Source organism: Staurois parvus, unplaced genomic scaffold (genome assembly GCF_062004578.1).
Source record: "Staurois parvus isolate SC_StPar_1 unplaced genomic scaffold, SC_StPar_1.0 ptg000494l, whole genome shotgun sequence".
NCBI lineage: Eukaryota > Metazoa > Chordata > Amphibia > Anura > Ranidae > Staurois > Staurois parvus.
Window position 1 is genome coordinate 552600 of NW_028318290.1, and position 576716 is coordinate 1129315.

The 576716-nt window shown below is 46.2% G+C and overlaps 14 protein-coding genes across 14 annotated transcripts; 10 read left to right on the forward strand and 4 right to left on the reverse strand.

Annotated features, from left to right (window-relative positions):
• Positions 1-5403: 5403 nt before the first annotated feature.
• LOC149452141 (uncharacterized) lies at positions 5404-414371 on the reverse strand. The gene is made up of 3 exons (XM_089689739.1): positions 414234-414371; positions 13976-14117; positions 5404-6770 (listed from the first exon to the last, which is right to left on the reverse strand). Exons 1-3 carry the CDS (start codon positions 414366-414368, stop codon positions 5608-5610), a joined length of 1440 nt encoding a protein of 479 aa, XP_089545865.1. The 5' UTR covers positions 414369-414371; the 3' UTR covers positions 5404-5607.
• LOC149452142 (uncharacterized) lies at positions 46262-63140 on the forward strand. Its single transcript, XM_089689714.1, has 4 exons — positions 46262-46358; positions 51480-51569; positions 51686-51771; positions 61519-63140. The coding sequence occupies exons 2-4, from the start codon at positions 51536-51538 to the stop codon at positions 63094-63096; spliced, it is 1698 nt and encodes a 565-aa protein (XP_089545840.1). The 5' UTR covers positions 46262-46358; positions 51480-51535; the 3' UTR covers positions 63097-63140.
• On the reverse strand, positions 79210-94932 carry LOC149452143 (uncharacterized). The gene is made up of 3 exons (XM_089689715.1): positions 94873-94932; positions 82432-82573; positions 79210-80494 (listed from the first exon to the last, which is right to left on the reverse strand). Exons 1-3 carry the CDS (start codon positions 94930-94932, stop codon positions 79248-79250), a joined length of 1449 nt encoding a protein of 482 aa, XP_089545841.1. The 3' UTR covers positions 79210-79247.
• Positions 96202-107940, forward strand: LOC149452144 (uncharacterized). The gene is made up of 2 exons (XM_089689716.1): positions 96202-96283; positions 105854-107940. The coding sequence occupies exons 1-2, from the start codon at positions 96202-96204 to the stop codon at positions 107182-107184; spliced, it is 1413 nt and encodes a 470-aa protein (XP_089545842.1). The 3' UTR covers positions 107185-107940.
• LOC149452145 (uncharacterized) lies at positions 137706-143428 on the forward strand. Its single transcript, XM_089689737.1, has 4 exons — positions 137706-137809; positions 137896-138093; positions 142808-143209; positions 143326-143428. Exons 1-3 carry the CDS (start codon positions 137756-137758, stop codon positions 143093-143095), a joined length of 540 nt encoding a protein of 179 aa, XP_089545863.1. The 5' UTR covers positions 137706-137755; the 3' UTR covers positions 143096-143209; positions 143326-143428.
• LOC149452146 (uncharacterized) lies at positions 155556-160621 on the forward strand. Its single transcript, XM_089689736.1, has one exon. The coding sequence runs from the start codon at positions 155599-155601 to the stop codon at positions 157303-157305; it is 1707 nt and encodes a 568-aa protein (XP_089545862.1). The 5' UTR covers positions 155556-155598; the 3' UTR covers positions 157306-160621.
• On the reverse strand, positions 166409-273518 carry LOC149452147 (uncharacterized). The gene is made up of 3 exons (XM_089689717.1): positions 272254-273518; positions 272085-272169; positions 166409-167863 (listed from the first exon to the last, which is right to left on the reverse strand). Exons 1-3 carry the CDS (start codon positions 273516-273518, stop codon positions 166877-166879), a joined length of 2337 nt encoding a protein of 778 aa, XP_089545843.1. The 3' UTR covers positions 166409-166876.
• On the forward strand, positions 185855-191468 carry LOC149452148 (uncharacterized). The gene is made up of 4 exons (XM_089689718.1): positions 185855-186078; positions 186195-186292; positions 186382-186609; positions 189092-191468. Exons 1-4 carry the CDS (start codon positions 185994-185996, stop codon positions 189986-189988), a joined length of 1308 nt encoding a protein of 435 aa, XP_089545844.1. The 5' UTR covers positions 185855-185993; the 3' UTR covers positions 189989-191468.
• LOC149452149 (uncharacterized) lies at positions 215288-227345 on the forward strand. Its single transcript, XM_089689719.1, has 5 exons — positions 215288-215360; positions 226482-226585; positions 226702-226799; positions 226879-227085; positions 227193-227345. The coding sequence occupies exons 2-5, from the start codon at positions 226552-226554 to the stop codon at positions 227343-227345; spliced, it is 492 nt and encodes a 163-aa protein (XP_089545845.1). The 5' UTR covers positions 215288-215360; positions 226482-226551.
• LOC149452150 (uncharacterized) lies at positions 384135-388082 on the forward strand. The gene has a single exon (XM_089689738.1). It carries the CDS (start codon positions 384196-384198, stop codon positions 385813-385815), a length of 1620 nt encoding a protein of 539 aa, XP_089545864.1. The 5' UTR covers positions 384135-384195; the 3' UTR covers positions 385816-388082.
• Positions 414372-420414: 6043 nt separating the features above from the next.
• Positions 420415-435877, forward strand: LOC149452151 (uncharacterized). Its single transcript, XM_089689725.1, has 2 exons — positions 420415-420478; positions 433275-435877. The coding sequence occupies exons 1-2, from the start codon at positions 420415-420417 to the stop codon at positions 434882-434884; spliced, it is 1674 nt and encodes a 557-aa protein (XP_089545851.1). The 3' UTR covers positions 434885-435877.
• Positions 435878-454661: 18784 nt separating this feature from the next.
• LOC149452152 (uncharacterized) lies at positions 454662-512489 on the forward strand. The gene is made up of 4 exons (XM_089689726.1): positions 454662-454899; positions 455016-455107; positions 457394-458270; positions 511615-512489. Exons 1-4 carry the CDS (start codon positions 454815-454817, stop codon positions 512265-512267), a joined length of 1707 nt encoding a protein of 568 aa, XP_089545852.1. The 5' UTR covers positions 454662-454814; the 3' UTR covers positions 512268-512489.
• LOC149452153 (uncharacterized) lies at positions 509223-511573 on the forward strand. The gene is made up of 6 exons (XM_089689720.1): positions 509223-509246; positions 510034-510168; positions 510255-510378; positions 510495-510592; positions 510672-510882; positions 511521-511573. Exons 1-6 carry the CDS (start codon positions 509223-509225, stop codon positions 511571-511573), a joined length of 645 nt encoding a protein of 214 aa, XP_089545846.1.
• Positions 512490-520719: 8230 nt separating the features above from the next.
• Positions 520720-535701, reverse strand: LOC149452154 (uncharacterized). Its single transcript, XM_089689727.1, has 3 exons — positions 535570-535701; positions 535305-535480; positions 520720-520723 (listed from the first exon to the last, which is right to left on the reverse strand). Exons 1-3 carry the CDS (start codon positions 535699-535701, stop codon positions 520720-520722), a joined length of 312 nt encoding a protein of 103 aa, XP_089545853.1.
• Positions 535702-576716: the final 41015 nt, after the last annotated feature.

The window sequence follows — 576716 nt, forward strand, 5'->3', positions numbered from 1 at the left end:
AGAGGAGGTCTAGTGTTAGAATTACTGCCCTTCATCTGACGTTCACGGCAATACCTCACATGTATGGTGCAACCGCTGTTTACCTAACGGCACAGAGTCAAGGCTTGTGCACACAGGTGTGCGCGTGTGGGAGGGGCAATTTTTTTTTTTTTTTTTTTTAGTTATTTTGATTTTTTTTTATTATTTTTACATTTGTACCTTTCATTTTTTTTTTTTATCACTTTTAATGCTATAACAGGGAATGCAAATAACCCCTATAACTTCAATGGTCATTGTCATATATTATTTTTTGAGAAATCTGGGTTCTATCAGACTCTGGATATCTCCTCTGCCCTTACATTATCTAATCAAACCAAGATCAGTGATCAGATGCTTTCCCAATTTACAAATGGTGCTGTTTATATCCTGCGAAACTGAAGTGATGAAATGCTCGTAGCTTCCGAATTCTTAGACTATAGAGATGATTGGCACCATTCTGGTCTCCAATCAGCTCTATGGTCAGCTGGCAGAAACACCGGCTGTATTCTCAGGTTCCCCTGATGGCACGGGACTGCCCGAGAAGGCCGTGGAAGGCAGCGGGGGAGGGGGGACATCATATCCCGCTGCTTGTAAAAGCAATCCTGCAGCTAATTAGCCACTAGGATTGCTTTTACATAAAAGCCGATCGCCGGCTGAAAAAAACAACACCAGGATGATGCCTGCAGATGTAGGCATCATCCTGGTATAACCATTCAAAGTCCAGGGATGTACCAGTACATTGCTGGTCCTTGTTGGGTATGTATACTATATTCTTTTTTTTGTATGCAGCCTGTGGACTGAATGAAAAAAGAAAAGAAATCTCTGCCAGAAAAAGTGTGTGGTATGCCCACCATTAGAATATACCGCCCTGCATCCACCCACTTCTAATGGTGGGCACACATTAGGTCACACGGTGCCACATGCGCCAGTTTCAAGATTGAACAAATGTCTAAATAGTGGTACGCTTGAATAAAAATTGTCCACGTATAAGTGGTACCCCATATGGAGAAATGATGACACCAAGTCCCAAACTAACTTGTCACTGCTCCCCATGTAGTCTGGGCATCCAGGGGGCTCCACGTGACTATCTTTTCCCTCGTAAATCCGAAACTTATAAGTATAGCCTGTTGTCCTCTCACAGGTCTTCTACATCTTGACCCCATATCTGGCACGCTTGCTGGGGAGAATTGTTTGAATGCAAGGCGGCCAGAAAAATGAATGAAGGACTCATCAACGCAGATGTTTTGCTGGGGAGTATAGATATCTGCAAATTTTAGGTTAAGGTGATTTGCGAGGGGCTGAATTTTGTGGAGCCGGTCAAATTCATCGTCACCCCGAGGAAGACAGAGTGTATTGTCATTGAAATGCATAAAACACATTATACTCTCATATCTATGCCTGACCATGGCAGCAGAGAACACGGCATATGATGAATCGGGTCTGCGGACCAATACAACCGCAATTCATTTCTTTTAGTAATGCCCATGTTGAGGGTTAGGACCAAAAAAATGTAAATTTGAAAACCGTAATAAGTTTCCATGCGAATGGTCTGCCAAGGTTTGAATTTGGGTTGGCAGCAATAAATTGTTGTGCATATAAACTGCTTTGATCCACAATCAACGCATACAGATATTATGTGAAAAACAGCTCCAAAAATCAAGGAGGTATGTGAAAGACCAGGATGTACTAGACCGCTGGTACTCGCCAGTTCACCAAAAGGTAGCGGGGCACTAGTACTGGCACTCTGTTGCATATGAGCGTTATCAAAATTTACCAGCAAGTGCTAACAGAGATCAGGCCTGATTCTGTGAACACTGCGGTTTGGTGTGCAATGTATCAAGTGACAGTGACCTACTGACACTGCACTTGCTGGGGGAGAAGGGGGGGTAAGCGTAGGGGCTAAACGCAGGTGTTGACAGGTGCCGGGGCTGATCCCACTAATGCTGCGTTTTTGGGGACGCTATACTAATGTGAACGCTGGTATAGTGCTGGCCTGATCAAAGATATTGACCCGTTCAGACACTATACTAACAATGGAGGTTTATTGTACATGAGCATGCTCCTGGCAATCAAGGGGTTAAATGTGATGACTGGTGTACTGACGGACAATTTGATGCTATCTGGGAGGGGTGTGAAAACCACGGGAGCGCGAATCACGTATATATATATATATATGTGATTTTGCGTACCCATGCCGCCCTGTAGTAGTATTTCTGCTGTAGGGTGGTCAGGAAGTGGTTACAGAAGAGGTTTGTGTTACGGCGCTGCGTTACTTTAACGGACAATTGCGCGGTCATGCAACACTGCACCAAATTAAATTTACATCCTTTTTTTCACACAAATTGAGCTTTCTTTCGGTGGTATTTGATTGCCTGTGCGTTTTAACTTTTTTACGCTTTAAAATAAAAGGCTGACAATTTTTAGAAAAAAAAACAATATTTTGGACTTTTTGCTATAAAACATGTCAATTAAAAAAATTAATTTTGTTACAAATTTTGTCCAAAATGCATTCTGCGACATGTCTCTGCTAAAAAAAAATCCCGATATGTGTAAATTAATTGGTTTACATGAAATTTTTATAGTGTTTACAAATGGCGGGAAAGATACTGGGATTTTTAATTTTTTTATACTAATAATGGCGGCGATCAGCAACATACGGTGGCGATCAGTGACTTATGGTGGCAATCAGCGACTTATGGCGGCGATCCGCGACTTAAGGCGGGGTGATCAGCAACTTATGGCAGGACTGCGGCGGACATTTTGACACTGGGGGGGAACTAACTTGGGGTCACTGACATCCCCAGTGACACCAATTGTCAGGAATGGACTTGCCAGTAATGGTGGGACTGACCTGCCTTGTGGGCTGCAGTACCAGGGCTGGCCAGCGGGTGCTCTTAGCAATCAGAGACTCAACCCTGCAGCCAGCCAAACACCTGAAGCTGATTATGCAGGTGTATTTAAGGGATGGCCAGACCTGCAGTCTGGGCCTTGGTGTGTGTGTTTTTCCTGGGCCCCTGTATCTTGTTACCTGCATCCCTGTTCCTGTCCCTGTCTGACTGATTCGTTGCTGACCCTGCTTGATCTGGACCTCTGCTGACTTCTCCTGTTTGATCCCTGGCTTGTGACCCCGACTATTCTCTGCCTGACCCCCTGTACCTACCTGCCCGTTAGTTGCTGTACCCGGCTCGTGACCTGACTACTCTCTGCCTGCTCCTCCTGTTCCTACCTGCCCGATTGTTATTGACCCGGCCTGCCTGACTACGCTTGCATTGTATGTATTGTTATCTGTGGGTGGTTTGGTTTGGTTCGTTTGCACTGTGTTATGTTTTAGTATTGCACTGCGTTTATGTATTGTTAGTGTTAATAAATTATATTGTTATAACATATCTGAAGCCTGCGTTTCCCTGCGTCAGTCCACATACCTCTGGTCATACCTGGAGCCCTGACACCAATACAGGGATCAGTGAAAAAAAACCCCACTGACACTGTACTAATGGCACTGGGGAGGAAGGGGTTAACATTTTAGGGGTTTACTGTGTGAGGGGAGTGTTTTACTAGGGGGCGGGGGTGTGTGCTGGACAGGGCAGGCTGATCAAGAGAGAAAAACTCTTCTCTCCCTCTTCAGCTTGTCACGAGCTGTCAGGGAACTGACACAGAGCAGGGCTGTGTGTAAACAATGCAGCCCTGCTCTCTGTCAGCGATCACCGTGAATCGTGGGGAAACGGCCGGTAATGACCGGCCGTGACCCGGCGGCAGAGACCCACTGCTGACACCCGCGGGACAGGTAGGGCGGGCACGTGCCTCACGCACGCCCACCTGTTTTGCAAAAACACGTTTTAAAACGTGGTTTTGTGCAGCCGTGCCGCCCTGCAAACATACATATGCAGTGGCTGGCGCTGAAGAGGTTAAAGAGTCCCTAAAAAGGAGAAACAATGGCTGAGAGATGACAGAGCTGACTTCTTTAAGGCCCCGTGGGTGTCTGCCATCCGGTCCAGGGGCTTTATTCACCTTTATTCTGTCTAAATATTTCTGGATCATATCAATTGTGAGCCAATGTGGATCATCTGGGGGGTGTCAGTACCACCCCCCCATTATGGACAAGAGCCCCCCCATGCTTCTTTGTATACACAGAGCTGAAGAAGGGATTTCATACATTGTCCTTCTCTTTGTCCCCAGTCACCCCCTCTAGATGGTTCTGTAAAGGGCCTCCATGCTGGGACCGGACCTTTCTACTATTCATATATTGGAGGAATGTTTTGGGGTCGTCCTGATATCTTTCTGTCGTTTGTTTTCAATTTTTGCACCTGTATTTCCTTTTTGCATCTTCTGTTCTATTCTTTGTAATGTGTAAACGATGATCACGTTCCTTCATTTTTATATTTAATAAAAGCTCTTTTCTTATTATCTATCGCTTTTGTAACTTTGGCCGTAAGCCACATAGGTTTGATTTTTAGCCTTTTATACTTGTTGCCCATGGGAATATATTTTGCAGTGTGGTCACATACAGTCTTTTTGAAGAACTCCCATTTCTGTGTTGTGTTCATCAATGCCAATATGCCCTCCCAGTCTAAGTCTTGGAGAGCAGCTCTCAGCCTTGGAAAATTAACTCTCTTAAAGTTGAGCATTTTTATTTTCCCCGTATGTGCTCGCTGTTTACAGCTAACAATAAATGCAATCATGTTATGGTCACTGCTACCCAGATGTTCTATATATGGACATTCGTAATAAGCTCTGCATGGTTGGAGATGACCAGATCCAGCAGAGCATCATTCCTAGTTGGGGCCTCTATGAACTGCACCATAAAACTGTCCTGTAGTAGGTTTATACATTCTTTTTGCCCTTTAACTGTTCCTGCAGTACCATTACTCAAGTCACTTTCTGGGTAGTTACCATCCCCCATTATTATCACTGTCCCAGCCCTTTCCATCTGTGGGAGGAGCTGAGTCTCCACCTCCTCATTAACACTGGGAGGCCTATAACAAACTCCAATGATGACCTTTGTAGTACCGCCCCCCATGTACAGTTCCACCCATAATACTTCAGCCTCATCACACTCTCCATCAACTAGGTCCTCTTTCACACTCACTCTGAGATCACTTCTCACATAGAGACAGACATCACCACCTTTCTTATTTCCCCCGTCTCTCCAAAAGAGAACCGAGCCAGGAATATGAATGGCCCAGTCATGTGAGGAATGAAGCCAAGATTCAGCAATACCAATTCAATCCTAGTTCTCTTCATGCACCAAACCTTCCAACTCACCTATTGTGCTGGGCACACTTCTGGCATTGGTGAACACTTTCATTCACCGACACCTTGGCCATTCACCAACACCTTGTTCATTCACTGACACCTTGTTCAATCACTGACACCTTGTTCACACGATTTTTGTGTAATTTTTATTTTCATACAAATGGTACCAATTCCACTGGTTGTTTATAACATGGGAACCTTCTTACCATCTGCCATAGCCCTCCCCCCATCTTTCCCCATTCCAACCCCAATAAGTACTGACCCCTGTCTGATCTGTCTTCCCCATTATAATCCCAGATGTACAGGAAGACAGGACTTCAGTGAGGAACATTTCCCTCACTCAGGACAGGAAAGTGGCTTCTCCCCCGTGTGAGATCTTTGATGTGGGTAAACATGGGACTTCTGTGAAAAACATTTCCCACACTCAGGACAAAAATATGGCTTCTCCCCCGTGTGAGATCTTTCATGTGTGTAAAGATGGGACTTCTGTGAAAAACATTTTAAGCACTCAGAACAAGAATACGGCTTCTCCCCCGTGTGAGTTCTTTGATGTGTGTAAAGACGGGACTTCACTGAAAAACATTTCCCACACTCAGGACATGAATATGGCTTCTCCCCCGTGTGAGTTCTTTGATGTGTGTAAAGTCTGGCCTTCTCTGAAAAAGATTTCCCACACTCAGGACAGGAATATGGCTTCTCCCCCGTGTGAGATCTCTGATGTGTGTAAAGACTGCACTTCACTGAAAAACATTTCCCACACTCAGGACATGAATATGGCTTCTCCCCCGTGTGAGTTCTTTGATGTGTGTAAAGTCTGGCCTTCTCTGAAAAAGATTTCCCACACTCAGGACAGGAATATGGCTTCTCCCCCGTGTGAGATCTCTGATGTGTGTAAAGACTGCACTTCACTGAAAAAGATTTCCCACACTCAGGACAAGAATATGGCTTCACCCCCGTGTGAGTTCTTTGATGTGTGTAAAGTCTGGCCTTCTCTGAAAAAGATTTCCCACACTCAGGACAGGAATATGGCTTCTCCCCCGTGTGAGTTCTTTGATGTATGTGAAAACTGGACTTCACTGAAAAACTTTTCCCACACTCAGGACAGGAATACGGCTTCTCCCCCGTGTGAGTTCTTTGATGTGTGTGAAAACTAGACTTCACTGAAAAACATTTTCCGCACTCTGTACAGAAATAAGGCTTCTCTCCTGTGTGAGATCTTTTATGCCTATTAAGAACAGCTTTAGAACAGAAACCCTTCCCGCACTCAGTACAGGAGAATCTCTTCCCTGTTGGAAGGCTTGCCCGGTCCCACACAGTCTGAGGTTCCTCAGGATCCGAGGAATCCGATGGTCCATCTACACTGGGTGGTGCAGGATGGACATTGGAGGGAGCCAGGTTTTCTCCTAGACTATACTGGGTGATGTCCTCATCTTCTACTTTCCAGTCTGGAGACAAAGTGAGACAATCCTCGGAGGTTTTCCTCATCTCCCGGCCATGGACTAAAATACAAAGACAAAGAGGATTACTAGACAGGAGCTGATTGGTTCCCCCAAACCAGGACTCCGCCCACATCAGGCAGCTTGGGCTCTGAGGAGCTTACAATTCCACCCTCAAGGGAACTAGGAAATGGCTCCTCTGATCTCCTACCAGGTCATTTCTTTATTCATGGACCTTAGTCAGAGAGTGAGGAAACAACCAGAACTGTCTTTTATAGGAGGGACAGTGATGAGGGGATTATAGGACGAGGGTCCCCACCCCCTCTATCACTCATCGCCATCTTCCCAACACAAGAAGTACTGCACTTCCTTATTTAGTCCATGATTTAGTCATGAAGAACAGCGGGGCTGAGCCCCACCAGGGGTCAGAGAGTGAGGATGGGGGGAGAACAACCAAGATGAAGACTGGACTGATCCTGAAGACTACCATCATTGGGGTATTGACTCCTCCCTCATTATCACTGTTTAAGGGTCCAAAGTTGGAGGATGTTATCACATTATTATCACCATGTAAAAGTCTGTGCTCCAATCACATCATCCGATATAAAATGTCCAGCGGGTAAGAAATGGGTGTAACAAAAGAGAATCCATATCATGTTGTCATGGAAATTTTCTACTTACAGGTTGAACTTTAAATGTGTCATATATTAGTGTTATACAAATCCACCACCAAAAACGATTGAATGATCTCACCAGAGCTATTTGCTGGTCAAATTATAAACCAGCAACAGCGCTTGTGCTCTGGGAGTGATGAATAATGATGTCCAATTAGTAGATGTAGTAATACTCAATTACTTTCCAAGTAATCAATAATAGTAAGCAGCCTGAGGAATACTATATCCCGATCATAGAAAATACTCTGCAGCCAAAGGATCTCATGGGAAATGTCTCCACTCCATTTCATACCTCCATATATACATGCAGCACACTCAGGAACAAAGAAGAGAACATAATGGTGCCGTACGTTTTTACCATTTATCTATTTAATAAAAAAAGCTCATAAAAATCTCACAAACAAGGTGTCCAGACAGACACCAGCTTAAACTGCAATGCTCAACAGAGGTGGGGTACAAATACCGCTCACCACGGATCACCTCCACTGAACAATGGACAAGGAGCGTTCTGACATCCGCATCGAGTAGGCCACGCCCAACGCGTTTCGTCACCACGACGTCATCAAGGGGCAGCACAGATGGAAACGTCAGATGGCTCATACAAATACCGCCGTACATTTACATAATGCTATTGACCCGCCAATCACCGCGGCGCTGTCTCACTCCACCACCGCTCGATTAATCAGGTCATTAGAACTCTCCATTCAGTCCGCTCCACACGAATGTAGATAGGATGAATAAATGGCTGAATCCAAACCTTTGTGTGTCTGACCCTCCACAGTGAAACGCTATTGAAGGGCCACCCACACAAACATACAAAAATTCAATACATTTTATCGTGTGTATGGCTCTCCCCCCGCTCGTAACAACATTAAAGGGCCATACACACAACTTAAAGCATCACTCTTCTCATAAAGAAAAAATATATATCAAATACCAAATATATAAAAAAAACAGTCATTAATATACACACAAAAGGAAGGGAATAGACCACCTAATTCCTATTTCCCCTGCATGTAAATACTAATACAAGGAATTAATATAAAATAAAATTAAAATTAAAAATAAAAAATATATAAAAAAAACACCATTTTCCTAAAATTATAATCTCCAAAACATATAAAATATATGTGTAGCCAGTTCCCATCCTCCAATCTCTATAGCTAGCCACTATATTTAAAAATTAGTCAAAAAACAATTCAAATCAATATCTATATTTAAACCTTTTGGTACTAAAGAATCCAGTTCATATATCCAAAACGTCTCTTTCTTGGATATTTCTTTAATCAAATCAGTACCCCTCCAATGTCTTTGTGCTCTCTCAATACCATAAAATGTCGCTAAACTTGGATCACTATTGTGTTTTCATTTGAAATGTCTTCAGACTCTGTGTTTCTCAAATCCTCTTTTTATATTATTCAAATGTTCATTTATCCTAGTTTTTAACTGTCTCCCTGTTCTTCCTATATACTGACATTGACACGGCATTCTAAAACATATATTACATGAGAGGAATTACATGAAATAAGTTGTATCAATACTATATTCCTTTTTTGTTATATTTGAAACAAATTTCTTCCTTTTTATTTTTCCAGATCTATTAACCGTTCTACAAGCTTTACATTTGTTACAATAAACAAAGCCCTTAAGATCAGGGAAGAAGTTTACTTCTTTAGGTGGATCTAAAACATTATGTACCAATTTCCTCCTTACAGATCTATTTTTCTCATAAATAAATTTAGGTCTTTCAGGAATAATCTTTTTCAGTGTCTCATCTTTTAACAAAATTGGCCAACATTTTTTAAAAATACCCTCAATCTTTTTATATTGATTATTAAAGTTGGTAATAAAGGCAATATCAAATCTATCATTTTTAATATCTCTCTTAGACAGGAAACTACTTCTATCTTTTCTATCAATAACTTCCCTTTCAGCCACCAAAAAGGGTTTTTTATATCCTTTATCAATAAACCTGTCTATCAATAGATCGGTTTGGTCAATGAAATCTTTCCTTAAACTACAGTTTCTTTTAATCCTCATAAACTGGCTCCTTGGGGTATTATATAGCCATTTAGGATGATGTCCACTAGAAACTGGAATGGAGCTGTTTTTATCAATATCTTTAACAAAAGATTTAGTATAAATCTGTCCCTCATATTTATAGAAGTTTAAATCCAGGAAATTAACTCATTCAAAATCCTTCGTAACTAAATGTTAAACCATAACAATTCTCATTAATACAATTTGAAAATACATGAAGATCTATTTCAGAGCCCCTCCAAAGCCCCTCCAGATAAATGGTAGAAACGTACGGCACCATTATGTTCTCTTCTTTGTTCCTGAGTGTGCTGCATGTATATATGGAGGTATGAAATGGAGTGGAGACATTTCCCATGAGATCCTTTGGCTGCAGAGTATTTCCTATGATGGGGATATAGTATTCCTCAGGCTGCTTACTATTATTGATTACTTGGAAAGTGATTGAGTATTACTACATCTACTAATTGGACATCATTATTCATCGCTCCCAGAGCACAAGCGCTGTTGCAGATTTATAATTTGACCAGCAAATATCTCTGGTGAGATCATTCCATCGTTTTTGGTGGTGGATTTGTCACAGTGTTATGAAGTCACTGAAGATTGTTTTTGAACACGAATAGATATATTTATATATTGTTTTTGGACACTATATTTATTTTACACACCATGTGGTTTTTGGATATTTTATTTATTTTTTGGTCACTTTATATATGGTGATAGATATATTTATATAATTTATTAATAGCGCATGCCCTTATGATAGAATTGTTCAGAGGGGTAAAAGTGCCCAGTATGGAAGGGGTTAGTGGGGTACCCCAAGGTTCAGTTTTATTAGTGGGGTACCCAAACTTTCAGTGTTATTAGTGGGGTTCCCCAACGTTCAGAGGTATTAGTGGGGTTCCGCAGGGTTCAGTGTTATTAGTGGGGTACCCCAAGGGTCAGTGTTATTAGTGGGGTACCCCAAGGTTCAGTGTTATTAGTGGTGTACCCCAAGGGTCAGTGTTATTAGTGGGGTATCCCAAGGTTCAGTGTTATTAGTGGGGTACCCCAAGGTTCAGTGTTATTAGTGGGGTACCCCAGGGTTCAGGGTTATTAGTGGGGTACCCCAAGGTTCAGTGTTATTAGTGGGGTACCCCAAGGTTCAGTGTTATTAGTGGGGTACCCCAGGGTTCAGTGTTATTAGTGGGGTACCCCAGGGATCAGTGTTGGGACCCTTACTTTTTAATATATATATAAACAATATGGGGTGTGAGATTATAAACCCCATTCCAGTCTTTGCAGATGACACCAAGCTGTGCCGGGGAATAACGTCCTTACAGGATGTCTCCAACTTACAAGCCGACCTCAATGCTCTGTGTAATTGGGGGACTATAGGGCCAATGAGGGCTAATGGTGAAAAATGTAAGGTTCTGCACTTGGGGGCTAAGAATATGCATCATACATACTAGGGGGGTACAACTGGGGGGGTCAATGGTGGAGAAGGATCTGGGGGGGAAAATGGTAGAAAAGGATCTGGGGGGTCAATGGTTGAGAAGTATCTGGGGGGCAATAGTGGAGAAGGATCTGGGGAGGTCAATGGTGGTGAAGCATCTGGGGTGGTCAATGGTGGAGAAGGATCTGGGGGGTTAATGGTGTAGAAGGATTTGGAGGGTCAATAGTGGAGAAAGATCTGGGGGGGTCAATGGTAGAGAAGGATCTGGGGGGGTCAATGGTAGAGAAGGATCTGGGGGGGTCAATGGTGGAGAAGGATCTGGGGGGCAATTGAGGAGAAGGATCTGGAGGGGTCAATGGTGGAGAAGGATCTGGGGGTTATGGTAGATTACCAGCTTAATAATGGCAGCAATGCAAAGCTGTGGGTTCTAAAGCGAGCAAAATCCTCTCTTGTATTAGGAGAGGTATAGACTCCAGAGAGAGAGATGTCATCAATTCACAAAAAGAACATTGGGGAACTGGAGAAAGTACAGAGAAGGGCAACCAAACTGATACGAGGCATGGAGGAGATCAGCCATGAGGAGAGATTAGAGGAACTGAATGTATTCTCTACTGAGAAGAGGAGATTAAGGGGGGGATATGATCTCCATGTATAATACATAAGGGGGGGGGATATGATCTCCATGTATAATACATAAGGGGGGATATGATCTCCATGTATAATACATAAGGGGGGATATGATCTCCATGTATAATACATAAGGGGGGATATGATCACCATGTATAATACATAAGGGGGGATATGATCACCATGTATAATACATAAGGGGGATATGATCTCCATGTATAATACATAAGGGGGGGATATAATCTCCATGTATAATACATAAGGGGGGATATGATCTCCATGTATAATACATAAGGGGGGGATATAATCTCCATGTATAATACATAAGGGGGGATATGATCTCCATGTATAATACATAAGGGGGGATATGATCACCATGTATAATACATAAGGGGGGATATGATCACCATGTATAATACATAAGGGGGGATATGATCTCCATGTATAATACATAAGGGGGGATATGATCTCCATGTATAATACATAAGGGGGGATATGATCTCCATGTATAATACATAAGGGGGGGATATGATCTCCATGTATAATACATAAGGGGGATATGATCTCCATGTATAATACATAAGGGGGGATATGATCTCCATGTATAATACATAAGGGGGATATGATCTCCATGTATAATACATAAGGGGGATATGATCTCCATGTATAATACATAAGGGGGATATGATCTCCATGTATAATACATAAGGGGGGATATGATCTCCATGTATAATACATAAGGGGGGATATGATCTCCATGTATAATTCATAAGGGGGGATATGATCTCCATGTATAATACATAAGGGGGGGATATGATCTCCATGTATAATACATAAGGGGGGATATGATCTCCATGTATAAAACATAAGGGGGATATGATCTCCATGTATAATACATAAGGGGGATATGATCTCCATGTATAATACATAAGGGGGATATGATCTTCATGTATAATACATAAGGGGGGGTATGATCTCCATGTATAATACATAAGGGGGATATGATCTCCATGTATAATACATAAGGGGGATATGATCTCCATGTATAATACATAAGGGGGATATGATCTCCATGTATAATACATAAGGGGGATATGATCTCCATGTATAATACATAAGGGGGGATATGATCTCCATGTGTAATACATAAGGGGGGGGATATGATCTCCATGTATAATACATAAGGGGGATATGATCTCCATGTATAATACATAAGGGGGGGATATGATCTCCATGTATAATACATAAGGGGGGATATGATCTCCATGTATAATACATAAGGGGGATATGATCTCCATGTATAATACATAAGGGGGATATGATCACCATGTATAATACATAAGGGGGGATATTATCTCCATGTATAATACATAAGGGGGGATATGATCTCCATGTATAATACATAAGGGGGATATGATCCCCATGTATAATACATAAGGGGGATATGATCTCCATGTATAATACATAAGGGGGGATATGATCTCCATGTATAATACATAAGGGGGGATATGATCTCCATGTATAATACATAAGGGGGGATATGATCTCCATGTATAATACATAAGGGGGGGATATGATCTCCATGTATAATACATAAGGGGGGATATTATCTCCATGTATAATACATAAGGGGGGATATGATCTCCATGTATAATACATAAGGGGGGATATGATCTCCATGTATAATACATAAGGGGGGATATGATCTCCATGTATAATACATAAGGGGGGATATGATCTCCATGTATAATACATAAGGGGGGGATATGATCTCCATGTATAATACATAAGGGGGGATTGCTGTAGGAAAGTCCTGGATTCTTTCTTGGATACACAGAATATAACTGGATATAACATTTATAGGGAAAGTTGATCCAGGGGATATCCGATTGCCTCTCCGGGGGTCAGGAAGGGATTGTTTCCCCTGCAGGAGCAGATCGGATAGTGCTTTGCTGGGATTTTTCCTTCTGGTGGATCAGCTGTGGGTGTCGGATTATAACTTTTATTTTTAATGGTAAAACTAGATGGAATGTCTTTTTTCAGCCAGACTAACTATGTAACTATGTAGGTCCCACACCGCTGCCTCCCATCTCCTGAGACTGCAATCAGTGACTTGGGTCTGAGACACTACAGACATATCCCTCCACCCGGCACAGGTGACAAATACTGGGAAAATTGCTATGTCACCTCCATGAGGAATAAGATCAAAAGCACACACCCCAGGTGCCTAGGTCTAGGAACGTCTATGGTGAAAATGAACATTTTGCTGCCAGCTGAACCCCAGAACCTCCATAAATCCAGTCTAGAGACATAAATTGTGTCTGCAGCACAGAGAAGGAAGATTATCCGAGAGAAATCCAGGAATACAGGACGGGGAACACAGCTCAGGAAAGTGACCAGGGGATTACAGGCTGATATCACCCAGTCCCCGCCCTACTCTGGACCAATCAGTGAGCAGTATGGGTGGAGGAATGGATTTAGTGTTCATGACCCACCTGTGCTGATCTCTGTAGGAGTGTCCTCCTCTATAAATGTCCCCGTTATTCCATCCTCCTCCATAGACTGCTGATCATCCCTCACATACGCCTCTTCTTCTTCTGCTTTCACCTCAACTTTTATATCTATCAGATCTTCAACCTAAAACAAAATAATAATAGAAGAGCTCATCTGTAAAACATGAACTCCAATATTGTGACATCACATAAAAAACAATCACTTCTGTGAGACCATATTCTAGATGCTCCATCCCACCAACCTTGTAATAGTGAGGGATGGTGTGATCTTCCTGTGTGGAATCCCGGGAATACAGAGGACGGGGACATCTCTCTGGTGGGTTCCTGGTATTAGGTGGCTCCATCATATCCTTGTGTCCTTCTGAAAACTCCTCCATCACTCCATACTCCTCATCCTCCTCTTTATACTCTTCTTTAACATCAATATTATCATCCCCGAGGATTCCACTCTGAAAGATATAATAAAACATTCATTGTAACAAACATGCTGTGTATAAATCACAACTACCAATAATTGTCATTATCTACCTGATGATGGTGAGGGATGGTGTGACCTTCCTGTGTGGAATCCCGGGAATACAGAGGACGGGGACATCTCTCTGGTGGGTTCCCATGACTGGATCCATCTGTAGGAAACACACACACTGACTGAATCCATTGTTTCTATGTGTTTATCAGATGATGGGGGATCTAGGTGGATCCTCCGTACTGCTCTCTCCTTTACAATAAAGTCTCCTCTTACCCGGTGATGTGAGGGGCGGCTGATTGTCCATCATGACGTCCTTGTAGAGATCCTTGTGTCCTTCTAAATACTCCCACTCCTCCATGGAGAAATAGACAGTGACACCCTGACACCTTATAGGAACCTGACACACACAATGATACAGTCACCATCCAGACACATCCCTTGTCTGTTACTGGAGAATGTCCCAGAATTCCCGGCACCGCTCACCTCTCCTGTCAGCAGCTCAGTGATCTCTCTGGTGACTTCTAGAATCTTCTTCTTCTTTCTCTCTTCTATCAGGGAGGGAGGTGGAGGCAATGTGATGTCATATGATCTCCAGACTTCACAGGAGGAAAACTCTACATCTGAACACAAATAGTCACATCAAATGATATTCCCAGAATCCTCCTCACCTCTCCATTCAGGTCTCCATTTTATTAAAGCCCCACTTCAGGCTGAGGTATAATTTCCCCCCACAGGACCCCCACACTACGCAGGGTATAAGGAATTCTGATGTCATTACACACAATGCAGGACCAACAGTTCTGTTTTGCTTATGAGGATGCCAAGGGCCCCCACATCCTAAGACCATAGAATAAAAAGAAAGGAGCCAAATGGAGGGACATTGGGAGGAGGAGCTGTGAGGTCAGTGTGATGTCATAGGATTCTCCATCCCCTGCCACTTATAAAAGTGGTATAATCCTTTGGTATAGACTGATGAGGTGAGAAGGTGACACATCTCCACAATGAGGAGAATGTTCCGGCCCCGGAAGTGGGGGAATGTTCTGCCCCTGAAGGGGTTCATCTGGGTTCCCACACTATATATGTGTGTATCATCATCTGCTGGAGATAAAAGACGTCACAGTGACTATGGAGGAAGAGGACGGACGTGACTATGGAGGAAGAGGACGGACATGACTATGGAGGAAGAAGACGGACGTGACTATGGAGGAAGAGGATGGACGTGACTATGGAGGAAGAGGACGGACGTGACTATGGAGGAAGAAGACGGACGTGACTATGGAGGAAGAGGACGGACGTGACTATGGAGGAAGAGGACGGACGTGACTATGGAGGAAGAGGACGGACGTGACTATGGAGGAAGAGGACGGATGTGACTATGGAGGAAGAGGACGGACATGACGGGGGGTTAATGGGTGTAAATAGGAAATAACATCTTATTACCTCCTCTGCTGCCACTTCCAGCAACGTCTCCTCTCTGCTTCCTCCCAACTCAGCTCTCACCCAGAACTTCCTGTCTGTACCTGACATCACTTCCTGTCTGTACCTGACATCACTTCCTGTCTGTCTTCCATAGAGACTTCCTGTGTGGGTAGAAGTGAGATCCCCACCTTGTGGAGCTCAGAGGAACTGCAGCCCCGAGAAGCGTCTGGTAGTGTGACCCCGGCCTTGTGCTGGGTGTGTATGGACTGTAGATCCTTGTGTAGGGGAGGAAATGACTCCTATCTGTGACTGCTGTAACTTGCTGACTGGCATCTCCTGTGAAATCTGACACTTGCACTGGATACACACAAGGCAGTCAGGGATTTCAGCCCCTCCCTTCTCCTCTCAGACTGTAATACAGAGAGAGCCAATCAGAAGAGGTATTAAAGGAGCCAATGACAGGGACTTTCTCAAGCAGGAGGTGCAGCTGCAAAGCATTGTGGAATATGCAGTCCTGAACAGAAATGGCCTGATAGGCTGATATGAGGGATGGAACTACAGAGACCAGCATGCTTAGTGAGAGCAGAGTGAAGGACTCCATCTTGTTTTTCCTGAGGGGAGGCAGTCTGCATGTGGCAGGAGACAGTCTGGACCTGGCAGAGAAGTGCTCAGGGTCAGTTCACTCCATGTTTAGGTATCTGCATCAGTCAGGGAACATCCAACCTGAGAGATGTGGCCTACAGTACAGTGCCTACACCGACAGTGTGAAGGGCTCATCGTGAGGTGACCACAGGAGCCGGTCATGTCCAGGACCATGGTTTGGGCCTTAGTCCCAGGATCTGGTGAGAGGGATTTTGCCCCCTGGCAGATGACAGGAACACGGCACACAGAGACATGACACTTCTCCCATACTCACCAGGCACTGGGTTGTGTAGATGGTCCTGCTATACAGACACAGTGTTTGCTTTGCTATACAAATCCTGCCACGGGATTACAATGATACTTTACCATAGGAGTGTAAGTGCACCAATGAAAGTGTCTCGCTGAAGACCCCAACATTCATCCTGTTACCAAGAGACTGAAGTTACTGGTGCCATACGGGCACGCGCATGCGTATTCAGGCCTCTATATTGCATGGTGTGGGAGGGAATAGCTCTACCTTGGAAAGTAGCTATGAAGCATCAGTTGGGCGCAGTGTTTGCCTATTGGGCTTGTGGTGTCGGGGGTTAGAAGGGAGAAGTCTGACACCACAGAGAGTCATCCTTCTGCTCTCCTCCTGCTTGGACATCATAGAGCTGAGTTTATGTAAAGGGGTTTAGACCCACTTTGAGGTCCCATGTAAGTGTTTCCTCTGCTCTTGGGGTTATTCACGGTTGGAATCCCCTGAAAGCAGCCTGAGTGTAAAAGTGAGTTATATTGCTTCCGGTCTCAGGATTTGCTGTTCTCTGGATTCACCGAACGTATACCTGTTGTTCATGTTTATTACTTCCCATAGAGGTCTTACAGTAAAGCTGATCTCTGTGTTTATTATACCGTGTGTGCTTTTCATTGGTCCTTGTACTTCACTATTGTCAGGGGTGTCAGTTGGGGCTGAGACAGTTCTTGGGGTTGGGAGGCAGAGTGGTGGAGTGAACAAACTTACCCCCTTTGGGGGATCACTACACTTATAGAGGGGTCACCTCCACTCCCACCAAGGGGGACAGAAATATATGACTGCCTAGTCCAGCCTTTCTCAGCCAGGGGTCCTCCAAATGGTTCTTGGGGTAAAGCTGCATCTTTGGAGACTGACAAGCACTAGGCTTGCTCACCCTGATAGTACAAGAAATGGCCGCTGCCCCAGTCTATAACTGGCCTTCACAGCAAGGAGCACTTGAACGGGCAACGCATGTCACACAACAAAAGAGAAACGTTCCCGGCTCAACTTGCCAGCCATCCTGCAAACAAACCAAATTACCCCGTCTAACAGTATGCGTTAAAAACGGGTTTAGTTAGCACACATTTGCAATCACATTGTAAGCTACAGAGCCTCGTCACGGCACCCCGATATTCTGTAGTCCTAACTCTACAAATTAATTGAACCCCCATAGTAGAGGCACATGTATTTAATGGCTAGACCAAGGGCAGGTGGACCTGAGGGAGCCCACCCCTCTTTAACCACTCCAAGTTCAGACACTTTCCCCCCCTTCCTGCCCAGGCCAATTTTCAGCTTTCAGCGCTGTCACACTTTGAATGACCATTGCGCAGTCATGCAACACTGTACCCATATGATTTTTTTAGCATTTTTTGAGACAGAAAAAACTTTATTTTGGTGGTATTTTTATTTTTTTGCTTTATAAATGCAAAAGTCCAAAAATTTTGAAAAAAAGTGTTTTTCTTACAAAATTTTGCAAATAAATATTTCATCATACATCTTGGCCAAAATGTATTCCGTTATCTTTTTAGTAAAACAAAAAATAACCCAAATTAGTTTATAACCAAAAATTATAATTTTTAAAAAATATTTTAACATTTTTATTTTATTTTTTTATATTATTATTATTTTTTTTTTTAACATACTGTCACCATGGTGACACTGTACTACCTGTGGGGGGTGATGAAGATTTTTTAAATTATTTTTTACACCGATTGCTTTTACACCAATACAGAGGAATAATTTCTCCTTCTCTCTGGCTGCATTCTTGCAGCCATTGAGAAATACTGTGTGAGATGTGATTGGTCACAGCTTGTCACATGGTACAAGGCTGAATAGCCCTGTACCATGTGACCTCTGTGATCATTTACAGATTTCACACGTAGTAAGCAATGATGTCAGAAGTGACATGTGATCACTGATTGGTCAATCAGTGATCACATGATCGTGACCTCGCACAGAGGTCCCGTACGATGAACGGTGTTCCACTGTGTCTGGAGGACACAGCGGGCACCGGATTGTGGTGCTGCATGCTCCCAGGGAGCGCACACAAGCAGGGGGCGGGGAGGCCATTTATAAATGGCCACCCACCCCTGCACTGCCACTGTCTGGCCGTTTATATACAACAGCGGACAGGAGGTGGTTAAAGGTACAGGAGCGCACCGGACACCCAGCGTATAGCACAATGGCAGCCAAGGTGTCCAGTGTGTCTCCTCCCCAACAATTCAACAGAACAAAAAATGTCCACTGCCCCAGTACCCTGATAGTCAGGAATCGTGTTTGTGTAGTTAGTGCCGGGACACGGCTAGGATTTTGGTTTTGAGGTTTCTGCCGTTACTTTGTGGAACATTGTACAGCACCTGTAATCAGCACCAATAAACACTGCACTGTGTGACACCACATCACTGGACTGGTATCTGTCCCTGAAAGTGTGCCCATCCCAGGGAGCTTTGTACCCGCTACCCATCCCCAGCCCACGATTCAGAAACATTGAACTGCAATTTCCACTGCTCTGACCAGTCTTCCAGCAACACCAACTCCTGTTCCATGTTACAGGTACCTCCAAGTTCTATATGTAGTCTCGGGGGTCCCTGTGGAAGTCCATGTGTGGACATTCCTACCTATGATAAATGACAGGCTAAACCCACCTGGAGACTTTCTCCACACCTGGAGTGTGCTGAGTTCTTGGAGAACATCTACACAGTGTTTCCAGATTGGCTTTATCACCCCAACGAGCTCGCTCCAGTTCATGGATGTCATCATTATGTTTGGAGGATCTCACCAGTCAGGAGCCTTTCCTGTCATCCTACATGTTCCCTTCTGAGGATTGTTCTATCCTTCCAAACAAATGTATGAAATCATGGATGAGTCCTCCTTCTATGTGATCTAGAAGATCTTCAATCACAATGTCTTTATGGATGAAGTGGATGGCCCAGTTTTTTTACATCCTTGTAATTTATGCCTAACATCCTCATTATGAGTGGATTGATATATATTTTTATACTTTAGGATGTATTTTTGCATTTTCTTCAACAAAATGATCAGTTTTGGTGGTATCTGTTTTATTAACTATACATTTGGTTTTTGTGTTCTGTGTTTTTAAGACTTTTTTTATATGTAATAAAATATCTTTATTAAACATAAGAGCTATTTATTATTTATTATTTTTGAACTTCCCTGGTAGTCCTGTAAGATAGATATTTTTATGTTTCTGCAGTTCCTCTGAAATCCACAAGGTGGTGATCTCACTTATACCCAAACAAATGGTCTCTATGGAATACAGAAAGGAAATGATGTCAGGTACAAACAGGAAGTGATGTCGGGTAAAGACAGGAAGTCATCTGGAATAAAGACAGGAAGTTCCATATGGTAGAAACCAGCAAGGAGACGTTGGTGAAAGTGGCAACAGAGGAGGTAATAAGATGTTATTTCCTATTTACACCCAGTAACCCCCCATCATGTCCGTCCTCTTCCTCCATAGTCATGTCTGTCCTCTTCCTCCATAGTCACTGTGACATCTTTTATCTCCAGACGATGATGATACACATATATAGTGTGGGAACCCAGATTAACCCCTTCAGGGGCAGAACATTCCCCCACTTCCGGGCCGGAACATTCTCCTCATTGTGAAGATAAATTCTAGTAATATGGTCCTCATGGATGAAGGGGAGCTGAGGGGTCTCTTTGGGGGTACAGAGGATGGAGGACTTTGGGGCCCCTTGGAGGGTAGTGGATCCCAAGTTCTCTGAGGGGGTAGAGTAGCCAAAGGACTTTAGGTCCTTGATAGGAGATCTCTGAGAGAAGAGGAGGTACTATGGCTCAGGGAATCGCTGAGTTAGGGAGGGGGCTGTTGGTCTATGATGGTCCTCCTACCTGAACTTACTTTCAGACCTCCTTACAGAACTCCAGCCAAGAAAAGAAGGCAACCTTCACCTTCTTACCATCTCACTGGTCAAATAATATTGTCCAAGTGGAATGAAGGACAGTTCTTCACCCCTTGGTGGGCACTTGTTTCTAAAGGAGGTCTGTATGCTCAGCATAGACTAACAGGTAGTCAGGGGTCAGTGCTGAACATCTTCCAGAGACAGTCCCATACGTTCCCATGACACAGGCTCTGGCAGTGCCCGGTGCTGGAATTCAGCACACCAGGAACCCACCGCCACTCTGTACAATGTCCTGGGTATTACAGTATATTTGGCAACCAAAGGTCTTCCCCTGTTGTCCCCGTCCTACCCACACTGAGCTGCCATTGGAGGGAGGAGAACAGAGTCCTCCCCCAAAGCTCTCTCTGCTCCACCAGCAGCATTCTCCTGCTATCCAATCCAATCCCTTCTCTTACTGAAGAGAGTGACAGTGACATCATTCCTGTCAGTCAGCAGGCTGCCGGAGATTGGATCCTTGCAGCCGGATATCGGGCAATTATCCTGATTATCCAGCAACTCCAATCAAAAGTCATCAAGTTCCCCTTCCTGGACACCACGATGACCCAACATTGACCTCACAGCACTGCCTCAGAGCAAACAAGTCATAGGAAGGATCGCATTTATCATTCCTTGTCTGCAGATCTAAAACTCATCAAAACCAGTTCAGAGACCAAACAAACCCAACAGAGAAAAGGGGATTTCTGATCCAGCAAGCCGAGGACCCAGGACCTTGGAAATGTACTAAACGTTAAGCAGTCCCAGCGATGTGGAAATTTATCAAAAAACTATTTGTCCAAGGGACTAAATCGGGGTCCCAAACTACTTGTCCCTCATGACAATCTACTTGTCCTGATAAAAATAATAATTGAACCCAAACCATATTTATATCCGGTGTTTATTGTTCTACTATTCCTGAATGAGATGTTTTATCACGAAGGACTGTCAATGGATGGATGTCCCTTTATAGCATGAAATGACTTTGCCAGGGTGGAGAATATGAAGGTTGATGCACATGGGAGCACTTGGGTGCTCAGTACAAGCACATGCTGAGCAGACAAATCAAGCTCCAGTGTCCTCCAGGATTGGATCATTTTGTTTTCTGTTCAGCCCACTGATTGGATGAACAATATGAGTAATGTATGGACTGCCTTAATGAGCCGATACAACAGGACAATGACCCAAAGCATACAAGTAATTCAACAAAACAATGGCTGCAACAGCACAGAATACGCCTTCTGGAGTGGCCCAGTCAGAGTCCTGACCTCAACCCGATTGAAATGTTTGTGTAGTATAATGTTCAGCAGACTGTGTTCTTCTATTGTTGTGACTTAGATGACGTTCAGAGCACATTTTATGCCCAATTCATGCAAAACCCCACGTAACCCCAAGGAGTTCACATACTTGTTCTTGGAACTGTAGAGTGCAGCAGTCAGGATGAGCACCATGTTCACATAAGAGTCCCCCCTTGCATCAAAGTCCCCATCTTTACCCCCTTACATGAGTGCCCAGCGGAGTCCCCCCTTACGTCAGTGTCCAGCGGAGTGTCCCCCCCTTACATCAGTGTCCAGCAGAGTGTCCCCCCCCTTACATCAGTGTCCAGCGGAGTGTCCCCCCCCCCCTTACGTCAGTGTCCAGCAGAGTGTCCCCCCCCCTTACATCAGTGTCCAGCGGAGTGTCCCCCCCCCTTACGTCAGTGTCCAGCGGAGTGTCCCCCCCCCTTACGTCAGAAGTCAGAACTCAGCGGAGTGCCCCCTTTACGTAAGAACTCAGCGGAGTGCCCCCCCTTACATCAGAGCTCAGCAGAGTCCCCCCCTTACATCAGAGCTCAGCTGCTAACTGGACATGGAATAGGGAAGTGTGAAGCTCCTGGAAGAACAGGGAGGGGGGAGGTAGATAAGGAGAGAAGGGAAGGAGGTGGGGAAAGCTCCATGGTAGAGCAGAGATCGCTCACCCCCAGGCTGCTCTCTGCAGGCTCAGACATCGCCAATTGTACAACCAGATGAATCTTCAAATTTCCCCCCCCCCCCACGGGGCAGTCACAGAGCAGAGGGGTGGGAAGAGTCGGAGCAAAACAGAATCTCTCTCCTCCCCCGTCTATGCGGGGAGGGAGGGGGGAAGTGTGCTGTCTGAACAAGTGTCACAGACACTGAGCGTGCCCAGCTGCTGCTTGCCTGCAACAGGGATAAATGTAAGAAAACATCCTGCACTGCGCCCGGAACTACATGTCCCGAGAGTCAAGAGATAGGATTTGTAAATCCCGGAGTCAAAACTAAATGTGTTCCCATGGGGGCAGTAATTCTTCAATGTCCAGCAACCCTCCTATTCCCCCCTCACATCCACATCCTATTATTGTGTGACCAATACCATCCAAATCATTCTTACTTTCATTTCCCAAAGTTATCCGTCTACAAGGAGACCTGTATAGATCACATGATGGCACCAATGAGGATGGAGGAGGACCGGAGTCACATGACTGAGAAGATACTAAACCTCACCCTGGAGATCATCTACCTGCTGACCGGAGAGGTGAGGAGGATTCTGGGAGGTCACATGACATCACTCTTATCTCTATTAATAAAACAAAGACCTGACCGGAGAGGGGAGGAGGATTCTGGGAGGTCACATGACATCACTCTCATCTCTATTAATAAAACACAGACCTGACCGGAGAGGTGAGGAGGATTCTGGGAGGTCACATGACATCACTCCTACATCTATTAATAAAACACAGACCTGACTGGAGAGGTGAGGAGGATTCTGGGAGGTCACATGACATCACTCTTATCTCTATTAATGAAACACAGACCTGACCGGAGAGGTGAGAAGGATTCTGGGATTCTAACATGATGTTCCTATTGGTTCCTCAATACAGAAATTGAAGTCAGGTGATCATATGACCATCACAGTGCCTCCATGTGACTCCCTAAACCCTGAGAGACACAACATGGAGAAGATTCTAGAAGTCACCAAGAAGATGATGGAGCTGCTGACAGGAGAGGTGAGCGGTGCCGGGAATTCTGGGACATTCTCCAGTAACAGACAAGGGATGTGTTTGGATGGTGACTGTATCATTGTGTGTGTCAGGTTCCTATAAGGTGTCAGGGTGTCACTGTCTATTTCTCCATGGAGGAGTGGGAGTATTTAGAAGGACACAAGGATCTCTACAAGGACGTCATGATGGACAATCAGCCGCCCCTCACATCACCGGGTAAGAGGAGACTTTATTGTAAAGGAGAGAGCAGTACGGAGGATCCACCTAGATCCCCCATCATCTGATAAACACATAGAAACAATGGATTCAGTCAGTGTGTGTGTTTCCTACAGATGGATCCAGTCATGGGAACCCACCAGAGACATGTCCCCGTCCTCTGTATTCCCGGGATTCCACACAGGAAGGTCACACCATCCCTCACCATCATCAGGTAGATGAGGAACAATCACTGATAGTATCATTAGGATCTGTACATTATCTGCATTGTTACCATTGATGTCATTTTTATTATATATTCAGAGTGGAAACCTGAGAGATCCTAAAGTTGAGGTTAAAGAAGAGATAAAAGAGGAGGAGGAGGAGGATGGGGGGATGGAGGAGTCAGAGCTTCTAAAGGAACACAAAGATCTGTACCAGGACACCATGGTGGAGTCATCCAGCTACAGGAACCCACCAGAGAGATGTCCCCATCCTCTGTATTCCCGGGATTCCACACAGGAAGGTCACACCATCCCACACCATCATCAGGTAGATGATGACAATTATTGGTAGTTGTGATTTATACACAGCATGTTTGTTACAATGAATGTTTTATTATATCCTGTGACAGAAGTGTAGGCAGGACAGAACACACACGGAGGATGATAAACACACAAAGTTTTATTGAAATGGGAGAGACACTCAATCAGGGTAATAAGGTAGCGTCCGGGTACCCAAAAAGGGGGAAGAGGGGGGAGGAGTCTGAACAGTTGTAATCCCGGTAGCGATGACCCGAGCACTCGGGGGGGGGGGGGGGGGGGGTCAGTCCAGGTAGCTACGATAATCCAGGCACGCAATAGGGCAGTCCAAGCAAGTATTAATCCACGTGGGGCAGTCCCAGCAAGGGTAATAGAGAGATTCAATGGGGCAGTCCAGGCAGAGAAAGTATGGGTGTTCAGTGGGGCAGTCCAGACAAGGCAATAGGGGAATTCAATTGGTCAGTTCAGATGGAAAATATGAGCATTCAGTGGGGCAGTCCAGACAAGGCAATATATTGATTCAAAGGGGCAGTCCAGGCAGGGAAGTATGAACACTCACGGTTTAGGCAGGGGTAACTTCCCAGATGCACACAGCGGTCAGTAGGCAGGGGTAACTTCCCAGATGCACACAGCGGTCAGTAGGCAGGGGTAACTTCCCAGATGCACACAGCGGTCAGTAGGCAGGGGTGACTTTTCAGGCACACAGCGGCAGCAGGCAAAGGTAACTCTCGGGCACACAGAGGCAGCAGGCAGGGGTAACTCCCGGGCACACAGAGGCAGCAGGCAGGGGTAACTCCCGGGCACACAGAGGCAGCAGGCAGGGGTAACTCCCGGGCACACAGAGGCAGCAGGCAGGGGTAACTCCCGGGCACACAGCGGCAGCAGACAGGGGTAACTCCCGGGCACACAGCGGCAGCAGGCAGGGGTAACTCCCGGGCACACAGCGGCAGCAGGCAGGGGTAACTCCCGGGCACACAGCGGCAGCAGACAGGGGTAACTCCCGGGCACACAGCGGCAGCAGACAGGGGTAACTCCCGGGCACACAGCGGCAGCAGACAGGGGTAACTCCCGGGCACACAGCGGCAGCAGACAGGGGTAACTCCCGGGCACACAGCGGCAGCAGACAGGGGTAACTCCCGGGCACACAGCGGCAGCAGGCAGGGGTAACTCCCGGGCACACAGCGGCAGCAGGCAGGGGTAACTCCCGGGCACACAGCGGCAGCAGACAGGGGTAACTCCCGGGCACACAGCGGCAGCAGACAGGGGTAACTCCCGGGCACACAGCGGCAGCAGACAGGGGTAACTTATGGGCACACAGCGGCAACAGGCAGGGGTAACTTCTCAGGCACACAGCGGCAGCAGACAGGGGTAACTCCCGGGCACACAGCGGCAGCAGACAGGGGTAACTTATGGGCACACAGCGGCAGCAGGCAGGGGTAACTTCTCAGGCACACAGCGGCAGCAGGCAGGGGTAACTTCTAGGCACACAGCGGCAGCAGGCAGTGGTGCCTCCTGGGCACACAGCGGCAGCAGGCAGCGGTAACTTCTGGGCACACAGCGGCAGCAGGCAGGGGTATCCTCTAGGTACACAGCGGCAGCAGGCAGGAGTAACCTCTAGGGACACAGCGATCAGCAGAGCACTCAGCAGGGTCTGGGCTGTGGGGTCTGGCCTCGGCTCAGACCTCACACAGCTGTTCTTCCTGTGATCAGGGGAACAACAACCGCCAGGGTTATGCTCCGGTCCTCTTATCCCGGAGCAGGACGCTTCCTGGTTGCAATGGCCGACCCTGCGTCAGGTTGCTGGGGCAATGAGGCATGCCCCCCTCACTCCGGCCGTGCCCAGGGAGCCTTTGTCTCCAGCGGGAGCAGAGCGCGGGAAGCCTCGGGAATGCACTGCGCCCATCGGGACAAGGAGGGGGGGCGTACAGAGACACCCCAGTGGCCTGCAAGTGAAGAATCCACCTGCAGGCACAGCAGGGTGTCAGACTCCTCAGTGGTATCACCAGGGAGAGGTGCTAACCACACCACAGGGGACAGTTCCTGACCTCCTGCACAGCCTTTGATGTAGGCCTGTGCAGGAGGTAGGAACCTGAAAGGGAGGGGGGAGGATGAAAGGGAGTGAGGGGAAAGCTGTGACAGGAGGGGGGAGGAAGATGAGGGAGAGTAAGGGGGGACTGTGACATATCTTTCAGAGTGGACTCCTCGGGGATAATAATATTGATGTTAAAGAAGAGTATAAAGAGGAGGATGAGGAGTATGGAGTGATGGAGGAGTTTTCAGAAGGACACAAGGATATGATGGAGCCACCTAATACCAGGAACCCACCAGAGAGATGTCCCCGTCCTCTGTATTCCCGGGATTCCACACAGGAAGGTCACACCATCCCTCACTATTACAAGGTTGGTGGGATGGAGCATCTAGAACATGGACTTCTTGAGGTGAGGTGATTTGGTGAGGATTTTTTAAGTGTAATATCACAATATTAAAGCTTATGTTTTACAGATGATATTTTCTCTCCTTCTCTTGGTTTAGAGTGAAGATCTGCTCGATATAGAAGTTGAGGGTAAAGCAGAAGAAGAAGAGGCGTATGTGAGGGATGATCAGCAGTCTATGGAGGAGGATGGAATAACGGGGACATTTATAGAGGAGGACACTCCTACAGAGATCAGCACAGGTGGGTCATGAACACTAAATCCATTCCTCCACCCATACTGCTCACTGATTGGTCCAGAGTAGGGCGGGGACTGGGTGATATCAGCCTGTAATCCCCTGGTCACTTTCCTGAGCTGTGTTCCCCGTCCTGTATTCCTGGATTTCTCTCGGATAATCTTCCTTCTCTGTGCTGCAGACACAATTTATGTATCTAGACTGGATTTATGGAGGTTCTGGGGTTCAGCTGGCAGCAAAATGTTGGTGTTCACTATAGATGTTGCTCAACTTGGCATTTGGCGTATGAGACTTGGACATTTTTTCCCATGCCCGGGTCCAGCAAGATCTCTGACAGAACAATTCTCCCAGGGTTCCTTGCTCTGTGGTCTGCTGGCTGTGCCCGGTGGAGGGATATGTCTGTAGTGTCTCAGACCCAAGTCACTGAGTGCAGTCTCAGGAGATGGGAGGCAGTGGTGTGGGATCTCTGCAACTTGTCTACAGTAAACATTTAATATTCCACTGATTACTGAATACCAATATTATGAGTCCTGACCCTTACACTGTATAATTTATATTGTACATTACATACTCCTGACCCCTGCACTATATACTCTATGTTGTACATTACATACTCCTGACCCCTGCACTATATACTCTATGTTGTACATTACATCCTCCTGACCCCTGCACTATATACTCTATGTTGTACATTACATACCCCTGACCCCTGCACTATATACTCTATGGTGTACATTACATACCCCTGACCCCTGCACTATATACTCTATGTTGTACATTCCATACTCCTGACTTCTGCTCTCCCCCTCCCCCCCACTGCTATATATACACATAATATGGATTCTCGTTTGTTACACCCATTTCCTCCCAGCTGGACATTTTATATCGGGTGATGTGATTGGAGCACAGACTTTTACATGGTGATAATAATGTGATAACATCCTCCAACTTTGGACCCTTAGACTGAAAGTGGGGGTGGGGACCCTCGTCCTATAATCCCCTCATCACTGTCCCTCCTATAAAAGACAGTTCTGGTTGTTTCCTCACTCTCTGACTAAGGTCCATGAATAAAGAAATGACCTGGTAGGAGATCAGAGGAGCCATTTCCTAGTTCCCTTGAGGGTGGAATTGTAAGCTCCTCAGAGACCAAGCTGCCGGATGTGGGCGGAGTCCTGGTTTGGGGGAACCAATCAGCTCCTGTCTAGTAATCCTCTTTGTCTTTGTATTTTAGTCCATGGCCGGGAGATGAGGAAAACCTCCGAGGATTGTCTCACTTTGTCTCCAGACTGGAAAGTAGAAGATGAGGACATCACACAGTATAGTCCAGGAGAAAACCCGGCTCCCTCCAATGTCCATCCGGCACCACCCAGTGTAGATGGACCATTGGATTCCTCGTATCCTGAGGAACCTCAGACTGTGCGGGACCGGGCCGGCCTTCCAACAGGGAAGAGGTTCTCCTGTACAGAGTGCGGGAAGGGTTTTCCTTCTAAATCTCATCTTAATGTGCATAAAAGATCTCACACGGGGGAGAAGCCGTATTCCTGTGCTGAGTGCGGGAAATGTTTTTCACAGAAGTCCAGTCTGTACAAGCATCTGAGAGTTCACACAGGGGAAAAGCCGTATTCCTGTTCTGAATGCGGGAAATGTTTTTCAGATATGTCTAACCTTTATCATCATCAGAGATCTCACACAGAGGAGAAGCCGTATTCCTGTTCAGAGTGTGGGAAATGTTTTGTAGAAAAATCAAAACTTGTCAGACATCAGAAGTCTCATGAGATGGAAAAGCCATATTCCTGTCCTGAGTGCGGGAAATTTTTTTCAAGGAAGTCTAATCTTTACACACATCAGAGATCTCACACAGGTGAAAAGCCATTTTCCTGTCCTGAGTGCGGGAAAAGTTTTTCACATAAACCCAGTCTTTACACACATCAGAAGTTGCACACAGGGGAGAATCCATATTCCTGTTCTGAGTGTGGGAAATGTTTTTCAGGCAAGTCCGGTCTTTCCACACATCAGAGAATTCACACAGGTGAAAAGCCATATTCATGTCTTGAGTGCGGGAAATGTTTTTCAAGGAAGGCCAGTCTGTACAAACATCAGAGATCTCACACAGGGGAGAAGCCATATTCCTGTTCTGAATGCGGGAAATGTTTTTCAGATATGTCTAACCTTTATCATCATCAGAGATCTCACACAGAGGAGAAGCCGTATTCCTGTTCAGAGTGTGGGAAATGTTTTGTAGAAAAATCAAAACTTGTCAGACATCAGAAGTCTCATGAGATGGAAAAGCCATATTCCTGTCCTGAGTGCGGGAAATTTTTTTCAAGGAAGTCTAATCTTTACACACATCAGAGAACTCACACAGGTGAAAAGCCATATTCCTGTCCTGAGTGCGGGAAAAGTTTTTCAAGGAAGTCTAATCTTTACACACATCAGAGATCTCACACAGGTGAAAAGCCATATTCCTGTCTTGAGTGCGGGAAATGTTTTTCAAGTAAGTGTGTTCTTTTCAGACATCAGAGATCTCACATGGGTGAAAAGCCATATTCCTGTCCTGAGTGTAGGAAATTTTTTTCAGATAAATCCCATCTTTACAGACATCAGAGATCTCACATGGGGGAGAAGCCACTTTCCTGTCCTGAGTGAGGGAAATGTTCCTCTCTGAAGTCCTGTCTTCCTGTACATCAGGGGTCCCACACAACCCTGGAGGTATATTAGTGCCTTGAGTGCGGGAAATGTCTTCTAGATGAATGTTGCTGGACATCCCAGCTCTCATGTGGGGAAGAAGCACACCCTGATATACACCTCAGATATACTCCATGGCTGATCTTCATCATGGAAGAAACAGTTCATAAGGAGATCAGAGGTCCCCAAAGACATGGATGAAGTGTGGGACCGGGTCGGCCATTGATGGCAGCAGAAGTTTTCAATGTATTTTCCATGAATGGAAGACATTCCAGCAGCTCAGATGTGATCCTAATAACATTGGTTCCCCCATTCACACAGGAGGAATGGACATGAACTCTCACTGAGGGAATTGCTATACAAACATTCTATGAATAGACCCCCAAATGTCAGGAGACGTTTCTATAAAGACGGGAAGTATGGAGCAGAGAAAAGAAGAGACCTCCCAGCAATGTTATTACCAGGCTGCAGCTAGGGGGAGCTCTAATGTCACCCCAGCAGAGGGATCCCATCTAGCCCACATTAACCCTCTCACTGCCAGAGCTGTTTCTGCATGATTTTGCACACATGGGAAAATGCAGATTTTGGTCCTGAAGATGAGATAAACCCCCAAACATCTATTCTGTGACATCAGAGGCCCTGGAGAATAAAATGGTGGTGATTGTTAAGGTGTTCCCCGTACACAGATTCCCCTTCATATCCGCCTTTATTTCCTCCTTTCCCCCATTTTCTATGTTGGGATCTTTTCTACAATACTTTGTTATAATAATGGAACACGTTGTGTATTGTATTGTACACCAATAATAATGACTCCGCCCCCACATTCCAGACAAGGGATCTTCCTGACCAATCGGATTCCTTCCTTTACTATTTCCTGATTTTTATGCTTCAATCTTGTTAAATGTAAAATTATAATAAAACATTTTATTGAACAAAAACTATTGTGTGTGTCGGTGCAATGACGGCAAACTTCAATATAGAACATTGCTCCTCGGTGACACCTCACACCCTTCAATAACGGCGCAGAGTGCGGGGGTCAGCAGTATATCATATACAGCCCACCATACAGAGTGCAGAGGGGGCTGTAGTGTGCCCCCCCTCCTGATCCATACCAGGCCACATGACCACAACATGGGGGGCACCTTATCAGGGGGGATTCCCCCAGGCATAGCACCTTGGCTGGTGGCTGTGGGGATCTGTGGGTGGGGGTCATATTGGATTCTGGAACCCCCCTTTAATAACAAGGGGCCCCCATATACCGTCCCCCCATGTGAATGAGTATGGGGTATATAGTACCCGACAATAGCACCAGCCCAATGACAGCTCCCTGAACTATCATCATCTACATAAGTGAAGGGACAGGGATGGTGGGACCTCATTACCCAAATGTGACCAGTGACCATATTTGGTCAGTGATGTCACTGCTATCCCCGCCCCCTTCCTTACATGGCAGGGATTCCCAATGACATCACTGATTCCTGGGGGTGTGGCCGCTGTACCCATCCATGTCTTCCTCAGGCACCAGTGACAGCGGGAAGCTGTTATATATAGAAGTGGTAGAAATGTCTCTTCTATATGTGATGATCGGCTCCTGCAAAACACGGGACCGGAACAGGCAAAGTTTGGTTTGTACTGTCGTCTCATCCCTACTCTCCGACAACTAAACCCAGAGATCATCCCAAGTGGTCATTGTATTTGTCCCTTACATTGCTGACCAATGGGAGAAGGACCCCTTATATCAGTGGTCATTGTATTTGTCCCTTACATTGCTGACCAATGGGAGAAGGACCCCTTATATCAGTGGTCATTGTATTTGTCCCTTACATTGGTGACCAATGGGAGAAGGACCCCTTATATCAGTGGTCAGTGTAGTGGTCCCTTACATTGGTGACCAATGGGAGAAGGACCCCTTATATCAGTGGTCAGTGTAGTGATCCCTTACATTGGTGACCAATGGGAGAAGGACCCCTTATATCAGTGGTCAGTGTAGTGGTCCCTTACATTGGTGACCAATGGGAGAAGGACCCCTTATAACAGAGTTCAGTGTAGTGGTCCCTTACATTGGTGACCAATGGGAGGACCCCCTTATATCAGTGGTCAGTATAGTGGTCCCTTACATTGGTGACCAATGGGAGAAGAACCCCTTATATCAGTGGTCAGTGTATTGGTCCCTTACATTGGTGACCAATGGGAGAAGGATCCCTTATATCAGTGGTCAGTGTAGTGGTCCCTTACATTGGTGACCAATGGGAGAAGGACCCCTTATATCAGTGGTCAGTGTAGTGGTCCCTTACATTGGTGACCAGTGGGAGAAGGACCCCCTTATATCAGTGGTCAGTGTAGTGGTCCCTTACATTGGTGACCAATGGGAGAAGGACCCCCTTATATCAGTGGTCAGTGTAGTGGTCCCTTACATTGGTGACCAATGGGAGAAAGACCTCTTATATCAGTGGTCAGTGTAGTGGTCCCTTACATTGGTGACCAATGGGAGAAGGACCCCCTTATATCAGTGTAGTGGTCCCTTACATTGGTGACCAATGGGAGAAGGACCCCCTTATATCAGTGGTCATTGTATTTGTCCCTTACATTGGTGACCAATGGGAGAAGGACTCCCTTATATCAGTGGTCAGTGTAGTGGTCCCTTACATTGGTGACCAATGGGAGAAGGACCTCATATCAGTGGTCAGTGTAGTGGTCTCTTACATTGGTGACCAATGGGAGAAGGACCCCTTATATCAGTTGTCAGTGTAGTGGTCCCTTACATTGGTGATCCCTCTTATATGAGTGGTCAGTGTAGTGGTCCCTTACATTGGTGACCAATGGGAGAAGGACCCCTTATATCAGTGGTCAGTGTAGTGGTCCCTTACATTGGTGATCCCTCTTATATGAGTGGTCATTGTATTTGTCCCTTACATTGGTGACCAATGGGAGAAGGATCCCTCTTATATGAGTGGTCAGCAGGGGCAGACTGACAACTCATAGGGGATCATGGGGCCCCTGTGTCCTTGCCCAAACTCTAAAAAGCCTATGAAAAAGGTACCAGGGGCATCTTATGGGGCCCCCTACTGACCCGGTGCCCGTGTTTCCAAATGGTTAGTCCGCCCCTGGTGGTCAGTGTAGAGATCCTTTACATTGGTGACCAATGGGAGAAGGATCCCTTATATCAGTGGTCAGTGTAGTGGTCCCTTACATTGGTGACTGATTGGAGAAGGATCCCTTATATCAGTGGTCAGTGTAGTGGTCCCTTACATTGGTGACTGATTGGAGAAGGATCCCTTATATCAGTGGTCAGTGTAGTGGTCCCTTACATTGGTGACTGATTGGAGAAGGATCCCTTATATCAGTGGTCAGTGTAGTGGTCCCTTACATTGGTGACTGATTGGAGAAGGATCCCTTATATCAGTGGTCAGTGTAGTGGTCCCTTACATTGGTGACCAATGGGAGGAGGACCCCCTTATATCAGTGGTCAGTGTAGTGGTCCTTTACATTGGTGACCAATGGGAGGAGGACCCCCTTATATCAGTGGTCAGTGTAGTGATCCCTTACATTGGTGACCAATGGGAGGAGGACCCCTTTATATCAGGGGTCAGTGTAGCAGTCCATTACAAGACTAGAAGGTCTAAAAAAAATGAATGAATGAATCACCAGGACCAGATGGCTTGCACCTGAGAGTCCTCAAGGAATGTAGCCAGGTCATTGATAGACAGTCATCCCTCATCTTTAGGAAAGCTTACTGACCGGAATGGTGGCAGCGGATTGGTGAATATCTAACGTGGTTCCAGTATTCCAGAAAGGACCGAGATACATATCTGGAAGCTCCAAGCCAGTCAGCCTAACATCAATAGTTTGTAAACTATTGGAGGGATGATAAGGGACCATACCCAAGAATTTGCTGATGAACATAGTATCATTAGTAGTAACCAGCATGGATTTATGGGAAAAGATCGTTCTTGTCAGACCAACCTATTAACAATCTATGAGGAGGTGATCTGTGATCTGGATAAAGGAACCCCCGTGGATGTAGAAGGAACGAGGATTGTGTCACTTCCAGAGTCACTCAGATGTAAACAAGCCATTTCCAGCTTGTGAAAGCATCAGAATGAACTGATCTTGGTTTGATCGGATGTTTTTAAGGTCAGATTGGGATCTGGGGGTCCAATAGACTGCAGATGTCTCAGTAAAGAGAACCTGTCTGATAGCAATAAAAGTCCTGAAAAAAATTGGGACAGTGTAAAAATAGAAAAAAACTTTAAGAAATAATTAAAAAATGAAAGCAGCCCCCCCCCCCCGTGTTTGCACACGAATGTTAACACATACAGAAGTCCACCACACATTGTAAACGGTGTTCTCACCACACGTGTCTCCACACAGGTATGGCTGGAAATGTCAGAGTGAGAGCGATAATTCTGGCATCAGACCTCCTGTGTAACTCTACACTGGTAACCTGAGTGACACCTATGGGGGGTATTTAGGCCCCGTAGTTTGGTGCCGTTCCACTGGCGTTTGCAATTTTAAAGTGTGACATGTTAGGTATCTATTTACTCGGCACAACATTGTGTTTCACCAATGGGTGAGAGACCTGTGTATAAACAATACAGATCTCTCTCGTGAGCTCCTGCGCACTGCTTTGTATGGCTCTGCATAGCAGTGTGCGCACAGTGAAGCACACACACAGCCCCCATAGTGAAACAGCACACAGTTAACCCTTTGATTGCCCCAGATGTAAATCCCTTCCTGCCCAGTGCCATTAGTACAGTGTCAGTGCTTTTTATTAGCACTGATCACTGTATTGGTGTCACTGGAGATGTCAGTGACACCAAGTCAGTTCACTCCAGTGTCAGAATGCTCGCTGCAGTCCCACTATAAGTCACTGACCATTACTAGTATATAAAAAAATCCCAGTATGTACACCACCATTTGTAGACGCTATAACTTTCACGTAAACCAATTAATTTACACGTATTGGGATTATTTTTACCAAAGACATGGAGCAGAATACATATTGGTTGAAATTTATGATGAAATTTGATTTTTTGTAGGGAGGTAAATTTCATTAGGGTGCAGCGTTGCATGACCGCGCAATTGTCAGTTAAAGTGCAAGAAAATCTTAATGCTGACAAGTCAGAATTGCTGTCTAATATTAATGACTTGTGGTGTAATACTGGTAAACGCATGTCTGCCCCTCCCCCAACAATCTCATGAGTCATTACAACTAGAGGGCGCTATCCAGCAATTGAATGTTGCCTCTGAGAATTATAAAAGACTGTGTTACATATATTGGTCTGTTACAGCCGTACAACACTCAGGAGTCATTGGAGGATTGAGGGGTTCAGGAGATCAATCCTGAAGAGACAATTTAGTGGTGTGAACAAAGACAGAGGCAGAAGTGAGGATAACACATCTCCATGAATCCAGATCTGATCGCTCTGCGTCTACTAGACACTCCTCAAGATCTTCCCAATCCATACAATCAAGATCTTCCCAATCCATACAATCAAGGTTCTCTGCACTCAGTCAGCAACTAATAAAAGCCGTGCCGATGCTGAAGATTCTAAAATTCAGGCAGCTTTCACCCAGAAGAAAGCAGAAATGGAGGCTCAGGCAGCAGAAATGGAGGCTCAGGCCACAGAAATGGAGGCTCAGGCTGCAGAAATGGAGGCTCAGGCCGCACATAAGAAAGCAGGAATGGAGGCTCAGGCCGCAGAAATGGAGGCTCAGGCTGCAGAAATGGAGGCTCAGGCCGCAGAAATGGAGGCTCAGGGTGCACAAAAGAAAGCAGAAATGGAAGCTCAGGCCGTAGAAATGGAGGCTCAGGCTGCACAAATGGAGGCTCAGGCCGCAGAAATGGAGGCTCAGGCCGCACATACAAAAGCAGAAATGGAAGCTCAGGCCGCAGAAATGGAGGCTCAGGCTGCAAAAATGGAGGCTCAGGCCGCACATAAGAAAGCAGGAATGGAGGCTCAGGCTGCAGAAATGGAGGCTCAGTCCGCAGAAATGGAAGCTCAGGCTGCAGAAATGGAGGCTCAGGCCGCACATACGAAAGCAGAAATGGAAGCTCAGGCTGCAGAAATGGAGGCTCAGGCCGCAGAAATGGAGGCTCAGGCCGCAGAAGTGGAGGCTCAGGCTGCAGAAATGGAGGCTCAGGCCGCAGAAGTGGAGGCTCAGGCCACACAAAAGAAAGCAGAAATGGAAGCTCAGGCTGCAGAAATGGAGGCTCAGGCTGCAGAAATGGAGGCTCAGGCCGCAGAAGTGGAGGCTCAGGCTGCAGAAATGGAGGCTCAGGCCGCAGAAGTGGAGGCTCAGGCCACACATACAAAAGCAGAAATGGAAGCTCAGGCCGCAGAAATGGAGGCTCAGGCCGCACATACAAAAGCAGAAATGGAAGCTTAGGCCGCAGAAATGGAGGCTCAGGCTGCAAAAATGGAGGCTCAGGCCGCACATAAGAAAGCAGGAATGGAGGCTCAGGCTGCAGAAATGGAGGCTCAGTCCGCAGAAATGGAAGCTCAGGCTGCAGAAATGGAGGCTCAGGCCGCACATACGAAAGCAGAAATGGAAGCTCAGGCTGCAGAAATGGAGGCTCAGGCCGCAGAAATGGAGGCTCAGGCCGCAGAAGTGGAGGCTCAGGCTGCAGAAATGGAGGCTCAGGCCGCAGAAGTGGAGGCTCAGGCCACACAAAAGAAAGCAGAAATGGAAGCTCAGGCTGCAGAAATGGAGGCTCAGGCTGCAGAAATGGAGGCTCAGGCCGCAGAAGTGAAGGCTCAGGCTGCAGAAATGGAGGCTCAGGCCGCAGAAGTGGAGGCTCAGGCCACACAAAAGAAAGCAGAAATGGAAGCTCAGGCCGCAGAAATGGAGGCTCAGGCCTCACAAATGGAGGCTCAGGCCGCACATACGAAAGCAGGAATGGAGGCTCAGGCAGCAGAGAAAGACGCTAAAGCCACCCACCAAACGGCAGAAATTGAAGTTTTGGGAAAACAATGTGAGCAGCCAGAGCCATGGCAAGGTTCTGGGTCTTAGAACAAGCCGCTAGTAAAAACAAGAGACAACAGTTCCAGACACTCAGTTGTATCTTATGTCTCAGATTCTTCACACATCTCTCCAGAACATCAACTTCCTGTCACAGCAGCCAAAGTACTCCATCAAAGTGTCTTCTCTGCACCTCCTGTACCTCAGGATGATTTCCCTCATACAGTATCCTCCAATACATCAGACTGCAGCATCTCAGCCAGCCGCAGACACTGGGGTGTATGTAACAGACCGTCCATCATACTTTGACCTCCCAGCAAACGCACCACTCTACAAACTAACATGCCAATGGACTCTAAGCCAGCTCTGGCATTGAATGCCTTCGCAGCAACATATGTTCCCAAGTCACTTCACGTAAGTCCACCAACCGTCACAACCAACTCTGTTCCACCTGCAGTCATGCCCCCGAAATCTGAAAACACGGACATGTCACAGCTTGCTAAATACATGCTCTGCAGAGGGCTTGTTAAGACCGGCCTCACCAAGTTTAATGACAAGCCTGAAAATGACAGAGGCTGGAAATCCACTTTTAAGGCCACAATGAGTGACCTAGACATCAATGCCACAGAGGAATTAGATCTACTCATCAGATGGCTAGGTCCCCAGTCCACTGAATGCATCAAGAGACTCAAAGCAGTTCATATTGACAACCCTGCTGCAGGCCTTAATGCTGCTTGGGGCAGACTTGAACAAACCTTTGGCAGCCCAGAGGCCATTGAAGATGCTTTATTCAAAAGGTTGCAAAGCTTCCCAAGGATTGCTGCTAACGACAATCTAAAGTTTCAAGAAATCAGCGATGTTCTATTAGAGCTTCAACTTGTTAAGGCTGACATCAACTTACCTGGTCTCAGTTACCTTGACATCAACTTACCTGGTCTCAGTTACCTTGACACCTCTCATGGCATCAAATCTATTGTTCTAAAGCTACCATATGGACTAATGTTCTACCTGCACCTGCTACAGTTCTTGAAAAGACTGATCAAAACAAGAGAATTGAGGACCCAAATCGCCAATGTCCAATACATAACAAACCACATCCACTTAAGAAATGTATCGGCTTCAGAAAGAAAACCCTCCAAGAACATAAGGAACTTTTGAAGAAATTTGGGGTTTGCTACAAATGCTGTGCCTCCACAGAACACTTTACAAAGGACTGTAAAGCGATCATCAAATGTATAGAGTGTGTATGACAGCGATGACCATGTGCAAGATCTTCATCAATATTCACACAACTCTACTACGCTCACAAACAATCTTCCTGAGGCAAGGCAAGGCGGGGAGCGCCCAGATCAAGCAGCACCTTCCATCCCAGTGTTCTCTACATGTACAGTGGTCTGCAGAGAAGGATTTTGTGACAACTCCTGTGCAAAGATATGCTTGGTCCGTGTATACCCCAAAGGTCAACCTGAAAAGGCCATAAGACTGTATAGTATTCTGGAGGATCAGAGTAACAGATCTCTTACAAGAACACAGTTTTTTGAACTGTTGAACATAACTGGAGATGCTCTGCCTTATACTCTAAGCACATGTTCCGGCACTACAGAAGTCTTAGGTAGGAGAGCCAGTGGTCTTGTAGTTGCTCCTCTGAATGACAATGTGGAAATATCTTTGCCCACTATCACTGAGTGCAACCAGATTCCAAGCATCAAAGAGGAGATCCCTACTCCTGAAGCTGCTTTTCACCATTCTCACTTAAGGCACATAGCCAACCGAATACAAGCCCTCCATGAAAGTCCCGATATCCTGCTGTTATCTGGTCAAGACATCCTAAGGGTGCACAAAATTCATCATCAAATCAATGGTCCACACAATGCACCATATGCTCAGCGTCTGGATCTAGGATGGGTCATCATAGGCAATGCCTGCCTAGACAAGGACAATAGGTCCTACTCAGTCGCTTCCTTTAAAACACATGTCCTGTCAAATGGACGAACAACTTGTTCGGAACAACGACCACATAAATATATTGTGAAAGAAAGACTGTTTAAAAAAGGTGCACAACAGCACATCATACAAGACAATAAGAAAGCTCTTAATCTCTGGGATGACAACATCGGCAACACAGTGTTTGAGGTAACCACTAAAGACAATGAGTTAGCAGCTACCACAGAAGACAAAGAATTCTTGAAAACCATGAGTAAAGAGTTCTACCAAGATGATTCCAACAGTTGGGTAACACCTCTATCATTTCGTAGCCCAAGAAAGAGACTACCAAACAACAGGGTACATGCAGAATCTTAGTTTGTTTCTTTAAATCACAGTTTGAACCAGAAGCCTGAGATGAAAAAGCACTTTGAGGACTTTATGCAGAGGGTGTTTTAGAGAGATCATGCTGAGCCTGCACCTCCCCTTAAGGAAGGAGAACAATGTTGGTATCTACCATGCTTTGGTGTCTACCATCCTCGCAAGCCTGATCACATTAGGGTGGTCTTTGACTCAAGTGCTCATCATGAAGGTGTCTCCCTCAATGACAATCTTCTCACTGGGTCTAATCTGAACAATCTCATAGGAGTCTTACTTCGCTTCAGACAAGAGCCAATTGCTGTTATGTAAAAGTCAATAAAATAATATATAGTACCTCCTGCGCTGATATGGATGGACATGAAATTTGCCATCTGGTTCTCTTCTGATTCAGCACCTGAAAGCTGTTGATTTCCCACCTGGCAGGAAGATTTAATTGCTGGATGGCCCTGTGCTCTCCACATTGTCAGCAAGATCATGCTTGGGTCCTGCTGCTAGTTCCCCCAGCAGGTAGGGGGTCTGCCTGGAGACCTTTGTGGGACCTGGTCACTGGAGCTTAAGTTCTCATTTGATTACCGATCTGCAGTTCCTCCAGACTCCTTCCCTTGATCCTGTTCCTAATCAGGTAGAAAATCTAGGATCCCTTCCCCCTTCCCCTCTCCTCAGCTGAGGATGCTTTGTTGGACCATGCTCCATGATTAGATGTCGGCAGTTTTGCTTAGAGGCAGCGGTGGGTGTTTAGGCACATGGGTCCCTGTGCATCCTTATGACCTGCTGGTGTTTTGTGCACCATATGGGTTGCACCATATTTCTTCTCACTGCTTACCCCTGTGGAGGTGTCTTGGCATTTTTTCCTCTTCTAGTCAAGCCCTTAGGTACTCTTAGGGTTCTTTCCTACCAGCCTTCAAGAGCTGGCTGGCTGTCTGATATGAAGGATGGGACATTCTGGGTAGTCTGTCTCTCTCTGATATGAAGTATGGAACATTCTGGGTAGTCTGTCTCTCTCTGACAGGAAAGATGGAAGATTCTGGGTAGTCTGTCTGTCTCTCTCTGATATGAAGGACGGGACATTCTGGGTAGTCTGTGTCTCTCTCTGATAGGAAGGACGGGACATTCTGGGTAGTCTGTGTCTCTCTCTGATAGGAAGGACGGGACATTCTGGGTAGTCTGTGTCTCTCTCTGATATGAAGGATGGGACATTCTGGGTAGTCTGTCTTGGTCTCTGATATCAAGAATGGGACATTCTGGGTAGTCTGTCTCTCTCTGATATGAAGGACGGGACATTCTGGGTAGTCTGTCTCGGTCCCTGATATGAAGGAAGGGAGATTCTTGGTAGTCTGTCTCAGTCTCTGATATGAAGGATGGGACATTCTGGGTAGTCTGTCTCTCTGTCAGGAATGGACTCAGCATTGGTGGTGGGACACACCTGCCGTGTGGGCTGCAGTACCAGAGCTGACCAGCGGGTGCTCTCAGCAATGGACTCAGCACTGGTGGTGGGACTCACCTGCCGTGTGGGCTGCAGTACCAGAGCTGACCAGCGGGTGCTCTTAGCAGCCAGAAGCTCACAATCAGCCAAACCTGGGGCTGATTGCAGAAAGGTGTATTTAAGCCATGACCAGGCCTGTGCTCTGGGCCTTGGTGTATGTTTTCCCATGAGCCTCTGTACCTGTATCCTGTGTTCCTGCTTCGTTGCTGACCCGGCTTGATCCTGATCTCTGTTGACCGTCTCCTGTTCTGACTACTGGCTCACCCTGACTATTCTTCTGCCTACTCCTATGCTGTTTGACCTCCTGTTGCTGTACCTTGGCTTGTGACCCGTTTACTCTTTGCCTGCTGCTCTGTACTGATCTGCCTCCACCGTTACCGACCCGGCTTGTCTGACCACGCTAACTACTCTGCCATCCATCCATCCTGCACGGATCCTGCCGTACCTGCACATACCTCTGGCGGATCCCTCTACCACTAGCAGGTGTACTCAGGGGCCGCGACCTGGTCTCAGTCCTGCGCCAAGTCCATCCCCCCCATCAGGGGCTCTGGTGAAAAGGCAGACTGGGGCTTAGACTCCGCGCCCTGGGGAATCCTGCCCTGAGGACCGCTAGAGGTACCACCAAACGGTCATTACAGAACCCTACGGCCGGCCTGACTGTTCCACCTCTCCAGCCCTGACTACGCCTGTGTTCCTGCACCTCCTAAAGATTAGTGGAAGGTTGGTTTGCTCACTGTGCGTTTATATAGATATATATCTGGGTGGCTAATAATAAACTGTATTATATTGTACCTGAGACCTGCGTTTCCCTGTGTTAGTCCACACCTTTTTGGTCACTCCTTGATTCCTGACACTCTCTCTGATATGAAGGACCGGACATTCTGGGTAGTCTGTCTCGGTCTCTGATATGAAGGATGGAAGATTCTTGGTAGTCTGTCTCAGTCTCTGATATGAAGGATGGGACATTCTGGGTAGTCTGTCTCAGTCTCTGATATGAAAGACGGGACATTCTGGGTAGTCTGTCTCAGTCTCTGATATGAAGGATGGGACATTATGGGTAGTCTGTCTCAGTCTCTGATATGAAGGATGGGACATTCTGGGTAGTCTGTCTCGGTCTCTGATATGGAGGACGGGACATGCTGGGTAGTCTGTCTCGGTCTCTGATATGAAGGATGGGACATTCTGGGTAGTCTATCTCGGTCTTTGATATGAAGGATGTTACATTCTGGGTAATCTGTCTCTCTCTGATATGAAGGAAGGGAGATTCTTGCTAGTCTGTCTCGGTCTCTGATATGAAGGATGGGACATTCTGGGTAGTCTATCTCGGTCTTTGATATGAAGGATGTTACATTCTGGGTAGTCTGTCTCGGTCTCTGATATGAAGGAAGGGAGATTCTTGCTAGTCTGTCTCAGTCTCTGATATGAAGGACGGGACATTCTGGGTAGTCTGTCTCTCTCTGATATGAAGGATGGGACATTCTGGGTAGTCTGTCTCTCTCTGATATGAAGGACCGGACATTCTGGGTAGTCTGTCTCTCTCTGATATGAAGGACCGGACATTCTGGGTAGTCTGTCTCTCTCTGATATGAAGGACCGGACATTCTGGGTAGTCTGTCTCAGTCTCTGATATGAAGGAAGGGAGATTATTATTATTATTATTACATGGAGTTTATATAGCGCCAAAGGGTTTGCTCAGCGCTGTACAATAGAGGGGGGGACAATACATGGCACAGTACAACAATAACAAACAACGTACTAGGGGTAAGAGGGCCCTACTCTTTCGAGCTTACAATCTAGGAGGGAGGGGGTAAAGGTACAGTAGGAAGTGGCTGAGGGGAATGAGGGGTGGGAGGAAAGAGGGAGAATGGCCGTTAGGTGAGGGTGGGGTAGGCTTCCCTGAAGAGATGGGTTTTGAGGGAGCGCCTGAATGTGAAGAGGGAAGGCGACAGTCTGATGGATTGGGGCAGTGAGTTCCAGAGGATGGGGGAGGACCTGGAGAAGTCCTGCAGTCGTGCATGGGAGGAGGAGACCAGGGATCAGGATAGAAGGAGGTCCAGTGAGGAGCGAAGGGTACGGGTAGGGCGGTACTTGGGGATCAGGTTGGTAAGGTAGTCAGGGGCAGTGTTTTGAACGGCTTTGTAGGTCAGGGTTAGAAGTTTAAATTTGATGCGTTGGGCAATCGGGAGCCAGTGGAGGGAGAGGCAGAGGGGGGTGGCAGAGGTGGAGCGGGTGGTGAGGTGGATGAGTCTAGCCGCTGAGTTCAGGATGGTCTGGAGCGGGGAGAGCCTGCACTTGGGTAGGCCGGTGAGAAGAGAATTACAGTAGTCAAGGCGTGAGATGATGAGGGAGTGTACTAGAAGTTTGGTGGTGTCAAGGGTGAGGAAGGTATGAATCTTGGCAATGTTGCGGAGATGGAGCCTGCATGTGTTTGTGAGTGATTTGACATGCGGTTGGAAGGAGAGGTTCGAGTCAAGAATGACGCCAAGGACTTTGGCTTGCGGGGCGGGAGTGATAGTGGAGTTGTTGGTGATGATGGAAAGGATGGGGGGGGGGGGGTGTTGGCAGGGGGAAAGATGAGAAGCTCGGTTTTGGAGAGGTTGAGTTTGAGGAAATGGAGCGACATCCAGTCTGAGATGTCATTTAGGAGGTGAGTGATGCAGGCGGAGATAGTGGGGGTGAGGAGAGGGGTGGAGAGGTAGATTTGGGTGTCGTCAGCATAGAGGTGATAGTTGAAGCCGTGGGAGTGTATGAGTTTGCCCAGGGAGGAGGTGTAGATGGAGAAGAGAAGGGGCCCAAGGACAGAGCCTTGGGGGACCCCAACAGAGAGGGGGAGGGAGGGGGAGGTGGCACCATTGTAGGTGACACTGAAGGAGCATCGGGATAGGTAGGATGAGAACCAGGAGAGAGCGGTGTCTCTGATGCCAAGGGAGAGTAGTTTATTAAGGAGGAGGGGGTGGTCAACTGTGTCGAAGGCCGCAGAGAGGTCCAGGAGAAGGAGGGCAGAGTAGTCGCCCTTGGCTTTGGCGTTTAGTAGGTCGTTAATGATTTTGAGGAGGGCAGTTTCAGTGGAGTGTAGGGGACGGAAGCCGGACTGTAGTGGGTCAAGGAGGTTATTGTCTGTAAGGTGGGAGCTTAGGCGATCGTAGACTATGCGCTCAAGGAGCTTGGAGGTGAGTGGCAGCAGGGAGATGGGTCTGAGGCTGTTGGGGTCCGCGGGATCCAGGGAGGGCTTTTTGAGGATGGGGGTGATATGCGTGTGCTTTAGGGGGGAGGGGAATGCGCCATTAGAGAGGGAGAGATTGAAGATGTGGGTGAGGGAGCGGATGAGGGAGGCGGGGGGTGACCGGAGGAGTTGAGAGGGGATAGGGTCCAGGGGGAAGGTAGTGAGGCGGGCTTCTGAGAGGACTTTGGCGACTTCCTCAGTAGTGACAGGGCTGAGGGAGTGCAGTGCAGGGGGGTTATGGTGGGTGGGGCCTTGGGTAAGGTGGGGGGCAGTGCGGTTGTGAGGGCAGAGGAGTGGGGAGATGAAGGGGTGACGGGGGTGGGGAGGCTAGGTGGGGAGGTAGATTGCAAGTTGTCGATGTCCTTATGGATAGCGTCAATCTTGTTGTGGAAATGGGTGGCAATCTCGTGGGCGGTGAGAGAGGTACTGAGTGGAGGAGGGGGGAGAGAGAGCAGGGAGTTGAAGGTGGAGAAGAGTCGGCGGGGGCAGGAGGAGAGGGTGTTGATCAGGTTAACAAAGTAGGCCTGCTTGGTGGCGTGGAGGGAGGAGGTGTAGGTGAGAAATGCAGATTTGTAGAGGGAGAATGTATGAAGGGACCTGGTTTTGCACCACAGTCTCTCCAGTGCGCGACTGCAACATTTCTTGGTAGTCTGTCTCAGTCTCTGATATGAAAGACGGGACATTCTGGGTAGTCTGTCTCTCTCTGATATGAAGGACGGGACATTCTGGGTAGTCTGTCTCTCTCTGATATGAAGGATGGGACATTCTGGGTAGTCTGTCTCAGTCTCTGATATGAAGGACGGGACATTCTGGGTAGTCTGTTCGTTCTCTGATATGAAGGATGGGACATGCTGGGTAGTGTATCTCGGTCTTTGATATGAAGGATGTTACATTCTGGGTAGTCTGTCTCTCTGATGAGAAGGACAGGACATTCTGGGTAGTCTGTCTCTCTCTGATATGAAGGATGGGACATTCTGGGTAGTCTATCTCGGCCTTTGATATGAAGGATGGGACATTCCGGGTAGTGTGTCTCTCTCTGATATGAAGGACAGGACATTCTGGGTAGTCTGTCTCGGTCTCTGATATTAAGGATGGAGCATTTTAGGTAGTCTGTCTCTCTCTGATATGAAGGACAGGACATGCTGGGTAGTGTGTCTCGGTCTCTTATATGAAGGATGGGACATGCTGGGTAGTCTGTCTCGATCTCTGATATGAAGGATTGGACATGCTGGGTAGTCTGTTTCTCTCTAATATGAAAGCCAGGACATTCTGGGTAGTCTGTCTCTCTCTGATATGAATGATGGGACATTCTGGGTAGTCTGTCTCTCTTTGATATGAAGGACGGGACATTCTGGGTAGTCTGTCTCGGTCTCTGATATGAAGGACGGGACATTCTGGGTAGTTTGTCTCTCTCTGATATGAAGGACGGGACATTCTGGGTAGTCTGTCTCTCTCTGATATGGAGGACGGGACATTCTGGGTAGTCTGTCTCTCTCTGATATGAAGGACGGAACATTATGGGTAGTTTGTCTCTCTCTGATATGAAGGACGAACATTCTGGGTAGTCTGTCTCTCTCTGATATGAAGGACGGGACATTCTGGGTAGTCTGTCTCTCTCTGATATGGAGGATGCAATATTCTGGGTAGTCTTTCTCTCTGATATGAAGGACGGGACATTCTGGGTAGTCTGTCTCTCTTTGATATGAAGGACGGGACATTCTGGGTAGTCTGTCTCGGTCTTTGATACGAAGGACGGGACATTCTGGGTAGTTTGTCTCTCTCTGATATGAAGGACGGGACACTCTGGGAAGTCTGTCTCGGTCTTTGATATGAAGGACGGGAAATTCTGGGTAGTCTGTCTCGGTCTCTGATATGAAGGATTGAACATTCTGGGTAGTCCTTCTCTCTCTGATATGGAGGACGGGACATTCTGGGTAGTCTGTCTCTCTCTGATATGGAGGACGGGACATTCTGGGTAGTCTGTCTCTCTCTGATATGAAGGACGGAACATTCTGGGTAGTTTGTCTCTCTCTGATATGAAGGACGGGACATTCTGGGTAGTCTGTCTCTCTCTGATATGGAGGATGCAATATTCTGGGTAGTCTTTCTCTCTGATATGAAGGATGGGACATTCTGGGTAGTCTGTCTCTCTCTGATATGAAGGAGGGACATTATGGGTAGTGTGTCAGATTTTAGAGGTCTCTGTTTTATTATGCATTTTGTTTTTATCTTGTGTTCTGTGTCTTTAAGACTTTTCTATCTGTAGTAAAATATCTTTTTTAAACAGTTGGTTGCATGAGAGTTAGGTTTATTGTTTCTTACATTTTTTAGTTCTTTTTGAACTTCCCTGGTATCTCTATAAGGTAGATACAATGCAGGAATGGTTATTAGGAGACATTTCTTGGGGCTGCAGTTCCTCTGAACTCCACAAGATGGTGATCTCATTTCTACTACCCAGACAGGACTTCTCTATGGAATACGGACAGGAAGTGATGTCAGGAACAGACAGGAAGTGATCTGGAATAAAGATAAGACGTTCCCTTTGGTCTGAAGGAGATCGGAGAGGTTGCTGGACATGGCAGTAGAGGAGGTAATTATTATTATACAGGATTTATGGCGCTAACAGTTTGCTCAGCGCTTTACAATATAACGAGAGACAATACACCAACAATACAGATCAATACAAGAGGGATAGGAGGGCCCTGCTCCTTGGAGCTTACAATCTAGAAGGGAGGGGCTAGTGGTACAAAAGGTAGTAACTGTGGGGGATGGACTGGTAGGAGGAGTAGAAGATTCCAGTATTAGCTGAGGGCAGGAGAGGCTTCCCTGAAGAGATAGGTTTTCAGAGATCACCTAAAAGTGAACAGAGTAGGTGATAGTCTGATAAACTGGGGGAGAGAGTTCCAGAGTATAGGGAAGCTCTGGAGAAGTCCTGGAGATGAGCATGGGAGGAGGAGACAAGGGAGCTAGATAGTAGGAGGTCTTGCGAGGAGCGGAGAGGACAGTTTGGGTGATATTTAGAGACAAGATCGGTGATGTAATTTGGAGCAGAGTTATACATAGCTTCGTATGTTATTGTTAGTGTTTTGAATTTTATCAATTGGGAAATGGGAAGCCAGTGGAGGGATTGGCGGAGAGGGGTGGAGGACACTGAATGGAGACCAGTGGAGGGATTGGCATAGAGGGGTGGAGGACACTGAATGGAGACCAGTGGAGGGATTGGCAAAGAGGGGTGGAGGATACTGGGTGAAGGCCAGTGGAGGGATTGACAGAGAGGGATGGCAGATATGGAGTGGTTAGTAAGGTGGACGAGTCTGGCAGCAATATTCATGATAGACTGAAGAGGGGATAGCCTGCGATGAGGTCAACCAATGAGGAGGGAGTTACAATAGTCAAGGCGAGATATAACAAGGGAGTGAATAAATTGCTTAGTGGTTTCCGAGGTTAGGAACGGGCGTATCTTGGAGATGTTGCGGAGGTGAAGTCTACAAGATTTGGACAGTTATTGGATTTGGGAGTGAAAGGAAAAATGGGAGTCTAGGATTACACCTAGTACCCTGGCATGAGGGAAGGGACTGATGGTTGTATTATTGATCTTTATGGAGAAGTCAGGGGAGGGGGCACAGGCTGGAGGGAATACTAAGAGCTCAGTTTTGGAAAGATTGAGTTTGAGGAAGTGGAGTGACATCCATGCCAATATGTCACTTAGTAGGTTAGTAATGCGAGAAGAGACTGAAGAGGTGAGGAGGAGACTGAAGGGGTGAGGTGAGGAGGAGACTGAAGGGGTGAGGTGAGGGGTAGAAAGATAGATTTGTGTGTCATCGGCATAGAGATGGTACTTAAAGCCATGGGAGTTTATCAAGTGACCAAGGAAGGAGGTGTAGATGGAGAAGAGAAGGGGTCCAAGGACAGAGCCTTGAGGGACCCCTACAGAGAGAGGGAGTGAAGAGGAGGAGGCAGGGTTATCGGTAACACTGAAGGAGCGCTGCGATAGGTAGGAGGAGAACCAGGAGAGAGCAGAGTCTCGGAGGCCAAGAGAGTGTAGTTTTTTAAGGAGGAGGGGGTCAAGTAGTAAGAGTACAAAGTAGTGGCTATTGGCTGGGATGAGTACGGAGTAGTGGCCATTGGTTGGGATGAGTACGGAGTAGTGGCCATTGGTTGGGATGAGTATGGAGTAGTGGCCATTGGTTGGGATGAGTATGGAGTAGTGGCCATTGGTTGGGATGAGTATGGAGTAGTGGCCATCGGTTGGGATGAGTATGGAGTAGTGGCCATCGGTTGGGATGAGTATGGAGTAGTGGCCATCGGTTGGGATGAGTAAGGAGTAGTGGCCATCGGTTGGGATGAGTAAGGAGTAGTGGCCATTGGTTGGGAGGAGTGCGGAGTAGTGGCCATTGGTTGGGAGGAGTGCGGAGTAGTGGCCATTGGTTGGGAGGAGTGCGGAGTAGTGGCCATTGGTTGGGAGGAGTGCGGAGTAGTGGCCATTGGTTGGGAGGAGTGCGGAGTAGTGGCCATTGGTTGGGAGGAGTGCGGAGTAGTGGCCATTGGTTGGGAGGAGTGCGGAGTAGTGGCCATTGGTTGGGAGGAGTGCGGAGTAGTGGCCATTGGTTGGGAGGAGTGCGGAGTAGCGGCCATTGGTTGGAAGGAGTACGGAGTAGTGGCCATTGGTTTTAGCAGTTAGTAGATCATTAGTGAGTTTCAGTAGTCCGGTTTCAGTGAAGTGTAGTGAGTGAAAGCCAGACTGTAAAGGGTGAAGAAGGTTGTTGTCGGTGAGGTGGGAGCTCAGGCGATTGTAGACTAAGCGTTCTAGGAGTTTAGAGGTAAATGGCATCAGGGAGATGAGTCTTAAGTTGTTCAGGTTGGTGGGGTCCAGGGAGGGCTTGTTAAGTATGGGAGTGATGTGCGCATGCTTTAGAGGGGAGGGGAAGGCACCAGTAGAGAGGGAAAGATTGAAGATGTGAGTGAGGGATCATAGGATGGAAGAAGAGGGTGACCGTAGTAGTTGTGAGGGGACAGGATCCAGGGGGCAGGTGGTGAGACGGGCTTCTGAGAAAACCTTAGTGACCTCTTCGGTAGTAGCGAGGTCAGAAGAGGAAAGTGTTGAGGAAGGTTTAGTATAAGATATGCTAAGTGGGATGGATGTCTGTGCAGTGGTGATGCCGCTATGAATTACATCAATCTTGTTTTTGAAATGATTTGCAATCTCATGAGCAGTGAGTGAGGTGCTGGGTGGAGGTGGAGAAAGTAGAGAGTTAAAAGTAGAGAAGAGATGACGAGGACTGGATGACAAAGTATTGATGAGAGTGACAAAGTCGTCTTGTTTGGCAGCATGAAGGGAGGAATTGTATGTGAAGAAAGCAGATTTATATCAGGTGAACGCTTGTTGAGATTTGGTTTTACGCCACAATCACTCCAGCGCACGACTATGTCACTTAAGATTTCTGGTGTGGTCAGTCTGCCAAGGTTGTAATGGTCGGGGCCTGATGCTTCGTGTTGTTAGAGGAGCAAGTGAGTCTAATGTTGATGAAAGCGAACTGTTATAGACAGCAGTGGCCAGGTCAGGGCAGGACAGGGGAGAGATTCTGTCATAGAGTTGGTCAGTTGCAGAGTGGAAAGGAGCCGGGTTCAAGTTGTGAAGGTTTCTGCAGGTAATTGTTGGCTGCTTGGAGGGATAGGTGTTTGAAGACGAGGAGACTGTGAAGGTGATGAGATTGTGATCAGAGAGAGGAAAGGGGGTGTTTGTGAGGTTGTAGGGAGTGCAAAGACGGGAGAAAACAAGGTGTAATGTATTCCCATCAGAGTGAGTGGAGGACTGTATACATTGTGCTAATGCAAAAGATGAGGTTATGTTGAAGAGTTGGGATGTAGCCGGGTTTTTGACATTAATGGGAATGGTAAAATCTCCGAGAATGATAGTTTGTAGCTCAGAGGAGAGAAAGTAGGGTAGCCAGGAGGAGAAATCATCAAGAAAGCGGGACACGGGTCCAGGAGGCTGATAGATCACTGCAATCCTCAGAGAGATCAGAGAAAACAGCCGGATGCAGTGAGTCTGGAAAGAAGAGAATGATAGAGAGGGAGGGTTAGGGAGGACATGGAAGGTGCTCAGTGAGGATAGAAGCAAACCAACCCCACCACCTTTCTGACCACTGGGTCTGGGTGAGTGGGTCCAGAGGAGGCCTCCATAGGGAAGTGCTGCGGGGGAAGCAGAATCTGCTGTTTGGAGCCAGGTTTCTGTAATTGCTACTAGGTTAAGGGAGCGGGAGACAAAAAGGTCATGGACAGAGGTGAGATTATTACAGACAGAGCGGGCATTCCAGAGCGCACATGAAAAAGGGAGGGTGGTTTTTGGGAGCACGGGGACTCCAATTAAATTGAGGGGATTGCGGCTATTCCTGGAAGAAAGAGGGTGCCTGGTGTGGAGGTGAAATACTGGAGGACCAGGATTTGGGAAGGTATCCCCAGAGGTTAGGAGAAGGAGGATGCCTGGTGCAGGGGTGAGATAGTGGAGGACCAGGGTTTGGGGAGATATCTCTAGAGGTTAGGAGAAGGAGGGTGCCTGGTGCGGGGGTGAGATAGTGGAGGACCAGGGTTTGGGGAGATATCCCCAGAGGTTATGAGAAGGAGGGTGCCTGGTGCGGGGGTCAGATAGTGGAGGACCAGGGTTTGGGAAGATATCCCCAGAGGTTATGAGAAGGAGGGTGCTTGGTGTGGGGGTGAGATAGTGGAGGTCCAGGGTTTGGGGAGATATCCCCAGAGGTTATGAGAAGGAGGGTGCCTGGTGTGGGGGTGAGATAGTGGAGGACCAGGGTTTGGGGAGATATCCCCAGAGGTTATGAGAAGGAGGGTGCCTGGTGTGGGGGTGAGATAGTGGAGGACCAGGGTTTGGGGAGATATCCCCAGAGGTTAGGAGAAGGAGGTTGAGGAAAATAAGATGGGAGCAGGATGTACACGAGCGCACATGCCTTCCAGTCCTGGTGTTTGGGTCAGCAGGAGGTGATGAGAGCAGTAGTAGGGAGATGGTAGCAGTGAGGGGGAGATGTACAAGTTCTGGGGTGGAGCAGAGGGGTAAAGAAGTGAGATTTTGGGAACGCAGGAAAGTAATATGAAAAGGAGGAGTAGAGGGGACATATGAAAGGTACACGGAGTGGGACTCAGACTGGTAAGAGATGTTTCCCGGGGTGTTTGCTCGCAGTCTGTCCAGCATGCAGGAGAGTTTCTTGTTGTATCTTCCTGCTGCTTGAGTTCAACTGCTTCTTAGCACTCCATCAACGCAGAACGCACTCAAAAGCAGCCCCCCCTCAGTGACTGTGCCCCCCCATCAGTGATCTCCCCCCATCAGCTGATCTAAATTTATAGGGAGATGGCCCAATGAGCACTCATCTCCGCCCCAATTAGGAACTGATAAGGATCACATGAATAGGGGGGGATGATTCTCAAACAGACCAGACACAGACTACAGTCATAAAACGGTAATAAGATGTTATGTTCTATTTGAACCCAGTAACCCCCCATCATGTCCGTCCTCTTCCTCCATAGTCATATCCGTCCTCTTCCTCCATAGTTATGTCCATTCTCTTCCTCCATGGTCATGTCTGTCCTTTTCCTCCATAGTCATGTCTGTCCTTTTCCTCCATAGTCATATCTGTCCTCTTCCTCCATAGTCATGTCTGTCCTCTTCCTCCATAGTCACTGTGACGTGTTTTATCTCCAGCAGATGATGATACACATCAATATTTAGAAGGACACAAGGATCTCTACAAGGACGTCATGATGGACAATCAGCCGCCCCTCACATCACCGGGTAAGAGGAGACTTTATTGTAAAGGAGAGAGCAGTACGGAGGATCCACCTAGATCCCCCATCATCTGATAAACACATAGAAACAATGGATTCAGTCAGTGTGTGTGTTTCCTACAGATGGATCCAGTCATGGGAACCCACCAGAGAGATGTCCCCGTCCTCTGTATTCCCGGGATTCCACACAGGAAGGTCACACCATCCCTCACCATCATCAGGTAGATGATGACAATTATTGGTAGTTGTGATTTATACACAGCATGTTTGTTACAATGAATGTTTTATTATATCTTTCAGAGTGGAATCCTCGGGGATGATAATATTGATGTTAAAGAAGAGTATAAAGAGGAGGATGAGGAGTATGGAGTGATGGAGGAGTTTTCAGAAGGACACAAGGATATGATGGAGCCACCTAATACCAGGAACCCACCAGAGAGATCTCCCCGTCCTCTGTATTCCCAGGATTCCACACAGGAAGGTCACACCATCCCTCACCATTGCAAGGTTGGTGGGATGGAGCATCTAGAACATAGACTTATAGAGAAGATGTGTAAATTTTTATGTGAGTTTTTATTTTACAGATGATATTTTCTCTCATTTCCTTGATTTAGAGTGGAGATCCAATCGATATAGAATTTGAGGTGAAAGCAGAAGAAGAAGAGGCGTATGTGAGGGATGATCAGCAGTCTATGGAGGAGGATGGAATAACGGGGACATTTATAGAGGAGGACACTCCTACAGAGATCAGCACAGGTGGGTCATGAACACTAAATCCATTCCTCCACCCATACTGCTCACTGATTGGTCCAGAGTAGGGCGGGGACTGGGTGATATCAGCCTGTAATCCCCTGGTCACTTTCCTGAGCTGTGTTCCCCGTCCTGTATTCCTGGATTTCTCCTCCAGGGGACCTTCTCTGTTATCTGCTGGCTGTGCCGGGTGGAGGGATATGTCTGTAGTGTCTCAGACCCAAGTCACTGAGTGCAGTCTCAGGAGATGGGAGGCAGCGGTGTGGGACCTACATAGTTACATAGTTAGTCTGGCTGAAAAAAGACATTCCATCTAGTTGTACCATTAAAAATAAAAGTTATAATCCGACACCCACAGCTGATCCACCAGAAGGCAAAAACCCAGCAAAGCACGATCCGATCTCCTCCTGCAGGGGAAAACATTCCTTCCTGACCCCCCCAAGAGGCAATCGGATATTCCCTGGATCAACTTTCCCTATAAATGTTATATCCAGTTATATTCTGTGTATCCAAGAAAGAATCCAGGACTTTCCTACAGCAATCTCCCCCTTATGTATTATACATGGAGATCATATCCCCCTTATGTATTATACATGGAGATCATATCCGCCCTTATGTATTATACATGGAGATCATATCCCCCCTTATGTATTATACATGGAGATCATATCCCCCCTTATGTATTATACATGGAGATCATATCCCTCCCTTATGTACTATACATGGAGATCATATCCCCCCTTATGTATTATACATGGAGATCATATCCCCCCCTTATGTATTATACATGGAGATCATATCCCCCCCTTATGTATTATACATGGAGATCATATCCCCCCTTATGTATTATACATGGTGATCATATCCCCCTTATGTATTATACATGGAGATCATATCCCCCCCTTATGTATTATACATGGAGATCATATCCCCCTTATGTATTATATATGGAGATCATATCCCCCTTATGTATTATACATGGCGATCATATCCCCCCTTATGTATTATACATGGAGATCATATCCCCCTTATGTATTATACATGGAGATCATATCCCCCCTTATGTATTATACATGGAGATCATATCCCCCCTTATGTATTATACATGGAGATCATATCCCCCTTATGTATTATGCATGGAGATCATATCCCCCTTATGTATTATGCATGGAGATCATACCCCCCCCCTTATGTATTTTACATGGAGATCATATCCCCCCTTATGTATTATACATGGAGATTATACCCCCCTTATGTATTATACATGGAGATCATATCCCCCCCTTATGTATTATACATGGAGATCATATCCCCCCCTTATGTATTATACATGGAGATCATACCCCCCTTATGTATTATACATGATGATCATATCCCCCCCCTTATGTATTATACATGGAGATCATATCCCCCCCTTATGTATTATACATGGAGATCATATCCCCAAATTATGTATTATACATGGAGATCATATCCCCCCCTTATGTATTATACATGGAGATCATATCCTCCCTTATGTATTATACATGGAGATCATATTCCCCTTATGTATTATACATGGAGATCATATCCCCCCTTATGTATTATACATGGAGATCATATTCCCCTTATGTATTCTACATGGAGATCATATCCCCCCTTATGTATTATACATGGAGATCATATCCCCCCCTTATGTATTATACATGGAGATCATATCCCCAAATTATGTATTATACATGGAGATCATATCCCCCCCTTATGTATTATACATGGTGATCATATCCTCCCTTATGTATTATACATGGAGATCATATCCCCCCTTATGTATTATACATGGAGATCATATCCCCCTTATGTATTATACATGGAGATCATATCCCCCCTTATGTATTATACATGGAGATCATATCCCCCCTTATGTATTATACATGGAGATCATATCCCCCTTATGTATTATACATGGAGATCATATCCCCCCTTATGTATTATACATGGAGATCATATCCCCCCTTATGTATTATACATGGAGATCATATCCCCCCTTATGTATTATACATGGAGATCATATCCCCCCTTATGTATTATACATGGAGATCATATCCCCCCTTATGTATTATACATGGAGATCATATCCCTCCTTCTGTATTATACATGGAGATCACATCCCCCCTTATGTATTATACATGGAGATCATATCCCCCTTATGTATTATACATGGAGATCATATCCCCCTTATGTATTATACATGGAGATCATATCCCCCTTATGTATTATACATGGAGATCATATCCCCCCTTATGTATTATGCATGGAGATCATATCCCCCCTTATGTATTATGCATGGAGATCATACCCCCTTATGTATTATGCATGGAGATCATATCCCCCCTTATGTATTATACATGGAGATCATATCCCCCCTTATGTATTATACATGGAGATCATATCCCCCTTATGTATTATACATGGAGATCATATCCCCCTTATGTATTATACATGGAGATCATATCCCCCTTATGTATTATACATGGAGATCATATCCCCCCTTATGTATTATACATGGAGATCACATCCCCCTTATGTATTATACATGGAGATCATATCCCCCCTTATGTATTATACATGGAGATCATATCCCCCCTTATGTATTATACATGGAGATCATATCCCCCCTTATGTATTATACATGGAGATCATATCCCCCTTATGTATTATACATGGAGATCATATCCCCCCTTATGTATTATACATGGAGATCATATCCCCCCCTTATGTATTATACATGGAGATCATATCCCCCCTTATGTATTATACATGGAGATCATATCCCCCCTTATGTATTATACATGGAGATCATATCCCCCTTATGTATTATACATGGAGATCATATCCCCCCTTATGTATTATACATGGAGATCATATCCCCCCTTATGTATTATACATGGAGATCATATCCCCCTTATGTATTATACATGGTGATCATATCTCCCCTTATGTATTATACATGGAGATCATATCCCCCTTATGTATTATACATGGAGATCATATCCCCCCTTATGTATTATACATGGAGATCATATCCCCCCTTATGTATTATACATGGAGATCATATCCCCCCTTATGTATTATACATGGAGATCATATCCCCCTTATGTATTATACATGGAGATCATATCCCCCCTTATGTATTATACATGGAGATCATATCCCCCCTTATGTATTATACATGGAGATCATATCCCCCCTTATGTATTATACATGGAGATCATATCCCCCCTTATGTATTATACATGGAGATCATATCCCCCTTATGTATTATACATGGAGATCATATCCCCCCTTATGTATTATACATGTAGATCATATCCCCCCTTATGTATTATACATGGAGATCATATCCCCCCTTATGTATTATACATGGAGATCATATCCCCCTTATGTATTATACATGGTGATCATATCTCCCCTTATGTATTATACATGGAGATCATATCCCCCTTATGTATTATACATGGAGATCATATCCCCCTTATGTATTATACATGGAGATCATATCCCCCTTATGTATTATACATGGAGATCATACCCCCCCTTATGTATTATACATGGAGATCATACCCCCCCTTATGTATTATACATGGAGATCATATCCCCCTTATGTATTATACATGGAGATCATATCCCCCTTATGTATTATACATGGAGATCATATCCCCCCTTATGTATTATACATGGAGATCATATCCCCCCTTATGTATTATACATGGAGATCATATCCCCCCTTATGTATTATACATGGAGATCATATCCCCCCTTATGTATTATACATGGAGATCATATCCCCCCTTATGTATTATACATGGAGATCATATCACCCCTTATGTATTATACATGGAGATCATATCACCCCTTATGTATTATACATGGTGATCATATCCCCCCTTATGTATTATACATGGAGATCATATCCCCCCTTATGTATTATACATGGAGATCATATCCCCCCTTATGTATTACACATGGAGATCATATCCCCCCTTATGTATTACACATGGAGATCATATCCCCCCTTATGTATTACACATGGAGATCATATCCCCCCTTATGTATTACACATGGAGATCATATCCCCCCCTTATGTATTATACATGGAGATCATATCCCCCCCTTATGTATTATACATGGAGATCATATCCCCCCTTATGTATTATACATGGAGAACATATCCCCCTTATGTATTACACATGGAGATCATATCCCCCTTATGTATTACACATGTAGATCATATCCCCCCTTATGTATTACACATGGAGATCATATCCCCCTTATGTATTACACATGGAGATCATATCCCCCCCTTATGTATTATACATGGAGATCATATCCCCCCCTTATGTATTATACATGGAGATCATATCCCCCCTTATGTATTATACATGGAGATCATATCCCCCCTTATTTTTTATACATGGAGATCATATCCCCCCCTTATGTATTATACATGGAGATCATATCCCCCCCTTATGTATTATACATGGAGATCATATCCCCCCCTTATGTATTATACATGGAGATCATATCCCCCCCTTATGTATTATACATGGAGATCATATCCCCCCCCTTATGTATTATACATGGAGATCATATCCCCCCCTTATGTATTATACATGGAGATCATATCCCCCCCTTATGTATTATACATGGAGATCATATCCCCCCCTTATGTATTATACATGGAGATCATATCCCCCCTTATGTATTATACATGGAGATCATATCCCCCCTTATGTATTATACATGGAGATCATATCCCCCCTTATGTATTATACATGGAGATCATATCCCCCTTAATCTCCTCTTCTCAGTAGAGAATACATTCAGTTCCTCTAATCTTTCCTCATAGCTGATCTCCTCCATGCCTCGTATCAGTTTGGTTGCCCTTCTCTGTACTTTCTCCAGTTCCCCAATGTTCTTTTTGTGAATTGGAGCCCAAAACTGAACTGCATATTCCAGATGAGGTATTAGTAATGATTTGTACCCGGGGGGGGAGGTGGGTGATATCTCTCTCTCTGGAGTCTATACATCTCCTAATACAAGAGAGGATTTTGCTCGCTTCAGAACCCGCAGCTTTGCATTGCTGCCATTAATAAGCTTGTGATCTATTAGAACCTTCTCCACCATTGACCCCCCAGATTCTTCTTCTCCATTGGACACCCAGATCCTTCCCCCAGATCCTTCTCCACCATTGTCCCCTTCAGATCCTTCTCCACCATTGTCCCCTTCAGATCCTTCTCCACCCTTGTCCCCCCAGATCCTTCTCCATCATTGACCCCCCCCAGATCCTTCTCCACCATTGAGCCCCCAGTTGTACCCCCCCTAGTATGTATGATGCATATTCGTAGCCCCCCCCCAGTGCAGAACCTTACATTTATCACCATTAGCCCTCATTGGCCCCATAGTCCCCCAATTACACAGAGCATTGAGGTCGGCTTGTAAGTTGGAGACATCCTGTAAGGACGTTATTCCCCGGCACAGCTTGGTGTCATCTGCAAAGACTGGAATGGGATTTATAATCTCACACCCCATATTGTTTATATATATATTAATAAGTAAGGGTCCCAACACTGAACCCTGGGGTACCCCACTAATTACAGTGAGCCTTGGGGTACCCCACTAATAACACTGAACCTTGGGGTACCCCACTAATAACATTGAACCTTGGGGTACCCAACTAATAACGCTGAACCTTAGGGTACCCCACTAATAACACTGAACCTTGGGGTACTCCACTAAAAACACTGAACCTTGGGGTACCCCACTAAAAACACTGAACCTTGGGGTACTCCACTAATAACACTGAACCTTGGGGTACCCCACTAATAACACTGAACCTTGGGGTACCCCACTAATAACACAGAACCTTGGGGTACCCCACTAATAACACAGAACCCTGGGGTACACCACTAATAACAATAAACCCTGGGGTACACCACTAATAACACTAAACCCTGGGGTACCCCACTAATAACACTGAACCTTGGGGTACACCACTGATAACACTGACCATTGGGGTACCCCACTAATAACACTGAACCTTGGGGTACACCACTAATAACACTGACCTTGTGGAACCCCACTAATAACACTGAACCCTGGGATAGCCCACTAATAGCTCTGAAACTTGGGGTACACAACTAATAACACTGAGCCTTGGGGTACCCCACTAATAACACTGAGCCTTGGGGTACACCACTGATAACACTGAACCTTGTGGAACCCCACTAATAACACTGAACCCTGGGGTACCCCACTAATAGCTCTGAAACTTGGGGTACACAACTAATAACACTGAGCCTTGGGGTACCCCACTAATAACACTGACCCTTGGGGTACCCCACTAATAACACTGAACCTTGGGGTACCCCACTAATGACACTGAACCTTGGGGTACACCACTGACACCCCCAGACCATTCAGAGTATGAATCATTAACCACTACTCTCTGAATACGATCTTTTAGCCAGTTTTCTATCCATTTACATTCAGATTTTTCCAGCCTGTAGACTTTACCTTACACATTAGCCGTGTGTGGGGAACTGTGTCCAAGTATACCACGTCCACCACCACCCCTCTGTCCAAGTATACCACGTCCACCGCCACCCCTCTGTCCAAGTATACCACGTCCACCGCCACCCCTCTGTCCAAGTATACCACGTCCACCGCCACCCCTCTGTCCAAGTATACCACGTCCACCGCCACCCCTCTGTCCAAGTATACCACGTCCACCGCCACCCCTCTGTCCAAGTATACCACGTCCACCGCCACCCCTCTGTCCAAGTATACCACGTCCACCGCCACCCTCTGTCCAAGTATACCACGTCCACCGCCACCCCTCTGTCCAAGTATACCACGTCCACCGCCACCCCTCTGTCCAAGTATACCACGTCCACCGCCACCCCTCTGTCCAAGTATACCACGTCCACCGCCACCCCTCTGTCCAAGTATACCACGTCCACCGCCACCCCTCTGTCCAAGTATACCACGTCCACCGCCACCCCTCTGTCCAAGTATACCACGTCCACCGCCACCCCTCTGTCCAAGTATACCACGTCCACCGCCACCCCTCTGTCCAAGTATACCACGTCCACCGCCACCCCTCTGTCCAAGTATACCACGTCCACCGCCACCCCTCTGTCCAAGTATACCACGTCCACCGCCACCCCTCTGTCCAAGTATACCACGTCCACCGCCACCCCTCTGTCCAAGTATACCACGTCCACCGCCACCCCTCTGTCCAAGTATACCACGTCCACCGCCACCCCTCTGTCCAAGTATACCACGTCCACCGCCACCCCTCTGTCCAAGTTTACCACGTCCACCGCCACCCCTCTGTCCAAGTTTACCACATCCACCGACACTCCTATGTCCAAGTTTACCACCTCCACAGCCACCCCTCTTTCCAAGTATACCACGTCCACCCCTCTGTCCAAGTATACCACGTCCACCACCACCCCTCTGTCCAAGTATACGATGTCCACCGACACCCCTCTGTCCAAGTTTACCACCTCCACAGCCACCCCTCTGTCCAAATTTACCACGTCCACAGCCACCCCTCTGTCCAAGTTTACCACCTCCACAGCCACCCCTCTTTCCAAGTTTACCACCTCCACAGCCACCCCTCTGTCCAAGTTTACCACGTCCACAGCCACCCCTCTGTCCAAGTTTACCACCTCCACCGCCACCCCTCTTTCCAAGTTTACCACCTCCACCGCCACCCCTCTTTCCAAGTTTACCACCTCCACCGCCACCCCTCTTTCCAAGTTTACCACCTCCACAGCCACCCCTCTGTCCATGTACACCACGTCCACCAACACCCCTCTGTCCAAGTACACCACATCCACCGCCAACCCTCTGTCCATGTATACGACGTCCACCGCCACCCCTCTGTCCAATGATTTGCTCACCTCCAATCTAACCTGTTTCTTGATAGTTTAATCCCATCTCACCTCTACATGTTGTCTACAGTAAACATTTAAACTTCCACTGATTACAGAATACTAAAACTGTGAGTCCTGACCCTTATACTATATAACTTGTACATTACATACTCCTGACCCCTGCACTATATACTCTGTTGTACATTACATACTCCTGACCCCTGCACTATATACTCTATGTTGTACATTACATACTCCTGACCCCTGCATTATATACTCTATGTTGTACATTACATACTCCTGACCCCTGCACTATATACTCCATGTTGTACATGACATACTCCTGACCCCTGCACTATATACTCTATGTTGTACATTACATACTCCTGACCCCTGCACTATATACTCTATGTTGTACATGACATACTCCTGACCCCTGCACTATATACTCTATGTTGTACATTACATACTCCTGACCCCCTGCATTATATACTCTGTGTTGTACATTACATACTCCTGACCCCTGCACTATATACTCTATGTTGTACATTACATACTCCTGACCCCTGCACTATATACTCTATGTTGTACATTACATACTCCTGACCCCTGCACTATATACTCTATGTTGTACATTTCATACTCCTGACTTCTGCTCTCCCCCCCCCCCCTCCTATATATGCACATAATATGGATTCTCTTTTGTTACACCCATTTCCTCCCAGCTGGACATTTTATATCGGATGATGTGATTGGAGCACAGACTTTTACATGGTGGTAATAATGTGATAACATCCTCCAACTTTGGACCATTAAACAGAAAGTGATAATGGGGGAGGAGTCAATACCCCAATGATGGTGGTCTTCAGGATCAGTCCAGTCTTCATCTTGGTTGTTCTCCCCTCATCCTCACTCTCTGACCTCTGGTGGGGCTCAGCCCCGCTGTTCTTCATGACTAAATCATGGACTAAATAAGGAAGTGCAGTACTTCTTGTGTTGGGAAGATGGTGATGAGTGATAGAGGGGGTGGGGGCCCTCGTCCTATAATCCCCTCATCACTGTCCCTCCTATAAAAGACAGTTTTGGTTGTTTCCTCACTCTCTGACTAAGGTCCATGAATAAAGAAATGACCTGGTAGGAGATCAGAGGAGCCATTTCCTAGTTCCCTTGAGGGGGGAATTGTAAGCTCCTCAGAGACCAAGCTGCCTGATGTGGGCGGAGTCCTGGTTTGGGGGAACCAATCAGCTCCTGTCTAGTAATCCTCTTTGTCTTTGTATTTTAGTCCATGGCCGGGAGATGAGGAAAACCTCCGAGGATTGTCTCACTTTGTCTCCAGACTGGAAAGTAGAAGATGAGGACATCACACAGTATAGTCCAGGAGAAAACCCGGCTCCTTCCAATGTCCATCCGGCACCACCCAGTGTAGATGGACCATCGGATTCCTCGTATCCTGAGGAACCTCAGACTGTGCGGGACCGGGCCGACCTTCCAACAGGGAAGAGCTTCTCCTGTACGGAGTGCGGGAAGAGGTTCAGTTCTACATACCATCTTAATAGGCATAAAAGATCTCACACGGGGGAGAAGCCATATTCCTGTTCTGAGTGCGGGAAATGTTTTTCAGTTAAGTCCAATCTTTACATACATCAGAGATCTCACACGGGGGAGAAGCCGTATTCTTGTCCTGAGTGCGGGAAATATTTTTCACAGAAGTCCAATCTTTACACACATCAGAGATCTCACACGGGGGAGAAGCCATATTCTTGTCCTGAGTGCGGGAAATATTTTTCACAGAAGTCCAATCTTTACACACATCAGAGATCTCACACGGGGGAGAAGCCATATTCCTTTCCTGAGTGCGGGAAATGTGTTTTGGTGAAGTCCAAACTTCATAGTCATAAGAGATGTCATACGGGAGAGAAGCCGTATTCTTGCCCTGAGTGCGAGAAACGTTATTTAAATGAGTCCAGTATTTACAGACATCAGAGATCTCACACGGGGGAGAAGCCGTATTCCTGCCCTGAGTGTGGGAAATGTTTTTCAGTGAAGTTCCATCTTTACATACATCAGAGATCTCACACAGGGGAGAAGCCGTATTCCTGCCCTGAGTGTGGGAAATGTTTTTCAATGAAGTCCCATCTTAACACACATCAGAGATCTCACACAGGAGAGAAGCCGTATTCCTGTCCTGAGTGTGGGAAACTTTTTTCAGAGAAGTCCAGTCTTAACACACATCAGAGATCTCACACAGGAGAGAAGCCGTATTCCTGCCCTGAGTGTGGGAAATGTTTTTCAGTGAAGTTACATCTTTACATACATCAGAGATCTCACACAGGGGAGAAGCCGTATTCCTGCCCTGAATGTGGGAAATGTTTTTCAGTGAAGTCCCATCTTAACACACATCAGAGATCTCACACAGGAGAGAAGCCGTATTCCTGTCCTGAGTGTGGGAAATGTTTTTCAGAGAAGTCCAGTCTTAACACACATCAGAGATCTCACACAGGAGAGAAGCCGTATTCCTGCCCTGAGTGTGGGAAATGTTTTTCAGTGAAGTCCGATCTATACAGACATCAGAGATCTCACACGGGGGAGAAGCCGTATTCCTGTCCTGACTGCGGGAAATGTTTTTCACAAAAGTCCCATCTTTCCAGACATCAGAGACTGCACATGAAGGAGAAGCCACTTTCCTGCCCTGAGTGTGGGAAATGTTTTTCAGTGAAGTTCCATCTTTACAGACATCAAAGATCTCACACAGGGGAGAAGCCGTATTCCTGTCCTGACTGCGGGAAATGTTTTTCACAAAAGTCCCATCTTTCCAGACATCAGAGACTGCACATGAAGGAGAAGCCACTTTCCTGTCCTGAGTGAGGGAAATGTTCCTCACTGAAGTCCTGTCTTCCTGTACATCAGGGGTCCCACACAACCCTGGAGGTGTATTAGTGCCTTGAGTGCGGGAAATGTCTTCTAGATGAATGTTGCTGGACATCCCAGCTCTCATGTGGGGAAGAAGCACACCCTGATATACACCTCAGATATACTCCATGGCTGATCTTCATCATGGAAGAAACAGTTCATAAGGAGATCAGAGGTCCCCAAAGACATGGATGAAGTGTGGGACCGGGTTGGCCATTGATGGCAGGAGAATAAAAATGGAGTCCTGACCTAGAGCACTGGGCTGACTCTCATTGGGGTGCAGCCTATATACTAGAGATGGTTTGCACCTACATGGATGGGGGTCTGCTGTGCTGGGGGAGGGGTTTATGGGAAGGCTGGAGGAGTATATAAACTAGGATGGAGGGGGGAGAATTCAGTTATAACGGGGTAGACAGATCAGACCGGGGTCAGTACTTATTGGGGGGTAAAAAGAAAAACTAAAAATCCTCGTTTGCTTATACGGAAATCCCCTAACCAATAGCGGCCAACACCCAATGATAATACCAATCAGATCAAGAAAACAATTGAAAATGAATGGTGCAGCGCTAACTACAAAAGTGAATAAAAATAAATGTGTAACCAAACACTCATAAAGTGCTAATAAATCAACAAACCAAAATATACATAACAATATAGTGCTAATCAGAACCGTGATAACAACGTGGACAATACTAGTGTATGGGTCACCTTAGTGACCTAAAAATGGTGATAAACACACATAATAAAATAGACTGGTGTTAAGTGTCCTTGATAGCAATCAAAAAACCTTTTATAACAAGTACTAATAAGTCCATAAAGTAACAAGTGCGGATAAAACGTGATAAAACACCATGCAATGTGTTAAACGTGAACACTTCATGCAAGTGCCGGCACACTTTAAATCCACTGCAGCTGCAGTGCCTCCTCACCTCCTTCCTGCGACCCAAAAGGGCCCAACAGGTATTCAGGATCACTCTGGATCCTTTATATCTCCGGCTAATACCTCTCCAGAAAGCCAAGGATCATAAATGGTCTCCTGTTCAGCCTCCAAATGATTCCTCATCTGCCTTCTATAAGGATACTCTGTAGGGTATATTACTCACAATCCCAGTGAGTGATAAAAAGATCCTCCATAGTGTAGTATTATTAATCATGCAGTCTTTATTTAAACATAGGAAGTACACTCACATGAACCTGCAGTCCCTTCCTCCTGCTATATGTGGGTATGCTGCATGCATGTGGTACTTCCTGGGTGTACTAAGATGGCGTCCTCCACCGGAAGTGCGTCACTCGTACCGGAAGCTGCATATCGGTGTTACCTACGCGTTACGTCACGTGGTCTCGTGACTTCCTCGGGGTATCGCCAAGGAGACACAGCTGCTCCTTTTATATTGGCATTGGCGCATATCCCGCCTCCCAAGCTGATAACAGACACGTGGCCATTTTCTAGAAGCCTAAAAATGTAGATATGGCGCATACCTGGTCTCCCAGGCTAATAATTAGCTGCGACCATTGGATGGAAGCCAAAACAGTATTATATATATACATATTCATAATAAACTAACCTCCATACCCAGGAAAAAGACATTAGATCCAGCTAAAAACCCCAACACAGTCAGGATCCAAAATGATCACTAAAAAAACCTTTATTATTGAAACAACTCTAAATAAATTCTACTAATATTAACTATTTAAAAAAGGGGAATAAACCAGGTGGAAATAAATGTATTCTAACATATACATTACCCAGAAAGATGAAGTGTATATAAGAATAAAAATAAATAACTATATACGTAAAAATATAAGTATACCCATATCGATGTAAAAAACTCTCAGAACACCTTTTGAAGACAAAAATTGATAAATAAAAAATAAGTATATAAATAAAATAAAAATGACCACATGTGTATGCAATATACCCACACATGAACATAGATTGATACCTAAATAAATAACATAATTCCATAAATACAATTACAATAAAAAATAAATAAAATATATATGGAATATATAATAAAATGTATATAAAATATATAGACAGCCAACGATCTAAAAACTAAAATATTTATTAAAAATCACTGATAAAACAATTGAGATCAAACTCAACATTCAACCCTCTAGGGACCATAGTTTTCATATAATAAATCCAATGTGACTCGGCTTGGCTGAGGGATCTAATTTTATTACTGCCTCTCCAGTGTCTCTTACATTTTTCTATCCCCCAGAATTTGATATTACTGGGATCCTTGTTGTGATGTGTGGTACATTGCCTAGAGACATTGTGCTTAGGGAACCCTTCCTAATGTTTTGAACGTGCTCCCTGAGTCTCTTCCATAGCGCTCTTTTAGTTCTGCCAATATATTGTAATCCACATTCACATTCTAAGCAGTATACTACCCCTCTGTTGTGCATGAAATGAAGTCTGTAATGATGAACTCTTGTCCAGTAGTCTTAGCAATACAGTTCTTACGTCTGGTATTTGATCTTCTAGTGGCTATACAGGCGTAGCAATTTCTGCATGGGTAAAAACGGGACTTTATTCTGACTGGGAGGATCTAATACACTCTTAACCACCTTTGATTTCACCGTGGGTGCTTTTCTATACACAAATTTGGGAACAGCTGGTAAAACACATCTTAAAATGGGGTCTGCCCTTAAAATACCCCAATGTTTGCTAAAAATTCTATTTTTTTGTAATGGATATTAAAATCTAAGATTATTGATAGGTTGTCCTCTGTATTCTCTTCTTTCTTATTATCTTGTAAGAATATACTTCTATCCCTATTTCCCACTTCTACTATACTCTGGGTGATCATATCCTTAGGATACCCTTTATCCACAAATCTAGATCCCAACTTCTAAATAATCACTAACTAGGGTACAGTTCCTCCTGACTCTCACAAACTGACCCTTTGGGATATTAAACAACCAAGGGGGGAAATGACAACTCCCCATTGGTATATATCCATTACGATCCACACTTTTAAAATATGTTTTAGTTAAAAAATTTTCCATTTATAATTTTAATATTTAAATCTAAAAACTGTATTTCTTCCTTGCTATGTTCCCATGTAAATCTGATATTCTTATTATTTTCATTCAATTTGTTTAAAAACTTCAATAAGGTGTTTTCCTCTCCTTCCTAAATAATAATCACGTCATCTATATATCTTTTACACACTTTTAACTCCTTCGGATACTCTTGATATACCTCCGTTTCTTCCCTGTGTGCCATAAATATATTGGCTACACTTGGTGCAAAGCGGGCACCCATTGCTACGCCCCTATTTTGTTCATAGTTGGTGTGCTCATGCCAGAAGTAATTGTGACTCAAACCAAATTCAAGACATTCCAATAAAAACTTTCTTTGAGTCCAAGGCAGATGGCTGTACTTCCTGAGCCCCCATCCAACTGCCTCTATAGCATCCTCATGCCCTATGATTGTATACAAGGAAGATACGTCCGCACTTGCTAAATAAATATTTCTTCCTCCTTTGAATTCCTCCAGCACCTGAATCAGATGTTTAGTATTACGTAAATATGCTGTAGTACTTTTTACCACTGGTTGCAAAAATTCATCTATGTAATGTCCCAATCTAGCCCCCACTGACTGTATGCCGTTTACTATGGGTCTGCCCGGTGGTTTTGTGGCATTTTTATGTATCTTCGGGACCGTATATTTTCAATTTTTTCCATGAGAAAGGACTAGAATTGGTCATGTTCCTACTCAAAAGGAAACAAAAAAAGTTGAGGAAATTAGAAGCACAAATTGGTGAAATGAAGGAAAAGATTGTACCATTTAAGGAAACAACAGCACCAGCGGCCTAGTACATCCTGGTCTTTCACATACCAGCACTGCAGTATCACTTGGTGATGTGGCAAGTCCCACAGGTGCAGTACAAGCTGGTGCAGTGGCGAGCACAAGTATTGTCCCGCAGCCACCAAAAAGTTGCACACAGGCCTGTAGAACCCATGGTGTCCTTCCGGATGTGCTTGCAAATCCCGATTAGCAGCCCACAAATTCTGCAGCACTCGTACTTCCCCCATTCACTGCCCAACTCGGAATTCAGGTGGAAACAGCAAATGTAACTACTCCTATCACATACCTGGTGATGGAGGCCAATGGAGAGAGGGCTTCCCTTGCGGCTAAGTTCCAGACTCCCCTGAAAGTGGGACAGCAGCAGTCAGGCCCAAAGTGGCACAGGTCTCCTGTAGGAGTGCTGGTTGGTGGTCCACTCAGAAGCACAGCTGGTGCACAGAGATAGGTCTGCAGACAGGAGGCACCTGTGCGTGTTGTGTGCAAGCCCTTCTGGGATCTGGATGTTTACGGAGTAGTCGGTTCAAGCCAAGGTCAGGTACCAGGTGGAAATCAGAGCAGACGTAGTCAGATGGGAAAGCTGAGGTCATTCACAGAGAAGCGAGAGAGAGCGTATCCGTAAGCCAAGCCGAGGTCAGGTCAGGGGTAAATCAGAGTAGACAGGTCAAGGAGCAAGCCGAGATGGTAACAGGAGATCACAAGTCAGAAACACAGGAACCAGGAACAGGGCACGGGGAGCTAGAGATCATCCAGCAACCAGAGGAAGTGATGAGCCTCCTTATAAAGGCCGTCTGGCACCAGACTGAGGCTGATGTATCCTTCTGCGGCCATGTAGAGTATTGGCAGAAATGCCAGATCTTCCAGAACTCCTTCCGTGGATGGGACCCTGACAACTCTCTTTGATTTTTGGAGTTGTTTTTCATGGGATATCTGTATGCATTGATTGTGGATCAAAGCAATTTATATGCAGAACAATTTATCGCCGCCAACCCAAATTCAAACCTTGCCAGACCATTCGCATGGAAACTCAATACGGTTTCCAAATTAAAACATTTTTTGGACCTAACCCTCAACATGGGCATTACTAAAGAAAAATGATTTGCGGTTGTATTGGTCCAGAGACTTGATTCATCATATGCCGTGTTCTCTGCTGCCATGGCCAGGCATAGATATGAGAGTATAATGTGTTTTATGCATTTCAATGACAATACACTTTGTCATCCTCGGGGTGACCCTGAATGTGACCGGCTCCACAAAATTCAGCCCCTCGCAAATCACCTTAACCAAAAATTTGCAGATGTCTATACTCCCCAGCAAAACATCTGCGTTGATGAGTCCCTCATTAATTTTTCTGGCCGCCTTGCATTCAAACAATTTCTCCCCAGCAAGCGTGCCAGATATGGGGTCAAGATGTAGAAGACCTGTGAGAGGACAACAGGCTATACTTATAAGTTTTGGATGTACAAAGGAAAAGATAGTCACGTGGAGCCCCCTGGATGCCCAGACTACATGGGGAGCACTGGCAAGATAGTTTGGGACTTGGTGTCATCCTTTTTCCATATGGGGTACCACTTATACGTGAACAATTTTTATTCAAGCGTGCCACTATTTAGACATTTGTACAATCTTGGAATTGGGGCATGTGGCACCGTGTGACCTAATGTATGCCCACCATTAGAAGTGGGTGGATGCAGGGTGTTATATTCGAATGGTGGGCATACCACACACTTTTTCTGGCAGAGATTTCTTCTCTTTTTTTCATTCAGTCCACAGATTGCATACAAAGAAAAAATAGAACATAGCATATATACCCAAAAAGGACCTGTGACATATGGTACATCCCTAGACTTTGAATGGTTATACCAGGATGAAGCCTACAGCTGCAGGCATCGTCCTGGTATCAATTTTTTCAGCCGGCGATCGGTTTTCATGTAAAAGCAATCCTAGTGGCTAATTAGCTACAGGATTACTTTTACAACTATGCCCCCCCCCCCACTGCCTTCCACGGCCTTCTCGGGCAGTCCCGTGCCATCGGGGGAACCTGAGAATGCAGCCAGCTGACCATAGAGCTGATTGGGGACCAGAATGGTTCCAATCATCTCTATAGTCTAAGAATTCGGAAGCTACAAGCATTTCATCACTTCAGTTTCGCAGGATATAAACAGCGCCATTTGTAAATTGGGAAAGCAGCTGATCACTCCGATCTTGGTTTGATTAGATAATGTAAGGGCAGAGGAGAGATCCAGAGTCTGATAGAACCCAGAGTTCTCAAAAAAGAATATATGACAATGCCCATTGAAGTTATCGGGAATATTTGCAATTTCTGTGATAGCATTAAAAGTGATAAAAAAAATGAAAGGGACAGTGTAAAAATAATTAAAAAAATCAAAATAACTTACAAAAAAGTACCCTCACCCCCCCCGCATCTGCGTTTGTGAGCGATGACCCTGTGCCAGTATGTAAACAGCAGTTGCACCATGCATGTGAGGTATCACCACGAACATCAGATGAAGGGCAGTAATTCTAACACTAGACCTCCTCTGTAAATCTAAAATGGTAGCTTGTAAAGGCTTTTAAAGCATTGCCTATGGATATTAAAAATGTATGCAGTTTGTCACCATTGCAAGGGGCATGTGCAGTTTTAAAGAATGTCATGGTTGGTATCTATTTACTCAGCATACCATCATATTTTATATTTTACCAAACAATTGGCCAATATATTGTGTTTTTGTGCATTAAAAGTAAAAAAAGTGTATTTTTTAAAAACAATTGTGTTTGAAAAATTGCTGCGCGAGTACAATGTGACATAAAAAAATTTAGTAGTATGTGACATAAAAAATTGCAGCACCCACCATTTTATTCACTAGGGTGTTTGACAAACAATTTTTTTTTTTTTTTTACACAAAATTGTCATTTACATGATTTATTGCTCACACATGCCATGGGTATATGTGGAATTACTCCCCAAAACACATTTTGCTATTTCTCCCGAGTATGGGGGTACCACACGTGAGAGACGTTTTGGCAGTCTAGCCAAATACAGGACCCCAAAATCCAATAAGCACCTTCAGGCTTTTAAAGGGCTTTATTTCCTCATTACACTTCCAGACTTCCTATCACAGTTTCGGAGGCCATGAAATGCCAGGATAACACCTAACCCCCCCCAAATGACCCCTTTTTGGAAAGTAGACACCCCAAGGAATTTGATAGAAAGCACGGTAAGTATTTTGCAGATCTCATTTGTTGCCACAAGTTTTTGGAAAATGAAGAAAAAAAACAAAAACATATTTTTTCTATTTTTTTTATATTTCAAAACCTTGTGAGAAAAAAATGAGATCTGCAAAATACTCACCATGCCTCTTTTTAAATTCCTTGGGGTGTCTACTTTCCAGAAAGTGGTAATTTTGGGGGGTTTGGGGCTATCCTGGCATGTCAAGGCCTTCGAAACTGTGGTAGGTAATGAGGAAGTTACGCACCTTCAGGCTTTCAAAGTGGTCATTGGATTTCAGGCTCCTGCATGTGGCTAGGCTCCCAAAAAGTCTCTCACATGTGGTACCCCCATACTCGGTAGAAGTAGCAGAATGTATTTTGGGGTGAAATTCCACATATACTCATGACTTGTGCGAGAAATAAATCATTTAAATGACAACTTTGTGTAAAAAAAAAAAAAGTTTTTGTCATTTTCCAGAAACTTGTGGGAAAAAATAAATCTTCCATGGACTCAATATGCCTCTCAGCAGATAGCTTAGGGTGTCTAATTTCCGAAAAGGGGTCATTTGGGGGTGTTTGTACTCCTCTAGTATTTTAGCACCTCAGGAAATGTGATGGCAGTCAGAAAGTAAAAGCTGTGTAAATTCCATTATCTATCCCATAGTTTTTAGACGCTATAACTTTCACACAAAGCAATCAATATACACTTATTGGGATTTTTGTAACCAAAAACATGTAGCAGAATACATTTTGGCCTAAATTTATGATGAAATTTTAGTTTTTTTAGATATTTTTTATGACCAAAATGAAAAAATATTGTTTTTTTTTTTTTTAAATGTTTTTATTCAAAACTTTATCTGGTTATAGCGCCAAAAATAAAAAGTGCACAGGTGATCAAATACCACCAAAAGAAAGCTCTATTTGTGTTAAAAAAAGGACATCAATTTCTTTTATGTACCATATTGCATGACCGCGCAATTGTCCATTAAACTAGCGCAGCGCTGTATAGCAAAAAATGCATAAATAAATAAATTGCAGTATCTCTCCCATAGTTTGTAGACGCTATAACTTTCACACAAAGCAATCAATATACACTTATTGGGATTTTTGTTACCAAAAACATGTAGCAGAATACATTTTGGCCTAAATTTATAACTAACTTTGAGTTTACTATATATTTTTTATAGCTGAAAGTAAAAAATATTGTTTTTCTTCAAATATTTTGGTCTTTTTTTGTTTATAGCGTGAAAAATAAAAAGCGCACAGATGATCAAATACCACCAAAAGAAAGCTCTATTTGTGTGAAAAAAAAAGGATGTAAATTTTGTTTAGGTGCAGCATTGCATGACCGCGCAATTATCACTTGAATTAGTGCAGTGCCAAGTAGCAAAAAGAGGCGTGGTCATTAAGGGCGGTAAATCCTCAGGAGCTCAAGTGGTTAAATAGCCATACGGTGCCATTTTCTTGAAGATGTAATATATTCTGCCATCTTTATGGGGTTGATCTCTCTATACCTAGGGAGATGCCGCTGACATGTTGTGCGTTTAGATAATAATGATACAATTTAACCTCTTGCCGACCGCGCATAGCCGAATGACGGCTTCACCGCGGCCGGCCAGTTCTGAGTGGACGTCATATGACGTCCTCCCAGAACGCGCTCTCCTCCCAGGGGGCGCGCACCCGGCGATCTCCGTGATCGCTGTGTCCTACGGACACAGCTGATCACGTGATGTGGTGAAAGGCCGATCCCACTGGCCTTTTACCACGTGATCAGCGGTGTCCAATGACATGCTGATCACAGGGAAATGCAAGTGCCGGTTCTCGGCTGCACTTTCCTCACGCTGTCAGATCGTGAGGAAAGTACTGCCGAGAACCGGCAGTTGTCAGAGCGGGGATCGGCACCAATCATCAGGGCACTGATGATCAGTGCCCTGATGATCGGTGCCCAGCAGTGACACCCGCAAGTTCCGCCCAGCAGTGCGCCCACTAGCCCCGCCCACCTGTGCCCAGCAGTGCCCCCACCTGTGCCCAGCAGTGCACCCATCTGTGCTACTCTGCAGTGCCACCTACCTGTGCCCAGAAGTGCCACCTACCTGTGCCCAGCAGTGCCACCCACCTGTGCCCACCCACCTGTGCCCACCAGTGCCACCCACCTGTGCCCACCAGTGCCACCCACCAGTGACGCCCACCAGTGCAGCCCAACAGTGCTGCCAGTCAGTGCCACCAGTCAGTGCCCAGGGGTTGTGCCAGTCAGTGCCGCCAGTCAGTGCCAAGAAGTGATGCCAGTCAGTGCCGTCTATCAGTACCCATCATCAGTGTCACCTATCAGTGCCGCCTATCAGTGCTGCATATTAGTGCCGCCTATCCGTGACCCCTAATTAGTGCTGTCTATCAGTGCCGCCTATCCGTGCCACCTCATTAGTACTGCCTATCAGTGCCCTTTAGTGCTGCCTATCAGTGCCGCCTATCAGTGCCCATCAGTGCCGCCTCATCAACGCAAATCAGTGAAGGAGAAAAAATACCTGTTTGAAAAATTTTATAAAAGAAACAAACTTTTTTTTTTTTTTCAAATTTTTTGCACTTTTTTTAATTTATAGCGCAAAAAGTAAAGCGCCCAGTGGCAATTAAATACCACCAAAAGAAATCTCTATTTGTGAGAAAAAAATGATCAAAATTTCATATGGGTACAATGTTGCATGACCGCGCAATTGTCAATCAAAGTGCGGCAGCGCTGAAAGCTGAAAATTGGCCTGGTAAGGAAGGGGGTATAAGTGCCTGGTAGGCAAGTGGTTAAACAATGTTGCATAATGAAGAAAAAATAAAAAAGTGAGCGCTCTCTCAACAGCAGCCAATGCACTCAAGGTAATCACAGCAAAACCCTCAAAATACACAAGAATATAAGGAGTGCGGCGCTAATAAATATGTGTCTCAAGTGAACTAAAACACAAATATAATAAGCAAAAATAAATATATCAGATGAATATATCAAATAAATAATAATGTCCAAATAAAACGCAGGATCTTGCATGAAGTGAAAAGAACCAGGATCCAACAGTAAAATTGCGCACTCACCGGACGCGCTATATAAAAGCGCATGTGTAGTATGACCACTGGAAATCCATCATACGGGGACAATAGATAGCCATCCAGGAACAGATGATCTCAGTGTAATGGACAACTTCCAGATCCAGAAATCCCCTTAAGACTGGGTGAATGATAAGTAAGGGACTCCCTCCGGTGGTGAAGATGAGAAATGGAATTACCACTGGGCAGGGACAGTCCTCCCCGACGGGGAGGACTGTCCCTGCCCAGTGGTAATTCCATTTCTCATCTTCACCACCGGAGGGAGTCCCTTACTTATCATTCACCCAGTCTTAAGGGGATTTCTGGATCTGGAAGTTGTCCATTACACTGAGATCATCTGTTCCTGGATGGCTATCTATTGTCCCCGTATGATGGATTTCCAGTGGTCATACTACACATGCGCTTTTATATAGCGCGTCCGGTGAGTGCGCAATTTTACTGTTGGATCCTGGTTCTTTTCACTTCATGCAAGATCCTGCGTTTTATTTGGACATTATTATTTATTTGATATATTCATCTGATATATTTATTTTTGCTTATTATATTTGTGTTTTAGTTCACTTGAGACACATATTTATTAGCGCCGCACTCCTTATATTCTAATGTTGCATAATGGATACATTGTATGCCCCAGTGTCCTGCGGTTGATGTGTCAGTGAATGTGATGGACACTACTAGGGAGGTCTGGTATAATAGATAAAACAAATTTAAAAACATAAATATACATTGTATTACTGTTTCATTATGTTAACTATAAACTGCCCTAAACCACAGAGCCAATTTAATATCAGAGTAGGGCAGTCATATTACAAATAATAAAATATATATAAAATAAAGATGAAAATAAAATTAAAATAATATATTATAAAAAACTAATTGTACAAATATAAGGAAAAACCCAATATAAATTCTAGTTATATTCCTGTATCCTGTTAAATGAATATATGATTGATAATAGATATTCTTATTTGATATACTAATATTTAATCAGTTACTAACCCACCAATATATCCACTCCTATAAAATTTATTCTCCTCAGTACCTCATATATTTAATTTCATACCCATACTACTGGTTAACAATTAATCTATATTAATTAATCTGCATAGTACATGTATGGCATGCATCAAACGCACGTCGCACATATTTATTATTAACATAAATACACCTCATGGGTACTGGCTCTCTCATGAGTAACCAATAGGAATAATAATGTACTGTGCATTAAGACATTACTGGATCTATACCCTGGCTATATACATGTATTGACTGACTAAATATTATTTAATAATCACTTAGAAAGCACAAGAGGTCGAATTCTTTATTTAGGCCCTTGGGGGCCAGACAATTCATCTCATAAATCCAGTGAGATTCTTTTTTCCTAATTACTCTAACCAAATTGTCTCCTCTCCAGTGTTCATTGTGCCTTTCAATACCCCAAAATTCAAGGCCTTCAACACTTTGTGTTGTAATGGTACATTGTGATATTTATACCCTTTGAGGATATTTGAGACGTGTTCTTTTATTCGTTCTTTAAGTGGCCTTTTCGTTCTAACTATGTAAATTTTGTTACAAGGACATTTGAGGGCATATATTCCTCCCTTTGTATCACAAGAAATAAACAGTTTAATCTTCTATGTTTTACCATTGGTGGGATTTGTGAATTCTGATCTATGTCTAGGGTTGCTATTAACTCTTACACAGCTGAAACATCTGCCACATTTATAGAATCCTAGTCCTTTGAAAAAAGTGAACTCTTCTTCATATTAGGCGGATTAATAATATTCTTTACAACCTTGTCTCAAATGTTGGGTGCTTTTTGATAAATAAATCGAGGTTTATCTGGAACTAAATTCTTCAAATCTTTGTCCAACTTAAGTATATCCCAGTGTTTGCTGATTATATATTGTATGTCTCTAAATTGCTTGTTGTATGGCATTATCATAGCTAAATTGTTTATTTTGCTATTATTAGTAGTTTGCTTATTTTCAATCAGTTGATTTCTATCTAGTGCTTCAATTTTCTTTCTTTCTTGTTCTATTATTTCACTCTTATACCCTTTATCAATAAATCTTTTAACTACAATAGTACTTTGTTCCTGATAATCCACCATATTCGTACAGTTGCGTCTTAAGTGCATAAATTGACCTCTCAGTATACTTTGATCCATGGCTTGTAGTGGCAACTGTGGGTTGGAATGTATGCATTCCTGTTTTTTTTTAAAATGATTCTTAGTGTGTATTTGCGATCCTTTCTTAACTAACCATATGTCCAAAAAGTTAATCTCCTTGCTGCTAATATTCCAGCTGAGTGCTATATTTTGATCATTGATATTTAAATTCTAGTAAAAATCAGACAATGACTTATCTCCATTCCATATTAGTATTATGTCATCTAGAAATCTATAATATAATAATAATTCTTGTCTTTGATTACAAAATACACTTTCCTCCTCCCACTTAGCCATGTAGAGGTTAGCTATACTAGGGGTGAACAGAGCACCCATAGCTACCCCCTTTATTTGTAAATAGTACGTGTTTTGATACCAAAAGTAGTTGCAGTTGAGACAAAACATAAGGCATTTTATAAGAAATTTTTGTTGTTTTTTGTGTAAAGTAGAATATTTCTCAAGAGCCCATTTAGCTGCTTTAATTGCTCCTTCATGATCTATGTTCGTATAAAACGAGGACACATCTGCCGTGCTTAATAAGATATTTTCATTAATATATAAATTCTGTGTAAGTTGAATGATGTGTCTTGTGTCCTTCAAAGAAGCTTTGGTCTGTTCCACTAATGGCTGGAGATATTGGTCTATGTATTCCCCTAACCGTGCTGTGAGCGAATCAATGCCATTAATAATGGGTCTTATCGGAGGGTTGATAGGGTCTTTATGCATTTTGGGTACAGAGTATATAATTGGTAGTTTGCAGACAGACAGTACAAGGTATTTAGTCTCTTTATCATTCAATATATGTTTTTTATTGCCATACTCTATTAGTTTCTCTAATTCTTTTTTATATATTCTTGTTGGGTTAGTGTTCAGCACCTGGTAAGTACTTTTATCATTTAACATATTAATCATAGATTCTTCATAAAATGTTTTGAATAGAACTACAATCCCCCCCCCCTTGTCAGCTGGTCTGACTACAATATTATTTCTGTCATTAAGGCTTTTAAAAACTTTCTTTATATTGGGATATTCTTTAAATGTTTTTATTTTAAGACTATCCAGATCTTTAATAACCAATTTTTTGAATGTATTTATATATGAACTATCAAAATTTTTAGGACAAAAGGTGGATTTATTCCTTAAATTGCTGTGTAAGAATGTAGACGATTGGTTTGGGTTACTATTTCCAAACGGATTTTGAGCAGAATATTTTTTGATGTGTAATTTTCTAATCAATTTTTGTAAACTGACATGTTTCAAACTTGTTGAGTCCCTTTGTTGGGGCAAATTTTAAACCTTGGTCCAGTACATATATTTCTTCCTATATTCCACTTAAATTTTAAATCCCTTCTAATTTCTTCTCCTTTTTTTGTTTGTGTTTTCTTCCTCCCCTTTTTCCTCTCTTTCTGCATTCTCTCTGTTGTGATTTTCTATTCCTGGGATTCCCGGCCATGGTGGGTTAGGAATTGATTAAATATTAGTATATCACATAAGAATATCTATTATCAATCATATATTCATTTAACAGGATACAGGAATATAACTAGAATTTATATTGGGCGTTTCCTTGTATTTGTACAATTAGTTTTTTATAATATATTATATTATTTTTATCTTTATTTTATATATATTTATTATTTGTAATATGACTACCCTACTCTGATATTAAATTGGCTCTGTGGTTTAGGGCAGTTTATAGTTATAATGAAACAGTAATACAATGTATATTTATGTTTTTAAATTTGTTTTATCTATTATACCAGACCTCCCTAGTAGTGTCCATCACACTCACGGACACATCAACCGCAGGACACTGGGGCATACAATGTATCCATTATGCAACATTGTTTAAATTGTATCATTATTATCTAAATGCACAACATGTCAGTGTCATCTCCCTAGGTATAGAGAGATCAACCCCATAAAGATGGCAGAATATATTACGTCTTCAAGAAAATGGCACCGTATGGCTATTGAAGGAGTCCAGCTAAGGTGCTTGTTTCACTACATCCCTCAGATGAAGCTACGAGTCCGTGTAACGTAACGCGTAGGGGAGGAGCAGAGACATCACCAGTGATCTGACTACCCACACGGCGAGTATTGTCAGTGTGTGCTGACACACTAAAGAGGCTGGTTATCACCGCTTGCAGCGGCTTTTTATACAAAGCGTGATTTATCCTTTCAAATGTGAGAGCATATTGGGCACTTAATAAAATCCACTGTTTATGATAGGACACTATGTCATTTTTCTTACATGGCTGAAATGAGGAACAACGGAGAGCAGGAATAAGGAGCGCTCCAAGGAGGGAGAGGTCTGTCTGCCTGTCACTGAAGTATCTTCTCTACACAGACTACACCCATAAATCAGCAGGCTGCTTGGGAAGAGAGCACATCGCACTAACTATTTCATTGAACTCTGCACAAAGTTGGTTAACACTTTCTTTTCATTTGAAACATTTTTTTTTTCATTGAAACTTATATTCACAATATATTTTCATCATTATTATAATATATTTTTGTCTAATTTATCATTTATAATTAATGAGTGTATATTTTCAAGTAGCACACACAATTTGAATTTTTCAAAATTAATTAGGTGAATACATTTATTTCTTCTGTTTTCCACAGATACTATCACAATAATTAATATATTAGTTTCTTTAGTATTATTATCTCATTTCATCATATTATAAACTGTTCCTGACTATACTGTAGAGGACATAGTCACCTCCACAAGTGAGTAAGCAACCATTAGTCCTAAATACAGCGCGGTACCTTATATTATATTCATTTTTGTCAATAATTGACTCACATTTATGAGGGTGAGAAAGGAAGCCAGCGCCCATATTAATATTTTTTATAATTTATTTTATACACTACAAATTTGTTTTGCATAAAGATCCAGAACAAACACTCCAGTGGCTCACAAGTAATCTTTACATAATTCAATGATCATAGTAAATCACTATGTGAAATCAAACAACACCATGTGACTTGGCTGAATGAATGCTGGTCATATTAGTTCATCTATTCTCTAAGTGGGGTGGTATCTATTGGGCCAATCCCTTGTACAAACCACACATAACATCGCCCTTCAAAGTGAAAACAGAAACGATCTGCACAAAATCAAAGAGTAGAAATATTTTCCGGTGGATCCCCTCTACCCAGACCCCATATGTAGACATAGAACAACAAGCTGTGTTCCCTCTCGTGCTGCACTCCTCCAACCACCCAAACCCACACAGAAGCCAAGGGAAATAATGAGAGGAAAGTTCCCCCCTAGTTTGGGGCGGTGTTCTCCTTCCCTCCTGTTGGGGGATGGGAGAAGGATGGACTGAAGACAGAGAGACGCTTCGGGGTCACCACTGTTCTGCAGAGCCTTGAAATGAAGGACATCAACTTCAGAAGTTCTTGTTGTCTGTGTAAAGTTCCCCGATAACGAGATCTGGGCTCTCCCGGCTTCTAGCTCTGTAACCCGCTATATCATTATCAGGAAACGCAACTCCGACACCCAAGAAGGGCTGAAGTTGTGTCCTTCATTTCCAGGATCTACTGACCACTCTGCACCCCGACATTTACTGCACTTCATCCATGTCTTTGGGGGCCTCTCATCTCCTTATCAACTGTTCCTTCCATGATGAAGATCAGCCATGGAGTATATCTGAGGTGTATATCAGGGGGGGCTTCTTCCCCACATGAGAACTGAGATGTCCAGCAACATTCATCTAGAAGACATTTCCCACACTCAAGGCACTAATACACCTCCAGGGTTGTGTGGGACCCCTGATGTACAGGAAGACAGGACTTCAGTGAGGAACATTTCCCTCACTCAGGACAGGAAAGTGACTTCTGCCCCGTGTGAGATCTCTGATGTTTGTGAAGATTAAACTTCCTTGTAAAACATTTCCCACACTCAGGACAGGAATACGGCTTCTCCTCCATGTGAGATCTTTTATGCACATTAAAATAGGATTTAGAACTGAAACATTTCCCGCACTCAGGACAGGAATATGGCTTCTCCCCCGTGTGAGATCTCTGATGTGTGTAAAGATTGGACTTCTCTGAAAAACATTTCCCGCACTCTAGACAGGAATACGGCTTCTCCCCTGTGTGAGATCTCTGATGTATGTAAAGATTGGACTTCACTGAAAAAGATTTCCCACACTCAGGACAGGAATACGGCTTCTCCTCCATGTGAGATCTTTTATGCACATTAAAATAGGGTTTAGAACCAAAACATTTCCCGCACTCAGGACAGGAATATGGCTTCTCCCCCGTGTGAGATCTCTGATGTGTGTAAAGATTGGACTTCTCTGAAAAACATTTCCCGCACTCTAGACAGGAATACGGCTTCTCCCCTGTGTGAGATCTCTGATGTTTGTAAAGATTGGACTTCACTGAAAAAGATTTCCCACACTCAGGACAGGAATACGGCTTCTCCTCCATGTGAGATCTTTTATGCACATTAAGATGGGATTTAGAACTGAAACATTTCCCACACTCAGGACAGGAATATGGCTTCTCCCCCGTGTGAGATCTCTGATGTGTGTAAAGATTGGACTTCTCTGAAAAACATTTCCCGCACTCTAGACAGGAATACGGCTTCTCCCCTGTGTGAGATCTCTGATGTTTGTAAAGATTGGACTTCACTGAAAAAGATTTCCCACACTCAGGACAGGAATACGGCTTCTCCTCCATGTGAGATCTTTTATGCACATTAAGATGGGATTTAGAACTGAAACATTTCCCACACTCAGGACAGGAATATGGCTTCTCCCCCGTGTGAGATCTTTTATGAACATTAAGTTGGTATGTAGATTGGAAACCCTTCCCGCACTCAGTACAGGAGAACCTCTTCCCTGTTGGAAGGCCGGCCCGGTCCCGCACAGTCTGAGGTTCCTCAGGATACGAGGAATCCGATGGTCCATCTACACTGGGTGGTGCCGGATGGACATTGGAGGGGGCCGGGTTTTCTCCTGGACTATACTGTGTGATGTCCTCATCTTCTACTTTCCAGTCTGGAGACAAAGTGAGACAATCCTCGGAGGTTTTCCTCATCTCCCGGCCAGGGACTAAAATACAAAGACAAAGAGGATTACTAGACAGGAGCTGATTGGTTCCTCCAAACCAGGACTCCGCCCACATCAGGCAGCTTGGTCTCTGAGGAGCTTACAATTCCACCCTCAAGAGAACTAGGAAATGGCTCCTCTGATCTCCTACCAGGTCATTTCTTTATTCATGGACCTTAGTCAGAGAGTGAGGAAACAACCAGAACTGTCTTTTATAGGAGGGACAGTGATGAGGGGATTATAGGACGAAGGTCCCCACCCCCTCTATCACTCATCGCCATCTTACCAACACAAGAAGTACTGCACTTCCTTATTTACTCCATGATTATCTCATGAAGAACAGCGGGGCTGAGCCCCACCAGAGGTCAGAGAGTGAGGATGGGGGGAGAACAACCAAGATGAAGACTGGACTGATCCTGAAGACCACCATCATTGGGGTATTGACTCCTCCCTCATTATCACTTTCTGTTTAAGGGTCCAAAGTAGGAGGATGTTATCACATTATTATCACCATGTAAAAGTCTGTGCTCCAATCACATCATCCGATATAAAATGTCCAGCTGGGAGGAAATGGGGGGAACAAAGGAGAATCCATATTATGTGTATATATAGCAGTGGGGGTAGGGGGAGAGCAAAAGTCAGGAGTATGTAATGTACAACACAGAGTATATAGTGCAGGGGTCAGGAGTATGTAATGTACAACATAGAGTATATAGTGCAGGGGTCAGGAGTATGTAATGTACAACACAGAGTATATAGTGCAGGGGTCAGGAGGATGTAATGTACAACACAGAGTATATAGTGCAGGGGTCAGGAGTATGTAATGTACAACATAGAGTATATAGTGCAGGGGTCAGGAGTATGTAATGTACAACATAGAGTATATAGTGCAGGGGTCAGGAGTATGTAATGTACAACATACAGTATATAGTGCAGGGGTCAGGAGTATGTAATGTACAACATAGAGTATATAGTGCAGGGGTCAGGAGTATGTAATGTACAACATAGAGTATATAGTGCAGGGGTCAGGAGTATGTAATGTACAACATAGAGTATATAGTGCAGGGGTCAGGAGTATGTAATGTACAACACAGAGTATATAGTGCAGGGGTCAGGAGGATGTAATGTACAACACAGAGTATATAGTGCAGGGGTCAGGAGTATGTAATGTACAACATAGAGTATATAGTGCAGGGGTCAGGAGTATGTAATCTACAACATAGAGTATATAGTGCAGGGGTCAGGAGTATGTAATGTACAACATACAGTATATAGTGCAGGGGTCAGGAGTATGTAATGTACAACATAGAGTATATAGTGCAGGGGTCAGGAGTATGTAATGTACAACATAGAGTATATAGTGCAGGGGTCAGGAGTATGTAATGTACAATATAAATTATAGAGTATAAGGGTCAGGACTCATAATATTGGTATTCAGTAATCAGTGGAAGATTAAATGTTTACTGTAGACAAGTTGCAGAGATCCCACACCGCTGCCTCCCATCTCCTGAGACTGCACTCAGTGACTTGGGTCTGAGACACTACAGACATATCCCTCCACCCGGCACAGCCAGCAGATAACAGAGCAAGGAACCCTGGGAGAAATGTTCTGTCAGAGATCTTACTAGACCCGGGCATGGGGAAGGAGACTCAAAGCACACACCCCAGGTGTGTAGGTCTAGTAACACTTATGGTGAAAATGAACATTTTGCTGCCAGCTGATCCCCAGAACCTCCATAAATCCAGTCTAGATACATAAATTGTGTCTGCAGCACAGAGAAGGAAGATTATCCGAGAGAAATCCAGGAATACAGGACGGGGAACACAGCTCAGGAAAGTGACCAGGGGATTACAGGCTGATATCACCCAGTCCCCGCCCTACTCTGGACCAATCAGTGAGCAGTATGGGTGGAGGAATGGATTTAGTGTTCATGACCCACCTGTGCTGATCTCTGTAGGAGTGTCCTCCTCTATAAATGTCCCCGTTATTCCATCCTCCTCCATAGACTGCTGATCATCCCTCACATACGCCTCTTCTTCTTCTGCTTTCACCTCAAATTCTATATCGATTGGATCTCCACTCTAAATCAAGAAAATGAGAGAAAATATCATCTGTAAAAAAAAGCTCACATACAAATTCCACACATCATCTCTACAAGTCCATGTTCTAGACCAGCAATGGGCAAACTACGGCCCGCGGGCCGTGTACGGCCCGGCGGACCTTTTAATCCGGCCCGCGGAGCTAGGCTCCCGCAAGGCCAGTGGTCGGCAAGCCGCGGCTCTTTACAAACTTAGATGCGTGCCGGGCGCCCGCTCCCCTCCCTCCTCTCGGGCGGGCGGGCGGCCTCCTCTCCTCCTCTCCCCTCCCCTCCTCTCGGATGGCCGCCCCCCCTCTCGGATGGCCGCCCCCTCCCTCCTCTCGGGCGTCAGGACTCTGCAGCTGTCACGATGTAGGCGGGGCAGCCTGGATGTAGGCGGGGCAGCGTGACGAACTCTTCTCTCACAGTCCTCCCTGAAGACCAGAACGGCGCGGGAATACGAGAGGAACGCGCGGAGCAAAGGTAGGTGAATTGACACAGGGGGGACTTACTATATGGGGGATGAATTACTATATGGGGGACTTACTATATGGGGGATGAATTACTATATGGGGGACTTACTATATGGGGGACTTACTATATGGGGAATGAATTACTATATGGGGGACTTACTATATGGGGAATGAATTACTATATGGGGGACTTACTATATGGGGGATGAATTACTATATGGGGGACTTACTATATGGGGAATGAATTACTATATGGAGGACTTACTATATGGGGAATGAATTACTATATGGAGGACTTACTATATGGGGAATGAATTACTATATGGGGGACTTACTATATGGGGAATGAATTACTATATGGGGGACTTACTATATGGGGGATGAATTACTATATGGGGGACTTACTATATGGGGAATGAATTACTATATGGGGGACTTACTATATGGGGGATGAATTACTATATGGGGGATGAATTACTATAGGGGGGACTTACTATATGGGGAATGAATTACTATATGGAGGACTTACTATATGGGGAATGAATTACTATATGGGGGACTTACTATATGGGGAATGAATTACTATATGGGGGACTTACTATATGGGGAATGAATTACTATATGGGGGACTTACTATATGGGGAATGAATTACTATATGGGGGACTTACTATATGGGGGACTTACTATATGGGGAATGAATTACTATATGGGGGACTTACTATATGGGGGACTTACTATATGGGGAATGAATTACTATATGGGGGACTTACTATATGGGGGACTTACTATATGGGGAATGAATTACTATATGGGGGACTTACTATATGGGGGACTTACTATATGGGGGATGAATTACTATATGGGGGATGAATTAATATGGGGGATGAATTACTATGTGGGGGATGAATTACTATGTGGGGGATGAATTACTATATGGGGGATGAATTACTATATGGGGGATGAATTGCTATATGGGGGACGAATTGCTATATGGGGGACGAATTACTATATGGGGGACGAATTACTATATGGGGGATGAATTACTATGCTTACTATGGGGGAATATTACTATACTTACTATGGATGACACATACACATCATTCATCTACTCTTGGTCCGGCCCCCGGGTCCAATATATGAACCCATTGCGGCCCTCAAGTCAAAAAGTTTGCCCACCCCTGTTCTAGACCCTCCATTTCACCAACCTTGCAATAGTGAGGGATGGTGTGATCTTCCTGTGTGGAATCCCGGGAATACAGAGGGTGGGGACATCTCTCTGGTGGGTTCCTGGTATTAGGTGGCTCCATCATATCCTTGTGTCCTTCTGAAAACTCCCCCATCACTCCATACTCCTCTTTATACTCTTCTTTAACATCAATATTCTCATCCCCGAGGATTCCACTCTGAAAGATATAATAAAACATTCATTGTAACAAACATGCTGTGTATAAATCACAACTACCAATAATTGTCATCATCTACCTGATGATGGTGAGGGATGGTGTGACCTTCCTGTGTGGAATCCCGGGAATACAGAGGACGGGGACATCGCTCTGGTGGGTTCCCATGACTGGATCCATCTACCTGATGATGGTGAGGGATGGTGTGACCTTCCTGTGTGGAATCCCGGGAATACAGAGGACGGGGACATCTCTCTGGTGGGTTCCCATGACTGGATCCATCTGTAGGAAACACACACACTGACTGAATCCATTGTTTCTATGTGTTTATCAGATGATGGGGGATCTAGGTGGATCCTCCGTACTGCTCTCTCCTTTACAATAAAGTCTCCTCTTACCCGGTGATGTGAGGGGCGGCTGATTGTCCATCATGACGTCCTTGTAGAGATCCTTGTGTCCTTCTAAATACTCCCACTCCTCCATGGAGAAATAGACAGTGACACCCTGACACCTTATAGGAACCTGACACACACAATGATACAGTCACCATCCAGACACATCCCTTGTCTGTTACTGGAGAATGTCCCAGAATTCCCGGCACCGCTCACCTCTCCTGTCAGCAGCTCCATCATCTTCTTGGTGACTTCTAGAATCTTCTGCATGTTGTGTCTCTCAGGGTTTAGGGAGTCACATGGAGGCACTGTGATGGTCATATGATCACCTGACTTCAGAAGAGGAAATCTCTGTATTGAGGAACCAATAGGAATATCATGTTGGAATCCCAGAATCCTCCTCACCTCTCCGGTCAGGTCTGTGTTTTATTAATAGAGATAAGAGTGATGTCATGTGACCTCCCAGAATCCTCCTCACCTCTCCGGTCAGGTCTGTGTATTATTAATAGAGATAAGAGCGATGTCATATGACCTCCCAGAATCCTCCTCACCTCTCCGGTCAGGTCTGTGTATTATTAATAGAGATAAGAGCGATGTCATATGACCTCCCAGAATCCTCCTCACCTCTCCGGTCAGGTCTGTTTTATTAATAGAGATGAGTGATGTCATGTGACCTCCCAGAATCCTCCTCACCTCTCCGGTCAGGTCTGTGTTTTATTAATAGAGATAAGAGTGATGTCATGTGACCTCCCAGAATCCTCCTCACCTCTCCGGTCAGGTCTGTGTTTTATTAATAGAGATGAGAGTGATGTCATGTGACCTCCCAGAATCCTCCTCACCTCTCCGGTCAGGTCTGTGTTTTATTAATAGAGATGAGAGTGATGTCATGTGACCTCCCAGAATCCTCCTCACCTCTCCGGTCAGGTCTGTGTTTTATTAATAGAGATAAGAGTGATGTCATGTGACCTCCCAGAATCCTCCTCACCTCTCCGGTCAGGTCTGTGTTTTATTAATAGAGATGAGAGTGATGTCACGTGACCTCCCAGAATCCTCCTCACCTCTCCGGTCAGGTCTGTGTATTATTAATAGAGATAAGAGCGATGTCATATGACCTCCCAGAATCCTCCTCACCTCTCCGGTCAGGTCTGTGTTTTATTAATAGAGATAAGAGCGATGTCATGTGACCTCCCAGAATCCTCCTCACCTCTCCGGTCAGGTCTGTGTTTTATTAATAGAGATAAGAGTGATGTCATGTGACCTCCCAGAATCCTCCTCACCTCTCCGGTCAGGTCCGTGTATTATAGAGATGAGAGTGATGTCATGTGACCTCCCAGAATCCTCCTCACCTCTCCGGTCAGCAGGTAGATGATCTCCAGGGTGAGGTTTAGTATCTTCTCAGTCATGTGACTCCGGTCCTCCTCCATCCTCATTGGTACCATCATGTGATCTATACAGGTCTCCTTGTAGACGGATAACTTTGGGAAATGAAAGTAAGAATGATTTGGATGGTATTGGTCACACAATAATAGGATGTGGATGTGAGGGGGGAATAGGAGGGTTGCTGGACATTGAAGAACTACTCCCCCCATGGGAAGACATTTTGTTTGGACTGTTTAGTGTTTACTACAATTTTGAGGTCCGGGGCCCCTTTACTCTGTTGGGTTTGTTTGGTCCCTGAACTGGTTTTGATGAGTTTTAGATCTGCAGACAAGGAATGATTATTATCATTATTATACAGTATTTATAAAGCGCCAATAGTTCACTCAGCGCTGTACATTACAAAGGGGGACAGAACATGTGACAGAACAATACCAATACAATGCAAAACATGAGGGGATTGAGGGCCCTGCTCTTTGGAGCTTACAATGTAGGAGGGAGGGGATGGTGGTACAGGAGGAGATAGCTGTGGGGGATGGAGTGGTAGGAAGAGTGGAGGAGGTCGGCAGGTTAGCAGGGGGTGGGGTAGGCTTCCCTGAAGAGATGGGTTTTCAGGGTGCGCCTAAAGGAGAGGAGAGTAGGTGATAATCTGATGGGTTGGGGAAGGGAGTTCCAGAGGATGGGTGACACCCTGGAGAAGTCCTGGAGGCGGGCATGAGAGGAGGAAACCAGGGAACTAGAGAGAAGGAGGTCTTGTGAGGAGCGGAGTGTGCGTGTTGGGCGGTACTTGGATATTAGGTCAGTGATGTAGTTCGGGGCAGTATGGTGGACAGCTTTGTACGTCAGTGTTAGGATTTTGAATTTGATCCATTGCGCAATCGGAAGCCAGTGGAGGGATTGGCAGAGGGGGGTGGAGGACACTGAATGGAGGTCAGTGGAGGGATTGGCAGTGGGGGGTGGAGGTCACTGAGTGGAGGCCAGTGGAGGGATTGGCAGAGGGGGGTGGCGGAAACGGAGCAGTTGGAAAGGTGAATGAGTCTGGCAGCCGTATTCAGGATGGACTGAAGCGGGGATAGCCTGTGGTGAGGCAGGCCAGTGAGGAGGGAGTTGCAGTAGTCTAGTCGTGATATGATGAGGGAGTGGATGAACTGTTTAGTGGTTTCTGGGGTTAGGAACGTGCGGATTTTGGCGATGTTGCGGAGGTGGAGTCTGCACGAGTTTGTTAAAGATTGGACTTGGGGCTGGAAGGATAGGTTGGAGTCCAGAATGACACCCAGTACTCTGGCCTGCGGGGCGGGTTTGATATTGGCGTTGTTGGATGTGATGGAGAAGTCAATGGGGGGTGGGGTTCGGGCTGGGGGGAAGACCAGAAGCTCGGTTTTGGAGAGATTCAGTTTAAGGAAGTGGAGCGACATCCAATCTGATATGTCGCTCAGTAGGTGTGTGATTCGGGCTGAGACCAAGGGGGTGAGGTGGGGGGTTGAGAGATAGATTTGTGTGTCGTCGGCATAGAGGTGGTAGTTGAAGCCGTGAGAGTGTATGAGTTGGCCAAGGGAGGAGGTGTAGATGGAGAAGAGAAGGGGCCCGAGGACAGAGCCTTGAGGGACCCCAACAGAGAGGGGGAGTGAGGGGGAGGTGGTAGCATTATAGGTAACGCTGAAAGAGCGTTGTGACAGGTAGGATGAGAGCCAGGAGAGAGCAGAATCTCTGAGGCCAAGGGAGTGTAGTATTTTGAGGAGGAGGGGGTGGTCAACTGTGTCGAAGGCCGCAGAGAGGTCAAGGAGTAGGAGCACTGAATAGTGGCCATTAGCTTTGGCGGTTAGCAGGTCGTTGGAGAGTTTGAGTAAGGCAGTTTCAGTGGAGTGTAGGGGACGAAAGCCAGACTGTAGGGGATCGAGGAGGTTGTTGTCGTTGAGGTGAGAGCATAGGCGGGTGTAGACAAGGCGCTCGAGGAGTTTAGATGTAAATGGGAGCAGGGAGATGGGTCTGAGGTTGTTCGGGTCATTGGAGTCCAGGGAGGGCTTTTTAAGTATGGGGGTGATGTGTGCATGTTTCAGTGGGGAGAGGAAAATGCCGGAGGAGAGGGAGAGATTAAAGATGTGGATGAGGGAGCGTAGGATGGAGGGGGAGGGAGGTCGTAGGAGTTGTGAGGGGATAGGGTCGAGGGGGCAGGTGGTGAGGCGGGCATCAGAGAGGATCTTGGAGACTTCCTCGATGGTAGTAAGGTCAAAGGTGTGGAGTGTTGGGGGAGCTTCAGTATGAGGAATGTAGGGTGGGGTGGAAGTGGAGGTCAGAGCAGTGGTGGGGCCGTGGGAGAGGGGTGATGAGGGGATAGCTGAGTGAGGGGGAACGGGGTTAGAGGGAGTTTGAGGAGTGACGAAGTCCCTGCGGGTAATGTCGAGGGGGAGGGGGGATGAGGGGGTAGCTGTGTGAGAGGGGACGGGTTGAGAGGGCGTGTGAGTTGCGGCGATGTCCTTGCGAATTGTGTCAATCTTGTTTTTGAAGTGATTGGCAATCTCAAGGGTGGTGAGTGAGGTGCTGGGTGGAGGTGGGGGTGGAGAGAGTAGAGAGTTGAAGGTGGAGAAGAGTCGGCGCGGATTGGAGGAGAGGGCCTTGATGAGGGTCAGGAAGTAGGCTTGTTTGGCTGCGTGGAGGGAGGAGGTGTAGGTGCGGAAGGCAGATTTGTAGTGGGTGAAGGCTTGTTGGGATTTTGTTTTGCGCCATAGTCGCTCCAGGGCACGAATGTGTCGTTTGCGGGTTTTGGTGTGATCAGTCTGCCAGGGCTGGAGCGGTCGGGGTCTGATGTTGCGTGTGGTTAAAGGCGCTAGTGAGTCAAGGGCTGCTGACAGCGCGTTGTTGTAGGCAGTCATAGCCAAGTCGGGACAGGACAGGGGGAGGATGCTGTCATGGAGTTGATCAGCTGCGGAGTGGAGGGGGGCAGGGTTAAGGTTGCGGAGGTTACGGCTGGTAGTAGTGTGACATTTGGAGGGGTAGGCGTTGGAGGACGAGGAGATAGAGAAGGTGATCAGGTTGTGGTCAGAGAGAGGGAAGGGGGTGTTAGTGAGGTTGTGGGGAGCGCAGCGGTTGGAGAAGACAAGATCAAGGATATTACCGTCGGAGTGGGTGGTGGATTGTATGCACTGTGCAAGTGCAAAGGAGGAGGTTAAGTGGAGGAGATGGGATGTGGCCGGGTTGTCGAGGTTGACAGGGATGTTGAAATCCCCAAGGATGATAGTGGGTAGCTCAGAGGAGAGGAAGAAGGGTAGCCAGGAGGAGAAGTCATCCAGGAAGCGGGGTATGGATCCAGGAGGCGGGTATATCACATCAATCTTCAGGGGGGTTGGGGAGAATAGTCGGACGCAGTGGGCCTTGAAGGAGGAGAAGGATAGGGAGGTGGGGTTTGGGAGGACTCAGAAGGTGCTCTGCGGTGACAGGAGCAGACCAACCCCACCACCTTTACGACCGTTGGGCCTGGGTGAGTGGGTCCAGGTGAGACCTCCGTAGGAGAGTGCAGCAGGGGAGGTAGAGTCAGTGGGCTGGATCCAGGTTTCCGTGATCGCTAGGAGGTTGAGGGAGCGGGAAACAAAGAGGTCGTTGATGGCGGTAAGCTTGTTGCACACCGATCGGGCGTTCAGGAGTGTGCATGAAAACGGGGGGGAGATTTTAGGGAGCAGGGGGACAGATACTAGGTTGCGGGGGTTGCGGTAGGACGTGGAGGCGGGAGGGTGTTGTGTGGGTGAGGGAGGTGGTGGAGGGCCAGGATTTGGGGAGATGTCCCCCGCGGCTAGGAGGAGGAGAAGGGTGAGAAAGGTGGCATGGGAGCGGGATGTGCAGGAGCGTGAGAAACTACTAGTGGAGGTGTTCGGGTCAGTGGGAGAGTGGAATAATAGGAGGAGGTGGTGGGTGCTGTAGAGGGGCGAAGGAAGCAGTGAGGACACAATATACAAATGTTTAGGAGGAGCAGAGGGATATAGTGAATGGATTTTGGGAATGGAGGAGAGGAAAATGAGAAGGAGGAGTAGAAGAGGCATTTTGGGGGGGTGATGAGAGCAGTAGTAGGGAGATGATAGCAATAAGGGGGAGATGTACAAGTTTTGGGGTGGAGCAGAGGGGTAAAGAAATGAGATTTGGGAACAGAGGATAGTAATATGAAGAGGAGAAGAGAGGTGTATTATATAAAGGTAAACGTAAACCGAGTGGGACTCAGGTATGTAAGAGATGTTTCCCAGGGTGTTTGCTTGCAGTCTGTCCAGCGTGCAGTAGAGTTTCTTGCTGTTGTTGTGTCTTCCTGCTGCTTAAGTTCTCCTGCTTTAGTTCAACTGCTGTGTTTAACTGCTTCGCACTCTTTCGAAGCCACACTCCATCCGAAGCAGCACCCCCATCAGAGATCTCCCCCCATGAGCTGATCTAAATTTATAGGGAGATGCTCAAATGAGCATTCAACTCCACCCCAATTAGAAGCTGATAAGGAGCACATGAATAGTGGGGGATGTTTCTTAGGAACCAGGCCACAGTCATAAACTGGGTGCAACTGGAGGTGAGGACTGGTCAACATACACAAATATAAATACACCATTTGTTCTGAATATAACAGCAGTGAATGCGATTTTGAGTTAGGAGTGGAGGTAGGAGAGATGCATTACCCAGAATGATAAATCTGATCCTTCCTATGACTAGTTTGCTCTGAGGCAGTGCTGTGAGGTCAATGTCGGCTCATCATGCAGGGATGGTCACTTTACATCGCCCAACGCCCGGGACATGTAGTTCTGGGGGCCGGGCAAGTATTGTTTTTAATCTTTATCCCTGCTGAGGGCAAGCCGCAGGGCTCTCCTTTCAGGTGCCAGCCTCTGCCACCCCGTGTGTGTGATCCTCTCCTGTACCTACTATGCTTCCCCGACTCTGCTTGCCCATCTGTGGGCCCGGTTCAGCAAGTGTCGGAGGGTAGAGGGGACAGAGGAGAGCGGACACGTTCACTCCCTTCTTGTCCTGACCCAGAAGTGACATTATGACTGATTTCCCGACCATCGAGGCCGGCAAAGAATGTAATGCGGTGCGATGTGCTCTACATTACATCCAATGGAGTACAGGGGAACATTGGGGGTCTTTTAGACCTTGGATATCTCAATAAAGAGAACCTGTTATCAAAAGTCATCTCATAGAGGACTTTGTCCCCTTAAGTAAAAATGTTTTTTTAATTGTAAACAATTAAAGTTACACCCAAGTATATAACTCCTCTCCTTAAAAAATGTTGAGGCTCCCCACCCCCACATATATGCGCACCCAAACATAAGAGCACACGCTGGAGGGCCTACACATGATAACATTGATTGTGATTAGAGATGAGCGAATTATTAAAAAATTTGGTTCGGCTGATTCGCCGAATTCGCCGAATAAATTCGGTTCGAAGCCGAATATATTCGCTGCAAATTTAACTTATAAAAAGGGTGTTTCTAGGCTTCAGAGAGCCTTTATATTAGTGCAGAACACTGTACCTTTAATTTAAATGCCCTTGGAGTCTGCTGGGGAAGAGAAATAATACTGTCAGTCAGTATGACATGCAGATGAGTGCCGTCGATCTTAGAATCACCGCACACTTCACTCATTTGGGCAGTCATGGGGCCAAAACCAGAGTGTGGAGCCACAGTGTGGCGGTGGAGGCAGCAGCAATGGGAGGCCATACAGCACCCTATGACAAAATGGAACCCACCAGCAGTGTGAGGAGACCTGAAAGTGGCACATGGCAGAGTGTGGCGATGGAGACAGCAGCAATGGGAGGCCGTACAGGGACCCATGACACACTCTGGACCTGGCAGCAGCATGAGGAGGCGGTACAGGGGCCCATGACAGATTACGGGCCTGGCAGCAGCATGAGGAGTCGGTACGGGGGCCCATGGCAGATTACGGGCCTGGCAGCAGCATGAGGAGGCGGTACAGGGGCCCATGGCAGAGTGGCGGAGCGTAAGCAGCTAAAATTGAAGGCCATACAGAGGCCTATGTTAAAAAGTACCCCCAGCAGCAGCGTGGGGAGACGACTATCAAGAGTCCAATGGCAGAGTGGCGGAGCAGAAGCAGCTTCAATTGAAGGCCATACACAGGCCTAGGTTTAAAAGTCCCTCACAGTTAATTCCAATAACGAACTCTACTCCTCCGTGCAATCTACTTACGAGACCCTGGGCAGGTCTGGGTCCAATTTGTGGTAGAGACTGGTTTTGTTCAGCCATGCTTGAGCGAGTAATAACAGGTCTGTGCTGCCCTTTGGTGTCTGGCTTAATGCGCACAACACTGAACGTCCCAGCGTTTGTCAACGATTTGCCGTTAAGTGATGCAAACCCGCTGAACCACATTCATGAGGAGCCGGTACAAGGGGCCATGAATCAGTATGGACCTGGCAGCAGCGTGAGCAGACGACAGAGGCACATGGCGCAGGGTGGCGGTGGAGGCAGCATTATTCTGAAGCCATACACAGGCCTAGGTTAAAAAGCGGAAGCCGTCAGCAGCGTGAGCAGACGACAGAGGCACATGGCGCAGGGTGGCGGTGGATGCAGCAGTATTCGGAAGCCAAACACAGGCCTCGGTTAAAAAGCGGAAGCCGTCAGCAGCGTGAGCAGACGACAGAGGCACATGGCGCAAAGTGGCGGTGGAGGCAGCAGCAATGGGAGGCCATACAGCACCCTATCACAAAATGGAACCCACCAACAGTGTAAGGAGACCTGAAAGTGGCACATGGCAGAGTCTGGCGATGAAGTCAGCAGCAATGGGAGGCCGTACAGGGACCCATGACACACTCTGGACCTGGCAGCAGCAAGAGGAGGCGGTACAGGGGCCCATGGCAGAGTGGCGAAGCATAAGCAGCTTAAATTGAAGGCCATACAGAGGCCTATGTTAAATGATTCTGTGTCCCTGAGTAACGATTCTGTGTCCCTGAGTAACGATTCTGTGGCCCTAAAGTCTCTGTGGCCCTAACTCTGTCCCTTAATACACACAGGTCTGTCTCTCTTGAATGACCGGAGGCTAATGGAGAATTCTGGCCGCGATTTATAGCTCCACCATTACACAGTGCTGGCTGGCTGCTGATTGGCTAATGCGATCACATGTCATGAATGCATTATGGGTCAGCGCGCCTTGTCTGCGCGCCTTCCCAGAGATCCCCGCCCCATCTTCTCTGTCCATTTTCTCCGTCGCCACACATGTCGCCGCCATTTTTGGGAAAATTAGATTCGTGCATCCGAAGTTTGCTAATCTTCGGATTCGTCGCGAATAGAATTTTTCCAAATCTTCGGAACGAATTCTACTTCGTCATGTTCGATTCGCTCATCTCTAATTGTGATACACGTTACATATCGCCGGTCACACCAGAATGAGAGGATAATTCTAGGAGCAGACCTCCTCCGTACTCTATACTGATGACCTAGAAGGGGCTATAAATGTGTCCCCTATAGATAATACCGGGGACTAAAGGTTGTCACCATTTCAGCACACACAACTTAAGGTTTGACATGTTGGATATCTATTTACTCGCTGCAACCTCGGCTTTTATATTTTTACACATAAATGGGTCATTTATTGCTTTTTTGATCCCTTTGGCATTTCCTAGACTTTGTGATATTTTGTGACATAAAAAATTAGACCTGCCACTATTTTCTCTAAAGTCTCTACTTTCAGAAAATCGATATTTTGGGGGTTTTGTGTCATCTTTAGGGCTAAAATGATTTTTTAAATGTGCAAAAAATGCAAAAACGGCTCTGGGAGTGAAAGGGAGAAAGGATAATCCGGACACTCCCCTTTCCTGAGGAGCAGCCAATCGGTTCTCATTACACTGCAAGGTTTCTCCCCCTCCCTGCTAGTCCCCGGGTGCAGTGATGGAGACAGGCGGGGGAGGGGAGAAGGAGATAAAGAGCACAATGTTACACATATTACACATTTAAGTTGCTATAAAACCCCTTTCATTTTTTTATGTTTACAAACGATTTTATTTTTCAAAGAGTAGACTGAAAATAACAGTACAGCGTCAAACAATGTGTACAGTATTAACAAGGCACACTTGAATCGTACAATTCAGAAAGGCACCATCATATAGAAAGGGTAAAAAAGAAGAGAAAGGAAAGGAGAATAGATCCTAAGTACATGAGAAATATAAAGGGAAAAGTAGACTGAATGATAGATGTGTGAACAGGACACGTCAATCAACCTTCACATGGAATGCCACTATTCATGTAGTAAATGTCTCTGAACCTTCCATGATTCCCATTTTCTATCAGACAAGTGCATCTTGTCCAGTAAGTTATAATAAATTCTCTCCATGATCATCACAGCATCTACTCTATGTAAAACAGAGGCCAATGGTACAGTGATAGATTCCCAATGTAGGGCGATAGCCCACAAAGTAGAAATACAAATAGTATGTATCAATGTCATCACATTATCAGGAACCCCCGGGATACGAGCTCCCAATAGGAAGACTGTATAGTCAGACGTACCGGAACACCCACCAGTGAAGTCACCAACTCAGATATCCTGCGCCACACCAAGGATAAAGTTGGGCAAGCCCACAACGTGTGTACCAAAGTACCGGGAAGGCCGCAGCCCCGGAAACATAACGGGGACGTTTGTGGGTACAAAACGTGTAGCCTTGACGGGGTATAATACCATCTGGTTAATACCTTGAGGGCCGTCTCATGGACAGAAAGAGATGGAGAGCTCTTACATATGTTATCCACCATGGAATCCCAATCCTCATCCGAAAAGGTGATACCACTATCCTCCTCCCAGTTTTGTCTATATAAAGGAGGTGTGGGAGAGAGACTGACCAGGAATTGGTGATACAGATCAGAGATAAGACCTTTGCCCCTGGGAGAGTCACGGCTGATATGTTCAAAGAACGAAATCGGAGATGAAGGTGTAAGGCCAAAATGTGAGTTAAAAAATGTCTAATCTGCCGATAACGATGATATTCATGAAGCGGAACATCAAAAAGTCCGCACATCATATCAAAGGGAATATAAGATCCTCCACTTTGACAGTCAGACAACCTAATAAAGGATCTATCGTACCACCAACGAAACGCCTGAGGAGAAGAAAATGCCGTACTAAAGTTAGGGCCACCAAAAAACGATACACCTGGGAAACAGAAGAGACCAGATTTCATTTAAGTTTCCATCGAGACCAAAGTGTCAATGAATGGCCACAACAGAGTTATAAAAAGTTACCGATCGAGGGAGGATTTTGGACCATAAAATACTTGGTAAATAAAATGGGCGTATAGATTGAGATTCAAATCTAACCCCCGGGATCTGTGAGTTAACAGTCACCCATTGTGATAATTGTGAAAAACACGCTGAAAGGTAATAGAGCCAAAAATTGGGAAGACCGAGGCCCCCCGTCCGTTGTGACCGGTACAAAACCGATGAGGTAAAACGTGGACGTTTATTACGCCAAATAAATTGTTAATCAGCCACTGAAAGCGATCCAGAAACATTTTGGAGACGGAGACTGGAAGTGATGTAAATAAAGTAGTTTAGGCAGAATATTCATTGTGACTGCCGTGACTCTACCCAGGAAGGAGATGGGGTACCCATGGCAAATCTTCAGTAGAGTAGAGAGGCGACACACACATGGGGGGTAATTAGCAGCAAACATATCTGAGTATCTGGGAGTGAGGTTGATACCTAAATAGGAAATCCGATCCGTGGCCCAACGAAATGGAAAAGAGCTACGGAGAGAGGCACTCAGGAATCAGGAACATTGATGGCATAACCACTGATTTAGTGACATGAACAGACCTGACACTACAGCAAAGTCGTTCAATACCGGCATAGATTAGGCAATGATACTAACGGGATGGTGAGGAAAAGCATTACATCATCAGCATACATACAGATTCTGAAAGGTGAAACCAATAAAGGGTAACCAAAGATGTCCGAATGTGATCTGATTGCAATCACCAAAGGTCCCAACACCAGCGCAAACAATAGGGATGACAGAGGACAACCATGACGGGTACCTCTACCCAATGTAACAAAGTCAGAGTTACAGCCGGGAAGTCTGATCCTTGTTATGGGAGAGTCATAGCAGGCGAGTATACCAGATAAACACTCATCACTGACACCCATTCTCTGCACCCAGGAAAACAAGGCCAAAGGACACCATCGAAGGCCTTATTAGTGTCCAAACTCAGTAACAAAACTTCTCTGGAGTGCAAATTGGCTCCTGACTAATGTGTAATGTAAGGAGAATGTTGTCACTGATAAATCTGTCCGGGATAAAACCTGATTGGTCTGGAGACACCAAAGCCCCTTTCATTCTTTAACCCCCCCGGACATTCCTAAAAGAGCCTCAGATTTATATACATTTTATGTTACAAAGGAATGTTTCCTTCCTCCTGAGCAGCAATGTAAGGGGCTCTATGCTCCATACTCCTGACCCCGGCACTCCATCATTGTGTTGGCTGCATAGTGTAATGATTGCCCATTGGCTGCCTGTGTAGTGTCATCATTGCCCTTTGTAGGCCATGTATGGTCAGGATGGTCCTTGTCTTGTCTATTTATTGTCAGTGCTGTTTGTTTAGAGGACCATATTACTAGAATTTATCTCCACAATGAGGAGAATGTTCCGGCTCCGGAAGTGGGGGATGTTCTGCCCCTGAAGGGGTTAATCTGGGTTCCCACACTATATATGTGTGTATCATCATCTGCTGGAGATAAAAGACGTCACAGTGACTATGGAGGAAGAGGACGGACGTGACTATGGAGGAAGAGGACGGACGTGACTATGGAGGAAGAGGACAGACGTGACTATGGAGGAAGAGGACAGACGTGACTATGGAGGAAGAGGACGGACGTGACTATGGAGGAAGAGGACGGACGTGACCGTGGAGGAAGAGGACGGACGTGACCGTGGAGGAAGAGGACGGACGTGACCGTGGAGGAAGAGGACGGACGTGACCGTGGAGGAAGAGGACGGACGTGACCGTGGAGGAAGAGGACGGACGTGACCGTGGAGGAAGAGGACGGCCGTGACTGTGGAGGAAGAGGACGGACATGACGGGGGTTAAATAGGAAAAAAAATCTTATTACCTCCTCTGCTGTCACGTCCAGCAATGTCTCTGATATGCTTCCTGTCCATGCCTGACATCACTTCCTGTCTGTGCCTGACATCACTTCCTGTCTGCATTCCATAGAGACTTCCTGTGTGAGTATAGGTGAGATCAGCACCTTGTGGAGTTCAGAGGAACTGCAGCCCCGAGATCCATCCCATAATCCCCCTTCCTGTATAATATGTACCTTACAGGGATACTACGGGAGATGAAACATTACTGAATAAAGGAAGAAGAAATAAATGTAACTCTTATGTAACCAACTGTTCAACAAACATCTCTTATTACATATAGAAAAGTCTTACAAACACAGAACACAAAATACAAATGTATAGCTAATGAGAGCGATCCCGCCAAACCTGATCCTTCTGGGGGGGACAATGCAAAAATATATATCAATCCACTCATAATGACATCATCTTCTGGGAGTGTCTGCACATCCATCCATTTCATACACATTTCACTGTCTCAGCAGATCTCCTGCAGCCTATTAGCTCCCATTTCCCTCTCTATGTCTCAGCAGATCTCCTGCAGCCTATTAGCTCCCATTTCCCTCTCTATCTCTCAGTGGATCTCCTGCAGCTTATTAGCACCCATTTCCCTCTCTATGTCTCAGTGGATCTCCTGCAGCCTATTAGCACCCATTTCCCTCTCTATGTCTCAGTGGATCTCCTGCAGCCTATTAGCACCCATTTCCCTTTCTATGTCTCAGCGGATCTCCTGCAGCCTATTAGCTCCCATTTCCCTCTCTATGTCTCAGCGGATCTCCTGCAGCCTATTATCACCCATTTCCATCTCTATGTCACACATTACAACAAGCAGTCACAAAGGTAAATGTAAAATAAAAGCAGAGAGGGAGAGAAGGCTGATAAAGCAGCTCATCGATGAGAGGTACATAAGAACATACAATGTCAATACAAAACATGGCAATCAATCACAAACGATCGGAGCAGACAGATCGGTGTCATAGGTGTCCCGTGGGTCCTGAACTGCCTCCAGCGCAGGGACAGTAGCAGGGTGTAAAGCAGGTAGGTACTCCAACTTTCTCATTTCTGCTCTGACCTTCATCAGTGCCGGTAACATGGGGGACATAGAAGACAGCCAATGCATGGGAATGGTTCTCCTGGCTGCCCTCAGAATGTAGGTGGAAAGTTTCCTCGCACATTTAGAGAGACCCGAAAAGGTAGACCCAACAGAAAGTAAATGGGCTCAAAAGGGACAGGAGCCAGGAAAAGTAACCACAATGGGGTAAGGACCTCCTCCAAAAGGGCGCAATGGACCGGCAATCCCAAAAAATGTGGAAAAGAGTGTCAGTTTCCGTCCCACAACACCAGCAAACAGAAGAAACATTCAGGTTACTATCATGGAGAACCTCAGGGGTCCGATACCAAAACATGGGGGTCTTAGAAGGATTTTCTGTATACATTACACACACAGAAGATTTAGAAGAGGCCTCCCAAATCCTACTCCATTGATCCAACCCAATATCACATTGAAGGAAACGGGACCATTTACACATATAAAGGGGAGAATCAATAGAAAAAGGGCATCTACAAGCAATGTATACGTAGCGGAAATGATGTCCCGGTGGTGTGGGCCTTGGATGCAGATATGATCTAAAGGGGTAGGTTGTTCAAGAGTCAGAGAAGAGGCTTTGGAGGCAAAAATGTGTTGTATCTGTAGATAAAATACTGATGGGGTGGAATACGAGCAGCTTTTTGAATGTCGGAAGGATTTAAGGTTGTGAATTACGGGATTGACCAAATGTCACAATTGGAATAGATTAACCTCAGCCCAAGGAGGCACTCGACCAATGGCCAGACCATCTGGGAGACTTGGATTAAAAATAATGTTGATCAAGAGGGATCACTTAGAGCCTAGGATGAATCTAACCCTACACCTCCTCCATATAGACAACATAAACTGCATGGGTCCTAATATGAGAGGAGAGGTAGTGCGGGCTGTGACAAAATAAGTCCCCCTCATTCCCTCTTTACACCAAGTCATGGCCAGACATGCACGCCTCGGTTAGCTAGTCACTGTGGCCGTGTGGGTGGGATCTGTGACAGCCTCTGATGACTCCTCTGTCATCCAATAAAGCTGATGGACCTCTGATGTCTTCCTTGTCCTACGATGAAGCTGATGGACCTCTGATGTCTCCCTTGTCCTCTGATGAAGTAGATGGACCTCTGATGACTCCTCTGTCCTCCAAAAAAGCTGATGGAACTCTGATGTCTCCCTTGTCCTACGATGAAGCTGATGGACCTCTGATATCTCCCCTGTCCTCTGATGAAGCTGATAGACCTTTGATTTCTCCTCTGTCCTCTGATGAAGCTAATGGACCTCTGATGTCTCCCCTGTCTCCAATGAGGCTGATGGAACTCTGATGTCTCCCCTGTCTCCAATGAGGCTGATGGACCTCTGATGTCTCCCCTGTCTCCAATGAGGCTGATGGACCTCTGATGTCTGCCTATCCTCTGATGAAGCTGATGGACCTCTGATGTCTCCCTTGTTCTACAATGAAGCTGATGGACATTTTGATGTCTCCCCTGTTCTCAGATGAAGCTGATAGACCTCTAATGTCTCTCCTGTCATCTGATGAAGCTGATGGACCTCTGACGTCTCCCCATCCTCTGATATCCACCAGTCAATGTTCACTAAAGGAAGGGGAGATCCTGGAGCGAATGCTCACTCCAGGAGGGAGAAATCCAGGAGTGAACGTTCACCATGGGAAGTGGAAATTTAGGAGTAAATGTTCAATGAAAGAAGGGGAGATCAGGAGAGAATGCTCAGTAATCTCCCACCCCTCTAACTGGCATCACCCCCTGTGCCGATCCTAGGTGTGCCTGGAGGAGAGCAGAAGGATGACTCTCTGTGGTGTCAGACTTCTCCCTTCTAACCCCCGACACCACAAGCCCAATAGGCAAACACTGAACCCAACTGATGCTTCATAATTACTTTCCAAGGTAGAGCTATTCCCTCCCAAACCATGCAATATAGAGGCCTGAATACGCATGCGCGTGCCCGTATGGCACCAGTAACTTCAGTCTCTTGGTAACAGGATGAATGTTGGGGTCTTCAGCGAGACACTTTCATTGGTGCACTTACACTCCTATGGTAAAGTATCATTGTAATCCCGTGGCAGGATTTGTATATCAAAGCAAACACTGTGTCTGTATAGCAGGACCATCTACACAACCCAGTGCCTGGTGAGTATGGGAGAAGTGTCATGTCTCTGTGTGCCGTGTTCCTGTCATCTGCCAGGGGGCAAAATCCCTCTCACCAGATCCTGGGACTAAGGCCCAAACCATGGTCCTGGAAATGACCGGCTCCTGTGGTCACCTCACGATGAGCCCTTCACACTGTCGGTGTAGGCACTGTACTGTAGGCCACATCTCTCAGGTTGGATGTTCCCTGACTGATGCAGATACCTAAACATGCTGTGAACTGACCCTGAGCACTTCTCTGCCAGGTCCAGACTGTCTCCTGCCACATGCAGACTGCCTCCCCTCAGGAAAAACAAGATGGAGTCCTTCACTCTGCTCTCACTAAGCATGCTGGTCTCTGTAGTTCCATCCCTCATATCAGCCTATCAGGCCATTTCTGTTCAGGACTGCATATTCCACAATGCTTTGCAGCTGCACCTCCTGCTTGAGAAAGTCCCTGTCATTGGCTCCTTTAATACCTCTTCTGATTGGCTCTCTCTGTATTACAGTCTGAGAGGAGAAGGGAGGGGCTGAAATCCCTGACTGCCTTGTGTGTATCCAGTGCAAGTGTCAGATTTCACAGGAGATGCCAGTCAGCAGGTTACAGCAGTCACAGATAGGAGTCATTTCCTCCCTACACAAGGATCTACAGTCCATACACACCCAGCACAAGGCCGGGGCCACACTACCAGACGCTTCTCGGGGCTGCAGTTCCTCTGAGCTCCACAAGGTGGGGATCTCACTTCTACCCAGACAGGAAGTCTCTATGAAAGACAGACAGGAAGTGATGTCAGGTACAGACAGGAAGTGATGTCAGGTATAGACAGGAAGTTTCGGGTGAGAGCTGAGTTGGGAGGAAGCAGAGAGGAGACGTTGCTGAAAGTGGCAGCAGAGGAGGTAATAAGATGTTATTTCCTATTTACACCCAGTAACCCCCCATCATGTCCATCCTCTTCCTCCATATTCACATCCGTCCTCTTCCTCCACAGTCACGACCGTCCTCTTCCTCCATAGTCACGTCCGTCCTCTTCCTCCATAGACACGTCCGTCCTCTTCCTCCATAGCCACGTCCGTCCTCTTCCTCCATAGTCATGTCCGTCCTCTTCCTCCATAGTCACGTCTGTCCTCTTCCTCCATAGTCACGTCCGTCCTCTTCCTCCATAGTCATGTCCGTCCTCTTCCTCCATAGTCATGTCCATCCTCTTCCTCCATAGTCACTGTGACATCTTTTATCTCCAGCAGATGATGATACACACATATATAGTGTGGAAACCCAGATTAACCCCTTCAGGGGCAGAACATCCCCCACTTCCGGGGCCGGAACATTCTCCTCATTGTGGAGAGGTGTCACCTTCTCACCTCATCAGTCTATACCAATGGATTATACCACTTTTATAAGTGGCAGGGGATGGAGAATCCTATGACATCACACTGACCTCACAGCTCCTCCTCCCAATGTCCCTCCATCCAGAATCAGAGAATCCTATGACATCACACTGACCTCACAGCTCCTCCTCCCAATGTTCCTCCATCCAGAGTCAGAGAATCCTATGACATCACACTGACCTCACAGCTCCTCCTCCCAATGTCCCTTCATCCAGAATCAGAGAATACTATGACATCACACTGACCTCACAGCTCCTCCCCCAAATGTCCCTCCATCCAGAGTCAGAGAGTCCTATGACATCACCCTGATCTCACAGCACCTCCTCCCAATGTCCCTCCATCCAGAGTCAGAGAATCCTATGACATCACCCTGACCTCACAGCTCCTCCTCCCAATGTCCCTCCATCCAGAGTCAGAGAACCCTATGACATCACACTGACCTCACAGCTCCTCCCCCCAATGTCCCTCCATCCAGAGTCAGAGAATCCTATGACATCACACTGACCTCACAGCTCCTCCTCCCAATGTCCCTCCATCCAGAGTCAGAGAATCCTATGACATCACACTGACCTCACAGCTCCTCCTCCCAATGTCCCTCCATCCAGAGTCAGAGAATCCTATGACATCGCGCCGACCTCACTGCTCCTCCTCCCAATGTCCCTCCATCCAGAGTCAGAGAATCCTATGACATTGCGCCGACCTCACAGCTCCTCCTCCCAATGTCCCTCCATCCAGAGTCAGAGAATCCTATGACATTGCGCCGACCTCACAGCTCCTCCTCCCAATGTCCCTCCATCCAGAGTCAGAGAATCCTATGACATCACGCCGACCTCACAGCTCCTCCCCCCAATGTCCCTCCATCTGGCTTTTTTCTGATGCTCTTAGGATGTGGGGTCCCTTGGTATCCTCACATGTAAAGTGGGACTGTTGGTCCTGCGTTGTATGTAATGACATCAGAATGCTGCAACAAGCCTATACCCTGCGTAGTGTGGGGGTCCTGTGGGGGGGAATTATACCTCAGCCTGAAGTGGGGCTTTAATAAAATGGAGACCTGAATGGAGAGGTGAGGAGGATTCTGGGAATATCATTTGATGTGACTATTTGTGTTCAGATGTAGAGTTTTCCTCCTGTGAAGTCTGGAGATCATATGACATCACATTGCCTCCACCTCCCTCCCTGATAGAAGAGAGAAAGAAGAAGAAGATTCTAGAAGTCACCAGAGAGATCACTGAGCTGCTGACAGGAGAGGTGAGCGGTGCCGGGAATTCTGGGACATTCTCCAGTAACAGACAAGGGATGTGTCTGGATGGTGACTGTATCATTGTGTGTGTCAGGTTCCTATAAGGTGTCAGGGTGTCACTGTCTATTTCTCCATGGAGGAGTGGGAGTATTTAGAAGGACACAAGGATCTCTACAAGGACGTCATGATGGACAATCAGCCGCCCCTCACATCACCGGGTAAGAGGAGACTTTATTGTAAAGGAGAGAGCAGTACGGAGGATCCACCTAGATCCCCCATCATCTGATAAACACATAGAAACAATGGATTCAGTCAGTGTGTGTGTTTCCTACAGATGGATCCAGTCATGGGAACCCACCAGAGAGATGTCCCCGTCCTCTGTATTCCCGGGATTCCACACAGGAAGGTCACACCATCCCTCACCATCATCAGGTAGATGAGGAACAATCACTGATAGTATCATTAGGATCTGTACATTATCTGCATTGTTACCATTGATGTCATTTTTTTATATATTCAGAGTGGAAACCTGAGAGATCCTAAAGTTGAAGTTAAAGAAGAGATAAAAGAGGAGGAGGATGAGGATGGGGGGATGGAGGAGTCAGAGCTTCTAAAAGAACACAAAGATCTGTACCAGAACACCATGGTGGAGTCATCCAGCTACAGGAACCCACCAGAGAGATGTCCCCATCCTCTGTATTCCTGGGATTCCACACAGGAAGGTCACACCATCCCTCACCATCATCAGGTAGATGATGACAATTATTGGTAGTTGTGATTTATACACAGCATGTTTGTTACAATGAATGTTTTATTATATCTTTCAGAGTGGAATCCTCGGGGATGATAATATTGATGTTAAAGAAGAGTATAAAGAGGAGGATGAGGAGTATGGAGTGATGGAGGAGTTTTCAGAAGGACACAAGGATATGATGGAGCCACCTAATACCAGGAACCCACCAGAGAGATGTCCCCGTCCTCTGTATTCCCGGGATTCCACACAGGAAGGTCACACCATCCCTCACTATTGCAAGGTTGGTGGGATGGAACATCTAGAACATGGACTTGTAAAGATGATGTGTGGATTTTTTATGTGACCTTACATTTTACAGATGATATTTTCTCTCATTTCCTTGATTTAGAGTGGAGATCCAATCGATATAGAATTTGAGGTGAAAGCAGAAGAAGAAGAGGCGTATGTGAGGGATGATCAGCAGTCTATGGAGGAGGATGGAATAACGGGGACATTTATAGAGGAGGACACTCCTACAGAGATCAGCACAGGTGGGTCATGAACACTAAATCCATTGCTCCACCCATACTGCTCACTGATTGGTCCAGAGTAGGGCGGGGACTGGGTGATATCAGCCTGTAATCCCCTGGTCACTTTCCTGAGCTGTGTTCCCCGTCCTGTATTCCTGGATTTCTCTCGGATAATCTCCCTTCTCTGTGCTGCAGACACAATTTATGTCTCTAGACTGGATTTATGGAGGTTCTGGGGATCAGCTGGCAGCAAAATGTTCATTTTTACTATAGACGTTACTAGACCTAGGCACCTGGGGTGTGTGATTTTGATCTTATTCCTCATGGTGGTGACATAGCAATTCTCCCAGTATTTGTCACCTGTGCCGGGTGGAGGGATATGTCTGTAGTGTCTCAGACCCAAGTCACTGAGTGCAGTCTCAGGAGATGGGAGGCAGCGGTGTGGGATCTCTGCAACTTGTCTACAGGAAACATTTAAGCTTCCACTGATTACTGAATACCAATATTATGAGTCCTGACCCTTACACTATATACTCTGTGTTGTACATTACATACTCCTGACCCCTGCACTATATACTCTATGTTGTACATTACATACTCCTGACCCCTGCACTATATACTCTATGTTGTACATTACATACTCCTGACCCTTACACTATATACTATATGTTGTACATTACATACTCCTGACCCCTGCACTATATACTCTATGTTGTACATTACATACTCCTGACCCCTGCACTATATACTCTCTGTTGTACATTACATACTCCTGACCCCTGCACTATATACTCTCTGTTGTACATTACATACTCCTGACTTCTGCTCTCCCCCTCCCCCCACTGCTATATATACACATAATATGGATTCTCTTTTGTTACACCCATTTCCTACCAGCTGGACATTTTATATCGGATGATGTGATTGGAGCACAGACTTTTACATGGTGATAATAATGTGATAACATCCTCCAACTTTGGACCCTTAAACAGAAAGTAATAATGAGGGAGGAGTCAATACCCCAATGATGGTGGTCTTTAGGATCAGTCCAGTCTTCATCTTGGTTGTTCTCCCCCCATCCTCACTCTCTGACCTCTGGTGGGGCTCAGCCCCGCTGTTCTTCATGACTAAATCATGGACTAAATAAGGAAGTGCAGTACTTCTTGTGTTGGGAAGGTGGCGATGAGTGATAGAGGGGGTGGGGACCCTCGTCCTATAATCCCCTCATCACTGTCCCTCCTATAAAAGACAGTTCTGATTGTTTCCTCACTCTGTGACTAAGGTCCATGAATAAAGAACTGACCTGGTAGGAGATCAGAGGAGCCATTTCCTAGTTCCCTTGAGGGTGGAATTGTAAGCTCCTCAGAGACCAAGCTGCCTGATGTGGGCGGAGTCCTGATTTGGGGGAACCAATCAGCTCCTGTCTAGTAATCCTCTTTGTCTTTGTATTTTAGTCCATGGCCGGGAGATGAGGAAAACCTCAGAGGATTGTCTCACTTTGTCTCCAGACTGGAAAGTAGAAGATGAGGACATCACACAGTATAGTCCAGGAGAAAATCCGGCTCCCTCCAATGTCCATCCGGCACCACCCAGTGTAGATGGACCATCGGATTCCTCGTATCCTGAGGAACCTGACACTGTGCGGGACCGGGCCGGTCTTCCAACAGGGAAGAGCTTCTCCTGTACTGAGTGTGGGAAGGGTTTCCAGTATAAATTCTATCTTAATAGGCATCAAAGATCTCACACGGGAGAAAAGCCGTATTCCTGTCCTGAGTGCGGGAAATGTTACCATTGTAAATCCAAACTGAATGTGCATAAAAGATCTCACACGGGGGAGATGCCATATTCCTGTTCTGAGTGCGGGAAATGCTTTTCAGTCAAGTCCACTCTTTACATACATCAAAGATCTCACACAGGGGAGAAGTCATATTCATGTCCTGAGTGCGAGAAATGTTTTTCACAGAAGTTCGATCTTTACATACATCAGAGATGTCACACAGGGGAGAAGCCGTATTCATGTCCTGAGTGTGGGAAATGTTTTTCACAGAAGTCCAGTCTTCACAAACATCAGAGATGTCACACAGGGGAGAAGCCGTATTCCTGTCTTGAGTGTGGGAAATGTTTTTCACTGAAGTCCAATTTTTACAGACATCAGAGAACTCACACGGGGGAGAAGCCGTATTCCTGTCCTGAGTGCGGAAAATGTTTTTCACAGAAGTCCCATATTTCCAGCCATCAGAGATGTCACACGGGGGAGAAGCCTTATTCTTGTCCTGAGTGCAAGAACTGTTTTTCAGACAAGTCCAGTCTTCATAAACATCAGAGATATCACACGGGGGAGAAGCCTTTTTCCTGTCCTGAGTGTGGGAAATGTTTTGTAGAAAAATCAAAGCTTGAAACACATCAGCGATCTCACACGGGGGAGAGGCCATATTCTTGTCCTGAGTGTGGGAAATGTTTTTCACAGAAGTCCATTCTTTACACACATCAAAGATCTCACATGGGGGAGAAGCCGTATTCCTGTCCTGAGTGTGGGAAATGTTTTTCAGACAAGTCAAACCTTTCCAGACATCAGCGATCTCACACGGGGGAGAGGCCATATTCTTGTCCTGAGTGTGGGAAATGTTTTTCACAGAAGGCCCATCTTTACAAACATCAGAGATCTCACATGGAGGAGAAGCTGTATTCCTGTGCCGAATGTGGGAAATGTTTTTCAGACAAGTCCAGTCATTCCAGACATCAGAGATCTCACACAGTGAAGAAGCCACTTTCCTGTACTGAGTGATGGAATTATTCCTCACTGAAGTCCTGTCTTCCTGTACATCAGGGGTCCCACACAACGCTGGAGGTGTATTAGTGCCTTGAGTGCGGGAAATGTCTTCTAGATGAATGTTGCTGGACATCCCAGCTCTCATGTGGGGAAGAAGCACCCCCTGATATACACCTCAGATATACTCCATGGCTGATCTTCATCATGGAAGAAACAGTTCATAAGGAGACCAGAGGTCCCCAAAGACATGGATGAAGTGTGGGACTGGGTTGGCCATTGATAGCAGGAGAGGAATAAAAATGGAGTCCTGCCCTGTGATTGGCTGAGTACATTTTGTGGTGGGAGATTTCACAAACACTTATAGATCTATTAAATAAAAGTTTAATAAATATGATCGGCATTCACCCGGCTGTGATATATTTTGGCCACATTTTATTTCATGTGATCATTGGCTCCAAATAGGGACCATCATTTCATATTCTGCGACTTTTACTGATGGAGGTATTTCAGGAAAATACTGCATTATGACCACTAGATGGAGCTGACAAAGGAAATCACTGTGTTAAATCACATAGGTCCAGAATTTGTAATGTCTGGATGGACACTTGTCTCTTCCGTCCAATGAATGTTCTATAAGTGGAGCCCTTAGTTCCCTTCATCAGGCATGGATTCATCTCCATCACTGAGGTCATCCTCATCACTTGTGAGTACAGAACACACTGAAGGATAGAAGGTCATCCAAGCAGCAATAATAAACCAACCATTCATTTACAGCTGAAAATGTGCATTCCGCCATTAGATGGCACAACGTTTTATAGGACTTAGTGTCATCTAGTGAACAAATGTAATATTTTACCCAAAAACAGGAAACAAAGGAGGTTGTGCTGAGTAACTAGATACCCAACACGCCCAGCCCTACAATGGTGTGATGATGAAACCATGACAAACTTTGTCCTCAGAAATGGTCCCTAGGGGGCGCTATAAAAGCCTTTCCAGGTCCTCAGTGTAGAGGTGACCCTGAATCATGGATGGAGAAGGATTGCTCTCACTCCGGCATGCATGGCGTGATGTAATGTGTGGTACAATCCATGATCTTGTATGTAGGCACAGGTGGAATATTGGTTAGTATGTATGTGGGAACTCAATGATTAGGGGGCGGGGTTTTAGGTGTTTGGTGCACCTTTCATTTTTTCACTGTAATGCCAAAATATAAGGAACCAATAGCCCCCATATGATCGCATTTTGTGGTGACGGGTTCTCTTTAATGAGACATCAAGACCCTGATTTACTATTGTGCCTAGGCACATTTCCGTGTGCTAACATCTACCTTTTAATAGCGATCGTCTACTTTTAGACTGCAAAGACATTTACTAAAGAGAAGCATCAACGAGTAGACGCCAAATCAAATTTACTAACCAGCAATCAGACCCAAAAAGCAGACTTGCTAAGAAGCACGTCTAACACCATGAAAAATCACTGCAGAGACGTTCACATTGAAATTTGCTTTCCCAAATATCAGGACTTCACTTTAAACAATATCTAACATTTCCAAAAAATTTTAAAATGTATAAAAAATAGTTTTTCAAAGAAAGTCGTGACAGTGAAGAACTAGACGCTTTTCCAACATCTATGGCTGATATAAATGCACATGTGCAGAATACATTTTAGACGTCCTCTGTGGGCGCTTTCTTTTTAGACCCTGTTCAATAGTAAATCTCAGTGTGGAGTCCTCTGACAGCCGGCACTCGGTCGCGTCTCCTGTGTGTGGAGTCCTCTGACAGCCGGCACTCGGTCACGTCTCCTGTGTGTGGAGTCCTCTGACAGCCGGCACTCGGTCACGTCTCCTGTGTGTGGAGTCCTCTGACAGCTGGCACTCGGTCGCGTCTCCTGTGTGTGGATTCCTCTGACAGCCGGCACTCGGTCACGTCTCCTGTGTGTGGAGTCCTCTGACAGCCGGCACTTGGTGGCGTCTCCTATGTGTGGAGTCCTCTGACAGCCGGTACTCGGTCACGTCTCCTGTGTGTGGAGTCCTCTGACAGCCGGCACTCGGTCGCGTCTCCTGTGTGTGGAGTCCTCTGACAGCCGGCACTCGGTGGCGTCTCCTGTGTGTGGATTCCTCTGACAGCCGACACTCGGTCGCGTCTCCTGTGTGTGGAGTCCTCTGACAGCCGGCACTCGGTCACGTCTCCTGTGTGTGGAGTCCTCTGACAGCCGGCACTCGGTCACGTCTCCTGTGTGTGGAGTCCTCTGACAGCCGGCACTCGGTGGCGTCTCCTGTGTATGGAGTCCTCTGACAGCCGGCACTCGGTGGCGTCTCCTGTGTGTGGAGTCCTCTGACAGCCGGCACTCGGTCACGTCTCCTGTGTGTGGATTCCTCTGACAGCCGGCACTCGGTGGCGTCTCCTGTGTGTGGTGTCCTCTGACAGCCGGCACTCAGTCACGTCTCCTGTGTGTGGAGTCCTCTGACAACCGGCACTCGGTCACGTCTCCTGTGTGTGGAGTCCTCTGACAGCCGGCACTCGGTCACGTCTCCTGTGTGTGGAGTCCTCTGACAGCCGGCACTCGGTCACGTCTCCTGTGTGTGGAGTCCTCTGACAGCCGGCACTCAGTCACGTCTCCTGTGTGTGGAGTCCTCTGACAACCGGCACTCGGTCACGTCTCCTGTGTGTGACAAACAGCACTCGGCATATCTTCATGTATTCTAATTAGATTTCCTTAGTTCTAGTGATTCTATTTTTGTTTCTTATCCTTTATAATTATTTCTGTAATTGTTTTACTTATTTAGAAGGTCTAGATAATTTTTATTTTGACAGCTGAATCTAAAAATAAACGTCTGCAAAAAAAAAAGAAAAACAGCATAGGGTCCCCCCTCCCATCCATACCAAGCCCTTCGGGTCTGTATGAATATTAAGGGGTAAAAAAAAAATGGTGTGGGGTCCCCCCAAAATCCATACCAGGCCCTTATCCGAGCATGCAGCCCGGCAGGTCGGGAAAGGGGGGATGAGCGAGTGCCCCACCCTCCTGAACCATACCAGGCCACATGCCCTCAACATGGGGGGGTGCTTTGGGGCAGGGGGGCTCCCCCCCAGAGCACTTGTCCCCATGTTGATGGGGACAAGGGCCTCTTCCCCACAACCCTGGCCGGTAGTTGTGGGGGTCTGCGGGTGGGGGGCTTATTAGAATCTGGAAGCCCCCAGATCCCGGCATCCCCCTACGTGAATGAGTATGCACTACATGGTCCCGCTACTAATTCACAAAAAAAAAGTGTAGTGTAAAAAACCACAGTACAGGGTCTTTGACAAGTCCTTTAACCACAAGCCTACAGGGCACGTATACCCCCTTCCTGTCCAGGCCAATTTTTCAGCTTTCAGCACTGTCACACTTTGACAATTGCGCGGTCATGCAACACTGTACCCATATGAAATTTTTATCTTTTTTTTTGTGACAGAGCTTTATTTTGGTGGTATTTAATCACCTCGGGTTTTTTATTTTTCTTAAACCAAAAAACACTGAAAATTTGGGGAAAAAAAAGTTTTTTCTTTGTTTTTGTTATAGAATTTTGTAAATAAGTGAATTTTCTCCTTCACTGATGTGAACTAATGAGACTGCACTGATGGGCACTGATAGGCTGCACTGATGGACACTGATAGGTGGCACTGATGGACACTGATGAGGAGGCACTGGTAGGTGGCACTGATGGGCATTGACAGGCATCACTGATGGGTACTGAAAAGTAGCACTGATATATGGCACTGTTAGGCGGCACTGACTGGCACTGTTAGGCGGCACTGATAGGCGCATAAAAAGTAGTGTATTCATTACTTTAGAAATTGTTGCGGCTCCAGCCAAGTTTGAACCACACCAATATGAACGCTCTAATAGCGGTCACATTGAGTGTGACTTGGCGTGTGATTTGCATGACAAATCGACTTGCAAATCGTATGCCAAGTTGCACCCTATTGTCTACTATTAGAGCAGTCACATGGATGCGTTTCCGACACTGATTTCTATAGTAGTACATGTACTACTTTTGTGACGATTTGCATAGATATCTGTGTCAGATGTCTTGCAAATCGCAAGGAAATCGGCATCTTCACCGTACGTCGCACAATTTCTAAATTGGCTTTGATGTGACCGCGGTGTAAGGTCTTTATCAGTATTGCATGCGAGATGTGGTCATGTGACTGCCTTAACTCATGCGATAATCTGCAGTGAATTTTGCCCATAGGGCCAAGAAATATTGCCAATAGGATTCCCTTTCACATCCCTGTTCAATGTTCTGTTGTATGCTGCACAGGTACACGTCACTGTGGCTTTCTTTCTGACTCTGATTTGTGGGGCCTGTATACCAAGGGTTACCGCAGGTGGGAAGAGGATTCATCAGGTGAAAACACTTTCTCTGACCCAATGAATGACAGTGGTGGGTGTGGCCTATGTTATATAAAAAGATGCAGTAGTGGCAAAATTTTGACTTGTACAGGCCACGTTATTTTCTGCAAGTCCTTGTCTGTGGTGGTTTGGGGAGGAAGAGATATTGCGGTGAATTGCCCCAGGCCACACTCATGCTGTGTTTTGATGTGGGCTGTAAATGTTTTGCATTTTTTTCCTTCTAAGGTGTGTTTGTGTGTTATTGTACAATGATTGTGTTTATTATCTTTGCATTGTAATCCTAACACATGTCAACTACTCTGCTCTTCCAAATCTACACTTGGCTATAGTTTGCATTATTTAGACTGAAATGCAGTTTACAGACAAACATGGTGAGAAATGTATGTGTGGGGGATTTGGGGAGGTGGGAGGTGTTTTATTTTGGCACGTATGTGTTTTTATATTGATATTTTGATCTTCAGCCTGTTTTAGGGATAGATAAGCCTTCTACGTGATTCATATTAACCATTTGTTTCCTGCTGTAACCTGTGAAAGCACAGTTCATTAGAAGTATAATCTTTTAGATTGTAAGCTCTTATGAGCAGGACCGTTCTATTTTAGCAACATCAATCCTGCTTTTTTTTGTCCCACCAAGAAATTGAATGTTCCTGCTTGTTGTTGCTGTCCAAATAAATGTGGAATATGTATTTGATCAATAAACATTTGGACTATGTTTATTTTTGGGGGAGTTTTTTCATATTCAAGTTCAATGTACTAGCACCCCTAACACTTATATTTTGTGAGTGATATAATATGTCCAAATCTAGCTTGTTAGAGTGCACATATGCAAGTATGTCCAAACTAACCAACCAAAAGCCCCCTATTGCAACACAAGACCATGTTATGTACCAATGAATAGGTCGTGTTCAATGTGCAGCTAGCTATTCTTTTTCTACAATCCTCTTAACAGTAATAAATTGGGTCCCCAATTTATGTTGACTTTGGGCCTTTACCAGCAAATATATATTCGCCAATGTCATATACACAGTATAGCTGCAAGCATACATTCACCAATGTCATATACACAGTATAGCTGCAAGCATACATTCACCAATGTCATATACACAGTATAGCTGCAAGCATACAGTCACCAATGTCCTATACACAGTAGAGCTGCAAATACAACATTCTCCAATGTCATATACACAGTAGAGCTGCAAATATACATTTGCGAATGTCATATACACAATGGAGCCGCATGGAAAATTGCTATGGTGCATAAATAAACGCCAAGACGGCTGTTGGAGGAGGCACTAGAGCAGCTGTCATACCGGAAATACGTCATGACGTTGGCAGAAGGATGTTTGCACACGCCCGGAAGTGGTAGTGGGGAGTGTTAGTGGATGGGAGTGTAGTTAGGAGAGTTTAGTGGTAATTTGCAAGTCTATTTTTTAGCTTTGTGAATTGTTCTTTTGTGGAATTCCAGACCACATCTGGACATGGCGAGATCGCTGTTCTCCACCGAGGAGCTGATCCTCATTTGCTGGGGAAACATTACTAATAATTGTTGTATTTTCAGTTGAAAACATGTCCAATTCCTAGACACATTGAGGTACATAGCAGAGGTTCAAGGTAATCCATAGAAGAGGTTGTGACGGTCGTGGCGTCAGACCCCCAGCCTTTCTCCCCAGCTCATGACCAAAGGACTAGCCAATCTAAAACCGCACTGTTACGTGCAAAACAATGCCATGCTCAGCTGCATCCTGCACAAAGATTTCCAGCCAATGGACCACAATCTATGTACTGAAGCCTCAGAGTGATTGTTACTGGGTCAAGTTAATTACACAATTAACCCTTCACACTGCCACCACCACCTTTTGTACAGAGTAGGAAGAAAATCACCAATATTAGCAATAACACTGTGATGTTGGAATAAGCGTCTGTATACACACTGTCACCGCAGGAAAATGTATGCAGAAGTTTAAAACACACAGTAGCACTCTTCAGAGACAGGGATTCTTAGTTTGCATTAAAGAGCTTTAGAAACAGTTCAACACTTTTCAGAAAATTGGATTTATTAATAAAAAGGTCAAAATGGTGCAATAAAAATATTTACATAAAATGATGTAGCCAGTATATATATATAAATACAGAGAGCAATACCACAACAGAGAGATAACAGAAAGAAGTTTAGGGAGGTAGAATACTTGCCGTCAGCCTTGGTTTAAGCAGATCAAGTGTCAGAACAAAAGGGTACCGTTCTACTATGTTGGTTCCTGATGTTAAAAAGGGAGAATTCTTCATCTTACTTCTCTCAGGTCTGACAGCCTATTTTCTAGTCCCCCAGCAGGGGGTGTCTCTGAAGCCAAGGGCCAATGGCCTCATTTGGGGAGGGGGGTCTAGGCGGAGACCCAAGTTAGACCCAAAATCCCTCCCAAGTTATACCATGGTCAATAACCTTCTCTAGGTACATATAGCAACCTAGACACTAGTAGATTAATATGCAGAATGATATCCTGAACGTCCAGACATCAAATATGCCATATCTTACTATTTCAGCTAGAACTATATGGCTTTCTGCTCTCCTGTAGACTTTAACTAGGAATGTGAGGTATCAGGTGACTTGTATTAAAGTGACCTCTCTGAATATATGCTTGGTTTCATTGTAAGTATTTCCTATCTTAAGATATGAAATTGTAGGGAAACGTGCTTTTAAATAGGATGTACTGTTATCTCGGAATGTCTTTCATGTCCAGTGAAGGACTGGTTTATAGCTTTCCGATCACCTCCAAATAAGGGTCTCAAAGACATACTGGGCCCAGGCTAATTGGGGTTAATAACCATGAAGTTATCCAGCTGGGCTTGATGCTTTGTGAGCTCAGCATACACACAGACCACATTCCTGAGGGAGGGGGATTGGAGGGAGAGAGAATGATACAAGATGGAGGATCTTTAGCAAGATGGATGACCACGTCTATCTCTGTATGTACAATTGCAACAGAAGTTATTGTTCTTCCTAACTATACAGGTGGCACAGACACAAGCATACACCCAGGGCCACTGTTAGATATCACGGGACCCCGTACAGCATACCTGACAGCCCCCCACCACCATAGAAAATATCCAAATTATATTTATGGTAAAAATACACTAAAAACATTATTAATGGACACAATCCCAACCATATTCCTGTAAAATCTAAATGATAAAACTGTACTGAGTTCATAAATAAAGCTGTGTGTGTAATGGAGGTCTTGGGGCTCATTCACGTGGGTGCTGTGGCCTGTAGAGTGGGAATCAGTGGTTGGTTGTTGTGGCTGTCGCCGTTTGCAGGTAACCTATGTTACACTATGGAAATACTGCAGGTCATAATTTGACAGGCATATGAGTGCAGGTGTACAGCCCTGAACACAGACAGTGAGCATTCAGGGAGACTTTCCCACGCCTTCACACCTGTCAGATGACAACCTGTGTTCATACAGCTGCTGTGTCCTCATAGTGTAACAGGTGGCTCCAGCCACATGAACAACCCCCTCATTCATGCTGTACAGGCCAGAGGACCTGTGTGAATTGGGCATTTTTTACTTTTTTTTTCCTCAGCTCATTAATTTCAATGGGCTGCCTAATGTGTGGGAACATGCAGAAATACTGCAGGCATATTATTGTAAAAGTGTGTCGCACCTAACAGCACAGTAGTGTTGTGCCATGTGTTTTTGTGGCTGTGAATGAGTCTGTTTTTAATAGACGTGTTTATGTGCAATTACATTTTCATCATGGCACCTGTGCACATCTGCAGAGGGCATTGCATTTCTTTGCTGTGCTGGAAAATGTGTGCTCTTGCATGCGTTTCTGCACCACCAATGGTGTGAACAAGTTCTAAGGGCCGGTTCACACTATAGAAACAGTCTAGATGTGGATGCATTTTGGACACGTTGCATTGCATTTTTGTATCCCTTCCAGTTAGTTTTTCTACTTTCTTTTTATTCAATTTAATTAGGGACATGTGCATTTTAGTTCATTCAAGGGCGTTCAACGTGTTCCAGTACAGTTCTATGCAGAAACAATGCAGTGTGGTCAACTTTTTTGACAGCACCTGCAATGCACTTCAAATGCAAGCGCTGATGTGAACTATCACATTGACAACCATATAACCTTCTTTCTGTGCGTTTGTGATGCCGAAAAAGCAACTGAAACACATGTAGTGTGAACTGGCCCTAAAGGTTATTATAGGTCAGAGAACGGGACTGACCAAGAATTGTGAATTCAATCAAACTAGTGGTGAGATACAATCAGAAATCTTATAATGTGAGATCTGAGCTGTAGCTGATAGGAAATGAGACACATTAACTTGATCAGTAAATAAACAGTTAAATAAAGAGTGGGGCGGGGATACATAGATTTGCATATGGGACAGATGATGATGGGAAGGGGGGGACAAGTTGTATAAGGAGACAGGTTTAAAAGAAGAGAAAACAAGTTACAATGAAATATACACAGCATGAAACTTGCACATTTCAAACTTGTCAGAAGAACAGGACGCAGGGAAGATTCACCCCCTTTCCACTTTTTAGTCATTAGCCAAAATCTTAATTGATTGATCAATATTACTGGCACTGATACAACCCAGAAAATTGATCTCCATTTTTTTAACATTCATAAATGTCAAGGAGCTTATAATCTAAGGGCAGAAACTCAGCCATATACTAGGCCCAATGAACCTAACAGCATGTCTTTGGAGTGTTGGCAGAAACACATCCATACAGGGAAAGCATGCAAAGTGGGATGCAGCCATGACTGGGATTAGAACCCATGACCCAAGCGCTGTAAGTTCTGAGTTCTAACCACTCAACCACTGTAGGAGACAGAGTTTAAGCTGCAATGTAGAATAGTTACATTGTTTACAAATAATGATAAAGCGAGCGCTGGTCAAATTATATAGACTACTAAAATGGTATTACACAAGATAAATATAAATCTAGGTATAGATATGAAGGTAGCAGCGAGCACTCAGGGTATTGGCAACAGTCCCAGAATAGAAATATGTTAAAGTAATAGTGCAGCACTATAAATGCATGTTATCAATCATAAACGCATGTAAAGTCAACAAAGTGCAAAAAAGTGCAATAATGATGTAAAATGGTAAATGGTGCTAAAAAAAGTTAATGTAATCATTCCTGAATAATGGAATGTCCTTGGTGTGAGAGTACCAACTCAGAGAGTGCCTATGAATGGCATGTGTGGTTTATCCGTGACGGACAGTAGTGCATGAACTTGTGAAAGATAAACCACCCTTTGGATGGGTCTACACTCACCAGAACAAAAGTATTAATGCTCATGGTTTATACACATCACACATCTGGGGGTGCAGCGGTATGCTGGCAGCTATGGGTTAGTCATCCAGCTCCATCCATCAAGGTGGGTTCCAAAATGGTCCTGGGGAGGAATTATCTCAGCCACAGGAGCCAGAAAGGTGCTTAATAGTGTAGTACTTTATTATAATGGTCACGAGTAACAATTTAAAATATCCACGTGGAGTAATAAAATTAATAGCAAAGTGAGTACCAAGATGGCGGACGCTCCTCAATGGCGGCGGCGTGTCATCAGCAATAGGGATCCACCCAATGCATTTCGTGTACCAACACATCCTATTGGTGTGCCCCTGAGGACATGTTAGTACACAAAATGCATTGCGTGGAGCCCTATTGCTGACGCCACGCCACCGCCATTGAGGAGTGTCCGCCATACTGTCCGTCACGGATAAACCGTCTGCTCTACTGTCCGTCATGGATAAATCACACGTGCCATTCATAGGCACTCTCTGAGTTGGTACTCTCACACCAAGGACATTCCATTATTCAGGAATGACTATATTAACTTTTTTTTAGCACCATTTACCAGTTTACATGAGTATTGCACTTATTTGCACTTTTTTGATTTTACATGCGTTCATGATTGATAACATGCATTTATAGCGCTGCACTATTACTTTAACATAGAATAGTTACATGATTAAAGAGAAGGAAGATATATCATTATATTGGGAAATTACAACTAGACATTCCCAATTATTTGAGATATAAGTGTGAAAATGTTTGACATTTGAAAACAGAATGTATGACATTCATTAGGAAATGCATTAGTTGTCTGATCATTTTGGAGAAACAGCAACCCCCCCAAAAAATAGGTGTACTTTTACTTTAAATTATAAGTATTCTCACATGCAAACAGAAAAACGCCAACAGTACAAAGCCAGCGGTTGTGTGTCATCTAGCGAACATATCCGGCATTGCATCTAGAAATGTGCTAGATGTGATTCCGGATTTGCTAACAGGAAAGAGTCTACAAAGTAGATGCTTTTCAATGAGTTTGCTAGATGCCTTTCTGAAGACTGACAGGTCAAGATTGATTGAATGGAGTCTGCCTGAATGTTCAGCGTCTGCTGGTAGACTCAATTCTTAGTAAATCAGGCCCAATAGGTCTCCCGGGAAGGAGGGTCAACCTCCAATTTATGAACTTTTGGAAGCCTATAAAAAACTGGTATCTGGATTTAACACCTTAAAGAAGGTCATGGTCTTTTTATCAATGATACCCTTCTCAAAAGCTTCCTCAATCACACCAAAGAGGATCTTTTGACCATTCTCCATGTTATTATTATTATTATACAGTATTTATATAGCGCCAAAGGGTATGCTCAGCACTGTACAGTAGCAAGGGGGACAGAACATGAGACAAGACAGTAACAATACACCACACGAGGGGTTCGAGGGCCCTGCTCTTTTGAGCTTACAATCTAGGAGGGAGGGGAAGGTGGTACAGGAGGAGATGGCTGTGGGGGATGGAGTGGTGGGAGGAGTGGAGGAAGTTAGTTGTTAGGTGAGGTTGGGTGTTAGGTGAGGTTGGGATAGGCTTCCCTGAAGAGGAGGGTTTTCAGGGTGCGCCTGAAGGTGAGGAGGGTAGGTGACAGTCTGATGAATTGGGGTAGGGAGTTCCAGAGGATGGGAGAAGTCCTGCAATCGGCGTGGGAGGAGGAGACCAGGGAGCTAGAGAGTAGCAGGTCCTGTGAGGAGCGGAGGGCACGGGTAGGGTAGTATTTGGGTATCAGGTCAGTTATGTAGTTTGGGGCAGCATTGTAAATGGCTTTGTAGGTCAGAGTTAGCAGTTTGAATTTGATGCGTTGGGCAATCGGGAGCCAATGAAAGGATTGGCAGAGGGGGGAGGCAGATGTGGAGCGGTTGGTGAGGTGGATGAGTCTCGCCGCTGAGTTTAGGATCGACTGGAGTGAGGATAGCGTTCGTTTGGGTAGGCCAGTGAGAAGGGAGTTGCAGTAGTCCAGGCGTGAGATGATGAGGGAGTGTACGAGTTGTTTGGTGGTGTCTGGGGTGAGGAATGTACGTATCTTGGAGATGTTTCGGAGGTGGAGCCTGCAAGATCTAGATAGCAGTTGGATGTGGGGTAGGAAGGAGAGGTGGGAGTCCAGGGTGACACCCATGTTGATGGACGTTATCTTAGTGTACCATTCCTTATATCTAAAAATCTTTTGACACATCAATACATATTTTTCTCGCTCCATGATGACAAGGCTCCACCCTTGTCGGCAGGCTTGATCACAATGTCATGGCCAGGGGCGGACTTACCATTTGGAAACTGGGGCACTGCCCGAGGGCCCGGGGTCAGTAGGGGACCCCATGAGATGCCCCTGGTACCTTTTTCATAGGCTTTTTTGAGTGTGGGCAAGGACACAGGGGCCCCATGATCCCCTATTGCCCGGGGGGCCCCATGAGTTGTCAGTCCACCCCTGGTCACGGCAGTTCTTAAGCTGTTCCAAAGCAACACATTCTTCTCCCATAATATTATCAAATGCCATCTTTCCAAAATTCACCATTTTTAATTCTCTGGTAACTGCAGCCACAGAACACTGAACTCCAGTTACTGCCAACAAGGGGGAAAAGAAAAAGATTTAACATAAAAACCCTCATCATCTATTCTGGACAGGACCATGTATTCCTCACCATTCTCGTATCTCTGAATTTCCTCCACCAGTTCTAAAGCCATGTCAGCTAAATCATCTTCAATATCCTCTACATGACTTTCCTGTCATCGGGCAACAACATCTCCTAAAGCTCTGTACTCCTTTCTGGAGAGATGGGGCCAATCTTTTATCAGTCCATTAAAGGATCATCTCGTCTATTGTTTCTAGAATGTAATGCTTTCAAGACAAACTTACTGGTAAATAAATATAAATCTTTAACTGCTTCAAAGCTCGAACCTTTCATAACAGAGCAAAACCTCAAACTCTTAGAAAGAAAACAAATCACCTTGGAAAGGTTAACGATTTTATAGTCACTTTCCTCTATTGTTTATCCATCCTGCTCTTATTCTAGTATATTGTTTTCTACCCCATTTGTGGAGAACCTCCCTCCCCAACCCGTTCCCTTCCTATACCCCCTCCTTGACTAAGATCTCTTTGTTTTCCTGCTTCTTCTATTCCCCCTCTCCCCTCCTCCATGCTCCTATTTTTTGCTAGTTATTCACCAACACCAACTTGGTCCTTACGTGTAAAAAATGAATGGTATGACTGTCCATATGAATGGTATAAAGTTCCATGACAGTGATTGGCCTTTTATATCTTTACATGGTCATCTGTTTTATGGGCTCCTAGTAATATTGGTGACATCCAAGCTATGCAGAATGGTTTTGGTGGTCCCTGTAGAAATCCATATATATGGGCATTTGTGCATTATTAATTACAGACTAAACCCACCTGGAGACCTGGGGACACTACAAGTTATATATTCCATGTTACAGGTACCTCCAAGTTATATATGTAGTTTCGGGGGGTCCTTGTGGAAGTCCATGTGTGGACATTTCTACCTATGATAAATGACAGGCTAATCCCACCTGGAGACCCGAGGACACTGTACAAGTTCTATATGTAGTCTCGGGGTCCCTGTGGAAGTCCATGTGTGGACATGTCTACCTATGATAAATGACAGGCTAAACCCACCTGGAGACCTGGGGACACTGTACAGGTTCTATATGTAGTCTTGGGGGTCCCTGTGGAAGTCCATGTGTGGACATGTCTACCTATGATAAATGACAGGCTAAACCCACCTGGAGACTTTCTCCACACCTGGAGTGTGCTGAGTTCTTGGAGAACGTCTACACAGTGTTTCCAGATTGGCTTTATCACCCCAACGAGCTCGCTCCAGTTCATGGATGTCATCATTATGTTTGGAGGATCTCACCAGTCAGGAGCCTTTCCTGTCATCCTACATGTTCCCTTCTGAGGATTGTTCTATCCTTCCAAACAAATGTATGAAATCATGGATGAGTCCTCCTTCTATGTGATCTAGAAGATCTTCAATCACAATGTCTTTATGGATGAAGTGGATGGCCCAGTTTATATATTATTTATTGCTTTACAGCTCTATTCCCTCCAGGATTCATTCTTTATTTATAGAACCATTCAAGGAAGTGTTCTTACTTTGAGAGATCTCCACCACCATTCCTCTGTGACCATTACATCCTTGTCATTTATGTCTAACATCTTCATTATCAGTGGATTGATTTATATCTTTATACTTTAGGGATTATTTCTACATTTTCTTTACCCAAAAGATCTGTGTTATTATGTGTACCTTTATTGTTATCTTGTGTTCTGTGTCTTTAAGACTTCTCTATGTGTAATAAAATATCTTTGTTAAACCGCTTGTTGCATAAGGGCCATATTTATTTTTTCTTACTTTTTTAGTTATTTGTGAACTTCTGTAGTATCCCTGTAAGGTGGATACAATGCAGGAATGGTTATTATCAGACGCTTCTCGGGGCTGCAGTTCCTCTGAACTCTACAAGATGGTGATCTCACTTATACCCAGACAGGAAGTTTCTATGGAACACAGACAGGAAGTGATGTTAGGTACAGACAGGAAGTGATGTCAGGTACAAACAGGAAGTGATATCAGGTACAAACAGGAAGTCATCTGGAATAAAGACAGGAAGTTCCATGTCGTATGAAGCAGAGAGGAGACATTGTTGGAAGTGGCAGCAGAGGAGGTAATAAGATGTTATTTTCTATTTACACCCAGCCTGTAATCCCCTGGTCACTTTCCTGAGCTGTGTTCCCCGTCCTGTATTCCTGGATTTCTCTCGGATAATCTTCCTTCTCTGTGCTGCAGACACAATTTATGTATCTAGACTGGATTTATGGAGGTTCTGGGGCTCAGCTGGCAGCATTATGTGACCTATGCTCCTGGGACATGTGATTTGGATCTTCTCCTCAATGTCCGGGTCTAGTAAGATCTCTGACAGAACATTTCTCCCAGGGTTCCTTGCTCTGTGGTCTGCTGGCTGTGCCGGGTGGAGGGATATGTCTGTAGTGTCTCAGACCCAAGTCACTGAGTGCAGTCTCAGGAGATGGGAGGCAGCGGTGTGGGACCTCTGCAACTTGTCTACAGTAAACATTGCTCGGCTCCACCTCCTCGCTGGATATTGGCCGCCTGTGGACCTTTCCTGAGCTACAGTACTGGCGCCCAATCACCGGTGAGGAGGCGGAGCCGAGCGGCAGCGCGGACATCGAGTGAGGGAGCAGCCGGAGTGAAGGAGCAGCGCATCCTGGACTGGATCATCGCGGGACTGGGACAAGAGCCAGGTAAGAGACAGCAGCCCCCTGCCCACCCCTGTACTTGGTGTCCCCTGCCGGCGGGCCGGATGAGTGTGCTCAGCAGGCCACAGTTTGAGGACCCCGGCTGTAGAGGGATATGCTTTGCTCATATTCCATGTCTGAGGTTTCAAACCACTGTAAGCTATTTACTAAATACCAATATATACTATTTATTAGTGTGGCCCCCTTGTCCTGAATAGAGGTACTATGTGGGTTTAGTTTGTGGCTGGGCTGTACTTGGCTCAGGCTGATTGTATAGTTCTTCACTTGGTTTCTCCCTAAGTTTAGGTTGTCTTGTGATGTCTCACTGTGGCCAGTAGATGTCACTGCTATCACTGGACATAGGATGAGATTTCACCAACCAAACTAAAGGGATATTAGACCACAAATGTCCCATATTGCAGCTTACCAATCATTGGGTGTGGCGGCTGCATTCATTTTCTTTGGCAGTAACATGCCTTCTGTATTAGAGCACCCCCACTGTGGAGACAGCAGCATGGTCAGTCTGGGGGGAGGGGAGTGTTAGATGTACTAGCAGATATAAAAAACAGTAACTAATTGAAGCCAAACTCTATCTCACACTTCATAATCAGTTTCATCAAACAGGTTTTGTTCCTTTTGGGATAAAAGTTTTACATGAATAAATAAAAGCTGATCATTGTAAGCCCCCTGTCAGTGGTAAATGGTCTGCCTCATCCCTGGAACTGATACATTCTGCTGCAGAGTTTTTAGAAAACAGATTTACTGGCTAGATCACCAGATGAATATAGAAGAAATCCTATATAAGAAAACTAATACTGTCTAGTCCTAACTTTTGTATCCTCTATGATAAGTTGTACATTATATCGGCCTTAATTATTTTACACCCATTTCCTACCAGCTGGACATTTTATATCGGATGATGTGATTGGAGCACAGACTTTTACATGGTGATAATAATGTATAAAAACAAACAAGAGCGCACTCTAATCGTGCATTACTGTGGTATAACACGTAATTTATTAAATAAAAAGGATGTTTACTCACAAACCAACGTGATAATGGGCAGTATAGGTGATCCACAAAAACAGTCACAATACAACTGTGCCTAATGATGCGGATAAGCTGACGCGTTTCGGGAGCTGAACCCCCTTCCTCAGAGCTCAGGATGTGTCTGCTGGCCACAAGCCTATATACCAATGGGATGTCAGAAGGAGGGTGAAAAACTTAGACACAGTTGTATTGTGACTGTTTTTGTGGATCACCTATACTGCCCATTATCACGTTGATTTGTGAGTAAACATCCTTTTTATTTAATAAATTACGTGTTATACCACAGTAATGCACAATTAGAGTGTGCTCTTGTTTGCTTTTATTCATCAGTGGTCAGATTTCCCGATCTCAGAAGGGCAGCACCTCTTCGGTTGGCATTTGACAATTCCTTGGTTTGCATGAAGATTGGAGTGCTGCTTTCGTTTATTTTTCTTTTGGTGATAATAATGTGATAACATCCTCCAACTTTGGACCCTTAAACAGAAAGTGATAATGAGGGAGGAGTCAATACCCCAATGATGGTGGTCTTCAGGATCAGTCCAGTCTTCATCTTGGTTGTTCTCCCCCCATCCTCACTCTCTGACCTCTGGTGGGGCTCAGCCCCGCTGTTCTTCATGACTAAATCATGGACTAAATAAGGAAGTGCAGTACTTCTTGTGTTGGGAAGATGGCGATGAGTGATAGAGGGGGTGGGGACCCTCGTCCTATAATCCCCTCATCACTGTCCCTCCTATAAAAGACAGTTCTGATTGTTTCCTCACTCTGTGACTAAGGTCCATGAATAAAGAAATGACCTGGTAGGAGATCAGAGGAGCCATTTCCTAGTTCCCTTGAGGGTGGAATTGTAAGCTCCTCAGAGACCAAGCTGCCTGATGTGGGCGGAGTCCTGGTTTGGGGGAACCAATCAGCTCCTGTCTAGTAATCCTCTTTGTCTTTGTATTTTAGTCCATGGCCGGGAGATGAGGAAAACCTCTGAGGATTGTCTCACTTTGTCTCCAGACTGGAAAGTAGAAGATGAGGACATCACACAGTATAGTCCAGGAGAAAACCTGGCTCCCTCCAATGTCCATCCGGCACCACCCAGTATAGATGGACCATCGGATTCCTCGTATCCTGAGGAACCTCAGACTGTGCGGGACCGGGCCGGCCTTCCAACAGGGAAGAGCTTCTCCTGTACTTTTGCGGGAAATGTTTCCATTATAAATCCCAACTTAATAGGCATAAAAGATGTCACACGGGGGAGAAGCCGTATTCCTGTCCTGAGTGTGGGAAATGTTTTTCAGATAAGTCCAGTCTTTACAGACATCAACGATCTCACACAGGGGAGAAGCCGTATTCCTGTTCTGTGTGCGGGAAATGTTTTTCACAGAAGTCCGATCTTTACACACATCAGAGATCTCACACAGGGGAGAAGCCATATTCCTGTCCTGAGTGCAGGAAATGTTTTTCAGACAAGTCCAATCTTTACACACATCAGAGAACTCACACGGGAGAGAAGCCATATTCCTGTCCTGAGTGCAGGAAATGTTTTTCACAGAAGTCCCATCTGTACAGACATCAGAGATTTCACACGGGGGAGAAGCCTTATTCCTGTCCTGAGTGCGGGAAATGTTTTGCACAAAAATCAGATCTTGTCAAACATGAAAGGTCTCACACAGGTGAGAAGCCGTATTCTTGTCCTGAGTGTGGGAAATGTTTTTTAGATAAGTCCAGTGTTTACACACTTCAAAGATCTCACACGGGGGAGAAGCCGTATTCCTGTCCTGAGTGTGGGAAATGTTTTTCAGTGAAGTCCCATCTTTCAAGACATCAGAGATCTCACATGGCGAGAAGCCACTTCCCTGTTCTGAGTGAGAGAAATGTTCCTCACTGAAGTCTTGTCTTCCTGTACATCAGGGATCCCACACAACCCTGGAGGTGTATTAGTGCCTTGAGTGCGGGAAATGTCTTCTAGATGAACGTTGCTGGACATCCCAGCTCTCATGTGGGGAAGAAGCACACCCTGATATACACCTCAGATTTACTCCATGTCTGATCTTCATCATGAAAGAAACAGTCCATAAGGAGATCAGAGGTCCCCAAAGACATGGATGAAGTGTGGGACCGGGTCAGCCATTGATATCAGGAGAAGAGTAAAAATGGAGTCCTGTCCTGTGATTGGCTGAGTACATTTTGTGGTGGGAGATTTCACAAACACTTGGAGGTCTGTTTAAAAATAAATGTTTCTACCTCCTGTATACCTGACACTTCCACCCCTTTCCTGCCCAGGACGACTGGTAACTATCAGCCCTCTCACACTTTGAATGACAATTATACAGTCATGCAACATTGTACCCAAATTATATTTTTGTAATTTTTTCACACAAATCGATATTTATTTTGGTGGTAATTAAACACCACTTTTTACCATTTTTCTTGTTTTTACAAATAAATAGTCTTTCCTTATCAATGTAGACAAAGGTGTATTCTGCGCCATTTCTTGGGTACAATAACCCCAATCAGTGTCTATGATTCAGTGTGTAGGAGAGTTATAGAGTCTACAAACTATGGGAGAGATGTCTGAAAATCCATCATGTCTGATGACGGCAGATCTCATTTCTGAGGATCACAAACACCAGAACGGTACAAATTGTCAGAACTTTATCTGTGAGGAAATAATCCGTATACAATTCATGGAAACAGGCGGGATCTGGAATGAAGGAGATTCCCTACTAATTCTCACAAAGTAACCGACATCCCAGTTCTGTATTTGTGATAATTGGAAGACAAAATAAAACGCAATAATGTGCAAAAATATATATTTATTAATAATATAAATCAGTACAAAATGGGGATGAAATCTAATAGGTGATGATAAATAATAAACAATACAAGATAACAGTACAATGATCTAATCCACAATAATGGGGAGAAATACAAGCCAGCAATTACTTCCAAATATTAATGAATTACATCCAACTGTCTGGAAATGTCGTGTAAGAAATCAGTAACTCAGCAACATGTGACAACAGATATACAAATCCCCCCCGTGATCTCTCTACACCCAGATATTCAACGCTCAACGTGTACCTTGCCATGACTTGATGTGGAATCCCATACACAGGCCAATCCAATCCGCTTACAATCTGAGATGAAGATGTAATGTTACATGAAGTAGTCTACCTTGTCATATATATACTGTATACATCCGGATAAACCATTGACTAGAAGCCAGAATCAGCTTCAGGGATATGTAAAATCAATCTTCCCCAGAGGAGGGAAATGATAATAATTTATACTGCAGGTAAAATGACGTCACATCCCCTCCTGTGCTCACCAGAACCGTTATCGGACTAAACAATGTATCTGGAGATATAAGGGGAGTACAAGTTATCTGAGGAAAATGAAAGTTCTAGTTCCCAATATGGAGTGTATGGTGTCAGTGATGTCAGCTTTCAGTGCGCTCACTTCAGGGGGTGTCTGTGTCCGTCTGTTGCCCCTTGTCTCCTGTCTTGTGAGGTCTTGTTTTGTGATGTGTGTCCTCTTCTCTGTCCGTCTCTTACTTTTATCCCTCCAAATAAATCCTAGGTGGGCAAAGCTTATCTCTCCTCACAATGACATCAGACTAGGTGCTATTTTCTCTACTAATTGATTTCAGTGACCTGAAGGGGGCAGTATAGGATGAGGAATTCTCTGACACATCTTCTGGAACATGACAAGGGTTGACCTTTAACCTCGGCTGGTAAGGACATGACTACATTTAGAGAGAACTGCTTTTCTGCCAGGTTTGGTGTGACACAGACTGGTACCCATGTCACTGCTAATAATGTATTACTGAAAGTGGTTGTAAACCTAAAAAACACAAATCTGTCTAATCCTGCAGTTGGGTAGATTTTACCTTTACTGAGCCATTCAGCTTAGTCTGGTATCTTGAAGCAATCCCTTTCTCCAGAAATCCCACCTGATCTTCTGAGCAGAATAAATCTGACACCAGCAGAAATATGGTGTCACCACTTCCCTTCTCCTGTGAGTGACAGGCTGTGCTGAGGAGGAGACCAGTATGAGCCTCCATGTAATACACTGCAAGGAGTGGGGGAGGGGGTGTCCTCTCCATGCTGGTCTCTGCCTTCACAAGATCCACAACTCAGCACTCATCAGCACCAGTGATTGTTCTTGAGCCGAGGCTGGAGGGGGGTATAACTGGGGGATTGTGTGACATCACATCTCCGCCGACTATTCTCTGGTCCTAAGCCACGCCCACAGACCAGCAGTTTTTGGAGGGCGGAGACAAGCTAAAGGAGCATTTTTCTGAGGTACACTCACAGCTGTATGGATGTTTACATTAAAATGAATTCATTTATGGCAAAAAGTAAATTTTCTTAATATTTGGGTTTACAACCACTTTAAGTGATTCTGGAGAAAACAAAATCTAGTAATATATATCAAGTAATGTATTACTTAAGTGATTCTGGAAAAGAAAATAAATCTACCTTTATATCCTACAAAAAGATGAGGTCATTATACTGAGACTTCTTATCTCACATCTTCTGTAACATAACAACGTTGTCATACAATGAACTCAAACTGATACTTTATAATGTTACAAACAGAATATCCCCAATATATCAATATGTATTCATTGTTAAACCATTTCATATAAATATATGTATGTGGAGATGGAATATAGTAATATAAACCTGGATGACATAAGTAAGCAAGCATTCACTTCATGTAATACTAATAATTAGAGATGAGCGAATCGAACCAGGCGAACCGGAATTCGAGTCGAATTTCAGGAAATATTCGATTCGCGTCGAAACCGAAATTTTGCCTACTTCGGGTGCGCGAATCGAAGATTTCCCGATCAGCCGGCAAAAGTGTCCCTGCAGTGAGCTCCGCTATTTCTGACAGTTCTCTGACAGAAGGAACACATGTTTAGCGGTTGAAACATTGTATCTATTAGTTTCCATTTAGGATACAGATGTTTCAACCGCTGTACATGTGAAGAAGCTGTGAGAGAACTGTCAGAAATAGAGGAACTCTGCACATACACTTTTTGCCGGCTTGGAATTCTTCTTCTTTTCATCCTACTTCTTCTTCTTCATCCTCATCCTCTTCTTCTGAGGATGAAGAAGAAGAAGAAGAAGTAGGATGAAAAGAAGAATAATTCCAAGCCGGCAAAAAGTGTATGTGCAGAGTTCCTCTATTCTGCAGATACAGTTAGAGGAGCTCTGCAGATACACTTAGAGGAGCTCTGCACATACACTTTTTGCCGGCTTGGAATTAATCTTATTTTCATCCTACTTCTTCTTCTTCATCCTCATCCTCAGAAGAAGAAGAAGAGGATGAGGATGAAGAAGAAGTAGGATGAAAATAAGAATAATTCCAAGCCGGCAAAAAGTGTATGTGCAGAGCTCCTCTAAGTGTATCTGCAGAGCTCCTCTAAGTGTATCTGCAGAAGAGAGGAACTCTGCACATACACTTTTTGCCGGAAACCGCTGTATGGAGGGAATGTCCCAGAACTGTCAGAAATAGACTATTTATGACAGTTCTGGGACATTCACTCCATACAGCTGTTTCAACCGCTGTATGGAGGGAATGTCATGGAACTGTCAGAAATAGACTATTAATGACAGTTCTGGGACTGTCCTTCCATACAGCGGTTGAAACATTGTATCTATTTGTTTCCATAAATGGATCCATTTATGGAAACAAATAGATACAATGTTTCAACCGCTGTATGGAAGGACAGTCCCAGAACTGTCATTAATAGTCTATTTCTGACAGTTCTATGACATTCCCTCCATACAGCGGTTGAAACAGCTGTATGGAGTGAATGTCCCAGAACTGTCAGAAATAGACTATTTATGACAGTTCTGGGACATTCACTCCATACAGCTGTTTCAACCGCTGTATGGAGGGAATGTCATGGAACTGTCAGAAATAGACTATTAATGACAGTTCTGGGACTGTCCTTCCGGTTGAAACAGCTGTATGGAGTGAATGTCCCAGAACTGTCAGAAATAGACTATTTATGACAGTTCTGGGACAATCACTCCATACAGCTGTTTCAACCGCTGTATGGAGGGAATGTCCCAGAACTGTCAGAAATAGACTATTTATGACAGTTCTGGGACATTCACTCCATACAGCTGTTTCAACCGCTGTATGGAGGGAATGTCATGGAACTGTCAGAAATAGACTATTAATGACAGTTCTGGGACTGTCCTTCCATACAGCGGTTGAAACATTGTATCTATTTGTTTCCATAAATGGATCCATTTATGGAAACAAATAGATACAATGTTTCAACCGCTGTATGGAAGGACAGTCCCAGAACTGTCATTAATAGTCTATTTCTGACAGTTCCATGACATTCCCTCCATACAGCGGTTGAAACAGCTGTATGGAGTGAATGTCCCAGGACTGTCAGAAATAGACTATTTATGACAGTTCTGGGACAATCACTCCATACAGCGGTTTCAACCGCTGTATGGAGGGAATGTCATAGAACTGTCAGAAATAGACTATTAAAGACAGTTCTGGGACTGTCCTTCCATACAGCGGTTGAAACATTGTATCTATTTGTTTCCATAAATGGATCCATTTATGGAAACAAATAGATACAATGTTTCAACCGCTGTATGGAAGGAATGTCCCAGAACTGTCATAAATAGTCTATTTCTGACAGTTCTATGACATTCCCTCCATACAGCGGTTGAAACCGCTGTATGGAGTGAATGTCCCAGAACTGTCAGAAATAGACAGAAACTGTCACAGAACTGTCCTTCTTCTCATCCTTCTCCTTCTTCTCATCCTTCTTCTCATCCTTCTCCTTCTTCTCATCCTTCTCCTTCTTCTCATCCTTCTCCTTCTTCTCATCCTTCTCCTTCTTCTCATCCTTCTCCTTCTTCTCATCCTTCTCCTTTTCCTTCTTCTCATCCTTCTTCTTCTGCTTCTCCTTCTCCTTCTTCTCATCCTTCTCCTTCTTCTCATCCTTCTCCTTCTTCTCATCCTTCTCCTTCTTCTCATCCTTCTCCTTCTTCTCATCCTTCTCCTTCTTCTCATCCTTCTCCTTCTTCTCATCCTTCTCCTTCTTCTCATCCTTCTCCTTCTCCTTCTTCTCATCCTTCTCCTTCTTCTCATCCTTCTCCTTCTCCTTCTTCTCATCCTTCTCCTTCTTCTCATCCTTCTCCTTCTCCTTCTTCTCATCCTTCTCCTTCTTCTCATCCTTCTCCTTCTTCTCATCCTTCTCCTTCTCCTTCTTCTCATCCTTCTCCTTCTTCTCATCCTTCTCCTCATCCTTCTCCTTCTCCTTCTTCTCATCCTTCTCCTTCTTCTCATCCTTCTCCTTCTCCATCTTCTCATCCTTCTCCTTCTTCTCATCCTTCTCCTTCTCCTTCTTCTCATCCTTCTCATCCTTCTCCTTCTTCTCATCCTTCTCATCCTTCTCCTTCTTCTCATCCTTCTCATCCTTCTCCTTCTTCTCATCCTTCTCCTTCTTCTCATCCTTCTCCTTCTTCTCATCCTTCTCCTTCTCCTTCTTCTCATCCTTCTCCTTCTCCTTCTTCTCATCCTTCTCCTTCTCCTTCTTCTCATCCTTCTCCTTCTCCTTCTTCTCATCCTTCTCCTTCTCCTTCTTCTCATCCTTCTCCTTCTCCTTCTTCTCATCCTTCTTCTTCTCATCCTTCTCCTTCTCATCCTTCTCCTTCTCCTTCTTCTCATCCTTCTCCTTCTTCTCATCCTTCTCCTTCTTCTCATCCTTCTCCTTCTCCTTCTTCTCATCCTTCTCCTTCTTCTCATCCTTCTCCTTCTCCTCATCCTTCTCCTTCTCCTTCTTCTCATCCTTCTCCTTCTCCTTCTTCTCATCCTTCTCCTTCTCCTTCTTCTCATCCTTCTCCTTCTTCTCATCCTTCTCCTTCTCCTTCTTCTCATCCTTCTCCTTCTCCTTCTTCTCATCCTTCTCCTTCTCCTTCTTCTCATCCTTCTCCTTCTCCTTCTTCTCATCCTTCTCCTTCTTCTCATCCTTCTCCTTCTCCTTCTTCTCATCCTTCTCCTTCTCCTTCTTCTCATCCTTCTCCTTCTCCTTCTTCTCATCCTTCTCCTTCTCCTTCTCCTTCCTCATCTCCAAGGGCATTTAAATTAAAGGTACAGTGTTCTGCACTAATTTAAAGGCTCTCTGAAGCCTAGAAACCCTTTTTATAAGTCATCTTCGTAGCGGATAAATTCGCATCGAATCGAATTTCATACTGGAATTCGCCGAATCAGCCGAATCGAATTTTTCATTTCTTCGCTCATCTCTACTAATAATAATACAAGTGACATTTTTGGATCAGATATTCCTGTCACATAATAATAACACCATATACAATGTAAGGTATAATATGCACTCTTTCCAGAGGATCATGGGAAATAATCATTGTGACCAGTTCTTGTGTCCTTTGTTCCATCTAGACATGGACTCATCCATTTATCTTACCACTTGGTGTCATGTCTAGTCTTCATCTTGTAGCCGTCTGATACCACCATACCCCCCCAGATTTATAACCTGGGAACATAAGCTGTAACCACCTTGGAATGCTCTTAGAATCTGTGTTCAGAAACCATGAAATAGAATATACAGAACAAAATGGCTTCCAGCATGTCCATGTAGAGATGATAAGTTCAGGCCTTCCTGATTCATTCTGTGAGCCTAGAACAGTTCCGCCAACCTGGTGATCTATGATTGGCTCATAACCCTGTGGGGTGGTAACCTGTAGGCACCTGCTGATCTACAATTGGCTCATAACCCTGTGGGGTGGTAACCTGTAGGCACCTGCTGATCTACGATTGGCTTATAACCCTGTGGGGTGGTAACCTGTAGGCACCTGCTGATCTACAATTGGCTCATAACCCTTTTTTTTCCTAATCAGATGATGATTGCAGAACTCCCAATGTTGTTCATGTAATGGAGTGCACAGTGTGTTCCATCCAAGAAGGGCAGCAAGGTAGAAGCCGGCAATTACAGGCCAGTGAGTCTAACATTGGTGGTAGCCAAGTTAATGGAATCACTCCTGAAAGGAAGGATCATTGATCATCTAGAAACACACAACTTGCTGGATCCAAAGCAGCATGGCTTTACTGAGGGCAGACCATGGCAGACTCATCTGATTGGACATTTTGACTATATTACCAATGATTTGGACCAGGGTGGTGCTGTGGACATAGAGTATCTTGATTCCAGCAAGGCATGTGATACAGTTCCACATAATGATCTAATACAGACATTGGACAAGCTAGGACTTAGCCCTTGGGGGGTTCAGTGGATATGCAGCTGGATAAAGGATACATACCAGAGTGTGGTTGTAAATGGGGATCACTCAGAACAGAGAGCAGTCACTAGTGGTGTACCCCAAGGCTCTGTACTTGGTCCTGTTCTATATGTAATCTATATGTAAGTGATAGAACTAAAGGGTTGTTGGGTAAGGGGATGTCTCTTTGCTGATGACACAAAGGTGTGTAATAGGGAGGATATCCCTGGAGGTGTCTGTAACATGGAACAGGATTTGGCATTGCTAGATGATTGATCAGAGAAGTGGAAATTGCAGTTCAATGTTTCTAAATGTAAAATAATGCACCGAGGGAAAAGAAATCCCTTGAGAGAGTACAACATGGGGATTATGTTGCTTGACAGCACTTCAGAAGAAAAGGATTTGGGGTACTTATATAGATCTTTATATCACTAGAGGGGTCACCAGCAGGAGGAAGGAGGTCCTGATTCCTCTATATAGATCTTTCTATCACTAGAGGGGTCACCGGCAGGAGGAAGGAGGTCCTGATTCCTCTATATAGATCTTTCTATCACTAGAGGGGTCACCAGCAGGAGGAAGGAGGTCCTGATTCCTCTATATAGATCTTTCTATCACTAGAGGGGTCACCGGCAGGAGGAAGGAGGTCTCGATTCCTCTATATAGATCTTTCTATCACTAGAGGGGTCACCGGCAGGAGGAAGGAGGTCCCGATTCCTCTATATAGATCTTTCTATCACTAGAGGGGTCACCAGCAGGAGGAAGGAGGTCCCGATTCCTCTATATAGATCTTTATATCACTAGAGGGGTCACTGGCGAGAGGAAGGAGGTCCTGATTCCTCTATATAGATCTTTATATCACTAGAGGGGTCACTGGCGAGAGGAAGGAGGTCCCGATTCCTCTATATAGATCTTTATATCACTAGAGGGGTCACTGGCGAGAGGAAGGAGGTCCCGATTCCTCTATATAGATCTTTATATCACTAGAGGGGTCACCGGCAGGAGGAAGGAGGTCCCGATTCCTCTATATAGATCTTTATATCACTAGAGGGGTCACCGGCAGGAGGAAGGAGGTCCCGATTCCTCTATATAGATCTTTCTATCACTAGAGGGGTCACCGGCAGGAGGAAGAAGGTCCTGATTCCTCTATATAGATCTATCACTAGAGGGGTCACCAGCAACCTCATGTAGAATACTGTGTCCAGTTCTGGAGACCTCACTTACATAAAGGTATTGATAAGATAGAACGAGTCCAGAGACGGGGAATACAAATAGTGATATCAGGAGAGACTTCAGGAACGTAACATGTCCAGTCTGGAGGAGAGAAGGGAAAGGGGAGACATGACTGAAACCTTTACATACAACAAGGGAGTGAATAAGGTTCAGGAGGGCAGGATTTTCAATATGAAACCAAAATGAAGAACACGAGGACATGACCTCCAACTAACTGGAGGAAAGTTCCCAACTAATCTTAGAAAGTATTATTTTACTGAAAGAGTAGTTGATGCTTGGAGTGAACTTCCAGTAGAGGTAGTGAGCCAGTGACAAATCACAGAGACCATCACAATAGTACACAATGAATGAAAGCCATTCATTGTGTACAACTGTCATGTGATCACTGTGATTGGTCATAGCAATCACATGGTACTGGGCTGGCCTGGTACAATGATCTGTCATCTGGTGGACACAGCAGGTGACATATCAAGACACAGCAGAGCCACTAGACTTGGAGGACTTCATATGATGTCCACCCAGGATGGGAGAGATCCCGCTCAGCTCTCATTCTGCTATAGGCCTGGTGGGAAACAGTTCATTACAGGGGACACTGTACAGGTTCTATATGTAGTCTCGGGGGTCCCTGTGGAAGTCCATGTGTGGACATTCCTACCTATGATAAATGACAGACTAAACCCACCTGGAGACTTTCTCCACACCTGGAGTGTGCTGAGTTCTTGGAGAACGTCTACACAGTGTTTCCAGATTGGCTTTATCACCCCAACGAGCTCGCTCCAGTTCATGGATGTCATCATTATGTTTGGAGGATCTCACCAGTCAGGAGCCTTTCCTGTCATCCTACATGTTCCCTTCTGAGGATTGTTCTATCCTTCCAAACAAATGTATGAAATCATGGATGAGTCCTCCTTCTATGTGATTTAGAAGATCTTCAATCACAATGTCTTTATGGATGAAGTGGATGGCCCAGTTTATATATTATTTATTGCTTTACAGCTTTATTCCCTCCAGGATTCATTCTTTATTTATAGAACCATTCAAGGAAGTGTTCTGTGAGAGATCTCCACCACCATTCCTCTGTGACCATTACATCCTTGTCATTTATGTCTAACATCTTCATTATCAGTGGATTGAGATATATTTTTATGCTTTAGGATGTATTTTTGTATTTTTTTACCCAAAAAGATCTGTTTTGGAGGTTTCTATTTTATTATGTATTTTGTTTTTATCTTGTGTTCTGTGTCTTTAAGACTTTTCTATCTGTAGTAAAATATATTATATAAACAGTTGGTTGCATAAGAGTTAGGTTTATTGTTTCTTACTTTTTTTAGTTCTTTTTGAACTTCCCTGGTATCCCTGTAAGGTAGATACAATGCTGGAATGGTTATTAGGGGATGTTTCTCGGGGCTACAGTTCCTATGAAATCCACAAGATGGTGACCTCATTTCTCCTCAGACAGGAAGTCTCCATGGAATACAGACAGGAAGTGATGTCAGGTACAGACAGGAAGTGATGTCATGTACAGGCAGGACATTCCCAGAGGTGAGTTGGGAGGAAGCAGATCGGAGACATTTGTGGAAGTGGCAGCAGAGGAGGTAATAAGTTGTTATTTCCTATTTACACCCAGTAACCCCCCATCATGTCCGTCCTCTTCCTCCATAGTCACGTCCGTCCTCTTCCTCCATAGTCACGTCCGTCCTCTTCCTCCATAGTCACGTCCGTCCTCTTCCTCCATAGTCACGTCCATCCTCTCCCTCCATTGTCACGTCCGTCCTCTCCCTCCATAGTCACGTCCGTCCTCTTCCTCCATAGTCAGGTCCGTCCTCTTCCTCCACAGTCAGGTCCGTCCTCTTCCTCCACGGTCACGTCCGTCCTCTTCCTCCATAGTCACGTCCGTCCTCTTCCTCCATAGTCACGTCCGTCCTCTTCCTCCATAGTCATGTCCGTCCTCTTCCTCCATAGTCACGTCTGTCCTCTTCCTCCATAGTCACTGTGACATCTTTTATCTCCAGCAGATGATGATACACACATATATAGTGTGGGAACCCAGATTAACCCCTTCAGGGGCAGAACATTCCCCCACTTCCGGGGCCGGAACATTCTCCTCATTGTGGAGATAAATTCTAGTAATATGGTCCTCTAAACAAACAGCACTGACAATAAATAGACAAGACAAGGACCATCCTGACCATACATGGCCTACAAAGGGCAATGATGACACTACACAGGCAGCCAATGGGCAATCATTACACTATGCAGCCAACACAATGATGGAGTGCCGGGGTCAGGAGTATGGAGCATAGAGCCCCCTACATTGCTGTATTTACTTTCCAGACCTCCTTACAGAACTCCTATCAGGAAAGGAAGACAACCTTCACCTTCTTACCATCTCATTATTTTCCAGTATACCAAGTGGAATGAAGGAGGGAAGTCTTTCCCCCCTTGGTGGGTACTTATTCTTAGAGGAGGTCTGTTGGTGCATTATCAACTAAAAGGTAGTCAGGGGTCAGTGCTGAACATCTTTAGGAGACATTCCAATAGCTTCCTGTTATGCAGGCTCTGGCAGTGCCCGGAGCTGGAATTCAGAGTCTCAGGAAGCCACCACCACTCTGTACAATGTCCTGGATACTACAGTATACTTGGCAATGAAGAGAACTAACCCCTCTCTTATGTTGTTCTCCTCCTACCCACGATGGGCTGTCATTGGAGGGAAGAGAACAGACTCCTCCCCCTCTATTACACCATTAGCATCCTCCTGCTATCCAATCCAATCTCTTCTCTTATTGCAGAGAGTGACAGTGACATCACTCCTGTCAGTCAGCAGGCTGCTAGAGATTGGAGCCTTGCAGTCAAAGTTCTGGCTATTAAAGTCAGCAACTCCAGCCAAAAGTCATCAAGTTCCCCTTCCTGGACATCATGATGAGCCGACATTGACCTCACAGCACTGCCTCAGAGCAAACTAGTCATAGGAAGGATCAGATTTATCATTCCTTGTCTGCAGATCTAATACTCATCAAAACCAGTTCAGAGACCAAACAAACCCAACAGAGAAAAGGGGATTTCTGATCTGGCAGGTCAAGATAGTGCCAGGACCTCCATGATGTAGCAAATACTAAACAGTTCAGATTAAATATCTTTCCATGGGGGGAGTAGTTCTTCAATGTCCAGCAACCCTCCTATTCCCCCCTCACATCCACATCCTATTATTGTGTGACCAATACCATCCAAATCATTCTTACTTTCATTTCCCAAAGTTATCCGTCTTCAAGGAGACCTGTATAGATCACATGATGGCACCAATGAGGATGGAGGAGGACCGGAGTCACATGACTGAGAAGATACTAAACCTCACCCTGGAGATCATCTACCTGCTGACCGGAGAGGTGAGGAGGATTCTGGGAGGTCACATGACATCACTCTTATCTCTATTAATAAAACACAGACCTGACCGGAGAGGTGAGGAGGATTCTGGGAGGTCACGTGACATCACTCTTATCTCTATTAATAAAACACAGACCTGACTGGAGAGGTGAGGAGGATTCTGGGAGGTCACATGACATCACTCATCTCTATTAATAAAACACAGACCTGACCGGAGAGGTGAGGAGGATTCTGGGAGGTCACATGACATCACTCTTATCTCTATTAATAAAACACAAACCTGACCGGAGAGGTGAGGAGGATTCTGGGAGGTCACATGACATCACTCTTATCTCTATTAATAAAACACAAACCTGACCGGAGAGGTGAGGAGGATTCTGGGAGGTCACATGACATCACTCTTATCTCTATTAATAAAACACAGACCTGACCGGAGAGGTGAGGAGGATTCTGGGAGGTCACATGATATCTCTCTCAACTCTATTAATAAAACACAGACCTGACCGGAGAGGTGAGGAGGATTCTGGGAATCTAACATGATATTCCTATTGGTTCCTCAATACAGAGATTTCCTCTTCTGAAGTCAGGTGATCATATGACCATCACAGTGCCTCCATGTGACTCCCTAAACCCTGAGGGACACAACATGCAGAAGATTCTAGAAGTCACCAAGAAGATGATGGAGCTGCTGACAGGAGAGGTGAGCGGTGCCGGGAATTCTGGGACATTCTCCAGTAACAGACAAGGGATGTGTCTGGATGGTGACTGTATGATTGTGTGTGTCAGGTTCCTATAAGGTGTCAGGGTGTCACTGTCTATTTCTCCATGGAGGAGTGGGAGTATTTAGAAGGACACAAGGATCTCTACAAGGACGTCATGATGGACAATCAGCAGACTTTCAGGAAGATTGTAAGGAAGGAATTTCCCCGGAATGAGACGATATTGAAGCTCACCCTGGAGATCCTCAGCCTGCTGACTGGAGAGGTGAGTGTAATGAAGGGGTTAAATAAAGAAAAAATCCTCTTGTGCTGCCAAACCTAATATGATGAACTAAGAGTGTCTGCAAACACCAAACTGCATCCCCACAACACTACAAAATAAATGGAGATAAATAGTGCTGAGCTACTCACTAAAGCTAACCATAAAGTAAACACCTGACAGAGCCCCTAACTAAGGTGATAGAAGTGCATACCTAGAGAATCACCAAACACAAGGGAAGGAAAAGATCCAAAAACAATGGATGTCCTGCTAGGCCACACCAAATGTGAGCAAACCAATGAGTGCAACTTCAACAAATGTGCAAATAGTCTGAGTAATATATATCAAGGCATAAATAATAATATATATAACAAAGCACACAAAATATAAAGATAATAATATTCCATTAAACACCCGGCTGAGCCCTCAACACAGTGACAGTCTGTGAATAAATGTCCGTAAATGCAGGAAAAATCAAGATCTGTAATGCAGAAAAATCTTCAAATCAGCAGATATTCCACATGTGACTTGGAAGAATCCTCCACCAGCGAGCGTGCACGCTCCTCTCCCATTTTCATCTCGGAATATATGTAAAATGTGCTTTAATATCAACCCAAAATCCAACCAGCTCTCCTCTGTAAGTACTTTACTGGCTCCTCTAATTCCTCATCAGAAATCCGTGTTCAAAAAAAATCAGAGGACATCTCATAGTGTAATACTTCATGTTTAATGTATAAAAACCGGGTATAGAATACTCAAAATCAGGCCAGCAGACCCATACAAGCATTGGTAATAACATACACAGGAACAGGTGTACCAAGATGGCGGCCACCGTCTGACCGGAAATGATGTCATCACACTTTCTTCATTACATAATGAATCATGTGACTTCCTCAGGGACATGGATTCCTGATGGGGAATGGGAGGAGGAGCCGGTAAAGTACTTGCAGAGGAGAGCTGGTTGGATTTCAGGTTGATATTAAAGCACATTTGATCTATATATATGTTTTGGACTTGGTTTTTTATTTTGTTTTTTGTCTGAGTATAGATCTATGTTTGTCCCAAGCATGTTTGATGATATTTGCTGTTGACTGGCTCACTACCTCTGCTGGAAGTTCACTCCAAGCATCAACTACTCTGTCAGTAAAATAATACTTTCTGAGATTAGTTGTGAACTTTCCTCCAGTTAGTTGGAGGTCATGTCCTCGTGTTCTTCATTTTGGTTTCATGTTGAAAATCCTGCCCTCCTGAACCGTATTCACCCCTTTCATGTATTTAACAGTTTCAGTCATGTCTCCCCTTTCCCTTCTCTCCTCCAGACTGGACATGTTAAGTTCCTGAAGTCTCTCTTGATATGTTCTATCCCCCCCAGACCTTTCACCATTTTTGTTCCCCGTCTCTGGACTTGTTCTATCTTATCAATATCTTCATGTAAGTGAGGTCTCCAGAGCTGGACACAGTATTCTACATGAGGTCCAACTAAAGATCTACTGTATATAGAGGATTCAGGACCTCCTTCTTCCCGCTGGGGACCCCTCTAGTGATATAAAGATCTATATATAGGAATTGGGACCTCCTGCCGGTGACCCCTCTAGTGATATAAAGATCTATATAGAGGAATCAGGACCTCCTTCCTCCTGCCGGTGACCCCTCTAGTGATATAAAGATCTATATAGAGGAATCGGGACCTCCTTCCTCCTGCCGGTGACCCCTCTAGTAATATAAAGATCTATATAGAGGAATCAGGACCTCCTTCCTCCTGCAGGTGACCCCTCTAGTGATAGGATCTATATAGAGGAATCTGCACCTCCTTCCTCCTGCTGGTGACCCCTCTAGTGATATAAAGATCTATATAGAGGAATCAGGACCTCCTTCCTCCCGCTGGTGACCCCTCTAGTGATATAAAGATCTATATAGATGAATCAGGACCTCCTTCCTCCTGCCGGTGACCCCTCTAGTGATATAAAGATCTATATAGAGGAATCGGGACCTCCTTCCTCCTGCTGGTGACCCCTCTAGTGATATAAAGATCTATATAGAGGAATCGGGACCTCCTTCCTCCTGCTGGTGACCCCTCTAGTGATATAAAGATCTATATAGAGGAATCGGGACCTCCTTCCTCCTGCTGGTCACCCCTCTAGTGATATAAAGATCTTTATAGAGGAATCTGGACCTCCTTCCTCCTTTATGGACCCCTCTAGTTATGCACTCTAGAATTCTATTTGCTTTCCCCACTGTTTGCTCATTTTGCAATCATCTGAAATAAGTACCCAAGTCCTTTTCCTCTGTAATGTTGGCCAACACTGTACCCCCATGTTGTTCACTCTCAAGGGATTATTTTTCCCTAGGTGCATTATGTTACATTTAGAAACATTGAACTGAAATTTCCACTTTTTTGACCAATCTTCTAGCAATGCCAAATCCTGTTCCATGTTACAGACACCTCCAGGGATATCCTCCCTATTACACACATTTGTGTGATCAGCAAAGAGACATCCCCTTACCCAACAACCCTTTAGTTCTATCACTTACATATAGATTACATATAGAACAGGTCCCAGTACAGAACCTTGGGGTACACCACTAGTGACTGCTCTCTGTTCTGAGTGATCCCCATTTACAACCACACTCTGGTATCTATCATTTATCCAGCTGCACATCCACTGAACCCCCCAAGGGCTAAGTCCTAGCTTGTCCAACTTCTGTATTAGATCGTTATGTGGAACTGTATCACATGCCTTGCTGGAATCAAGATATTCTATGTCCACAGCACCACCCTGGTCCAAATCATTGGTAATATAGTAAAAAAAAACCCAATCAGATGCCCTGGTCTGCCCTCAGCAAAGCCATGCTGCTTTGGATCCAGCAAGTTGTGTGTTTCTAGATGATCAATGATCCTTCCTTTCAGGAGTGATTCCATTAACTTGACTACCACCAATGTTAGACTCACTGGCCTGTAATTGCCGGCTTCTACCTTGCTGCCCTTCTTGTGGATCAGTACAATATTAGCTGTCCGCCAGTCATGAGGGACTTCTCCTGTTAGAATAGATTGATTAAAAAGATCCGTTACTGGTCCAACAACTAGACCTCGAAGTTCTCTGAGATCTCTGGGATGATCCATCAGGGCCTATTGATTTATTAATCTTTAACTGAGCCAGTTCCTCTGCTGCCTCTGTCTCCGGAAATCTTAAAAATGATCCATCATTACTGGAACCAATATGATTTCCCAACTTATTATTATTAGTATAATTTACTTCTGAGAAGACAAAAGTCATTGTTTAAGTGGTTTGCTACATCCAGGTCTCCCCCAACATAGGTGTGGTGCCCAGATTTCATTTTAGTGATCCCATCATATTTTTTCTATCACTAATGTACCTAAAAAATGTTTTATCTCCTTTCTTCATAGATTTAGCAATTTCCTCCTCTTTCTGTGCTTTGGCAGCGCTGATAATGTGTTTGGCCTCCTTTTGTATATTTTTTTATCAGTTTTCTCTTCTGTTTATTCTTACTAACTTGCCTGACATACAATCTAGTTGCCTCCAGGATGGTCGACTCTATCAGTGCCCACTGATTACTTACTCCGGTCCTTTTACTCCAACCTTTCAACTCATTTTTTAGAAATTCGCCCATTTCACCAAAATTTGTCTTTTTGAAATCTAAATCTTTTGTTTTTGATTTTTCAGTTCTTATTGTAATATCAAACCAAAGACATTGGTGATCACTAGAACCCACATTTTCTCCCACCTCAATATTACACAGTTTATCCCCATTTGTCAGTATTAGGTCTAGAATATGACCACCTTGGGTTGGCCTTTTTACTGTTTTAGAGAAGCCCCATTCAGTGCTTCCATTACATCTCTGCTACTGCTTGTAATAACAGTTTGAGATTTACAGTTAATGTCAGGCGTGGTGACGTCATCCATAATGAAAACCTCCCCCTTTATTGCCATTTGTGTTATCTCATCAATCAAGAAGTCCTCCTAATCTTCAGCCTGTCCTGGGGGTCTGCATATGACACCAATTCTAAGGGAAGATCCCTCTCTGGTTGGAAGGCAGACCCAGAGGGTTTCCAGTATTTCTTTTGTTGCTTGAATTAATGTTCTCCTTATGCTATTTCTGACATATATGACAACTCCACCTCCCCTCCCCCCTACTCTGTCTTTCCTGTATAGTGTATAGCCTGGTATAGTTACTTCCCAGTCATCTGAATCCTTGGACCCCGTCTCTGTAATTACAACAAGGTCCAAGTGGTCCCTAGACATAAGAGCTGTCAGCTCACAAAGCTTGTTGCCTAAACTCGGAGCATTAGTGCAATGACATGACAAGCACTGCCATCTACTGCTTTATGTTTACCAGCAGAAACTGTAACTGAAGTGACCCCATCAGCCCCGTCCTGAGCAACACCAACCTCACATTTGTTTCAGCCTGCTGGGGACAGAAATGATCCTCAACAATGACATCTCTGCCCCCATTTCTCAGTTTAAATGCATGTCCAAAAACCTCCTAAATTCCATAGTAAGGAGCTGAGTGCCCTTGTGTGAGGGATGCAGACCATCTCTATTGTACAGCTCAATGTCAGACCACCTGATGGCATCATGACTAACAGAACCAAAACCTACAGCTTTGCACCAATCCTTTCACCAAACATTGGACTCTGCTATACCAAGTACTTCCTCTTGTTGTCCATTATGGACAGGTAAGACCTCTTTGTATCACACAGAACTGTACAGGAGTCATGAAGAAATCTACCAACAATGACACAAGAAGGAGATCTCATCGTATGACCACAAGATCCTCGAGAATCCAGAATCCCACCACCATCCCCCCACCTCCATCCCTGATCCCTACAAGACAGAAGACACAGAAGATTCTAGAAGTCACCAAGAAGATGATGGAGCTGCTGACAGGAGAGGTGAGCGGTGCCGGGAATTCTGGGACATTCTCCAGTAACAGACAAGGGATGTGTCTGGATGGTGACTGTATCATTGTGTGTGTCAGGTTCCTATAAGGTGTCAGGGTGTCACTGTCTATTTCTCCATGGAGGAGTGGGAGTATTTAGAAGGACACAAGGACCTCTACAAGGACGTCATGATGGACAATCAGCCGCCCCTCACATCACCGGGTAAGAGGAGACTTTATTGTAAAGGAGAGAGCAGTACGGAGGATCCACCTAGATCCCCCATCATCTGATAAACACATAGAAACAATGGATTCAGTCAGTGTGTGTGTTTCCTACAGATGGATCCACTCATGGGAACCCACCAGAGAGATGTCCCCGTCCTCTGTATTCCCGGGATTCCACACAGGAAGGTCACACCATCCCTCACTATTGCAAGGTTGGTGGGATGGAGCATCTAGAACATGGATTTATGGAGACAATTTGTGGATTTTTATGTGACCTTATATTTTACAGATGATATTTTCTCTCATTTCCTTGATTTAGAGTGGAGATCCAATCGATATAGAATTTGAGGTGAAAGCAGAAGAAGAAGAGGCGTATGTGAGGGATGATCAGCAGTCTATGGAGGAGGATGGAATAACGGGGACATTTATAGAGGAGGACACTCCTACAGAGATCAGCACAGGTGGGTCATGAACACTAAATCCATTCCTCCACCCATACTGCTCACTGATTGGTCCAGAGTAGGGCGGGGACTGGGTGATATCAGCCTGTAATCCCCTGGTCACTTTCCTGAGCTGTGTTCCCCGTCCTGTATTCCTGGATTTCTCTCCGATAATCTTCCTTCTCTGTGCTGCAGACACAATTTATGTATCTAGACTGGATTTATGGAGGTTCTGGGGTTCAGCTGGCAGCAAAATGTTGATTTTTACTCTAAGCATTGCATAATGTAGGCACCCAGGACATGTGACTGGGGTCTCCTGCCTTGTGCCTGACTCCTCCAGGGGACCTTCTCTGTTATCTGCTGGCTGTGCCGGGTGGAGGGATATGTCTGTAGTGTCTCAGACCCAAGTCACTGAGTGCAGTCTCAGGAGATGGGAGGCAGCGGTGTGGGACCTACAAAGTTACATAGTTAGTCTGGCTGAAAAAAGACATTCCATCTAGTTGTACCATTAAAAATAAAAGTTATAATCCGACACCCACAGCTGATCCACCAGAAGGCAAAAACCCAGCAAAGCACGATCCGATCTGCTCCTGCAGGGGAAAAAAATCCTTCCTGACCCCCCGAGAGGCAATCGGATATTCCCTGGATCAACTTTCCCTATAAATGTTATATCCAGTTATATTCTGTGTATCCAAGAAAGAATCCAGGACTTTCCTACAGCAATCCCCCCCTTATGTATTATACATGGAGATCATATCCCCCCTTATGTATTATACATGGAGATCATATCCCCCTTATGTATTATACATGGAGATCATATCCCCCTTATGTATTATACATGGAGATCATATCCCCCCTTATGTATTATACATGGAGATCATATCCCCCCTTATGTATTATACATGGAGATCATATCCCCCTTATGTATTATACATGGAGATCATATCCCCCCTTATGTATTATACATGGAGATCCTATCCCCCCTTATGTATTATACATGGAGAACATATCCCCCCTTATGTATTATACATGGAGATCATATCCCCCCTTATGTATTATACATGGAGATCATATCCCCCCTTATGTATTATACATGGAGATCATATCCCCCCTTATGTATTATACATGGAGATCATATCCCCCTTATGTATTATACATGGAGATCCTATCCCCCCTTATGTATTATACATGGAGATCCTATCCCCCCTTATGTATTATACATGGAGAACATATCCCCCCTTATGTATTATACATGGAGATCATATCCCCCCTTATGTATTATACATGGAGATCATATCCCCCCTTATGTATTATACATGGAGATCATATCCCCCCTTATGTATTATACATGGTGATCATATCCCCCTTATGTATTATACATGGAGATCATATCCCCCCTTATGTATTATACATGGAGATCATATCCCCCTTATGTATTATACAGGGAGATCATATCCCCCCTTATGTATTATACATGGAGATCATATCCCCCCTTATGTATTATACATGGAGATCCTATCCGCCTTATGTATTATACATGGTGATCATATCCCCCCTTATGTATTATACATGGAGATCATATCCCCCTTATGTATTATACATGGAGATCATATCCCCCCTTATGTATTATACATGGAGATCATATCCCCCTTATGTATTATACATGGAGATCATATCCCCCTTATGTATTATACATGGAGATCATATCCCCCCTTATGTATTATACATGGAGATCATATCCCCCTTATGTATTATACATGGAGATCATATCCCCCCTTATGTATTATACATGGTGATCATATCCCCTCTTATGTATTATACATGGAGATCATATCCCCCTTATGTATTATACATGGAGATCATACCCCCCCTTATGTATTATACATGGAGATCATATCCCCCTTATGTATTATACATGGAGATCATATCCCCCTTATGTATTATACATGGAGATCATATCCCCCTTATGTATTATACATGGAGATCATATCCCCCCTTATGTATTATACATGGAGATCATATCCCCCCTTATGTATTATACATGGAGATCATATCCCCCCTTATGTATTATACATGGAGATCATATCCCCCCTTATGTATTATACATGGAGATCATATCCCCCCTTATGTATTATACATGGAGATCATATCCCCCCTTATGTATTATACATGGAGATCATATCCCCCCCTTATGTATTATACATGGAGATCATATCCCCCCTTATGTATTATACATGGAGATCATATCCCCCCCTTATGTATTATACATGGAGATCATATCCCCCTTATGTATTATACAGGGAGATCATATCCCCCTTATGTATTATACAGGGAGATCATATCCCCCTTATGTATTATACATGGAGATCATATCCCCCCTTATGTATTATACATGGAGATCATATCCCCCCTTATGTATTATACATGGTGATCATATCCCCCCCCTTATGTATTATACATGGAGATCATATCCCCCCTTATGTATTATACAGGGAGATCATATCCCCCTTATGTATTATACATGGAGATCATATCCCCCTTATGTATAATACATGGAGATCATATCCCCCTTATGTATTATACATGGAGATCATATCCCCCCCTTATGTATTATACATGGAGATCATATCCCCCTTATGTATAATACATGGAGATCATATCCCCCCTTATGTATTATACATGGAGATCATATCCCCCCTTATGTATTATACATGGAGATCATATCCCCCCTTATGTATTATACATGGAGATCATATCCCCCCTTATGTATTATACATGGAGATCATATCCCCCCTTATGTATTATACATGGAGATCATATCCCCCCTTATGTATTATACATGGAGATCATATCCCCCCCTTATGTATTATACATGGAGATCATATCCCCCCTTATGTATTATACATGGTGATCATATCCCCCCTTATGTATTATACATGGAGAACATATCCCCCCTTATGTATTATATATGGAGATCATATCCCCCTTATGTATTATACATGGAGATCATATCCCCCCTTATGTATTATACATGGAGATCATATCCCCCTTATGTATTATACATGGAGATCATATCCCCCCTTATGTATTATACATGGAGATCTTATCCCCCCTTATGTATTATACATGGAGATCATATCCCCCCTTATGTATTATACATGGAGATCATATCCCCCTTATGTATTATACAGGGAGATCATATCCCCCCTTATGTATTATACATGGAGATCATATCACCCCTTATGTATTATACATGGAGATCATATCCCCCCTTATGTATTATACATGGAGATCATATCCCCCCTTATGTATTATACATGGAGATCATATCCCCCCTTATGTATTATACATGGAGATCATATCCCCCCCTTATGTATTATACATGGTGATCATATCCCCCCTTATGTATTATACATGGAGATCATATCCCCCTTATGTATTATACATGGAGATCATATCCCCCCCTTATGTATTATACATGGAGATCATATCCCCCTTATGTATTATACATGGAGATCATATCCCCCCTTATGTATTATACATGGAGATCATATCCCCCTTATGTATTATACATGGAGATCATATCCCCCCCTTATGTATTATACATGGAGATCATATCCCCCCTTATGTATTATACATGGAGATCATATCCCCCCTTATGTATTATACATGGAGATCATATCCCCCCTTATGTATTATACATGGAGATCATATCCCCCCCTTATGTATTATACATGGAGATCATATCCCCCCTTATGTATTATACATGGAGATCATATCCCCCCCTTATGTATTATACATGGAGATCATATCACCCCTTATGTATTATACATGGAGATCATATCCCCCCTTATGTATTATACATGGAGATCATATCCCCCTTATGTATTATACATGGAGATCATATCCCCCCTTATGTATTATACATGGAGATCATATCCCCCCCTTATGTGTTATACATGGAGATCATATCCCCCTTATGTATAATACATGGAGATCATATCCCCCCTTATGTATTATACATGGTGATCATATCCCCCCTTATGTATTATACATGGAGAACATATCCCCCCTTATGTATTATATATGGAGATCATATCCCCCTTATGTATTATACATGGAGATCATATCCCCCTTATGTATTATACATGGAGATCATATCCCCCTTATGTATTATACAAGGAGATCATATCCCCCTTATGTATTATACAGAGATCATATCCCCCTTATGAGATCATATCCCCCTTATGTATTATACATGGAGATCATATCCCCCCCTTATGTATTATACATGGAGATCATATCCCCCCTTATGTATTATACATGGAGATCATATCCCCCCCTTATGTATTATACATGGTGATCATATCCCCCCTTATGTATTATACATGGAGATCATATCCCCCCTTATGTATTATACATGGAGATCATATCCCCCTTATGTATTATACAGGGAGATCATATCCCCCTTATGTATTATACAGGGAGATCATATCCCCCTTATGTATTATACATGGAGATCATATCCCCCCTTATGTATTATACATGGAGATCATATCCCCCCTTATGTATTATACATGGTGATCATATCCCCCCCCTTATGTATTATACATGGAGATCATATCCCCCCTTATGTATTATACAGGGAGATCATATCCCCCTTATGTATTATACATGGAGATCATATCCCCCTTATGTATAATACATGGAGATCATATCCCCCTTATGTATTATACATGGAGATCATATCCCCCCCTTATGTATTATACATGGAGATCATATCCCCCTTATGTATAATACATGGAGATCATATCCCCCCTTATGTATTATACATGGAGATCATATCCCCCCTTATGTATTATACATGGAGATCATATCCCCCCTTATGTATTATACATGGAGATCATATCCCCCCTTATGTATTATACATGGAGATCATATCCCCCCTTATGTATTATACATGGAGATCATATCCCCCCTTATGTATTATACATGGAGATCATATCCCCCCCTTATGTATTATACATGGAGATCATATCCCCCCTTATGTATTATACATGGTGATCATATCCCCCCTTATGTATTATACATGGAGAACATATCCCCCCTTATGTATTATATATGGAGATCATATCCCCCTTATGTATTATACATGGAGATCATATCCCCCCTTATGTATTATACATGGATTTCATATCCCCCTTATGTATTATACATGGAGATCATATCCCCCCTTATGTATTATACATGGAGATCTTATCCCCCCTTATGTATTATACATGGAGATCATATCCCCCCTTATGTATTATACATGGAGATCATATCCCCCTTATGTATTATACAGGGAGATCATATCCCCCCTTATGTATTATACATGGAGATCATATCACCCCTTATGTATTATACATGGAGATCATATCCCCCCTTATGTATTATACATGGAGATCATATCCCCCCTTATGTATTATACATGGAGATCATATCCCCCCTTATGTATTATACATGGAGATCATATCCCCCCCTTATGTATTATACATGGTGATCATATCCCCCCTTATGTATTATACATGGAGATCATATCCCCCTTATGTATTATACATGGAGATCATATCCCCCCCTTATGTATTATACATGGAGATCATATCCCCCTTATGTATTATACATGGAGATCATATCCCCCCTTATGTATTATACATGGAGATCATATCCCCCTTATGTATTATACATGGAGATCATATCCCCCCCTTATGTATTATACATGGAGATCATATCCCCCCTTATGTATTATACATGGAGATCATATCCCCCCTTATGTATTATACATGGAGATCATATCCCCCCTTATGTATTATACATGGAGATCATATCCCCCCCTTATGTATTATACATGGAGATCATATCCCCCCTTATGTATTATACATGGAGATCATATCCCCCCCTTATGTATTATACATGGAGATCATATCACCCCTTATGTATTATACATGGAGATCATATCCCCCCTTATGTATTATACATGGAGATCATATCCCCCTTATGTATTATACATGGAGATCATATCCCCCCTTATGTATTATACATGGAGATCATATCCCCCCCTTATGTGTTATACATGGAGATCATATCCCCCTTATGTATAATACATGGAGATCATATCCCCCCTTATGTATTATACATGGTGATCATATCCCCCCTTATGTATTATACATGGAGAACATATCCCCCCTTATGTATTATATATGGAGATCATATCCCCCTTATGTATTATACATGGTGATCATATCCCCCTTATGTATTATACATGGAGATCATATCCCCCCTTATGTATTATACATGGAGATCATATCCCCCCTTATGTATTATACATGGAGATCATATCCCCCTTATGTATTATACATGGAGATCATATCCCCCTTATGTATTATACAAGGAGATCATATCCCCCTTATGTATTATACATGGAGATCCTATCCCCCTTATGTATTATACAGAGATCATATCCCCCTTATGAGATCATATCCCCCTTATGTATTATACATGGAGATCATATCCCCCCCTTATGTATTATACATGGAGATCATATCACCCCTTATGTATTATACATGGAGATCATATCCCCCCTTATGTATTATACATGGAGATCATATCCCCCTTATGTATTATACATGGAGATCATATCCCCCCTTATGTATTATACATGGAGATCATATCCCCCCCTTATGTGTTATACATGGAGATCATATCCCCCTTATGTATAATACATGGAGATCATATCCCCCCTTATGTATTATACATGGTGATCATATCCCCCCTTATGTATTATACATGGAGAACATATCCCCCCTTATGTATTATATATGGAGATCATATCCCCCTTATGTATTATACATGGTGATCATATCCCCCTTATGTATTATACATGGAGATCATATCCCCCCTTATGTATTATACATGGAGATCATATCCCCCCTTATGTATTATACATGGAGATCATATCCCCCCTTATGTATTATACATGGAGATCATATCCCCCCTTATGTATTATACATGGAGAACATATCCCCCCTTATGTATTATATATGGAGATCATATCCCCCTTATGTATTATACAAGGAGATCATATCCCCCTTATGTATTATACAGAGATCATATCCCCCTTATGAGATCATATCCCCCTTATGTATTATACATGGAGATCATATCCCCCCCTTATGTATTATACATGGAGATCATATCCCCCCTTATGTATTATACATGGAGATCATATCCCCCCCTTATGTATTATACATGGTGATCATATCCCCCCTTATGTATTATACATGGAGATCATATCCCCCCTTATGTATTATACATGGAGATCATATCCCCCCCTTATGTATTATACATGGAGATCATATCCCCCCTTATGTATTATACATGGAGATCATATCCCCCCTTATGTATTATACATGGAGATCATATCCCCCCTTATGTATTATACATGGAGATCATATCCCCCCCTTATGTATTATACATGGAGATCATATCCCCCTTAATCTCCTCTTCTCAGTAGAGAATACATTCAGTTCCTCTAATCTTTCCTCATAGCTGATCTCCTCCATGCCTTGTATCAGTTTGGTTGCCTTTCTTTCTACTTTCTCCAGTTCCCCAATGTTCTTTGACCCCCCTAAATCCTCCACCGTTAACTCCCCCCCAGATCCTTCACCATTGACCCCCCCCAGATCCTTCACCATTGACACCCCCAGATCCTTCTCCACCATTGTACCCCCCTAGTATGTATGATGCATATTCTTAGCCCCCCCCCAAGTGCAGAACCTTACATTTATCACCATTAGCCCTCATTGGCCCCATAGCCCCCCAATTACACAGAGCATTGAGGTCGGCTTGTAAGTTGGAGACATCCTGTAAGGACGTTATTCCCCGGCACAGCTTGGTGTCATCTGCAAAGACTGGAATGGGGTTTATAATCTCACACCCCATATTGTTTATATATATATTAAAAAGTAAGGGGCCCAACACTGAACCTTGGGGTACCCCACTAATAATACTGAACCTTGGGGTACCCCACTAATAACACTGAACCTTGGGGCACCCCACTAATAACACTGAACCCTGGGGTACCCCACTAATAACACTGAACCCTGGGGTATCCCACTAATAATACTGAACCTTGGGGTACCCCACTAATAACACTGAACCTTGGGGTACCCCATTAATCACACTGAACCTTGGGGTACCCCACTAATAACACTGAACCCTGGAGTACCCCACTAATAAGACTGAACCTTGGGGTGCTCCACTGACACCCCCAGACCATTCAGAGTATGAATAATTAACCACTACTCTCTGAATACCATCTTTTAGCCAGTTTTCAATCCATTTACATTCAGATTTCTCTGTCCAAGTATACCATGTCCACCCGCCACTCCTCTGTCCAAGTATACCATGTCCACCCGCCACTCCTCTGTCCAAGTATACCACATCCTCCCGCCACTCCTCTATCCAAGTATACCACATCCTCCCGCCACTCCTCTGTCCAAGTATGCCGTGTCCACCGCCACCCCTCTGTCCAAGTATACCACGTCCCCCCGCCACTCCTCTGTCCAAGTATACCACATCCCCCCGCCACTCCTCTGTCCAAGTATACCACATCCTCCCGCCACTCCTCTGTCCAAGTATGCCATGTCCACCGCCACCCCTCTGTCCAAGTATACCACATCCTCCCGCCACCCCTCTGTCCAAGTATACCACATCCTCCCGCCACTCCTCTGTCCAAGTATACCACGTCCCCCCGCCACTCCTCTGTCCAAGTATGCCATGTCCACCGCCACCCCTCTGTCCAAGATACCATGTCCACAATCACCCTTCTGTCCAAGTATGCCACGGCCACCCCTCTGTCCAAGTATACCACGTCCATAATCACCTCTCTGTCCTTGTATATCATGTGCACCACCACCCCCCTGTCCAAGTGTACCACGTTCACAGCCACCCCTCTGTCCAAGTATACCACGTCCACCGCCACCCCTCTGTCCAAGTATACCACGTCCACCGCCACCCCTCGGTCCAAGGATTTGCTCACCTCCAATCTAACCTGTTTCATGATGGTTTAATCCCAACTCACCTCTACATGTTGTCTACAGTAAACATTTAAGCTTCCACTGATTACAGAATACTAATACTGTGAGTCCTGACCCTTATACTATATAACTTGTACATTACATACTCCTGACCCCTGCACTATATACTCTATGTTGTACATTACATACTCCTGACCCCTGCACTATATACTCTATGTTGTACATTACATACTCCTGACCCCTGCACTATATACTCTATGTTGTACATTACATACTCCTGACCCCTGCACTATATACTCTATGTTGTACATTACATACTACTGACCCCTGCACTATATACTCTATGTTGTACATTACATACTCCTGACCCCTGCACTATATACTCTATGTTGTACATTACATACTCCTGACCCCTGCACTATATACTCTATGTTGTACATTCCATACTCCTGACCTCTGCACTATATACTCTATGTTGTACATTACATACTCCTGACCCCTGCACTGTATACTCTATGTTGTACATTACACTCTCCTGACCCCTGCACTATATACTCTATGTTGTACATTACATACTCCTGACCCCTGCACTATATACTATATGTTGTACATTACATACTCCTGACCCCTGCACTATATACTCTATGTTGTACATTCCATACTCCTGACCCCTGCACTATATACTCTATGTTGTACATTACATACTCCTGACCCCTGCACTATATACTCTATGTTGTACATTACATACTCCTGACCCCTGCACTATATACTTTATGTTGTACATTACATACTCCTGACCCCTGCACTATATACTCTGTGTTGTACATTACATACTCCTGACCCCTGCACTATATACTCTGTGTTGTACATTCCATACTCCTGACCCCTGCACTATATACTCTGTGTTGTACATTACATACTCCTGACCCCTGCACTATATACTCTATGTTGTACATTACATAGTCCTGACCCCTGCACTATATACTCTGTTGTATATTACATACTCCTGAACCTTGCACTATATACTTTATATTGTACATTACATACTCCTGACCCCTGCACTATATACTCTATGTTGTACATTACATAGTCCTGACCCCTGCACTATATATTCTATGTTGTACATTACATAGTCCTGACCCCTGCACTATATACTCTGTTGTATATTACATACTCCTGAACCTTGCACTATATACTTTATATTGTACATTACATCCTCCTGACCCCTGCACTATATACTGTAATACATTACATCCTCCTGACCCCTGCACTATATACTTTATGTTGTACATTACATACTCCTGACCCCTGCACTATATACTTTATGTTGTACATTACATACTCCTGACCCCTTCACTATATACTTTGTTTTATATTACATTCTCCTGACCCCTGCACTATATACTCTGTTGTACATTACATACGCCTGGGCCCTTCGCTATATACTTTATGTTGTACATTACATACTCCTGACCCCTGTGCTATATACTCCATGTTGTACATTACATACTCCTGACCCCTGCACTATATACTCCATGTTGTACATTACATACTCCTGACCCCTGCACTATATACTCTATGTTGTACATTACATACTCCTGACCCCTGCACTATATACTCTATGTTATACATTCCATACTCCTGACCCCTGCACTATATACTCTATGTTGTACATTACATACTCCTGACCCCTGCACTATATACTCTATGTTGTACATTACATACTCCTGACCCCTGCACTATATACTCTATGTTGTACATTACATACTCCTGACCCCTGCACTATATACTCTGTGTTGTACATTACATACTCCTGACCCCTGCACTATATACTCTATGTTGTACATTACATACTCCTGACCCCTGCACTATATACTCTATGTTGTACATTACATACTCCTGACCCCTGCACTATATACTCTGTTGTACATTCCATAGTCCTGACTTCTGCTCTCCCCCCTCCCCCCACTGCTATATATACACATAATATGGAGTCTCTTTTGTTCCCCCCATTTCCTCCCAGCTGGACATTTTATATCGGATGATGTGATTGGAGCACAGACTTTTACATGGTGATAATAATGTGATAACATCCTCCAACTTTGGACCCTTAAACAGAAAGTGATAATGAGGGAGGAGTCAATACCCCAATGATGGTGGTCTTCAGAATCAGTCCAGTCTTCATCTTGGTTGTTCTCCCCCCATCCTCACTCTCTGACCTCTGGTGGGGCTCAGCCCCGCTGTTCTTCATGACTAAATCATGGAGTAAATAAGGAAGTGCAGTACTTCTTGTGTTGGGAAGATGGTGATGAGTGATAGAGGGGGTGGGGACCCTCGTCCTATAATCCCCTCATCACTGTCCCTCCTATAAAAGACAGTTCTGGTTGTTTCCTCACTCTCTGACTAAGGTCCATGAATAAAGAAATGACCTGGTAGGAGATCAGAGGAGCCATTTCCTAGTTCCCTTGAGGGTAGAATTGTAAGCTCCTCAGAGACCAAGCTGCCTGATGTGGGCGGAGTCCTGGTTTGGGGGAACCAATCAGCTCCTGTGTAGTAATCCTCTTTGTCTTTGTATTTTAGTCCATGGCCGGGAGATGAGGAAAACCTCCGAGGATTGTCTCACTTTGTCTCCAGACTGGAAAGTAGAAGATGAGGACATCACACAGTATAGTCCAGGAGAAAACCCGGCTCCCTCCAATGTCCATCCGGCACCACCCAGTGTAGATGGACCATCGGATTCCTCGTATCCTGAGGACCCTCAGACTGTGCGGGACCGGGCCGGCCTTCCAACAGGGAAGAGGTTCTCCTGTACTGAGTGCGGGAAGGGTTTTCGTAATAAATCCAATCTTAATAGGCATAAAAGATCTCACATGGGGGAGAAGCCATATTCCTGTACTGAGTGCGGGAAGAGGTTAAGTTCTACATACCATCTTAATGTGCATAAAAGATATCACACAGGGGAGAAGCCGTATTCCTGTCCTGAGTGCGGGAAATGTTTTTCACAGAAGTCCAATCTTTCCACACATCAGAGATCTCACACGGGGGAGAAGCCGTATTCCTGTCCTGAGTGCGGGAAATGTTTTTCCCAGACGTCCCATCTTTACACACATCAGAGATCTCACACAGGGGAGAAGCTGTATTCCTGTCCTGAGTGTGGGAAATGTTTTTCAGACAAGTATTGTCTTCACACACATCAGACATCTCACACGGGGGAGAAGCCGTATTCCTGTACTAAGTGTGGGAAATGTTTTTCAGTGAAGTCCAGTCTTTTCAAACATCAAAGATCTTACACAGGGGAGAAGCCGTATTCCTGTTTTGAGTGTGGGAAATGTTTTTCAGATAAGTATCTTCTTTCCAGACATCAGAGATCTCACACGGGGGAGAAGTTGTATTCCTGTCCTGAGTGCAGGAAATGTTTTTCAGAGAAGTATCATCTTTCCAGACATCAGAGATCTCACACAGGGGAGATTCCATATCCCTGTACTGAGTGCGGGAAATGTTTTACACAGAAGTCACATCTTTACATACATCAGAGATCTCACACAGGGGAGAAGCCATATTCCTGTCCTGAGTGTGGGAAATGTTTTACACAGAAGTCACATCTTTACATACATCAGAGATCTCACACAGGGGAGAAGCCGTATTCCTGTCTAGAGTGTGAGAAATGTTTTTCAGTCAAGTCCAGTCTTCACACACATCAGAGATCTCACACAGGGGAGAAGCCGTATTCCTGTCTAGAGTGTGGGAAATGTTTTTCAGGCAAGTCCCATCTTCACACACATCAGAGATCTCACACAGGGGAGAAGCCGTATTCCTGTCTAGAGTGTGGGAAATGTTTTTCAGGCAAGTCCCATCTTCACACACATCAGAGATCTCACACAGGGAAAAAGCCATATTCCTGTCCTGAGTGTGGGAATTGTTTTTCAGACAAGTCCAGTCTTCACACACATCAGAGATCTCACACAGGGGAGAAGCATTATTCCTGTCTAGAGTGTGGGAAATGTTTTTCAGTCAAGTCCAGTCTTCACATACATCACAGATCTCACACAGGGGAGAAGCCGTATTCCTGTCTAGAGTGTGGGAAATGTTTTTCAGGCAAGTCCCATCTTCACACACATCAGAGATCTCACACAGGGGAGAAGCCTTATTCCTGTCTAGATTGTGGGAAATGTTTTTCAGACAAGTTCAGTCTTCACACACATCAGAGATCTCACACAGGGGAGAAGCCATATTCCTGTCCTGAGTGCGGGAAATGTTTTTTAACAAATTCCAATTTTTCCAAACATCAGAGATCTCACACAGGGGAGAAGCCGTATTCCTGTTCTGAGTGCGGGAAATGTTTTTCACAGAAGTACAATTTTTCCAGACATCAAAGATCTCACATGGGGGAGAAGCCATATTCGTGCCCTGAGTGTGGGAAATGTTTTTTAGCTAAGACCAGTCTTTCCATTCATCAGAGATCTCACACGGAGGAGAAGCCACTTTCCTGTCCTGACTGTGGGAAATGTTTTTCACTGAAGTCCAGTCTTTCCAACCATCAGAGATCTCACACGGGGAAGAAGTCTCACACAGGGTAGATGATGTATTCTTGTCCTGAGTTTGGGAAATGTTTTTCATGGAAGTTCAATCTTTACACACATCAGAAATGTCACACAGTCAGAGATCTCACACAGAAATTCCTGTTCTGAGTGCCGAAAATGTTTTTCAGTGAAGTCTAGCCTTCACACACATCAGAGATCTCACACAGGGGAGAAGCTGTATTCCTGTCCTAAGTGCGGAAAATGTTTTTCATGGAAGTCACATCTTCACACACATCAGAGATCTCAAACGGGAAAAGCGATATTTCTGTCTGGAGTGCAGGAAATGTTTTTCACAGAATTCCCACCTTTATAGGCATTAGAGATCTCACACGGGGGAGAAGCTGTATTCCTGTCCTAAGTGCGGGAAATGTTTTTCATGGAAGTCGCATCTTTCCAAACATCAAAGATCTCACACGGGGAAGCAGCCACTTTCCTGTACTGAGTGAGGGAAATGTTCCTCACTGAAGTCCTGTCTTCCTGTACATCAGGGGTCCCACACAACCCTGGAGGTGTATTAGTGCCTTGGGTGCAGGAAATGTCTTCTAGATGAATGTTGCTGGACATCCCAGCTCTCATGTGCGGAAGAAGCACCCCCTGATATACACCTCAGATATACTCCATGGCTGATCTTCATCATGGAAGGAACAGTTGATAAGGAGATGAGAGGCCCCCAAAGACATGGATGAAGTGCAGTAAATGTCGGGGTGCAGAGTGGTCAGTAGATCCTGGAGATGAAGGACACAACTTCAGCCCTTCTTGGGTGTCGGAGTTGCGTTTCCTGATAATGATATAGCGGGTTACAGAGCTAGAAGCCGGGAGAGCCCAGATCTCGTTATCGGGGAACTTTACACAGACAAGAACTTCTGAAGTTGATGCCCTTCATTTCAAGGCTCTACAGAACAGTGGTGACCCCGAAGCGTCTCTCTGTCTTCAGTCCATCCTTCTCCCATCCCCCAACAGGAGGGAAGGAGAACTCCGCCCCAAACTAGGGGGGAACTTTCCTCTCATTATTTCCCTTGGCTTCTGTGTGGGTTTGGGTGGTTGGAGGAGTGCGGCACGAGAGGGAACACCGCTTGTTGTTCTATGTCTACATATGGGGTCTGGGTAGAGGGGATCCACCAGAAAATATTTCTACTCTTTGATTTTGTGCAAATCGTTTCTGTTTTCACTTTGAGGGGTGATATTATGTGTGGTTTGTAAAAGGGATTGGCCCAATAGATACCACCCCACTTAGAGAATAGATGAACTAATATGACCAGCATTCATTCAGCCATGTCAGCCAGTCATCTATAGATATGAGAATCATGAGAAGATCCCTAGATGGATCCATAGACATGGAGGAGGGTGTGCAGCTTTGTAGAGTTGTCATTCCTACTATAGTCCATGATGTGGGACTTCTCTTGTCCTCATTACATTGGAGGACAGAAACTCTTCCATTGTAACATTTATTCCCGAGCTCTCCCAGAATCCCTCAGCTTGGAATAATGGCCGCTGTGTCTGCAGAAACGTAGAGAATACTTCCATATACCGCGTCTCTTCATCTTGTTCATCCTTCTCGTTGGCAGAACAATGACATCTCAGCTAGATTAGAGGATGTGGGGACCACCACGGGATTATTTGGTGTTTGTAATCACCTCCCCCCTTGTTCCTGCACTGAGGGGTCCCGGCTTCCATTCCTTCTCTATACACAGAACAAAATACTTCAGTTGGGGAGAAGTTTGTCCCTTGCGGGACTTGAGGTCCCCACATCTATTATGTGGTATAATAACTCCCATGGTTCAACCCGGGGAAACGATGAAAATATGATCTTCCTCATAGAAATTCTAACAAAAGGCAACATTTTCCATTTTAGGTCAAAAATCATTTTAAATTGTTCCCCATATATACAGAAGGAATGTACATGCTTTGTCACTGAGCGCTCTGCTAGACAAAGGGTTTATCAATAGACCCCTAAATGTCAGGAGATATATTGTATCATATTGTATTCTATTATATTGTATTATATTATATTGTATTATATTATGTTATATAAAGACGGGAAGTATGGAGCAGATAACTGAACAGACCTCCCAGCAATGTCATTACCAGGCTGCAGCTAGGGGGAGCTCTAATGTTTAGAGTCGACCACAGGAGAGTGATTCCTTCTAGCTCATATAGACATACAACAATTATAGTGAAATGAACTTTTAAGACACAACATTATACATTGTAGCGCCCTCCTAGTACAGCCAGGGGGAGCTACACCCTAATGGTGTGATAGCCAGAGGGGTCAAATTGTGATCAGGGCTGAGGGACTCTGCAGGCAGCCCCTCTGGAATTCCCCTGTTTTGACCCTTTCGGAAGAGGGCCTTGGAGGAAGTGGGCGGATCTGAGGAGCCAGCCAGGTTGCACTCTTCAGGGATTTCAGCCAATCCCCAACAGAAGGCTTGCTAAGGGGCTGGGACTCCCTTAATAGTGTAAGAGCCTGCTGAGTAGTAGGAGTGGGGAGTGGAGTGTGAGCAGTCAGGTGGAAGATGTGAGGCTGGAGGAAGGAGGCCTAGTGGGATGGGGATTGCCTGCAAGCATAGAGTTGGAAAGGAGGAAAGGTTGGAGCCCACTGCACCACACCACACCACAGAGACCCGCACCACACCACAGAGACCCGCACCACACCACAGAAACCTGCACTACACCACACCACCGAGACCCACACCACACCACAGAGACCTGCACTACACCACAGAGACCTGCACCACACCACAGAAACCCGCACTACACCACAGAGACCTACACTACACCACAGAGACCTGCACCACACCACAAAAACCCACACATCAGAAACCTGCACCACACTCCTACAAACACAGTCCCACACATGTGGTAGCTATTCTCACAAAGGGGGCCCGCAATTCACTCCATGTCCACAGATACTCATACTGGCTCCCATTAACCCTTTCACTGCCAGGGCCATTTTTGCACAAATGGGAAAATGCAGATCTGGGGCCTGAAGGTTAGCTAAACCCCTCCCCAAAAAATATATTTTCTAACGTGGTGATTGTTAAGGTGTTCCCCGTACACAGATTCCCCTTCATATCCGCCTTTATTTCCTCCTTTCCCCCATTTTCTATGTTGGGATCTTTTCTACAATACTTTGTTATAATAATGGAACACGTTGTGTATTGTATTGTACACCAATAATAATGACTCCGCCCCCACATTCCAGACAAGGGATCTTCCTGACCAATCGGATTTCTTCCTTTACTATTTCCTGATTATTTTTGCAATCTTGTTAAAAGTGAAATTATAATAAAAATGTATTGAATGAAAAACAAAATCCTGTGTGTGTGCAATGATGACAAAGCTGTGTATCCAGAAACGGCTGGTCGGTGACACTTCCATATACAGCCCAATGAAGTGACAAGGAAGCCCTAGAACCCTTTGGAGGAACCCTGGCTGAGAAAGGCTGGACTAGGCAGTCACATATCTCTGCCCCCCTTGCAGGGTTCCCAACCCTCCGTGACTTTTATTACTGACACAACATGAAATAGAATAGAATGGATAGATAATGTGGACATTGTAGTCAATGGAAGGTGATGAAGGGACGGGCAGAATCAAGCTCCTTGATAGTAGAGGCAGACCCGATCAGTCCTCATGGGGGTCACATACATGTATAATAGACCCTTGTGGTGTCATGGAGGACAATCCTCAGGTATCCTCATATGTAGATGATAGTCACTGAGATATCAGATAAAGCCACACGCTGCTATCTCACACTTGGCACAAAGACAGCCAGTAGATGGATGTAAAGAGATGACGGAACGGGGCACTTGTAGAGTCAAAGGAGGCAGCGGTCACCATTCACTTTCAGCACAGGAGAGTCCCTCAATCCTCAGTGAGGTCATATACATACATGGCAGACCCATATAGATCCCATAGGGGGTAATCCACGTAGTCATCCACGGATAATTGTGGTAATAGCAGTGTTGTCAGTATATGGATGGCGGGTTATAATGACAGGATAGATAGTGCAGTAGGCAGTGGGTGAGCAGAAATATGAGACTGATAGAGCCCTGTGTGCCAGCGATAGGAACAAGGACATCAGACAGGTGGAGCTCAGCCCAGCAATTTCCATGAATGGGGACTCCCGCAGTGTATTAGTGCCTTAGTCCAAAAAACAGAGTCCGCTCACCCATCCAAGTGCCGTTTGCTAATGCATTGTCCTCCCGCTGCATAGTGGAAGTGTAGAGGCACGCCGTGTAATCATCTGTGGATGAGGAGGTCTGCAAAGAGGTCTAGTGTGTCCAGAGCAATGCGGCCAGGTGGTGAGGCTGCGTGGAGAGGCCTGCATGCCACAGAGGTGGGCATCATGATGCTGTGATGTCAACGTGTGTCGTCCACTGAGTCACGTGAGCTTCTTCAGCACACAGCACACCGGACACACTAGACCTCTTTGCAGACCTAATTATCCACGGATGACTACATGGCATAACTCTACACTTCCACTATGCAGCGGGAAGACAATGTATTAGCAAACAGCACTTGGATGGGAAGCAGAAGGAGCCAAGAGAAGATGTGGAGCAGAAGGAGCCTAGAAAAAATGGGAAGGTGAAGAAGCCTAGAGAGCATGGGGAGGTGAAGAAGTCTAGAAAGGATGAGAAGGAGCCTAGAGATGACGAGGAGGAGAAGGAGCCTAGAGAGGGAAGAGGGCCTAGAGAGGATGGGAAGGGGATGGAGCCAAGAGAGGATGGGGGGGAGAAGGAGCCTAGAAAGGATGAGGAGGAGAAGGAGCCTAGAAAGGATGAGAAGGAGCCTAGAGATGACGAGGAGGAGAAGGAGCCTAGAGAGGGAAGGGAGCCTAGAGAGGAGGGGGAGGGGATGGAGGCTAGAGAGAATGGGGGGGAGAAGGAGCCTAGAGAGGATGGGTGGGGGGCAGAAACCTAAGGAGAATGGGAGAGAAGGAGACTAGGGTGGATAGGGAAGGGAAAAACAGTATAGAGAATGGGAAAGGAACATAGAAAGGATGTGGAAGGGAAGGAGCCTAGAGAGGACAGTGAGTGGAAGGAGCCCAGAGAGGACAATGAGTGGAAGGAGCCCAGAGAGGACAATGAGTGGAAGGAGCCCAGAGAGGACAATGAGTGGAAGGAGCCCAGAGAGGATGAGAAGGGAAGAAGCCTAGAGAGGATGGGGAGTGAAGGGAATTTAGAGGAATTGTAGGCAATTGAGCTTAGAGAGTTTGGGGGGTAAGGAGCCTAGAGAGTTTGGGGGGTAAGGAGCCTAGAAAGGATGGGGTGGGGAAGGACCATGGAGAGGATGGGATGGGAATACATTTGTGTAGGTTTCTGGTACTACAGACTCCATGCAGTCACCTCTGCCACTCAGCACTTGCCATTGTCCTCTCTGTGTTCATTTTCTACAAACACCAACCCATAGGTGCCTCCCTCCCAGGAATACAGAACACATTTCTCAGATGATCCCAGTATTGGACCCATTTAGTATGCTGGACATGAAAGTATTCTGCATCCAACCTTCTGGAAAAGACAAACATATTTCCCCCCCCATCCCTTCACTGGGTTGTTTTACAGAAGAACTAAAGGCATTGATTTTCTGGGGAGTGGAGAGGGATGAGACCTCCTGTTGGTTTCTATTGCTGCCTCGGCCTCCTTTAGGGAGATTCAGCCTCTCTATTTGTCCTGTTTACAATTATTACCGAAAGTGATATAAAATCCTGAGATTTGGGGTGTCACCAGAACAGGATCAGGAAGAGGACTCCCTATGACACCATTGTATGTAGGGGGCGCTCTGCAACTAGATTTTACACCATCATATATAGGGGCAGCTTTCCAAATATATTATTACACTGTACAGTATTCTCTCTCCGCCCTCTACATTGTAACCCCCCCGGGACACCCCCCATGTGTACATCTGGAGGGCATCTTTCCAGAATCATTCCAACAATGAAACACACACCACCAGATTAATACGACACATGTACTGGTGGTCCAATCAGAACCCTCCAGGCCCCAGCAGTGCACACCCTCAGATTAATACAACACGTAAACTGGTGGTCCAATCAGAACCCTCCAGGCCCCAGCAGTGCACACCCTCAGATTAATACAACACGTGTACTGGTGGTCCAATCAGAACCCTCCAGGCCCCAGCAGTGCACACCCCCAGATTATTACGACACATGTACTGGTGGTCCAATCAGAACCCTCCAGGCCCCAGCAGTGCACACCCCCAGATTAATATGACACATGTACAGGTGGTCCAATCAGAACCCTCCAGGCCCCAGCAGTGCACACCACCAGATTAATATGACACGTGTACTGGTGGTCCAATCAGAACCCTCCTGGCCCCAGCAGTGCACACCCCCAGATTAATACAACACGTGTACTGGTGGTCCAATCAGAACCCTCCAGGCCCCAGCAGTGCACACCCCCAGATTAATATGACACATGTACTGGTGGTCCAATCAGAACCCTCCAGGCCCCAGCAGTGCACACCACCAGATTAATACAACACGTGTACTGGTGGTCCAATCAGAACCCTCCAGGCCCCAGCAGTGCCCCCAACCCTGAATTCTCTCCAATGGAACTCCCCAGTGAAATCTCCTCTCATCAATTACTAGCCGGATTCTCTCTATTACCTCCTGTATGTACAAAACTCCCCCAAATCTCTCCCCTCCTCACCATCCACTAGAAATTGGAGGAATTGTTTCTTCTTCCTGAAATCCAGACCTAGAGAGGAATAGAAAAGAACCAACAAACCCCACAAAGTCTTTTTATAGAGATTTATTCCATCAAATCCAAACTATTCTACACATATTTATTCCATGGAATATGAAGAGATTTTTCTATCAATAATCCCATCAAATCTGCGTGTTTATTGGACTTTATTCCCAGCAATAATCAATCAGGAATCCATGCCAGCAATCATCAGATCAATAGGAATGTTTCCAATATCCAGTGATCACGGTTTGATCCTCCAACATAACCAGTGCACAGAATGATAAATCTATCCCATGAAATGGATCTTATTGATTGGTTGATGTCATTGATTGATCTATTGATTCCCTTCTATGATAGAATAGATTGATTTCTCCATGTATTGATCATCCTCTCCATATATCTCTTCACCTTGTCTAACATCATACAAATCCTGAATGCTATAAATCTCAGTCCTGTCCATGAATTGTATGTGACTCGGGTCTTTATAATACCATATACTGGACTGTTACTTCATTCCCTATTTTTATATCGTCTTCTTACACCTGTCCTGATGAAGTGACACTTTGAAGCCATGAAACGCGTTGATGGTGTATTTTACATTCACTTGTCCAGTAAACTCCGACCTTCTGAAGAAAACATTTCAGAGTCTCCTCCTTTACTATGGGCTCCTCTGCTGACCTCACCCTCATTTTTTCTTGGGGTGAAAGTTCTCCACCGGGATCCAAATCCTGCTTAGTATATGATGATCCGGAATTCCCCCAAAATTACCAAAACTTTATTCTCCAGGGCTTCTGCTAATAGATGTTTGGGGGTTTATCTCATCTTCAGGCCTAAAATCTGCATTTTCCCATGTGTGCAAAATCATGCAGAAACAGCTCTGGCAGTGAGAGGGTTAATGTGGGCTAGATGGGATCACTCTGCTGGGGTCACACTGTACACATTAGAGCTCCCCCTAGCTGCAGCCTGGTAATAACATTGCTGGGAGGTCTATTCACTGCTACATACTTCCCACCTTTATAGAAACATATAAATGGTTAGCACTTTCTCCTAGAAGAACTGGTGTTGTTGGTTTGAATCCCAACCACTGCCATACCTGCCTGGAGTTTGCATGTTCTCCCTGTGCCTGCGTGGGTTTCCTCCAGGTACCTGCGTGGGTAAAGACATGCTGGAAGGTTATTTGGCTCCTGTCTATATTGGCCCCTAGTATGTGTATGTATGACTGTTAGGGACCTTAGACTGTAGGCTCCTCGGGGGCGGGGACTGATGGGTAATATGTAAATTGATGGCCCTACATAAGTAGCTGTAATCATCTAGGAGTCTGTTCATAAAACAATTGCACAGCAATACACCCGGTGAATGTGCCTGTCATTCCCTCTGTGTGAATGGGATGGGGGGAGTAGAGGGAGTAGGCTCTGTGCTGGGCGGGGTGAATGGTTTCCATGGATATAAAATGGAGAATACCACATTTGGCAATAAGATGGTTGTAATTTCTATGATACTTAGCGCCATCTAAAGGCCAGAAAAGTATGGCATTTATTTATTGACTTTGTAAAATCCTCCTTGCCCCTAGGTGGATGCTGCACCCATCCCCCACCGGCTCCAAGTGTGAGAACTCAGCGATCATGTGATTGCTGACCATGAGTTCTCACAGCCATTCTAATCAGAGATTGGTGACTGTCAGTTACCGCTCTCTGCCCTGTCCCCCCCCCCCACACTCACTGGGCTGTGGAGGGGGAGAGTGCGGCTGGTCCAGACTCTGATGTCGGGATCTTTCCCCAGCCTGGACCGGCTGAGTGACGTCAGCTGACAGCGGGCTTCACCTGAAAACAGGTCACAGGAGATCAGAATGAACTGCACTCCTCTGATCCACAGCAGAAGTACAGACAAAAGAGCTTTGCCTGAACTTCTCCTTCAAAGAATATGTTCCTCCAACATGTCCTATTCCTGATCTGTGCCGGCTGTCCCATGTCCTAGTATGAAGACGTCTCCTCTTCTCTCTGTATTGCTTCCTTTGTGTGAGATCCCCGGTGATCCTGCCAGTCCCTCTGATTTCCTATTAAAACTGACCATACTGGGCATGAGAGCTCAGCATGGTCAGTTCTCTAACTGTGCTGGGAGCTAAGCCTGCTCTCCTCCAATCATCAGACTTGTCCTGACATCCCCCTCCCTGTGCAGCCATTCACTGGGAAGACCAGTGAACAGAAGACAACTGACAAAGGAAACCAAGGGCTCTATTTATAGAACATTCATTGGACCAATGAGACAATCATTCCTCCAGCTGTGACAACATCCGGCCCTATGTTAGGTAACACAGTGATTTCCTATGATCGCCGGCTCCATCTAGTGGCCACAATGAGGTGATTTTTCTGAAATATCTCCATCAGTAAAAGTAGCCCAATATGATATTATGGCCACTAGATGGAGCCAATGATCATAAGAAATGAAATACGGCCAAAACTCCTCCCAGCTGGAGAATGCCGGTCACATCCGTTCAACATTGTTCTCCATAGACCTCCAAGTGTTTGTGAAATCTCCCACCACAAAATGTACTCAGCCAATCACAGGGCAGGACTCCAGTTTTATTCTTCTCCTGCCATCAATGGCCAACCCGGTCCCACACTTCATCCATGTCTTTGAGGACCTCTGATCTCCTTATGAACTGTTCCTTCCATGATGAAGATCAGCCATGGAGTATATCTGAGGTGTATATCAGGGTGTGCTTCTTCCCCACATGAGAGCTGGGATGTCCAGCAACATTCATCTAGAAGACATTTCCCGCACTCAGGGCACCAATACACCTCCAGGGTTGTGTGGGACCCCTGATGTACAGGAAGACAGGACTTCAGTGAGGAACATTTCCCTCACTCAGGAAAGGAAAGTACCTTCTCCCCCGTGTGAGATCTCTGATGCTTGTAAAGTTTAGACTTGTCTGAAAAACATTTCCCGCACTCAGAAAAGGAATACGGCTTTTCCTCTGTGTGAGATCTCTGATGTGTGTAAAGATTGGACTTCTGTGAAAAACATTTCCCACACTCAGGACAGGAAAACGGCTTCTCCCCTGTGTGATATCTTTGATGTGTGTGCAGACTGGACGTCTGTGAAAAACATTTCCCACACTCAGGACAGGAATATGGCTTCTCCCCTGTGTGAGATCTCTGATGGGTGCGAAGACTGGACTTGTCTGAAAAATATTTCCCACACTCAGGACAGGAAAATGGCTTCTCCCCCGTGTGAGATCTCTGATGTTTATAAAGTTGGTACGTCTGTGAAAAACATTTCCCACACTCAGGACAAAAATATGGCTTCTCCCCCGTGTGAGAACTCTGATGTCTGACAAGTTTTGATTTTTCTACAAAACATTTCCTGCACTCAGGACAGGAATATGGCTTCTCCCCCGTGTGAGATCTCTGATGTATGGAAAGATTGTCCTTCTTTGAAAAACATTTCCCGCACTCAGGACAGGAATACGGCTTCTCCCCCGTGTGAGATCTTTTATGCACATTAACAAGGGATTTAGAACGGAAACATTTCCCGCATTCAGAACAGGAATGCGGCTTTTCTCCTGCATGAGACCTCTGATGTATTATAAGTTTAGATTTTTCTACAAAACATTTTCCGCACTCAGAACAGGAATATGGCTTCTCCCCCGTATGAGATCTTTTATGCACATTAAGACTAGATTTAGAACAGAAATCCTTCCTGCACTCAGGACAGCAATACAGCTTCTCACCTTTATGAAATCGCTGATGTCTATAAAGATTGGACGTCTGTGAAAAACATTTCCCACACTCAGGACAGGAATACGGCTTCTCTCCTGTATGAGCTCGCTGATGTGTGTAAAGATTGGACTTCCTTGAAAAACATTTCCAGCACTCAGAACAGGAATACGGCTTCTCCCCTGTGTGAGATCTTTTATGCACATTAAGTTTGGATTTATAACGGAAACCCTTCCCGCACTCAGTACAGGAGAAGCTCCTCCCTGTTGGAAGGCCGGACCGGTCCCGCACAGTCTGAGGTTCCTCAGAATACGATCGTCCATCTACACTGGGTGGTGCCGGATGGACATTGGAGGGAGCCGGGTTTTCTCCTGGACTATACTGTGTGATGTCCTCATCTTCTACTTTCCAGTCTGGAGACAAAGTGAGACAATCCTCAGAGGTTTTCCTCATCTCCCGGCCATGGACTAAAATACAAAGACAAAGAGGATTACTAGACAGGAGCTGATTGGTTCCCCCAAACCAGGACTCCGCCCACATCAGGCAGCTTGGTCTCTGAGGAGCTCACAATTCCACCCTCAAGGGAACTAGGAAATGGCTCCTCTGATCTCCTACCAGGTCATTTCTTTATTCATGGACCTTAGTCAGAGAGTGAGGAAACAACCAGAACTGTCTTTTATAGGAGGGACAGTGATGAGGGGATTATAGGACGAGGGTCCCCACCCCCTCTATCACTCATCGCCATCTTCCCAACACAAGAAGTACTGCACTTCCTTATTTAGTCCATGATTTAGTCATGAAGAACAGCGGGGCTGAGCCCCACCAGAGGTCAGAGAGTGAGGTTGGGGGGAGAACAACCAAGAATGAAGACTGGACTGATCCTGAAGACCACCATCATTGGGGTATTGACTCCTCCCTCATTATCACTTTCTGTTTAAGGGTCCAAAGTTGGAGGATGTTATCACATTATTATCACCATGTAAAAGTCTGTGCTCCAATCACATCATCCGATATAAAATGTCCAGCTGGGAGGAAATGGGTGTAACAAAAGAGAATCCATATTATGTGTATATATAACAGTGGGGGAGGGGGAGAGCAGAAGTCAGGACTATGGAATGTACAACATAGAGTATATAGTGCAGGGGTCAGGAGTATGTAATGTACAACATAGAGTATATAGTGCAGGGGTCAGGAGTATGTAATGTACAACATAGAGAATATAGTGCAGGGGTCAGGAGTATGTAATGTACAACATAGAGTATATAGTGCAGGGGTCAGGAGTATGTAATGTACAACATAGAGTATATAGTGCGGGGGTCAGGAGAATGGAATGTACAACATAGAGTATATAGTGCGGGGGTCAGGAGTATGTAATGTACAACATAGAGTATATAGTGCGGGGGTCAGGAGAATGGAATGTACAACATAGAGTATATAGTGCAGGGGTCAGGAGTATGTAATATACAACATAGAGTATATAGTGCAGAGGTCAGGAGTATGTAATGTACAACATAGAGTATATAGTGCAGGGGTCAGGAGTATGTAATGTACAACATAGAGTATATAGTGCAGGGGTCAGGAGTATGTAATGTACAACATAGAGTATATAGTGCAGGGGTCAGGAGTATGTAATGTACAACATAGAGTATATAGTGCAGGGGTCAGGAGTATGTAATGTACAACATAGAGAATATAGTGCAGGGGTCAGGAGTATGTAATGTACAACATAGAGTATATAGTGCAGGGGTCAGGAGTATGTAATATACAACATAGAGTATATAGTGCAGAGGTCAGGAGTATGTAATGTACAACATAGAGTATATAGTGCAGGGGTCAGGAGTATGTAATGTACAACATAGAGTATATAGTGCAGGGGTCAGGAGTATGTAATGTACAACATAGAGTATATAGTGCAGGGGTCAGGAGTATGTAATGTACAACATAGAGTATATAGTGCAGGGGTCAGGAGTATGTAATGTACAATATAAATTATACAGTGTAAGGGTCAGGACTCATAATATTGGTATTCAGTAATCAGTGGAAGATTAAATGTTTACTGTAGACAAGTTGCAGAGATCCCACACCGCTGCCTCCCATCTCCTGAGACTGCACTCAGTGACTTGGGTCTGAGACACTACAGACATATCCCTCCACCCGGCACAGCCAGCAGATAACAGAGCAAGGAACCCTGGGAGAAATGTTCTGTCAGAGATCTTACTAGACCCGTGCATGGGGAAGAATACCCAAATCACATGTCCCAGGGGCCTAAGTAGAGCAATGTCTATGGTGAAAATGAACATTTTGCTGCCAGCTGATCCCCAGAACCTCCATAAATCCAGTCTAGATACATAAATTGTGTCTGCAGCACAGAGAAGGAAGATTATCCGAGAGAAATCCAGGAATACAGGACGGGGAACACAGCTCAGGAAAGTGACCAGGGGATTACAGGCTGATATCACCCAGTCCCCGCCCTACTCTGGACCAATCAGTGAGCAGTATGGGTGGAGGAATGGATTTAGTGTTCATGACCCACCTGTGCTGATCTCTGTAGGAGTGTCCTCCTCTATAAATGTCCCCGTTATTCCATCCTCCTCCATAGACTGCTGATCATCCCTCACATACGCCTCTTCTTCTTCTGCTTTCACCTCAAATTCTATATCGATTGGATCTCCACTCTAAATCAAGGAAATGAGAGAAAATATCATCTGTAAAATGTAAGATTTATGATTGTGACATCACATATAAAATCCACACATTGTCTCCACAAGTCCATGTTCTAGATGCTCCATCCCACCAACCTTGTAATATTGAGGGATGGTGTGACCTTCCTGTGTGGGATCCCGGGAATACAGAGGACGGGGACATCTCTCTGGTGGGTTCCTGGTATTAGGTGGCTCCATCATCTCCTTGTGTCCTTCTGAAAACTCCTTCATCACTCCATACTCCTCATCCTCCTCTTTATACTCTTCTTTAACATCAATATTATCATCCCCGAGGATTCCACTCTGAAAGATATAATAAAACATTCATTGTAACAAACATGCTGTGTATAAATCACAACTACCAATAATTGTCATCATCTACCTGATGATGGTGAGGGATGGTGTGACCTTCCTGTGTGGAATCCCGGGAATACAGAGGACGGGGACATCTCTCTGGTGGGTTCCCATGACTGGATCCATCTGTAGGAAACACACACACTGACTGAATCCATTGTTTCTATGTGTTTATCAGATGATGGGGGATCTAGGTGGATCCTCCGTACTGCTCTCTCCTTTACAATAAAGTCTCCTCTTACCCGGTGATGTGAGGGGCGGCTGATTGTCCATCATGACGTCCTTGTAGAGATCCTTGTGTCCTTCTAAATACTCCCACTCCTCCATGGAGAAATAGACAGTGACACCCTGACACCTTATAGGAACCTGACACACACAATGATACAGTCACCATCCAGACACATCCCTTGTCTGTTACTGGAGAATGTCCCAGAATTCCCGGCACCGCTCACCTCTCCTGTCAGCAGCTCAGTGATCTCTCTGGTGACTTCTAGAATCTTCTTCTTCTTTCTCTCTTCTATCAGGGAGGGAGGTGGAGGCAATGTGATGTCATATGATCTCCAGACTTCACAGGAGGAAAACTCTACATCTGAACACAAATAGTCACATCAAATGATATTCCCAGAATCCTCCTCACCTCTCCATTCAGGTCTCCATTTTATTAAAGCCCCACTTCAGGCTGAGGTATAATTTCCCCCCACAGGACCCCCACACTACGCAGGGTATAGGCTTGTGAGGTCAGTGTGATGTCATAGGATTCTCTGACTCTGGATGGAGGGACATTGGGGGGAGGAGCTGTGAGGTCAGTGTGATGTCATAGGATTCTCTGACTCTGGATGGAGGGACATTGGGAGGAGGAGCTGTGAGATCAGTGTGATGTTATAGGATTCTCTGACTCTGGATGGAGCTCTGGATGGAGGGACATTGGGAGGAGGAGCTGTGAGGTCAGTGTGATGTCATAGGATTCTCTGACTCTGGATGGAGGGACATTGGGAGGAGGAGCTGTGAGGTCAGTGTGATGTCATAGGATTCTCTGACTCTGGATGGAGGGACATTGGGGGGAGGAGCAGTGAGGTCAGTGTGATGTCATAGGATTCTCTGACTTCGGTTGGAGGGACATTGTGAGGAGGAGCTGTGAGGTCAGTGTGATGTCATAGGATTCTCTGACTCTGGTTGGAAGGACATTGGGAGGAGGAGCTGTGGGGGACGCTCTGTGAGGTTTCTGTACATTGCTCCCAGGTGCATCCCACCTCTCCAAACATGAAAGATGATCTTTGTCTTTGGGCTTTGCCAGGACACATCATATTTCTCAGATCTCCATGTACTCCGGAGACTTTACTGATCACATTTTAGGATGAATATCTGTGACTGGGATCATTATGGAGAAATATGGTTTCAGGGCATTTTTATTATTATACAGGATTTATGGCGCCAACAGTTTGCTCAGCGCTTTACAATATAACGGGAGACAATAAAGCAACAATACAGTTCAATACAAGAGGGATAGGAGGGGCTGATCCTGGGAGCTTACAATCTAGGAGGGAGGGGCTAGTGGTACAAAAGATAGTAACTGTGGGGGATGGATTGGTTGGAAGAGTAGAAGATTCCATTATTAGCTGAGGGCAGGATAGGCTTCCCTGAAGAGATAGGTTTTCAGAGATTGCCTAAAAGTGAGCAGAGTAGGCGATAGTCTGATAAAATGGGGTAAAGAGTTCCAGAGGATGGGGGAAGCTCTTGAGAAGTTCTAGAGGTGAGCATGGGAGGAGGAGACAAGGGAGCTAGAGAGCAGGATGTCATGGGAGGAGCGGAGAGGATGGTTTGGGTGATATTTAGAGACAAGATTGGAGTTACAATAGTCAAGGTGAGATATAACAAGGGAGGGAATAAGTTGCTTAGTGGTTTCCGAGGTTAGGAACGGGCGTATCTTGGAGATGTTGCGGAGGTGAAGTCTACAAGATTTGGACAGTGATTGGATTTGGGGGTGAAAGGACAGATGGGAGTCTAGGATAACACCTACCGTATTTTTCGCTCCATAAGACGCACCTGACTATAAGACGCACCTAGGTTTTAGAGGCAGAAAACAGGAAAAAAAAAATTCTGAACTAATGGACTGCAGACATAGTACAGGAGATGACCAGAGACTGCGGACACAGTACAGGAGATGACCAGAGACTGCGGACATAGTACAGGAGATGACCAGAGACTGCGGACATAGTACAAGAGATGACCAGAGACTGCGGACATAGTACAGGGGATGACCAGAGACTGCGGACATAGTACAGGGGATGACCAGAGACTGCGGACACAGTACAGGAGATGACCAGAGACTGGGGACATAGTACAGGAGATGACCAGAGACTGCGGACATAGTACAGGAGATGACCAGAGACTGCGGACACAGTACAGGAGATGACCAGAGACTGCGGACAGTACAGGGATGACCAGAGACTGCGGACACAGTACAGGGATGACCAGAGACTGAGGACACAGTACAGGGATGACCAGAGACTGTGGACAGTACAGGGATGACCAGAGACTGCGGACACAGTACAGGAGATGACCAGAGACTGCGGACACAGTACAGGAGATGACCAGAGACTGCGGACACAGTACAGGAGATGGCCAGAGACTGCGGACACAGTACAGGAGATGACCAGAGACTGCGGACAGTGCAGGGATGACCAGAGACTGTGGACACAGCACAGGGATGACCAGAGACTGCGGACATAGTACAGGAGATGACCAGAGACTGCGGACATAGTACAGGAGATGACCAGAGACTGCGGACATAGTACAGGAGATGACCAGAGACAGCGGACATAGTACAGGAGATGACCAGAGACTGTGGACATAGTACAGGAGATGACCAGAGACTGCGGACATAGTACAGGAGATGACCAGAGACTGCGGACATAGTACAGGAGATGACCAGAGACTGCAGACATAGTACAGGGGATGACCAGAGACTGCAGACACAGTACAGGAGATGACCAGAGACTGCGGACAGTGAAGGGATGACCAGAGACTGCGGACAGTGCAGGGATGACCAGAGACTGTGGACATAGTACAGGAGATGGTCAGAGACTGCGGACATAGTACAGGGATGACCAGAGACTGCGGACATAGTACAGGAGATGGTCAGAGACTGCAGACACAGCACAGGAGATGACCAGAGACTGCGGACAGTGCAGGGATGACCAGAGACTGCGGACAGTGCAGGGATGACCAGAGACTGTGGACAGTACAGGAGATGACTGCTGACCTTTGGGGAGGTGGGGAGCGGGTACCTGAATTTGACAGGTACCTGCTCTTACTTCCGCAGAGTTTTTTATTCATCTTACCTGTTCCTCGATCCAGCCGCGCGCTGTCTTCCCGGCTTCTGTAGTGTGGGCGCTCGTCGGACAGCCGGATGCCCAGTGCGAATGCGCGAGAAGCGCTGCGCTTTGTGATTGGTCCGGCAGCTTCTGGGATCTGTCATGTGTCCCAGGTACCGCCTTACCATTCACAAAGAGCACTGCTTCTTGCGCATGCGCACTTGGGACCCGGCTGTCACGCCCACACTACAGAAGCCGGGAAGACAGCGCGCCGCTGGATAGAGGGACAGGTACGGTCCCACTGCAGAGCTGAGCGGCCGGCCCGGTATTCTGACACGGCGGCGGTGGAAATACCGGACCGGCCGCTCTATATTCGCTCCATAAGACGCACTGACATTTTCCCCCCTTTTTTGGGGGAAAAAAAGTGCGTCTTATGGAGCGAAAAATACGGTAATACCCTGGCATGAGGGGAGGGACTGATGGTTGTGTTATTGGTCTTGATGAAGAAGTCAGGGGGAGGGGGCACGGGCTGGAGGGAATACTAAGAGCTCAGTTTTGGAAAGATTGAGTTTGAGGAAGTGGAGTGACATCCATGCCGATATGTCACTCAGTAGGATAGTAATGCGAGAAAAGACTGAAGGGGCGAGGTGAGGAGGAGACTGAAGGGGTTAGGTGAGGAGGAGACTGAAGGGGTGAGATGAGGAGGAGACTGAAGGGGTGAGGTGAGGAGGAGACTGAAGGGGTGAGGTGAGGAGACTGAAGGGGCGAGGTGAGGAGGAGACTGAAGGGATGAGGTGAGGGGTAGAAAGATAGATTTGTGTGTCATCAGCATAGAGATGGTACTTAAAGCCATGGGAGTTTTTTAAGTGACCAAAGGAGGAGGTGTAGATGGAGAAGAGAAGGGGTCCAAGGACAAAACCTTGAAGGAACCCTACAGAGAGAGCGGGTAGAGAGGAGGAGCCAGAGTTATAGGTAATGCTGAAGAAGCGCTGTGATAGGTAGGAGGAGAACCAGAAGAGAGCAGAGTCTCGGAGGCCAACAGAGTGGAGTTTTTTGAGAAGGGGATGGTCAACGGCATCAAAAGCCTCAGAGAACTCAAGCAGTAAGAGTACAAAGTAGTGACCATTGGTTGGGATGAGTACGGAGTAGTGACCATTGGTTGGGATTAGTATGGAGTAGTGGCCATTGGTTTGGATTAGCATGGAGTAGTGGCCATTGGTTGGATTGAATATGGATTAGTGGTCATTGGTTGGGATGAGTACAGAGTAGTGACCATTGGTTGGGATGAGTACTGAGCAGTGACCATTGGTTGGGATGAGTACTGAGCAGTGGCCATTGGTTGGGATGAGTATGGATTAGTGGTCATTGGTTGGGATGAGTACTGAGCAGTGACCATTGGTTGGGATGAGTACTGAGCAGTGACCATTGGTTGGGATCAGTACAGAGTAGTGACCATTGGTTGGGATGAGTACTGAGCAGTGACCATTGGTTGGGATCAGTACAGAGTAGTGGCCATTGGTTTTAGCAGTTAGTAGATCATTAGTGAGTTTTAGTAGGGCAGTTTCAGTGGAGTGTAGAGAGTGAAAGCCAGACTGTAAAGGGTGAAGAAGGTTGTTGTCGGTGAGGTGGGAGCTCAGGGGATTGTAGACTAAGCGTTCTAGGAGTTTAGAGGTAAATGGCAGCAGGGAGATGGGTCTTAAGTTGTTCAGGTTGGTGGGGTCCAAGGAGGGCTTATTAAGTATGGGAGTGATGTGCGCATGCTTTAGAGGGGAGAGGAAGGCACCAGTAGAGAGGGAAAGATTGAAGATGTGAGTGAGGGAGCATAGGATGGAAGAAGAGGGTGACCATAGTAGTTGTGAGGGGACAGGATCCAGGGGGCAGGTGGTGAGATGGGCTTCTGAGAAAACCTTAGTGACCTCTTCAGTAGTAGCGAGGTCAGAAGAGGAAAGTGTTGAGGGAGGTTTAGTATAAGGTATGCTAAGTGGGATGGATGTCTGTGCAGTGGTGATGTCCCTACGAATTGTATCAATCTTGTTTTTGAAATGATTTGCAATCTCATGAGCAGTGAGTGAGGTACTGGGTGGAGGTGGAGAAAGTAGAGAGTTAAAAGTAGAGAAGAAAGATGAGGACTGTATGACAAACTATTGATGAGACTGACAAAGTAGGCTTGTTTGGCAGCATGGAGGGAGGAATTGTAAGTCTCTTAACCACTTCCAGTCTGGACACTTTCACCCCCTTCCAGTCCGGACACTTTTACCCCCTTCCAGTCCGGACACTTTCACCCCCTTCCAGTCCAGGCCAATTTTCAGCTTTCAGTGCTATCACACTTTGAATGACAATTGCGCGGTCATGCAACACTGTGCCCATATTAATTTTTTACCGTTTTTTTGAGACAGATAAAGCTTTATTTTGGTGGTATTTATTCACTACTGGGATTTTTATTTTTTTGCTATGTAAATGAAAAAGTCCAAAAATTTTGAAAAAAGTTTTTACTTGTAAAATTTTGCAAATAATATTTCATTATAAATCTTGGCCAAAATTTATTCCGTTATCTTTTTAGTAAAAAAAAAATAGCCCAAATTAGTTTATAACCAAAAATTATAACTTTTAAACTTTTTTTTAAATTTTTTAATATTAATATTTATGTTGGTTTTTTTTATATACTGTCACCCTAGTAGTACAGCGTCACCATGGTGACACTGTAGTATTTGTGGGGGGTGATGAAGATTTTTTTTTTTTTATTCTGATTGCTTTTACACCCATAAAGACTGTAAAAGCAATAATTTCTCCTTCTCTCTGGTTGCATTCTTGCAGCCATTGAGAACTACTGTGTGAGCTGTGATTGGTCACAGCTTGTTACATGGTACAAGTCTGTTGTGAATAGCCTTGTACCATGTGACCTTTGTGATCATTCACAGATTTCACACGTAGTAAGCAATGTTAGAAGCAGGGGTGGACTGACAACTCATGGGGCCCCCCGGGCAATAGGGGATCATGGGGCCCCTGTGTCCTTTCCAAACTCAAAAAAGCTTATGAAAAAGGTACCAGGGGCATCTCATGGGGCCCCCTACTGACCCCAGACCCTCGGGTAGTGCCGAGTTTCCAAATGGTCAGTCCACCCCTGGTCAGAAGTGACATCTTGTGATCACTGATTGGCCAATCGGTAATCACATGATCGGGACCTCACAGAGAGGTCCCATACGTTGATCGGTATTCGTGGTGCTGCATGCTCTCAGGAAGTGCGCATAAGCAGGGGGCGGGGAGTCCATTTATAAATGGCCACCTGACCTTGCACTGCCACCATCCGGCCATTTATATACAACGGGTGGATGGGAGGTGGTTAAGATGTCTGGTGTGGTCAGTCTGCCACGGATGTAATGGTCGGGGCCTGATGCTTTGTGTTGTTAGAGGAACAAGTGAGTCCAGTGTGGGTGACAGTGAACTGTTGTAGACAGCAGTGGCCAGGTCAGGGCAGGACAGGGGAGAGATTCTGTCATAGAGTTGGTCAGTTGCAGAGTGGAAAGGAGCCGGGTTCAAGTTGTGAAGGTTTCTGCGGGTAATTGTTGGCTGCTTGGAGGGATAGGTGTTTGAAGACGAGGAGACTGTGAAGGTGATGAGATTGTGATCAGAGAGAGGAAAGGGGGTGTTTGTGAGGTTGTAGGGAGTGCAAAGATGGGAGGAAACAAGGTGTAATGTATTCCCATCAGAGTGAGTGGAGGACGTGTCCATTGTGTTCAGGACATTTACTACAAATTACATTTTTCTCTCTTTCTTCCTAATTGAATCTTATGAAACAAAGACATAGATATTCCAATCCCCCTAAATATCCCCCCATCCCCCGCCACTAACTAAAGTCATAAAATCCATTAGTATAGACTGATGAGGTGAGAAGGTGACACCTCTCCACAATGAGGAGAATGTTCCGGCCCCGGAAGTGGGGGAATGTTCTGCCCCTGAAGGGGTTCATCTGGGTTCCCACACTATATATGTGTGTATCATCATCTGCTGGAGATAAAAGACGTCACAGTGACTATGGAGGAAGAGGATGGACATGACTATGGAGGAAGAGGACAGGCATGACTATGGAGGAAGAGGACGGACGTGACTATGGAGGAAGAGGACGGACGTGACTATGGAGGAAGAGGACGGACGTGACTATGGAGGAAGAGGACGGACGTGACTATGGAGGAAGAGGACGGACGTGACTATGGAGGAAGAGGACGGACGTGGCTATGGAGGAAGAGGACGGACGTCGCTATGGAGGAAGAGGACGGACGTGGCTATGGAGGAAGAGGACGGACGTGGCTATGGAGGAAGAGGACGGACATAACTATGGAGGAAGAGGACGGGGGTTGGTTACTGGGTGTAAATAGAACATAACATCTTATTACCTCCTCTGCTGCCACTTCTACCAACGTCTCCTTTCTACTTCTGTCTGTGCCTGACATCACTTCCTGTCTGTACCTGACATCACTTCCTGTCTGTATTCCATAGAGACTTCCTGTCTGGGTAGAAGTGAGATCGCCACCTTGTGGAGCTCAGAGGAACTGCAGCCCCGAGAAGCGTCTGGTAGTGTGACCCCGGCCTTGTGCTGGGTGTGTATGGACTGTAGATATTTATAGAGGGGTCACCTCCACTCCCACCAAGGGGGACAGAAATATATGACTGCCTAGTCCAGCCTTTCTCAGTCAGGGGTCCTCCAAAGATTTCTAGGGGCTCCTTCAGCAATGAACAATTCCTGTCTCTTAGTAACAAATGGCATCAATGATCTGTAAAATCCATTTCTTGGAATACATCACAGGACACGAAGCATCTTTATAAATCCTTCCTAACACTGTTATGCCCACCTACAGGTGATCGGACGTTGGCAAACAATAGACAGGACGTCCCCTTGTAGAGCAGATCTCCGACATAGGAAAGGTTTGTAGCAAGCCATAGCCCATAACAGGAGGGGATGGATCTCTGGGATTCCTGAGGAAAGGAATCACTAACTAGCTGACATCTCCTGAGCGTTCCAAATCAGACTCGTCCTCACAACTTCACAACTTCTCCCAGACACAAAAACATTCCACGCATGTAAACACATACATGTAATCTGACCGACGTCAACATGCTCAACTCTGACAGTCCCAGAATATCCAATGTGTTTGGTGTTTAGTGACATCATATATCATGCCTGCTCAATATACAGGAAATGATCCACTACAGGGACCCATCACCTCCCAATCGTGCCGCTCACCTTCAGGTTTGAGCCACACAAAGGGAAGGTCAAACACACTTTGGTCACCACTATGGGTGGCAGAACTGGCAACATTCCTCCACTTCACTTGGAATCAGTAAGTCTCATTTTACAGCCCGCAGGTCTCCAGGCAAATCCTTGTTAAAATTAAAGCTCAATAGAGCTCATGATTGTTTACATTTCCATTCAATGAGTTTATTGTGGTGCAGGGAAGTTCAGGCTCTCAAAACTTGTGTGAAATGCCGTCACCTCCACCTGAGTTGCCTGAACCTCCGGTAAGAGATGCTAAAGATGTTCTCCCTAATGAGTCACCCATTTAGAGTATAACTCCGTTCCTGGCTGGGCAGGATTTGGTAACGTGATGTGTAACTTTTTTTGGATCCTTGCTTAGTCAGGAGCTGGAGGGAGTGATGTGCATGTGACAAATCAGCAGGAAGGGATCAGTCTGGGGAAAGATGGGAAATCATTCATTTCAGTCAAATGTTCATCCAGTGTAATGTGTCAGGGAAAGGCATTCACCAATACCTGGTCCTAGGGGTGGGACAAGAACATGATCTAGTGTTTGGTGTCAGACGAGCCCCCTGTCCTACTGTACCCTTGTGCTGTGTGTTAAACACTCTTTCATTTTTTGTTTGTTTCTCCTTGCAGCCAACATTGGATGCGGCTGGATCGGCACCCCGTCCACCTGGACCCGGCCCCCTTCTCAAGCTTGGGGAAAGGCTGGTGTTCAACATGGAGAGATTATGGGAGCAAAGGAGGCTTTCTAATGCATCCAGTAATATAGAAAGGTTACTGGTGCTCCAACATGAAGCCCTGCTTGGACTTGTCACCGCGGTCAGGGATCAGACTACAGCACTGCAGGACCTTAGTCATGATATCCGGGCCTTATGTCAAGCAGGGGCTGAACAAAATGCACCTTCAGCCAGAAGCTCCCAACCCCCGTGCAGTAGTTGTTTGGGGCAAATGCCAAGGTTGCCACAGAGTTTCCCTGTAGAAAGTGCCGGGGAAGCAGCAGGGGAACAAGCCTTGAAGGTGCCGATTCTGGAACTACCCACTCTGGAGCAGCCCCCTCAAGAAACCCCACCCGAAGACCAGTTTGGCTCCCTCCCCATGGATCCCTCTTCTGCACCTTCCTCACACTCCCCTTGACCACACCCCTACTTTCACATCCTCTCCCGTTGTTTCTACACACCCCTCCTCTCAATCCCATTTCCACCCTTACCTTCCACATCCTGCCCACTCTCCTCAGCCCTCAAATGCCCCTCCCCACATTCTCCCTGTCTTCCATTCCCCCCATTCAACCTCTCCCCCAGCACTCCCTCCCCACCACTCTTTCCCAGCCCCCCACACACTGTACCCCCTCAACCCTCACACCCACCCCCTCTGCAGCAGCAGCCTCCTCCTCCCCATTCATTTTGTATGTTTTTTTGTAATAAACATTATTTGGAAAGTAGCAGAACGTGTCTTTCAAATTGTCAACAATGCATTTGGGGTAATAATGGAGGCTTGGTCATGTCGGGAATCCAACACAGGCGCTTTTCTGAGTATGGCTACCAATAATTCCAAATAGCGAACACTAACAAAGCAGCACTTCAGAAAGAAAACTAAAAGGTGACCCTTCCAGAGACATTGGTGGTTAGACTCTTTGGCCTTTCTGCTGCTTTCACCTGGTGGTCTGTCCTGCAAATAGTTTTAGCTGTTCCACAAATATGTTCCCTGTGCTACTTCATTGACACACACTATACAAGAAGTGTGTAATATCCAGGACACCAGGCGTGACACCAGGACACAACTTACACACAGTAACCTGCCAAGGAATGCTAGAGACACAGAAAAGTTGGGAGAATAAGAAGAAGGCCTTCTGTTGTTTGGACTATCATTATGCTGGACTAACTGGACCCAGACTAAGTTTCCTTTACACCCCGTGTAACATCTTGCCCCGAGATTGGTTGGGGAGCATAGGATCTTTAGCTGCCTGATTCTAGACGTGTGTGCCTATGGAATTTATGTGCCCAGTGGACACTTGTTCCTCACTTAATTCCCTCCCCACCTCTTGTTGCCAAAACACTGACATGTGAATGAGGAACAAGTTGGATCCAAGTGGTATGTGTGGAGCAGATAGACAATTTGCCCATTAGGGCCCCTTCTTTTCTGGGGGACATTGCATGTAACTGGTCTCATCCATAACTGATAGTCCTTCCAAGAGCAGCTTTCAAGTCATGTGACTTCTGTGTAATGCCAATCCCAACTAGAGATGAGGTGATGGGAGACATCTTGACAGAGTTGGGCCACAGGATCCCCCCACACATTGTCTACTTGGCTGCACCCCCTTTTGGCAGTCTGCACCACTACACTCCACCAAGCTATGTAGACGTCCCTGGATGGAATGAAGAGCTACTCCAAACGTGAACAATGTAACGTGAATGGAGTGTTCTGTGTAAACTGTTGCAGCATTTCACAAGAGGAAGCAAACCAAGATTGGGAGTAGCTGCAGACAGCAAGCAGACAACTTCAATCTTTATGTATCCCAGCTTAGGATTGAAGGAGCTGGTTTACCTCTCGGAAACATGCAATCCTATCTGCTACAGTCCTAAAGCTGGACTTGCCAGAAAACACTTCGTTTGGACATTACCAGAAATTCCAGGTAAGCAAGATTGTCCAGTGCAGCTGGAGCTAGCAGAGTCCTGCAATGCTTTAGGGACATGCAGATCAGCTCCAACTGCAATGAAGAAGATTGCCGACCTGCAAAGGCTGAAGAAGACACAACACAGGGCACTGTCCAAGAGAAATAGAACATTTATTTCCAACAATCAATAGAAAACTATAAAACATCATAAAACATTGTAACTAAACTAAAATTGCTGCCTGAAATAGGCTCCAAGGCTGGGCTGGTCCTCGTCTGGTTCCACCTCCAGGGCTTGCTCCAGGGCCTGGATCCAGCGGCACATCCAGCCCAGGAGGCCACAAATGTCAGGATCGGGAAACAATGTAGAAAAAGCCAAACAAAATGTATTATCTGTAATAAAAAAGGAGACAGACTTGCTTCACACAACAACAGCATGCAATGCTTGTCTACCTTTGTCCATTATCCTGAAAGCACTCTATGCTGTTGTCACCTCATAATTGGAACACAGAACTTACATTTCTTGCCTGGATGATATCATGGCCCAAGGAGTGAGCTTGGAATCCTTAGTCCTAGATTACCCGCTTCCCACCCGCAATGTACTGTGGCCAGGCGGCAGCTACAGGCAAAGCAATGTACTTGTACGTCACTCTGGCTGTACTAACACAGGAGGCACGCCACACACCCGAGCCGGCACACAGCGCTCCCCTCCCCCGACTGCTGAGTCTGGCGGATATAGCGGAATGAAGATCCCAGTGATTGTGACCCGGTGATCATGTGATCTCTAGGTGATCCCAATGTAAGCAGTTATTATGAATCAATCTCATTCATAACAGCTCTGCTTCTCCTCCTAGTGAGCTGTGATTGGCTCACAGCTGTCACATGATACATGGGGCCAATCCCAGCACCCTGTACCATGTGACCAGCTCCAACCAATCACAGATCATTATCTTGAGCTGTCAAAAAGCTAACTCACTGATGACAGTTGATGAATGAGTTCGGTTCTGACAGCAAGCTTTGCATTGCAGGAAAAATGACCATTATTTCTCCTGCAAAGAAAAGTGTAAAAAAAAAAATCCCTGATCACCCCTCCCCCCCACAGTAGTACAATGGTTACTATGGTAACATCCTACTATTCTGATACAAGTATTTAAAAAAAAAAGTTAAATATATTGAGAATTTTGTTTTAAAATGTATTTTTTTTACCTACTTGCCAACCACTTACCTGCATTTTGTGGGCGAGCAGCAGCTCTTGTCAAAGTGGCGTAATCTGCATCGCTTCCTGTTTTGTGGTGTCAATGCGCCTGCACCCCCCACTGTCCCCCACAGCCGGTCCAGGGAGAGAAGAGAGAACACGGCACCGAGTAAAAGCACCACTACATTGTACACACATGTTAGATTAGCACATTTAACCCTTTGATGGCCCCGTCACCCAGCCAGTGCCATTAGTACAGTGTCAGTATATAGAATGTTTCACTGATCACTGTATTCCTGCCACTAGTGACATCACATAGTGTCAGGGTCAGTAAGCCCCTCCCAGCCAGGGTCAGCTGGCGTTAGATTGGCCGCACACTGTGGCACTCACGCTATAGGTCGCTGATCACCGCCATTACTAGTATAGTGTTTGTACGGATCAATATATTGATCATGAACAGAACTATACTAGTGCCGGCTTTGTATAGTGTCCCCAATACTCAGTGTTAGCCGGATCGGCCCGGTCACTGCCAGCACTAGTGTTCAGCCCCTCCACTGTTCTTCACAGAAGATTTGTACCAATTGTGGGCCAAGGCAATTTATACACCACAATACATGGCGACACCCAAATTCAGCTCTTGTCACACAATTCACATGGAACTCTATCACCGTTTATGAAATTAAAACTTTTTGGGCCGAACCCTCAACATGAACATTACAGAAAAGAATGAATTGCAGTCATATTGGTCCGCAGACCCGATTCATCGTATGTCCGTGTTCTCTGCTGGTACATATATGTCCAACATGGACCAGCAATGTACTGGAACGTCGCTGGACTTGGAGTGGTTATACCGGGAGGATGCTTGCAGCTACAGGCATCATTCTAGTGCTGGTTTATTAGCTGGTGGTCGGCTTTCATGTAAAAGTAATCCTAGTGGCCAATTAGCTGCAGAATTGTGCTTACGAGCAGCGAGATGGGACATCATTATACATGATTTGCTATAGCAGCAAATCTGATGAGATGAATGAAGTGGTGTAAAGTGGAAGCAGTGGATCTGCAGGGAGCAGCATCTTGAGCACAAAGCACTTTATGTTGTGGATGGATTTGCACACGGTTCAGTTTCCTTCATTTATTGATAAACCCCATAAGACCAATGAAGTGGGTGTAAAGTGGAAGCAGTGGATGTGCAGAGAATAGGATTTGGAGCCCCGAGCTCTTTATCTCTGAATGTCTCCACATATTTGTAGTGTATTTGTGATGATTTCTGTGCACACACAATAGGACAGCGCTGTGACACATAATGCTCTTCTAGATGACAGGGAATCCTTCCCTTTGTTACAGCAGCAGTCCGCTAGAAGGTTTTTGTAGGTTTGGAGTTGTTACACATAGCGCGGGTTTTATCCATTTATAGTGATGACATCATTGCCCAAATCTGGGGGTCACCAGCCATTTCCACCCTTTACTCCCAGCTGGGGGGCTTTGTATCCATATACCAGATGTTCTACAGGACTAAATCTGCAATCAATGTTACTGCAAAATCAAAGGGGCCAAAACCCCTCCCCCGAGGAGTCATATATTTCTGTCCCCCTTGGTGGGAGTGGAGGTGACCCCTCTATAAGGATCTACAGTCCATACACACCCAGCACAAGGCCGGGGTCACACTACCAGACGCTTCTCGGGGCTGCAGTTCCTCTGAGCTCCACAAGGTGGGGATCTCACTTCTACCCAGACAGGAAGTCTCTATGGAAGACAGACAGGAAGTGATGTCAGGTACAGACAGGAAGTGATGTCAGGTACAGACAGGAAGTCCCGTAGGAGATGTGAATCAGGAGGAAGTAGAGAGTCGACATTCCTGGATCTGGCAGCAGAGGAGGTAATACGTAGATGAACCCCTTCAGGGGGAGGAGTTGATGATAATATATTTGCTCCCAAAGCTGGCCTACATGGTTCAGTTTTATCGTTCAGCCAGCGGGATGACCATAAAAACTAATCTGATTCCCCCATCCACACATTGGAGGTGGATGGGGGAATCCTCCCCGCTGCACTCTTGTATTCTGACAATGGGGGGACTCCTCCGCTCTCAGAATACACAGATCAGCACTGAAGCTATTGGCTGCAGCCGCTGGGGGAGTGTCTTTTGTCTGGCAGTGGCCACACATGGATGGAAATGTGAGCGATCCCTGCTGAACCAGCTGAATTTCCATGGATCTATGGTCACCTTCAGTGACTTCCTCCCCTCCCCCTCATCTCCTTCATGATGGAAGTCAGAGAATCCTATGACATCACACTGACCTCACAGCTCCTCCTCCCAATGTCCCTCCATCTGACATTTTTCTGATGCTCTTAGGATGTGGGGTCCCTTGGTATCCTCCCATGTAAAGTGGGACTGTTGGTCCTGCGTTGTATGTAATGACATCAGAATGCTGCAACAAGCCTATACCCTGCGTAGTGTGGGGGTCCTGTGGGGGGAAATTATACCTCAGCCTGAAGTGGGGCTTTAATAAAATGGAGACCTGAATGGAGAGGTGAGGAGGATTCTGGGAATATCATTTGATGTGACTATTTGTGTTCAGATGTAGAGTTTTCCTCCTGTGAAGTCTGGAGATCATATGACATCACATTGCCTCCACCTCCCTCCCTGATAGAAGAGAGAAAGAAGAAGAAGATTCTAGAAGTCACCAGAGAGATCACTGAGCTGCTGACAGGAGAGGTGAGCGGTGCCGGGAATTCTGGGACATTCTCCAGTAACAGACAAGGGATGTGTCTGGATGGTGACTGTATCATTGTGTGTGTCAGGTTCCTATAAGGTGTCAGGGTGTCACTGTCTATTTCTCCATGGAGGAGTGGGAGTATTTAGAAGGACACAAGGATCTCTACAAGGACGTCATGATGGACAATCAGCCGCCCCTCACATCACCGGGTAAGAGGAGACTTTATTGTAAAGGAGAGAGCAGTACGGAGGATCCACCTAGATCCCCCATCATCTGATAAACACATAGAAACAATGGATTCAGTCAGTGTGTGTGTTTCCTACAGATGGATCCAGTCATGGGAACCCACCAGAGAGATGTCCCCGTCCTCTGTATTCCCGGGATTCCACACAGGAAGGTCACATCATCCCTCACCATCATCAGGTAGATGAGGAACAATCACTGACAGTATCATTAGGATCTGTACATTATCTGCATTGTTACCATTGATGGAATTTTTATTATATATTCAGAGTGGAAACCTGAGAGATCCTAAAGTTGAGGTTAAAGAACAGATAAAAGAGGAGGATGATGAGGATGGGGGGATGGAGGAGTCAGAGATTCCAGAAGAACACAAAGATCTGTACCAGGACACCATGGTGGAGTCATCCAGCTACAGGAACCCACCAGAGAGATGTCCCCGTCCTCTGTATTCCCGGGATTCCACACAGGAGGGTCACACCATCCCTCACCATTACAAGGTTGGTGGCAGGCCCTGACTGGTCTTAGGGCACACTGGGTATTTGCCTGGTGGACAGGGCCAAAACTCTGGGAACTCTGCTGCATTTCCTTAGAACCCTGCAATGCATGAGGAGGGAGTGAGGCAGAGGCAGACAGCTCTGGAGCCCCAGAGCCATGGAGGACAGCCAGGGGGAAAGGTGACCTTGCTGCTCTGATGCTATTGTTAGGGGCCCCAGGAGGCTGGACTGTGGCTCCCCAGTGGCCGCAGGGCTATGAGCTGAAAGAGTCTCTCTCTTACAGCTCAGAGCTAGCAGTGACATTCCCCCCTTTTCCCGCATGGACAGGAGTTGAGAGAGAGAGCTGGTTCTGTTCCTCCTCCTTCCTCCCTCTCCTCCTGTGTCTGCCTCACCTACACCCCCCGGCAGTGTTGTGCCTCAGAGATGGAGATATGTGGGTGGAAAGTTTTCTTTTTCTACATTCTGCGGAGGATTACACTGGACTGCTCACTCTAAAATGCCTGGGACAATTTTATTGGCCAGGTCCAGACCTAGTTGGTGGGATGGAGCATCTAGAACATGGACTTGTGGAGACAATGTGTGGATTTTGTGTGTGATGTCACAATAATAAAGCTCATATTTTACAGATGACCTCTTCTATCATTCTCTTGCTTTAGGGTGGAGATCCAATCGATATAGAATTTGAGGTGAAAGCAGAAGAAGAAGAGGCGTATGTGAGGGATGATCAGCAGTCTATGGAGGAGGATGGAATAACGGGGACATTTATAGAGGAGGACACTCCTACAGAGATCAGCACAGGTGGGTCATGAACACTAAATCCATTCCTCCACCCATACTGCTCACTGATTGGTCCAGAGTAGGGCGGGGACTGGGTGATATCAGCCTGTAATCCCCTGGTCACTTTCCTGAGCTGTGTTCCCCGTCCTGTATTCCTGGATTTCTCTCGGATAATCTTCCTTCTCTGTGCTGCAGACACAATTTATGTATCTAGACTGGATTTATGGAGGTTCTGGGGTTCAGCTGGCAGCAAAATGTTCATTTCACCATAAGTGTTACTAGACCTAGACACCTGGGGTGTGTGCTTTGGGTCTTCTGTCCCATGTCTGGGTCTAGTAAGATCTCTGACAGTACATTTCTCCCAGGGTTCCTTGCTCTGTGGTCTGCTGGCTGTGCCGGGTGGAGGGATATGTCTGTAGTGTCTCAGACCCAAGTCACTGAGTGCAGTCTCAGGAGATGGGAGGCAGCGGTGTGGGATCTCTGCAACTTGTCTACAGTAAACATTGAAGCTTCTACTGATTGATGAATAATAATATTATGAGTCCTGACCCTTACACTGTATAATTTATATTGTACATTACATACTCCTGACCCCTGCACTATATACTCTATGTTGTATATTACATACTCCTGACCCCTGCACTATATACTCTATGTTGTACATTACATACTCCTGACCCCTACACTATATACTCTATTGTACATTACATACTCCTGACCCCTGCACTATATACTCTATGTTGTACATTACATACTCCTGACCCCTGCACTATATACTCTATGTTGTACATTACATACTCCTGACCCCTACACTATATACTCTATGTTGTACATTACATCCTCCTGACCCCTGCACTATATACTCTATGTTGTACATTACATACTGTTGACTTCTGCTCTCCCCCCTCCCCCCACTTCTATATATACACATAATATAGTTTCTCTTTTGTCACACCCATTTCCTCCCAGCTGGACATTTTATATCGGATGATGTGATTGGAGCACAGACTTTTACATGGTGATAATAATGTGATAACATCCTCCAACTTTGGACCCTTAAACAGAAAGTGATAATGAGGGAGGAGTCAATACCCCAATGATGGTGGTCTTCAGGATCAGTCCAGTCTTCATCTTGGTTGTTCTCCCCCCATCCTCACTCTCTGACCTCTGGTGGGGCTCAGCCCCGCTGTTCTTCATGACTAAATCATGGACTAAATAAGGAAGTGCAGTACTTCTTGTGTTGGGAAGATGGCGATGAGTGATAGAGGGGGTGGGGACCCTCGTCCTATAATCCCCTCATCACTGTCCCTCCTATAAAAGACAGTTCTGGTTGTTTCCTCACTCTCTGACTAAGGTCCATGAATAAAGAAATGACCTGGTAGGAGATCAGAGGAGCCATTTCCTAGTTCCCTTGAGGGTGGAATTGTAAGCTCCTCGGAGACCAAGCTGCCTGATGTGGGTGGAGTTCTGGTTTGGGGGAACCAATCAGCTCCTGTCTAGTAATCCTCTTTGTCTTTGTATTTTAGTCCATGGCCGGGAGATGAGGAAAACCTCCGAGGATTGTCTCACTTTGTCTCCTGACTGGAATGTAGAAGATGAGGACATCACACAGTATAGTCCAGGAGAAAACCCGGCTCCCTCCAATGTCCATCCGGAACCACCCAGTGTAGATGGACCATCGGATTCCTCGTATCCTGAGGAACCTCAGACTGTGCGGGACCGGGCCAGCCTTCCAACAGGGAAGAACTTCTCCTGTACTGAGTGTGGGAAGGGTTTCCAATCTAAATCCAATTTTAATGTTCATAAAAGATCTCACACGGGACAGAAGCCGTATTCCTGTTCTGAGTGCGGGAAATGTTTTTCACGAAAGTCCAATCTTCAAATACATCAGAGGCTCCACACAGGTGAGAAACCATATTCCTGTCCTGAGTGCGGGAAATGTTTTTCACAGAAGACCAATCTTTACACACATCAGAGATCTCACACAGGGGAAAAGCCATATTCCTGTCCTGAGTGTGGGAAATGTTTTTCTGACAAATCCAGTCTTTACGCACATCAGAGATCTCACACTGGGGAGAAGCCATATTCCTGTCCTGAGTGCGGGAAATGTTTCTCACTGAAGTCCAATCTTTATAGGCATCAGAGATCTCACATGGAGGAGAAGACATATTCCTGTCCTGAGTGTGGGAAATGTTTTTCCAAGACATCCAATCTTTACACACATCAGAGATCTCACACTGGGGAGAAGCCATTTTCATGTCCTGAGTGTGGGAAATGTTTTTCAAGGAAGTCTATTCTTTACATTCATCAGAGATCTCACACGGGGGAGAAGCCGTATTCCTGTTCTGAGTGCGGGAAATGTTTTTCACAGAAGTCCAATCTTTATGCACATCAGCGATTTCATACAGGTGAGAAGCCTTATTCTTGTCCTGAGTGCGGGAAATGTTTTTCAGACAAGTCCGGTCTTTACAAACATCAGAGATGCCACACAGCGAAGAAGCCGTATTCCTGTCCTATGTGTGGGAAATGTTTTTCACAGAAGTCTGATCTTTCCAGGCATCAGAGATTGCACACGGGGGAGAAGCCATATTCCTGTCCTGAGTGAGGGAAATGTTCCTCACTGAAGTCCTATCTTCCTGTACATCAGGGGTCCCACATAACCCTCAAGGTGTATCAGTGCCTTAAGTGCGGGAAATGTCCGTCTTTGAAAGTCCATCCAGGGAGGACAAGCTTGTCCTTGGAGCAGATGCTGGCTGCAATGTAAAGAAGACAAGCGGGGCCGGAAAAAGCCCCTCTAAGTGTAGCCCCCCTAATACATTTCTTGGTGTACAAGGCAGACCCCTCCCATAAAATCAGAGTAAGCAGGCTCATCAGTAACACATCACCGGGAAGAAGGACTCCAGCGTGATCGGTGTGTGCCGCTGTCTATGGGGGAGGAAGCTGGCCAGCAGACATCCCACAGCTGGAAATCAGGGCTGGAATGCAGTGTGGACCGCAGTGCTGGCGTGATGATGTTGCCTTGGAAGAACGCAACATGTTTCTGAGCATGTGCAATGTCTGTAACAGTCATGTGTGCTCAAGGAGCTTGGACCTCTTCCTGGGGATGTTTTACTGATGAGCCTGTTTACTGTTTGTTGCTGACCTTGTATACCAATATATTTATTAGTGAGTCTACACTTAGAGGGGCTCTTTCCTGTCCCCTTCTGACACCCTGATATACACCTCAGATATACTCCATGGCTGATCTTCATCATGGAAGGAACAGTTCATAAGGAGATCAGAGGTCCCCAAAGACATGGATGAAGTGCAGTAAATGTCGGGGTGCAGAGTGGTCAGTAGATCCTGGAAATGAAGGACACAACTTCAGCCCTTCTTGGGTGTCGGAGTTGCGTTTCCTGATAATGATATAGCGGGTTACAGAGCTAGAAGCCGGGAGAGCCCAGATCTCGTTATCGGGGAACTTTACACAGACAACAAGAACTTCTGAAGTTGATGTCCTTCATTTCAAGGCTCTACAGAACAGTGGTGACCCCGAAGCGTCTCTCTGTCTTCAGTCCATCCTTCTCCCATCCCCCAACAGGAGGGAAGGAGAACTCCGCCCCAAACTAGGGGGGAACTTTCCTCTCATTATTTCCCTTGGCTTCTGTGTGGGTTTGGGTGGTTGGAGGAGTGCGGCACGAGAGGGAACACAGCTTGTTGTTCTATGTCTACATATGGGGTCTGGGTAGAGGGGATCCACCGGAAAATATTTCTACTCTTTGATTTTGTGCAAATCGTTTCTGTTTTCACTTTGAAGGGCGATATTATGTGTGGTTTGTAAAAGGGATTGGCCCAATAGATACCGCCCCACTTAGAGAATAGATGAACTAATATGACCAGCATTCATTCAGCCATGTCACATGTTGATCTTCTCATACAAATACCGGAGATCACACCCCCCAACATATTAGTGTGCTATGTGAGGGGCGGTGTCATACAAATACCGGAGATCACACCCCCCCAACATATTATTAGTGTGCTATGTGAGGGGCGGTGTCATACAAATACCGGAGATCACACCCCCCAACATATTATTAGTGTGCTATGTGAGGGGCGGTGTCATACAAATACCGGAGATCACACCCCCAACATATTATTAGTGTACTATGTGAGGGGCGGTGTCATACAAATACCGGAGATCACACCCCCACCAACATATCATTAGTGTATTATGTGAGGGGCGGTGTCATACAAATACCGGAGATCACACCCCCCCAACATATTATTAGTGTACTATGTGAGGGGCGGTGTCATACAAATACAGGAGATCACACCCCCAACATATTATTAGTGTACTATGTGAGGGGCGGTGTCATACAAATACCGGAGATCACACCCTCCAACATATTATTAGTGTGCTATGTGAGGGGCGGTGTCATACAAATACCGGAGATCACACCCCCCAACATATTATTAGTGTACTATGTGAGGGGCGGTGTCATACAAATACCGGAGATCACACCCCCCAACATATTATTAGTGTGCTATGTGAGGGGCGGTGTCATACAAATACCGGAGATCACACCCCCAACATATTATTAGTGTACTATGTGAGGGGCGGTGTCATACAAATACCGGAGATCACACTCCCCCAACATATTATTAGTGTACTATGTGAGGGGCGGTGTCATACAAATACCGGAGATCACACTCCCCCAACATATTATTAGTGTACTATGTGAGGGGCGGTGTCATACAAATACCGGAGATCACACCCCCCCAACATATTATTAGTGTGCTATGTGAGGGGCGGTGTCATACAAATACCGGAGATCACACCCCCAACATATTATTAGTGTACTATGTGAGGGGCGGTGTCATACAAATACAGGAGATCACACCCCCAACATATTATTAGTGTACTATGTGAGGGGCGGTGTCATACAAATACCGGAGATCACACCCCCAACATATTATTAGTGTACTATGTGAGGGGTGGTGTCATACAAATACCGGAGATCACACCCCCCAACATATTATTAGTGTGCTATGTGAGGGGCGGTGTCATACAAATACCGGAGATCACACCCCCACCAACATATCATTAGTGTACTATGTGAGGGGCGGTGTCATACAAATACAGGAGATCACACCCCCAACATATTATTAGTGTACTATGTGAGGGGCGGTGTCATACAAATACCGGAGATCACACCCCCACCAACATATCATTAGTGTACTATGTGAGGGGCGGTGTCATACAAATACCGGAGATCACACCCCCCAACATATTATTAGTGTGCTATGTGAGGGGCGGTGTCATACAAATACCGGAGATCACACCCCCCAACATATTAGTGTGCTGTGTGAGGGGCGGTGTCATACAAATACCAGAGATCACACCCCCCCAACATATTATTAGTGTGCTATGTGAGGGGCGGTGTCATACAAATACCGGAGATCACACCCCCAACATATTATTAGTGTACTATGTGAGGGGGGTGTCATACAAATACCGGAGATCACACCCCCCAACATATTATTAGTGTGCTATGTGAGGGGCGGTGTCATACAAATACCGGAGATCACCCCCCCCAACATATTATTAGTGTACTATGTGAGGGGCGGTGTCATACAAATACCGGAGATCACCCCCCCCAACATATTATTAGTGTACTATGTGAGGGGCGGTGTCATACAAATACCGGAGATCACACCCCCCCAACATATCATTAGTGTGCTATGTGAGGGGCGGTGTCATACAAATACCGGAGATCACACCCCCAACATATCATTAGTGTGCTATGTGAGGGGCGGTGTCATACAAATACCGGAGATCACACCCCCCAACATATTATTAGTGTACTATGTGAGGGGCGGTGTCATACAAATACCGGAGATCACACCCCCAACATATTATTAGTGTACTATGTGAGGGGCGGTGTCATACAAATACCGGAGATCACACCCCCAACATATTATTAGTGTACTATGTGAGGGGCGGTGTCATACAAATACCGGAGATCACACCCCCAACATATTATTAGTGTACTATGTGAGGGGCGGTGTCATACAAATACCGGAGATCACACACCCAACATATTATTAGTGTGCTATGTGAGGGGCGGTGTCATACAAATACCGGAGATCACACCCCCCCAACAAATATTAGTGTGCTATGTGAGGGGCGGTGTCATACAAATACTGGAGATCACACCCCCCAACATATTATTAGTGTGCTATGTGAGGGGCGGTGTCATACAAATACCGGAGATCACACCCCCAACATATCATTAGTGTACTATGTGAGGGGCGGTGTCATACAAATACCGGAGATCACACCCCCAACATATTATTAGTGTACTATGTGAGGGGCGGTGTCATACAAATACAGGAGATCACACCCCCCCAACATATTATTAGTGTACTATGTGAGGGGCGGTGTCATACAAATACAGGAGATCACACCCCCAACATATTATTAGTGTGCTATGTGAGGGGCGGTGTCACACAAATACCGGAGATCACACCCCCAACATATTATTAGTGTGCTATGTGAGGGGCGGTGTCACACAAATACCGGAGATCACACCCCCCAACATATTATTAGTGTACTATGTGAGGGGCGGTGTCATACAAATACCGGAGATCACACCCCCAACATATTATTAGTGTACTATGTGAGGGGCGGTGTCATACAAATACAGGAGATCACACCCCCAACATATTATTAGTGTACTATGTGAGGGGCGGTGTCATACAAATACCGGAGATCACACCCCCAACATATTATTAGTGTACTATGTGAGGGGCGGTGTCATACAATTACCGGAGATCACACCCCCAACATATCATTAGTGTACTATGTGAGGGGCGGTGTCATACAAATACCGGAGATCACACCCCCAACATATCATTAGTGTACTATGTGAGGGGCGGTGTCATACAAATACCGGAGATCACACCCCCAACATATTATTAGTGTACTATGTGAGGGGCGGTGTCATACAAATACCGGAGATCACACCCCCAACATATTATTAGTGTACTATGTGAGGGGCGGTGTCATACAAATAAAGGAGATCACACCCCCAACATATCATTAGTGTGCTATGTGAGGGGCGGTGTCATACAAATACCGGAGATCACACCCCCCCAACATATTATTAGTGTGCTATGTGAGGGGCGGTGTCATACAAATACCGGAGATCACACCCCCCCAACATATTATTAGTGTACTATGTGAGGGGCGGTGTCACACAAATACCGGAGATCACACCCCCAACATATTATTAGTGTGCTATGTGAGGGGCGGTGTCACACAAATACCGGAGATCGCACCCCCCAACATATTATTAGTGTACTATGTGAGGGGCGGTGTCATACAAATACCGGAGATCACACCCCCCAACATATTATTAGTGTGCTATGTGAGGGGCGGTGTCATACAAATACCGGAGATCACACCCCCAACATATTATTAGTGTGCTATGTGAGGGGCGGTGTCATACAAATACCGGAGATCACACCCCCAACATATCATTAGTGTACTATGTGAGGGGCGGTGTCATACAAATACCGGAGATCACACCCCCAACATATTATTAGTGTGCTATGTGAGGGGCGGTGTCACACAAATACCGGAGATCGCACCCCCCAACATATTATTAGTGTGCTATGTGAGGGGCGGTGTCACACAAATACCGGAGATCGCACCCCCCAACATATTATTAGTGTGCTATGTGAGGGGCGGTGTCACACAAATACCGGAGATCACACCCCCCAACATATTATTAGTGTGCTATGTGAGGGGCGGTGTCATACAAATACCGGAGATCACACCCCCCAACATATTATTAGTGTGCTATGTGAGGGGCGGTGTCATACAAATACCGGAGATCACACCCCCCAACATATTATTAGTGTGCTATGTGAGGGGCGGTGTCATACAAATACCGGAGATCACACCCCCAACATATTATTAGTGTGCTATGTGAGGGGCGGTGTCATACAAATACCGGAGATCACACCCCCCAACATATTATTAGTGTGCTATGTGAGGGGCGGTGTCATACAAATACCGGAGATCACACCCCCCAACATATTATTAGTGTGCTATGTGAGGGGCGGTGTCATACAAATACCGGAGATCACACCCCCCAACATATTATTAGTGTGCTATGTGAGGGGCGGTGTCATACAAATACCGGAGATCACACCCCCCAACATATTATTAGTGTGCTATGTGAGGGGCGGTGTCATACAAATACCGAAGATCACCCCCCCCAACATATTATTAGTGTACTATGTGAGGGGCGGTGTCATACAAATACCGGAGATCACCCCCCCCAACATATTATTAGTGTACTATGTGAGGGGCGGTGTCATACAAATACCGGAGATCACCCCCCCAACATATTATTAGTGTACTATGTGAGGGGCGGTGTCATACAAATACCGGAGATCACACCCCCCCAACATATTATTAGTGTGCTATGTGAGGGGCGGTGTCATACAAATACCGGAGATCACACCCCCCAACATATTATTAGTGTACTATGTGAGGGGCGGTGTCATACAAATACAGGAGATCACACCCCCCAACATATTATTTGTGTGCTATGTGAGGGGCGGTGTCATACAAATACCGGAGATCACACCCCCAACATATTATTAGTGTGCTATGTGAGGGGCGGTGTCATACAAATACCGGAGATCACACCCCCCAACATATTATTAGTGTACTATGTGAGGGGCGGTGTCATACAAATACCGGAGATCACACCCCCCCAACATATTATTAGTGTGCTATGTGAGGGGCGGTGTCATACAAATACCGGAGATCACACCCCCAACATATTATTAGTGTACTATGAGAGGGGGGTGTCATACAAATACCGGAGATCACACCCCCCCAACATATTATTAGTGTGCTATGTGAGGGGGGGTGTCATACAAATACCGGAGATCACAGCCCCCAACATATTATTAGTGTGCTATGTGAGGGGGGGTGTCATACAAATACCGGAGATCACTCTCATACATTTATGAGTTGAAGAAAATAAATTAAATAAAACCATATTATTAATCCAATCATTGATTTAAAATCCAAAATTGCTTGTTTGGCCTTTAGATGGCGCTAAGTATCATAGTAATCAGCTCCACCTAGTGTACAAGGGCAACGTTTCATTTGAAATCAATGGGAAATATTCATCCCGCTCAGCAAATAGACTCCTAACATTCACCATTCCCCATTCACACAGGAGGAATGGACATGCACTTTCACCAGGTGAATGGTTCTACACATTCTATGAATAGACCCCCAAATGTCAGGAGACGTTTCTATAAAGACGGGAAGTATGGAGCAGAGAAATGAATAGACCTCCCAGCAATGTTATTACCAGGCTGCAGCTAGGGGGAGCTCTAATGTCACCCCAGCAGAGGGATCCCATCTAGCCCACATTAACCCTCTCACTGCCAGAGCTGTTTCTGCATGATTTTGCACACATGGGAAAATGCAGATTTTGGTCCTGAAGATGAGATAAACCCCCAAACATCTATTCTGTGACATCAGAGGCCCTGGAGAATAAAATGGTGGTGATTGTTAAGGTGTTCCCCGTACACAGATTCCCCTTCATATCTGCCTTTATTTCCTCCTTTCCCCCATTTTCTATGTTTGGGATCTTTTCTACAATACTTTGTTATAATAATGGAACACGTTGTGTATTGTATTGTACACCAATAATAATGACTCCGCCCCCACATTCCAGACAAGGGATCTTCCTGACCAATCAGATTCCTTCCTTTACTATTTCCTGATTTTATGACTACAATCTTGTTAAAAGTAAAAATATAATAAAGAGTAAAAAAAAAAATTGTGTGTGTCGGTGTAACGATGAAACATTTCTCATAGGTGACTTCAAAAGCCTTTACAGGTCATCAGTTTACGGTTAATCATGAATAATGGCCCAGAGTGTAGAGGTCAGGAGACTATTATATACAGCCCTGCAAACTAAGTGTAGTGGTCAGGAGTATATGATTATTATTATACAGGATTTATGGCGCCAACAGTCTGTGCAGCGCTGTACAATATAAGGGGGGCGGTACAATTACAATACATTTCAGTACAGAAGGAATAGGAGGGCCCGGCTCATGGAGCTTACAATCTGAAGGAAGAGGGAGGTGGTACAAAAGGTGATAGCTGCGGGGGATGATCTGGTGGAGGTGATTCAAGTACAGTTCTTAGGTGGAGGTGGGGTAGGCTTCCTTGAAGAAGTGAGTTTTCAAAGATCGCCTAACGGCAGACAGGGTGGGGACTGACCAGACATACTGTGGTAGGGAGTTCCAGAGGATGGGAGAGGCTCTGGAGGTGAGCATGGGAGGAGGTGATGAGGAAGTTAGAGAGGAGGATATCATGGGAGGTGCGGAGCTGGCGATTTGGTCAGTGTCTGTGGATGAGGTTGGTGATGTAGCTAGGGGCAGGATTGTGGATGGCTTTGTAAGTTGTGGTTAGTATTTTGAATTTTATATGTTGGGTTAGTGGAAGCCAGTGAAGGGATTGGCAGAGAGGGGCAGCAGTCACTGATCGGTTGGTAAGGTGTATGAGTCTAGCAGCAGTCACTGATCAGTTGGTGAGGTGTATGAGTCTAACAGCAGTCAATGATTGGTTGGTGAGGTGTATGAGTCTAGCAGTAGTCGCTGATTGGTTGGTAAGGTGTATGAGTCTAGCGGCAGTCACTGATCGGTTAGTAAGGTGTATGAGTCTAGCAGCAGTCCCTGATCGGTTGGTAAGGTGTATGAGTCTAGCAGCAGTCGCTGATCGGTTGGTAAGGTGTATGAGTCTAGCAGCAGTCCCTGATCGGTTGGTAAGGTGTATGAGTCTAGCAGCAGTCCCTGATCGGTTGGTGAGGTGTATGAGTCTAGCGGCAGTCCCTGATCGGTTAGTAAGGTGTATGAGTCTAGCAGCAGTCGCTGATCGGTTAGTAAGGTGTATGAGTCTAGCAGCAGTCGCTGATCGGTTAGTAAGGTGTATGAGTCTAGCAGCAGTCGCTGATCGGTTGGTAAGGTGTAAGAGTCTAGCGGCAGTCGCTGATCGGTCGGTAAGGTGTATGAGTCTAGCAGCAGTTGCTGATTGGTTGGTAAGGTGTATGAGTCTAGCAGCAGTCCCTGATCGGTTGGTGAGGTGTATGAGTCTAGCAGCAGTCCCTGATCGGTTGGTAAGGTGTATGAGTCTAGCAGCAGTCCCTGATCGGTTGGTAAGGTGTATGAGTCTAGCAGCAGTCCCTGATCGGTTGGTAAGGTGTATGAGTCTAGTAGCAGTCGCTGATCGGTTGGTAAGGTGTATGAGTCTAGTAGCAGTCGCTGATTGGTTGGTAAGGTGTATGAGTCTAGTGGCAGTCCCTGATCGGTTGGTGAGGTGTATGAGTCTAGCAGCAGTTGTTGATCGGTCGGTAAGATGAATAAGGAAAACATTGAACAAGAATGGAGTACATGGGAGGACACCAAGGAGGAAGCCATTGCTGTCCAAAAAGAATATTGCAGCACGTTTGAAGTTTGCAAAAGAGCACCTGGATGTTCCACAGCACTACTGGCAAAATATACTGTGGACAGATGAAACCAAAATTGAGTTGTTTGGGAAGAACACACAACACTATGTGTGGAGAAACAAAGGCCCAGCACACCAACATCAAAACCTCATCCCCACTGTGAAACATGGCGGAGGGAGCATCATGGTTTGGGGCTGCTTTGCTGCCTCAGGGCCTGGATGGATTGTTGTCATTGATGGGAAAATGAATTCCAGAGTTTATCAAGACATTTTGCAGGAAAACGTACGACCATCTGTCCGCCAACTGAAGCTCCGCAGAGGATGGGTGATGCAACAGGACAATGACCCAAAGCATACAAGTCATTCAACAAAACAATGGCTGCAACAGCACAGAATACGCCTTCTGGAGTGGCCCAGTCAGAGTCCTGACCTCAACCCCATTGAAATGCTGTGCCATGACCTGAAGTGAGCGATTCACACCAGATATCCCAAGAATATTGCTACACTGAAACAGTTTTGTGAAGAGGAGTGGTCCAAAATGACTCCAGATCTTTGTGCAGGTCTGATCTGCAACTACGGGAAACATTTGGTTGAGGTTATTGCTGCCAAAGGAGGGTCAACCAGTTATTAAGTCCAAAGGTTCACATACTTTTTCCTCCCTGCACTGTGAATGTTTACATGTTATGTGCAATTAAACCATGGCAACATCTAATGTGTGTGTAGTATTATGTTCAGCAGACTGTGTTCTTCTATTGTTGTGACTTAGATGACGTTCAGAGCACATTTTATGCCCAATTCATGCAAAACTCCACGTAATCCCAAGGGGGTCACATACTTTTTCTTGCAACTGTATATACATAGAAAGTAGCACAGCAAAGAGATAACAAGGAGAAGTTAAAAGGTTAAGTTACTTGTCATGTTCAGCATTAAGGTAAGCAGATCTAAGTTGCAGAGCGAAGGGTCTTTGATCTCCTGCTGTTACAATGTTAAAATTAGGAGATCTCTTTAGCTTTTTTTTTTTAGGCCTGTTAGCCTGAGTTTTTAAAAGTCCCCCAGCAGGGGAAATGGCTCTGAGTAACTGACCAATACGCTGTTTAGGGAGGGGTCAGTCGAGCGAACTCTGAATTAGAACCAACATCTGTCATAATCCATGATATGAAATGGGAAAACCAGATCTGTTAAAAATGTTATCTTGTTTGTGCTTCTGGGGAATGCCTTGAACTCTTGAGAAGGTTCTGCCATCCTTCCCCGAGGTGTGAAATCAAACAGGTCCCTTGGACAGAGAGTCTGCTGTCTCTATGGAGGGGGGGGCTTTGTAGTGCTGGACCCCCTGCTGCTCCAGCCTGCCAGCAACTTTTAACACTTACACATCTGTCCCTGTGCCTCTCAGGAAGGGAGGGGGTAAGGAATAAAGGATTGAGGAATACTTCTAATAAAACAGGGGAACTCCACGTCCATCTCTGATGAGCAAGTTTGCTACAATGCCATTTGGACTTTGCAATGTTTCAGCATTTTATCAACAATGTTTTTCGTGATCTGTTGGACCAATTTGTAATTGCCTATCTGGATGATATCCTTATCTTTTACGATAATTGGGAGGAGCACCGCACACATGTTTGCACAGTTTTTGAAAGATTAAGGAAAAATACACTTTACATTAAATTGGAGAAATGTGAGTTTGAACAGACCCAGATCCAGTTCTTAGGCTATATCATTTCTCCAGAGGGCGTGAGCATGGATCCCGAGAAGATCAAAGCAGTGGTAGATTGGTCAGCACCTGGAAATGTTAAGGAGATTCAACGTTTCGGCAGGTTTGCCAACTTTTACAGAAAATTTATAAGAAACTTTTCTAGAGTGATAGCTCCAATCACACAGCTTACAAAGAAAGGGGTACCCTTCATGTGGACCTCTGAGGCACAAGCTGTGTTTGAAAAACTGAAAACTCTTTTCACTTCTGCACCAATCTTGGTACATACCGATCCTGAACTACCCTTTATAGTGGAAGTGGATGCCTCCAATTCTGCCGTGGGAGCGATCCTGTCTCAGCGAAGTGGTGAAAAAATGCAGCTTCATCCTTGTGCCTTGTTCTCCCGTTTGATGTCCTCAGCCGAAAGAAATTACGACATTGGGAATAAAGAGCTACTGGCAATTAAGGAAGCCTTTTCTGAATGGAGGCATCTGCTAGAAGGGGCTAATCATCCTGTAACTGTTCTCACTGACCATAAAAATCTGGAATTTATTCGTTCGGCCAAGAGATTGTCTTCTAGACAAGCTCGCTGGTCTCTATTCTTTTCCAGATTTAATTTTATTATATCATATCGACCGGGATCGAGGAATGGTAAGGCCGATGCCTTATCAAGGATGCTGCCCGAGCCTCCCCTGGAGGGCAACTCCGAATGTTCTATCCTAACACAAAAGAACTTCCTAGGGGCCACAAGTGCAAAGACATTCTTGAGTCTTCTCAAAGAGGGGTATGAGAATGACCCACTTCTCAATGATCCTCCTAGGGACATGAACCTGGTGTTGTAGTGACTTTTGGGGGACTATTTATCAAAAATATGATTTCATTCCAACAGCAACAAGCCCAGCCGGCTGTTAAGGGTTAACCTTTCTTGGTTAGAATTCAAATGACCTTCTAGTGAAATTACACCCACAATGAGTGGAAGGAACCTGTTCCAGAGACAATAGGTTATTTGAATTTCTACAAGTAGTCAAACACGGCCCAAGACAGACAATAGTGAGAGCTGATGTCGGTGACTCTAAGACAGTAATGCCCGTAGCGTAAATGACAGGAAAGAAGTAGCGCAGGGCAGGCATGACTAGGCCTAGAGTGGGTAAGGAAGGCTAGAAAGGGTTAAGTCAGTGCAGGGGGTTTGAAAATGTATAGGTGGGAGCTGGTTGGTAGAGGGAGAACGTGGGTGGTCTCCTTGGCACCTTTGGGTGGGGTGTCCTGGGTGGGGGGCGGTCAGTCGGAGCTGGACGTTGGTGAGTGAGCTTCAGTGAGCTTCCCTCCCACCCTACCTATGCCAGCATTATTAGGGCATTTTTTCCCTGAGAGACAGTGGGGCGGTCATGGATGGTCTGGTGGCCCAGCTGCGTGAGGCGGCAGCCTCACGAGAAATAGACTGGCTGCAGAGCCGGGTCTCTGCCTTTCTGCAGGACCCGGGCTTGTCACTTGACCCGGGCTTGTCACAGGGCCCGGGCTTATCACCAGAGGAAGAGGGGCAGGAGCGCCCACGTGCTCGGAGGTCTCGGCCTCCGGAGCGCTTCAGCCCGGACTCCCCATCCCCCAAAGCTCAGCGCCGCATCAGGAGCCCCGCTCGGGACCCTCCGGCCCCGCAGGCAAGGCACTCTCTGGCCTCTGCTCGCGGGGGAGCCGGGAGGAATCCTCAGCTTCGGCGGAGCTCGGTGGGCGGGGTTTCGTACGGAGGAAGCCCCTCCCCCCCGCCCGCACAGCAACTGAGACGGGAAGGTAACGGCTCCTCCACTGGCAAAGTGCATGTCAGGGAGGGAGCCCAACGTGGGAGAAGGAGCGCTGCGGCTGCCGGGCTGTCCCCTGCAGCAGTCAGCGGGCCACCTGTGCAGCATGGAGCGGCGGCTCTGAAGAGGATCAAGCAGAAGGGCAGCTCTGGGCAGAGTGCTGAGGAATGTGTGACGGGACGGAGACCAGGGACGTTGAGAGGCGTGGCTGGTGCCAGGAGGCGGAGTCAGCTGTGGCACGGCCCGGAGGGACCCGTGGCTCCTGGGACGGGGAGGCCATGCAGCCGTCAGGAAGAGGTCGAAAGATCGGAGGGCGAGCTGTCTGAACCCGATGTGGGGGTGACAGCTGGCCGCTCTGCGTCGATGGAGTCGGGACGCACGGCTGATGGGACATCTCCTGGGCAGCCTGGTGAGTTCCCTGTTTTATTCTCTTCTGCGCTTCGGGACCTGTTGGGGGGAGGCGGGGTCGCGGCCTCGGCGGAGAGGGATGTGGGTGTTCCCGCGTCAGGTTTAAGGGGGGGTCTCGACAATTTGATGTCCGGCCTGAGGGATTTGTTGCGGCGCTTTGAGCAGGGTGAGGGTAGGGCCCCTGGGCCTGCTTCAGCGTGGCTTCCGCCGCTGGGTGGGGAAGGGTTCGGTGTCCTAGAGCAGGAGGGAGGGGACGGGCGGAGCTCGGGGGTTTCTCCCCCTCCTGGTTCTGCGCCAGGGGTGGTTACAGCGAAAACAGGTGCTCTGGTTTCCGGGGTTGTAGATGGGGGTGCTGGGGTCTCCGGGACGGTAGGCGTGGCGGACTCGGCCAAGGGCGAGGTATACGTATGTTTTGAGGGCCCTTTGGGTGCGCACTTACCGTCGGAGGTTCGAGAGCGGATTTGGAGAGGGGAGTATGTGGAAATTTTTACGCTCTTGCCTTTGGAGCGTTTTCCGTTAGATGGGTCGCGGGTTGACGAGGCTAGGCGTGAGGACGCTGAGAAGCGGCACTTTCGTTTTATCCCGCGGACATTTGCGAATTGGATGCAGGCATTTGCGATCATGGCCAGTGTCATTGGGGAGAAGATTCCTGAGCATTGCTCAGCTCTCTTTTGTTACCTGGATGCCATTAGCGAGGCTAACAGGGTTTACGGTGGGACCGCATGGCTTCGATACGACGAGCAGTTTCGGCAGAGGCGGGCTGTTCGCCCTTCGTTGCGTTGGGACCATAAGGACATTGGCCTTTGGATGCGCCTCATGACTCCCGTGCGGGCTCCTGGTCCGTTTTTTCAGGGTGGGGTCGGTGGTTCATTCTCCCCTGGACAATCGGCCTCAAAGCGTAGGGGTGTATGTTGGCAGTTCCAAGAGGGCGCGTGTCGTTTCGGGGGTCCTGCCGTTTTAAACATGAGTGTTCAGGTTGCGGCGGCTCCCATCCTTTGTCGCGCTGTTTCAAGCGGGGTAGAGGCCTGCCCGGAGAGCATGCGAGTAAGAGGGACAACTCCGGTGAAAGTGGAAAGGATGCGGCCTTTCCTAAATAGATATCCGGATCGAGCAGGCGCCGGGCTGCTGTTGGCCGGTTTTTCGGAGGGTTTTCGTATCTCGTGTAGTTTGACTTCGATCCCCCCTTTAGCTCGTAACTTACGGTCGGCGGTGCAGCATGCTGAGGTGGTTTCGGCGAAGTTGAGTAAGGAAGTGGGGTTGGGACGTATGGGCGGGCCGTTTTCTTGCGCTCCGTTTTCAGATTTGGTGGTTTCCCCCTTGGGGGTGGTGCCCAAGAAGGAGCCAAATTCGTTCAGGTTGATTCACCACCTGTCTTTCCCCAAAGGGGGGTCGGTTAATGACGCCATCGATCCGCAGTCCTGTTCGGTGTCTTACACATAGTTTGATGCGGCAGTTTTCTGGGTTCGTCGTTATGGGCGCGGTTCGCTTATGGCGAAGTCGGATATTGAGTCCGCATTTCGCTTGTTGCCGGTACATCCAGATAGTTTTCGTTTTCTGGGGTGCCATTGGCAGGGCTCGTTTTACGTTGATAAGTGCCTTCCCATGGGGTGTTCGATTTCTTGCGCATTGTTTGAGCGGTTCAGTTCGTTCTTGGAGTGGGTGGTGCGGGATGTCTCCGGGATAAATTCGGTCATCCATTATTTGGATGATTTTCTTTGCGTGGGTCCGCCCGCTTCCAGGGTATGCTCGGTTTTGTTGGCTACGTTGCAACACGTTGCTGAACGTTTCGGGATTCCATTGGCTTTGCACAAGACTGAGGGCCCGGCTTCGGTGATTACTTTTCTGGGCATCGTTTTGGACTCGGATGCCATGGAGTGCCGGCTGCCAGGGGACAAATTGTTGGCCCTACAAGGGGAAATTTGTGGGGTGCTGGGCAAGCGGAAAACTCAGCTACGGGTCTTGCAGTCGTTGCTGGGTAAGCTGAACTTCGCTTGTCGCATCCTGCCAATGGGGCGAGTATTTTGCCGACGGCTGGCGGCGGCGACGGCGGGAATTACTTCCCCTTTGCATTTTATTTGTTTATTTGTTTAACTAGGGAACATCAGGAGGATTTGCGGATTTGGCATACCTTTTTGGATGACTTCAATGGACGGGCGCTGTGGATGTCTGGACCAGTCAGTAATTTTGACTTGGAATTGTTCACAGATGCGGCGGCTTCCGGGGGATATGGGGCCTTTTTTAGGGGGCGGTGGAGTGCGGCTCCGTGGCCTTCTTCTTGGGCTGCGGCGGGTTTCCTTAGTAACCTGGTGCTGTTGGAACTTTTTCCGGTGGTATTGGCGGTTGAGGTTTGGGGTGCAAATTTTCGGAATCAGAAGTTTCGTTTTCATTGCGACAACTTTGGGGTGGTTCAGGTCATCAACCGGGTCTCGGCTTCCTCGCAACCTGTGGTTGGCTTGCTTCGCCATTTAGTGTTGCGTTGCCTGCAGCTGAACGTTTTTCTCCATGCTGTGCATCTCCCTGGGGTTGATAACATCTTGGCTGACGCTTTGTCTCGTTTTCAGTGGGACAAATTCCGAGAGTTGGCGCCGGCGGCGGAGCGACACAGGGTTCCTTGTCCCGACTGGCTGTGGGAGATTGCCTTGGGGTCGTTGCAGGTTGGATCCGGAGGTCGGTGAGTGAGGCGACATGGTCTGCATACTCGAAGGTCTGGCGGGAGTGGCGGGACTTGTTACATCAGGTCGAGATAGATCCGTGGGGGCCGGAGGTAGGGGTGGCTGTTTTGTATTATTTGGCAAGGAACTTGGAACGGGGGGTGTCGGCTGCTGCAGTGGATCGGCGGTTGGCTGGCTTGGCCTTCCTCTTTAAGCTTCAAGGGTGTCGGGACTTCACAAAAGAATTTTGGGTACGACAGGCTCTTCGAGGTTACCGTAGGGCTTGTCGCAGTAAGGATTCTCATCGTCCGGTGTCCTTTGAGTTGTTAGGATCGTTGTTTGAGCATCTGCGCTTTGTTTGCTTTTCAGACTTTGAGGTGTGCTTATTTCGGGCGGCCTTTGCGGTGGCTTTCTTTGGGGCATTGCGTATTGGGGAGCTCGTCAGTCCATCCAAATCCGTTCTTGGAGGGTTGTTGGGGGATGATGTCAGGGTCTCTAGTGACTGGGTGGAGATGTTCGTCCATCGGTCCAAGACGGACCAATTGGGTCGTGGTGCGCGGGTGCGGTTTTTTGCCCTTCCAACATCATTGGTGTGCCCGGTGCGGGCGGTTCGTGACTTTTTGTCCCGTCGTCCGGTGGGGCGTGGTTCTTTTTTCATGCATGAAGATGGGTCCCCGTTAACTCGTTTTCAATTTGTGTCGGTTTTTCGACGCTGTTTGAAGGTTGTGGGTTTGGATGCATCTTTGTATGCTTCTCACTCGTTTCGGATTGGGGCGGCTACTGAGGCCGCCCGGTGGGGTCTGTCGGATGCGGCGGTAAAACGGATTGGTAGATGGGATTCCCAGAGGTTTCGCTTGTACATTCGTCCGCATCTGTTGGGTTGATTAAGGTTGGATCCCGGGTTGTTGTCCCTGGGTGGGGGGGAGTTTGTCTTGTCTCTGTGCCATTTTGTTCTGGTGGTAGTTCTTGTTCTTTTATTTCAGATGGAGCGGTGCGCCTGGTGTGGATCCTGGGGCACTCCTACGTTTTTTGGGGGGCCAGGCGGGCGGATGTGAGGCCTAATGGGCGGCAGTTGGGATTGTCTAGACAGGAGGCTTGCGTGCGCTGGATAGGTGTGCCGGGGATGTTGTGGGGTCGTGTGGTGCCTGAAGTTCGGCTTTTTGCTAGTCTGGATAGGCCACCGGATGTTCTGGTATTGCATGTGGGGGGTAATGATTTGGGAGTTCGGTCCATGCGGGAGTTGGTGAGGGACGTAAAGATGGACTTTCTGCTATTGCGGAGGGATTATCCGGACATGGTGTTGGTATGGTCGGATATGGTAGCCCGCGCCTCTTGGCGTTTGGCGCGGTCGGTGGAGCGGCTCAATAAAGCGCGGATAAAGGTCAACAAGGAGGTGGGGCGCTTTTTCATTCGGAATGGAGGGTTGGTGGTCCGGCATTTGGAGTTGGAGGTAGATACCTGGCGGTATCTGCGGAATGATGGGGTACATCTTAATGCGGTAGGGACGGATTTGTGGTCTCTGGGTTTACAGGATGGTGTGCAGAGAGCAATCCATTTATGGTGGGGCACGCATGGGTAAGGGCTTACCCAGCGTGTTGTGGCGGTTTGTTGGTCTTTGGAGGCGGGTATTATCTTGAAGGTACAGAGAATGGTGTGGGACCCATCGGTGGTATGGTGTGCCCGGGGAACATTCCAGTTAACCAAGGTTTAACTGGAATGTGGTGGTGCTGCACTGCGGACGGTAAGGTTGTCTCCGAGCTGGGTGGTTGCGGCTGGAGGCCTGGTGGTATATGGGGTCCGCAGGTGCATTTCAGATAATTGGTGGATGGGGCCTTCGAAGACCAACAACAAATTGGTATGTTTTCTGTTATAAGGAATGGTTTGGTGTTTAAATCGTGTGGTTAATAAAAGGCCACGTTGGCCATTTACTCCAAATCGGTGTCATGTTTTTATTTAAGTAAGAGTTATAGGTAAGGAGATCTGGATGAACCGATCTCTGGTGCACTAGTCATGGCAAAGTATGTTTTCTCAATAAATTGCCATTTGTCTGTTGGAAATGAGGAGATTCCACCTACAAAAAGTTAATTATAAAGCCAAATACAACGTTGGATTTCCAAACAGTGAGTCATCACACCTGACCAAATTAACAATGGTGAGAGGAGACTTGTAAGTCTGAGAAGATTAAACAAAACCTGGGGAGAGTGATAAGCCAACAAACTTCTCAAAGGAAGGCTACAAGGATAACTGGTTGTTTACCCTATTATCTTAACAATGGACAGGTAAACAGAGGGTTTCCTGTTCAGGGAAACTCATTCCTAAAACCAAAAGGTGAAACTTAGAACATATATTTCTACCCACAAAGACATTAAAGAAGAGACATATTATTCACACTCTTTTTCAAACAAAAATATATTCAGCAGAGTTGGGGATTGTATACCACTAAATTAAGTATGAAATGGTGAAAAGTAAGATATTTTGTGAATTGGTATCAGTTGTATATTTCTATCAGAAAGCAAATGTTTTCACACAAGTTCGAACCTCAGGGAAATGAATAACTGAATACACATATATCTTTCTATGGTTCCTATCCAGAACATTAGAGGTAGAATAAAAAAATATTTGGATAAGACATATATTTAATATCTAAAATTACCTTGGGTTCCACCCGAGGTATGAGTCATCATTAATACTCAAATTGTTTTGTGATCCCTGACTGCCCCCCAGTGGACAGGTGAGAGATATCTTAGGCACATACACTTCTCGACCGGCCAATCAAAAAGCCTGTTGGGAGGGTTTTTAAAACAATGGTTTGGATGGTATAAAAAAGCCATGCACCTCATTTAAAAAAAAACACAAGCTGAAAAAAAACTCATACTAAGAAAAATAAGAAAAGCTACAGAAAAACCAAGGAGATCTGAAAAGCTGAAGAAATCTGACGAGGCTGAAATCTATCCCATCTGAAGAACTACTACTTAATCCTTTCAAACTTTTAAAAACTTCTACTAAACTTCTAAATCTCTGAACTTCTACCCTCCTACATTTTTCAACACCACCACCTATTGCTCTCACTCACTTGCTCCCTGCGGCCATTCTTCTGAAGGCATTTCAATTGCCAGCTGAATCCACTGGGGAGGCATCATAATCCAGGTTCTGGGTGTGGTGAGACTGTTTAAAATTAATATTGTATTGTATATTTCCTCTCTTGTATAGAGTGATAATAATTGCATTGGGGTGATAACTGCATTGGGTGTTTATATATAGATAGAGAGATCCATATTATTACTGCTAAAAATTGTTTGGTGTTATATTGAAATCTACATATTGCATAATTAATTAATTTTTATTGGTTATAGTACGATTTATCAGGGAATATTTTCTCAGATTCCTATGGCCACGTTTTGGGAGAAAATGACCTCTGAAGTACTCTAAATTACCATTTATCACTAAATTTAATTGTAATCTTTATTATCATTATTAGAATTGTTTGGTGTATAGTATTGGTATATTATATTTTTGATCGTGTGTACCAGTATCCATTTATTACCAGTCTTTTGCGTTTTGTGTTAATATATATATAATTTTTGTACATAAATAAATTTATATATTTATGTATTATAAGACAATTTTTGTGTATATGGTATGAAATCATACTGGCTAAAAGGACTCAAGGTATATTAATAAGTGGTGATCAAATTATTAAGGTGTCCAAATTATTGGTTCATTAAATATTTGCCGTATTTTAACGGCTGGAGGCACTGTAATATTTTATTTAAGGGAAAAGGACACCGCCCTTCATAAGTAGAATAAATTCTTACATAAACCACCACAGTGTACAAGAATGGCTTTTGGATTCAAGGACATCATCTTTATGTACCTGAGTCTGTTCGGGTGGAAGCTCTCAAGTTGGTTCATGATTCCAAACTTGCTGGGCATTTTGGAGTTACTAAGACCTGAAGAACTGTTGTCACGTTCCTTTTGGTGGCCGGGGTACAAGAAGGATGTCAAACGCTATGTGGCCTCATCCTTGACCTGTGCACGCAATAAAACTCCCCGAGCCTCTCCTTTGGGGTTGCTTCAGCCACTCCCTGTTCCATCGAGACCATGGGGGTCTATTTCTATGGATTTTGTGGTGGATTTACCTCCCTCAAAAGGAATGATCACCATTTTGGTGGTGGTTGACCGTCTCACAAAAATGGCCCATTTTGTTCCAGTGAAGGGGGTGCCCACTGCTGAACAGACTGCAGAACTAATGGTTCGAGAAGTATTTAAACTGCATGGAATCCCTGATGACGTGGTGTCTGACAGAAGTGTGCAGTTTACTTCGAAATTTTGGAAAAGCTTTTGCTCAGCCTTGGGTGTTACAATCAATCTGTCCTCTGCTTTTCATCCCCAGTCTAATAGTCAGACTGAGAGAACTAATCAAACAATGGAGCAGTATCTTCGATGCTTTGTCACTTATCTTCAGGATGACTGGGTGGACTGTCTTCCCACTGCAGAGTTTGCATACAACAATTCTAAACATAGTTCCACCTCTCAAAGTCCCTTTTTACTTAAACACCGGTTATCATCCAGTTTTTATTCCGGATCTCCCTATCACAACTCCAATTCCTGCTGTTACCAACAGACTAACAACATTGCAGGAGATTCAGGAGAAATTGATTGAGACTTTGAGGGAAGCTCAGGAATATTACAAAAAGACGGCTGACAGACACCGGAGAGCACTTCCTACGTTTCATGTGGGTGACAAAGTTTGGTTATCAACAAAGAATTTGAAGGTACATGTGCCATCTGCTAAGTTGGGTCAAAAGTTTGTGGGTCCTTTACAGATTTCTGCTCAGATCAACCCAGTTACCTTTCGCTTAAAACTTCCTGACAGTATGAAGATTCACCCGGTTTTTCATATATAGCTTTTCAAACCATTTCACAACAATCCTTTTCTCTGGAAGAATTCTTCTACCTCCTCCACCTGTTGAGGTACAGGGTGAAGAAGAATATGTGGTGGAGAAGATTCTTGATTCTAGGATGTTTAGAGGAAAGTTGCAATATCTTGTCCAATGGGAAGGATATGGGCAAGAGGAAAATTCTTGGGACTAACAAGAGAATTCCACCAGAGGTTTCCACACAAGCCTGGTCCTAAGACGTCCAGGGGATGTCCTGTGAGTTGGGGAGTACTGTCAGAGCCTGGGATCGAACCTGGGACTTCTGCAGTGAGAGACAATGTTTCTTCTCACTGAGCCACCTGGAATTCTGGACAGCTCCCTTGACAATTCTTTGGATGATCCTGCCTTGGCCCTGTTTTCTCTTGAACCTTGAACTCCTTGCTCCTCCCATGAACTTCCTATATAAGCCATTCCTCTGCACTTCCTCTTTGCCAGATTATTGTGCCTTCCCAGCCAATATCCCTCTTACTGTTCCTGCTGCCGTCTTCATCTACATTATCGACCTTTGGCTTGCTACTGACTACGATTCTGCCTCATCCTATGTACTACCATTGGTGACCGACCCTTGGCGTGTGACTGACTCCGCTTCTGTTTTGATCCCTGAACTGTTTGATCCGCTTTTGGTTTCCAGCCTATTCATTCCCTGGTGGGGTGATCCTGAGATCTGCGACCTGGCATTCACACGCAGCCAAATCCATCTCCACCATTAGAAGCTCTGGGGAAGACCGGTGGATGCTTAGACCCCACACCTCAGGTGAGCCTCTGTCATTCCCAGGGTGGGCCGCTGGTGTACCAATCCTGCTGGTTTCAGGTAAGCCTTACAACTGCTGTAGCAACTGGTCTCTGAACCTGACCCAGACTGTGACAGGTTCATTGGTAACATCAATCAAGGTTTCTTTGTGACCTCAATCAAGGTTCCTTAGTGACTTCAATCAATCAAGGTTTCTTGGTGACCTCAATCAAGATTCCTTGGTTATTTCAATCAATCAAGGTTCCTTGGTGACATCAATCAATCTATCAAGGTTCTTTGGTGAACTCAGATGATCTTGATCAGCTATCCTGATCAGTGTTTTCTCAGCACTAGCTTTTGAGGCCAGACCCTCCTGGACTGTATATGTGAGCCTAGCCTGGAATGTAACCATTGGGCACTGGGCTTTTCATCCTGGTGCTCTTCAGGCCAGGGTGTACTGTTTTAGTTAGCTGAGGAGTGCTTTCGGGTCCAGAGTTGTGCTGCGGTCACAGGTCTGATCCTGTCTTTGAAGAATCACTTAGTGAGCAGAGCCAGTTGTGATAAAGCACTGGGAGCTACCTCATTGATGGCCACCATTTTTAAATTTCCCACCACTAAGAGTTAAGGCCGAGGAATCGAGTGCTGATGGCATTCACTGGGTGGAGCTCTGACTTCTCTTTCTCTCTATTCAGCTTGGAGGAAGCATCATTCTGCCGTTGCTCTTGAAGCATCACATGGATCTCCCTGCCTACACTGACTTGGTCACCCCCGGCCACCTGAAACCCTCAGCCCGAGCTGCCTGGGTTTATGAGACTTAAAACCTTGCCTCACATTGGGCCTAGTTGAATTACCACTGTACAAACACAACATGTCTTCACTAAGACAGCCAGGATTGTCCAACTGCCAGGGATGAACTCGGTTTATAGTCCTAGAGTGCTTCTGTGCACGTTTACCTTAGTTTTCCCAGAAGGAATTGACACCTGTAATTCAGAACCTTGGACCCCTATTGTCACTGGATCATCTTTATTGAAGTCTACCAAAGCTCTCTCGTGTTTGGCCAAGGTATCCCCCATGTCCACAGGGACCTCAGTCTCCCCTTTGGACTTTCTGGCTGTTTTTGCTCAGATATCGGTGCACTCTACCCTCAAAGGCTCTAAATGGTCCCCTGCAGATTATGTCTGTGATTGGCCTAAAACTTCTATTCATGCTGGTCATGTTAACCTTGTCATTGTCTCTGAGAGTTCCAACAATTTACCTCTGGTTGGGGTCATTGCAGTCTCCTGAAGTGGACACAGATTTAAAGTGGTTGTTTCAAACCTTATAGATGTACTACCCGTACCCCTTGGGTTTTTTAAAGGTCACTGTTGGGCAAGGTTGCTCATTTCCTTTAGGGCAGGGGTGTCAAACTGGTGGCCCTCCAGCTGTTGCAAAACTACAAGTCCTATCATGCCTCTGCCTTTGGGAGTCATGCTTGTAACTGTCAATCTTGCAATGCCTAATGGGACTTGATGTTTGGCAACAGTTGGAGGGTCACCAGTTTGACACCTGTGCTTTAGGGTTCTAATTCCTCCCCTTATAAGTCAGGATCGTTCTCCCTCCCTCATCTTTCAGGGTGTGTAGGGTGCCAAGGAATTACGCTCATAAGTTAGACTCCCTTTTTCAATTGTAACTCAGTGCTTGTCATCAATCCCTCATGCCTGGGGGCCTGAACTTGGGACAAAACATCCAAATGGTCTCTCTAGACTAAGTACTTCCAGATATTACCTGTCTGCCTTTTTGTCTGAAAGGGGTATTTTCTTCCCTTCACCATGAAAGTCTTGGGGCTCCAATCTGTTTCCTGAGAACAGTTCCTGTCTCATCAAGCATCCCCTCCATGACTTGGTACTCTGACCTGAGCTCCACTGGAAATCCCTCACGTGTTGAAGAGTCTTCCCCTATGGAATGGTCTGGGAGTTTTCCCTGTGGCAGGTCTAGTGGCCTAGTCCCTATGCTGTACTGCACTGAGAGTGTTACGTTTCACTATGCTGTCCTCCTTGGAGATAAGAATTTGCTGTCTGGTTCTCTTCTGATTCAGTACCTGAAAGCTGTTGATTTCCCACCTGGCAGGAAGATTTAATTGCTGGATGGCCCTGTGCTCTCCACATTGTCAGCAAGAAGATCATGCTTGGGTCCTGCTGCTAGTTCCCCCAGCAGGTAGGGAGTCTGCCTGGAGACCTTTGTGGGACCTGGTCACTGGAGGGTAAGTTCTCATTTGATGACCGATGTGCAGTTCCTCCAGACTCCTTCCCTTGCTCCTGTTCCTAATCAGGTAGACAATCTAGGATCCCTTCCCCCCATTCCCCTCTCCTCAGCTGAGGATGCTTTGTTGGACCATGCTCCGTGATTAGATGTAGGCAGTTTTGCTTAGAGGCACCGATGGGTGTTTAGGCACATGGGTCCCTGTGCATCCTTATGACCTGCTGGTGTTTTGTGCACCATATGGGTTGCACCATATTTCTTCTCTCTGCTTACCCCTGTGGAGGAGTCTTGGCACTTTTTCTTCTTCTAGTCAAGCCCTTAGGTACCCTTAGGGTTCTTTCCTACCAGCCTTCAAGAGCTGGCTGGCTGTCTGATATGAAGGATGGGACATTCTGGGTAGTCTGACTCTCTCTGATATAAGGATGGGACATTCTGTGTAGTCTGACTCTCTCTGATATAAGGATGGGACATTCTGGGTAGTCTGACTCTCTCTCTGATATAAGGATGGGACATTCTGGGTAGTCTGTCTCTCTCTCTTTGATATGAAGGATGGGACATTCTGGGTAGTCTGTCTCACTCTGACAGAAAGGATGGGAGATTTTGTGTAGTCTGTCTTGGTCTCTGATATGAAGGATGGGACATTCTGGGTAATCTGTCTCTCTCTGATATGAAGGACGGGACGTTCTGGGTAGTCTGTCTCTCTCTTATAGGAAGGATGGGAGCAGGAGCGGACTGACAACTCATGGGGCCCCCGGGCAATAGGGGATCATGGGGCCCCTGTTCCCTTGCCCAAACTAAAAAAAGCCTATGAAAAAGGTACCAGGGGCATCTCATGGGGCCCCCTACTGATCCTGGGCCCTCGGGCAGTGCCCAAGTTTCCAAATGGTCAGTCCGCCCCTGGATGGGAGATTCTGGGTAGTCTGTCTCTCTCTCTGATATGAAGGATGGGACATTCTGGGTAGTCTGTCTCGATCTCTGATATGAAGGACGGGACATTATGGGTAGTCTGTCTCTCTCTGATATGAAGGATGGGACATTTTGGGTAGTCTTTCTCTCTCAGATATGAAGGACGGGACATTCTGGGTAGTCTTTCTCGGTCTCTGATATGAAGGATGCAACATTCTGGGTAGTCTGTCTTGGTCTCTGATATGAAGGACGGGACATTCTGGGTATTCTGTCTCTCTCTGATATGAAGGATGGGACATTCTGGGTAGTCTATCTCTCTCTGATATGAAGGATGGCACATTCTGGGTAGTCTGTCTCTCTGATATGAAGGACGGGACATTCTGGGTAGTCTGTCTCTCTCTCTGATATGAAGGACGGACATTCTGGGTAGTCTGTCTCTCTCTCTGATATGAAGGACGGACATTCTGGGTAGTCCTTCTATCTCTCTCTCTGATATGAAGGACAGGACATTCTGGGTAGTCTGTCTCGGTCTCTGATATGAAGGACAGGACATTCTGGGAAGTCTGGCTCTGATATGAAGGACAGAACATTCTGGGTAGTCTGTCTCAGTCTCTGATATGAAGGATGGGATATTCTGGGTAGTCTGTCTCTCTCTGATATGAAGGATGGGATATTCTGGGTAGTCTGTCTCTCTCTCTCTGATATGAAGGACAGGACATTCTGGGTAGTCTGTCTCGGTCTCTGATATGAAGGACAGGACATTCTGGGAAGTCTGTCTCTGATATGAAGGACGGAACATTCTGGGTAGTCTGTCTCAGTCTCTGATATGAAGGATGGGATATTCTGGGTAGTCTGTCTCTCTCTCTCCGATATGAAGGATGGGACATTCTGGGGCTGCAGTTCCTCTGAACTCAACAAGATGGTGATCTCATTTCTACTACCCAGACAGGACTTCTCTATGGAATATAGACAGGAAGTGATGTCGGGTACTGATAGGAAGTGATGTCAGGAACAGACAGGAAGTGATCTGGAATAAAGAGAAGATGTTCCGTGTGGTCTGAAGGAGATTGGAGAGGTTGGTGGACGTGGCAGTAGAGGAGGTAATTATTATTATTATACAGGATTTATATAGCGCCAACAGTTTGCTCAGCGCTTTACAATATAACGGGAGACAATACAGCAACAATACAGTTCAATACAAGAGAGTTAGGAGGGCCCTGCTCCTCGTGCTTACAATCTAGGAGGGAGGGGCTAGTAGTACAAAAGGTTGTAACTGTGGGGGATGGACTGGTAGGAGGAATAGAAGATTCCATTATTAGCTGAGGGCAGGATAGGCTTCCCTGAAGAGATCGGTTTTCAGATATCACCTAAAAGTGAGCAGAGTAGGCGATAGTCTGATAGATTGGGGTAGAGAGTTCCAGAGGATGGGGGAAGCTCTGGACAAGTCCTGGAGATGAGTATGGGAGGAGGAAACAAGGGAGCTAGAGAGTAGGAGGTCTTGTGAGGAGCTGAGAGGACGGTTTGTGTGATATTTAGAGATGAGATCAGTGATGTAATTTGGGGCGGAGTTATAAATGGCTTTATATGTTATTGTTTTGAATTTTATCCATTGGACAATGGGAAGCCAGTGGAGGGATTGGCAGAGAGGGGTGGAGGCCAATGGAGGGATTGGCAGAGGGGGGTTGAGGACACTGAGTGGAGGCCAGTGGAGGGATTGGCAGAGAGGGGTGGAGGACACTGAGCGGAGGTCAGTGGAGGGATTGGCAGAGAGGAGTGGAAGGATTGGTAGAGAGGGGTGGAGGCCAGTGGAGGGATTGGCAGAGAGGGGTGGAGGACACTGAGTGGAGGTCAGTGGAGGGATTGGCAGAGAGGGGTGGCAGATATGGAGCGATTAGTAAGGTGGATCAGTCTGCAGCAGCATTCATGATAGACTGAAGAGGGGATAGCCTGTGATGAGGTTGGCCAATGAGGAGGGAGTTACAATAGTCAAGGTGAGAGATAACCAGGGAGTGAATAAGTTGCTTAGTGGTTTCCGAGGTTAAGAACCGCCATATCTTGGAGATGTTGGGAAGGTTGGAGGTGTTGCGGAGGTGAAGTCTACAAGATTTGGACAGTGATTGGATTTGGCGGTGAAAGGACAGATGGGAGTCTAGGATTACACCTAGTACCCTGGCATGAGGGGAGGGATTGATGATTGTGTTGATTGATATTGATGGAGAAGTCGGGGGGGGGGGGTCACGGGGCTGGAGGGAATACTAAGAGCTCAGTTTTGGAAAGATTGAGTTTGAGGAAGTGGAGTGACATCCATGCCGATATGTCACTTAGTAGGTTAGTAATGCGAGAAGAGACTGAAGTGGTGAGGTGAGGAGGAGACTGAAGGGGTGAGGTGAGGAGGAGACTGAAGGGGTGAGGTGAGGGGTAGAAAGATAGATTTGTGTGTCATCAGTATAGAGATGGTACTTAAAGCCATGGGAGTTTTTCAAGTGACCAAGGGAGGAGGTGTAGATTGAGAGAAGGGGTCCAAGGACAGAACCTTGAGTGACCCCCTACAGAGAGAGGGCGTGAAGAGGAGGAGGCAGAGTTACCGGTAACACTGAAGGAGTGCTGCGATAGGTAGGAGGAGAACCAGAAGAGAGCAGAGTCTCGGAGGCCAAGAGAGTGTAGTTTTTTGAGGAGGAGAGGATGGTCAACTGTATCAAAAGCCGCAGAGAGGTCAAGTAGTAAGAGTAGTGGCCATTGGCTGGGATGAGTATGGAGTAGTGGCCATTGGTTGGGATGAGTATGGAGTAGTGGCCATTGGTTGGGATTAGTATGGAGTAGTGGCCATTGGTTGGGATTAGTATGGAGTAGTGGCCATTGGTTGGGATTAGTATGGAGTAGTGGCCATTGGTTGGGATTAGTACGGAGTAGTGGCCATTGGTTGGGATGAGTACGGAGTAGTGGCCATTGGTTGGGATGAGTACGGAGTAGTGACCATTGGTTGGGATGAGTACGGAGTAGTGACCATTGGTTGGGATGAGTACGGAGTAGTGACCATTGGTTGGGATGAGTACGGAGTAGTGACCATTGGTTGGGATGAGTACGGAGTAGTGACCATTGGTTGGGATGAGTACGGAGTAGTGACCATTGGTTGGGATGAGTACGGAGTAGTGACCATTGGTTGGGATGAGTACAGAGTAGTGGCCATTGTTTGGGATGGGTACGGAGTAGTGGCCGTTGTTTGGGATGAGTACAGAGTAGTGGCCGTTGTTTGGGATGAGTACAGAGTAGTGGCCGTTGTTTAGGATGAGTACAGAGTAGTGGCCATTGTTTGGGATGAGTACGGAGTAGTTGCCGTTGGTTGGGATGAGTACTGAGTAGTGGCCGTTGGTTGGGATGAGTATGGAGTAGTGGCCGTTGGTTGGGATAAATACGGAGTAGTGGCCATTGGTTTTAGCAGTTAGTAGATCATTAGTGAGTTTTAGTAGGGCAGTTTCAGTGGAGTGTAGTGAGTAAAAGCCAGACTGTAAAGGGTGAAGAAGGTTGTTGTCAGTGAGGTGGGAGCTCAGGTGATTGTAGACTAAGCGTTCTAGGAGTTTAGAGGTAAATGGCAGCAGGGAGATGGGTCTTAAGTTGTTCAGGTTGGTGGGGTCCAGGGAGGGCTTGTTAAGTATGGGAGTGATGTGCGCATGCTTTAGAGGGAAGGGGAAGGCACCAGTAGAGAGGGAAAGATTGAAGATGTGAGTGAGGGAGCATAGGATGGAAGAAGAGGATGACCGTAGTAGTTTTGAGGGGACAGGATCCAGGGGGCAGGTGGTGAGACGGGCTTCTGAGAAAACCTTAGTGACCTCTTCGGTAGTAGTGAGGCCAGAAGAGGAAAGTGTTGAGGGAGGTTTAGTATAAGGTATGCTAAGTGGGATGGATGTCTGTGCAGTGGAGATGCCCCTACAAATTGTATTAGTCTTGTTTTTGAAATGATTTGCAATCTCGTGAGCAGTGAGTGAGGTACTGGGTGGAGGTGGAGAAAGTAGAGAGGTAAACGTAGAGAAGAGATGACGAGGGCTGGATGACAAGGTATTGATCAGAGTGACAAAGTCGTCTTGTTTGGCAGCATGGAGGGAGGAATTGTATATGGAGAAAGCAGATTTATATAAGGTGAATGCTTGCTGAGATTTGGTTTTACACCACAATCGCTCCAGTGCTTGACTATGTCATTTAAGATGTCTGGTGTGGTCAGTCTGCCACGGATGTAACGGTCGGGGCCTGATGCTTCGTGTTAGAGGAGCAAGTGAGTCTAATGTGGATGACAGTGAACTGTTGTTGTCGGGGATCGCCGCGGCGCTGGGCTCGGCGCAGTGCATTGCCCTGTGCAGGGACGTGGGCGCTGGGACCTGGCCGACTGCGGCAATTGAGTTTGCGCATGCGCAGTAGAGACCGCGGGCGCGCGCCTGGCACCAATGACAGAGCAGGGCGGGATATTTAAATGGCCCTGAGCTGTCATTCAGTGCCTTCTGGTCTCCTTGTATCCTGTGAACCTGTGAACCTGTTTCTAGTGAGTTGCTGACCCGGATTGTGCCCTGACCTTGCTGCTTTCTCCTGTATTGACCCTTGCTTGCCTGACCTCTCTCCTGGATGCCCCCTATTGGATCTGACCTGCTGCTGCTGACCTGGTGTGTGACCCGACTATTCTCTGCCCGCTGCTCTGTACCGCACCGTCCCCATAGTTACCGACCCGGCCTGCCTGACTTTGCACTTGCTCAGCCATCCATCCATCCATCCCTCTCTACGGGGTCTCCAGACCTCCTCATACCTGGCTCTCTCCCGTGGGAGCCCCTGGCGAATACCCCTACCACTGACGGGTGTCCTCAGTAGTCACGACCTTGTCCCGGGGTACTCCAAGTCCATCCCCACCATCAGGGGCTCTGGTGAACAAGTACTCTGGGGCTTAGACTCCGTACGCTGGGGACGCCTGATCAGTGGAGTGCTAGTGGTACCGCCGGGTGGTCCCTTACAGTTGTAGACAGCAGTGGCCAGGTCAGGGCAGGACAGGGGAGAGATTCTGTCATAGAGTTGGTCAGTTGCAGAGTGGAAAGGAGCCGGGTTCAAGTTGTGAAGGTTTCTGCTGGTAATTGTTTGCTGCTTGGAGGGATAGGTGTTTGAAGACAAGGAGACTGTGAAGGTGATGAGATTGTGATCAGAGAGAGGAAAGGGGGTGTTTGTGAGGTTGTAGGGAGTGCAAAGATGGGAGAAAACAAGGTCTAATGTATTCCCATCAGAGTGAGTGGAGGACTGTATACATTGTGTTAATGAAAAGATGAGGTTATGTTGAAGAGTTGGGATGTAGCCGGGTTGTTGACATTAATAGGAATGGTAAAATCTCTGAGAATGATAGCGGGTAGTTCAGAGGAGAGAAAGTAGGGTAGCCAGGCGGAGAAATCATCAAGAAAGCGGGACACGGGTCCAGGAGGCCGATAGATCACTGCAATCCTCAGAGAAATGGGAGAAAACAGCCGGATGCAGTGAGTCTCAAAAGAAGAGAAGGATAGAGAGGGAGGGTTAGGGAGGACTTGAAAGGTGCTCAGTGGGGATAGAAGCAAACCAACCCCACCACCTTTCTGACCACTGGGTCTGGGTGAGTGGGTCCAGAGGAGGCCTCCATAGGGAAGTGCTGCGGTGGAAGCAGAATCTGCTGCTTGGAGTCAGGTTTCTGTAATTGCTAGTATGTTAAGGAGCGGGAGACAAAAAGGTCATGGACAGAGGTGAGCTTATTACAGACAGAGCGGGCATTCCAGAGCGCACATGAAAAAGGGAGGGTGGTTTTTGGGAGCACGGGGACTGATATTAAATTGAGGGGATTGTGGCTATTCCTGGAGGAAAGCGGGTGCCTGGTGTCGGGGTGAGATAGTGGAGGACCAGGGTTTGGGGATATATCCCCAGAGGTTAGGAGAAGGAGGGTGACTGGTGCTGGGGTGAGATACTGGAGAACCAGGGTTTGGGGAGATATCCCCAGAGGTTAGGAGAAGGAGGGTGCCTGGTGCTGGGGTGAGATACTGGAGGACCAGAGTTTGGAGAGATATCCCCAGAGGTTAGGAGAAGGAGGGTGCCTGGTGCGGGGGTGAGATAGTGGAGGACCAGGGTTTGGGGAGATATCCCCAGAGGTTAGGAGAAGGAGGGTGCCTGGTGTGGGGGTGAGATAGTGGAGGACCAGGGTTTGGGGAGATATCCCCAGAGGTTAGGAGAAGAAGGAGGGTGAGGAAAGTAAGATGGGAGCGGGATGTACATGAGTGCACATGCCTTCCAGTCCTGGTGTTTGGGTCAGCAGGGGAGTGAAGTATCAGCAGGAGGTGATGAGAGCAGTAGTAGGGAGATGGTAGCAGTGAGGGGGAGATTTACAAGTTTTGGGGTGGAGCGGAGGGGTAAAGAAGTGAGATTTGGGGAACGCAGGAAAGTAATATGAAAAGGAGGAGTAGAGGGGACATATTAAAGGTACACGGAGTGGGACTCAGACTTGTAGGAGATGTTTCCCAGGGTGTTTGCTTGCAGTCTGTCCAGCATGCAGGAGAGTTTCTTGTTGTATCTTCCTGCTGCTTGAGTTCTGCTTTAGTTCAACTGCTTTAGTCCAAGTGCTTCATAGCACTCCATCAACGCAGCACTCACTCAAAAGCAGCACCCCATCAGTGATCTCCCCCCATAAGCTGTTCTAAACTTATCAGGAGATGGCCAAATGAGCACTCATCTCCGCCCCAATTAGGAACTGAAAAGGATCACATGAATGGGGGGGATGATTCTCAAGCACAGACCAGACACAGACTACAGTCATAAAACGGTAATAAGATGTTCTATTTACACCCAGTAACCCCCCGTCATGTCCATCCTCTTCCTCCATAGTCATGTCCATCCTCTTCCTCCATAGTCATGTCCATCCTCTTCCTCCATAGTCATGTCCATCCTCTTCCTCCATAGTCATGTCCATCCTCTTCCTCCATAGTCATGTCCATCCTCTTCCTCCATAGTCATGTCTGTCCTCTTCCTCCATAGTCATGTCTGTCCTCTTCCTCCATAGTCATGTCTGTCCTCTTCCTCCATAGTCATGTCCGTCCTCTTCCTCCATAGTCATGTCCGTTCTCTTCCTCCATAGTCATGTCCGTCCTCTTTGTCAAGGTCCTACCTTTCCTCAGGGCTTCTGCTGCTCCATGTGCTGGCATCCATCTTAGGTGTCTGCAAAGCATTGTGGGATCCTTTATGCTTTCAGCCCTCTGCAGCTCCTCCCTCAGACCATCCTTCCTGGCTTCTGACCCCGGCTCTGGCGACCATCCTTCCTGGCTTCTGACCCCGGCTCCGGCGACCATCCTTCCTGGCTTCTGACCCCAGCTCCGGCGACCATCCTTCCTGGCTTCTGACCCCGGCTCTGGCGACCATCCTTCCTGGCTTCTGACCTCGGCTCTGGTGACCATCCTTCCTGGCTTCTGACCCCGGCTCTGGCGACCATCCTTCCTGGCTTCTGACCCCGGCTGTGGCGACCATCCTTCCTGGCTTCTGACCCCGGCTCTGGCGACCATCCTTCCTGGCTTCTGACCCCGACTCTGGCGACCATCCTTCCTGGCTTCTGCCCCCGGCTCTGGTGACAATCCTTCCTGGCTACTGTCCTATCAAGTCATCCGCTGTTCCTGTTGGACTTGCATAGACTCTGTCTTGTTTTTGTATAATAAACCTACCTTTAATTGCACCTCCTTGTGTGTCTGGCTCCTCGCTCCCTGACACTGCACGAATGTCATGAATCCTGACGGTGCAGGTACGCCCTCGCTCCCTATGTTGGTTGCCAGACTTGATCATCAGGATCTCTTTTTGGATCAGTTCGCTCAGGTGTTTCAGACGCTGCTTGCACGCACTGCGCACCTTACTCCTGGTGCTATTAGGCCGGTTGTCACTCCTGTGGTCACTCCCGCTGTTGCTCCGGTTGTTGCGCCTACCTCCGCATCTGCTGCTGCACCTGCGGTGCCCAGAGGTATGACTGGTTCAGCCCCCCTTCCACAGTGCTTTGGGGGTGAGCCGAGTCAGTGTCGGGGTTTCCTTAACCAAGTGGGCATATATTTTGAATTGATAACCCACGCTTTTCCTACTGAGAGGTCAAAGGTGGGCTTCCTAATCTTGCTGCTCTTGGACAAGGCTTTGGCATGGGCAAATCCCTTATGGGAAAACAATAACCCTGTGATTCACGAGTTTGCCGGTTTTGTTGCCTCCTTCCTTAAGGTATTCGACGTACCGGCTCGCTCCGCCTCTGCTGCTAAGCTGCTCATGTCCATGCATCAGGGTTCACGAACCGTTGCCGAGTACGCCAAAGAATTTCGTACCCTGGCGGCAGAGGTGGGTTGGAACAATGAGGCTCTCAGAAGCGTTGAAGGACGAGATTGGAGCCAAAGAACTGCCTGTGGAGCTTGAAGCACTCATTTCCTTCCTAATCCTGATTGACACCAGGCTCAGGGAGAGGCCTTCACTTTAAGGAGCGTATGCAGAGGCCTCCTAACCGATTGGCGCCTACGTTTTCTGTCCCACCCGTTCCTCCCTCTCCTCCCACGCCTCCTGAGGATGGCTTGTCTGGAGGTGAGCCCATGCAGCTGGGGTTTGCTCGCCTTTCTAAGGGGCAGCGGGCCTCTCGGCATTGGGAGGGTCGCTGCCTGTACTGTGGTCTCGGTGGGCATTTTTGGCTGTCCTTTCCGGTCCTTCCGGGAAACGCTCGCACCTGAGATCCTGTCGGGGGAAGATCTTGGGTGGAGTTTCCTCGTCCCCGGTTTCCCGCAAAGATAAACCTCTAATCACCACCAACCAACCTTTGATTGGCGGTCGGCCGAGATTCTCTCGTGGTCTCCACAGTGTGGGGCCGATTGCATGCGTGGACCTGTTAAGGTGTTGTGTGCCTCCTCGGACTCTGTGTTGCCCACTGACTATGGGGAGTACCTGGACGTGTTTGACAAGGTGCGCGCTGGTGCTCTGCCTCCTCATCGTCCATACAATTGTGGCATAACCTTACAACCCGGTGCCACTCCTCCTCGTGGCAGGGTGTATCCTCTTTCGGTTGCGGAGAATCAGGCCATGGAGGAGTACGTTGTGGATGCGCTCTCCCGGGGGCACATTCGCAAGTCTACTTCTCCAGCAGGAGCTGGCTTTTTCTTCGTGAAAAAGAAGGGCGGTGAATTGAGGCCTTGCATTGATTTTAGGGGTCTCAATCGAATCACGATTAAGAATGCTTACCCAATTCCGTTGATTACCGAGTTGTTCGACTGCCTCAAGGGAGCAACAGTCTTTACTAAACTCAACCTTAGGGCTGCGTACAACCTCGTACGGATCAAGGAGGGTGACGAGTGGAAGACCGCGTTCAACACCAGAACCGGCCACTATGAATCCCTGGTTATGCTCTTCCGGTTGTGTAAAGCGCCCGCGGTCTTTCAGGAGTTCATTAATGATGTCTTTTGTGACTTGTTGCAGCAGTGCGTGGTGGTTTACTTGGACAACATCCTGGTTTACTCTGCGTCTATGGAGTCTCATATCCAGGATGTTAAGCAGGTGCTGCAACGGTTACGTGAGAATGAGCTTTTCTGTAAGCTCGAGAAGTGTGAATTTCACCGATCCCAGGTTGCCTTTTTGGGCTACATCATTTCCGCTGTGGGATTTTCCATGGACCCTCAGAAGGTTTTGGCGGTTCTGCAGTGGCCTCGTCCCAGTGGTCTTCGGTCCATTCAGTGCTTTTTGGGATTCGCCAACTATTATCGGAGGTTTATCAGGAACTTCTCCACGCTAGCCAAGGCTCTCTCAGATCTGACCAAGAAGGGCAATAATCCCCACGAGTGGTCATCCGAGGCCATCTCAGCTTTTGAAGCTCTGAAATCCGCCTTCGCATCGGCTCTGATACTGTCTCATCCCAATCCTGGGTTGCCTTTTATCCTCGAGGTTGATGCATCTGAGACGGGAGTAGGTGCCCTCCTGTCTCAGCGTCGGTCACCCGATGGACCCCTACTTCCCTGTGGGTTCTACTCCAGGAAGCTTTCCTCTGCAGAATGCAACTACCAGATTGGAGACAGGGAGTTGTTGGCTATTATTCAGGCTCTCAAGGAATGGAGGCACCAGCTCGAGGGTTCTTCGGTTCCGGTTCTCATTCTCACTGACCACAAGAACCTGATGTATCTCTCGGAAGCTAAGAGGTTGACGCCCTGTCAGGCCAGATGGTCTCTGTTCTTGTCGCGTTTTAACTATGTGGTCTCCTATTTGCCTGGCTCCAAGAATGTCAGGGCTGATGCCTTGTCGCTGCAATACTCTGAACTGTCCAGGGAGGACTCTGAGCCGACCTCGGTCATACCTCCGGATCAGATCCTGGCTGCCATTCGTACCAGCCTGACTTCTCCACTTGGGGAGCAGATTTTGGTGGCTCAAACTTATGCTCCCTCTGAGAGACCGGCTGGTAAATGTTTCATACCTGAGGGATTGCGCACCCGCTTGCTGCGTACCTATCATAACTCCAAGACTGCCGGTCATCCAGGGAGGAACCAGTTGTCCTGGGTCATTTCTCATTTATTCTGGTGGCCATCTCTCCGTTCCGACATCGCCTCATATGTAGCGTCATGTTCTGTCTGTGCCCAGAATAAATCTCCTTGGCATCTTCCATTGGGCCTTCTGCAACCCATTCCCAATGGGGAGCGTCCCTGGTCACACCTGGGCATGGATTTTATTGTAGACCTCCCTGCGTCTTGAGGCCATACGGTCATTCTTTTGGTCATTGATCATTTCTCCAAGATGTGCCATTGTGTTCCGTTCAAGAAAATTGACGACTGCGCAAGAACTGGCTACGGTTTTTGCCAGGGAGATCTTTCGCTTGCATGGGTTGCCTAAGGTGATAGTCTCGGACCGTGGGAGCCAGTTTGTGTCCAGGTTCTGGTGCGCCTTCTGCTCCCAGTTGGGTATCAAGCACTCCTTCTCTTCGGCCTACCACCCACAGTCCAATGGGGCTGCGGAGCGTTCCAACCAGGCCCTGGAACAATTCCTTTGCTGCTATATCTCAGACCATCAAGACAATTGGGTCGATCTCCTGCCATGGGCAGAGTTTGCGAGGAACTCGGCTGTCAACTCCTCCTCCGGGATGTCTCCCTTCATGGCCAACTATGGGTTCCAACCTGTTGTATTGCTGAGTTGTTCTCGCCACAGGACATTCCGGCTGTGGATAACAATCTTTCTGCCCTGCATGCCTCATGGGGGCAGATCCAGAGGTCCTTGAAGGATTCAGCTCAGCGCCAGAAGCTCCAGGGTGATCGTAGACAGTTGCCCGCTCCTTCATACCAGGTCGGAGATCGGGTGTGGTTGTCCATTCGTAACCTCAATCTTCGGGGGCCCGCACCGAAACTGGCTCCCCGTTTTGTTGGTCCTTTCCACATCCTCCGCAGGGTGAACCCGGTTGCCTATGCCCTTGCTCTTACTCCTGGGATGCGTATCTCCAATGTCTTCCATGTATCCCTGTTGAAGCCTCTGGTCTGTAATCGCTTTACTGCCTCTCCGCCTCATCCTCGTCCTATCCGGGTTGACAGTCATGAGGAGTATGAGCATCCTGGACTCTTGGTTGGTCCGCGGTCGGGTGCAGTTCCTGGTCCATTGGCGTGGTTATGGTCCCGAGGAGGGTTCATGCTCCTGCCCTCCTCCGCTTTTTTCACGCCCGCTTTCCCAAGAAGCCTTATGTTGAGCCACGGAGGGGGAGGGGCCCTTGAGGAGGAGGTACTGTCAAGGTCCTACCTTTCCTCAGGGCTTGTGCTGCTCCATGTGCTGGCATCCATCTTAGGTGTCTGCAAAGCATTGTGGGATCCTTTATGCTTTCAGCCCTCTGTGGCTCCTCTAGGAGGTGGCGGCTTATCACATATAAGTTTGCTGTTTGTAGCTGTTCATTGCATTCGTGTCCTTTCTGTTGCACAGCAGCAAGCTCCTGTTTTGTTTTTCATTGCTCTCCTGGATACCGACTCGGCTTTGGCAAGACTCCTTCCTGGCTTCTGACCCCGGCTCTGGCGACCATGCTTCCTGGCTACTGTCCTATCAAGTCATCCGCTGTTGCTGTTGGACTTGCATAGACTCTGTCTTGTGTTTGTATAATAAACCTACCTTTAATTGCACCTCCTTGTGTGTCTGGCTCCTCGCTCCCTAACATTCTTCCTCCCATAGTCATGTCCATCCTCTTCCTCTATAGTCACTGTGACGTCTTTTATCTCCAGCAGATGATGATACACACATGATGATACATATCAATATTTAGAAGGACACAAGGATCTCTACAAGGACGTCATGATGGACAATCAGCCGCCCCTCACATCACCGGGTAAGAGGAGACTTTATTGTAAAGGAGAGAGCAGTACGGAGGATCCACCTAGATCCCCCATCATCTGATAAACACATAGAAACAATGGATTCAGTCAGTGTGTGTGTTTCCTACAGATGGATCCAGTCATGGGAACCCACCAGAGAGATGTCCCCGTCCTCTGGATTCCTGGGATTCCACACAGGAAGGTCACACCATCCCTCACCATCATCAGGTAGATGATGACAATTATTGGTAGTTGTGATTTATACACAGCATGTTTGTTACAATGAATGTTTTATTATATCTTTCAGAGTGGAATCCTCGGGGATGATAATATTGATGTTAAAGAAGAGTATAAAGAGGAAGATGAGGAGTATGGAGTGATGGAGGAGTTTTCAGAAGGACACAAGGATATGATGGAGCCACCTAATATCAGGAACCCACCAGAGAGATGTCCCCATCCTCTGTATTCCCGGGATTCCAAACAGGAAGGTCACACCATCCCTCACCAATACAAGGTTGGTGGGATGGAGAATCTAGAACATGGATTCATGGAGACAATGTGTGGAGTTTTATGTGACCTTATATTTTACAGATGATATTTTCTCTTATTTTCTTGATTTAGAGTGGAGATCCAATAGATATAGAATTTGAGGTGAAAGCAGAAGAAGAAGAGGCGTATGTGAGGGATGATCAGCAGTCTATGGAGGAGGATGGAATAACGGGGACATTTATAGAGGAGGACACTCCTACAGAGATCAGCACAGGTGGGTCATGAACACTAAATCCATTCCTCCACCCATACTGCTCACTGATTGGTCCAGAGTAGGGCGGGGACTGGGTGATATCAGCCTGTAATCCCCTGGTCACTTTCCTGAGCTGTGTTCCCCGTCCTGTATTCCTGGATTTCTCTCGGATAATCTTCCTTCTCTGTGCTGCAGACACAATTTATGTATCTAGACTGGATTTCTGGAGGTTCTGGGGTTCAGCTGGCAGCAAAATGTTGATTTTTACTCTAAGCATTGCATAATGTAGGCACCCAGGACATGTGACTGGGGTCTCCTGCCTTGTGCCTGACTCTTCCAGGGGACCTTCTCTGTTATCTGCTGGCTGTGCCGGGTGGAGGGATATGTCTGTAGTGTCTCAGATCTAAGTCACTGAGTGCAGTCTCAGGAGATGGGAGGCAGCGGTGTGGGACCTACATAGTTACATAGTTAGTCTGGCTGAAAACAGACATTCCATCTAGTTGTACCATGAAAAATTTAAGTTATAATCCTACACCCACAGCTGAAGGCAAAAACCCAGCAAAGCACAAACCAATCTGCACCTGCAGGAGAAAAAATCCTTCCTGATCCCCCGAGAGGCAATCGGATATTCCCTGGATCAACTTTCCCTATAAATGTTATATTCTGTGTATCCAAGAAAGAATCCAGGATTTTCCTACAGCAATCCCCCCTTATGTATTATACATGGAGATCATATCCCCCCTTATGTATTATACATGGAGATCACATCCCCCCTTATGTATTATACATGGAGATCATATCCCCCCCTTATGTATTATACATGGAGATCATATCCCCCCCCTTATGTATTATACATGGAGATCATATCCCCCCTTATGTATTATACATGCAGATCATATCCCCCCTTATGTATTATACATGGAGATCATATCCCCCTTATGTATTATACATGGAGATCATATCCCCCCTTATGTATTATACATGCAGATCATATCCCCCTTATGTATTATACATGCAGATCATATCCCCCTTATGTATTATACATGGAGATCATATCCCCCTTATGTATTATACATGGAGATCATATCCCCCTTATGTATTATACATGGAGATCATATCCCCCCTTATGTATTATACATGGAGATCATATCCCCCTTATGTATTATACATGGAGATCATATCCCCCCTTATGTATTATACATGGAGATCATATCCCCCTTATGTATTATACATGGAGATCATATCCCCCTTATGTATTATACATGGAGATCATATCCCCCCTTATGTCTTATACATGGAGATCATATCCCCCCTTATGTATTACACATGGAGATCATATCCCCCCTTATGTATTATACATGGAGATCATATCCCCCCTTATGTATTATACATGGAGATCATATCCCCCTTATGTATTATACATGGAGATCATATCCCCCCTTATGTATTATACATGGAGATCATATCCCCCCTTATGTATTATACATGGAGATCATATCCCCCCTTATGTCTTATACATGGAGATCATATCCCCCCTTATGTATTACACATGGAGATCATATCCCCCTCTTATGTATTACACATGGAGATCATATCCCCCTTTATGTATTATACATGCAGATCATATCCCCCTTATGTATTATACATGGAGATCATATCCCCCCTTATGTATTATACATGGAGATCATATCCCCCCTTATGTATTATACATGGAGATCATATCCCCCCTTATGTATTATACATGGAGATCATATCCCCCTTATGTATAATACATGGTGATCATATCCCCCCTTATGTATTATACATGGAGATCATATCCCCCCTTATGTATTATACATGGAGATCATATCCCCCCTTATGTATTATACATGGAGATCATATCCCCCCTTATGTATTATACATGGTGATCATATCCCCCCTTATGTATTATACATGGTGATCATATCCCCCCTTATGTATTACACATGGAGATCATATCCCCCTTAATGTATTATACATGGAGATCATATCCCCCCCTTATGTATTATACATGCAGATAATATCCCCCTTATGTATTATACATGGAGATCATATCCCCCCTTATGTATTATACATGGAGATCATATCCCCCCTTATGTATTATACATGGAGATCATATCCCCCTTATGTATTATACATGGAGATCATATCCCCCCTTATGTATTATACATGGAGATCATATCCCCCCTTATGTATTATACATGGAGATCATATCCCCCCTTATGTATTATACATGGAGATCATATCCCCCCTTATGTATTATACATGGAGATCATATCCCCCCTTATGTATTATACATGGTGATCATATCCCCCCTTATGTATTATACATGGTGATCATATCCCCCCTTATGTATTATACATGGAGATCATATCCCCCCTTATGTATTATACATGGTGATCATATCCCCCCTTATGTATTATACATGGTGATCATATCCCCCCTTATGTATTATACATGGTGATCATATCCCCCCTTATGTATTATACATGGAGATCATATCCCCCCCCTTATATATTACGCATGGTGATCATATCCCCCTTTATGTATTATACATGGAGATCATATCCCCCCCCTTATATATTACGCATGGAGATCATATCCCCCTTTATGTATTATACATGGAGATCATATCCCCCCCCTTATATATTACGCATGGAGATCATATCCCCCTTTATGTATTATACATGGAGATCATATCCCCCCTTATGTACTATACATGGAGATCATATCCCCCCCCTTATGTATTATACATGGAGATCATATCCCCCCATATATATTATACATGGAGATCATATCCCCCTTATGTATTATACATGGAGATCATATCCCCCCTTATGTATTATACATGGAGATCATATCCCCCCTTATGTATTATACATGGAGATCATATCCCCCTTATGTATTATACATGGAGATCATATCCCCCCTTATGTCTTATACATGGAGATCATATCCCCCCTTATGTATTACACATGGAGATCATATCCCCCCCTTATGTATTACACATGGAGATCTTATCCCCCTTAATGTATTATACATGGAGATCATATCCCCCCCTTATGTATTATACATGCAGATAATATCCCCCTTATGTATTATACATGGAGATCATATCCCCCCTTATGTATTATACATGGAGATCATATCCCCCTTATGTATTATACATGGAGATCATATCCCCCTTATGTATTATACATGGAGATCATATCCCCCCCCCTTATATATTACGCATGGAGATCATATCCCCCTTTATGTATTATACATGGAGATCATATCCCCCCTTATGTACTATACATGGAGATCATATCCCCCCCCTTATGTATTATACATGGAGATCATATCCCCCCTTATGTATTATACATGGAGATCATATCCCCCTTATGTATTATACATGGAGATCATATCCCCCTTATGCATTATACATGGAGATCATATCCCAGTTATGCATTATACATGGAGATCATATCCCCCCTTATGTATTATACATGGAGATCATATCCCCCCCTTATGTATTATACATGGAGATCATATCCCCCCTTATGTATTATACATGGAGATCATATCCCCCCTTATGTATTATACATGGAGATCATATCCCCCCTTATGTATTATACATGGAGGTCATATCCCCCCCCTTATGTATTATACATGGAGATCATATCCCCCCTTATGTATTATACATGGAGATCATATCCCCCCTTATGTATTATACATGGAGATCATATCCCCCCTTATGTATTATACATGGAGATCATATCCCCCCTTATGTATTATACATGGAGATCATATCCCCCCTTATGCATTATACATGGAGATCATATCCCCCCTTATGTATTATACATGGAGATCATATCCCCCCCTTATGTATTATACATGGAGATCATATCCCCCCTTATGTATTATACATGGAGATCATATCCCCCCTTATGTATTATACATGGAGATCATATCCCCCCTTATGTATTATACATGGAGATCATATCCCCCCTTATGTATTATACATGGAGGTCATATCCCCCCCCTTATGTATTATACATGGAGATCATATCCCCCCTTATGTATTATACATGGAGATCATATCCCCCCTTATGTATTATACATGGAGATCATATCCCCCCTTATGTATTATACATGGAGATCATACTCCCCTATGTATTATCCCCCATCCCCCTGCTGCCATTCACTTCCAAGCTCCTTGAGCGCTTAGTTTACAATCGGCTAAGCTCCCACCTCATCGACAACAACCTCCTCGATCCCCTACATTCCACCGAAACCGCCCTACTCAAAATCACTAATGACCTGCTATCCGCCAAAGCTAATGGCCACTACTCAGTCCTCCTTCTCCTTGACCTCTCCACGGCCTTCGACACAGTTGACCACCCCCTCCTCCTTAATAAACTATACTCCCTTGGCATCAGAGACTCCGCTCTCTCCTGGCTCTCCTCTTATCTATCCCAACGCTCCTTCAGCGTTACCTATAATGCTGCCACCTCCTCCTCACTCCCCCTCTCTGTTGGGGTCCCTCAAGGCTCTGTCCTTGGGCCCCTACTCTTCTCCATCTACACCTCCTCCCTTGGACAGCTGATAAACTCCAACGGCTTCAACTACCATCTCTATGCCGATGACATGCAAATCTACCTCTCCACCCCTCACCTCACCCCTTCATTCTCTGCCCGTATCACCCACCAGCTGAATGACATATCAGACTGGATGTCGCTCCACTTCCTAAAACTGAACCTTTCCAAAACCGAGCTCCTAGTCTTCCCCCCAGCCCGCACCCCCCCACTGACTTCTCCATCACAACCAACTACGCCACCATCAGTCCCAGCACGCAAGCAAAGGTCCTAGGTGTCATCCTAGACTCTAACCTGTCCTTCCAACCCCATGTCCAATCGCTGACTACCGCATGCAGGTTCCACCTCCGCAACATCTCCAAAATACGCTCGTTGCTAACCCCAGACACTACTAAACAACTCGTTCACTCCCTTATTATCTCACGCCTGGACTACTGCAACTCCCTTCTCACCGGCCTACCTCATCGCAGACTATCCCCACTTCAGTCTATCCTGAACTCAGCGGCCAGACTCATCCACCTTACCAACCACTCCTCTTCTGCCGCCCCCTCTGCCATTCCCTCCACTGGCCTCCACTCAGTGTCCTCCACCCCCTCTGCCATGGCCTCCACTCGGTGTCCTCCACCCTCCTCTGTCATTCCCTGCACTGGCCTCCATTCAGTGTCCTCCACCCTCTCTGCCAATCCCTCCACTGGCCTCCATTCAGTGTCCTCCACCCCTCTCTGCCAATCCCTCCACTGGCCTCCATTCAGTGTCCTCCACCCCTCTCTGTCATTCCCTCCACTGGCTCCCGATTGCCCAACGCATCAAATTCAAACTACTAACACTGACATACAAAGCCATTCGTGGAGCTGCCCCAAACTACCTCACCGACCTGATATCCAAATACCACCCTACCCGTAATCTTCGCTCCTCGCAAGACCTCCTACTCTCTCTAGCTCCCTGGTCTCCACCTCCCACACCTGACTACAGGACTTTTCCAGAGCTTCCCCCATCCTCTGGAACTCCCTAGCCCAATCCATCAGACTGTCACCTACCCTCCTCACTGTTAGGCGCACCCTGAAAACCCATCTCTTCAGGGATGCCTACCCCACCCTCACCTAACAGCCGACCCCCCTCCACTCCTCACTCGTTTCCATCCCTCACAGCCATCTCCTCCTGTACCACCATCCCCTCCCTCCTGAACTGTAAGCTCGAAAGGGCAGGGCCCTCTAACCCTCGAGTATTGTGTATTGTTTTGCTACTGTATTGTCTCATGTCAGAGATACCTTGGCTGATCAGGGGAAATAGGAGCCCCAGAAGGAGATCTACTGAAGGAAGGAAGCTGCTGGCCTATATGAGTTAAGGATCCAGGGTGATCCTGCAAGCCTGTTGGCTCCTAGGGGTCACTGGGAGGAGGTGAGGAGGCAATCTAGCCGCCAATAGGAGAAGATTTTGGCACAATCACGAATTGGTCAATTACCACTACACATTGCATGATTATGTCTATCATCAAAAGGACATTGTTTTGATTGATTTTTGAAAGAGTGGACACTTTTTTGCACTGTTTTGGCACTATAGCACTTTATCTTTATAAAGATTTTATTATAACCTAGTTATTATTTTATACAGTAGGTGTGTGAGCAAAGTATTTAATTTTTAGACACCTGGTATATTTATTTAGAGTGTGAACACGTGTGTTCATTACGGAACACAGATATTGATTATACGTTTGACACCATTTATTTTTTCACTATTGCTATAAAGTGTTTGGATGAATTTTGATCATTTTTAGGGTTGTTTTATATGAATTGGTCACATATTTTTTAGTATTTATTATGAGCGCTACACTATTTATATATCCAGTCTGATATGTCTTTCAGGAGGTGGATAATTTAGGCGGAGACTGAAGGGGTGAGGCGACTGGTAAAGAGATAGATTTGTGTGTCGTGGACGTAGAGGTGATAGTTGAAGCCGTGGGAGTGTATGAGTTTGCCAAGAGAGGAGGTGTAGATGGAGAAGAGAAGGGGCCCGAGGACAGAGCACTGAGGGACCCCAACAGAGAGGGGGAGGTGGCAGCATTATAGGTAACACTGAAGGAGCGTTGGGATAGGTAGGATGAGATCCAGGAGAGAGCGGAGTCTCTGATGCCGAGGGAGTGTAGTTTATTAAGGAGGAGGGGGTGGTCGACTGTGTCAAAAGCTGCAGAGAGGTCAAGGAGTAGGAGCACTGAATAGTGGCCATTAGCTTTGGCGGTTAGCAGGTCGTTGGAGAGTTTGAGTAAGGCAGTTTTGGTGGAGTGTAGGGGGCGGAAGCCAGACTGTAGGGGATCGAGGAGGTTGTTGTCATTGAGGTGAGAGCTTAGGCGATTGTAGACTAAGCGCTCTAGGAGTTTGGATGTAAATGGCAGCAGGGAGATGGGTCTAAGGTTTTTCAGGTCGGTGGAGTCCAGGGAGGGCTTTTTGAGTATGGGAGTGATGTGTGTATGCTTCAGAGGGGAGGGGAATGCACCAGTAGAGAGGGAAAGATTAAAGATGTTGGTGAGGGAGCATAGGATGGAGGAGGAGGGAGGTCATAGGAGTTGTGTGTGGGCTAGTGGTGAGGCGGGCCTCATCCTCCGCCACCTCTCTGTCCAAGTATACCACGTCCCCCGCCACCCCTCTGTCCAAGTATACCACGTCCCCCGCCACCCCTCTGCCCAAGTATACCACATCCACCGCCACCCCTCTGCCCAAGTATACCACGTCCACCGCCACCCCTCCATCCAAGGATTTGCTCACCTCCAATCTAACCTGTTTCATGATGGTTTAATCCCAGATCACATCTACATGTTGTCTACAGTAAACATTTAAGCTTCCACTGATTACAGAATACTAATACTGTGAGTCCTGACCCTTATACTATATAACTTGTACATTACATACTCCTGACCCCTGCACTATATACTCTGTTGTACATTACATATTCCTGACCCCTGCCCTATATACTCTGTGTTGTACATTACATACTCCTGGCCCCTGCACTATATACTCTGTGTTGTACATTACATACTCCTGACCCCTGCACTATATACTCTGTGTTGTACATTACATCCTCCTGACCCTTGCACTTTATATTTTATATTGTACGTTACATTATCCTGATCCCTGCAATATATACTATGTTGTACATTTGATACTTCTGACCCCTGCGCTATATACTCTTGTACATTACATACGCCTTACCCCTGCACTACACTGTATAGTCTATGTTGTACATTAAATACTCCTGACCCCTGCACTATATACTTTGTGTTGTACATTACATTCTCCTGACCCCTGCACTATATATAATTTATGTTGTATGTTACATCCTCCTGACCCCTGCACTATATACTCTATGTTGTACATTCCATACTCCTGACCCCTGCTCTCCCCCCACTGCTATATATACACATAATATGGATTCTCTTTTGTTACACCCATTTCCTCCCAGCTGGACATTTTATATGGGATGATGTGATTGGAGCACAGACTTTTACATGGTGATAATAATGTGATAACATCCTCCAACTTTGGACCCTTAAACAGAAAGTGATAATGAGGGAGGAGTCAATACCCCAATGATGGTGGTCTTCAGGATCAGTCCAGTCTTCATCATGGATGCTCTCCCCCCTCCTCACTCTCTGACCTCTGGTGGGGCTCAGCCCCGCTGTTCTTCATGACTAAATCATGGACTAAATAAGGAAGTGCAGTACTTCTTGTGTTGGGAAGATGGCGATGAGTGATAGAGGGGGTGGGGACCCTCGTCCTATAATCCCCTCATCACTGTCCCTCCTATAAAAGACAGTTCTGGTTGTTTCCTCACTCTCTGACTAAGGTCCATGAATAAAGAAATGACCTGGTAGGAGATCAGAGGAGCCATTTCCTAGTTCCCTTGAGGGTGGAATTGTAAGCTCCTCAGAGACCAAGCTGCGTGATGTGGGCGGAGTCCTGGTTTGGGGGAACCAATCAGCTCCTGTCTAGTAATCCTCTTTGTCTTTGTATTTTAGTCCATGGCCGGGAGATGAGGAAAACCTCCGAGGATTGTCTCACTTTGTCTCCAGACTGGAAAGTAGAAGATGAGGACATCACACAGTATAGTCCAGGAGAAAACCCGGCTCCCTCCAATGTCCATCCGGCACCACCCAGTGTAGATGGACCATCGGATTCCTCGTATCCTGAGGAACCTCAGACTGTGCGGGACCAGGCCGGCCTTCCAATAGGGAAGAGCTTCTCCTGTACTGAGTGCGGGAAGAGCTTCCGTTATAAATCCCGTCTTAATAGGCATAAAAGATCTCACGCGGGGGAGAAGCCATATTCCTGTCCTGAGTGCGGGAAATGTTTTTCAGTTAAGTCCGATCTTCACAAACATCAGAGATCTCATACGGGGGAGAAGCCGTATTCCTGTCCTGAGTGTGGGAAATGTTTTTCACAGAAGTCCAGTCTTTACAAACATCAGAGATCTCACACAGGCGAAAAACCATATTTCTGTCCTGAGTGTGGGAAATGTTTTTCACAGAAGTTCATTCTGCACAAACATCAGAGATCACACACAGGGGAGAAGCTGTATTCTTGTCCTGAGTGCGGGAAATGTTTTTCACAGAAGTCCGATCTTTACACACATCAGAGATCCCACGCGGGGGAGAAGCCGTATTCCTGTCATGAGTGCGGGAGATGTTTTTCACAGAAGTCCAATCTTTTCACACATCAGCGATCTCACACAGGTGAGAAGCCACATTCCTGCCCTGTGTGCGGGAAATGTTTTTCACAGAAGGCCCATCTTTCCACACATCAGAGATCTCACACAGGGGAGAAGCCATTTTCCTGTCATGAGTGTGGGAAATGTTTTTCAGTGAAGTCCATTCTTTACATACATCAACGATCTCATACGGGGGAGAAGCCGTATTCCTGTCCTGAGTGTGGAAAATGTTTTTCAGTGAGGTCCCATCTTTCCATTCATCAGAGATCTCACACAGGGGAGAAGCCATATTCCTGTTCTGAGTGCGGGAAATGTTTTTCAGATAAGTCCCATCTTCACAGACATCAGAGATCTCACACGGGGGAGTAGCCGTATTCCTGTCCTGAGTGATGGAAATGTTCCTCACTGAAGTCCTGTCTTCCTGTACATCAGGGGTCCCACACAACTCTGGAGGTGTATTAGTGCCTTGAGTGCGGGAAATGTCTTCTAGATGAATGTTGCTGGATATCCCAGCTCTCATGTGGGGAAGAAGCACACCCTGATATACACCTCAGATATACTCCATGACTGATCTTCATCATGGAAGAAACAGTTCATAAGGAGATCAGAGGTCACCAAAGACATGGATGAAGTGTGGGACCGGGTTGGCCATTTATGGCAGGAGAAGAATAAAAATGGAGTCCTGACCTAGAGCACTGGGCTGACTTCTCATTGGGGTGCAGCCTATATACTAGAGATGGTTTGCACCTAAATGGAAGGAGGTCTGCTGTCCTGGGGGAGGGGTTTATGGGAAGGCTGGAGGAGTATATAAACTAGGATGGAGGGGGGAGGGAGAATTTGATTATAACGGGGTAGACAGATCAGACAGGGGTCAGTACTTATTGAGGGGTGGAATGGGGAAAGATGGGTGGAGGGCTATGGCAGATGATAAGAAGGTTCCCATGTTACAAACAACCAGTGGAATTTGTACCATTTGTATGAAAATAAAAAATACACAAAATCCATGTGAACAAGGTGTCAGTGAATGAACAAGGTGTCAGTGAATGAAAGTGTTTGTGCCCCAATGCCAGAAGTGTGCCCAGCACAATAGGTGAGTTGGAAGGTTTGGTGCATGAAGAGAACTAGGATTGGATTGGTATTGCTGAATCTTGGCTTCATTCCTCACATGACTGGGCCATTCATATTCCTGGCTAGGTTCTCTTTCGGAGAGACGGGGGAAATAGGAAAAGTGGTGGTGTCTGTCTCTATGTGAGAAGTGATCTCAGAGCGAGTGTGAAAGAGGACCTAGTCCATGGAGAGTGTGATGAGGCTGAAGTATTATGGGTGGAGCTGCACATGGGGGCGGTACTACAAAGGTCATCATTGGAGTTTGTTATAGGCCTCCCAGTGTTAATGAGAAGGTGGAGACTCAGCTCCTCCCACAGATGGAAAGTGCTGCAAGGGCTGGGACAGTGATGATAATGGGGGATGGTAACTACCCGGAAAGTGACTGGAGTAATGGTACTGCAGGAACAGTTAAAGGGCAAAAGTTTTTAAACCTACTACAGGACAATTTTATCGTCCAGTTCATAGAAGCCCTAACTAGGAATGATGCTCTGCTGGACCTGGTCATCTCCAACCATGCAGAGCTTATTACGAATGTCCATATAAAAGAACATCTGGGTAGCAGTGACCATAACATCATTTCATTTATTGTTAGCTGTAAACAGCGAGCACATACGGGAAAAATAAAAATGCTCAACTTTAAGAGAGCTAATTTTCCAAGGCTGAGAGCTGTTCTCCAAGACTTAGACTGGGAGGGAATATTGACATCGATGAACACAACACAGAAATGGGAGTTCTTCAAAAACACTGTACGTGACCACACTGCAAAATATATTCCCATGGGCAACAAGTATAAAAGGCTACAAATCCAACCTATGTGGCTTACGGCCAAAGTTACAAAAGCGATAGATAATAAGAAAAGAGCTTTTATTAAATATAAAAATGAAGGAACGCGATCATCGTTTACACATTACAAAGAATAGAACAGAAGATGCAAAAAGGAAATAACAACAAACAAATGACAGAAAGATATCAGGACGACCCCAAAATATTCTTCCAATATATGAATAGTAGAAAGGTCCGGTCCCAGCATGTAGGCCCTTTACAGAACCATCTAGAGGGGGGGGACAAAGAGAAGGACAATGTATGAAATCCCTTCTTCAGCTCTGTGTATACAAAGGAGCATGGGGGGGCTCTTGTCCATAATGGGGGGTGGTACTGACACCCCCCAGATGATCCACATTGGCTCACAATTGATATGATCCAGAAATATTTGTACAGAATAAAGGTGAATAAAGCCCCTGGACCGGATGGCAGACACCCACGGGGCCTTAAAGAATTCAGCTCTGTCATCTCACAGACATTGTTTCTCATTGTTAGGGACTCTTTAATGACTGGCATAGTACCACTGGATTGGTGTAAGGCCAATGTGGGGCCAATATTTATAAAGGGGACAAAATCTTTCCCAAGTAATTACAGACCTGTTAGTGTAACTTCTATAGTTGGGAAGATACTGGAGAGTTTAATAAAAGACCACAGAGAGGAGTTCTTGCTGGAAAGAAATATTGTAAGCCACAGACACCATGGATTCATGAACTTCAAAAAAATATAGGTTACGCTTAAATACATACAAAAGTGTAACAAAAAAAGTAACAAAACAATAAGAAACAATATATTAAATCAAAATAAAATCCAGCAAAAACAAAAATGTCCAAAAGTTCAAATAATAAATAATGTCCAAAATAATAATTCACCGCATGAATCCACCACCAAAAATGGTTAAATAGAACTCCCCAGAGTAATATGCTGATTGTTGAAAAACCAGCATATAGTACTTGTTACTCTGGGAGAAATGAATATTATGTTGACAGCAACCCTGACGAAATGTGGGATGAACTCCAACAGATGATGTGCTGCAAAGCTGAAAATCCACTTCAAAGGTGATTTAGTATCCAAACTGAGAGATGATCAGACCGTCACTCGAAAGAAAAAAGTGACCAATCATGGTGCAGTATGTTTTAAAAGGCATCAAACTTTAATGAAGAAATGCACTTCCAAGCAAGGTGTCCAGAGTGACACCAGTATAAACAGCGTGTGTGATGAATACAAGCGACTCAGACCCAGCTAAACATGCACATGCAACGTGCAAACAGACCAGAAGTGTTCTGAACGTCACATCCAAAGGCACCGCCCTACGCATTTCATCATCGACGTCCTCAAGGAGCGGATGGATGTGAGATGTCAGCTGTTCATTAAATATTCACTGCACCAGACTGACAGCTGGTGACTAATGAGAGGGACTGAGCAAGCAATCCTATCCCAAAACAACAATCTGTCATGTAAACAAATGGATACAATAGATGGGTAAAATGTAACAATGTGGTAAATAACAAACATGACTTCAATATAAGCAGATAAAAGATCATTGGGAACATAAACATCTTGGGAGACAGTAACAAAATAGATACATGTGTCATTAAAGGAAAATCTTCATTCAACATAAACACATGTATCTTGTAATGCACTTTGATATCTCTGCACACCTATCTAAACAAAAACCTAATATATCTAACGTAAGAATGTATATAAAAATATCTATACAAAACATAAACATGATAAAGAAACATTAAAAAAAAAAAAAACATTTAACGTGGCATTGTCAAATAGATACTAAAAGAGAATTCTGATCAAAAATGAAAAGGATTGTAATACTATTCAACAAGGATAGATAATAATTAAGGGGAACTCTAATACAATAAATAAACTAAAATACTAAAATAAAGGGAACAACTCATGAAAAAATATCTTATGAAAAGAGAAAAAAAAGGGGACTAGGGGACCGTAATATAAAATATCGCAAAAAATGGCATAAAAAAATCAAAATAAAAACAAACGTCAAAAATTAGTGAGAAAACAATTAAGATCAATATCAACGTTCATTCCATTGGGTTTAAGAGCATTCAATTCATAAATCCAATAAGTTTCTTTCTTGGAAATATTATTAATTAAATCCATGCCCCTCCAATGGGATTTAGCCAAATCAATACCATAAAAGGTTAATAAACTCGGATCACAATTATGTTTCATCTTAAAATGCTTCAAAACGCTGTGTTTTTCGAAACCCTTTTTTATATTGGCAATATGTTCAGCTATTCTAGTTTTAAGACATCTCCCTGTCCGCCCCACGTATGGAAGGTGGCACGGACATTCTGGGATATAAACTACATGGGTTCAATTGCAAGGAATCAGGGAATTGATTTTATATTCTTTATTAGAACAAAACGAATTAAAGATTTTTCTTTGACTCTGCGTACTGTTCTGCAACATATACAGTTGTTGCAATAAAAGAAACCTTTTAAATCTGGAAATAACTCTACTCTTTTAGGGGGGTCTATAACATTCTGGGCTCTTCTTGTCCTTAATGACCTATTTTTCCTATAGACAAATATTGTTTTTTTAGGAATAATTTTCTTTAAGGTATCATCTTGTCACAAAATAGGCCAATATTTTTTAAAACCTCTTTCAACCTTACGATATTGCATATTAAAATTGGTAATAAAGCTGATATTGTTCTCAAATTCCTTAGATAACTTATTATTCAAAAGGGACTCTCTATTTTTTTCATTAATTAAATTTCTTTCTTTAAGAAGAAAAGGCCTCTCATATCCCTTCTCCACAAATCTGTCAATAATAATATCTGTTTGATTGATATAGTCTGTTTTCACTACAACTTCTTTTCATTCTCATAAATTGGCTCCTAGGTGTATTGTGAAGCCATCTAGGATGGTGTCCACTAATTGCAGGAATATAGCTATTTTTATCAACTTCCTTGAAAAAAGTTTTAGTCAAAATTTCACCATCGCTTTTATATAATATGAGGTCAAGGAAATGAATCTGATTCAGATCGCTAGTTACCGTAAATCTTAACCCCTCGCCCTCCAGAGGATTTACCCCCCTTCCTGACCACGCCTCTTTTTGCTACTCGGCGCTGCACTTATTCAACTGATAATTGCGCGGTCATGCAATGCTGCACCCAAATGAAATTTACGTCCTTTTTTTCACACAAATAGAGCTTTCTTTCGGTGGTATTTGATCACCTGTGCGCTTTTTATTTTTCACGCTATAAACAAAAAAAGGCCCAAAATTTTGAAGAAAAACAATATTTTTTACTTTCAGCTATAAAAAATATATAGTAAAGTCAAAGTTAGTTATAAATTTAGGCCAAAATGTATTCTGCTCCATGTTTTTGGTAAAAAAAATCCCAATAAGTGTATATTGATTGCTTTGTGTGAAAGTTATAGCGTCTACAAACTGTAGTATAGATACTGCAATTTACACCATTTTTTTGCTATACAGCGCTGCGCTAGTTTAACGGACAATTGCGCGGTCATGCAATACGGTACATAAATGAAATGTACATCCTTTTTTTCCCCACAAATTGAGCTTTCTTTCGGTGGTATTTGATTGCCTGTGCGGTTTTTATTTTTTGCACTATAAAAAAAGGCTGACAATTTTGAGGAAAAAAAACAATATTTTGGACTTTTTGCTATAAAACATGTCCAGTAAAAAAAAATGTAAAAATCAAATTTCGTCATAAATTTCTGCCAAAATGCATTCTGCGACATGTCTTTGCTAAAAAAAACCCAATACGTGTAAATTAATTGGTTTACGTGAAAGTTATAGAGTTTACAAATGGCGGGAAAGATACTGGGATTTTTATTTTTTTTATATTAATAATGGCGGCGATCAGCGACTTATGGCGGCGATCAGCGAATTATGGCGGCGATCAGGGACTTATGGCGGCGATCAGCGACTTATGGCGGGACTGCGGCGGACATTCTGACATTGGGGGATACTGACTTGGGGTCACTGACATCCCCAGTGACACCAATACAGTGATCACTGACACTGTACTAATGGCACTGGGGAGGAAGGGGTTAAGTTTATTATTCAGGGAAAGGGTTAACTGTGTGAGGGGAGTGTTTTACTAGGGGGCGGGGGTGTGTACTGCAGGGAATGCTGCTGATTGGGAGAGAGAAACTCTTCTGTCTGATCAGCGTGTCCTGGAGCTGTCAGGGAACTGACTGAAAGCACAGCTACTGCAGCTGTGCTCTCTGTCAGCGATTGCCGCCGATTGCCGGGACATAGCCGGTAACGACTGGCTGTGACCTGGCGACTGACATCTGCGGCCTCGCGTGCACCCCCTACCTGTTTTAAAAACACATGTTTTAAAATGTGGTTTTGCCCAGTCGTGTCGCCCTGCCACCTTGTTTCTACAGTGGCTGGGTGGCATGCGGTTAAACCATACATATTATTATTGATCTGTTCAATAAAATTATTCAGATGTTCATAGATGGCATTCAATATTATGATAATATCATCAATGTATCGCCTGTACAGCGCCATCTCTGGCCATTTGTCATAGATTCACTCTTCCTCCCATTTATCCATTACCAAATTGTAGTGGATTGTAGTGGATTCATGAAAGACAGAAGTTTTCACACAAATCTGATTTCTTTTTATGAGGAGGTGAGCAAAACCTTGGCTAGAAGGGTGGCGGTGGACGTGGTATACTTGGAAAGAGGGGTGGCAGTGGACGTGGTATACTTGGACAGAGGGGTGGCTGTAGACTTGGTACACTTGGACAGAGGGGTGGGGGTGGATGTGGTATACTTGGAAAAAGGGGTGGCGGTGGACCTGGTATACTTGGACAGAGGAGTGGCACTGGACGTGGTATACTTGGACAGAAGGGTGCTGCTGGACGTGGTATACTTGGACAGAGGGGTGGCGGTGGACGTGGTATTCTCAGACAGAGGGCTGGCGGTGGACGTGGTATACTTGGACAGAGGGTAGACTGTGGACGTGGTATACTTGGACAGAGGGCTGGCTGTGGATGTGGTATACTTGGACAAAGGGGTGGCGCTGGATGTGGTATACTTGGACAGAGGGGTGGCAGTGGGTGTGGTATACTCAGACAGAGAGGTGGCAGTGGACGTGGTATACTCAGACAGAGGGGTGGCGTTGGACATGGTATACTGGGGCAGAGAAGTGGCGGTGGACGTGGTGTACTTGGACAGAGGGGTGGCGGTAGACGTGGTGTAATTGGACAGAGGGGTGGCGGTAGACGTGGTATACTTGAACAGAGGGGTGGTTTTGGACGTGGTATACTTGGACAAAGGGGTGGCGGTGGATGTGATATACTTGGACAGAGGGGTGGCTGTGGACATGGTATACTTGGACAGAGGGGTGGCGGTGGACGTGGTATACTTGGACAGAGGGGTGGCTGTAGACTTGGTATACTTGGACAGAGGGGTGGGGGTGGATGTGGTATACTTGGAAAAAGGGGTGGCGGTGGACCTGGTATACTTGGACAGAGGAGAGGCACTGAACGTGGTATACTTGGACAGAGGGGTGGTGCTGGACGTGGTATACTTGGACAGATGGGTGGCGGTGGACGTGGTATTCTCGGACAGAGGGCTGGCGGTGGACGTGGTATACTTGGACAGAGGGTTGACTGTGGACGTGGTATACTTGGACAGAGGGCTGGCTGTGGATGTGGTATACTTGAACAAACGGGTGGCGCTGGACGTGGTATACTTGGACAGAGGGGTGGCAGTGGGTGTGGTATACTCAGACAGAGAGGTGGCAGTGGACGTGGTATACTCAGACAGAGGGGTGGCGGTGGACATGGTATACTGGGGCAGATAAGTGGCGGTGGACGTGGTGTACTTGGACAGAGGGGTGGCGGTAGATGTGGTGTAATTGGACAGAGGGGTGGCGGTAGACGTGGTATACTTGAACAGAGGGGTGGTTTTGGACGTGGTATACTTGGAGAAAGGGGTGGCGGTTGATGTGATATACTTGGACAGAGGGGTGGCTGTGGACATGGTATACTTGGACAGAGGGGTGGCGGTGGACATGGTATACTTGGACAGAGGTGTGGCGGTGGACATGGTATACTTGGACAGAGGGGTGGCAGTGGACATGGTATACTTGGACAGAGGGGTGGCGGTGGACGTGGCATACTTGGACAGAGGGTTGGCGGTGGATGTGGTATACTTGGACAGAGGGATGGCGGTGGATGTGGTATACTTGGACAGAGGGGTGGCGGTGGACGTGGTATACTTGGACAGAGGGGTGGCGGTGGACGTGGCATACTTGGACAGAGGGGTGGCGGTGGACGTGGTATACTTGGACAGAGGGGTGGTGGTGGACATGGTATACTTGGACAGAGGGTTGGCGGTGGATGTGGTATACTTGGACAGAGGGATGGCGGTGGACGTGGTATACTTGGACAGAGGGGTGGCGGTGGACGTGGTACACTTGGACAGAGGGGTGGCGGTGGACGTGGTACACTTGGACAGAGGGATGGTGGTGGACGTGGTACACTTGGACAGAGGGGTGGCGGTGGACGTGGTACACTTGGACACAGGGGTGGCGGTGGACGTGGTATACTTGGACAGAGGGATGGCAGTGGACGTGGTATACTTGGACAGAGGGGTGGCGGTGGACGTGGTATACTTGGACAGAGGGGTGGCGGTGGACGTGGTATACTTAGACAGAGGGGTGGCGGTGGACGTGGTATACTTGGACACAGTTCCCCACACACGGCTAATGTGTAAGGTAAAGTCTACAGGCTGGAAAAATCTGAATGTAAATGGATAGAAAACTGACTAAAAGATCTTATTCAGAGAGTAGTGGTTAATGATTCATACTCTGAATGGTCTGGGGGTGTCAGTGGTGTACCCTGAGGTTCAGTGTTATTAGTGGGGTTCCCCAAGGTTCAGTGTTATTAGTGGGGTTCCCCATGGTTCAGTGTTATTAGTGGGGTACCCCAAGGTTCAGTGTTATTAGTGGTGTACCCCAAGGCTGTGTTATTAGTGGGGTACCCCAAGGCTCAGTGTTATTAGTGGGGTACCCCAAGGTTCAGTGTTATTAGTGGGGTACCCCAAGGTTCAGTGTTATTATTGGGGTTCCCCAATGTTCAGTTTTATTAGTGGGGTACCCCAAGGTACAGTGTTATTAGTGGGGTACCCCAAGGCTGTGTTATTAGTGGGGTACCCCAGGGTTCAGTGTTATTAGTGGGGTACTCCAGGGATCAGTGTTATTAGTGGTGTACCCCAAGGTTCAGTGTTATTAGTATGGTACCCAAAGGTTCAGTGTTATTAGTGGTGTACCCCAAGGTTCAGTGTTATTAGTGGTGTACCCCAAGGCTCAGTGTTATTAGTGGTGTACCCAAGGGTTCAGTGTTATTAGTGGGGTACCCCAAGGGTCAATATTAGTGGGGTACCCCAAAGTTCAGTGTTATCAGTGGGGTACCCCAAGGTTAAGTGTTATTAGTGGGGTACCCCAAGGCTGTGTTATTAGTGGGGTACCCCAGGGTTCAGTGTTATTAGTGGGGTACTCCAAGGTTCAGTGTTATTAGTGGGGTACCCCAAGGTTCAGTGTTATTAGTGGGGTTCCCCAATGTTCAGTTTTATTAGTGGGGTACCCCAAGGTACAGTGTTATTAGTGGGGTACCCCAAGGCTGTGTTATTAGTGGGGTACCCCAGGGTTCAGTGTTATTAGTGGGGTACTCCAGGGATCAGTGTTATTAGTGGTGTAGCCCAAGGTTCAGTGTTATTAGTGGTGTACCCCAAGGTTCAGTGTTATTAGTGGGGTACCCCAAGGCTCAGTGTTATTAGTGGTGTACCCAAGGGTTCAGTGTTATTAGTGGGGTACCCCAAGGGTCAATATTAGTGGGGTACCCCAAAGTTCAGTGTTATCAGTGGGGTACCCCAAGGTTAAGTGTTATTAGTGGGGTACCCCAAGGCTGTGTTATTAGTGAGGTACCCCAGGGTTCAGTGTTATTAGTGGGGTACCCCAAGGTTAAGTGTTATTAGTGGGGTACCCCAAGGCTGTGTTATTAGTGAGGTACCCCAGGGTTCAGTGTTATTAGTGGGGTACCCCAAGGTTCAGTGTTATTAGTGGTGTACCCCAAGGTTCAGTGTTATTAGTGGGGTACCTCAGGGTTCAGTGTTATTAGTGGGGTACCCCAAGGTTCAGTGTTATTAGTGGGGTACCCCAAGGCTCAGTGTTATTAGTGGTGTACCCCAGGGTTCAGTGTTAGTGGTGTACCCAAGGGTTCAGTGTTATTAGTGGGGTACCCCAAGGGTCAGTGTTATTAGTGGGGTACCCCAAAGTTCAGTGTTATTAGTGGGGTACCCCAAGGCTCAGTGTTATTAGTGGTGTACCCCAAGGGTTCAGTGTTAGTGGGGTACCCCAAGGGTCAGTGTTATTAGTGGTGTACCCAAGGGTTCAGTGTTATTAGTGTGGTACCCCAAGGGTTCAGTGTTATTAGTGGGGTACCCCAAGGGTCAGTGTTATTAGTGGGGTACCCCAAAGTTCAGTGTTATTAGTGGGGTACCCCAAGGCTCAGTGTTATTAGTGGTGTACCCAAGGGTTCAGTGTTAGTGGGGTACCCCAAGGGTCAGTGTTATTAGTGGTGTACCCAAGGGTTCAGTGTTATTAGTGGGGTACCCCAGGGTTCAGTGTTATTAGTGGTGTACCCCAGGGTTCAGTGTTATTAGTGGGGTACCCCAGGGTTCAGTGTTATTAGTGGTGTACCCCAGGGTTCAGTGTTATTAGTGGGGTACCCCAAGGCTCAGTGTTATTAGTGGTGTACCTCAGGGTTCAGTGTTATTAGTGGGGTACCCCAAGGGTCAGTGTTATTAGTGGGGTACCCCAAGGCTCAGTGTTATTAGTGGTGTACCCCAAGGTTCAGTGTTATTAGTGGGGGACCCCAAGGGTCAGTGTTATTAGTGGGGTACCCCAAGGTTCAGTGTTATTAGTGGGGTTCCCCAAGGTTCAGTGTTATTAGTGGGGTACCCCAGGATTCAGTGTTATTAGTGGGGTACCCCAAGGCTCAGTGTTATTAGTGGTGTACCCCAGGGTTCAGTGTTATTAGTGGGGTACCCCAGGGATCAGTGTTATTAGTGGTGTACCCAAGGGTTCAGTGTTATTAGTGGGGTACCCCAGGGATCAGTGTTATTAGTGGTGTACCCCAAGGGTTCAGTGTTATTAGTGGGGTACCCCAGGGATCAGTGTTATTAGTGGTGTACCCAAGGGTTCAGTGTTATTAGTGGGGTACCCCAGGGATCAGTGTTATTAGTGGGGTACCCCAAGGGTTCAGTGTTATTAGTGGGGTACCCCAAGGCTCAGTGTTATTAGTGGTGTACCCCAGGGTTCAGTGTTATTAGTGGGGTACCCCAGGGTTCAGTGTTATTAGTGGTGTACTCCAGGGTTCAGTGTTATTAGTGGTGTACTCCAAGGTACAGTGTTATTAGTGGGGTACCCCAAGGCTCAGTGTTATTAGTGGTGTACCCCAGGGTTCAGTGTTATTAGTGGGGTACCCCAAGGGTCAGTGTTATTAGTGGTGTACCCAAGGGTTCAGTGTTATTAGTGGGGTACCCCAAGGGTCAGTGTTATTAGTGGGGTACCCCAAGGCTCAGTGTTATTAGTGGTGTACCCCAAGGTTCAGTGTTATTAGTGGGGGACCCCAAGGGTCAGTGTTATTAGTGGGGTACCCCAAGGTTCAGTGTTATTAGTGGGGTTCCCCAAGGTTCAGTGTTATTAGTGGGGTACCCCAGGATTCAGTGTTATTAGTGGGGTACCCCAAGGCTCAGTGTTATTAGTGGTGTACCCCAGGGTTCAGTGTTATTAGTGGGGTACCCCAGGGATCAGTGTTATTAGTGGTGTACCCAAGGGTTCAGTGTTATTAGTGGGGTACCCCAAGGCTCAGTGTTATTAGTGGTGTACCCCAGGGTTCAGTGTTATTAGTGGGGTACCCCAGGGATCAGTGTTATTAGTGGTGTACCCCAGGGTTCAGTGTTATTAGTGGGGTACCCCAAGAATCAGTGTTATTAGTGGTGTACCCAAGGGTTCAGTGTTATTAGTGGGGTACCCCAAGGTTAAGTGTTATTAGTGGGGTACCCCAAGGCTGTGTTATTAGCAGGGTACCCCATAGTTCAGTGTTATTAGTGGGGTACCCCAAGGTTCAGTGTTATTAGTGGGGTACCCCAAGGCTCAGTGTTATTAGTGGTGTACCCCAGGGTTCAGTGTTATTAGTGGTGTACCCAAGGGTTCAGTGTTATTAGTGGGGTTCCCCAAGGGTCAGTGTTATTAGTGGTGTACCCCAAGGGTTCAGTGTTATTAGTGGGGTTCCCCAAGGCTCAGTGTTATTAGTGGGGTACCCCAGGGTTCAGTGTTATTAGTGGGGTACCGCAAAGTTCAGTGTTATTAGTGAGGTACCCCAAGGCTCAGTGTTATTAGTGGTGTACCCAAGGGTTCAGTGTTATTAGTGGGGTACCCCAAGGGTCAGTGTTATTAGTGGGGTACCCCAAGGGTCAGTGTTATTAGTGGTGTACCCCAGGGTTCAGTGTTATTAGTGGGGTACCCCAAGGCTCAGTGTTATTAGTGGTGTACCCAAGGGTTCAGTGTTATTAGTGGGGTACCCCAAGGGTCAGTGTTATTAGTGGGGTACCCCAAGGATCAGTGTTATTAGTGGGGTACCCCAAGGTTCAGGAGTTATTAGTGGTTTACCCCAAGGCTCAGTGTTATTAGTGGGGTACCCCAGGGTTCAGTGTTATTAGTGGTGTACCCCAAGGTTCAGTGTGATTAGTGGGGTACCCCAGGGTTCAGTGTCATTAGTGGGGTACCCCAGGGTTCAGTGTTAGTGGGGTACCCCAAGGCTCAGTGTCATTAGTGGGGTACCCCAAGGTTCAGTGTTATTAGTGGGGTACCCCAAGGTTCAGTGTTATTAGTGGGGTACCCCAAGGTTCAGGAGCTATTAGTGGGGTACCCCAAGGCTCAGTGTCATTAGTGGGGTACCCCAAGGTTCAGTGTTATTAGTGGTGTACCCCAAGGTTCAGTGTTATTAGTGGTGTACCCCAGGGTTCAGTGTTAGTGGGGTACCCCAAGGTTCAGGAGTTATTAGTGGGGTACCCCAAGGCTCAGTATTATTAGTGGGGTACCCCAGGGATCAGTGTTGGGCCCCTTACTTATTAATATATATATAAACAATATGGGGTGTGAGATTATAAATCCCATTCCAGTCTTTGCAGATGACACCAAGCTGTGCCGGGGAATAACGTCCTTACAGGATGTCTCCAACTTACAAGCCGACCTCAATGCTCTGTGTAATGAGATGTTGTAACCTGAGTCCTCTACATATAGTGGGGACCCCCATTGTTGGACACCATTTTTGGATGTTCTTATCAGTAATCCATCTCTAATACTGAATTGAGATTTGGATGTCACTAATCACTGTTCAACAAATTTTTATTTTTTGCCAGTTTTGGAAACAAAAGGATCCATTTCTTAATGAATTTCACATTCTGAGTTCAAATATAACAATAAAATTTGTCAATTGGCTCTAGTTTTTCTGTTAACGGAAAGTTTTCTACTATAGGCGTAATGACTACATAATGCACAATAATTATATAGATGTCTTTCCACAAATATAAAGCAAGTGATATGACTACATAACAAAGCCTAAATGGCAGAATATATTGCATAGGATTACCAAGAAAAATTATAGCCATAAGCTAAGTTGAATCATTTTAATACTTAGGATTCTCACTAGTTTTGTCTTCAGTTTGTGTCGGTTTTGCTTCTCTTGGCTTTTCTCTTGTATTCGAGGAAAGGGCTATCTCTTACAACTGCACGTGACTACACGCTTCAGGTTCTTCCTCACTTGACTCAACCACGAAGGATTCTGGTGCTTTAGGAATTGGTAGCCCCTCTCCATGAGGAACTGGACGTATTGCCGATGGAATATTTGGATAGTGCACAGATAACTTTTTCTTCTTATTTAGCCCTTTTACAATTGGAGGCACCATACAAAAGTAACAATTACTAACATGATCTGTTGGCTCTCTCCAAATCATTGGCACAGCGAAAGGCATAGATGCCTTTTTTCCATTCAACCATTGCTCCAGTGCCGTCCCACAAGAATTGCAGCATATATGTGGTGCCCAGCTCTTGTCCTGGTCTCCTATCTTGCAGCCAAAATACAAGTTGTAGGCTTTCTTAATCATTCCTGTTATCTTCCTTTTTTGTGAGATAAAAGTTATTTCACCGCAGATATAGCAGAAATTATCTGCTTTATTCACACAAGTTCGAGGCATTACTGAGTAGCCTATATACACATAAAACGAAATGTAAAGACACTGCCGAACTACAATCAGCTACAGATACTGCAGCTTTTATGCAGTGAAGTGATGCAATTAAAGGCTAATATTGCATCATCTCAGTATACATGACATTTTCTATTGGTCACCAGTATCAATTGCGCAATATGCAGCTGAAGTTGCATCATAATTTTGAATGGCTTACGTCATTAGATGGGTGAATATATCATGGAAACTAGAGCCAATCAACATTTTTTAGGGTCATTTTCGTTTTCAGCACCCCAAAATTATGTAAGATTAGCTAATTTTATGCCCAAAACTTTTTACCTGTTTAACAGTGTTATCAGCCTATTTTGCTAATAAATTGCGACCTGAAAATATTGACAACACTTTTGGCCCTGCATCTTAATTCCTTTTTGGCGCAGTATGTTCACAAAGACCAATCAGGTCAGATTGCCAAATGTTAGATCAGATTTGAAGGTCCGTAGCTTTGATTTCTGCTGTTCGCTCTAATTGGGATGCCCCTCTTTCTTGGGAATTGCTGATTCTTTCTTTGGAACTCCATAAAGCTTTTGATAGCTTAACTTGAGAATATTTGTTTACTGTTTTGCGAGCTTTTGGATTTTGTGCTGCGTTTCTTGTGCTTTTGAAGTCATTATATAACACCCCCTCAGGTCAAGTGTCCATTAGAAGTTACAGATCCCCTGTGTTCCAAATTCGACGTGGCACTAGACAGGGTTGCCCACTCTCCCCACTGCTTTTTGCTTTGGCAATAGAACCCTTAGCTATGGCTATCCGCTCTCATGCCGGAATCCACAGGGTCCCCTGTGGTCATCAGAAACATAAATGCTCTTTATTTGCTGATGATGTTCTCATGTATGTTACATCCCCTCTGGCCACTTTACCTAATCTATTGTCTCTCTTGAGTCACTTCTCTGAACTTTCTGGGCTGACTCTAAATTCTCATAAAACGATAGCCCTTAATGTTTTGTTACCTTCTTCAATGGAGCAACGGCTTCAAACTCTACATGACTTTCAGCAACTCCTTACCCTATTTGGGGGTTAATTTGACGGCCTCAATTGAGACCCTATTATACCGAGCAAACTATCCCCCTCTTTTCAAATGACTTCGGGAAGATCTTCATCGTTGGGCTGCTTACTCTATATCTTGGTTTGGCAGGATCAGCTCTATTAAAATGACCTTTTTAACTCGAATATTATACTTCTTTTGGACCTTATCGGTACCAATTCTGAGACGCGAGCTGCGGCTCCTACAGGCAGAGGTGCTTCGTTTTGTGTGGAACGATAGAAGATATTATACATAAATTTTCAGATATAATCAAATTGCCACTTTTATCTACTTGAAAATTGTTTTACTAGATGGAGCGCCCATTCTTACCAGTTTTGAACTTTCCTGTCAGCATACAAATCTCTCTAGAGGTCGTATTTCTGTGGTGTACGCCCTTCTTGCTGATCCAAACTGTAAACTCCCCTATATGGATCAATGGGAACGGGACCAGAATGTTAGTTATGATCTATCTGATTGGCAAGACATAGCCCTGGAATTATCTAAAGATTCCATCATTACTACCTGAATTGAAGCAAACTATAAAACTATTGTGATGGTACCGGGCCCCAACTCAGACGGCGAGGACCATCCTTCTGCCTCACCAATATGCTTTCAGTGTTGCAGCCAGATGGGTTCCATGTTCCACGTTAGGTGGCAATGTCTGATAGTTACTAGATTTTGGATCTGCATGTTTAACCTTATCTATAGGGTGATGGGGGTTAATGTTGGTAGGGCCCCGGAAATGGCCCTCTTCCATAAATTTCCACTTACAGTACCAAAAAAGACCCTTAACCACTTGCTGATCGCAGATAGCCGAATGACGGCTTTACTTCAGTCGGCCGGTTCTGGAAGGGCATCATATGATGCCCTCCCACTCGCCCCCGGAGCACGCACTCTGCGATCTCCATGATTGCTGTGTTCTATGGACACAGCTGATCACATGATGTGGTAAAAGGCCAATCACAGCGGCCTTTTAGCACGTGATCAGCCATGTCCAATGACACAGCAGATCACCGGGAAATGCAGTTGTTAGTTATTGGCTGCACTTTCCTCACACTGTCACAGCATGAGGAAAGTACTGCTGATAACCAGCAATTGTCAGAGGAGGGATCAGCACCGATCACCAGGGCACTGATGATCAGTGACCTGATGATCAGTGCCAAGCAGTGCCAGTCACCTGTGCCCTGCAGTTCCGCCCACAAGTGCCCAGAAGTGCTAGCCACCTGTGCCCATCAGTGCCCACCATTGATGCCCAGCAGTGCCACTCATCAGTGCTCAGCAGTGCCATCAGTCAGTGCCACCCATCAGTGTCACCTCTCAGTGCCTATGAGTGCTTCCTATCAGTGCCCAACATTGTTGCATATCAGTGCATCATCATCAGTGCCGCCTATAAGTTCTGCCTATCTGTGCCACCTCATCAGTGCCCATCAGTGCTGTCCATCAGTGCTGCCTATCATTGCTGCACATCAGTGCTGCCTATCAGTGCAGTGTCATCAGCACACATCAGTGAAGGAGAAAAATTAACTGTTTGCAAAATTTTATAATAGAAACAAAAAAAAACCTTTTTTTTCAAAATGTGTGCTTTTTTTGTTTATAGCTCAAAAAATAAAACCCCCAGCGGTGAGTAAATAACATCAAAAGAAAACTCTATTTGTGTGAAAAAAATGGTAGAAGTTTAATATGGGTACAATGTTGCATGACCGCGCAATTGTCATTCAAAGTGCGACAGTGCTGAAAGCTGAAAATTGGCCTGGTCAGGAAGGGGGAATATGTGCCCGGTAGGCGAGGGGTTAAGTGTCTTACTTCTATGCTGTTAGCAGCGAGAATCACTATTGCTGAATATTAGAAGAGATCAATTATTCCGCTTCAATATGTTCACAACAAATGAGATTGGATCCTGATTAACGACAGACTCACCTGTGTTTTACATCATAATACCAACATGTGTGATAAAACATGGGATCCGTGGACTCCATACATCTCCGTGCCCTAGTACTTCCTGATTTGGCTCTCTTCTCCTCTCCTCTCCTCTCTTCTCCTCTCCTCTCCCCTCCCCTCCCCTCCCCTCTCCTCTCCTCCTCCTCCCCTCTCCTCTCCTCCTCCTCCTCCCCTCTCCTCTCCTCTCCTCTCTTCTCCTCTCCTCTCCCCTCCCCTCCCCTCCCCTCTCCTCTCCTCCTCCTCCCCTCTCCTCTCCTCCTCCTCCTCCCCTCTCCTCTCCTCTCTTCTCCTCTCCTCTCCCCTCCCCTCCCCTCCCCTCTCCTCTCCTCCTCCTCCCCTCTCCTCTCCTCCTCCTCCTCCCCTCTCCTCTCCTCTCCTCTCCTCTCCTCCTCTCTCTTCTCTTCTCCTCTCCTCCTCTCCCCTCCCCTCTCCTCCCCCCTTCCTCTCTCCTCCTCATCCCCTCCCCTTTTCGTCTCATTACTGTTACCCTCCTTTCTTCCTTTCTGCTGTCTCTTTTATTTTCCCATGTTCTGGTGCTAGTGTAGTTCCATGTTGTATGTGTTGTGCACTATGTGTGGTGTGTATGATGAATGCTCTGTGTGATCCATATGTCTCCTATTATTGCTTCCCCTGTACAAGGTGGACTTAATGCTGGGAATGTTCTATGTGACGTCTCCAGTCATTATTGCACACATTTCCTGCTTCCCTGCGGGATGTCTGTTGTTTATTCATCCGCCTGTTTGTTGGGGAGATTTCATACCTTATAACATGACACTTGTCTATTACATTTTCTGTAACTTGAAAAAACTTCAATAAAAATATTGGAAAATAAATAGTTGGTTGCATAAGAGCTAGATTTATTTTTTTCTCAGATTTTTTTTTTAGTTATTTTTGATCTTTCATGGAAACCACAGGAATGGATATTTTAATGTTTCTTGGGGCTGCAGTTCCTCTGAGATCCACAAGGTGGTGATCTCACTTCTATCCAGAAAGGAAGTTATTGTAGAACACAGACAGGAAGTGATGTCAGGCAGAGACAGGAAGTGATGTCAGGCAGAGACAGGAAGTCATCTGGAATAAAGACAAGAAGTTCCATACCATATGAAGTGGTGAGTAGACGGTGGAAGTGGCAGCAGAGGAGGTAATAAGCTGTTATGTTCTATTTACACCCAGTAACCCCCCAATCATGTCCGTCCTCTTCCTCCATAGTCATGTCCATCCTCTTCCTCCATAATCATGTCTGTCCTCTTCCTCCATTGTCACGTCCGTCCTCTTCCTCCATAGTCGTGTCCGTCCTCTTCCTCCATAGTCGTGTCTGTCTTCTTCCTCCATAGTCTTGTCCGTCCTCTTCCTCCATAGTCACGTCCGTCCTCTTCCTCCATAGTCACGTCCGTCCTCTTCCTCCATAGTCACGTCCGTCCTCTTCCTCCATAGTCACGTCAGTCCTCTTCCTCCATAGTCACGTCCGTCCTCTTCTTCCATAGTCACGTCCGTCCTCTTCCTCCATAGTCACGTCCGTCCTCTTCCTCCATGAACCCAGATGAACCCCTTCAGGGGCAGAACATTCCCCCACTTCCGGGGCCAGAACATTTTCCTCATTGTGGAGATAAATTCTAGTAATATGGTCCTCTAAACAAACAGCACTGACAATAAATTGAGAAGACAAGGACCATCCTGACCATACATGGCCTACAAAGGGCAATGATGACACTACACAGGCAGCCAATGGGCAATCATTATTATTATACAGGATTTATATGGCGCCAACAGTGTGCGCAGTGCTGTACAAAATGAAGGAAGACATTACAGTTACAATACAATTTGGTCCCAGAGGAAACTGATCCTGAGAACTTACAATCTAGGAGGAAGGGTTGAGTGATACAAAAGGTAATAGCTGTGGGGGGAGGAGCTGATGGAGGAAATAAATGGCAGTTTACTAAGAAGAAGCAGGATAGGTTTCTTTAAAGAGGTTTTCAGGGATCGTCTAAAGGTGGATAGATTGGGAGACAGCCGGACAGATTGTGGTAGGGAGTTGCATAGGATTGGAGAAGCTCAGGAGAAGTCCTGGAGGCGAGCATGGGAGGAGGTGACACGGTAAGTAGAAAGTAGAAGGTCTTGGGAGGATTGAAGAGAGCGGTTTGGTTGATATTTTGAGGCCAGGTTGGAGATGCAGCGGAGGGCAGAGTTGTGCATGGCTTTGTAAGTTGTTATTATTTTGGGTATATTTCGTTGGGTGAGTGGAAGCCAGTGGAGGGATTGGCAAAGAGGGGTAGCAGACAGTGAACAGTTGGTACACTACACAGGCAGCCAATGGGCAATCATTACACTATGCAGCCAGCACAATGATGGAGTGCCGGGGTCAGGAGTATGGAGCATAGAGCCCCTTACATTGCTGGTCAGGAGGAAGAAAACATTCCCCAGCCTGCCATGAATATGTTCCATCATTGGTGTCAGAGGGAGGGAAATTCTGATGGAAGTAGAGGAGCTGAGGGGTCTCTCAGGGGTTACTGAGGATGGAAAACATTGGGGCCCCTGAGAGAGTAGTGGAGTTCAAAGGCTTTTAGGGGGTAGAGTAGCTGAAGGAATCTGGGTCTTTGATAGGGTTGGTGGGGAGCAGGGCTCTGAGGAAAGAAAGGTTTGTCAGGCTCAGGGGGACTCTGAGGTAGGGAGGGGGCTCCTGGTCTCTGATTGTCCTCTTACCTGCACTTACTTTCCAGACCTCCTTACAGAACTCCTACCAGGAAAGGAAGACAACCTTCACCTTCTTACCATCTCACCGGTCATATATTATTTTCCAAGATACCAAGTGGAATGAAGAAGGACAATCCTTCCCCCCTTGGTGGGCACTTATTGTTAGAGGTCTGTTGGTGCATTATTGACTAAAAGGTAGTCAGGGATCAGTGCTGAACATCTTCAGGAGACACTCCAATACCTTCCCATGACACAGGCTCTGGCAGTGCCCGGTGCTGGAATTCAGAGCCCCAGGAACCCACCACCACTCTGTACAATGTCCTGGATACTACAGTATATTTGGTAACCAAACCCCTCCCACCTGCTGTCCTCCTTCTACCCACACTAGGCTGTCATTGGAGGGAAGAGACAGAATTATCCTGATTAGCCAGGAAAAGTCATCACGTTCCCCTTCCTGGACATCATGATGAGCCGACATTGACCTCACAGCACTGCCTCAGAGCAAACAAGTCATAGGAAGGATCGTATTTATCATTCCTTGTCTGCAGATCTAATACTCATCAAAACCAGTTCAGAGACCAAACAAACCCAACAGAGAAAAGGGGATTTCTGATCTGGATGGACAAGAGGGTCCCGGGACCTCAAATATGCATCAAACACTAAACAGTCCAAACTAAATGTCTTCCCATGGGGGGAGTAGTTCTTCCCTGTCCAGCAACCCTCCTATTCCCCCCTCACATCCACATCCTATTATTGTGTGACCAATACCATCCAAATCATTCTTACTTTCATTTCCCAAAGTTATCCGTCTACAAGGAGACCTGTATAGATCACATGATGGCACCAATGAGGATGGAGGAGGACCGGAGTCACATGACTGAGAAGATACTAAACCTCACCCTGGAGATCATCTACCTGCTGACCGGAGAGGTGAGGAGGATTCTGGGAGGTCACATGACATCACTCTCATCTCTATAATACACGGACCTGACCGGAGAGGTGAGGAGGATTCTGGGAGGTCACATGACATCACTCTTATCTCTATTAATAAAACACAGACCTGACCGGAGAGGTGAGGAGGATTCTGGGAGGTCACATGACATCACTCTTATCTCTATTAATAAAAACGCAGACCTGACTGGAGAGGTGAGGAGGATTCTGGGAGTCTAACATGATATTCCTATTGGTTCCTCAATACAGAGATTTCCTCTTCTGAAGTCAGGTGATCATATGACCATCACAGTGCCTCCATGTGACTCCCTAAACCCTGAGAGACACAACATGCAGAAGATTCTAGAAGTCACCAAGAAGATGATGGAGCTGCTGACAGGAGAGGTGAGCGGTGCCGGGAATTCTGGGACATTCTCCAGTAACAGACAAGGGATGTGTCTGGATGGTGACTGTATCATTGTGTGTGTCAGGTTCCTATAAGGTGTCAGGGTGTCACTGTCTATTTCTCCATGGAGGAGTGGGAGTATTTAGAAGGACACAAGGATCTCTACAAGGACGTCATGATGGACAATCAGCCGCCCCTCACATCACCGGGTAAGAGGAGACTTTATTGTAAAGGAGAGAGCAGTACAGAGGATCCACCTAGATCCCCCATCATCTGATAAACACATAGAAACAATGGATTCAGTCAGTGTGTGTGTTTCCTACAGATGGATCCAGTCATGGGAACCCACCAGAGAGATGTCCCCGTCCTCTGTATTCCCGGGATTCCACACAGGAAGGTCACACCATCCCTCACTATTACAAGGTTGGTGGGATGGAGCATTTAGAACATGAACTTGTAAAGATGATGTGTGGATTGTTTATGTGACCTTACATTTTACACATGATATTTTCTCTCATTTTCTTGATTTAGAGTGGAGATCCAATCGATATAGAATTTGAGGTGAAAGCAGAAGAAGAAGAGGCGTATGTGAGGGATGATCAGCAGTCTATGGAGGAGGATGGAATAACGGGGACATTTATAGAGGAGGACACTCCTACAGAGATCAGCACAGGTGGGTCATGAACACTAAATCCATTCCTCCACCCATACTGCTCACTGATTGGTCCAGAGTAGGGCGGGGACTGGGTGATATCAGCCTGTAATCCCCTGGTCACTTTCCTGAGCTGTGTTCCCCGTCCTGTATTCCTGGATTTCTCTCGGATAATCTTCCTTCTCTGTGCTGCAGACACAATTTATGTCTCTAGACTGGATTTATGGAGGTTCTGGGGTTCAGCTGGAGGCAAAAATGTTGATGTTCAACATATGTGTTGGATGACCTGGGACATGTGTATTGGGTCTTCTACCATGTATCAGATCTAGTAAAATCTCTGCCAGAACATTTCTCCCAGGGTTTCTTACTCTTTTATTTCCTGGCTGTGCCGGGTGGAGGGATATGTCTGTAGTGTCTCAGACCCAAGTCACTGAGTGCAGTCTCAGGAGATGGGAGGCAGCGGTGTGGGATCTCTGCAACTTGTCTACAGTAAACATTTAATCTTCCACTGATTACTGAATACCAATATTATGAGTTATGAACATTACACTGTTTAATTTATATTGTACGTTACATCCTCCTGACCCCTGCACTATATACTCTGTTGTACATTACATACTCCTGACCCCTGCACTATATACTCTATGTTGTACATTACATACTCCTGACCCCTGCACTATATACTCTATGTTGTGCATTACATACTCCTGACCCCTGCACTATATACTCTATGTTGTACATTACATACTCCTGACCCCTGCACTATATACTCTATGTTGTACATTACATACTCCTGACCCCTGCACTATATACTCTATGTTGTACATTACATACTCCTGACCCCTGAACTATATACTCTAAGTTGTACATTACATACTCCTGACCCCTGCACTATATACTCTATGTTGTACATTACATACTCCTGACCCTTGCACTATATACTCTGTGTTGTACATTACATACTCCTGACCCCTGCACTATATACTCTATGTTGTACATTACATACTCCTCACCCCTGCACTATATACTCTGTTGTACATTACATACTCCTGACCCCTGCACTATATACTCTATGTTGTACATTACATACTCCTGACTCCTGCACTATATACTCTATGTTGTACATTACATACTCCTGACCCCTGCACTATATACTCTATGTTGTACATTACATACTCCTGACCCCTGCACTATATACTTTGTTGTACATTACATACTCCTGACTTCTGCTCTCCTCCTCCCCCCACTGCTATATATACACATAATATGGATTCTCTTTTGTTACATCTATTTCCTACCAGCTGGACATTTTATATCGGATGATGTGATTGGAGCACAGACTTTTACATGGTGATAATAATGTGATAACATCCTCCAACTTTGGACCCTTAAACAGAAAGTGATAATGAGGGAGGAGTCAATACCCCAATGATGGTGGTCTTCAGGATCAATCCAGTCTTCATCTTGGTTGTTCTCCCCCCATCCTCACTCTCTGACCTCTGGTGGGGCTCAGCCCCGCTGTTCTTCATGACTAAATCATGGACTAAATAAGGAAGTGCAGTACTTCTTGTGTTGGGAAGATGGTGATGAGTGATAGAGGGGGTGGGGACCCTCGTCCTATAATCCCCTCATCACTGTCCCTCCTATAAAAGACAGTTCTGGTTGTTTCCTCACTCTCTGACTAAGGTCCATGAATAAAGAAATGACCTGGTAGGAGATCAGAGGAGCCATTTCCTAGTTCCCTTGAGGGTGGAATTGTAAGCTCCTCAGAGACCAAGCTGCCTGATGTGGGTGGAGTCCTGGTTTGGGGGAACCAATTAGCTCCTGTCAGTAATCCTCTTTGTATTTTAGCCAATGGTCGGGAGATGAAGAAAACCTCCGAGGACTGTCTCACTTTGTCTCCAGACGGGAAAGTAGAAGATGAGGACATCACACAGTATAGTCCAGGAGAAAACCCGGCTCCCTCCAATGTCCATCCGGCACCACCCAGTGTAGATGGACCATCGGATTCCTTGTATCCTGAGGAACCTCAGACTGTGCAGGACCGGGCCGGCCTTCCAAAAGAGAAGAGCTTCTCCTGTACTGAGTGCGGGAAGAGGTTCTGTTCTACATACCATGTTAATGTGCATAAAAGATCTCACACGGGGGAGAAGCCATATTCCTGTCCTGTGTGTGGGAAATGTTTTTCACGAAAATCTTATCTTTACATACATCAGAGATCTCACACGGGGGAGAAGCCATATTCCTGTCCTGAGTGCGGGAAAAGTTTTTCACAGAAGTCCAGTCTTTACACACATCAGAGATCTCACACGGGGGAGAAGCCATATTCCTGTCCTGAGTGTGGGAAAAGTTTTTCACAGAAGTCCAGTCTTTACACACATCAGAGATCTCACACGGGGGAGAAGCCGTATTCCTGTCCTGAGTGCGGGAAAAGTTTTTCAGAGAAGGCCAGTCTTTACAAACATCAAAGATCTCACACAGGGGAGAAGCCATATTCCTGTACTGTGTGTGGGAAATGTTTTTCACAGAAGTCCAGTCTTTACACACATCAAAGATCTCACACGGGGGAGAAGCCGTATTCTTGTCCTGAGTGTGAAAAATGTTTTTCAGATAAGTCCAGTCTTCACAGACATCAGCGATGTCACACGAGGGAAAAGCCATATTCCTGTCCTGAGTGTGGGAAATGTTTTTCAGAGAAGTCCAATCTTTACACACACCAGAGATCTCACACGGGGGAGAAGCCGTATTCCTGTCCTGAGTGCGGGAAATGTTTTTCAGACAAGTCTAGTCTTCACACACATCAGAGATCTCACACAGGGGAGAAGCCGTATTCCTGTCCTGAGTGTGGGAAATGTTTTTCAGACAAGTCTAGTCTTCACACACATCAGAGATGTCACACAGGGGAGAAGCCGTATTCCTGTCCTGAGTGCGGGAAATGTTTTTCAGACAAGTCTAGTCTTCACACACATCAGAGATGTCACACAGGGGAGAAGCCGTATTCCTGTCCTGAGTGCGGGAAATGCTTTTCACGAAAGTATGATCTTTACAAACATCAGAGATATCACACGGGGGAGAAGCCATATTCCTGTCCAGAGTGTGGGAAATGTTTTTCACAGAGGTCCAGTCTTTGCAAACATCAGAGATCTCACATGGGGAGAAGCCACTTTCCTGTCCTGAGTGAGGGAAGTGTTCCTCACTGATGTCCTGTCTTCCTGTACATCAGGGGTCCCACACAACCCTGGAGGTGTATTAGTGCCTTGAGTGTGGGAAATGTCTTCTAGATGAATGTTGCTGGACATCCCAGCTCTCATGTGGGGAAGAAGCACACCCTGATATACACCTCAGATATACTCCATGGCTGATCTTCATCATGGAAGAAACAGTTGATAAAGAGATGAGAGGCCCCCAAAGACATGGATAAAGTGCAGTAAATGTCGGGGTGCAGAGTGGTCAGTAGATCCTGGAAATGAAGGACACAACTTCAGCCCTTCTTGGGTGTCGGAGTTGCGTTTCCTGATAATGATATAGCGGGTTACAGAGCTAGAAGCCGGGAGAGCCCAGATCTCGTTATCGGGGAACTTTACACAGACAACAAGAACTTCTGAAGTTGATGTCCTTCATTTCAAGGCTCTACAGAACAGTGGTGACCCCGAAGCGTCTCTCTGTCTTCAGTCCATCCTTCTCCCATCCCCCAACAGGAGGGAAGGAGAACTCCGCCCCAAACTAGGGGGGAACTTTCCTCTCATTATTTCCCTTGGCTTCTGTGTGGGTTTGGGTGGTTGGAGGAGTGCGGCACGAGAGGGAACACAGCTTGTTGTTCTATGTCTACATATGGGGTCTGGGTAGAGGGGATCCAACGGAAAATATTTCTACTCTTTGATTTTGTGCAAATCGTTTCTGTTTTCACTTTGAAGGGCGATATTATGTGTGGTTTGTAAAAGGGATTGGCCCAATAGATACCGCCCCACTTAGAGAATAGATGAACTACTATGACCAGCATTCATTCAGCCATGTCACATGTTGGGATCTTTTCTACAATACTTTGTTATAATAATGGAACACGTTGTGTATTGTATTGTACACCAATAATAATGACTCCGCCCCCACATTCCAGACAAGGGATCTTCCCGACCAATCAGATTCCTTCCTTTGTTATTTCCTGATTCTATGATTACAATCTTGTTAGAAGTAAAACTATAAAAAAGAATTTATTGAGTGAAAAGAATTGTGTGTGTCGGGGCCATGATGGGGATCTTTGGGGCCCAAACATTTCTCACAGGAGACACTTTACAAGCCTTTACAGGTCATCCAGTCTCTGGTTCACCATGAATAATGGCCCAGAGTGCAGGGGTCAGGAGACTACTTCATACAGCCCTGCAAACAACGTGCAGTGGTCAGGAGTTACATCCCAGAGTACAGAGTGCAGTGGTCAGGAGTATGTGATTTACATCCCAGAGTACAGAGTGTAGTGGTCAGGAGTATGTGATTTACATCCCAGAGTACAGAGTGTAGTGGTCAGGAGTATGTGGTTTACATCCCAGAGTACAGAGTCCAGTGGTCAGGAGTATGTGATTTCCATCCCAGAGTACAGAGTGCAGTGGTCAGGAGTATGTGATTTCCATCCCAGAGTACAGAGTGCAGTGGTCAGGAGTATGTGATTTCCATCCCAGAGTACAGAGTGCAGTGGTCAGGAGTATGTGATTTACATCCCAGAGTACAGAGTGTAGTGGTCAGGAGTATGTGATTTACACCCCAGAGTGCAGAGTGTAGTGGTCAGGAGTATGTGATTTACATCCCAGAGTGCAGAGTGTAGTGGTCAGGAGTATGTGATTTCCATCCCAGAGTACAGAGTGTAGTGGTCAGGAGTATGTGATTTTCATCCCAGAGTACAGAGTGTAGTGGTCAGGAGTATATGATTTCCATCCCAGAGTACAAAGTGCAGTGGTCAGGAGTATGTGATTTACATCCCAGTATACAGAATGTAGTGGTCAGGAGTATATGATATACAGTCCCTATACAGAGTGAAGTAGTCAGAAGTAGTATGTCATGTACAGGGCACAGTGGGTAAGATCATGTCTTATACAGCCCAGCATTTAGAAGTGGTCATCGGTCAGGAACATGTCATACACGGCTCAGCAAAAAAGAATGTAGTGGTTAGGAACATGTCATGTACAGCCCATCATACAGAGTTCAGTGGTCAGGAGCACATAATATACAGCTCTGTGTACAGAGTGCAGTGGTCAGGAGTACATCTTAGACCCGTGTACAGAGTGTAGAGGCCAGGAACCTGTCATGTACAGCTCTTTGTACAGAGTGCAATGGTCAGGTTTATATCTTAGGTCTGTGTACAGAGTGCAATGTTCAGGAGTATATCATATACAGCCCTGTGTATAGAGTGCAGTGGTCAGGACTATATCATATACAGCCCTGTGTATAGAGTGCAGTGGTCAGGACTATATCATATACAGCCCTGTGTAGAGTGCAGTGGTCAGGAGTATATAATATACAGCCCTGTGTGCAGAGTGCAGTGGTCAAGAGTATATCATATACAGCCCTGTGTACAGAGTGCAGTGGTCAGTGTTATATTTTAGGCCTGTGTATAGAGTGCAGTGGTCAGGAGTATGTCATATACAGCCCTGTGTACAGAGTGCAGTGGTCAGGAGTATATCATATACAGCCCTGTGTACAGAGCACAGTGGCCATGAATATATCATATACAGCCCTGTGTACAGAGTGCAGTGGCCATGAATATATCATATACAGCACTGTGTACAGAGTGCAGTGGATAGGAACATGTCATAAACTGCCCTGTGTATAGAGTGCAGTGGTCAGGAGTATATCATATACAGCCCTGTGTACAGAGCGCAGTGGTCAGGATTATATCTTAGGCCTGTGTACAGAGTGCAGTAGTCAGGAGTATGTCATATACAGCCCAGCATGCATAGTACAATGGTCAGGATTTTGTGGTATACAGCCCGGTATACAGAGTACACTGGTGAGGAATATAAACCCTTGTAAGGAATGCAGGTATCCAGCGACAGCAGGGAGGACCAGATCGGTGGGCTATGCCTAAGAAATGTGGAATAATACGGAGTAGGAGGAGTGTGATTACAGGGGGTGTAAAGTCAGGAGGTTTGTTACCTCCATGCATTCTATATATGAAGGTAAATACCCTTCTCTGTGCAGCCCCCCCAATACTCACCTGAGCCCCATCCCGATCAAGCAATGTGCACAAGATCCTCAGCAGTCTGGGGACTCTCCCTCCTCATTGGCTGAGGCAGGAGCAGGGACCATTGGCTCCTGCTGCTGTCAATCACATCCAGTGAGCCAAGGAGGAGGGAGAGGGGACTCTGTGGACACAGAGCAGTGGCTCGCTCTCGAGCCTGCTTGGATGCCCCTGTGATGGATATGGTAAAATGCCTATTTGGTTTCCTGTTGAATAATTACATTTTTCTATACATATCTACTTTTATACTTTTTATTTTTCTAAATGCTTTGTATGAATATATATATATGTTGTGTGTATATCTTTTTCCTGCTGGGCTTTGTGGTACTTTAAGAAATCCTTGCTCAAAAAGTGGCTGCTCAGCAACCCCTCCCATCGAGTGAACTTGAAGAACAAAAATATTTTCTTTCCAAGATAACACCTAAGAGGAGATCACCAGGAGCCGTGAAGGAAGTTTGCCTCGTATGGACATGACCAATTAGAAGCGTATACGTAGCCCAGTAACACTGCTCACCACCCTTGCATTATCTTGTATATATAAACTCACTTTTTCATTCCAATAAACTAGAAGTTTTCACAGACTAAACGTGTGTCAGTGTGGCTTTCTTCATATGTGTGCACTAAAGAGCTAGCATGATTAATTAGGACAGGAACAGATAATCATCGGACACTTAGTCCGGACTAAATCGCTCCCATAACAAGCTGCTTGCTGTGGGGGCACTCAACAGGAGGGAGGGGCCAGGAGCGCCTGTGGGGGACCTGAGAAGAGGAGGATCCGGGCTGCTCTGTGCAAACCCATCACACACAGCAGTAAGTATGACATGTTTGTTTTAAAAGAAAAAAAATGTTGCCTTTACAATCGCTTTAAGAGGAGTTTACTAATGGACACGACACCCTCAGACCATAAACAAAGCAAAAGTGACAAATAAATGTGACAGCAAATAACCAACCCAACAACCTGACTATAATACACTGTGTACAATGGAGGGAAGCTGACATACACCGGGCAGACCCAGGACTAGTAATCAGGGGAGTAGAGACGGGGGAACAGGATGCAGGAAACCAGAATCAGGGGAAAGTATACAAGATACAGGACGCAGGATCCAGCAGGGAAGCGGCTCACAGGCAGAACACTGAGGCACTGATGAAAACTACGGGGGGATTATATACCTTCCCAGCAGCCAGCATCAGGTGGAGCCTCATTACTGACATCTTCTGTCTGTTGGGAGACAAAGCAATGTCTCCTCTCTACTTCCTCCTGAATCACCTCTCACCCAGAGCTTCCTGTCTGTACCTGACATCACTTCCTGTCTATACCTATATCACCATCTGTACCTGACATCACTTCCTGTCTGTACCTGACATCACTTCCTGTATGTACCTAACATAATTTCCCATGTGTACCTGACATCACTTCTCATGTGTACCTGACATCACTTCTCATGTGTACCTGGCATCACTTTCTGTCTGTACCTGACATCACTTCCCATCTGTACCTGACATCACTTCCCATCTGTGCCTGACATCACTTCCCATCTGTACCTGTCATCACTTTCTGTCTGTAACTGGTATCACTTCCTGTCTGGGTAGAAGGGTGCTCACCATGTGGTGGAGCTCAGAGGAACTGCAGCTCTAAGAAATGTCTCATAGTTTGAACCTTGTTGTTGTTTCCAAGTGTTCTGGAATGTTCATGTCCATGACTTGTTGGTTCCAGGACTCTTCAGAGTGGCAGTGAGGTGATGACTCCGGAACACTCTCTGGGTTCCATCACCAGGCACTGCAATTATACCCGACTGCTGGGAGCCGGCATCTCCTTTCCTACAGTGAAAGTATAATTGTGACATCAGCAGAGAGGCAGAGGGAGGGTGGGATCAGGTAAGTACCACCACTGACCACCAATGCTGGGCTGGGGGTAAACTTTATTCTCACTGACACCAACAATGGCATTTGTTTTATCTAACTGACACCAACGATGGGGCTTATTTTATCTCACTGACACCAATGGGGCTTATTTTATCTCACTGACACCAATGGGGCTTATTTATCTCACTGACACCAACAATGAAGCTTATTTTATCTCACTGATAACAATGGGGCTTATTTTATCTCACTGACACCAACAATGGGACCTATTTTATCTCACTGACACCAATGGGGCTTATTTATCTCACTGACACCAACAATGGGGCTTATTTTATCTCACTGACACCAACAATGGGGCTTATTTATCTCACTGACACCAACAATGGGGCTTATTTATCTCACTGACACCAACAATGGGGCTTATTTTATCTCACTGACACCAACAATGGGGCTTATTTATCTCACTGACACCAACAATGGGGCTTATTTTATCTCACTGACACCAACAATGGAGCTTATTTTGTCTCACTGACACCAACAATGGGGCTTATTTTATCTCACTGACACCAACAATGGGGCTTATTTTATCTCAGTGACACCAATGATGGATGTCAAGGAAATCATGCCCACGATGACTGGGTAACTGGAGTGAGATCCTTGATGGGTGGAAAATGAATGAGGGTGGGGCTTTCTCTGAATTCTCATCTGCTGTATTTTTAACTGAAATTGTACCTTTCATAAATCATTGCACTAATATTGTGTAAAATAATAAAACACATAAAACACCAGAACTACTAACAATTTATCCTCTAGTGTGTCTGCTGTTGTGAAGAAATATATATAATATTTGGGGGTTTTCAGTAATTTTAAGGTATAAATGGCTTTTAAAACATGTAAACAAAAAAATTAAAAATGTCTCCAGGACTCCATGGACCCCTTCATTCCACACAGTCTCCAGGAACCGGGAAACCACAGAGAAACCAAGTGTCCCCCGACTTCCTCTCCAGGCTGGGATGTCACCCTGGTTGGGGGCCCCCTACAGTAGAAGAAGCAGACTGCACCTGCCTACATCTTCTTTATGCTTTGTCTGATCAGGATGGCGGTCATTTCTCCCTGAACATGGAGCGCCCTAAACACGAGGTAAACGTGGTGCAGCATTGAGCCCCGTCCAGCTGTAGTGTAGACTTTGACAGGCTGCAGGCAGCGGGGCTGGATGCTGTACCTGTGCCTACCAGGTGTATTATAATGCCAGCATTGCACCCACAGGGACTGGACCCCCCATGTACAAGGGGCCTAAGAGATACCATCAGCTGGTGTCCTATTCCACCAGACCCCTATAACTGGAAGAGGACATGTTTGGGGGGATGTGTTGTAGAAGAACCCAGACCACGGTATTGTGTGATGAAATTATAATTCAACTTTATTAATCATATATATGTGACACTTTAACAACAGAAGAAAAGAGATAGATTGTTTACATTTCAAGGATCTATTTATACCATTTATATAATATTTGCTAAGAAACTGATTAACATATGACACACCCCTCATTAATACCAGCCCCGCCCACTTATGTGACCCTCTAAACATCCAAATCCCTGTAAATTCCCAGAAGACACTTTCATCTTTTATCCATAACAAGCTGATTGGGTACAAGAGAACCCCGAGCCCCTCCTACTCATTCCCACAGAACAAGACCATGTCACCATCTACAAGGTGAGAGGACCTGATGGAGAACAAGACCATGACCACCAGGACCATCGCCTGACTGAAGCCATGCTCACATTTCTTTCTAATGCTGCTTCTATGGTCTCCTCAGATACAGATTTGGCAGATGTACATTACTGGAACCCTTTCACTCCGGCCAATGTAAGGTTTACATCAGCAGCAGCACGGCCTTATAGCTACAGCACCCGGGGGTTGTCTACATTTGTTAGGCCAACTGTCGGCTTTCTGGTGGAAGTGATTCAGCCGCACTGAAGGTCCCCCCCCGCCATGTATACTGGGCTCAGCTGTCCCTCCTGCAAGCCCAAGACAGGCATGGTGGGTGTCAGTGGTGAGAGCAGGAGGAGATCAGCAAACATCTGATCTCTGATCTCCCCTTCAGTGAATGGATGTTGGATGTGGGAGATTATGTCACTTCTGGGTTCAGCGCTGTCATACTCCAGTCACTATGGTTTGGGAAGGAGCTGATTAGGCATGATCTGTGCTTGACCATCTTTCTTGGGGTACAGAGGTGACATTGGGGGTCTAATAATGTTCTGATGTCTCTTTAAAGAGGACCTGTGACCAGAAATATGTATCACGGGGAGCTATCAACCCCCTATCTGATAGAAGCCATGTTAAGTGAAGAGAGAGATGAAAAAAATTTAAGTAACACTATAAGAATAAAAACCCACAAAACAAATCACACGACACATTTTACATATCATTGCACAAGCGAGAGTGAGAACAATCATTCTGAGGCCATCGTTCACGGATAACTATCTGAACTGATAACCTATAAAGGCTCTTAAAGCGTCATCTTTGAACAATTTTTGGTTCTGAAGTTTGTCACCATTTCACAAGTACGCACAATTTGTAAAGTTTGACATGTTTGGTATCTATATACTTGATGCCAAACCCATATTTTATATTTCACCAAACAAATTGGGTCATATATTGTGTTCTTTGTGCACTAACGTTATCTTTTTTACAGAAAATATGTATTTGATAAACAGCTGTACTAATATTCTGTGACATGAAAAATGGCAACTACCACCATTATATTCTCCAGAGTCTCTGCTTTCAGATAATAAAAGAAATGTTTGGGGTTTAACTAATCATATGGCCTAAAATGTGAATATAACTAAAAACAAAAGCAAAATAAACTCTGGCAGTGAAAGAAAATACAGCAATATATAACATTTCCAAATCAAAACTATGATAGCGACTAATGGCTTAAGACGCAAACCCACCATATTACTCAACCAGGTTCCAACTAAACCCATCCAAAACATTGGATCCCACCTCCTCCCACCCAGGTTCCTGTTGGAACTCCTTTACCTTGTGTAGATATCCCCTTCTGAGATCCTCATTATCTAATATAAATGTACAACACTCTCTATCTGACACCAGTTTGTAGACTCCACCTTGGTCTGCCAAGAGATAGTCAGCTGCCAAGCAGTCCTGTGACACCACCTTAGGTGGTGGAGCCACTTCTGCTGTCAGCTCTGCAATAACATCAATGGTGTCATTGGTTATCTGATCCATGACTCCAGTACTCCGGTCCATCTTACTTATCTTAGATTCCCCATCCCGTCTATGAAGGGCTCACTGCATAAAGCAGCTCCAATCCATAGAAAATGTTTCTTCTCACTGGAAGGCCAGGGGAGTATTGGGAGAAATTGAGGCTTTCCCTTACAGATATGGGGGGAGGGGCAACATAACCTCAAGTAAAGCTATGGGTGGAATTGAAGGGAAGACATTTTAGGGTGCTCCTTCTACACAAGAAGCAAATGTTATCTGGAAGGACTAGGAATCCATTGGACCAATGGGGATTAAACATTCTGCAATTACATTGAGAAACCATGAAATGGTACTGGCCTGTGATTGGCTCTCCTATTGTTAGTGAAGTAAGTGAAACTCCCTTTGTCAGTGTCATTAATGGAAAGAAACCATGTGAAATGTTTCTTCCAAATCCAAAAAGGTGACCCCCTCGGGTAAGTACCCATCCTAATATTCCTGATATGAGTTTGTAGTCCCTGCTATACAGGAAACATGTGGGCAATCATTTACACCTTTTACAGCAGGACAGTAAATATCAGAACACAATTCAAACATCAGACCAACAGCAGGAAGTCTGCTAACTGAATGTGTAATGCAATCTGTCATTAGCATTCCCAGAGTTCCCTCTGCAACATAGTTGTATCATCTGTTGGTCCTGTCTGTAGATCTGTTATTTCTCACCTTCTGTAACAGGGTGAAAACCCTGATCAGTCTGCAGGAACATTACACAGCAGCGTTGTCACCCTGTACAGGGAAGTCTTAGATAGATTATAAGTAAGATACACAAGTAAAGTCCAACTTCAGCTAACGCTTCTACAGCAGTTACAGCAACAGGATTTCTATTAGGTTCAACCCACCATATGAATGGAAGATGACAGTTGTAAGCACCCCCAGCAGTGTTATATGGTGTTTCCCAACCCCCCTAACTTTCATTTTTGCCAAATAGCTTGGCCTTCTACAGGAAGCAGAAAAAATCAGATCTACTGGGAGGGTCAACAGGTAATAAAAATGTTACAAGGGGAGACTTGGAAAAACATAAAACGTTTATGCTAATGACAGATTGCACCATTTATGTAATTATTGATTTTGCCCATTGTTACACTTTAGTGCCGATGTCTTAGCATTTCCAGGAATAATTAGCGCTCTTTGCAAACTTTGCCCCAAAAAGGGACCCGTTCATTCAGAGTCATTAAAGTGAACCCCAATAAGAGGAATTTCAGTCTCCCAGAAGAAGTGGTAGGAATATGACCGCACACTTAGCACTTTGTAAGTTCAGATCTCTTGCAGTTGTACCGTGTGAATAGTTTATGGAGATGAGCAATAGCTGGACAGAAAAAAAAGATAACAAAGACATCCAATCTTCACCTGATAGAATCCCTTTTGAGAAAACCAGATGAAACATAAGTGGCCAGCTGGGAGTAGGTGGTACTGTTGAATACATCCCCTAAAACAGCATTAACTCAGTGTTGGAAGGCCTACACCAGCTTAAGAAGTTACTCTCTAACCAAACAGAGACCTCTATCTGGCTGGTATCTCAGCTACAGACCTGTCTGCAAAGATGTCATCCATGAGAGGAGATGGAACATGGAAAGGAGGCATTGATCATGGGAGAGGAGGTGGTACATGTAATGGGAGGTGTGGACAAGGTGGGCTTAGCTGGAGCCCTCAAGCCTAGCTTATGATGTATCAGTTCTCAAAAGAACCTGGAATGGACTCTCCTAATGAGGTTTCAGAGGCTTGGCAAGAAGACATTGGACCCCATCCTAGACTCTGGTACTGAGGCATTGTTGGTCATGTATTGGTTGGTCAGATTCTGGCAATGAAGAAAACACATGGGAACATAGCTCAGTTAGTGAATGATGAAAATGAATTACATGTTCAGTCAATGCTCCATAAAAAAGGATAAAGATGAGAAAGATGAGGAATACAGTTCAGTCATTGCTGCTTGTCTGAAGAAATGTCCAAAGGTAAAATATTCACAGGCCTTCTAGCTGTGTTTATGATGGACATAAGCACTAAAACCAATGAATCTGATCATTAGAGTCCTGTTTGTTCAAAGATTTTTTTTTAAGTAGCATCATGTCTTCCTTAGTTTGTGGGAAGACATTGGGCCTGTGAACCTAATGGGACAGCTGTGACTTTTTTAATATTGCCCCTTTTTTCTCTGGAGTTTCCTCTATGCAGCTCAAGCTTGTGAATCCTCTGGTGATAGATTAGCCCGGCATTACCTGTAAAAGCTTTGTCACATTCTGAACATTGATATGGCTTCTCTCCAGTATGAACCCTCTCATGTATGACAAGGTTTCCTCTCCGTTTAAAAGTTTTATCACATTCAGAACACTGATGTGGCTGCTCTACAGTGTGGACCCTCTGGTGTGCTATGAGAATTGACTTCTGTGTAAAAGTTTTATCACATTCAGAACACTGATGTGGTTTCTCTCCAGTGTGGATCCTCTGGTGTATGATAAGATATGACTGCCATGTAAAAGCTTTATCACATTCAGAACACTGATATGACTTCTCTCCAGTGTGAACCCTCTGGTGTATGATAAGCTCTTTCTTGGTTAAAAAAGCTTTGTCACATTCAGAACATTGATATGGTTTCTCTCCAGTGTGCATCCTCTGGTGTCTGATAAGATGTGACTTCTGTGTAAAAGCTTTGTCACATTCCGAACACTGATATGACTTCTCTCCAGTGTGAATCCTCTGGTGTGTGTTAAGACTTGATGTCCGTGTAAAAGTTTTGTCACATTCAGAACACTGATATGACTTCTCTCCAGTGTGAATCCTCTGGTGTCTGATAAGATGTGACTTCCTTGTAAAAGCTTTGTCACATTCAGAACACTGATATGGTTTCTCTCCAGTGTGGATCCTCTGGTGTATGATAAGATTTGACTTCTGTGTAAAGGCTTTGTCACACTCAGAACACTGATATGGCTTCTCTCCAGTGTGGACCCTCTGGTGTATGACAAGATCTGTCTTCCCTTTAAAAGCTTTTTCACATTCAGAACACTGATATGACTTCTCTCCAGTGTGAACCCTCTGGTGTATGATAAGATGTGACTGCCATGTAAAAGCTTTGTCACATTCAGAACACTGATATGGCTTCTCTCCAGTGTGAATCCTCTGGTGTCTGATAAGATGTGACTTCCATGTAAAAGCTTTGTCACATTCAGAACACTGATATGGCTTCTCTCCAGTGTGAACCCTCTGGTGTATGACAAGATCTGTCTTCCCTTTAAAAGCTTTTTCACATTCAGAACACTGATATGGCTTCTCTCCAGTGTGGACCCTCTGGTGTATGACGAGATCTGTCTTCCCTTTAAAAGCTTTTTCACATTCAGAACACTGATATGACTTCTCTCCAGTGTGAACCCTCTGGTGTATGATAAGATGTGACTGCCATGTAAAAGCTTTGTCACATTCAGAACACTGATATGGCTTCTCTCCAGTGTGAATCCTCTGGTGTCTGATAAGATGTGACTTCCATGTAAAAGCTTTGTCACATTCAGAACACTGATATGGCTTCTCTCCAGTGTGAATCCTCTGGTGTCTGATAAGATGTGACTTCCTTGTAAAAGCTTTGTCACATTCAGAACACTGATATGGCTTCTCTCCAGTGTGAACCTTCTGGTGTGTGATATGTTTTGCCTCCATTGTAAAATCTTTGTTACGTTCCAAACAAGAAATAGCTTGAAATGACTCCTCTTATGTATAAATGGGTTGGACTTTACTGTAAAGCAATTGTCACTTCCAGAACACTGAAATGACTTTTCTCATGTTGTCCTCTGAGGTTGGATCAGTGTTGAAGAGGACCCAAAGCACTTATGACATTTAGAACACGGATATGACTTGTGTCCTGTGTGACTCCTCCAGTGAACTGCAATAAAAACATTCAGTCAATTAAGACACCCAGACGTTTGGTTTCCCATGTGACTGAGTTGTATTCACGAAGACCAGCATGACCAAAAACGTGGTTCATCAATCCACCTGTACAAAAAAAAAAAAAAAAATCAGAATTCTATATAAAAGGGCTAAAGTTAGTTTTTATTTTTAATGATCATTATTAAATATATCTTATATATCATCGCAGGCTGTGTCAGCATTATGGTTGTCCTCAAAGGGCCAGTTGTAACTTTAAGACTAGATGTCCGAGCACCTCACCCCCCCATTACATCAGATGCCAAGAACCCCACACCCTCCCTAACATCACTGTGCATATCCTTTGGGGGCAGAGCTGGAAAGCAGAAAGTGCAGGGTCTGGAGGAGGACCAGAGGAGGAGTTGACTCAATTACCAGAGTCTGCTGAATGCTGAGACCAAGGGAGGTGGAGATGAGGGGATGCTGCAGCTGCACTGAGAGGTGCAGGATTTGGCAGAGGAGTTCTTTTCTCCTCTCTGCTGCCGACTCCTGAGACAAGGTGGGGGAGGAGACAAGGGGGTACCTGTAGGAGAGGTGCAAGGGCCACATGAAATAACTTAGAGGGCAGGATCTGGATACAGGTGTTTGACACCTGTGTTATATATATAGAAAGCATATGTACATCATCATTTGTATATATACAGTGGGGATCGAAAGTTTGGGCACCCCAGCTAAAAATTTGTATTAATGTGCATAAAGGAGCCAAGGAAAGATGGAAAAATCTCCAAAAGGCATCAAATTACAGATTAGACATTCTTATAATATGTCAACAAAAGTTAGATTTTATTTCCATCATTTACACTTTCAAAATAACAGAAAACTAAAAAATGGCATCTGAAAAAGTTTGGGCACCCTGCAGAGTTAATATCTTGTACTGCCCCCTTTGGCAAGTATCACAGCTTGTAAACGCTTTTTGTAGCCAGCCAAGAGTCTTTCAATTCTTGTTTGAGGTATCTTTGCCCATTCTTCCTTACAAAAGTCTTCCAGTTCTTTGAGATTTCTGGGCTGTCTGTCACGCACGGCTCTTTTAAGGTCTATCCATAGATTTTCAATGATGTTGAGGTCAGGAGATTGTGAAGGCCATGGCAAAACCTTCAGTTTACGCCTCTTGATGTAATCCCCCGTGGATTTTGAGGTGTTTTTAGGATCATTATCCATTTGTAGAAGCCATCCTCTCTTTAACTTCAGCTTTTTCACAGATGGCATCAAGTTACCATCCAAAATTTGCTGAAATTTCATTGAATCCATTTTTCCTTCTACTCGTGAGATGTTCCCTGTGCCACTGGCTGCAACACAACCCCAAAGCATGATTGATCCAACCCCATGCTTAACAGTTGGACAGAGGTTCTTTTCATTAAATTCTGTGCCCCTTCTTCTCCAAACGTACCTTTGCTCATTCCGGCCAAAAAGTTCAATTTTAACCTCATCGGTCCACAGAACTTGTTTCCAAAATGCATCAGGCTTGTCTATATGTTCATTTGTAAAGTTCAAACGATGATTTTTGTGGTGAGGACGTAGAAGAGGTTTTCTTCTGATGACTCTTCCATGAAGACCATATTTGTACAAGTATCTCTTTATAGTGGAATAGTGTACCACAACTCCAGTGTCTGCCAGATCTTTCTGGAGGGATCGTGCAGTCAAACGTGGGTTTTGAATTGTTTTTCTCACAATCCTGCGAGCTGTTCTGTCTGATATTTTTCTTGGTCTTCCAGATCTTGCTTTAACTTCCACTGTTCCTGATGACTGCCATTTCTTAATTACATTTCGAACAGAGGATATTGGCATCTGAAAACGCTTTGCTATCTTCTTATAGCCTTCTCCAGCTTTGTGAGAGTCAACTATTTTCAGTTTCAGTTTTCTAGACAACTGCTTAGAAGAACCCATGGTGCTGATTGTTGGGGCAAGGTCAGATGAGTCTGGGCATTTAAAACCTTTGAGACTGACATCACCTGGTCTTCCCAGACGATGATTGAGAACAATCCATGACACTGGCAGGTCTCAGCTTGGCAAAGGGAGCAGTGCATGCTATAAATTCTGCAGGGTGCCCAAACTTTTGCAGACGACATTTTTTAGTTTTCTGTTATTTTGAAAGTGTAAATGATGGAAATAAAATCTAACTTTTGTTGACATATTATAAGAATGTCTAATCTGTAATTTGATGCCTTTTGGAGATTTTTCCATCTTTCCTTGGCTTCTTTATGCACATTAATACAAATTTTTAGCTGGGGTGCCCAAACTTTCGATCCCCACTGTATATATATATATAATTTTTTTTTTAATTCAACTAAATTGTATTATTTAAGTTTTTAAGTGCACACAGTATATCCAACATTCAGCCCAGACAATGGAGTCATACATTCTAATGTATAAGCAGTTGTGGCAATGTTACAGATCATACAGAACAATAACTTGCTTTGTCTCTGGTGTCACTTTTACTTTCTATAAACAAATGAAAAGAGAAATAAGAAGCAACGTAGAACAATTCACCTGTACATGGCAAGTAACTCTCCCCAGTACATACATAGAGAGCTGACTCCGTTCAAGTAGGCCTGTGTCTACAGGATCATACACCAAGTATCGGCCTCCAATGTAGTTACCATTTAGTAGGGTACATTTTTAGGGGCCTAAAAAAGTTAAACCTATAAAAACCTATGACAAATGAAGTATGGGGAGTGAGTACCGGAGTATCCAGCCAGTTCTGCCAGAGAGCCATAAGTCTCCTAGGAGAAGTTAGGTTTTCATGTATTATTATGGAGTTCACCTGCTCAATCCATGCCTGGTGGGAGTATGAGTTGATAACCAGAATGCTTGGATTCGATTTGCAGGTACGTTCAGAAAGTACATCTAAGGATCCAAAAATTGCAAGCTTAATCTCAGCTAGGGAGAGACTTTGTTCAATTAAAAGAAAAACTTCAAAAACAGGTGACAAAAATGTAAATGAGAAGCTGAGAGAAGAGCTAAAAACACTAAAAATACCCCCACAGATCTATCCTAGAAATTCAGTCTAAAATGTAACAATTACACCAAGAAAACCCTCAACTGAGGGAAGAGATAATGACACCAAAGATACAAATGGAGCTCAACAATCAGGAAAGAGAATCAAAGAGGATGATTTACACAAAGTACCCATCAAGGAACAACAGACCGGTGAGACCAATCAGCTTCCGAAATGTAACAAGACAAAGACCAGCAATAGCCAAGACAACTCTACTAATCCTGAGACCACAAATAGTGATGGCCGAACACCCCCCTGTTCAGGTCGCGGTCAAACATCTGAACCTACAGAATGTTCTACAGTAAATGTCGAACACAAAGAACTGAGAGGTGTCTTACCGCATCTGAGTATGAAGATACCGCTCAGTTACTAATATCCGGCATGAGTTCTATGATGAAGTCACGCAGTATTTTAGTAGTGAGACATTCATTCATGTTCCTGGTGTCAGTGGGGCTCCCCGATGGCAGCTGAAAGTCAAAAGAATTGTCAGCACTGCCCAGCAATTAAAAAAAAACAAGCCCATCGAGACTGGTATGGAATTTGAGAGGAACCTTCCATGACAATTTTTTTTTTTTAACCATTTCCATACCGGGCACTTTTACCCCCTTCCTGCCCAGGCCAATTTTCAGGTTTCAGCGCTCTCACACTTTGAATGACAATTGCGCTGTCATACAACATTGTACCCAAACTAAAATGTTATCATTTTCTTCACACAACTAGATCTTTCTTCTGGTGGTATTTAATCACCGCTGGGGTTTTTATTTTTTTGCTAAATTAACAAAAAAAGACCAAACATTTTTAAAAAACACATTTTTCTTTGTTTCTGTTATAAAAGTTTGCAAATAAATAATTGTTCTTCATAAATTTAGGCCGAGATGTATTCTGCTACATGTTTTTGGTGAAAATAACCCAAATTAGGATGTATTTTTTAGTTTGTAGGAAAGTTATAGAGTTTACAAACTATGGTATAGATCTGAATATTGATCAATCCTGAAGTACTGACAGCCAATCTAATTTCTTGAGGTCCAAGAATGTCAGAACGGTACAGGTATCCCCCAAATGTCAGGACAGTACAGATATTCCCCCAAATGTCAGAACAGTACAGATATCCCCCAAATGTCAGGATGGTACAGATATCCCCCAAATGTCAGGACAGTACAGATATCCCCCAAATATCAGGACAGTACAGATATCCCCCAAATGTCAGGAAGTACAGATATCCCCCAAATGTCAGGACGGTACAGATATCCCCCAAATGTCAGGACAGTACAGATATCCCCCAAATGTCAGGACAGTACAGATATCCCCCAAATGTCAGGACAGTACAGATATCCCCCAAATGTCAGGACAGGACAGATATCCTCCAATTTTCAGGACAGTACAGATATCCCCCAAATGTCAGGATGGTACAGATATCCCCCAAATGTCAGGACGGTACAGATATCCCCCAAATGTCAGGACAGTACAGATATCCCTCAAATGTCAGGACGGTACAGATATCCCACAAATGTCAGGACAGTACAGATATCCCCCAAATGTCAGAACAGTACAGATATCCCCCAAATGTCAGGACGGTACAGATATCCCCCAAATGTCAGGACAGTACAGATATCCCTCAAATGTCAGGACGGTACAGATATCCCCCAAATGTCAGGACAGTACAGATATCCCCCAAATGTCAGGACGGTACAGATATCCCCCAAATGTCAGGAAGTACAGATATCCCCCAAATGTCAGGACGGTACAGATATCCCCCAAATGTCAGGACAGTACAGATATCCCCCAAATGTCAGGACAGTACAGATATCCCCCAAATGACCCCTTTTTGCAGAGTAGACAGTCCGATGTACTTCATAAGAGGCATGGCGAGTTTTTTTAAGTTGTATTTTTTTTGTCAGAATTTTTCGGAAAATGAAAAAATTTAAAAAAATGATTTTCACTATTTTTTTTTACATCCTGTCACCAGTGCAGTACAGCGTCATCATATAACTGGCATGGCGGTGATCAGGGACACTGACTGGTGACAGTATTAAAAAAAAAAAATATATATATATATATATTTATTATTATTTTTAAATTTTTATTACATTTTTTTCTTTTTTATTATTTTTTTTTTTATATTTCACTATGTCCAAAGTAGTATAATGTTACTATAGTAACATTGTACTACTTTGGGGAAGTGATCAGTATTTTTTTTTTTCTTACACAATTTGCTTATAGCAAAGAATTACTTTGCTATAAACAAGCATTTACCTGAATGACATCGATTCATTCAGGGTTTTTTTTTTTTGTGCTTAGCTGTAATTTGGCCACAGCTAATCACATGATATGTGCATGTGATTAGCTGTGACCATTCACAGCTAGACACACTAGTATACAATGGATGGCATGAATGAAGCCATCCATTGTATACAACTGTCATGTGACCTGCTGTGATTGGTCACAACAGGTCACATGGTATCAGCAACGGGGGCTGGTACTCAGATCTGTCATCGGCTATGTTCGAGGTACACAGCCAGTGAAAGATTGCGCTGCTGTGCGCTCTGCAAGTGCGAAAACTGTGCATGTGTGGGAGGACGCCATATGGCTTCCACCTGGAAATCTACAGCCTTTTCCTGGCCATCAAACAGCTATTGGCCGGATGGCTATTGGTTAACAATGGCATGGGGGTCCCCCCAAAATCCATACCAGACCCTTATCTGAGTATGCAGCCTGGCAGGTCAGGAAAGGGGTGGTGAGCGCCCCCCTTTCTGAACCATACCAGGACACATGCCCTCAACATGGGGGGGTGCTTTGGGTTGGGAGCCCCACAAAGCACCTTGTCCACATATTGATGGGGACAAGGGCCTCTTTCCCACAACCGTGTCCTGTGGTTGTGGGGGTCTGCAGCCTGGGGGTTATTGGAATCTGAAAGCCCCCTTTAACAAGGGGACCCCAAGATCCTGCCCCCCCACCTATGTGAAGGAGTTGGCAGTATATGATACTGCTACCCATTCACAAAAAAAAGTGTAGTGTAAAAAGTGATAGGACAAAGTCTTTGACCAGTCCTTTATTAAAAATAAACATTTAAAACAAAATGTCCCCCAAAGTAGATGCAACATCAATCACGATGCCGCCACCACCGCTACCCAAAAAAGGGGGAAAAAAAGCTCCGCTTGCGACACTGGCTCCTGGCTGTCTGACAGCTGGGGCCATGACAACAGTTTTTATATACCCCGCCCCCTTGTGACATCACCACACACTGTGATTGGTCAAAGTATTGCACCTGACTTGTGGTTAGGTGCATTGCTTTGTCCAATCACAATGCACTGTCAGGGCGCATTGCATTGTGGGGCATGGTGGGCAAACAGCCCACTGAACACCCGTACTTTTTGTGTTTGCCGAACACACGAACGGCCCATGTTCAAATCAAACTTAGGTTCAACTGGAACATGAAGCCCATCCCTACAAACAAACAATCATCAAACCACAAGAACAGCCAACAAACTCCGGATTCTTATTGTTATTAATAGACTCAAATGGGAAATATCTAAACACCAAACGGCTCTTCCCAGGAACAAGAGACAACAAAATTCAAGTTCAACAACTGAACAAGCGATAGGAGTCATCAATGATCCGTATTTCACCAACCCCAAACATATCATCATACACACCGACCCAAACATATCATCATACACACCGACCCAAACATATCATCATACACACCGACCCAAACATATCATCATACACACCGACCCAAACATATCATCATACACACCGACCCAAACATATCATCATACACACCGACCCAAACATATCATCATACACACCGACCCAAACGTATCATCATACACACCGACCCAAACGTATCATCATACACACCGACCCAAACGTATCATCATACACACCGACCCAAACGTATCATCATACACACCGACCCAAACGTATCATCATACACACCGACCCAAACATATCATCATACACACCGACCCAAACATATCATCATACACACCGACCCAAACATATCATCATACACACCGACCCAAACATATCATCATACACACCGACCCCAAACATATCATCATACACACCGACCCAAACATATCATCATACACACCGACCCAAACATATCATCATACACACCGACCCCAAACATATCATCATACACACCGACCCAAACATATCATCATACACACCGACCCCAAACATATCATCATACACACCGACCCAAACATATCATCATACACACCGACCCAAACATATCATCATACACACCGACCCAAACGTATCATCATACACACCGACCCAAACATATCATCATACACACAGACCCAAACATATCATCATACACACCGACCCCAACATATCATCATACACACCGACCCAAACATATCATCATACACACCGACCCAAACGTATCATCATACACACCGACCCAAACATATCATCATACACACCGACCCCAAACATATCATCATACACACCGACCCAAACATATCATCATACACACCGACCCAAACATATCATCATACACACCGACCCAAACATATCATCATACACACAGACCCAAACATATCATCATACACACCGACCCAAACATATCATCATACACACCGACCCAAACATATCATCATACACACCGACCCAAACATATCATCATACACACCGACCCAAACATATCATCATACACACCGACCCAAACATCCTCCAGGGACAAAAGGAAGCCTCTGAGAATAAACTATTACAACTAACAGAGACCGCACAACAAAAATGTCCTCACTCCAACATCATACTGTCCTCCCTAATTCCAAGGATGGACATAACAAACAATAGAAAACTCAGCGAATCAACACAGAGCTGGCAGATAAAACCAGGTCAGAGCCTACCATTCACCTGACACAACATCATTCCATCATGACCCAACACCTCTATGACTACAAACACCTCAACTAACAAGGGGGCAGTCAACTAGCAAGAGAACTCAAAGACATTGTACTGAATGGAACTCACAACCCGGGATCTGGCACAAACCATCTCAGATGGACACAATGGGGCTGATTTACTAAAACTGGAGTGTGCAAAATCTGGGGCAGCTGTGCATGGGGGCCAATCAGGTTCTGACTTCAGCTTGTTCAATTAAGCTTTGACATAAAACCTGGAAGCTGATTGGTTCCTATGCAGAGCTGCACCAGACTTTGCACTCTCCAGTGTCTCATTGTCATCACATGCTGTGTCCATAATGACCACCCATCCCCCATATCAGCTGGCTTCAATGTTATATCTCCCCTTGCTGCTAATGATGGCAATGCACCTTTCTCCTCAATGGTCCCATTATTAGGATATGACCCCAGAGTTCCTGATTATAGACTGTCATACTTTACTATCTTTATCATCCAAATGAAGAAACATTTCTGCTGCTGCATATGTAGTGGGTGGTGGAAACTTCCATTTTGTCTGTCAACCTCAGACAGACCTACTCAGTGATGTGACTACAGATGATCCCTCAATATCACCTCTCCAAGAATAATGTCCCTTCAATCTAATATTCCTGAGACATCTATACAAGTCCTGAGCCAACAAAAACTTCTTCATGATACCTTTAGGGCTGAAGCCCCAACCTTTCCCCAGAAGGTCCATCTTACCCGATGTCAGTCCAGCTGAGGAGAAGGTGAGAATTCCATCTATTTCTGTTGATGATGAATCATCTGTTGGGATGGTTGGATGAGTGGGAGATCCCTTGTTGTTGCAGCGTTGATGTTTCCTACCTCCCCTGTGGCCAGATCTCTGCTGTTTCCTTGATTCTGATGGACAATACGAGGCCGGTGTTGTCCTTCTATAGATTCTAATAATGTGCCTCCAGCAGAGGAGGGAAGTGATGGGTCAGAGGCTGTAGAAGAAGCTCTAGTGAGCAGTCTAGATGGACGAGGTGAGTCTTGTGTAGGTGGTGCTCCAAGAGTACGCCTGATTAGTAGACGGTTAGATGTTGGACTCCTTCAGCTGCTCGGCTGACAATGCAGACTGCAGTGTAGACTCCACCTGTGTGATCTGTACAGCCAGAGCAGCTTCTTCCTTCTGGAGAAATGAAACTCCGAGAACAATGGAGCTTTTGTTTAGGACTTGTGTAAACAGACCATTGAACTCCTCCCTGTCCACAAACAAAGCCGGGGTCAGTTTACCTCCTACCCCCCCCCCCCCCCCGCATAATAAGCTGTGCTTTCTAAGATTCAGCTAAAGCTATCTTTTTACATAGACAAGACAGTTGTCTTTTTAGGAACTTCTCAGGAGGACTTTGATCTGGTGTCATTTACCCAAAAAACCCTTCCCCCTCCTCCACTAAGAACACCCCCTTTCTCCCCCCATAGAGGACACCTCTCCCCCACTAAAGACACCCTCTCCACTGAAGATACTCCGTTCCTCTCTTTTCTTCCTCTGAAGACACCCCTTCCCCTCCTTTCCTGCACTGGGGACACCCTTCCCCTTCTGAAGACACTCTCTCCCTTAGTGTTGTCACCCCTCCCCCACTCAAGACACTCTTTCCACTGAGATCACCCCCTCCAGTTTAAGAAGCTCCGGGTAGTTCTGGTTATTAAGGATACGTGTGAATGTGGTAAAACCTTGAGATTGGAAATAATATTTGGCCTTGCTCCAAATTCTGTCAATCAGTGCTAGAGTGGGGAACTGTGCTAGGGCTTTGAACTCACCTGCTTCCAGGCATTCCACTAAATGATCTGTGGACACAATCCCTAGAAGAAGTGAACTGACCGGGTCTGGGTGTGGATTGTCCTGCCAGGCTGGAAAGTGTTGTAACTGGGCCACAATATAATAAAGAGAAGGATTGGGAACCTCAGGGCCTCCCATATCTTTTAGCCTCCTGTAGAGTTTCTAGTTTATTCCGAGGCGTGGCATCCACCAGATTAAGGAGCCAAACACCATATCAAATCTTCTAAAGATCCGTATAGGAATCCAAACAGGGGCATTGTGCAGAATATAAAGTCATTGAGGGGCCCAGATCATTCTGATGAAGTTACACCTCCCTACCACGGATCGAGGGAGTTTAGTCCAGCTAGTTGTTTTCTGTTGAAATGTTTTAATTAATGGAGGTCAGTTTAGATCTGTATATTCGATAGAGTGGGGTGAATGATAATACCCAGATATATAAAAGGAGGCCACTATTTCAATCTGCGCAGCTTCAGGTGGTATGGGATGTGTAAGGGTGTCCAGTGGGAGAAGGGTGGACTTATCCCAATTTATTGAGAAGCCGGAGAAGGAGCCAAATTCACTGATTAATGTCATTAGGTGTGTCAATGACACGCAAATGTATCACCCAAAAACAGAAGGGTGTCATCGTCATAGAACGCTACTTTCTCCATCTGCTCTCCTCTACAAAAACCATTTACCCGGATCCTCTCCAATGGCAGCCACCAGAGGTTCTATCACTATAGCGAATAACAGCGGGGAGAGAGGACAGCCCTGCCGTGTCCCTCTGCCTAGTGTGAATGAGATGGACAGGGCATTGTTAACCCGAATGCGGGCCGACGGGGCACGATAGAATCATTGAATCCACGAAATGAAAGTGTCCCCCAGGGTTACATTTCACAAGGACTTGCCAACGGTATCTCCATTCTACACTGCCAAACACCTTAGCAGCATCGGGAGACAAAATCGCCCGACTGATCCGGGTGAATAAGTGTAGAGATAACCCTAGTCAGTCTGGTCACCAGTACTTCAGTAATAATTATGAGGTCTGAGGTCAATAGCGATATGGGCCGGTAGGATTCTGCTAAGGTTGGGTCCCTCCCCAGCTTCAAGTACGACTATTATTGCCTCATACATGGGGAGGGAGTTCTGTTCCAATGCCACCTGGAGTATTTTAAGTAGTTCAGGTAGAAGTATTCCCCCAAAAGATTTGTAAATTTCCATCAGCAGCCCATCTCCACCGGAAGCCTTGGAATTGGGGTATGAAGCTCCAGCCATCTGCAAGTCTTCAGGAGTGAGTGGTGTATTAAGCTTTTGCCTTTGATGAATAGTAAGTTGAGGAAGTGTTAAAAACTCCCGCATGCTAGAGTCATCCGAAGACATTTTGGGAGAGTAGAGCGTTTTAAAGAAAAGATATGAGAAGATGATTACTGAGCTTTTGCAATGATTGCGAAAATATGACCCGACTTTTCCCCCTCCTCAAGGCTTGAGAAGGAAAAAATTTTTATTTTCAGCATGCTGAAGTTGGACAGTGCGTAAAAACTGTTGTGCCGCAAGCACCCCCTCTCTGTATCAGGGTTGGTATTGCTAAGATAGGCTTGTTCTGCCTTAGTTACAGATTGGCCGGCCTCAACGTCCCATTGTCTGGAGTTAGTCTTCATTCTGGAAATGTCTTTGATACACGTGCCTCTAATATATGCTTTCAAAGCATCCCAAACAATCATAGGAGACGTTGAGGCCCTGATTTACTATTGTGCCTGGGTGCATATCCGTGGGCGAACATCTAATTTTTACGAACGACCGTCTACTTTTACCCCGCAACAAAATTTACTATTGAACAGCGTCCATACGTAGACGCCCAATCTAATTTACTAACGAGACACACGCCAGGAATCAGACTCACAAAGCAGACTTGCTAAGAAGCACGTCTAACACCATGAAAAATCACTGCAGAGACGTTCACTTTGAAATTTGCTTTGCCAAATATCAGGACTTCACTTTAAACAATATCTGCCATTTCAAAAAAAATTAAGAATGTGTTAAAAATAGTTTTTTTAAAGCAAATCAACACAGTAAAAAACTAGACGCCCGTGCAGCTTATTTGGCTGATATAAATGCGCATGTGCAGAACACATTTTAGACGTTCTCTGTGGGCGCTTGCTTTTTAGCCACTGCTCAATAGTAAATCTCAGTGTGGAGTCCTCTGACAGCCGGCACTCGGTCACATCTCTTGTGTGTGGAGTCCTCTGACAGACGGCACTCGGTGGCGTCTCCTGTGTGTGGAGTCCTCTGACAGCCGGAACTCGGTCACGTCTCCTGTGTGTGGAGTCCTCTGACAGCCGGCACTCGGTCACATCTCCTGTGTGTGGATTCCTCTGACAGCCGGCACTCGGTCACATCTCCTGTGTGTGGAGTCCTCTGACAGCCGGCACTCGGTCGCGTCTCCTGTGTGTGGAGTCCTCTGACAGCCGGCACTCGGTGGCGTCTCCTGTGTGTGGAGTCCTCTGACAGCCGGAACTCGGTCGCGTCTCCTGTGTGTGGATTCCTCTGACAGCCGGCACTCGGTCGCGTCTCCTGTGTGTGGAGTCCTCTGACAGCCGGCACTCGGTCGCGTCTCCTGTGTGTGGAGTCCTCTGACAGCCGGCACTCGGTCACGTCTCCTGTGTGTGGAGTCCTCTGACAGCCGACACTCGGTCACATCTCCTGTGTGTGGAGTCCTCTGACAGCCGGCACTCGGTCGCGTCTCCTGTGTGTGGATTCCTCTGACAGCCGACACTCGGTCACGTCTCCTGTGTATTGATTCCTCTGATAGCCGGCACTCTGTGGCGTCTCCTGTGTGTGGATTCCTCTGACAGCCGGCACTCGGTCGCGTCTCCTGTGTGTGGAGTCCTCTGACAGCCGGCACTCGGTCGCGTCTCCTGTGTGTGGATTCCTCTGACAGCCGGCACTCGGTCGCGTCTCCTGTGTGTGGAGTCCTCTGACAGCCGGCACTCGGTCACGTCTCCTGTGTGTGGATTCCTCTGACAGCCGGCACTCGGTCACGTCTCCTGTGTGTGGAGTCCTCTGACAGCCGACACTCGGTCACGTCTCCTGTGTATTGATTCCTCTGACAGCCGGCACTCTGTGGCGTCTCCTGTGTGTGGATTCCTCTGACAGCCGGCACTCGGTCGCGTCTCCTGTGTGTGGAGTCCTCTGACAGCCGGCACTCGGTCGCGTCTCCTGTGTGTGGATTCCTCTGACAGCCGGCACTCGGTCGCGTCTCCTGTGTGTGGAGTCCTCTGACAGCCGGCACTCGGTCACGTCTCCTGTGTGTGGATTCCTCTGACAGCCGGCACTCGGTCACGTCTCCTGTGTGTGGAGTCCTCTGACAGCCGGCACTCGGTGGCGTCTCCTGTGTGTGGAGTCCTCTGACAGCCGGTACTCTGTGGCGTCTCCTGTGTGTGGATTCCTCTGACAGCCGGCACTCGGTCGCGTCTCCTGTGTGTGGAGTCCTCTGACAGCCGGCACTCGGTCGGGTCTCCTGTGTGTGGATTCCTCTGACAGCCGGCACTCGGTCGCGTCTCCTGTGTGTGGAGTCCTCTGACAGCCGGCACTCGGTCACGTCTCCTGTGTGTGGAGTCCTCTGACAGCCGACACTCGGTCACGTCTCCTGTGTGTGGAGTCCTCTGACAGCTGGCACTCGGTCGCGTCTCCTGTGTGTGGATTCCTCTGACAGCCGACACTCGGTCACGTCTCCTGTGTATTGATTCCTCTGACAGCCGGCACTCGGTGGCGTCTCCTGTGTGTGGAGTCCTCTGACAGCCGACACTCGGTCACGTCTCCTGTGTATTGATTCCTCTGACAGCCGGCACTCGGTGGCGTCTCCTGTGTGTGGAGTCCTCTGACAGCCGACACTCGGTGGCGTCTCCTGTGTGTGGAGTCCTCTGACAGCCGGAACTCGGTCGCGTCTCCTGTGTGTGGATTCCTCTGACAGCCGGTACTCTGTGGCGTCTCCTGTGTGTGGATTCCTCTGACAGCCAGCACTCGGTCGCGTCTCCTGTGTGTGGAGTCCTCTGACAACCGGCACTCGGTCGCGTCTCCTGTGTGTGGATTCCTCTGACAGCCGGCACTCGGTCGCGTCTCCTGTGTGTGGAGTCCTCTGACAGCCGGCACTCGGTCACGTCTCCTGTGTGTGGAGTCCTCTGACAGCCGACACTCGGTCACGTCTCCTGTGTGTGGATTCCTCTGACAGCCGGCACTCGGTCGTGTCTCCTGTGTGTGGATTCCTCTGACAGCCGACACTCGGTCACGTCTCCTGTGTATTGATTCCTCTGACAGCCGGCACTCGGTGGCGTCTCCTGTGTGTGGAGTCCTCTGACAGCCGACACTCGGTCACGTCTCCTGTGTATTGATTCCTCTGACAGCCGGCACTCGGTGGCGTCTCCTGTGTGTGGAGTCCTCTGACAGCCGGCACTCGGTCACGTCTCCTGTGTGTGGAGTCCTCTGACAGCCGGCACTCGGTCACATCTCTTGTGTGTGGAGTCCTCTGACAGACGGCACTCGGTGGCGTCTCCTGTGTGTGGAGTCCTCTGACAGCCGGAACTCGGTCACGTCTCCTGTGTGTGGAGTCCTCTGACAGCCGGTACTCGGTCACGTCTCCTGTGTGTGGAGTCCTCTGACAGCCGGCACTCGGTCGCGTCTCCTGTGTGTGGATTCCTCTGACAGCCGTCACTCGGTCTCGTCTCCTGTGTGTGGAGTCCTCTGACAGCCGGCACTCGGTGGCGTCTCCTGTGTGTGGAGTCCTCTGACAGCCGGAACTTGGTCGCGTCTCCTGTGTGTGGATTCCTCTGACAGCCGGTACTCTGTGGCGTCTCCTGTGTGTGGATTCCTCTGACAGCCGGCACTCGGTCGCGTCTCCTGTGTGTGGAGTCCTCTGACAGCCGGCACTCGGTCGCGTCTCCTGTGTGTGGATTCCTCTGACAGCCGGCACTCGGTCGCGTCTCCTGTGTGTGGAGTCCTCTGACAGCCGGCACTCGGTCACGTCTCCTGTGTGTGGAGTCCTCTGACAGCCGACACTCGGTCACGTCTCCTGTGTGTGGAGTCCTCTGACAGCCGGCACTCGGTCGCGTCTCCTGTGTGTGGATTCCTCTGACAGCCGACACTCGGTCACGTCTCCTGTGTATTGATTCCTCTGACAGCCGGCACTCGGTGGGGTCTCCTGTGTGTGGAGTCCTCTGACAGCCGACACTCGGTCACGTCTCCTGTGTATTGATTCCTCTGACAGCCGGCACTCGGTGGCGTCTCCTGTGTGTGGAGTCCTCTGACAGCCGGCACTCGGTCGCATCTCCTGTGTGTGGAGTCCTCTGACAGCCGGCACTCGGTCACGTCTCCTGTGTGTGGAGTCCTCTGACAGCCGGCACTCGGTCACGTCTCCTGTGTGTGGAGTCCTCTGACAGCCGGCACTCGGTCGCATCTCCTGTGTGTGGAGTCCTCTGACAGCCGGCACTCGGTCACGTCTCCTGTGTGTGGAGTCCTCTGACAGCCGGCACTCGGTGGCGTCTCCTGTGTGTGGAGTCCTCTGACAGCCGGCACTCGGTCACGTCTCCTGTGTGTGGAGTCCTCTGACAGCCGGCACTCGGTCACGTCTCCTGTGTGTGGAGTCCTCTGACAGCCGGCACTCGGTCACGTCTCCTGTGTGTGGAGTCCTCTGACAGCCGGCACTCGGTCACGTCTCCTGTGTGTGGAGTCCTCTGACAGCCGGCACTCGGTCACGTCTCCTGTGTGTGGAGTCCTCTGACAGCCGGCACTCGGTCACGTCTCCTGTGTGTGGAGTCCTCTGACAGCCGGCACTCGGTCACGTCTCCTGTGTGTGGAGTCCTCTGACAGCCGGCACTCGGTCACGTCTCCTGTGTGTGGAGTCCTCTGACAGCCGGCACTCGGTCGCGTCTCCTGTGTGTGGATTCCTCTGACAGCCGGCACTCGGTCGCATCTATTGTGTTTAATAAACAGCACTCGGCATATCTTCATGTAATCTAATTAGATTTCCTTAGTTCTAGTGATTCTATTTTTGTTTCTTATCCTTTATAATTATTTCTGTAATGATTTTACTTATTTCGAAGGTCTAGATAATATTTATTTTGACAGCTGAATGTAAAAATAAAGGTCCGCAATAAAAAAAAAACAAAAAACAGCGTGGGTCCCCCCTCTCATCCATACCAAGCCCTTCAGTTCTGGTATGGATATTAAGGGGGAACTCCACGCCAAAATAAAAAAAAAAAAACAGCATGGGGACCCCCTCAATATCCATACCAGACCCTTATCTGAGCATGCAGCCTGGCAGGTCAGGAAAGGGAGGGGACAAATGAGCACCCCCCCCTCCTGAACCATACCAGGCCACATGCCCTCAACATAGGGGAGTGCTTTGGGGCAGAGGGGGCTCCCTTTGCTGGTTTTTGATGACAGAGAGTATGCTTATCAGACTCTGAAGGAGTATCCCCGGGATGAACTGCTAGAATGTATACGGCTCGCTCATGTTCTAGTAGATCAGGGCACAGAGTTCTCTGAGGTGCAGCCTTTGATTCAGGTTTGTGCTGAGTTGGTTTCATCTGGTTCCCCCGAATGCAGGGATGAATTTTTGCCACCATTTAGTGCAGACCAGGTAGAGTCCCTGTTGTGGTTATTAGAGGATGATGTGGATTACTTTCTGGAGCATTATTCTGCATGTTCACCACAGGTACTAAGAGATTGTATAAACGCAGTGCAGTCTTTGGTCAGACAGGCTTTGTGTAAACTGAGCTTTGTTCAACCCATACTGCAGACATGGTCAGACTTGTTGCACCCAGCCTCAGTCAGCTTACAAAGACCCAGTCCTGCTTCTAACCTATTCCTTCAAAGCTCTATTCCTGCATTCCCAACAGCACCTCCAGTTACAGCCCAGTATACCCTGCTATCTACCACATATCAGTCCTCTGTTCCCACTCGCTGCACCTATCCTGCCTTTAACCCTGTAAAGAAGCCCTCTGTAGCAACTGTTCCCTCCCCTGTTCCATCCTCCAGCTCTTCTCTGTCTCCAGCTGCTCCATCCGTTTACAAACCTGCGCTTACTTACAGTGCTCCGGTAACTAAAACCAGGAAAAGGCGAAAGTTCTTTCCAACCAATACCATCCTGTAAGTATCCAAACCGGTCAGTCTCCCATCTGAGAACCTGCCTTCCGTGGTGCAGCCTGGTGCCTCAGCGCCCACAATTCAGCCTGATGCCTCTACCCAGCCTGATGCCTCTACCCAGCCTGATGCCTCTACCCAGCCTGATGCCTCCATTCAGCCTGATGCCTCCATTCAGCCTGATGCCTCCATTCAGCCTGATGAACTGATCCAGCCTGATGATCCTATTAGGCCAGTTGACTCGATGCCCGCTGTCGATCCAGACGATCCGGTACCTGATGACCCAGTGCCCGCTGTCATGCCTGGTGACCCGATGCCCGCTGTCGAGCCAGACGATCCAACGCCAGATGACCAGGTGCCCGCTGTCATGCCTGGTGACCCGATGCCCGCTGCCGGGCCAGATGATCCAATGTCTGACCCAGTGCCCGCGGTCACGCCAGTTGACTCGGAGCCCACTGTCGTGCCTAGTGACTCGGTGCCCACTGCCTTGCCAGATGACGCAGTGCCCGCTGGCGAGCCAAGTGACCTGATGCCTGGTGACCCAGTGCCCGCTGTCATGCCTGGTGACCCGATGCCCGCTGTCGAGCCAGACGATCCAACGCCAGATGACCCGGTGCCCGCTGTCGATCCAGACGATCCGGTACCTGATGACCTGGTGCCCGCTGTCATGGCAATTGACTCAGAGCCCACTGTCATGCCTGGTGACTCGGTGCCCACTGCCTTGCCAGATGACGCGGTGCCCACTGTCGAGCCAAATGACCTGATGCCTGGTGACCCAATGCCCGCTGTCGAGCCAGACGATCCAATGTCTGACCCAGTGCCCGTGGTCATGCCAGTTGACTCGGAACCCACTGTCGTGCCTGGTGACTCGGTGCCCACTGCCTTGCCAGATGACGCGGTGCCCGCTGGCGAGCCAAATGACCTGATGCCTGGTGACCCAATGCCCGTTGTCGTGCCTGATGACCCGGTGCCCGCCGCTCCGCCTGGGGGCCCGGTGCCTGCCATCCCTCCTGGGGGTCCGGCGCCCGCCGCTCTGCCTGGGGGCCCGGCGCCCGTCGCCCTGCCTGGGGGCCCGATGCCTGTCGCCCCGCCTGGGGGCCCGATGCCTGTCGCCCCTCCTGGGGGCCTGGCGCCCGCCACTCCACCTGGGGGCCCGCTGCCCCGCCTGGGGGCCCGATGCCTGTTGCTCCGTTCGGGGGCCCGGTGCCTGTCGCTCCGCTCGGGGCCCGGTGCCTGCCGCCCCTCCTGGGGGCCCGGCGCCCGCCGCTCCGCTGGGGGGCCCAATGCCCGTCGCCCCGCCGGGGGGTCCATCGCCCTGCCTGGGGGCCCGATGCCTGTTGCCCCTCCTGGGGGCCCGGTGCCCACCGCTCTGCCTGGGGGCCTGGCGTCCGCCGCCCCGCCTGGGGGCCCGGCGCCCGCCGCCCCGCCTGGGGGCCCGATGCCTGTCGCTCCGCCTGGTGGCCCGGTGCCTGCTGCTCCGCCTGGTGGCCCGATGCCTGCTGCTCCGCCTGGTGGCCCGGTGCCTGCTGCTCCGCCTGGTGGCCCGGTGCCTGCTGCTCCGCCTGGTGATCCGGTGTCCAGCTCGTTGTGCCTCTGCCCGGAGTCCAGCTCCAATGTGCCGCTACCCGGAGTCCAGCCCGATGTGCCGCTGCCCAGAGTCCAGCCCGATGTGCCGCTGCCCGGAGTCCAGCCCGATGTGCCAGTCTTTGATATCCCGCCAGTTACCAGACCCGGGCGGTGGAACATTTTGCCCAGCTAGGACTGTTTGGAGCATCCTGAGGCCGCTCCTTGAGGGGGGGTACTGTCAGGAATGGACTTGCCAGTAATGGTGGGACTCACCTGCCTTGTGGGCTGCAGTACCAGGGCTGGCCAGCGGGTGCTCTCAGCAATCAGAGACTCAACCCTGCAGCCAGCCAAACACCTGAAGCTGATTATGCAGGTGTATTTAAGGGATGGCCAGACCTGCAGTCTGTGCGTTGGTGTGTGTTTTTCCTGGGCCCCTGGATCTTGTTACGTGCATCCCTGTTCCTGTTCCTGTCCCTGTCTGACTGATTTGTTGCTGACCCTGCCTGATCCGGACCTCTGCTGACTTCTCCTGTTTGATCCCTGGCTTGTGACCCCGACTATTCTCTGCCTGACCCCCTGTACCTACCTGCCCGTTAGTTGCTGTACCCGGCTCGTGACCTGACTACTCTCTGCCTGCTCCTCCTGTTCCTACCTGCCCGATTGTTATTGACCCGGCCTGCCTGACTTCGCTTGCATTGTATGTATTGTTATCTGTGGGTGGTTTGGTTTGTTTACACTGTGTTATGTTTTAGTATTGCACTGCATTTATGTATTGTTAGTGTCAATAAATTATATTGTTATAACATATCTGAAGCCTGCGTTTCCCTGCGTCAGTTCACATACCTCTGGTCATACCCGGAGCCCTGACACTATATCATTATATTGGGAACTTATTCCAAATTATTACACATTATTATTATAAAATTATAAAACATTCCAAATTATTTGAGATATAAGGGTGAAAATGTTTAACATTTAAAAATAGAATGTATGACATTCATTAGTAAATGCATTAGTTGTCTGATCATTTTGGAGAAACAGCAAAAAAAAAAAAATTATAATATAGATGCACTAATTACAGTCATGGCCGAAATTGTTGGCACCCTTGATATTTTTCCTGAAAATCAAGTATTTCACACAAAAAAGGTATTGCATTAACACATGTTTTGCTATACACATGTTTATTCCCTTTGTATGTATTGGAACAAATATAAAACAGAGGCAGAAAAGCAAATATGACATAATGTCACACAAAACCCCAAAAATGGGCTGGACAAAAGTATTGGCACCCTTAACTTAATATTTGGTTGCACACCCTTTGGAAAACATAACTGAAATCAGTCGCTTCCTATAACCATCAATAAGCTTCTGACACCTCTCACCCGGAATTTTGGACCACTCTTCCTTTGCAAACAGCTCCAGGTCTCTCTTATTGGAAGGACACCTTTTCCCAACAGCAATTTTAAGATCTCTCCACAGGTGTTCAATGGGATTTAGATCTGGGCTCATTGCTGGCCACTTCAGAACTCTCCAGCGCTTCTTTGCCATCCATTTCTGAGTGCTTTTTGACGTATGTTTGGGGTCATTGTCCTGCTGGAAGACCCAGGATCTTGGACGCAAACCCAGCTTTCTGACACTGGGCCCTACAGTGCGACCCAAAATCCTTTGGTAATCCTCAGATTTCATGATGCCTTGCACACAGTCAAGGCACCCAGTGCCAGAGGCAGCAAAACAACCCCAAAACATCATTGAACCTCCACCATATTTTACCGTAGGTACTGTGTTTTGTTCTTTGTAGGCCTCATTCCGTTTTCGGTAAACAGTAGAATGATGTGCTTTACCGAAAAGCTCTATCTTGGTCTCATCTGTCCACAAGACGTTTTCCCAGAAGGCTTTTGGCTTACTCAAGTACATTTTGGCAAACTGTAGTCTTGCTTTTTTATGTCTCTGTGTCAGCAGTGGGGTCCTCCTGGGTCTCCTGCCATAGCGTTTCATTTCATTTAAATGTCGACGGATAGTTCGCGCTGACACTGATGCTCCCTGAGCCTGCAGGACAGCTTGAATGTCTTTGGAACATGTTTGGGGCTGCTTATCCACCATCCGGACTATTCTGCGTTGCAATCTTTCATCAATTTTCCTCATCCGTCCACGACCAGGGAGATTAGCTACAGTGCCATGGGTTGCAAACTTCTTGATAATGTTGCGCACTGTGGACAAAGGCAAATCTAGTTCTCTGGAGATGGACTTGTAACCTTGAGATTGTTGATATTTTGCCACAATTTTGGTTCTCAGGTCCTCAGACAGTTCTCGTCTCCTCTTTCTGTTGTCCATGCTTAGTGTGGCACAGACAGACACACAATGCAAAGGTTAAGTGAACGTCTCTCCTTTTTATCTGCTTTCAGGTGTGATTTCTATATTGCCCACACCTGTTACTTGCCCCAGGTGAGTTTACAGGAGCATCACATGCTTGTAACATTCTTATTTATCCGCAGTTGTGAAAGGGTGCCAATACTTTTGTCCAGCCCATTTTTGGAGGTTTGTGTGACATTATGTCGAATTTGCTTTCTTTCCTCCCTTTTTTTGTTTTGTCCCAATACACACAAAGGGAATAAACATGTGTATAGCAAAACATGTGTTAATGCAATACGTTTCGTGAGAAATACATGATTTCCTGGAGAAATATCAAGGGTGCCAACAATTTCGGCCATGACTGTATATTATTCTAAGTATTCTCTTTTGCTAACACAAAAACGCCAATGCTACAAAGCCCGCGCTTGTGCGCCATCTAGCGGACATATCCGGTATTGCACCTTAATATGTGCCAGACGCAATTCCACATTAACTAATAGCAAAGTAGACGTTCGTCTATGGAATTGCTAGATGCCGCTCAGACGACTGACAGGTCTTGATTGATTGAACTGAGTCTGCCTGAATGGTCAGAGTCTGATAGTAGACTCAAGTCTTAGTGAATCAGGGCCATAGTGACAACACATCAAGTTTCACAGTTATTGTTTCCAATATTAATCCAAGTTCTTTAAAAACATGTTACAAATGCACATGCAATATTTAGCAACATCATACATATTAGTAAAAAACATAACAAAATCGGCATGTCTACTTTTTTAAACCGTCAAGCTTGTAAAACATTTACCTGTTCTCTATGATTCTCAATGACTTCATAGTAGTCTGGGATCCCAGCAGACGTGTTATGTATCCATGTACAACACTCATAATCAGCAGCAGATTCACACAACTTGGTCATTCAAATTCAACATTAAAGAAGCACCTGTAGTTATGTTTCCTATGTAGTTTTTTTGATATCTATTCTTAGTAGTGTTTACTTGTACAAAGTCACCGTCCTCAGGTTCCTTCCCATTGACATTCAATTTAGACTGACTACAAAATTATTTCCTTCATTTGATTAATTGCCTAAATAAAAACACCATTCAGGTTCCATCATAACTCCCAACACTTCAGATTTCGGCCTTGTAGTAACATTTGTGAGGATGATACTCAAATTACCAATAAACATTGACGTCACATTTTTTGGTGCCGCATACAAAGGAATGTTCATAGTTTCAGGGTGGAGTATACTGCAAACCCAACAACTCTCGAATCCCGAGAGCATGGCATACCTATACTTACATTTCAATAGTGACATATTTTCAGTCAATGATCTTTTCTGCTCTTTTTTATTAGTCCGCTGTCATTCACAGTCTTACTGTTGTGGCCACAGATTGGTGGCCATTCATCTTGGTGATAGTAGCAGTGACTAGCCCAGTAAGCCACTGAAAAAGTTATCACTGAGAGACAACCAATCAAAAGAAAATTCTTCCAGGCTGTCTCTGGATGAAGCAGCATCCTGAAAATTGGAGGGTGTTTACAGGTCTGTCTCCTTTTCTTGCTCCATCTGTTGCTCTTGGTTCTTTGGTGGTTCTGGGATCCAGACTTTTGGATCAGCAGTCAGAACTGCAGTTCTCATCACAGCCATCACTATGATAGGTTTTCCGTATGGTGGATCTGTGGTCTTGTGTCTGTGAAGGTCCTTAACCACTACCCCATCTCCTGGCTTGTACGGGTGGTTTGGATTATCTGTGGGAAAAAAAAGAGAACAAAAGAGAGACATCACCGTATACACCATTGGACACCCTAATCAATTCCTGGATATATCTAAATTTCCTGGCATAACTACCAAAGGACCTCTTGTCAAAGGGGGGGGGGGGGGGAATGGCAGCCCATAAAAAATTTCAAAAAGGAAAATTTGGTGATTTTATTAGGTGTCATCCTCATCTCAACCAGAACAGCTGGCAGATAAACCTCCCATCCCTTTAATGCCCCACCTGTTACCTTCCTTAGTTTCTCCTTCAGGGTCCTATTTGCCCATTCTACCTGAGCAGAACTCTGTGGATGGTAGGGTATGTGGAACTTCCAGTCAATGCTCATCAGTTTGGTTACCTTGTGTGTAACCTTTGAAATAAATGTTGGTCCTATGTCCAAGTCTATACCTACCAGACATCCTCATCGAGGGATGACTTCCTTTACAAAAAATCTTTTCTTTATTTCATCTCTCACTACCTGTCAACCCCAATGTCCTATGCCACAGAACTGTGCACTGTGACGTGGGAGTCCTGTTATACCTCCCTTTGGCATTAGATCATTTGCATCTACTGTCAACCCTTTTTGTTGTATGTCTATTCTGGGAGTGGTATCCTCATGTATTACCTGAACACAATCATGTTCCTCGGGGGATTATCAGTTTCACCTTTTATCCCTAGCAAACTATAGCATATCTAAGGGACCAGAATTAGAACCTGCATATTTCACTTCCAAATTAGCAGTTTATGTCAAAATCACTTCATAACCACTTTCCCTTTGTGCTGTCATGTGCTGCGTAGTGAGGTTCTTAAGGACATGCAGAACATGATGTGCAATATGAAGGATGGTTTTATGTCCCAGAGTCACACTCATTAAGTCCTCTACTGCCATGGCACTGATGGCCAGGGCTCTCAGACATGCCGACATGCCTTGTACCGGACTTGGCACTACTTTTGAAAAATGGGCTACTTGCCTCATGTGTCCTCCATGATCCTGAGTGACCACAACCATCATGGTTTTACAATTATCATGAGCATACACATGAAACTAAACATCAAAACCCAGAGCAGGAGAGGAAACTAGCGAGGACCTCAAGATTTGGTAGGCATTGGTGGATACTTCGTCCCACTCAGTAAGGTCTGAAGCCTCAGCCTTAGTGTGCTGCCTGAGTATGTTGTCACAATGGGAGCAGTCAGGTATCCATTGGCAACAATAGTTGACCATACCAAGGAAGGAGAACATTTCCTTTTTAGTTTTTGGGTGGGGCAGACCTGTAATGACTAGGATCCTGGACTGATTCACCATTCTGGTGCCTTGTGACAAAGTGAAACCCAAGTAATCCACTGAATTTGACAACATTGTACCTTATGCCTTGCCACCTTGTGTCCCTTTGTATCCAGAAAATTTAACAGAGATATACTGTCCTGCCTACAAGCCTCCCTGTTGGATAAACAAAATAATGTCATCCACGTACTTGAGCAACGTGTAACCATGGTGGGGTGCCCAACCCTTTAAGGATTCTTGGAGGGCCATGGAATATACAGCTGGAGAATTCACGTAGCCTTGGGGTAATCTGGCCCAGGTTAACTGTTGGCCAGAATACAATTTAACAGTAGTTGTGTCTCTTCGTCAACTTGGACGGAATAAAAAAAACTTTGCTTATATCGATCACAGTATAATATTGTGTATCGTGTGGAATAGAGGTAATCCATGAAGGCACATCTGGGACGATGGGTGCAATTGGAATAATGAGATTGTTAATGGCCCTGAGATCTTGCACTAAACAGTAAGTACCATCAATCTCCTTGTGACAAAGGATACTGCTTTTGATATACTGGACCAACTCCAGGTTTGAGTCTGGCCTTGTAAGGTGTACAGGGAATATACCATCTAGTTTACTGTAGTTAATATACATCTAGTTTACTGTTGGCACAGACTTCACTTTGTCTAAATCTTCCATGCTCACAAAACAGTGAGGTGACTCCATGTGCACCACTCCCTTCTCACTTACTCTGATTGTGGCCTTGAATTTTCCCAACAGATCTCTGCCTAGCAAATTCATAGGGCATCCTGATAAGATTTTGAAAGAATGTTTCACTATGAAACCTTTCCTGTGAGAGTCTGAAATACTCAAAGGGGGTGTTTCCCAGGTTTTGGCACATGTCCCAGTGATACCATCTGAAGGTTCACATTCTACTCTTGTCCCCTATTTCTGTTGCTACCTCATTCTATAGGATTAGAACTATGTTGTAACCCCTGAAAATGTGCTTTTTTAGTAAATTTGGAGACCTCAAAACATCCAGCGGCGTCTTTCTCCATCACTTGTTTTTCAAATGTACCTGAATCCATCTCTGTCCAGTTTGAAATAGGCCGTCTTACCAACAGCAAAACTTCAAATCTGAATCCCGCCATCAAGGTTTGGATATATATATATAATGCCCATTTCTGCACTAACCATATCCATCCCAGCTTCTTCCTTCCAAACATTCCTCAGTCTTTTCCCATTCTCTGTCACCGTCTCTTTTGTCCCTTGCTTACAAACTACAGCAATTGCTAACAATTTCCTACTCTTCCATATTCTGTCCATCTCGGCTGTCACCTACTATCACACCTTTCTCTTAATGTCTTACTTCAGCCATACATGAGTGGCTGCCTGGGTTCCAGGATCAACTAGAACATATATTTTAGGCCCCTTTGTCCAGTCAAACCCGGAGTCCATTTCATATCCCAAAATTCCATCAATTATTAACCACTTGCCCTCCTGAGGATTTACCCCCCTTAATGACCACGCCTCTTTTTGCTACTCGGCGCTGCACTAATTCAACTGATAATTGCGCGGTCATGCAATGCTGCTTCCAAACAAAATTTGCATCCATTTTTTCACACCAATAGAGCTTTCTTTCGGTGGTATTTGATCACTTGTGCGCTTTTTATTTTTCATGCTATAAACAAAAAAAGACCAAAAATTTTGAAGAAAAACAATATTTTTTACTTTCAGCTATAAAAAATATATAGTAAACTCAAAGTTAGTTATAAATTTAGGCCAAAATGTATTCTGCTCCATGTTTTTGGTAAAAAAAATCCCAATAGGTGTATATTGATTGCTTTGTGTGAAGTTATAGCGTCTACAAACTATGGGATAGATACTGCAATTTACGCCATTTTTTTGCTATACAGCACTTCGCTAGTTTAATGGACAATTGTGCGGTCATGCAATACGGTACATAAATGAAATTTACATCCTTTTTTTCACACAAATTGAGCTTTCTTTCGGTGGTATTTGATCGCCTGTGCGTTTTTTTTTTGCGCTATAAAAAAAAGCTGACAATTTTGAGGAAAAAAAACAATATTTTGGACTTTTTGCTATAAAACATGTCCAGTAAAAAAAAATTTAAAAATCAAATTTAGTCATAAATTTCTGCCAAAATGCATTCTGCGACATGTCTTTGCTAAAAAAAAAACCCAATACGTGTAAATTAACTTCTTGCCGACCGCGCATAGCCGAATGACGGCTTCACCGCGGCCGGCCAGTTCTGAGTGGACGTCATATGACGTCCTCCCAGAACGCGCTCTATTGCGCGCCCCAGGGGGCGCGCACCCGGCGATCTCCGTGATCGCTGTGTCCTACGGACACAGCTGATCACGTGATGTGGTGAAAGGCCGATCCCACCGGCCTTTTACCACGTGATCAGCGGTGTCCAATGACACGCTGATCACAGGGAAATGCAAGTGCCGGTTCTCGGCTGCACTTTCCTCACGCTGTCAGATCGTGAGGAAAGTACTGCCGAGAACCGGCAGTTGTCAGAGCGGGGATCGGCACCGATCATCAGGGCACTGATGATCAGTGCCCTGATGATCGGTGCCCAGCAGTGACACCCGCAAGTTCCGCCCAGCAGTGCGCCCACTAGCCCCGCCCACCCATTCCCAGCAGTGCCCCCACCTGTGCCCAGCAGTGCCCCCACCTGTGCCACTCTGCAGTGCCACCTACCTGTGCCCAGAAGTGCCACCTACATGTGCCCAGCAGTGCCACCCACCTGTGCCCACCCACCAGTGCCACCCACCTGTGCCCACCAGTGCCACCCACCTGTGCCCACCCACCAGTGCTGCCCACCAGTGCCACCCACCAGTGCAGCCCAGCAGTGCTGCCAGTCAGTGCCACCAGTCAGTGCCCAAGGGTTGTGCCAGTCAGTGCCGCCAGTCAGTGCCCAGAAGTGATGCCAGTCAGTGCCGTCTATCAGTACCCATCATCAGTGTCACCTATCAGTGCCGCCTATCAGTGCTGCATATCAGTGCCGCCTATCCGTGACCCCTAATTAGTGCTGTCTATCAGTGCCGCCTATCCGTGCCACCTCATTAGTACTGCCTATCAGTGCCCTTTAGTGCTGCCTATCAGTGCCCATCAGTGCCGCCTATCAGTGCCCATCAGTGCCGCCTCATCAACGCAAATCAGTGAAGGAGAAAAAATACCTGTTTGAAAAATTTTATAAAAGAAACAAATAAACTTTTTTTTTTTTTTCAAATTTTTTGCACATTTTTTAATTTATAGCGCAAAAAGTAAAGCGCCCAGTGGCGATTAAATACCACCAAAAGAAAGCTCTATTTGTGAGAAAAAAATGATCAAAATTTCATATGGGTACAATGTTGCATGACCGCGCAATTGTCAATCAAAGTGCGGCAGCGCTGAAAGCTGAAAATTGGCCTGGTAAGGAAGGGGGTATAAGTGCCTGGTAGGCAAGTGGTTAATTGGTTTACGTGAAAGTTATAGTGTTTACAAATGGCGGGAATAATACTGGGATTTTTAATTTTTTTTAATACTAATAATGGCGGCGATCAGCGAATTATGGTGGTGATCAGTGACTTATGGTGGTGATCAGTGACTTATGGTGGCGATCAGCAACTTATGGTGGTGATCAGTGACTTATGGTGGCGATCAGTGACTTATGGCGGCGATCAGCGACTTATGGTGGTGATCAGTGACTTATGGTGGTGATCAGTGACTTATGGTGGTGATCAGTGACTTATGGTGGTGATCAGTGACTTATGGTGGCGATCAGTGACTTATGGCGGCGATCAGCGACTTATGGCGGGACTGCGGACATTCTGACACTGGGGGGGAACTGACTTGGGGTCACTGACATCCCCAGTGACACTAATACAGTGATCAGTGCAAAAAAAAACCCACTGACACTGTACTAATGGCACTGGGGAGGAAGGGGTTAAGTTTATTATTCAGTGAAAGGGTTAACTGTGTGAGGGGAGTGTTTTACTAGGGGGCGGGGTGTGTACTGCACAGGACACGCTGATCGAGAGAGAGAAACTCTTCTGTCCCGATCAGCGTGTCAGGAGCTGTCAGGGAACTGACAGAAAGCACAGCTACTGCAGCTGTGCTCTCTGTCACTGATTGCCGCTAATCGCCGGGAGATAGCCGGTAATGACCGGCTGTGACCCGGCGACTGACAACTGCGGCTGTGATCGGCGGGACAGGTAGGGCAGCGGCGTGCCTCGCGCGTGCCCCTACCTGGTTTTAAAATGTGGTTTTGCCCAGCTGTGCCACCCTGCCATTGTATTTCTACAGTGGCTGGGCAGCATGTGGTTAATTTCATGTTTTGTCTGGTATGGCTCTCTTCTCCTCCTCCCTCTTCTCTTCCCCTCCCTTCTATACCCCTCACTTCTGTACTATCAGGACTCTGTTTTTCTGCCTGAACTAAGGGAGATTGTGAATGTCTGTCCTTGAAGGTCTGAGGAGAAAAAAAAATCATCCTCCCTTTTTGGCAAAGCTGAATATACTTTTGTATAACTTGTCGGAGCCGACCGTGGGGGGGTTAAGAGTGGAGATTCAAATTACTGTGCTCTGGAATGTAACCAGACACATATTTCAGCCAGTGAAAACCTGCTGCTTTCAGATACTTCATCCCGTATACTGTTATCACATACTCCTTACAAGTTATCCTAGACAATTCAGGATATTTTGTCTTTTTCTTCTTTTTTTTTTTTTTTCAGCAATATCACTTAACACTTTATGCACAAGCTTTGGGTAGATCTCTCACCTTAGATATACCTGCTTAAAGCAAAAATCAGCGGTTAGGCAAAGCAATAAATATTACAGTATCAGTACTTATTCTCTGAAGTGGAGAGGCTGTAACACCTACAAAGCCTTCTCAACATTTCAGGAATTTCACACTTAAAAGTACGGCCCTTGTAATATCCCTGTACTGTAACACAAAGTACTACTTAACAGTTTCTTAACATGCAGCAAATAAGCACTTATACTTCTACAATGGCAAAAATAAATGAGGACTCCTGTGAATTCACAATTATACCTGCCTTGGAAATATTTCCCCATAGGTTCCAAAATCTCTGAATTCCCTTTGAGGACCCACCTCAAAGACCCTCCGTGAGATCCAACAATCTCAAATGGAAACTTGGGCTACTATCCCGGGGTCTTTAAAGGGGGACAATCCAGGTAAAACTAAGACTGGCTCAGCTTACCTGACCATCCACACCTTTAATCCCACTTCCCGAAACCAGATTGCAAGGATTCAACCTATGTCTGAGCCCCCTGTCCACATTATTTTACCCACCAGGCCTAGGAGAAATAAAGCTCTGACACCGAAGTCTGCAAGCTAAATCTCTGAAAGTTTGATGCATGACAAGAACAGTTATACAGAACTCAGTAGGCGTGGCTTAATCTCAGGATGACCAATGAAACATTCCATTCTTATCAATATAGTTACGTGAAGAACAGAAAGTGCAAATAGTTGAGGGATACCATACAGCATAAGGTAGTTCCTTTTACAGAAATGAAACTAATCTAAGGAAACAAGAGAGAAGTTACAAAAACAAAATAACTGTTCACACATCTAAAAATGGAGGCATTATACAAAATGTATGCCAGTTAATAAGACATATTTCCTTACAGGCAGTGTACAGGGGTCAGCAGGGCACAGGATGGGAGGTCAGCAGAAAACTGTAAAGGAATCAGTTGGGCAGTGTACAGGGGTCAGCAGGGCACAGGATGGGAGGTCAGCAGAAAACTGTAAAGGAATCAGTTGGGCAGTGTACAGGGGTCAGCAGGGCATAGGATGGGAGGTCGGCAGAAGAGTGTAAAGGAATCAGTTGGGCAGTGTACAGGGGTCAGCAGGGCACAGGATGGGAGGTCGGCAGAAGAATGTAAAGGAATCAGTTGGGCAGTGTACAGGGGTCAGCAGGGCACAGCATGGGAGGTCAGCAGAAGAGTGTAAAGGAATCAGTTGGGCAATGTACAGGGGTCAGCAGGGCACAGGATGGGAGGTCAGCAGAAATGTGTAAAGGAATCAGATGGACAGTGTACAGGGGTCAGCAGGGCACAGGATGGGAGGTCAGAAAAAGAGTGTAAAGGAATCAGTTGGGCAGTGTACAGGGGTCAGCAGGACACAGGATGGGAGGTCAGCAGAAATGTGTAAAGGAATCAGATGGGCAGTGTACAGGGGTAAGCAGGGCACAGGATGGGAGGTCCGCAGAAGAGTGTAAAGGAATCGGTTGGGCAGTGTACAGGGGTCAGCAGGGCACAGGATGGGAGGTCAGCAGAAATGTGTAAAGGAATCAGATGGGCAGTGTACAGGGGTAAGCAGGGCACAGGATGGGAGGTCAGCAGAAGAGTGTAAAGGAATCGGTTGGGCAGTGTACAGGGGTCAGCAGGGCACAGGATGGGAGGTCAGCAGAAATGTGTAAAGGAATAGTTGGGCAGTGTACAGGGGTCAGCAGGGCACAGGATGGGAGGTCAGCAGAAGAGTGTAAGGCAATAGTTGGGCAGTGTACAGGGGTCAGCAGGGCACAGGATGAGAAGGTGGCAGAAGAGCGTAAAGGAATCAGTTGGGCAGTGTACAGGGGTCAGTAGGGCACAGGATGGGAGGTCAGCAGAAGAGTGTAAAGGAATCAGTTGGGCAGTGTACAGGGGTCAGCAGGGCACAGAATGGGAGGTCAGCAGAAATGTGTAAAGGAATCAGTTGGGCAGTGTACAGGGGTCAGTAGGGCACAGGATGGGAGGTCAGCAGAAGAGTGTAAAGGAATCAGTTGGGCAGTGTACAGGGGTGTCAAGGTCCTACCTTTCTTCAGAGCTTGTGCATCTCCATGAGCTGGCCTCCATCTTGGTTTTCTGCAAAGCATTGTGGGAACCTTTATGCCTTCAGGCTTCTGCGGCTCCTCCTCAGAAGGGTGTGGTTGAGCACATTTAAACCTGCTGTCTGCAAGTGTGCTCTGCACTTGTGTCCTGTATGTTGCCCTGTTGCAAGCTCTTGTGTTGTTCCCATTGCTCTCCTGGTAACCGACTCGGCTTGGACAAGACTACTCTCTGCGTTAACCCTTTATCTGACCTCCCGTTGTTGAACCCGGCCCGTGACCTGAGTATTCTTTGCCTACCGTCTAGTACTGTCTGCTCCGTTGTTATTGACCCGGCTTGTCTGACTACTCTACTCGTGATCCCATCTAGCTCCCATCAGCTGTACGCCATTGGCGGCAGTCGTTATCGCAGCTGGGGTCACTCGGGGGCCGCGACCTGGTCTCAGGCTGCGTCAAGTCCATCACCACCATCAGGGGCCCTGGTGAAGGGTAGCCTGGGGCTTAGACTCCGCGCCCTGAGGGACTCTGGTCTGTGGGTAGTGGCTGTCGTCAGTCGCAGCGTGACCGTACCATAGGCCTGCCTGCCCATTCGAGCGTTCCTGCCCTGACATTACACAAGTGCCATGAATCCTGACGGTGCAGGTACGCCTTCGATCCCTATGTTACTCGCCAGACTTGACCAACAGGATCGCTTGTTGGATCAGTTCGCTCAGGCGTTGCAGGCTCTGCTTGCATGCACAGCGCACCTTACCCCTGGGGCTATTAGGTCAGTTGTTACTCCGGTGGACTCTCCCACTGTTGCTCCGGTTGTTGCACCTACCTCTGCATCTGTTGCGGAACCCGCGGTACCCAGAGGTATGACTGGTTCTGCCCCTCTTCCTCAGCGCTTTGGGGGGGAACCGAGTCAGTGTCGTGGTTTTCTTAACCAAGTGGGGATTTACTTTGAATTAATACCTCACGCTTTCCCTACTGAGAGGGCAAAAGTGGGCTTCCTAATCTCGCTGCTCTCTGATAGGGCCTTGGCCTGGGCTAATCCCTTATGGGAGAGGAATGACCCGGTGATTCACGTGTTTACCTGTTTCGTTGCCTCCTTCCGTACGGTATTCGACGTACCCGCTCGCTCCGCTTCTGCTGCCAAATTGCTCATGTCCATGCATCAGGGTTCACGAACCGTTGCCGAGTACGCCATCGAATTTCGTACTTTGGCGGCAGAGGTGGGTTGGAACAATGAGGCTCTAGTGGCTGCTTTCTCTCATGGTCTCTCTGATGCGTTGAAGGACGAGATCGCAGCCAAAGAACTGCCTGTGGAGTTAGAGGCACTCATCTCCTTCCTAATCTTGATTGACACCAGGCTCAGAGAGAGGCCTTCATTTAAGGAGCGGCTGCGGAGGCCTCCTAACCGTTTGGCGCCTACGTTTTCTGTCCCACCCGTTCCTCCCTCTCCTCCCACGCCTCCTGGGGATGGTTTGTCTGGTAGTGAGCCCATGCAGCTGGGGTTTGCTCGCCTTTCCGAGGGGGAGCGGGCCTCTCGGCGTCGGGAGGGTCGCTGCCTGTACTGTGGACTCGGGGGGCATTTTCGGCAGTCCTGTCCGGTCCGTCCGGGAAACGCCCGCACCTGAGATCCTGTCGGGGGCAGATCTTGGGTGGAGTTTCCTCGTCCCCGGTTTCCCGTAAAGATAAACCGCTTATCACCGTTGTCCTCTCTTGGGCAGGAGGCTCGGTGACGGCCCAGGCGCTGGTAGACTCTGGGGCTGGCGGTTTGTTTATGGACAGTTCATTTGCGGCCCAGTACTCCATTCCTCTGCAGGCTCGAGAGACTCCATTGGTTCTCGAGGCAATAGATGGCAGGCCCTTGCAGCCATCGCAGGTTACCCACGAGACCCTGCCGGTGGAGGTAGCTATTGGGGCTGTTCACAGGGAATTGGCCTGTTTCCAGGTAATTTCTTCCCCGCACTACTCCGTGGTTTTGGGCTATCCCTGGCTTCAGAGGCACAATCCGACCTTTGATTGGCGATCGGCCGAGATTCTCTCATGGTCACCACGGTGTGGGGCTGGTTGCATCCGTGGTCCGGTTAAGGTGCTGTGCACCTCCTCGGACTCTGTGCTGCCCACTGAATATGGGGAGTACCTGGACGTGTTTGACAAGGTGCGCGCCGGTGCTCTGCCTCCTCATTGTCCATACGATTGTGCCATAACCTTACAAACTGGTGCTACTCCTCCGCGTGGCAGGGTGTATCCTCTTTCGGTGGCAGAGAATCAGGCCATGGAGGAATACGTTGCGGATGCGCTTTCCCGGGGGCACATTCGCAAGTCTACGTCTCCAGCAGGAGCTGGGTTTTTTTTTGTGAAAAAGAAGGGAGGTGAGCTGAGACCCTGCATTGATTTTAGGGGTCTCAATCGGATCACGATTAAAAATGCTTATCCTATTCCGTTGATCACCGAGTTGTTTGACCGCCTCAAGGGAGCAACGGTCTTTACTAAGCTCGACCTTAGGGCTGCCTACAACCTCGTACGGATCAAGGAGGGCGATGAGTGGAAGACCGCGTTCAACACCAGAACCGGCCACTATGAATACCTGGTTATGCCCTTTGGGTTGTGTAACGCACCCGCGGTCTTTCAGGAGTTTATTAACGATGTCTTACGTGACTTGTTGCAGCAGTGCGTGGTGGTTTACTTGGACGACATCCTGGTTTACTCTGCGTCTATGGAGACTCATATCCAGGATGTTAAGCGGGTGCTGCAACGGTTACGTGAAAACGAGCTTTTCTGTAAGCTCGAGAAGTGTGAATTTCACCAATCCCAGGTTGCCTTTTTAGGCTACATCATTTCCCCGATGGGTTTTTCTATGGACCCTGAGAAGGTTTCAGCGGTTCTGCAGTGGCCTCTTCCCAGTGGTCTTCGGTCCATTCAGCGCTTTTTGGGATTTGCCAACTATTATCGGAAGTTTATCAGGAACTTTTCCACATTGGCAAAGCCTCTCTCAGATCTGACCAAGAAGGGCAGTAATCCTCACGAGTGGTCACCCGAGGCCATCTCAGCTTTCAAGGCTCTGAAAGCCGCCTTCACTTCGGCCCCAATTCTGTCTCATCCCAATCCTGGGTTGCCTTTTGTTCTCGAGGTTGATGCATCTGAGACAGGAGTAGGCACCCTCTTGTCCCAGCGTCGGTCACCCGAGGGACCCCTACTTCCTTGTGGGTTCTACTCCAAGAAGCTTTCCTCTGCAGAGTGCAACTACCAGATTGGAGACAGGGAGTTGTTGGCCATTATTCTGGCTCTCAAGGAATGGAGGCACCTGCTTGAGGGTTCTGTGGTCCCGGTCCTAGTTCTCACTGACCACAAGAACCTCACATATCTCTCGGAGGCTAAGAGGTTGACACCCCGTCAGGCCAGGTGGGCTCTGTTTTTGTCACGTTTTAACTATGTGGTCTCTTACTTGCCTGGTTCCAAGAATGTCAGGGCTGATGCCTTGTCGCGGCAATACTCTGAGCTGTCCAGGGAGGACACTGAGCCGACCTCGGTCATTCCTCCAAACCAGATCCTGGCTGCCATTCGTACCAACCTGACTTCTCCCCTTGGGGAGCAGATTTTGGCGGCTCAAACTAACGCTCCCCCTGAGAGACCTGCTGGAAGATGTTTTGTACCTGAGGGATTGCGTACCCGCTTGCTACGTACCTACCATAATGCCAAGACTGCCGGTCATCCTGGTAGGAACCAATTGTCCTGGGTCGTTTCTCGGTTATTCTGGTGGCCATCTCTCCGTTCCGACATCGCCTCATATGTAGCAGCTTGTTCGGTCTGTGCCCAGAATAAATCTCCTCGGCACCTTCCATTGGGCCTTCTGCAACCCATTCCCAATGGGGAGCGTCCCTGGTCACACCTGGGAATGGATTTTATTGTGGATCTTCCTGCGTCTCAAGGTCATACGGTCATTCTTATGGTGATCGATCGTTTTTCTAAGATGTGCCATTGCGTTCCATTCAAGAAATTGCCGACTGCACAGGAACTGGCTACGGTTTTCGCCAAGGAGATCTTTCGCTTGCACGGGTTGCCCAAGGTGATTGTCTCGGACCGTGGGAGCCAGTTTGTGTCCAGGTTCTGGCGCGCCTTCTGCTCCCAGTTGGGTATCGAGCTTTCCTTCTCTTCGGCCTACCACCCTCAGTCCAATGGGGCTGCGGAGCGTTCCAACCAGGCCCTGGAACAATTCCTTCGTTGCTATATATCGGATCATCAGGACAACTGGGCCGATCTCCTGCCATGGGCAGAGTTTGCGAGAAACTCGGCTGTCAACTCCTCCTCTGGGATGTCCCCCTTCATGGCCAACTATGGGTTCCAACCCGCTGTATTGCCTGAGTTGTTCTCTCCACAGGACATTCCGGCTGTGGATAACCACCTGGCTGCTCTGCGCTCCTCATGGGGGCAGATTCAGAGGTCCTTGAAGGACTCAGCACAGCGCCAGAAGCTCCAGGCTGATCGTAGACGGTTGCCCGCTCCCTCATACCAGGTCGGAGATCGGGTGTGGTTGTCCACTCGCAACCTCAAGCTTCGGGTGCCCACACCAAAGCTGGCCCCCCGTTTTGTTGGTCCTTTCCGCATTCTTCGCAGGGTGAACCCGGTTGCCTATGCCCTTGCTCTTCCTCCTGGGATGCACATCTCCAATGTCTTCCACGTATCCCTGTTGAAACCTCTGATCTGTAATCGCTTTACTGCCTCTCTGCCTCGTCCTCGTCCTATCAGGGTCGACGGTCATGAGGAGTATGAGGTGAGCCGCATCTTGGATTCTCGGTTTGTCCGCGGTCGGGTACAGTTTTTGGTCCATTGGCATGGTTATGGTCCCGAGGAACGTTCCTGGGTTCCTTCCGCGGATGTTCATGCTCCTGCCCTCCTCCGCGCTTTTCACGCCCGATTTCCTCAGAAACCTTTTGTGGAGCCACGGAGGGGGAGGGGCCCTTGAGGAGGAGGTACTGCCAAGGTCCTACCTTTCTTCAGAGCCTGTGCATCTCCATGAGCTGGCCTCCATCTTGGTTTTCTGCAAAGCATGGTGGGAACCTTTATGCCTTCAGGCTTCTGCGGCTCCTCCTCAGAAGGGTGTGGTTGAGCACATTTAAACCTGCTGTCTGCAAGTGTGCTCTGCACTTGTGTCCTGTATGTTGCCCTGTTGCAAGCTCTTGTGTTGTTCCCATTGCTCTCCTGGTAACCGACTCGGCTTGGACAAGACTACTCTCTGCGTTAACCCTTTATCTGACCTCCCGTTGTTGAACCCGGCCCGTGACCTGAGTCTTCTTTGCCTACCGTCTAGTACTGTCTGCTCCATTGTTATTGACCCGGCTTGTCTGACTACTCTACTCGTGTTCCCATCTAGCTCCCACCAGCTGTACGCCATTGGCGGCAGTCGTTATCGCAGCTGGGGTCACTCGGGGGCCGCGACCTGGTCTCAGGCTGCGTCAAGTCCATCACCACCATCAGGGGCCCTGGTGAAGGGTAGCCTGGGGCTTAGACTCCGCGCCCTGAGGGACTCTGGTCTGTGGGTAGTGGCTGTCGTCAGTCGCAGCGTGACCGTACCATAGGCCTGCCTGCCCATTCCATCGTTCCTGCCCTGACAGACATGGACATATTGCACCAATTCATCAAATTTGTTCTCCAATTGATCCGCACGCTCACCGATCTGAGCTATTTCCCCTCGAAGATCCAAAGCCAATTTGCCCACTTCGGTGGATATAGAGGCGGTAATGTTGCGTAAAAAAACTTGACGTTTTTCCTCCAACGCAAACACCGTGAGAGAAGATGAGGAGTGAGGAGTGGAAGGAACAGTGGGAGGATGGCTCAACGAAGGGTGTTCTATTGCCCCCCCTACCAGTGTCAGGGGCTCGGGATCCTTCATCTGGGGGTTAGGGGACCGTGGGGATGCAGGGGATGCTGGCTGCACTGTAGAGCTGGTGGCTGCAGTACCTCCGGCCACCACTGGGGGCCCGGAGCTCGTTCTCCGGGTCTCAGCTGTAATAGAGGCCGGGGATTGCAGCCTGGTGAGGAACCGCTACAGCAGGGATGGCCGCGGGTCACTCGGCGAGAGGGGGGCTTCCAGCGCCCGATCTTCCCCATTGTCTCTTCCCTTATCGTGGGGGCCGGGTGCAAAGCTGAGGTGACTCACCCAGGGACGCTCGGAGGCCGACGCTGAGCCATGGGTGAGTCGCTAAGGCCAGGGAAGCAGGGAGCCTCAGAGGAACACGGCCATCACCTGTCCTGGTCACGCATGCGCCCCCCTTACCTTTATAAGATATATGTTTTTAGCGCTGCATATTTATTTCTATTTATCATTTTAAGGTGTTGAGGTTTTACCTTTATATGCTGGCTGCTTTTTTTCCACTTTTAATATTGCGTTCACATTTACACTTTATATATACTGTATAATTTATATTTGTAACGGAACCGGACCCTGAATGCGCTAAGGTATTTCCGTTAGACTCTCGCTTCCCTGTCCGAACATTATCCATGGACACCACCGCTGACCATACAGGAAATAGACAGCACCAGACTCTTCTTAAGACAGGAAGTGAGACTGCTTTATTTTAACACAAACACAAGATATACACAGGGCGGGGAAATACAACCAGTAACAGGAAACACATCAGCAGGCCATCCCATCAGGGGGAAGGGCTGCTGGAAACACCCCCCACCAAACCAAGACACACCATAGAACAATGAGATACACCATGTGGCAGTAGACAATACACACACAATAGAACAATGGGATACTCCCAGTGGCAGTAGACAATACACACACAATAGAACAATGGGATACTCCCAGTGGCAGTAGACAATACACACACAATAGAACAATGGGATACTCCCAGTGGCAGTAGACAATACACACACAATAGAACAATGGGATACTCCCAGTGGCAGTAGACAATACACACACAATAGAACAATGGGATACACCATGTGGCAGTAGACAATACACACACAATAGAAAAATGGGATACACCATGTGGCAATAGACAATACAGGAACACATACATCCCATAATAGTTTGCTGTCAAGGAAGACACAATAGAACAATGGAGAAACCACATGACAGTAAACAATGAACAACCCCCACACCCCACCTATACATGTCTACACAATACTAGGACATTCCACCCTGTACGCCTAACAGGCACAGGGTGATTTACACATAAGAGGGATATGGGGAGCTGCAGCAGGGGTCTCCCCACCACTCCAAAGGAGGCTGTGCCCCCCACCCAAAGTCACTCCCCTCACAATATTGTACATTACATACTCCTGGACCCTGCACTATATACTCTGTTGTACATTACATACTCCTGACCCCTGCACAGTATATTCTATGATGTACATTACATTCTCTTGACCCCTGCACTATATACTCTATGTTGTACATTACATTCTCATGACCCCTTCACTATATATTTTATGTTGTACATTACATTTTCCTGACACCTGAACTATATATTCTGTTGTGCATTACATACTCTTCACCCCTGCATTATATACTCTATGTTGTACATTACATCCTCCTGACCCCTGCACTATATACTCTATGTTGTACATTACATACTCCGGACCCCTGCACTATATACTCTATGTTGTACATTACATCCTCCTAACCCCTGCACTGTATACTCTATGTTGTACATTACATACTCCTGACCCCTGCACTGTATACTCTATGTTGTACATTACATACCGCTGACCCCTGCACTATATACTGTATGTTGTACATTACATACTCCTGACCCCTGCACTATATACTTTGTTGTACATTACATGCTACTGACCTCTGCACTATATACTATATAGTGTACATTACATACTCCTGACCCCTGCACTATATACTCTATGTTGTACATTACATACTCCTGACCCCTGCACTATATACTCTATGTTGTACATTACATCCTCCTGACCCCTGCACTATATACTCTGTGTTGTACATTCCATAGTCATGACTTCTGCTCTCCCCCCTGCCCCCACTGCTATATATACACATAATATGGATTCTCTTTTGTTCCCCCCATTTCCTCCCAGCTGGACATTTTATATCGGATGATGTGATTGGAGCACAGACTTTTACATGGTGATAATAATGTGATAACATCCTCCAACTTTGGACCCTTAAACAGTGATAATGAGGGAGGAGTCAATACCCCAATGATGGTGGTCTTCAGGATCAGTCCAGTCTTCATCTTGGTTGTTCTCCCCCCATCCTCACTCTCTGACCTCTGGTGGGGCTCAGCCCCGCTGTTCTTCATGACTAAATCATGGACTAAATAAGGAAGTGCAGTACTTCTTGTGTTGGGAAGATGGCGATGAGTGATAGAGGGGGTGGGGACCCTCGTCCTATAATCCCCTCATCACTGTCCCTCCTATAAAAGACAGTTCTGGTTGTTTCCTCACTCTGTGACTAAGGTCCATGAATAAAGAAATGACCTGGTAGGAGATCAGAGGAGCCATTTCCTAGTTCCCTTGAGGGTGGAATTGTAAGCTCCTCAAAGACCAAGCTGCCTGATGTGGGTGGAGTCCTGGTTTGGGGGAACCAATCAGCTCCTGTCTAGTAATCCTCTTTGTCTTTGTATTTTAGTCCATGGCCGGGAGATGAGGAAAACCTCCGAGGATTGTCTCACTTTGTCTCCAGACTGGAAAGTAGAAGATGAGGACATCACACAGTATAGTCCAGGAGAAAACCCGACTCCTTCCAATGTCCATCCGGCACCACCCAGTGTAGATGGACCATCGGATTCCTCATATCCTGAGGAACCTCAGACTGTGCGGGACCAGGCCGGCCTTCCAACAGGGAAGACATTCTCCTGTACTGAGTGCGGGAAGGGTTTCCTTTATGAATGCCGTCTTAATGTGCATAAAAGGTCTCACATGGGGGAGAAGCCATATTCCTGTGCTGAGTGTGGGAAATGTTTTTCACTGATGTCCTACCTTTGCAAGCATCAGAGATCTCACACAGGGGAGAAGCCGTATTCCTGTCCTGAGTGCGGGAAATGTTTTTCAGTGAAGTGTAATGTTTACACACATCAGAGATCTCACACGGGGGAGAAGCCGTATTCCTGTCCTGAGTGTGGGGAATGTTTTTCACAGAAGTCCAATCTTTATAGACATCAGCAATTTCATACAGGTGAGAAGCCGTATTCCTGTCCTGAGTGTGGCAATTGCTTTTCATTGAAGTCCAGCCTTTACAGACATCAGAGATCTCACACGGGAGAGAAGCCGTATTCCTGTTCTGAGTGTGGGGAATGTTTTTCACAGAAGTCCAATCTTTATAGACATCAGCAATTTCATACAGGTGAGAAGCCGTATTCCTGTCCTGAGTGTGGCAATTGCTTTTCATTGAAGTCCAGCCTTTACAGACATCAGAGATCTCACATGGGAGAGAAGCCATATTCCTGTCCTGAATGCGGGAAATGTTTTTCAGTGAAGTCCCATCTTTACACACATCAAAGATCTCACACGGGGGAAAAGCCATATTCTTGTCCTGAGTGTGGAAAATGTTTTTCAGATAAGTCCAATCTTTACAGACATCAGAGAACTCACATGGGGGTGAAGCCACTTTCCTGTCCAGAGTGAGGGAAATGTTCCTCACTGAAGTCCTGTCTTCCTGTACATCTGGGATTATAAAGAGGTAGACAGATCAGACAGGGGTCAATACCCCTAGGGGATGGAATGGGGGGAGGGCTATGGCAGATGATAAGAAGGTTCCCATGTTACAAACAACCAGTGGAATTGGTAGCATTTGTAGGAAAATAAAAGATACACAAAATCCGTGTGAACATGGTGTCAGTGAATGAACAAGGTGTCAGTGAATGGACAAGGTGTCGGTGAATGGATAAGGTGTCAGTGAATGAAAGTGTTTGTTCCCCAATACCAGAAGTGTGCCCAGCACAATAGGTGAGTTGGAAGGTTTGGTGCATGAAGAGAACTAGGATTGAATTGGTATTGCTGAATCTTGGCTTCATTCCTCACATGACTGGGCCATTCATATTCCTGGCTAGGTTCTCTTTCGGAGAGACGGGGGAAATAGGAAAGGTGGTGGTGTCTGTCTCTATGTGAGAAGTGATCTCAGAGCGAGTGTGAAAGAGGACCTAGTTGATGGAGAGTGTGATGAGGCTGAAGGATTATGGGTGGAACTGCACATGGGGGGCGGTACTACAAAGGTCATCATTGAAGTTTGTTATAGGCCTCCCAGTGTTAATGAGGAGGTGGAGACTCAGCTCCTCACACAGATGGAAAGGGCTGCAAGGGCTGGGACAGTGATAATAATGGGGGATGGTAACGACCCAGAAAGTGACTGGAGTAATGGTACTGCAGGAACAGTTAAAGGGCAAAAATAAATAAACTTACTACAGGACAATTTTATGGTCCAGTTCATAGAGGCCCCAACTAGGAATGATGCTCTACTGGACATAGTCATCTCAAACCATGAAGAGCTTATTACGAATGTCCATATAAAAGAACATCTGGGTAGCAGTGACCATAACATGATTTCATTTATTGTTAGCTGTAAACAGCGAGCACATACGGGAAAATAAAAACGCTCAACTTTAAGAGAGCTAATATCCCTGGGAGGGAATATTGGCATCACAATGAACACAACACAGAAATGGGAGTTCTTCAAAAAGACTGTATGTGACTGCACTGCAAAATATATTCCCATGGGCAACAAGTATAAAAGGCTACAAATCCAACCTATGTGGCTTACGGCCAAAGTTACAAAAGTTATAGATAATAAGAAAAGAGCTTTTATTAAATATAACAATGAAGGAACGCGATCATCGTTTACACATTACAAAGAATAGAACAGAAGATGCAAAAAGGAAATAAAGGCAAAAACTGAAAACAAACGACAGAAAGATATCAGGACGACCCCAAAACATTCCTCCAATATATGAATAGTAGAAAGGTCCGGTCCCAGCATGTAGGCCCTTTACAGAACCATCTAGAGGGGGGGGGGACAAAGAGAAGGACAATGTATGAAATCCCTTCTTCAGCTCTGTGTATACAAAGGAGCATGGGGGGGCTCTTGTCCATAATGGGGGGTGGTACTGACACCCCCCAGATGATCCACATTGGCTCACAATTGATATGATCCAGAAATATTTATACAGAATAAAGGTGAATAAAGCCCCTGGACCGGATGGCAGACACCCACGGGGCCTTACAGAATTCAGCTCTGTCATCTCACAGCCATTGTTTCTCATTGTTAGGGACTCTTTAATGACTGGCATAGTACCACTGGATTGGTGTAAGGCCAATGTGGGGCCAATATTTATAAAGGGGACAAAATCTTTCCCAAGTAATTATAGAGCTGTTAGTGTAACTTCTATAGTTGGGAAGATACCGGAGAGTTTAACCCCTCCCCCTCCTGAGGATTTACCCCCCTTCCTGACCAGACCTCTTTTTGCTTTCGGCGCTGCACTAGTTCAACTGATAATTGCGCGGTCATGCAATGCTGCACCCAAACGAAATTTATGTCCTTTTTTTCACACAAATAGAGCTTTCTGTCGGAGGTATTTGATGACCTGTGCGCTTTTTATTTTTTGCGCTATAAACAAAAAAAGACCAAAAATTTTGAAAAAAAAAAAAATTTTTTACTTTTGGCTATAAAAATATATAGTAAACTTAAAGTTAGTTATAAATTTAGGCCAAAATGTATTCTGCTCCATGTTTTTGGTAAAAAATCCCAATAAGTGTATATTGATTGCTTTGTGTGATAGTTATAGCGTCTACAAACTATGGGAGAGATAATGGAATTTACACCATTGTTTTACTATACAGCGCTGCACTTGTGTTACTGACAATTGCGCGGTCATGCAATACGGTACATGAATGAACATGTAACTAAACTCTTCTTTAAACATAGATGAATCTATCCCAATATACAATAAAATAAAAAAATAAATTGTAAAATAAAATTAAAAATCCCAAAAAATTATATATCAAACTAAATGTCCCAAAAAATAAATGTCCAAAATGTCTCTGTAAAGATGTCTTTCCAAATTCCAAAGCAAACTCGTATCATCTTTAATCATCCAGTATGGAAATTCCAAAATTCTTCATGAACCTCAAAAAAATAAACTTCTGATAGTGTATTACCTTTATACTGAACATACATGTAAAATAGTGAAAGAACCGTGTATCATGCCAACTGCATACCGTGAGCTCACACGTGAAAAAACAATTCCTCTACCAATATATCAATCTCTGAATATGTAAATACACTCGTGACAAGAATCAGAAGAGTGACCATTCCAAGTCCAAACCATGAAACGTGATCACCTCCAAATAGTGAGAATGGAGAATAACCCAAATCTCTAATAGTGAGCACTACAAACTCAATAATAGTGAACAATTAAAAAGCTCTCCTCCAACTGGTGCAACAATGGATCATTCCCCTCTGGAAATAAATCACAGGCTTTCAGGGGATAGTCGCACTCTCCAGGCTTCCTAATGTTCCTGTTGGCACTCTTCCATATTCCTCATCAGGTGAGATAGGAGACAATCAGCGCTATATAGTAACAGAAGTCAATATTTATTGAATATCTTACATTACAATTGAAGAATATCAGCTTCCAGCATTCAGAACAGCTCAGGTGTAGTCCTATGTATAGAGAACCGCATGTTCCCACTTCCAAAATGGCCACCACCACACTTCCGGTTTTGCGTGAGTGCGTTAGACGTTGCGTGTCCCAATGTGTTTTGTCACTTCCTGGACTTTTTCACACGGGATCAAGATGTCTGAGAGGTGGTTCCTTATATTCTGTCCCACATCATGGGCAAGAAATCGAATCCGCCATCTTACTATATGGAAAAATGGTGGCATGTATATCTTTATTCCCATTCCCTATACAAGCACTGCAATCCCTATACGAGCACTGCAATCCCTATACGAGCACTGCAATCCCTATACGAGCACTGCAATCCCTGTACAAACACTGCAATCCCTATACGAGCATTGCAATCCCTATACAAACACTGCAATCCCTATACGAGTGTTTTAGTCATGGACTTAATCATCCAGTGCTTATCTGTTCCTGTCCTAATTTATGACGCTAGCTTTTGGAATGTGCGCACATTGGAAGGGACTCACGCTGACACACAAGTTCAGTCTATGAATACTTCTAGTTTATTATAATGAGAAAGTGAACTTATATATGCAGAATGATGCGAGAGTCATGTGACAACAGCATAAGCATTATATTAGTCTTTGATTGGTCATTTCCACACGAAAACAATCTCCGTCATGGTATAGGTGTGATCTTCTTCAGTCTTATCTCATAGAGAAGAAAAACATTCTTTGTTTCCCAAATCACACGGTGGGAGGGGGTCTGTGTGTGTGAGCAGACATTTCTTAAGCAAGGATTTCTTATAGTACCACAAAGCCCAGCAGGCAGAAAATATTCACACAACATATGTATTAAAGTATAAAAGTAAATATTTATAAAACTTATAGAAATAGCGTATATATATATATTCAATAGGAAATGAAATAGGCATTTTACCAAATCCATCACAGTCCCCAATTAAAATGACTATTTTACTCTGTCCCTATAAGACCTCGCTCATCTGTCCCTATAAGACCTCGCTCATCTGTCCTTATGTACCTTGGAACTCTTTTATGCTGCACGTTAGACAGGTGATGACTATTTCATCACCCCCCTTGCCACAGACTTTGTACATAAGGAAGTCAGATGCTATCCCTACAAAATTGTGAGATTACTATTGGCGGAGAGGGACCGTAATGGGGTATAAGGTTTTTCTTCATCTATCATATGGAGATCCTCTTGCTCTTGGTTCAGGAAGGTAGGTGTTCTGTTGTCTACAGCTTTGCTCATCAATTTCCTCACACATGGTATAACACAGCATACAACCAGGACCAGGAGAATCAGAATTATTAGTACAGTTACCCCTATTTGGGCAAGTATCTTTTGCCACCCACTCATCCAACTGAAATATTGATCCCACAAGTCTGTGATCCCTGAATTCTTTTTCAACTCAACTGACAGATCTTCCAATTTCTTCATAGACAGAGTAACCTTACCATTCGAGCCAGCATTGTCAGGAATATATGTACAACATGTTCCGGTTCCTTCTATCATTTTACAGACACCTCCTTTTTCTGCTAGAATCATGTCCAGAGCCATTCTATTCTGGAATGTCATGTAGGATGTAGGGGCTAACTGGTCAACGATTCCTTGGAGGGCATCCCTGGTGTAATTCACAAACCTCTGTTGGTTGTAGTATATGTAATTTATCTAATCTACATTTTTATTAACAGTTATCATGGGAATCAGGGATTCGAAGCCTGCTTTACTTGGTCTCTGGCTTTAAATTTATTAGACACCCCCCTTGGGACTCCAATGGCATCTATATACACATGTGGGTCAAAACTACCAGAAGGAGCTTTTCGTTTCCTCCTACGGCCAGGCGTTGGGTCAGGGGTATTTTCTGCTAGGATGTGGAGAGGCATAATGACCTTTGCAAGGGCATACTCACCAGTCCAAATCCCTTCCAATCTTATTCTAATCTTTTGGTCCCCAGTAATCATCCATGACACATATGTATACCTGGTCACTACTATCGGAACATGCTCGTTGTGTCAAGATCATATAGATTATGGTCATAGCACCACATGGGATCTATACTACAGAAATCAAAGGTGTAAATAGCTACATGAGTGTTGGATGAGTTGTACCAAAATATAGTGGTGTCACCTATATTTCGGTGATATCCACCTGTTGAGCCTCTGTCAGACTCATTAGAAAAAGGATATACAACATAGTTGTCATGGTGTAGATGACGCCTTTCCCTCAGGGTTCGGGACTTTCTTGCAGTGGGAGGCGTGTATCCAAGTGTTCTTCCTGGCCACCTTGTCAGAAGGGGCTGTGGTCAGCAGAACTTGGAATGGACCATCATATCTTGGCTCAAGGGAATGTTTCCTCATAAATGTCTTTACTAATACCCAATCTCCGGGTAATAGGCTGTGAGTTCCTGTATCTGACTCAGAATCTGGAATGGAGAAAACACTTGGACATGGATACGGGTTAATTCACGTGATAATACAGTCACATAATCAGTTAACACATCACATTGTAATTGCAACTGTTCTGGAAAATAACAACCAAGTCTGGGGGCTGAGCTAAACAAAATCTCATAAGGGGATAGGGAGTGTTCTCCTCTTGGTGTGTATCTGACACTAAATAGGGCAATAAACAGACTGTCTGGCCAACTCATGCCAGTCTCTTGGGCCATTTTTTAGCATTCTTTCTATTTTTTCACTACTTTGGGGGTGATAGGGGGTATGGAACGCCAGAGTGACTCCTAATGCCGCCCATATTTCATTGCTTACTGAAGCTGTGAAGGCGGGGCCCTGGTCACTCTCTATCACCTTTGGAAGCCCATATCTGCATACAACCTCAGTGAGGAGTTTCTTCGCAGTTGTTTTAGCAGTCATGTTAGTTACAGCAAAGGCCTCTGGCCAACTGGAAAACATGTCCAACACCACTAGGGTGTACTCAACCACCCACTCTTTGGCATCTGGATATGGTCAATTTGTATCCTATGAAAAGGGTATAGGGGTTTGGCCAAGTGTTTCTGTAGTGTCTTCTCTGTGCGTCCCGGATTGCATTTTTGGACAGATGGCACATGTTCTGCAAAAATTGTTCGTCAATGTGGTGATTCCAGGCGCTATATCGTACTTGTTGATAAAAGAGTTCATGAGGCTCTTTGACAGATGGGCTGCTCCGTGTGCCCACTGGACTACAGCTGGAAACATATTCTTGGGTAAACAAAGCCTCTTGTTGCACTCAAACAGACCGTCTTTGAGAATAGCTCCTCTCCATCTCCAGCTTTCTTTTTCTTCTGAACTTGCTGCTTCTTGGAATTCCTTGAGGTAGCTTCTGTCCACAGGTATGGTCTGTAAGGTGAATATTGGTTCCCACTCTCCGGTCACCTCTCCTTCCATTTCTGGTGATCCCATGGCCGCTCGTTTTGCCGCCAGATTATTGCCTTTGGCTTCTGAAGAGTTTAATTTCCCATGAGCTTTTACCTTCAGAATAGCCACTTGAATGGGTAGAAGGAGTGCTTCCAGCAGTTGTCCAATGGCTGCTCCATGTCTTTTGGACGTACCTGCCGCAGTCATAAATCCTCTTGCCTTCCATGTGGGTCCAAAGTCATGGGCCACCCCAAAGGCATATCTGGAGTCTGTGTAGATATTGGCCCATTTCCTTCCACCATCTGGCATGCTGTTGTAAGTGCTTGAAATTCAGCTCCCTGTGCAGATATTGCTGGCGATAGGGCTCTTGCCTGTAGGACTGTGTCTGCAGTAGTGACCACAAATCCTGTATAATATTTGCCTCCATCGTCTGCATATCTGGAACCATCAACAAAAAAGGTGAAGTCTGGGTCCTGCAGTGGTGTTTCACTCACTGTGGGGAGATGGAAGATTTCCATTTTCATCACTTCAAGAAAATTATGAGGCTCAGTGGCTCCATCATCCTCTCCACTTTCTGCATTACCTTCATTACCCCCCTCAGCAATTGGGAGGAGAGTGGCCGGATTCAGGGTTTGGCAACGCAGGAGAGTGACATTATCAGGAAATTGGAGGGAACACTGTAGTCTAAGATGCCTCGTTGTGGAGAAATGTTTAGGTTGGACTTGGTTTAAAATGGCAGCAATGGCATACGGTGCCAGAAGAACAAGTTCATGTCCCAGTACGATATCAGAGGTCTTATCCAGCAGAGCTGGAGCAGCAAAAACTGCACGCAGACACGAGGGTGCTCCTCTAGCCACTGGGTCCAAACGGCATGAGTAGTAGCCTACAGGTCGTAGGCAGTTTCCGTGGGTCTGGGCCAATACTCCTGTGCCATGGCCTTGGCGTTCAGACACGAACAGTTTGAAAGGTTTCTCGTAGTCTGGTAGACCTTGGGCTGGGGCTGAAGAAAGTAAGCGTTTTAGAGCCAAAAAGTTGGAGGCGGCCTCTTCGGACAGATGGAAGGGCTCAGACTTGAGAGCATCGTAGAGTGGTTGCATAAACCAAGAAACATCAGGAATCCATGACCTACAGTAGGATATGAGGTCAAGAAAGGCATGGAGTGGCTTCTGGCCTAAAGGGAGTGGCAAGTTCTGGATGGCCTTAACTCTTTCCTCCGTAAGATGCCTTGTTCCATGTGAGAGGCAGTGGCCCAAGAACACGACTGTTGTAGAGCACCATTACAACTTCGGTTTAGAAGCCTTACAGCCTTGGTGTGCCAAGTAACATAGTAAACTCTCTGAGGCTTCTTCAGCCGTGGGCAGGTCATCAGCACAGAGGAAAAGTCATCCACATATTGAAGAAGGACCACTGCCGAATGTTCCTTTTGCCACGTGCCCAGTATGGTGGTCATGGCTTTGGCAAACTGGCTCAGGAAATTTTGCGCCCCCTTGTGGCATAACTGCCCAGGTGTATTGCCGCCCCTCATGGATAAAAAAATGAAGAAATATCTGCAGGGAAGATACACGGTGAAATACTTTGCTGTTGGAGGTACCCCTGTGAGTAAAGTGTGGGGATTTGGAACGATAGGTGTCTCTAAGACAGTGGCTTCATTCACTGCTCGGAGGTCCTGTACCATCCTGTACTTCTCTGGTTCTCCTTTGGGTGTCTTCTTTTCTTATCGGGAACAAAAGTGTATTACATGGAGAGGTACAAGGTATGCGTGCACAGTTTACCACAAGGGACTTGACCTGCTTCGAAATTGCCTTGGATTGCGCTGGTTTCAGTGGGTACTGTGGTTTCCTGGGTAGGGGAGCTCCAGGCTTCAGTTCCACCATAATTGGGGGTACCTTTTAAACGTCCAATATCTTCGGGTCCTGTGGACCATAAACAACTTTGGATTCTGCTCAGCACATCCGGTGCTACGTAGAATGTACCATTGACTTGTAAGACCGGACACACTGGGTAGAGGCGGCTCACTCGAGGCGTTGGCCTTCCATTTGTCTAATTTGGTGTACCAATATGGCCGCCTCCAGGAAGTGTACTGGGCTGGGCAGGAAGGGACAAAGCAGGAGCAGCAAGATGGCTGCCTTCAGGAAGTGTACTGGGCTGGGCAGGAAGGGACAAAGCAGGTGTAGCAAGATGGCTGCCATCAGGAAGTGTACTGGGCAGGGCAGGAAATGACAACACAGGTGTAGCAAGATGGCTGCTAGCAGGAAGTGTACTGGGCAGGGCTGGGATTATGGGAATAAAGTAGGCGTTAGACAAAAGGGCAGGGCTGTCCCTGCCCTCCTTTGTCCTGAATTCTATCATCATAGGGATTCCATTTTCACTTTTATGATACATTATACAATCGCCATTTTATTGAATTTCTTCCAACTATCCTTTATGCAACGCTTTTACAGTTTTTTTTTTTTTACCAAGCTTCTGTCACGTTCAGCAAACCTTTTTCACATAACATTCCTCTCTGTTCCTACAATGATGTATGCCAGTCCTGACCTTCAGCTTACAAACTTTTGCTACTTTAGATAACTTTTTAACTGCTTCACTTCCTTCTCCCTTCTTTACAATATCACATGCCAGTAATCCTTTTCAATATTTAACACATTAATGGTACACATAAACAGTTTTTGTTTTTTTTGTTTTTTTTTTCCTGTAGCAATACCTGTTCTGTCCACTACTCTTTGTGGATAACTTTGGCTACATTATACCAAGCTTCTTGCTGTTTTCAGCAAATATTTGTCAACTAAGACATCTTTCTCCTCTTTTCTTTTTTTTTTTTCTTCGCCATTCTTTATCTTTGATTCCATATACTTTCTAACTTAACTAGTTCCTTAACATACTGCTCCCCCTCCCTCTGTGCAACCAGGTCACGTGCTAACATTCCTTTCTAGGGGTCTCATCAGCTTCTGACCCATCTCCTCCTGTCTCTGGTCCTTCCTAACAGAAACCCAAGACTCTTCACAGGCTGCTGCTCACTCTGTTCACAATCTTCCAGCTGTTCTAATTGGCAGGGGCACCTTTCTATACTATGCCCCCCCTCTCTCGCCTCTGCTTCTATCTGCTGAATTGATTTCCCAATACCCCCCCTTACAGGGTAATGCACATTAAGGTGGAAAACTAACACTTCAGGCAAATCAGAAAACAGAGGATGACATCCTAACAATTCCTGACTATATCCTTTCTCTTTAACCCTTAACAAACCCCAACCGTCTTCATGAATGGCAAACATTAAACCAGACACACATTTAGGACATGACATATCAGTCTATCTTGGTGGGCTAGAGTACAGATCACTGAGTAACTCTTCGTAACCCACACAAACAGTTACGGCAACCCGCCGTCACACTACAGTGACGCGTAACCCGACACCTCCTCTCTTGTGGTCAACACACAAGGTTACCACACACCCAGAGAAATTATGTGTCAAAACCCTCAGTAGGTCCACTCCTCTTCCACCTCAAGACTGATACATAAAAAACACACACAACAGAAACCCAGGTAACAGATAAGCACATGCAGGTATATTTAAATAAACTTCGGGCAAGCAAGGTTACCTGCTTTTAGTGACCTTTAGCAGCCGTACTAGGCACAGGTATGAATCAACAACAAAGACAGGATAAGCAATGGTAAGATAGCAAAATATATCTTACCATGCACCAGAGGTGATCAATCTCCAGTCTGTCCAGTTTGACTGACACTTAATGCCTTTTGATGTCGGCTGGCTGCAGGTTCATTACCCAGAATTCCCGGGTTTCTCGGCACCAGATGATTTAGTATTGGACTTAAATTGTCCAGTGCTTATCTGTTCCTGTCCTAATTTATGATGCTGGCCAGCTTTTGGAATGTGCGCACATGAAGAAACTCACACTGACACGTTTGGTCTGTGAAAACTTCTCTCTAATTTATTGAAATAAAACCGTGAGTTTATATATGAAAAATGATGCGAACATCACGTGATAACAGCATAAGCATTATATTAGTCTTTGATTGGTCACTTTACACGAAAACAATCTCCGTCATGGTATAGGTGTGATCTTCTTCAGTCTTATCTTAAAAAGAGAAAAACATTCTTTTGTCTTCCAAATCACACGATGGTAGGGGGTCTGTTCCTGTGAGCAAATATTTCTTAAGCAAGGATTTCTTAAAGTACCACAAAGCCCAGCAGGCAGAAAATATTCACACAGCATATATATTCATGCTAAACATTTATAAATATGTGAAAAGAAATAGTATTAAAGTATTAAAGTATAAAAGTAAATATTTATAAAACTTATAGAAATAGCGTATATATATATATTCAATAGGAAACGAAATAGGCATTTTACCAAATCCATAACACCTTGTCCCCATGTTAATGGGGACAAGGGCCTCTTCCGTTAGTGGGATAATTGGTCAGCCATTTTTCGGGATTTTAGCATATTTTGTTTATCAGTAAAGTTGGAAATTTTTTTTCCAAATTTACTGATAAAAAAAATGTGCCAAAATCCCAAAAAATGGCTGACCAATTATCCCACTAACAGCCCAAAAATCGTTAGTTTTTTTTTTCGGCAGAAAAATCTGCCGATTTTAGACCCATCTATGGCCTGCTTTAGATGGGTCTAAAATCGTCCAAAAAAAAAATCGGGTGATTTTCGGGCCGTTACTGGGGTAAATTGGTCAGCCATTTTTGGGGATTTTGCCACTTTTTTAATTGGTATATTTGGATAAAAATCGGCCAATTTTACAGATCCGCCGATTTTAGCTGCAATGATCAGCAAATTGGCTGATCTTTTAACAGATAAAAAATCTGCACATGAGCCATGACCTGCAAGAAAAAGAAGAAAAAGAAGAAGAAAATGAAAAAGAATAAAAAAAAAAAAAGAAGAAAAAGAAAAATGCAGGCCATAGATGGGGCGAAAACTGACCGTTTTTTAAAAAAAAGAATAAAAATGAAAAATCGGTTGTTCAATGGGCCGACGTTACCACCAATGGTAAAAAAAATTTTTGATTTTCGCCCCGTCTATGGCCGGCAGAGAGCTGCGCTATTATATTTGTCATTAAAAAGTATAAAGGTTTCAACATTGTATCTATATGTATCCGAATAAAAACATCTATATCCGGAATGGATACAAATGGATACAATGTTGCATTCTCTATACTTTTTAATGTCAAATATAATAGCGGAGCTCTCTGCTGGGACAGAAGGAATGTTTCAGCTGTCATCGGGGTTTCCCACTGACAGCTGAATTTTAAATTGTTTCTGTGAATTAAATAAATAATAAAAAAAACAGCGTGGGGTCCCCCCTCCCATCCATACCAAGCCCTTCAGGTCTGGTATGGATATTAAGGGGGAACTCAATGCCAAAATTGTAAAAAAAAAACAGCGTGGGGACCCCCTCAATATCCATACCAGACCCTTATCCGAGCATGCAGCCCAGCAGGTCAGGAAAGGGGGGGGGGGTCGAGCGAGCGCCCCCCCCCCTGAACCAATACCAGGCTACATGCCCTTAACATGGGGGTGCTTTGGGGCAGGGGGGGCCTCCCAAAGCACCTTGTCCCCATGTCGATGAGGACAAGGGCCTCTTCCCCACAACCCTGGCCGGTGGTTGTGGGGGTCTGCGGGCGGGGGGCTTATCAGAATCTGGAAGCCCCCTTTAACAAGGGGGCCCCCAGATCCCGCCCCCCCCCCCCTACGTGAATGAGTCTGCGGTACATGGTCCCGCGACTCATTCACAAAAAAACAAAGTGTGGTGTAAAAAAAACACAGTACAGGGTCTTTGACAAGTCCTTTATTAAAACAATGCCCCCCAAAGTAGATCCAGCGTCAATCACGGCGGCGACCCGAAAAAAGAAAAAAAGTTCTGCTCCCATCGGAGGCTTCCAGCCTTGTGAAAAAAAGGCTGACAGTTGTTAAACAGGTTAGGGGCGGGGCCAGCCATGGACATCATCCCCGCCCCTCACCTATTTGAGAACTGTCACCCTGTCTCTCCACTGAGGCTAACTAGCTGAATGCAGGAGACAGTCTGACAGTTCCTATATATAGGTATGGGGCGGGGCCAGTCGGGAACAGCAAGCATGTGACATGGGGCGGGTCACTCGGATGATGTCCCCGGCTGGCCCCGCCCCATACCTATATATAAGAACTGTCAGACTGTCTCCTGCATTCAGCTAGTTAGCCTCAGTGGAGAGACAGGGTGACAGTTCTCAAAAAGGTAAGGGGCGGGGATGATGTGCCCGGCTGGCCCCGCCCCTAACCTGTTTAAGAACTGTCAGCTAGCCTTTTTTTCACAAGGCTGGAAGCCTCCGACGGGAGCGGAACTTTTTTCTTTCTTTATTCGGGTCGCCGCCGTGATCGACGTTGGATCTACTTCGGGGGACATTGTTTAAATAAAGGACTTGTCAAAGACCCTGTACTGTGTTTTTTTACACCACACTTAGTTTTTTTGTGAACGAGTCGGGGGACCATATACCGCAGACTCATTCACATAGGGGGGGCCGGGATCTGGGGGCCCCCTTGTTAAAGGGGGCTTCCAGATTCTGATAAGCCCCCCACCCGCAGACCCCCACAACCACCGGCCAGGGTTGTGGGGAAGAGGCCCTTGTCCTCATCGACATGGGGACAAGGTGCTTTGGGGGGGAGCCCCCCTGCCCCAAAGCACCCCCCCTATGTTGAGGGCATGTGGCCTGGTATGGTTCAGGAGGGGGGGGCGCTAGCTCATCCCCCCCCTTTCCTGACCTGCCGGGCTGCATGCTCGGATAAGGGTCTGGTATGGATATTGAGGGGGACCCCCGCTGTTTTTTATTTTTTAAATTTCAGCATGGAGTTCCCCCTTAATATCCATACCAGACGTGACCGAGTTCCGGCTGTCAGAGGACTCCACACACAGGAGACGTGACCGAGTGCCGGCTGTCAGAGGACTCCACACACAGGAGACGTGACCGAGTGCCGGCTGTCAGAGGACTCCACACACAGGAGACATGACCGAGTGCCGGCTGTCAGAGGACTCCACACACAGGAGACGTGACCGAGTGCCGGCTGTCAGAGGACTCCACACACAGGAGACGTGACCGAGTGCCGGCTGTCAGAGGACTCCACACACAGGAGACATGACCGAGTGCCGGCTGTCAGAGGACTCCACACACAGGAGACATGACCGAGTGCCGGCTGTCAGAGGACTCCACACACAGGAGACGTGACCGAGTGCCGGCTGTCAGAGGAATCCACACACAGGAGACGTGACCGAGTGCCGGCTGTCAGAGGACTCCACACACAGGAGACATGACCGAGTGCCGGCTGTCAGAGGACTCCACACACAGGAGACGTGACCGAGTGCCGGCTGTTAGAGGACTCCACACACAGGAGACGCAACCGAGTGCCGGCTGTCAGGGGAATCCACACACAGGAGACGCCACCGAGTGCCGGCTGTCAGAGGACTCCACACACAGGAGACGTGACCGAGTGCCGGCTGTCAGAGGAATCCACACACAGGAGACGTGACCGAGTGTCGGCTGTCAGAGGACTCCACACACAGGAGATGTGACCGAGTGCCGGCTGTCAGAGGACTCCACACACAGGAGACGTGACCGAGTGTCGGCTGTCAGAGGAATCCACACACAGGAGACGTGACCGAGTGCCGGCTGTCAGAGGACTCCACACACAGGAGACGTGACCGAGTGCCGGCTGTCAGAGGAATCCACACTGAGATTTACTATTGAGCAGTGGCTAAAAAGCAAGCGCCCACAGAGGACGTCTAAAATGTGTTCTGCACATGCGCATTTATATTAGACAAAGACACTGCACAGGCATCTAGTTTTTTACTGTGTTGATTTGCTTGAAAAAAACTACTTTTAACACATTTTAATTTTTTTTTGAAATGGCAGATATTGTTTAAAGTGAAGTCCTGATATTTGGCAAAGCAAATTTCAAAGTGAACGTCTCTGCAGTGATTTTTCATGGTGTTAGACATACCTCTTAGCAAGTCTGCTTTGTGAGTCTGATTCCGGGCGTGTGTCTCGTTAGTAAATTCGATTTGGCGTCTACTTATGGACGCTGCTCAATAGTAAATCACATTGTGGGGTAAAAGTAGACAGTCGCTCATTAAAATTGGGCATTCGCCCACGAATATGCACCCAGGCACAATAGTAAATCAGGGCCTAAGAGTCTTCCACATCACCACTGATCACTGCCAAATGGCCTCTTTCATCAGTGTGAGACGGTGGGGGCTCTTGGGCTGGGGCAGAATGTAATGCGTTTCTCCTCCGAGACAACAAATAATCCTCATCCTTAGTGAACAGAGGATACAGCTGAATATAATCAGGAAGCGCAGTGGCAGGCATCAAAGAAGTGGCAAAAAAAGGATTATGAGTCTGTTTAGCTACTGGGGCAGAAGGGATTGGTGTCGGGTACTTATATCCTGGGCATACTTCAACCAATTCAATGCTCCCCCTCTCATATATTTCATATCCCACTCAGGATCTGGACCAAAATAGGGAAAGTCAGTTTTATCCCCTAAACATATCCCCTTTATCATATCCATGTGAAAATCATCATTGTCCCCATCTCTGGGAAAAGGACTGGCACTACCCATGGTTGAACTCCACCCCACCAAGCTGTCCACTCATGGGACAAGACAACAATCCCAAGGTGACACTCTGGCAACATATTCTTTACATGTCTCATTAGCTGGTAGTTGGGATTTTTCTAGAGCTGATCCGTCTTCCTTAGTAAATTTCTTTAACAGTTTTCTTCCTCTGAATACTTTACACGGTGGCTCTGGAGGGTCTGGGTACTTCCCCTTACCTTGGGAGTTTCCCATCATCACTGCAAAGCAAAGAAGCAATATTATGTGAGCTGGCCTATGTGTTTCTCTCCCAGTGATGACTCTTTGTGCCGGGTGAAGCTGGACTGAACTCACGTAGAGCTCCGACAAAATTCTCCTCAACTGCACAAGTGCTTCAAGGCTGAAAATCACCTGGACAGGTACACCCCTATTGTGACTCCTTCAGACTGTCACCATGCTTTCACCTATCCCAGGTCAATGGAGAAATCTCCTCGCTGAGTAGATGGGGCGTCTCACAGTCCTACAGAGACTTAGAATACATCTACTGAACAGTTTCTCTAGTTACAAGCGTACATAATCACTGAACACACTACTCTGTATGATTGTATGGAGGACATACACACATTTCTTATACATCAACCTAGGTTCTGTTTAACCCCGCGAGCTCCCAAAGCTCCAGCGGACAATTGCTCATGCTACCGCAGCACAGAAACTTGGTGGAGATAGGGGGCGATCAGGGGAAAGGAAGACAACAAATGCTCACCTACCTCCGATGGCCGATCCTATCCCACTTCTGACACCACTTCTGTCAGGAACATCAATTTATGCCGGCCTCCTCCTCCATACAAACATCCAGTTCAAAGTACTTTGGGAATAATACAAGTCAGACATCTAGATGTGTGATGCAAAATGTGACTTCTTTATTATTCATCAAGCTTTAAGTAATAAATGAGAATGCGGCATATTTCAGGCGGTTTCCATAAAGCACCAATCAGAATACAGAATAGAGATTTCAGTAAACTACTCCACGGCACGTCATAACAAAAATACAACAGGATAGTGACTTCTGTGATTTCTATAAACAAGAAATGTGTGCATAGATACCAGCATTCACATCCCACGGGAACATCTTGTATGTACAACAAACCAGTTAGTAGGCACAAAGCAAAAGTGAGTGAACTATTAACCCTTTCATATAGTAGGTGGAGCTAATTACTGATTTTTAGCACCATCTAAGGACAAATAGGGTTTTTTTTTGTTTAAAATCAATGGTTGGTTTAATCCTTAGGTTTTATTCAATGTATGTTCATTAATAACTACTGTGCTCATAAATGTATGAGTGTGATCTCCAGCATTTGTATGACACCACCCCTAATATAGTAAACTAAAAATACATTTGGGGAGCCGTGACAAATTCTGGCCATATTTTAATAAACACTGATTTCCGATAATCGTCAGCTCCATCTAGTGGCCATAGTGAGGTATTGGTTCCAAAATGCCTCAATCAGAAAAAACAATTCCAATACATTATGGCCACTAGATGGAGCCAATGATCATAGGAAATCACTGTATGAAAAGATCCCAACATGTGACATGGCTGAATGAATGCTGGTCATATTAGTTCATCTATTCTCTAAGTGGGGTGGTAACTATTGGGTCAATCCCTTTTACAAACCACACATAATATCGCCCTTCAAAGTGAAAACAGAAACGATTTGCAGAAAATCAAAGAGTAGAAATATTTTCCGGTGGATCCCCTCTACCCAGACCCCATATGTAGACATACGGTGAAGGAAATGCGTATTTGCTCCCCTGCTGATGTTGAATGTTTGCCCCTCACAAAGAAATGATCGATCTAAATCGAATGTTCGGTGTATTGTAACACTGAGAGACAGATGCATTTCTGCTGAATTTATTGTTGCTATTCTAACAAATGATGACTGATCTGCATGTTGATGAGGGAAATAAGGATTTGATCCGCTTCACAAAACATGACTTAGTACTTGGTGGCAAATTTCTTGTTGGCAATCACAGAGGTCAGACGTTTCCTGGAGTTGGCCCCCAGGTTTGCACACATCTCAGGAGGGATTTTGGCCCACTCTTCTTGGCAGAGGTTTGGTGACTGATGTTTGGCAACTCAAACTTTCATCCCCCTTCACAGATTTTAAATCGAATTAGGGTCTGGAGACTGGCTAGGCCACTCCAGGACCTTCTTGAGCCGCTCCTTTGTTGCCTTGGCCGTGTGTTTTGGGTCATTGTCATGCTGGAACACCCATCCAGCACCCATTTTCAATGCCCTGGCTGAGGGAAGATGGTTCTCACCCAAAATTAGATGGTACATTGCCCTGTCCATCATCCCTCTGATGCGGTGCAGTTGTCCTGTCCCCTTAGCAGAAAAACACCCCCAAAGCAGAATGTTTTAACCACCATGTTTCACAATTGGGATGGTGTTCTTGGGGTCATAGGCATCATTCCTCCTCCTACAAACACGGCGAGTTGAGTTGATGCCAAAGAGCTGGATTTTGGTCTCCTCTGACCACAACACTTCCCACCAGTCCTCCTCTGCATCATTCAGATGTTCAGTGGCAGACTTCAGATGGGCCTGGACATGTGCTTTCTTGAGCAGAGGGACCTTGTGGGCACTGCAGGATTTCAGTCCTTGTCGGCGTAGTGTGTTACCAATTGTTTTCTTGGTGACTGTGGTCCCAGCTGCCTAGAGATCATTGACAAGATCCTCACGTGTAGTTCTGGGATGATTCCTCACTGTTCTCATGATCATTGACACTCCACGAGGTGAGATCTTGCATGGTGCACCAGACCTAGGGAGACTGACACTTGTTTTGTGTTTCTTCCATTTGTGAATGATTGCACCAACTGTTGTCACCTTCTCACCAAGCTGCTTGGCCATAGTTTGGTAGCCCAGTCCAGCCTTGTGTAGGTCTACCATCTTGTCCCTGACATCCTTGGACAGCTCTTTGGTCTTTGCCATGGTGGAGAGTTTGGAATCTGATGGTCTGATTGCTCCTGTGGACAGGTGTCTTTTATACAGGTAACACAATGAGATTAGCAGCACTCCCTTTAAGAGACTGCTTCTAATCTCAGCTTGTTACCTGTATGAAAGACACCTGGGAGCCAGAAATCCTGCTGAATGATAGGGGATCAAATCCTTCTTTCCCTCATGAACATGCAGATCAGTCATCATTTGTTAGACGCATTTCTGCTGAATTTGTTGCTATTCTGTCTCTCAGTGTTACACCGAACATTCCATTGTTAGACCGATCATTTCTTTGTGAGGGGCGAACATTCAACATCAGCAGGGGAGCAAATACACATTTCCTTCACTGTAGGCTGCACCCCAATGAAAAGTCAGCCCAGTGCTCTAGGTCAGGACTACATTTTTATTCTTCTCCTGCTATCAATGGCCAACCCGGTCCCACACTTCATCCATGTCTTTGGGGGCCTCTCATCTCCTTATCAACTGTTTCTTCCATGATGAAGATCAGCCATGGAGTATATCTGAGGTGTATATCAGGGTGTGCTTCTTCCCCACATGAGAGCTGGGATGTCCAGCAACATTCATCTAGAAGACATTTCCCGCACTCAAGGCACCAATACACCTCCAGGGTTGTGTGGGACCCCTGATGTACAGGAAGACAGGACTTCAGTGAGGAACATTTCCCTCACTCAGGACAGGAAAGTGATTTCTCCCCCGTGTGAGATCTCTGATCTGTATGAAGACAGGACATCTCTAAAAAACCTTTTCCACACTCAGAACAAGAATACGGCTACTCCCTTGTGTGAGATCTTTGATGTGTGTGAAGATAGGATTTCCGTGAAAAACATTTCCCACACTCAGGACAGGAATATGGCTTTTCTCCTGTGTGAGATCTCTGATGTGTGTGAAGATGGGACTTCTGTGAAAAACATATCCCACACTCAGGACAGGAATACGGCTTCTCCCCCGTGTGAGATCTTTGATGTGTGTGAAGATTGGATTTCCGTGAAAAACATTTCCCACACTCAGGACAGGAATACGGCTTATCCCCCGTGTGAGATCTCTGATGTTTATGAAGATTGGAATTCAGGGAAAAACATTTCCCACACTCAGGACAAGAATATGGCTTCTCCCCCGTGTGAGATCTCTGATGTCGATGAAGACTGAACTGCTGTGAAAAACATTTCCCACATTCAGGACAGGAATATGGCTTCTCCCCCGTGTGAGATCTCTGATGTTGATGAAGTTTAGACTTCACTGAAAAACATTTCCCACACTCAGAACAGGAATACGGCTTGTCCCCCGTGTGAGATCTCTGATGTTTATGAAGATTGGACTTCAGGGAAAAACATTTCCCACACTCAGGACAAGAATATGGCTTCTCCCCCGTGTGAGATCTCTGATGTTGATGAAGTGTGGACTTCACTGAAAAACATTTCCCACACTCAGGACAGGAGTATGACTTCTCCCCAGTGTGAAATCTCTGATGTGTGTGAAGATAGTACAGTCGTGAAAAACATTTCCCGCACTCAGGACAGGAATACGACTTCTCCCCTGTGTGAGATCTTTTATGCACATTAAGTCTGGATTTATAACAAAAACCCTTCCCGCACTCAGTACAGGAAAACTTCTTCTCTGTTGGAAGGCCGGTCCGGTCCCGCACACTCTGAGGTTCCTCAGGATACGAGGAATCCGATGGTCCATTTACACTGGGTGGTGCCAGATGGACATTGGAGGGAGCCGGGTTTTCTCCTGGACTATACTGTGTGATGTCCTCATCTTCTACTTTCCAGTCTGGAGACAAAGTGAGACAATCCTCGGAGGTTTTCCTCATCTCCCGGCCATGGACTAAAATACAAAGACAAAGAGGATTACTAGACAGGAGCTGATTGGTTCCCCCAAACCAGGACTCCGCCCACATCAGGCAGCTTGGTCTCTGAGGAGCTTACAATTCCACCCTCAAGGGAACTAGGAAATGGCTCCTCTGATCTCCTACCAGGTCATTTCTTTATTCATGGACCTTAGTCAGAGAGTGAGGAAACAACCAGAACTGTCTTTTATAGGAGGGACAGTGATGAGGGGATTATAGGACGAGGGTCCCCACCCCCTCTATCACTCATCGCCATCTTCCCAACACAAGAAGTACTGCACTTCCTTATTTATTCCATGATTTAGTCATGAAGAACAGCGGGGCTGAGCCCCACCAGAGGTCAGAGAGTGAGGATGGGGGGAGAACAACCAAGATGAAGACTGGACTGATCCTGAAGACCACCATCATTGGGGTATTGACTCCTCCCTCATTATCACTTTCTGTTTAAGGGTCCAAAGTTGGATGATGTTATCACATTATTATCACCATGTAAAAGTCTGTGCTCCAATCACATCATCCGATATAAAATGTCCAGCTGGGAGGAAATGGGTGTAACAAAAGAGAATGCATATTATGTGTATATATAGCAGTGGGGGGAGGGGGAGAGCAGAAGTCACGACTATGTAATGTACAACATGGAGTATATAGTGCAGGGGTCAGGAGTATGTAATGTACAACATACAGTATATAGTGCAGGGGTCAGGAGTATGTAATGTACAACAGAGTACATAGTGCAGGGGTCAGGAGTATGTAATGTACAACATAGAGTATATAGTGCAGGGGTCAGGAGTATGTAATGTACAACAGAGTATATAGTGCAGGGGTCAGGAGTATGAAATGTACAACATAGAGTATATAGTGCAGGGGTCAGGAGTATGGAATGTACAACATAGAGTATATAGTGCAGGGGTCAGGAGTATGTAATGTAAGACATAAAGTATATAGTGCAGGGGTCAGGAGAATGTAATGTACAATAGAGTATATAGTGCAGGGGTCAGGAGTATGTAATGTAAGACATAGAGTATATAGTGCAGGGGTCGGGAGTATGTAATGTAAGACAGAGTATATAGTGCAGGGGTCAGGAGTATGTAATGTAAGACATAGAGTATATAGTGCAGGGGTCAGGAGTATGTAATGTACACCATAGAGTATATAGTGCAGAGGTCAGGAGTATATAATGTACAACATAGAGTATATAGTGCAGGGGTCAGGAGTATATAATGTACACCATAGAGTATATAGTGCAGGGGTCAGGAGTATGTAATGTACAACAGAGTATATAGTGCAGGGGTCTTGAGTATGTAATGTACAACAGAGTATATAGTGCAGGGGTCTTGAGTATGTAATGTACAACATAGAGTATATAGTACAGGGGTCAGGAGTATGTAATGTACAACATAGAGTATATAGTGCAGGGGTCAGGAGGATGTAATGTACAACATAGAGTATATAGTGCAGGGGTCAGGAGTATGTAATGTACAACATAGAGTATATAGTGCAGGGGTCAGGAGTATGTAATGTATAACATAGAGTATATAGTGCAGGGGTCAGAAGTATGTAATGTACAACAGAGTATATAGTGCAGGGGTCAGGAGTATGTAATGTACAACATAGAGTATATAGTGCAGGCATCAGGAGTATGTAATGTACAACATAGAGTATATAGTGCAGGGATCTTGAGTATGTAATGTACAACACAGAGTATATAGTGCAGGGGTCTTGAGTATGTAATATACAACATAGAGCAGCAATGGGCAAACTACGGCCCGCGGGCCGTATACGGCCCGGCGGACCTTTTAATCCGGCCCGCGGAGCTAGGCTCCCGCAAGGCCAGTGGTCGGCAAGCCGCGGCTCTTTACAAACTTAGATGCGGGTCTCCTGTGTGCCGGGCGCCCACTCCCCTCCTGTCGGATGGCCGCCCCCCCTCTCGGATGGCCGCCCCCTCCCTCCTCTCGGGCGTCAGGACTCTGCAGCTGTCAGGATGTAGGCGGGGCAGCCAGGATGTAGGCGGGGCAGCGTGACGAACTCTTCTCTCACAGTCCTCCCTGAAGACCAGAACGGCGCGGGAATACGAGAGGAACGCGCGGAGCAAAGGTAAGTGACACAGGGGGGACTTACTATATGGGGGATGAATTACTATATGGGGGACTTACTATATGGGGAATGAATTACTATATGGAGGACTTACTATATGGGGAATGAATTACTATATGGGGAACTTACTATATGGGGGATGAATTACTATATGGAGGACTTACTATATGGGGAATGAATTACTATATGGGGGACTTACTATATGGGGAATGAATTACTATATGGAGGACTTACTATATGGGGAATGAATTACTATATGGAGGACTTACTATATGGGGGATGAATTACTATATGGAGGACTTACTATATGGGGGATGAATTACTATATGGAGGACTTACTATATGGGGGATGAATTACTATATGGGGGACTTACTATATGGGGGATGAATTACTATATGGGGGATGAATTACTATATGGGGGATGAATTACTATATGGAGGACTTACTATATGGGGGATGAATTACTATATGGGGGACTTACTATATGGGGGATGAATTACTATATGGAGGACTTACTATATGGGGGATGAATTACTATATGGAGGACTTACTATATGGGGGATGAATTACTATATGGGGGACTTACTATATGGGGAATGAATTACTATATGGAGGACTTACTATATGGGGAATGAATTACTATATGGAGGACTTACTATATGGGGGATGAATTACTATATGGGGGATGAATTACTATATGGAGGACTTACTATATGGGGGATGAATTACTATATGGAGGACTTACTATATGGGGGATGAATTACTATATGGAGGACTTACTATATGGGGGATGAATTACTATATGGGGGACTTACTATATGGGGAATGAATTACTATATGGAGGACTTACTATATGGGGAATGAATTACTATATGGAGGACTTACTATATGGGGGATGAATTACTATATGGAGGACTTACTATATGGGGGATGAATTACTATATGGGGGATGAATTACTATATGGAGGACTTACTATATGGGGGATGAATTACTATATGGGGGACTTACTATATGGGGGATGAATTACTATATGGAGGACTTACTATATGGGGGATGAATTACTATATGGAGGACTTACTATATGGGGGATGAATTACTATATGGGGGACTTACTATATGGGGAATGAATTACTATATGGAGGACTTACTATATGGGGGATGAATTACTATATGGAGGACTTACTATATGGGGGATGAATTACTATATGGGGGACTTACTATATGGGGAATGAATTACTATATGGAGGACTTACTATATGGGGAATGAATTACTATATGGGGGACTTACTATATGGGGAATGAATTACTATATGGGGGACTTACTATATGGGGAATGAATTACTATATGGAGGACTTACTATATGGGGAATGAATTACTATATGGGGGACTTACTATATGGGGAATGAATTACTATATGGGGGACTTACTATATGGGGAATGAATTACTATATGGGGGACTTACTATATGGGGAATGAATTACTATATGGGGAACTTACTATATGGGGAATGAATTACTATATGGAGGACTTACTATATGGGGAATGAATTACAATATGGAGGACTTACTATATGGGGAATGAATTACTATATGGGGGACTTACTATATGGGGAATGAATTACTATATGGGGGACTTACTATATGGGGAATGAATTACTATATGGGGGACTTACTATATGGGGAATGAATTACTATATGGGGGACTTACTATATGGGGAATGAATTACTATATGGAGGACTTACTATATGGGGGATGAATTACTATATGGAGGACTTACTATATGGGGGATGAATTACTATATGGGGGACTTACTATATGGGGAATGAATTACTATATGGAGGACTTACTATATGGGGAATGAATTACTATATGGAGGACTTACTATATGGGGAATGAATTACTATATGGAGGACTTACTATATGGGGAATGAATTACTATATGGAGGACTTACTATATGGGGAATGAATTACTATATGGAGGACTTACTATATGGGGAATGAATTACTATATGGAGGACTTACTATATGGGGAATGAATTACTATATGGAGGACTTACTATATGGGGAATGAATTACTATATGGGAGACTTACTATATGGGGAATGAATTACTATATGGAGGACTTACTATATGGGGAATGAATTACTATATGGAGGACTTACTATATGGGGAATGAATTACTATATGGAGGACTTACTATATGGGGAATGAATTACTATATGGAGGACTTACTATATGGGGAATGAATTACTATATGGAGGACTTACTATATGGGGAATGAATTACTATATGGAGGACTTACTATATGGGGAATGAATTACTATATGGAGGACTTACTATATGGGGAATGAATTACTATATGGAGGACTTACTATATGGGGAATGAATTACTATATGGAGGACTTACTATATGGGGAATGAATTACTATATGGAGGACTTACTATATGGGGAATGAATTACTATATGGAGGACTTACTATATGGGGGATGAATTACTATATGGGGGACTTACTATATGGGGAATGAATTACTATATGGAGGACTTACTATATGGGGAATGAATTACTATATGGAGGACTTACTATATGGGGGATGAATTACTATATGGAGGACTTACTATATGGGGGATGAATTACTATATGGGGGACTTACTATATGGGGAATGAATTACTATATGGAGGACTTACTATATGGGGAATGAATTACTATATGGAGGACTTACTATATGGGGAATGAATTACTATATGGGGGACTTACTATATGGGGAATGAATTACTATATGGAGAACTTACTATATGGGGAATGAATTACTATATGGGGGACTTACTATATGGGGAATGAATTACTATATGGAGGACTTACTATATGGGGAATGAATTACTATATGGGGGACTTACTATATGGGGAATGAATTACTATATGGAGGACTTACTATATGGGGAATGAATTACTATATGGAGGACTTACTATATGGGGAATGAATTACTATATGGAGGACTTACTATATGGGGAATGAATTACTATATGGGGGACTTACTATATGGGGAATGAATTACTATATGGGGGACTTACTATATGGGGAATGAATTACTATATGGGGGACTTACTATATGGGGAATGAATTACTATATGGGGGACTTACTATATGGGGAATGAATTACTATATGGGGGATGAATTACTGTATGGGGGATGAATTAATATAGGGGATGAATTAATATGGGGGATGAATTACTATGTGGGGGATGAATTACTATGGGGGATGAATTACTATATGGGGGATGAATTACTATATGGGGGATGAATTACTATGGGGGATGAATTACTATATGGGGGATGAATTACTATATGGGGGATGAATTGCTATATGGGGGATGAATTACTATGGGGGACGAATTACTATATGGGGGACGAATTACTATATGGGGGACAAATTACTATATGGGGGATGAATTACTATATGGGGGATGAATTACTATGGGGGATGAATTACTATATGGGGGATTAATTACTATGCTTACTATGGGGGAATATTACTATACTTACTATGGATGACACATACACATCATTCATCTACTCTTGGTCCGGCCCCCGGGTCCAATATATGAACCCATTGCGGCCCTCAAGTCAAAAAGTTTGCCCACCCCTGACATAGAGTATATAGTGCAGACATCAGGAGTATGTAATATACAACATGGAGTATATAGTGCAGGGGTCAGGAGTATGTAATGTACAACAGAGTATATAGTGCAGGGGTCAGGATGATGTAATGTACAACACAGAGTATATAGTGCAGGGGTCAGGAGTATGTAATATACAACAGGGAGTATATAGTGCCGGGGGCAGGAGTATGTAATGTACAACATAGAGTATATAGTGCAGGGGTCAGGAGTATGTAATGTACAACATAGAGTATATAGTGCAGGGGTCAGGAGTATATAATGTACACCATAGAGTATATAGTGCAGGGGTCAGGAGTATGTAATGTACAACAGAGTATATAGTGCAGGGGTCTTGAGTATGTAATGTACAACAGAGTATATAGTGCAGGGGTCTTGAGTATGTAATGTACAACATAGAGTATATAGTACAGGGGTCAGGAGTATGTAATGTACAACATAGAGTATATAGTGCAGGGGTCAGGAGTATGTAATGTACAACATAGAGTATATAGTGCAGGGGTCAGGAGTATGTAATGTACAACATAGAGTATATAGTGCAGGGGTCAGGAGTATGTAATGTACAACATAGAGTATATAGTGCAGGGGTCAGGAGTATGTAATGTACAACATAGAGTATATAGTGCAGGGGTCAGCAGTATGTAATGTACAACACAGAGTATATAGTGCAGGGGTCTTGAGTATGTAATATACAACATAGAGTATATAGTGCAGACATCAGGAGTATGTAATATACAACATGGAGTATATAGTGCAGGGGTCAGGAGTATGTAATGTACAACAGAGTATATAGTGCAGGGGTCAGGATGATGTAATGTACAACATAGAGTATATAGTGCAGGGGTCAGGAGTATGTAATGTACAACACAGAGTATATAGTGCAGGGGTCAGGAGTATGTAATATACAACAGGGAGAATATAGTGCCGGGGGCAGGAGTATGTAATGTACAACATAGAGTATATAGTGCAGGGGTCAGGCGTATGTAATGTACAACATACAGTATATAGTGCAGGGGTCAGGAGTATGTAATGTACAACAGAGTATATAGTGCAGGGGTCAGGACTCATAATATTGTTATTCATTAATTAAAGGTCCTTAAAGGGTTGCTTGTCTCCCATCTCCTGAGACTGCACTCAGTGACTTGGGTCTGAGACACTACAGACATATCCCTCCACCCGGCACAGCCAGCAGATAACAGAGAAGGTCCCCTGGAGGAGTCAGGCACAAGGCAGGAGACCCCAGTCACATGTCCTGGGTGCCTACATTATGCAATGCTTATAGAAAAAATGAACATTTTGCTGCCAGCTGAACCCCAGAACCTCCATAAATCCAGTCTAGAGACATAAATTGTGTCTGCAGCACAGAGAAGGAAGATTATCCGAGAGAAATCCAGGAATACAGGACGGGGAACACAGCTCAGGAAAGTGACCAGGGGATTACAGGCTGATATCACCCAGTCCCCGCCCTACTCTGGACCAATCAGTGAGCAGTATGGGTGGAGGAATGGATTTAGTGTTCATGACCCACCTGTGCTGATCTCTGTAGGAGTGTCCTCCTCTATAAATGTCCCCGTTATTCCATCCTCCTCCATAGACTGCTGATCATCCCTCACATACGCCTCTTCTTCTTCTGCTTTCACCTCAAATTCTATATCGATTGGATCTCCACTCTAAATCAAGGAAATGAAAGAAAATATCATCTGTAAAATGTAAGGCCACATAAAAAATCCACACATCATCATCACATGTCCATGTTCTAGATTCTCCATCCCACCGACCTTGTAATAGTGAGGGATGGTGTGACCTTCCTGTGTGGAATCCCGGGAATACAGATATAATAAAACATTCATTGTAACAAACATGCTGTGTATAAATCACAACTACCAATAATTGTCAATCATCTACCTGATGATGGTGAGGGATGGTGTGACCTTCCTGTGTGGAATCCCGGGAATACAGAGGACGGGGACATCTCTCTGGTGGGTTCCCATGACTGGATCCATCTGTAGGAAACACACACACTGACTGAATCCATTGTTTCTATGTGTTTATCAGATGATGGGGGATCTAGGTGGATCCTCCGTACTGCTCTCTCCTTTACAATAAAGTCTCCTCTTACCCGGTGATGTGAGGGGCGGCTGATTGTCCATCATGACGTCCTTGTAGAGATCCTTGTGTCCTTCTAAATACTCCCACTCCTCCATGGAGAAATAGACAGTGACACCCTGACACCTTATAGGAACCTGACACACACAATGATACAGTCACCATCCAGACACATCCCTTGTCTGTTACTGGAGAATGTCCCAGAATTCCCGGCACCGCTCACCTCTCCTGTCAGCAGCTCCATCATCTTCTTGGTGACTTCTAGAATCTTCTGCATGTTGTGTCTCTCAGGGTTTAGGGAGTCACATGGAGGCACTGTGATGGTCATATGATCACCTGACTTCAGAAGAGGAAATCTCTGTATTGAGGAACCAATAGGAATATCATGTTAGACTCCCAGAATCCTCCTCACCTCTCCGGTCAGGTCTGTGTTTTATTAATAGAGATAAGAGTGATGTCATGTGACCTCCCAGAATCCTCCTCACCTCTCCGGTCAGGTCTGTGTTTTTTTTAATAGAGATCAGAGTGTTGTCATGTGACCTCCCAGAATCCTCCTCACCTCTCCGGTCAGGTCCGTGTTTTATTAATAGAGATCAGAGTGATGTCATGTGACCTCCCAGAATCCTCCTCACCTCTCCGGTCAGGTCCGTGTTTTATTAATAGAGATCAGAGTGATGTCACGTGACCTCCCAGAATCCTCCTCACCTCTCCGGTCAGGTCCATTTTTTATTAGTAGAGATGAGAGCGATGTCACGTGACCTCCCAGAATCCTCCTCACCTCTCCGGTCAGGTCTGTGTTTTATTAATAGAGATAAGTGATGTCATGTGACCTCCCAGAATCCTCCTCACCTCTCCGGTCAGGTCCGTGTTTTATTAATAGAGATCAGAGTGATGTCACGTGACCTCCCAGAATCCTCCTCACCTCTCCGGTCAGGTCTTTGTGTTATTAGTAGAGATAAGAGAGATGTCATGTGACCTCCCAGAATCCTCCTCACCTCTCCGGTCAGGTCTGTGTTTTATTAATAGAGATGAGAGAGATGTCATGTGACCTCCCAGAATCCTCCTCACCTCTCCGGTCAGCAGGTAGATGATCTCCAGGGTGAGGTTTAGTATCTTCTCAGTCATGTGACTCCGGTCCTCCTCCATCCTCATTGGTGCCATCATGTGATCTATACAGGTCTCCTTGTAGACGGATAACTTTGGGAAATGAAAGTAAGAATGATTTGGATGGTATTGGTCACACAATAATAGGATGTGGATGTGAGGGGGGAATAGGAGGGTTGCTGGACATTTCAGAACTACTCTCCCCATGGGAAAACATTTAGTCTGAACATTTTAGTATTTACTACATCTTGGAAGTCCCGGGACCCCATTTTTCTGCCATATCAGAAATCCCCTTTTCTCTGTTGGGTTTGTTTGGTCTCTGAACTGGTTTTGATGAGTTTTAGATCTGCAGACAAGGAATGATAAATACGATCCTTCCTATGACTTGCTCTGAGGCAGTGCTGTGCTATGAGATCAATGTCTGGTCATCATGATGTCCAGGAAGGGGAATTTGTTGACTTTTCACTGAAGCAGCTAATGAGGATAATTGGCAGCCTGCTGACTGACAGGAGTGAGGTCACTGTCACTCTCTGCAATAAGAGAAGGGATTGGATTGGATAGCAGGAGGTTGCTACTGGTGGAGTAGATAGCTGTGGGGGAGGAGTCTGTTCTCTTCCTTCCAATTACAACCCAGTGTGGGTCGGAGGAGAATAGCAGAAGGGAGGGGTTAGTTCTCTTCATTGCCAAGTATACTGTAGTACACAGGACATTGTACAAAGTGGTGGTGGGTTCCTGGAGCTCTGAATTCCAGCACCGGGCACTGCCAGAGCCTGTGTCATGGGAAGGTATTGGAGTGTCTCCTGAATATGTATAGAACTGATCCCCTGACTACATTTTAGTCAATAATGTACCAACAGACCTCCTGTAGGAACAAGTGCTCACCAAGGGGTGAAGCACTGCCCTCCTTCATTCCACTTGGTATCTTGGAAAATATTACCAGTGAGATGGTCACCTTCCTTTCCTGGTAGGAGTTCTGTAAGGAGGTCTGGAAAGTAAATACAGGTGGGAGAGCAATCACCAAGAGCCCCCCTCTCTACCTCAGAGTCCCCCTGAGCCTGACAACCTTTTCTTCCCTCAGAGCCCTTCTCCCCACCAACCCTATCCACCCAGATTCCTTCAGCTACTCTACCCCCTCAAAGCCCTTGAGCTCCACTGCCCCATTAGGGGCCCTAAAGTCTCTCATCCTCAGTATCCCCTGAGAGACCTCTTAGCTCCTCTACTTTTCTCAGAACCCCCAGTATTTCCCTCCCTCTGACACCAATGATTGAACATATTCTTCATGGCAGGCTGGGGAATGTTTCCTTCCTCCTGACCAGCAATGTAAGGGGCTCTATGCTCCATACTCCTGACCCCGGCACTCCATCATTGTGTTGGCTGCATAGTGTAATGATTGCCCATTGGCTGCCTGTGTAGTGTCATCATTGCCCTTTGTAGGCCATGTATGGTCAGGATGGTCCTTGTCTTGTCTATTTATTGTCAGTGCTGTTTGTTTAGAGGACCATATTACTAGAATTTATCTCCACAATGAGGAGAATGTTCCGGCCCCGGAAGTGGGGGAATGTTCTGCCCCTGAAGGGGTTCATCTGGGTTCCCACACTATATATGTGTGTATCATCATCTGCTGGAGATAAAAGACGTCACAGTGACTATGGAGGAAGAGGACGGACGTGACTATGGAGGAAGAGGACGGACGTGACTATGGAGGAAGAGGACGGACGTGACTATGGAGGAAGAGGACGGACGTGACTATGGAGGAAGAGGACAGACATGACTATGGAGGAAGAGGACAGACATGACTATGGAGGAAGAGGATGGACATGACGGGGTGTCACGGACTGCCAGTGCCTCTCCCATCCCCCGCCATATCCCTCCACCCCTCCCTTCCCCCTTGTACATTAGAAGGTCTGTGGGGCTTCCATGGACAGGGCTGGGTCAGCCGTTGCCGAGGCAACCTAGCCGCGTCCCACATGATCTTCAAGAGACCCACACAGGAAGCAGCCTTCCCCTTTTGTTCCTGGCCATGCGGCTAGAATCTTCTTGCTCCCAGAAAGATGTTGGGAGGCTCGGGTGAGGGGGACCGAGCCTGCCCAGCCATCCCCCCTGCACACTCTGCAGACCCCCAAAAGGTCAGGACTGTAGCCCTCTGCAATACCCCAGGGTTGGGAGTCTCCACAGCTCTGCATGAGCCTTCTCCTCAAAGGTCAGACCCCACAGCTGAGACCCTGCCAGTCCGTAAGCCTGTCTACTGGGCACCCTGTCTGCTGCTGAGTACCCTGGGAGCTGCTGCTGAGGGAGCCTGCATACTATCCGTGGCTGCGTGTCCCTGGAGGCTGTCTGCTGCTGAGTGCCCTGGGAGTTGCTGCTGTCTGCTGATCGCTGGTTGTCCCTGGAACGCTGACCGCTGGTCGTCCCTGTCTGGAGCCGCCTGCCGCTGAGGGTCTGCAAGCTGCTTACCGTGAGTGTCCTGAACTGTCCCCGCTGTGTGCACCAACCACCTGTGTCCTGAACTGTTCCCGCTGTGTGCACCGACCACCTGTGTCCTGAACTGTTCCCGCTGTGTGCACCGACCACCTGTGTTTTGAACTGTTCCCGCTGTGTGCACCAACCACTCATGTCCTGAACTGTCCCCGTTGTGCGCACTGACCACCCGTGTCCTGAACTGTTCCTGTTGTGTGCACTGACCACTTGTGTCCTGAACTGTCCCCGCTGTATGCACTGACCACCCGTGTCCTGAACTGTTCCTGTTGTGTGCACCGACCACCCATGTTCCAAACTGTCCCTGGTGTGTGCACCGACCACCCGTGTTCCGAACCGCCCCGCTGTGTGTGCACTGACCACCCGTGTCCTGATGGCATGCCCGGAGTATAGCTACCTGTGGTGCCCCTGAGTACTTGAGCCATCGCTACCCGTTGAGTCCCTGTGAACCCAATGACCCTAGAAAGCTGGGTGGGAGCTGTGCTGTGGCCAGCCTCCACAGCTAGAGTCCCGTTGAATCCCCGAGGCCCCTGCCCAGTGGTAGGTTGCCGCATGTTGCCCGAGGCCCCTGCCCAGTATTAGGTTGCCGCCTGTTGCCTGAAGCCCCTGCCCAGTGGTAGGTTGCCCGAGGCCCCTGCCCAGTGGTAGTGTCAAGGTCCTACCTTTTCCCTGAGGTTATGTTACTCCATGTGCTGGCGTCCATCTTGGATTCTGCTGTGCATGGTGGGAATCCTTTTATGCCTTCAGGTCTCTGAGGTCCATCCCCCAGAGGGGTGTGGCTGATGACATATAAGCCTGTGGGCCGCACATGCTCTTTGCACTTGTGTCTTGTGTCTTTGTCTTGCTACAGCTCTGTGTATACGCTCGTGACTCTTCTGGTATCTGACTCGGCTTGTGATTAAGACCATTCTCTGTGTTTTCCTTTGATCTGACCTTCCGTTGCTGAACCCGGCCCGTGACCTGTGATTCTCTGTCTACTGTTCTGTACCGTTTTGTCCCGTTGTTGTCGACCCGGCTTGCCTGATTCCGCTATTGTCATTCTCACCAGCTACACGCCATTGGCGGCGGCCATTACCGCAGCTGGGGTGTCTCAGGGGCCGCGACCTGGTTCCTGGCTGCATCAAGTCCATCCCCACCATCAGGGGCCCTGGTGAAGGGCAGCCTGGGACTTAGACTCCGCGCCCTGAGGGACTTCGGTCTGTTGATGGTGGTTGTCGTCAGCCAGTGCGTTACCCTGCCACTAGGCCTACCTGTCCGTTCCACAGCCCTGCCCTGACAGGTAGGTTGCCGTCTGTTGTCTGAGGCCCCTGCCCAGTGGTAGGTTGCCGCATGTTGCCCGAGGCCCCTGCCCAGTGGTAGATTGCCACATGTTGCCCGAGGCCCCTGCCCAGTGGTAGGTTGCCGCATGTTGCCCGAAGCCCCTGCCCAGTGGTAGGTTGCCGTCTGTTGCCCGAGGCCCCTGCCCAGTGGTAGGTTGCCGCATGTTGCCTGAGGCCCCTGCCCAGTGGTAGGTTGCCACCTGTTGCCCGAGTCTCCAATCCGCTGTCCAGTCACGGAGAGAGCCCGGCTGAGGCCCCAAGCCTAGGGGGGGAAATTGCCTGCCTTTCGCTGAAGAGCCCCCGTGCCTGGAATCGTCCCTGGTTTGCGCACACATCACCCTCCCTGCCATTTCCCTATTGAGTGTCTGTCAATTTGTTGCTTCAATAAAGTTTTGTGTGTTCCCCATCTTCCCCGTGTGCTCTGTCCTGCCTACGCTTCCGTTACAGGGGGGTTACTGGGTGTAAATAGAAATTAACTTCTTATTACCTCCTCTGCTGCCACTTCCAGCAACATCTCCTCTCTACTTCCTCCTGCCTCACCTCTCATCCGGAACTTCCCGTTTATACCTGACATCACTTCCTGTCTGTATTCCATAGAAATGGGATCACCATCTTGTCGAGTTTAGAGTAACCGCAGCCCCGAGAAACGTCCCATAATAAACATTCCAGCATTGTATCTACCTTACAGGGATACCACAGAAGTTCCAAAATTAAAAATAAATAAATTAAATAAAACTATTATGCAGCCAAATGTTTAACAAAGATATTTTTTACATATAGAAAAGTCTTAAAGACACAGAACACAAGATAAAAACAAAGGTATACATAATAAAACAGAGACCTCCAAAACTGATCCTTTGGGTAAAAAAAAATGCAAAAATACATTCTAAAGCATAACAATATCTATCAATCCATCATAATGAAGATGTTAGACATAAATGACAAGGATGTAATGGTCACAGAGGAATGGTGGTGGAGATCTCTCAAAGTAAGAACACTTCCTTGAATGGTTCTATAAATAAAGAATGAATCCTGGAGGGAATAAAGCTGTAAAGCAATAAATAATATATAAACTGGGCCATCCACTTCATCCATAAAGACATTGTGATTGAAGATCTTCTAGATCACATAGAAGGAGGACTCATCCATGATTTCATACATTTGTTTGGAAGGATAGAACAATCCTCAGAAGGGAACATGTAGGATGACAGGAAAGGCTCCTGACTGGTGAGATCCTCCAAACATAATGATGACATCCATGAACTGGAGCGAGCTCGTTGGGGTGATAAAGCCAATCTGGAAACACTGTGTAGACATTCTCCAAGAACTCAGCACACTCCAGGTGTGGAGAAAGTCTCCAGGTGGGTTTAGCCTGTCATTTATCATAGGTAGAAATGTCCACACATGGACTTCCACAGGGACCCCCGAGACTACATATAGAACTTGCACAGTGTCCCCGGGTCTCCAGGTGGGTTTAGCCTGTCATTTATCATAGGTAGACATGTCCACACATGGACTTCCACAGGGACCCCCAGACTACATATAGAACTTGTACAGTGTCCCCAGGTTTCCAGGTGGGTTTAGCCTGTCATTTATCATAGGTAGACATGTCCACACATGGACTTCCACAGGGACCCCCAGACTACATATAGAACCTGTACAGTGTCCCATGTAATGAATTGCATCCCACCCGGCCTATAGCAGAATGACAGATACAAAGAAACATACAGAGGGTGCACCGGCCTAGTGCATTACCTAAATGACATTTAATAAAAGTAGCAGATACTGATATACTCACAGACAACAATGATGTAAAAGCTCATAATAAAGAAAAGCAATATCCAGTGATATCCAGTAATGTGGTGATCCCCACAGGATCCCTGGGCCTCCAATAGACTAACGCGTTTCGGGGACTTGCCCCTTCCTCAGAGCCTGCCTGCACAGTGTCTGTAACCTCTTTATAAATGGTCGGATATCGAGTCAAAGTGCTGCAGACGGGTTGTCACCTCCTCACACAGAGGCAGGGACAGCATCAATGAGTACCACCCACAACAAGCATAGAAGTCTATGAATGAATGATAACGATGGATGACAATACACGTACACAAGTCTTTGTCAAAACAGTGAAACACACAAAGGACACGGTATAAAATCTGTGTGAACGGTACACCGTGGCCAGGGAAGACATGTGCATGTGTAGAATCAAATATGTCACACGTATGTACCACCTATCATGTATATGTACGTCCTGTGCTGCATCCATGCCAAACTCCATGTGCACCACAGTGGGCAAACATGAGCTTGCAAAAGGGGTGAGGGGGATAAGTATGGCGGGTTACCATTTGTTTTGTGTCTGGTGTGGGGGGGTGTGGACAGTGGAACAGTGATTAACACCGGGGTTCTAGCTTGTAAGATAGCTGGAGGAATCCTGGAAGGGTGTGCTAATTGCTAGACTGCTCCCCAACCCTTAGAGTCCACCAGATTGTATAAAAGATTTGTATCTGCCTGTGTGTGGTCAGCCAGCTGGATTGAAGTAGTCTCCCTCTAGTGGTGATCAGGGGTAGTGCAGGCTGTGAAAGCGTATCACAGCCAGTCTTATATGCTCAAAGTCCCCCTCATTCCCTCTTTATCTCAGTCACGGACCACGCCTCGGTTATCTAGTTGCCATGGGTGTGTGTTTGGTCCGTGACACTGAATTATAAATGGCTGTCACCACAGGGACACACAGGAACAGCTGTTTTCTATTTGTCCCATTCACACTGAAGTTCAGCCTAAGCCTGCTCTGCAAGGTGCTGCCATACAATGTAGACATTCTGCAATTTATCGCAGTACACCATCCCACATGGCACTGCAATGTCAGGAATCACACCAAATTGCATCCGTCAACATTGCAGGGAATGAATTGTACATTTTTTACACTTCAAGTAAAGCTAGTACAAAACAAAGAAGGAAGGAGGAATGGTGTGAATTGGCCCTTAGACATGGCTTTGGTTCCAGCTTACACAGCACGGCTCGGGGAAAGGTTGTACATAGACATGATCAGGACACTCTTTCATGGTGTAAGGTCCATCACCTCTTCTTCCAGTCATGTGACCAGAGGGTCCCAGAGGACGAGGACCATTCCCTGCTACAGGGCTCCAAGTACTCATCAGTGAGGGACACTCACTTCCAGAGACTCTCCGCTCTCATCCCCGACTTCACTTCTAGAGACTCTCCACTCTCATCCCCGACTTCAATTCTAGAGACTCTCTACTCTCATCCCAGACTTCACTTCCAGAGACTATCCGCTCTCATCCCCGACTTCACTTCCAGAGACTCTACGCTCTCATCCCCGACTTCACTTCCAGAGACTCTACGCTCTCATCTCCGACTTCACTTCTAGAGACTCTCCACTCTCATCCCCGACTTCACTTGTAGAGACTCTCCACTCTCATCCCAGACTTCACTTCCAGAGACTCTCTGCTCTCATCCCCGACTTCACTTCTAGAGACTCTCCACTCTCATCCCAGATTTCACTTCCAGAGACTCTCCGCTCTCATCCCCAACTTCACTTCCAGAGACTATCCGCTCTCATCCCCAACTTCACTTCCAGAGACTATCCGTTCTCATCCCCGACTTCACTTCCAGAGACTCTCCACTCTCATCCCCGACTTCACTTCCAGAGTTCTATCGGGAGAAGAGGAGCCAATGATGGAAATGGCAGCACAACATGTGACAGCATGCCATAGACTGAGAGGGACAGGAAACACTGAGGACATAAAAATCCTTTACGTGGACTCTTCCCCTATACCCCCTTATATTGCCCCTTATCCCCTCCCCTATACCTCCTTATACTGCCCCTTATCCCCTCCCCCTTCCCATACAAACAGCTTTGGCAATGTTAAAATGTTATTTGGTCCTGCCAATAAAGCTCATTTAAAAATGAAGGAGAGAGGAGATTGAAAGAGAGGTGGGGGGAGAGAAGAGAACATTTCAAGACAGAGTGAATGGCAAGGGAGAGAGAGTGAGGAGAGAGAGAGGAAGGTTGGGGGAAGAGGAGATCCAGAGAAAGTGGGTGAGAGAGAAGACAAGAGAGGGGGAGAGAGAAACAGAAGAGGGGGGGGGGAGAGGGGGAAGAGAGAGAAAGAGAGAGGTGGGAGAGAGAGAGAAGAGAGAGGGGGAGAGAAGAAAATTAGAAGAGATTGAATGGCATGGGAGAGGGTGAGAAAGAGAGAAGGGGGGGAGGAGATAGGGAGAAAAAGGTAAAAGAAATAGGGCGCGAGAAGAGAGAATTACAAGAGAGAGGAGAAAAAGAGAGGAGAGAGGACAAAAAGAAAGAAAGAAAGAATTACAAGATAGAGAGAGGAGACAGAGAGAGGGAGAAAGAGAAAGAACAGAGAGGGTGAGAGAGAGTGAGATGGAGGAGGAGGGAGGGTGAGAGAGAGCGAGATGGAGGAGGAGGGAGGGTGAGAGAGAGCGAGATGGAGGAGGGAGGATGAGAGAGAGCGAGATGGAGGAGGAGGGAGGGTGAGAGAGAGCGAGGTGGAGGAGGAGGGAGGGTGAGAGAGGGAGAGAGAAATGGAGGAGGGGGGAGGGGGAGAGAGAGAAATGGGGAAGGGGGGGTGAGAGAAAGAGATGGAGGAGAAGGGAGGGTGAGAGAGAGAGATGAGGGAGGAGGGAGGGTGAGAGAGAGATGGGGGAGGACGGAGGGGGAGAGATGGAGGAGGAGGGAGGGTGAGAGAGATGGAGGAGGAGGGAGGGTGAGAGAGAGAGATGGATGAGAAGGGATGGAGAGACATGGAGGAGGAGGGAGAGTGAGAGAGAGAGATGGAGGAGGAGGGAGGTTGTGGTAGAGAGATGGAGGAGGAGGGAGGGAGAGAGATGGAGGAGGAGGGAGGGAGAGAGAGAGATGGAGGAGGAGGGAGGGAGAGAGAGATGGAGGAGGATGGAGGGAGAGAGATGGAGGAGGATGGGGGTTGTGAAAGAGAGATGGAGGAGGAGGGAGGGTGTGAGAGAGAGAGAGAGAGAGATGGAAGAGGAGGGAGGGTGAGAGAGAGAGAAAAGGAGATGGGAAGGAGAGAGAAGAGATGGAGGGGAAGGGAGAGAGAAGAGAGAGATGGGGGAGGAGGAAGGTTGTGCAATAGATGGAGGAGGAGGGAGGGTGAAAGAGAGATATGGAGGGGGGAGAGAGAGAGAGAGAGGGGGGGTGGACGAGGGAGGGGGGGAGAGAGAGATGGAAGAGGAGGGAGGGAGAGAGATGGAGGAGAAGGGAGGGAGAGAGAGATGGAGGAGGAGAGAGGGTGAGAGAAAGAGATGGAGGAGAAGGGAGGGTGAGAGAGAGAGATGGACGAGGGAGGGAGAGAGAGATGGAAGAGGAGGGAGGGAGATGGAGGAGGAGGGAGGGAGAGAGATGGAGGAGGGGGGAGGGAGAGCGAGAGAGAGATGGAAGAGGAGGGCGGGAGAGAGATGGGGGAGGAGGGGGGTTGTGAAAGAGAGATGGAGGAGGAGGGAGGGAGAGATGGAGGAGGAGGGAGGGTGAGAGATGGAGGAGGGAGGGAGAGACATGGAGGAGGTGGGAGGGTGAGAGATGGAGGAGGAGGGAGGGAGAGACATAGAGGAGGTGGGAGGGTGAGAGAGAGAGAGATGGAGGAGGGTGAGAGAGAGATATGGAGGAGAAGGGAGGGAGAGAGATGGAGGAGGAGGGAGGTTGTGGTAGAGAGATGGAGGAGGAGGGGGGAGAGATGGAGGGGGAGGGAGGGGGAGAGATGGAGGAGGAGGGAGGGGGAGAGATGGAGGAGGAGGGAGGGAGAGAGATGGAGGAGGAGGGAGGGAGAGAGAGAGATGGAGGAGGGAGGGAGAGAGAGAGAGATGGAGGAGGGAGGGAGAGAGATGGAGGAGGGAGGGAGAGAGATGGAGGAGGAGGGGGGTTGTGAAAGAGAGATGGAGGAGGAGGGAGGGTGTGAGTGAGAGATGGAGGAGGAGGGAGGGAGAAACATGGAGGAGGAGGGACAGTGAGAGAGAGATGGAGGAGGGGGGAGGGTGAGGGAGAGAGATGGAGGAGAAGAGAGGGAGAGAGATGGAGGAGGACGGAGGTTGTGGTAGAGAGATGGAGGAGGAGGGAGGGGGAAAGATGGAGGAGGAGGGACAGAGAGAGATGGAGGAGGAGAGGGAGAGAGCGAGAGAAGAGGCGCAAGGGTTAGAGCGAGAGATGATGAGGAAGGAGGGTGAGAGAGATAGAGGAGATGGGATGGAGAGAGAAGAGATGGAGGGGAAGGGAGAGAGAAGAGAGAGATGGAGGAGGAGGGAGGTTGTGTAATAGATGGAGGAGGAGGGAGGGTGAAAGAGAGCTATGGAGGAGGAAGGGAGAGCTATGGAGGAGGGAGAGATATAGAGGAGGAAGAGATATAGAGGAGGGAGAGATATAGAGGAGGGAGGGAGGGAGGGGGGAGAGAGAGAGAGAGGGGGGAGAGAGAGATGGGGGGGAGAGAGAGGGAGAGAGAGAGGGAGAGGGGGGAGCCAGAGAGACGAGGGGCGAGGGAGGGGGAGAGAGAGAGAGATGGAGGAGGAGGGAGGGAGAGAGATGGAGGGGGGAGAGAGGAAAGATGGAAAAGGGAGGTAGAGAGAGAGAAAGAGAGAGAGAGAAAGAAGAGAGAGGAGGAGGGAGGAGAGAGAGAAGATAGGGAGAGAAAGACAAAATAAATAGGGAGAGAGAATTATGAGAGATATGAAATAAAGTGAGGGGAGAGAGAAGAGAGAGGGGAGAGAAGAGAAAGGAGAGCGAGAGGACAAAATAGAGAAAGACAGAAGATAGAGGAGGAGAGAAGAAAGAATTATGAGATAGAGACAGGAGAGAAAGGAGATGGAGAGAAATAAAAGAGAGAGATAGATGGAGGGAGGGAGAGAGAGAGAGATGGAGGAGGAGGGAGGGAGAGAGGTGGAGGAGGAGGGAGGGAGAGAGATGGGGGAGGAGGGAGGGAGAGAGATGGAGAAGGAGGGAGGGAGAGAGAGCGACAGAGGAGGGAGGGAGAGAGAGAGAGAGCCACAGAGGAGGAAGAGAGAGCGATGGAGAAAAAGGGAGAGAGAGATTGAGAAGAAGGGAGGGAGAGAGAAATGGAGAGGAGAGGGAGAGAGAGATAGAGGAGGGAGGGTAATAGATGGAGGAGGGAGGTAGAGAGATGGAGGAGAAGGAGGGAAGGAAGGAGTGAGAGAGATGGAGAAGGAGGGAAGGAGATAGAGAGATATGGAGGATGGAGAGAGCGAGATGGTGGAAGAGGGACGATGAGAGCGAGATGGAGGAGGATGGAGGGTGAGAGCGAGATGGAGGAGGATGGAGGGTGAGAGCGAGATGTAGAAGGGAGGATGAGAGCGAGATGGAGGAGGAGGGATGCAGAGAGAGATGGAGGAGGGCGAGAGAGAGAAATGGAAGAGGGAGGGAGAGAGAGAGAGAGAGGGGGGGGGAGAGAGAGATGTAGGAGGAGGGAGAGAGAGAGATGTAGGAGGAGGGAGAGAGAGAGATGCAGGAGGAGGGAGAGAGATGGAGGAGGGAGATGGAGGAGAGAGATGACAGAAGAGAGAGAAGAAAGGAGAAGAGCGATAAAGAAAGAGAGGGAGCGGAAAGAGAATTGGGAGAGGTGGGGGTGCCCTTGCTGCAAATATCCCTCCCCAGTGACCATTCTCCAGATTACCTTCTAATCAAATTGCTTTGCTTCTCCGGCCAGCTTGGCTCCTTCTACACCCAGCTGCGACATTTGTTTCTCAGACAAATGTGGTGGTCTTGGGAAAGGTTGCGTTTCAGTGGCACCCAATGGCAGTCGGCAGCAGGAGGCGGCTCAGCTGTCACCTTAGTTAACCCTTTGGTCTCCCCTTCCTGGTCACATTGGCAGTTTCCGGCTGTTTCCTTCCTGCTGCATCTACTGTCAGTGACAAACGTCAGCATATTTGTGGTGGGATCACTTCTCTTGGACAGTCACAGACAGATGTAACAATGATGGATTTTATAAAGTGTCCATGTATTTACAGATGGAGTGACAACCCTGTCAGGGAATCCTAGTAGATGGCAGACTGACCAATAGCATACGATTAGAAATCCAAAACAAATGTTGTGCAGCACTTCACCTATAAAGTGTCAATATATTCAGAAATCCTTCCACAGTAAACAATCGGCGATATACCAAACATGGCCATATGCTGATTATAAAAGAGGTGCTAAATGCAATACTGTGATGTCAAAGACGTCAGAAAGGTCACACAGCTCAATGGGGTTTATTTACTAAAGTCCATTCACTCAGAATCTGGTGGTGCTGTGCATGGCAGCCAATCAGCTTCTACCTTCAGCTTGTTCATTGAAGCTTTAGCAATAAAAAGCTGGAAGCTGATTGGTTTCTGTGCAGAAGTGCACGACTTTCTGAGTGAAGCAGCTTTAGTAAATACACCCCAATGTGGAAATGTAGAATATGTAGTGCTGTAGTAAATTTGATTAATCACAAAATTACAAATAAAAGTGCTAGAATAAGAAATGTCCGTGTCACTCATAAAACAAAGCAATAAACAATGCCAGCAAAAAATTCACCAAAAAATGAAGTGTCCAATATTTAAATGCATCCCAAAGCTGTATCAACACTGGTGCCTGTAAAGTGCAAATTCTTCACCACTTCAAACCACCACATATGTTTGCTCTGGAGTGCCCCTTTAAAAGTGCTCAGCACTGGTTTACATGGACTTGTGAGGGATATTTCAGGGAAGATCTGCTCTGGGGATTCACAATTCCTCCTTGTCCTCCAATAGATGGCCAGCAAGAGCTACGGGGGCGGGCAAACCATCATCATATGTACTGAAATACGGGAGACAGACCAGAAAAGATCCAGAATTTTGTCCCATTTTAGTCCCATCATACTCCTGGGATATGAGTCTGTTACACCTCCAGTCATCCCACATATATACCAGATACATATCTCCTGTAGAACAGTCCTGACACCTCTACTTGTATGAGGGGGGAATGTTGCTGTGGGGGCTGTCCTGCACCAGACTACATACCCAGGGGGGTACCACTGCTCCACCTGTAGGGGACCTGGGCACACAGGAGGGTCCAAACTGGGAGGAGGATCGGCTCAGTGGGGGTTCATTACAGGAACCATGCCCTGTGCAGCTCTCTGCAGCAGCAGAAAGCTGGTGTCTCCCCCTCTCCCTTTCAGCTGCTGGAGGGAGAGACACACAGGGCATAGTTCCTATAGTAGCCCCCTCCTTCTGCACCGATCCCCCCCCCTTGTCTTGCACACTTCAAATTCCCTTTTGTGTGACCCCCCACCCAGCAGCTCTTCTGCATTCCCTGTCGCACCAGCAGCTGCAGGTACACAGGAGCACCTGTCAGGATGGAGAACGGTGGTAAAGGCCGCTAAATATGTCCTTTACCAGCCCCTTCTTTTAGTGAATGAATGGACACAGTGTGTGATTGGTAATGTTTGCTCATGTGTTCACTGAGAACTGAGCATAGTAAGCTGGATTTCCTAGGCTTCAATTTATGAATCAACAAAAGCCTCTGTCTCCTGTTTATTCATCAGCAGTGCAGCTGAGGCTACAAAGGAATCCAAGAATAATGAGCGGCAGCTGTGTTCATACAGGTGCTGCCTCCCAGGAGATTAAAGTAGAGAAGTAGGAGGAGGACATGGGATAGGGGATTCGGGACTGGAGCAGGAGGAGATGGGACTACAGGAAGAGGAGATGGGAGTAGAGAAGAAGGAGGAGGACATGGGATAGGGGATTCGGGACTGGAGCAGGAGGAGATGGGACTAGAGGAAGAGGAGATGGGAGTAGAGAAGAAGGAGGACATGGGATAGGGGATTCGGGACTGGAGCAGGAGGAGATGGGACTAGAGGAAGAGGAGATGGGAGTAGAGAAGGAGGAGGAGGACATGGGATATGGAAGATGAGACTGGAAGAGGAGGAGGATATGGGATGGAGAAGGAGGAGGACATGGATTAGGGGAGTTGGGACTGGAGCAGGAGGAGATGGGACTACAGGAAGAGGAGATGAAAGTAGAGAAGGAGGAGGACATGGGATAGGGGATTCGGGACTGGAGCAGGAGGAGATGGGACTAGAGGAAGAGGAGATGGGAGTAGAGAAGGAGGAGGACATGGGATATGGGAGATGAGACTGGAAGAGGAGGAGGAGGGGGAGGACATGGGATGGAGAAGGAGGAGGACATGGATTAGGAGAGTTGGGACTGGAGCAGGAGGAGATGGGACTACAGAAAGAGGAGATGGAAGTAGAGGAGAAGGAGGAGGACATGGGATAGGGGAGTCAGGACTGGAGCAGGAGGAGATGGGACTACAGGAAGAGGAGATGAAAGTAGAGAAGAAGAAGGAGGACATGGGATAGGGGATTCGGGACTGGAGCAGGAGAAGATGGGACTAGAGGAAGAGGAGATGGGAGTAGAGAAGGAGGAGGAGGACATGGGATATGGGAGATGAGACTGGAAGAGGAGGAGGAGGGGGAGGACATGGGATGGAGAAGGAGGAGGACATGGATTAGGGGAGTTGGGACTGAAGCAGGAGGAGATGGGACTAGAGGAAGAGGAGATGGGAGTAGAGGAAGAGGAGATGGGAGTAGAGAAGAAGAAGGACATGGAAAGGAGGATATATTAGGTTGTAAGAGTGGTAAAATAAAAGTGGGTGCACAGAAGGACTTGGGTGGGATGGCCAGTGGGTGAGCCCTGGGGAATGTTGGTGGTCAGGCCTGGGGAGACCCAGGTCTAAAGCTGTGTAAGGGGCCTCAAAATTTCTTATGGCTGCCCTATACATAGCTGTTAGTGGTGACATTGGCTGAGTGACATCCTTTAGCTGGAGATCACTGACTCACACAATGAACTCTGCACCGGTCTTCTCCAGCAATCTACATACAGCAATGTGCAGCACTACAGTATATGTCAGAGCTATATAAATGTGTAACAATAGTGTGTGACTGGGGGGGACATTACAATGTCCTAGATTGTAAGCTCCAAGGAGCAGGGCCCTCGAACCCCTCGTGTATCATATTGTATTGTTACTGTACTGTCTCATGTATTGTCTCCCATTGTAATGTACAGCGCTGAGCGAACTATTGGCGCTTTATAAATACTGTATAATAATAATAATTAGAGTGTACATTTTTTTTAATTTAAAATCTTGCAAAATAAAGCTTGTTAATAAAACCGTACTTACATATATACAAAAAAATAAAATAAATCTATACATATATAAAAAAACAAACAAACAAGCTCACATCAGCAAATAACAGAAAAAAACATGTTATGAGCACTTACTGATTTTATGCTGGAGACATTAATGGTCACCACCTTCAAAGGAGTAGGAACCGCCATCAGGATGATTGAGGTACACGTTTCTTAGCCTGCTTACCCCCTTCCCTACCTGGAGACCCGACACGCTTCAGTGTCCTCTGTGATTCCTCCTCCATGGAAACCACCAACTCATCACTGAAGAACCCTCACCCTTCACCTCAAAAGCATTTGACACCTCCACCCTCATTGGTTCCGGAACACTGACATCTTTCCTCCTCCTCTGCTTCTTACCCATTTTTCTTTTAGCCTCCAACCATTCTTTATCCTCATTTGACAGTCCTGATGGCAGTACCCCTTCCCTCCCACCCCTCAGGATATCCTCTGTCAACCCCCCCATCACCCACCGCACCTTCCACATCATTCACCGCACCTTCCACATCATTGACCGCACCTTCCACATCATTCACCGAGCATTCTACACCAGCCAGCTTCATCCCCTTCCCACCACTATCATCAATTCCATCACTCACTCCACCCCTCGGCATCTGCTGACCTCCAGCTGCATTTCTGCCATGCCGAGGAAGAGGGGTCGGTGCCACCATACGTGCTGGTCCAGCACCCTTCACTATTCTAGGAGAACCAACAAGTTTAGACAGACTTGTCAACCACACTTTCTGACACTGACTGGGGAACCACAGACTGGGGGGACACTGACACCTCAGATGGCCTCACACACACAGATTCTGATGGGACAGAGACACTAGGGTCCCCTGGTACAACCTCAGCCAACTAAGACTCTTCCCTATCCAGGTGGAAGAACTCCTCCACTAACTGTGGCTTATTGTGCATAGCCTCGGGGCTCTGGTTATAAGGGTCACCAATCTGATCACACAAGTTACATCTAATGATCTTACAGTCTCTTGGCAGATGTCCCAGGTCCTGACACAAAGAGCACTTCTACTCTGGACAGGAGGAGAAATATCCTTTGGCTCCATGTTTATGGCATAGATTAGACTGTCCAGGGTAGAAGACAGTAATCCAATCTCTACCAATAAGGGCAGAGGAGGGAAAATACTGGACCATATTCCCATACACTCTCAACCTCATTGCCACGTACCATCCCCCTTCCATATTCCTCGATCTTCCACACCGACCATCCACCCGTCCATATTCCTCCATCATCCACACCGACCATCCACCCGTCCATATTCTTCCATCATCCACACCAACCATTTACCCATCCATATTCCTCTATCATCCACACCAACCATCCACCTGTACAAATTCCTCTATCATCGACACCGACCATCCACACGCCCATATTCCTCTATCATCCACACCAACCATCCACACGCCCATATTCCTCTATCATCCACACCGAGCATTCCCCTTCCATATTCCTCTATCATCCACACCGACCATCCACACGCCCATATTCCTCTATCATCCACACCAACCATCCACACGCCCATATTCCTCTATCATCCACACCGAGCATTCCCCTTCCATATTCCTTTATCTTCCACACTGACCATCCACCCGTCCATATTCCTCCATCATCCACACCAACCATCCACCCCTCCATATTCTTCCATCATCCACACCGACCATTTACCCATCTATATTCCTCCATCATCCACACCGACCATCGACCCATCCATATTCCTCTATCATCCACACTGACCATCCACTCGTCCATATTCCTCTATCATCCACACCGAGCATCCACACATCCATATTCTTCTATCATCCACACCGAGCATCCACCTGTCCATATTCCTCTATCATCCACACTGACCATCCACCTGTCCATATTCCTCCATCATCCACACCGAGCATCCACCCGTCTATATTCCTCCATCATCCACACCGACCATCCACCCGTCTATATTCCTCCATAATCCACACCGAGCATCCACCCGTCTATATTCTTCCATCATCCACACCGACCATTTACCCATCCATATTCCTCTATCATCCACACCGAGCATCCACCTTTCCATATTCCTCTATCATCCACACCGAGCATCCACCTTTCCATATTCCTCTATCATCCACACCGACCATTTACCCGTCCATATTCCTCTATCATCCACACTACAGATGAGCGAATCGAATCAGGCGAAGTGGAATTTGTTTCGAATTTCAGGAAAAATTCGATTCGCAGCGAATCCGAATTTTTGCCAACTTCGGATGGTCGAATCGAATTTTTCCTGATCGGCCGTTTTCATCCCTTCTACAGCCGGCAAAGATGTCCCTGCAGAGAGCTCCGCTATTTCTGACAGCTGTCCGACAGTTCTTTCACATTTCCAGCGGTTGAAACATTGTATGTATTTGTTTCCATTTAGGATACAGATGTTTTTATTAGGAAACAAATAGATACAATGTTTCAATCGCTGTAAATGTGAAAGAACTGTCAGAGAACTGTCAGAAATAGAGGAACTCTGCAGAAACACTTTTTGCTTTACTGGAATTATTCTTATTTTCATTCTTCTTCTTCTTATTTTCATTCTTCTTTTCATTCTTTTCATTCTTCTTTTCATTCTTTTCATTCTTCTTTTCATTCTTCTTCTTATTTTCATTCTTTTCATTCTTTTCATTCTTCTTTTCATTCTTCTTCTTATTTTCATTCTTCTTTTCATTCTTCTTGTCATTCTTTTCATTCTTCTTTTCATTCTTCTTCTTATTTTCATTCTTCTTTTCATTCTTTTCATTCTTATTTTCATTCTTCTTATTATTTTCATTCTTCTTTTCATTCTTTTCATTCTTATTTTCATTCTTCTTCTTCTTTTCATTCTTCTTTTCATTCTTTTCATTCTTCTTTTCATTCTTCTTCTTATTTTCATTCTTCTTTTCATTCTTTTCATTCTTCTTATTTTCATTCTTCTTTTCATTCTTTTCATTCTTCTTTTCATTCTTCTTCTTATTTTCATTCTTCTTTTCATTCTTTTCATTCTTCTTTTCATTCTTCTTATTTTCATTTTTCTTTTCATTCTTTTCATTCTTCTTCTTATTTTCATTCTTCTTTTCATTCTTCTTTTCATTCTTTTCATTCTTCTTTTCATTCTTCTTATTTTCATTCTTCTTTTCATTCTTTTCATTCTTCTTTTCATTCTTCTTCTTCTTTTCATTCTTCTTATTTTCATTCTTCTTTTCATTCTTTTCATTCTTCTTCTTTTCATTCTTTTCATTCTTCTTCTTCTTCTTCTCATTCTTTTCATTCTTTTCATTCTTCTTCTTCTTCTTCTTCTTCTTTTCATTCTTTTCATTCTTCTTCTTCTTCTTCTTTTCATTCTTCTTCTTTTTCTCCTTCTTCTCCTTCTTCTTCTTTGGCCCCGTGACTGCCCAAATGAGTGAAGTGTGCGGTGATTCTAAGATCGACGGCACTCATCTGCATGTCATACTGAGTGACAGTATTATTTCTCTTCCCCAGCAGACTCCAAGGGCATTTAAATTACAGGTACAGTGTTCTGCACTAATATAAAGGCTCTCTGAAGCCTAGAAACACCCTTTTATAAGTTAAATTTGCAGCGAATAAATTCGAATCGAATCAAATTTTTTCGGAAAATTTGGCGAATCAGGCGAATCGAATTTTTGAAAAATTCGCTCATCTCTAATCCACACGTCCATATTTCTCTATCATCCACACGTCCATATTTCTCTATCATCCACACATCCATATTCCTCTATCATCCACCTGTCCATATTTCTCTATCATCCACATGTCCATATTTCTCTATCATCCACACCAACCATCCACACATCCATATTCCTCTATCATCCACACCGAGCATCCACCCGTCCATATTCCTCTATCATCCACAATCATTTTTAAGGGACACAACATTTCCCCAAACTTCGTCAACCAGACCCATGAATCCTCCGGGGGTATAGATCCATTCCTAGTCAGAATAATCACATTTTTAATCAAGGGTTGCCATGATATCACCTTGGAGACAAGCCCCTTCCAGTCCGGCTGACCCCTATTCATGTGCTCATATAGTTCCCAAAACAGATGGAGTGATTCTGGACACACAAATGACAAATCATATTCATAGGAACCCATTGGACTGGCTAGGATTCCATGGCTAGGATCCTGTCCACAACCGCCCTCCTGATAGGTGGAAAACCTTCTCCTTCCCACCTGATCTGTTCCAAATTCCTGCGTTTTGACTAGAAATATTGGGGTCTAACAATGAAGGTTCTTGTAAACATATATACTGTCATTTTTTAAAAAAAGAGCTTTTAATGCACTTTGCCGTTTGCTTTCAGCAGGAAATGTGGTTTGAAGTTTGTGCCTGTGACGTAAGCATTCACTCGGGGAACTAACCGTCTGCCTTCCTGTTTCAAGTCTAAGAAAAGCATCTTGTGGTCAAACCAGTCTGAACCAGCAACTGTCATGGCGGATGACCACAAGTCTCTATTTTGCAAAGTTTGCTGGAAAGGGTATATAGCAGTGTGCAGAGGGCCACTCAGAATTTCTGGTGTTAATATGTGGTTACACCCCTTTAGCACCTGATAAATGCATGCACTAGCTGTTGGGATTGAGCCCAGGGATCTCTTGTTTGTTCTAGTTTGGAGGAGTCACATGATGATAACATCCATTTAACTCCAAGCTTGCTGTGCAGCATAGAAGGATCTGATTGGACTGCACCTTTCTTTATCATTTTGAACTCACAATCTCATCTGAAAGGTCTTGTTTGGGGTCCCCCTAACTGACTCAACAGTTCAAAAGAAGAGGGTGCATTAGATGACAGACCTGCAACTGGCTCCCTTCCAGCAACAGCATGACTTTGTCCTGACACAGCCTTAGCATAGCTCCTACCCAGGACAGATGACACAGAATTGCCAGGTTTAGGCACATTTACTAGCAGATTACCCACCACCTGATCCTCCCTCCTCCCTTCCAGCAGTCCTGCATACCATACTCCCAGAAGAACCACAATTACCAGCAGTCCTCTGTCCAGAAAAAACACTTGCTGCATTAGTGCTCCACAGTCTTAGTGTCCATACGGCACTGCTGCTCTGCAGACTTAGTGTCCATGAGGGACTCTTTCTCCTTGTTCTCACAGACAGCAGGAACCTCTTTATCAGGATTCCTGCCTTCCTCTTGCTTTCCTTGCTGATTACAAGGGTCTGTCAGCAGACACAGTCTCTTTCTCTGTAGCAGTAATCACTGGAAAGTCCACCACACCGAGAGAGACTCTCCATAGGCACTTCCTCAGCAGCATTTTCCTGACCTGTAAGAGTTCCAGCATGTCCTCCATCAGCAGACACTGTAGCCCTGCCGCCATCTTGACCAGGCTTAACAAACTATCATTTCTCCACAACTTTCTCCCTTACAGGCCGAGGGACGACATCCTCCTCCTCATCGGATAAGTCAGTGGAAAATCAGAAGTTCCTGCCACTCAAGGGAGATTCCATTTCTTCAATGACTTGCAGCAATCCACCATTTTCCTCAACCTCCTCCTGAGATGACCCAGGCTGCTGGGGAGGGAGGGGGCAGATTCAGACTTAGATGTGATGGATCCTGAGACTGGGGTAGTAATGAGGACAGCATGTGAAACCACTTCCTTATCCCCCATCCATTCCATCACCATTGCTGTGGTATCCACCCCCTGGCTGGTACTGGCACAAGCACTCTCCTTCATCTGCTGGAACCTTTCCTCATTCTCATACTTCTCTCTGAATGCTCCGCTGCTTTCTGTCAGAGAGGCCACCAAATTCTCCTGCTTCATCAATGCCTCCTCCAGAGACTTCAGCTTGGAGTCTTGCCTCTTACTGCTCCAGGTCTTACCATGCAGAGTTTTCTTTTCCTGAATTCTGCTTTCAGGACAGCAAGCGCCTGCTCCTCCTTAGTAATATGGCGAAGTTTGTTCACCACTCTGTCCTAGGAAGCTGGTAAGGACTTGCCCTGCATAGGGCCAAGCCCAGGATCCATGACAACTTGACCATGCGGCTTAGGCCTCAGTCCCTCTGGATCTTCCCCAGCTTCTTCCATCATGGCTGGGGAGAATCCAGAGGGAGAGTCCCAGGATTGGAGTCAGTCCTGGCTGACCCCACAGCAGAGCGAGCCAGCAGCACCTTGCAGAACAGCAGCACCTTGCAGAACAGCAGCACCTTGCAGAACAGCATCACCTGCTGGAGTGTCAATTTTTGTTTAATAAAAATCTTACAAACAACATAATAAAAACATATATATTTAAACAAAAACAGCTTACTTCAGCAAAGAAAACAAATTGTTTTTTGCCGGTAAAAAAAAAACAAAACAGAACCAAATTGTAATATTATTATTAATATTATTATCTTTATATTGCACCTTAACAAACCCGACCATCATCTAAACCCCCCCTCAGGCTAAGAAACGATTAAACATCGATCCCATGCATGCAGCCTTTTTTCAAAACTCTGATCTTACAAAAATCTAGGGGACGTGAAAGGACAGAAAGAGAAGCCACGCTCCCAGAGACTGACAGACAGCAGCTACGGGGACCTGACATTCCTTCACACCTTTGTCCAGGCTCCCGGCCACCACCTGTCCTTCTCAAGACCCCAAATCCTCCCAACCTCACCCAGAATGTTGTTCACCACCCCCTCGACAGGAAGGACTTTTTTGCGAAATGAAACCTGACACAGCGCATTCCACATGTAATGGACTACTAGGCTAACTAGAAAAAGTGTCTCAAAATCAAAGTCCTGGTGAGTTTGAAAGGCATTGTAAGACCACTCCACATAACTCAAGAGGGAAAGGAAAGGGATCCCCAGGACCCCACCCGCTTGTAGACTTCTATGTTAAAGAAGCACTGAAGCAAGAAATGGTCCATTGTATCCTCAAACCCACCACACTCCACTCTTGGACAACCACGGTTCTCCGAAGAGTGATGCTTCAGGTTGCCCTTCACATAGAGTCTGCCATGGAACAAGAGCCAGGCCAAATCCTGAAACTTTAAAGGGATTCTCTCCAGATTCATCAAATGCAGACCCTCCCTCATAACCGGGCCTGGGCAATCCCTCAAGGCCATTGGCTCGCTAAAAGCAGATTCAACAATCCTCCTCTTCAGGACCTTCCTAGGAAGAGACTTAATTTTCTCCACCGTCACTAGCCATTGCCGAAGCATTTTCAGGCATGGGGCAACATAAGCCGGGAGCTTACCATGTTGGACCCTCAGGCTTTTTACTGGCCCACCATTCTCCCAGCTCCACAGAAAAGGCCTAAACAAGGACTGAAAAATACCAACCCACCCAGGTGGTTCCTGTGCCAGCATTCTACCAAAATTATGTTTCAAAAACATCAGAGAAAAGAAAACCACTGGGTTGACCATACCTAGGCCACCCATCCACCTGGGAAGGTAGGTTACAGACCTCTTAATGAGGTTCAGTTTGTGCCCCCATAACAGCTGGAAGAAACAACTGTAGATCCTCGCATAGAGAGACACTGGCAAAACACAGACAAAGCTGACATACAGAAATACCGGGATCAGGTAAGTTTTAATCAGGTCAATCCTTTCCCTGTAAGAGAGTTTCCAATCCTTCTAGCTGGCCACCTTGGCATCGGCATCTTGTAGCCTGCTTACCCAATTTGCAAGGCCGTAATCACCGGGACCAAATCTGATGCCTAAAACTTTAATTTCCTGCTGGGGCTCTGGGAAGGCATCTGAAAGGATAAAGCCTTTGCCTTCCTCTCCCATCCAGAAAACCTCACTCTTATCCTGATTGATCTTTGAGCCAGATGCCTCAGCATACTGTTCCATCACCGAGACCACCTCCTCTGCCTCCTGCATCCCAGAGATGAAAACAGACATGTCATCAGCATAGGCCAAGACCCTAAGAGGGGGCTCCCCAGGAATGCCCAAAGGAACTCCACACAACGGTCTGCTCTCTTACCTCCGAACAAAGGGATCGATTGAGAACGCAGATAGCAGAGGACCCAAAGGACTCCCCTGACGCACACCTGAGCCAACCTCAAAGGGCCATCTAAACCAACCATTTACAAGCATGAAGCTTTCAGCCCCTCTGTATAAAGTCTATAGCCAATCAATAAAGCCCCCCTCCAGGCCATACTTGCCAAGAAGCAGCCAAAGGTACTCATGATTGACTTGATCAAAAGCTTTGGCTTGATCCGATGCCAGCAGGAACTTTCCCCAGCCTGCAGCCCTGCACCGCTCCAGGGCCTCCCGAACAGCTAACTTGTAACTTGAAAAAATGCTTGTACCCTGAACCGAACAGTGCTGATGGCGAGAAAGTAAATTGCCCGCAACAGCCGATAAAAGCCTGAAAGCGATCTTTGCCAGTATTTTCCTATCAACATTGAGAAGGCTAATGGGCCGCCAATTCTCAAATCTCAAAGAATCCTTACCCTTTGACAGAAGAATCACTGCAGATTGTCGCATGGAGGGAGAGAGCGAACCCTCTCTCAGACAGCCATTAAAAACTTCCACCAAATACGGGGCCAGAGTAACCTTCAAGTGCTTATAAAACTTGGCTGTCAATCCGTCTGGCCCAGGCAACTTCTTAATGGCAAGCTGATCAATAGCTTTAACCAACTCATCTGCCGTGATGTCCTCTGTCAAACTCACAAGAGAACTTCCATTTCCCAGTCCTGGAGTAGAGTCCAGAAAACCCAACATGCTCGCCCGATCGAGGTCCCTCCTACCCAGGAGGTCAGCATAATATGACCTGGAGGTTTCCAGGATCCCCAACTTGGACTTTGTCATGGAACCCGTACTGTCAACCAGGCCTACAACTGACTTAACTGCTCTACCTTGTTTGCAGTCCTGGTAAGGGTCGGGCGAGTGATATTTCCCATAATCCCTTTCCAGAACCAAAGAGGCATGCCTGTCATATTGACACCGCCTGAGCAAGAGTTTAACCTCAGAGATCGCTTCTGGATCTCCATTATTTGAGACAAGCCTATTGAGATTCCGTCACAGACGCTGGTAGGTGACATACTTATCAAGCTGTTTATTTCTTCCTATGGCCTTGAAAAACCCAACGATCCTTCGTTTTGTAAGCTCCCACCACTCGGACTTACTGCTGCAAACGTCCATGATTGATACCTCTGCCTGAAAAAAATCCTCAAAGGGTTGACTAACCTTTTCATCGCCCAGGAGTGCCGAATTAAGCTTCCAGGTACCTCTCCCCCTAGGTGGTGCATCGGGGCCACTCAGAGTCACAGACAGAATACAGTGATCGGAAAACTCCACCGCCTGACACACTGGTGCAGAGAAGGCAGAGTTCCCCTTTAAAAAAACCTATCTATTCTACTCTGACTAGCACCTCACTGAAAAGTGAATCCCATGTCACCTGGGAAGCAATGAATGTGCACATCAACCAGACCTGCCTCTCTAGCCGTCACAGTCCAGCCTGACTCCGGGACCTTTCATGTCCTTAGTCCTAGTGACGGTGTTAAAGTCACCACCGAAGACAACTTGCTGGGCTGTAAAAAGGAAAGGCTTGATCTTCATGAAGAGGAATTTCCTGTCTCATTTTGTCTGGGGCCCATAGATGTTAATCAGGCGCAGGTCCTGCCCCCCCATGGAGACGTCTAAGACCATGCATCTCCCCATTTCTACCTCAATAATCCGCCGACAGGTTACCATGCCGGAAAAAAGTACCATAGCTCCAGTGTAAGACTCGGCCGCAAGAGACCAGAAGGAGGGGCCACGCTTCCACTCATTTTTCACCATATAAATATCTGCCAAACTAGACAACCTGGTCTCTTGCAAAAAGAAAAGATCAGTATCAAACCTGCTGAGCAAAAATAAGGCCATGTTACGAGCGCTTACTGATTTTATGCTGGCGACATTAATGGTCGCCACCTTCAAAGGAGTAGGAACTCCTTGATGATTTAGGTATACAATTCTTAGCCTTCTTACCCCCTCCCTGGTTGGAGACCCTACATGCTTCAGTGTCCTCTATGATTCCTCCTCAATAGAAACCAGAGACTCATTACCCGAAGATCCCTCATCCTCCACCTCAGATAACACATCAAATGTATTTGACACCTCCACCCTCCCAGGTTAAGGTACAGGCACATCCTTCTTCCGCTTCTTTTTCCCAGACTTCCTTTTCACCTCCAACCACTCCATATCATCATTTGACAACCCACACTGCAAAGCCCCCTCCCCTTTCCTTCCACCATCACCCACAATATCATCCACCCCACTCTCTCCACTCTCTCCACTCACCTCAACCTTCACCCCAACACCCCTACCATCATCCACTCCACCCTCCAGCGCCTCATGCCCTCTGACCCTCAGATGCCGGGAAGCGGGGGTCGATGCAACCATACACTTTGGTCCAGCTTCCTCCACAGCCCCCACTACCTCTGGGGAAACTGACACAGGAGGATCAGACACAACATCCATGGACACTGACTCAGGGGGCACAACACAAGGAGATGACATATTAGATGGATCATCAGACACTGGGACCACAGGGACAGAGACATTGGGGACCCCCTCTCCTCTGCCTCCTCCATGTCCAGACAAAATAATTATTCCACCAAAGCTGACTGGTTATGCATGGCCTCAGGGCACCGGTTGTACAAATGGCCGACCTTATCACACAGATTGCACCTGATGATGTTACAATCCTTAGCCAGATGCCCCAGATCCTGACATAGGGAGCACTTCATCTCTGGACATGAGGAGGCAAAGTGACCCTCAGAAAGAGATGCCCCAGATCCTGACATAGAGAGCACTTTATCTCTGGACATGAGGAGGCAAAGTGACCCTCAGAACCAGATGCCCCAGATCCTGACATAGAGAGCACTTCATCTCTGGACATGAGGAGGCGAAGTGACCCCGAGAACCACACTTATTACAGAGCTTGAGCTGTTCAGGGTAGAACATGACAATACTATTCCTTCACAATGAAGGCTGAGGAGGGCAGATGCTGGACCACATTCCCACACACATACAACGTCATCTGCACCGACCACCTACCAGTCCATATCCCCCTCTCATCCACAATCTTCTTCAAAGGGGTCAGTAGCTCCCCAAATCTCCTCAGCCAGACAGCCAAGTCAGCAGAAGGAATCGACTCATTCTGTACTAGGATGGTGACCGTCTTAACTAGAGGTTGGCGTGAGACAAGTTTTGGGATGAGTCCCTTCCACTCCGGCAGACCCCTATATACATGTTCAAACTTGTCCCAGAATATATCCAGAGACTCGGGGCACACAAAGGACAGGTCATACTCATAGGATCCTACAGGGCTGATCAAAGCAAAGATGTCATCAGCCTTAAAACCCATCACCAAAATCCTGTCCACCACCAACTTCCTGACTGGGGGAGCACCCCCACCTTCCCACCTGAGCTGTACCACATTCTGCCTCTTGAAGGATAGGGGTGCAGATGGCAGACCTGCAGCAGACCTCCCCCCAGAGCTGACAGAATGATGTGACCCCCTCCTCCCAGCCAGAGCTTATTTTTATTTGCAGCATTAGATGTATCAGACCTTAAAGCTTCACCCTGCCCTTTGGTTGCAGGAATCTCAGAACCCCCGCTCTGCAAACTACCATCAGAGGCAGCAGCAGTCACTCCATCCACCAACACACATGTATTCCCCTTTCCAGCATTGCAAGCACTTTTATCATTTACATGTTTCCTTTCACTCGTGGCACTACTGCTCCCAGCAGACCCACTCACACCAGATGCTCCTATCTCCCCCAACATACTCCTCTTAGGCAAAGCCTTCCACTCCTGATCACTCTCCCCTGGGTTTCAGCAACACCTTTCATAGTGCAGCTGACAACTTCCCTCCACCATTTTCTTCTGCATTTGCAGCCAACAGCAACCAGGGGCGGACTGACCATTTGAAAACTCAGGCACTGCCTGAGGGCCCGGGGTCAGTAGGGAGCCCCATGAGATGCCCCTGGTACCTTTTTCATAGGCTTTTTTAAGTTTGGGCAAGGACACAGGGGCCCCATGATCCCCTATTGCCCGGGGGCCCCATGAGTTGTCAGTCCGCCCCTGTCAGCAACGATTGTCCAGAAATAATGTCAGATCCCACCTTTACCTTCCCCCCAGCAGAGTCCTCAGTCACTGAATTCCCAGTCCCAGCAGAGTGCAGTCCTGCAGGCACAGCAGCCATCTTCCCTGCAGAGCTCTGTGCAGACACAGGAGGATTTCCCTCCAAAACTCTGCTGTGCACATGGCTGTCCATACTGGAGTCCAAACTGTCACTTTTAATAAAGCGCGGCTTTTCTGTTTTTTTCTCCTTTACAGGACCAGGTACAGAGTCTTCACCGTCATCCTCATCCGCAGAAACCTCGGAAAACCAGAAGGTTCTTCCACTTAGGGGAGACTCCATTTCATTAATAAATTTTAGCAGCCCTCCACCATTTTCCTCTACCTCCTGTGCTCTTCCTCTAGCTTGCTGGGGAGGGAGGGAGGCAGAGGCTGACCTTTCCTCTGGTGAAGCAGATCCTGAGGTGGATGGGATAGCAGGGGCAGCATCCAGGACCCCCTCCTCGCTCTCCACCCGTACTGCCACCGCCAATGCTGGATCTTTACTGGTGTCTCCCTTCATTTTCTGGAACCTTTCCTCATTCCGGAACTTTTCTTTGAAAGCTCCACTCTTCTCCTTCAGCGCTTTCACCAAATTATGCTGCTTCTTGATGGCGTCCTCCAAACCTTTCATCTTCGGCTTCAGACTCTGCCGCTGCTTCATGACGTCCTCCAAACCTTTCATCTCCGTCTTCAGACTCTGCCGCTGCTTCATGACGTCCTCCAAACCTTTCAGCTCCGGATTCAGACTCTGCTGCTTCTTGATGGTGCCCTCCAAACCTATCAGCTCCGGCTTCAGGCTCTGCTGCTTCTTTATTGCATCTTCCAAGCCTTTCAGCTCCGGATTCAGACTCTGCTGCTGCTTGATGGTGCCCTCCAAACCTATCAGCTCCGGCTTCAGGCTCTGCTGCTTCTTGATTGCATCTTCCAAGCCTTTCAGCTCCGGATTCAGACTCTGCTGCTGCTTGATGGTGCCCTCCAAACCTTTCAGCTCCAGCTTCAGACTCTGCTGCTGCTTGATGGTGCCCTCCAAACCTATCAGCTCTGGCTTCAGACTCTGCCGCTTGCTGCTCCATGCCTTATCATGGAGAACTTCCAGGACCCCCTCCTCGCTCTCCACCCATACTGCCATCGCCAATGCTGGATCTTTACTGGTGTCTCCCTTCATTTTCTGGAACCTTTCCTCATTCCGGAACTTTTCTTTGAAAGCTCCACTCTTCTCCTTCAGCGCTTTCACCAAATTATGCTGCTTCTTGATGGCGTCCTCCAAACCTTTCATCTCCGGCTTCAGACTCTGCCGCTGCTTCATGACGTCCTCCAAACCTTTCATCTCCGGCTTCAGACTCTGCCGCTGCTTCATGACGTCCTCCAAACCTTTCAGCTCCGGCTTCAGACTCTGCCGCTTCTTGATGGCGTCCTCCAAACCTTTCAGCTCCGGCTTCAGACTCTGCTGCTGCATGATGGCGTCCTCCAAACCTTTCAGCTCCGGCTTTAGACTCTGCTGCTGCTTGATGGTGCCCTCCAAACCTATCAGCTCCGGGTTCAGGCTCTGCTGCTTCTTGATTGCATCTTCCAAGCCTTTCAGCTCCGGATTCAGACTCTGCTGCTGCTTGATGGTGCCCTCCAAACCTATCAGCTCCGGCTTCAGGCTCTGCTGCTTCTTGATTGCATCTTCCAAGCCTTTCAGCTCCGGATTCAGACTCTGCTGCTGCTTGATGGTGCCCTCCAAACCTATCAGCTCCGGCTTCAGGCTCTGCTGCTTCTTGATTGCATCTTCCAAGCCTTTCAGCTCCGGATTCAGACTCTGCTGCTGCTTGATGGTGCCCTCCAAACCTTTCAGCTCCAGCTTCAGACTCTGCTGCTGCTTGATGGTGCCCTCCAAACCTATCAGCTCTGGCTTCAGACTCTGCCGCTTGCTGCTCCATGCCTTATCATGGAGAACTTCCAGGACCCCCTCCTCGCTCTCCACCCGTACTGCCACCGCCAATGCTGGATCTTTACTGGTGTCTCCCTTCATTTTCTGGAACCTTTCCTCATTCCGGAACTTTTCTTTGAAAGCTCCACTCTTCTCCTTCAGCGCTTTCACCAAATTATGCTGCTTCTTGATGGCGTCCTCCAAACCTTTCATCTCCAGCTTCAGACTCTGCCGCTGCTTCATGACGTCCTCCAAACCTTTCATCTCCAGCTTCAGACTCTGCCGCTGCTTCATGACATCCTCCAAACCTTTCAGCTCCGGCTTCAGACTCTGCCGCTTCTTGATGGCGTCCTCCAAACCTTTCAGCTCCAGCTTCAGACTCTGCTGCTGCTTGATGGTGCCCTCCAAACCTATCAGCTCCGGCTTCAGGCTCTGCTGCTTCTTGATTGCATCTTCCAAGCCTTTCAGCTCCGGATTCAGACTCTGCTGCTGCTTGATGGTGCCCTCCAAACCTTTCAGCTCCAGCTTCAGACTCTGCTGCTGCTTGATGGTGCCCTCCAAACCTATCAGCTCTGGCTTCAGACTCTGCCGCTTGCTGCTCCATGCCTTATCATGGAGAACTTCCAGGACCCCCTCCTCGCTCTCCACCCGTACTGCCACCGCCAATGCTGGATCTTTACTGGTGTCTCCCTTCATTTTCTGGAACCTTTCCTCATTCCGGAACTTTTCTTTGAAAGCTCCACTCTTCTCCTTCAGCGCTTTCACCAAATTATGCTGCTTCTTGATGGCGTCCTCCAAACCTTTCATCTCCAGCTTCAGACTCTGCCGCTGCTTCATGACGTCCTCCAAACCTTTCATCTCCAGCTTCAGACTCTGCCGCTGCTTCATGACATCCTCCAAACCTTTCAGCTCCGGCTTCAGACTCTGCCGCTTCTTGATGGCGTCCTCCAAACCTTTCAGCTCCAGCTTCAGACTCTGCCGCTTCTTGATGGCGTCCTCCAAACCTTTCAGCTCCGGCTTCAGACTCTGCTGCTGCTTGATGGTGCCCTCCAAACCTATCAGCTCTGGCTTCAGACTCTGCCGCTTGCTGCTCCATGCCTTATCATGGAGAACTTTCTTCTTCTTATAAGCAGCTTTCAGGTTCATCAGCTTTTCCTCCTCCTTTGCATTTCTTAGCAAATAGACAGCAACCCGCTCTCTGAAGGCAGGGAGGGATCCCCCTCTTTTAGGGCCACAACCAAGGTCTTCAGGTGTAGGTGAAGCTTGGGAGGGCAAGCTGGCTCCCTCAGGGGGAACATGGCCTAAGTCTATCCCAAAAGAAGCCATGTTTCTGGGGCCAGGCGAGAAGGCCTGCCCCCTAGTGTCTGGAGAGGGAGAGCAACTGCACAAGCAACCTCTCTAGTACAGAGACTGATGGGACTGTGGGGGAGGGGACATTAGAGCATAAGCTCCTCTGGTACAGAGACTGATGTGACTGTGGGGGAGGGGACATTAGAGCGTAAGCTCCTCTGGTACAGAGACGTATGTGACTGTGGGGGAGGGGACATTAGAGTGTAAGCTCATCTGTACGGAGACTGATGGGACTGGCTCAGTAATCTCTGTACAGCACTGCGGTATATGTCAGAGCTATATAAATGTATAATAATAATAGTGTGTGACTGTGGGGGAGGGGACATTAGAGCATAAGCTCCTCTGGTACAGAGACTGATGTGACTGTGGGGGAGGGGACATTAGAGTGTAAGCTCCTCTGGCACAGAGACTGATGTGACTGTGGGGGAGGGGACATTAGAGCGTAAGCTCCTCTGGTACAGAGACTGATGTGACTGTGGGGGAGGGGACATTAGAGTGTAAGCTCATCTGGTACAGAGACTGATGGAACTGTGGGGGAGGGGACATTAGAGTGTAAGCTCCTCTGGTACAGAGACTGATGGGAATGGCTCAGTGATCTCTGTACAGCACTGTGGTATATGTCAGAGCTATATAAATGTATAATAATAATAGTGTGTGTCTGTGGGGGAGGGGACATTAGAGTGTAAGCTCCTCTGGTGCAGAGACTGATGTGACTGTGGGGGAGATGACATTAGAGCATAAGCTCCTCTGGTACAGGGACTGATGTGACTGTGGGGGAGGGGACATTAGAGCGTAAGCTCCTCTGGTACAGGGACTGATGTGACTGTGGGGGAGGGGATATTAGAGCGTAAGCTCCTCTGGTACAGGGACTGATGTGACTGTGGGGGAGGGGATATTAGAGCGTAAGCTCCTCTGGTACAGAGACTGATCTGACTGTGGGGGAGTTGACATTAGAGTGTAAGCTCCTCTGGTTCAGTAGAAATGTATTTGTAGATGAAGATTTCTGGCTGGGAAGGTGTCTGGGTTGGAGATTTCTCTCTCGGGGTTTGTAGAGAACAGAAATGATGAGGAAATAGTCCTTCGTGGTATGTGATTGGCCGGTAGAACAGGGGGAGGGATATTACAGATACACATTGCTGACAGTGATAAGGACTCGGCTGTTATTGTGGAATTCCCATAACAGGAAATGTCAGCAGATTTCAGTCCCTTTAGCACAAACCTGTAGTCATCACACCTCCCTATACCGGGGAGAGGCTGATTCGGCCCCCATAACCCCCTCCAGCTGTCATGTAGAAGAGAAGAGGATTAGGAGTTGGTGAGTATTTGGTATTGTTGGGGTTATTCGATCGTTGTGTGTTCGGATCTTTGTATGTAGATCTGTATGGTCCCCTCCATAGATTAGAAGAGTTCTCTGAGAAGGTGGACAACTTCACAAAATGTTTCAATGTCTTCCTCGGGAAAGCAGAATATCCAGGGCTCTGGGAATAGAGAATAGAAATCACACACAGACACACACAGGGGTTCCACCGCATGGAACAAGGGATTTTTAGCCTTACAAACCAGGGCCGGATCTAGCCGTTCTGATGTGGGGGTGCAGTAAAAAAATGGCAGGGAGGAGAGAATAGGGTCAGCAGTTTGCAAAGCAGTGTACAGGGGTCAGCAGGGCACAGCATGGGAGGTCAGCAGAAAATGTAAAGGAATCAGTTGGGCAGTGTACAGGGGTCAGCAGGGCTCAGGATGGGAGATCAGCAGAAGAGTGTAAAGGAATCAGTTGGGCAGTGTACAGGGGTCAGCAGGACACAGAATGGGGGGTCAGAAGAAGAGTGTAACGGAATCAGTTGGGCAGTGTACAGGGGTCAGCAGGGCACAGGATGGGAGGTCAGCAGGAGAGTGTAAAGGAATCAGTAGGGCAGTGTATAGGGGTCAGCAGGACACAGCATGGGAGGTCAGCAGAAGAGTGTAAAGGAATCAGTTGGGCAGTGTACAGGGGTCAGCAGGGCACAGAATGGGGGGTCAGCAGAAGAGTGTAAAGGAATCAGTTGGGCAGTGTACAGGGGTCAGCAGGGCACAGAATGGGGGGTCAGCAGAAGAGTGTAAAGGAATTGGTTGGGCAGTGTACAGGGGTCAGCAGGGCACAGGATGGGGGGTCAGAAGAAGAGTGTAAAGGAACCAGTTGGGCAGTGTACAGGGGTCAGCAGGGCACAGAATGGGAGATCAGCAGAAGAGTGTAAAGGAATTGGTTGGGCAGTGTACAGGGGTCAGCAGGGCACAGGATGGGGGGTCAGCAGAAGAGTGTAAAGGAATTGGTTGGGCAGTGTACAGGGGTCAGCAGGACACAGGATGGGAGGTCAGCAGAAGTGTAAAGGAATCAGTTGGGCAATGTACAGGGGTCAGCAGGGCACAGGATGGGAGGTCGGCAGAAGAGTGTAAAGGAATAATTTGGGCAATGTACAGGGGTCAGCAGGACACAGGATGGGAGGTCAGCAGAAGAGTGTAAAGGAATCAGTTGGGCAATGTACAGGGGTCAGCAGGGCACAGGATGGGAGGTCGGCAGGAGAGCGTAAAGGAATAATTTGGGCAATGTACAGGGGTCAGCAGGACACAGGATGGGAGGTCAGCAGAAGAGTGTAAAGGAATCAGTTGGGCAATGTACAGGGGTCAGCAGGGCACAGGATGGAAGGTCGGCAGAAGAGCGTAAAGGAATAATTTGGGCAATGTACAGGGGTCAGCAGGGCACAGGATGGGAGGTCGGCAGGACAGAGTAAAGGAATCAGTTGAGCAGGTTTCCGGGACTCTGCAGGGCACAAAATGAGAGGTCAGCAGAAGTGAAAAGGAATCAGTTGGGCAGTGTACAGGGGTAAGCAGGGCACAGGATGGGAGGTCAGCAGAAGAGTGTAAAGGAATCAGTTGGGCAGTGTACAGGGGTAAGCAGGGCACAGGATGGGAGGTCAGCAGAAGAGTGTAAAGGAATCAGTTGGGCAGTGTACAGGGGTCAGCAGGGCACAGGATGAAAGGTAAGCAAAAGAGTGAAAAGGAATCAGTTGGGCAGTGTACAGGGGTTAGCAGGGCACAGGATAGGAAGTCAGCAGAAGTGTAGAGTTATCAGTTGGGCAGTGTAAATGGGTCAGCAGGGCACAGGATGGGAAGTCGGCAGGAGAATGTAAAGGAATCAGTTGGGCAGTGTACAGGGGTAAGTAGGGCACAGGATGGGAGGTCAGCAGAAGAGTGTAAAGGAATCAGTTGGGCAGTGTACAGGGGTCAGCAGGGTACAGGATGGGAAGTCGGCAGGAGAATGTAAAGGAATCGGTTGGGCAGTGTACAGGGGTAAGAAGGGCACAGGATGGGAGGTCGGCAGGAGAGTGTAAAGGAATCAGTTGGGCAGTGTACAGGGGTCAGCAGGGCACGGAATGGGAGGTCCTCAGAAGATTGTAATGGAATCAGTTGGGCAATGTACATGGGTCAGCAAGGCACAGAATGGGAGGTCAGCAGAAGTGTAAAGGAATCAATTAGGCAGTGTACAGGGGTCAGCAGGGCACAGGATGGGAGGTCAGCAGAATTATAAAGGAATCGGTTGGGCAGTGTACAGCGGTCAGCAGGGCACCGGATGTGAGGTCGGCAGGAGAGTGTAAAGGAATCAATTGGGCAATGTACAGGGGTCAGCAGGGCACAGGATGGTAGGTCAGCAGGAAAGTGTAAAGGAATCGGTTGGACAGTGTATAGGGGTCAGAAGGGCATAGGATGGGAGATCGGCAGGACAGAGTAAAGGAATCAGTTGAGCAGGTTTCCGGGACTAAGCAGGGCACAGAATGAGAGGTCAGCAGAAGTGTAAAGGAATCAGTTGGGCAGTGTACAGGGGTCAGCAGGGCACAGGATGGGAAGTCGGCAGAAGAGTGTAAGGGAATCAGTTGGGCAGTGTACAGGGGTCAGCAGGGCACAGGATGGGAGGTCGGCAGGAGAGTGTAAAGGAATCAGTTGGGCAGTGTACAGGGGTCAGCAGGGCACAGTATGGGAGGAAAGCAAAAAAGTGTAAAGGAATCGGTTGGGCAGTGTACAGGGGTCAGCAGGGCACAGAATGGGAAGTCCTCAGAAGATTGTAATGGAATCAGTTGGGCAATGTACAGGGGTCAGCAGGGCACAGGATGGGAGGTCAGCAGAAGACTGTAAAGGAATCAGTTGGGCAGTGTAAATGGGTCAGCAGGGCACAGGATGGGAGGTCAGCAGAAGAGTGTAAAGGAATCAATTAGGCAGTGTACAGGGGTCAGCAGGGCACAGGATGGGAGGTCAGCAGAAGAGTGTAAAGGAATCAGTTGGGCAGTGTACAGGGGTTAGCAGGGCACAGAATGGGAGGTCAGCAGAAGAGTGTAAAGGAATCAATTAGGCAGTGTACAGGGGTCAGCAGGGCACAGGATGGGAGGTCAGCAGAAGAGTGTAAAGGAATCAGTTGGACAGTGTACAGGGGTCAGCAGGGCACAGGATGGTAGGTCGGAGGGAAAGTGTAAAGGAATCGGTTGGGCAGTGTACAGGGGTCAGCAGGGCACAGGATGGTAGGTCGGAGGGAAAGTGTAAGGAGTCAGTTGGGCAGTGTACAGGGGTCAGCAGGGCACAGGATGGAAGGTAAGCAGAAGAGTGAAAAGGAATCAGTTGGTCAGTGTTCAGGGATCAGCAGGGCAAAGGATGGGAGGTCAGAAGAAGAGTGTAAAGGACATGGTTGGGCAGTGTACAGGGGTCAGCAGGGCACAGTATGGGAGGAAAGCAAAAAAGTGTAAAGGAATCGGTTGGGCAGTGTACAGGGGTCAGCAAGGCACAGAATGGGAAGTCCTCAGAAGATTGTAATGGAATCAGTTGGGCAATGTACAGGGGTCAGCAGGGCACAGGATGGGAGGTCAGCAGAAGAGTGTAAAGGAATCAGTTGGGCAGTGTACAGGGGTCAGCAGGGCACAGGATGGGAGGTCAGCAGAAGAGTGTAAAGGAATCAGTTGGACAGTGTACAGGGGTCAGCAGGGCACAGGATGGTAGGTCGGAGGGAAAGTGTAAAGGAATCGGTTGGGCAGTGTACAGGGGTCAGCAGGGCACAGGATGGAAGGTAAGCAGAAGAGTGAAAAGGAATCAGTTGGTCAGTGTTCAGGGATCAGCAGGGCAAAGGATGGGAGGTCAGAAGAAGAGTGTAAAGGACATGGTTGGGCAGAGCACAGGGGTTAGCAGGACACAGGATGGGAGGTCAGCAGAAAAGTGTAAAGGAATCAGTTGGGCAGTGTACAGGGGTCAGCAGGGCACAGGATGGGAAGTCGGCAGGAGAATTTAAAGGAATCGGTTGAGCAATGTACAGGGTTAAGAAGGGCACAGAATGGGAGGTCGGCAGAACAGTGTAAAGGAATCAGTTGGGCAGTGTACAGGGGTCAGAAGGGCACAGGATGGGAGGTTGGCAGAAGAGTGTAAAGAAATCGGTTGGGCAATGCACAGGAGTTAGTAGGGCAAAGGATGAGAGGAAGGCAGAAAAGTATAAAGGAATTGGGTGAGCAGTGTACAGGGGTCAGCAGGGCACAGTATGGGAGGAAAGCAAAAAAGTGTAAAGGAATCAGTTGGACAGTGTACTGGGTTTAGAAGGGCACAGAATGGGAGGTCAGAAGAAGTGTAAAGTAATCAATTGAGCAGTGTACAGGGGTCAGCAGATCACAGCATTGGAGGTCAGCAGAAAATGTAAAGGAATCAGTTGGGCAGTGTACAGGGGTCAGCAGATCACAGCATTGGAGGTCAGCAGAAGAGTGTAATGGAATCAGTAGGGCAGTGTACAGGGGTCAGTAGGGCACAGGATGGGAGGTTGGCAGAAGAGTGTAAAGGAATCAGTTGGGCAGTGTACAGGGGTCAGCAGGGCACAGGATGGGAGGTCAGCAGAAGAGTGTAAAGAAATCAGTTGGGCAGTGTACAGGGGTCATCAGGGCACAGGATGGGAGGTCAGCAGAAGAGTGTAAAGGAATCAGATGGACAGTGTACAGGGGTCAGCAGGGCACAGGATGGGAGGTCAGCAGAAGATGGTAAAGGAATCAGTTGGGCAGTGTACAGGGGTCAGCAGGGTACAGGATGGGAGGTTGTGAAGAGAGTGTAAAGGAATCAGTTGGGCAGTGTTGGCCGGTGGTCTCCTATACTCAGATGATCCACTTGTGGCCTTTCCAAACTATCGAAGAACTTACATTTGACTGACAGGAAGGTCGAAGATGCATTGAAAAATCTAGTACTCTTTCAGCTCGTTTTTGAAGGTTCCTCAGGATTTGGAGGATATATGACTTCCCCTTTTCCCCTGCTGAGGATGGCCTTGGTGGAATGCTTAAGAATACACCTGGACTGATGACATCTAGTGGCCAACTTGCTGATGACATCTTCCTGGTATCACAAGTCCAGAGCACCAGGAGCGGGTCTTAACTGCTCCATGCGCAATGTATGCGCTATCTGGTTAGTGCATTGTTTGTACATTCACAACAACACAAGAGTCACGGTTTTCTTGATCATGGACTGTTGGAACACCTGCACTTAATCACTTTATTATAAGGACTGAGTTATCTAACATATTTAACCGCATGCCGCCCAGCCACTGTACATGTACGGCGGCAGGGCGGCACTGGTAGGCAAAACAACGTTTTAAAACGGACCCCGCAAAACAGGTAGGGGGCGCGCGTGAGGTGCGCGCCCGCCCTCCCTGTCCCGCGGGTGTCCACAGCGGGTGTCAGCCAGCCGCCGGGTCACGGCCGGTTTTTACCAGCCGTTTTCCCGCGATGAGCTGTCATCACTGACACAGAGCAGAGCTGCATTGTTTACACACAGCCTGCTCTGTGACATTTCCCCGACAAGCTGAAGAGGGAGAGAAGAATTTCTCTCCCTCGATCAGCTCCCCCCTCCCTCCCCCTGTCCAGCACACACCCCTGCCCCCTAGTAAAACACTCCCCTTACACAGTAAACTCCTAAAAAGGTTAACCCCTTCCTCCCCAGTGCTATTAGTACAGTTTCAGTGTTTTTTTTTCACTGATCACTGTATTGGTGTCACTGGGGATGTCAGTGACCCCAAGTCAGTTCCCCCCCAGTGTCAAAATGTCCGCCGCAGTCCCGCAGTCCCGCAGTCCCGCCATAAGTCGCTGGTCGCTGCCATAAGTCCTTGATCGCTGCCATAATTCGCTGATCATTGCCATTATTAGTAAAAATAAAAATTAAAAATCCCAGTATCTTTCCCGCCATTTGTAAACGCTATAACTTTCACGTAAACCAATTAATTTACACGTATTGGGTTTTTTTTTTAGCAAAGACATGTCACAGAATGCATTTTGGCAGAAATTTATGACTAAATTTGATTTTTTTCATTTTTTTTTTACTGGACATGTTTTATAGCAAATAGTCCAAAATATTGTTTTTTTTTCCTAAAAATTGTCAGCTTTTATTTTATAGCGCAAAAAATAAAAACCGCACAGGCAATCAAATACCACCAAAAGAAAGCTCAATTTGTGGGGAAAAAAAGGATGTAAATTTCATTTATGTACCATATTGCATGATCGCGCAATTTTCCGTTAAACTAGCGCAGCGCTGTATAGCAGAAAAATGGCGTAAATTGCAGTATCTATACCATAGTTTGTAGACGCTATAACTTCCGCACAAAGCAATCAATATACACTTATTGGGATTTTTTTTACCAAAAACATGGAGCAGAATACATTTTGGCCTAAATTTATAACTAACTTTGAGTTTACTATATATTTTTTATTGCTGAAAGTAAAAAATATTGTTTTTCGTCAAAATTTTTGGCCTTTTTTTGTTTATAGCGTGAAAAATAAAAAGCGCACAGGTGATCAAATTACACCGAAAGAAAGCTCTATTTGTGTGAAAAAAAGGACGTAAATTTCGTTTGGGTGCAGCATTGCATGACCGCGCAATTATCAGTTGAATAAGTGCAGCGCCGAGTAGCAAAAAGAGGCGTGGTCATTAAGGGGGGTAAATCCTCTGGAGGGCGAGGGGTTAACATATGTTATTGTGCATAATTTAATTATTCATTATTTAATTATTCATTTTTTCCATCACTTGATTATACATATATAAGCACTGCATACTTATTTTATATTTCCATACTGGGTTGAAAGGTTGCCTTTATGCTAGCGGCTTTATATTTGATTATTGTTCCCAGCGCTCAATTACTACTTTCTCAAGTGTACCGGGGTAAGCAGGGTACAGCATGGGAGGTCAGCAGAAGAGAGTAAAGGAATCAGTTGGGCAGTGTACAGGGGTCAGGAGGAAACAGGATGGGAGGTCAGCAGAAGAGTGTAAAGGAATCAGTTGGACAGTGTACAGGGGTCAGCAGGATACAGGATGGGAGGTCAGCAGAAGAGTGTAAAGGAATCAGTTGGACAGTGTACAGGGGTCAGCAGGACACAGGATGGGAGGTCAGCAGAAGTGTAAAGGAATCAGTTGGGCAGTGTACAGGGGTCAGCAGGGCACAGGATGGGAGGTCAGCAGAAGTGTAAAGGAATCAGTTGGGCGGTGTACAGGGGTCAGCAGGGCACAGGATGGAAGGTCAGCAGAAGAGTGTAAAGGAATCAGTTGGGCAGTGTACAGGGGTCAGCAGGGCACAGGATGGGAGGTCAGCAGAAGTGTAAAGGAATCAGTTGGGCAGTGTACAGGGGTCAGCAGGGCACAGGATGGGAGGTAAGCAGAAGAGTGTAAAGGAATCAGTTGGGCAGTGTACAGGGGTCAGCAGGGCACAGGATGGGAGGTCAGCAGAAGTGTAAAGGAATCAGTTGGGCAGTGTACAGGGGTCAGCAGGGCACAGGATGGAAGGTCAGCAGAAGAGTGTAAAGGAATCAGTTGGGCAGTGTACAGGGGTCAGCAGGGCACAGGATGGGAGGTCAGCAGAAGAGTGTAAAGGAATCAGTTGGGCAGTGTACAGGGGTCATCAGGGCACAGGATGGGAGGTCAGCAGAAGAGTGTAAAGGAATCAGTTGGGCAGTGTACAGGGGTCAGCAGGGTACAGGATGGGAGGTCAGCAGAAGAGTGTAAAGGAATCAGTTGGGCAGTGTACAGGGGTCAGCAGGGCACAGGATGGAAGGTCAGCAGAAGAGTGTAAAGGAATCAGTTGGGCAGTGTACAGGGGTCAGCAGGGCACAGGATAGGAGATCAGCAGAAGAGTGTAAAGGAATCAGTTGGGCAGTGTACAGGGGTCATCAGGGCACAGGATGGGAGGTCAGCAGAAGAGTGTAAAGGAATCAGTAGGGCAGTGTACAGGGGTCAGCAGGGTACAGCATGGGAGGTCAGCAGAAGAGAGCAAAGGAATCAGTTGGGCAGTGTACAGGGGTCAGCAGGGCACAGGATGGGAGTTCTGCAGGAGAGTGTAAAGGACTCGGTTAGGCAGAGCACAGTGGTCAGCAGGGCACAGGATGGGAGGTTGGCAGGAGAGTGTAAAGGAATCGGTTGAGCAGTGCACAGGGGTGAGCAGGGCACAGTATGGGAGGAAAGCAGAAAAGTGTAAAGAAATCAGTTGTGAAGTGTACAGGGGTCAGCAGGGTACAGGATGGGAGGGCGGCAGGAAAGTGTAAAGGAATCAGTTGGGCAGTGTACAGGGGTCAGAAGGGCACAGAATGGGAGGTCATCAGAAGATTGTAATGGAATCAGTTGAGCAGTGTACAGGGGTCAGCAGGGCACAGGATGGGAGGTCAGCAGAAGATTGTAATGGAATCAGTTGAGCAGTGTACAGGGGTCAGCAGGGCACAGGGTGGGAGGGCAACAGGAGAGTGTAAAGGAATCAGTTGAGCAGTGTACAGGGGTCAGCAGGGCACAGTATGGGAGGAAAGCAGAAAAGTGTAAAGAAATCAGTTGTGAAGTGTACAGGGGTCAGCAGGGTACAGGATGGGAGGGCAACAGGAGAGTGTAAAGGAATCAGTTGGGCAGTGTACAGGGGTCAGCAGGGCACAGGGTGGGAGGGCAACAGGAGAGTGTGAAGGAATCAGTTGGGCAGTGTACAGGGGTCATGTAATGAGTCTATCTCATATATTAGTTTCACCTTTTAAGTTGCATTATTGAAATAAATGAACTTTTGCACGTTATTCTAATTTTTTGAGTTTCACCTGTATCTCCCGCCAATCAGGAGTGATATAAATAGTGCGTGTGTAATGTCATATCTCCCACCAATCGGAAGTGATAGAAATAGTGTGTGTGTGATGTCATATCTCCCACCAATCGAGATTTATAGAAATAGTGTGCATGTGATGTCATATCTCCCACCAATCGGAAGTGATAGAAACAGTGTACGTGTGATGTCATATCTCCCGCCAATCAGGAGTTATAGAAATAGCATGTGTGGCTGTCAATCACCGGATCCCGGCCAGTAATTACCCGCCGGCGCCCAGTGATTACCGAGTATCTCTGATGGGGAGGAGGACTGTTTTGTTTACTAACAATCTTCCTCCCTGTTAGCTCAGGCACACTGCACAGCACAGCCATCCAGAACAGTGCACTTACAGTGATGCACCCCCTTACCCCCTAGTAAAACACTCCCAGCACACAGTTAACCCTTTGATTGCCCCTCATGCCCCCAAAGGAGGTGCACAGTGATGTTAGGGTGGGTGTGGAGTTCTTGACATCTGATGTAATGGGGGGTGAGATGCTCTGGACATCTAGTCTTACAATTACAACTGGCCCTTTGAGGGAAACCATAATGCTGACACAGCCTGCATAATAATGATCATTAAAAATAAAAACCAACTTTAGCCCTTTTATATAGAATTCTGATTTTTATTTTTTTTGTACAGGTGAATTGATGAGCCACGTTTTTGGTCATGCTGGTCTTCGTGAATACAACTCAGTCACATGGGAAACCAAACATCTGGGTGTCTTAATTGACTGAAAGTTTTTATTGCAGTTCACTGGAGGAGTCACACAGGACACAAGTCATATCCGTGTTCTAAATGTCATAAGTGCTTTGGGTCCTCTTCAACACTGATCCAACCTCAGAGGATAACATGAGAAAAGTCATTTCAGTGTTCTGGAAGTGACAATTGCTTTACACCAGTCTTATCACACACCAGAGGATTCACACTGGAGAGAAGTCATATCAATGTTCTGAATGTGACAAAGCTTTTACACACAAGTCACATCTTATCAGACACCAGAGGATGCACACTGGAGAGAAGCCATATCAATGTTCTGAATGTGACAAAGCTTTTACACGGAAGTCACATCTTATCAGGCACCAGAGGATCCACACTGGAGAGAAGTCATATCAGTGTTCTGAGTGTGACAAAGCTTTTACATGGAAGTCACAGCTTATCAGACACCAGAGGATCCACACTGGAGAGAAGTCATATCAGTGTTCTGAATGTGAAAAAACTTTTACACAGAAGTCAAGTCTTATCACACACCAGAGGATTCACACTGGAGAGAAGTCATATCAGTGTTCTGAATGTGACAAATTTTTTACAACCAAGGCAGAGCTTATCATACACCAGAGGATTCACACTGGAGAGAAGCCATATCAGTGTTCTGAATGTGACAAAGCTTTTACATGGAAGACCAGTCTTATCACACACCAGAGGATTCACACTGGAGAGAAGTCATATCAATGTTCTGAATGTGACAAAGCTTTTACACACAAGTCACATCTTATCAGACACCAGAGGATGCACACTGGAGAGAAGCCATATCAATGTTCTGAATGTGACAAAGCTTTTACACGGAAGTCACATCTTATCAGGCACCAGAGGATCCACACTGGAGAGAAGTCATATCAGTGTTCTGAGTGTGACAAAGCTTTTACATGGAAGTCACAGCTTATCAGACACCAGAGGATCCACACTGGAGAGAAGTCATATCAGTGTTCTGAATGTGAAAAAACTTTTACACAGAAGTCAAGTCTTATCACACACCAGAGGATTCACACTGGAGAGAAGTCATATCAGTGTTCTGAGTGTGACAAAGCTTTTACATGGAAGTCACAGCTTATCATACACCAGAGGATCCACACTGGAGAGAAGTCATATCAGTGTTCTGAATGTGAAAAAACTTTTACACAGAAGTCAAGTCTTATCACACACCAGAGGATTCACACTGGAGAGAAATCATATCAGTGTTCTGAATGTGACAAATTTTTTACACCCAAGGCAGATCTTATCATACACCAGAGGATTCACACTGGAGAGAAGCCATATCAATGTTCTGAATGTGACAAAGCTTTTTTAACCAAGAAAGAGCTTATCATACACCAGAGGGTTCACACTGGAGGGAAGTCATATCAGTGTTCTGAATGTGACAAAGCTTTTACACAGAAGTCATATCTTATCATACACCAGAGGGTTCACACTGGAGAGAAGTCATATCAGTGTTCTGAATGTGACAAAGCTTTTACATGGAAGTCATATCTTATCACACACCAGAGGATCCACACTGGAGAGAAACCACATCAGTGTTCTGAATGTGATAAAACTTTTACACAGAAGTCTGTTTTCATAGCACACCAGAGGATCCACACTGGAGAGATGCCATATCAGTGTTCTGAATGTGATAAAACTTTTAAACAGAGAGGAAACCTTGTCATACATGAGAGGGTTCATACTGGAGAGAAGCCATATCAATGTTCAGAATGTGACAAAGCTTTTACAGGTAATGCCGGGCTAATCTGTCACCAGAGGATTCACAAGCTTGAGCTGCATAGAGGAAACTCCAGAAGAAGGGGCAATATTAAAGAAGTCACAGCTGTCCCATTAGGCTCACAGGCCCAATGTCTTCCCACAAACTAGGGAAGACATGATGCTACTTAAAAAAAAAAAACTTTGAACAAACAGGACTCTAATGATCGGATTCATTGGGTTTAGTTCTTATGTCCTTCAGAAACACACCTAGAAGGCCTGTGAATCTTTTACCTTTGGACATTTTTTCAGACAAGCAGCAATGACTGAACTGTATTCCTCATCATTCTCATCTTTATCCTTTTTTATGGAGCATTGACTGAACATGTAATGCATTTTCATCATTCACTAACTGAGCTATGTTCCCATGTGTTTTCTTCATTGCCAGAATCTGACCAACCAATACATGACCAACATTGCCTCAGTACCAGAGTCTAGGATGGGGTCCAATGGCTTCTTGCCAAGCCTCTGAAACCTCATTAGGAGAACCCATTCCAGGTTCTTTTGAGAACTGAAACACCATAAGCTAGGCTTGAGGGCTCCAGCTAAGCCCACCTTGTCCACACCTCCCATTACATGGTCAACCTCCTCTCCCATGATCAATGCCTCCTTTCCATGTTCCATCTCCTCTCATGGATGACAGGCAGGTCTGTAGCCAGATAGAGGTCTATGTTTGGTTAGAGAGTAACTTCTTAAGCTGGTGTAGGCCTTCCAACACGGAGTTAATACTGTTTTAGGGGACATATTCAACAGTACCACCTAATCCCAGCTGGCCACTTATGTTTCATCTGGTTTTCTCAAAAGGGATTCTATCAGGTGAAGATTGGATGTCCTTATTATCTTTTTTTTCTGTCCAGCTATTGCTCATCTCCATAAACTATTCACACGGTACAACTGCAAGAGATCTGAACTTACAAAGTGCTAAGTGTGCGGTCATATTCCTACCACTTCTTCTGGGAGACTGAAATTCCTCTTATTGGGGTTCACCTTAATGACTCTGAATGAACGGGTCCCTTTTTGGGGCAAAGTTTGCAAAGAGCACTAATTATTCCTGGAAATTCTAAGACATCGGCACTAAAGTGTAACAATGGGCAAAATCAATAATTACATAAATGGTGGAATCTGTCAGCATAAATGTTTTATGTTTTTCCAAGTCTCCCCTTATAACATTTTTATTACCTGTTGACCCTCCCAGTAGATCTGTTTTTTTCTGCTTCATGTAGAAGGCCAAGCTATCTGGCAAAAATTAAAGTTAAGGGGGTTGGGAAACACCATATAACACTGCTGGGGGTGCTTACAACTGTCATCTTCCATTCATATGGGGGGTTGGACCTTATAGAGAACCTGTTGCTGTAACTGCTGTAGAAGAGTTAGCTGAAGTTGGACTTTACTTGTTGTGTGTCTTACTTATAATCTATCTAAGACTTCCCTGTACAGGGTGACAACGCTGCTGTGTAATGTTCCTGCAGAATGATCAGGGTTGTCACCCTGTTACAGAAGGTGGGGAAATAACAGATCTACAGACAGGACCAACAACTGATACAACTATGTTGCAGAGGGAACTCTGGGAATGCTAATGACAGATTGCATTACACATTCAGTTAGCAGACTTCCTGCTGTTGGTCTTCTGTTTGAATTGTGTTCTGATATTTACTGTCCTGCTGTAAAAGGTGTAAATGATTGCCCACATGTTTCCTGTATAGCAGGGACTTCATACTCATATCAGGAATAGTAGGATGGGTACTTACCCAAGGGGGTCACCTTTTTGGGTTTGGAAGAACCATTTAATTCCATTAATGGCACCGACAAGGGGAGTCTCATTTACTTCACCAACAATAGGAGAGCCAATCACAGGCTAGTAACATTTCATGGTTTCTCAATGTAATTTCAGAATGTTTAATCCCCATTGGTCCAATGGATTCCTAGTCCTTCCAGATAACATTTGCGTCTTGTGTGGAAGGAGCACCCTAAAATGTCTTCCCTTCAATTCCACCCATAGCTGTACTTGAGGTTATGTTGCCCCTCCCCCCATATCTGTAAGGGAAAGCCTCAATTTCTCCCAATACTCCCCTGGCCTTCCAGTGATAAGAAACATTTTCTATGGACTGGAGCTGCTTTATGCAGTGAGCCCTTCATAGACGGGATGGGGAATCTAAGATACGTAAGATGTACTGGAGTCATGGATCAGATAACCAATGACACCATTGATGTTATAGCAGAGCTGACAGCAGAAGTGGCTCCACCACCTAAGGTGGTGTCACAGAACTGCATGGCAGCTGACTATCTCTTGGAAGACCAAGGTGGAGTCTACAAATGGTGTCAGATAGAGAGTGTTGTACATTTATATTAGAACATGAGGATCTCAGAAGGGGATATCTGCACAAGGTAAAGGAGTTCCAACAGGAACCTGGGTGGGGGGAGGTGGGATCCAATGTTTTGGATGGGTTTAGTTGGAACCTGGTTGAGTAATATGGTGGGTTTGCTTCTTAAGCCATTAGTTGCTACCATAGTTTTGATTTTGAAATATTATATATTGCTGTATTTTCTTTCACTGCCAGAGTTTATTTTGCTTTTGTTTTTAGTTAATTTCACATTTTAGGCCACATGATTAGTTAAACCCCAAACATTTCTTTTATTATCTGAAAGCAGAGACTCTGGAGAATATAATGGTGGTAGTTGCCATTTTTCATGTCACAGAATATTAGCACAGCTGTTTATCAAATACATATTTTCTGTAAAAAAAATAATGTTAGTGCACAAAGAACACAATATATGACCCAATTTGTTTGGTGAAATATAAAATATGAGGTTGGCATCAAGTATATAGATACCAAACATGTCAAACTTTACAAATTGTGCGTACTTGTGAAATGGTGACAAACTTCAGTACCAAAAATTGTTAAATGGTGACGCTTTAAGAGCTTTTATAGGCTATCAGTTCAGATAGTTACCCGTGAACGATGGCCTCAGAATGATTGTTCTCACTCTCACTTGTGCAATGATATGTAAAATGTGTCGTGTGATTTGTTTTGTATTTTTTTTAATTTTTATAGTGTTACTTTAATTTTTTTTCAACTCTTTTTTCACCTAACATGGCTTCTATCAGATAGAGGGTTGATAGCCCCCCTGTGATACATATTTCTGGTCACAGGTCCTCTTTAACTAGCTGCCGACCGCAGATAGTCGAATGACGGCTGCACTGCGGCCGGCCAGTTCTGAGTGGACGTCATATGACGTCCTCCCAGAACGCGCTCTCCTGCGTGCCCCAGGGGGAGCGCACCCGGCGATCTCCAGCTGATCACGTGATGTGGTAAAAGGCCAATCACAGTGGCCTTTTACCACGTGATCAGCCGTGTCCAATGACACGCTGATCAGAGGGAAATGCAAGTGCCGGTTCTTGGCTGCACTTTCCTCACGCTGTCAGATCGTGAGGAAAGTACTGCCGAGAATCGGCAGTTGTCAGAGCGGGGATCGGCACCGATCATCAGGGCACTGATGATCAGTGCCCTGATGATCGGTGCCCAGCAGTGCCACCCGCAAGTTCCGCCCACCTGTGCCCAGCAGTGCGCCCACTAGCTCCGCCCACCCGTGTTCAGCAGATCACCCACCTGTGCCCAGCAGTGCACCCACCTGTGCCACTCTGAAGTGCCACCTACCTGTGCCCAGCAGTGCCACCCACCTGTGCCCACCCACCAGTGCTGCCCACCAGTGCCACCCACCAGTGCAGCCCAGCAGTGATGCCAGTCAGTGCCCAGGGGTTGTGCCAGTCAGTGCCGCCAGTCAGTGCCCAGCAGTGATGCCAGTCAGTGCCGTCTATCAGTACCCATAATCAGTGTCACCTATCAGTGCTGCATATTAGTGCCGCCTATCCGTGACACCTCATTAGTGCTGTCTATCAGTGCTGCCTATCAGTGCCACCTCATTAGTGCTGCCTATCAGTGCCCTTTAGTGCTGCCTATCAGTGCCCATCAGTGCTGCCTCATCAACGCACATCAGTGAAGGAGAAAAAATACCTGTTTGAAAAATTTTATAAAAGAAACTTATTTTTTTTCAAATTTTTTGCACGTTTTTTTATTTATAGCGCAAAAAGTAAAGCGCCCAGTGGCGATTAAATACCACCAAAAGAAAGCTCTATTTGTGAGAAAAAAATGATCAAAATTTCATATGGGTACAATGTTGCATGACCGCGCAATTGTCAATCAAATTGCGGCAGCGCTGAAAGCTGAAAATTGGCCTGGTAAATAAGGGGGTATAAGTGCCTGGTAGGCAAGTGGTTAAAGAGACATCAGAACATTATTAGACCCCCAATGTCACCTCTGTACCCCAAGAAAGATGGTCAAGCACAGATCATGCCTAATCAGCTCCTTCCCAAACCATAAAGACTGAAGAATGACAGCTCTGAACCCAGAAATGACATAATCTCCCACCTCCCACATTCATTCACTGAAGGGGAGATCAGATGTTTGCTGATCTCCTTCTGCTCTCACCGCTGACACCCACCATGCCTGTCTTGGGCTTGCAGGAGGTACAGCTGAGCCCAGTATACATGGCGGGGGGGAGGACCTTCAGTGCAGCTGAATCACTTCCACCAGAAAGCCGACAGTTGGCCTAACAAATGTAGACAACCCCCGGGTGCTGTAGCTATAAGGCCGTGCTGCTGCTGATGGAAACCTTACATTGGTCGGAGTGAAAGGGTTCCACTAATGTACATCTGCCAAATCTGTATCTGAGGAGACCATAGAAGCAGCATTAGAAAGAAATGTGAGCATGGCTTCAGTCAGGCGATGTCCTGGTGGTCCTGGTCTTGTTCTCCTTCAGGTCCTCTCACCTTGTAGATGGTGACATGGACTTGTGTGGGAATGAGTAGGAGGGGCTCGGGGTTCTCTTGTACCCAATCAGCTTGTTGTGGATAAATGATGAAATTGTCTTCTGGGAATTTACAGGGATTTGGATGTTTAGAGGGTCACATAAGTGGGTGGGGCTGGTATTAATGAGGGGTGTGTCATATGTTAATCAGTTTCTTAGCATAGATGATATAAATGGTATAAATAGATCCTGGAAATGTAAACAATCTATTTATTTTCTTCTGTTGTTAAAGTGTCACATTTAATAAAGTTGAATTATAATTTCACCGCACAATACCGTGGTCTGGGTTCTTCTACAACACATTCCCCCAAACATGTCCTCTTCCAGTTATAGGGGTCTGGTGGAATGGGACACCAGCTGATGGTATCTCTTAGGCCCCTTGTACATGGGGGGTCCAGCCCCTGTGGGTGCAATGCTGGCATTATAATACACCTGGTAGGCACAGGTACAGCGTCCAGCCCCGCTGCCTGCAGCCTGTCAAAGTCTACACTACAGCTGGACGGGGCTCAATGCTGCACCACGTTTACCTCGTGTTTAGGGGGCTCTGTGTTCAGGGAGAAATGACCGCCATCCTGATCAGACAAAGCATAAAGAAGATGTAGGCAGGTGCAGTCTGCTTCTTCTACTGTAGGGGGCACCCAACCAGGGGGACATCCCAGCCTGGAGAGGAAGTCGGGGGACACTTGGTTTCTCTGTGGTTTCCCGGTTCCTGGAGACTGTGTGGAATGAAGGTCCATGGAGTACTGGAGACATTTTTAATTTTTTTGTTTACATGTTTTAAAAACCATTTATACCTTAAAATGACTTAAAACCCCCAAATATTATATATATTTCTTCACAACAGCAGACACACTAGAGGATAATTGTTAGTAGTTCTGATGTTTTATGAGTTTTATTATTTTACACAATATTAGTGCAATGATTTATGAAAGGTACAATTTCAGTTACAAATACAGTAAAGTTAATTTCTGGGACATAAATGTAATTTATTATCTAAGGTTTCAGTAAAATATAAAAGATGCATTTCCCCGCACTGAATATAATGGGATCCCACATAACAGTCGCTGTTCATATTCAGAATTCCTTTCTTACAATGGGATCTTGTGTCCGGATAAAATCTTTTATAGATCCCTTGTGACATTGTGTTCTCATTGTAAAATCCTAGATTTGTAAATCTGTCGCTGATATTTATAATGGTTTTGTCCAGAAAAAGAATGGAGTGATGTGGAGAGATGGAAACATATGTATAGATGAAAGATTGGTCTGTTGACTCCCCAGAGCTCCTTTCCATGAGAGATGTTTGTTTCCCCCCCAGAGCTGAACAATGGTACGTTCCTGAATGGCCAGGCTGCTGGTTTGTTGAATCCAGAGTCTACATACAAGATGCCTCCACAGTGTACATTGATGGGGCTGGGAAGGCTGGTACATGTTGTTCATTTGCTCCGGGTGCAGGAGATAGGACAGAATCCCATTGTTGCCGGGTGTCCTCGCTTTCCTCAATTCTGTACTCACTTCATTTACAAAAGCAAACTATGTGAGTGGAGAAGGTGATTGTATCCGGCTGGAGCTCAGACCTGACAGGGACTCGGGATTTTGGGCCTCTTACGTCTAAGACAAATATAGTCTGAGTTGGAGAGAAGATAAAATATCATTTATTCTCAGAGACATTCTGAGGGGTTTTCCACAATTTGTAATTGCTGACAATTCTTTTGTGGACATTCAGCTGTCAGTGGGGAAACCTGCCGACAGATGAGGAGTCATCGGTTAGGGGTGTGACCGCCTGATTTCCAGCCAATCATTAACAACCAGATATATTTCACACAGAATTCAGATCAGTCCATCAATTGTCAACAGATGAGAATTCTAGAGAATTCAGAGAAAGCTCCACCCTCATTCATTCTCCACCAATCATGGATCTCACTCCAGTTACCCAGTCACCGTGGGCCTGATTTCCTTGACATCCATCATTGGTGTCAGTGAGATAAAATAAGCCCCATTGTTGCTGTCAGTGAGAACAAAGTGTACCCCCAGCCCAGCATTGGTGGTCAGTGGTGGTACTTACCTGATCCCACCCTCCCACTGCCTCTCTGCTGATGTCACAATTATACTTTCACTGTAGGAAAGGAGATGGTGGCTCCCAGCAGTCGGGTATAATTGCAGTGCCTGGTGATGGAACCCAGAGAGTGTTCCGCTGTCATCACCTCACTGCCACTCTGAAAAGTCCTGGAACCTGCCAGACATGGACATGAACATTGGAGAACACTTGGAAACAACAAGATTCAAACTTTAAGACATTTCTTGGAGCTGCAGTTCCTCTGAGCTCCACCACGTGATCTCCCTTCTACCCAGAGAGGAAGTGATGTCAGGTACAGACAAGAAGTGATGTCAGGTACAGACAGGAAGTGATGTCAGGTACAGATGGTAAGAGACGTCAGGTAGACAGGAAGTGATGTCAGGTATAGACTGGAAGTCATGTCAGGTATAGACAGGAAGTGATGTCAGGTACAGACAGGATGCTCTGGGTGAGAGGTGAGTCAATTGGAAGTGGAGAGGAGACATTGCTGTGTCTCCCAGCAGACAGAAGGTGTCAGTAATGAGGCTCCACCTGATGCTGGCTGCTGGGAAGGTATATAATCCCCCCGTAGTTTTCATCAGCTCCTCAGTGTTCTGCCTGTGAGCCGCTTCCCTGCTGGATCCTGCGTCCTGTATCTTGTATACTTTCCCCTGATTCTGGTTTCCTGCATCCTGTTCCCCATCTCTGCTCCCCTGATTCCCAGTCCCAGTCCTGCCCGGTGTATGTCAGCTTCCCCCCATTTGTACACAGTGTATTATAGTCAGGTTGTTGGGTTGGTTATTTGCTGTCACATTTATTAGTCACTTTTGCTTTGTTTATGGTCTGTGGGTGTCGGAGGGTGTCGTGTCCATTAGTAAACTCCACTTAAAGCGATTGTAAAGGCAACATTTTTTTTCTTTTAAAACAAACATGTCATACTTACTGCTGTGTGTGATGGGTTTGCACAGAGCAGCCTGGATCCTCCTCTTCTCGGGTCCCCCACATGCGCTCCTGGTCCCTTCTCCTGTTGAGTGCCCCCACAACAAGCAGCTTGTTATGGGGGCATCCAAGCAGGCTCGGGAGCGAGTTGCTGCTCTGTGTCTCCACAGAGTCCCCTCTCCCTCCTCATTGGCTGTGATTGACAGCAGCAGGAGCCAATGGCCCCTGATCTTGTCTCAGCCAATGAGGAGAGAGAGTCCCCAGACTGCCAAGGATCTTGTGCACATTGCTGGATCAGGATGCGGATCAGGTGAGTATTGGGGGGGCTGCTGTACAGAGAAGGGTATTTACCTTCATATATAGAATGCATGGAGGTAACAAACCTCCTGACTTTACACCCCCTGTAATCACACTCCTCCTACTCATCTTATTCCACATTTCTTAGGTATAGCCCACCGATCTGGTCATCCCGGCTGTCGCTGGATACCTGCATTCCTTACAAGGGTTTATATTCCTCACCAGTGTACTCTGTATACCGGGCTGTATACCACAACATCCTGACCATTGTACTATGCATGCTGGGCTGTATATGACATACTCCTGACCACTGAGCTCTGTACACATGCCTAAAATATAATCCTGACCACTGCACTCTGTTACACAGGCCTAAGATATAATCCTGACCACTGCACTCTGGGATGGAAATCACATACTCCTGACCACTGCACTTTGTACACAGGCCTAAGATATAATCCTGACCACTGCACTCTGTACTCTGGGATGGAAATCACATACTCCTGACCACTGCGCTCTGTACACAGGGCTGTATGATATACTCCTGACCAGTGCACTCTGTACTCTGGGATGGAAATCACATACTCCTGACCACTGCGCTCTGTACACAGGGCAGTATATGACATACTCCTGATCGCTGCACTCCACACAGGCCTAAGATATAATCCTGACCACTGCACTCTGTACACAGAGCTGTATGTGATATACTACTGACCACTGCACTCTATACACAGGCCTAAGATATAATCCTGACCACTGCACTCTGTACACAGAGCTGTATATGACATACTCCTTGTGACAATCAGACCCCAGCCCTTCTCACCAAACTCGTGACCAAAGGACTAGCCAATCTAAAACTGCGCTGTCACGTGCATAACAATGCCACTCCCAGCTGCACCCTGCACAAAGATTTTCCAGCTAATGGACCACAATCTGTGTACCGGCGGCCTGAGAGAGATTGTTACTGGGTCAGGTTAATTATGCAATTAACCCTTCACACTGCCACTACCGCCATTTTTGTACAGAGAAAGAGGAAACCCGGCAATATCAGCAATAACACTATGATGTTTGAATAATCGTTTGTCTACACAATGTCACTGCAGACAGATGTATGCAGATTTAAAAACACACAGTAGCGCTCTTCAGAGGCAGGGATTCTTAGTTGCATTAAAGAGCTTTAGAAACAGTTCAACACTTTCAGAATGTAAGATTATTACTAAAAGGTCAAAAGGGTGCAATAAAAATATTTACAGAAAAATATGTAGCCAATATATATATAAATATACAGAGAACAATAACACAGCAAATAGATAACAGAGAGAAGTTTAGAGGGTTAAAGTACTTGCCACACGTCCTGGGTTAAGCAGATTAGTTTTCAGAGCAAAAGGATTTCTTATCTCCCACTGTCAGTTTCGATGTTAAAATGGAGATTTTTCAACTCACCCCAACTCAGCATTTTCTAGCAACTCCACAGGGTGTCTCCCTGGAGCAGTAAACCAATCGACTCATTTGGGGAGGGAGGTGTAGGTGGAGACCTAAGCTATGACCAAAAACTCTCATAGCTTCTATTATGATTCATAACTTATTCTCGGGGCATTTAGCAGCCTTGAAATATCAGAAACAAGAACGAGCGCTAGATCTATAGGGCAGAAGCAGCTAGCATGAAAGGTAATTCCCTCAAAACCTTCTATATCACTCAGATCTCATATACCATGCAGCGCTAAAATTATTCAATAATATCCTCAAAGTGTGCTTAAATATCGTCTCTATTTAGCCAAAACGATTCAAATAGTAAATGAATATTCAACAATAATACAGGTAGGTGATGAGTCGTGACAGTCTCTTAGATATTTAAATCATAGTATGGTGACTTCGGTGATAAATATAGCTGTAGAATGCACTAACCAGAGAGCGCTTAATATTGCGCATGTAATAGATGGTATTAGGTAATCTGGGGTTGGGCATCCAGGACACGGATCTGTTGAAGAACGCCACCAGAGATAGTAGTATTTCAGCCAATATATCCAGGTTATGCAATCCAGATCCACCAGGGGGAGCCAGCAGTCTAGATGTCATCCAGGATCCAAGGCTCAGAAACACAGATGAATATCAGATGGTTGCAATCTCTCAGAGGGTGCCAGTAATTAACCTGTCATCTCAGGGGATCCTTTAGGAGGTGGGCTCAAAGAAAAAAGAGCCCAAGCACAAATAGTTCCATAGTGCAACACCGTTTTTATTCAGAATTTGTATAAAAAAGATAATAGTGACACTTACACTTTTAATTTTCTGTTGGCATCTGGCCAGATGAGAGATCCACGTGGCTGAGTCACTGAGAGCAACTTCCTGACATGTTTCATGTGATGGCACGTTATCAAAGGAAGCTGACTGCTCTCAGTGACAGCTCTTATATAGTGTGGGCGGCGCATGCTCATTAGATGATCGTGACGTCATCGTCGGATGCTCGCGCATGCGCAGATCGTCCGCGCGGCAGCCATTTTGAAGATGACCAAAAATGCATTGACTTCTATGGGGGATTTTTCTCAGTGAGAAAGGACATGTGAACTCAATCAGTACAGAATCTATGTATTGAGCCACTAATTCTCACGTGTTTAGATGGTTAAATAAACACGTATATTCTAGTTTAAATAGCAGAGATTGTCTAGATCTCTTCCTTTGATTCCCAAAGTTGATTATATCCCCTCATTTATTTATTATAAATTTTACTCAGTATGTTTAATGAAGTGGTGGAACTACAAGTCTCAGTTTGCTAGCGATCTCCATAGTATGCGCAGACCACAAATATAATTAGTCAACAGGCATTGAATACTTAATATTACACATTAAAAATAGACTGTATATATGAAAAAACAGTATATGCCTATAAAATAACAATGAATTATATGTATATAAAATATTAATAATCCATAAAAATACACAAAAAATGAATCCAAATGATATCTGTATGAGTATAATAGGATTATAAAACGCTCCATATACATACATAAAATAACAGAATAGTTAAAAAATGTAAAATGATGTGCTTGATATTAGTTATGTAAAAAAATATTCTCCCGTGCATATCTTATATTTATGTTCACACCTATAGTTGACAACCTTTAATAAATATATTTGGTAAATAAATGTATAGATAAAAAATGGGTGAGCTACCCAATGCAAAAATAATAAAAAATATTAAAAAACGTCACTCCCTAAAATATAGGATATTTTAGTGGCTGTGAATGAGTTTTCTTACTATTAAGATGAGTATTAAAAATAATGATATAATAAAATTCATAACCATAGACCATTTCCTTCGAAAATTGGAAGAATGTTCCCATAACTGTTATGATTAATTCTAAACAGAGGAGAGTTAACTAGTATCTATATAACAATTAATATCTAATTCCACATTCAAGCCTAGCGGTGCCGAGGTACACAACAGATAAATCCATTTCGTTTCTAATCTCGATACCGCACGGCGTTTAAAAATACCCCTCCAATGGCTATTTACAATATCAATTCCCATCAATTTCAAACCGTGCGGATTTTTACCATGGGCTTCCTTAAAGTGCATCGATACTGAGTGGTCTTTGAACCCCTTTTTTATATTTGAAAGATGTTCCCTGAGTCTGTCCCGCAACTTTCTTGTAGTTCTACCAATGTATTGTTTCCCACATTCGCATTCCAGTAGATATACCACATGAGTGCTATAACATGTTATTGTTCCTTGAATGTCATATGTTTTACCAGTGATACTGGAGTGGAAACTCTTGTTTTTTTATGTATTCCATTGTAGGTGCATAACATGCACCTATTGCAGGGGTAGAATCCTTTATGGTTCAAGTTAAAGGAGAGGTTTTTGGGTGGCTTGACAATATTTGGTGCCAGAATATTCCTCAATGGTGGGGCTTTTTTAAATGTGATTTCAGGATGACTGGGTAATGATTCACCAGGTATAGGATCGTTCCTGAGAATGGGACAGTTTTTCTTAATAATTCTAGATATACTTCTATGTTGCAACGAATAGTTCGTAATGAAGGGACAGAATCTTTCATTGTTCCGCTGAACTTTAGGACCAAGGAGATTCTCTCTGTCCAAGTTACCAACTTCTATAATCTCCTTGTCCAAAACTTCAGTATTGTACCCTTTCTCAGCAAATTGTGCTTTGAGAGTATTAACTTGGGAAGTGTAATCTTCTAATTTATGGCAATTTCTGCGAATGCGTAAGAACTGACTCTTGGGGATCCCATTTAGCCATCTGGGATGATGGCAACTAGTTTTTGGGATGAAACTGTTTCTATCTGTGGTTTTAAAAAAACTTTTGGTTAAAATACTTGTCCCTTCTCTAAAAAGTGTTAAATCTAAAAAGTTTATTTCGTAGTAACTGTATTCATACGTCAGTTTGATATTATGATTATTATCATTTAAAGTGTTAAAAAAGTTAGTTAACGTGAATCCACAGGAGTAAAATATTGCCTATATAGCGTTTATAAAAAATGAGGTCTGGCCAGTCCCTAGAATAAATAATCTCCTCCTCCCAGTTAGCCATGAAGAGATTGGCTAGGCTGGGGGCAAATTTTGCCCCCATATCAACCCCTGTGGTTTGTAAGTAATATTTGTCGCCAAACCAAAAATAGTTATGTCATTGCAAAATCAAGGAGTTCTAGAATCAAGTTTTTTTGTGACATTGAAATATCCTCCGATTCATGTAAGTAATGATCCACTGCCATCAAACCATCAGTGTGTTTTATGTTGCTGTATAGTGACGCTACGTCCGCCGTCACTAAATACGTGGGATGTTGTAACTTCATAGTTTTCAGGTCCAATAAAACCTGTTTGGTATCCTTTAAAAATGCAGGAGTATTATTAACCAGCGGTTGTAAAAAGAAATCTATATACTCCCCAATGTGTGACGTTAGTGATCCTATACCGCTTACTATTGGTCTTCCTGGCCGTTTAATCGGATTTTTATGGACTTTTGGTAAGCAATAGAAGACAGGTAATCTGGGAGCAATAGGCCATAGGTAGTCCTTCTCTTTTTTGTTTAATATCCCTGCTTCATAACCTCTTTTCAGAATGCACTTAAGAGACTTTTTATACAACATCAGAGGGTTATTCTGTAATACTTGATGTGTGTTTCTATCATTCAATATATCACATACTTGTGTTATGTAATCTTTTTTGTCTAGGACAACCACTCCTCCCCCTTTATCAGCTGGGCGGATAACAAGCTCTTTCTCTTTTAGTAAATCATCCTTCAGTTTCACAATTTCTTTTGGGCCGTTGTAGTCCCATTTATTAATATTTAATTTCTGTAAATCCTTTAGGAGCATGTTCTTAAAAATAGAAATGTGGGAGTGCGGTGGAGGATTAAATAAGGAGGCATTCTTAAGATGCGATGATTTTATGTGTACCTGTCTATACACAGGGCTGTATGTGACATGTTCCTGACCACTGCACTCTATACACAGGCCTAAGATATAATCCTGACCACTACATTCTATATACAGGGCTGTGTATGACATATTCCTGACCACTGCACTCAATACACAGGGCTGTGTATGACATGTTCCTGACCACTGCACTCAATACACAGGGCTGTGTATGACATGTTCCTGACCACTGCACTCTATACACAGGGCTGTGTATGACATGTTCCTGACCACTGCACTCTATACACAGGGCTGTGTATGACATGTTCCTGACCACTACACTCTATGCACAGGGCTGTATATGACATGTTCCTGACCACTGCACTCTATGCACAGGGCTGTATATGACATGTTCCTGACCACTGCACTCTATACACAGGGCTGTATATGACATGTTCCTGACCACTGCACTCTATACACAGGGCTGTATGTGACATGTTCCTGACCACTGCACTCTATACACAGGCCTAAGATATAATCCTGACCACTACATTCTATATACAGGGCTGTGTATGACATATTCCTGACCACTGCACTCAATACACAGGGCTGTGTATGACATGTTCCTGACCACTGCACTCAATACACAGGGCTGTGTATGACATGTTCCTGACCACTGCACTCTATACACAGGGCTGTGTATGACATGTTCCTGACCACTGCACTCTATACACAGGGCTGTGTATGACATGTTCCTGACCACTACACTCTATGCACGGGGCTGTGTATGACATGTTCCTGACCACTGCACTCTATACACAGGGCTGTGTATGACATGTTCCTGACCACTACACTCTATGCACAGGGCTGTATATGACATGTTCCTGACCACTGCACTCTATGCACAGGGCTGTATATGACATGTTCCTGACCACTGCACTCTATACACAGGGCTGTATGTGACATGTTCCTGACCACTGCACTCTATACACAGGCCTAAGATATAATCCTGACCACTACATTCTATATACAGGGCTGTGTATGACATATTCCTGACCACTGCACTCAATACACAGGGCTGTGTATGACATGTTCCTGACCACTGCACTCAATACACAGGGCTGTGTATGACATGTTCCTGACCACTGCACTCTAAACACAGGGCTGTGTATGACATGTTCCTGACCACTACACTCTATGCACGGGGCTGTGTATGACATGTTCCTGACCACTGCACTCTATACACAGGGCTGTGTATGACATGTTCCTGACCACTACACTCTATGCACAGGGCTGTATATGACATGTTCCTGACCACTGCACTCTATGCACAGGGCTGTATATGACATGTTCCTGACCACTGCACTCTATACACAGGGCTGTATATGACATGTTCCTGACCACTGCACTCTATACACAGGGCTCTATATGACATGTTCCTGACCACTGCACTCTATACACAGGGCTGTATATGACATGTTCCTGACCACTGCACTCAATACACAGGGCTGTATATGACATGTTTCTGACCACTGCACTCTATGCACAGGCCTGATATAATCCTGACCACTACACTCTATACACAGGGCTGTATATGACATGTTCCTGACCACTGCACTCTATACACAGGGCTTTATATGACATGTTCCTGACCACTGCACTCAATACACAGGGCTGTATATGACATGTTCCTAACCACTGCACTCAATACACAGGGCTGTATATGACATGTTCCTGACCACTGCACTCTATACACAGGGCTGTATATGACATGTTCCTGACCACTGCACTCTATACACAGGGCTGTATATGATATACTCCTGACCACTGCACTCAATACACAGGGCTGTATATGACATGTTCCTGACCACTGCACTCTATACACAGGGCTTTATATGACATGTTCCTGACCACTGCACTCAATACACAGGGCTGTATATGACATGTTCCTAACCACTGCACTCAATACACAGGGCTGTATATGACATGTTCCTGACCACTGCACTCTATACACAGGGCTGTATATGACATGTTCCTGGCCACTGCACTCTATACACAGGCCTAAGATATAATCCTGACCACTACACTCTATACACAGGGCTTTATATGACATCTTCCTGACTACTGCACTCTGTACACAGGTATGTATATCATATACTCCTTACCACTACATTCTGTACTCTGGGATGGAAATCACATACTCCTGACCACTACACTCTGTACTCTGGGATGTAAATCACATACTCCTGACCACTACACTCTGTACTCTGGGATGTAAATCACATACTCCTGACCACTACACTCTGTACTCTGGGATGGAAATCACATACTCCTGACCACTACACTCTGTACTCTGGGATGTAAATCACATACTCCTGACCACTACACTCTGTACTGTGGGATATAAGTCCTGACCACTACACTCTGGGATGGAAATCACATACTCCTGACCACTACACTCTGTACTCTGGGATGTAAATCACATACTCCTGACCACTACACTCTGTACTGTGGGATATAAGTCCTGACCACTACACTCTGGGATGTAAATCACATACTCCTGACCACTACACTCTGTACTGTGGGATATAAGTCCTGACCACTACACTCTGGGATGGAAATCACATACTCCTGACCACTACACTCTGTACTCGGAGATGTAAATCATATACTCCTGACCACTACACTCTGTACTCTGGGATGTAACTCCTGACGACTACACTCTGTACTCTGGGATGTAAATCACATACTCCTGACCACTACACTCTGTACTCTGGGATGTAACTCCTGACGACTACACTCTGTACTCTGGGATGTAAATCACATACTCCTGACCACTACACTCTGTACTCGGAGATGTAAATCACATACTCCTGACCACTACACTCTGTACTCTGGGATGTAACTCCTGACGACTACACTCTGTACTCTGGGATGTAAATCACATACTCCTGACCACTACACTCTGTACTCTGGGATGGAAATCACATACTCCTGACCACTACACTCTGTACTCTGGGATGTAACTCCTGACGACTACACTCTGTACTCTGGGATGTAAATCACATACTCCTGACCACTACACTCTGTACTCGGAGATGTAAATCACATACTCCTGACCACTACACTCTGTACTCGGAGATGTAAATCACATACTCCTGACCACTACACTCTGTACTCGGAGATGTAAATCACATACTCCTGACCACTACACTCTGTACTCGGAGATGTAAATCACATACTCCTGACCACTACACGCTGCGATGTAAATCACATACTCCTGACCACTACACTCTGTACTCTGGGATGTAAATCACATACTCCTGACCACTACACTCTGTACTCGGAGATGTAAATCACATACTCATGACCACTACACTCTGTACTCGGAGATGGAAATCACATACTCCTGACCACTGCAAGGGGGGTGATGAAATAGTCATCACCTGTCTAACGTGCAGCATAAAAGAGTTCCAAGGTACATAAGGACAGATGAGCGAGGTCTTATAGGGACAGATGAGCGAGGTCTTATAGGGACAGAGGAAAATAGTCATTTTAAGGGGGGACTGTGATGGATTTGGTAAAATGCCTATTTGGTTTCCTATTGAATATATATGTTTTTTATACACATTTTATAAATATTTACTTTTATACTTTAATACATATGTTGTGTGAATATTTTCTGCCTGCTGGGCTTTGTGGTACTTTAAGAAATCCTTGCTTAAGAAATGTTTCACTCACACACACCGACCCCCCCCTCCCATCGTCCCAACTTGAGACAAAGGAATGTTTTTCTTTCTATAGATAAGACTTGGAAGAAGATCACACCTATACCATGACGGAGATTGTTTTCCTGTGGAAATGACCAAAGACTGATATAATACTTATGCTGTTGTCACATGACTCTGATGCTGTTGTCACATGACTCTGATGCTGTCCTCACATGACTCTGATGCTGTCCTCACATGACTCTGATGCTGTCGTCACATGACTCTCGCATCATTCTGCATATATAAGTTCACTTTCTCATTATAATAAACTAGAAGTATTCATAGACTGAACATGTGTGTCAGCGTGAGTCTCTTCCAATGTGCGCACATTCCAAAGCTAGCGTCATAAATTAGGAAAGGAACAGATAATCAACTGACATTTTTAGTCCTCTTCTAAATCAATATCATTATCAGGAAACGCAACTCCGACACCCAAGAAGGGCTGAAGTTGTGTCCTTCATTTCCAGGATCTACTGGCCACTCTGCACCCCGACATTTACTGCACTTCATCCATGTCTTTACGGGCCTCTCATCTCCTTATCAACTGTTTCTTCCATGATGAAGATCAGCCATGGAGTATATCTGAGGTGTATATCAGGGGGTGCTTCTTCCCCACATGAGAGCTGGGATGTCCAGCAACATTCATCTAGAAGACATTTCCCGCACTCAAGGCACTAATACACCTCCAGGGTTGTGTGAGACCCCTGATGTACAGGAAGACAGGACTTCAGTGAGGAACATTTCCCTCACTCAGGACAGGAAAGTGGATTCTTCCCCGTGTGAGATCTCTGATGTTTGTAAAGATTAGACTTCCTTGTAAAATATTTCCCACACTCAGGACAGGAATACGGCTTCTCCCCTGTGTGAGATCTCTGGTGTGTGTAAAGATTGGACTTACTTGTAAAACATTTCCCGCACTCAGGACAGGAATACGGCTTCTCCCGTGTGAGATCTCTGATGTGTGTAAAGACTGGACTTCCCTGAAAAACATTTCCCGCACTCAGGACAGGAATACGGCTTCTCCTCCATGTGAGATATTTTATGCACATTAACATGGGATTTAGAACTGAAACATTTCCCGCACTCTGAACAGGAATATGGCTTCTCCCCCGTGTGAGATCTTTTATGCACATTAAGATGGTATGTAGAATGGAAACATTTCCCGCACTCAGTACAAGAGAACCTCTTCCCTGTTGGAAGGCCGGCCCGGTCCCGCACAGTCTGAGGTTCCTCAGGATACGAGGAATCCGATGGTCCATCTACACTGGGTGGTGCCGGATGGACATTGGAGGGAGCCGGGTTTTCTCCTGGACTATACTGTGTGATGTCCTCATCTTCTACTTTCCAGTCTGGAGACAAAGTGAGACAATCCTCGGAGGTTTTCCTCATCTCCCGGCCATGGACTAAAATACAAAGACAAAGAGGATTACTAGACAGGAGCTGATTGGTTCCCCCAAACCAGGACTCCGCCCACATCAGGCAGCTTGGTCTGTGAGGAGCGCACAATTCCACCCTCAAGGGAACTAGGAAATGGCTCCTCTGATCTCCTACCAGGTCATTTCTTTATTCATGGACCTTTGTCAGAGAGTGAGGAAACAACCAGAACTGTCTTTTATAGGAGGGGCAATGATGAGGGGATTATAGGACGAGGGTCCCCACTCCCTCTATCACTCATCGCCATCTTCCCAACACAAGAAGTACTGCACCTCCTGATTTAGTCCATGATTTAGTCATGAAGAACAGCGGGGCTGAGCCCCACCAGAGGTCAGAGAGTGAGGATGGGGGGAGAACAACCAAGATGAAGACTGGACTGATCCTGAAGACCACCATCATTGGGGTATTGATTCCTCCCTCATTATCACTTTTTGTTTAAGGGTCCAAAGTTGGAGGATGTTATCACATTATTATCACCATGTAAAAGTCTGTGCTCCAATCACATCATCCGATATAAAATGTCCAGCTGGGAGGAAATGGGGGGAACAAAAGAGACTCCATATTATGTATATATATAGCAGTGGGGGGAGAGAAGAGGTCAGGAGTATGTAATGTACAACATAGAGTATATAGTGCAGGGGTCAGGAGTATGTAATGTACAACATAGAGTATATAGCGCAGGGGTCAGGAGTATGTAATGTACAACATAGAGTATATAGTGCAGGGGTCAGGAGTATGTAATGTACAACACAGAGTATATAGTGCAGGGGTCAGGAGTATGTAATGTACAATATAAATTATAGTGTAAGGGTCAGGGTTCATAATATTGGTATTCAGTAATCAGTGGAACATTAAATGTTTACTGTAGACAAGTTGCAGAGATCCCACACCGCTGCCTCCCATCTCCTGAGACTGCACTCAGTGACTTGGGTCTGAGACACTACAGACATATCCCTCCACCCGGCACAGCCAGCAGACCACAGAGCAAGGAACCCTGGGAGAAATGTTCTGTCAGAGATCTTACTAGACCCGGGAATGGGGAAGAAGACTCAAAGCACACACCCCAGGTGCCTAGGTTAATGCTAATGGTGAAAACTTAACATTTTGCAGCCAGCTGAACCCCAGAATCTCCAAAAATCCAGTCTAGATATTTAAATTGTGTCTTACAGACTGATATTGCCAAGTGTTGACTCTACTCTGGACCAATCAGTGAGCAGTATGGGTGGAGGAATGGATTTAGTGTTCATGACCCACCTGTGCTGATCTCTGTAGGAGTGTCCTCCTCTATAAATGTCCCCGTTATTCCATCCTCCTCCATAGACTGCTGATCATCCCTCACATACGCCTCTTCTTCTTCTGCTTTCACCTCAAATTCTATATCGATTGGATCTCCACTCTAAATCAAGGAAATGAGAGAAAATATCATCTGTAAAATGTAAGATTTATGATTGTGACATCACACACAAAATCCACACATTGTCTCCCTTCACAGAAGCAGATCACATGTGATATGTGGGTACATTTCCCCTAAATACCGCATGCCATCCTGAAACTGTCCATTTCCTATCCCGTGTTGCGGTATTGACCACAAACACTGAACACGCTCAGTAAATACCGCATGAACAGGCGTTACATTCACAGAAGGAAATAAAGAATGAAATGCATGCGGTCATTAATTAGTGGTGGAGACATGCGGCATTCAGGAAATGTGTACTGCTTGGTAAAGAGTGGGCGGCCGCTGGCATCCTTAACAACCAGTAAACAACATGGTTGTTAGGGAGCGAGCGGCCACCACGTCCTAACCAATCGCTAAAAAAAAAAAAAAATTACCTGCAACAAAATATTAAGAAAATGTTGTAGGGTCCCCCCCTGGGGTCTGGTATGGATTTTGAGGGGGGACCCCTTGCCAAAATGAAAGAAATACATACCAGACCCCTATCTGAGCATGCTGCTGGCAGGTCAGGAAAAGGGGGGATGAGCAAGTGACCCCCCCCTCCTGAAACATACCAGGCCATGTGCCCTTAACATGGAGTGGATGCTCTGGGGCAGGGGAGACTTTGCTCCCCCAGAGCACCTTGTCCATGTTGATGGGGATAAGGGAGTCTTCCCCACAACCCAGGCTAGTGGCTGTGGGGGTTTGCAGGCAGAGGACTTACAAAATTTAACAAGGGGGCCCTCAGATCCCTCACCCCATGTGAATGAGTATGGGGTACATGGTACCCCTAATTATTCACCCCAAAAAAGTATTCTGTTAAATACAGCAGGCAGTTTTTGACAAGTCCTTTATTAAAAAAGCAAAACTAAAGCAAAATGTCCCCCGGTGTAGATCCATCATCAATCACGATGCTCGCTGTCACCGCTGACTCGGAAAGAAAAGCTCCGCTCCCAATGAAGACTCCCCTCTGTCTGACAGCTCTGCTGCCTCCTGCCACTAAATATACTAAGGGACAGTGCCACCCGGTGATGTCACTGACCGGGGCATGTTGTATTAGTGATGTCACTGACCAGGGCATGTTGTATTAGTGATGTCACTGACCGGGGCATGTTGTATTGGTGATGTCACTGACCGGGGCATGTTGTATTGGTGATGTCACAAGAAGGCAATGACAGCGAGTATCGTGATTGGATCATCGATGGATCTACATCAGGGGGATATTTTTTTTTTTTTTTTTTTTTAATTTAAATATTTATTAAATTTTTCATATTAATACAAAAACTCAAACAGGGAAGTAATTCTCATACAAGTATACATTTATAACATTTCTGTCTTTCCCTTACTTAAAACTCTTTTTTCTTTCCCATCCCACTACCCCTCCCTCCCACCCCTCTTCCCCCTCTGCAGACTCTATCCCATTCTATTCTCTTGAGGCTTTTTAATGTTATGTTAACATCCTAGTTTATGTTTTCTTATATTTCTCTTTCAATCCTGCTCTTTCCCACTTTTCCCATCTCCTTAGATACACTCCCATTCTGTCTTCCTGCATATGATATGATCTTTCCATTCTACCTATCTGGTTTACTCTGTTAATCCAGTCCACCTCCTTCGGTACCTCGACTTTCCGCCAAAACTTGGGTATCAACCCTTTCGCTGCATTCAAGAAGTACCAAATACCTGAATCTTTATATTTATTTACAGATGTCTCCACAACGTGTAGGAGACACGTCGTTGGATCTAATCCTATGTCAATTTCCGTTATTTCTTTAATCAACTTGACTATTGTCTTCCAAAAAGCCTGGATTTTCGGACATTCCCACCATATGTGAAACACCGTGCCTATATCTCCACATCCTCTCCAACACATATTTGAACTTTCCCCATTCATCTTGTGTTCAACACTTGGTGTGATGTGCCATCGTGTCACAAACTTATAATTAACCTCCACCTCTCTCATACTAACATTATCGTGTATCAATCTAAACATCTTTCTCTGTCTATCCTCATCAAACTCAACTCCCATATCTCTTTCCCATTTTGTCATAAAATTTAACTTTGTGTTTGTGTCTAATTCTGTGAGAATTCTATACACTTTTGAAACACCGTGCTTCCCATCCCTTCGTGTCTCCAGCAACCTTTCAAACATATTCCACTCCTGTTTTATTCTCAAAGGTTTCGGTAGTTTTCCAATAAAACTTTTCAATTGATGGTATTTCCACTCATCCATTCTAAAAAAAATGTCTCCCTTCTTCTCTATTAACTCTTTAAGTGATCTCAATTCCCCCTCCACCAATACATCTCTCAATTGGGTGTCTTCCTTTCTGAACCATCTCCCCGAAATCTTGTTCTTTCCCGGAGGAAAGTACTCAGAATTCGTGAGAGGCATTAATGTTGAATTAAATTCCCATTTCATATTTTTATGTAAATTGTCCCATACCCTAAAGACATTTAAAGTGTAAATACTTGTGCTTTCTTTGATTCCCCTAAACTGTGGTGGGACCCATATCATCTGACTCAATCCAATTCCACTAAGCTCATTCTCTATTGTTACCCAACTTTTCCCCTTATGGTTAAATGTCCAGTCATATATTCTTGCCAAAACCACTGCTTTATAATATCTCTTGACATCTGGTAAACCCAATCCCCCTTTCTCTTTAGTCCTACTCAATGTTTCATATGCTATTCTAGGTTTTTTATTCTTCCATATGTATCTTGTTAACATTTTTTTCATTATCTTAAAGAAGGCTTCTGGAATTTTAATTGGTACCATTTGAAATCTATACAGTATTTTAGGCATAATTACCATTTTGACTAAGTTTATACGTCCTATCCAGGATGGATTTCCTCCTTCTAGTCTTTTTAAATCTTCCCTGATCTCATTAATCAAAGAGATATAATTTACTCTATACAAATGTTTGGATGAGGCAGTGATTTTTATTCCTAGGTATTTTATCTCTTTTTCTCTCCAAATAAAGGGGAATTCTTTTTGTAATTTTTCTTTTTCATTCTTTGATATATTAATATTCAGGATCTCTGTTTTCGTTGGGTTAATTTTTAAATTTGATAGTTCACCGTACTCCTTCAGAATCTTCATTATATTTGGGAGAGTTATTCTGGGATTCCCCACATAGAACAATAAATCGTCCGCAAAGGCCGCTACTCTATGTTCTATGGATTCTATCTGAATTCCCTTTACCGATCCACTATTTCTTATTATTGACAGCAGAGGTTCGAGTGACAATACATATAGCAGGGGAGACAGAGGACAGCCCTGTCTTGTACCATTTGACATTCCAATGGGTTCTGATCTCTCCCCATTTACCGTGATGATTGCAGTAGGCTCCCTATATAGTTTACTTATCCACTCTCGCATTCTATCTCCTAACCCCAGCACTTTTAAGTTGTCCATCATAAAGCCCCAGTCCACTCTATCAAATGCCTTCTCCGCATCAATTGACAAGAGCACCACCGGGGCTTTCCCTCTTCTACTCTTCTGAATAAGCATCAGGGTTCTCAAGCCATTATCTCTACCTTCTCTCCCCGGTACAAAGCCCACCTGATCTCCGTGGATCCATTCAGGCATCAGATCTCTCAACCTGTTTGCTAACACCTTTGCATACAGTTTAGTGTCTGTGTTCAATAATGAGATCGGTCTATAGCTGGAGCACTGCGATGGGTCCTTTCCCTCCTTGTGAATAAGTACTACATGTGCCTGTAGGGATTCTCTCCTCATTTCCATCCCACCTCCCAGTGCATTCATATATTTCTCCAGTTTGGGTAACAATACTTCACTAAATTTCTTATAGTACCTAACTGTATAGCCATCCGGACCTGGACTTTTTCCCCCTCCTGTACTTCTTAATGCTATTTTAATTTCTTCCTGGGAGATTTCTACGTCTAGGGAGTTCAACTGTGCTTCACTTAGTTTTGGTAATCCCGCATTTTTTAAGTATGTCATCTTTTTTTCCTTAATTCCCTCTTGGATTTCCTTTAGAGGGTCTTGGGGGCTAATATTATATAACTTTTTATAATACTCCGTAAACACTTTAATAATCTCTTTATTTGAGTGGGCCAGCTCCCCCTTTGAACTTTTTATCTTTTCTATATAATTCCTATTTTTCTTTTTATTCAAAGCTCTCATTAAATATCTTCCTGGTCTGTCTCCCCATCTATACCTCTCATTCAAAACCCTGTTGTATACTCTTCTCTTCTCCTCATCCATCAACCTCTCTAACTCCTCTTTTTTATCCAGTAAGTTCTGTCTCGTATCTTTTGTTATTTTCTTCTTATGGATCTGCTCCAAGTCTAATATTTCTTTTAAGAGCCCACTGACCTTCTCTCTTCTTTCCTTTTTCTTCCTTGCTCCAGCCGCAATCAAGATTCCTCTTATGAATACCTTATGACTTTCCCAGACTGTAGCTATCGATACTTCCTCTGTTTCATTCTCCTTAAAGTATTCTTTAATCTCTTTCTCGATTTTCTGAACTACATCCTCATCCAGAAGAAGGGCCTCATTTAACCTCCACCCTAATCCTCCCGTCCACCTTCTTCCCCATCTCAACTTCATCACGACCGGAGCATGGTCCGAGAACGTCCTTGTCTCTATGTCAATTTTTACCAGGTGATCTATTAGTTGATGGTCTATTAAGATGTAATCTAATCTCGAGTATATCTCATGTGCATTCGAGAAGAAGGTATAGTCTCTGTCTTTCATATGCCTTATTCTCCAAGTATCCACTAGTTGATATTCATGCATCACTTTTTTCATAGCTCTCAGAGCCCTACTCCCCTCTCTTTGCACAGGAGAGGTATTATCTTTTTGTGGGTCCATACAAAAGTTTAGGTCTCCAGCTACTATCAAACGCCCTTTTTTAAAGTCCATTAATTTTTTCAACAAGCCCTTCATATACTTCTCCGAGTTTTTATTGGGACAATATATATTGGCTAAAGTACAGTCAATCCCCTGGAGTCTACCTTTTAAAAATAAGAACCTCCCCTCCGGGTCGGTTCTTCTATCCTCCAACTCAAATCTCATGTTCTTTGCCACACCTATTGCAACCCCTTTTGCTCTTTTAATTGGGGAATCTGCGTAGTACCATGTTGGATAGTATTTGGATTTCAATTTCACGTTTGCCTCTATCTCGAAATGCGTCTCTTGTAAAAATACCACTGACGTAGCCCTATGATGTAACTCTTTAAACAACCTAAATCTCTTCCCTGGACAACTCAGCCCGTTCACATTATAGGTTATAAACTGTAATTCTTCCATCTTTCCCAATTAAGTCCATCTCTCTTCCAGATTGCCTCTTCCTCTTCATCTCTTCTGTCCTGCAGAGTATTGACCCAATACCTCCTCTCCTCCCTTCCACCCACCCAACTCTCTTCCCCTCCCCCCTCCCTCCCTCCCCACCTCCCCCCACCCCTCCCATCCCCCCTTCTTTTTTCCCTACCCGTTTTTAGGCCTATAATCTGCCTACAAATCATTTGTGGATCTATTTCCACCATTGATTTAAAGTTTAGGGCATCAGCTCCGCCTATGTACGGTTCACCTCTCCTCCAACCGCCCCGATTCCCTCTCTCTGTCAAAAAGTCTTTACTCTTTACCTCCCTGCCTTAATCGGAGCCTCCAAGCGGGTCTCGGCATCCGGAGGGGGAAGGCTAGGGGCGAGAGGGAGAAGTAAGAGAGAGAGAAGAAAAAAAAAAAAAAAAAAAAAAAAATTAGTTTTCTACTTAATTCTCCCTCTCCTCCTCCTCCACCCCCGATGCCTCCCTCAGCCCGACCTGTTGCCAGTCCTCTTTTCTTTTAACATTTATGTCTCCTTTATCTTCTTCCTCTTCTTCCCAGCCAGCTATCTTCATTCTTTGCAAGTCCAGTCTATCACAAAAATCTCTTAAATCATCCGGAAATCTCAAATACGCTGTGACCCCATTTTTCCAGCCAATCAGAAATGCTGAGGTACCCCATCTATACTGCACATTCTGTTTTCTCATTTGCTCCAACAGGGGTTTCAGGGATCGCCTTCTCCTTAGGGTCTCTACTGTTAAGTCCGCATAGATTTGGATAGTCAAGTCTCCATACTTAACTAATGGTCTTCCCTTGGTCTTCTTCCAGATCTCATCTTTGGCCCCAAAATTTTGGAACTGGACAATTATGTCCCTCGATCTTTCCTTCTCAGTAGCCCGTTTGAACTTTCCTACCCTAAACACTCCATCCAGGTCGATCCCATCAGATTCCGGTTTATCTCTTATGGAGTTTAGGATTTTTTTAACTAGTTCATATAGTATTTCCCCTTTAGCAGTCTCTGGGATTCCTCGTATTCTAAGATTACTCCTTCTTTCTTTATTTTCTTGAACTTCCATCCTATAGGTCATTTTTTTCTGGTTATTTTCTAATTGGCTTATTCTTTCCTTTAAATTATCTATTTTCTGGGCCTGGATTTTAACTTTCTTCTCCGTTTCTTCCATTCTCAATAGAAGGTGACCTAAATCATTTCGAATAGCTGTCATTTCATGTTTTATCGTTTTTTCCAGATTTTGAAACATTTCTGCCATCTCCTTCTTATTTGGTAGTTGTAGTTCACCTTCTGGTTCTTTTTTTCCCAAGCCCTCTACTATTTGTTGGCTACCGCTGCTATTTATGCCCAATGATAACCTAGGGCTATTTCCTGAACTAATGTCCATTTCCCCCTTTGCACCTTGGGCCCTTTCTGGTGTAGTATTTCCATAAGATGTAAATTTCTTTATTGTTCCTGTTTGGGCCCCTTTGGGCCCTGCTCCCTTGGAACCTTTGTTCTTCATATCCTCTATATATCTTGATAGCCTTGCAGTTTTTCCTATTTCCTTTACTCTCCTGGGACACCTGGACCTCCTTTCTTCTTCTTTTCTAACCCCTGGGAATCCTCCCCTCTTTAACCCCCTTGGACGCCTGTATCACTCAGGGGCTCACCATGCAATAGGCCCCCAACAGTTTTCACTCACCCTTCCCCTCTCCGGACGGTGGTTCCAGGCTTATGTGGAGGGCCTTCACTGCTGCTCAGTCCTGGGGGGGATTCCTCGGGGTATCCGATATTCAGTTTCTTTCTTTCCACCTCCTTTCTCTCTCCTTGAGGATGGTCTTGGGGAAGAAGAATAGCTGTCCTAATATTTATGGGTCTCCCTGACCCAGGATTAAACAGCCGGCCAGGGGGATAAAGGAAACTATAAGGTGGCAACACTTTATTTCATTAGAGCACCGACCAGCCTCTTCTCTCCCACCGAGGTCTTCCTCAGCTGGTCCCTTTCTCCTGCTTCACTCCTCCACTGGCCGCACAGCTTTCCAGTCCTGTAACACAGGGGGAGCCGACTTGTCACTGCCGCTCTGACAGGAAGCCGGCCGGCGTCTCTGTCTCCCAGTGATGCCTTGCGGCGAGCAGCGTGCTCACACCGCCCTGCTTCGTCTCCCCGGCAACCCGACAGCCGCCCTGGAGTCTCCGCAGCGAGATTACCTTCTGGAGGTCCGTGTCCGCTCTCCTCTCTCCTCCACGCGCCAGTCTCTCTCCGCTTGGAGCCCTCCTCAAGCAGGCAGGGCTTCACTCCATGAGGGTCTCGGAAGGTTAGTTTGGAGGTTATCGGAGAGCACTCACATCGTGCTCTCCGACGCCGCCATGTTTAGGCTCCGCCCCCCACCGCCCCCCCTACATCAGGGGGATATTGTTCTTTATTTTTGTTTTATCAAAAATTACTTCCAGTGTTTTTTTAAACCACTTTTTTTTGGTGAATGAATAGGGGTACTATGTACTCTATACTCATTCACATTGTGGGGGGCCGGGATCTGGGGGCCTCCTTGTTAAAGGTGGCTTCCAGATTCCAATAAGCCCCCCACCCACAACCACTGCCCAGGGTTGTGGGGAAGGACCCTTGTCCCCATCACCATGGGGACAAGGTGCTTTTGGGAGGATAGAGCGTACCTGCCCTGAAGCACCCACCTCATGTTGAGGGTATGTGGCCTGGTATGGTTCAGGAGGAAGGTGGGCACTCACTAAGGGACTGGTATTGAGTTTGGAGGGGAAACCATGCATTTCATTTTATTATTTTGGCATCGGGGTTCCCCTCAAAATCCATACCAGACCTGTCACAGCTGTCAGCGGGGAACTTGGCGACCGTCCGCTCCTTGTTTACTGGTTGTTGGGGACACTGGCGGCTGCCCTCTCCTTAACAACAAGCTATTTCCAAGTGTTGCTATGGACACCAGTGGTAAATTACCCGCAGGCTTCACTACTAAAAAACAGAATGCAGCATCTTACTACATACTGGGATACGGGAAGATACCGCTTTGTGATTGGAGCCCATAGTCTCTACAAGTCCATGTTCTAGATTCTAGATTCAACCTTGTAATAGTGAGGGATGGTGTGACCTTCCTGTGTGGAATCCCGGGAATACAGAGGACGGGGACATCTCTCTGGTGGGTTCCTGGTATTAGGTGGCTCCATCATATCCTTGTGTCCTTCTGAAAACTCCTCCATCACTCCATACTCCTCATCCTCCTCTTTATACTCTTCTTTAACATCAATATTATCATCCCCGAGGATTCCACTCTGAAAGATATAATAAAACATTCATTGTAACAAACATGCTGTGTATAAATCACAACTACCAATAATTGTCATCATCTACCTGATGATGGTGAGGGATGGTGTGACCTTCCTGTGTGGAATCCCGGGAATACAGAGGACGGGGACATCTCTCTGGTGGGTTCCCATGACTGGATCCATCTGTAGGAAACACACACACTGACTGAATCCATTGTTTCTATGTGTTTATCAGATGATGGGGGATCTAGGTGGATCCTCCGTACTGCTCTCTCCTTTACAATAAAGTCTCCTCTTACCCGGTGATGTGAGGGGCGGCTGATTGTCCATCATGACGTCCTTGTAGAGATCCTTGTGTCCTTCTAAATACTCCCACTCCTCCATGGAGAAATAGACAGTGACACCCTGACACCTTATAGGAACCTGACACACACAATGATACAGTCACCATCCAGACACATCCCTTGTCTGTTACTGGAGAATGTCCCAGAATTCCCGGCACCGCTCACCTCTCCTGTCAGCAGATGGACCATCATGGTGGTCAGTTCCAGAATCTTCTGCTCTTTCTCCCTCTCAGGTATCAGAGAACAAGATGGAGGCACCATGGTGAGGCTCTGGGTTCTGCTCCATCCTCCTGAGATTGGCTCCCCACTAGACTTCTTCTTTACAACATAATCCTACAGATCAGGAGAAAAATAAAACAATATCAACCACCTGACATCATCTAAATGTGTGCAAAAATAAAAGGATCTATTGACCAGAATAGACAAGAGTGATGTCATGTGACCTCCCAGAATCCTCCTCACCTCTCCGGTCAGATCTGTGTTTTATTAATAGAGATAAGAGTGATGTCATGTGACCTCCCAGAATCCTCCTCACCTCTCCGGTCAGGTCTGTGTTTTATTAATAGAGATAAGAGTGATGTCATGTGACCTCCCAGAATCCTCCTCACCTCTCCGGTCAGGTCTGTGTTTTATTATTAGAGAAAAGAGTGATGTCATGTGACCTCCCAGAATCCTCCCCATCTCTCTGGTCAGGTCTGTGTTGTATTAATAGAGATAAGAGTGATGTCATGTGACCTCCCAGAATCCTCCTCACCTCTCCGGTCAGGTCTGTGTTTTATTAATAGAGATGAGAGTGACGTCATGTGACCTCCCAGAATCCTCCTCACCTCTCCGGTCAGGTCTGTGTTTTATTAATAGAGATGAGAGTGATGTCATGTGACCTCCCAGAATCCTCCTCACCTCTCCGGTCAGCAGGTAGATGATCTCCAGGGTGAGGTTTAGTATCTTCTCAGTCATGTGACTCCGGTCCTCCTCCATCCTCATTGGTGCCATCATGTGATCTATACAGGTCTCCTTGTAGACGGATAACTTTGGGAAATGAAAGTAAGAATGATTTGGATGGTATTGGTCACACAATAATAGGATGTGGATGTGAGGGGGGAATAGGAGGGTTGCTGGACATTGAAGAACTACTCCCCCCATGGGAAGACTATTTGTTTGGACTGTTTAGAGTTTACTGCAATTTTGAGGTCCGGGGCCCCTTTTCTCTGTTGGGTTTGTTTGGTCTCTGAACTGGTTTTGATGAGTATTAGATCTGCAGACAAGGAATGATAAATCTGATCCTTCCTATGACTAGTTTGCTCTGAGGCAGTGCTGTGAGGTCAATGTCGGCTCATCATGCAGGGATGGTCACTTTACATCACCCGACGCCCGGGACATGTAGTTCTGGGGGCCGGGCAAGTATTGTTTTTATTCTTTATCCCTGCTGAGGGCAAGCCGCAGGGCTCTCCTTTCAGGTGCCAGCCTCTGCCACCCCGTGTGTGTGAACCTCTCCTGTACCTACTATGCTTCCCCGGCTCTGCTTGCCCATCTGAGGGCCCGGGTCAGCGGGTGTCGGAGGGTAGAGGGGATGGAGGAGAGCGGACATGTTCACTCCCTTCTTGTCCTGACCCAGAAGTGACGTTATGACAGATTTCCCGACCATCGAGGCCGGCAAAGAATGTAATGCTGTGCGATGTGCTCTACATTACATCCAATGGAGTACAGGGGAGACATTGGGGGTCTTTTAGACCCTGGATGTCTCAATAAAGAGAACCTCTCATCAAAAGTCATCACATAGAGGACTTTGTCCCCTTAAGTAAATTTTTTTTTTAATTGTAAAGAATTAAAGTTACACCCAAGTACATAACTCCTCCCTTTAAAAAATGTTAAGGCCCCCCCACCCCCACATATATGCGCACCCAAACGTAAGAGCACACGCTGGAGCGCCTACACGTGATAACATTGATTGTGATACACGTTACATATCGCCGGTCACCCCAGAATGAGAGGATAATTCTAGGAGCAGACCTCCTCCGTACTCTATACTGATGACCTAGAAGGGGCTATAAATGTGTCCCCTATAGATAATACCGGGACTAAAGGTTGTCACCATTTCAGCACACACAACTTAAGGTTTGACATGTTGGATATCTATTTACTCGCTGCAACCTCGGCTTTTATATTTTTACACATAAATGGGTCATTTATTGCTTTTTGTGCCCTGAAATCAGCTTAAGTGTATTTTTTAATGAAATTTGGCATTTCCTAGACTTTGTGATAATATTTTGTGACATAAAAAATTAGAACTGCCGCTTTTTTATTCTCTAAAGTCTCTACTTTCAGAAAATCGATATTTTGGGGGTTTTGTGTCATCTTCAGGATAAAATGATTTTTTAAATGTGCAAAAAGTGCAAAAACAGCTCTGGGAGTGAAAGGGAGAAAGGATAAGCCGGACACTCCCCTTTCCTGAGGAGCAGCCAATCGGTTCTCATTACCCTGCAAGGAGTCTCCCCTCCCTGCTAGTCCCCGGGTGCGGTGCTGGAGACAGGCGGGGGAGGGGAGGAGGAGATAAACAGCGCAATGTTACACATATTACACATTTGAGTTGCTATAAAGCCCCTTTCATTTTTTTAAAGCCCCCAACATTCCTAAAAGAGCCTCAGATTTATATACATTTGTTGTAAATAGGAAATAACATCTTATTACCTCCTCTGCTGCCACTTCCACCAACGTCTCCTCTATACTTCTTCCCGCCTCACCTCTCAGCTGGAACTTCCTGTCTGTGCCTGACATCACTTCCTGTCTGCACCTGACATCACTTCCTGTCTGTGCCTGACATCACTTCCTGTCTGCATTCCATAGAGACTTCCTGTGTGAGTATAGGTGAGATCAGCACCTTGTGGAGTTCAGAGGAACTGCAGCCCCGAGATCCATCCCATAATCCCCCTTCCTGTATAATATGTACCTTACAGGGATACTACGGGAGATGAAACATTACTGAATAAAGGAAGAAGAAATAAATGTAACTCTTATGTAACCAACTGTTCAACAAACATCTCTTATTACATATAGAAAAGTCTTACAAACACAGAACACAAAATACAAATGTATAGCTAATGAGAGCGATCCCGCCAAACCTGATCCTTCTGGGGGGGACAATGCAAAAATATATATCAATCCACTCATAATGACATCATCTTCTGGGAGTGTCTGCACATCCATCCATTTCATACACATTTCATTGTCTCAGCAGATCTCCTGCAGCCTATTAGCGCCCATTTCCTTCTCTATGTCTCAGCGGATCTCCTGCAGCCTATTAGCGCCCATTTCCCTCTCTACGTCTCAGCGGATCTCCTGCAGCCTATTAGCGCCCATTTCCCTCTCTATATCTCAGCAGATCTCCTGCAGCCTATTAGCACTCATTTCCCTTTCTACGTCTCAGCGGATCTCCTGCAGCCTATTAGCACCCATTTCCCTCTCTATGTCTCAGCAGATCTCCGGCAGCCTATTAGCACCCATTTCCCTCTCTATGTCTCAGCAGATCTCCTGCAGCCTATTAGCTCCCATTTTCCTCTGTCTCAGCGGATCTCCTGCAGCCTATTAGCTCCCATTTCCCTCTGTCTCAGCGGATCTCCTGCAGCCTATTAGCACCAATTTCCCTCTCTATGTCTCAGCAGATCTCCTGCAGCCTATTAGCACCCATTTCCCTCTCTATGTCTCGGCGGATCTCCTGCAGCCTATTAGCTTCCATTTCCCTCTCTATGTCTCGGCGGATCTCCTGCAGCCTATTAGCACCCATTTCCATCTCTATGTCACACATTACAACAAGCAGCCACAAAGGTAAATGTAAAATAAAAGCAGAGAGGGAGAGAAGGCTGATAAAGCAGCTCATCGATGAGAGGTACATAAGAACATACAATGTCAATACAAAACAGTGACATGGCCATCAATCACAAACGATCGGAGCAGACAGATCGGTGTCATAGGTGTCCCGTGGGTCCTGAACTGCCTCCAGCGCAGGGACAGTAGCAGGGTGTAAAGCAGGTAGGTACTCCAACTTTCTCATTTCTGCTCTGACCTTCATCAGTGCCGGTAACATGGGGGACATAGAAGACAGCCAATGCATGGGAATGGTTCTCCTGGCTGCCCTCATGTAGGTGGAAAGTTTCCTCGCACATTTAGAGAGACCCGAAAAGGTAGACCCAACAGAAAGTAAATGGGCTCAAAAGGGACAGGAGCCAGGAAAAGTAACCACAATGGGGTAAGGCCCGCCTCCAAAAGGGCGTAATGGACCGGCAATCCCAAGAAATGTGGAAAAGAGTGTCAGTTTCCATCCCACAACACCTGCAAACAGAAGAAACATTCAGGTTACTATCATGGAGAACCTCAGGGGTCCGATACCAAAACATGGGGGTCTTAGAAGGATTTTCTGTACACATTACACACACAGAAGATTTAGAAGAGGCCTCCCAAATCCTACTCCATTGATCCAACCCAATATCACATTGAAGGAAACGGGACCATTTACACATATAAAGGGGAGAACCAATAGAAAAAGGGCGACATCTACAAGCAATGTATACGTAGCGGAAATGATGTCCCGGTGGTGTGGGCCTTGGAGGCAGATATGCTCTAAAGGGGTAGGTTGTTCAAGAGTCAGAGAAGAGGCTTTGGGGGCAAAAATGTGTTGTATCTGTAGATAAAATACTGATGGGGTGGAATGCGAGCAGCTTTTTGAATGTCAGGGAAGGATTTAAGGTTGTGAATTCCGGGATTGACCAAATGTGGCAATTGGAATAGATTAACCTCAGCCCAAGGATGGACTCAACCAATGGCCAGACCATCTGGGAGACTTGGATTAAAAATGATGTTGGTCAAGGGGGAACACTTAGAGCCTAGGATGAATCTAACCCTACACCTCCTCCATATAGACAACATAAACTGCATGGGTCCTAATATGAGAGGAGAAGTAGTGCGGGCTGTGACACAATAAGTCCCCCTCATTCCCTCTTTACACCAAGTCATGGCCAGACGTGCACGCCTCGGTTAGCTAGTCGCTGTGGCCGTGTGCATGTGGGTGGGATCTGTGACAGCCTCTGATGACTCCTCTGTCATCCAATAAAGTTGATGGACCTCTGATGTCTTCCTTGTCCTACGATGAAGCTGATGGACCTCTGATGACTCCCCTGTCCTCCAATAAAGCTGATGGAACTCTGATGTCTCCCTTGTCCTACGATGAAGCTGATGGACCTCTGATGTCTCCTCTGTCCTCTGATGAAGCTGATAAACCTTTGATTTCTCCTCTGTCCTCTGATGAAGCTAATGGACCTCTGATGTCTCTCGTCTCCAATGAGGCTGATGGACCTCTGATGTCTGCCTATCCTTTGTTGAAGCTGATGGACCTCTGATGACTTCCCTGCCCTCTGATAAAGCTGATGGACCTCTGATGTCTCCCTTGTTCTACAATGAAGCTGATGGACATTTTGATGTCTCCCCTGTTCTCAGATGAAGCTGATAGACCTCTAATGTCTCTCCTGTCATCTGATGAACCTCTGACGTCTCCCCATCCTCTGATATCCACCAGTCAATGTTCACTGAAGGAAGGGGGATCCAGGAGCGAACATTCACTAAAGGAAGGGGAGATCCATGAGCGAATGCTCACTCCAGGAGGGAGAAATCCAGGAGTGAACGCTCACCATGGGAAGTGGAAATCCAGGAGTAAATGTTCAATGAAAGAAGGGGAGATCCAGGAGAGAATGTTCACTAATCTCCCACCCCTCTAACTGGCATCACCCCCTGTGCCGATCCCTCTGACCAGATCCTGGGACTAAGGCCCAAACCATGGTCCTGGAAATGAGCGGCTCCTGTGGTCACCTCACGATGAGCCCTTCACACTGTCGGTGTAGGCACTGTACTGTAGGCCACATCTCTCAGGCTGGATGTTCCCTGACTGATGCAGATACCTAAACATGGAGTGAACTGACCCTGAGCACTTCTCTGCCAGGTCCAGACTGTCTCCTGCCACATGCAGACTGCCTCCCCTCAGGAAAAACAAGATGGAGTCCTTCACTCTGCTCTCACTAAGCATGCTGGTCTCTGTAGTTCCATCCCTCATATCAGCCTATCAGGCCATTTCTGTTCAGGACTGCATATTCCACAATGCTTTGCAGCTGCACCTCCTGCTTGAGAAAGTCCCTGTCATTGGCTCCTTTAATAGCTCTTCTGATTGGCTCTCTCTGTATTAAGGTCTGAGAGGAGAAGGGAGGGGCTGAAATCCCTCACTGCCTTGTGTGTATCCAGTGCAAGTGTCAGATTTCACAGGAGATGCCAGTCAGCAGGTTACAGCAGTCACAGATAGGAGTCATTTCCTCCCCTACACAAGGATCTACAGTCCATACACACCCAGCACAAGGCCGGGGTCACACTACCAGACGCTTCTCGGGGCTGCAGTTCCTCTGAGCTCCACAAGGTGGGGATCTCACTTCTACCCAGACAGGAAGTCTCTATGGAAGACAGGAAGTGCTGTCAGTTACAGACAGGAAGTGGTGTCAGGTACAGACAGGAAGTTCCGGGTGAGAGCTGAGTTGGGATGAAGCGGAGAGGAGACGTTGCTGGAAGTGGCAGCAGAGGAGGTAGTAAGATGTTATTTCCTATTTACACCCAGTAACCCCCATCATGTCCGTCCTCTTCCTCCATAGTCATGTCCGTCCTCTTCCTCCATAGTCACTGTGACGTCTTTTATCTCCAGCAGATGATGATACACACACATATAGTGTGGGAACCCAGATTAACCCCTTCAGGGGCAGAACATTCCCCCACTTCCGGGGCCAGAACATTCTCCTCATTGTGGAGAGGTGTCACCTTCTCACCTCATCAGTCTATACTAATGGATTATACCACTATTATAAGTGGCGGGGGATGGAGAATCCTATGACATCACACTGACCTTGCCGCTCCTTCCCCAATGTCCTTCCAACCAGAGTCATATAATCCTATGACATCACACTGACCTCACAGCTCCTCCTCCCAATGTCCCTCCATCCAGAGTCAGAGAATCCTATGACATCACTTTGACCTCACAGCTCCTCCTCCCAATGTCCCTCCATCCAGAGTCAGAGAATCCTATGATATCACACTGACCTCACAGCTCCTCCTCCCAATGTCCCTCCATCCAGAGTCAGATAATCCTATGACATCACACTGACCTCACAGCTCCTCCTCCCAATGTCCCTCCATCCAGAGTCAGAGAATCCGATGACATCGCACTGACCTCACAGCTCCTCCCCCAATGTCCCTCCATCTGACATTTCCCTGATGTTCTTAGGATGTGGGGTCCCTTGGTATCCTCACATGTAAAGTGGGACTGTTGGTCCTGCGTTGTATGTAATGACATCAGAATGCTGCAACAAGCCTATACCCCGAGTAGTGTGGGGGTCCTGTGGGGGGGAATTATACCTCAGCCTGAAGTGGGGCTTTAATAAAATGGAGACCTGAATGGAGAGGTGAGGAGGATTCTGGGAACATCATTTGATGTGACTATTTGTGTTCAGATGTAGAGTTTTCCTCCTGTGAAGTCTGGAGATCATATGACATCACATTGCCTCCACCTCCCTCCCTGATAGAAGAGAGAAAGAAGAAGAAGATTCTAGAAGTCACCAGAGAGATCACTGAGCTGCTGACAGGAGAGGTGAGCGGTGCCGGGAATTCTGGGACATTCTCCAGTAACAGACAAGGGATGTGTCTGGATGGTGACTGTATCATTGTGTGTGTCAGGTTCCTATAAGGTGTCAGGGTGTCACTGTCTATTTCTCCATGGAGGAGTGGGAGTATTTAGAAGGACACAAGGATCTCTACAAGGACGTCATGATGGACAATCAGCCGCCCCTCACATCACCGGGTAAGAGGAGACTTTATTGTAAAGGAGAGAGCAGTACGGAGGATCCACCTAGATCCCCCATCATCTGATAAACACATAGAAACAATGGATTCAGTCAGTGTGTGTGTTTCCTACAGATGGATCCAGTCATGGGAACCCACCAGAGAGATGTCCCCGTCCTCTGTATTCCCGGGATTCCACACAGGAAGGTCACACCATCCCTCACCATCATCAGGTAGATGATGACAATTATTGGTAGTTGTGATTTATACACAGCATGTTTGTTACAATGAATGTTTTATTATATCTTTCAGAGTGGAATCCTCGGGGATGAGAATATTGATGGTATAGAAGAGTATAAAGAGGAGGATGAGGAGTATGGAGTGATGGAGGAGTTTTCAGAAGGACACAAGGATATGATGGAGCCACCTAATACCAGGAACCCACCAGAGAGATGTCCCCGTCCTCTGTATTCCCGGGATTCCACACAGGAAGGTCACACCATCCCTCACTATTACAAGGTTGGTGGGATGGATCATCTAGAACATGGACTTGTAGAGACAATGTGTGGATTGTTTATGTGATCTTACATTTTACAGATGATATTTTCTCTCATTTCCTTGATTTAGAGTGGAGATCCAATCGATATAGAATTTGAGGTGAAAGCAGAAGAAGAAGAGGCGTATGTGAGGGATGATCAGCAGTCTATGGAGGAGGATGGAATAACGGGGACATTTATAGAGGAGGACACTCCTACAGAGATCAGCACAGGTGGGTCATGAACACTAAATCCATTCCTCCACCCATACTGCTCACTGATTGGTCCAGAGTAGGGCGGGGACTGGGTGATATCAGCCTGTAATCCCCTGGTCACTTTCCTGAGCTGTGTTCCCCGTCCTGTATTCCTGGATTTCTCTCGGATAATCTTCCTTCTCTGTGCTGTGGTGGTTTATGTAAGGATATATATTATTTATAAAGGGCGGAGTCCCTTTCCCTTAGATGAAATATTACAGTGCCTCCAGCCGTCAAATACGGCAAATATTTAGTAAACCAATAATTTGGACACCTTGATAATTTGATCACCACTTATTATTAGACCTTGAATTCTTTTAGCCAGTATGATTTCGTACCATACACACAAAATTTGCCTTATATAAATATATACATTTATTTATGTACAAATATTATATATATATTAACACAAAACGCAAAAGACTGGTGATGAATGAATACTGATACACACGATCAAAGATATACTATACCAATATCATACACGATATAATGTTTCTAAATAATGAAAAATAATATAACAATTTTTCTAGATGATAATGATGATTAAAATTAAATTTAGTAATAACTAATAATTTAGAGTATTTCAGAGGTCATTTTCTCTCATCACGTGGCCATAGGAATGGGAGAAGATATTCCCTGATAAATTATACTCTAATTACTAATATTTAATAATTTATGAAATATGAAAATTTGCAATTTGACACCAAACAATTTTAGCAGTAATACAGGATCTCTCTCTATATATATATGAACACCCAATACAGTTGTTATCACTCTAAGGTAATTCTTATCACTCTACACAACAGAGGAAATATGCAATGCAAAATTAAATGGACAGTCTCACCACACCCGGAATTTGGACTATGACACTTTCCCAGTGGATTCAGCTGGCAATGGAACGCCTTCAGATTGATGGCCACAGGGACAAGTGATAGATATGTAGTATAGTAGAGATTCAGAAGTTTAGGAGAAAGTTTTTAAAAGTTTGAAGGGATGAAAGAGGGGTTATTTAGCAGAAATGTCTCTGCAGATGTCTTCAGATGTCTTCAGCTTTACTTTTAGTGAGGGTTTTTTTTTAGGTCTTTTTTTTTCAATGAGCTTTTTTTTTCCAAATGAGGCGCATGGGCTATTTATACCATCTAAACTATTGTTCTAAGAGACCCTCCCAACAGGCTTTTGATTGGCCGGTAGAGAAGTGTATGTACCTAAGCTATCTCTCACCTGTCCGCCAGATGGCAGTCATGTACCATAGAACAATTTGAGTATTGATGATACCTCACACCTCGGGTGGATTTCAAGGTGATTTTAGGTATTAAATATCCGTCTCATCCAGATATATATATTTGATTATACCTATAATGTCCTTGATAGGAACTATGGAATATATGTGTATATCCAGTTATTCATCTCCCTGAGATACAAGCTTGTGTGAAAGCATTTGTTTCCTGATAAGACATACAACTGATGCTAATTCACAATATATCTTACTTTTCATCATCTCAATACTCAAGTTAGTGATATACAATTCCCATTGCTGAATGTATTTTTGTTTCAGAAAGAGTAGGAATAATGTATCTTCCTGTTAATGCTTCTGGGGTAAAAATATAAGTTCTTAGCTTTATATGTCCCAATTTTAACCTTTTTGTTTTAAAAAAAAAAATTCCCATGAGTAGGAAACCCTCTGTTTACCTGTCCATTGTGTAGGGGTTAGGGTAAACAACCAGTTATACTTGTAACCTCAGTGGATAATAGTATATTGTGACAGTTGGAGAAGTTTGTTTGTTCATCACACCCTCCAAGGTTTTGGGTAAACCTTCAGCCAGTTAGGTTTCCATCTCATCATTGTTCACTTGTTGTGACTCAATGTTTGAAGGTCCAAGGTTTCATTTGACTGTCTGTTTAACTTTTGTATATGCATTCTCCTCAACCCCAATATACAAACAGTATTTGTTGACATATCACATTTTAGCTAGTCTCATAGTCTCCAATTGAAACTCCTCAGAATCGTGGTCTTAGGCCACCCGTGGATAGTCAAACAGTCTATTGTCTCTGGAAAAAGTTCCCTTCACCCATTATCTGCATGTCTTCACTAGAGGGTCCTTTGAATTTTCAACCAAGAAAAGTTAACCCTTAACAGATGGCTAGGCTGGTTTGCTGTCAGAATGAAGTTATGTTTTTGATAAATCTCAAAAGGCACTACAGCTGCAGACACAATTTATGTATCTAGACTGGATTTATGGAGATTCTGGGGATCAGCCAGCAGCAAAATGTTGATTGTTACTATAAGCATTGCATAATGTAGGCACCCAGGACATGTGACTGGGGTCTTCTGCCTTCTTCTCCACCACTGTCCCTGTCAAACACCGTCTGGCGGTACCTCTAGAAGTCCACAGGACAGGATTCCCCAGAGCGTGGAATCTAAGTCTCAGTCTGCTTGTTCACTAGGACCCCTGATGGTGGGGATGGACTTGGAGCAGACAGTGACCAGGTCACGGCCCCTGAGTACACCCGCCCGTGGTAGAGGGATCTGCCAGAGGTATATGCAGGTAGAGAGCCTGATGTGAAGAGGCGGAAGGCTGGAGCCGTGATGACTGGATCTGTGCAGGATGGATGGATGGCAGAGTAGTGAGCGTGGTCAGATGGGCCGGATCGGTAACAGTGGGGTCAGCGTGGTACAAGGTAGCAGGCAAAGAGTAGTCGGGTCAGTCGCCGGGTTCAGTAACAGGAGGTCAGATCAAATAGGGATATCCAGGAGAGAAGTCAAACAAGCCAGGGGTCAGAGCAGGAGAAGTCAGCAGAGGTCAGAGCAGGAGAAGTCAGCAGAGGTCAGAGCAGGAGAAGTCAGCAGAGGTCAGGAGAAGTCAGCAGAGGTCAGAGCAGGAGAAGTCAGCAGAGATCAGAGCAGGAGAAGTCAGCAGAGGTCAGGATCAGGAGAAGTCAGCAGAGGTCAGGATCAGGAGAAGTCAGCAGAGGTCAGGATCAGGAGAAGTCAGCAGAGGTCAGGATCAGGAGAAGTCAGCAGAGGTCAGGATCAGGAGAAGTCAGCAGAGGTCAGGATCAGGAGAAGTCAGCAGAGGTCAGGATCAGGAGAAGTCAGCAGAGGTCAGAGCAGGAGAAGTCAGCAGAGGTCAGAGCAGGAGAAGTCAGCAGAGGTCAGAGCAGAAGTAGTCAGCAGAGGTCAGAGCAGAAGTAGTCAGCAGAGGTCAGAGCAGAAGTAGTCAGCAGAGGTCAGGAGAAGTCAGCAGAGGTCAGGATCAGGAGAAGTCAGCAGAGGTCAGGATCAGGAGAAGTCAGCAGAGGTCAGGATCAGGAGAAGTCTGCAGAGGTCAGGATCAGGAGAAATCGGCAGAGGTCAGGATCAGGAGAAGTCGGCAGAGGTCAGGATCAGGAGAAGTCAGCAGAGGTCAGGATCAGGCAGGGTCGGTAACAAGTCAATCAGCAGATACACAGGAACAGGAACACAGGATACAAGACTATACGGCATTGAGAGTCTGTGTGGGGCAGGTTTAAATAGTGCGCCCTGCCCTGTCATTGGTGCCAGGCGAGCGTCCTCAATTGGGAGTGCACATGTGCGGCCACCCAGGTTCTAGTGCCCACCGGCTAGAATGAATCGGCATTCTGCGCTTGCGCAGACCCGCTTGCTGCCGCGATCCCTGACAGTCCCTCATATCCTTTTCCACCATTGACCCCCCAGATCCTTCTCCATCATTGACTCCTCCAGATCCTTCTCCACCATTGACTCCTCCAGATCCTTCTCCCCCATTGACCCCCCACGGATCCTTCTCCCCCATTGACTCCTCCGAATCCTTCTTCATCATTGACCCCCCATATATCCTTTTCCACCATTGACCCCCCACAGATCCTTCTCCACCATTGACCCCCCACAGATCCTTCTCCACCATTGACTCCCACAGATCTTCTCCCCCATTAACCCCCCACAGATCCTTCTCCAGCATTTGTCTCCTAGATCCTTCTCTACAATTGACTCCTCTGGATCCTTCTCCACTATTGACTCCTCCAGCTCCTTCTCCACCATTGACCCCCCCCAGATCCTTCTCCACCATTGACCCCTCCAGATCCTTCTCCCCCATTGACCCCCCCCCACAGATCCTTCTCCACCATTGACTCCCACAGATCTTTCTCCACCATTGATTCCCACAGATCCTTCACCATTGACTCCTCCAGATCCTTCTCCACCATTGGCCCCCCACAGATCCTTCTCCACCATTGACCCCCCACAGATCCTTCTCCACCATTGACCCCCACAGATCCTTCTCCAGCATTGTCTCCTAGATCCTTCTCCACCATTGACCCCTTCAGATCCTTTACCATTGACTGCCCAGATCCTTCTCCACCATTGACCCCCCCCAGTTGTACCCCCCCTAGTATGTATGATGCATGCATATTCTTAGCCCCCCCAAGTGCAGAACCTTACATTTATCACCATTAGCCCTCATTGGCCCCATAGTCCCCCAATTACACAGAGCATTGAGGTCGGCTTGTAAGTTGGAGACATCCTGTAAGGACGTTATTCCCCGGCACAGCTTGGTGTCATCTGCAAAGACTGGAATGGGATTTATAATCTCACACCCCATATTGTTTATATATATATTAATAAGTAAGGGTCCCAACACTGAACCCTGGGGTACCCTACTAATAACACTGAACCTTGGGGTACCCCACTAATAACACTGAACCTTGGGGTACACCACTAATAACACTGAACCTTGGGGTACCCCACTAATAACACTGAACCCTGGGGTACCCCACTAATAACACTGAACCTTGGGGTACCCCACTAATCACACTGAACCCTGGGGTACCCCACTAATAACACTGAACCTTGGGGTACCCCACTAATAACACTGAACCCTGGGGTACCCCACTAATAACACTGAACCATGGGGTACCCCACTAATAGCACTGAACCTTGGGGTACCCCACTAATAACACTGAACCTTGGGGAACCCCGTCTAATAACACTGAACCTTGGGGTACCCCACTAATAACACTGAACCTTGGGGAACCCCGCTGACACCCCCAGACCATTCAGAGTATGAATCATTAACCACTACTCTCTGAATACAATCTTTTAGCCAGTTTTCAGATTTTTCCAGCCCGTAGACTTTACCTTACACATTAGCCGTGTGTGGGGAACTGTGTCCAAGTATACCACGTCCCCCACCACCCCTCTGTCCAAGTATACCACGTCCACCACCACCCCTCTGTCCAAGTATACCACGTCCACCGCCACCCCTCTGTCCAAGTATACCACGTCCACCGCCACCCCTCTGTCCAAGTATACCACGTCCACCGCCACCCCTCTGTCCAAGTATACCACGTCCACCGCCACCCCTCTGTCCAAGTATACCACGTCCACCGCCACCCCTCTCTCCAAGTATACCACGTCCACCGCCACCCCTCTGTCCAAGTATACCACGTCCACCGCCACCCCTCTGTCCAAGTATACCACGTCCACCGCCACCCCTCTGTCCAAGTATACCACGTCCACCGCCACCCCTCTGTCCAAGTATACCACGTCCACCGCCACCCCTCTGTCCAAGTATACCACGTCTACCGCCACCCCTCTGTCCAAGTATACCACGTCCACCGCCACCCCTCTGTCCAAGTATACCACGTCCACCGCCACCCCTCTGTCCAAGTATACCACGTCCACCGCCACCCCTCTGTCCAAGTATACCACGTCCACCGCCACCCCTCTGTCCAAGTATACCACGTCCACTATCACCCCTCTGTCCTAGTATACAATCCCCACCGCTACCCTTCTGTCCAAGTGTACCACATCCACCGCCACCCCTCTGTCCAAGTATACCATGTCCACCGCCACCCCTCTGTCCAAGGATTTGCTCACCTCCAATCTAACCTGTTTCTTGATGGTTTAATCCCAGCTCACCTCTACATGTTGTCTACAGTAAACATTTAAGCTTCTACTAATTACAGAATACTAATACTGAGAGTCCTGACCCTTATACTATATAACTTGTACATTCCATACTCCTGACCCCTGCACTATATACTCTATGTTGTACATTACATACTCCTGACCCCTGCACTATATACTCTATGTTGTACATTACATACTCCTGACCCCTGCACTATATACTCTATGCTGTACATTACATACTCCTGACCCCTGCACTATATACTCTATGTTGTACATTACATACTCCTGACCCCTGCACTATATACTCTATGTTGTACATTACATACTCCTGACCCCTGCACTATATACTCTATGTTGTACATTACATAGTCCTGACCCCTGCACTATATACTCCATGTTGTACATTACATACTCCTGACCCCTGCACTATATACTCTATGTTGTACATTACATACTCCTGACCCCTGCACTATATACTCTATGTTGTACATTACATACCCCTGCACTATATACTCTATGTTGTACATTACATACTCCTGACCCCTGCACTATATACTCTATGTTGTACATTACATACTCCTGACCCCTGCACTATATACTCTATGTTGTACATTACATACTCCTGACCCCTGCACTATATACTCTATGTTGTACATTACATACTCCTGACCCCTGCACTATATACTCCATGTTGTACATTACATACTCCTGACCCCTGTACTATATACTGTATGTTGTACATTACATACTCCTGACCCCTGCACTATATACTCTGTTGTACATTACATACTCCTGACCCCTGCACTATATACTCTGTTGTACATTACATCCTCCTGACCCCTGCACTATATACTCTATGTTGTACATTCCATACTCCTGACCCCTGCACTATATACTCTATGCTGTACATTCCATACTCCTGACCCCTGCACTATATACTCTATGTTGTACATTCCATACTCCTGACCCCTGCACTATATACTCTATGTTGTACATTACATACTCCTGACCCCTGCACTATATACTCTATGTTGTACATTACATACTCCTGACCCCTGCACTATATATTCTGTTGTACATTACATAATCCTGACCCCTGCACTATATACTCTATGTTGTACATTACATACTTCTGACCCCTGCACTATATACTCTATGTTGTACATTACATACTCCTGACCCCTGCACTATATACTCTGTTGTACATTCCATACTCCTGACCCCTGCACTATATACTCCATGTTGTACATTCCATACTCCTGACCCCTGCACTATACACTCTATGTTGTACATTATATACTCCTGACCCCCTGCACTATACACTCTGTTGTGCATTACATACTCCTGACCCCCTGCACTATACACTCTGTTGTACATTACATACTCCTGACCCCTGCACTATATACTCTATGTTGTGCATTACATACTCCTGGCCCCTGCACTATATTTTCTATGTTGTACATTACATACTCCTGACCCCTGCACTATATACTCTATGTTGTACATTACATACTCCTGACCCCTGCACTATATACTCTATGTTGTACATTACATACTCCTGACCCCTGCACTATATTCTCTATGTTGTGCATTACATCCTCCTGACCCCTGCACTATATACAGTGGGGATCGAAAGTTTGGGCACCCCAGCTAAAAATTTGTATTAATGTGCATAAAGAAGCCAAGGAAAGATGGAAAAATCTCCAAAAGGCATCAAATTACAGATTAGACATTCTTATAATATGTCAACAAAAGTTAGATTTTATTTCCATCATTTACACTTTCAAAATAACAGAAAACAAAAAAATGGCGTCTGCAAAAGTTTGGGCCCCCTGCAGAATTTCTAGCATGCACTGCCCCCTTTGCCAAGCTGAGACCTGCCAGTGTCATGGATTGTTCTCAATCATCGTCTGGGAAGACCAGGTGATGTCAATCTCAAAGGTTTTAAATGCCCCGACTCATCTGACCTTGCCCCAACAATCAGCACCATGGGTTCTTCTAAGCAGTTGTCTAGAAAACTGAAACTGAAAATAGTTGACGCTCACAAAGCTGGAGAAGGCTATAAGAAGATAGCAAAGCGTTTTCAGATGTCAATATCCTCTGTTCGGAATGTAATTAAGAAATGGCAGTCATCAGGAACAGTGGAAGTTAAAGCAAGATCTGGAAGACCAAGAAAAATATCAGACAGAACAGCTCGCAGGATTGTGAGAAAAACAATTCAAACCCACGTTTGACTGCACGATCCCTCCAGAAAGATCTGGCAGACACTGGAGTTGTGGTCACTATTCCACTATAAAGAGATACTTGTACAAATATGGTCTTCATGGAAGAGTCATCAGAAGAAAACCTCTTCTACGTCCTCACCACAAAAATCATCGTTTGAACTTTGCAAATGAACATATAGACAAGCCGGATGCATTTTGGAAACAAGTTCTGTGGACCGATGAGGTTAAAATTGAACTTTTTGGCCGGAATGAGCAAAGGTACGTTTGGAGAAGAAGGGGCACAGAATTTAATGAAAAGAACCTCTGTCCAACTGTGAAGCATGGGGTTGGATCAATCATGCTTTGGGGTTGTGTTGCAGCCAGTGGCACAGGGAACATCTCACGAGTAGAAGGAAAAATGGATTCAATAAAATTTCAGCAAATTTTGGATGGTAACTTGATGCCATCTGTGAAAAAGCTGAAGTTAAAGAGAGGATGGCTTCTACAAATGGATAATGATCCTAAACACACCTGGAAATCCACGGGGGATTACATCAAGAGGCGTAAACTGAAGGTTTTGCCATGGCCTTCACAATCTCCTGACCTCAACATCATTGAAAATCTATGGATAGACCTTAAAAGAGCCGTGCGTGACAGACAGCCCAGAAATCTCAAAGAACTGGAAGACTTTTGTAAGGAAGAATGGGCAAAGATACCTCAAACAAGAACTGAAAGACTCTTGGCTGGCTACAAAAAGCGTTTACAAGCTGTGATACTTGCCAAAGGGGGCAGTACAAGATATTAACTCTGCAGGGGGCCCAAACTTTTGCAGACGCCATTTTTTTGTTTTCTGTTATTTTGAAAGTGTAAATGATGGAAATAAAATCTAACTTTTGTTGACATATTATAAGAATGTCTAATCTGTAATTTGATGCCTTTTGGAGATTTTTCCATCTTTCCTTGGCTTCTTTATGCACAATAATACAAATTTTTAGCTGGGGTGCCCAAACTTTTGATCCCCACTGTACTCTGTTGTACATTCCATAGTCCTGACTTCTGCTCTCCCCCTCCCCCCATTGCTATATATACACATAATATGGATTCTCTCTTGTTCCCCCCATTTCCTCCCAGCTGGACATATCGGATGATGTGATTGGAGCACAGACTTTTACATGGTGATAATAATGTGATAACATCCTCCAACTTTGGACCCTTAAACAGAAAGTGATAATGAGGGAGGAGTCAATACCCCAATGATGGTGGTCTTCAGGATCAGTCCAGTCTTCATCTTGGTTTTTCTTCCCCCATCCTCACTCTCTGACCTCTGGGGGGGCTCAGCCCCGCTGTTCTTCATGACTAAATCATGGACTAAATAAGGAAGTGCAGTACTTCTTGTGTTGGGAAGATGGTGATGAGTGATAGAGGGGGTGGGGACCCTCGTCCTATAATCCCCTCATCACTGTCCCTCCTATAAAAGACAGTTCTGGTTGTTTCCTCACTCTCTGACTAAGGTCCATGAATAAAGAAATGACCTGGTAGGAGATCAGAGGAGCCATTTCCTAGTTCCCTTGAGGGTGGAATTGTAAGCTCCTCAGAGACCAAGCTGCCTGATGTGGGCGGAGTCCTGGTTTGGGGGAACCAATCAGCTTCTGTCTAGTAATCCTCTTTGTCTTTGTATTTTAGTCCATGGCCGGGAGATGAGGAAAACCTCTGAGGATTGTCTCACTTTGTCTCCAGACTGGAAAGTAGAAGATGAGGACATCACACAGTATAGTCCAGGAGAAAACCCGGCTCCCTCCAATGTCCATCCGGCACCACCCAGTGTAGATGGACCATCGGATTCCTCGTATCCTGAGGAACCTCAGACTGTGCGGGACCGGGCCGGCCTTCCAACAGAGAAGAGGTTCTCCTGTACTGAGTGCGGGAAGGGGTTCCATTATAAATCCGGTCTTAATAGGCATAAAAGATCTCACACGGGGGAAAAACCATATTCCTGTCATGAGTGCGGGAAATGTTTTTCAACTAAGTACTATCTTTACACACATCAGAGCTCTCACACGGGAGAGAAGCCGTATTCCTGTCTCGAGTGCGGGAAATGTTTTTCAACTAAGTACTATCTTTACACACATCAGAGATTCCACACGGGGGAGAAGCCGTATTCCTGTCCTGAGTGTGGGAAATGTTTTTCACAGAAGTCCCATCTTTCTATACATCAGAGATCTCACACGGGGGAGAAGCCATATTCCTGTCCTGAGTGTGGGAACTGTTTTTCACAGAATTCCAGTCTTTACACACATCAGAGATCTCACACGGGAGAGAAGCCGTATTCCTGTCCTGAGTGTGGGAAATGTTTTTCAACTAATTACTATCTTTACACACATCAGAGATCTCACACGGGGGAGAAGCCATATTCCTGTCCTGAGTGCGGGAAATGTTTTTCAACTAAGTCCCATCTTTCCATACATCAGAGATCTCACACGGGGGAGAAGCCGTATTCTTGTCCTGAGTGTGGGAAATGTTTTTCAACAAAGGACTATCTTTACACACATCAGAGATCTCACACGGGGGAGAAGCCATATTCCTGTGTTGAGTGTGGGAAATGTTTTTCAGATAAGTCCAATCTTTACACACATCAGAGATCTCACACGGGGGAGAAGACATTTTCCTGTCCTGAGTGCCGGAAATGTTTTTCAACTAAGTCCTATCTTTCCATACATCAGAGATGTCACACGGGGGAGAAGCCGTATTCCTGTCCTGAGTGCGGGAAATGTTTTTCAGAGAAGTCCCATCTTTACACACATCAGAGATCTCACACGGGGGAGAAGCCGTATTCCTGTCCTGAGTGCGGGAAATGTTTTTCAGATAAGTCCAGTCTTTACCCACATCAGAGATCTCACACAGGGGAGAAGCCGTATTCCTGTACTGAGTGCGGGAGATGTTTTTCATGGAAGTCCAGTCTTTACACACATCAGAAATCTCACAAGGGGGAGAAGCCATATTCCTGTCCTGAGTGCGGTAAATGTTTTTCACAGAAATCCCATCTTATTGCACATCAGAGATGCCACACGGGGGAGAAGCCGTATTCCTGTTCTGAGTGTGGGAAATGTTTTTCAATGAAGTCCAATCTTTACACACATCAAAGATCTCACGCAGGGGAGAAGCCATATTCCTGCCCCGAGTGCCGGAAATGTTTTTCAAAGAAGTCCTATCTTTACTCACATCAGAGATCTCACACAGGGGAGAAGCCGTATTCCTGTCCTGAGTGCGGGAAATGTTTTTCACAGAAGTCCAGTCTTTACAGACATCAGAGATCTCACACAGAGAAGCCACTTTCCTGTCCTGAGTGAGAGAAATGTTCTTCACTGAAGTCCTGTCTTCCCATACACTAGGGGTCCCACACAACCCTGGAGGTGTATTAGGGCCTTGAGTTCCTAGATTAATGTTGCTGGACATCCCAGCTCTCATGTGGGGAAGAAGCACACCCTGATATACACCTCAGATATACTCCATGGCTGATCTTCATCATGGAAGAAACAGTTGATAAGGAGATGAGAGGCCCCCAAAGACATGGATGAAGTGCAGTAAATGTCGGGGTGCAGAGTGGTCAGTAGATCCTGGAAATGAAGGACACAACTTCAGCCCTTCTTGGGTGTCGGAGTTGCGTTTCCTGATAATGATATAGCGGGTTACAGAGCTAGAAGCCGGGAGAGCCCAGATCTCGTTATCGGGGAACTTTACACAGACAACAAGAACTTCTGAAGTTGATGTCCTTCATTTCAAGGCTCTACAGAACAGTGGTGACCCCGAAGCGTCTCTTTGTCTTCAGTCCATCCTTCTCCCATCCCCCAACAGGAGGGAAGGAGAACTGGGTAGAGGGGATCCACCGGAAAATATTTCTACTCTTTGATTTTGTGCAAATCGTTTCTGTTTTCACTTTGAAGGGCGATATTATGTGTGGTTTGTAAAAGGGATTGGCCCAATAGATACCGCCCCACTTAGAGAATAGATGAACTAATATGACCAGCATTCATTCAGCCATGTCACATGTTGGGATCTTTTCATACAGGGATTTCCTATGATCATTGACTCCATCTAATGGCCATAATGCGGTATTAAACTGTTTTTCCTGATTGAGGTATTTTGGAAGTAATACATCATTATGGCCACTAGAGGGAGCTGATGATTATAGGAAGTCACTGAGTTTATTAAAATATGGCCAGAATTTGTCACAGCTGGACACATGCTTGTCATCTCCCCCAATATATTTTTTGCATAGACCCCTTAGGTTACTATGTTAAGGGTGATTTCGTACAAATACCTGAGATCATACATTTTCAAACATTGACGATAACAATTACATAAAACCACAGAATTAAACCAACCATTGATTTAAAACCAAAAATACCTCATTTGGCCTTTAGATGACACTACGTATCCTAGCAATTAGCACATCTAGTGTCCAAATTGTCAGGGAATACCTGAACAATTGATTTAGCTGACTAAATCAATTGTTCAGGTGTTCCCTGACACTTTGGACACTAGATGGTGCTAATTGATAGGATACTTAGCGTCATCTAAAGGCCAAATGAGGTATTTTTGGTTTTAATCACAGTGTCTCCAATACAAAAAATGATTTATAAAAATAAGTTAATCTGAAAAATTCTTTAGGAACTCAAACAAGATCTGTGTAGGTATAGGCTGCAGAGTATGAAAATCAATATTTATGTACATAAGCCACTTACAAACACCATAAACAATAGTCAGATTGTGATTTACATTGACACTAAGATGTTTCTGTAAAAGCTCTAATATAGAGTGAATTAAATTCAATAATTAGTCTCCCTGTAAACATCATAACCAATGAAAACGGACAATAATCTGTCTCCTGCAGAAGGAATAAACTATGCAGAATTGTCCACCAGTATGGCCTAAGAACAGGAACATTTTTATAAATGACTTAACTTGAAGTGATGTTATCATGGGGAGAGTTATTAGGTTACAAAGGAATGTGGCAAAGGACTTACTAGTCTAAGCAAGCAAAATCAACAGAAAATATGTAATTACCCTCCAAGTATCAGGTCATCTTTTACAGAACTGATGATCAGACTCAAAGATGGCTGCTGATTAATGGTTGGGGTTGAGCTTCCACAAAATGGTGTTTCTTCTTCAGTTGATGAGTGTCTTTAGATGATCTGAGTCTGAGATGATGTCTACCTTCCAGATGGCTGTGTAGATGGTCCTCCCTCTGTGAGTGTTCCTGCCGGTTTTATCTAGTTATGACTAATACACTCTTAAAATCTGAATAAACCTGACCAGGAGGTGGAACCTTCTCTGTGATTGGGAAATCTGATTATCTAACCCATGTTTACTCAAGCATTACCTCCCATGGCCACTGGGTGTCATCCTTGGATAAGAATTGTCTGGTCTGAGTTTATTTCGGGATGGAAGTAACTAATCTGTGATCGGGAAAAATGAATATTTCACTATAACAAGTTGGCCCTTGTGAAATCTATAGAATGCCTTGGAGAGTAGATATTATTCCTCATTTACAATCATTACGTTTTGGTGTAACAATGATTAAATGGAGAATTGTAACTATCAGGAGGTTGGATTACATAAAGCGATTAGAATAATAGTTGTACACACAGAGGAGAGATAATAAAAGAATAATTTGTATACTGATCTACTGATTGATTACGGCTTTGGTAGCATGCATACAATATTCCTGACAATACCAATAAACTCCAACACACTAAATATATATCATGGGATTACAAATCAGAAAACATAACATAATATACTTCCTACATTCTTATGAGACAATCTGGTATTTTATCCCCATCACGTCTTTTCATATAGCATGAATTATATGGAAACAGGGAGGTTCCTTTTTGTACCTTTTCACCAAAACAAAATGAGTCTCAGCAGTGTTACTGGAGTCACCTTGTTACATATTTACAGAGTTCATCTGGATGGAAAAAAGACACCAATCCATCCAGTCCAACCACCATAAAAAACAAAACACACAAATAGAACATTACATGAGGAAATGCACATCTTACTGTAAAGGTCTCAGTAATCTATAAACAGAAGAATCCAGAAAAGAACTCTCACAGATCTGCAGCTTTGTAGAGTTAGCATTCATAATACACGGCTCAAAAATGAAAGAAAGACTTATTAATCAGAGTCTAGCATCAAGTCAATGAGAATCCTGAGATATTGATCTGGTCAGTGAAGTCGCAGAGGGGGCTGTTCATCAGTTTCAGTTGCTTTGGTGTTAATGAAATTATCAACAGGTGCACTAGATGGGCAACAATGAGACAACCCTCAAAACAGGAATTTACAGGTGGAGGCTACTGACATTTGTTTCCCTACTCATCTTTTCTGACTGTTCTTCACTAGTTTTTCTTTTGGCTAGGGTCAGTGTCAGTACTGGTAGCATGAGGTCATACCTGGACCCTACAGAGGTTGCACAGGCAGTCCAACTCCTCCAGGATGGCACATCAATACGTGCCATTGCCAGAAGGTTTGCTGTGTCTCCCAGCACAGTCTCAAGAGCATGGAGGAGATTCCAGGAGACGAGCATGGAGGAGATTCCAGGAGACAAGAGCATGGAGGAGATTCCAGGAGACAAGAGCATGGAGGTGATTCCAGGAGACAGGCAGTTACTCTAGGAGAGCTGGAAAGGGTTGTAGAAGTTCCTTAACCCACAGCAGAACTGTATCTGCTCCTTTGTGCAAGGAGGAACTTCATGAGGGTGGCCTGAGGGCCCGACATCCTCTAGTGGGCCCTGTGCTCACTACCTGGCACCATAGAGCTAGATTAGCATTTGCCATTGAACACCAGAATTGGCAGGTCCACCACTGGCACCCTGTGCTTTTCACAGATGAGAGCAGATTCCCCCTGAGCACATGTGACAGACATGAAAGGGTCTGGAGAAGCCATGGAGAACGTTCTGCTGCCTTTAACATCATTCAGAATGACTGTTTTGGTGGTGGGTCACTGATGGTCTGGGGAGGCATATTCATGGAGGGACACACCGACCTCTACAGGCTAGACAATGGCACCCTGACTGCCATTAGGTATTGGGATGAAATCTTTGGACCCATTTTCAGACCCTACACTGGTGCAGTGGGTCCTGGGTCCCTCCTGGTGAAGTGGGTCCTGGGTTCCTCCTGGTGCATTGGGTCCTTGGTTCCTCCTGGTGCACGACAATACCCAGCCTCATGTGGTGAAAGTGTGCATGCAGTTTCTGAGGGATGAAGGAATTAATACCACTGAATGGCCCCCATGCTGGCCTGACCTAAATCCAATAGAACACCTGTGGGATGTCATGTTTAGATTCATCCAAGCCGCCCAGTTGCACTTTAGACTGTCCAGGAGCACAGTGATGCCCTGGTCCAGATCTGGGATGAAATGCCCCAGGACACCATCCGTGGTCTCTAGAGATGAGCGAATCGAACTTGGCGAAGTGGAATTCGTTTCGAATATTAGGAAAAATTTGATTCGCGCCGAATCCGAAAATTAGCAGACTTCGGATGCGCGAATCGAAATTTTTCCTAAAATGGCGGCGACATGTGTGGCGACGGAGTGGGGATCTCTGGGAAGGTGCGCAGACAAGGCGCGCTGACCCATAATGTATTCATTCATGACATGTGATCGCATTAGCCAATCAGCAGCCAGCCAGCCAGCACTGTGTAATGGTGGAGCTATAAATTGCGGCCATCTTGCAATTCTCCATTTGCCTCCGGTCATTCAAGAGAGACAGACCTCTCTGTATTAGGGAAAGAGTTAGGGCCACAGATACTTTAGGGACACAGAATCGTTACTTAGGGACACAGAATTGTTACTCAGGGACACAGAACTGTTACTCAGGGACACAGAACTATTACTCAGGGACAGACACAGAATTGTTACTGAGGGACACAGAATTGTTACTGAGGGACACAGAATTGTTACTCAGGGACACAGAACTGTTACTCAGGGACAGACACAGAATTGTTACTGAGGGACACAGAATTGTTACTCAGGGACAGACACAGAATTGTTACTGAGGGACACAGAATTGTTACTCAGGGACAGACACAGAATTGTTACTGAGGGACACAGAACTGTTACTCAGGGACACAGAACTGTTACTCAGGGACAGACACAGAATTGTTACTGAGGGACACAGAATTGTTACTCAGGGACAGACACAGAATTGTTACTGAGGGACACAGAACTGTTACTCAGGGACACAGAACTGTTACTCAGGGACACAGAATTGTTACTCAGGGACAGACACAGAATTGTTACTGAGGGACACAGAATTGTTACTGAGGGACACAGAATTTTTACTGAGGGACACAGAATTGTTACTCAGGGACAGACACAGAATTGTTACTGAGGGACACAGAACTGTTACTCAGGGACAGACACAGAATTGTTACTGAGGGACACCGAATTGTTACTGAGGGACACAGAATTGTTACTCAGGGACACAGAACTGTTACTCAGGGACACAGAACTGTTACTCAGGGACAGACACAGAATTGTTACTGAGGGACACAGAATTGTTACTCAGGGACAGACACAGAATTGTTACTGAGGGACACAGAATTGTTACTGAGGGACACAGAATTGTTACTCAGGGACAGACACAGAATTGTTACTGAGGGACACAGAACTGTTACTCAGGGACACAGAACTGTTACTCAGGGACAGACACAGAATTGTTACTGAGGGACACAGAATTGTTACTCAGGGACAGACACAGAATTGTTACTGAGGGACACAGAACTGTTACTCAGGGACACAGAACTGTTACTCAGGGACACAGAATTGTTACTGAGGGACACAGAATTGTTACTCAGGGACACAGAACTGTTGCTCAGGGACACAGAACTGTTACTCAGGGACAGACACAGAATTGTTACTGAGGGACACATAATTGTTACTGAGGGACACAGAATTGTTACTCAGGGACAGACACAGAATTGTTACTGAGGGACACAGAACTGTTACTCAAGGACACAGAACTGTTACTCAGGGACACAGAACTGTTACTCAGGGACAGACACAGAATTGTTACTGAGGGACACAGAATTGTTACTGAGGGACACAGAATTGTTACTCAGGGACAGACACAGAATTGTTACTGAGGGACACAGAACTGTTACTCAGGGACACAGAACTGTTACTCAGGGACACAGAACTGTTACTCAGGGACACAGAACTGTTACTCAGGGACACAGAATTGTTACTCAGGGACAGACACAGAATTGTTACTGAGGGACACAGAACTGTTACTCAGGGACACAGAACTGTTACTCAGGGACACAGAACTGTTACTCAGGGACAGACACAGAATTGTTACTGAGGGACACAGAATTGTTACTGAGGGACACAGAATTGTTACTGAGGGACAGACACAGAATTGTTACTGAGGGACAAAGAACTGTTACTCAGGGACACAGAACTGTTACTCAGGGACAGACACAGAATTGTTACTGAGGGACACAGAATTGTTACTGAGGGACACAGAATTGTTACTCAGGGACAGACACAGAATTGTTACTCAGGGACACAGAACTGTTACTCAGGGACAGACACAGAATTGTTACTGAGGGACACAGAATTGTTACTGAGGGACACAGAATTGTTACTCAGAGACACATAATTGTTACTGAGGGACAGACACAGAATTGTTACTGAGGGACACAGAACTGTTACTCAGGGACACAGAACTGTTACTCAGGGACACAGAACTGTTACTCAGTGACAGACACAGAATTGTTACTGAGGGACACAGAATTGTTACTGAGGGACACAGAATTGTTACTCAGGGACACAGAACTGTTACTCAGGGACACAGAACTGTTACTCAGGGACACAGAATTGTTACTGAGGGACACAGAATTGTTACTGAGGGACACAGAATTGTTACTCAGGGACAGACACAGAATTGTTACTGAGGGACACAGAACTGTAACTCAGGGACACAGAACTGTTACTCAGGGACACAGAACTGTTACTCAGGGACAGACACAGAATTGTTACTGAGGGACACAGAATTGTTACTGAGGGACACAGAATTGTTACTCAGGGACAGACACAGAATTGTTACTGAGGGACACAGAACTGTTACTCAGGGACACAGAACTGTTACTCAGGGACACAGAATTGTTACTGAGGGACACAGAATTGTTATTCAGGGACACAGAACTGTTACTCAGGGACACAGAACTGTTACTCAGGGACAGACACAGAATTGTTACTGAGGGACACAGAATTGTTACTGAGGGACACAGAATTGTTATTCAGGGACAGACACAGAATTGTTACTGAGGGAAACAGAACTGTTACTCAGGGACACAGAACTGTTACTCAGGGACACAGAATTGTTACTCAGGGACAGACACAGAATTGTTACTGAGGGACACAGAATTGTTACTCAGGGACAGACACAGAATTGTTACTGAGGGACACAGAACTGTTACTCAGGGACACAGAACTGTTACTCAGGGACACAGAACTGTTACTCAGGGAAAGACACAGAATTGTTACTGAGGGACACAGAATTGTTACTGAGGGACACAGAATTGTTACTCAGGGACACAGAACTGTTACTCAGGGACACAGAACTGTTACTCAGGGACACAGAATTGTTACTCAGGGACAGACACAGAATTGTTACTGAGGGACACAGAATTGTTACTGAGGGACACAGAATTGTTACTGAGGGACACAGAATTGTTACTCAGGGACAGACACAGAATTGTTACTGAGGGACACAGAATTGTTACTGAGGGACACAGAATTGTTACTGAGGGACACAGAACTGTTACTCAGGGACACAGAACTGTTATTCAGGGACAGACACAGAATTGTTACTGAGGGACACAGAATTGTTACTGAGGGACACAGAATTGTTACTGAGGGACAGACACAGAATTGTTACTGAGGGACACAGAACTGTTACTCAGGGACACAGAATCGTTACTCAGGGACACAGAATTGTTACTCAGGGACAGACACAGAATTGTTACTCAGGGACACAGAATTGTTACTCAGGGACACAGAATTGTTACTGAGGGACACAGAATCGTTACTCAGGGACACAGAATCATTGAATTAAAGAGTATGTCAGACAACACGCAGAGGAGTGGCAGAGGAGGCAATGTTTTAGGAGCGAGCAGACGTGGCAGCAGAGGAAGGGGTCGAGGCAGCACTAGTCGCAGCCAGAGGCCAGTGCTCCCGGTGTCATCCAGCGGTCGTGTCTCCACCGACAACCCTGCCGTCATCGATTGGTTGGCTCGGTCGTCTTCCTCTTCCCAGGTCACCTCTGACACCTACAGCCAACGGTCGGTGGGTACGTCAGACACAACCGTTAGTTGGCATGGCCCGGGAGCAAGCCCACTGAAATCACGTGTCCTCTACCTGCCCCTGTCCTTTGGTGTTCCCTCACCAAGCGAAGTATCGCATGCTGTGGGCTCAGCCCCACTGTACAGTGAGGAAGAGCTAACAGAGGGCGGTCAGGAACGAGGGGAGACATCCGCCTCTTCAGCAGCCAGGCGAAGAAGTACTGGCGAGGAGAGTGGCTCGGTAGCCGGTCTAGAGACAGGTCTGTCTCCTGACCCACACGCAGCCGAGGGGGCTAGTAGTGAGGCGGAGACCCTAATTGATGATGATGAGGCTGATCGCACTTGGCAGCCTCGTCGTCATCAGGCTATTGCTTCCGCATCATCAGGAGAAGAGGGTGCCAGCTTGGCAGCGAGCAAAACAGTCGGTGGGTTGCCCAGGAGGCAGCAGGGTCGCAGCAGTGTCAGTGGAGGCAAACGGCCATGGAGTAGAGCACCAGCTCCACTGCAGCCTACCACCACGGCCAGTAGTGGTGCCGGTGTGCACGGAGGAAGTAGCAGTTAGCCAGTGAGGAGTAGCGGGGGCAAAGTTTCCTACTCGGCGGTGTGGCAATTTTTCGTCAAGCCGCCCGAGGAAGTAAACGTAGCCGTATGTCGACTATGTGGCCAGAAAGTCAAGCGTGGCCAGGGGGCCCATGTTGGGACTACAGCGTTGCGTCAGCATATGCAGCGTCGCCATTCGGTGGCCTGGGAAAACCGTGATAAAGATACGGCAGTTCTGCCTGCCCCAGCCCCCGCTCCATCACCCACTCCGTTACTTGCTCCGTCACCCGACGTCAATCGCCCTCTATCAGCCAGTCAAGGCTCCAACACCTCTGCTGAGGGGAGTTGTCGCTCGTTGGCATCTTCCGCTCATTCAGATGCTCCTTCTCCTGCTACTCCTCTTCACGGATTCCGTCAGCAGTCTTTCTTGGAATCCGTTTCCAAGAGACAACAGTTTGCGAGCACGCACCCGACGGTGCAAAAGCTGAACGTTCTCCTGTCCAAGTTGCTGGTGCTGCAGTCCCTCCCTTTCCAAGTGGTGGACTCAGCACCTTTCCGAGAAATGATGGCTTGTGCCGTGCCGCGGTGGAGAGTGCCAAGCCGGCATTTCTTCGCCAAAAAGGCAGTGCCAGCCCTGCATTCACATGTAGAAGAGATGGTGGGCCAGTCTTTGAGCATGTCGGTCTCTGCCAAAGTGCACGGCAGCGCCGACGTGTGGAGCTGTAACTACGGTCAGGGACAGTACATGTCATTTACCGCCCACTGGGTGAACGTGGTGCCGGCATAGCCGCACCAGCAACTTGGACAGGTCACGCCGCTTTGCCTCCACGTTTGCACGTCCTTGGTCCGGCAAAGATGTCCGCCTCTACCACCTCTTCTTCCGCCATGTCCTCAGCCGCCACCCCCGTGCCAAGTCCCATTACCCGACCGGCATATCACATGTGCAGGGCGCAACGGTGTCACGCTGTGCTGCACCTGGTATGCCTTGGCGAACGTAGTCACACAGGGGAGGAACTTCTGAGTGTAATGAACAGAGAAATTGACAGATGGCTGTCTCCGCGCAAACTGAAAATCGGAACCATGTTGACCGACAACGGAAAGAACATGGTGTCTGCTCTGCGTCAAGGAAGGTTGTGCCATGCGCCATGCATGGCTCACGTGTTCAATCTGGTTGTCAAGCGGTTCCTAAAATCCACCATCCCACTGCAAGACATCCTTAAAATGTCACGTAAACTTTGCATGCATTTCAGCCATTCCTACACCGCAAAGCACACCCTCCTTGAGCTGCAGCGGCAGAATGGAATTCCACAGCATCGCCTGATCTGCGACGTTGCAACAAGGTGGAATTCAACCATACACATGTTAGACCGCCTTTACGAGCAGCGAAAGGCCATCACCGATTTCCTGATGTTACAAGCGGATAAAGGTACTCCCCTGTGTAACTTCGATGTCAGCCATTGGCAGCTCATGCGTGACACCTGCCGCTTGCTCAGGCCCTTTGAGGAGGCCACGCTATTCGTGAGTCGGCAGGACTATGGGATGAACGACATCATTCCTCTGTTGCACGTCCTGGGACAAATGCTGTTAACAATGGCTGGTCAGGGTGCGGTAGACGTGGCGCACAGATCTCAACGCCACATGACCCCTGTGGGGGCAGGACAGGAAGAAGAGGAGGAGGTAGAGGAGGACATTGGTGCTCAGGAATTATTGAGTGAAATGGGTGGTTTTTCCACTCAGCGGACAGGAGTGGAGGAGCAGGAGCATGTGGTAGAGGAGGAGGAGGAGACAGAGGACCCAGATGCACCGTGGCAGTATGCTGTGGAGATGGAGACAGGGAGTCCCTCGCATTCCTTGGCACAAATGGCCCATAGCATGCTCGGTTGCTTGCGTAGCGACAGCCGAATAATAACCATCAGACAGAGGGATGACTTTTGGCTGTCTACCTTGTTGGACCCTCGCTACCGTTCAAAAATGGTGGCCTTTTTCACACCTGCTGAGAGGGAGGCCAAAATAACGTACTATAAAAACCACCTATGTAGTCAGTTGGTCTCTGCCTTTCTGCGCCAACGTCCATCCTCAGACACTGTGGGCCCTGTGTGCTCGCGTTCCGCTGCCATGGCAGCAGGGGAGGGGTGGGGTGGTAGGAGCAGTGGCAGCTCCACCAGCAGCGGCTGCCTCAGTCTGCAGTCGATGATGAGTAGCTTTCTTCACCAGCGCAGTGAGGAAACTACTAACCAGCCGCAGCAGCAGCAGCATCAGGTGGACCTGGAGCAGGACCTCAAACAACAGGCTTGGGCCTACTTGGACAGCACCCTGCCAACCGAGGTAGACAATCCCCTTGACTACTGGGCAACGAAACTTGACCTTTGGCCCCAACTAGCTGAATTTGCCCTTGAAAGGCTGTCATGCCCGGCCAGTAGCGTGGCAGGAGGTATTGTAACTCCGCGGAGGACACGACTGTCCACCCAAATTGTGGAGAGACTCACGTTTGTGAAAATGAATCAGGCGTGGATTAGTCTGGATTTCAAACCACCAGTTCCTGACACAACTGACTAAATCCGCCATGAATCATGCCCCAAACATGTGCCACTTTCAGGTCTCCTCACACTGCTGCTGGGTTCCATTTTGTCATAGGGTGCTGGCAGATTACGGGCCTCCCATTGCTGCTGCCAGGCCCCTAATCTGCCATGGGCCCCTGTACCGCCTCCTCATGCTGCTGCCAGGTCCACAGTGTGTCATGGGTCCCTGTACGGCCTCCCATTGCTGCTGTCTCCATCGCCACACTCTGCCATGTGCCACTTTCAGGTCTCCTCACACTGCTGCTGGGTTCCATTTTGTCATAGGGTGCTGGCAGATTACGGGCCTCCCATTGCTGCTGCCAGGCCCCTAATCTGCCATGGGCCCCTGTACCGCCTCCTCATGCTGCTGCCAGGTCCACAGTGTGTCATGGGTCTCTGTACGGCCTCCCATTGCTGCTGTCTCCATCGCCACACTCTGCCATGTGCCACTTTCAGGTCTCCTCACACTGCTGCTGGGTTCCATTTTGTCATAGGGTGCTGGCAGATTACGGGCGTCTCCCATTGCTGCTGCCAGGCCCCTAATCTGCCATGGGCCCCTGTACCGCCTCCTCATGCTGCTGCCAGGTCCACAGTGTGTCATGGGTCCCTGTACGGCCTCCCATTGCTGCTGTCTCCATCGCCACACTCTGCCATGTGCCACTTTCAGGTCTCCTCACACTGCTGCTGGGTTCCATTTTGTCATAGGGTGCTGGCAGATTACGGGCGTCTCCCATTGCTTCTGCCAGGCCCGTAATCTGCCATGGGCCCCTGTACCACCTCCTCATGCTGCTGCCAGGTCCACAGTGTGTCATGGGTCCCTGTACGGCCTCCCATTGCTGCTGTCTCCATCGCCACACTCTGCCATGTGCCACTTTCAGGTCTCCTCACACTGCTGCTGGGTTCCATTTTGTCATAGGGTGCTGGCAGATTACGGGCGTCTCCCATTGCTGCTGCCAGGCCCCTAATCTGCCATGGGCCCCTGTACCGCCTCCTCATGCTGCTGCCAGGTCCACAGTGTGTCATGGGTCCCTGTACGGCCTCCCATTGCTGCTGTCTCCATCGCCACACTCTGCCATGTGCCACTTTCAGGTCTCCTCACACTGCTGCTGGGTTCCATTTTGTCATAGGGTGCTGTATGGCCTCCCATTGCTGCTGCCTCCACCGCCACACTGTGGCTCCACACTCTGGTTTTGGCCCCGTGACTGCCCAAATGAGTGAAGTGTGCGGTGATTCTAAGATCGACGGCACTCATCTGCATGTCATACTGACTGACAGTATTATTTCTCTTCCCCAGCAGACTCCAAGGGCATTTAAATTAAAGGTACAGTGTTCTGCACTAATATAAAGGCTCTCTGAAGCCTAGAAACACCCTTTTATAAGTTAAATTCGCAGCGAATATATTCAACTCAAATCAAATTTTTTCCACGAATTCGCCGAATCAGTCGAATCGAATTTTTGAATAATTCGCTCATCTCTAGTGGTCTCATTAGGAGCATGCCCCAACATTGTCAGGCATGCATGCAAGCATGTGGGGGCCATACAAACTACTGAGGACCATTCTGAGTTGCTGCAATTAAATTTTGGTAAAATGGACTCGCCTGCTGCATCATTTTTTCTTGATTTTTGGGGTGTCTTTGAATTCAGTTCTCTGTAGATCGATCATTTTCATTTCCATCAAACAATGGGGCATCCTTACATTCCTAACACATTACCCAGCCCATGTCAGTATAGAGATCCAGCAGGAGATTTTTCCTCATTGAGATCTGATGGGTTTTCAAAGTGTTCCTTTCATTTTTTGGAGCAGTGCGTAACATAAATGTAAGGGTTGGGTAGCTGAGATGTGAGGTGATCAGTAGAAATATGTAATTGTGAATCTAGTTTCATTCCATGTTATTACAGATAAGTGTTCAGTATTCGGTCAGAGACATATGTTCACCAATTAGCATCTGAAAGTACAGAGCAGCTTCTAGGCTAGAGGTGTCACCTGGATGCCAATACAATGTTGTCACCTATGTAGCCAGAGTTTGCCACCTTCTTGAACCTAGAAGAAGAATCCTAGTCATTTTGGCTACAAGAGTCAGCAGGAGACCTTGAGAAGGCTCTGAAAGTGTCTGTCAGCTTTGATTTATATCCACAAATCAAAGGAATGTATTTCATCTCTCATAAAAGCTAAAATATTTGTTGCAAAGAGATGAAAATACTTCCTTCTGATTGGACACACTGTAGGCTACATCTGCATGTAAAACTGTATTTGTAGCCCCTGTGGAATCCCAGAGAAACACAGGAAATGGTTATATGGTGCCTGATTGCAACAGCTGAACAGCGATTGGTTCTGTTGTGTTCGGACTAACACACTGGTGTCGGAAATTCTATCCCTGACCAAGTGATCCAAACCATTCCTGGCCCATTCAGCTCTGGGCACTTCAGAACCCAGAACATCCAATGGGCTGCTACAGGAACACCCCCCAGGGTTGATTGGCCAAGGGCTAATGTGCAGCCCACATCCATATTTCAATAAATTGAGGACCCTGAGATATGGATGGGGTGATTTGTACGGAGCCGGTTCCATGTGACTGGTGAATCGTGGACTTTCTCTGACTTGCTCCATTCACAGGATAAATCTTGCTAAAAGTTTTATTTCTGTTTTTATTCCCTTTTATTTTATTGTGAATAGCCAATTGTGTGTCTTTTTATATTGCAACTTTTTTCTTTGTACATATTTAATGCATTGCCCACTTTTGGGATATTAAATCATAAAATGAATAAGTGACTTCTGTGTACTAAGCTCGGGCTCATATCTCCGGAGAGATTGTTGTATTGTAGAGTCTATGTGCTCGGTCTAAGTTCATTGCCAATCTGTATGCAATTGTACTGCGTGTTGGCAGATTGCCTGCAGATTGTAACATAGATCTGCCAGACAGAGATCTGTGTGTGTGTGGTGGCCCAGTAGACCAGTCTGTGGACAAACTGTTGGGTGGTGGCAAGCTACCGTGTGTTGTGTGTCTAATGTGGGGGTCTGTGGACAGTGGAAGAGTGATTAACACCGAGGTTCTAGCTTGTAGGATAGCTGGAGGAATCCTAGAAGGGTGTGCCAATTGCTAGACTGCTCCTCAATCCTTAGCGTGCACCAGATTGTATATAAGATTCATATCTGCCTGTGTGTGGTCAGCCAGCTGGAGTGGAGTCTCCCTCTAGTGGTGGCCAGAGGTAGTGCGGGCTGTGAAAGGGTATCCTGGCCAGTCTTATATGCTCAAAGTCCCCCTCATTCCCTCTTTACCCCAAGTCACGGGCAGACCATGCCTTGGTTAGCTAGTCGTCGTGGGCGTGCATTTTATCCGTGACACAGTGTATAATCCATGATGTGGGACTTCTCTTGTCCTCATTACATTGGAGGACAGAAACTCTTCCATTGTGACGTTTATTCCCGAGCTCTCCCAGAATCCCTCAGCTTGGAATAATGGCCCCTGTGTCTGCAGAAACGTAGAGAATACTTCCATATACCGCGTCTCTTCATCTTGTTCATCCTTCTCGTTGGCAGAACAATGACATCTCAGCTAGACTAGAGGATGTGGGGACCACCACGGGATTATTTGGTGTTTGTAATCACCTCCCCCTTGTTCCTGCACTGAGGGGTCCCGGCTTCCATTCCTTCTCTATACACAGAACTAAATACTTCAGTTGGGGAAAAGTGTGTCCCATGCGGGTCTTGAGACCTGAAAATGACCCTTGTCTATTATTTGGTATAAAAACTCCCGTGGTTCAACCCGGGGAAACGATGAAAATATGATCTTCCTCATAGAAATTCTAACAAAAGGCAACATTTTCCATTTTAAGTCAAAAATCATTTTAAATTGTTCCCCATTCACACAGAAGCAATGTACATCCTTTGTCACTGAGCGCACTGCTAGACAAATGTTTTTATGAATAGACCCCTAAATGTCAGGAGATATAATATATTCTATTCTATTATATTGTATTATGTTATGTTAAATTATATAAAGACGGGAAGTATGGAGCAGATAAATGAACAGACCTCCTAGTAATGTCATTACCAGGCTGCAGCTAGGGGGAGCTCTAATGTTTGCCAGAGGGGTCACAATGTGGTCAGGGCTGAGATGAATATATAGGTAGTGCAGCGCTAGACAATAATATCACATAGACAAATATAATGGAATAATACAAATAAACTGATGTGAGCACATATAGAAAACTCTACAAGGATGTGATAGAAACACATAAGTGTATAGAAGTAAATAGAACCCCAATATTCCAGATGGCCTATAAAGTGCAATAGTCCTTGTGTCCCTCAATACATGCTACATGGGGGCATAAACCCCTTCATAGTGTGTGGCATGCACAACACAATAATAAAGTGTCCTTAAACGGAAATAATCAATTCATGATAATAATTATGATCTTCATGCAGATGTGCAACCAATCAGTGACAATCCTCAGTGGCTGGGGTGCCCCCTCACCTTCCTGCCCCGGCCCCACAGGGCCAATCAGCCTTGCAGTATTGCTGTTCCACAGGAAAGCTTCCTTGTTAGTAGTAATGTTGGGACTCTCTCCTCCTCTGTACCGGGGTCTCCCCTGAACTCTCCTGCTTCTCAGGGCCAATGACCTTCCAAACTCGTCCCCAATGAAGTAAGAAAATCCGATATAGTGTGAAACCTTTTATTGTTAAAATATAAAGACTTGGATCTACTCACATCTGTAGATGTTTTCACAGCATTAGTTCCACTACAGCATGGGTGTACTGCATGTGTGGATATATCTGGGTGCACCAAGATGGCGTCGACGCCGGATATGACGTCATTGAGCTGCCGCTCGAGCTCCTCCTACTGGCGTATCCCTGACTGATAGATGTCCTCTGTCATCTCACACAGACCTGTCAGAGCAGCACTCATGCTTTCCATAGCTAATTCTGGCATCTCCAGCTGTTCTCTAATAGCTCTGGTCTCGGTATTTAGCAACCCCGTGTCCTTAGAGTTCCTCTCCAGTATATCATCAATAATGTTTGTGTCATTATTTATCATGAGTGTTATTCCCCATCCCGTGTAGGTAGGGAACCATGACCACACCTTATTCCCCATCCCGTGTAGGTAGGGAACCATGACCACACCTTATTCCCCATCCCGTGTAGGTAGGGAACCATGACCACACCTTATTCCCCATCCCGTGTAGGTAGGGAACCATGACCAAACCTTATCACCCATTCCGTGTAGGTAGGGAACCATGACCACACCTTATTCCCCATCCCGTGTAGGTAGGGAACCATGACCAAACCTTATTCCCCATCCCGTGTAGGTAGGGAACCATGACCACACCTTATTCCCCATCCCGTGTAGGTAGGGAACCATGACCAAACCTTATCACCCATCCCGTGTAGGTAGGGAACCATGACCAAACCTTATTCCCCATCCCGTGTAGGTAGGGAACCATGACCACACCTTATCCCCCATCCCGTGTAGGTAGGGAACCATGACCACACCTTATTCCCCATCCCGTGTAGGTAGGGAACCATGACCACACCTTATCACCCAGCCAGTGCCATTAGTACAGTGTCAGTATATAGAATGTTTCACTGATCTCTGTATTCCTGCCACTAGTGACATCACATAGTGTCAGGGTCAGTAAGCCCCTCCCAGCCAGGGTCAGCTGGCGTTAGATTGGCCGCACACTGTCACACTCACGCTATAGGTTGCTGATCACCGCCATTACTAGTATAGTGTTTGTACGGATCAATATATTGATCATGAACAGAACTATACTAGTGCCGGCTTTGTATAGTGTCCCCAATACTCAGTGTTAGCCGGATCGGCCCGGTCACTGCCAGCACTAGTGTTCAGCCCCTCCACTGTTCTTCACAGAAGATTTGTACCAATTGTGGGCCAAGGCAATTTATACACCACAATACATGGCCGCCCCCCAAATTCAGCTCTTGTCACACAATTCACATGGATCACCGTTTATGAAATTAAAACTTTTTTGGGATGAACCCCCAACATGGACATTACAGAAAAGAATGAATTGCAGTCATGTTGGTCCGCAGACCCGATTCATCGTATGTCCGTGTTCTCTGCTGGTACATATATGTCCAACATGGACCAGCAATGTACTGGAACGTCGCTGGACTTGGACTGGTTATACCGGGAGGATGCTTGCAGCTACAGGCATCATTCTAGTGCTGGTTTATTAGCTGGTGGTCGGCTTTCATGTAAAAGTAATCCTAGTGGCCAATTAGCTGCAGAATTGTGTTTACAAACAGCGAGATGGGACATCATTATAAGTGATTTCCTATAGCAGCAAATCTGATGAGATGAATGAAGTGGTGTAAAGTGGAAGCAGTGGATGTGCAGGGAGCAGCATCTTGAGCACAAAGCACTTTATGTTGTGGATGGATTTGCACACGGTTCAGTTTCCTTCATTTATTGATAAACCCCATAAGACCAATGAAGTGGGTGTAAAGTGGAAGCAGTGGATGTGCAGAGAATAGGATTTGGAGCCCCGAGCTCTTTATCTCTGAATGTCTCCACATATTTGTAGTGTATTTGTGATGATTTCTGTGCACACACAATAGGACAGCGCTGTGACACATAATGCTCTTCTAGATGACAGGGAATCCTTCCCTTTGTTACAGCAGCAGTCCGCTAGAAGGTTTTTGTAGGTTTGGAGTTGTTACACATAGCGCAGGTTTTATCCATTTATAGTGATGACATCATTGCCCAAATCTGGGGGTCACCAGCCATTTCCACCCTTTACTCCCAGCTGGGGGGCTTTGTATCCATATACCAGATGTTCTACAGGACTAAATCTGCCATCAATGTTACTGCAAAATCAAAGGAGCCAAAACCCCTCCCCCGAGGAGTCATATATTTCTGTCCCCCTTGGTGGGAGTGGAGGTGACCCCTCTATAAGGATCTACAGTCCATACACACCCAGCACAAGGCCGGGGTCACACTACCAGATGCTTCTCGGGGCTGCAGTTCCTCTGAGCTCCACAAGGTGGGGATCTCACTTCTACCCAGACAGGAAGTCTCTATGGAAGACAGACAGGAAGTGATGTCAGGTACAGACAGGAAGTGATGTCAGGTACAGGCAGGACGTTCTATGAATGAGGAAGCAGAGAGGAGACATTCCTGGATCTGGCGGCAGAGGAGGTAATATGCAGATGAACCCCTTCAGGGGGAGGAGTTGAGGATAATATATTTGCTCCCAAAGCTGGCCTACATGGTTCAGTTTTATCGTTCAGCCAGCGGGATGACCATAAAAACTGATCTGTTTCCCCCATCCACACATTGGAGGTGGAAGGGGAATCCTCCCCGCTGCACTCTTGTATTCTGACAATGGGGGGACTCCTCTGCTCTCAGAATACACAGATCAGCACTGAAGCTATTGGCTGCACCCACTGGGGGAGTGGCTTTTATCCGGCAGTGGCCACACATGGATGGAAATGTGAGCGATCCCTGCTGAACCAGCTGAATTTCCATGGATCTATGGTCACCTTCAGTGACTTCCTCCCCTCCCCCTCATCTCCTTCATGATGGAAGTCATGCTGAGATCATCTCCCATTGGCTGAGCAATATTCTCATTTGTCTCTCAGCTCCTTCTTGCTATTCCTCGTCCTGCCTGTTGTTTCCTTGGATTGATTTTCTGTGTAGTGACCCCGGCTTGGTCTCTTGGATGCGCTCGTCTGTTGCTTGCCCTGACCTTTCTCCTGATTCCTGGATCTCCTCCTCATCTCTCCTCCATATCCTCTTACACAGCTTTTCTCCACACCTGCAGTGACCCTGGGGGGAGGAAACTTGGCACCAGCACGCCGCCAAATCCATCCCCACCACCCAATGTCCCTCCATCCAGAGTCAGAGAATTCTATGACATCACACTGACCTCACAGCTCCTCCTCCCAATGTCCCTCCATCCGGAGTCAGAGAATCCTATGACATCACAATGACCTCACAGCTCCTCCTCCCAATGTCCCTCCATCCAGAGTCAGAGAATCCTATGACATCACACTGACCTTACAGCTCCTCCTCCCAATGTCCCTCCAACCAGAGTCAGAGAATCCTATGACATCATACCAGGGGTGGACTGACCATTCGGAAACTCGTGCACTGCCCGAGGGCCCAGGGTCAGTTGGGGGCCCCATGAGATGCCCATTGTACCTTTTTCATAGGCTTTTTTGAGTTTGGGCAAGGACACAGGGGCCCCATGATCCCCTATTGCCCGGGGGCCCCATGAGTTGTCAGTCCACCCCTGCATCATACTGACCACACAGTTCTCCTCCCAATGTCCTTCCAACCAGAGTCAGAGAATCCTATGACATCACACTGATCTCACAGCTTCTCCTCAAAATGTCCCTCCGGCTGGCTTCTTTTTCTGATGCTCTTAGAATGTGGGTGTCCCTTGGTATTCTCAATAGTCAGAACAAGCCTATACCCTGCGTAGTGTGGGGGTCCTGTGGGGGGGAATTATACCTCAGCCTGAAGTGGGGCTTTAATAAAATGGAGACCTGAATGGAGAGGTGAGGAGGATTCTGGGAATATCATTTGATGTGACTATTTGTGTTCAGATGTAGAGTTTTCCTCCTGTGAAGTCTGGAGATCATATGACATCACATTGCCTCCACCTCCCTCCCTGATAGAAGAGAGAAAGAAGAAGAAGATTCTAGAAGTCACCAGAGAGATCACTGAGCTGCTGACAGGAGAGGTGAGCGGTGCCGGGAATTCTGGGACATTCTCCAGTAACAGACAAGGGATGTGTCTGGATGGTGACTGTATCATTGTGTGTGTCAGGTTCCTATAAGGTGTCAGGGTGTCACTGTCTATTTCTCCATGGAGGAGTGGGAGTATTTAGAAGGACACAAGGATCTCTACAAGGACGTCATGATGGACAATCAGCCGCCCCTCACATCACCGGGTAAGAGGAGACTTTATTGTAAAGGAGAGAGCAGTACGGAGGATCCACCTAGATCCCCCATCATCTGATAAACACATAGAAACAATGGATTCAGTCAGTGTGTGTGTTTCCTACAGATGGATCCAGTCATAGGAACCCACCAGAGAGATGTCCCCGTCCTCTGTATTCCCGGGATTCCACACAGGAAGGTCACACCATCCCTCACCATCATCAGGTAGATGAGGAACAATCACTGATAGTATCATTAGGATCTGTACATTATCTGCATTGTTACCATTGATGGCATTTTTATTATATATTCAGAGTGGAAACCTGAGAGATCCTAAAGTTGAGGTTAAAGAAGAGATACAAGAGGAGGAGGATGAGGATGGGGGGATGGAGGAGTCAGAGCTGCTAAAGGAACACAAAGATCTGTACCAGGACACCATGGTGGAGTCATCCAGCTACAGGAACCCACCAGAGAGATGTCCCCGTCCTCTGTATTCCCGGGATTCCACACAGGAAGGTCACACCATCCCTCACTATTACAAGGTTGGTGGGATGGAGCGTCTAGAACATGGACTTGTAAAGATGATGTGTGGATATTTTATATGACCTTACATTTTACAGATGATATTTTCTCTCATTTCCTTGATTTAGAGTGGAGATCCAATCGATATAGAATTTGAGGTGAAAGCAGAAGAAGAAGAGGCGTATGTGAGGGATGATCAGCAGTCTATGGAGGAGGATGGAATAACGGGGACATTTATAGAGGAGGACACTCCTACAGAGATCAGCACAGGTGGGTCATGAACACTAAATCCATTCCTCCACCCATACTGCTCACTGATTGGTCCAGAGTAGGGCGGGGACTGGGTGATATCAGCCTGTAATCCCCTGGTCACTTTCCTGAGCTGTGTTCCCCGTCCTGTATTCCTGGATTTCTCTCGGATAATCTTCCTTCTCTGTGCTGCAGACACAATTTATGTATCTAGACTGGATTTATGGAGGTTCTGGTGTTCAGCTGGCAGCAAAATGTTGATTTTCACCATAGATATTACTAGACCTAGGTGCCTGGGGTGTGAGTCTTGTATCTTTTTCCCCATGCCCGGGTCTAGTAAGATCTCTGACAGAACATTTCTCCCAGGGTTCCTTGCTCTGTTATCTGCTGGCTGTGCCGGGTGGAGGGATATGTCTGTAGTGTCTCAGACCCAACTCACTGAGTGCAGTCTCAGGAGATGGGAGGCAGCGGTGTGGGATCTCTGCAACTTGTCTACAGTAAACAGATACAGTCCACAGATAACTGAATACCAATATTATGAGTCCTGACCCTTACACTGTATAATTTATATTGTACATTACATACTCCTGACCCCTGCACTATATACTCTATGTTGTACATTACATACTCCTGACCCCTGCACTATATTCTCTATGTTGTACATTACATCCTCCTGACCCCTGCACTATATACTCTATATTGTACATTACATACTCCTGACCCCTGCACTATATACTCTATATTGTACATTACATCCTCCTGACCCCTGCACTATATACTCTATGTTGTACATTACATACTCCTGACCCCTGCACTATATACTCTATGGTGTACATTACATACTCCTGACCCCTGCACTATATACTCTATGTTGTACATTACATACTCCTGACCCCTGCACTATATACTCTATGGTGTACATTACATACTCCTGACCCCTGCACTATATACTCTATGTTGTACATTACATACTCCTGACCCCTGCACTATATACTGATATATATACATATATATATAGATCATTCTGATACTATATAGTCCTATCTGCTGTATCTTATACAATATGTTGTACATTCCATATTCCTGACTTCTGCTCTCTATTTTCTACCCACTGCTATATTTACACATAATATGGATTCTCATTGTTACACCCATTTCCTACCAGCTGGACATTTTATATCTGGTGTTTTGATTGGAGCACAGATTTTTAATGAGGGTGGAGTCAATACCCCAATGATGGTGGTCTTCAGGATCAGTCCAGTCTTCATCTTGGTTGTTCTCCCCCCATCCTCACTCTCTGACCTCTGGTGGGGCTCAGCCCCGCTGTTCTTCATGACTAAATCATGGACTAAATAAGGAAGTGCAGTACTTCTTGTGTTGGGAAGATGGCGATGAGTGATAGAGGGGGTGGGGACCCTCGTCCTATAATCCCCTCATCACTGTCCCTCCTATAAAAGACAGTTCTGGTTGTTTCCTCACTCTCTGACTAAGGTCCATGAATAAAGAAATGACCTGGTAGGAGATCAGAGGAGCCATTTCCTAGTTCCCTTGAGGGAGGAATTGTAAGCTCCTCAGAGACCAAGCTGCCTGATGTGGGCGGAGTCCTGGTTTGGGGGAACCAATCAGCTCCTGTCTAGTAATCCTCTTTGTCTTTGTATTTTAGTCCATGGCCGGGAGATGAGGAAAACCTCCGAGGATTGTCTCACTTTGTCTCCAGACTGGAAAGTAGAAGATGAGGACATCACACAGTATAGTCCAGGAGAAAACCCGGCTCCCTCCAATGTCCATCCGGCACCACCCAGTGTAGATGGACCATCGGATTCCTCGTATCCTGAGGAACCTCAGACTGTGCGGGACCGGGCCAGCCTTCCAACAGGGAAGAGCTTCTCCTGTACTGAGTGTGGGAAATGTTTCAATTCTAACTCTGAACTTAATGTGCATAGAAGATCTCACACAGGTGAAAAACCGTATTCCTGTCCTGAGTGTGGGAAATGTTTTTCACAAAAGTCTAATCTTCAAACACATCAGAGGCTTCACACAGGTGAGAAGCCATATTCCTGTCTTGAGTGCGGGAAATGTTTTTCAGCAAAGTCACACCTTTACAGACATCAGAGATCTCACTTGGGTGACAAGCTGTATTCCTGTGCTGAATGTGGGCAATGTTTCTCAAACAAGTCTTCTCAATTTAGACATCTGAGATTACACACAGGTGAGAAGCTGTATTCCTGTACTGAGTGTGGGAAATGTTTTTTTAAAAAATCAGAACTTGTTATACATGAGAGATCTCATACAGGGGAAAAGCCATATTTCTGTTCTGAGTGCGGGAAATGTTTTTCAAAGAACTCTAATCTTTACAGACATCAGAGATCTCACACAGGGGAGAAGGTATATTACTGTTCAGAGTGTGGAAAATGTTTTTCAGATAAATCCAGTCTTTATAATCATCAGAGATCTCACACAGGAGAGAAGCCATATTCCTGTTCAGAGTGTGGAAAATGTTTTGTTCAAAAATCTGCTCTTGTCAAACACCAGAGGTCTCACACAGGGGAAAAGCCTTACTCCTGTCCTGAGTGTGGGAAATGTTTTTCAGACAAGTCAAATCTTTACAAACATCCGAGATCTCACACGGGGAAGAATCCACTTTCCTGTCCTGAGTGAGGGAAATGTTCCTCACTAAAGTCCTCTCTTCCTGTACATCAGGGGTCCCACACAACCCTGGAGGTATATTAGTGCCTTGAGTGTGGGAAATGTCTTCTAGATGAATGTTGCTGGACATCCCAGCTCTCATGTGGGGAAGAAGCACACCCTGTTATACACCTCAGATATACTCCATGGCTGATCTTCATCATGGAAGAAACAGTTCATAAGGAGATCATAGGCCCCCAAAGACATGGATGAAGTGTGGGACCGGGTTGGCCATTGATGGCAGAAGAATAAAAATGGAGTCCTGACCTGTCATTGGCTGAGTACAATTTGTGGTGGGAGATTTCACAAACACTTAGAGGTCGATTTTTAATATTGGGTTTATTAAATGTGACTAGAATTCGCCCCTCTGTGACAAATGTCGCTCCAATTCACAGAGATATTTCCTCTGATCATCAGATCCATCTAGTGGCTTTCCTTATGAAAGTATTTCAGGAAAATACAGCATTATCGCCACTAGATGGAGCTGGCCATCATAGGAAATCACTGTGTTAATGATTGGCTTCTCACCTGGACACTGCATATAATAGGCCAGGTGGGACAAGCTCCGTCCTGTGTGGATGTACCCATATGTCTCTCAGAACATGGGGGAGCACAGACACGTGGCCGTGCTGTACTCCCAGGATGTCTGTGTCCCTTGGACACAGCGCATCCCCGATCAGCAGATGGGCTCTGTGATTGGGCTATCTGTTCACATGATGGCTGTGTCCATTCACAGCCATCATGTAATGTAAACTCAGATCGGTATTTAATTGATCAGCTCTGCTTCTCCTCCTCAGCCAATCTGTGCCTGAAAGCCAGGGATTAGTGAGTTATACAGCATATTGTTGCTTGTTACCCAGCCAGGGTCCCTAGTGTGCACCAACATCTATCACATGTTTCACTGTGTCCAATCAACACCTGTCACAGTGTACCAGTGTCCCATCAACAGCAGTCACAGTGTACCAGTGTCCCATCAACATTTGTTGCAGTATACCAGTTGTCTTGGAATTTCTTTTTCAACACATTTTTCCTTACCGTGAGTAGCTCTTTTGAGATGTGGGGAAAAATGGAGCTCCTGTGACCCAGGAATAATCAGATACTCTCAGGTTGGAGGTTGAATTCACTTTGTGTCCGGCTCTAACCCCAGACTCTTGTTTTATTAAAAGCACACACACGCCCCCCCACACGGGGGGTCAGGTCAATCCCCTCCCACAGAACAATGTATAGGGGGTGTCCATACACGAGAATGTACATCCTGTTTGGAGTGTAGCATTTCCTCTTATCTATACTGAAAACCAGTTAAACCATTCCTCCCCGCCCCCATAAGCTCTCTGTGGAGAGCAAGCTTCCCATCCCTTACATGCTATCAGCTCCTAGTAGTATGTACATTGTCTGTACAAGCATCCCTTAGATTAAACAGTGTCAGTCTGTATCTGAATGGGCCCGATACGATCTTTATTAAAGCACATCCATCCAGATACAGTTCAGGCCGGTAGTGGCTTGTAAGGTATACATGAGCCTACACACGGAGTTCGCACTGCGCGGCACCTGGCCATACGAAGTCCATGTGGTACTATGCTGCTGATATGTAGATACAGGCCCGCGGCCTACTGCCAGCGACATTCGCATTGAATGCAGTGGTGGTATACACGCCAGTCTATAAGCGCAGATCTGCCATCTTATCCATTACCGAGCTGAGTACTGTAATACATACATTGTAAATGCGCATGGCCTAATTGCAGCCTTCAGAGCTTTAATTAAGCCACACGAGAGACATATGAATAACACGAATATATGACACATTTAAAGTTCAACCAACAATACAAAATTTCCATGACATTCCCTCCTGTTTTATCATATTCTACTCGTGTCCCTTCCTGATCTTCTTCAGCTTGATGGGTGTAGTCTCAAAACCTCAAAGAGTTGGTCTTAGACCAGAGTTCCTGTAGTTGTCCCTGAGAATAAAGCTCCACGGGGTACCTGAAACAACAAGACCCGACGCAGAATCGACGCAAACAGGCTTGATTGAAGCAATGATCCTCAAGAGCATTGGAACCTTCACTACAGGAAGGCTCTTGCAGAAACCACAAACAGACTTGTATGAATAAGGCTTGTGATCCCACGGTGGTCTGGGGAGATCCAGCAGCAGATTCTCAAATTGCCCCTGCAGATGGGGCCATACAAGGCTGGTCTCGACCCAGACGGTTTTCCAAAATGCAGACACAAACAACGATGAGGCTTGAAGCTTGCTTGGAGGTCTTGGAGAACATGATTTTCAGGGAGATAAATTTAGAGGGAAGCCAGGACGTAACCTGCAGAGAAGGTGGCTGGTTGGTGAGGTCTTCCTCTGATCAGTGGTTGGAGTGGGATCCCAGGAGCGGGCATGGAGATGTGGAGTCTGCCCGAGCTTGGCTTATAAGGTTGATGAGGCAACAGGAACATCTCACCGCAGCATATAGGAGGCAGAGGAAAAAGAAAAGCATCAGGACATACACTCCCACTTCCTTCAACCAAGATCCGATGGAGAACAAGAAATCTCCCAAACCCTTGAACGGATTCCAACCCTCACTAGCTATAGCTCTAGCTTTTCCCTGTAGTTCACTAACTTTGTCCATATGGGCCTGGACCTTGTCATCGGTGTCTTCTATCCAAGTACAACAATCCTCTCTGATGAACTCACAGAACCCCCCTTTGGCGGCTAAAAGATAATCAAGGGCCATCTTCTCCTGAAGCACTAAAATTCCCATCTGCTGTTGTTCTTGGGCAATTTCTCTGACTGCCTCTACGGTCTCGTTAAACATACTATCCACGATGACAGAAAAATTGTTCAGGTGCTTCATAAGTTCTATTCCCCAACCTGTCCATGAGGGGAACCAAGCCCATGCCTGGTCGCCCTCAGAGAACAGCTCCCTGTGAACTGTCCCTGCCATCCCTACCTTCTTGTGGACCATCAACTCTTCATGATCCATCACTACATAGGATGCGGGGACTAGCTTTTTGAGGGCACACAAACCTTTTGCGTTCTGGGGAAATGTTCTATAGGCTGCCGAACTACACAGAAAATAGTATGGACCTGTCATAGCAGAGCAGGAGGAGTTCCTCGTTCGGCCTCTGGCACTGAGCAACAGTTGCACAGACTGGGGGATTGCTCCCTCAGTCTGCACATCACATCCGTCCTTCCAACAAACGTGGTCTGGTCGGTTAGTGTGGTTACTCAGAAGGGAAGTCTGGTTAGTCAGATTGACAGTTATACCTCCCTCACAGGTGGTAGTCCCAACAAACTTGTTACCTAAACCAAAGCTGATGTTAAAGCACACCTGAGGGCTGCTTAGCTGCCCAGTTACCCATAATGGACTGACGATGCCCTACAGGAGCTGGAGCTAATATTGGTACTAAAACTGATGTTCTACAGACAAATGTCTACGTGGGAGCTGACCAGGGGTCCCTTGCTTTTTCATGCCAACACGGATGTCATATAGGGCATTATTATTATTATTACTACGAGTTTATATAGCGCCAAAGGGTTTGCTCAGCGCTGTACAATAGGGGGGACAATACATGGCACAGTACAGCAACAACAAACAACGTACGAGGGGTAAGAGGGCCCTACTCTTACGAGCTTACAATCTAGGAGGGAGGGGGTAAAGGTACAGTAGGAAGTGGCTGAGGGGGATGAAGTGGTGGGAGGAATGAGGGAGGGTGGCCGTTAGGTGAGGGTGGGGTAGGCTTCCCTGAAGAGATGGGTTTTGAGGGAGCGCCTGAATGTGAATAGGGAAGGCGACAGTCTGATGGATTGGGGCAGTGAGTTCCAGAGGATGGGGGAGGACCTGGAGAAGTCCTGCAGTCGTGCATGGGAGGAGGAGACCAGGGAGCAGGATAGAAGGAGGTCCTGTGAGGAGCGAAGGGTACGGGTAGGGTGGTACTTGGTGATCAGGTTGGTGAGGTAGTCAGGGGCAGTGTTGTGAACGGCTTTGTAGGTCAGGGTTAGGAGTTTAAATTTGATGTGTTGGGCAATCGGGAGCCAGTGGAGGGAGAGGCAGAGGGGGGTGGCAGAGGTGGAGCGGGTGGTGAGGTGGATGAGTCTGGCAGCTGAGTTCAGGATGGTCTGGAGCGGGGAGAGCCTGCACTTGGGTAGGCCAGTGAGGAGGGAGTTGCAGTAGTCAAGGCGTGAGATGATGAGGGAGTGTACTAGAAGTTTGGTGGTGTCTGGGGTGAGGAAGGAGCGTATCTTGGCAATGTTGCGAAGATGGAGCCTGCATGTGTTTGTGAGTGATTTGACATGCGGTTGGAGGGAGAGGTTCGCGTCAAGAATGACGCCAAGGACTTTGGCTTGCGGGGCGGGAGTGATAGTGGAGTTGTTGGCGATGATGGATAGGATGGGGGGGGGGGTGTTGGCAGGGGGAAAGATGAGGAGCTCGGTTTTGGAGAGGTTGAGCTTGAGGAAATGTAGCGACATCCAGTCTGAGATGTCATTTAGGAGGTGAGTGATGCGGGCGGAGATAGTGGGGGTGAGGTGAGGGGTGGAGAGGTAGATTTGGGTGTCGTCAGCATAGAGGTGATAGTTGAAGCCGTGAGATTGTATGAGTTTGCCCAGGGAGGAGGTGTAGATGGAGAAGAGAAGGAGTCCAAGGACAGAGCCTTGGGGGACCCCAACAGAGAGGGGGAGGGAGGGGGAGGTGGCACCATTGTAGGTGACACTGAAGGAGCGTCGGGATAGGTAGGATGAGAACCAGGAGAGAGCAGTATCTCCGATGCCAAGGGAGAGTAGTTTATTAAGGAGGAGGGGGTGGTCAACTGTGTCGAAGGCCGCAGAGAGGTCCAGGAGAAGGAGGACAGAGTAGTCGCCCTTGGCTTTGGCGTTGAGTAGGTCGTTAGTGATTTTGAGGAGGGCAGTTTCAGTGGAGTGTAGGGGACGGAAGCCGGACTGTAGAGGGTCAAGGAGGTTATTGTCTGTAAGGTGGGCGCTTAGGCGATCGTAGACTATGCGTTCAAGGAGCTTGGAGGTGAGTGGCAGCAGGGAGATGGGTCTGAGGTTGTTGGGGTCCACGGGATCCAGGGAGGGCTTTTTGAGGATGGGGGTGAGGGCATGAACAGCAGCCATTGCGGACATGTGATGACTGGGTGGGGGCTTAGAGCATACCCAACAGTTGGTTTTGTTGGCGGTTCTGGCTAATCGCAGATGCATTTTAAATAAAAGGTTGGGGGGCGCCGGGGATGGACGCTCAGTGAAGAGAGCTCCGTCCACCCGCCAGCACGATCGCGGCACACTACGACACCAGGGAGTGATTAACAGCTCATTAGAGCCATTAACCCCTTGCCATCCGTATGGGCTATGACCTGAAGAAGGAAAACACCAGGAAATTCCACGAAAATGACCAGCTTCTATCCCGCACTGACACCCTGCAGCCAAGATGGCGCCGGCACTCTGCTGACAGGCTTGTCTGCTCAGCAACAGCAGCAGGGAGAGGATACAAACCACCAGGCTGCATACCATCCAGACCCCAGGTTAAAGGGACAGCTCTACCCCGGAGACCCTGGTGAGTCCTCTCCTCCCCTGTCTCCCACAACTAGCAGCCCGGCAAAATCCAGACCCAGGCTGGACACAGGATCACCCCCTGACAGCCTTCTACCTTCTCTCTCAACCACTGCACTATCTGCTTCTTCTCCATCTTTGATTGATTCCTATCCTGCCTCTGATCAACCTATTACAGAAATTTCTATGAAGAATATGCTCCTTTCCCTGCGACAGACGCTACATATTGACCTGACTGCCTCATTATCCCAAATTTCTAATACGGTCCAAAACCAAGAGAAACGTATCCGCCATATCGAAAACAAACTGGGAGAAGTATGTACCACCCATAACGATCTTATAGATGCACACACAGATCATACAACAGACATCAAACAGACTTAGAAGATCGTTCCCGGCGGAACAACATTAAATTCCGTGGGATCCCAGAAACCGTCGCCACGGAAGCCATTGTACCGTTCATACAACAATATATGAAAAATCTCATTCCCACCCTCACTGACGTGGAATTGGCTATAGACTGAGCACATCAAATTCCCAAACCATCATTTTTACCTGCGACAATTCCCAGAGATATACTAACGCGCATAAATTTTTTCCACGTAAAGGAGAAAATAATGATTGCAGCCAGACAGTCGACCTCCATTCCTCCAGCCCAAGCAAACATTAAACTATTCACAGACCTCTCTAAAGCAACACTAACCAATCGCAAGAAGCTCATTAGAATAAATAAAGCACTAAGAAACTACAACATCGCCTATCAATGGGGCTTCCCTATGAAATTGAATGTCAAGTACCAAGGCAGATTCTTCAAAATTAACTCCCTAGAGGCAGGCATCGAATTACTGAAAAAATGGAGCATTATACCAGCAGATTCCCATCAGTCAACATCCAACCATCCGCAACGAATGGAAACAGGAAGATCATAGTCTTCAATCAAGCATATTACCTCCACGTCCAATTCCCTGGACTCAACTCTCTAAAGCACTAGCTGGCAATTGGCCCCCAATCGATCGAACATACTGATCACCCAAGTCCGTTTCAAGCATGAGCTTTTGGAAGACTCATGCTTTCTCATGCCCCCACTTTACACAGTAGCAGATACTGCTACGCATGTTACTTGCATTGTTTGCAAGGCTTTTTTTCCCCTGTTATTACCCTGGTTCTTACCCCAAGCTACCAGTCATCGCTCGCTAAAATCATTCTTTTTAACAACCCCCGACACAAAGTTGAAATATCAAGCAACAAAAGCAACAATCACATGTTTACAAAACCACACACCTGATATTCCATCGTCTCCAATACAAGGAAGTCCACTCCTCTTTCTGACACCTGAACCACCAAAACTACAATATTCAAACCATCTACAATCAACAAAATGATTACTATTTTTTCGCTAAATGTCCGAGTTCTCAACTCCCCCTTCAAATGATCCTTGCTCACGAGAGAAATCCGCACCACTCAACCTGACATCATATTCCTACAAGAGACCCACTTCGCCTCTGCAAAAATTCCTAAATTCAACATCCCTCAGTTCTCTACAGTATATATGGCAATGATCCCCAAAAAGAAAAATGGCGTCATTACAGCCATAAGAGACTCCCTGAAGTTTCAACCTATTGCGGAAATAGCGGATCCACAAGGTCGCTACTAGAGATGAGCGAAGTATTCAAAAATTCGATTCGACTGATTCGGCGAATTCGTGGAAAAATTTCGATTCGAGTCGAATATATTCGCTGTGAATTTAACTTAAAAAAGGGTGTTTCTAGGCTTCAGAGAGCCTTTATATTAGTGCAGAACACTGTACCTTTAATTTAAATGCCCTTGGAGTCTGCTGGGGAAGAGAAATAATACTGTCAGTCAGTATGACATGCAGATGAGTGCCGTCGATCTTAGAATCACCGCACACTTCACTCATTTGGGCAGTCACGGGGCCAAAACCAGAGTGTGGAGCCACAGTGTGGCGGTGGAGGCAGCAGCAATGGGAGGCCATACAGCACCCTATGACAAAAATGGAAACCACCAGCAGTGTGAGGAGACCTGAAAGTGGCACATGGCAGAGTGTGGCGATAGAGACAGCAGCAATGGGAGGCCGTACAGGGACCCATGACACACTCTGGACCTGGCAGCAGCATGAGGAGGCGGTACAGGGGCCCATGGCAGATTAGGGGCCTGGCAGCAGCATGAGGAGTCGGTACGGGGGCCCATGGCAGATTACGGGCCTGGCAGCAGCAATGGGAGGCCGTACAGGGACCCATGACACACTCTGGACCTGGCAGCAGCATGGGGAGGCGGTACAGGGGCCCATGACAGATTACGGGCCTGGCAGCAGCATGAGGAGTCGGTACGGGGGCCCATGACACACTCTGGACCTGGCAGCAGCATGAGGAGGCGGTACAGGGGTGCATGACAGATTACGAGCCTGGCAGCAGCAACTTGGACAGGAGGACGTTCAGCTTCTGCACCGTCTGGTGCGTGCTCGCAAACTGTTGTCTCTTGGAAACGGATTCCAAGAAAGACTGCTGACGGAATCCGTGAAGAGGAGTAGCAGGAGAAGGAGCATCTGAACGAGCGGAATATGCCAACAAGCGACAACAGGGGCCCATGACAGATTACGGGCCTGGCAGCAGCATGAGGAGTCGGTACGGGGGCCCATGGCAGATTAGGGGCCTGGCAGCAGCTATGGGAGGCCCGTAATCTGCCAGCACCCTATGACAAAAAATGGAACCCACCAGCAGTGTGAGGAGACCTGAAAGTGGCACATGGCAGAGTGTGGCGATGGAGACAGCAGCAATGGGAGGCCGTACAGGGACCCATGAGAGACTCTGGACCTGGCAGCAGCATGAGGAGGCGGTATAGGGGCCCATGGCAGATTAGGGGCCTGGCAGCAGCTATGGGAGGCCCGTAATCTGCCAGCACCCTATGACAAAAAATGGAATACACCAGCAGTGTGAGGAGACCTGAAAGTGGCACATGGCAGAGTGTGGCGATGGAGACAGCAGCAATGGAAGGCCGTACAGGGACCCATGAGAGACTGTGGACTTGGCAGCAGCATGAGGAGGCGGTATAGGGGCCCATGGCAGATTAGGGGCCTGGCAGCAGCTATGGGAGGCCCGTAATCTGCCAGCACCCTATGACAAAAAATGTAACACACCAGCAGTGTGAGGAGACCTGAAAGTGGCACATGTTTGGGGCATGATTCATGGCGGATTTAGTCAGTTGTGTCAGGAACTGGTGGTTTGAAATCCAGACTAATCCACGCCTGATTCATTTTCACAAACGTCAGTCTCTCCACACTTTGGGTGGACAGTCGTGTCCTCCGCGGAGTTGCAATACCTCCTGCCGCACTAAACACGCGCTCTGATGCCACGCTACTGGCCGGGCATGACAGCCTTTCAAGGGCAAATTCAGCTAGTTGGGGCCAAAGGTCAAGTTTCGTTGCCCAGTAGTCAAGGGGATTGTCTACCTCGGTTGGCAGGGTGCTGTCCAAGTAGGCCTAAGCCTGTTGTTTGAGGTCCTGCTCCAGGTCCACCTGATGCTGCTGCTGCTGCTGCGGCTGGTTAGTAGTTTCCTCACTGCGCTGGTGAAGAAAGCTACTCATCATCGACTGCAGACTGAGGCAGCCGCTGCTGGTGGAGCTGCCACTGCTCCTACCACCCCACCCCTCCCCTGCTGCCATGGCAGCGGAACGCGAGCGCACAGGGCCCACAGTGTCTGAGGATGGACGTTGGCGCAGACAGGCAGAGACCAGCTGACTACATAGGTGGTTTTTATAGTACGTTATTTTGGCCTCCCTCTCAGCAGGTGTGAAAAAGGCCACCATTTTTGAACGGTAGCGAGGGTCCAACAAGGTGGACAGCCAAAAGTCATCCCTCTGTCTGATGGTTATTATTCGGCTGTCGCTACGCAAGCAACCGAGCATGCTATGGGCCATTTGTGCCAAGGAATGCGAGGGACTCCCTGCCTCCATCTCCACAGCATACTGCCACGGTGCGTCTGGGTCCTCTGTCTCCTCCTCCTCCTCCTCCTCCACCAGATGCTCCTGCTCCTCCACTCCTGTCCGCTGAGTGGAAAAACCACCCATTTCACTCAATAATTCCTGAGCACCAATGTCCTCCTCTACCTCCTCCTCTTCTTCCTGTCCTGCCCCCACAGGGGTCATGTGGCGTTGAGATCTGTGCGCCACGTCTACCGCACCCTGACCAGCAATTGTTAACAGCATTTGTTCCAGGACGTGCAACAGAGGAATGACGTCGTTCATCCCATAGTCCTGCCGACTCACGAATAGCGTGGCCTCCTCAAAGGGCCTGAGCAAGCGCAGGTGTCACGCATGAGCTGCCAATGGCTGACATCTAAGTCACACAGGGAGTACCTTTATCCGCTTTTAACATCAGGAAATCTGTGATGGCCTTTCGCTGTTCGTAAAGGCGGTCTAACATATGTAGGGTTGAATTCCACCTTGTTGCAACGTCACAGCATGAGGAGTCGGTACGGGGGCCCATGGCAGATTACGTGCCTGGCAGCAGCAATGGGAAGCCCGTAATCTGCCAGCACCCTATGTCAAAAAATTCAACACACCAGCAGTGTGAGGAGACCTGAAAGTGGCACATGGCAGAGTGTGGCTATGGAGACAGCAGCAATGGGAGGCCGTACAGGGACCCATGACACACTCTGGACTTGGCAGCAGCATGAGGAGGCGGTATAGGGGCCCATGGCAGATTAGGGGCCTGGCAGCAGCTATGGGAGGCCCGTAATCTGCCAGCACCCTATGTCAAAAAATTCTACACACCAGCAGTGTGAGGAGACCTGAAAGTGGCACATGGCAGAGTGTGGCGATGGAGACAGCAGCAATGGGAGGCCGTACAGGGACCCATGAGAGACTCTGGACCTGGCAGCAGCATGAGGAGGCGGTATATAGGGGCCTATGGCAGATTAGGGGCCTGGCAGCAGCTATAGGAGGCCCGTAATCTGCCAGCACCCTATGTCAAAAAATTCTACACACCAGCAGTGTGAGGAGACCTGAAAGTGGCACATGGCAGAGTGTGGCGATGGAGACAGCAGCAATGGGAGGCCGTACAGGGACCCATGAGAGACTCTGGACCTGGCAGCAGCATGAGGAGGCGGTATATAGGGGCCTATGGCAGATTAGGGGCCTGGCAGCAGCTATAGGAGGCCCGTAATCTGCCAGCACCCTATGTCAAAAAATTCTACACACCAGCAGTGTGAGGAGACCTGAAAGTGGCACATGGCAGAGTGTGGCGATGGAGACAGCAGCAATGGGAGGCCGTACAGGGACCCATGAGAGACTCTGGACCTGGCAGCAGCATGAGGAGGCGGTATATAGGGGCCTATGGCAGATTAGGGGCCTGGCAGCAGCTATAGGAGGCCCGTAATCTGCCAGCACCCTATGTCAAAAAATTCTACACACCAGCAGTGTGAGGAGACCTGAAAGTGGCACATGGCAGAGTGTGGCGATGGAGACAGCAGCAATGGGAGGCCGTACAGGGACCCATGACAGACTCTGTACCTGGCAGCAGCATGAGGAGGCGGTATATAGGGGCCCATGGCAGATTAGGGGCCTGGCAGCAGCTATGGGAGGCCCGTAATCTGCCAGCACCCTATGTCAAAAAATTGAAAACACAAGCAGTGTGAAGAGACCTGAATGTGGCACATGGCAGAGTGTGGCGATGGAGACAGCAGCAATGGGAGGCCGTACAGGGACCCATGAGAGACTCTGGACCTGGCAGCAGCATGAGGAGGCGGTATAGGGGCCCATGGCAGATTAGGGGCCTGGCAGCAGCTATTGGAGGCCCGTAATCTGCCAGCACCCTATGTCAAAAAATTGAACACACCAGCAGTGTGAGGAGACCTGAAAGTGGCACATGGCATGAGAGACTGTGGACCTGGCAGCAGCATGAGGAGGCGGTATAGGGGCCCATGGCAGATTAGGGGCCTGGCAGCAGCTATGGGAGGCCCGTAATCTGCCAGCACCCTATGACAAAAAATGTAACACACCAGCAGTGTGAGTAGACCTGAAAGTGGCACATGGCAGGGGCATGATTCATGGCGGATTTAGTCAGTTGTGTCAGGAACTGGTGGTTTGAAATCCAGACTAATCCACGCCTGATTCATTTTCACAAACGTGAGTCTCTCCACACTTTGGGTGGACAGTCGTGTCCTCCGCGGAGTTACAATACCTCCTGCCGCACTAAACACGCGCTCCGATGCCACGCTACTGGCCGGGCATGACAGCCTTTCAAGGGCAAATTCAGCTAGTTGGGGCCAAAGGTCAAGTTTCGTTGCCCAGTAGTCAAGGGGATTGTCTACCTCGGTTGGCAGGGTGCTGTCCAAGTAGGCCCAAGCCTGTTGTTTGAGCTCCTGCTCCAGGTCCACCTGATGCTGCTGCTGCGGCTGGTTAGTAGTTTCCTCACTGCGCTGGTGAAGAAAGCTACTCATCATCGACTGCAGACTGAGGCAGCCGCTGCTGGTGGAGCTGCCACTGCTCCTACCACCCCACCCCTCCCCTGCTGCCATGGCAGCGGAACGCGAGCGCACAGGGCCCACAGTGTCTGAGGATGGACGTTGGCGCACAAAGGCAGAGACCAACTGACTACATAGGTGGTTTTTATAGTACGTAATTTTGGCCTCCCTCTCAGCAGGTGTGAAAAAGGCCACCATTTTGGAACGATAGCGAGGGTCCAACAAGGTGGACAGCCAAAAGTCATCCCTCTGTCTGATGGTTATTATTCGGCTGTCGCTACGCAAGCAACCGAGCATGCTATGGGCCATTTGCGCCAAGGAAAGCGAGGGACTCCCTGCCTCCATCTCCACAGCATACTGCCACGGTGCGTCTGGGTCCTCTGTCTCCTCCTCTACCAGATGCTCCTGCTCCTCCACTCCTGTCCGCTGAGTGGAAAAACCACCCATTTCACTCAATAATTCCTGAGCACAAATGTCCTCCTCTACCTCCTCCTCTTCTTCCTGTCCTGCCCCCACAGGGGTCATGTGGCGTTGAGATCGGTGCGCCACGTCTACCGCACCCTGACCAGCCATTGTTAACAGCATTTGTTCCAGGACGTGCAACAGAGGAATGATGTCGTTCATCCCATAGTCCTGCCGACTCACGAATAGCGTGGCCTCCTCAAAGGGCCTGAGCAAGCGGCAGGTGTCACGCATGAGCTGCCAATGGCTGACATCGAAGTTACACAGGGGAGTACCTTTATCCGCTTGTAACATCAGGAAATCGGTGATGGCCTTTCGCTGTTCGTAAAGGCGGTCTACCATGTGTAGGGTTGAATTCCACCTTGTTGCAACGTCGCAGATCAGGCGATGCTGTGGAATTCCGTTCTGCCGCTGCAGCTCAAGGAGGGTGTGCTTTGCGGTGTAGGAATGGCTGAAATGCATGCAAAGTTTACGTGACATTTTAAGGATGTCTTGCAGTGGGATGGTGGATTTTAGGAACCGCTTGACAACCAGACTGAACACGTGAGCCATGCATGGCGCATGGCACAACCTTACTTGACGCAGAGCAGACACCATGTTCTTTCCGTTGTCGGTCAACATGGTTCCCATTTTCAGTTTGCGCGGAGACAGCCATCTGTCGATTTCTCTGTTCATTACACTCAGAAGTTCCTCCCCTGTGTGACTACGTTCGCCTGGACCTGGCAGCAGCATGAGGAGGTGGTATAGGGGCCCATGGCAGATTAGGGGCCTGGCAGCAGCTATAGGAGGCCCATAATCTGCCAGCACCCTATGTCAAAAAATTCAACACACCAGCAGTGTGAGGAGACCTGAAAGTGGCACATGGCATGAGACACTGTGGACCTGGCAGCAGCATGAGGAGGCGGTATATAGGGGCCCATGGCAGATTAGGGGCCTGGCAGCATCTATGGGAGGCCCGTAATCTGCCAGCACCCTATGTCAAAAAATTCAACACACCAGCAGTGTGTGAGGAGACCTGAAAGTGGCACATGGCAGAGTGTGGCGATGGAGACAGCAGCAATGGGAGGCCGTACAGGGACCCATGAGAGACTCTAGACCTGGCAGCAGCATGAGGAGGCGGTATATAGGGGCCCATGGCAGATTAGGGGCCTGGCAGCATCTATGGGAGGCCCGTAATCTGCCAGCACCCTATGTCAAAAAATTCAACACACCAGCAGTGTGTGAGGAGACCTGAAAGTGGCACATGGCAGAGTGTGGCGATGGAGACAGCAGCAATGGGAGGCCGTACAGGGACCCATGACAGACTCTGGACCTGGCAGCAGCATGAGGAGGCGGTATATAGGGGCCCATGGCAGATTAGGGGCCTGGCAGCAGCTATGGGAGGCCCGTAATCTGCCAGCACCCTATGTCAAAAAATTCAACACACCAGCAGCGTGTGAGGAGACCTGAAAGTGGCACATGGCAGAGTGTGGCAATGGAGACAACCCACTGACTGTTTTGCTCTCTGCCAAGCTGCCACCCTCTTCTCCTGATGATGCGGAAGCAATAGCCTGATGACGACGAGGCTGCCAAGTGCGATCAGCCTCATCATCATCAATTAGGGTCTCCGCCTCACTACTAGCCCCCTCGGCTGCGTGTGGGTCAGGAGACAGACCTGTCTCTAGACCGGCTACCGAGCCACTCTCCTCGCCACTACTTCTTCGCCTGGCTGCTGAAGAGGTGGATGTCTCCCCCCGTTCCTGACCGCCCTCTGTTAGCTCTTCCTCACTGTACTGGATGACACCGGGAGCACTAGCCTCTGGCTGCGAATAGTGCTGCCTCTACCCCTTCCTCTGCTGCCACGTCTGCTCGCTCCTAAAACATTGCCTCCTCTGCCACTCCTCTGCATGTTGTCTGACAGACTCTTTAATTAAACGATTCTGTGTCCCTGAGTAACAATTCTGTGTCCCTGAGTAACGTTTCTGTGGCCCTAAGTAACATTTCTGTGGCCCTCAGTAACAATTCTGTCTGTCCCTGAGTAACAATTCTGTGTCTGTCCCTGAGTAACAATTCTGTGTCCCTCAGTAACAATTCTGTGTCCCTCAGTAAAAATTCTGTGTCCCTCAGTAACAATTCTGTGTCTGTGCGAGTAACAATTCTGTGGCCCTAAGTAACAGTTCTGTGGCCCTCAGTAACAATTCTGTGTCTGTGCGAGTAACAATTCTGTGTCTGTGCGAGTAACAATTCTGTGGCCCTAAGTCACAGTTCTGTGGCCCTCAGTAACAATTCTGTGTCTGTGCGAGTAACAATTCTGTGTCTGTGCGAGTAACAATTCTGTGGCCCTAAGTAACAGTTCTGTGGCCCTCAGTAACAGTTCTGTGTCCCTGAGTAACAATTCTGTGTCTGTGTGAGTAACAATTCTGTGGCCCTAAGTAACAGTTCTGTGGCCCTCAGTAACAATTCTGTGTCCCTGATTAACGTTTCTGTGGCCCCAAGTAACGGTTCTGTGGCCCTCAGTAACAATTATGTGTCCCTGATTAACGTTTATGTGGCCCTCAGTAACAATTCTGTGTCTGTGCGAGTAACAATTCTGTGTCTGTGCGAGTAACAATTCTGTGGCCCTAAGTAACAGTTCTGTGGCCCTCAGTAACAATTCTGTGTCTGTGTGAGTAACAATTCTGTGTCTGTGCGAGTAACAATTCTGTGGCCCTAAGTAACAGTTCTGTGGCCCTCAGTAACAGTTCTGTGTCCCTGAGTAACAATTCTGTGTCTGTGCGAGTAACAATTCTGTGGCCCTAAGTAACAGTTCTGTGGCCCTCAGTAACAGTTCTGTGTCCCTGAGTAACAATTCTGTGTCTGTGCGAGTAACAATTCTGTGGCCCTAAGTAACAGTTCTGTGGCCCTCAGTAACAATTCTGTGTCCCTGATTAACGTTTCTGTGGCCCCAAGTAACGGTTCTGTGGCCCTCAGTAACAATTATGTGTCCCTGATTAACGTTTATGTGGCCCTAAGTAACGGTTCTGTGGCCCTCAGTAACAATTCTGTGTCCCTGAGTAACAATTCTGTGTCTGTGCGAGTAACAATTCTGTGTCCCTCAGTAACAATTCTGTGTCCCTCAGTAAAAATTCTGTGTCCCTCAGTAACAATTCTGTGTCTGTGCGAGTAACAATTCTGTGTCTGTGCGAGTAACAATTCTGTGGCCCTAAGTAACGGTTCTGTGGCCCTCAGTAACAATTCTGTGTCCCTGTGTAACAATTCTGTGTCTGTGCGAGTAACAATTCTGTGTCCCTCAGTAACAATTCTGTGTCCCTCAGTAAAAATTCTGTGTCCCTCAGTAACAATTCTGTGTCTGTGCGAGTAACAATTCTGTGGCCCTAAGTAACAGTTCTGTGGCCCTCAGTAACAATTCTGTGTCTGTGCGAGTAACAATTCTGTGGCCCTAAGTAACAGTTCTGTGGCCCTCAGTAACAATTCTGTGTCTGTGCGAGTAACAATTCTGTGTCTGTGCGAGTAACAATTCTGTGGCCCTAAGTAACAGTTCTGTGGCCCTCAGTAACAGTTCTGTGGCCCTCAGTAACAATTCTGTCTGTCCCTGAGTAACAATTCTGTGTCTGTCCCTGAGTAACAATTCTGTGTCCCTCAGTAACAATTCTGTGTCCCTCAGTAAAAATTCTGTGTCCCTCAGTAACAATTCTGTGTCTGTGCGAGTAACAATTCTGTGGCCCTAAGTAACAGTTCTGTGGCCCTCAGTAACAATTCTGTGTCTGTGCGAGTAACAATTCTGTGTCTGTGCGAGTAACAATTCTGTGGCCCTAAGTAACAGTTCTGTGACCCTCAGTAACAATTCTGTGTCTGTGCGAGTAACAATTCTGTGTCTGTGCGAGTAACAATTCTGTGGCCCTAAGTAACAGTTCTGTGTCCCTGAGTAACAATTCTGTGTCTGTGCGAGTAACAATTCTGTGGCCCTAAGTAACAGTTCTGTGGCCCTCAGTAACAGTTCTGTGTCCCTGATTAACAATTCTGTGTCTGTGCGAGTAACAATTCTGTGGCCCTAAGTAACAGTTCTGTGGCCCTCAGTAACAATTCTGTGTCCCTGATTAACGTTTCTGTGGCCCCAAGTAACGGTTCTGTGGCCCTCAGTAACAATTATGTGTCCCTGATTAACGTTTATGTGGCCCTAAGTAACGGTTCTGTGGCCCTCAGTAACAATTCTGTGTCCCTGAGTAACAATTCTGTGTCTGTGCGAGTAACAATTCTGTGGCCCTAAGTAACAGTTCTGTGGCCCTCAGTAACAATTCTGTGTCTGTGCGAGTAACAATTCTGTGTCTGTGCGAGTAACAATTCTGTGGCCCTAAGTAACAGTACTGTGGCCCTCAGTAACAATTCTGTGTCCCTGAGTAACAATTCTGTGTCTGTGCGAGTAACAATTCTGTGGCCCTAAGTAACAGTTCTGTGGCCCTCAGTAACAATTCTGTGTCCCTGAGTAACAATTCTGTGTCTGTGCGAGTAACAATTCTGTGGCCCTAAGTAACAGTTCTGTGGCCCTGTGTAACAATTCTGTGTCTGTGCGAGTAACAATTCTGTGGCCCTAAGTAACAGTTCTGTGGCCCTCTGTAACAATTCTGTGTCTGTGCGAGTAACAATTCTGTGGCCCTAAGTAACAGTTCTGTGTCCCTGTGTAACAATTCTGTGTCTGTGCGAGTAACAATTCTGTGGCCCTAAGTAACAGTTCTGTGGCCCTGAGTAACAATTCTGTGTCTGTGCGAGTAACAATTCTGTGGCCCTAACTAAAGTTTCTGTGACCCTAAGTAACAATTCTCTGGCACTCAGTAACAATTCTGTCTGTCCCTGAGTAACAATTCTGTGGCCCTAATAACGTTTCTGTGGCCCTAAGTAACAATTCTCTGGCACTCAGTAACAATTCTGTCTGTCCCTGAGTAACAATTCTGTGGCCCTAATAACGTTTCTGTGGCCCTAAGTAACAATTCTCTGGCACTCAGTAACAATTCTGTCTGTCCCTGAGTAACAATTCTGTGGCCCTAATAACGTTTCTGTGGCCCTCAGTAACAATTCTGTGTCTGTCCCTGAGTAACAATTCTGTGGCCCTAATAACGTTTCTGTGGCCCTAAGTAACAATTCTCTGGCACTCAGTAACAATTCTGTCTGTCCCTGAGTATGAATTCTGTGGCCCTAACTAGCGTTTCTTTGTCCCTAAGTAACGATTCTGTGGCCCTAATTAACAATTCTGTGTCCCTGAGTAATAGTTCTCTGTCCCTAAGTATCGTTTCTCTGTCCCCAAGTATCGTTTCTGTGGCCCTAACTCTGTCCCTGTCCCTAATACAGAGCGGTCTGCCTCTGTTCAATGACTGCAGGCAAATGAAGAATTCCAAAATGGCCGCTATTTATAGCTCGACCATTACACAGTGCTAGCTGGCTGGCTGCTGATTGGCTGATGCGATCACATGTCGTTGAGGAATGCATTATGGGTCAGCGCGCCTTGTCTGCGCGCCTTCCCAGACATCCCCGCTCCGTCGCCACACATGTCAGCCGCCATTTTCGGAAAAATTTTTCCGATATTCGACTCGAATTCCACTTCGGCTACTTCGATTCGCTCATCTCTAGTCGCTACCACATACTAATCTGCACAATCAACGACTCTACATATACATTAGTGAATGTCTATGGCCCTAACACCAATCCACTTCTTCAACAAACTTAACTCCACCATTAATCGACATAGAAATGGCAGACTACTCATTGGAGGCGATTTTAACATCATCGGTAATCCTCTTCTGGATTCCTCATCCACCAAAAGATCTTCAAAACAAACCTTCAACAATTTCTCCACTCCAACTATCTCTATGACATCTGGAGATGCCAACATAGTACAGAAAAAGACTATACCTACTATTCTCCACCCCACTCAACCTACTCTAGAATCGACTTCTTCATCACCGATAAATGGACGCTGCAACACATCACCTCCTCTGAGATTGGCACTATCACGTGGTCAGACCATGCTCCGATCACGATCTCTCTTGACAGCAAACAACATTCCTCGATACCCCGTTTATGGCGATTGAACTCGTTCCTGCTGAAAAACCAAGACTACAAGCAACAGACTATAGATGCACACAGAACATTCTTCGAATTTAACGACACCCCCGGTTTATCCATAACCACTCTCTGGTCAACATATAAAGCATATATGAGAGGTATTCTGATACAACTAATCGCCCGCATCAACAAAAAAAGAACCCAACAAATAGATAATCTCCTAACATCAATCAAAAAAATGAAGAAAAAAACCAAAAAATCTCCAGACCCAACAACCTCTGCGTCCTTGACAGCAGATAGAAATAAATTAAGATCCCTCCTACTCCATAAATATGATCTGAATCTTCAAAAAATGAAAGCAAAATTTTACTCACTTGGTAACAAAGCCAGCTCGTTGTTAGCCAAATCGATAAAACAAAAGCGGCTGAAATCCAAAATAGCCTCAATCAAACACCCATCTACAAATACCTTGAACACTAACCCCCAAGACATAGCAAACACATTTGCAGTATACTATCAAAATCTTTACAACCTCAAAAATGACTTTAACACCACCCAACCAACAACCACATCCATACAACAATTTCTCCAAACGATCAATCTCCCCCGGTTATCCTCAGACCAACTTGACTCCATTTCTAGTCCAATATTGTCCAAAGAAATAGAAATGATCATTAAATACTCCCAATTAATAAATCAGCAGGAAATGATGGATTCACTAATGAATACTATAAACTCCTTGCCTCAGAATTGTCACCACATCTGTCCAAACTCTTTAATCACGCTGCCTCCACAGGCTCATTCCCCAAAGACATGTTGCAATCTATTATAACGACCATCCCAAAATCTGGCAAAGACCCCCAACTAGTCCAAAACTACAGGCCAATTTTGCTACTCAATACCGACATAAAATGATATGCTAAAATCATATCCCAAAGAATTCTCCCCTACCTACCCACCCTAATACACCTGGACCAAGTAGGCTTCATTCCAGGTCGCCAAGCACCAGATGCTATCAGAAGAATTATATCCCTCCTACACAATTTAGAAAGTACTAAGACCCCCTCCTTGCTCTTATTCTTGGATGCAGAGAAAGCGTTCGACCGGATACACTGGCAATTCTTACACCTTGCGCTTCAAAAATTTGGTATCACAGGTTGGTTGCTGAAAGCCATCTTGTCATTATATTCTCAACCATGCGCTAGAGTTCTGACAGATGGCACATTATCCGATCCGTTCGACATTTCAAACGGTACAAGACAAGGTTGTCCACTCTCCCCGATAATATTTACACTCCTTATTGAACCCCTAGCTTCCAAACTCAAAGAGGACAAAACATTCAGAGGAATCACACATCTGAACATGGAACACGAAATTAGCCTATTTGCAGATGATATAATATCAATGGTGATGAACCCTAAAAAATCCCTCCAAGCGATCCGCTCACATCTACATACCTACTCAACAGTTTCATATTACAAACTTATCGAAACCAAATCTTCCATACTCAACCTTCACATCTCAGCCCGACTCCAAACCCAATTAGCCAAACAATTCCCATTTTAGCATCCCATACCTAGGAATCAGACTTACACCAGTATCAGACCACCTATACACAGCAAATCACAAAATACTACTTGAAAATATACCCCAAGAACTGCGTAGAGCACCTCAGAACTCTCCAAACTAGATCGAGTGGCAACACTAAAGATGTATAATTTACCCAAAATCTTGTATACATTCCGCACACTCCCCTTACCAATCCCTAATTCATTCTTCTCTAAACTACAATCAATCCTTATAAAGTTCCTGTGGAACTCGGAAAAAACTGAGATGTACCACCGATCTTCTAATAAGACCTACCACTAAAGGAGGAGCAAGACTCCCACACCTTGTAGTGACTTTTGGGGGACTATTTATCAAAAACATAATTTCATTTCAACAGCAAACCAGCCCAGCCATCTGTTAAGGGTTAACTTTTCTTGGTTAGAATTCAAATGACCTTCTAGTGAAATTACACACAAACAATGAGTAGAAGGGACTCTTTCCAGAGACAATAGACTATTTGAATATCTACAGGTGGTCCCAAGACAGACAATCCTGGGAGCTTATGTGGTGACTATAAGACTAGCTAAAGTATATATTATCAACAAGTGCTATTTGTCTATCGGAGTTGAGGAGATTGCACCTACAAAAAGTTAATTAGAAAGTCAAATACAACGTTGGACTTCCAAACAGTGAATCACCACACATGACCAAATTAACAATACATAAGACCATACTTGTAAGTCTGAGAAGAGTAAACAAAACCTTGGAGAGAGTGATAAGCCAACAGAATTCTCAAACGAAGGCTACAAGGACAACTGGTTGTTTACCCTATTATCTTTACAATGGACAAGTAAACAGAGGTTTCCTGTGTCATTCCTAAGACCCAAAAGGTGAAACTCAGAACTTATATTTCTACCCACAAAATCTCTTAAAGAAAAGACACATTATTCACACTTTTTCTCAAACAAAAATATATTCAGCAGAGTAGGGGATTGTATACCACTAAATTGAGTATGAAATGGTGAAAAGTAAGATATTTTGTGAATTGGTATCAGTTGTATGTTTCTATCAGAAAGCAAATGTTTTCACACAAGTTTGAACCTCAGGGAACTGAATAACTGAATACACATATATCTTCTATGATTCCTATCCAGGACATTATAGGTAGAATCAAATATATATTTGGATGAGACGTCTATTTAATACCTAAAATCACCTTGGGTTCCACCCGAGGTATGAGTCATCATCAATACTCAAATTGTTTTGTGATCCCTGACTGCCCCTAGTGGACAGGTGAGAGATAGCTTAGGTACATACACTTCTCGACCGGCCAATCAAAAAGCCTGTTGGGAGGGTCTTTTAGAACAATGGTTTGGATTGTATAAAAAAGCCATGCACCTCATTTAAAAAAAAACACACACAAAAAAAGAGCAAGCTAAGAAAAACCCAAGGAATCCGACAAGCTGAAGAAATCTGACGAGGCTGAAACCTATCCCATCTGAAGAACTACTACTTAATCCTTTCAAACTTTTAAAACTTTTTATGAAACTTCTAAACTCTCTGTACTTCTACCATCCTACATTATTTTTCCAACATTACCACCTATTGCACTATCTCTCACTTGCCCCCTGCGGTCATCCCTGAAGGCGTTTCAATTGCCAGCTGAATCCACTGGGGAGGCGTCACAATCCAGGTTCTGGGTGTGGTGAGACTGTTTAGATCTAATATTGCATTGTATATTTCCTGTTGCTTAGAGTGATAATAATTACATTAGAGTGATAATAACTGCATTGGGTGTTCATATATAGATAGAGAGATCCATATTATTACTGCTAGAAATTGTTTGGTGTCATATTAAAAATTTACATATTGCATAAATAATACATTTTTATTGGTTAGAGTACAATTTATCAGGGAATATTTTCTCCCATTCCTATGGCCACGTTTTGGGAGAAAATGACCTCTGAGGTACTCTAAATTACAATTTATTACTAAATTTAATTTTAATCTTTATTATTTAGAAATATTGTATTGTGTATTATATTGGTATAGTATATCTTTGATCGTGTGTTCCAGTATCCATTCATCACCAGTCTTTTGCGTTTTGTGTTAATATATATATAATTTTTGTACATAAATAAATTTATCTATTTATTTATTATAAGGCAATTTTTGTGTGTATGGTACGAAATCATACTGGCTAAAAGGACTCAAGGTATAATAATAAGTGGTGATCAAATTATCAAGGTGTCCAAATTATTGGTTCATTAAATATTTGCCGTATTTTAACGGCTGGGGGCACTGTAATATTTTATTTAAGGGAAAGGGACATCGCCCTTCATAAGTAGAATAAATCCTTACATAAACCACCACAACCTCAAATCTTACTACACGGCTTCCCTCTTAGACCAATTATATTTTTGGTGGAATCCTTCGAAAGGAAAAAATCTGGTAATGGAAACCCTTCCCTTCCAACCACTTAAACCCCAAAATATACTCTTGTCTCCATCGTCCAAAAACATAGAACCCCACCTAAAACATCCCTGCATTATAGCTTCCCTGCAAGCTTGGCGAGACCTTCTATCCACTAAATTCAAAGATATTAAACATTTACCTACTCCAACCAACATAGTATACCTCTTCATCCCCTCTTTGGACCTATCTCAATGGACAAAAAAAGGAATAACTAAATTAGCAGATCTCCATTCAAATCAATCCTTACACTCCTTCCAATCTCTCCAAACCAAATATACTATCCCTACTACTGAAAATTTTACATACCTAAGAATCGCTCACTGTTTACAAACAAATAAATTACCCCACAACACCATTCTACCAATCACAGCCTACACCTTTTTCACCAAACCCCAATACCCGAGTAAAGGTATTTCCACTTTTTATGCACACCTCATTAACTCACAGTTCACTTTACAAACTACTTTCCAAACCAATTGGGAAAAAATCCTTTCAACCCAAATCACCTTAAAATGTTGGGAAAATACCTTCAACATCACCTATAAAGCTACCCGATGTAGCTCCCACTGGGAGTCATATCTAAAAATACTCCACCAATGGTACCTGACCTCGATTAAACTCTCTATCTACTACCCAAAACATTCTCCTACATGCTGGAGACGTAGCGAACTAGGCTCAACAATTCATATTTTATGGTCATGCAAGTCACTTCGATCCTTCTGGAATACTACATTCCAATTAATATCTGAAATAAAGAAATCTCCGATAGTCCCGAACCCCTTATTAGCACACCTTCACATTGGAATAGAGAAACTCTCCACTCATTCCCGAACAGTTATTACCCACATACTCTTTGCAGCAAAAATTATTACTAGATTATGGAACACGAATAATACCCCCTCAATCACCTCATTAATTATAGACCTTAACACCCAATGTCAAATGGAAAAACTATCCGCAATTAACATTTCCTCCTACCACAAATTCAATATCCAGTGGACGCGATGGCTAAATCACCCAAAATGTTATGTACAACCCTGATGACAGTTCAAGAGATGAAATCACATCCCATACCAAGACTGGTATCTCCTCAATTTCCCAGTTATATCCTTCCCCTCTCCAATACCCCCCCCCATAACCCCTGAAATCTTATCACCAAAGTTCATCAAATACACACGAATACCTCTGATATTGCTAAAACAAGACCAACACCTCATCCATCCATGAATGGAATTACAACAAAATGATCAATCATATTTTGTCTGTTGTAATATTGTATGACTGAACCATTTATCTTTTCCCTGTTTTTTCCTTGTTTACCCTTGAAAAACTCAATAAAAGTTACTGAAATATAATCAGGAAGCGCAGTGGCAGGCGTCAAAGAAGTGGCAAAAAAAGGATTATTACTGTGTTTAACTACTGGGGCAGAAGGGATTGGTGTCGGGTACTTATATCCTGGGCCATACTTCAACCAATTCAATGCTCCCTCTCATATATTTCATATCCCACTCAGGATCTGAACCAAAATAGGGAAAGTCAGTTTTATCCCCTAAACATATCCCCTTTATCATATCCATGTGAAAATCATCATTGTCCCCATCTCTGGGAAAAGGACTGGCACTCCCCATGGTTGAACTCCCCCCCGCCAGGCTGTCCACTCATGGGACAAGACAACAATCCCAAGGTGACACTCAGGTAACATACTCTTTACATGTCTCATTAGCTGGTAGTTAAGATTTTTCTAGAGATGATCCGTCTTCCTTAGTAAAGTTCTTTAACCACTTGCCTACCAGGCACTTATACCCCCTTATTTACCAGGCCAATTTTCAGTTTTCAGCGCTGCTGCACTTTGATTGACAATTGCGCGGTCATGCAACATTGTACCCATATGAAATTTTGATCATTTTTTTCTCACAAATAGAGCTTTCTTTTGGTGGTATTTAATCGCCACTGCGCACTTTACTTTTTGCGCTATAAATAAAAAATTGCCAAAAATTTGAAAAAAAAAAAGTTTCTTTGTTTCTGTTATAAAATTTTTCAAACAGGTAATTTTTCTCCTTCACTGATGTGCGTTGATGAGGCAGCACTGATGGGCACTGGTAGGCGGCACTGATAGGCAGCACTAAAGGGCACTGATAGGCAGTACTAATGAGGTGGCACGGATAGGCGGCACTGATGGACAGCACTAATGAGGTGTCACGGATAGGCGGCACTAATATGCAGCACTGATAGGTGACACTGATGATGGGTACTGATAGATGGCACTGACTGGCATCACTGCTGGGCACTGACTGGCGGCACTGACTGGCACAACCGCTGGGCACTGACTGGCAGCACTGCTGGGCTGCACTGGTGGGTGGCACTGGTGGGCAGCACTGGTGGGTGGGCACAGGTGGGTGGCACTGGTGGGCGGCACTGCTGGGCACAGGTAGGTGGCACTTCTGGGCACAGGTGTGCGACATTGCAGAGTGGCACAGGTGGGTGCATTGCTGGGCACAGGTGGGTGCACTGCTGGGCACAGGTGGGTGATCTGCTGGGCACAGGTGGGCGGAGCTAGTGGGCGCACTGCTGGGCACAGGTGGGCGGAACTTGTGGGTGGCACTGCTGGGCACCGATCATCAGGGCACTGATCATCAGTGCCCTGATGATCGGTGCCGATCCCCGCTCTGACAACTGCCGGTTCTCAGCAGTACTTTCCTCACGATCTGACAGCGTGAGGAAAGTGCAGCCGAGAACCAGCACTTGCATTTCCCTCTGATCAGCATGTCATTGGACACCGCTGATCAGGTGGTAAAAGGCCGGTATGATTGGCCTTTTACCACATCACGTGATCAGCTGTGTCCGTAGGACACAGCGATCACGGAGATCGCCGGGTGCGCGCCCCCTGGGGCGCGCAGGAGAGCGCGTTCTGGGGGGACGTCATATGACGTCCACTCAGAACTGGCCGGCCGCAGTGCAGCCGTCATTCGGCTATCTGCGGTCGGCAACAAGTTAACAGTTTTCTTCCTCTGAATACTTTACACGGTGGCTCCGGAGGGTCTGGGTACTTCCCCTTACCTTGGGAGTTTCCCATCGTCACTGCAAAGCAAAGAAGCAATATTATGTGAGCTGGCCTATGTGTTTCTCTCCCAGTGATGACTCTTTGTGCCGGGTGAAGCTGGACTGAACTCACATAGATCTCCGACAAAATTCTCAACTGCACAAGTGCTTCAAGGCTGAAAATCACCTGGACAGGTACACCCCTATTGTGACTCCTTCAGACTGTCACCATGCTTTCACCTATCTCAGGTCAATGGAGAAATCTCCTCACTGAGTAGATGGGGCGTCTCACAGTCCTACAGAGACTTAGAATACATCTACTGAACAGTTTCTCTAGTTACAAGCGTACATAATCACTGAACACACTACTCTGTATGATTGTATGGAGGACATACACACATTTCTTATACATCAACCTAGGTTCTGTTTAACCCCGCGAGCTCCCAAAGCTCCAGGGAACAATTGCTCATGCTACCGCAGCACAGAGGCTTGGTGGAGATAGGGGGCGATCAGGGCAAAGGAAGACAAAAAATGCTCACTTACCTCTGATGGCCGATCCTATCCCACTTCTGACACCACTTCTGTCAGGAACATCAATTTATGCCGACCTCCTCCTCCATACAAACATCCAGTTCAAAGTACTTTGGGAATAATGCAAGTCAGACATCTGGATGTGTGATGCAAAATGTGACTTCTTTATTATTCATCAAGCTTTAATTAATAAATGAGAACGCGACATATTTCAGGCAGTTTCCATAAATCACCAAATCAGAATACAGAACAGAGATTTCAATAAACTACTCCATGGCGCGTCATAACAAAAATACAACAGGATAGTGACTTCTGTGATTTCTATAAACAAGAAATGTACACTAATAATATGTTGGGGGAGAGAGACAAGCATGTGTCCAGCCGTGACACCAAAATGCCTCAATCAGGAAAAACAGTTGAATACCACATTATGGCCACTAGATGGAGCCAATGATCATAGGAAATCCCTGTATGAAAAGACCAACATGTGACATGGCTGAATGAATGCTGGTCATATTAGTTCATCTATTCTCTAAGTGGGGCAGTATCTATTGGGCCAATCTCTTTTACAAACCACACATATCACCCTTCAAAGTGAAAACAGAAACGATTTGTACAAAATCAAAGAGTAGAAATATTTTCCGGTGGATCCCCTCTACCCAGATCCCATATGTAGACATAGAACAACAAGCTGTGTTCCCTCTTGTGCCGCACTCCTCCAACCACCCAAACCCACACAGAAGCAAAGGGAAATGAGAGGAAAGTTCCCCCCTAGTTTGGGGCGGAGTTCTCCTTCCCTCCTGTTTGGGGATGGGAGAAGGATGGACTGAAGACAGAGAGACACTTCGGGGTCACCACTGTTCTGTAGAGCCTTGAAATGAAGGACATCAACTTCAGAAGTTCTTGTTGTCTGTGTAAAGTTCCCCGATAACGAGATCTGGGCTCTCCCGGCTTCTAGCTCTGTAACCCGCTATATCATTATCAGGAAACACAACTCCGACACCCAAGAAGGGCTGAAGTTGTGTCCTTCATTTCCAGGATCTACGGACCACTCTGCACCCCGACATTTACTGCACTTCCTCCATGTCTTTGGGGGCCTCTCATCTCCTTATCAACTGTTCCTTCCATGATGAAGATCAGCCATGGAGTATATCTGAGGTGTATATCAGGGTGTGCTTCTTCCCCACATGAGAGCTGGGATGTCCAGCAACATTCATCTAGAAGACATTTCCCGCACTCAAGGCATTAATACACCTCCAGGGTTGTGTGGGACCCCTGATGTACAGGAAGACAGGACTTCAGTGAGGAACATTTCCCTCACTCAAGACAGGAAAGTGGCTTCTCCCCGTGTGAGTTCTCTGATGTCTGTAAAGATCGGACTTCTGCAAAAAACATTTCCCGCAGTCAGGACAGGAATATGGCTTCTCCCCCTTGTGAGATCTCTGATGTCTGGAAAGACTGCACTTATGTGAAAAACATTTCCCACACTCAGGACAGAAATATGGTTTCTCCCCCGTGTGAGATCTCTGATGTCTGGAAAGATTGGACTTCTCTAAAAAACATTTTCCGCACTTAGAACAGGAATACGGCTTCTCCCCCGTGTGAGATCTCTGATGTTTGTGAAGAATGTACATATGTGCAAAACATTTCCCACACTCAGGACAGGAATACGGCTTCTCTCCTGTGTGAAGCCTCTGATGTGTGTAAAGATTAGAGTTGTTTGAAAAACATTTACCGCATTCAGGACAGGAATATGGCTTCTCCCCCGTGTGAGATCTCTGATGCCTGGAAAGATAGGACCTCACTGAAAAACATTTTCCGCACTTAGAACAGGAATACGGCTTCTCCCCCGTGTGAGATCTCTGATGTTTGTGAAGACTAGACTTTTCTGAAAAACATTTCCCACACTCAGGACAGGAATACGGCTTCTCCCCCGTGTGAGATCTCTGATGTTTGTGAAGACTAGACTTTTCTGAAAAACATTTCCCACACTCAGGACAAGAATATGGCTTCTCCCCTGTGTGAGATCGCTGATGTGTGTAAAGATGGGACTTGTCTAAAAACCATTTACCGCACTCAGGACAGGAATACGGCTTCTCCCCTGTGTGAGATCTCTGATGTTTGTAAAGATTGGACTGGTCTGAAAAACATTTTCCACACTCAGGACAGGAATACGGCTTCTCCCCCGTGTGAGATCTTTTATGCCTATTAAGATGTTTTTTAGAACTGAAACATTTCCCGCACTCAGTACAGGAATAAGGTTTCTCCCCCATGTGCGATCTCTGATGTGTGTAAAGACTGGACTGGTCTGAAAAACATTTCCCGCACTCAAGACAGGAATACGGCTTCTCCCCTGTGTGAGATCTTTGATGTTTGTTAAGAATGGACTTGACTGAAAAACATTTCCCGCACTCAGGACAGGAATAAGGCTTCTCCCCTGTGTGAGATCTTTTATGCAGGTAAAGATAGGACTTCTGTGAAAAACATTTCTCGCACTCAGGACAAGAATATGGCTTCTCCCCTGTATGACATCTTTTATGAAGGTAAAGACTGTAGTTATGTGAAAAACATTTCCCGCACTCAGGACAGGAATATGGCTTCTCCCCTGTGTGAGTTCTTTTATGCACATTAAGCTCTTGTTTACGCCGGAAACCCTTCCCGCACTCAGGACAGGAATACGGCTTCTCTCCTGTGTGAGATCTTTTATGCACATTAAGATTGGATTTAGAATGGAAACATTTCCCGCACTCAGTACAGGACAGCCTCTTCCCTGCTGGAAGGCCGGCATGGTCCCGCACAGTCTGAGGTTCCTCAGGATACAAGGAATCCGATGGTCCAGCTACACTGGGTGGTGCCGGATGGACATTGGAGGGAGCCGGGTTTTCTCCTGGACTATACTGTGTGATGTCCTCATCTTCTACTTTCCAGTCTGGAGACAAAGTGAGACAATCCTCGGAGGTTTTCCTCATCTCCCGACCATGGACTAAAATACAAAGACAAAGAGGATTACTAGACAGGAGCTGATTGGTCCCCCCAAACCAGGACTCCGCCCACATCAGGCAGCTTGGTCTCTGAGGAGCTTACAATTCCACCCTCAAGGGAACTAGGAAATGGCTCCTCTGATCTCCTACCAGGTCATTTCTTTATTCATGGACCTTAGTCAGAGAGTGAGGAAACAACCTGAACTGTCTTTTATAGGAGGGACAGTGATGAGGGGATTATAGGACGAGGGTCCCCACCCCCTCTATCACTCATCACCATCTTCCCAACACAAGAAGTACTGCACTTCCTTATTTAGTCCATGATTTAGTCATGAAGAACAGCGGGGCTGAACCCCACCAGAGGTCAGAGAGTGAGGATGGGGGGAGAACAACCAAGATGAAGACTGGACTGATCCTGAAGACCACCATCATTGGGGTATTGACTCCTCCCTCATTATCACTTTCTGTTTAAGGGTCCAAAGTTGGAGGATGTTATCACATTATTATCACCATGTAAAAGTCTGTGCTCCAATCACATCATCCGATATAAAATGTCCAGCTGGTAGGAAATGGGGGAACAAAAGAGAATCCATATTATGTGTATATATAGCAGTGGGGGGAGGGGGAGAGCAGAAGTCAGGACTATGGAATGTACAACATAGAGTATATAGTGCAGGGGTCAGGAGTATGTAATGTACAACATAGAGTATATAGTGCAGGGGTCAGGAGTATGTAATGTACAACATACAGTATATAGTGCAGGGGTCAGGAGTATGTAATGTACAAAATAGAGTATATAGTGCAGGGGTCAGGAGTATGTAATGCACAACATAAAGTATATAGTGCAGGGGTCAAGTTGTAATATAAATTATATAGTGCATAACACCCTCCTAGACAGGTTTCCAGATAGCCTAGGCACCTTTAGTCCTTTTTGGCTCCACTCTAATCAGTGATTGAATGTTTTGGACTGTTCTAGGCTTCACGTTCAACTGCTTCCCCTGCCTTCTAATGACAAGTTTCAGAGATCCCACACCGCTGCCTCCCATCTCCTGAGACTGCACTCAGTGACTTGGGTCTGAGACTATACAGACATATCCCTCCAACCGGCACAGGTGACAAATACTGGGAGAATTGCTATGTCACCACCATGAGGAATAAGATCAAAATCACACGCCCCAGGTGCCTAGGTCTAGTAACGTCTATAGTAAAAATGAACATTTTGCTGCCAGCTGAACCCCAGAACCTCCATAAATCCAGTCTAGATACATAAATTGTGTCTGCAGCACAGAGAAGGAAGATTATCCGAGAGAAATCCAGGAATACAGGACGGGGAACACAGCTCAGGAAAGTGACCAGGGGATTACAGGCTGATATCACCCAGTCCCCGCCCTACTCTGGACCAATCAGTGAGCAGTATGGGTGGAGGAATGGATTTAGTGTTCATGACCCACCTGTGCTGATCTCTGTAGGAGTGTCCTCCTCTATAAATGTCCCCGTTATTCCATCCTCCTCCATAGACTGCTGATCATCCCTCACATACGCCTCTTCTTCTTCTGCTTTCACCTCAAATTCTATATCGATTGGATCTCCACTCTAAATCAAGGAAATGAGAGAAAATATCATCTGTAAAATGTAAGATTTATGATTGTGACATCACACAAAATCCACACATTGTCTTCATGAGTTCATGTTCTAGATGCTCCATCCCACCAACCTTGTAATAGTGAGGGATGGTGTGACCTTCCTGTGTGGAATCCCGGGAATACAGAGGATGGGGACATCTCTCTGGTTGGATCCTGTAGCTGGATGACTCCACCATGGTGTCCTGGTACAGATCTTTGTGTTCTCTTAGAAGCTCTGACTCCTCCATCCCCCCATCCTCATCCTCCTCTTTTATCTCTTCTTTAACCTCAACTTTAGGATCTCTCAGGTTTCCACTCTGAATATATAATAAAAATGACATCAATGGTAACAATACAGATAATGTACAGATCCTAATGATACTATCAGTGATTGTTCCTCATCTACCTGATGATGGTGAGGGATGGTGTGACCTTCCTGTGTGGAATCCCGGGAATACAGAGGACGGGGACATCTCTCTGGTGGGTTCCCATGACTGGATCCATCTGTAGGAAACACACACACTGACTGAATCCATTGTTTCTATGTGTTTATCAGATGATGGGGGATCTAGGTGGATCCTCCGTACTGCTCTCTCCTTTACAATAAAGTCTCCTCTTACCCGGTGATGTGAGGGGCGGCTGATTGTCCATCATGACGTCCTTGTAGAGATCCTTGTGTCCTTCTAAATACTCCCACTCCTCCATGGAGAAATAGACAGTGACACCCTGACACCTTATAGGAACCTGACACACACAATGATACAGTCACCATCCAGACACATCCCTTGTCTGTTACTGGAGAATGTCCCAGAATTCCCGGCACCGCTCACCTCTCCTGTCAGCAGATGGACCATCATGGTGGTCAGTTCCAGAATCTTCTGCTCTTTCTCCCTCTCAGGTATCAGAGAATGAGATGGAGGCACCATGGTGAGGCTCTGGGTTCTGCTCCATCGTCCTGAGATTGGCTCCTCACTAGACTTCTTCTTTACAACATAATCCTACAGATCAGGAGACAAATAAAACATCAACCACCTGACATCATCTAAATGTGTGCAAAGATAAAATGGTCTATTGACCAGAATAGACAAGAGTGATGTCATGTGACCTCCCAGAATCCTCCTCACCTCTCCGGTCAGGTCTGTGTTTTATTAACAGAGATGAGTGATGTCATGTGACCTCCCAGAATCCTCACCTCTCCGGTCAGGTCTGTGTTTTATTAACAGAGATGAATGATGTCATGTGACCTCCCAGAATCCTCCTCACCTCTCCGGTCAGGTCTGTGTTTTATTAATAGAGATGAGAGTGATGTCATGTGACCTCCCAGAATCCTCCTCACCTCTCCGGTCAGGTCTGTGTTTTATTAATAGAGATGAGAGTGATGTCATGTGACTTCCCAGAATCCTCCTCACCGCTCCGGTCAGGTCTGTGTATTATTAATAGAGATGAGAGTGATGTCATGTGACCTCCCAGAATCCTCCTCACCTCTCCGGTCAGGTCTGTGTTTTATTAATAGAGATAAGAGTGATGTCATGTGACCTCCCAGAATCCTCCTCACCTCTCCGGTCAGGTCTGTGTTTTATTAATAGAGATAAGAGCGATGTCATGTGACCTCCCAGAATCCTCCTCTCCTCTCCGGTCAGGTCTGTGTTTTATTAATAGAGATGAGAGTGATGTCATGTTACCTCCCAGAATCCTCCTCACCTCTCCGGTCAGGTCTGTGTTTTATTAATAGAGATAAGAGTGATGTCATGTGACCTCCCAGAATCCTCCTCATCTCTCTGGTCAGGTCTGTGTTGTATTAATAGAGAGAAGAGTGATGTCATGTGACCTCCCAGAATCCTCCTCACCTCTCCGGTCAGGTCTGTGTTTATTAATAGAGATACGAGTGATGTCATGTGACCTCCCAGAATCCTCCTCTCCTCTCCGGTCAGGTCTGTGTTTTATTAATAGAGATAAGAGTGATGTCATGTGACCTCCCAGAATCCTCCTCACCTCTCTGGTCAGGTCTGTGTGTTATTAATAGAGATGAGAGTGATGTCATGTGACCTCCCAGAATCCTCCTCACCTCTCCGGTCAGGTCTGTGTTTTATTAATAGAGATAAGAGTGATGTCATGTGACCTCCCAGAATCCTCCTCACCTCTCCGGTCAGCAGGTAGATGATCTCCAGGGTGAGGTTTAGTATCTTCTCAGTCATGTGACTCCGGTCCTCCTCCATCCTCATTGGTGCCATCATGTGATCTATACAGGTCTCCTTGTAGACGGATAACTTTGGGAAATGAAAGTAAGAATGATTTGGATGGTATTGGTCACACAATAATAGGATGTGGATGTGAGGGGGGAATAGGAGGGTTGCTGGACAGTGAAGAACTACTCCCCCCATGGGAAGACATTTAGTTTGGACTGTTTAGTGTTTACTACAATTTTGAGGTCCGGGGCCCCTTTTCTCTGTTGGGTTTGTTTGGTCTCTGAACTGGTTTTGATGAGTATTAGATCTGCAGACAAGGAATGATAAATCTGATCCTTCCTATGACTAGTTTGCTCTGAGGCAGTGTTGTGAGGTCAATGTCGGCTCATCATGCAGGGATGGTCACTTTACATCACCCGACGCCCGGGATATGTAGTTCTGGGGGCCGGGCAAGTATTGTGTTTAATCTTTATCCCTGCTGAGGACAAGCCGCAGGGCTCTCCTTTCAGGTGCCAGCCTCTGCCACCCCGTGTGTGTGATCCTCTCCTGTACCTGCTATGCTTCCCCGGCTCTGCTTGCCCATCTGTGGGCCCGGGTCAGCGGGTGTCGGAGGGTAGAGGGGACGGAGGAGAGCGGACATGTTCACTCCATTCTTGTCCTGACCCAGAAGTGATGTTATGACAGATTTCCCGACCATCGAGGCTGGCAAAGAATGTAATGCGGTGCGATGTGCTCTACATTACATCCAATGGAGTACAGGGGAGACATTGGGGGTCTTTTAGACCCTGGATGTCTCAATAAAGAGAACCTGTCATGAAAAGTCATCTCATAGAGGACTTTGTCCCCTTAAGTAAAAATGTTTTTTTAAATGCAAACAATTAAAGTTACACCCAAGTACATAACTCCTCCCTTTAAAAAATGTTAAGGCCCCCCCCCTCCCCCACATATATGCACACCCAAACCTAAGAGCACACGCTGGAGCGCCTACACGTGATAACATTGATTGTGATACACGTTACATATCGCCGGTCACACCAGAATGAGAGGATAATTCTAGGAGCAGACCTCCTCCGTACTCTATACTGATGACCTAGAAGGGGCTATAAATGTGTCCCCTATAGATAATACCGGGGACTAAAGGTTGTCACCATTTCAGCACACACAACTTAAGGTTTGACATGTTGGATATCTATTTACTCGCTGCAACCTCGGCTTTTATATTGTTACACATAAATGGGTCATTTATTGCTTTTTGTGCCCTGAAATCAGCTTAAGTGTATTTTTTAGTGAAATTTGGCATTTCCTAGACTTTGTGATAATATTTTTGACATAAAAATTAGAACTGCCACTATTTTATTCTCTAAAGTCTCTACTTTTAGAAAACCTAAATTTTGGGGATTTTGTGTCATCTTCAGGCTAAATAGATTCTTTAAATGTGCAAAAAATGCAAAAACGGCTCTGGGAGTGAAAGGGAGAAAGGATAAGCAGGACACTCCCCTTTCCTGAGGAGCAGCCAATCAGTTCTCATTACACTGCAAGGTCTCTCCCCTCCCTGCTAGTCCCCGGGTGCGGTGCTGGAGACAGGTGGGGGAGGGGAGGAGGAGATAAACAGAACAATGTTACACATATGAAATGTTTTAGTCCCTATAAAGCCCCTTTCATTTTTGAAAGCCCCGGACATTCCTAAAAGAGCCTCCGATTTATATACATTTCTTGTTAAAAAGGAATGTTTCCTTCCTCCTGAGCAGCAATGTAAGGGGCTCTATGCTCCATACTCCTGACCCCGGCACTCCATCATTGTGTTGGCTGCATAGTGTAATGATTGCCCATTGGCTGCCTGTGTAGTGTCATCATTGCCCTTTGTAGGCCATGTATGGTCAGGATGGTCCTTGTCTTGTCTATTTATTGTCAGTGCTGTTTGTTTAGAGGACCATATTACTAGAATTTATCTCCACAATGAGGAGAATGTTCCGGCCCCGGAAGTGGGGGAATGTTCTGCCCCTGAAGGGGTTCATCTGGGTTCCCACACTATATATGTGTGTATCATCATCTGCTGGAGATAAAAGACGTCACAGTGACTATGGAGGAAGAGGACGGACATGACTATGGAGGAAGAGGACGGACATGAGTATGGAGGAAGAGGACAGACATGAGTATGGAGGAAGAGGACAGACATGACTATGGAGGAAGAGGACAGACATGACTATGGAGGAAGAGGACGGACATGACTATGGAGGAAGAGGACGGACATGAGTATGGAGGAAGAGGACGGACATGACTATGGAGGAAGAGGACGGACATGACTATGGAGGAAGAGGACGGACATGACTATGGAGGAAGAGGTCAGATGTGACTATGGAGGAAGAGGATGGATGTGACTATGAAGGAAGAGGACAGACATGACTATGAAGGAAGAGGACGGACAAGACTATGGAGGAAGAGGTTGGACACGACTATGGAGGAAGAGGACGGACATGACTATGGAGGAAGAGGACGGACATGACTATGGAGGAAGAGGATGGATGTGACTATGAAGGAAGAGGGCGGACGTGACTATGGAGGAAGAGGGCGGACGTGACTATGGAGGAAGAGGACGGACACGACTATGGAGGAAGAGGACGGACATGACTATGGAGGAAGAGGTTGGACACGACTATGGAGGAAGAGGACGGACATGACTATGGAGGAAGAGGACGGACATGACTATGGAGGAAGAGGATGGATGTGACTATGAAGGAAGAGGGCGGACGTGACTATGGAGGAAGAGGACGGACGTGACTATGGAGGAAGAGGACGGATGTGACTATGGAGGAAGAGGACGGACGTGACTATGGAGGAAGAGGACGGACATGATGGGGGGGTTACTGGGTGTAAATAGGAAATAACATCTTATTACCTCCTCTGCTGCCACGTCCAGCAATGTCTCTGATCTACTTCCTCCCCACTCACCTCTCGGAATGTCCTGTCTGTACCTGACATCACTTCCTGTCTGTACCTGACATCACGTCCTGTCTGTGCCTGACATCACTTCCTGTCTGTCTTCCATAGAGACTTCCTGTCTGGGTAGAAGTGAGATCCCCACCTTGTGGAGCTCAGAGGAACTGCAGCCCCGAGAAGCGTCTGGTAGTGTGACCCCGGCCTTGTGCTGGGTGTGTATGGACTGTAGATCCTTATAGAGGGGTCACCTCCACTCCCACCAAGGGGGACAGAAATATATGACTGCCTAGTCCAGCCTTCCTCAGTCAGGGGTCCTCCAAAGGTTTCTCGGGGCTCCTTCAGCAATGAACAATTCCTGTGTGAATCTGTCAGATTACAAGTCCCCATTATCTGGGTAAGGGGGTGTCAATCATCGCACGTCCCTGACATTTATAAATCTAGAGCAGAGTATGAAATGTTCTGCAGATGACATTTCCCTCCCGGATTCCTTCCCCCAGACCCCACAGTACATAGCGCCCCCTCCTGTATTGTGGGGGGACTCTGGAAATGAAGTTTTATCGGCAGCTCAATGTGTGTCATTATCGGTCACTCTGCTGTCACCCCATCCGGTGTTCTCCCAGGTTTGTGTTAGTAAAAGAACATCATGTGACGTGTATTCCTGGAACTCTTCACACTCAGCCGATGCGGGGCCGCTGCATTTTTCAAAATCCTGCTTGTCACATCTTTGCTGCAGGTTTGGGGTAGTAAGAAAACGCTCCAAGAACGCCCCTCCCCATTGAAATCAATGGAAACCGCCGCAGAACAAGCCAACAATGCCCCCACGGTGAGGGTTTGGTGCGGATTTTGAGTCACATGATCTTTAAAAAGTGCAATGCAAACACGGTAAAAACATGGCAGAAATGCAGCAAAAAGTCATACGTGTCCCGCGGATCAGTGTGGGAGGAGCCTTCATGTCACTTTTGTTGCAGCACATTCTACAGTGAGAAGGAAACAATTCATAACCCCTCCCCCACCTCAACAAAACGCATCCCAGACTCCTACACACTGCAAAACCAGCTCTGGCAGTGAGAGGGTTAATGTGGGCTAGATGGGATCCCTCTGCTGGGGTGACATTAGAGCTCCCCCTAGCTGCAGCCTGGTAATAACATTGCTGGGAGGTCTATTGATTTCTCTGCTCCATACTTCCCGTCTTTATATCTGAATTCCATCTTTATATGAGCAGAAAATGAATGGAATAGTAAATCGAATCATAATCCCGCCCCCACAGAGTACTGCTCACCAAGTCCCGCCCCCACAGAGTACTGCTCACCAAGTCCCGCCCCCACAGGGTACTGCTCACCAAGTCCCGCCCCCACAGAGTCTTATTCTCCCAAGTCCCACCCCCACAGAGTACAGACACATAGAAAGGGAAATGGAAGCTAATAGGCTGCAGGAGATCCGCTGAGACATAGAGAGGGAAATGGGTGCTAATAGGCTGCAGGGGATCCGCTGAGACATAGAGAGGGAAATGGGTGCTAATAGGCTGCAGGAGATCTGCTGAGACATAGAAAGGGAAATGGAAGCTAATAGGCTGCAGGAGATCCGCTGAGACATAGAGAGGGAAATGGGTGCTAATAGGCTGCAGGGGATCCGCTGAGACATAGAGAGGGAAATGGGTGCTAATAGGCTGCAGGAGATCTGCTGAGACATAGAAAGGGAAATGGGTGCTAATAGGCTGCAGGAGATCCGCTGAGACATAGAGAGGGAAATGGGTGCTAATAGGCTGCAGGAGATCCGCTGAGACATAGAGAGGGAAATGGGAGCTAATAGGCTGCAGGAGATCTGCTGAGACATAGAGAGGGAAATGGGCACTAATAGGCTGCAGGAGTGTGCACAGGGTGTTATGAATGTGTCTGATTACTCCCTGATCACCCCGTTCACATTGGCATTGTGGCTGTGTGTGGAGGTTGGGGGATGGGAAAGGTCCTCCAATGAGCAGCTGATAAGTGTGGAAGATTTCTCCTTCACTCTGAATCTGCAGGCTGGGAGGTCATGTGTCGGGGGAGGGGATCAGAAACATCTCCTCTGTGAATGGCAGAGGGCCTCCATGTATGTATGAAGATTGCATTGTCTGTGTCCCAATCATTAACAGAGGAAACATCTCTGGAAATGGAAACCTCCGGAGAGAGGGAACAGCAACAGAAATGTCGGCCAATCAGATGCGGGTAAATACTCTAAGCCACACCTCTTTTCCTTAGATAAGGGGATGTTGGATATAAAAGGGGAGGGGCTCTCAGACAGGGACTGACACTGGACGGAGCACACGGATCTTCACAGACACTCATCTGATCCTCATCTCCGCTCTCCACCAATCCAGACTCTCCATACCAGAACAGATTCTATGGGGAGCAGCCATTGGGAATCCTCGGGGGCGGTCCTATCATCCACCACAGCTCTCCTCACCTGGTATAATATAAATGAATCTCTCCTCTGTGAAATGTCATCTCATTTCTGAATCTGAGGGAGTTTGGACCTTCATAGTTTGTCTGATAGACATTTGGGGTTCAGTCCTCTTCCAAGGTGTCATCTCCACTCAGGAATCCAAGTCATGGAGGGGGGCGGAGTCAGTGGGAGGCGTCATCTAGACTCCATCCTGGTATTCTGCTGCAGAGACTGGAAGGTGACGGACTGATTGGGGGACCTTGTTGTCTACCAGTAGAGTGTGAATGACTTGTATTCCCAGATAATAATATATAATATAATCCCACGTTTACACACTATATATATATATATTTATATCTGGTGGTATATCATTGTTAGTGACTATATAGTATATTGTTGGGAATTATAATGATTTCTATGGTATGTTTCCCTGACATATATGACACCTCAGCTTCCATTCTTCCCTTGGTATATATATATATTTATATCTGGTGGTATATCATTGTTAGTGACTATATAGTATATTGTTGGGAATTATAATGATTTATATGGTATGTTTCCCCTGACATATATGACACCTCAGCTTCCATTCTTCCCTTGGTATATATATATATTTATATCTGGTGGTATATCATTGTTAGTGACTATATAGTATATTGTTGGGAATTATAATGATTTCTATGGTATGTTTCCCCTGACATATATGACACCTCAGCTTCCATTCTTCCCTTGGTATATATATATATTTATATCTGGTGGTATATCATTGTTGATGACTATATAGTATATTGTTGGGAATTATAATGATTTATATGGTATGTTTCCCCTGACATATATGACACCTCAGCTTCCATTCTTCCCTTGGTATATATATATATATATTTATATCTGGTGGTATATCATTGTTAGTGACTATATAGTATATTGTTGGGAATTATAATGATTTCTATGGTATGTTTCCCCTGACATATATGACACCTCAGCTTCCATTCTTCCCTTGGTATATATATATATATTTATATCTGGTGGTATATCATTGTTGATGACTATATAGTATATTGTTGGGAATTATAATGATTTATATGGTATGTTTCCCTGACATATATGACACCTCAGCTTCCATTCTTCCCTTGGTATATATATATATATTTATATCTGGTGGTATATCATTGTTAGTGACTATATAGTATATTGTTGGGAATTATAATGATTTCTATGGTATGTTTCCCCTGACATATATGACACCTCAGCTTCCATTCTTCCCTTGGTATATATATATATATTTATATCTGGTGGTATATCATTGTTAGTGACTATATAGTATATTGTTGGGAATTATAATGATTTCTATGGTATGTTTCCCCTGACATATATGACACCTCAGCTTCCATTCTTCCCTTGGTATATATATATATTTATATCTGGTGGTATATCATTGTTAGTGACTATATAGTATATTGTTGGGAATTATAATGATTTCTATGGTATGTTTCCCTGACATATATGACACCTCAGCTTCCATTCTTCCCTTGGTATATATATATATATTTATATCTGGTGGTATATCATTGTTGATGACTATATAGTATATTGTTGGGAATTATAATGATTTCTATGGTATGTTTCCCTGACATATATGACACCTCAGCTTCCATTCTTCCTTGGTATATATATATATATTTATATCTGGTGGTATATCATTGTTAGTGACTATATAGTATATTGTTGGGAATTATAATGATTTCTATGGTATGTTTCCCTGACATATATGACACCTCAGCTTCCATTCTTCCCTTGGTATATATATATATATTTATATCTGGTGGTATATCATTGTTAGTGACTATATAGTATATTGTTGGGAATTATAATGATTTCTATGGTATGTTTCCCTGACATATATGACACCTCAGCTTCCATTCTTCCCTTGGTATATATATATATATTTATATCTGGTGGTATATCATTGTTAGTGACTATATAGTATATTGTTGGGAATTATAATGATTTCTATGGTATGTTTCCCCTGACATATATGACACCTCAGCTTCCATTCTTCCCTTGGTATATATATATATATTTATATCTGGTGGTATATCATTGTTAGTGACTATATAGTATATTGTTGGGAATTATAATGATTTCTATGGTATGTTTCCCTGACATATATGACACCTCAGCTTCCATTCTTCCCTTGGTATATGCCTGGATTTAGGACACTCAATTGTTGTCCCTTTTCTTATATCGCCTTGTTTTGATCCAACAACTGATCACTACTTACTGACCTATCCGGACCCCACTACTATCTAATATTTACTGTGTATTTGCTGACACTTGTATATGTCACTCCAGCTTGTATCCTTCAATATACCTAAGGAAAAATGGCGTCCACTTAGCCACGCGTGCGCACTAAGTTACGTCTTCTCAAAGATGGCGCATGTATAATGCGCATGCACAGTCGTCTATATAAACTGACGGCGCGCGGGTTGGCGTTATTGGTGTTCCTCTCAGATGACCTGCGGGTGCACAAAACGCGTAAGGAGGAGCCAATAACGCCATGATGTCACACCGCTGGAGCAACGTGGAGCTCCGGCGGCCATCTTTAACTCTGGCCGGTTAGTCCATGCGGTTTTGCTTACTCACCCTATGTGTTTTTATCTGGATACCTATTATTATCTCAATAAACATTCATACTACTACACTATGGGATGTGTTTGCCTTGACCCCCCCGGGGAGTATTGATTTACAGACATCCAGAGAGGGAGCCTCTATTACACCCAGTGAGCTGCACCCATCCATCCCTTAAGGGGAACTCTGGAAAACCTGGATTAATCATCTTAAAGTCCCAGGACCCATCCCCCATAAGAGGGAGTTTACTCTCTTCCTGCCCTGAGATGACCATTAGATGACAGCAGGATTTATTACAAAACGCACATTATTTTACGCGTTCCGGTGAGTGCGCATTTCTTCCATACTGATTGCACAGCACCGTTTCCAGGACTGTACAGGATATATGAGCACTTAGTCACTTTATGAACTTTTATATGTCTGGTGTTATTTATATCACATGACTTTATTTTTCAGAATCAATTTGTGAATATTTATGTCACTTTTATATACCTTTTTGACTTTTTACAATAATTTTAGCGCTGCACACTATTATTTACATTGCTGATTGTAAGGTGTTACTTGGTTACCTTGTGCATAGCGGCTGATATCCATTTTTGTGCGCTCACATATACCTACCATACATACTGTATTCCCAAATGGTGGGGACTGGACCTCCTGAAGGAAGGATAGGGAAACCTGAAGATTGTCCTGGGCAGGAAGGGGGGAAAAGTACCCGGAATTGAAGGGGTTAAAGGGCAAATATGACAAGAAAACATTCAAAATGCTGAACACAGCACAAGGCCGGGATCACACCGTGAGACATTTCTCTTCTCAGGGCTGCAGTTCCTCTGAGCTCCACAAGGTGGTGATCTCGCTTATACCCAAACAGGAAGTCTCTATGGAAATGATGTCAGCTACAGAAAGGAAGTGATGTCAGGTACAGACAGGAAATTATGTCAGGTACAGATAGAACGTTCCATGTGGCACAAAGAAGAGGAGACATTGGGGGAAGTGGCAGCAGAGGAGGTAATAATGTTATTTCCTATTTACACCCAGTAACCCCCCGTCATGTCCGTCCTCTTCCTCCATCGTCATGTCAATCTCTTCCTCCATAGTCATGTCCGTCTTCTTCCTCCATAGTCACTTCCGTCCTCTTCCTCCATGGTCACGTCCGTCCTCTTCATCAACAGTCACATCAGTCCTCTTCCTCCATAGTCACGTCCGTCCCCTTCCTCCATAGTCATGTCCGTCCTCTTCCTCCATAGTCACGTCCGTCCCCTTCCTCCATAGTCACGTCCGTCCTCTTCCTCCATAGTCACGTCCGTCCTCTTTCTCCATAGTCACGTCCGTCCCCTTCCTCCATAGTCACGTCCGTCCTCTTCCTCCATAGTCACGTCCGTCCTCTTCCTCCATCGTCCCGTCCGTCCTCTTCCTCCATCGTCCCGTCCGTCCTCTTCCTCCATCGTCCCGTCCGTCCTCTTCCTCCATCGTCACGTCCGTCCTCTTCCTCCATAGTCACGTCCGTCCTCTTCCTCCATAGTCACGTCCGTCCTCTTCCTCCGTAGTCACGTCCGTCCTCTTCCTCCGTAGTCACGTCCGTCCTCTTCCTCCGTAGTCACGTCCGTCCTCTTCCTCCATAGTCACGTCCGTCCTCTTCCTCCATAGCCACGTCCGTCCTCTTCCTCCATAGCCACGTCCGTCCTCTTCCTCCATAGTCATGTCCGTCCTCTTCCTCCATAGTCACTGTGACGTCTTTTATCTCCAGCAGATGATGATACACACATATATAGTGTGGGAACCCAGATGAACCCCTTCAGGGGCAGAACATTCCCCCACTTCCGGGGCCGGAACATTCTCCTCATTGTGGAGATAAATTCTAGTAATATGGTCCTCTAAACAAACAGCACTGACAATAAATAGACAAGACAAGGACCATCCTGACCATACATGGCCTACAAAGGGCAATGATGACACTACACAGGCAGCCAATGGGTAATCATTACACTATGCAGCCAACACAATGATGGAGTGCCGGGGTCAGGAGTATGGAGCATAGAGCCCCTTACATTGCTGGGCAGGAGGAAGGAAACATTCCCCAGCCGGCCATGAAGAATATGTTCCATCATTGGTGTCAGAGGGAGGGAAATACTGAGGGGTGTGAGGGAAGTAGAGGAGCTGAGGGGCTGTGATGGTTTAGTAAAGCTGAAAGACTTTAGGGCCTCTGAAGGGGGAATCTGGGACCTTTTAGGGGGTACTCAGGCTGCAGGGCTTTGGGGGAATAGGGGGCTGAAGGTGTCAGGGGACTCAGAGGGAGGGGAGGTCTCTGGGTCTGTGGTGGCCCTCCCCCCACCTGTACTTATTTTTCTGACCTTACAGAACTGCCAATCTTAACCATCTTAACCAAGCCAAAGTCCTTGGAGTCATTCTGGACTCTAACCTCTCCTTCCAACCTCATGTCAAATCACTTACAAATACATGCAGGCTCCACCTCCGCAATATCGCCAAAATACGCTCCTTCCTTACCCCAGACACCACTAAACTACTCGTACACTCCCTGATTATCTCACACCTTGACTACTGCAACTCTCTCCTCACCGGCCTACCCCAGTGCAGGCTCTCCCCGCTTCAGACCATCCTGAACTCAGCGGCCAGACTCATCCACCTCACCAACCGCTCCACCTCTGCCACCCCCCTCTGCCTCTCCCTCCACTGGCTCCCTATCGCCCAACGCATCAAATTCAAACTACTCACTCTGACCTACAAAGCCATTCACAACACTGCCCCTGACTACCTCACCAACCTGATCCCCAAGTACCACCCTACCCGTACCCTTCACTCCTCACAGGACCTCCTTCTATCTTGCTCCCTGGTCTCCTCCTCCCATGCACGACTGCAGGACTTCTCCAGGTCCTCCCCCATCCTCTGGAACTCACTACCCCAATCCATCAGACTGTCACCTTCCCTCCTCACCTTCAGGCGCTCCCTGAAAACCCACCTCTTCAGGGAAGCCTACCCCACCCTCACCTAACTGCTGCTCTCCTTCATTCCTCCTACCACTCCATCCCCCACAGCCACTTCCTCCTGTACCACTACCCCCTCCCTCCTAGATTGTAAGCTCGAAAGAGTAGGGCCCTCTTACCCCTCGTGTGCTGTTTGTAGTTGCTGTAATGTTTCATGTATTGTCCCCCCCTATTGTACAGCGCTGAGCAAACCCTTTGGTGCTATATAAACTCCATGTAATGTAATCTTATTGTCTCACTGGTCATGTGACATGTTCTGGAATTTCAAGTAACATAGAGAAGGACATTCCTTCACTCAGTGAGCACTTGTTCTTAGAGGAGTCCTGATTCAGCTGCAAACCAGTTCAGAAACAAAACAATCCCAACAGAGAAAAGGGAATTTCTGATCCGACGAACCAAGAGGGTTCCAGGTCCTTCAAGATGTAACAAACACTAAACAGTCCAAACTAAATGTCTTCCCATGGGGGGAGTAGTTCTTCAATGTCCAGCAGCCCTCCTATTCCCCCCTCACATCCACATCCTATTATTGTGTGACCAATACCATCCAAATCATTCTTACTTTCATTTCCCAAAGTTATCCGTCTACAAGGAGACCTGTATAGATCACATGATGGCACCAATGAGGATGGAGGAGGACCGGAGTCACATGACTGAGAAGATACTAAACCTCACCCTGGAGATCATCTACCTGCTGACCGGAGAGGTGAGGAGGATTCTGGGAGGTCACATGACATCACTCTCATCTCTATTAATAAAACACAGACCTGACCGGAGAGGTGAGGAGGATTCTGGGAGGTCACATAACGTCACTCTCATCTCTATTAATAAAACACAGACCTGACCGGAGAGGTGAGGAGGATTCTGGGAGGTCACATGACGTCACTCTTATCTCTATTAATAAAACACAGACCTGACCGGAGAGGTGAGGAGGATTCTGGGAGGTCACATGACATCACTCTTATCTCTATTAATAAAACACAGACCTGACCGGAGAGGTGAGGAGGATTCTGGGAGGTCACATGACGTCACTCTTCTCTCTATTAATAAAACACAGACCTGACCGGAGAGGTGAGGAGGATTCTGGGAGGTCACATGACATCACTCATCTCTATTAATAAAACACAGTCCTGACCGGAGAGGTGAGGAGGATTTTGGGAGGTCACATGACATCACTCTTATCTCTATTAATAAAACACAGACCTGACCGGAGAGGTGAGGAGGATTCTGGGAGGTCACATGACATCACTCTTATCTCTATTTATAAACACAGACCTGACTGGAGAGGTGAGGAGGATTCTGGGAGGTCACATGACGTCACTCTCATCTCTATTAATAAAACACAGACCGGAGAGGTGAGGAGGATTCTGGGAGGTCACATGACATCACTCTTCTCTCTATTAATAAAACACAGACCTGACCGGAGAGGTGAGGAGGATTCTGGGAGGTCACATGACGTCACTCTTCTCTCTATTAATAAAACACAGACCTGACCGGAGAGGTGAGGAGGATTCTGGGAGGTCACATGACGTCACTCTCATCTCTATTAATAAAACACAGACCTGACCGGAGAGGTGAGGAGGATTCTGGGAGGTCACATGACGTCACTCTTATCTCTATTAATAAAACACAGACCTGACCGGAGAGGTGAGGAGGATTCTGGGAGGTCACATGACGTCACTCTTCTCTCTATTAATAAAACACAGACCTGACCGGAGAGGTGAGGAGGATTCTGGGAGGTCACATGACGTCACTCTTATCTCTATTAATAAAACACAGACCTGACCGGAGAGGTGAGGAGGATTCTGGGAGGTCACATGACGTCACTCTCATCTCTATTAATAAAACACAGACCTGTATAAAAAGATAATAGAGCGCTGGGAACGTAGGAGTAAAGCAGCTAGCATAAAAGGTAACCTTGGGACCCAAATGAAAACATGTAAAATAAGATATGCAGCGCTATTAAAGTTAGTATGAACAGGCGGAAAATCAGAACATGAATAGCATAATAACTTATATGAAAGAACTCAGTCCATATTACATGGTGAGATAAAGTGATAGGTGCAATTGTCCAAATAATCCATGTTCAAAGATATTCGTGACTCTTGTGATCTCGTGATTGTACAAATAATGCACTAACCAGATAGCGCAAGGGATGCGCATGGAGCAATTAAGACCCGCTCCTGGTGCTCTGGACTTGTAATATTAGGAGGATGTCATCTGCAGGTTGGCCACCAGATGTCATCAATCCAGGTATAATGGTAAGTCATCCACCAGAAAGATCATCAGCGGGGGAGGGGGTGATCACACATCATTCCCAAATAAACGGAAACCTTCAAAAGTGGGCTCCCATGCAATAGATGAGACCCAGAGAAGCTTCTGATAGTGTAGTATATCTTTAATAAGCAAAACTTACAGCACGTACAGTTTAAGGATAAACTTACATCCAAAACAGAGTCTGGCCACCAGGGTGTCAGTCAGGATAGCCTTGTGGTATGGATACACCGGTCAGGGGCACCTCCCTAACGCGTTTCGTGTGAATAACACTTCCTCAGAGGGAGTGTGCCCATGGTAAATGATTGTGTTTATATAGAGAGGTAATTGGCGCGCAATTGTGCATTCCTGCGTCGCCGATTCCGGTTCGCGCATGCGCACTAGTGACTTAGCGGCCATTTTCCCAGTGATTTAAGCGCAGAGACGGAAATCGGACTTTCGCGCATGCGCAGTGAGCGCTCGCGGCCATTTTCCAAGAGTTCATAAATAGGGAAGGCATTCGCGCATGCGCAATGAGCGTTCGCGGTTGCCATTTTGTTGGTGCCACAGTGTACACATACCAGAAAGCCTCCTAAGCAGACGCCCCGCATCAGGAGCACCGAGGATTCTCTCTACTCCCTTTGCAATAAGCCCACAATGCATTTTATTGAGGGTGAGCTTAGGACATTAGAAACAAAAAATATGGAAATTAAAGTGTATATAAAAAACTATAAACATAGTCTAATGGAGATTTTATGGGTAGTGACATCTTGTGGATGGTTAGGGTATTTACTCCAACATGCCACTCAACCTATATCACTACATCAGTGGTTCTCAACCTTTCTAATGCCGCGACCCCTTAATACAGTTCCTCATGTTGTGGTGACCCCCAACCATAAAATTATTTTCGTTGCTACTTCATAACTGTAATTTTGCAGTGGGAGGAATAGTGCCACGTCATTGGTGTCAGTGGGATGAATAGTGTCCCATCACTGATGTCAATGGGAGGAATAGTGTCCCATCATTGGTGTCAGTGGGAGGAATAGTGCCCCATCATTGGTGTCAGTGGGAGGAATAGTGTCCCATCATTGGTGTCAGTGGGAGGAATAGTGCCCCATCATTGGTGTCAGTGGTAGGAATAGTGCCCCATCATTGGTGTCAGTGGGAGGAATAGTGCTCCATCATTGGTGTCAGTGGGAGGAATAGTGCCCAATGATTGGCGTCAGTGGGAGGAATAGTGCCTCATCATTGGCGTCAGTGGGAGGAATAGTGTCCCATCATTGGTGTCAGTGGGAGGAATAGTGTCCCATCATTGGTATCAGTGGGGGGAATAGTGCCCCATCATTGGTATCAGTGGGAGGAATAGTGCCCCATCATTGGTGTCAGTGGGAGGAATAGTGCTCCATCATTGGTGTCAGTGGGAGGAATAGTGTCCCATCATTGGTATCAGTGGGAGGAATAGTGCCCCATCATTGGTGTCAGTGGGAGGAATAGTGCCCCATCATTGGTGTCAGTGGGAGGAATAGTGCCCCATCATTGGTGTCAGTGGGAGGAATAGTGCCCCATCGTTGGTGTCAGTGGGGGGAGGAATAGTGCCCCATCGTTGGTGTCAGTGGGGGGAGGAATAGTGCCCCATCGTTGGTGTCAGTGGGGGGAGGAATAGTGCCCCATCGTTGGTGTCAGTGGGGGGAGGAATAGTGCCCCATCGTTGGTGTCAGTGGGGGGAGGAATAGTGCCCCATCGTTGGTGTCAGTGGGAGGAATAGTGCACCATCGTTGGTGTCAGTGGGAGGAATAGTGCCCCATCGTTGGTGTCAGTGGGGGGAGGAATAGTGCCCCATCGTTGGTGTCAGTGGGGGGAGGAATAGTGCCCCATCGTTGGTGTCAGTGGGGGGAGGAATAGTGCCCCATCGTTGGTGTCAGTGGGGGGAGGAATAGTGCCCCATCGTTGGTGTCAGTGAGGGGAGGAATAGTGCCCCATCGTTGGTGTCAGTGGGGGGAGGAATAGTGCCCCATCGTTGGTGTCAGTGGGGGGAGGAATAGTGCCCCATCGTTGGTGTCAGTGGGGGGAGGAATAGCGTCTCATCGTTGGTGTCAGTGGGGGGAGGAATAGTGCCCCATCGTTGGTATTAGTGACACCAATGATGGGGCACTATTCCTCCCACTGACACCAATGATACTTACCTTGCTGACTCCTGCTCCAGCCTGGGCTCGCTCTCTCCCTCTCCCATCTACAGCCTGCATACCTGGCTGCAGCAGCAAAATTTGCACTTACCTGTCAGCTGTCTTCCTTCTCTGGCCTCTCTGTTCACTCGTTCCTGCAGCTCCCTCAATCTTCTTCGATCTCCGCGCTCTGCCGCTCGGCTCCTCCTCTCCAAGCTCCACCTTCTCGCCGGTGATTGGCCGCCTGTGTGCCTCTCCTGAGCTACAGTTCCGGTGGCCAATCAGCGGCGAGGAGGCGGTGACAGGGGCAGCATATCATCCCGCCCACACATCGCCGGAGACAGCAGCGGTGTCTCGGTTCCTAAGACCATCGGAAATATGTGTTTTCCGATGGTCTTAGGCGACCCCTGGGAAATGGTCGTTCGACCCCCAAAGGGGCCCCGACCCCCAGGTTGAGAACCGCTGCACTACATGATAAATAGGAGTAATAATCCGCTGGCATTAATGTGTAATATACATGTAATGAAATGGTCTACACACCATTGCCAGAAAATCTATTCATAATGAAATCCAAAATTGGATTGGATGTCCAATCAGAACAATCCATAGCAGATAAATAGGTTAATACTGGTCACTAAAAACAGTACTATGAACCATATCAGATTAGCGTTTCACATCTCCCCAAACGAATGGGTGCAGATAGTTAAATATATTCATATGATAAAACAACCTTATATAAAGCTAAAAAGGTAGAAAGAAATAACCTCATTAAAAATCGAATAAATAAAAGTAAGAATACATATAAAAATGAACATAAAATCGTGAAAGAAAAATGTATCAAAGACTGGTAGCAATCCAAAAAGCCTGTCCCCTACTACGATAGTTCGCGTGTGAACTATCGACTGGTATAGTGATCAAATGAATAAAGCCACCCGTAAAGAACACCTTGACGGTAATAAATTAACTGGTATCGATGAAGCAGTTTACATCTAGCTCTACGTTTAGCCCTTGTGGTGCTTGGGTGTGTAACAAAAAAAATCCACTTGGTTTCTAGCATTGAAACGGCTCTTCTCTTATGTGTGCCTCTCCAATTCTTATTAACCATGTCAATGCCTATGAATTTGAGTGCGTGTGGGTTCCTGTTGTGATGTTGACGAAAGTGCATGGACAGTGAGTGATCCTTAAAACCTTTTTTTTGATGTTAGATAGGTGCTCACGTAACCTGTCTCTCAATCTCCTTGTCGTTCGTCCTACATATTGCTTACCACAGGTACAACTCAGGAGATAAACTACATGGGAACTATAGCAAGTAATAGTTGATTGTATGTCATAGGATTGGCCAGTTACGTTCGAACTAAAAGTTTTCACAGATCTTTTGTGAATGCCATTAAAGGTGCATAACATACAATTATTGCAGGGAAAAAAATCCCTTGGTGTTGAGGAAACCAAATGTAAGAGGCTTAGGGGGGTTGACAATATTAGGAGCTAGCATGTTTCTTAATGTTGGGGCTCTCCGGTAAGTAATTTCCGGTCGATCTGGAAGGGTTTCACCCAAAACCGAGTCATTTTTTAAAATGTTCCAATTTTTTCTAATAATATTGGCCACTTCCTTGTGTTGTGTTGAGAAGTTGGTGATAAAGGGACATTTCCTCTCTGTTTGAACTTTACTTCTGGACGTTAGGAGATTCGTTCTATCAATATCAGCCACTTCAGTAATTTCCCTTTCTAAGATATTCTCGTCATAGCCTTTCTCAATGAATCTCCCTTTGAGTATGTTAGCCTGCTTTCTATAGTCATCTACTTCCGTACAATTCCTCCGAACACGGAGAAATTGGCCCCTCGGTATATTGTCTAGCCATCTGGGGAGGTGGCAACTATCTTTAGGAATATAACTATTCCTGTCTGTTACTTTAAAGAAGGTCTTAGTGGAAATGCATGTCCCATTCTTGCATAAAGTTAGGTCCAAAAAATTTATCTCACTGTTGCTATACTGGAAAGTGAGTTTAATATTATTATTATTATGGTTGAGGGTGGTAAAAAAAGTTGTTCAACGTAAATATGTCACCCTCCCAGAGAAGTAGGATGTCATCAATAAACCTTCGATAAAAAATTAAATGTGGCCAGTCTCTGGAATATATTATGTCCTCTTCCCATCTTGACATAAAGAGGTTTGCCAGACTCGGCGCAAACTTCGCGCCCATGGCAACTCCTGTCCGCTGTAGGTAATATTTAGCATTAAACCAGAAGTAGTTGTGTTGCATTGCAAATTCCAATAGTTCTAGCAAGTAACTCTTTTGAGGATGTGAGATCTCAGTGGCTTCATTAAGATAAAACTCAGCAGCATTTAAACCATCCTCATGCTTTATGTTACTATACAATGCTGACACATCCGCTGTGACTAGTAGAGTGTGACTGCTTACGTGGATGTCTTTTATATCCATCAGTACCTGTTTTGAATCTTTAAGGAAGGATGGTGTTTTCCAAACTAAAGGTTGTAGAAAAAGATCTAGATATTCACCAACACGGGAACAGAGTGAACCTATTCCACTTACTATCGGGCGACCCGGGGGGTTTATGGGATCTTTATGGACACAGACCTGACCGGAGAGGTGAGGAGGATTCTGGGAGGTCACATGACATCGCTCTCATCTCTACTAATAAAACACAGACCTGACCGGAGAGGTGAGGAGGATTCTGGGAGGTCACATGACATCACTCTTTATTATATATTTATTTCAGGTACTTATATAGCACCGTCAATTTGCACAGTGCTTTACATATATATTGTACATTCACATCAGTCCCTAACCCTCAAGGGGTGTACAATCTAAGGTCCCTAACTCACATTCATACATACACATACTAGGGACAATTTAGACAGGAGCCAATTCACCTACCAGCATGTCTTTGGAGTGTGAGAGGAAACCCACGCAGGCACAGGGAGAATATGCAAACTCCAGGTAGATGGTGCCATGGCTGGGATTCGAACCAGCGACGCTAGTACTGCCAGGCAGAAGTGCTAACCATTTAGCCACTGTGCTGCCCTTATCTCTATTAATAACACACAGACCTGACCAGAGAGGTGAGGAGGATTCTGGGAGGTCACATGACATCACACAGACCTGACCGGAGAGGTGAGGAGGATTCTGGGAGGTCACATGACATCACACAGACCTGACCGGAGAGGTGAGGAGGATTCTGGGAGGTCACATGACATCACACAGACCTGACCGGAGAGGTGAGGAGGATTCTGGGAGGTCACATGACATCACACAGACCTGACCGGAGAGGTGAGGAGGATTCTGGGAGGTCACATGACATCACACAGACCTGACCGGAGAGGTGAGGAGGATTCTGGGAGTCTAACATGACATTCCTATTGTTTCCTCAATGCAGAGATTTCCTCTTCTGAAGTCAGGTGATCATATGACCATCACAGTGCCTCCATGTGACTCCCTAAACCCTGAGAGACACAACATGCAGAAGATTCTAGAAGTCACCAAGAAGATGATGGAGCTGCTGACAGGAGAGGTGAGCGGTGCCGGGAATTCTGGGACATTCTCCAGTAACAGACAAGGGATGTGTCTGGATGGTGACTGTATCATTGTGTGTGTCAGGTTCCTATAAGGTGTCAGGGTGTCACTGTCTATTTCTCCATGGAGGAGTGGGAGTATTTAGAAGGACACAAGGATCTCTACAAGGACGTCATGATGGACAATCAGCCGCCCCTCACATCACCGGGTAAGAGGAGACTTTATTGTAAAGGAGAGAGCAGTACGGAGGATCCACCTAGATCCCCCATCATCTGATAAACACATAGAAACAATGGATTCAGTCAGTGTGTGTGTTTCCTACAGATGGATCCAGTCATGGGAACCCACCAGAGAGATGTCCCCGTCCTCTGTATTCCCGGGATTCCACACAGGAAGGTCACACCATCCTTCACCATCATCAGGTAGATGATGACAATTATTGGTAGTTGTGATTTATACACAGCATGTTTGTTACAATGAATGTTTTATTATATCTTTCAGAGTGGAATCCTCGGGGATGATAATATTGATGTTAAAGAAGAGTATAAAGAGGAGGATGAGGAGTATGGAGTGATGGAGGAGTTTTCAGAAGGACACAAGGATATGATGGAGCCACCTAATACCAGGAACCCACCAGAGAGATGTCCCCGTCCTCTGTATTCCCGGGATTCCACACAGGAAGATCACACCATCCCTCACTATTACAAGGTTGGTGGGATGGAGCATCTAGAATATGGTCTCACAGAAGTGATTGTTTTTTATGTGATGTCACAATATTGGAGTTTATGTTTTACAGATGAGCTCTTCTATTATTATTTTGTTTTAGGTTGAAGATCTGATAGATATAAAAGTTGAGGTGAAAGCAGAAGAAGAAGAGGCGTATGTGAGGGATGATCAGCAGTCTATGGAGGAGGATGGAATAACGGGGACATTTATAGAGGAGGACACTCCTACAGAGATCAGCACAGGTGGGTCATGAACACTAAATCCATTCCTCCACCCATACTGCTCACTGATTGGTCCAGAGTAGGGCGGGGACTGGGTGATATCAGCCTGTAATCCCCTGGTCACTTTCCTGAGCTGTGTTCCCCATCTTGCCTGATGTGGGCGGAGTCCTGGTTTGGGGGAACCAATCAGCTCCTGTCTAGTAATCCTCTTTGTATTTTAGTCCATGGCCGGGAGATGAGGAAAACCTCCGAGGATTGTCTCACTTTGTCTCCAGACTGGAAAGTAGAAGATGAGGACATCACACAGTATAGTCCAGGAGAAAACCCGGCTCCCTCCAATGTCCATCCGGCACCACCCAGTGTAGATGGACCATCGGATTCCTTGTATCCTGAGGAACCTCAGACTGTGCGGGACCGGGCTGTTCTTCCAACAGGGAAAAGCTTTTCCTGTCCTGAGTGCGGGAAGGGTTTCCATTTTAAATGCTATCTTGATGAACATCAGAGATCTCACACGGGGGAGAAGCCGTATTCCTGTCCTGAGTGCGGGAAATGTTTTTCAAAAAAGTCTAATCTTAAAAAACATCAGAGGCTTCACACAGCTGAGAAACCATATTCCTGTCCTGAGTGCGGGAAAACATTTTCACAGAAGGTTCACCTTAGCACACATCAAAGACTGCACACAGGGGAGAAGCCATTTTCCTGTTCTGATTGTGGGAAAAGTTTTTTTCAAAAATCAGAGCTTGTTTCACATCAGAGATCTCACACTGGGGAGAAGCCATATTCTTGTCATGAGTGTGGGAAACATTTTTCATGGAAGTCCAGTCTTTGCATACATCAGAGATCTCACACGGGTGAGAAGCCATATTGCTGTCCTGAGTGTGGGAAATGTTTTTCAGTGAAGTACAACCTTTACAAACATCAGAGATCTCACACGGGAGAGAAGCCGTATTCCTGTCTTGAGTGCGGGAAATGTTTTTCACATATGTCTAATCTTTACATACATCAGAGATCTCACACAGGGGAGAAGCCGTATCCTTGTCCTGAGTGCGGGAAGTGTTTTTCACAGAAGTCCAATCTTTCTATCCATCAGAGATGTCACACAGGGAGAAGCCACTTTCCTGTCCTGAGTGAGGGAAATGTTCCTCACTGAAGTCCTGTGTTCCTGTACATCAGGGGTCCCACACAACCCTGGAGGTGTATTAGTGCCTTGAGTGCGGGAAATGTCTTCTAGATGAATGTTGCTGGACATCCCAGCTCTCATGTGGGGAAGAAGCACACCCTGATATACACCTCAGATATACTCCATGGCTGATCTTCATCATGGAAGAAACAGTTCATAAGGAGATGAGAGGTCCCCAAAGACATGGATGAAGTGTGGGACCAGGTTGGCCATACATATCATGAGGAGAATAAAAATGTCCTGACCTGTCATTGGCTGAGTACATTTTGTGGTGGGAGATTTCACAAACACTTGGAGATCTATTTAAAAATAAAAGAATGAGTTGAACGAATGTGACCGGCGTTCGCCCAGCTTGGATGAATATTGGCCGTATTTTATTTCATACTCTGATATTCTTGGCTCCATCTAGTGGCCATAATGCAGTATTGAGATACTTTTACTGATTGAGGTATTTCATGAATAATACCTCATTATGGTCACTAGATGGAGCTGACGGTCATAGGAAATCAATGTGTTAAATTACGGCCAGAATCTGTAAGGGCTCCATGAATTTGTGTCACATTCGTCCAATTAATTTCTATCAGCAGACCCCTTACTCTCCTTCTTCAGGCATGGATTCATACTAATACACTTCTTAGTACATTAGACATGGAAGGATAGAAGGTGATCTGTATGTAAGCCTTCACCTTGTAATACAACCAGTTCAGGTAAACATAAAATGAAAGAAAAGCGTTTGTGTATAGATAGAAACACATTAGAAATACATTGTTCCCCTTTTTATAAGTGATCACATTCCCTCTGATCTCAGCTGTATATGGGAAGGAGAAACAACAGCACAATTGACTTCTGTTTACAGGTCTTCCCAGTGCATGGCTGAGCAGGGGGGGTGTCAGGACAAGTCTTATCATTGAAGGAGAGCAGGCTTTGTTTTCAGCATGGATGGAGAACTGACCATGAAAGTGACAGGGAAGCAGAGGGACTGGCAGGATCACCGGGGATCTCACACAAAGGAAGCAATACAGAGAAGAGGAGACGTCTTCATACCAGGACATGGGACAGCCGGCACAGATCAGGAATAGGACATTGACCCCCCCAAGCCATTTCTGACACTTTTTGTTTCCATGTAACAATCAGTATTTTTGCTAGAAATTGTCTTTGAACCCGCAGTGCGCATGCGCTGGGCCGGGACAGGTTATGTGCTGACCGTGTTCTGCATGTCCTCCACCATCTGAGATAAATGAAGGAAGTGGGGCAGAGGAGGGGTCCCGGAAACAGCAGCACTAGCTGGGGGAACACAAGATGTACAGTCGGTGCTAATGGTGAAAAAGAAGCCCACACAGCAACCTCAGTCAGACCGCCAGTCCCCTCTTCTGCAGTGAACTCCTCCAGCCAAGATGGCGCCGGTGCACAAGGCCACAACACACAGCAGCCCACCACTGCAGCAGCCCTCACCTCCATCACTGCAGCAGCCCTCACCTCCACCACTGCAGCAGCCCTCACCTCCACCACTGCAGCAGCCCTCACCTCCACCACTGCAGCAGCCTTCACCTCCACCACTGCAGCAGCCCTCACCTCCACCACTGCAGCAGCCCTCACCTCCACCACTGCAGCAGCCCTCACCTCCACTGCAGCAGCCCTCACCTCCACCACTGCAGCAGCCTTCACCTCCACCACTGCAGCAGCCCTCACCTCCACCACTGCAGCAGCCTTCACCTCCACCACTGCAGCAGCCCTCACCTCCACCACTGCAGCAGCCTTCACCTCCACCACTGCAGCAGCCCTCACCTCCACCACAGACATCTTCTCAGGAGGACACACTCGGAGACCCATTTTCCTTAGTCCCAGGATGAGCCCCAGCAGACATCACCAGGTGAACAACGACAATTCTCTCCATATCCTGGATCACCTGGGGGGGTATTCATAGTGCAGCCTCCCCAGGGTCCTCCACCGTGTCAAAACACAAATGCAGATAAAAAAAATTTGATAAAAAGATACAGCTGTGTACGTATAAGTAAGCAATAAATGTCATTAAATATATATATATATATACAGTTGTGCTCAAAAGTTTGCATCCCCTGGCAGATATTGTGACATTTTGGCATTGATATTGAAATACGACTGATCTGCTCTTTTATTGAAGGATGATGATCACATGAAACCATTTATTATCCAATAGTTGTTTGGCTCCTTTAGAAATCATAATGACAACAGAAATGGCCCAGATCAAAAGTCTCCGCCCCCCGGATCAGAAGTCTCCGCCCCCTGGAATGTTTGGCCTCGGTACAGTCACACAAGGTGACACACACACGGGTTAAAATTCCAATTGGAGCTTAATGTCCCACATCTGTGGCTTTGTAAATTGCAATTAGTGTCAGTGTATAAATAGTCAATGAGTTTGTTAGCTCTTCCGTGGAAGCACTGACTAGGCTAGATACTGAGCCATGGGGAGCAGAAAAGAACTATCAAAATTCCAGCGTAACAAGGTAATGGAACTTTATAAAGATGGAAAAGGACATAAAAAGATGTCCAAAGCCATGAATATGCCAGTCATCACTTCCACTAAGAAGTAGAAAATTCAGGGACCTTTTGATACCAAGCCAAGTACAGGTAGACCAAGAAAGATTGCAGCCACAACTGCCAGAATAATTGTTCAGGATACAAAGGGAAACCCACAGGTAACCACAAGAAAAATCCAGGCTGCTCTGGAAAAAGACAGTGCGGTTGTTTTGAAGGTGGTTAGCACTTCTGCCTGGCAGTACTATGGTCGCCGATTCAAAACCCAACCACGGCACCACCTGCCTGGAGTTTGCATGTTCTCCCTGTGTCTGTGTGGGTTTCCTCCGGGTACTCCGGTTTCCTCACACCCTCCAAAGACATGCTGGTAGGTGAATTGGCTCCTGTCTAAATTGTCCCTAGTATGTGTATGTATGAATGTAAGTTAGGGACCTTAGATTGTACATCCTTTGAAGGTTAGGGACTGATGTGAATGTACAATATATATGTAAAGTGCTGCGTAAACTGACGGCTATATAAGTACATGAAATAAATAAATGACAAGGATGTAATGGTCACAGAGGAATGGTGGTGGAGATCTCTCACAGTAAGAACACTTCCTTGAATGGTTCTATAAATAAAGAATGAATCCTGGAGGGAATAAAGCTGTAAAGCAATAAATAATATATAAACTGGGCCATCCACTTCATCCATAAAGACATTGTGATTGAAGATCTTCTAGATCACATAGAAGGAGGACTCATCCATGATTTCATACATTTGTTTGGAAGGATAGAACAATCCTCAGAAGGGAACATGTAGGATGACAGGAAAGGCTCCTGACTGGTGAGATCCTCCAAACATAATGATGACATCCATGAACTGGAGCGAGCTCGTTGGGGTGATAAAGCCAATCTGGAAACACTGTGTAGACGTTCTCCAAGAACTCAGCACACTCCAGGTGTGGAGAAAGTCTCCAGGTGGGTTTAGCCTGTCATTTATCATAGGTAGAAATGTCCACACATGGACTTCCACAGGGACCCCCAGACTACATATAGAACTTGTACATTGTCCCCGGGTCTCCAGGTGGGTTTAGCCTGTCATTTATCATAGGTAGACATGTCCACACATGGACTTCCACAGGGACCCCCGAGACTACATATAGAACCTGTACAGTGTCCCCAGGTCTCCAGGTGGGATTAGTCTGTCATTTATCATAGGTAGGAATGTCCACACATGGACTTCCACAGGGACCCCCAGACTACGTATAGAACTTGGAGATACCTGTAACATGGAACAGGAGTTGGTGTTGCTGGAAGACTGGTCAGATCAGTGGAAATTGCAGTTCAATGTTTCTGAATCATGGGCTGGGGATGGGTAGCGGGTACAAAGCTCCCTGGGATGGGCACACTTTCAGGGACAGATACCAGTCCAGTGATGTGGTGTCACACAGTGCAGTGTTTATTGGTGCTATTTACAGGTGCTGTACAATGTTCCACAAAGTAACGGCAAAAACCAAGTAATTGGGCAACACTATTGGACAAGGCGTCATAAAACAAAATAGAAGCCATCCAAGAATGGCCATATCCTGCAAACAAAAAGCAGAACCTTCCTTGGCACTATAGAAGGTCTATCCAAAATTGTGCAACTCTAACATCTCTACTGGCTGACCTTACAAAAGGGAAAGACTTGGTAATGGTAAGATGGTACCCAGTGGCAGAAGAGTCTTCCCAAGTCCTGAAGAGGGCCCCCTTGTGCACACCCAGTACTGTACACCCCTGATTTTTCCAAGGATTTATGTGGTTCAAACGGATGCATCTGATGTTGGTATTGGGGCAATGTTGTCACAGGTACACAATGGGGAAGACCACCCTGTAGTGTACCTGAGCAGAAAACAAACGTAATGAACATGGAAAGAAATGTGCAGTAATTGACAAGAAATGTTCAGCCATAAAGTGGGCCTTGGATGCTCTAAGATACTATTTGTTAGGGTGAGTTTGACCTGATAGCTGACCATGATCCCCTCAATGGATGGCCCAAAAGAAGGAGACAAATAGACGGGTGAACTGGTGGTTTTTGGCTCCTCAAGATTATCCCTTCATGGTAAAACACAGACCAGGGGCTAAGATGGGAAATGTAGATGCCCGGTCCCGGGTTCACTCCTGTTGGGCCACAGCTCTGCCAACCCTGGGGATGAAACAAGGGGGGATATGTAGCAGAGTGTCTCAGAGGGAGCCGGGAAAATCCTCTTCTGGGTTCACACATCTCCCAGGCTCCTCTCATACACTTCTAGGGATCTCTGATCCTTGGTCCAGCTCAGGTTTTACGCCTCTCCCTGGTTGTAATTTATACTCACCAGAAACATGCAGTCAGATCTCTCATACCTGGGAACAGACAAGTCATGTCTGGGAGAGATGGAAGGTTGGTGGAAGCTGTAAAACTGCATCTTTGGAGACTGACAAGCACTAGGCTTGCTCACCCTGATAGGACAAGAAATGGCCGCTGCCCCAGTCTATAACTGGCCTTCACAGCAAGGAGCACTTGAACGGGCAACGCATGTCACACAACAAAAGAGAAACGTTCCCGGCTCAACTTGCCAGCCAGCCTGCAAACAAACCAAATTACCCCGTCTAACAGTATGCGTTAAAAACGGGTTTAATGTATAGACCAAGGGCAGGGGGACCTGAGGGAGCCCACCCCTCTTTAACCACTTCCCGACCGGCCGTTGTATATAAATGGCCGGACGGTGGCAGTACAGGGTTGGGTGGCCGTTTATGAACGGCCTCCCCGCACCCTGCTTGTGCGCGCTCCCTGGGAGCGCGCAGCACTGCGATCCGGTGCCCGCTGTGTCCTCCGGACACAGTGAAACACCGATCGTCGGACGGGACCTCTGTACGAGGTCCCGATCATGTGATCACTGATTGGCCAATCAGTGATCACATGCAAAGTAGTAAGCAAGATGTCACTTCTGACATCATTGCTTACTATGTGTGAAATCTGTGAATGATCACAGAGGTCACATGGTACAAGGCTATTCACAAAAGCCTTGTACCATGTGACAAGCTGTGACCAATCACAGCTCACTCAGTATTTCTCAATGAGTGCAGAAATGCACACAAAGAGAAAGAGAAATGATTGCTTTTACATCCTATATGGGTATAAAAGCAATCAGTAAAAAAAAAAAAAAAAAATCTTCATCACCCCCACAAGTAGTACAGTGTCACTATGGTGACACTGTACTGCTAGGGTGACAGTATGTAAAAAATAATAATATAAAAAAATTAAATAAAAATGTAAAAAAAATGTTTAAAAATTATAATTTTTGGTTATAAACTTTTTTTTTTTGTGTTTTTGCTAAAAAGATAACGGAATACATTTTGGCAAAGATTTATGATGAAATATTATTAATTTGCAAAATTTTATAAAAAAAACACTTTTGTTCAAAATATTTGGACATTTTCATTACATAGCAAAAAAAAATAAAAATCCCAGCGGTGAATAAATACCACCAAAATAAAGCTTTATCTGTCTCAAAAAAATGGTAAAAAATTAATTTGGGTACAGTGTTGCATGACTGCGCAATTGTCATTCAAAGTGTGATAGCGCTGAAAGCTGAAAATTGCCCTGGACTGGAAGGGGGGGAAAGTGTCCGGTCTGGAAGTGGTTAAAGGTACCGGAGCGCACCGGACACCCAGCGTATAACACAATGGCAGCCAAGGTGTCCAGTGTGTCTCCTCCCCAACAATTCAACAGAACAAACAATGGCCACTGCCCAAGTTTTGCCATAAAACCTTCCTTGAAGAGAGAATCCAAGACCACCTGGAAATGGGGCAAATGAGATTCCCATTCAGTGCTATGTATCACTATGTCATCCAGATAGACTGTCACTGAATTAATCTTTCTGAAGTCATTACAGAACCTCAAAGTACCGTCTGGTTTTGGGACTAAAATGATAGGACTAGACCAGTCACTATTAGACCCCTCAATGATGTCTAGCTCCAGCATCCTCTTGACTTTGTCACTGATGTCCTTCCTTCTAGCTTCAGGAATCGGTATGGTTTGAGTTTGTCACGGTCCCCAAGTTCAGTAATAATATCATCCTAAACCACTGAAGTCATACCAGGTAACTCTGAAAATGTGTCTCTGCTCCTTATCAGGAACTCTTTAGCTCCATGCTTTTGGGAACGAGACAGTCTGTCTGGAATTGTGACTTCAGGGACTAGAGGGGACTCAGTACTCCCAGGAGTTCCAGGGGCAGACCCCACAGTCAGTGCCACCCTTTCCTTCCAGGGGCTTACAGGTGTACATGGTATATCTGCTCAGGATTTCTATTATCCGGTTCATATACTTTGTAATTCCCCAACTCTTTTAACAACTTCAAAGGACCCTTTTACTTAGCCAGGAACTTGCTTTCAACAGTGGGAACCAACACCAGGACCCGGTCACCAGATGAGAAAACCCCATTGTATATTCTTTGTTGGGCTTCCTGGGTGTGAACTTCGTGTTCTTCTACAATAGATGTGATCGCTGTAATCCTGTCCTGCATATGATATGCTCAATGACACCTTTGTGGGGTGTCTGCTCCCCCTCCCAGGTTTCCTTGGCTATGTCTAGGAGCTCCTGAGGATGATTCCCATAGAGTAACTAAAATGGAGAGTGCCCCTTAGAGGACTGGGGAAGCTCCACCAGGCCATCAGTATGAGGGTGTGTCAGGGATAAAAACACGCCCACAGTGACTAGATAACCGAGGTGTGCACATGTGTGACTGGGGTACAGAGAGAATGAGGGGGACTCTGAGCATATAAGGCTGGCCGTGATACACATTCACAGCCCGCACTGCCTCTGGTCACCACTAGAGGGAGACTCTCCAATCCAGCTGGCTGACCACACACAGGCAGATACAAATCTTACATACAATCTGGTGCACTCTAAGGGTTGAGGAGCAGCCCAGCAATCACACACCCTTCCAGGATTCCTCCAGCTATCCTACAAGCAGGACCCCGGTGTTAATCACTCTTCCACTGTCCATTCCCCCCCACACCAGACACACCACAAATGGTAGCTTACCACCACCCAACAGTTTGTCGCAGACTGGTCTGCTGGGCCACCACACACACACAGATCTCCATCTGGCAGATCTGCTACCTTACAATCTCCATGCAATCTGCCTACACACAGTACAATTGTATACAGATTGGCAATGAACTTAGACTAAAAGTGGGAGATTTATGCACACCCCCAGATTTATATGACACGTGTACTGGTGGTCCAATCAGAACCCTCCAGGCCCCAGCAGTGCACACCCCCAGATTTATATGACACGTGTACTGGTGGTCCAATCAGAACCCTCCAGGCCCCAGCAGGCCACACCACCAGATTAATGACACGTGCACTGGTGGTCCAATCAGAACCCTCCAGGCCCCAGCAGTGCACACCCCCAGATTTATATGACATGTACTGGTGGTCCAATCAGAACCCTCCAGGCCCCAGCAGTGCACACCCCCAGATTTATATGACATGTACTGGTGGTCCAATCAGAACCCTCCAGGCCCCAGCAGGCCATACACCCAGATTAATTTTTTTTTAATTCTTTTATTTAAAAGTTCATAAAAGCAACACATGTTACAGTCACAGCATTAGAAACAAAAAGGTGTTTCAAAAAGGTACAGAACATTTCCAACAATTCAATTTGTACAAAATAAACAGCATCAAATACACATTAACATATTCCCTCCCACCCCTTCATTAGCATTTAACAACACTCCCACCCCCAAAAATATTTACATATGCAAATACAAAAAAAGACATCACAAACATCCCACACCCCAGCAGCCCCTTTATTAGCATATCCCACCCCCACCAAAATCCACAAGTGGAAATACAGAAAAGCCTCAAACAGGACAATAATATCCCCCTTCCCGCCACCGTTCTATCTATAAGAGAAGAACAAAATGTTAGCACATCAAGATATTGAAGACATCATTTGCATCATTTCTAGGTCCGTTAGGAGTTCACTCATTAAAGAAGCATTACAAATACTTCTCATGTCACAGCCCACTGTTTCCATTGGGATAACTGCCATACAGCATTAGCCTTGTAATGCCCCATACGTCTGCAGTCCCAATACGCATAGAAGTAGAGCCTTCCACGAACCATGGCCACACATTCTCTCACTTCCGCAACTTCCTTCCTAAAAACCAAAATATTCCTTACATCCCACACACTCTCCTTCACACAGTTCACTAACAACCACAACACTCTAGCTTCCTCCCTCGCCAACTTGCATGTACCAAACACCACCATCTCAGGCCATACACCCAGATTAATACAACACGTGTACTGGTGGTCCAATCAGAACCCTCCAGGCCCCAACAGGCCACACCCCCAGATTTATATGACAATTGTACTGGTGGTCCAATCAGAACCCTCCAGGCCCCAGCAGGCCACACCACCAGATTAATGACATGTGCACTGGTGGTCCAATCAGAACCCTCCAGGCCCCAGCAGGCCACACCACCAGATTAATGACATGTGCACTGGTGGTCCAATCAGAACCCTCCAGGCCCCAGCAGGCCACATCACCAGATTAATGACACATGTACTGGTGGTCCAATCAGAACCCTCCAGGACCCAGCAGTGCACACCCCCAGATTAATATGACACATGCACTGGTGGTCCAATCAGAACCCTCCAGGCCCCAGCAGTGCACACCCCCAGATTTATATGACACCTGTACTGGTGGCCCAATCAGAACCCTCCATGCCCCAGCAGTGCACACCCCCAGATTAATACAACACGTGTACTGGTGGTCCAATCAGAACCCTCCAGGCCCCAGCAGTGCACACCCCCAGATTAATATAACACATGTACTGGTGATCCAATCAGAACCCTCCATGCCCCAGCAGTGCACACCCCCAGATTAATACAACACGTGTACTGGTGGTCCAATCAGAACCCTCCAGGCCCCAGCAGTGCACACCCCCAGATTAATATGACACGTGTACTGGTGGTCCAATCAGAACCCTCCAGGCCCCAGCAGTGCCCCCAGCCCTGAATTCTCTCCAATGGAACTCTCCAGTGAAATCTCCTCTCATCAATTACTAGCCGGATTCTCTCTATTACCTCCTGTATGTACAAAACTCACCCAAATCTCTCCCCTCCTCACCATCCACTAGAAATTGGAGGAATTGTTTCTTCTTCCTGAAATCCAGACCTAGAGAGGAATAGAAAAGATCCAACCAACCCCACAAAGTCTTTTTATAGAGATTTATTCCATCAAATCCAAACTATTCTACACATATTTATTCCATGGAATATGAAGAGATTTTTCTATCAATAATCCCATCAAATCTGCGTGTTTATTGGACTTTATTCCCAGCAATAATCAATCAGGAATCCATGCCAGCAATCATCAGATCAATAGGAATGTTTCCAATATCCAGTGATCACGGTTTGATCCTCCAACATAACCAGTGCACAGAATGATAAATCTATCCCATGAAATGGATCTTATTGATTGGTTGATGTCATTGATTGATCTATTGATTCCCTTCCCAGGAAACACCCTTTACTATGCTTCAGTGAATGAACACAGGAGTGATCGGTACCAATCACTCAGTGTTCATTCAGGAAGTGGCTGGTAAACATGATATGCCAACCTCCCCACTCTCCATCCTAAACACCACACTGATCTCCAACCCCAGCAGCAGCTGCAGTCAGTGTGGGGGGCAGGAGGGGAAGTCAGACAGCAGCACTGCACAGAGGGGGGTGGGGCATCGGTAGGAGGTCCCAGCACAGGGAGGGAGTTTTAGTGATGGGGAAGTATTTGGACATTTTGATCTCCTTGTGGCTCCCCTGCAGCAGCTGAAGCCAGTGGGAGGGGAGAGAAGTCAGAAGCAGGGGAGCCATAGATGGATCTGTGCTGCAGGGGGAGGGGGATCAGTGCTGTGGGGGGGAATAGTGCTATAGGGGGATCAGTGCTGTGGGGGGATGGGTGCTGTTTTGGGATCAGTGCTGTGGGGGAAGGGGGATGGGTGCTGTGGGGGGATGGGTGCTGTGGGGAATCAGTGCTGTGGGGGGATGGGTGCTGTGGGGGTATTGGTGCTGTGGGGGGATGGGTGCTGTGGGGGTATTGGTGCTGTGGGGGGATGGGTGCTGTGGGGGTATTGGTGCTGTGGGGGGATGGGTGCTGTGGGGGATCAGTGCTTTGGGGGGATGTTAGAGCTGCAGGGAGCCATCTTAGAGGACAGGCAGAGGGGCTGTGGGGGATCTGTGCTGTGGGGGATCTGTGATGTGGGGAGATCAGTGCTGCGGGGGAAGAGGGATGGGTGCTGCGGAGGGAGGATCAGTACTGTGGGGGGATGGGTGCTGTGGGGGGATGGGTGCTGTGGGGGATCTGTGATGGGGGATCAGTGCTGCGGGGGAAGAGGGATGGGTGCTGTGGGGGATCAGTGCTGTGGGGGGATCAGTGCTGCAGGGGGAGGGAGGATCAGTGCTGTGGGTGGATGGGTGCTGTGAGGGGATCAGTGCTGTGGGGGGATGGGTGCTGTGAGGGGATTAGTGCTGTGAGAAATGGGTGCTGTGAGGGGATCAGTGCTGTGGGGGGATGGGTGCTGTGAGGGGATCAGTGCTGCAGGAGGAGGGGGATCAGTGCTGTGGGGGGATCAGTGCTGTGGGGGGATGGGTGCTGTGGGGGGATGGGTGCTGTGGGGGGATCAGTGCTGTGGGGGGATGGGTGCTGTGGGGTGATGGGTGTTGTGGGGTGATGGGTGCTGTGGGGGGATGGGTGCTGTGAGGGGATCAGTGCTGTGGGGGGATGGGTGCTGTGAGGGGATCAGTGCTGCAGGAGGAGGGGGATCAGTGCTGTGGGGGGATCAGTGCTGTGGGGGGATGGGTGCTGTGGGGGGGTCAGTGCTGTGGGGGGATGGGTGCTGTGGGGGGATCAGTGTTGTGGGGTGATGGGTGCTGTGGGGGGATGGGTGCTGTGGGGGGATCAGTGCTGTGGGGGGATGGGTGCTGTGGGGTGATGGGTGCTGTGGAGGGATCAGTGCTGCGGGGGGATCAGTGCTGCGGAGGGAGGATCAGTGCTGTGGAGGGATCAGTGCTGTGGGGGGATCAGTGCTGTGGAGGGATCAGTGCTGTGGGGGGATGGGTGCTGTGGGGGGATCAGTGCTGTGGGGGGATGGGTGCTGTGGGGGGATCAGTGTTGTGGGGTGATGGGTGCTGTGGGGGGATGGGTGCTGTGAGGGGATCAGTGCTGTGGGGGGATGGGTGCTGTGAGGGGATCAGTGCTGCAGGAGGAGGGGGATCAGTGCTGTGGGGGGATCAGTGCTGTGGGGGGATGGGTGCTGTGGGGGGGTCAGTGCTGTGGGGGGATGGGTGCTGTGGGGGGATCAGTGTTGTGGGGTGATGGGTGCTGTGGGGGGATCAGTGCTGTGGGGGGATGGGTGCTGTGGGGAGATCAGTGTTGTGGGGTGATGGGTGCTGTGGAGGGATCAGTGCTGCGGGGGGATCAGTGCTGCGGAGGGAGGATCAGTGCTGTGGAGGGATCAGTGCTGCGGGGGGATGTTAGAGCTGCAGGGAGCCATCTTGGAGGACAGGCAGAGGGGCTGTGGAGTGGAGGGAAGCTCAGCAGACCAGGCACTCATAGCAGAAGGGGGAAGCCATGACAGTATGTTGTAGTCACCTGACCAGCTGGAAGCAGTTCTGTAGGTCAGTAGGACATCAGTACATCCATGGCAGGGAAAGGGTTCAAGTGCCACCTAGGGGCCATTGTTCAGTAACAACGTTTTTCATCATCTCAATGGCACACCCCATCTTAGGGCTGGACATGTTGGGTATCTATTGACTCGGCACAACCTCATCTTTTATATTTTACAAACAATTGGTAAAATAATGTATTTGTATTCTCAAACATTACATTTAGTGTATTTTGTACTGATGGAGCGAATATCATGTGACATAAAAATCAGAACTCTCACCATTGTATTCTCCAGGGCCTCTGATGTCACAGAATAGATGTTTGGGGGTTTATCTCATCTTCAGGACCAAAATCTGCATTTTCCCATGTGTGCAAAATCATGCAGAAACAGCTCTGGCAGTGAGAGGGTTAATGTGGGCTAGATGGGATCCCTCTGCTGGGGTGACATTAGAGCTCCCCCTAGCTGCAGCCTGGTAATAACATTGCTGGGAGGTCTATTCATTTCTCTGCTCCATACTTCCCGTCTTTATAGAAACATATAAATGGTTAGCACTTCCTCCTAGAAGAACTGGCATTTAAATCCCAACCACTGCTATACCTGCCTGGAGTTTGCATGTTCTCCCTGTGCCTTGCGTGGGTAAAGACATGCTGGAAGGTAATTGGCTCCTGTCTATATTGGCCCCTAGTATGTGTATGTATGAATGTTAGGGACCTTAGACTGTAGGCTCCTCGGGGGCGGGGACTGATGGGTAATATGTAAATTGATGGCCCTATATAAGTAGCTGTAATCATCTAGTAGTCTGTTCATAAAACAATTGCACAGCAATACACCCGGTGAATGTGCCTGTCATTCCCTCTGTGTGAATGGGATGGGGGGAGTAGAGGGAGTAGGCTCTGTGCTGGGAGGCGTGAATGGTTTCCATGGATATAAAATGGAGAATACCACATTTGGCAATAAGATGGTTGTAATTTCTATGATACTTAGCGCCATCTAAAGGCCAGAAAAGTATGGCATTTATTTATTGACTTTGTAAAATCATCCTTGTCCCTAGGTGGGTGCTGCACCCATCCCCCGCCGGCTCCAAGTGTGAGAACTCAGCGATCACGTGATTGCTGACCATGAGTTCTCACAGCCGTTCTGAGCAGAGAGCGGTGACTGTCAGTCACCGCTCTCTGCCCTGCCCCCCCCCACACTCACTGGGCTGTGGAGGGAGAGGGTGCGGCTGGTCCAGACTCTGATGTCGGGATCTTCCCCCAGCCTGGACCGGCCGAGTGACGTCAGCTGACAGCGGGCTTCACCTGAAAACGGGTCACAGGAGTTCAGAATGAACTGCACTCCTCTGATCCACAGGAGAAGTACAGACAAAAGAGCTTTGCCTGAACTTCTCCTTCAAAGAATATGTTCCTCCAACATGTCCTATTCCTGATCTGTGCCGGCTGTCCCATGTCCTGGTATGAAGACGTCTCCTCTTCTCTCTGTATTGCTTCCTTTGTGTGAGATCCCCGGTGATCCTGACAGTCCCTCTGATTTCCTATTAAAACTGACCACACTAGGCATGTGAGCACAGCGAGGTCAGTTCTGTAGCTGTGCTGGGAGCTCAGTCTGCTCTCCTCCAATCATCAGACTTGTCCTGACATTCCCCCTCCCTGCACAGCCATTCACTGGGAAGACCAGTGAACTGAAGACAAGTGATCACATGAACAGTAGTAAGGAGAATGTCACTTCCTGACATCATTGCTTACTACGTGTGAAATCTGTGAATGATCACCGAGGTCACATGGTACAGGGCTAGTCCCAGCAGACTTGTACCATGTGACAAGCTGAGACCAATCACAGCTCTCACAGTATTTCTCAATGGCTGCAGGAATGCAGACGGAGAGAAGGAGAAATTATTGATTTTACAGCCTTTAAGGGTATAAAAAAACATAAATAATAATATAAAAAAAATAACAATGTAAAAAAATGTTTTTTAAAAATTATAATTTTTGGTTATAAACTAATTTGGGTTTTTTTTACTACAAAGATATCTGAATACATTTTGGCTGATTTATGAAGAAAAAATATTTATTTGCAAAATTTTATATGAAAAACAGCTTTTTCTCAAAATATTTGGACATTTTCATTTATGTAGTAAAAATATAAAAATTCCAGCAGTGAATAAATACCACCAAAATAAAGTTTTATCTGTCTCAGAGTGCGGGAGTGTGACCTCAGGGTGCGGGAGTGTGACCTCAGGGTGCGGGAGTGTGACCTCAGAGTGCGGGAGTGTGACCTCAGAGTGCGGGAGTGTGACCTCAGGGTGCGGGAGTGTGACCTCAGAGTGCGGGAGTGTGACCTCAGGGTGCGGGAGTGTGACCTCAGAGTGCGGGAGTGTGACCTCAGGGTGCGGGAGTGTGACCTCAGGGTGCGGGAGTGTGACCTCACAGTGCGGGAGTGTGACCTCAGGGTGCGGAGTGTGACCTCAGGGTGCGGAAGTGTGACCTCAGGGTGCGGGAGTGTGACCTCAGAGTGCGGGAGTGTGACCTCAGAGTGCTGGAGTGTGACCTCAGAGTGCGGGAGTATGACCTCAGGGTGCGGGAGTGTGACCTCAGAGTGTGACCTCAGAGTGCGGGAGTGTGACCTCAGGGTGCGGAGTGTGACCTCAGGGTGCGGAAGTGTGACCTCAGGGTGCGGGAGTGTGACCTCAGAGTGCGGGAGTGTGACCTCAGGGTGCGGGAGTGTGACCTCAGGGTGCGGGAGTGTGACCTCAGAGTGTGGGAGTGTGACCTCAGGGTGCGGAGTGTGACCTCAGGGTGCGGAAGTGTGACCTCAGGGTGCGGGAGTGTGACCTCAGAGTGCGGGAGTGTGACCTCAGAGTGCTGGAGTGTGACCTCAGAGTGCGGGAGTATGACCTCAGGGTGCGGGAGTGTGACCTCAGTGTGACCTCAGAGTGCGGGAGTGTGACCTCAGGGTGCGGAGTGTGACCTCAGGGTGCGGAAGTGTGACCTCAGGGTGCGGGAGTGTGACCTCAGAGTGCGGGAGTGTGACCTCAGAGTGCTGGAGTGTGACCTCAGAGTGCGGGAGTGTGACCTCAGGGTGCGGGAGTGTGACCTCAGAGTGCGGGAGTGTGACCTCAGGGTGCGGGAGTGTGACCTCAGGGTGCGGGAGTGTGACCTCAGGGTGCGGGAGTGTGACCTCAGGGTGCGGGAGTGTGACCTCAGGGTGCGGGAGTGTGACCTCAGAGTGCGGGAGTGTGACCTCAGAGTGCGGGAGTGTGACCTCAGGGTGCGGGAGTGTGACCTCAGAGTGCGGGAGTGTGACCTCAGAGTGCGGGAGTGTGACCTCAGGGTGCGGGAGTGTGACCTCAGGGATTAGTATGGGGCGTGTCTGATGAAGGAAACCAAGGGCTCTAATATGATATTATGGCCACTAGATGGAGCCAATGATCATAAGAAATAAAATACGGCCAAAACTCCTCCCAGCTGGAGAATGCCGGTCACATCCGTTCAACATTGTTCTCCATAGACCTCCAAGTGATTGTGAAATCTCCCACCACAAAATGTACTCAGCCAATCACAGGGCAGGACTCCATTTTTATTCTTACCCTGCTATCAATGGCCAACCCGGTCCCACACTTCATCCATGTCTTTGGGGACCTCTGATCTCCTTATGGACTGTTTCTTCCATGAGGAAGATCAGCCATGGAGTATATCTGAGGTGTATATCAGGGTGTGCTTCTTCCCCACATGAGAGCTGGGATGTCCAGCAACATTCATCTAGAAGACATTTCCCGCACTCAAGGCACTAATACACCTCCAGAATTGTGTGGGACCCCTGATGTACAGGAAGACAGGACTTCAGTGAGGAACATTTCCCTCACTCAGGAAAGGAAAATGGCTTCTCCCCCCGTGTGAGATATCTGATGTTTGTAAAGATTGGACTTTTCTGAAAAACATTTCCCGAAATTAGGATAGGAATACGGGTGTTTCTCTTTTGTGAGACCTGTGATGCTTGACAAGATCTGCTTGTTTTACAAAACATTTCCCGCACTCAGAACAACAAAGTTACTTCTTCCCTGTGTGATATCTCTGATGTTTGGAAAGATAGGACTTCTGTGAAAAACATTTCCCACACTCAGAAGAGGAATACGGCTTCTCCCCTGAGTGAAATTTCTGGTGTCTGTAAAGATAGGACTTGAATGAAAAACATTTCCCGCACTCAGGACAAGAATACGGCTTCTCCCCCGTGTGAGATCTCTGATGCTTGTGCAGACTGGACTTAACCTTTGATGCCTTGGTGGGAAATTTCTTCCAGTTCCGGGTCCATCTATCCACCCTTGTTCTGGGCCATAGAGGGCAGGAGGGGTTGTTTTGTATTTACACCGGCAGTACCATTACTCCAGTCACTTTCTGGGTTGTTACCATCCCCCATTATTATCACTGTCCCAGCCCTTGCAGCCCTTTCCATCTGTGGGAGGAGCTGAGTCTCCACCTCCTCATGAACACTGGGAGGCCTATAACAAACTCCAATGATGACCTTTGTAGTACCGCCCCCCATGTGCAGTTCCACCCATAATACTTCAGCCTCATCACACTCTCCATCAACTAGGTCCTCTTTCACACTCGCTCTGAGATCACTTCTCACATAGAGACAGACACCACCCCCTTTCCTATTTCCCCCGTCTCTCCGAAAGAGAACCTAGCCAGGAATATGAATGGCCCAGTCATGTGAGGAATGAAGCCAAGATTCAGCAATACCAATTCAATCCTAGTTCTCTTCATGCACCAAACCTTCCAACTCACCTATTGTGCTGGGCACACTTCTGGCATTGGGGAACAAACACTTTCATTCACCGACACCTTGTTCATTCACCGACACCTTGTTCATTCACCGACGCCTTGTCCATTCACCGACGCCTTGTTCATTCACCGACGCCTTGTTCATTCACTGACACCTTGTTCATTTACTGACACCTTGTTCATTCACCGACTCCTTGTCCATTCACCGACACCTTGTTCACACGGATTTTCTGTAATTTTTTTACTTTCATACAAATGGTACCAATTCCACTGGTTGTTTGTAATATGGGAACCTTCTTACCATCTGCCATAGCCCTCCCCCCATCTTTCTCCATTCCACCTCCCAATAAGTACTGACCCGTCTGATCTGTCTACCCCATTATAATACCTGATGTACAGAAAGACAGGACTTCAGTGAGGAACATTTCCCTCACTCAGGACAGGGATATGGCTTCTCCCCGTGTGAGATCTCTGATGTCTGGAAAGACTGGATTTCACTGAAAAACATTTTCCACACTCAGGACAGGAATACGGTTTATCCCCCTTGTGAGATCTTTGATGTGAGTGCAGACTGGACGTCTGTGAAAAACATTTCCCACACTCAGGACAGGAAAATGGCTTCTCCCCTGTGTGAAATCTCTGATGTCTGTCAAGATGGGACTTCTGTGAATAACATTTCCCGCACTCAGGACAGGAATACGGTTTTTCCCCCGTGTGCGAACTCTGATGTTTGTAAAGACTGGACTTATATGAAAAACATTTCCCGCACTCAGGACAAGAATACGGCTTCTCTCCCGTGTGAGATCTTTTATGCGCATTAAGACCGGATCTATAATGGAAACATTTCCCGCACTCAGTACAGGAGAAGCTCTTCTCTGTTGGAAGGCCGGCCCGGTCCCGCACAGTCTGAGGTTCCTCAGGATACGAGAAATCAGATGTTCCATCTACACTGGGGTGGTGCCGGATGGACATTGGAGGGAGCCGGGTTTTCTCCTGGACTATACTGTGTGATGTCCTCATCTTCTACTTTCCAGTCTGGAGACAAAGTGAGACAATCCTCGGAGGTTTTCCTCATCTCCCGGCCATGGACTAAAATACAAAGACAAAGAGGATTACTAGACAGGAGCTGATTGGTTCCCCCAAACCAGAACTCCACCCACATCAGGCAGCTTGGTCTCTGAGGAGCTCACAATTCCACCCTCAAGGGAACTAGGAAATGTCTCCTCTGATCTCCTACCAGGTCATTTCTTTATTCATGGACCTTAGTCAGAGAGTGAGGAAACAACCAGAACTGTCTTTTATAGGAGGGACAGTGATGAGGGGATTATAGGACGAGGGTCCCCACCCCCTCTATCACTCATCGCCATCTTCCCAACACAAGAAGTACTGCACTTCCTTATTTACTCCCATGATTTAGTCATGAAGAACAGCGGGGCTGAGCCCCACCAGAGGTCAGAGAGTGAGGATGGGGGAGAACAACCAAGATGAAGACTGGACTGATCCTGAAGACCACCATCATTGGGGTATTGACTCCTCCCCCATTATCACTTTCTGTAATGTACAACATAGAGTATATAGTGCAGGGGTCAGGAGTATGTAATGTACAATATAAATTATACAGTGTAAGGGTCAGGACTCATAATATTGGTATTCAGTAATCAGTGGAAGATTAAATGTTTACTGTAGACAAGTTGCAGAGATCCCACACCGCTGCCTCCCATCTCCTGAGACTGCACTCAGTGACTTGGGTCTGAGACACTACAGACATATCCCTCCACCCGGCACAGCCAGCAGACCACAGAGCAAGGAACCCTGGGAGAAATGTACTGTCAGAGATTGTACCGGGGTATGAGGAAGAAGACACACAGAACAGGTTCCAGATATCTTAACATCTATGCTGAAATCAACATATTTCTGCCAGCTGAACCCCAGAACCTCCATAAATCCAGTCTAGATACATAAATTGTGTCTGCAGCACAGAGAAGGAAGATTATCCGAGAGAAATCCAGGAATACAGGACGGGGAACACAGCTCAGGAAAGTGACCAGGGGATTACAGGCTGATATCACCCAGTCCCCGCCCTACTCTGGACCAATCAGTGAGCAGTATGGGTGGAGGAATGGATTTAGTGTTCATGACCCACCTGTGCTGATCTCTGTAGGAGTGTCCTCCTCTATAAATGTCCCCGTTATTCCATCCTCCTCCATAGACTGCTGATCATCCCTCACATACGCCTCTTCTTCTTCTGCTTTCACCTCAAATTCTATATCGATTGGATCTCCACTCTAAATCAAGGAAATGAGAGAGAATATCATCTGTAAAATGTAAGATTTATGATTGTGACATCACACACAAAATCCACACATTGTCTCCCTTCACAGAAGCAGATCACATGTGATATGTGGGTACATTTCCCCTAAATACCGCATGCCATCCTGAAACTGTCCATTTCCTATCCCGTGTTGCGGTATTGACCACAAACACTGAACACGCTCAGTAAATACCGCATGAACAGGCATTACATTCACAGAAGGAAATAAAGAATGAAATGCATGCGGTCATTAATTAGTGGTGGAGACATGCGGCATTCAGGAAATGTGTACTGCTTGGTAAAGAGTGGGCGGCCGCTGGCATCCTTGACAACCAGTAAACAACATGGTTGTTAGGGAGCGAGCGGCCGCTGCGTCCTAACCAACCGATAAATCTAAAAAAAAAGAATTACCTGCAACAAAATATTAAGAAAATGTTGTAGGGTCCCCCCCTGGGGTCTGGTATGGATTTTGACCCCTTGCCAAAATGAAAGAAATACATACCAGACCCCTATCTGAGCATGCTGCTGGCAGGTCAGTAAACGGGGGATGAGCAAGAGACCCCCCTCCTGAAACATACCAGGCCACGTGCCCATAACATGGAGTGGATGCTCTGGGGCAGGGGGGGCTTTGCTCCCCCAGAGCACCTTGTCCATGTTGATGGGGACAAGGAACTCTTCCCTACAACCCAGGCTAGTGGCTGTGGGGGTTTGCAGGCAGAGGACTTACAACATTTAACAAGGAGGCCCTCAGATCCTTCACCCCATGTGAATGAGTATGGGGTACATGGTACCCCTAATTATTCACCCCAACAAAGTATTCTGTTCAATAGACAGCAGGCAGTATTTGACAAATCCTTCATTAAAAAAGCAAAACTAAAGCAAAATGCCCCCCCGGTGTAGATCCATCATCAATCACGATGCTCGCTGTCACCGCTGACTCGGAAAGAAAAGCTCCGCTCCCAATGAAGACTCCCCTCTGTCTGACAGCTCTGCTGCCTCCTGCCACTAAATATACTAAGGGACGGTGCCACTCAGTGATGTCACTGACCGGGGCATGTTGTATTGGTGACATCACTGGCCGGGGCATGTTGTATTGGTGACGTCACTGACCGGGGCATGTTGTATTGGTGATGTCACTGACCGGGGCATGTTGTATTGGTGACATCACTGACCAGGGCATGTTGTATTGGTGACGTCACTGACCGGGGCATGTTGTATTGGTGATGTCACTGACCGGGGCATGATGTATTGGTGACGTCACTGACCGGGGCATGTTGTATTGGTGATGTCACTGACCGGGGCATGTTGTATTGGTGATGTCACTGACCGGGGCATGTTGTATTGGTGACGTCACTGACCGGGGCATGTTGTATTGGTGACGTCACTGACCGGGGCATGTTGTATTGGTGACGTCACTGACCGAGGCATGTTGTATTGGTGACGTCACTGACCGGGGCATGTTGTATTGGTGACGTCACTGACCGGGGCATGTTGTATTGGTGACGTCACTGACCGGGGCATGTTGTATTGGTGACGTCACTGACCGGGGCATGTTGTATTGGTGACGTCACTGACCGGGGCATGATGTATTGGTGACGTCACTGACCGGGGCATGTTGTATTGGTGATGTCACTGACCGGGGCATGTTGTATTGGTGATGTCACTGACCGGGGCATGTTGTATTGGTGACGTCACTGACCGGGGCATGTTGTATTGGTGACGTCACTGACCGGGGCATGTTGTATTGGTGACGTCACTGACCGAGGCATGTTGTATTGGTGACGTCACTGACCGGGGCATGTTGTATTGGTGACATCACTGACCGGGGCATGTTGTATTGGTGACATCACTGACCGGGGCATGTTGTATTGGTGATGTCACTGACCGGGGCATGTTGTATTGGTGACGTCACTGACCGGGGCATGTTGTATTGGTGATGTCACTGACCGGGGCATGTTGTATTGGTGACGTCACTGACCGAGGCATGTTGTATTGGTGACGTCACTGACCGGGGCATGTTGTATTGGTGACGTCACTGACCGCGGCATGTTGTATTGGTGATGTCACTGACCGGGGCATGTTGTATTGGTGACGTCACTGACCGAGGCATGTTGTATTGGTGACGTCACTGACCGGGGCATGTTGTATTGGTGACGTCACTGACCGCGGCATGTTGTATTGGTGACGTCACTGACCGGGGCATGTTGTATTGGTGATGTCACTGACCGGGGCATGTTGTATTGGTGACGTCACAAGAGGGCAAGGCCACCCAGTGACCCAGTCACAGGGTGGTAGCACTCCTTAGTTTATTTAGAAGTGGGAGGCGGTGGAGCTGTCAGATGGCAGGAGTGGAGCTTTGTTTTTTCTTCAAGTCAGCGATGACAGCGAGTATTGTGATTGGATCATCGATGGATCTACATCAGGGGGATATTGTTCTTTATTTTTGTTTTGTCAAAAATATCTTCCAGTGTTTTTTTACACTACACTATTTGGTGAATGAATAGGGGTACTATGTACTCTATACTCATTCACATTGTGGGGGGATGGGATCTGGGGGCCTCCTTGTTAAAGGTGGCTTCTGGATTCCAATAAGCCCCCCACCCACACCCCCCCACAACCACTGCCCAGGGTTGTGGGGAAGGACCCTTGTCCCCATCAACATTGGGACAAGGTGCTTTTGGGGACGCAGAGTGCCCCTGCCCTAAAGCTCCCACCCAATGTTGAGGGTATGTGGCCTGGTATGGTTCAGGAGGAAGGTGGGCACTCACTAAGGGTCTGCTATTGATTTTGGAGGGGAACCCACACTTTTTGTATTATTTTGTCATCGGGGTTCCCCTCAAAATCCATACCAGACCTGGAACTTGGCGGCCGTCTGCTCCTTGTTTACTGGTTGTTGGGGACACTGGCGGCTGCCCTCTCCTTAACAACAAGCTATTTACAAGTGTTGCTATGGACACCAGTGGTAAATTCCCCGCAGGCTTCACTACTAAAAAACAGAATGCAGCATCTTACTACATACTGGGATACGGGAAGATCCCGCTTTGTGATTGGAGCCCATAGTCTCTACAAGTCCATGTTCTAGATTCTCCATCCCACCAACCTTGTAATAGTGAGGGATGGTGTGACCTTCCTGTGTGGAATCCCGGGAATACAGAGGACGGGGACATCTCTCTGGTGGGTTCCTGGTATTAGGTGGCTCCATCATATCCTTGTGTCCTTCTGAAAACTCCTCCATCACTCCATACTCCTCATCCTCCTCTTTATACTCTTCTTTAACATCAATATTATCATCCCCGAGGATTCCACTCTGAAAGATATAATAAAACATTCATTGTAACAAACATGCTGTGTATAAATCACAACTACCAATAATTGTCATCATCTACCTGATGATGGTGAGGGATGGTGTGACCTTCCTGTGTGGAATCCCGGGAATACAGAGGACGGGGACATCTCTCTGGTGGGTTCCTGGTATTAGGTGGCTCCATCATATCCTTGTGTCCTTCTGAAAACTCCTCCATCACTCCATACTCCTCATCCTCCTCTTTATACTCTTCTTTAACATCAATATTATCATCCCCGAGGATTCCACTCTGAAAGATATAATAAAACATTCATTGTAACAAACATGCTGTGTATAAATCACAACTACCAATAATTGTCATCATCTACCTGATGATGGTGAGGGATGGTGTGACCTTCCTGTGTGGAATCCCGGGAATACAGAGGACGGGGACATCTCTCTGGTGGGTTCCTGTAGCTGGATGACTCCACCATGGTGTCCTGGTACAGATCTTTGTGTTCTCTTAGAAGCTCTGACTCCTCCATCCCCCCATCCTCATCCTCCTCCTCTTTTATCTCTTCTTTAACCTCAACTTTAGGATCTCTCAGGTTTCCACTCTGAATATATAATAAAAATGACATCAATGGTAACAATGCAGATAATGTACAGATCCTAATGATACTATCAGTGATTGTTCCTCATCTACCTGATGGTGAGGGATGGTGTGACCTTCCTGTGTGGAATCCCGGGAATACAGAGGACGGGGACATCTCTCTGGTGGGTTCCTGGTATTAGGTGGCTCCATCATATCCTTGTGTCCTTCTGAAAACTCCTCCATCACTCCATACTCCTCATCCTCCTCTTTATACTCTTCTTTAACATCAATATTATCATCCCCGAGGATTCCACTCTGAAAGATATAATAAAACATTCATTGTAACAAACATGCTGTGTATAAATCACAACTACCAATAATTGTCATCATCTACCTGATGATGGTGAGGGATGGTGTGACCTTCTTGTGTGGAATCCCAGGAATACAGAGGACGGGGACATCTCTCTGGTGGGTTCCCATGACTGGATCCATCTGTAGGAAACACACACACTGACTGAATCCATTGTTTCTATGTGTTTATCAGATGATGGGGGATCTAGGTGGATCCTCCGTACTGCTCTCTCCTTTACAATAAAGTCTCCTCTTACCCGGTGATGTGAGGGGCGGCTGATTGTCCATCATGACGTCCTTGTAGAGATCCTTGTGTCCTTCTAAATACTCCCACTCCTCCATGGAGAAATAGACAGTGACACCCTGACACCTTATAGGAACCTGACACACACAATGATACAGTCACCATCCAGACACATCCCTTGTCTGTTACTGGAGAATGTCCCAGAATTCCCGGCACCGCTCACCTCTCCTGTCAGCAGCTCAGTGATCTCTCTGGTGACTTCTAGAATCTTCTTCTTCTTTCTCTCTTCTATCAGGGAGGGAGGTGGAGGCAATGTGATGTCATATGATCTCCAGACTTCACAGGAGGAAAACTCTACATCTGAACACAAATAGTCACATCAAATGATATTCCCAGAATCCTCCTCACCTCTCCAGTCAGGTTTGTTTTAGTGAAGCCCCACTTCAGGCTGAGGTATAAGGAATTCTGACACTTCACTCAATTTTGATAGACCTGCATTTTTTAAGTATGTTCTTCTTTTTTCTCTATTTACTATTTCAACTTTATTTAAAGTATCCTGGGGGATGATATTATACAACTTACTATAATATTCCTTGAATACTCTAGCAATGTCTTTAGTTGAGTGAACCAGTTCACCTTTGGGGTTTCTTATTTTTTCTATATAATTCCTATTTTGCTTTTTCCTTAGTGCTCTCATTAAATACTTTACTGGTCTATCTCCCCATCTATACCTTTCACTTATTACTTTATTAAAGACCTCTTCCATCACATTCTCAAATTCTTCTTTCTTTTTTATTATTTTCTGCGTTATCTCCTTAGATATTATAAGGTTTTGGCAAATAGGCTGAAGGATTTGATGCCGGACTGGATACACGGGGACCAGGTGGGTTTTGTCCCGGGGAGAGAGGGTAGAGACAACTGGTTGAGATCATTGTTGCTCATTCAGGAAGGAAAAAAAGGGAAAACCCCGGTGGTGCTGTTGTCAATTGATGCCGAGAAAGCATTTGATAGAGTGAATTGGGGATTTATCATGGACACCTTGGAAGCACTAGGGTTGGGAGATAGAATGAAAAAGTGGATTGGAAAGTTATATAGGGAGCCTTCAACAGCTATCACGGTTAATGGAGGAAGGTCGGAGCTTTTCGGGATGTCAAATGGAACAAGACAGGGATGCCCACTGTCTCCACTGTTATATGTTTTATCGTTGGAGCCACTGCTATCTACAATAAGGAAGAACATAGATATAAAGGGAATATGGATAGGAGATAGAGAACATAAGGTGGCGACTTATGCGGATGATTTGATGTTGTATGTTGGAAATCCTAGGATATCACTTCCAAACTTAATGAGGACATTGAAGGAATATGGGGAATTATCAAATTTAAAAATTAACCCGACAAAAACTGAAATCTTAAATAAAAACCTTAAAAACAGTGAAAAAGAAAAAATACAAGAGGAATTCCCCTTTGGAGAGAAAAAGAATTAAAGTATTTAGGGATAAAACTGTCCGCCTCAATTAAAAACGTGTATAAATGTAATTATATTTCACTATTAAATGAGATTAAAGAGGAATTAAAGAGATGGGGAGTGGAAATCCGTCTTGGATAGGTCGCCTAAATCTGATAAAAATGGTAATTGTGCCTAAAGTTTTATATAAATTCCAAATGATTCCAATCAAACTTCCAGAGGCGTATTTTAAAGAACTCAAAAAAAGATAACGAGATATATATATGGAGGTACAAAAAACCTGGAATATGTTATGAAATGCGGACTAGAAATAAAGAGAGAGGTGGTTTGGGTTTACCAGATTTTAAGAGATACTATAAAGTTGTAATAATTGCGAGAATTTTTGACTGGACTCATAATCCAGGGAAAAGTTGGGTCAAAATCGCAAAATACACTGAGCGGAACAAATTTAAGTAGGATTTTATGGGTGCCTGCACAATATAGGGGATTAGATTTTAACACAAGTTTGTACATTTTAAATGTTTGGAAATATTACATAGACAAGAGGGATGGGTTTTTAATTCACAGTTAATGCCACTAAGGAATACAGAATATTTTCCCCCGGGGAGGGAAGACATCACATGGAAATGGATCATAAAGCAGGATGCGCAACTCAGAGACATAATGGTGGGGGAGGAATTGGGATCATATAGGGCAGCGGTTCTCAACCTGGGGGTCGCGACCCCTTTGGGGGTCGAACGACACTTTCCCAGGGGTCGCCTAAGACCATCGGAAAACACATATTTCCGATGGCCTTAGGAACCGAGACACCGCTCCTTGATCCGTCTGCAGGTGTGGGCGGGATGACATGCCGTCCCTGTCATCTGGACACACCCCCGGGATCAATCCTTCCTCGTCGGTGATTGGCCGCCGGAACTGTAGCTGAAGAGAGGCACACAGGCGGCCAATCACCGGCGAGGAGGTGGAGCTTGGAAAGGAGGAGCCGAGCGGCACCGCGAAGCACGAGCGAGTGAAGAGGAGGAAAGCGGCCGGAGAAGGAAGCCATCTGACCGGTAAGTGTTTGTACCATGGGAGAGGGAGGGAGCGAGCGAGCCCAGGCTGGAGCAGGGGTCAGCAAGGTAAGTATCATTGGTGTCAGTGGGAGGAATAGTGCCCAATCATTGGTGTCACTAATACCAATGATGGGGCACTATTCCTCCCCCCACTGACACCAACGATGGGGCACTATTCCTCCCACTGACACCAACGATGGGGCACTATTCCTCCCACTGACACCAGTGATGGGGCACTATTCCTCCCACTGACACCAGTGATGGGGCACTATTCCTCCCACTGACATCAGTGATGGGGCACTATTCCTCCCACTGACACCAATGATGGGGCACTATTCCTCCCACTGATACCAATAATGAGGCACTATTCCTCCCACTGACACCAATGATGGGGCACTATTCCTCCCACTGACACCAATGATGGGGCACTATTCCCCCCACTGACACCAATGATGGGGCACTATTCCCCCCACTGACACCAATGATGGGGCACTATTCCCCCCACTGACACCAATGATGGGGCACTATTCCCCCCACTGACACCAATGATGGGGCACTATTCCCCCCACTGACACCAATGATGGGGCACTATTCCCCCCACTGACACCTACGATGGGGCACTATTCCTCCCACTGACACCAATGATGGGGCACTATTCCTCCCACTGACACCAATGATGGGGCACTATTCCTACCACTGACACCAATGATGGGGCACTATTCCTACCACTGACACCAATGATGGGGGCACTATTCCTACCACTGATACCAATGATGGGGCACTATTCCTCCCACTGATACCAATGATGGGGCACTATTCCTCCCATTGACATCAGTGATGGGGCACTATTCCTCCCACTGACACCAATGATGGGGCACTATTCCTCCCACTGATATCAATGATGGGACACTATTCCTCCCACTGACACCAATGATGGGGCACTATTCCCCCCACTGACACCAATGACGTGGCACTATTCCTCCCACTGACACCAATGATGGGGCACTATTCCTCCCACTGACACCAATGATGGGGCACTATTCCTCCCACTGACACCAATGATGAGGCACTATTCCTCCCACTGACACCAATGATGGGACACTATCCCTCCCACTGATATCAATGACGGGGCACTATTCCTCCCACTGACACCAATGATGAGGCACTATTCCTCCCACTGACACCAATGATGGGGCACTATTCCTCCCACTGACACCAATGATGGGGCGCGATTCCTCCCACTGACACCAATGATGAGGCACTATTCCTCCCACTGACACCAATGATGGGGCGCGATTCCTCCCACTGACACCAATGATGAGGCACTATTCCTCCCACTGCAAAATTACAGTTATGAAGTAGCAACGAAAATAATTTTATGGTTGGGGGTCACCACAACATGAGGAACTGTATTAAGGGGTCGCGGCATTAGAAAGGTTGAGAACCACTAATATAGGGAGTTGGAGAAGAAAAAAGGAGAATTTTTCAATAGAATGGATGGGTTACGATATCACCAATTGAAGCATTTTTGTCGGGAGTCTCCCGAAACCTTTGAGAACCAGAAAAGATTGGAACCCATTTGAAAGGTTGTTAGAAGCCCGGGGTGACGGGAAACATGGAATCTCTAAAATATATAAGATTTTCACTGAGTTAGACACTAACACAAAACCAAATGGGAAAGAGATATGGGAAGGGAAATGGATGAGGAGACGCAGAGGAAAATAGATCGATTAATTCACGAAAACATTAGTATGCGAGAAGTGGAATTCAATTATAAGTGTTTGGTAAGATGGCACATCACACCGAAAGTGGAGCACAAGATGAATGGGGAGATCTCACCAATGGAGGCGCTGCGGAGAGATAGGCACGTTACAGCTGCAAGAAAAAGTATGTGAACCCCTTGGGATTACGTGGAGTTTTGCATGAATTGGGCATAAAATGTGCTCTGAACGTCATCTAAGTCACAAACAATAGAAGAACACAGTCTGCTGAACATAATACTACACAAACATTAGATGTTGCCATGGTTTCATTGCACATAACATGTAAACATTCACAGTGCAGGGAGGAAAAAGTCTGTGAACCTTTGGACTTAATAACTGGTTGGCCCTCCTTTGGCAGCAATAACCTCAACCAAACGTTTCCTGTAGTTGCAGATCAGACCTGCACAACGATCTGGAGTCATTTTGGACCACTCCTCTTCACAAAACTGTTTCAGTGTAGCAATATTCTTGGGATGTCTGGTGTGAATCGCTCTCTTTAGGTCATGCCACAGCATTTCAATGGGGTTGAGGTCAGGACTCTGACTGGGCCACTCCAGAAGGCGTATTCTGTGCTTTTGCAGCCATTGTTTTGTTGAATAACTTGTATGCTTTGGGTCATCATTGTCCTGTTGCATCACCCATCCTCTGCGGAGCTTCAGTTGGCGGACAGATGGTCGTACGTTTTCCTGCAAAATGTCTTGATAAACTCTGGAATTCATTTTCCCATCAATGACAACAATCCGTCCAGCCCTAAGGCAGCAAAGCAGCCCCAAACCATGATGCTCCCTCCGCCATGTTTCACAGTGGGGATGAGGTTTTGATGTTGGTGTGCTGTGCCTTTTTTTCTCCACACATAGTGTTGTGTGTTCTTCCCAAACAACTCAATCTTGGTTTCATCTGTCCACAGTATATTCTGCCAGTAGTGCTGTGGAACATCCAGGTGCTCTTTTGCAAACTTCAAACGTGCTGCAATATTCTTTTTGGACAGCAATGGCTTCCTCCGTGGTGTCCTCCCATGTACTCCATTCTTGTTTAATGTTTTCCTGATTGTAGATGTGTCAACAAAAATGTTAGCATGTGCCAGAGATTTCTGTAGGTCTTTAGCTGACACTCTGGGATTCTTCTTTACCTCATGCAGCATTCTGCGCTGTGCTCTTGCAGTCATTTTTACAGGACGACCGCGCCTAGGGAGAGTAGCAGCAGTGCTAAACTTTCTCCATTTGTAGACAGTCTGTCTTACCGTGGACACATGAACATCAAGGCTCAAGGAGATACTTTTGTAACCCTTTCCAGCTTCATGCAAGTCAACAATTCTTGATGGTAGGTCTTCTGAGAGCTCTTTTCTGCGAGGCATGATTCACATCAGACAGTGCTTCTTGAAACCAGTAAACCCAAAACAGGTGTCAGCAACACATCCAATATCATCACACTGATTGGAGCCAAGGTTGGCTCACTCCTGGCTCCAATTAGCTCTGGGAGAAGTCAGTAAGCGAGAGCCTCATATACTTTTTCCTCCCTGCACTGTGAATGTTTACATGTTATGTGCAATTAAACCATGGCAACATCTAATGTTTGTGTAGTATTATGTTCAGCAGACTGTGTTCTTCTATTGTCGTGACTTAGATGACGTTCAGAGCACATTTTATGCCCAATTCATGCAAAACGCCACGTAATCCCAAGGGGTTCACATACTTTTTCTTGCAACTGTATATCATATATGGAGGGAATGTTCAAAAATACAAATATTTTGGCAGAATTAGTTCATTTAGTAGGGAAGATTCCTGAAATGAATATTAGATTAGATCCAGAGTTATGTCTTTTCCATAACACAGAGCTTCCAGTGAAATTATAGAAGGATTCGGGGATGTGGTTGAGCGCAGCGAAGAGCTTGATACCCAGGTTTTGGAAAAAAAAAAAGAAGTACCGACAGAGGAGGATTGGATGGTTAGAGCGAATCAGATTTGTGGGACGGAAAGACTTTATTATATGCATATAGATAAGATGGACTTTATTATATAAAATGGGAAAAAATGGGAAGATAGAGAGAAGGTGAAATATATGAAGATGTAATACCCCTTTAGATGGATTTCAGATATATTTTGAATGTTTTATATAGTGTAGAACAGTGGTCGGCAAGCCGCGGCTCGCGAGCCACATGCGGCTCTTTACAAGCTTAAATGCGGCTCTTCTGTGTGCCGGGCGCCCGCTCCCCTCCCTCCTCTCGGACGGGCGTGTGCCGGGCGGCCGCCCCCTCACCTCCCCTCCCCTCCCCTCCCTCCTCTCGGACGGCCGCCCGCTCCCCTCCCTCCTCTCGGGCGGCCGCCCCAAAAGTCAGGTCTCTGCAGCTGTCAGGATGTAGGCGGGGCAGCCAGGATGTAGGCGGGGCAGCGTGACGAACTCCTCTCCTCTCACAGTCCGCCCTGAAGACCAGAACGGCGCGGGAAGCACGACGAGAGGAACGCGCGGAGCAAAGGTAAGTGAATTGACACAGGGGGGACTTACTATATGGGGGATGAATTACTATATGGGGGATGAATTACTATATGGGGGGGGACTTACTATATGGGGGGACTTACTATATGGGGGGGGACTTACTATATGGGGGGGACTTACTATATGGGGGGGGGACTTACTATATGGGGGATGAATTACTATATGGGGGATGAATTACTATATGGGGGATGAATTACTATATGGGGGATGAATTACTATGGGGGGATGAATTACTATGGGGGGATGAATTACTATATGGGGGATGAATTACTATGGGGGGATGAATTACTATGGGGGGATGAATTACTATGGGGGGATGAATTACTATGGGGGATGAATTACTATATGGGGGATGAATTACTATGGGGGATGAATTACTATATGGGGGATGAATTACTATGGGGGATGAATTACTATATGGGGGATGAATTACTATGGGGGATGAATTACTATATGGGGGATGAATTGCTATGGGGGATGAATTGCTATATGGGGGATGAATTGCTATATGGGGGATGAATTACTATATGGGGGATGAATTACTATATGGGGGATGAATTACTATGGGGGATGAATTACTATATGGGGGATGAATTACTATGGGGGATGAATTACTATATGGGGGATGAATTACTATGGGGGATGAATTACTATATGGGGGATGAATTACTATGGGGGATGAATTACTATATGGGGGATGAATTACTATGGGGGATGAATTACTATGGGGGATGAATTACTATATGGGGGATGAATTACTATGGGGGATGAATTACTATATGGGGGATGAATTACTATGGGGGATGAATTACTATGGGGGATGAATTACTATATGGGGGATGAATTACTATGGGGGGATGAATTACTATATGGGGGATGAATTACTATGGGGGGATGAATTACTATGGGGGGATGAATTACTATGGGGGGATGAATTACTATGGGGGGATGAATTACTATGGGGGATGAATTACTATATGGGGGATGAATTACTATGGGGGATGAATTACTATGGGGGATGAATTACTATATGGGGGATGAATTACTATGGGGGATGAATTACTATATGGGGGATGTATTACTATATGGGGGATGAATTACTATATGGGGGATGAATTACTATATGGGGGATGAATTACTATGGGGGATGAATTACTATGGGGGATGAATTACTATATGGGGGATGAATTACTATATGGGGGATGAATTACTATATGGGGGATGAATTACTATGGGGGATGAATTACTATATGGGAGATGTATTTTCAGTTTTAAAAATGTGGCTCTCAAAATAAATTTCAATCGTGGTTTTGGCGAGATTTGGCTCAGTTGAAAAAAAAGGTTGCCCACCACTGGTGTAGAAGAGGGAAAACGCAGAGTGGTTGAGGGAGGGGGGGAGGGGAGGGAGGATGGGATGCGGGGGGGAAATAAAGATTTTTTTTATCAGGTAGATAATTATGGTAGTAGAAAGATATTGTTTTGATGTCTTTTTAATTGGAGAAAGTGACTGTAATTTGTATTTGGTTGAAAATTAATAAATATTTATAAAAAAAAAAAAAAAAGAAGAATAGAGATGGTACTTAACCATTAGCCGCCCGGCCTATAGCCATTTGGCGGGCAGAAAAATGCTTCAGATTTCCGGGTGGACACTTTATGGCGTACTCCCGCGCATGCGCAGTTTGTGCGCTTGCAGAGCCACGCAGCGGTGCGATCTGTCACAGGCCGACAGATCTGAGTACCGGCCCCCGTTGCCGGTACCATATGACCTGCTGTGACCAATCGCAGCAGGTCACAGACAGTTGTATACATGGATGGCTTCATTCATGCCATCCATTGTACACTACTGTCTAGCTGTGAATGGTCACAGAGGTCACATGCACATGTCATGTGATTAGCCGTGGCCAAATCACAGCTAAGCACAAAAAAAAAAACCCTGAATGAATGGATGTCATTCAGGTAAATGCTTGCTTATAGAAAAGTAATTCTTTGCTATAAGCAAATTGCATAAAAAATAAAATACCAAAAATCAAAATACTGATGACTTCCCCAAAGTAGTACAATGTTACTATGGTAATATTATACTACTTTGGTCATAGTGAAATATAAAAAAAAATCTTAAAAAAAAAAGAAAAAATATGTAATAAAAAAATTAAAAAATATATATATTTTTTTTTTCATACTGTCACCAGTCAGTGTCCCTGATCACCGCCATGCCAGTTATATGATGACGCTGTACTGCACTGGTGACAGTATGTAAAAAAAAAAACCAGTGAAAATAACTTTTTTAATTTTTTCATTTTCCGAAAAATTATGACAACAAAAAATACAACTTCAAAAAACTCGCCATTCCTCTTATGAAGTACGTCGGACTGTCTACTCTGCAAAAAGGGGTCATTTGGGGGATATCTGTACCGTCCTGACATTTGGGGGATATCTGTACCGTCCTGACATTTGGGGGATATCTGTACCGTCCTGACATTTGGGGGATATCTGTACCGTCCTGACATTTGGGGGATATCTGTACCGTCCTGACATTTGGGGGATATCTGTACCGTCCTGACATTTGGGGGATATCTGTACCGTCCTGACATTTGGGGGATATCTGTACCGTCCTGACATTTGGAGATATCTGTACCGTCCTGACATTTGGGGGATATCTGTACTGTCCTGACATTTGGGGGATATCTGTACCGTCCTGACATTTGGGGGATATCTGTACCGTCCTGACATTTGGGGGATATCTGTCCCGTCCTGACATTTGGGGGGATATCTGTACCGTCCTGACATTTGGGGGGATATCTGTCCCGTCCTGACATTTGGGGGATATCTGTACCGTCCTGACATTTGGGGGATATCTGTCCCGTCCTGACATTTGGGGGGATATCTGTACCGTCCTGACATTTGGGGGGGATATCTGTACCGTCCTGACATTTGGGGGATATCTGTACCGTCCTGACATTTGGGGGATATCTGTACCGTCCTGACATTTGGGGGATATCTGTACCGTCCTGACATTTGGAGATATCTGTACCGTCCTGACATTTGGGGGATATCTGTACTGTCCTGACATTTGGGGGATATCTGTACCGTCCTGACATTTGGGGGATATCTGTACCGTCCTGACATTTGGGGGATATCTGTACTGTTTTGACATTCTTGGACCTCAAGAAATTAGATTGGCTGTCAGTACTTCAGGATTGATCAATTTTCAGATATCTCCCATAGTTTGTGAACTCTATAACTTTCCTACAAACAAAATAATACATCCTAATTTGGGTTATTTTCACCAAAGACATGTAGCAGAATACATCTCGGCCTAAATTTATGAAGAACAATTATTTATTTGCAAACGTTTATAACAGAAAAAAAGAAAAACGTGTTTTTTTTTTCAAAATGTTTGGTCTTTTTTTTGTTAATTTAGCAAAAAATAAAAACTCCAGCGGTGATTAAATACCACCAAAAGAAAGCTCTAGTTGTGTGAAGAAAATGCTAAAATTTTAGTTTGGGTACAATGTTGTATGACCGCGCAATTGTCATTCAAAGTGTGAGAGCGCTGAAACCTGAAAAATGGCCGGGGCAGGAAGGGGGATGAAGTGCCCGGTATGGAAGGGGTTAAAGCCATGAGAGTTTATCAAGTGACCAAGGGAGGAGGTGTAGATGGAGAAGAGAAGGGGTCCAAGGACAGAACATTGAGGGACCCCTACAGAAAGAGGGAGTGGAGAGGAGTAGCCAGAGTTATAGGTAACACTGAAGGAGCACTGTGATAGGTAGGAGGAGAACCAGGAGAGAGTGGAGTCTCTGAGGCCAAGAGAGTGGAGTTTTTTGAGAAGGAGGGGGTGGTCAATCGTATCAAAAGCCACAGAGATGTTAAGTAGTAAGAGTACGGAGTAGTGGCCATTGGTTGGGATGAGTATGGAGGAGTTGCCATTGGTTGGGATGAGTATGGAGGAGTTGCCATTGGTTGGGATGAGTATGGAGTAGTGGCCATTGGTTGGGACGAGTACAGAGTAGTGGCCATTGGTTGGGACGAGTACAGAGTAGTGGCCATTGGTTGGGACGAGTACGGAGCAGTGACCATTGGTTGGGATGAGTACGGAGTAGTGGCCATTGGTTGGGACGAGTACGGAGTAGTGGCCATTGGTTGGGATGAGTACAGAGTAGTGGCCATTGGTTGGGATGAGTACGGAGTAGTGGCCATTGGTTGGGATGAGTACGGAGTAGTGGCCATTGGTTGGGATGAGTACAGAGTAGTGGCCATTGGTTGGGATGAGTACGGAGTAGTGGCCATTGGTTGGGATGAGTACGGAGTAGTGGCCATTGGTTGGGATGAGTACAGAGTAGTGACCATTGGTTGGGATGAGTACGGAGTATTGGCCATTGGTTGGGATGAGTATGGAGTAGTGGCCATTGGTTGGGATGAGTATGGAGTAGTGGCCATTGGTTGGGATGAGTACGGAGTAGTGGCCATTGGTTTTAGCAGTTAGTAGATCATTAGTGAGGTTTAGTAGGGCGGTGTCAGTGGAGTGTAGTTAGTGAAAGCCAGACTGTGAAGGGTGAAGAAGGTTGTTGTCGGTGAGGTGGGAGGAGCTCAGGCGATTGTAGACTAAGCGTTGTAGGAGTTTAGAGGTAAATGGCAGCAGGGAGATGGGTCTTATGTTGTTCAGGTTGGTGGGGTCCAGGGAGGGCTTTTTACGTATGGGAGTGATGTGCGCATGCTTTAGATGGGAGGGGAAGGCACCAGTAGAGAGGGAAAGATTGAAGATGTGAGTGAGGGAGCGAAGGATGGAAGAAGAGGGTGACCGTAGTAGTTGTGAGGGGACAGGATCCAGGGGGCAGGTGGTGAGACGGGCTTCTGAGAAAACCTTAGTGACCTCTTCGGTAGTAGAAGGTCAGAAGAGGAAAGTGTTGAGGGAGGTTTAGTATAAGGTATGCTGAGTGGGGTGGGTGGCTGCGCAGTGGAGATGCCCCTACGAATTGCATCAATCTTGTTTTTGAAATGATTTGCAATCTCGTGAGCAGTGAGTGAGGTACTGGGTGGAGGTGGAGAAAGTAGAGAGTTAAAAGCAGAGAAGAGACGACGAGGACTGGATGACAAGGTATTGATGAGAGTGACAAAGTCGTCTTGTTTGGCAGCATGGAGGGAGGAATTGTACGTGAAGAAAGCAGATTTATATCGGGTGAATGCTTGCTGAGATTTGGTTTTACGCCACAATCACTCCAGCGCACGACTATGTCACTTAAGATGTCTGGTGTGGTCAGTCTGTCATGGTTGTAATGGTCGGGGCCTGATGCTTCGTGTTGTTAGAGGAGCAAGTGAGTCCAGTGTGGGTGACAGTGAACTGTTGTAGACAGCAGTGGTCAGGTCAGGGCAGGACAGGGGAGAGATTCTGTCATAGAGTTGGTCAGTTGCAGAGTGGAAAGGAGCCGGGTTCAAGTTGTGAAGGTTTCTGCAGGTAATTGTTGGCTGCTTGGAGGGATAGGTGTTTGAAGACGAGGAGACTGTGAAGGTGATGAGATTGTGATCAGAGAGAGGAAAGGGGGTGTTTGTGAGGTTGTAGGGAGTGCAAAGATGGGAGAAAACAAGGTCTAATGTATTCCCATCAGAGTGAGTGGAGGACGGTATACATTGTGTTCAGGACATTTACTACAAATGACATTTTTCTCTCTTTCTTCCTATTTGAATCTTATAAAACAAAGACATAGATATTCCAATCCCCCTAAATATCCCCCCATCCCCCACCACTAATTAAAGTCATAAAATCCGTTAGTATAGACTGATGAGGTGAGAAGGTGACACCTCTCCACAATGAGGAGAATGTTCCGGCCCCGGAAGTGGGGGAATGTTCTGCCCCTGAAGGGGTTCATCTGGGTTCCCACATTATATATGTGTGTATCATCATCTGCTGGAGATAAAAGACGTGTCAGTGTGTTTTACGAATCCGCCTGGTGGTGCCTCTGGCAGCCCACTAGGCAGGATTACCCAGAGCGTGGAGTCTAAGTCCCGGTCTGCGTGTTCACCAGGGCCCCGATGGTGGGGATGGACTTGAAGCAGACCAGGACCAGGACCTCCGAGCAATCCCACCCGCGGCAGAGGGAACCTCCGGGGATGGATACAGGAGGAGAGCCAGATGTGAGGAGGACGGCAGGCCCAGGCAGGATGGATGGATGGAGGGACGGATCGTAGTCAAACTAGCCAGTTGTCACCGAGGGGGCAGCGAGGTACAGAAACGGCAGGCAAAGAATAGTCAGGTCACACGCAGGGTCAGTAAGGGAAGGTCAGTCCGCAGAGAGGTCAGAACAAGCCGGGGGTCAATATCAGGAGAAGGCAGCGTAGTCAGGGCAATCCGGGTCAATATCAGGAGAAGGCAGCGTAGTCAGGGCAATCCGGGTTAATATCAGGAGAAGGAAGCGTAGTCAGGACAATCCGGGTCAATATCAGGAGAAGGCAGTGTAGTCAGGGCAATCCGGGTTAATATCAGGAGAAGGCAGCGTAGTCAGGGCAATCCGGGTCAATATCAGGAGAAGGCAGCGTAGTCATGGCAATCCGGGTCAATATCAGGAGAAGGAAGCGTAGTCAGGACAATCCGGGTCAATATCAGGAGAAGGCAGCGTAGTCAGGGCAATCCGGGTTAATATCACTGTTCAACAAATTTTTATTTTTTGCCAGTTTTGAAAACAAAAGGATCCATTTCTTAATGAATTTCACATTCTGAGTTCAAATATAACAATGAAATTTGTCAATTGGCTCTAGTTTTTCTGTAAACGGAAAGTTTTCTACTATAGGCGTAATGACTACATAATGCACAATAATTATATAGATAGATGTCTTTCCACAAATATAAAGCAAGTGATATGACTACATAACAGCCTAAATGGCATAATATATTGCATAGGATTACCAAGAACAATGATAGCCATAAGCTAAGTTGAATCATTTTAATACTTAGGATTCTCACTAGTTTTGTCTTCAGTTTGTGTCGGTTTTGCTTCTCTTGGCTTTTCTCTTGTATTCGAGGAAAGGGCTATCTCTTACAACTGCACGTGACGACACGCTTCAGGTTCTTCCTCACTTGACTCAACCACGAAGGATTCTGGTGCTTTAGGAATTGGTAGCCCCTCTCCATGAGGAACTGGACGTATTGCCGATGGAATATTTGGATAGCGCACAGATAACTTTTTCTTCTTATTTAGCCCTTTTACAATTGGAGGCACCATACAAAAGTAACAATTACTAACATGATCTGTTGGCTCTCTCCAAATCATTGGCACAGCGAAAGGCATAGATGCCTTTTTTCCATTCAACCATTGCTCCAGTGCCGTCCCACAAGAATTGCAGCATATATGTGGTGCCCAGCTCTTGTCCTGGTCTCCTATCTTGCAGCCAAAATACAAGTTGTAGGCTTTCTTAATCATTCCTGTTATCCTCCTTTTTTGTGAGATAAAAGTTATTTCACCGCAGATATAGCAGAAATTATCTGCTTTATTCACACAAGTTGGAGGCATTACTGAGTAGCCTATATAAGCAGAAAACCAAATGTAAAGACGCTGTCGAACTACAATCAGCTACAGATACTGCAGCTTTTATGCAGTGAAGTGATGCAATTAAAGGCTAATATTGCATCATCTCAGTATACATGACATTTTCTATTGGTCACCAGTATCAATTGCGCAATATGCAGCTGAAGTTGCATCATAATTTTGAATGGCTTACGTCATTAGATGGGTGAATATATCATGGAAACTAGAGCCAATCAACATTTTTTAGGGTCATTTTCGTTTTCAGCACCCCAAAATTATGTAAGATTAGCTAATTTTATGCCCAAAACTTTTTACCTGTTGAACAGTGTATCAGGAGAAGGCAGTGTAGTCAGGGCAATCCGGGTCAATATCAGGAGAAGGCAGCGTAGTCAGGACAATCCGGGTCAATATCAGGAGAAGGCAGTGTAGTCAGGGCAATCCGGGTCAATATCAGGAGAAGGCAGCGTAGTCAGGACAATCCGGGTCAATATCTGGAGAAGGCAGCGTAGTCAGGGGCAATCCGGGTCAATATCAGGAGAAGGCAGCGTAGTCAGGGCAATCCGGGTCAATATCAGGAGAAGGCAGTGTAGTCAGGGCAATCCGGGTCAATATCAGGAGAAGGCAGCGTAGTCAGGGCAATCCGGGTCAATATCAGGAGAAGGCAGCGTAGTCAGGGGCAATCCGGGTCAATATCAGGAGAAGGCAGCGTAGTCAGGACAATCCGGGTCAATATCTGGAGAAGGCAGCGTAGTCAGGGGCAATCCGGGTCAATATCAGGAGAAGGCAGCGTAGTCAGGGCAATCCGGGTCAATATCAGGAGAAGGCAGTGTAGTCAGGGCAATCCGGGTCAAAATCAGGAGAAGGCAGCGTAGTCAGGGCAATCCGGGTCAATATCAGGAGAAGGCAGCGTAGTCAGGGCAATCCGGGTCAATATCAGGAGAAGGCAGTGTAGTCAGGGCAATCCGGGTCAATATCAGGAGAAGGAAGCGTAGTCAGGGCAATCCGGGTCAATATCAGGAGAAGGAAGCGTAGTCAGGGCAATCCGGGTCAATATCAGGAGAAGGCAGCGTAGTCAGGGCAATCCGGGTCAATATCAGGAGAAGGCAGCGTAGTCAGGGCAATCCGGGTCAATATCAGGAGAAGGAAGCGTAGTCAGGGCAATCCGGGTCAATATCAGGAGAAGGAAGCGTAGTCAGGGCAATCCGGGTCAATATCAGGAGAAGGCAGCGTAGTCAGGGCAATCCGGGTCAATATCAGGAGAAGGAAGCGTAGTCAGGGCAATCCGGGTCAATATCAGGAGAAGGAAGCGTAGTCAGGACAATCCGGGTCAATATCAGGAGAAGGAAGCGTAGTCAGGACAATCCGGGTCAATATCAGGAGAAGGAAGCGTAGTCAGGGCAATCCGGGTCAATATCAGGAGAAGGAAGCGTAGTCAGGACAATCCGGGTCAATATCAGGAGAAGGAAGCGTAGTCAGGACAATCCGGGTCAATATCAGGAGAAGGAAGCGTAGTCAGGGCAATCCGGGTCAATATCAGGAGAAGGAAGCGTAGTCAGGGCAATCCGGGTCAATATCGGAAGGAAGCGTAGTCAGGGCAATCCGGGTCAATATCAGGAGAAGGCAGCGTAGTCAGGGCAATCCGGGTCAATATCAGGAGAAGGCAGCGTAGTCAGGGCAATCCGGGTCAATATCAGGAGAAGGAAGCGTAGTCAGGGCAATCCGGGTCAATATCAGGAGAAGGCAGCGTAGTCAGGGCAATCCGGGTCAATATCAGGAGAAGGCAGCGTAGTCAGGGCAATCCGGGTCAATATCTGGTACAGGCACAGGAACACAGGTACAGGAAGAGACCTTGCGGCAATTCATTACAGCGCAGGGCATCTTTAAATACCGCGCCCTGCGCTGTCATTGGCCGCCCAGCGGGGATTTGCGGCGCCTACTGCGCATGTCTCCCTCAGCCGCGGCCGGCCGGGACCTAGTGCCCGTATCCCGGCGCGAGCTGACAAGACTGCGCATGCGTCGGGCGCGATGCTGCAGCGGACCCTGACACAGTGACTATGGAGGAAGAGGACGGACGTGACTATGGAGGAAGAGGACGGACGGGACTATGGAGGAAGAGCACGGACGTGACTATGGAGGAAGAGGACGGGCGTGACTATGGAGGAAGAGGACGGGCGTGACTATGGAGGAAGAGGACGGGCGTGACTATGGAGGAAGAGGACGGGCGTGACTATGGAGGAAGAGGACGGGCGTGACTATGGAGGAAGAGGACGGACGGGACTATGGAGGAAGAGGACGGACGGGACTATGGAGGAAGAGGACGGACGGGACTATGGAGGAAGAGGACGGACGGGACTATGGAGGAAGAGGACGGACGGGACTATGGAGGAAGAGGACGGACGGGACTATGGAGGAAGAGGACGGGCGTGACTATGGAGGAAGAGGATGGACGTGACTATGGAGGAAGAGGATTGACATGACTATGGATGAAGAGGATAGACATACTGGGGGGTTACTGGGTGTATAGAGAACATAACATCTTATTACCTCCTCTGCTGCCACTTCCACCAACGTCTCCTCTCTACTTCCTGACTGTATCTGACATCACTTCCTGTCTACCATAGAGACTTCCTGTCAGTACCTAACATCACGTCCTGTCTGTGCCTGACATCACTTCCTGTCTGTCTTCCATAGAGACTTCCTGTGTGGGTAGAAGTGAGATCCCCACCTTGTGGAGCTCAGAGGAACTGCAGCCCCGAGAAGCGTCTGGTAGTGTGACCCCGGCCTTGTGCTGGGTGTGTATGGATTGTAGATCCTTATAGAGGGGTCACCTCCACTCCCACCAAGGGGGACAGAAATATATGAGTGCCTAGTCCAGCCTTTCTCAGCCAGGGTTCCTCCAAAGGTTTCTAGGGGCTCCTTCAGCAATGAACAATCCTGTCTCTTAGTAACAAATGGCATCAATGATCTGTAAAATCCATTTCTTGGAATCCATCACAGGACACGAAGCATCTTTATAAATCCTTCCTAACACTGTTATGCCCACCTACAGGTGATCGGACATTGGCCAACAATAGACAGGACGTCCCCTTGTAGAGCAGATCTCCCACATAGGAAAGGTTTGTAGCAAGCCATAGCCCATAACAGGAGGGGACGGATCTCTGGGATTCCTGAGGGACCCCAAGAAATGGATTTTACAGGTAAACCACAAAATGTCATTTTCTTTGTCGCACATCACAGGACACAGAACATCTTTTACATTCCTTACTAACAGGGATGTCCCACCTAGAACATGAGGGGAGGACAACAAGCCAACAGGTCCCAAAAACAACCAGAAATAGGAAAGAACCTCATGCAGCAGCCTGCAAAAACCAATGTGTCCAAAGGGAAGAGTCCTTAGTGACTCCAACATCCACCTGGTAACATCATAAAGAGTGCACCGAAGACCAGGTAGAGGCTTCACCAACATGATACACTGAAGGTAGGTAGTGTCATCCCTTATAAAGGGGGAACCTGTCCTTTCATACTGGAAACTGGAGCAACAAGCCGACAAATTCAGGGAATAAATGTAGACATGGAAGCTGAGTGATCCTTCTATTCGGTCCTCAGGAGCCACAAAGAGAAATCCTGTTGCCAAATTGCGGCTGTCAACTACAGGTAACCTGATAGGACAAACAAATACCCAACGTGATAAAAACCTATTCCCCCAGTTACTGAGCCTGAGGGCAAAGGGAGGTAATACACTGTCCCGGCTGAGTTGAGGGTAAAGGAAGGTAATACTCTGTCCCGGCTGAGATGAGGGTAAAGGGAGGTAATACGCTGTCCCGGCTGAGATGAGGGTAAAGGGAGGTAATACGCTGTCCCGGATGAGATGAGGGTAAAGGAAGGTAATACACTGTCCCGGCTGAGATGAGGGTAAAGGGAGGTAATACGCTGTCCCGGCTGAGATGAGGGTAAAGGGAGGTAATACGCTGTCCCGGCTGAGATGAGGGTAAAGGGAGGTAATACGCCGTCCCGGCTGAGATGAGGGTAAAGGAAGGTAATACTCTGTCCCGGCTGAGATGAGGGTAAAGGGAGGTAATACGCCGTCCCGGCTGAGATGAGGGTAAAGGGAGGTAATACGCTGTCCCGGCTGAGATGAGGGTAAAGGAAGGTAATACGCTGTCCCGGCTGAGATGAGGGTAAAGGACGGTAATACGCTGTCCCGGCTGAGATGAGGGTAAAGGGAGGTAATACGCTGTCCCGGCTGAGATGAGGGTAAAGGAAGGTAATACGCTGTCCCGGCTGAGATGAGGGTAAAGGAAGGTAATACGCCGTCCCGGCTGAGATGAGGGTAAAGGAAGGTAATACGCCGTCCCGGCTGAGATGAGGGTAAAGGGAGGTAATACGCTGTCCCGGCTGAGATGAGGGTAAAGGAAGGTAATAGTGGTGTGACCCTCCTGCGCTCCAAATAATGTGTTTAAACAATTAACAAATAAAATAAATGAACCCCAAACAGCTGCTAGCATTAAATCATATACCAGTGATCAAGTGAATATAAACCATATAAATGCTGCGCTACATTCAAAAATAAAAGTGAATGTGGAATCCAATGACATAAATCAATATAGTGACAATAAAAAACCATATAAATGCTGCGCTATATTCAAACTAATTAAAGTGAATGTGGAATTAAATAACTTAAATAAAACAATAGCAATAATAATAAATATAATAAAAAATTGTGCTTAGTGATAACACAAAAATAATGGCAAAACACAAACTAAAATCAATACGCATGTGCATAAAAATGCACATACATATATTACACGTGCAAAATGTGAAGTGAGGTCAATCTAAATAATACACACAAAACTCAAAATCCAATAATGGAATATTAAGGTGAAAAAAGTCCAATAATGGAATATTAAAGGTGAAGAAATTTTGGTTTTGGTAAACTGTGTTTCCAATATGCTGTAAGGTGACCACAGGTGAAACAAAACGTGCAGGTATCTGGGTGTAGATAACTTGTGAATCCAACCACCTTCTGGATTAGCCTCTCACCTCATCACTTCGACCCTTGCGGGTCACAGAGCAGTATGGATCTCTCTCACAGATCCTCCAGGCACCACAGCACTCCAAAACCACTTCTCAGGATACAATATTCCCACTCAGCTCTTCTCCAAGTGTAGATGAAATATCACTTTCCCAGAATAAAACAAATGGATCCTCCCATAGTGTAGTAAGTTTATTATACCATAGGAACATCACATGTATAATAAAAAAGCACTCACGTAGCAGCCAGTCCACATTAAACCCTCATGCTCTCAAATGAGGATATGTGTATGTAAGTTGGGTGTACAGCTGAGCTGAGGCGTGGCGGCCATCTTGGTGTACCAAGATGGCCGCCACGCCTCAGCTCAGCTGTACACCCAACTTACATACACATATCCTCATTTGAGAGCATGAGGGTTTAATGTGGACTGGCTGCTACGTGAGTGCTTTTTTATTATACATGTGATGTTCCTATGGTATAATAAACTTACTACACTATGGGAGGATCCATTTGTTTTATTCTGGGAAAGTGATATTTCATCTACACTTGGAGAAGAGCTGAGTGGGAATATTGTATCCTGAGAAGTGGTTTTGGAGTGCTGTGGTGCCTGGAGGATCTGTGAGAGAGATCCATACTGCTCTGTGACCCGCAAGGGTCGAAGTGATGAGGTGAGAGGCTAATCCAGAAGGTGGTTGGATTCACAAGTTATCTACACCCAGATACCTGCACGTTTTGTTTCACCTGTGGTCACCTTACAGCATATTGGAAACACAGTTTACCAAAACCAAAATTTCTTCACCTTTAATATTCCATTATTGGACTTTTTTCACCTTAATATTCCATTATTGGATTTTGAGTTTTGTGTGTATTATTTAGATTGACCTCACTTCACATTTTGCACGTGTAATATATGTATGTGCATTTTTATGCACATGCGTATTGATTTTAGTTTGTGTTTTGCCATTATTTTTGTGTTATCACTAAGCACAATTTTTTATTATATTTATTATTATTGCTATTGTTTTATTTAAGTTATTTAATTCCACATTCACTTTAATTAGTTTGAATATAGCGCAGCATTTATATGGTTTTTTATTGTCACTATATTGATTTATGTCATTGGATTCCACATTCACTTTTATTTTTGAATGTAGCGCAGCATTTATATGGTTTATAAAGGAAGGTAATACTCTGTCCCGGCTGAGATGGGGGTAAAGGGAGGTAATACTCTGTCCCGGCTGAGATGGAAAGGTACAAACCCCTTTAGGTAAAAAAAATAATAAATAAAAATCTAAGGTAAAAAAGCCATCTTTGTGAAAGAACAAAGGGAACAAAAGGAAGGTCCTGAATGGACTCAAACAGAGAATTCTGTAAAAACAGAAAGAGATCCCATAGAAACAATGACAGGCTGACTGGAGGAACAACATACATGACATCTAGTACCAACGCATGCAACTAGAAAGTGTAATGCAATCAGCCCCTGAAAGAAGAGACTGCCAAGGCTGAAATCTGACTCTTGATTATACACAAGGCCAGGCACACATTCACCCCCCACCCCAAGAAGGAAACCAAGACACGGACCAAAACAAGGAGGAAACCTCTTAGGTCAACAAAACACAAAATATGATTGTAAGGACCTGCGGGAAGTCTCCCTAATTTAGAATTCCTAGCCTTCAAAAGAGCAGAAACAACAAAAGGCCAAGATACTTCTGTCTCTCAAAACCCTTTTCAGCTGCAACAGTCAATCCAGTATGCCCACTGACACCATAAGGCTGGAAAAATCAGGCTTTGTAACAGCAGGGCTTGACTATCTGGAGATCCAAGGACTTGGGCAGAATCAAAGAAAAAACATGAAGTAAGGAGAGGGACAGTTCCAAAATTCTATGGCCTGGTTCACACTGCAACAAACAGCTGCTGGAGGTCTTTACCGCTCAGCCATTGGGCTGGGTACATTTCCCTTGCCGTACCATCTGGTAGCCTGGTGTACCGGTTCTTCAATTTTATGGACCATCCTATGTGGACTGTGTGATATTACATTGCTACCCAGAGGACTATTTTGTTGTGCTTTGTCTTGTTATCCCTACTCTGCCCTCATGTTCCCCAATAAACACCCACATGTTGGGTTTTGTGTGATCTGCCTCCATTTACTCTCTCTCTGCACTCCTAGTTCATCACAAACTGGTTGGCAGCAGCGGGACGAGAGCACTGGAGACGGATGACAAGAATCTGCACACCATGGATCGATGTCCCAGCCTACAAGAAAAGGCTGTAGATCTGGGTCTCAGCAACAAGGGACTTTCTAAAGAACAGCTGGTCTGGATACTGGAGGAGGCTGGCCAACAGAAGTTGAGCACCGACATGGGTCAGGCACCACCCCGGGAAGATGTACCAGAGCTACCCGGGAAAGCCAGTAAGAGCCCATGGGTTATCTGGTACTAGAGATGGCCATTCTGGGGGAGGGTGCCACGACAGAAAGGAAACTTACAGTCACTGAGAAGACACAAAAGAGACAAACAGAGTGGGAGGCTGCAAAGAACAGAAAAGTCCCTGTGGTAAGGGAAAACCTCCAGCAAGGACTTTAAGCCCTACCAAGAACATACTAGAGATGTGGAAGGGTTCGTTCAGGACTTTGAACACCAATGCAAGCTGCTGGAAGTACCTCCCATGGACTGGACCTGCCATGTGGTAGGGATGCTAGATGAAGGGGCCGCTGAGGCCTATCACATGATGGATCCCATAAAGAAATGCAGCTATGAGTACATAAAAAGGGCAAGGATGGAAGCGGCATCACATGGTCTTATTGGGACCAGCTTCAGACTACCCCTCACCTCCAAGAGACCACTTTCAAAATGTGCATAAGCTGTCTTTAGCCTGTCGCCGATTGCCAGCAGGGGAGAAAGGGACCTCCCCTGAGGAAATTATTCACATGATCCTGAAGGAGCAGTTGTTGTTCAAGTGTCCCCCTGAGCTCTGACAGTGGGTGTGTGAATGGAAGCCCATCACCGTAGAGGAGGCAGCAACCTCCCCACTGCTGGATGAGTCCCCAGATAGTGCATCTGCCTCAACCAAATCTCTCATATAATCCAGTTCCCCCACAGGAGGCCCTCCAGCCTACTATAGTGTCAGGGCTCCGGGTATGACCAGAGGTGTGTGGACTGACACAGGGAAACGCAGGCTTCAGATATAGTATAAACAATATAATTTATTTAAGACTAAACAATACATAAACGCAGTGCAAGATTAAACATAAACACAGTGCAACCAAACCCAACCAAAACCCCCAACAGATAGCAAAAGGACAATACTAAGCGTAGTCGGGCTGGCCGGGTAGGTAGCAAACGGGCAGGTAAGGTACCAAAGGAGCAGACTGGAGAGGGGTCAGGAATAGCAGAGGTCAGGACAGGCGGAGTTCAATCAGAGTCAGGGATCAAGCAGGATCAGACAGGAAGCCGACAGGATGCAGGTACAGGGGCTCTTTGGAAAACATACACCAAGGCCCTGATTGCAAGTCTGGTCATTCCTTATATGCACCTCCCGTAATCAGCCTCAGGTGTTTTGGCTGACTGCAGGAGTGAGCCTCTGGTTGCTGAGAGCACCCACTGGCCAGCCCTGGTACTGCAACCCACAAGGCAGGTGAGTCCCACCACTATTGGCGAGTCCATTCCTGACAGAGAGACTCTGCTTTGGCTGTGGAAAAACCAGTCACTACCAGGCCAACTGCCCTGCTAAGAAAAATACTCTTGGGCCCACCTCTCTCAAGCTGGTGCACTATGTGGATATGTACCAAGCTTCTGAGGAAATGCCACTCCAACCCTAGCCCTCTGGTCACCCTTGGACAGTCCACACTATGGATGTGGACAACCCAGGCAACTCCAGGCTAGATGACCAAGGAGATTCCACCCTCCCCAGACTCAAAACACTTGCACTGATCCCAGTGTAGCACTGGTGCCAGAAGAAAAGTGTCTTTCATCAAAGTGAATGGATGCTTCCAACAACAACCGGTGTCCTTCTAGGAGTCTGTGGAGTCCAGCCCCAAGCTACGGCAGCAGCTGTTACAGGAGCTCTGCATAGATGTATGAAAAGTCATTGGTTTCTGTGATACAGGCGATTTCCTGATCATCATTGATCCGTGTGGTGAATTTCTTCTGTTGGGGTAATGGAAGGACTTTCTGTTGATATTCTCCAAGGGAATGACCTGGGAGAACTTAATTGTCAGTTTCTAGGGAGTGTGACCCAGAGCTCTAGGAGTAGAGCACAAATCTGGGACAGGCTTGATGCAAGATGCAAATTCATCAAGGATCTACCCTGTTAACTATGTAAAGGTTCAGGTCAATCCCACCAACACCCCAAAGTTTAGGGGAGGATCTCTTGGTTTGGAAAACAGGTGGAGACATAAAGGAAGAGCACCCCAGACTTGATGCTGTAGATGGAGACAGCGAGGTCACATGCAGGCTATCTGTCCCAAGAGTTGTAGGTAGAGGTCCAACTTTACAGCTGCAGTTTGGTGTAGAGATAATGTTAGTGGATCAAATTATCCTCCCAGCACTTCAAATGTGTCCGTCAGTCAACCATTTCCATACCCCAAAGTGATGTCCTGCTGGAAAGAGCTTTAATAACCATGTGGCCCTCAGATGAAAAGCCATCCCATGGATACTTTTGTAGTTTTGCTGCTGAACTGGGACATGTACCTTGCAGAGGCATGTTGAGGCCTCTTGCTGGTACATGTTTGGAAGGGGCAGGGGTTGTAACAAAGGGCAGAAGTATTTTTTTGTGTGTTGTTTGTTGAAGCACAGACAGCATTGTGTCCTGTAGCTGGATAAAGCCAGATGTGCCGGCAGCAGGTTTGGATGCTTAAGGCTTGGCTGAACTCAAAGGACAATATAATAACCCTATTCTGGCAGAAAGGGTCAGACGTTTCTGAGTTTACTTCTGTGATGGACACACAGGACTGAGGGCTGCATGTCTTCCTAGAAAGAGGTTACCTGGTGCACAGAGTTGCTGAGACAGATAGCTTCCTGGACACTGGGACTCTGCTCTACTCTCTGATCTTCTGGCAACTTCTGTCTCTGGTCCAGATGCTGGGGCAGGACACACAGCCTTCTGAGGACCTATGATGTGCATATGAAGAACCTCTGCCCACCAGACCTCCTGTTCCCTGCCATGCTACCTGGACACTGGGACCCTGCTCTACTCTCTGATCTTCTGGAAACGTCTGTCTGTGTGGTCCGGATGTTGCGGCCAGGACACACAGCCTTCTGAGGACCCGTGATGTGCACATGAAGAACCTCTGCCCACCAGACCTCCTGTTCCCTGCCATGCTACCTGGACACTGGGACTCTGCTCTACTCTCTGATCTTCTGGCAACATCTGTCTGTGTGGTCCGGATGTTGCGGCCAGGACACGCAGCCTTCTGAGGACCCGTGATGTGCATATGAAGAACCTCTGCCCACCAGACCTCCTGTTCCCTGCCATGCTACCTGGACACTGGGACTCTGCTCTACTCTCTGATCTTCTGGCAACTTCTATCTGTGTGGTCCGGATGTTGCGGCCAGGACACGCAGCCTTCTGAGGACCCATGACGTGCATATGAAGAACCTCTGCCCACCAGACCTCCTGTTCCCTGCCATGCTACCTGGACACTGGGACTCTGCTCTACTCTCTGATCTTCTGGCAACATCTGTCTGTGTGGTCCGGATGTTGCGGCCAGGACACACAGCCTTCTGAGGACCCGTGATGTGCATATGAAGAACCTCTGCCCACCAGACCTCCTGTTCCCTGCCATGCTACCTGGACACTGGGACTCTGCTCTACTCTCTGATCTTCTGGCAACATCTGTCTGTGTGGTCCGGATGTTGCGGCCAGGACACACAGCCTTCTGAGGACCCATGATGTGCATATGAGGAACCTCTGCCCACCAGACCTCCTGTTCCCTGCCATGCTGCCTGGACACTGGGACTCTGCTCTACTCTCTGATCTTCTGGCAACATCTGTCTGTGTGGTCCGGATGTTGCAGCCAGGACACACAGCCTTCTGAGGACCCATGATGTGCATATGAGGAACCTCTGCCCACCAGACCTCCTGTTCCCTGCCATGCTGCCTGGACACTGGGACTCTGCTCTACTCTCTGATCTTCTGGCAACATCTGTCTGTGTGGTCCGGATGTTGCGGCCAGGACACACAGCCTTATGAGGACCCGTGATGTGCATATGAAGAACCTCTGCCCACCAGACCTCCTGTTCCCTGCCATTCTACCTGGACACTGGGACTCTGCTCTACTCTCTGATCTTCTGGCAACATCTGTCTGTGTGGTCCGGATGTTGCGGCCAGGACACACAGCCTTATGAGGACCCGTGATGTGCATATGAAGAACCTCTGCCCACCAGACCTCCTGTTCCCTGCCATGCTACCTGGACACTGGGACTCTGCTCTACTCTCTGATCTTCTGGCAATATCTGTCTGTGTGGTCCGGATGTTGCGGCCAGGACACACAGCCTTCTGAGGACCCGTGATGTGCATATGAAGAACCTCTGCCCACCAGACCTCCTGTTCCCTGCCATGCTACCTGGACACTGGGACTCTGCTCTACTCTCTGATCTTCTGGAAACGTCTGTCTGTGTGGTCCAGATGCTGGGGCCAGGACACACAGCCTTCTGAGGACCTGTGATGCACATATGAGGAACCTCTGCCCACCAGACCTCCTGTTCCCTGCCATGCTGCCTGGACTTCCTAAGTTGGAGCCACTGCTGACTGATGAGTCCCTGAACCCATGCTGTGTCTATTGCTGCTTATCCCTCATTGTGCCTTGATTGTGGTCCTGGACTCTGGACTAAATACCTGCTGGATCCAATTGCTGCCCAGTGTGCCAGCCTGTACCCTTGATGCGCCATACCATGCTGCCCTGGTCTCTGCCCTGTGCTTGAATCACCACACTTGTCTGTCCATTCATTAATATTCATTTAAATATCATGCCTGGGGGGCCCCTTAAACTACCTGCAAAGTTGCACATCTGTACAATGTATAGAACCTGCTGCAGCAGGACTGACACTGTAACCCTTCAGAGTTATTCTTGACAAGTGCAGGATTGGACCCGGCTCTAAAAATTCTAATTATATGTACATATCATACAGGTGCAGAAAAATGGGCCTTGGGTGCTGGTGGTGCCTGAACACTGTATCCCCTCACAGTTACTAATGCTGGGTGCAGGAATGGGACCTGCAGTTAAAAACTGCTAACAATTATAGATACATGGTAAAAAAAATTGACAATTTCTTTTCCCTCACTGGTACCCCCTCTCTCTAGGCCAGTGTTTCTCAACTCCAGTCCTCATGGACCCCCCAGGAGGTCATGTTTTCAGGATTTCCCTCAGATGAAACAGCTGTGGTAATTACTAAGGCAGTGGAACTGATCAAATCACCTGTGCAAAATAATGGAAATCCTGAAAACATGACCTGTTGGGGGTCCATGAGGACTGGAGTTGAGAAACACTGCTCTAGGCTCACGTCACTCCTTTCCTCATCCTGGGACCCAACATCCCAGCGTTCAGATTGCTGCACATCCTCCAGCAGCATGGGACTGACACTATGATCCAATCATTCTGGTGACTCCTCCATGCATGATGGTGGGGCTACGGAAGGAGCAGCTGTGGTGGACAAGGAGCCGGAGGAACAGGACACTTTGGCAGCTGTGGTGGAAGGCAAAATAGTATGAGCCTGGATGACAGAGGATGAGGATGACTGACTTATCCACTCCACCACCTCTTCTGCATGTTGTGGTTCAATAATACGGCCAGCACTTTGGCCAATCATGGCTCTTCCTGAGAACTAAGCTGTTATTGGCCAAAGCATTGCACCTGACCTGTGGTCAGGTGCAATGCTTTGGCCAATCACAAAGCATGTTTTACATTGGGCACGCGGGCAAACTTCCTGCATAATGGTGAACACTCAAACGGCTAATGTTCGATTCGAACTTATGTTTGACTTGAACCGTCAGCCCACCCCTACTCAAAATATAATTCTCTGCGGATTTACTGCTTCCACTTTACACCTACTTCATTGATCTTGTGTTGTTTGCCAGTAAATTAGGAATGCTGAACCATCTGCAAATCCATATACAAAAAAATGTTTTGTGCTCAAGATGCAGTTCCCTGCAGATCTACTGCTTCCACTTTACACCTACTTCATTGATCTTGTGGTGTTTGACAGTAAATTAAGAATACTGAACCATCTGCAAATCCATATACAAAAAAGTGTTTTGTGCTCAAGATGCAGTTCCCTGCAGATCTACTGCTTCCACTTTACACCTACTTCATTGATCTTGTGGTGTTTGACAGTAAATTAAGAATACTGAACCATGTGCAAATCCATATACAACAAAGTGTTTTGTGCTCAAGATGCAGTTCCCTGCAGATCTACTGCTTCCACTTTACACCGCCTTCATGTAGCACTACCTCAGAAGGAGCCGAATGTTGCCCCCGGTTTCCCTTTGCTTTGCCCCACAGCAAGGCAAACACACACACTTCTGCTCGTTGTCTCCAATGACCAGTCTATGGGATGTTTTGTGTTTGGAGTTTATTGTAGAACTGGGGATAGGGATGGGGAATGTAGTCGGATCCTCCAGAATCAGAACTCTTCACACTGAGGACATCTAGCTGATCTCTTAGTAGAACACTTGTGAAGTCTCGGCTGACAGTAGATAGCAGACTTCTCAGTAACAAATAGCAGCAAGTAGTTGTAGGAGAGCCAAGTCCCATTAGCAGTAGCAATACTTGGACAAGCTCTGCAGAACACTAGGCAGGGCTCCCTTTCTCAGACCCAGGCTGACTATCAAGCACCAGAGGGGTAACAAGCACACAGAGCCCCCCCAGATCTCTCAGAGTTTGCACTCACAGGTCCAAGGACAGAATGGTTGCCCCCTTCCAATCTTCCAAGCCACTCTCTCCAGTGATACCAGACAGAGCTTTGGCAGACAGCTCCCCTCAGTCAGCTTACTGTAGAATCAGGGTCACTCTCTCTAACTTCAGGCCCTCAGGTCACCCACCCGAGGCCACATAACAGCAAGTGCCAGGCGAGGCAGCCTGCCTCCAGCCTGTCTGGTGCAATCCTCTCCGAGGAAAGACACTGAACCCATGTGCTCTCAGTGTATAAATACCACTCCCAGCATGCAATGGGGCCCCCCTCCCCTGCAATTGGCCAGGACTGTATCCATATTCATGCTGGTCATTTGTCTAGCCAATTCCCATGTTCTGGAAGACTCTCATAGCTTCCTGAAGGCAGGAAGAACTCAGACAAACTCCAACAGAACCAGAGCAGCATGAGCAGACCTGACTAATCAATCACAGCTCTCTGTAAAGCAGAATATCGACTGAATCTACCTGACAGCCTCTCTGGTGAGCAGAGAAACACAGCTATGCTTTACCTGACTACACATCCTAGACCTGACCAGGAGGGGGCGCTACATTCATGAAGTAGATGCAAAGTGGAAGCGGTGGACTTGCAGAGAACACTATACTGAGCACACAATATTGTCTGTCTCCATGGATTTGCACAGGATTTGAGATGATTTCCTATAGCAGCAAATCTGATGAGATGAATGAAGTGGGTGTAAAGTGGAAGCAGTGGATCTGCAGGGAGCAGCATCTTGAGCACAAAGCACTTTATGTTGTGGATGGATTTGCACACGGTTCAGTTTCCTTCATTTATTGATAAACCCCATAAGACCAATGAAGTGGGTGTAAAGTGGAAGCAGTGGATGTGCAGAGAATAGGATTTGGAGCCCCGAGCTCTTTATCTCTGAATGTCTCCACATATTTGTAGTGTATTTGTGATGATTTCTGTGCACACACAATAGGACAGCGCTGTGACACATAATGCTCTTCTAGATGACAGGGAATCCTTCCCTTTGTTACAGCAGCAGTCCGCTAGAAGGTTTTTGTAGGTTTGGAGTTGTTACACATAGCGCGGGTTTTATCCATTTATAGTGATGACATCATTGCCCAAATCTGGGGGTCACCAGCCATTTCCACCCTTTACTCCCAGCTGGGGGGCTTTGTATCCATATACCAGATGTCCTACAGGACTAAATCTGCAATCAATGTTACTGCAAAATCAAAGGGGCCAAAACCCCTCCCCCGAGGAGTCATATATTTCTGTCCCCCTTGGTGGGAGTGGAGGTGACCCCTCTATAAGGATCTACAGTCCATACACACCCAGCACAAGGCCGGGGTCACACTACCAGACGCTTCTCGGGGCTGCAGTTCCTCTGAGCTCCACAAGGTGGGGATCTCACTTCTACCCAGACAGGAAGTCTCTATGGAAGACAGGAAGTGATGTCAGGTACAGACAGGAAGTGATGTCAGGTACAGACAGGAAGTGATGTCAGGTACAGACAGAATGTTCCAGGGGAGAGGTGAATCAGGAGGAAGCAGAGAGGAGAGGTTCCTGGATCTGGCAGCAGAGGAGGTAATACGTAGATGAACCCCTTCAGGGGGAGGAGTTGATGATAATATATTTGCCCCCAAAGCTGGCCTACATGGTTCAGTTTTATCGTTCAGCCAGCGGGATGAGCATAAATACTGAAGTGATTCCCCCATCCACACATTGGAGGTGGATGGGGGAATCCTCCCCGCTGCACTCTTGTATTCTGGCAATGGGGGGACTCCTCCGCTGAGATCATCTCCCATTGGCTGAGCAATATTCTCATTTGTCTCTCAGCTCCTTCTTGCTATTCCTCGTCCTGCCTGTTGTTTCCTTGGATTGATTTTCTGTGTAGTGACCCCGGCTTGGTCTCTTGGATGCGCTCGTCTGTTGCTTGCCCTGACCTTTCTCCTGATTCCTGGATCTCCTCCTCATCTCTCCTCCATATCCTCTTACACAGCTTTTCTCCACACCTGCAGTGACCCTGGGGGGTGGAAACATCACACTGACCTCACAGCTCCTCCTCCCAATGTCCCTCCATCCAGAGTCAGAATCCTATGACATCACACTGACCTCACAGCTCCTCCTCCCAATGTCCCTCCATCCAGAGTCAGAATCCTATGACATCACACTGACCTCACAGCTCCTCCCCCCAATGTCCCTCCATCCAGAGTCAGAATCCTATGACATCACACTGACCTCACAGCTCCTCCTCCCAATGTCCCTCCATCCGGAATCAGAGAATTCTATGACATCACACTGACCTCACAGCTCCTCCTCCCAATGTCCTTCATCCAGAGTCAGAGAATTCTATGACATCACACTGACCTCACAGCTCCTCCTCCCAATGTCCCTCCATCCAGAGTCAGAGAATCCTATGACATCACACTGACCTCACAGCTCCTCCTCCCAATGTCCTCCATCCAGAGTCAGAGAATCCTATGACATCACACTGACCTCACAGCTCCTCCTCCCAATGTCCCTCCATCCAGAGTCAGAGAATCCTATGACATCACACTGACCTCACAGCTCCTCCCCCCAATGTCCCCCAATCCAGAGTCAGAGAATCCTATGACATCACACTGACCTCACAGCTCCTCCTCCCAATGTCCCTCCATCCGGAATCAGAGAATTCTATGACATCACACTGACCTCACAGCTCCTCCTCCCAATGTCCTCCATCCAGAGTCAGAGAATTCTATGACATCACACTGACCTCACAGCTCCTCCTCCCAATGTCCCTCCATCCAGAGTCAGAGAATCCTATGACATCACACTGACCTCACAGCTCCTCCTCCCAATGTCCTCCATCCAGAGTCAGAGAATCCTATGACATCACACTGACCTCACAGCTCCTCCTCCCAATGTCCCTCCATCCAGAGTCAGAGAATCCTATGACATCACACTGACCTCACAGCTCCTCCCCCCAATGTCCCCCAATCCAGAGTCAGAGAATCCTATGACATCACACTGACCTCACAGCTCCTCCTCCCGATGTCCCTCCATCCGGAATCAGAGAATTCTATGACATCACACTGACCTCACAGCTCCTCCTCCCAATGTCCCTCCATCCAGAGTCAGAGAATCCTATGACATCACACTGACCTCACAGCTCCTCCTCCCGATGTCCCTCCATCCAGAGTCAGAGAATCCTATGACATCACACTGACCTCACAGCTCCTCCTCCCGATGTCCCTCCATCCAGAGTCAGAGAATCCTATGACATCACACTGACCTCACAGCTCCTCCTCCCGATGTCCCTCCATCCAGAGTCAGAGAATCCTATGACATCACACTGACCTCACAGCTCCTCCTCCCAATGTCCCTCCATCCAGAGTCAGAATCCTATGACATCACACTGACCTCACAGCTCCTCCTCCTAATGTCCTTCCATTTGGCTCCTTTCTTCTTATTCTATGGTATTAGGATGTGGGGCCCCTTGGCATCCTCATAAGCAAAACAACTGTAGATCCTGCGTTGTGTGTAATGACGTCAGAATTCCTTATACCCTGCGTAGTGTGGGGGTCCTGTGGGGGGGAATTATACCTCAGCCTGAAGTGGGGCTTTAATAAAATGGAGACCTGAATGGAGAGGTGAGGAGGATTCTGGGAATATCATTTGATGTGACTATTTGTGTTCAGATGTAGAGTTTTCCTCCTGTGAAGTCTGGAGATCATATGACATCACATTGCCTCCACCTCCCTCCCTGATAGAAGAGAGAAAGAAGAAGAAGATTCTAGAAGTCACCAAGAAGATGATGGAGCTGCTGACAGGAGAGGTGAGCGGTGCCGGGAATTCTGGGACATTCTCCAGTAACAGACAAGGGATGTGTCTGGATGGTGACTGTATCATTGTGTGTGTCAGGTTCCTATAAGGTGTCAGGGTGTCACTGTCTATTTCTCCATGGAGGAGTGGGAGTATTTAGAAGGACACAAGGATCTCTACAAGGACGTCATGATGGACAATCAGCCGCCCCTCACATCACCGGGTAAGAGGAGACTTTATTGTAAAGGAGAGAGCAGTACGGAGGATCCACCTAGATCCCCCATCATCTGATAAACACATAGAAACAATGGATTCAGTCAGTGTGTGTGTTTCCTACAGATGGATCCAGTCATGGGAACCCACCAGAGAGATGTCCCCGTCCTCTGTATTCCCGGGATTCCACACAGGAAGGTCACACCATCCCTCCCCATCATCAGGTAGATGATGACAATTATTGGTAGTTGTTATTTATACTGTGAAGTGAATACAAAGAGCGCACCAACCTCCCGAATTACCTCAGTAAGCCAAAATGTATTACACACAGAATAATACTCACAAACACGGAAGTATATCATGTATGTACAGTGGGGCAAAAAAGTATTTAGTCCCCACCAATTGTACAAGTTCTCCCACTTACAGAGATGAGAGAGGCCTGTAATTGGCATCATAGGGAGACCTCAACTATGAGAGACAAAATGAGAAAACAAATCCAGACAATCTCATTGGCTGATCTGGAAAGAATTTATTTGCAAATTATGGTGGAAAATAAGTATTTGGTGAATATGAAAAGTTCATGTCAATACTTTGTTATCTATCCTTTGTTGGCAATGACAGAGGTCAGACGTTTCCTGGAAGTCTTCACAAGGTTGGCACACACTGTTGCTGGTATGTTGGCCCATCCTCCATGCAGATCTCCTCCTCCATGCAGATCTCCTCTAGAGCAGTGATGTTTTGGGGCTGTCGCTGGACAACACGGACTTTCAACTCCCTCCAAAGGTTTTCTATGGGGTTGAGATCTGGAGACTGGCTAGGCCCCTCTAGGACCTTGAAATGCTTTTTACGAAGCCCCTCCCTCGTTGCCCGGGCGGTATGTTTGGGGTCATTGTCATGTTGGAAGACCCAGCCACGTTTCATCTGCAATGCCCTTGCTGATGGAAGGAGGTTTGCTCTCAAAATATCACGATACATGGCCCCATTCATTCTGTGCTGTACATGGATCAGTCGTCCTGGTCTCTTTGCGGAGAAACAGCCCCAAAGCATGATGTTGCCACCCCCATGCTTCACAGTAGGTATGGTGTTCTTTGGATGCAACTCAGCATTCTCTCTCCTCCAAACACGACGAGTTGTGTTTCTACCAAACAGTTGTATTTTGGTTTCATCTGACCATATGACATTCTCCCAATCCTCTTCTGGATCATCCAAATGCTCTCTAGCAAACTTCAGACGGGCCCCGGACATGTACTGGCTTAAGCAGGGGGACACGTCTGGCACTGCAGGATCTGAGTCCCTGGCGGCGTAGTGTGTTACTGATGGTAGCCTTTGTTACGTTGGTCCCAGCTCTCTGCAGGTCATTCACTAGGTCCCCCCGTGTGGTCCTGGGATTTTTGCTCACCGTTCTTGTGATCATTTTGACCCCACGGGGTGAGATCTTGCATGGAGCCCCAGATGGGGGGAGATTATCAGTGGTCTTGTATGTCTTCCATTTTCTAATTATTGCTCCCACAGTTGATTTGTTCACACCAAGCTGCTTGCCTATTGCAGATTCAGTCTTCCCAGCCTGGTGCAGGTCTACAATTTCGTTTCTGGCGTCCTTCGACAGCTCTTTGGTCTTCACCATAGTGGAGTTTGGAGTGTGACTGTTTGAGGTTGTGGACAGGTGTCTTTTATACTGATAACAAGTTCAAACAGGTGCCATTGATACAGGTAATGAGTGCAGGAGGAGGAGCCTCTTAAAGAAGAAGGTCCAGGTCTGTGAGAGCCAGAAATCTTGCTTGTTTGTAGGAGACCAAATACTTATTTTCCACCATAATTTGCAAATAAATTCTTTCCAGATCAGCCAATGAGATTGTCTGGATTTGTTTCTCATTTTGTCTCTCATAGTTGAGGTCTCCCTATGATGCCAATTACTGGCCTCTCTCATCTCTGTAAGTGGGAGAACTTGTACAATTGGTGGAGGACTAAATACTTTTTTGCCCCACTGTAAGTCCTCAAAGGGACTAAGGATAGAAGCAGCCTGCGGGAGTCCCATCAGAGGAGTGGACACTCAGGGAACATCTGATGATGAATGTTCGCCCTTCGAAACGCATCAGCTGTTCCTGAGTGTCCACTCCTCTGATGGGACTCTCGCAGGATGCTTCTATCCTTAGTCCCTTTGAGGACTTACATGATATACTTCCGTGTTTGTGACTATTATTCTGTAATTAATACATTTTGGCTTACTGAGGTAATGCGGGAGGTTGGTGCGCTCTTTGTTTGTTTCTCACTTCACAGTTTTGGTCGGCTTCCCCGGCCTTGTTTGGAGCTGCACAGCCCCATATGCACTGCTGGTGAAGTCCTGACTCCATCTACCTACTCCGGGTCGGGTGATAGAGCCCAAGAGAGTTCATTTTATTTCAGTTGTGATTTATACACAGCATGTTTGTTACAATGAATGTTTTATTATATCTTTCAGAGTGGAATCCTCGGGGATGAGAATATTGATGTTAAAGAAGAGTATAAAGAGGAGGATGAGGAGTATGGAGTGATGGAGGAGTTTTCAGAAGGACACAAGGATATGATGGAGCCACCTAATACCAGGAACCCACCAGAGAGATGTCCCCGTCCTCTGTATTCCCGGGATTCCACACAGGAAGGTCACACCATCCCTCCCCATCATCAGGTAGATGATGACAATTATTGGTAGTTGTGATATATACACAATAATATTAGCAATGTAAAAGTGAGCGCTATGCAGGCAGCAGGTGAACACTGAAGGTAACCAATACAATCCTTACCACAGAATAAGTAAAATAGTGCGGCGCTAAGATTATGTTTCAAATGAAAAGGAGTTATTAGACAACAAACTGATAATAAAAGTTCAATATAAATGACAATCTATGTGACTATAAGGTGTCAGGTGACTGGTTATAATCTGGCAGAATTACTGACTGGGAAGAGGACATGATAGACGCCAGGGAATGGCCGGAATCGTCCTTCTACAAAAGATATATTGATGATGTCCTTCTACAACAGATATATTGATGATGTTCTTCTACAAAAGATATATTGATGATGTGCTTCTACAAAAGATATATTGATGATGTCCTTCTACAACAGATATATTGATGATGTCCTTCTACAAAAGATATATTGATGATGTCCTTCTACAAAAGATACATTGATGATGTCCTTCTACAAAAGATACATTGATGATGTCCTTCTACAACAGATATATTGATGATGTCCTTCTACAAAAGATATATTGATGATGTCCTTCTACAAAAGATATATTGATGATGTCCTTCTACAACAGATACATTGATGATGTCCTTCTACAAAAGATATATTGATGATGTGCTTCTACAAAAGATATATTGATGATGTCCTTCTACAAAAGATATATTGATGATGTCCTTCTACAAAAGATATATTGATGATGTCCTTCTACAAAAGATACATTGATGATGTCCTTCTACAAAAGATACATTGATGATGTCCTTCTACAAAAGATACATTGATGATGTGCTTCTGCTTTGGGATGGGAGCAAACAATCACTTATCAATTATTTTGTTACATTATAACAATAGTAATATCAAATTCACTTCCAACTATAGCGCTGTGGAGATGAATTTCCTGGATCTGACACTAATGAATACTAATGGTAAGATCACTACTAAATCCTACTTCAAATCCTCAGATGGAAATAGTTCCATACCTCTGGACAGCTGCACCACCCTAACTGGCTTCCTAACATCCCCAAGGGGCGATTTCTGAGACGCAGAAGACGCACTGACTTGGATAATTACTACTCACAAGCCGCCATCTTAAAGGACAGATTCTTGGAGAAAGGCTCTAACAATAACACTCTACAGAATACATTAATGTCTGAACCGAGAAGAACTCCTTCGTACTAATCAGAAACTATCGAAAAATATTATCTGCCCATTTATTACCACATTCTCCAAGCAGCATAGATCTATACGGCACATAATTCACAAAAACTGGGGTATCTTAACCCCTTCCATACCGGGCAATTTACCCCTTCCTGCCCCGGCCAGTTTTCAGGTTTCAGCGCTCTCACACTTTGAATGACAATTGCGCGGTCATACAACATTGTATCCAAACTAAAATTTTATCATTTTCTTCACACAACTAGAGCTTTCTTTTGGTGGTATTTAATCACCACTGGGGTTTTTATTTCTTGCTAAATTAACAAAAAAAAGACTGAAAATTTTGAAAAAAAACCCACATTTTTCTTTGTTTCTGTTATAAAAGTTTGCAAATAAATAATTGTTCTTCATAAATTTAGGTCGAGATGTATTCTGCTACATGTCTTTGGTGAAAATAACCCAAATTATTATTCATGATTTAGTCTGAAGGGAAGTTATAGAATTCACAAACTATGGGATAGATCTGAATATTGATCAATCCTGAAGTACTGACAGCCAATCTAATTTCTTGAGGTCCAAGAATGTCAGAATAGTACAGATATCCCCCAAATGTCAGGACAGGACAGATATCCCCCAAATGTCAGGACGGTACAGATATCCCCCAAATGTCAGGATGGTACAGATATCCCCCAAATGTCAGGACGGTACAGATATCCCCCAAATGTCAGAATGGTACAGATATCCCCAAAATGTCAGGACAGTACAGATATCCCCCAAATGTCAGGACAGTACAGATATCCCCCAAATGTCAGGACAGGACAGATATCCCCCAAATGTCAGGACGGTACAGATATCCCCAAATGTCAGGACGGTACAGATATCCCCCAAATGTCAGGACGGTACAGATATCCCCCAAATGTCAGGACGGTACAGATATCCCCCAAATGTCAGGACGGTACAGATCTCCCCAAATGTCAGGACGGGACAGATATCCCCCAAATGTCAGGACGGTACAGATATCCCCCAAATGTCAGGACGGTACAGATATCCCCCAAATGTCAGGACGGTACAGATATCCCCCAAATGTCAGGACGGTACGGATATCAACAAAATGTCAGGACGGTAGAGATATCCCCCAAATGTCAGAACGGTACAGATATCCCCCAAATGTCAGGACGGTACAGATATCCCCCAAATGTCAGGACGGTACAGATATCCCCCAAATGTCAGGACGGTACAGATATCCCCCAAATGTCAGGACGGTACAGATATCCCCCAAATGTCAGGACGGTACAGATATCCCCCAAATGTCAGGACGGTACAGATATCCCCCAAATGTCAGGACAGTACAGATATCCCCCAAATGTCAGGACGGTACAGATATCCCCAAAATGTCAGAACGGTACAGATATCCCCCAAATGTCAGGACGGTACAGATATCCCCCAAATGTCAGGACGGTACAGATATCCCCCAAATGTCAGGACGGTACAGATATCCCCCAAATGTCAGGACGGTACAGATATCCCCCAAATGTCAGGACGGTACAGATATCCCCCAAATGTCAGGACAGTACAGATATCCCCCAAATGTCAGGACGGTACAGATATCCCCAAAATGTCAGAACGGTACAGATATCCCCCAAATGTCAGGACGGTACAGATATCCCCCAAATGTCAGGACGGTACAGATATCCCCAAAATGTCAGAACGGTACAGATATCCCCCAAATGTCAGGACGGTACAGATATCCCCCAAATGTCAGGACGGTACAGATATCCCCAAAATGTCAGGACGGTACAGATATCCCCCAAATGTCAGAACGGTACAGATATCCCCCAAATGACCCCTTTTTGCAGAGTAGACAGTCCGACGTACTTCCTAAGAGGAATGGCGAGTTTTTTGAAGTTGTATTTTTTTTTTTAAATTTTTCGGAAAATGAAAAAATTAAAAAAATGATTTTCACTATTTTTTTCTACATCCTGTCACCAGTGCAGTACATCGTCATCATATAACTGACATGGCGGTGATCAGGGACACTGACTGGTGACAGTATGAAAAAAAAAAATATATATATTTTTTTATTATTTTTTATAAAAATGTTTTTCTTTTTTTTAAGATTTTTTTTTTCATATTTCACTATGACCAAAGTAGTATATTGTTACCATAGTAACATTGTACTACTTTGGGGAAGTGACCAGTATTTTTTTTTTTTACACAATTTGCTTATAGCAAATAATTACTTTCCTCTCAGCAAGCATTTACCTGAATGACATCGATTCATTCAGGGTTTTATTTTTTTTTGCGCTTAGCTGTGATTTGGCATGAATGAAGCCATCCATTGTATACAACTGTCATGTGACCTGCTGTGATTGGTCACAGCAGGTCACATGGTACCAGCAACGGGGGCCGATACTCAGATCTGTCATCGGCCGTGTCCGAGGTACACGGCCGGTGATAGATTGCGTCGCTGCGCGGCTCTGCAACCACGCGAACTGCGCATGTGCGGGAGGATGCCATATGGCGTCCACCCGGAACGCTGATGACATTTGCCGGCCGCCATTCGGCCATAGGGCGGGGGGCAAATGGTTAACTGTCCTTCAGCATAAGATATTTTCCATTCTTCTGTTTATAATTTTTATTTTAAAATATCTTTATATTTGTATTATAAGGGATTTCAGTTTTAGTACATTCGTTAATGTTCGTCCTATAACGATTTTTTGCCAAATCTTTTCGATGTCCATTTTTCATATAATTTTTCATATAATATAATATTTTATTAGCATTCTATTTTTTTATTATAATGGACATTCGTAAATATTTTTTAGATTTTTTTATTATTTGACGGCTACAGTCATCCTAATCTTGCTTGATTTTCGTATTCTGATTTTATTGATATAACCTCTAATTCTTATACAACTTCATCCTTTATATATCATTAACTATTACAAATTTTTATTGATATTAATATTTAATAGTTTAATGTCATTTCTGTTTTTTGTGATAATTCTTTGTGCAGAGCGATCGCCCTCGGCACGTATCCTGGTGATAGATCTGTGATACCTCAATTGGTTTATTGAATCATATAAAACATTAACACTCCTGTGAAACCGATACATTGACATATTCTATGTATTAGATATTGTTGGCATCCAATATCTGGGGTAACATATCGCGTAGGCGCAGGAATATACATATACTGGAAGAAACCGCCAGGAAAATGGCGCATTATCGCACAAAAGTATTCAGTCTTCTTAGGCTTCAGCAAAATGGCTGATAGCACTGATAGGTGGCACTGACTGGCATCACTGCTGGGCACTGACTGGCGTCACAGCTAGGCATTGACTGGCGGCACTGCTGGGCACTGACTGGCACAACTGCTGGGCACTGACTGGTGCACTGACTGGCAGCACTGCTGGGCTCCACTGGTGGGCACAGGTGTGTGACACTGCTGGGTGGCACATGTGGGTGCACTGCTGGACACAGGTGGGCGGAGCTAGTGGGCGAACTGCTAGGCACAGATGGGTGGAACTTGTGGGTGGCACTGCTGGACACAGGTGGGTGCACTGCTGGTCATGGGTGGGCGGAACTAGTGGGTGCACTGCTAGGCACAGATGGGTGGATCTAGTGGGTACACTGCTAGGCACAGATGGGTGGAACTTGTGGGTGGCACTGCTGGACACAGGTGGGCGGAGCTAGTGGGTGCACTGCTGGTCACAGGTGGGCGGAGCTAGTGGGTGCACTGCTGGGCACAGATGGGTGGAACTTGTGGGTGGCACTGCTGGACACAGGTGGGTGCACTGCTGGTCACAGATGGGCGGAACTTGTGGGTGGCACTGCTGGACACAGGTGGGCGGAGCTTGTGGGTGCACTGCTGGTCACAGATGGGCAGAGCTAGTGGGTGCACTGCTAGGCACAGATGGGTGGAACTTGTGGGTGGCACTGCTGGACACAGGTGGGCGGAGCTAGTGGGTGCACTGCTGGTCACAGGTGGGCAGAGCTAGTGGGTGCACTGCTGGGCACAGATGGGTGGAACTTGTGGGTGGCACTGCTGGACACAGGTGGGTGCACTGCTGGTCACAGATGGGCGGAACTTGTGGGTGGCACTGCTGGACACAGGTGGGCGGAGCTTGTGGGTGCACTGCTGGGCACAGGTGGGCGGAACTTGCGGGTGGCACTGCTGGGCACCGATCATCAGGGCACTGATCATCAGTGCCCTGATGATCGGTGCCGATCCCTCCTCTAACAACCGCCGGTTCTCAGCAGTACTTTCCTCACAATCTGACAGCGTGAGGAAAGTGCAGCCGAGAACCGGCAATTGCATTTCCCGGTGAGCAGCGTGTCATTGGACATGGCTGATCACGTGGTAAAAGGCTGCTGTGATTGGCCTTTTACCACATCACGGAATCAGCTGGGTCCATAGGACACAGAGGTCACCGGGTGGGCGCCCCCGGGGGCGCGCAGGAGAGCGCGTTCTGGGAGGATGTCATATGATGCCCACCCAGAACTGTCCAGTCGCAGTGTACCCGTCATTTGTCTATCTGCGGTCGGCAAGTTGTTAATACGCATGCAGCA

What these genes read in the sequence shown, in the direction of transcription:
- LOC149452142 (XM_089689714.1), top strand. Translation starts at nt 51,536, where the DNA reads ATGATGGACAATCAGCCGCCCCTCACATCACCGG. An exon ending in GCCGCCCCTCACATCACCGG is followed by an intron (nt 51,570 to 51,685) that starts GTAAGAGGAGAC and finishes TGTTTCCTACAG; the next exon opens with ATGGATCCAGTCATGGGAAC. An exon ending in AGGAAGGTCACACCATCCCT is followed by an intron (nt 51,772 to 61,518) that starts CACCATCATCAG and finishes ATTTTAGTCCAT; the next exon opens with GGCCGGGAGATGAGGAAAAC.
- LOC149452143 (XM_089689715.1), bottom strand. Translation starts at nt 94,932, where the DNA reads ATGGTGGATAACATATGTAAGAGCTCTCCATCTCTTTCTGTCCATGAG. An exon ending in TCCATGAGACGGCCCTCAAG is followed by an intron (nt 82,574 to 94,872) that starts GTATTAACCAGA and finishes TTCTTGATTTAG; the next exon opens with AGTGGAGATCCAATCGATAT. An exon ending in TCCTACAGAGATCAGCACAG is followed by an intron (nt 80,495 to 82,431) that starts GTGGGTCATGAA and finishes TTTGTATTTTAG; the next exon opens with TCCCTGGCCGGGAGATGAGG.
- LOC149452144 (XM_089689716.1), top strand. Translation starts at nt 96,202, where the DNA reads ATGACGGGTACCTCTACCCAATGTAACAAAGTCAGAGTTACAGCCGGG. An exon ending in TTATGGGAGAGTCATAGCAG is followed by an intron (nt 96,284 to 105,853) that starts GCGAGTATACCA and finishes TTTGTATTTTAG; the next exon opens with TCCATGGCCGGGAGATGAGG.
- LOC149452145 (XM_089689737.1), top strand. Translation starts at nt 137,756, where the DNA reads ATGCAGAAGATTCTAGAAGTCACCAAGAAGATGATGGAGCTGCTGACA. An exon ending in TGGAGCTGCTGACAGGAGAG is followed by an intron (nt 137,810 to 137,895) that starts GTGAGCGGTGCC and finishes TGTGTGTGTCAG; the next exon opens with GTTCCTATAAGGTGTCAGGG. An exon ending in TCAGCCTGCTGACTGGAGAG is followed by an intron (nt 138,094 to 142,807) that starts GTGAGTGTAATG and finishes TGTATCACACAG; the next exon opens with AACTGTACAGGAGTCATGAA.
- LOC149452146 (XM_089689736.1), top strand. Translation starts at nt 155,599, where the DNA reads ATGGGGGAGAAGCCATATTCCTGTACTGAGTGCGGGAAGAGGTTAAGT.
- LOC149452148 (XM_089689718.1), top strand. Translation starts at nt 185,994, where the DNA reads ATGGAGGAGTGGGAGTATTTAGAAGGACACAAGGATCTCTACAAGGAC. An exon ending in GCCGCCCCTCACATCACCGG is followed by an intron (nt 186,079 to 186,194) that starts GTAAGAGGAGAC and finishes TGTTTCCTACAG; the next exon opens with ATGGATCCAGTCATGGGAAC. An exon ending in TCATCCCTCACCATCATCAG is followed by an intron (nt 186,293 to 186,381) that starts GTAGATGAGGAA and finishes TTATATATTCAG; the next exon opens with AGTGGAAACCTGAGAGATCC.
- LOC149452149 (XM_089689719.1), top strand. Translation starts at nt 226,552, where the DNA reads ATGATGGACAATCAGCCGCCCCTCACATCACCGG. An exon ending in GCCGCCCCTCACATCACCGG is followed by an intron (nt 226,586 to 226,701) that starts GTAAGAGGAGAC and finishes TGTTTCCTACAG; the next exon opens with ATGGATCCAGTCATGGGAAC. An exon ending in CCATCCCTCACCATCATCAG is followed by an intron (nt 226,800 to 226,878) that starts GTAGATGATGAC and finishes TATATCTTTCAG; the next exon opens with AGTGGAATCCTCGGGGATGA.
- LOC149452147 (XM_089689717.1), bottom strand. Translation starts at nt 273,518, where the DNA reads ATGGAGGCAAAACATATCACACACCAGAAGGTTCACACTGGAGAGAAG. An exon ending in GATAAAACTTTTACACAGAA is followed by an intron (nt 272,170 to 272,253) that starts GTCAATTCTCAT and finishes TTTTAAACGGAG; the next exon opens with AGGAAACCTTGTCATACATG. An exon ending in ACAAAGCTTTTACAGGTAAT is followed by an intron (nt 167,864 to 272,084) that starts GCCGGGCTAATC and finishes TTTTCAAGGAAG; the next exon opens with TCCAATCTTTACACACATCA.
- LOC149452150 (XM_089689738.1), top strand. Translation starts at nt 384,196, where the DNA reads ATGCACACTGGAGAGAAGCCATATCAATGTTCTGAATGTGACAAAGCT.
- LOC149452141 (XM_089689739.1), bottom strand. Translation starts at nt 414,368, where the DNA reads ATGGAGGAGTTTTCAGAAGGACACAAGGATATGATGGAGCCACCTAAT. An exon ending in CCATCCCTCACTATTACAAG is followed by an intron (nt 14,118 to 414,233) that starts GTTGAATCTAGA and finishes ATTTTGTTTTAG; the next exon opens with GTTGAAGATCTGATAGATAT. An exon ending in TCCTACAGAGATCAGCACAG is followed by an intron (nt 6,771 to 13,975) that starts GTGGGTCATGAA and finishes TTTGTATTTTAG; the next exon opens with TCCATGGCCGGGAGATGAGG.
- LOC149452151 (XM_089689725.1), top strand. Translation starts at nt 420,415, where the DNA reads ATGCTCACTCCAGGAGGGAGAAATCCAGGAGTGAACGCTCACCATGGG. An exon ending in TGGGAAGTGGAAATCCAGGA is followed by an intron (nt 420,479 to 433,274) that starts GTAAATGTTCAA and finishes CTTTGTCTCCAG; the next exon opens with ACTGGAAAGTAGAAGATGAG.
- LOC149452152 (XM_089689726.1), top strand. Translation starts at nt 454,815, where the DNA reads ATGGAGGAGTGGGAGTATTTAGAAGGACACAAGGATCTCTACAAGGAC. An exon ending in GTCACACCATCCCTCACCAT is followed by an intron (nt 455,108 to 457,393) that starts CATCAGGTAGAT and finishes AAAGTAGAAGAT; the next exon opens with GAGGACATCACACAGTATAG. An exon ending in CAAGTCAAATCTTTACAAAC is followed by an intron (nt 458,271 to 511,614) that starts ATCCGAGATCTC and finishes ATCTTGATGAAC; the next exon opens with ATCAGAGATCTCACACGGGG.
- LOC149452153 (XM_089689720.1), top strand. Translation starts at nt 509,223, where the DNA reads ATGGACACAGACCTGACCGGAGAG. An exon ending in TGGAGCTGCTGACAGGAGAG is followed by an intron (nt 510,169 to 510,254) that starts GTGAGCGGTGCC and finishes TGTGTGTGTCAG; the next exon opens with GTTCCTATAAGGTGTCAGGG. An exon ending in CCCTCACTATTACAAGGTTG is followed by an intron (nt 510,883 to 511,520) that starts GTGGGATGGAGC and finishes GAGGAACCTCAG; the next exon opens with ACTGTGCGGGACCGGGCTGT.
- LOC149452154 (XM_089689727.1), bottom strand. Translation starts at nt 535,701, where the DNA reads ATGGAGGAGTTTTCAGAAGGACACAAGGATATGATGGAGCCACCTAAT. An exon ending in ACACCATCCCTCACCATCAG is followed by an intron (nt 535,481 to 535,569) that starts GTAGATGAGGAA and finishes TTATATATTCAG; the next exon opens with AGTGGAAACCTGAGAGATCC.